The sequence below is a fragment of the Diorhabda sublineata genome, chromosome 7 (genome assembly GCF_026230105.1).
Source record: "Diorhabda sublineata isolate icDioSubl1.1 chromosome 7, icDioSubl1.1, whole genome shotgun sequence".
Classification (NCBI taxonomy): Eukaryota; Metazoa; Arthropoda; class Insecta; order Coleoptera; family Chrysomelidae; genus Diorhabda; species Diorhabda sublineata.
The window spans coordinates 14991461-15465356 of record NC_079480.1 but is presented as its reverse complement, the minus strand read 5'-3'; the positions used below and the strand labels follow the sequence as shown (position 1 = coordinate 15465356).

The 473896-nt window shown below is 32.2% G+C and overlaps 6 protein-coding genes and 1 long non-coding RNA gene across 9 annotated transcripts; 4 read left to right on the top strand and 3 right to left on the bottom strand.

The window, feature by feature from the left end:
* Window positions 1–61673: 61673 nt before the first annotated feature.
* Window positions 61674–68171, top strand: LOC130446886 (tetratricopeptide repeat protein 21B-like). Its single transcript, XM_056783391.1, has 4 exons — window positions 61674–61682; window positions 62249–62353; window positions 66465–67496; window positions 67533–68171. Exons 1-4 carry the CDS (start codon window positions 61674–61676, stop codon window positions 68169–68171), a joined length of 1785 nt encoding a protein of 594 aa, XP_056639369.1.
* Window positions 68172–79220: 11049 nt separating this feature from the next.
* On the top strand, window positions 79221–81609 carry LOC130446786 (uncharacterized). Of its 2 annotated transcripts, none has more exons than XR_008910183.1 (3): window positions 79221–79301; window positions 79743–80163; window positions 80516–81609. It is a non-coding gene; the product is annotated as an uncharacterized LOC130446786 (long non-coding RNA). The 2 variants fall into 2 exon arrangements; XR_008910184.1 differs by lacking the exon at window positions 79221–79301 and having other exon boundaries at window positions 79603–79901; window positions 79956–80163; window positions 80516–80727.
* A 24284-nt stretch (window positions 81610–105893) lies between these two features.
* On the top strand, window positions 105894–129407 carry LOC130446785 (uncharacterized). Its single transcript, XM_056783246.1, has 9 exons — window positions 105894–106062; window positions 107928–108000; window positions 108279–108368; window positions 110819–111036; window positions 125267–125379; window positions 125480–125755; window positions 125863–125985; window positions 126391–126563; window positions 127017–129407. The coding sequence occupies exons 1-9, from the start codon at window positions 106016–106018 to the stop codon at window positions 129279–129281; spliced, it is 3378 nt and encodes a 1125-aa protein (XP_056639224.1). The 5' UTR covers window positions 105894–106015; the 3' UTR covers window positions 129282–129407.
* A 9145-nt stretch (window positions 129408–138552) lies between these two features.
* LOC130446537 (protein c-ets-1-A-like) lies at window positions 138553–381288 on the bottom strand. Of its 2 annotated transcripts, XM_056782853.1 has the most exons (11): window positions 381089–381288; window positions 369401–369526; window positions 340224–340371; window positions 213218–213334; window positions 202317–202517; window positions 200339–200530; window positions 152743–152886; window positions 150506–150763; window positions 150133–150417; window positions 147226–147502; window positions 138553–146468 (listed from the first exon to the last, which is right to left on the bottom strand). In XM_056782853.1, exons 2-11 carry the CDS (start codon window positions 369524–369526, stop codon window positions 146405–146407), a joined length of 1812 nt encoding a protein of 603 aa, XP_056638831.1. In that variant the 5' UTR covers window positions 381089–381288; the 3' UTR covers window positions 138553–146404. The 2 variants fall into 2 exon arrangements, with proteins under 2 accessions (XP_056638831.1, XP_056638832.1); XM_056782854.1 differs by lacking the exons at window positions 340224–340371; window positions 369401–369526; window positions 381089–381288 and adding exons at window positions 238325–238564; window positions 239089–239439.
* Window positions 381289–384195: 2907 nt separating this feature from the next.
* LOC130446713 (probable cleavage and polyadenylation specificity factor subunit 2) lies at window positions 384196–395200 on the bottom strand. Its single transcript, XM_056783107.1, has 10 exons — window positions 394762–395200; window positions 394432–394697; window positions 394008–394253; window positions 393436–393847; window positions 393223–393375; window positions 392415–392692; window positions 390787–391064; window positions 390584–390728; window positions 388765–388949; window positions 384196–384358 (listed from the first exon to the last, which is right to left on the bottom strand). The coding sequence occupies exons 1-10, from the start codon at window positions 394908–394910 to the stop codon at window positions 384266–384268; spliced, it is 2205 nt and encodes a 734-aa protein (XP_056639085.1). The 5' UTR covers window positions 394911–395200; the 3' UTR covers window positions 384196–384265.
* A 117-nt stretch (window positions 395201–395317) lies between these two features.
* LOC130446715 (28S ribosomal protein S11, mitochondrial) lies at window positions 395318–396180 on the top strand. Its single transcript, XM_056783108.1, has 4 exons — window positions 395318–395523; window positions 395579–395807; window positions 395862–395927; window positions 395985–396180. Exons 1-4 carry the CDS (start codon window positions 395324–395326, stop codon window positions 396090–396092), a joined length of 603 nt encoding a protein of 200 aa, XP_056639086.1. The 5' UTR covers window positions 395318–395323; the 3' UTR covers window positions 396093–396180.
* Window positions 396181–396650: 470 nt separating this feature from the next.
* LOC130446435 (serine protease inhibitor dipetalogastin) lies at window positions 396651–453532 on the bottom strand. The gene is made up of 9 exons (XM_056782702.1): window positions 453348–453532; window positions 416769–416900; window positions 412082–412229; window positions 411400–411561; window positions 406785–406928; window positions 405812–405976; window positions 403420–403698; window positions 402476–402652; window positions 396651–400299 (listed from the first exon to the last, which is right to left on the bottom strand). Exons 1-9 carry the CDS (start codon window positions 453421–453423, stop codon window positions 400065–400067), a joined length of 1518 nt encoding a protein of 505 aa, XP_056638680.1. The 5' UTR covers window positions 453424–453532; the 3' UTR covers window positions 396651–400064.
* Window positions 453533–473896: the final 20364 nt, after the last annotated feature.

Genomic DNA, 473896 nt, shown 5'->3' with positions numbered 1-473896 from the left:
GAACAAAAAAATTAAAGAAATTTCGAACCAAGAAGCTCAATCCCGAGTTGGCCGCATCTCTTTTGTTATTTTCCTAAAAGATGACAAAAGAGGTATTGTCTAAGCTCACAGAGAAAACAGTAGCAAATATCTAAACTAAATAAATCACCCTCCATTGGACTATCTGCTATTATGTGTATATATCCTATTCTCGTAGAAATGTGGTTTGTTGTAAACTCAAAATTATACTGAAATAAATTTATTTAGATGACGCAATTTGGATTTAACCGGATAGTTGAAAAATATAAAGGGTGTTCAAAGAATAATAATAGATAACATGTTTTACACATTTTTTTAGAAACATATTGAAAACTTCCCTTGTCTCAACACATCATCAAACATCGACATAAATTTCGTCTGGAAAACAAATTCTTTTTGGGCGTTTTATACGCCCTTTCACAAATTTCAAATCTCATGTTACCCATAAAGCAATTTCCATGGTCAGCCGTTGAAGTATCCGCAATCTTATGCAAAACCCATCACGACAGTGCATTCGAAAAACAAAGGCAATACAAACGACTTGGCAGCGACGCGTAGCGAACAGAATGGCCCTTAAGGGCACTATTAAGTCCACTTCCGAAATCTAGTCCGACCTCAGGGAACAGATCATTGGCGTCTTATATCAAGTACTTTATTAAGGCAAAGTTAAAAAACGACTATTATATAGTTTATAGATCCACGGCTACATCCTAACCACTTTAGGCTATTTTAGAAAATAATTTTTTTATCTACCAATTACTTCTCGCATTATATACTATTATCGATGTTTCTCTTCTATTTTTTTTTGTACGAAAATGATTCCAGAAGTATTATTTTTATAATATGAATCGTGAAGCTCGACAAAATAGACATCAACTTCTTCTTTATTAGAAAATCTTCGACCACCGAACTATTTCTTTAGAAAATAATCCGAGGCGTCTAAATCTGGTTCTAGTTTTGATTCTCAATGAAAATTATCTCACGCGTATCACAAAAAACCAACACCTGCAGATGTATCAGTCTTTGCCTTCTTTAGAACCAAAGCTTTGTTTTTTTTTGTTTCTAATGTGAAGTGATGGACCCACGTTTAATCCATGTCTTGAAAGGGCGTAAAAATTCTTCTTTTCTGTCAAACATTACCAATCACTCGATGGAAACATCTTCACGACGTTTTTTTGTTTCATAGTGATCAAACACGGCATCTTGTGCACAGCTTTGTCATATCAAAATTTTCAGTTAATATGAACTACTTGTCTTCGAAGGTCTTACGGTCTCGTCTAAACTTTGCTACTTTACAAATTTACTGAAAACGTTCACTATTGATGACTGTCAAACAACGTGGTGTCTTCAAACTTGAAACATACGCCGTTCCGCTAGTTTGTTTTTAGGTGTTTCATTCAAATTTCGCATTACTTTTGTTGGTGATAAAAAAATCTGTCACCCCAAATCAGTACACCTATGGTGGAATTCAGACTTATCGTTTCTACTCGAATTGAGAAGGGAAATTAACTCGTGTGTTACCCTAAACAATCTCGAAGGGTTTCGAGGGTGAGAAGGGCTCGTGTTTTCCAAGAGACGACACTTCGATATTGATAGTAGCCGTTTGTTTTTTTTATGTGCGGTATTTCAAGGTTGGCCGAGATTGATTTCTAAGAGGGATTATTGCATTGGAATTTCTCTACGAATCGAGATAAAAAAAGATGAAAATATTTGGAGGACAATCTGTATCTTTATCTTTAATGCACGTGGTCTTTCTTTTCACCTTTTCTCATAAATTTTTCTGTACGAAATTTTCTTAACTGGATACAACTTTCAAATTTCAATTTTAAGCAAGATTCAGAGTCTATCATTTCTAGTTAACCCTTTATAAGGTATTTCAGCTCTGATACATTAATTTCATTCTTGTTTCTCTAGGTCAGAGCCTTATTGTATTTTTTTCGTTTATGAGTTTCTCCCTACGTGAAGGTCTCTGATTTCTGTTTCTACTTATTACTTTGTTTGTTTTGCATCTGCTAGCACGTCTTCTTTGTAAGTTCTTTCATATTTTCGTTCTTGGGACTTTATTAAAAGGTTTTTCCATATCTAAATTTGTAATGGTTTGGATCTTGCTATTTTCCTACATAGGATTTTCTCATAGTAAACATTTTGAATGCTTTTTCTTTTCTTTATCTGTTTCATTATTATAACCAATTCTTTCATTTTCATTCAACTGTAGTTTCTGGTCCTAAATTAATTTATTTTCTACCTTTTTATTGTCTCTAAGGTCTTCCCGTTTTGTTATTTTGTCTACAAATTCCTTCCGTTTCTTCTGTTTGGGGTGTTATAAGGAAAACTTAACAATGCTGAGTTTATTAATTATAATATCTCAATGTACAGCGTTAATTTTGATTCTCTTAATGTGTGGCGATTGGAAAGGTGATTAGAAGCTAAATCGCGTCACAAAAATTTGAAAAATTTCACGATAAACTATTTGAATAGACCAAGTGAATTTGATTATACTAAAATTTAATGACGAAGGGGTTGATTCCAGTAACATTCGTTGGAATGATGAGTTTAAAGAAAGAAAATTTCAATAACGTGATTAATTTCTTTATATTCTGGTCTGGAACAATATTTCTCTTCTATTCCAACAAATGATCCGAAAAGGCCCTTTCGTGGTAGATATGGTCCATTCGCATCGCTGGATGGTGGATCCAAGTTTTGGTGCTGTACTGATGCGTCCGGCTTAGATCTAAACATAAACTAACCTGTCTTTTGTTTTTCTGAGGAAAGGCTGGTCTGGAGGATCTATCAGATCTCATATTATGGATCCAAGGTTCACCTTATATATTCTGGAGAATCTAGAGCCTTCGATGTAATAATAATTAATCATGTATTATTCTGGTCTGAAATAATCGAAAATATTTCTTTTCTATTCCATCAAATGATCCGAAAAGGTCCTTTGGTGGTAGATGAGGTCCACTCGCATCCCTGGTTACTGAATTTAAGTTTCGGTGCTGTACTGATGCGTCCGGTTTAGATTTAAATATAAACTAACCTAAGTATATCCTGGAGAATTTTAAGCCTTCAGATGAAATAATAATTAATAATGTATTTGAAGATCCCTATAAATTTTTGTCGAAAAATTTATAAATTCTAATAAACGCACCTGAGAACGACAATGTATTTCCCAATCCCCAATCATAAGAATCTCGTTTGGAGAGAAATGTATAGCTACCCATTTGAATTTTCCCGATTTATTTTATTTCAAATTTTCCGATATAAAGTGACATATTTCAAGGAAAAGCGAATATTGACGGTGGTTTTCCAAGTGTATTTTATAGTTTCACACTTATACACGCTGACTATATAAAACGTACATTTTCCTCTTTTCCATTGTACCGTTACTTTGAAGTGCCCAATTGGAAATTTTTAGAATGGAAGTTTCCTTTTCTAACAACGTTTCCGTAAACTTGTTATAATATCTCGTTAGACATACAAGATGGACCAAAATATCAAATTCTATATTGGAAAGTGATATTCTAGAAATCTTGAAACATGAATTTAAAAATTACATTCAAAAATTTAGTCAAACTGATCACCGATCGTCAATAGTAGAAATCATCACTAAAGTTAGTGATGATTAGACGTAATAACGTCGAAACTAGCAGTTACAAACCTCTACTTGCAATTGCGAGCTATTGGTGATGTTAATATCGATAAAAATATCGAATCACCTCTGAAAGTTTCTGTAAACTTGTTCTAATATCTCGTTAGACATATACGATGAACCAAAATATCAAATTCTATATTGAGAAAATGAAAAATCAACAGAAATGATGTTCTAGAAATCTTAAATTGTGAATTTAAAAATTACATTCAAAAATTCAGTCAAACTGATCAGAATCTTTCGATTGCTAATATGAAATGATATAATTTTCGATAACATATAGTTTTAGATTATATCCATGTACAATGAAAGCTGAAAGTATCAAAATAAAATCACTTTTTTCAACAGAGATCTAGAAACTACGAGATATTGAACTCTGATGCTTTGAAATAGAAATTGTAGTAAACACGAGATAGTAATCAAATATTTAAATTGTTTTTTTGTGTTTTCTAATCATATTTCACGATATTTAAGCCAAACACCCGTATATATCGATATTAACATGACTAGTTTCGACGTTATTACGTCTCATCAGAGTGGTATAAGAAAATCACGTTCGGTTAGCAAAAAAAAACGATTTCCACTATTCACCTCTGGACTAATTTCGAATTTTAATATTTATGGATGTTCGAAATATTACATTTCAACATTATTTCAGAGGTTAATAGTAGAAATCATCACTAAAGTTTGTTATACCTCTCCAATGAGACGTAATAACGTCGAAACTAGTAGATACAAACCTCTCCTTGCAATTGTGAGGTATTGGGGATGTTAATATCGATAAAAATTTCTGTAAACTTGTTGTAATATTCCGTTAGACATATACGATGAACCAAAATATCAAATTCTATATTGAGAAAGTGAAAAATCAACAGAAATGATGTTCTAGAAATCTTAAATTGTGAATTTAAAAGTTACATTCAAAAATTTAGTCAAATAAATCATAATCTTTTGATTGCGAATATAAAATGGTTTAATTTTTTTAGAATAGATCCTTGCAAATTCCCAGCTATTAAATTTCGAAATTATTTATGAGGTGAAGAATTGAATTTTGATATATTTTACACACGTACATACGTATATAAGAGATTTTGTAGTGGGATTTTGGCAAAATTAAGCATCGAAGTGTACTATTTATAATATTCCGAGTTTTCGATCACTTATATATTCATCGTCAGGGACTGAAATTATGATCAAGTATTTATTTCTTATTTAATGATAGATTCTCGTTTTTAGTGTTATTCCATCGTATTTAATTGATTTGGATTGTTTACCATTTTATAGAATTATTTTTTTAACATCTTCTGTTTATAGTGTTTTCTAAACGTTTCTACTCGTCATTAACATCATAGATATTTTATTCCGCTAAAGTTCTTTCCAGTTGTTTTTCACAGTTTTTTTTTGTTTCATTATTTGCGAGGCTTTCTAACTGTAATTTACTATTTTTGAGTTTACTCCAAGCTCTAATTACATCGATATACTTTTTTATGTGGAAAACACGTTTTCCTTTTCGTAAAAAAATTCGGATACGTCCTTGAGATCCAGACTGGTAAATAGAACACAAGAAATTCGCGGGATTGGTTTGGTGCCAGGGCAATTTACTTTTTTGCATTTTCACAATGGCTCTGTTGTATACATATATACAATACTGTTGAGAGAAATCATTTATTTTTCAGCCTTTTGTTCGTTTTGTCTTGGTAAATTAATATAAAAATTCTAATCAATGTTTTCGTGATTACAAAACGTTCTAAATAGTTTCTTAAAACATTTCGGAAAATAATTATCAATCACGTAAAATTGATTCGGTTGATTACGACTTGTTTATGTCAAATTTAGAACATTTTTATTATAAATAAGTTTGAGATTAACTGACATCGACATCCCAAGTTCGAGAATGAAGAAATTGCACTTTATATAATCATCAACAGCTGAAATTTTATCTAAATCTAGTTTAAAGAATTTGCTAGTGACCCTCGTATATTAAATACGTTAAAAAAATGTTATTTATTCGAAATATGAGGAGGTTTACTTTTCAGTAAGTAACAATCGATTTGGCGAGACAATTTAGTTGAATTGTCATATTCCAATTTCCACTATCATACCAACCGATTTTCTTGGAAATTCTACGCGAGAAACAGAGACGTCGAGACGCCTTATGACATCTTGATATCGCGTGTAACGTCATGATCGTATGACATTTATAGCTGCATCGTTAGACAAGAAACGACGCCTCGAGAAGTTCCAAATGAAGTTAAATTACATTAAAAAATTCCTTTAACAAGTTCTATCTATATTATAATAACATTTATATTCGTAAATTGAGTTAAATGGTTGCAGAAATACACGTGGTTCGGACAGGACTTTGCCCGCAAACCGTTTCCACTCGGATTTAATACATTGTGGTGATAATAATTATTTCAATTAACGATTTATAAGTTAGACGTACAAACTGTTTGTTCTTACTCAAATCGAAATTACTATGGAAACATTATCGGTAGAAAATAGAATAAAACGAACGGAGAAACAGAAAATTTCAATTTCCTCGATGTACTTTTCCTTCTATCACCCCGTTTTATAAATATTTATCTCCCCCTTTATATTAAAGGATACGTTTTCCTTCACACAGTTCCAAGAAACTGATCATATCCAGACTACTGGAAATTTCAACTTCTTCCAGTGCCTTGCGTACAGTTTTTTACAAAAGGTTTCTCGCTTAAATCATAGTTTAGATTAAATGACCTTTTTAGAGAAAAACTGGTCTAGGTACACCTCCAGGGAGTAAGATATGATTTCCATTAACCTCCAAAGGATGAAATGTTCTGTTACATCTTCTCTGCATGATGTAGTCTCATATTTATTAAAGGATTTATCTATCCTAGTACTAAGTATTTTGAAAGTGGTTTACTAGGAAAAAATTAGAAATTTTCTGTTTTATAGGATTCACTATTAAGGGATTACATACCCAGTTATCTATTTGACCTTGTGAGCATCGTCTTAAAATAACTCTGAGACCATGATAATCTAGGATAAGGATTCTTCTTCATATTTTGTTACGAGTTCATGCCTCCCTTCAAGGGATTAACCACTGACATCTATGTTTGGTTACAATTTAGGCAAACAACCCCCAGGTAATTTTTTCTTGCTAGCTATTTAGATTTTATATAATAGACAAGTTGTACAAGCAATTTGTTTTCCTCCGTTCTTTGGAAGATCCTCTTTAACTTTTGAATCACATTGCAACTCAATTTTTTGTTCTAGAATGTGATCATCAACGTTAACTTGAAGATAATCACTTGTTAACTTGAATTTCCAGTTTTTTTTAGCTTACACCTTGAAACTAGGCGTCGATTTTTGTTTTTCGAGGACATTAAACTCTCAGATATTAGGTACTTCATTTTTTAAACAAAATCTTTTGGAAAAAATTGTGTATCATCGAAGAGATTATTTAATTTTTATTCTGCAAGGATTCAGCTTAATTGAATTATAGTGTTTTTCAAAGTCTTTTTTTTATCTTGTAGTTTTAGGTCATCTGTAAACTTCTTGTACACTTGAACTCATGTTCAACTCTTCGATGTGATGTGGTTTCTGATCAATGTTAAGTTGTTTGAACAACAGGAACAGTGCAAAGCGGAGTTAAATGATTCTGGAAGATTCTGTCAAAATTTGTCTATGAGTTAACTCAATAAATCCTGAAGCTACATTCTGAAATTAGAGAGATATTACTACCAAATAACTTCAGAAGAATCTCCGCAGTTTAATTTATTAATAAGGAAATTTGATGTATGGACCCTTTGGAAAATTTTTATAGTACGCTTTTTCAAATATAAGGATTCCCTTCTTGTTCCTTTATAATATAGTCCAGAGTTTTCCGTCAAGAAACGTTAAATTTTATTCCAAGTATATTATGCAGTCAAAGTTCTGGTCACGATCTATACCAACATCCGGTACACCTAACATCTAAATCATATTACCAAGTTCTTGAGGGTGTAGCTGCCGTTCGAGCTGCTTGTATTCAGAAGCGTGTCCTTGCTGATTTCGCGGGATATATATCTTAGGGAATGAATTACTGTGGGAGAGGTAGGAGGCTAACCGAGAAATCGGGATAGGGCGAACACCAAATGTTGATTTCTAGGTTCGTAAATCCAAATCGCGGAACTCGCTTGATATATATTTTTGTTATAATTGTTATACCGCCATTTTATCGTTTAATATTCGAGAATTTTTTGGAAAATATCTAAAATAGAAGACGTAGCAATAACATATAGGAAAGTGAATAGAAGACTGAAAGCTTATGGTTTGATCAAATAGAGAATAATGAAGAAATAGATGATGTTAACAAAACAAAAATATTCGAAAAAGAGAAAAATATCTTTCTATGGAAGTTTGTAGTACAAGATGTTTATCTATAAACAACATTAACTGCTCAAAAGCAGTTGAATTATAACGTCGGTTATTTTATTGTTTGTTTAACCTGGATCAAGTAACGCAGGCGGTTAGCAGTTGAATAAAGGATCCTGGACTGTCGTTTGCCTTAAACGAAACTCAAATCACTCTTACAAAGAAAACATTACTCCTAATAAAATGGGAAGTTAAATTTGGAACAAAAAGAACAGTCGAAAATCTTGGTATAACTTCCAGGAGTAGATTCGTTTTGCAGACGATAAAACGTTATCAGGTTGATTGAGGAGCAAAAAGAACAGCAGAAGATGTATCCGAAGGGATATTAGAATAAAGGAACGATCAATTAAGATGAAAAAATTGACAGTAATTCAAGAGGCAGCGATTGATACCAAACATCTTGCACAGAAAGACGTGATAGCAAAGATGTGTATCATATCACATAATTTCTTTTCTATTAACGGAGAGGAATTGGATTCGTTCATAAAACTACAGGAAATAACTGACCTAGACCTGAAATAAGTTAAGAAAGAGAAAGTTAGAGGTGAGTTGAATGCTCAAGATGAAATATAACTCGAACTAATATATTCAATAGTTTAAAGATCGTGTTAAGAAGAAGAGTTGAGGTTTTTAGTTAATAGAGCTAGTGATGAATTTCCAAGTACAACACTAATCATTTCCTCTGTTAGAAAAAGAAATCTTGTGCACAGGATGTCGCACGACGAGTTAAAACTATCTGAATATGGTAAAATACTTGTAGTAAAATCATGAAAATTTCTACGTTTGGGTTCTACCGGAAGTCGACTATAACTTTGTTATTTTAAATATAACACCCTGTATATTAATACATTTTTAAAATCTACTTAAAATTTTAGTATAATTTTGTCTAAAAACTTTTCTCGAAAAATGCATAATTTTTGAGTTATTAATTTTTTTTGCAAAAAAATTGGACCCTTGCTGACCCTTATAAATTATTTTTTTACGAAGATACCCTTTAAGATATAAAAATAGTTTCTGTACGGTTACTTTTAGTAAGGTCAGAAATATTTGAATCTATGTTGAAAAATTTTTCATTTTATACAGGGTGTGTATAAAAATTTTTCAAAGCTAAACTTTATATTTATCAAATTTCTTTATTTTTTTAAATAGAACACCCTGTATATTAATACATTTTTGATATTGTCGTAAAATTTTAGTATAGTTTTGTCTGAGAACTTTTTTCGAAAAATACGTATTTTTCGAATTATTAATTTTTTTGTAAAAAATTTGACAGTTGCAGACCCTTATAAATTATTTTTTTACGAGTACACCCTTAAAGATATGAAAATGGTTTCTGTTCGGTTGCTTTAAGAAAAATCGGACGTATTTAAATCTATGTTGAAAAATTTTCCATTTCATACATATATAAAAAGTGTTCAAAATTTAATTTCATAAATACCAAATTTCTTTATTTTTTTAAATAGAACCACCCGGTTTATTTTATTTTCATGCATTCAGGGGTAACAAATAAGACAAATTCATCAATACTTCCCTGTATTTGAACCTTATCATTATATAGTAAATGTTTTTTGTAAATTTTTAAAGATGCAAATGCGGTGTAAATTTTATTAGTTTTTTAGATAGTTTCAACTCGTCGTGGAACACCCTGTATACAAGTTTAATAAGAACTATAAATAATTCCAAGTAAAAGTAAATTTTAGAATATATTCACCTATTATTATAAGGTCATAATTTCCATATGACTCCAAAAATAAATGCCGTTTCTCAAATCATTTTTCCATTCGGATATTCCAAAAAGATTTTGTTCTCTTTTCTAAACAAAGAAGAGAAGTGATATATAATTTCCAATAAGGTCCTTTCTACGCGTTCGATCATCCGTTGGGCCATAGATATTAGTGAGATAGCAAGCAGGAGACGGCGTGGTGGCGGCATGCCGGCGTTATGAAGTGTTACTGGAGGCAGATGTCGATGACGGGCACGGTAACTACATCCCCCGAAAACACTATTCTCAAGAATCCTGATGTTTATATATATTTTTTTCAATAAAAAGGTAACGAATCTAAAATTTCGTTACCCTAATTTTAAAACTCGAGATTATTATTTTTTAACATATTTTTATATATATATATATATATATATATATATATATATATATATATATATATATATATATATATTATATATATTATTATTATTTAACATATTATATTATTTAACATAAAGCAAGTTACCTTTTTTCGATTATTATCGATGAAGAAACTTCAAACATACAAATATTCACGTACCTTCACGATCCTGTGTTGGCCCGATATCAAATATCGAAGGAAAATTTCCTTTTAAAAATGGCTGTTTCCCTTTATACAAAAAGGCTGTGTTTGCAGGAAACTTTTTAGATATATCGCAAGGGAATCAGAGGGTACGGAAACCTCGGACTGTACAAAGAAGGGGTGTTTGTAAAGGGTGAATTTCCTCCAGAGATTGATATTGGACACGTACATATATATTATATCAGAAAGTACATATCAATTATTATACATATTTAATAAAATTGATTTCGAAATTCGAAATAATTCTAAGTTTTTGATTTTAGATCTCTTCTTAAAAAAATATGAAAGGAACTAATTTTACATCATAAACAAGAAATTTAAATACTGATTCTACTTTTTTAGTCTATAGAAAAATAGATTTATTATAGAATTTTATTTCTTTCGTGAATTGGAATTAAGAATTCCATCATCTTATACAAAAACTTCTTTTTCGGGAACATATTGTATAATTAATTCATTGTGACATAATATTCAGTATAACCTTTCAATATCCATTAGAGTTTACGAAGTGAATACCAAAACTCTCGATATTATCTGAACCAAATCCAAACTGAACACTGTCAAATGCTTTGATAGGACTAGGAAAACACACGACGGTCAAATACTGTTCAAACACCTTTTCGAAGTTCGTGCTTTGATACTATTACAAAGAGATGATGAACCAGATACCAAATAAGTTAATCAGATTTGTTATTATACAAAATTTAGCGTAAAAAATATATATAAAAGTCTTTCAACTCAAACGTTTATCATCGATGATATATTGTATGTTGACTATATTTACACTGAAAAAAAAACACTCAATTCATATTTTAAGAGAATATTTGCGAATCCTCAACTAATCTGAATGTGGTTTCATATTTACTTCAAAATTTATATAAGAAACTGCCATCAAATCATCTTGTCAAACCAAGCAGCTAGCAGAGTTCCAAGTTTCAATGTCATCAAATCCAGACTTATTTTGAAATACTTTTCGATGGATTCCGGGATACCATGGGATAGAAAGGATTCAAAATAGCTGACAGATTTGGTAAATTAGGAGCTGACACAGTTTTCATAGGACCCGAAGGCTTTTGAAAAAATTCTGTCGCCTCAACGGATACCTGAAGATGTTAGGAAGTACGAAAAAAAACATCTGGAAGCGTATGAAATAGAAAACGAAAAGCTCTGAACTTTTTAAGAAATATTATTAGACCAGCTGTGAAGTTTTGATACACCAGCTCCGTTATTACAAAATTATAGTTTGATTTGCTATTTCATCTGTTAGATTTAGCCCTCTAGGATTATTTTTTGTTTCCAGACTTGAAAAAATAGAATGGCTATTTTGAAGAGATTGACATTATTATAAAAAGGGTATGGAATTTATTGAACATCGCTGGGTCTGAAAGGAGATTTGTATTTTCTTTGTTGTGCCGGATACTTCTGGAACGATTCTCTCCAATAATCTCTCTCTAAATAAGAGAAAACTAAATTTTTATTGTTCCAAACGGCAGCTATTGGCATCAACAAAAGAAAAAAGAGAAAATCACAAACATATTCTTTTCAAACTGGTACATATTTTCATCGAAATTCCATAACATTCAAGGGGAATTATCTGCACAAAAAAAGGGGGATTGGTAGATCCTTACTTGTTTTTTTATATACAGTGGTGTACATAAGTTAATGTTGAGTATTGAGAACTGATTAGAATTTATTCACTAAATTTTTAAATAACAATTTTTTCGACTATACTTCTCACAACTAATGAGATTATTTCTTGCTTGAATTATAGGAATATTTGGATTCTACCCCTATCGAAACTCCACTGTTTGAATCGGGGAAAAATAAATCTCGGTATGCCATAGCAGACAGTTAGGTGCTCATTCCGACGCATCGTTATTTCCGTTTCGTTTTTCCGATTCCGATGCCCCAAAAGACTCAATCTGTTGACTTTAATCTTCCATTCGCTGTCTCATCGATTCGAGGGGGGTGATTTGAGGTACTACAGGGATGAGGATAGAGAAAGGGATGATACATCAGGTGAGCACGTGTTTGGTAATGGGGAAAACGTTTCCATTCTAATAATAAAAAAAATTATTGTTTATAAATTCGTCGTGTTAGAAAGGGTTCGCTTCGTATCAATGATTCTTTTTTTGAATAAAAAATTATAGCAGTTTGAAGCAGAGATAATTAAATTTTTAAGAGTGCGGCTGTAGAAGTAATTTGATAATTTCCAGTACATTATTTTTTCCTCTACCACTAACCCTTCATTCGGAACGTGTTATTAATAATTTCGATGCCTAAAACTAGCGCACGCTTCACCTAATTTAAACAGCACACCGACTACAATTTTTTATGCAAATAAATCTGTTTTATGATGGATGTACATGAAAGAATTCTTTGTTCTATTCGAAATTAAAAACTGAAGTATATCGTACTCTATTGTGTGAGTATAAAATTTTGAAAAAACTAGTCAACAATAAAGAAATAACGAAATTTTCTTTTACCGGAAAAGAAATTTAATAACAAGAAAACGTATATGAAATTGATGATTTAAAAAAAGAAAATTATGATACGAAAATAACCAAAATGCGTTTGGAAACTCTTAGATATTTATCGGTAGACAAATAAAACAAGAAGAGTCGGATCTTGGTGTTAATAAACGACCCAAGGTCCTCTAAACTCTAACGTTGGAATTTATAATAACGGGCTGATTCATATTTTTAAAGCTTTCTAAATAATTATTCGATGCTATGTTTGTTTCTTGTACAACTTATTTCTGTTTATAAGTATAATTTTCTTTTAGTACTAATCTAGACTTATGATTTTGATTATTGGTTGTCCTATTAATCTGTTACAGTTAATTTCCTCCTTATTTCTTCACACGATTTTCGATCAAAATACTCTTGCTTTTATCCATAAATTTCCTCTAGTATCTTTCGAATGAGATTAAGACATATATAGCTAGTAGGCATTCCGACGTCAGTCGGCGTTGTGTCTTGTATACTATTGGAAGCTAAATGTTATAGGTTATTATTTTTTCACAGTAGCTAGCACTGTCATATTTCATATTTTTCCCATTTCTCTTTCAAATTTGAGAATGGTTTCTTTAAGCGTGGTTCCTTCTTTTATTGATTTTTATTTCTGCCATTTCGTTATCAATAAAATTTGTATGGCTTCTAAAACCTTCTAGAAACATCACTCGCCATTTTAAATTGCTAGCAATATGCATCAACGGCACTTCTTGATGCCCATAATGAAGAAATTGCGTCTTAGACAACCATGTCCGGTTAGAAATCCAGTCTTTAATCGAATTCAAGTGCTGCAATTGTTAAGAGAAACGGAAGCGCCATCTATGTGTAAATTTCTAAACGTAATATCAACACTTTTGGCTACAATAAGTCAGAATTCTGGACCTAATGGACTATTTTCTGTACCAATCTGGTAAAATAATCCGATCTCACACCTATCAGTTTTTTTAGGAGTTTATTGTATTTGAATAATTATGATATAAAGTTTGAAATTTCAAAAGTAAATATGAATAATCTACAAACAGCAAATCTGTACTGAATTAGCAAAATATAACAAGAAAATTCAGTTGAAAAATTAATAAAAATTCTTTGAAACAATTGGAATTAACCTCGTTACTTACCAGCTGCTTATTCTCTGAATTTTCCAACTACATTTCTGCTAGGACTTCCAAATTATTTCTTAACTAGACTTTAAGTTCGTAGAATATATCTCATCTCGACTAACACACACATACAATCGTCATCAAGCTCTTAAGCTTCCCTAATCTTAAACCAAGTTTAATGCAGATTTGACAAATTAATTCGAGATGTATATTAGTTGCTTTATTGTCTAGATTGGGAGCTATTAATTTGAACAAACGAGGTCTTAACAATATGTCACAACTTCAAAAGTTGAAATACCTCTTAAACATCAACTGAAATATAAATTACGTTCATTATGTGTTTGTTATAATGTTCAAAAAGTTTTCTAAAAGATACCTAAAAATCCAGACTTTTCAAAACCTGTAAAGGTGGTAGATATCTTGTCTATGCACGTTCCAAAACACGTTTCCTTCACTATTATAGTACTTATGCAGTATCGGTTTAAAACGAAAATGTTTTTTTCTGTGTGACGGAAAACTTATCAACTCCAAATATCTCTTTAAATTGAAAAAACTCCGATTGAGTGTTATAAATTGTTGCAAGAAGCCTACGGAGACAATTCTCTATCTAGTGCGCGTGTTTTTGAGTGTTTAGTGAAGGCCCAGAAAGCATTGAAGATGACCAGTGCCCAGGTCGCCCTGTGAATGTTTCAACTCCGGAAACAGTGACCAAAATCAACCAATTTGTGCGTGCAGATCGTCGAATGATTTCCGAGGTTCTAAACGCCGATAAAGAAACTAGACATGACAAAAGTTTGTGCGAATTTGCACCAAAAGCTCTTGCGTCAACGGGTCTGCTCAGATTTCCTTGAAAGGTTGGAAAAATATCCCGGACTGATTAAAAACGTTATCACTTAGGCCGAAACGTGGATTTTCAAAAAAGCAAGAATGTACAGATCAATATTCAAGACAACGTTGATTGTTTTTTTTCGATATTAACAGTATCGCGAAGACTGAATGGGCTCTAGAGAATCATTCACATCAGATTTACTATTTGTATTACTATGCGCTCCACTCCACTCCACCCCCGTATTGACCAGATTTGGCACCGTGCGACTACGTGTATAAAGAACTGTGTAGTTAAAAATTTTTTCTGTATTTCTATATTTTCTGTACAATTTCACGTAATTTTTGATCCGAGAATTTCCTTAGGTGAGATATACGTAAATTTTTGGTGGACAGGAGTTGATTTTGCTTATTTTTAATAGGTGCAAAGGATTCCAGACTAATTAGTGTTTTTATGAATCTAGAAAATTCGTCCACATCATCTGAGATCATGTTTCAATCAGTTGTTTACGATTAACTGATAAGTATATCAATCATTATATATCGGTTGATTTTCGATACAAAAATAGCTTGTTTAAACGAAAATTTTGATCAAAAATATATTTAGTAATCATTATTTACCTAAAATTTATTATAAAATCTTTTTAAAAGCATTTTTTCTTTGATAGGGAACAAAAAAAAGGTCGTTCAATTAATCAGTTTTTTGACGTGCTTAATCTCATTTAAATATTCATGCAAAATCGAATGTAGTGTCTAAAGGACGCTTCACATGATGAAATACAACGTGCAATGCAATATTTATTGATATAAAGTATGCGCAGATGAAATTCGGCTAATTGTTTCATGCAAGATCTTGATATTATCGATTTTGGGCTATTTTTATTAAGCGCAAGTTTCAATCTGATTATTTTTGGCTTAACAGAACGGCTAACTTTCGTGAAATTTAGTTATTTTCATTGTTAAACTAGGTACAAGACATTAGTAAAAATTTGAGGTTAGGAATTTGTTTACTTATACTGTTTAAAGAGACAATTTCTTGCCATTTGTAATGCATTATGTCAAGCGGCCTTAAGACACGTTTTTATGTATCTGTAAGTCAAATGTCGATTTTATTTAATCATGTCACATACATCTTAGATAATTTCTTGTAGTAATTCAATTTTTTTGGTAAAACTAGTCGATGTCACGATTATTTCAAACCCTTATTCATATTTTCAATTTTCTTTTATGACTTTCGTAGAATTAAGAGGAAACGAATGTTAATGTAGTTTTATGCGAAAAAATAATACTCGGATGGGTATTTATACCTTCTTTCGCATCGAAACAACGAGATGCCACTCATTTACATATAGATGAACGTCCTACAGAAAAAGAAAAACATCCTGAACGAATTGAAATTTGTTTGATGTTTTACGTCCGTTTGTTTTTTTTTATTATTCGAGATATACTTAATAGAAAAGTTCTATTCCTTTTTCCTTTCTTCCTCGCCGTTCAAAACCATAATTCTCGTCGTGACGTGAACTTTTATGTTTTCTTTCAGTGATAATGTCATTTTATATGATTTAGTAGACTCAATTTTCTCACACTGCAACTCAAACACCATACGGTGACAAATTATGTCACTTAATCATGAAAAAATGAAATTTTCAGTGCAAATATTCGAATTTCAAATATGTAGTGAACACTTGAATACAGAAATCGTGTTAATTTCTAAATTTTGTTGGAAAAAAATCACTTTTTTGTTAATATTTACTCACCGATACCAGTAGAAAAAGCGCTTGTTATAAACCTAGTTGTATGAGTAAAAAATTCGAGTATAGGAACGAAATAATTAGAAGATTGAAAAATTGCCTTCCATCATCAAACACCGAGTCACCAACTGATTATTTTACTTTTACTGGTGGTGGAAAAAAAATTGTTGTTATTTCAATATAAAGAAGACACTTCCTGGACGACAACATCTTATATTTTTTCATTTTACAATTGTGTTTGACCGTTGTCTCGCTTCGTCATTCGATTCCATTAGAAGCTTGGTAATTCGTAAACAACCAGAATCCTCACGTCTTCCTCAAGAATCCTTAAGAATTAAACCTTGAAAAACATGGGGCATCAATTTAAACACTCACAGTAACCCTTCTCTGAGAGCTTTTCATCTGAAACAACCAGAATCCTCATGTCTTCCTCAAGAATCCTTAAGAATTTAACCTTGAAAACGTGGGGCATCATTCGAACACTCACAAAAGTCCTTATCTGAGAGCTTTACATCTGAAAAAACCAGAATATTCATGTCTTCCTTAAGAATCCTTGATAATTCAACTTTGAGAAACGTGGGGCATCAATTTGAACTCTCACAGTAGCCCTTCTCTGAGAACTTTAGATCTGAAACAACCAGAATCCTCACGTCTTCCTCAAGAATCCTTAAGAATTCAACCTCGAAAATCATGGGGCATCAATTTGAACACTCACAAAAACCCTTCTTCGAGACCTCTACATCTGGAACAACCAAAATCCTTACGTCTTTATAGAAGAAAAATTCACGCAAACATTAACTTCCTGTGCTTTACTTAAAACAAGTCAAATCGTTAATCATACTTAAACGAAACAATAAATTATTTGTCAGTTGTCATATGTGCAGAAATATTTTTCTTTTCCAAATATTTACCCTATATTTTACAGTATAAAAACACCCCTAACGATTGAAGCTGTATACTTTAGGAAATACTGTTTAAAGAAATTCTCGAGATGTAAGGAATTTTATAATTTATTCGATTTTTTTTTCTATAATATTTAAGTACGGTCCTGTTCTTTGTTCGACCGAAGCCTTTTGAGTAAAGACGTGGAAATAATCGACAACACGCGCCCGACTCGATAATAATGCAAACTTAATAATAACTTGGCCTTAGCCAGACCTATAAATTAAAGAATGAGATGAATTCGGTTAATTTTGAACTTTCTAGGGATTTTACTTTTTGTCGAGTTATTGAAATGACTGGCGGACTCTTTTTTTTATTCCTTTTTATTCGAGGGTAATTTGTTCCTGTTTTGAAATTTAAATTGCTAGAGTTCGAGAAGGATTCCAGAAGTTCCAGATGCAGATAATGGACCTTTAAGTGATTCGTTTCAAATCGAAAATCTTACAACAACCGTTTAATTATAGTTAATAACTCACATATTTATTAGTTTTTTTTTGTTAGTAAAAGTTGACGCGGGTATTAATGAAGATACCATCAAGACTAATCAATTATGTAGATGGTACGAACAGCGTGGTTTTGACTTCGGTGTCAGAGATGCGACAATTCCCATCACAAAAACTTTTTTTTGTTCTATATATATACATAGCAAGTTTCCCCGATGGCTTTAATGGACTTTCTATGTTTCTGGATGCATAATAACGGATGAAGAAAAGCCGTTCCTCAAACTTAGGTCCTTTACACTGTTCTACGCTATATTGCGTTAGAATGAAAACAGCCTACTCGCTTTCATAATCTATTATGTCGAAATATATCCTTTAAAATTAGAAAGCTTGTAAAAAATATTTAATAGTATTTATATGTATCTCAATTTACAATATAGAGTTTCCCAAAAATTTCCAAAGTAATTTACAAAGTATATAAATTTACGAGGATGGTTCCAGAAGTATCTGGTCTCAACTAGAGATGGCACACGCAGATACTACAGCATATGCTTCAAATTTGAAGACACAACGTTGTTTAATATTTGTTTGACATCGTTAACACTACCAATTAAAAAGCTGAACTAGATTCTACTCTGGATGAGACTGTTTCTTCATTATAAACAATAAAATATTGGGTAGCAGAGTTTAAGCGAGGGCGTGAGACCAGGATCGCAATAATCGGTCAAATGAGGTGATGACACCAGAAATGCTAAACAAAATTCACAAATAGATACTGGATGATCATCCACTGAAAGCTAACAGACAAACTAAGCATTTCAAAAAGCATAATAACTGAAAATTATGGACTGAAAAGTAAGAATCAGCTCCAAAGAAACTAATGACCATTCCATTTGCACACATCGGTTTTATGGGATGCGCATTATCATTAATTATTTTGTAAAAGGAAAAACTATCAACGACCGAATAGAAACGGCAATAAAAAAGGATCATAGAACAATAACTGGCTGAAATAAACTGTACCAGTTCAATAGTTGAGCGTTTTTTCTAATAGCAAAGTACAGAAAGATATTTTTTGAAATTCCTTTGGATAGTTATTGACAAAACTTACTTGTTGAAGGCAGATATTTAAACAGCAGTATTGAGCAATACTCATTGCTTAACGTAGATAATATCATCTTGCGATTTAAAAGGAGCGACATCAAATCTATTGAAAATATACAGTCTTTCTCTATTTATTTAAAAATAATCGAAGCTTATCTCAGCACCAAATTTGACAAGGCATAAGCGGTTATTAGGTTGGTTCAGTTTATGACCCGTTTCAACGCGGAAAAAGGTATTTATGAAGTAGTCATTTGAGTTTTGGATCCATGGACGTTACTTGCTGCCTTAATAGGAAAGGTAAATTGTGCAGCATGAGTCGCTTCGTGATAAAAAACTCGACTGAAAAAAATTAACTAGCAAACACTGAAAAATATAATGGTTGCATCTAGAAGACCTAATTTTGGCTAGATATTATCGAGGAACCAGCGTTTTAACCAACATTCAAGGTACTAATTGTTGGATTCTAAATATGAATTAACCAAAATTGTGCAATAGAAAGCTTGTGTACTTTGAGGATCTCGATGATACCAACCGATTTTAAACGACCATTAAAAAATTACAAGGCTAATCTTTGAATATTAGTGGTCTGAATCTAGATATTTTTCTCATGGTAATTGACCACAAGGTGCTTCAATGAACAAAATACCTGGTCAAAAAATTTTCATTTATATTTATTATAATAGTTATTCACCTCAAGTCATAAAAGTCGTGTATTCGTTAGGGATAACTATTTTAATTAGGTTAAATCCCTAAAAAAATAGAAGCGAATGTTCATGTTAGTATAAATTCCGAGGGTGCCAGAGAGGTAGCAACAGGTTATTGATGGGGGTTTCATAGGTCAAGTGGAACGATTCGTGACCTTTTTATCGCTATAATCGAATTGATATAAACAGAAAGGTTTCCATTATCATAAACTATTTGTTAATGAATGTTTGGGTAAATATGTTGAAACGAGCTCAAGAAATAAAACCCACAACACTAAATAAACATGCCACGCGGATAATTCAGCCAAGTTGTGTTTTCTAGAACCATTAGCTCATTTTTAGAAATTTCAGTCCATAAAATTAATTTTAATCAGTTACCATTTTTGGAAATTTCAGTAATTAAAAGTATGAATAAGTTAGAATTTGACGTGTTCAAAATCAGGGCAAATTCTAATACATCCTAGTTACTATTTCCTGGTACATACATGAAATTCGGGGATCTATCTATCCTTTATCTTCATGTTAAGGTTTTTGTAGATGGGTCGTTCTAAAATCAAAATTGAGAATAAGGAAAAGTTACATCGTTACCTTCCAATCCAGTATATGCGAATATATTGAAAGGAATTTTTAACAAACGATAAAACACCAGATTAACTGTAATCATTGTAGGAGATAGAATATTGGACAAACTAAGAGATCTGTTGATGTGAGGCTTAGATAGCATATAGTTAAATCAAAATTTAAACTGACAGAAACATCGTTAATAGTAGAAAAATTTGAGAAAGAATATTTAACTGCTTCGTTAATTTTTCTATATGAAAATTTACTGTTGAGCTAAATAATCAACGAAAGACGATTTGGGAAAATTAGTGTATGACTTTGACCTCTTATATCTCCCGTTTATTTTGATTTGTAAGCCTAAACTTCGTTTTTTAGATCCAGCAATACATTGAAAGGAATTCTGGTTAATCATAACGAAAAAACACCAGATTCAATAAAGAAATTAGCTATAATTTTGGTAGGGAATAGTATGTTGGACAAACTAAGAGATCTTTTGATTTGAGATTTAAGCAGCACATAGTTAAATCAAAATATAGACTAATAGAAACATCGTTAATAGTAGGAAAATTTAGATTTAGAAATATTGGCGATATCCGCCCCGTATACCGCGAAACAACTAAATAATCCCGCTCAATTACCTACGGGATCGTGCCTTAGCGTATTACACCGTTATTATCGACTGAGAATAAACACAATTAGCGAAGATCAAAGTAAGCTGCATACACACCGATATACGCCTCCTAGAAGGTACGTGACTCTCGCTTAAGGAAACGTTTCGTGTTCCACTCTAACCGAACGCCACCTTGGAACGCACATGTGGATGGAAGAGAAGGAGGACGCGAGCTAAGATGCCGGGACGGCACGCCGGAAGGAACTTTTTGACGTGCAAATCCGCTTTCCTTAGAAAGGATACCGAATCGAGAGGAATTGATCTAGAGGTGACGCCGAATATAATATACCAATGTGATATACAAAATATTAAACTAAAAAAATTCTGTGGTTGATGATATTATCTAAAGTTTTTGCGTCGTTAGTAATTTTCAGATACTTTCGGATAAAATTGTCTCGGAGTTTTTCGTAAACAAACATTCAAACTTCAATATCCCGTATTTTTTGTTTAACTTTCATAAAATATCCAATTTAAAAACTTGAAAAACTATAATTAAAAAATATTATTTCGACTATTCTACCTTATGGAATCGTTCATAAATTCAGAGCCTCGATCCAGATGCCACGATTTTCTGCATATGGAACGCGAAGCTTTGAGGCAGACGAATGTTCTTGTTTACAAAATAGAAATTTTGGTACGGAATTGTTTGTGTGTGATGTTTGCAAATAATGCCAATTTAAATTAAATTATATTTCGGATTATACGGTATAGAACGACACAGAAATCGAATTGAGTCAGATATATAACAAGTAAATCACAAAACAAATAATTTTCTTCATAACATAAAAGGAAATTACTCATATTTTGAAACATCCTACTTTCAATGTTTTACAAACGTGAAATTACTTTCGTTAAGAATGTGCGTTAACAATTAGTACTTTATTTGACAGATGACAAGTGTTGTTGACTTTTGACGTTTAAAAAATTACCGATGCTGGTAGTACTGGAAAGTAGAATGACTTTTAAAGCGTCACTATGAGCAATTGATGTTCAGGTCGGATGTTGTCAAAATTTAATAATTTTAAATACGTTAACGAAATTTTTTTATTTTATTGAAGCCATTTATGATTCGTACTGCTTTTTGAGATATGAAGATGAATTAGTGAGACGTGTTGTTGGTCTTATATACAATATAAGACGGATTTAATTAGCTAAAACGCGTTTCGGGGTAGATTTTTCGCATTGCAGAAATAAATTTTTATTATAGCGTGTACAGAATAAAAACGTCGTATATTTTATGTACGCTACTGGCATCGAAGCATCAGACTTCCAAAGGCATAAATCTCCAGGTCGGAAATAAATAAGGAATGAGATGTGGCTTCTAATAGTGTTCTTAGGGCCGTATCTATGCTCTAGGGGTCGCAGTAGAAGTTAAGATCGTAAGGGATGGCGGAAACGCAATTACAATAAAGCATTGTCGCGCCAGAAAACGGGGGACGCGCAATTTAATGCCGCTTTCTTTTTTTCTTCTTCTTCTTTACCCTCAAAATTGCATTTTCTCTTTTTTCCACAAACGTTTTCAACAATAAATGTAACCCCATTCAAGTTATATGGTCAGTAAATCTTAAAAAGGGGATATCTTTTTATTAATTTATTATAGTATGTGGAAGAATCCAATTTTTTACATGAAATATCATCTTAATGTCTAAGGAATTGTCTTTATTATAAGACTAAGTCTCTCTGTGATTCACGTTTACAACAAAAGAAAATCATTAAAACATCATTAACATTAAAATGATGATCTTCAACTGTTCATGATCAATAAAACCAAACAAATTTGCTAAGCCATGTAGTAATTGAGACATCCAAAAGTTGGCGTTTCCCTACCGGACGTCGCCTACAAAGTAATGTCCAGGATATTGTCTAGAAGACTGGTGATTGGAAAGAAAGTACCTTTATGATAAGCTGAGTATACTTGAAGTGCCAGACAAGCTAATGGAATGGTTATGACCCTATGCAACCCCCAACTGCAATGTGAATATAGCTGATTCAACCTCAAAAGAGGTCCGAAGCAAAAGGCAGAAGATGGTCTACGCTGATGATGTTGACATGCTGAGCAAAAAGGAAATAGAGGCTAGAAAGGAACTTAAGGATATTAAATGAAGAATCCAATCGAGCAGGGTTCAGTTCAGACCAAAGTTAAAACGAAGATACCGCTGCTTTAACAGTAGATATCCCCTAACTGAAAACAACGAGACTGTACTGGAGATACAGGAGAAAATGGAAGCGCATTTCAGTATCCAGAAGATGCTAAAATGGGAAATGACTGCTAGAAACGAACTGAGACTCAATTCGTAAGAAAAGAAAATACTTCGACGCATCTATAATCCAAACCAAGACCAAGAAGTCAAATTTGTATATCGGCAAAAGTTGGAAGACTACCAAGCAGAAGATACCAGTTGTCCAGGAGGTCAAGGGTCTTCAAGAACCATAGCATCAAGGTAAAAATTGGATAGCATTCTATAAGGATCAAGAAGTAATTTGTGTCAAAACACTTGATTGAAAAAGGAGATTGAGATTTCAAAATACGTATAATTCTATTTTTTTTTTAATTATTAATATATTGAAAGATTCATTATTGGTAATTATGAAACTTGTTAGTTTGTAGACAAGCCTAATTCCGTTCTGTTCACAACAAAAAAGCTTACACAATGAAGTAAATAAGGTTCATAACACGTTGTTTTCTACAATAGTTGGAGTAGTGAATAAGTGCATTAGACTAATTGAGTTTCAGTTCATTTGTACTGAAACTGCAGTTACACTGAAAGCGGAATTGTATTGTATAATTCGGAAGGGGGAAATTGCAACAGGATATTGTATTCTAGGCTATTTTTCTTCTTAATTTTAGGGGACGTCAATATCAGTGAGTCAGATAAGATGGAAAAGATCGATTAAGTATTTGCTAATTCATTCTGTACACACATTTCACTACTATATACAAAAGTGATAAAAAAATTGAAATACTTATCCAAATCATTGAAGAACTATCCGCTGCTATCTTTATAATGCAGTCATAAATTTCTTTCGTTTGAGAAGAAATTGGAGCCCCATTGTACGTCAGTTCAATTAGAGTGTTCTCTGACAAATCCTTCGGTATGCTGGGGTGAATTTGGGGCTAGTAGCTACTGGTTAGAAAGGCTAGTTCCCTTAAATCATCTTAGCGATGTATTTTATCCCTTGTGTTGTTTTATCCTCTGGCTGGCAAGGCTAGTTTTCTTAAATCATCTTAGCGATGTATTTTATCCCTTGTTGTGTTGTTTTATCCCCTGGTTGGCAAGACTAGCTCACTTAAATCATCCTAGCGATGTATTTTATACCTTGTTGTGTTGTTTTATCCCCTGGTTGGCAAGACTAGCTCACTTAAATCATCTTAGCGATGTATTTTATACCTTGTTGTGTTGTTTTATCCCCTGGTTGGCAAGACTAGCTCACTTAAATCATCTTAGCGATGTATTTTATACCTTGTTGTATTGTTTTATCCCCTGGTTGGCAAGGCTAGTTACCTTAAATCATCTTAGCGATGTATATTATCCCTTGTTGTGTTGTTTTATCCCCTGGTTGGCAAGACTAGCTCACTTAAATCATCTTAGCGATGTATTTTATCCCTTGTTGTGTTGTTTTATCCCCTGGTTGGCAAGGCTAGTTACCTTAAATCATCTTAGCGATGTATTTTATCCCTTATTGTGTTGTTTTATCCCCTGGTTGGCAAGGCTAGTTACCTTAAATCATCTTAGCGATGTATTTTATCCCTTGTTGTGTTGTTTTATCCCCTGGTTGGCAAGACTAGCTCACTTAAATCATCTTAGCGATGTATTTTATCCCTTGTTGTGTTGTTTTATCCCCTGGTTGGCAAGACTAGCTCAGTTAAATCATCTTAACGATGTATTTTATCCCTTGTTGTGTTGTTTTATCCCCTAGTTGGCAAGGCTAGTTACCTTAAATCATCTTAGCGGTGTATTTTATCCCTTGTTGTGTTGTTTTATCCCCTGGGTGGCAAGACTAGCTCACTTAAATCATCTTAGCGATGTATTTTATCCCTTGTTGTGTTGTTTTATCCCCTGGTTGGCAAGGCTAGTTACCTTAAATCATCTTAGCGATGTATTTTATCCCTTGTGTTGTTTTATCCTCTGGCTGGCAAGGCTAGTTTTCTTAAATCATCTTAGCGATGTATTTTATACCTTGTTGTGTTGTTTTATCCCCTGGTTAGCAAGGCTAGCTCCCTTAAATTATCTTAGCGATGTATTTTATCCCTTGTTGTGTTGTTTTATCCCCTAGTTGGCAAGGCTGGTTCCCTTAAATCATCTTAGCGATGTATTTTACCCCTTGTTGTGTTGTTTTATCCCCTGGTTGGCAAGGCTAGCTCCCTTAAATCATCTTAGCGATGTATTTTATCCCCTGTTGTGTTGTTTTATCCCCTAGTTAGCAAGATTAACTCCCTTAAATCATGTTAGCGATGTATTTTATCCCTTCTTGTGTTGTTTTATCCCCTGGTTGGTAAGGCTAGCTCCCTTAAATTATCTTAGCGATGTGTTTTATCCCTTGTTGTGTTCATTCTCAAGAAGATTATTTTCTATAGTTAACGGAGATGTGTATGGGTTGACGTTTAATGAATAATACAGGTGGATAATCTCTAATGAGCACTATTATAAACAAGGGGTAGTCACAGATCATTATATATTAATAAACAGTTATAGCTAGAAACTTTGAATCTTTGATGTTTTACTTAGAAAAATAAAATTTCTTGTTCAGTTTTCTTTTGTTTTATAAAAAGTCTTTTATAATTTCATAATTTCATGAAATAATTTACTGTACGCTCTAACTTTTCAGTTAAATGATGTCATGGTTGTAAAAATCGGGATTATTTTCGACAAATACACAATAAGGCTGCAAGTTTACGGTCATTAAATATCCAAAATAGAAATGTTTCAATTTAGGATTATAGAGATATGTTGGAAGTATGATTATCTATACATTGAAGCAGTTTTAACGGATCAGCAGTTCCAATATGCCCTATTGTGACTTTATATGCGAAAAGAGAAATAACAGTTTGGATTCACGGTCCTCGAATTTGTTAAAATATTCACTAGCACCAAAAAAAAAGTTCGTTAAGGATCATTAATTTGTTAGGTTTGGAATGAATGAAATTGAAATTTTATCAAAAAAACTCAATATCAAATCCAAATGAATAGAAAAGTCTGATCAATAATAAGATATAATACTACGAAAACTATTTCTTGAGGTGAAAAAATATCTTGTGTATGGTCTTTTTTTTGTAAATATGAATAGATTAAAAAGAAATTTTATATCACTCGATATAGAATGAAAAAAGCATAGAGAAAATCTCAACATTTACTTTCTGCAAGTTGCTTTGTTTCCAATTAGTAAAAAAGGAAAGAAAACTTCGGAAAACTTCATAAATATTTTATTCTAATTACTTCTCACTCCACAAAGTTAACAAAGTACCACTTCGACAGAAAGTCCAAGCATTTCCATCTTATTTTCTTTCCGGTTTTCCGTCTTATCTTTCACTATAATTAAATGAAGTTCTGGTAATCTTCAGTTCTTGTAGATGGTTAGATATCACTCAACTTCTTTTCAATTTCGAAATGCCTTAGACTGATTTCCTTTCAACTGATGCAATTGGGGGAAATACGACCACATTTTGTATTCAAATCACGTTTCCTTTTGCTGTTATTAGATCGAGAAACAAATAAAAAAACATTTTAATAATAATAATGATAATAATAACGAAATCTAAAAGTTTATCAAGATATATTGAATATACAAAAAAGAATAATACTTTTCATAGCAGCCAAAAAGTATTTTACAAGAAACCTATGGCTAGGTTTTACTTTTTCAACCTCAACCATAAATAGAGCGTAGAAAAATTTGATTTTCATGTTATATGGGGTACATTTCAAGCTTTACCAGAAATGTAAAATTCAACCCCATGGAAACGAACCAACGAATTGGTTTGTAATTGTACAAAACTGCAATAAATCGTCTGAAGCCCTCCAAAATCAATATTCTAATTTAGTTGAATTGAAAAACTTCGATAAACAACAAAAACGTGTATCTCGAGGCTCTTATAACTATCAAATGATGGGAATTTATAGTTGAATGCAGAGCCCCGGTATTTCTTTAAACAGTTTTATTCTTTTTTCAGCTGTTTAGACAACAGATATAAATCTTTCTGCGTAGGGATTTACAACCAAACTTTATTTGCTACTTAAGTTGCACGTAAAGTATTTAAAAATTCTCCAGTAACGAAGAGATTTACATACATGAATGAATTGTAAATAAATTCATTTCAAATGCATATTCATTTTCTAACAATTGGATCTTATAAATTATCTGATGTTATAAAAAAAATTCGTGATTTGGAGAGGTTGTCCTACAAAGTTATTCATTGGAAAATTAATGGAGTTCGGTCTGAGAACCCCTATTCTACCCCTTTGTTCTATATCTAATGAACATACTATTTCCAAACTTTAAATTGGGGCATGTATTTGCTCATGTTTCTGTTTCCAGTAAATTTACAAAACAATATGAATGATAAAAACAGTAATGGATGCAATTAATTTTTTCTACAACTTCTAGATCATTAATATATTCCAAAATCAAGTATACGACTCCTCAAAACGTCTGGTAATAAATGTGGATAGATAAAGATGTTTTAAAATAAGTTTCGCTTTGAATAATTTCTGTTTATTAGATGAAAAAATATGTCTTTTGGGTGGAATATTTCATCCAGTCCCCACGGAATGTTGAATGTCAACGTAGTTTCCATAAACAGAATTTAAATCAACGTTTAAATTCGCGTTTTCACGAAAGGAAATATACTATTTCACTTTGAAAACATCAATATTAGTTTAGAAAAAACCACGCGTTTACTTTTCGAATAAACGATTTTGATACTATGAAAAAACTAGATGATTAAAAAAAATAAAATCGCGCTATTATGACATAATCATCATAATCCGGCTCGTATGGGATATGAGAATATTTAGAAATAAAAAAAGACGTCTAGAAGTTGTGTAATGTATATAAGTATAATGCCCGAGGGAGTTTAACTCTAAAATTACATGCCACAAGAAGTAGTTTCACGGCTCATGTACTTCAAACGAAAATGCACAAACTTTCCAAAAATAAAATCACATGTTAAACAGGAATTTTCAACATGAAAATCTGTTGCTTTTTAACGATGTCTTAGAAATATATCCACTCTTATTCAATTGATATTTTACCCAAACTTTAATGTGTAAACTCAATTTTTTTCACCATTGGTAATTATTAACTTTGTACTTTAATAACCAAGTCTAGCAGTTTTATTTAAACACAATATTAAACTTTAACTTCTTGTATATCTGAATAATTATTTAATTGTCGCAGAAATACCTTGTCCAACAAAAAAACACAAAAATTTCTACGTTTAGCTTCTCACAACGATGTTCAATGAGTTCGAATGGTCAAGCTCTTAACCACCGAACTCGAGGAGGCTCAACTAATGAATAGGGTGCTTGAGATACACAAACACTCGATATAAACATCTTCACGACGTTTTTTCGTTCCATTGTGGCGTACAGCTTACTTATATCCAAATTTCTAATTTTTAAAATGCTTAATATGTCTGCTTGCTTTCAATGGATTTTCTGAAGTCAACCATTACGCTGCTGGTTTTCCTAGATCGCACAGTCTCATCTAAACTTTGCTACTCAATATTTTATTTTGGATAACGAAGAAGCAATCTCCCCCAGAGTAGAATTTAGTTCAGTTTTTATATTAGTTAGACTAAGGCTGTTAAAATAAAACTATAAATTCATTGTAAAAATTCATTATTAATTGCTGCCAAACAAATACTAAAGAACGTAGATTGTGAACCTTCTAAGAAATTTTTCAAGTAACTACCGCCATCTCTAGGTGACGCCACGTATTTTTGGAACCATCTTTGTACAGTTCTTGATGAATCTGCTTTATTCAACCCTGAAAAATTATTCGTTCTTAAATATTATGATTGACTGTCATCCCAGTCGTCTACGGTCCACTGTGTATTATCAAATAATATAACATGTGATCTAAAATAAGCAGTAAGCCTCTTACTAGATCATAGAACGTAAATATGAGTACAGGAAATTCTATTTTAGAAAGAGCGTTTTTGTCTATTTTACTTGATATATAATTTGCGTGATTTCAAAATGGTTTGGTGGAAATATAAAAAAAAACACAATAAAACCACGCCGAAGTCGTTTATTCTCATGACTAGGTTATGGGGTAAAATTAAAGGGACAAAACCTCGTTAGTCACACTGAAAAAATAAAAGATGAATTGGCAACTATGTATCGCTTGGGAAAAGCGTTCGTTTCAACGTGCGGTGCTATAAATTGCCACGTTATGGAATGAATTTTTCACGAAATTTAGTTCTTACTATAGAATAATCTATTTTACAAGCAAATATTAAGAGACAATCTGTAAACAAATATAAAAAATCTTTTAAACAAGTTTATCGCTGTTCTATTTTTTGTGATGCTTATAGAGAAACCATTTTATACCAATTTACGCGTTTGCATAATTTTTCTATTGTAAAATCTCATAAATAGGGGTAATATTTTTGTCCCTCCAACCCTATACGCGTCTCGATTCGTACAAATCTTATTTAAGTTAACTTAGCTTAGAGAACACGACTTGTCGCATTATCAGAACAAATCGTTGCGAAGGGAAAGAGAGTTCGACATTAGAAACTTTGTTCGAGGCATAGTTAAGGGTTCAAGTGCTACAAATTTCCATGTAAAAGAACAACCCCTCCGTTTTCCCGCCCTTCTTTAACGCTTCGGCGATTTTACTACAACTTTTAGGCTAGAGCTACAGGATAAAGAAAGAAAATGAAATTGTAGCAGCTTTAAGTGCTAAGATGTTGTCACAATTCGCCTCAAGTCTTTTTTTTATTCAAAACTAGAAAAATCGACATGTATGAATAAGATTATTTGCAGCATTTTCAGTACTTCTTTGAAAATTTCTTTCTATCACATAACAACGACTTAAAGCTGATGGCGATGATTTACTAGATACAAATTTACAAAAAATGATTCGTTTTGTTGTTTTGTTGCTTTCCAACATGGATTCACAAGAATAATTTTGCTCTAAAACCAAAATAACAAACTTGGGAAATAACAAATTCTCAATATATATGATTGGAACTGACCAAATGCCCTTAAAGCTGATGGCGATGATTTAGTAGATACAAATATACAAAAACTGATCCATTTTCTGTCTTGTTGCTTCACAATAAGGATTCATAATAATATTTTTGCTCTAAAACTAAAATAACAAACTTGAGAAATCACAAGTTCTCAATATATATGATAAGAACTGACCAAACGCCCTGAAAGCTGATGGCGATGATTTAGTAGATACAAATATACATAAAATGATCCGTTTTTTGTCTTGTTGCTTCACAATAAGGATTCATAATAATATTTTTGCTCTAAAACTAAAATAACAAACTTGAGAAATCACAAGTTCTCAATATATATGATAAGAACTGACCAAACGCCCTGAAAGCTGATGGCGATGATTTAGTAGATACAAATATACATAAAATGATCCGTTTTTTGTCTTGTTGCTTCACAACAACGATTCATAAGAACATTTTTGCTCTAAAACTAAAATAACAAACTTGAGAAATCACAAGTTCTCAATATATATGATAGGAACTGACCAAACGCCCTTAAAGCTGATGGCGATGATTTATTAGATACAAATATACAAAAAATGATCCGTTTTTTGTCTTGTTGCTTCACAATAAGGATTCATAAGAACATTTTTGCTCTAAAACTAAAATAACAAACTTGAGAAATCACAAGTTCTCAATATATATGATAAGAACTGACCAAACGCCCTGAAAGTTGATGGCGATGATTTAATAGATACAAATATACATAAAGTGATCCGTTTTCTGTCATGTTGCTTCACAATAAGGATTCATAATAATATTTTTGCTCTAAAACTAAAATAACAAACTTGAGAAATCACAAGTTCTCAATATATATGATAAGAACTGACCAAACGCCCTGAAAGTTGATGGCGATGATTTAATAGATACAAATATACATAAAATGATCCGTTTTCTGTCATGTTGCTTCACAATAAGGATTCATAATAATATTTTTGCTCTAAAACTAAAATAACAAACTTGAGAAATCACAAGTTCTCAATATATATGATAAGAACTGACCAAACGCCCTGAAAGCTGATGGCGATGATTTATTAGATACAAATATACAAAAAATGATCCGTTTTTTGTCTTGTTGCTTCATAACAACGATTCTTAAGAACATTTTTGCTCTAAATCTAAAATAACAAACTTGAGAAATCACAAGTTCTTAATATATATGATAAGAACTGACCAAACGCCCTGAAAGCTGATGGCGATGATTTAGTAGATACAAATATACATAAAATGATCCGTTTTTTGTCTTGTTGCTTCACAACAACGATTCATAAGAACATTTTTGCTCTAAAACTAAAATAACAAACTTGAGAAATCACAAGTTCTCAATATACATGATAGGAACTGACCAAACGCCCTTAAAGCTGATGGCGATGATTTATTAGATACAAATATACAAAAAATGATCCGTTTTTTGTCTTGTTGCTTCACAATAAGGATTCATAAGAACATTTTTGCTCTAAAACTAAAATAACAAACTTGAGAAATCACAAGTTCTCAATATATATGATAAGAACTGACCAAACGCCCTTAAAGCTGATGGCGATGATTTAATAGATACAAATATACAAAAAATGATCCGTTTTTTGTCTTGTTGCTTCACAATAAGGATTCATAATAATATTTTTGCTCTAAAACTAAAATAACAAACTTGAGAAATCACAAGTTCTCAATATATATGATAAGAACTGACCAAACGCCCTGAAAGCTGATGGCGATGATTTAGTAGCTAGAAATATACATAAAATGATCCGTTTTTTGTCTTGTTGCTTCACAACAACGATTCATAAGAACATTTTTGCTCTAAAACTAAAATAACAAACTTGAGTAATCATAAGTTCTCAATATATATGATAAGAACTGACCAAACGCCCTGAAAGCTGATGGCGATGATTTAGTAGATACAAATATACATCAAATGATCCGTTTTTTGTCTTGTTGCTTCACAACAACGATTCATAAGAACATTTTTGCTCTAAAACTAAAATAACAAACTTGAGAAATCACAAATTCTCAATATATATGATTGGAACTGACCAAACGCCCTTAAAGCTGATGGCGATGATTTATTAGATACAAATATACAAAAAATGATCCATTTTTTGTCTTGTTGCTTCACAACAACGATTCATAAGAACATTTTTGCTCTAAATCTAAAATAACAAACTTGAGAAATCACAAATTCTCAATATATATGATTGGAACTGACCAAATGTCCTTTTTATGTCCAGTATCACTATCATTTTGTTCCTTAATGTTTAAAGTACTTAAACATACAAAATTTTAAGAAATACAAACATCTCCATTTCAAATATGAAGGTTGAATAGTCCCAAAAAGTACTTGGTCTAACCTAGAGATGGCGGTAGCTGCTTGAAAAATATCTTAGAAAGTACACAAACTATTCAGCACGTTCTTTAGTATTTGTTTAACAGCCATCAATAGTGAACGTTTTCAATAGATTTGGTCATCGTTTTGTGATACTATATTTTTCTTTTAAAGGCATTAGTCCAAGCAATATGAAAGCTGAACTAGCTTTTACTTTAACTGAGACTGTTCCTTCGTTATTAAGTTATTAAGTGTTAAGAAAATCCACTGGATGATCGTCGACTGAAACTAGCGAACAAATTAGGCTTTACAAAAAGGGACATTAGGATATGAGAAATCTGTGGGCAAGATGGGCGCTGCGTTTGCTCACAATGGAACAAATACAACGTCGTGGAAATGTTTCCATGTGTTTGGCAATGTTTCATTGAGCCGTTCCATAACGTGTGTCCATCATTTCGCACCTGATACAAAATAATAATCAAAACAACGGACTGGATAGGTAGAACCAGCTCCAAAGGAGTTTCCTCGTTTCTAAGTGTCACTTTAACTAATAGTATTAATGAGCCAAATACTGTTGAAAGGAAATAAGGAATAAAGGAATAATTTCCTTCAATCCTTCCAGACTTTGCTTCCACTCCATTTTATAAGAATCAATAGCTTATAAAGCTGCCCTTCTTTCTAATTAATTGAATATCTTCGTCTTGTATTAGTTGTGGATAAAGGGCTGTACATATGTGAACAGAAAACTTGAAGGTTTCCAGCCCATGGACATAGTTAGCTTGAACTCCATCTTCCATGTATCCATCTTTCATTTTCTACTAGAAATTTGTGAAAACACGATCTTTATATTTTCCCAAAACGTTATCTCATCCCCAAAGCTTTCAATAAAACATAATTAAATGACATCTGTAACTATATTAATATATCTTTCACATAATCTAGATCTACACAATCCTCATGTTCTTGTACCATTTGAAACAACCATTTTGAAACGCATTTCAGCACCGATCAATTCAATAAAGTATCCAAACTCTTTATTCCACTCCAAACCGTATTTTAATTTGTCATATGTCAATGATACAAGTCGTAATATTGTGTTAAAAATTATTTCGATCTTTCATTGTTTTCGATCGTGATATGGAGAAGCTCGTTATCAATTTTTCATTGTTAGTTTCCGTTGCCGGAAGCCGAAAGGGCATCATATATCTCTTTCGATGACACGTGTGAGTGTTGTTAGGGACTTCGATCTAATTGGAATCCAGTCACAACTCTTGATCGTATTAAAGGAACCAACAAAGCCCTTCAAGGTGAAAATTGTGGCCACAACTAATGGGATTATTTGATTTATTCGTCATCAGTATTATATAAATGACGAAACTTTCTATATATATGATTCATCATATATATATTCATATATATGATTTTTTATTATACTGAATTTTACACTACCACTACACCAATAATCATAGTTACACTGTATAATTCGAGTTTCGACGAGACTGAAGACTGTTCAAACACCACTACATTCACAATTGCACTGTCTGCTAAACAGTTTATCTTCAGTATCTGAAGATGATAATTTGGTTATCGAAACACGCCTATAATTTTAATCAATCGAGAAGAATCGTTTGTTGCCCAAAATTCAAAAACTTTTTTTTATATTCCAACTTTCACTAGAACATTAATTTTCCTAATTATTTCCTCTTATATATCTTGAGTTGAATGATGATTCCAAGCCTGCTATATTGAATAATGGCCCACCTGGTATACCTATGGTTCTATAAGGAATGGGTTGACTAGAGTAAGTTTCTTTGGTTTGGGAAACACTCATAGCAAAGCTGTCATACAGGCTATAACGACTGCAAATGTTTGTTTTAAGCTGTTGCTGCAAGGTCTTTGAAAATTTGGTGAGTAATGGCTGGAAGATCCAGCTCGTTTGACGAAGCGGACTCGCTCATCAGGCCAAGATCTGCTATAATTTGAGACTTCCACTCAACAATTACTGTCTTATCAGTATATTTTGTAGAAATCTTTAACACGTCCGCTCTGAGCCCTGTGGAAGCTTTAAGATAAACTTGTTTCGAGTTCGGTCCCATTTGTTCGAATTCACACCCCATATGAAGTGTAAAAACAAAATTTCGGGCACTGGGGAGAGTTTATCGATTTCGGTTGGGGCTCGAGGTGTTAAAAAAAACACCCACTATATATTTTCAATCATAGCAACAGCGCTACGCCGCGAGTTTACTAGTAATAAATCAGTAAAAAGATAAAAGATAATAGTAGTTTGTGGGTACGCTTCACCGAATAAATCTTTGATAGGTAATCGAGAAATAATGAGATACTTTAGAAAATATTGGAATTTATTGGTTTGCTTCATAACCTGATGATGATATCGTTCGGGAAGTTTGTGTAAGTTATTGATTTCAACCGTTTTACGATTCGAGAAAATATGTCGCGATCAATATATAAATAAACAACCATAAATTAAATTTATTTCACTTTTTTCCACAAATAAATAGGAAAATCAACATGAGGTATTATTATGTACAATAAGGAGTCGTTAAATCATTTAATTCAGTAAGTAATTACAAAAATAAATCTTGATATCTACTGGTGAATTTTTGCAATGTGTTATATAGGTAATTTCGAATAAATTCAGAACAAGCTCCTTAAAATCAAAACAATAGTAGATTTGACGTTCTTCTGTATGTATTTAATAGATTCAAACGACAATTTTTTCTAAAAGAAAACTTTTCTTTTCGTTTTATTATAGTTAATTGATTATAAAAGACCTTTCTTATGTAAGCCCCTCGGATTTTTTGCAACTAAATCGAATAAATATAATTTGACAATGACAGAATTAATAATCGCTGAATTAGATTGACCAAAGTCAGAACTGTCGCGAAACTTTAGATACAACAGATGTCCCCCACTAATATGAAGATTTAACCAAATATCTTCATCGAATGCAGACTCTGAAGTATCATGGATGACACACAGGATTATCTTCTAGTTACTGCGTCGTAGTAGACTGCTTGGGTTGTTAGCTGTTGCTGGAACATCAATTGAACTGGATCATGACTCACAGGAATAAAATTCTGACTATAAGGAATTCCAACAAGAATTATAATTGAACTATTATCGTTTCTATCGTCAATTCAACCACTAGGAATTGGTAATCTAGATAAAACAAAATTCCTCCTCGACACACGTCCAACATTCAGTTTTACCATGAAATGACACGAACATCTTCATCAGATATAGACTCTGAGGTATCCTGGACTTGTTTTAGAATGACCCACATGATTATCTTCTAGTAACTGCGTCGTAGTAGACTTCTTGGGTTGTTAGCTGCTTCTGGAACATCAATTGAACTGTATCATGACTCTCAGTAAGTGACAAGTCTCTTTGGTTAATGATTTACATCTTCATCGCCGATTTGTTATAGCATATTGATCGGAGAAGACGTTGGTTGAATAACCGGCTGGTTTGAACTAATTCATATTGTTTGATTAACCCGATAACTGTATATACAACACGTTCTAAAGAAGTATCGTTATATTTCAACCATCAAAAGTTATATGCAACATAACATTCATTTCAGCGTGAAGTTTTAATTTGGGAAAAGCACTTTTGATGTTAATATATCTTCTAGTATCCGCAACTTCTCCGCAGTATGTAAAATATTCTCTTTATTCGAACGATTTACCATTCCGAACTACCCTCGAACAACTTTACACTTTATATTGTAGCCGGAGTTGTATAACGTTATGCCGTGGTCGTTAATAAGATTGTGTAATATGGTGCAAAATATTGGACGAAAACTACCATCTGGTATAAGGAGTTTCATCATTACAGCTTGGATAAAAGTTAAATTGATGTATGACTCGATATATTTGTTTAATAAAAAAATTGTTTTACTTTTGTGTAATGACCATTTCCTCTTCGGAATTTTCCTCCCTGGTGGTGTTGGAATTGAACGCATCGTTGGTAAATTAGCAACGACGCCGTGAAAACAAAATGACAACAATCTAATGGGATTTATGGAACATAGATCCTTATAGTAGTTGTTATAAGGCAGAAAATCAATTCAAAAATCCTTGAAAATACGATGTTTTCCGTGGTACAATCCAAGGGATGGATAGCTTGAGGTGTTAGTGTGAGAAATGGAAGGATATCGACTGGGTTGGGTAGCCAGACGAAATTTATCGAAAGGGAAATTACGCCATTTTTTTTAAGGTTCGTGAAAAATTGTCGGTGATTCGAATAGGGCTTCCAGGTCAAGTATGAATTGATTTTATTGAATTTGGAAGTTTACATATGACATTGATTTATTTTTCGATTACATCACGCTATTGAAAAACTATTTTCAGTATAACGAGAAGTTTTTAGTATTTTTTCTAACAAAATTCGAATAGCACTAAAACTTTTTTATCGACAGTTGCTAGAAAAATTTTCATAATTTGACCACGCGGTTAGTAAATTAGATTTAGAAAAAACTTACCTATAGAACCAATCGAAAATATCTCAAATACCACAAACAACATTGATAAAAAATCTAACTTCATTATTAAGATTTGAAAAAAAAAACATCGAGGTTTCTGGGGCAAATTTCATAATTTCAGTTATGGCAATGCATACATTGTATGAAATGAACTTTTGGTCCTTTCTTGTCGTCGAAAACTATGACTTCTTCTTCAGTCTAATCTTCACTGTCTCCAATTTTTAACTTCTTTCTTATTGCTCGCTATTTTATCATTAAGTTTCTCATTTGCTCAATTGGATTTAATTGAAATGGATAGTTTATCTTTCTTTATATTCAGGTTTCTTTAGAATTCGGCTTAGAAACCTAGGACATTAGAAGTTGGAGTAGAAAATTCATCAGTTGAATCACTGGGTGCTAGGATGTGAAGGTATCCAATATTCTATTGCTTGGGTGTATGGATATCAAAGCGTCAAGGTTTTTACCTTTGCTAGCTCGATTACAGAACCAAAACATTCCAATTATTAACAGAACAGCACAAGGTTGATATAACTAGATTCGGAAATAGTACTTCAATAGTTCTTGTGCATTCTTTTGAATATTATCATTAGCGGAAGAGACCAGTTGCACTTACAAAGTGGTCAAATGTTGTATAAACATCTCTTAATTGGTTAAAGCTTTTTTTCTTCACCACCTACAACATTTTGGGGCTTCTTTTGCGCTATCATCAACATTTTATATTTCGTTAGCATTCAGATTATCAATGTCAACTATTTGCTCATAAATAACATAAAAGTTTGGAATGCTTTCCCTGTTAAATCTTTATTATTATCGAAGGCGTTATACCAATTGTGGTTTAGTCCATTTTTCTTAGAAATTTGGTAAGCAAGTTTAGTCTTATTGAGCTGTCAAATATCTCTATTATTTTTAACAAGTTCTTTTGAATAACTTTGTTGTTTCAGGAATTGTGTTTAATCATTGTTCAAACCAATATCTGAATCATGTATAGCGTTTTGTAGATAAGGATATCTAACGATTTAAATGAGTAATCCTTGTAAATAATATTCCAGAAACGTCTATGTAATATAACGTGATGGTAGAAGCTGAAAAACTTGGTAAAAAGCTTGGAAAATGTTTTTGTATATGTGTATGCTCGGAATTACTCTGAGAGAAGTTCGTGGCGAGTTAGGGAAGATCCTTGAGATTTTTTCACAACTTTTCTTAAGGATGGCGCTTCGACGGACTATGTACACGAGAAAGTTTTGTGAAATTTCCAATTTTGATTCGATGATATAGGATGATATAGATAAGAAAAAAAGTTATTAAACCTACAATTCACAATTCTTCAATTTAACTGTCATCTGCCACAGTTTTTAGAATGATTCTGTCTTGTTTTTTCTCAACTAACAACTCTAGTATTTGATAATAATCAAGCGATAAACAAATAATTTGATAAGCAATTAATAATTCTATTGAAATCGAAACATTCCTGGAAAACATAATGTGGAAGAATTATTATGGAAATGGGGTTGCAATGACGGACCAGTAGCGATCGGCATTGATTTAGATTAGTTCCGATTGGATAGCCCAAAAACGCTGTGTGAGTAGTTTCCTCGCTAATCGGATTATAACTAAGGCATTTGTTATTAAAGCTGTGGATTATGGTGCGGGAGCGGTTGGCCGGCATCGGTCCAGTGTTGTGAATAGGTCCGATTGAGGTTTACGTGCGGTTTAAATGATGCTACCATGAAAACGATCTAGCGATGAAGCTAGAAATTTTTCAAATTCATTAATCGCATCACAATCCATCGATAAAACAGAATATAGATATACGAAGCAAATCAAAATTTATATATAAGAAGTTTCGTAATAAATAAGACACATATCTCACCTCGAGTAGTATCATAAGTCAAAACAGATTATAAATTGGAATTAATTCTTCATTTTTCAATTTCCAGTTGTTAATTTGAAAAGTTATTAGAGTGGAAACTGTTTACGTGACATAATTTGAGATTAATTTTTCAAAATTTCTAGCAGCAATAGTATTATAGAAGATATTTTCTAATTTTTTGAGTTATGACGCTATTTTAGCAGCATTCGCGGGCTCTAAAGAATTGAAATATCCGATTTCGATGAATTTTTTTTAAATCTTCGTTTTTACTTTGGATTTACGAAAAAAATTATGGGAATAAAAAAAATGGAGACTTGTATTGGTTTCAGGGCTTCAAATGTTCATGAAAATGTACTAATTCACATATAATTGTTGATAACTTTTTTCCAAATAATCAAATGAAGTTGCTATATTCTTTTTCATAATCTACAAATAAAAAAACGAACCATTTGGGAAAAAAATTCATTCAAAAAAGTTGATTTATCATGTTTATACAATTAAAAATATAAACAATTTCTGTTAAAATCGATCTTTCCTCACATACATATAATCATTTGTATCTTTTTTATTAACTAATAATTAAAATTATATGAACAAAAGCATTCTTAAAATCAGTTATGGTAATCAAGTTTACAATATTAAAAGTTAATTTTGAAGAATAAAAAATTTTCACCATTAAAAAAATGGTATCTCAATAAGGTTGACGTTTAAGGAGAATTGGGAGCGGGGTGAAGGGCAGAGGGGCAGCAGACCAAATGTGGATATTTTTTATGAATTTTTAACACACCCACCCTAACGTAACCTAATCTAACCCAACCTAACTTAATCTAACCTAGCCTTATCTTGTCTAACCTAACCTAACCTAACCTAACTTAACTTAACCAATATAACTTTTCATTGTTTTTATTCCCATAATTTTTTTCGTAAATCCGCCGTAAAAACGAAAATTCTAAAAAGAATTCATCGAAATCGGATGATTTTTCGACTTTTTAGAGCCAAACATTGAGGGGAAAGTTTTTTAAGAATTTGATTTGGATATTATATTAGAAATAAGCAGGTCAGGACTGTTTAATCTTTCCAACGAGGCGATTTATTAATCCGGGGACATACTACATACTTTTTCAAAACAATATCTGATCGTATTTCTTCCTTCCACTTCCACTCATTTGCTAAATTCAATTAAGAACGTGTAGGTAATTGAGTGTAATCATGAAAGTGTTGACTAAACTCATAAATGTTTCAATACTATTAAACCTAACACCAAATGTGAGTCATATCAAGCTTTTTTGTAAGGAAGAAAACGAAATCTACTTTTCAACAAACCTGAAAAGTATTTGCTAACAATCGATGGAGCAGCTTTAATGGACAATTAAAACGATTAAAACAAAAGTCACCAATATATTAACAACAAAAACTTTCAGCTGTTCCATCGGCCCCAAAAATGTTAAATTACTGACACCCTGTATTAATATGAAGGAAATATAACCCTCAACTTCTTCTATGATAATTGTAGGGATGTTATTTGCTCTCCTTCTGGTTCCATCATTTGCTTTTTGTTCAGCTTGTCTCCAGTTCAATTCACTTTCAGTTATCCGCATCACTTTAACTACTCCGTCATCTTTCCTTTCTACGTGTTCAAACCATGCAGGTCTGCAACATCTCTGTCTTTATCAAGAATGTCTTCCGGAAGAAGTTTGGTCAATTAGCAGATTCTTCACGACTATGTGTTAGAATCCAACGTGAAGAAACCGACTATGACTCAGATAGCGAGTAACTAGTTGGATTGGCGAGTCATCTGAAGAATTCGCAGCTATCTACCACGTCACCAGTACCTGGTGAAGTGCAGGAATGTGTCCAGTTGTCGATTTAAACATCCAGTCTCGGCTATCCATGAGTTCCAGAAGGAACTTGTATCTAAGGAATGAGTATTTATCCAAATGACCGCTCCCAAGAGGTAACTGTCATTTATATATCATAATCCAGCTTTTTTTATCATTATTTTTCTTTTTTCTTTCGGAAAGAGAAAGCAAAATATTTAAATAACGATCATGTTCAATAAATTCTATACATCTCGTCGAAACTTATATCGAGCCAAAACGGTGTAATTTGTAAGGTTGTGAAAATGTTTGATTTTGATCACGGAGGCTCGAATCAGGCTCTTGGTCTAAATGATATTTAAAATTAAACAGGTGAAATTCACATATTTATATTTGCAGTATTAATTGTCTATTGATATGATTTGTAGGTATTTATTAACTACATTTATATCATCATATTAATTTCAGTTTTTCCGATCAAGTTCTACAGTAATTGGCAGTGGCGCCTGTTGCTATAAAACTCAAAATAAGATGGTCATTTCTATAATAAAACCAGTTAAGTCTTCACTTCACAATTGGATCAGTTATAATTCACACATAGTTAATAAAATATATATATATATATATATATATATATATATATATATATATATATATATATATATATATATATATAGTTTGATTATTACTATCAAAATATCAAAATACTGGACACTTATTTTTTTTTAAAATACAAGGGTTTATACTTAAGTTTTAACATACGTCAATACTGATTTGAATATGTCAAATCTGACATTACCATCATGAAGTTTGACGTTTTCAATTATTTTTTTCTGACTTTTAATAACATATTTGTGAAGATGTCATTATGAAGTTTTGACATTTTTCATGGTGGAGATTGGTGCATTTGTATGAATGTTTCAAGACAAATCCAACAATCGCAGAAGATGAATCATTCATTTTTGAACAGTCAAAACCTCGTATTAAAAGATTTTTTAATAAATGTAGGTAGGTTACACGTATTTTCCAATTAAATTATTTTCATAATTTCCAGTCGGAAAGAGGAGTGCGAAAAAAACGGTAGAGTGTAACGAGCGAGCGACTTCAAAGAAAATTAATTTCATTTCCGTATTCACAGACCACAATAAACCTAAAAATCTCAATCAATGTTCATAACCCAAAATTTTTCCCAACAATTCATTTCATATTTGGAGTATCCAGGATGTCTAGCATATCTTGAACTGAATTAAGTCCATTTCACCGTTTGATAATTTCCAATAAATCGATGCAAGGAAGTTTAGAAGAGGAGGGAAAATTGTGAAAAATTGAGGTCTCTCAACACGAAGGAGATGATGTAAAATATACCTGGTGCCCCGGATGAATGGTTTATACGTCGTCTTCTGGAGTTTCGAGAAAATTCCTTATGAAATTTAACAGAAATAAAAATCCTAGAAGTTTTTGAGGTTTCTGAACACGAAAATCACGAGGACGATGATCTAGAAAATACCTGGTGCCCGGAGTGAATGGTTAATACGTCGTCATAGGGAGCTCCGAGGAAATACGTCGTCTCCCGGAGCTCCAGAGAAATCCGTTATTAAATTGAGCTGAAATATAAATCCTGGAGGTTTTTGAGATTTCTGAACATGAATATAACGACGACGATGATCTAGAAGATACCTGGTGCCCGGAGTAAATGGTTAATACGTCGTCATCTGGAGCTCCGAGGAAATACGTCGTCTCCCGGAGCTCCGGGGAAATCCGTTATTGAATTGAGCTGAAATATAAATCCTGGAGGTTTTCGAGTACGCTAAACACGAATATAACGACGACGATGATCTAGAAGATATCTGGTTCTCGGAGTGAATGGTTAATACGTCGTCTTCTGAAGTTTCGAGAAAATTCCTTCTGAAATTGAACAGAATTATAAATCCTGGAGGTTTTTGAGGTCTCTAAACACTAATATCACTACGGCGATTATCTAGAAGATACTTGGTGCACAGGGTGAATGGTTAATACGTCGTCTTCTTGAGCTTTTTGTTGTTTGTCTTTTTCCTTGAGTGACTAATTGATATTTACTTTCATACAACATCTCACCCTAAATGTTTGAATTCAATTCTATGACAAATAAGGCCCAATAACTCTTTATTTTCTCTACATAACTATAAGGATTTTTTTTGAGTCTTTATGAATATAACAAGGATAAAATATTATACAGGAGAGACAATCCTAACAAAAAGAGTTTCAAGGAAAGTACCTACGTATAATTCTGCTCGTTTTATCTTAGCATTGTTGTTATACTTTTGAAAATAGAATGAACGAAAGTTTTCAAACAAACGGGATTTGCGCCCCAGAAAATAAGTTGCGATGTATCTTTTTGTTGGTTTTCCAGCTTGATCTCCTTATACGGATAGAATGAAACAATGTAAACCGCCAAGCTGTGACGTTTTGCTTTAGTCGAGCTCCAGCTTTGGACTTATTATATTCCTAAAAACTATATTCGCATCTAACAATTTCGAAATGAATGTTTAAAACTATTACAATCATAGTTGATTACATCTTTTCACAATCAAATCATTTTATACAATACATATTTGATTAAACTAAGAGTAGTCCATCAAAGTAAAAATTGGTCCAAGTTTTTCGTTGAGAAGGAGAATCACCAGAAGCGTGGACGTTAAAAGATCAGCCACCATATAGATCTTATTTGGCCCCGTGTGATGATGAAATGAAACATCATATTTATTAGTGGTACAAAAGCTTTAGTAGTACGTTCTATAAACTTAATTTTATAGTTTTTATTTTCATATACGTATAATTTAGAGACATAGAGAGATAAAGGACTAAAAGTTAAAATAGAGTAGAGTGAAAATATTTATCCAACAACTGTCCTGAAATTTTGTGCTTTTCGAAACCTTTGGGAACAATATGGAACTGTCAGGTTATTTTATCTCAAAATGAAAAGTTGTTAGTTTGTATAAACCGGTTGTTTTAATCTTTGAGTATTTAATTAATTAAACCCGCCGGCGGATCTTTTGATCTCACAATTATTAATTAAGTTTTTGTGTATTTCAAAAAACTAATCGTTCATTTGCTTTCAGTATAAAGAAAACGTTGCCGATTGAATATCTGGGAAGCTAAAAAAAAATCGTTACATCAACATCGACCGGTCAATAATTGAAATCCGATTTAAAAGTTAGTAGTTGGGGGATGAAAAAAATTTATTGTATCGAGGGGTATAATGTTTGAAATTACTTATTTTCGTAACGATTTTTGTCACTCAAACCGTCTAATTACCAAAAACTTTTCGCGTTAAATCAAGTGATTAAACAAGCTTTAAGTAAAACGTCAAATCCATTAAGGTTTCCATAATTACGTTAGGGCCATTAATGTCATTGTATATACTGAGTTTTTTCCAAAATAATTGGGATCGACACATCACAAATTGCTTTATTTACGAGGGATGGTTTTTGTTCTAACCGTCATCGATGATCAAAAGAAAAGAATTTATATATAATAAAATAATACAGATATAATATGTTTTGGTATCACCCTCGTATATATGTACTCGAGTGGTAGATTCTTGACGATAAAGGATCAATTAGTGCGTATACAATTTGTGTAACTGACTGACGATGAATGAGTCTCGTGATCGAAACTTATTGGGGTTGTAAATGAAATCCGTGACGTCTAATTAAATCTAATATTGGGAAATTTATTATCAATATCATCAACAAACAAAAAATATTTAAGAATTGTTATGTATAAATTCTTCTTTTTATTTTAATTAACAATTGTTATAATTTGAAGTTGCGTATCGACGCAAGCTAATTTTTTTCTTTTGTCATAACCTTCCATGTGAAGTTTCCAAACAGCGTCTGGTATTGGTACTTTTTCTAAGACATTCGAAGTAATTGGTAAGTTATTTAAACTATACGTGTCCTAAAAATAAAAAAGTACATTATTTTCAAATTACGAGTATCAATCGCGAAAATTCGTAGTTAAAAGTATAATTCGGCTTGTATCAAATTTCGTTTTTTCTTTTTATCATAATCATCTCTATTTATATTATTTGTTTCTTCATAATTCCAGAAGAAATACCCAAATGGAGCTCTCTTTCCGAAGTTACCGATTATTCCAACCTATTAACAGTTTGAATTTAAACGACTTCAATTTCCTTTTTTCAAATTTTCGTTTGTGATCTGAATCTAGGAAATCCGTGTTTTCCCCAAGATTAATCATAAACTGACCGTCCTCTGGTGGGAACCAACGTCTCATTTAAGCGATTCCATAAGTCCTTTAACTTGCCGATTATTCCAGCGATTCACAATTTGGGTTTAAACGACTCCAATTTCCAATCCTCCAGGTTTTCAAAGTTTGTGATCTGAATCTAGAAAATTCACGTTTTTCCCAGGAATTATCTCCCTATTTCTGATGGAAAACTTTTAAAATCTGTTAACAGATTAAGCTAACCGTCCCCTGTTGGGAACCAACGTCTTATTTAAACGATTCCATTAACTTATCATACTACTCACCTTTATTTTTGTATTGATCATAAAACTAATTAATTGATGCTTCTAAATGATTTTAGGTCCCTTCTGTTTTAGAATTAGTTTTCTCAATAATTTTTGAGAGATTGATGGAAAATTGACATAAAAAAATTAGTCAAAAAGTCGATTTTTCATCAATCTCTTAAATATTATTGAAAAAAAGCCAATTTTAAAACAGAATAGACCTAAAATCAAGAAAACTTAGATGCAGCAATAAATCAAAATGTCTAAGAAATGAGAAATTAAAAAAAAAATATATTTAATTATAGTTTTGTATAGGATTAGTATTTAAGACATATATATAATATATATATATATATATATATATATATATATATATATATATATATATATATATATATATATACGTATTGTTTGTTCTTAATAGTCTTGACAATCAACGAATTCACTTTTTCAGATGAAGTATTAATTTTTCTAAGTGTGGTCGAAATAACATTTTTACGATTAATAATAAGTGACAACAGCTTATCCAATAAATTATATCGTTAAATTTAACGATAGTACTAAAATCTTTAACGAGATTTTCATAAGTTATAGCTCATTACAACATAAGCGTTTACAGTGTGGAAACATGCTAAACAAGTTTATTACAGAATATAAATATATTTTTTCAATATTTTAATTAAATTCATCAATTGAAAATACTCTTTACTAGAAACATCTAACGATTTTTATGGGGAGAAAGCTATTGCCAGAGAAGCTACTAATGAAACAAACATTGAAAAGCTTTTTGTATTAAAAAAAATCGCTACGTCCAAGTCCAGAAATACCTGCAAGTCAATTTGTTTAAGAAATTTTTCTCAGAGGATTTCATTGTATTGGATTCCCAATAATTTTATGTGAATGAAAAGTAGATTTCACTAATCAATTGATAGTTATCAAATAACGTCTCTGGAATGGTCGAAAGATGAATATGATCCGAATTTAAAGTGGAAACTTCTCTCAGAATGCATCACTAGGTGCGATCTAAGATGTTTTCGATTCTTTATCAATTCAACTAAGTTCACAATTTGACATTTGACGTATGATGACTACGTGAATGGTCTTAAAAGTACCTGGCGTGACTTGAAAATGGAGGTAGTTGGTTGAGTAATATAACTGTATTAGAATGTACAGAATATATACAGTAAATGTTTCAAATATGAAAACGCCACAAGATTCTAGACCGGGTGAGACTGTTTCTTTGTTATCAACAGTGAAATATCGAATAGCAAAGTTTAGACGAGACTGTACGACTTGCGAAGACCGGATTGCAGATAGAACAAAAAACAACATCATGATAATGTTTCTAGCGAGAATTTTTGGCCCGTTTTATAAAAATGGATGAAACGTGGGTCCTTCATTTCACACCAAAACATTTGAAACAATGGATTGGAAAGTAGGAAACGTCTCCAAATAAGGTAAAGATCGTCCATTTGCAGGCAAAGTTTTGGCGTCGGTTTTTTTTTGGATAATTTTCGTTAATAATCTTGAAAAAGGAAAAATTATCAATGATGAGTATGATTGCAACGTTTGAGAGAAAAAATCAAGCAAAAACGGTCACATTTGATTAAGAAGAAAGTATTATTTTATACTGCCGTTGTTGCAATGGTTAAAATTAATAAATTAAAGTTTGAATTGCTACTTAATGCACTCTATTCACTAGATATCAACCCCCTTGGATTATTTTCTGTTCCCAGACTTAAAAGAATAGCTCGGTGATCGACGATTTTCTGTTTGAGGTGCGTATACAGATCGAATCTTTCACTGAGACATCGATTTATGGTTTTCTGAATAAATCGATTCAAACTTTTACAAATACCATGAATAGAATGTAAATAAAGTATTTTTATTTTATTTTTGAAGAAGAAACGTCCACGAATTTTCATTTATTTGAAAAAAAAATCCCCATCGACTTATTTATGAACCTTAATCTAACTTTGAACTTTTCCTGGTTTGTTCCCGACTAGTGAAAAGTCGTCGTATTTGCCTCTGGCTAATTCTTATAAAAGTGCAAAACGACACAGGTAAATCTGCTTTGAATAATCATAAAAACCGTTGAAAATGCGCAACGATGCTTAAAAAGCAACCGACAACGCTACCGGCTGGAATAAGTCTCCAAATAAAAATATAAATTAAAATGCAAAGCATTCTTATAACTTTTCACGCCTCTAAACGGTGAATAATTGCAAAATAAAACCACTCCGCTCAAAAAGTTTGCAACTTAGTTGGAATACTGAATATTTCAAGTTCTTTAAATGAGAAGCTGGACTAAAATCGAAAGCGAATACATTTGTGTGGATTTATAAACATTTACATTATTGAATTTAGGTATAGAAAGTAGAAAATTATCGACAAAAAAATTTCTGTAGTAGAAAATTTGGTTAAATTTGAAGGTAATCAAAAGCTAAACAGTAATTTAATTTTTTGAATACGCCGTTTCGAATGAATTCGAGCTTTTAAAGCTGCAAACGCGAGAAGAATGCGGAAAGAATGAAAAAATCTCTAATTACTCCATTAATTATTCAAATTAAAGGCCTATTTTCATTGTTCTTGTTTTTGAAAGTTGTTGGCGTAAAAAAATTAAGTGTGCTTTTAATGTACTCAACTTCATTTCACTTAATCTTTAATAAAAACAAATCTTTTCCAGTAAATAACTTTTCCGTTGAAATCTACAAAAAAGTATAACTTTCAAATAACAAATTTACTATTTTTGAATATTAAAAAGATCGCAAAATATTAAAAATCGCCAAAAGTTAACTCTAGCATCATGTTTAGCCTAAATCTGCAACTTTTTGGCCATTCCCTGATTGAAAATCCTTTACCTTCTAGACCGATTTTCACTACCATAGTTACCAAGGATAAATTCGAATCCTTTGTTGAAAATTCTGACAATCAGATTTCAACCATTTTTGTACCAGAATGGAGAAAAAGTTAGATTAACGAATTGAATGACTCATCATTTGGTTTTGGATAATTTTAAGCTTAAATTACAAAAGGTTCAGGTAGCAGTTAGATTCAGTGTTCAATATTAATGATTTAATGAATTATTTCTTACTGGTTTGATTGGACAATGGATTTTCTTGTCGAATTTTTCCAAGAATTCACTCCAAGGTTGATTTTTCATATCAATATAATGACATATATTTTTGAATTCTTTATCCTTGAAAATGTATTCGCAATTATCTGGATTGCCAGAGCTGTCACATTTCAAAAAGGACATTTTCATCTGAAACATGGAATAATTAACAGGACTATGTATATATATATATTTCGAAATAACGTTGTAATTATTGTCGTTATTCAAAATTTTGGAGCTATAACTCAATAACGCGAAAACTGCAAACACTAATTTTTGGAAATCTAGTTAATACGATATGTCAGATAGGTTAATTAGCTAGGGAAACGTTATTAATGACAATCTACTTGTTTTAATCGCTTTGACTTACGGACCATATCAAAATGGTTTAATTCAATAATTTTAATCAAAATTAGATTGGTATCGCTCAAAATTGAAGCGGCAACTTTTCATTTTAGACCAGTTGATTTTATAGATAAATATGTCGATTATTACTTGTTAATCAAAAAAATACTGGAAATAACTTCTCATAAATCAAAACAAAATCTAAAAAATACAATTTCTTTAAGTTTCTTCTAGTTTTTTCCTCAGTTACTGCCATATTTTTATGTATCTCATAGTTTTTCCAAATTCCATTCCATTGTCTTTAATTTTTTCTATTTTCTTCCAGTTTATTCCATTTTTTTCTAATTTGTAGCTAATAGCTTCTAATAGTTTCTACTAGTTTCTTCTAGTTTCTTCTAGTTTCTTCTAGTTTCTTCTAGTTTCTTCTAGTTTCTTCTAGTTTCTTCTAGTTTCTTCTAGTTTCTTCTAGTTTCTTCTAGTTTCTTCTAATTTCTTCTAGTTTCTACTAGTTTAGTTTCTACTATTTTCTCCTTATTTTTGTTGATGTCTTCCCATTTTCTTTTAGTTTTCTCTCATTTATTTAAGTTTCTATTAATTTTCTCACAGTTTTCTTAGAATTTTTGAGATTTTTTCCACTTTCCTCTTATTCTTTCCAATTTCTCCTATTCCCTTATCAAAATTTTCTTCCAGTTTTTTCAATTCCTCCAATCTTTTCATAGTTTCTCCGAAAATTTTCATATTTCCTTTATTTCCATCTATTCTCTCCCATCTTTTCATACTGTCGTTGAGATTATTCCTCACTTGCTTCCAGCTTTTTATATTGGCTCTCAATTTGCCCTCCCATTCCACTGACTCCAATTTTTTCCTAATTTTTTCTGAATCCTTCCAGTTTTTTTCTATTTTTTTTCCAATATATTCCATTTTTTCCAGTTTCTATTGGTTTCTATTCGTTCCTACTCAAAGTTTCAACTAGTTTCTGCTGTTTTCTAATAGTTTCTACTAGTTTCTTCTAGTTTCTACTAATGTCTACTAGTTTCTTCAAGTTTCTACTAGTTTCTACTATTTTCTACTAGTTTCTACTAGTTTCTACTAGATTCTACTAGTTTCTACTAGTTTCTACTAGTTTCTACTAGTTTCTACTAGTTTCTTCTAGTTTCTACTAGTTTCTCGGGACTATAAAGAAGGTGTTCCGATGCTTCTCAACCCAATTCGTTCAATATTTCTATCGTAAGAATACATACATTGTTTGTTAAAACTAATAAAACATTGCATCAAGAATTTTTTTAAAATTCGCCAATTAAAATCACATTTAAAGCCTTTTTTTTCAAGAGTCCTAAAGGTAATCACTTTAATTGGAACGATTGAATGGAATATGGAATATGGAAACAATGACAAAAATTATTTTTGATTTTATTGCTAATTGGAGTTCGGAATTAGTCATCACTTTTTGATAATAAAACAGACGGTATTTCAAATCAAAAGATATAAAAACGCAATTCATACAACATCCAATTATTTGAAAAAAAAAATGATTCTCAAATACGGTATCAAAATATAACGAATTCGAAATTATTAAATCCACACAATTAGGAAGTGAAAAGAGTTCAAAGTAGATAATTCCATGGTAACACCATGAAATACAAATTGGGGAAACGATTTGTCAAAATTAGCTAATTCAAAACTGTTATTCTTGCTTCAAGCTTCTGTGTGCAGATTTATTTGCTTTGTGAAGTTATTTGTTGGTTTTTAGACCTCATTTCTTCTAATTTCATTGCGAAAAACCTTGAGTTGCTAATAAAAAAGTGCGAAACCTCCTTCCAGAAACTTGGCTTTAATTTTTTTTTTTCAAATAGTTATTTGAAGAAGTTTGCAAAAGCTTTAGCATACGATCGAACTAAGTACTATTTTACAAAAAAACGTACAATTTTCAAAATCCAAAAAGCACGTTTTTAATGAGTTCTCATTCGTTCACATTGATTCAACCCTAATTTAAAAACAAAAAATAAAACGTTGGGTCATTATCCTTTGGCTATTGTTTTTGACATTTTTATGCTATTCAACAACCTGAAATATGAAATGGACTCGACTCTCTCGTCCTTTCACTCGAACGTTTTAAGCCGTATGAATTAATAATCCTCCCACGACAAAATAACAATTAATCATTGAAATTTCTACTAGCAGACATCTTTGCGCAGTGTAATTATGTTTTAATTATAAAATTTTGATTAGCACTTGAGACCAGGGCGTTTTATATAATAGTAACCAACTTTCAATGTATCACATGGAATTATCTCTATGAACAATCAATATTTGTAATTAAAAACTCATTAATCTCTAATTGTACGAGCTCCTACCTTCGAGAAATGCTCTTTTTCATATTAGAGGAGGAATTTTTATTAAAACTCACCCAAAAATCCGTGGAAACTTCAGTTTTTATCGTCATTTTCAGATTAAGATATTTTTGTTTGGTAGTTTTATCGACTGTAACTTTGAAATCAGACCAATGCCAAGGTAAATGAGTTCCTTTACAGTCTTGCAAGTTTTGTAATATGATTTGTCTTGTTGAACGACCCTTCAATAAAAAATAAAGAATTGGTGATACATTAATGAAGCTCCGAGTGCAAATTTGATTAAAATAGGGGTTAAGCGTTTTGAAAAGACCGATTACACGTTTAAACCATCACCAAAAGGTAGTCCAAGAACGTCTAGGACCACAGACAATATGGAAACGATGAAGGGAGCGATCGGCGGCTTTAAACTTGTCGCGACGAAGTTTACAGCGAATTTTTAAGTTAGATGTTAAACTGAATCCTTATAAGCTCCAGTTATCATAGGAATTAAAAGATACCAACTTTGGATCAAATGCTTGGTCGATTTTCCACTTTCGATAACATCCCTTTTTCAGATAAGGCTCATTTTCATTTGAATGACTTAAATTGACAAAATTGTCGTTATTGGACAGAAAAAAATCCAAATATGAAACATCAAAAACCACTCTGGAAGTAACGGTATAGGCAGCAATCTCAAAGAAAGGAATTATTGGCCGTTTCTTCTTTGAAGATTCACTCCACTTCTTGCGAAATCAAGAATAGCGAATACCAAACTTCCAACAAGACGGAGCAACCTGTCACATATCTATTTTCTGCAAGATTAATTTCCAAAAAAGGTGATATCCTTTGGCCCCCACGTAGCCCTGACGCATCTTGTTTTTTTTTTCGTGTGGACACCTCAAACATAAAGTCTACATGAACAAATCGAGGGACATCAGTCAGCTAAAGAAAATATCCACCAGAAATAGCAGCATTCAGTGTGTCTTCGAGAGGTGCGTAATTTTTAATAAATAAACTTTCTTCTAGTTTCTTCTAGTTCCTTCTAGTTCCTTCTAGTTTCTTCTAGTTTCTTCTAGTTCCTTCTAGTTCCTTCTAGTTTCTTCTAGTTCCTTCTAGTTCCTTCTAGTTTCTTCTAGTTTCTTCTAGTTCCTTCTAGTTCCTTCTAGTTTCTTCTAGTTTCTTCTAGTTCCTTCTGGTTCCTTCTAGTTTCTTCTAGTTTCTTCTAGTTCCTTCTAGTTCCTTCTAGTTCCTTCTAGTTCCTTCTAGTTTCTTCTAGTTTCTTCTAGTTCCTTCTAGTTCCTTCTAGTTTCTTCTAGTTTCTTCTAGTTCCTTCTAGTTCCTTCTAGTTTCTTCTAGTTTCTTCTAGTTCCTTCTAGTTTCTTCTAGTTTCTTCTAGTTTCTTCTAGTTCCTTCTAGTGTCTTCTAGTTTCTTCTAGTTTCTTCTAGTTCCTTCTAGTTTCTTCTAGTTTCTTCTAGTTTCTTCTAGTTTCTTCTAGTTCCTTCTAGTTTCTTCTAGTTTCTTCTAGTTCCTTCTAGTTTCTTCTAGTTTCTTCTAGTTTCTTCTAGTTTCTTCTAGTTTCTTCTAGTTTCTTCTAGTTTCTTCTAGTTTCTTCTAGTTTCTTCTAGTTTCTTCTAGTTTCTTCTAGTTTCTTCTAGTTTCTTCTAGTTTCTTCTAGTTTCTTCTAGTTTAAAATCCATTTCAAAAGTAATTTAAATAGTTGTGAAGTACTAAATCAAACAGGGCGTTTATATGTACGCTTTTCCTAGAAATTATCCAATACCTTATTGTACTAGACTTAGATACACCCCATGCAACATAATTCTAGTTAACAAAAGCTCAAAAAAATTACACCAAGACTGAATTATCCACTATGTGATATGAGGATTTTATAAATACGGTTTACTAGTTTTTTTCTCTGAACGTTTAGATTTTTTTATCATCATTTCTGATAAGTCAAAGTTATTTATAAGTAAGGGTGCCAGTCCCTCCATTAATTTACAATCTGATTTTGTAACGCTAGAAGAGGAATTGTTGAGGTCAAAGTAGAACTTTCCATAAAACAGATAGTGCGTTAGATGGTGAGGATACATTAAGAAATATGACTCATGTCTTCTGATATTTCAATAACATCACTACGTCTACCATTTTCGTTATTTATAGAATATCATATTTAAAAGAAAAAAAACAGCTCGTATCTTATCTGAAATTTCCACTCATTTGAATTCCTTTGAACAAATACGCAAGGCTTTCACTTTATCTAATAAATGTCACCGTCGTTTCATGTTTTACTCCGATTAAACACAACAAAAAATGAGAATAAAAAAAAAGCGGAGTACTTTGATCAGAAAACGAAATAAATTCAGAAGCCAAGGGCAACCGCTTTTCCAGTCGAACTGTTGAGTCAACATTGCCGGTATCAAAATCAGTAACGTAGATTTTCACGTCTTATTATTAAAAATAAGAAGGAATTAGTTGTTCGCTATAATATTTTTTCAAAATTGAATTAAATAATAAAAAATTTAAAAAATTGTAAATCTAAATCAGTTGAAGTTCATTTCCATGCTTTAATTCATTTTCTCCTAGTTTTTTCTAGCTTTTTATGATTTCTTTTAGTTTTATTTTTCCACAAAGTTTTCTCTAGTTTCTCTAAATTTCTCTTAGTTACATATAGTTTATTCCTGTTTCTCCAGTTCTTCGTTACTTTCTTTCTATCCATTTCCCACTAATTTCTCTTATCGTGTTAAATTATCCTTCAGTTTCGTCTAGTTTCTTGTAATTTATTTTGGTTTCTCTCAGTTTCTGTTGAAGTTATTGCAAATTTTCCTAGTTTTTTTCCAATTTTTGATAATTTTATCTATTGTCTACTAGTTACACTCAGCATCTTATATTTTCTTTTAGTTTCGTCTGATTTCTAAATTTTTTTAGTTTTCTCTACTTTCCCAGTTTCTTCAACTTCTACTAATTTCTATTGAAGCTAGTTTCTTCCAGTTTCTTCCAGTTCTTCCAGTTTCTTCCAGTTTCTTCGAGTTTCTCCTATTTTCCTCTATTTTCTTCTAGTTTCTTCTAGTTTCGTCTAGTTTTTGTTAAATTTTCTTAGTTTTCTTAAGTTTCCCAGTTTTACCAAATTCTCCTAATTTCTATTGAAGCTAGTCTCTTCTTTCTTTCATAATTCATGTCAGTTCTCATTCTCTCCTGGTTTTCACAGTCTTTTTAATTATCATTTTCCTCCATTGTTATCTTAGACTTCTCCCTCCTAGTTTCCTCCAGTTTTTTTCAAGTTCTCGTAATTTCTAATGAAGGTATTAGGTGATTTTCCAGCTTCTCCATGTTTTCTATGATTTTTTCATGATTTCATTCACTTTTTCTATTCTTTTTTCTTAAATTCAATTGAAAATTTGACTAATTTTTTTATATTTTCCACATTTATCATTGATTTTTCTTGATTGTTATGACTTCATCAACTTTCTTCCAAATCCTATAAGCTCCTTTCATTTTTTATAGCTTCCTTCTAGTTTCTTAAACTTTCTATACAAGTTTCCCCGTTTTTTTATGTTCATAATTTTTCAAATAATTTTCCCATTTTCCTCTAATTTTTCCATAGTTTCTTCTAAATTTTCTATGATTTCATCTACCTTCATTCATAATTCTTCTTTTAGTTCCTTTCTCAATTTTGTCTATCATTTATTTCAGTCTTCAGTCTCTCTTGGTTCTCACATTCCCTTAGAGTTTAATTTTCTTCCAATTTCACCTTAGTTTCGTCTATTCTCTCCTAATTTCCTTCAGTTTGTTATAATATCTTCTACTTTATCTATAGTTCCATTAAGTTTATCGTAATCTTTTGTTTCCTGTTTTTTTTTTCAAACTCTTTCTCGTTTATTTCCTGTCTTAGTATCAATTTTTTTGAGATTCATCCGTTTTCTCATAGTTACTCCTAGCTTCTTCTAGATTCTGCTCAATTCCCATCAGCTAATTAAGCTCATCCTAGTCTTGGTCTCTACCAAAATTTTGGACGCTTCTTCTCATGTTTTTTTACATGTATTTTACATTCCAGCTCTTCATATTCTCTTTTCACAATACAACTTTATAATAAACTACTCAAAAACCTCACTATGAATCATTGTAGATATTTTTTTGTTTTCCGTTCTTCGTTGTGATTTTGCAGTCAAAAAAAAAGTCGTTGTAGTAAAAAACAAAATGATAAAAGCTGATACGTGTCAAGAGAGGCGTTGACAGCAACGAATGCCGTTCCGTCTTTTTGTTTTTCATCTATTTTGGTTATTAAATGCGATTCATTAGAAGACTTCAAGTGGACGGTGTATATAGTACGAGGGCTAGTCAATTATAATGAGTTACTTCATTTAATTATCTACTCTTACTAAAGAAAACGAAAAAAAAAATTAATTTTCTACAATTATTATTCAAATATCTATGACATTTCAATTATAATAGATAAAATGTTTGCTTAAATTGTTTCTATATAGTCTAAATCGTATCTGAAGTCACTTTAGACTGCTGACTATAAGATCGTATTCAATGAAAGACATTAATTTGATAAGGAAAGTTAAATGAGTTGTCCGGAATGAGGTGTCTAGATTGTTAGGGTTGAAATTTCGAAATTCAACCCTTCTTCTTTTGTCAATTAATTTCGAAAGTAATTTCCGTTCTTTTTTCTTTAACTTTATTATCAATTCAATACTTATAATTCAGTTTTTTTTCACAAAATTACGAATCGACTTGGTTTGTTCATATATTCGATATTAGTTTTAATAAATAACTATAAATAAAAACAGAAATCAATACACGGATACAAAGTGGAGAAATCTTAGCTGGCGGTCTTATAACAATTGTAGCTTCTCCCTTTCGCCCTTCACCGAATCGAAACAACAACGTAGACTTGAATCTCGGGATAAACGAGCCGAGTTACAATCTGCTTTAACGCCCCAGTAAAATATCGAAGCTTACGTCGTTAGAGTTCAGGAGTTTCGTAGCTTCCAAGATAAATTCATAATGAGACTCATAAAATAAACACCTTTTTTTATATTGTTTTTGAGACTAGTTTCGCCGCTGTACGAGGTTTATTCTAAAAAAATCGATACTAAATAATGAGATTTACAACTTTTAAAAAGTTTGGTATAAAATTTATTAAATTCACTTCAAACTTTTTCTTCTAAGGTTTTTTTTTTCGATGTTTTTATCAGTTTTAGCTTCATCCATTCAGTTTCCTCAAGATTCATTCATATTTCTACTGTTTCGAACTGATTTTTCCTATTTTTCTGTTTTTTTTTTGTTTTTTTGTACTTTACACAATTTCTGCTAGTTTTATGTAATTTCCTCAGGTCTCATCTAAGACTTTGAATTTTTCCCAGTTTCTCGTAGTTGTTTTGCTTCCTGAATATTTTTAACATCTCAATTAAGTTTCTTCTTGCTTCTCCCAACTTTCCATAGCTTCTCTCAGTATCTTCTATTTTCTTTAATGGTTTTCTGGTTCCTCCAGTTTGGCATGTTCCTTCCAGATTAATTGAACTTCCTTTTGGTTCATTCTAGTTATATCTAATGTCTTCCAGCTTCCTACAGATTTCCATATTCTCTCCCGATTCTCCCATCTTAGTTTCTCTAGAATTTATCTCTATTTTCTTTTAATTCCACTTTTTAAGATTTTCACAATCTTAGTTTCATCCAATTTACGATTTTTAGTTTCAATTTTTAGCAGTTTCATTCAAAGTATTATTCGCTTCTCCTAATTTCTGTTAGTTTTTCTTCTATCTTTCCTTTTTTTCTCCTAATTTCATCCAGTTTCCATCATTCGTTTCCTAGTTTCCTGGTTTCCTGGTTTCCTTGAAATCTTCCAGTTTCTCAAGATTTCTATTTTCACTATTTTCACCATCACCATCAACTGCTTAGTGTCAGGCTTTCAAACGTAAGAGGATACCCAGAAGCAGCTCAGATAAAACAACGTATGTATGTTAAATTATATGAACAATTTAATACCACTAATCTTAAGATAACAGAATGAATATTGAGTTACTTACGAATAAATTTGATGTTTCGACGCATATAAATTTAAAGTAAAGATGAACGATAAAAATGATAACGAATTGCGTAGCCATTACTTAAAATAAAAAGACTAATAGTTACAATTTAACCGTAATGTGTTTCGCGTCAAAAACATTTTCGCTAATGATTATTATCCGACCGATAAAAATCTGGTCAGGAGTAAATTGCTCGTAACGATGTAAATGTTATCTGGGCATTGTGTGGAAAAAGCTGGCGATTCGAAAAGCCACCATTAATCGTCCCAGTTTGTTTCTATTGTACGGTCATTTATAAAATCGACTGCGACGCCCGGAAGATAGATTAGTGAAAATAAACACGAAATTTATATTGCGGATGTTGTAATTGGCATTAATATAAATAGTTTCATCATTTGTACTAACCTAACAATGTTCAATTCTCATTCTTGTAAGCCGAAAATAAATTGAGTGCTCAATGAAACACATCAACCACAAACTAACCCTTAGAGAAGAACTGATGCAGCTTTCAAAATAACAAACAAACGAAATTGTATGTATTGTATATTAAAAACTTGAGATCTAAATTATTATTTATCCAATTCTGAAGAAAAATCTCTGACGGACCTCAGAAGGAATTGGCGCTCTCTAATTTTTGTATAAACTTAATTGTCAAAAATCGATTCTATATGAATCTATTTCTAAAAAATTCAATTGGTAAGAATCTCATAAGGAATTAACACTACAACTGAAGCCTAAAAACTAGTTAAACTCATATGAATCGAATGAATATCAATTGAAATCTATATGACGCGATTTTTATGAACCCAATTGTAAAAAATCTATTCTATATGAATCTATTTCTAAAAAATTCAATTCTTAGAACCTCATAAACAATTAACACTATAACTTAAACCTAAAAACTAGTTAAACTCATATGAATCGAATGTATATGAATTGAAATCTATAGGAATCGATTTTTTATGAACCTAATCATCAAAAATCGATTCTATATGCATCTATTTCTGAAAAATTGAATTTGTAAGAACCTCATAAGGAATTAAGACTAAAACTGAAGCATAAAATTAGTTAAACTCATATGAATTGAATGTATATCAATTCAAATATCTAGGAATCGATTTTGTATAAACTTAATAGTCAAAAGTCGATTCTATATGAATCTATTTCTGTATTCCTGGAAAATCGAATCTTGAATAGCCTCATAAACAAATAACACTACAACTGAAGTTTAAAGAACAGTTAAACTCATTTGAATCGAATGTATATCAATCGAAATCTACAGATATCGATATATCGATATAAATCTAAACGTCATAAATCGAATCTATTTCTGAAGAATCGCATCTGTACGAACTTCACAAGGAATTGGTGCTTCATCAGACGTCTCTAAAGAACAGTTAAACTCATATGAATCGATTCTATATCAATCTAAATCCACAGTAATTGATTATGTATAAATCTAAACGTTATTGAATGAATGCCTCAAGAATCGAGTCTCACAATGAATTTGCGTTAAAACGAATGTCTCTAAGGAACAGTTATACTCATAAGAATCGATTCTATATCAATTGAAATCCACAGTAATCGATTTTATATAAATATACTCGACATAAATCGAACCTATTTCTAAAGAATCGAATCTGTACGAACCTCACTAGGAATTCAACATTTCTTGTCCAAATAGCACTTTTGATTTGTTTTTTTTTTTCTAATAAAACGATTTTAAACAGTATCGTCACCAATATTAAGTTAGATTTATCTTTGAATCACTATCGAATCCAAATAAAACGGTAAAGTCCCACTCTGGAGTCGATATAGCGGCCCATTTCCAGCTTGTTCGATCCAGTTATCTCGTTGAAGTACTAATGAATTCAGCGTTGTGGTTATGAGACTATTAATGGGAAATAAATTTCATTAGGCTACTAGACTATACCAGCTACTGAAACCGTATCTATGGGAGCATACCTTCGAATTAGTATGCGGCCGTCGAGATATATTTTAGTGAATAACTGCGGCACGAAAGGGCCGTTCTTGTCGGAGAAGTGCAACAGGAACAAAATGGAGAGTAATCATCGTGTAAATAAGGAAAATTAAAGAATATTTACAACAGCTGCAGTTCGGTATCATGGGAATTAAGCAGACAGTAAGCGAAAATTATTCATCACAATATACTGAGATTTAAGAAGATGGTGTCTATCTGATTACACGGTTTTTGGTCTAAATCTAAATCACAATCAATACAAGTTCACGAATTTATGATTTTTACATATAATTTTAGTGAAATTCCTTTTTTTTAACGGCGTTTAATGCTGGATCTTTCATCCTTTCATATTTTGGTATCAAGTATCGTATACGTCGACTCCGGTTAGAACAAATTCCGCTTTAAGAGACGCGGTTCTAAAACCTTTACCTTTCTTTTTCCATAAATTTAGTTCCCTAGATAAAACATCGATTCACTATTACTGAAACATCGTTAGTAGAAAGCTCACGAAAGTCCGGATCAAAGGACGAATCTTCCGGAATGTCTAGGGAGAGCTGCCATTCAACAACAACCGGCTGGTGTCCTAATTTAAACAACAGGAAGTTAACAGCAATCATTCTAAAGCACCGAACTTTCTTTTCCAAAAATAATTCAACTAATTACATACGTCGACTCCGGATAGAGCAAATTCCGCTTTTATAATCGCAGTTCTAAAAGCTCTGTCTTCTCTTTCGATAGATTCAGTTCCCAGGATGAATCTACAAGGTTGTGTAATATCTCACTACCTAATTATGAATGCGCTGGCTAGGAAATCAGGTTTGTGAAGCAAACTTTGCTTTCCCTTTAAGATAGGTGAGACAAAAGTAGAATTTAGTAAGACAATTCGTTAAAAGTTAAATAACTGATTTCTTAAAGAGCACCATCTCTGGAAAGAGATTTATTTCAATAACAGGAGCTTAAACTTTTGTTTTCGTATGACAAATTCTATAATTCATTACAATGGAAGGTTTTTTTTAATTTAGATGTAGCTTTTAATAATTTCTACTTGTTTCTAAGATAAATACCTGACCAGAAATATGACGATGACAAGTTACAGGTAGCTGATATCACAGAAGAAATTACTTTACCATTTATTTGGCTCCTATGTAGAAAATTTGTATTAAATTTTTAAAATAAGTAAAAGCTTGGATAGATTTTCAGTTTTGCTAGTATGTATGTAAATTCTAAAGGTAGAATAGAGGCAATAGAAACGGAAATAGATATTGGAAAATGGTATAAATCAACTTAAAATGTTTTTATTCAAATTTTTATATATGCCAGGAAACGGCATGGATATTTCAATACAACGTGTTTAGAGATTTATTACATTTTACTATAAAAACCCATATAAGACGTAATAATGTACCATAAATCTGATGGTTCCAACAACGAATATAACATGTTAAGTGTATTTTGAAATATGAGTACAAATACTTCTTTTTTAGGAATCTGAAATAATAAATTTGAATGTTTTAAATCTCCCATTGCAGTTTTTATTTCAAAAACTTATAAACTGTTGACTTAAAGATATTTAATAATTTTAGTAGTACCAATATTTTACATAAAATAAATATTTATTAACGTTGAAAGTATTATATGTATTAAAACATGTTTATTCATCAGTAAATAGTAGATTAAGAACTTTTTTACTGCTTTCGTAGTTCATTAAAAGTTTCACGTTGAGTTCATACCGAAATTTTCCTCTCGTTATTCAAATACTTAAGAAAATCGACGAATTTTCATTAGAAACAGTACGCTTTAGCAATCCTCCAAATTTTTAAATTAGAAAATGTTTTCCTCGAATATAACAGACTTCTGGAATCAACAAAATGATTTCTTATTTTGAAATAAAACGTTTTATAAGATGATTGATATAGTAAAGGATTTTAAGTGTCATGAAATAAACAAAAAAACTGTCTTAATATTATTTGTACACCATAAAATATTCACTTGAAGATGCAGCATAAATCAATATTTTAATGAAAACTTTGAAGCTTGTCGCAGAGATAATTTAATACGTTTAAGATCAGACGATGTAGAAAAAAGAAGTTTTACCATTACATTACATTACCAATAAGGGATGTACGAACTTTTGGCCCTTCACCGTATTAAAAAATGATCAGCAGATTATTTGTTATTTCGTAGATTTTTCCTCCAACATGTCAGATGCCATACCATCAGCGATATCCTGAAAATACCTGAAGCTGAAAGCGTTCTTCGCCAACCATGTTGATGGAAAGCAATTTATACAAAAAAAAAAATAGAATTATAACAAAAATTCTTATTTATAAAATACCAGATCTTTAATATTCCATCTGCTGTATACTAAAAATTAAAAGCTTTATTGTCAAAAAAATGTTACAATTTGTAGACAAAAGTTTATAAAAAACTGAAAAACAAACATAAAAATTTCAAAATACAGAAGAAAACAAAATTATAGTTAATGCCCTCAAATTATTACGAAATGCGGGATTTCAATTGGCAAATGATTGTGCATATTTTCGCATTGTAAAATATTGAGACCTAAGCTAATGTTGAACGTGGAGTGCAACGACCTTAGACCAAATGGATTCAAAGATGATTAAGGTAGGAAGAATCAGAATTTTCATTCTCTTAAAGAAGTCTTTCCAATGAGCCCTACTATTTATTCCTAGTGAATATTTTACAGCTCTAGTTGTAGTTTGAAGATTCGCTCAAATTGAGTCGCACCACGCGTACCCCAGAAGGGAAGGGCATATCGGAAATGCAACTCAATAAGGGCGTAATAAACTGTTAAGGAGGTAGATAAGTTCAGTTCCTTGGAAACTGATCTCAGCGCAAATCAGCAGGAACTTAATTCTTTGTATGTAACTCCAATTTTAAGAAATTATCCACAAGCAGCACTAAAAATTTAACAGATTCAAATACGTTAATAACGATGTTAATAAAATTTCCGCACAAGATTTAAGAGATTTTGATCACTAGATTTGGTCCTATGAAGTCGTTTATAAAGAGAAGAAACAAAATAGAACCTAGTACTGAGCCTTGGGGTACTCCACATTCTATTTATTTGCAAGAAAGCATCGTTGTATCAACCTTTACCAGCTGCCAGCTGATCAACACAAAAGAAAGCCTTAGAAAAATCACAAAAAGTAGAGTGATGGTTCTTTAAGACATTATTTAGAAGGGAGAATCTAGAAAATTCGAAGTTTGTATCACCAGATAGCATAAGTATTGAATTTTACCAAAAATTTTGTTCAAGACTTGAATTAAAGATGGTGGATTCTGAATCATACGATGACAAGACGAGTTTTTGGTACTGAAACTGGTTTTAGTTATTCATGGCCATAACAAAAGTATTAAAAATTGACTGAAGACATTCTTGACTAACCAATACACACTGGAATAATATTAATTTGTCTTTTAGACGTAAGGATTCTAGTAGAATTAGTAATTTGTGAGAAAAATTAAGCACGTCAGGTGTTTTATCTAATAACAACATTACATACTAAATTATTAAAGATTATATAGATGTAAATACTTTTCCCTTCTTTTTATAAAGATAAAGATAAGGATTTGAGACAGAAAAATATAGGAATATTTGCACGTGGCAGTTTGAATTAAATAAATTTGGAATATGAAAAATGAGGTATATTATTTCTACGTCTTATGTTTTATTTTTCTAATTTGAAACGAGCGGATTCTCGTTTTTTTTTCTCGTCTGTTTAATCTCAAATTTTTATTAGATTTTTATCCAAAGACGTTGTGTATAATTTTTATTGTGATATATCAAAAAATTTGAAAAAAACATGATTAGAACTAGCTAAACATAACAAAAATAAAATGATAGTTCCTTTTAAACTCCCAGTTTCCTTCATATAGTTTTTCGGTGAGTTAAAAAGATAGAAAAGGTATTTTGTAAATTTAAAATAATTTTTCTCTGGCAACTTCATCTACTTGAAACCGCAGCGGCCTTCATGAAGATGATATGTTCATTAAATAGGTATTAAAGACCGTACAGGAATGTCAGTTACCAGAAAAAAAAGAAGAAGTGGTTTAAGCCGACATTTTCTCTTCATTGTTGCTATGAGTAAAGATACAGAGGCGTGCAATTACTATATTATTCCAACCGGAAGAAAATAATTAAAAAAAAGCTCGGGTAGATAAAAATGAAATTGACAATGGAAATTTGAATAAAAAAAAGTTCTAAGTTACATCAGATTGGTTGTGGCTTAATTATAGACTAGAAATTCACTTGATTACCAAAATATCTTTTCCTTGATCTCATTTTTTTAAGCATCTCATTGTTTTCTTTTCAGAAACCCACCAGCCTCAGATTTCCACTTAATATATTCAAGTATTCAATAAAAGTTTACTTTAATATCACGAATTCATCTTTTGAAGCTGAATATTTCTTCGTGTTTTCTATACCAATAGGGTTTTCTAAGAATTTAGTAGCATCGAAAATGTCTCTAATTTACAGTTCCAAGTGTCCAGCTTCGTAACAACAAGTAGCTTTCTGTAGTACGTGAATTTTCTCTTGAAGCATATTATAACCATTTTTCAACGATTAAGTCTTGTGTATACTCAATTCCTTCGAAATATTTGAAATTATTGTAATTTTTCACAAATTATACCAAAATTATTGAACTCTCAACAAAAATTTGAACTAATATGAAGTCAAAACTTGGTCTAAAGAAATCTAGAACGTTTTCAGTAAATTTAAATAAACTGGAACCATTCCCGTATATATTGTTCTGTATAAACTTAATTTTTTTTTTAATTTTTTAATACTCTTTATTTCAACATCAATATCATTTTTTTTCTCTTAGATTTGTTATACCTGATTTGGAAAACAGACTATGGCTTTTGTGATTCGACGACGCTGCCTTTACGAAGAGCGCCGTTCTTAATAACAGTCCAACCTTAATCCCCCTTCTGATTGATGACCCCTCCATGGTGAAACCCCCCCGACCCTACGACCCGAAACGAGAAACGAGTCAGACCTGGTGCCCTCTCTTTCTGCCCTATGAACTTTCCACCGAAGTTGAAGTATAAATATTGGAAAGAAAAAAAAACGTTGAAAATATAAGGTTTTGGAATGAAAAATTACACAATTTTTTTTTAAATATAATTGATGCGGTTAGACGTCTTTGTTGAATCTTATACTTAAAAATTATTTTCTGAATTAAATGAGGTATTAGACATAAATTAAAAGTGGAATTATATAAGAAAAATTACCTGATTTATATAAAAATATAAATCAAAAACGTGCTAACAATATAATTGAATGATATATGTAAATAGTATTAATATCGTTTTCTAACTTATTTCTAACTAATTTACTATAATTTTCTTAATTAGTTTATTTGAATCTCGTAAAATATCATTTTTTTGAAATTCTAATATAAATACATCGATTTTAATATTAGATTTTCAAAAATCTATTAATTTGTTTTAATCTATTAGTTTTTCGTTGAATTTTTTTAAGATAGAAATTTAACGTTTTACTTGTTCAAAATATGACTTCACACTAACAATTTACCATAAATATCAAAATATAAATCTATTTTAATCAATTTTTCTTTAATTTTTAAATCTCAAAAACATCAAAATTATTGGTATCTGAAACCAATTTTATCCTCAAGATATTTGAAATCCAATTCATGATTCTATCAGGATCTGATAGATTTATCCAACTATCAGATTGTAAACTAAACATCAAAATATTATCTAAATAATTCCCCAAACTAAAATCTAAAACCCCCAATGAAGTACTTTTTAATGATTTTGGAGCATCTACATAAGACAGACATCTCAGTATTTGGAAGATAGATTAAGAGGTCATCGATAAGATAAAAAAACAATAATTCAATTATAAAGATTCAGAACTTCTTGAGACGATATTGAATACAAAAAATTATCAGAAATGGTTCACATACATAATATAATTATAAATAATTTAAGTAAAATTAATAGTTTTATTTTGATATATCTACGAATTATTTGACTGATGGCTGCTACATATTTTCGAGAAGTAGAAACTGAGGAAAAATTAATCTTTTCTGTCTCTCCCTATGATAATTTTTTCATGAATAAAAGTCGTCTTCTTTTTTGCATAAAAACTTCATTTTAACTGCTTAAATTTTGCTTTTGAGTGAGCTTTCAGAATATTGATCCATTTTGTTGTTTTATTCTCATAAAATGTCCGTTCATCCTATAACAAACGCTGATTCTTTCATTTCCCACTTTTTCTTGATTCTTCTTCTTTTTGGTTGTCTATAAAACCGACGAGTACGTGGATTTTCAGTACCGCATTTAACCATTCTGTCCCTACAATTATTATAATCTGTTTTGTTGTAAACTGATAGTATTTTGTAGCTTTAACTCTTTTCAGCTTGATAAACTTTTTCTTTTCCTATCGTTTGTTGGTTATCATCGTTTTCCAGTTCTAAATGTCTTAAATTCCATCTACTCTCTATAATTTCTTCATCTTGTATCTACCATAATTTATACTACCGAACGAAACTTCAAAATATGATGGTGCATTAGTTTGAACTGATTGTTTATTTTCTTTTTTCTGTCCGACCCCCATTTATCATCAAAATCGACTTCGGCGAATCCTGCAATATGGCGTCTGACGCTGTTAATATTAAAATTAATGATACCGTTAACGGAACCGAAAAATATGAAGTGACAATCTATTGACATTGATAAAATTAATTGATCTACAATATTTTGTATTAACAGCATTTTTTTTCAAATTCCAGCGCTATTTCTAGTTAAAATAAGACCTAATAAGAAAACAATTCTCAAAACTGATATTTTTCGCTGTATGTATGCCCTAACTAGAGGAAGTCTCTTCAGGAATATCGTTTGTATAATTTTTTATGAATGAATTTTAATATAATTTCCTCTATTACCAAAAAGTCTCGTACAACAAACAGTGTTTTATGATGGCAATTCGTTTGAGCTATTATCAATGTCGTAGTAATCAACAAATAGGAAAAAGGACCCCAAACTTTGGCTTACTGACAAGAAAAATGAGGTTAATGCCCTATAAACTCGCGTCGCGTCGGGTTGTTTCATGTCGTTGCCAAAAAGATGAAGAGTTTTTACAAATTTCGTGGAATGCATATATAGAATTGCTTCGGTTTTATCGATGTTTCAATCTCTATACATACAAAAACGTATTTTTCATCCAACTAATTTTATATTCACTAATTTTTTTTGATTTTTCCCCATCTCTACATCCTTCTAATGACAGTAAATGTCAAAATAATGTTAGAATCAACATCAATTTCACTCCAAGACGAAGTAACTTTCCGCAGATGGTTCGAAATCGAAAAGAAAAAATTAAAAATTACCTACGAGAAATTTTTTAAAAACAAACTAGATTTTTTAGAATATTATGAAGATTTATTAGAAACGAAACCCAACCTCGAATCATATATATTGTTAGGAGAAGCTTATATGGAAGTTTTAGAACCCGATAGAGCTTTAGAAATATATGAAAAAGCTTTGATACGATATCCAAATCAATGGATAATATTAACTATACTAGGAGAAGCTCTAGTTAGAACCCATTACTTCGAAAGAGCTATTTTATTTTACCAACAACATATAAAAGTAAAAACAAATTTTAAACTCAAATTAGTTGAGCTGTATTTGAGTTTAAAACATTATCAAAAAGCCGAATTATTACTGCTTGAATTACAAGAAGAAGAAGATTACTTAAACGATTTTGAATATAGATTAAAAATTTTAATGTTTTTAGCACAAACGCAGGAAGCTACTGAAAATATTTCTCACGCTATAAAAAACCTTGAAAAAGCTACTGGAATATGTGAAAAATTAATTAACGAAGATGAAACTTTAATAAACACAATAATGAAATTAGGAGAATTGACGTTTAGTTTAAATGAAAAAGAACAAACTGTAAATTTATATAAAAAATGGTTGAATCATTATCCTGCTAATATCAAAATATTACTAGCACTAGCAAAAGTTTATTTATTAACAAATAATTTCATACAATGTGAAGAAACGTCTCTACAAGTTTTACAAATAGATCCCCACAATGAATCAGCAGCTATCATTTTAATTGATATATCAATAAGAGGAATTAACTTTGATACAGCTATTTCCCAATGTAAACACTTTCTTGTGAAACAACCTTGTAATTTGGAAGTTTTAATACGACTCGTTAACTTATTTAAAATAACAGGAAATTTAGAAAATTCCTTTGAATATTTGAAAAAACCTACTGGAAATCGAAGATTTATACTTTACGTTGAAGGTTTGTATCTTTGGTATACCGGAGATTTAAAATCCGCAGTTAAAAATTTTAATTCAGTTAAAGAAGATCCTGTTTTTGGATTGAACGCATTATATAATTTGATAGATATTTATCTAAGTATTGAAAATTTTTTAACCGACGATAATATATTAGAAAAGAATATTGTAGATATTTATTTAACACAATTGAGGATCAAATTAGGTTATAATTACGAAAAATCCTCAAAATACAATATATACAAAAACAAACTACTTATATTCACTAGAGAAAAAAATAATATCGAACAAGCTTTAAAAGATCTTAAATCAAACGATGTTTGTACTATATTAACAATTTCGATGGGGTTAATTCAACTGAATCAACAAAAATTAGCTTTGAATCAACTAAAATTGATTTGTGAAATTGATTGGACACCGGAAAACGCGAATTATTTAGAAAATTCTTGGTTACTTCTCGCCGATATTTATATCAAATCGAATAAATTCGAAAACAGTTTGAAATTTTTACAAAAAATCTTACGTTATAATAAATCCTCATGCAAAACTCATGAATATTTAGGTTTAGTTTTTGAAAAGTTACAAAATATCGAAAACGCGGTTATTCATTATACATTAGCGTGGAAATTAGGGCGGAAAATTAACGTTCCCGTAGGAATTAGATTAGCTATTAACTTGATGAAATATAAAAAATACCCCACAGCTGTTATTGTAGCCAAGGAAATACTAGAAATAAATCCAGACGATAATATGGTTAAAGAAGAAATACTAGAAAAATGTTTATCCAGTTTGCGTTGCTAGTATTCCAAAAACCAAGTAAAAATATGTAAAATAATAATGTTAATAAATAATATTATAGTTTATTTATGATTTTTTTTTAATTTTAGTTGCCGTTCGTTCGCATTAAAACCATGTGTTTCAAAAATAGAAAGAAAACTAAAAACTATACACATTTTTATGATTTTGCTGCAACTACCGGCAACACTGTATGTTTTGAAAGCTGATACATCCGATAAATTTCATTTTTATATCTGATGTGAGATCTACGATAAAAAAAATGACACGTAACCTCAAAAACCTCAACTTCGATATTGGAATACTAGGTGGTGTTGAAGAATGTTGATTGTAAGTTTTTTTGACAATTTTTTTTCTTAATTCGTGGAAGTAGAATTGAAAAAGTAGAAACTGAGTTTTATTTCGCGGAAAATAATTTTTGATTTATATGGAAATCGAAGCGACTATTCGTCTGCGGAAGTGCTTCGAAAAAGAAACAAATCCTAAATACTCAAAAATATACGACTCTCATTACAAATCAGACTAAATAAAATTTGTATTCTGTCAATGTTTTACGAGCATTACGATATACCGACTACATGTAGTTTAACAAAGCAGACAATGTACTCGGTTTTTCCACAAAGAGTTTTCGATCAATGGCGTAGAATTTTACAAAAAAATAGAGATTGAAATTTGTCGCTTTTGGCATAATTTTCAATACTAAACTCTATAGATGTGTGTAAATATATATAATACAGAGTTGTTTATATAGTGAACGCTGCAAGCGAAAACCTAACCTCAAATCTGACCGTTTAATGTTTTAAGGAAAGCAAGTAACCTTCTCAACTATGTTAACCACGACTTATAACTGAATCAAAACCCCAATTAACAAAAAGAATAACGTAGTGTTAAAAAGTGTGAAATTATCCAAAATTAGAATTATAAACATTAATGATTCGGTGGTTAATCACTACGAAATTAGAAATGCAAAATCTGTCAAAGGTTCAAGACAATTCTAGAGCATTGGAAATCATTTTGCAGATCAAAAAAAGACATTTTACAAGATCTACCTTCCAATGGGAACATATGTCATAATTTTTGATGACGAACCACACAAAACGAGAAACTTAATTGTTAGATTGGGATAAGCAAATCCACCAAAAGGCAAAGAACCAAAAAATGTGGCTATTCCAACTCTCAATAGTCTGTTTGCAACGCAGGCTCTGCCAAGATTGATAGAGACACCTGGTATACATGGATTTTCTGTCTCTTTTCCAAAAAACCTGCTTCAATCAAACCAGAACTTGGTAAGTGATCTTTCAACTAAACACAATTATCCAGAATATAGTTTGATCCGCGTTGAAATCCGCTTGATAGTTTTGAGAATATGTTGAAATGTATTAGCAGAGAACTCAAACGAAGTTTATAAAATTATGAAGGTGATTCACGAGGAAAAAAAGCTTCAGATCAACTGATCTAGACGCCATTTCAACATTGTAGACATCACGGATGATTTGGGGTACTTCTGGTGTATGAATTAAGAAGAAACTAAATATCATGTCGTCTGGGTATGCTCAACACTTGAACAGACTAGATTTAAACATTTATACATGCTGCAGAGATAGTGAATTGATGTCAAAAAGTTGTTTTCAAAAGATATTAGTAGAGGACCCAAACGAAGTCGAAAATATTATGAAGGTGATCCACAATAAAAAAAAGTTTCAGAGCATCACGTCATTTAACAACGTAAACAAACATCAGAACCGGACTCGATATTATACTAAAAGCAAAACATTTGGCAACGTTGTACTATTCTAGAACCTCGTAATTTCTAGAAAACCTCGCACCGCAAATTCACTGGATAACATAGACAAGTAATAGGACAGAACAGGCTCATTTGGTTCGAATAATGTTTTCCAGGTGTATTAATATTTAGATTTAGACATTTAGATATATTTTTCGATTCTAAACGTGGCAACGTTTAATGTTGTACATAATTTTTATACAATACCAGGCTTTAATTTAGACCAAACTGTGTAAACTTGAGGAAGTGTACGTGGAGAAAGTACTCAAATTTATAGTGCGGTTTGAGAACGTCTACACAGGATAATTTATAGCTACTAACTACAATTTGAGGTTATCCAAAAATTTATACTAGAAAGCATCCACTATTCGGTGATATTTTCTTTATTTTTCTTAAGAAAATAACATACTACCTGTAACATGTTTTCGTTAATTATTCAATTATTAAAGTGAGCGAAAGGTTATTTTCAATTTAATCCTCGGTTGCATCGCTAATTACTGAATTCCAGGTAACAATTTCCAACCAAAATGGAAACGACAACTCACTAACTTCACACAAAGAGAAATGATTCCATTAAAATAATATAATTTGATCAAAAGTTACAGCATTTTAATGCGACAACCTAGTTATGAAGTTGGTACTGTATTAATTCTACAAAATATTTGTTCAAATTCATAAAATTCGAGAGAAGTTTGAAGACAGAGGCGTCCAAATCAATTCTTACTACCCCACGCATAACATATATCGATAAATTTCTCATTTTTTAAATTCCTCAACTATTTAAAACATATCGTTATTCATTCGTGATGAATATATTAATTAAATATTCAGAAATTCCTTTAATTTCTGGTACAACAGCATATTTTAAACGCCCTAAACGAAACTCATCCTGTAGTTAAGTACGACCAAGATTAAATTCGAAAAACTAGCGAAATATTTGAGTCCTTTATCTTTTAAAGTCGAAGCGTCAAAATTCATGAAAATGTCAATGTCAGATTTGACATATTACATCGGTGTTGACATATCTTGTTAATTTACAGTGGGTTTTGGGTTTGTAGTTGCAAATAAATTGAGTCCAATCTTGATCAATGTTCGATTTATTGAACAGGATTTCAAAAGTGCGTTCAAATAACAATAATAACGGAATAACAATTTCGGAGCACGTTTTTCTTTCGCCTTTCTTTTCGCTTGTGTCACTATTACATGAAACTGTCAAAAGGTGCTTATCGCCTACTAATTTTTAATAAAATCAGAATACATTAGAATACATAATTACCAACTTTGACTCTATATAAAACAAAAGTATAGTGTGAAGTAGGATAGGGTCAAGGTTGGGTTGGGTTCGGGTCAGCTGTCAAATAATCAATTCTCAACATATCTCAAAAACTTAAGTAGCAAGTGTCAAATTTTGTTAACCTGAAAATCTTTATACAGTGGTACCACACACGATTCAAATCACTAGTTTTTTAAAAACACTATAATTGGAAGTTAATGTTGGAGTTTATATTAACGCAAAAAGATAACTTTCACCCAATTAACGTGTTCTGATCGCAATAACCAGTGAAAAGAACCTTCCAAATCTATTGTTTTATTAAAATTTTGTTTTAAATCGAAATTTATATGATATATAAACCGATCAGTTTATTTAAATTTGTAGTGGGTTTCAGATAAATTACATTCAAATTTCATTCGGTTACTTTGTACAAGATTAGTTTTGGTTTCATATACTTATTAATACCTGTATATTATTATTTTGATTACGTCCCTGGTGTTTAGAGACTTGATATGAATGTATGTATGATGACAAAGTTTTTGAAAAGTTATAATAATACTGGGTATTATACTTCTTATGCTTCTTCTTATACAGTTGACTGAGAAGTTCGCCGGACTTAATCCCGTCTTAGATAAGGGCAACTTCACACCGGTTCAGCAACGAGGTGAGCTCTTGGATTATTCATAAGTTTGGCAGTTCACTTTCCCCGGATTAAGAAAGGCGAAATCTTCGAAATCGCGCGGTCCTCTTCAAGTTATTCAAAGAAATTGTGAAACGTGTACACGAAATATTCTAAGAGATGCTAAATCAAATTTTATTATTATTTACTAACGTTATTACGTTTGGTAATAACCATACTTCAAAATTTCCAATTAGTGGAGGCCGTTGAGAATTATCAAAGGAAACAAATCGAACGCCGTTATTGGCAAGTAAAAGCACACGCTTCGGTTGCCGATTGCCGATATCATAGGCAGGCGTATACATAACATTTTATGAAGGAATTCATCGATGCGATACCGAAGAAGTTGTAATAATTTTTATATATATATATATATATATGTGTGTGTGTAGGAAAATATAACTATCATGAAGTTGCCTAACCGAATTTATCGAAAGAAAGATAATAACGAGAAAGATGATGTAGACCGTCGAGATGGGGGGATAAAGCATGTGCTTGATGATACGGAAAGTGATACGAAAAAAAACAGTAACGGATCATTATCAAAGTATCTATTAAAAACCAGAATTCATATCGCTCAAAACAAAAACTCATATCGATTCGTGCTGAAGAAAATCGATTTCAGACGTTTATAAAAATCGTGACAGTCAACGAATCATGTATCAACCCGAAACTAAACAAAAATTGATTGTATGGGGCTTTCAAATTGTTAACTAGAAACTAATTACACAAAACTAATAATTTTCTCAAGCAAAAACCTTTTTCAACAGTCAAAACATCGAATTGATGGGTGATCCCTCGTATAGTCCTTGTTTGATACCCAATGATTTCTTCTTATACCCACAGAGCAAAAATAAATTTGCGATATCAATGTTATTGTTCACCTGAAGAAACAGTTGATGCGTTCAAATATCGTATATACTTTTTTCTTGTGAAACTTACCCCACATCCCTTGGAAAACCGTCATAACTCAAACAAGTAATTAAAAATTGTAATCAACTTATGATTCTTAATCGTACGTACAAAATAGCGTCCCTGTATATTATTTCGAGAAATGTAAAAAAGTTTTAAGACACTTCAATCGAATAAATGAAAAATTAAGTACGAAATAATTATGTTTTGGGGTCCAAAAGTTCAAATTGAGAGCCCGAATCTGATGTATTGAGTTTTTTTAGATCTTATAAACCCGAATTCCGGTCCTGTATAGATCCAAGAAATATGAAGGGATGCACAGCATTGACTGTGGCCTTTGTAAAAACTTCAAAATATCCAAGGGAGGTTATTAGTCTAAGTGTTTGCTGGAACATATATTATCAGTTAAATGGATGGAAGAAAAGGAACTGATTTATTCAGATGCGAACTTAATTTTAAAAATGGATACCTTTTGATTTTTTTATAGGGGTATTAGTTTTTTGGTCTATAGAACATTCGCTACATGCTGAAAGGTAACATATCGCGAAAAAGTTTTTAAAACTAATGAAAATTATTGGAATTTTTTTGCTTTCCTCAAAAAAAATATTTTAAAGGACATACTGAAAGTTATTTATTGTAGTGTAGATTTTATTTTGTTAGTGGAGATGATGAGAAAACGAGAATATCAAGTTTTTTAACTCCTCTAATAAAATAAAATCACTTTTAACACGTATATCTAGGAGCAGGGCCTTACCATTCTTTTCTCCAAGTCATTTTCAACTACCGAAAACTTCATTGTGGGCTAAACTAGAAACCTGTATCTCTAGTAACAAAGCAAGCATTGTATAAACACGATATATTTCAAATTTCATTCAATTCGAACCAGCAGTTTAATAATTATAACTAGTTAAAGTTAAAGAACTCTTTTAGTCACTTCCAGTAGACATAGAAAGTTCAAATTTTGAATAAAATTAATGTTTAGTGTATAAATCACGAAAAAGGTGAAATATTTTGCAATTTTAGTTTCTATAGATGTATAAATAACAAAAATTAAAGGTGGTTAAAGGAAAATGAACGTTTCGTTTAATCAAGCTTGTAAAAGCTTGATTTGATCAAAATTAAATTTGAAATTTCCTTATATAGCTTATGCTATAATTATACATAAAAATCAGGACTAAAGATTCTGCAGTAATCACAACCGATGAAGCTTACATCTGATTAATGTCGACTTTGGCAGTAATTAAGCGCAAGAATCTTCAATTTATGAATAAGATAAACTAAGAAGCATTTACCGTCCATAATTTTCAAAAATTATAACGTCAAGACATCCGAGAAAAACCAATAAAAGCAGAGAGTTGACCGGAAAATTTCTACAACATTATAATTTTCTTCGTTAATATTTTGCACTAGAAATTGTAATAGTAGATAATTCACGCGATACGTTATTAACTGAAATATCCGAACAAAGAAAAATGTAATTAGGCTAATGCTTGATCGACTGCGTCTTCTTTTTTTTCCTTTCTCCTGTTACCGCCGCGCGACGGACTAAAACAAATGCTAATCGAAAGCAATTTGTTCTAGAGAAAATGTTTAAATAATTCAAAGAGTCGTGGAAGAGTAGGCAGTCGGTAGCGGGAATGCCATCAGGACTTTGCAGGATATCGTGCAGTCTCCAAGATAAGCCCTGAATAACGATTCACAACGTGGAGAGTATGTAAATACCGAAAAGACTAGATAAGTAATGACCTAGTGATTACCAACCAATCTGTACGAATGGGGTTGCAAAAAAGGGTGTTTTCTTAACAATAAAATAATCATAGTATGAAGAAAACAATTCATTCAATCAATTTGTAAATTAATTATATATTCGTGCTTTTTATTTAAAATATTTACTACTATTTAATATTTATCTCACACAACGAAATATTAAAGCAACTGCATTCAAAATATATTTATTACAGAAATATAAAAAATTTAAAAAGGACGTTTTAATAATTTGTTATTTTCGTTTTGATATACAAGTTTTTGTGATACGAAAGTTCCAGGCGGTATCCATTTTGGTTCTACCTCTACAGGTTTCTTCGTATAGCAGTCATCTTCCTTGAATTGGATCACGGGTTTTTCAAATCTAAAATCATGTATATTTACAGTATTTTTAACCCATTTCACTTCGTAAGGAATAGGAATTGAAATAGTACCGGGAATTGAATATAGTGTACTTATTGTGCAAAATTTGATATTTTCTACTGCTTTTTTATATTCTTCGCAACGACAAATCTCCATTTTCCAAAAAAAACTTATCACGAATCGGTTAATAGAATTGTCAGAATGACGTATACAAGACAAGAACTCAAAATGTATTGGGATGATGAAACAAGTACACAGATAGTATCAGTAGAATCAAAACCTGAAAAAATTTCATTTTTCTATTTTATTACACTTCAAAATTAATTAATTCATTTTAAAATTTATTTCCTGAAAAAAGGAACTATTTAAATCATTCTGCAGGTTAAAGTTTATTCTGGAACAGCACATCTAAAGGACTTAGAGCAACTGTTTCAGGCAAATTAAAGTTATCGTCAAGTTATGGAAGACACATCAATGTTACCATCGATGAACATGAAGTCTGAGAAGTCTCGGCTGGATCCATCTTGAATCGCAATCCATTTGAAAACAAATATGAAACTTGAGCAGACAACTCTTAAATTGAAAAAAGGTGAGTATGTATCTGAATGTCTCAAATTTCATCAATATATTACTTTTCTAATTTATTCGATGTTGCATTGAACTCTTGAATTCTTTTTGTGTATTCATATATTTGGCAATTGTTTTATGATAGTTAGAATAATAAATCTCCATGTATGTGGTACATAGATTCATAATATTTTTTTTTTTTCGAAAATGCTTAAATCAAAGATGTATTCTAGATTTGCTTTTTTATTAATAAATTTCTTATGCAGTTTTATTATATTTCAACTGCTATCATGAATGGTTTTGAACTCTTAAAAGTTGATCATATATCTGCCTGTTTAAATTTTTGTTCTTTATCAATTTCAGATTTGAAGAGTACCTGATGCCTCCAATGTAAAAGCAGCCAAAGTTCCCGTATGAAAGTGTTATCAAAGATATGGATGGAAAGGGTCAATTTCATTACTTTTCAATATCTTGATGTTTGTTTTGTTGAAAATATAAAAAAACTATTAAAAATGAATACACCAAACCGAATGACATTTATGTCAGTTGAAATATTTTAAAATAGAATAAAAGTTATCTCGAACAAGAGAAACATAATTTTTTAAAAATGAGATTAAAATTTTTTGACTCCTTTGGGAGGTGTGTACAAATTTATATGAGAGGTAGGTAAATAAAAGATCCCTCTGTAACTTACAATGCAACATCATCGTAGTCGATTAAATTGTAATTATTTGTTACTTTATCTACAAAGTGAGCCCAAATTGAAATTCTCATATTTTTTTTTCTAATGTATCACACTGTAATTTATCTCCATGGTAACTTTTTTTGGTATTTGCTATATGTTAAATTTATAAGAAAATTGCTAAAATTTATCGTGAACCGGAATTATTACCATTTCTTCAAAAAATTTGATCAATCCGGTATACTATACAGGAGCTCCCATCTAACAAAATAATATGTTTTGTTTGTAAAGGAGTTGCAACAATCTGTATAGTTCGAGATAATTTCAAAATATGATTTTTAATGACATTTACACTCTGTGTAACTCTTTCAACGTCTATATTATGTTAAAAGACAAAAACAAATAACTAGGTATAAAAAAGGTTTTATACATGAATTGGTAAAATTCTTTTGATATAATGAGATATCAGAATCATTGTAGAATGGTTCAATAATTAGTTAAAGATCGTCTATTTGGTTTGATTGATTATTTTGGGGACGTCCTGTAGATATGTTAAGATTGTAACCGTAATTGATGTTTAAATAGATACGAAAATGAATTTTTTTGAATATCAAATACTTGCCCTATATATATATATTTGATCTACTTTCCAAAGTTTTTACAAAAAAATTTGTTTGTAAGAACGGAATTTTTTTGGAAAACTACTAGGAAACATATAAATGATTGGTATTTTTCTTAGATTATAGTGTAAAATACAAATAGTTGAGAAAAACCCTGTATATCATAATTGGTAAAAGTAATTTCAGAAATAAAATAATGTTAAATAACAAAAAATCTTAAAACTTTTAGTTGGAAAGACTAATAAAAACAGGTTTTGAAACAAAAAAAGAAGTTTTTGTATAATTGGAATTGAAAGGAACAGAATTTTATTTTAAAATTTTTTTTTGTTATTTATTGAGTGAACAGTTATTATTGGTTTTTGTGTTTTTAGGAATTTCGAGAATATTTTGAAAATATAAATAAAGTTGCAGATATTAATTAATGAACATACAATACAAGGATCTATTAGATTAATTTCAGCTACTGAGGAATTTAAAGAGAAAATAATTATGTTTGTGAACCCGAAACAAATGTGTATCTAGTATTTTTAAATATCTTTGGAAAAAAATGTGAGTATAGTAATAAGATTCTATGTTTATTTAGAACAACTATTATATTATATTTTGTAGGGATTTAAATTTAAAATTTAACATTTGGTTAAAGAGATTATATTAATAATTTATTAAAGAAATTTAATATGCTTGATGCCAAAACAGTCAAGACTCCAACGGAGGCTAAATTAAATTTAAATTTGGACAAAAGCTGTTCTGATGAGGAGAAAGCTAAGTATCCTTATCAGTAATTAATTGGTAGTCTAATGTATTTATCTGTTTTGACAAGGCCAGATATTTCTTTTTCTGTGAGTTTACTGAGCCAATTTAATAATTCATACAATGAAAGTCACTGAAAATGTGCAATCAATGGATGGCTTGCATATATCTCAGATTTGGTTCTTGATTATGGTAGATACACACTATACCAATAGACAATTCCCCCAATAATTAATCCCCCACATGAAAAATATAAGTCTCTATCTAAAGGTCCGTCTGTCCGTCCGTCCCTACAAAATATAATATAATAGTAGTTCTAAATAAACATAGAATCTTATTACTAAACTTACATTTTTTTCCGAAGATATTTAAAAATGCTAGATACACATTTGTTTCGGGTTCACAAACATAATTATTTTCTCTTTAAATTCCTCAGTAGCTGAAATTAATCAAATAGATCCTTCTGTATAAAACCGACTTTAATGTGGGAAATGTTTGAAACATTATAATTATTTAGATGTTCATGTAACTCGGCAACCACTTCTACACTGCGATGTTCGTAAAATCAATTGCCTGCTCTTAAGGGTGAATCCAAGCATTTCAAAGCATAGAGATATTACAGATAGAGTAGGCATGCTATAAGCGCCCATACAAGTGGGAGCGTCTGGCCGATAGAAAGAGAGAGAGAATAATTTATGTATTGCTGTCTCTGTCTAATGGCGCATGCGCGTTGATTAGATTTCGTGTACGTACTTTACCGTTGCCCGTTGAATCAGAGACACGCATGCGCAGTACGCAACAAAAGAAAGAGATAGAAATACATAAATGATTCTCTTCCTCTTTTCATTCGCGGACGCTCTCACTTGTAGGCATGCCTACTCTATGGTAATATCTCTATGTTTCAAAGACATTTTATTCCAAGCTTATCAGGTTAGTTATTTAGGTATTGTTCGATTCTTCCTAACGTAATAATGTAAACAATTATTGCTATATATATTGTTATAATAGAAATCTTTAGGAGTTATTTTAAGTTAATGCTTTCTTATAGAGATGGCGCTTGATTTGTAGAAATAGTAGTTTTTCTATGTACATAGTTTTGTTTTTGTAGTTAATTATTATTGAGAAAAGTAGGGTTAAGTGAATATATGGTTTTACCGGGTTTTTAGCACATGGTTGGTTTTATAAGATATAAGTGATAGATGATGTATATATATGATAATGTAAATAAAATGTATATAAAGACCTAGATTGATTTTAATCAACACTGCTGTGTAACAAATAACAACATATATATGTATATATATCTTTTTTATTTACGTTTAATAGTAATAATCAGTATAAAATCACTTAATATCCATCTAAGTAAAATATAATTATTTAGATGATTCTGCAACCAGTTCGACATGTCGTGTATAGTTATTGTATATGTTGTATATAGTATAAATTATTATATATGGGTTAAATTGAAAAAGAAATTTCAAAAAGCACTATTGTGATAAGTAATAATAAGCCGTATAGCAACAGAAGCCTTTTTTGTTCATCCTAGTACATTTTGTAATCAACATTGACGCCGTCTAGTGGGCGGAAATCAATATACTTCAACGAAGTTTCCTCTTCCGCCGTCTTTCTCTTCATTGTTCTCCTGACACGACACAGGAGGGCGTCTGTTAGTTAGTGAGCAAATTCAAATATTTTTTCATATCTCACAGTTTTTGTGATCCTAATGTGAAATTATTGTCTTCCGTAAGTAAAAATTTATTAGTTTTGATCAATTATGTAGTGCTTCTTTATGTTCAATTTTCAATTTAATATATAGTATTATTTTGTTATTATTCTTTGTTTGTGGGATAATTATACTGAAGCATCATTTAATTATGTATTCTTTTGGAACTAACAACTAAAATGCCTATAACAGCAGGTAAGAATTCAATATTTTGGAGCTATCTTCAATAAATATGTTTAATTTTTGAATAGAACAAGATTAAATTAAGGTTAGGTTCATTTTTGGAATTAGGGGTTGTTACAAGGCTATAACAATAACTGTGTTGTATTTATTACTTATAACTATAATTTTAATTCTTGTATTATTCATCTATAACACTAAATTCGGAGTAGTACATGTAAATCATATTTTTTATATCTATGTAAACATAAGTTGATTATATTTTCATGATATTTTAACAGGAAGGAAAAGCAATGCTGAAAATCAGACTAACACGATATTTTTTATATGGGAAAGATTTGCACTCAAAACGTATCTACAAATTTGTCATTATTATTTAATAGAATGTATAATAAAAGACGTTGACGGGGCAGTTGTAAGTTAAACAATAAATTTACCAGGTATTATATAAATTATTTAATTAAATTAAAATTAGGATAACGATCATTCTGCAGGTTAAAATTTATTCTGGAACAGCACATCTAAAGGACCTAGAGCAACTGTTTCAGGCAAATTAAAGTTATCGTCAAGTTATGGAAGACACATCAATGTTACCATCGATGAACATGAAGTCTGAGAAGTCTCTGCTGGATCCATCTTGAATCGCAATCCATTTGAAAACAAATATGAAACTTGAGCAGACAACTCTTAAATTGAAAAAAGGTGAGTATGTATCTGAATGTCTCAAATTTCATCAATATATTACTTTTCTAATTTATTCGATGTTGCATTGAACTCTTGAATTCTTTTTGTATATTGATATATTTGGCAATTGTTTTATGACAGTTAGAATAATAAATCTCCATGTATGTGGTACAATTGAAAACAGAATTAGATTCATTATATTTTTTTTTTCGAAAATGCTTAAATCAAAGATGTATTCTAGATTTGCTTTTTTATTAATAAATTTCTTATGCAGTTTTATTATATTTCAACTGCTATCATGAATGGTTTTGAACTCTTAAAAGTTGATCATATATCTGCCTGTTTAAATTTTTGTCTTTATCAATTTCAGATTTGAAGAGTACCTGATGCCTACAATGTAAAAGCAGCCAACGTTCCCATATGAAAGTGTCATCAAAGATATGGATGGAAAGGGTCAATTTCATCACTTTTCAATATCTTGATGTTTGTTTTGTTGAAAATATAAAAAAACTATTAAAAATGAATACACTAAACCGAATGACATTTATGTTAGTTGGGATATCATTTTAATATAGAATAAAAGTTCCAAAACTGTAGCATCTTATTAGTAGTTTTACATAAATGAAAGTAAGTGTGTTAATAATTCGAAAATTATTCCAACGGTTAGAAAATTTAGGAAAATTGGAACATATCATAGAAAACGAACCGAATTGTTTTTGAAAGTGATTTATTAGAGAACCGATTAATCAACCGAAAACTCTTAAATTATCAGGAGATAAAGCATGGTGGAATGTGAGTATGGATTACATTTTCTGATTCATTTAGTATCAAACTGAAAACAAAATTTCGAAATGGAAGATGCCGATTGTGCGATTTATGGGAGTTACACCTTCTTGCATTGCTTACTTACGATGGACTGTTATTGATTTTACTCGAATGAAATCAACATGCATTTGTTAGAGTGCAGCCTTAAATTGGATCCAATAGAGCAGCACCTCTGGGATGTTGTAAAAATATTAGTTTGGTATCTTTATCCTTTTCCAACGAGACTCCTGAAGTTGGAGGGTGTTATTTTATTTTTCAAGGGGAAAACATTACTTAAACAACCATCCAACACTCGATAAAAAGTTTCCAGAATTGGAGGTAATATAGGAGTTCGAGAAGTTATCAATAGTCTTATATACGACTGGTAATTTACTAATTAATTGTTAGGGGTTGTTGCTGAATGAAATGTTGGGTAAGTTTCAATCAATAATCCTTTTAGAACAAATACAAATCACATTACTGAATTTAATTTTTATGGGAATAAGAAATTTTATTTTTATGATTTTATTTAATGGTCAAATTTCATATAATTCTGAAAGTTTAATTTATATGATCATATCACACGAATGGATAATTTTAAAGTACCGAAAAAGATATCGAGAGAGAGGTAAAGAGAATAAAGAAAGAACAAAGAAGAAATGGGGATAGAAGAGGTGAAGAAAGATATAAGAAAGTTTGGGAAGAAGGGGCATATGACAGGATCAAATGGAGAAAAGCGGCATGTTTTATGTTATATAGAGTGTCCCACATAAAAACCGACTCAGCAGAGGCATATAGGGGTTGTCACGATTGGGGATAATTCATCTCTATATCAATTTTTTCCCCGAGAAGTTGTAAACAAATGTTTTCTTTGTAACCTTCCCACATAAAAATAGCAAATTTGGTACACACGATGAGACTGTTAAGGGAATCAAGTAACGGCGAGTAGAGGGCGAACGAACCACTCTAGAGGGATTGATTAGGGGTGACCTATCAATTAAATGTGAATTTAATAACTTCTCAGGGATGCAAACTGGTATAGAAATGAATTGACCCTGAGGGTCGTATTTTGAGCTCCCCTATACGACTCTGCTATGTGTCGTTTTTTATGACACTCTGTATATATAGCACTAACTCTAAATTTTATAGCGTTCTTCTAATTTTAAACCGGAGTTAAATATTGTTTATAGATAATAAAAAGAAATGTACATATATTCATTGTATTTATTTAACCCCCACATTCATTTCTAATTCTGAAAAACAAAAATTATTTGATTTTTTTGATTAAATCTCTAGCTTTTAACTTGAAATTGAATGGATCATTTCAAATTTTCGTCTGTTGTCTTTGTATTCGAATCTCGTTTGTTTTAATTGGCATTGTATTTCAAATTTTTAATATTTTTTTAGTATTATCAGATATTCCATTTAAATAGTTTTATTTTTATAAACTTCCAAAACGGACAAGTGAGTCATCTGATGAGCAATAGCGAAAATCATAAAGCAATGTAAACGGATATTGAATATTTCTGTGTACATTAAAAGTTTTTTTTATTATTTTATACGAGATATGTAGATGATACTCCATACACATTTTTGCTATCGATTTTTAGCGATAGCGGCGTCATCTCTGTACGGAAGCGTTTACTGACCTTATTTCAATATTGACTTCGAACGTCGCGACCCTTAACTTTTTTGTCCCTAACAAAAATACTGAATGAAGATGGCGTCTGTTATTTTCATCCAGATCAAGGTAGTATCGCAATCTGTAAATATATTTTTTTAATTAGAAAAACAAATAGAACATCCAAAACCGAAGAACATACTCCTCGAACGATGGAAGGAGTTCGAACATCCAATAGAGTCATCTCTTATTCAATAGGTCGATATCGAAAAAGTTTGTTCAGAAACATACTAGATGTCACTGAGCCCTATATTTTGAAAATATGAACGAGCGAAAAATGAAATTTTTAAAAATTAACCGTTAATAAATAAAATAACACTCTGTAGCATATATTGTACGTAAGGAAAATAAATTTACCTAACTGACTTTCTTAATAAAATACAAAATCCTCGTAGTCGATTAAATTGTAATTATTTTCTATTTTGTATACAGGGTGATTGGAAACTCGAAACTTTTTTATTTCTGCATTCAAATGTATCATACTGTATTATCTATTAGTAACATCTATTAGTTTAACGAAGATTTAATTTGTGTTATAAAATACAGGGTGTAGGGTATTTAAAAATAGAAAGAAAATTAAAGACCGGATCTTTCTTCGTCCACCGTGTATATAGGAGACTGATTTCACTATAATATACAAGTTGTTAATCATAGTTATTTTTATATTATTAAATTTTAATAACATTTTTTGATATCTCTCAAAATTACTCAAATACCGAACGTTGTCGTAAGATTGGTACACTCTGTATAACATCTATAGTATGTTTCTTTAACTATTTTTGGGACTTCCTGTATATATGTTAAGATTGTAACCGTAATTGTTGTTTAAATAGCTACGAAAATGAAATTTTTTGATTATTAAATACAGAAGACTCAACCTGTATATATATGATCTACTTTCCAAAGTTTTTACAAAGAAATGTGTTTGTAAGAACAGAATTTTTTTGCAAAACTACTAGGAAACATATAAATGATTGGTATTTATCTTGGATTATATTGTAAAATACAAATAGTTGAGAAAAACCCTGTATATCATAATTGGTTAAAGTAATTTCAGAAATAAAATAATGTTAAATAACAAAAAATCTTAAAACTTTTAGTTTTAAACGAATAATAAAATGAGGTTTTGAAACAAAAAAAGAATTTTTTGTATAATTGTATATTTGAAAGCGAACAGAATTTAATTTTAAAATATCGTTTTAGTGAAAATGATTTTGTAGAATTTGGAGTGATTTTGATTTGAGAATCGCAAATTTAGTGAAAAAGTAATTTTCTTGTTATATTTTGTGTAACTTGAAAATCATGAAGGCAAATTCGAAAATTTGATCAGGTGGGTGATTTTTTACTTGGAATTGAGATATTTTTTGTGAAGTCCATTTTGAAAATTTGATTTTATTGATATAATTTTCATTTATAACTTACTCACTTAAGTCGAATAAATTATAACATCTTGGGTTACATAACTTTGAATTTATAATACTTTATATTTATAATATAAAGACCCTTATTTGTTATTATAGGTTGTAAAAATAAATAATCCTATTATAATAATACATTTGGAGGCCAGCTTTGAGTTATATGATGAACTTGGTCGATTGGTTACAATACAAAATTTATTCAGAGTGGATCACAGAATAACGCCATTTGGATTGGATTACCCGAATCTCGTTCATTTTCACGATGGTAAATCGCAATGAAATCAAGAAAAAAACTAAGATATTGAAGTACAAAAAGTATAAAGTTTGATACAAAATGGGACGTTCTTAAATTTCCCAAATAAAGAATGTAAATGTATATTGGTATGGTAAGTAGCTACTTTCTTATCAATAATTTGAATGTAGATTCATTATGTTAAAATTTTTTAAATGCTATGTAAAAAGGCTTTTCTTTTAAATCCAGTGATAATTATTGTTCAATATAAATTATTTATTCAGGTTAATTGGTGATTCTTCATGAAAACTAGTACACATTATGTAATTTCAAATACGAGGTAGAGCGAAAAACAAATTTGGTATTATGCTTATTGGTAGTCAACGAAAATGAGTTTCACGGAAAATTCCCGTTTATGAATTTTCCGAAAATTGTTACAGATAGTTTCCAATATACATGTCGACCCAATAAATATCTTTCGAACAATTTCACCATATTTTCGTAAGTTATTGAAAGAAAAATGATGCGAAAATTATTTATTTTGGAAAAATAATCTCGATTTGTCTTTGTTGGAATATTATTTTGAAATTTCTACAAATAAAATCTAGTACTGGCATCGATAGAACAAGTTACAAAACTTGTTTGAAAAATGACTCATTGGTCAACGATTGATTTCAAGTCTAATTACCTTTTAAGGTATTATTAGTATAAATGTGCATTCGACGAATGCACGGCGGCGGCGGTAACAGAATGTACATTTTCGTTTGAATTTTCAAAAATCGGTTTTAAAATAACTTTATTGCGATTTTCTTTGAACGTTTGACATACGCGGAAGTTTTTAGTGAAATAATTCGGTACTTTTTCGTATTTAAAAATAATATGGAGTTGTGTAAAGTGAAAAGTTTCCATAGAAAATGGAAATTAGTAAGTGATTTTTAAGAAATTAATTTCCGTTTATTCATATCATATGTGTATAGTAGACGAGGATCACATGATATTTTTGAAAAATTTTCAAACTTCAGCATCAACATTATACTGTCATTCTTTTACTATTATGTTTTGAAATATTATTGCTAATCATCCTGTATATACGGCAACACCAATGTTACTCATATCCCTACCCACGGAGACAAAATCTCCGAAAAAGTAGTATCAGGAGAACAGAAGGTGAAAGGTATTTTGATATTTATATAGATAAGAATATAGTAATAATAAAAATAATTGTCCATAATTGTTATGTATTTAAATTTTTCATTAATCGATGTTGCCCCTTTTGCTTTTATTATTTCGTTGCACAATTTTGGTATTCCCTGTGACAATTTCGACAAATAATTGTCTGTTTGATTGCATTCGTTCTTCGGGCTATTCCAAAGATGTGAACTAGAAATAGGACACTGCTTTCTGACCTCTCTGTCCAATTTGTCTCATATCAACTGAGGTCGGACGTCTATGACGACAAAATCATTACTTTCAGAGAGGGAAATTTTTTATTGTCAAAAAATTATTACAATTTGTTGAAAAAATGGTCGTGAAAAACAAATTTGAAAATAACTAAATAAATTAAGAAATTTTATATTTAGACAGTGTTGGAGTATAGCAACGATGCGCACACTAAATATAATTGTGCCTGTGCGAATTGAAAATGCCAGGTAGACGGGAAACCAAGAGAGCCAAATTTTATTGCTCTTCCCCTTCCGTCTGAAGAGCCCCGAAGGATGACCCACCACGGTCAGTCCGCCACCAGCCCACGCGACAGCCAGTCGCATTCAGCAGTTCACATCCAGTTATCAGTGTTTATACAAAAGTGTTTTTTTTTTTACAGTCCATTCATTTATAATTAAACGAAAGACTTTTTCAAGTGCATTTTATATACTGCGTTACGTGCATACTTTTATTCATGTATTATTGTGCTTCATTTATGTATTATTAATAAAGTCAATCTAATAATACTTATTGTTTATTAACATTTAACAACAGGTTATGGGCCCAGCCCAATAATACAATAAAGTAAATAAATAAAAGTGCTCATAAAGTTAAGTAACGCAGTATAGGACAATTTAAAGTTAAACACTGAAGTGAACTAAAGTAAAGTGAATTTTTCGCACGATGGCAGAAAGCGTAAGGTATAACGTGCAAAAATTGAACAGTGACAATTACTCCACATGGAGATTCAAAGTGAAGTTGCTATTGATAAAAGACGGTTTGTGGGACGTGGTTCGTCAAGATAAAGATGCGGCCACTACAGTTCCCCCCGCAGCCGGAGCCGACACCGCCGCGATCGCTGCTGCTGCCGCAGCTACTGCTACAGCCGTTACCGCTTGGCAGAAGAAGGATCAAGACGCTCAAGTCGTGATTGGCTTGACAGTTGAAGATAGCCAATTGCGATTCATCAAGGAGAAGAAAACGGCGCACGATCAATGGGAGGCATTGAAGTCACATCACCAAAAGAATACAACTTCAAATAAGGTACACCTTTTAAAGCGCGTTGTTCGCATGACTCTCGAAGAGAGCGGAGACATGGAAGCTCACGTTGCGAAAATGTCAGAATATTTTGATAAGCTCGCTGCACTAGGCGTAGAAATGAAGGACGACGTAATTGCTTGTTTCTATTTATCGAGTTTGCCGGAGTCTTACGACACTCTCACTACGGCTTTGGAGAGTAGGCCCGAATCAGACCTCACCTCTGAATTCGTGAAGAGTCGATTAATCGACGAATTCATGAGGCGCAAAGAGGCTCAAGAAGTAAGGGAGATTTCAGGCAAAGAAACAGCGATGAAGGCCGAGCATAAAGCAAATAGCAGCGGCAACCAGACATCCAAAAGAAGCTGTTTCTTCTGCAAAAAGGAAGGGCACATCAAGGTAAACTGCAATAAATATAAGGCCTGGAAAGCGAAGCAGGAAAAGGGCAATAAAGTTTCCGAGGAGCGCGAACAGACAGGAACTGCTTACACGTGTCGCGAGATTTGTCTAGGCGCAAGGACAACAGAATGCAGCTGGATTGTGGACTCAGGCGCAACGAGCCACATGGTGCAGTCTCGAGAATTTTTCGACAAGATAGACCCCAGTAAAAAGGGATTTGTCTGCCTCGCAGACGAGACGAGAGCGGCAATCGAAGGCAAGGGGTCTGGGGCCATAAAGTGTTCGGCCGACGGCGAAAAATTTTCACAACTGCAAATAAACGACGTGCTGCTCGTTCCCGGTTTGGGGACAAATTTATTGTCGGTTCGGAAAATGACCAACGACGGCTACGAAATTATTTTTAAAAAGGATAGCTGCAGCATCGTAAAAGATGGAAAGGTGAAAGCAGTCGCGCGCGCCCCCTCAAATTCAGATCTCTACGAGATAAAGACAGCGCAAAGGGCCTGTACGGCCAATCAAGTCGTAAAAGAAAAAATCAGTGAAGGACACACCGAAAGCTGCCAACATGTTTGGCACCGACGTCTCGGGCATCGAAATCCAGATGCTATAAAGGAGATGGCAGCGAAGGGTCTTGCTACCGGCATCCAGGTAGTCGATTGCGGTATGCGGGAAATCTGCGAGTGCTGTTTGAAGGGCAAGATGCCTCGCTTAGCATTTCCAAAACAGTCATTTAGCAAGACAAAGGCTCCACTCGATTTAATTCACACAGACGTCTGCTCAATGCCGGAGCTCACGGTCGGTCGTAAAAAGTTTTAACCATCATCGATGATTTTTCGAGATACACGCACTTGTATCTTTTAGAGCATAAGAATGAAGCTACGAAATTCATCAAGCAGTTTGTGCAGATGGGGAAAATTCAGTTCAACAAGACCGTCAAGATGATCAGATCAGATCGAGGCCGTGAATACGTAAATAATGATTTACGCGGATATCTGCAAAAGGAGGGGATTCGCATTCAGTACACCGCGCCCTATTCGCCGCCGCAAAACGGCGTCGCAGAAAGAAAAAACAGGTATTTGACAGACGCTACAAGATGTATGCTTTCGGACGCTCAGCTAGGCAAACAGTTTTGGGGTGAGGCAATTCACACTGCATGTTATTTGCAAAACAGATCGCCTACGCGAGCGACAGGTAAAACACCATTTGAATTATGGTACGGCATCAAACCAGACTTAAAGCATCTACACATTTTTGGCTGCGTAGCTTACAGACACATCGACGATCAGCAGCGAAAAAAGTTAGATGACAAAGCCGAGAAATTAATTTTCGTCGGCTACTCCGAAGAATCGAAAGCTTATCGCCTTCTCGACATCAAGATAAATGGCATAAAGATAAGTCGAGATGTGCATTTTGGTGACACTTTGAAGAAAGACGATTCTACACAGTTTGAGATTATATTCTCGAAATGCGGCAACTGCGATGAAGACCTCGAGAATAGTCAAGACAATGACAGCAGTTCAAGCGAATCAACACACGGCAATGAAGATGGGTCAGACAACGAAGATTTTACTTCGGCAGAAGAAGGAGCTAATTTAGTAAAAGAACAGCCCGACCCGCTAACTGTGACCGAGGCCTTATCAAGGCCCGATAAAGACGATTGGCAGAAAGCCATGGATGAAGAGATCGAGTCTTTACGATCAAATGGCACATGGGAAATCGTGCCGCGACCTAGCGAACAAAACATCGTCAGCTGTAAATGGGTGTTTAAGACAAAACGCAACGTGAAAGGAGAAGTGGAGAGATATAAGGCTCGCCTCGTGGCTCGAGGCTTCTCTCAAAAATACGGTGTCGATTATGACGAGTACTGCCAAACAGATGAAATGATTGCTGACATGCTTTGTTTATACAAAAGTGTTTTTTTTTACAGTCCATTCATTTATAATTAAACGAAAGACTTTTTCAAGTGCATTTTATATACTGCGTTACGTGCATACTTTTATTCATGTATTATTGTGCTTCATTTATGTATTATTAATAAAGTCAATCTAATAATACTTATTGTTTATTAACATTTAACAACAGACAGAAATGCTAAAAGCCTCTTTCTCACCAATCTTTCTATGATCTTAGATAACGTGGGAAAAAGTACAATTGGGCGGTAATTCGATGTTTGATTTTTATAGCCGTTTTAAGGCAATTAGGAAAAATGGCATTTTGAAATGAAACGTTAATTAAAGTGGTAAGTTGATTCAATGTGCAACCGGGCAGACTCGAAAATATGTTAAATGAAAGTCCATCAGTTGTTCCAGATAAATATTTATTTTTGATGTCATTAATTGTACTGTGAAGCTCTGCTAAAACTTCGGGCATAAAGAGGAAATTGTGTAAGTTAACATTAGCATCAGGAAGATATGAAAGCGGATCATGAGAAAGAGTTATGGAATTTAGAAAATTTGTGGCTACATACACAAAGTAATTATTGAGGTTATTAGTTGAAGTAGAGATTATGCTCGATGAAAAAATTTATTTCTCAAACCATTCACAAAGGTCCATGATTCTTTAAAACATTACGAGAATTGGCGAGTCTTCTATTATAATAAATATCTTTGGCAGCTTTTATTGTCTTATGATAAATTTTTCTGTATAGTTTCACGTAATTTTTGGACATTATCCGAGAATTTCCTTAGGTGAGATAAAGATCGAATGTCTTTTGCAGAAAGATAATTGAATGCCAGACTTGTGGATTCTGGATCATACGATGACACGACATAGTACTAGAACTGATCTTAGTTAGTCTGGTTGGTGCCGTTTTATGTATGACCATACCAGAGGAATCAAAAATTGACTGAAGACATTCCTAATCAGCACAGACACTGGAATAATCAATATTGAGATCGCCATATAGAATAAGTTTGCTTTTTAGAGATAAGGACTCCAGTAAATCAGTAGTTTGTGACAGAAAGTATGCACATCAGCGTCAGGTGTTCTGTAAATACAAACAATAAAGAGGTCATAAGTCTTGTGATATACTATAGAAAATTCAAATACTTTCTGTTATTTCGGAAAAGTCGTTGTTTGTGGACTTAGGAATAGGCTCTTTATTGTGTTCAGTGACGGCAACAATTTCTGGAAAATAAAGCTCCTCTAGTAACAGAGTTCTCTCGCTCCAGTTCATCTATTTTGTGTGTTATTGAATATTAATAAGAAACGGGTCGAACATGCTATCATTTAGTCTTGTAGAGGGCGCTGGCTTCTCTGATCGCCTCATTTCAACTAAAAATTTTTACTTTTACCTGGAGTGGAATGATATTTGCTATAGCTTTCCCTAATTTTTTGAAGATGAAGAAGTTTCTCCTATGAGAAGAAAGACCTGTCGGCTGACCAATACCATACGCGTTGTGGAAGCGATTATATAACTCGCGCAATGAATCCACGTTTCTAGGGAGTCCCTCTGATACTATTGTTAATTTGATGCTGGTATTCGTTTGCCCTGCGAAGTACGAATTTCCTTTCAAATTCTTTTATATACTCTTTAAACTGCTTCGAGGAATGCTTAGGATCATTGTCGTCATGCTGGAAGATAAATTTTCTGAAGATCAAATGTTGGCCAACACATACCACATTTTCCTTTTATATTTTTATAGCATTTTTTCTTCAAAACCCTTAGATTCTTACCAGGTCTCTAGTTGTCCAAAACAAACCCAAGCCACCACCAAGTCTTACCGTGTTTTACAGTCGGGATTAAACATGGATCTTACATCCATTCTGCCTTTAACTTGCGCACAAATACTTTTATAAGCAAAAACCTCAAATTTTGACTTATCATTCAATAAACTCTCTCCCACTCTTCATGTGTCCAATTTTTATGTTCTGTAGCCAACTGCAAACTCTTAATTTTATTTTGACGTCTTAAAAGAGGTTTCTACGTTGCCACTCTTCCAGAAAGGTCAACTTCTCTCAATTTCCTTTTCACTGTAGAAGTACTCAAAGGCAGATCCGTAGATTCATTGATCTGAGCTGCTTGCTATCTATGGGCCCGTGAGTCGTCGATTACATTTACTGATCAATAACATACGTTTATCTTCAACGGTTGTGGTTTTTCGAGGACTCTCTGAACGTTTTCTATCGCCAAAGATGAATGAATTATGAGATACGCAAAAATATTTGACAGTCTAGATAAAATCGACAATATGGTTTGCATTCAGCGGACGAAACGGGAAATGAAATTTGTTAAGTTGATTATAATCTGTGATCAAACGTCAAGATGTAACCTTTCTTAGCAAAAAACAAATCGTTTATTAAGGTAAGAAACATGAATTGGAACTGCATGAATTATTCTCTCTAGTTTCGTTTTGAATTATGACAATTTTGATATATAGATATAAAAGTGGGTGAGTGATGAGTACACCTCGTACTCTTTAGAAAAGAAACTAGACAAAATCCACCTCCACCTTTACCATTTAATTTAACACTTGTTGAGTTCAATAAAAGCATCCGAAATAGCCTCTGTTTTGAAAATATATCTGTCATAAACTAAAAAGACACAGAAAACAGAAAAGTCTTGAGAGCGAACGCTCAACATGTTACCGATCTTTACCGTTACCAATAGGCAGCAGTGGCGCTATGCGCTACGTCCACAATGAGACCAGTAGTTGTGAAGATTTTTCCGAAAATTGGAAAAATTGAGTATCGAGTTATCATTAAATATTTCTTAAACACTATATATGGTGACTTTGCTTCATCATATACGCCCGTAAAATTTTGTGCAGCTGGATTCAAATGTGGCCAAATCGTTCAACTAACAACGAGCATTCGGGACAACCAAAAACTGGCGACAACCGGTGATATCATCTAAACATTTCTCAGGCCTTATTGATGCGGTTTAAGAAAAATGAGTGTGTTTTTTGAGTCCTTCGACTCACCACTAGACTCCTAATTATTTACTCCATTTCATCGGTAAAAAAATCATTTTCTGACTAAGTGGTAGGATCATTATTTCGAGATGTGGGTGAATGTCTACCGATTTCATATTCATCATCATCTGATTATGGGTTTATTAATGATCTACGTGTTATGTTTTTTTAATGTTTGCGTTTGTTATTACAAAAATAAAATTTTTCCTAAGGACCCCAGTGATAATGATAGAAATGTGTCCGATCCCTTATGTACGTTTCGGATTACTGTCGGAAATTGTCTAAGAAAAGGAGACTCCGGGGCACACTTATTTAAAAATGGAAAACAAATGTACTTACTTTTTGAATAATAACTTGCGTATCGCTAATTCCTACAACTGGAATACCATCTGTTAAAAATACTAAGACCGATTTGTATTTTTTCGGAAAATGTTCCTCTAATTTAGACACCGTTAACAATCCAACTTCTAAAGCACCGATGCTATTTGTTAATTCATTCACATACCATTAATTTCAACTTCTTAACATTTGCTTCAGTTGCTGGAAAAGCTGCAGAAGTAATCGTCTAAAGCAACGAATTCTTATGTACGTTCTGTTTTTGATGCAGAGAACGAGTGGGGTCTTCGTATGTTAGAAATTTACGAGGGGCTTATGGGAAGAAATTATGTAGAAAGCTACAATGGGGACAAAATGTTATTGGTTGATGTTGACATATGGAATGAAAATGTCATTCGAATGACAACGCATAAGCCCACTAGTTTCAGCTCTCTGCTAGGATAGCAAAAAAATTTTCAATAAGATTGTTTCACTGGATTATAACGACATATTTCTGTGATGTTGTTAAATTTATGATGCATCTTGTCACTTACTCTCTTTCTCATGTATAACAACGACCTACTTGACCAAACTGCAAATCCGATATATAGGTTCGCCGACGATAACATTCTGGTGTCGTTGTTCACATCAGCTACCCCCAATAAAATAAAATAAAAGGATTTGATCTTGTCTGAATATAAAATATCGCCATCACCACAAATTCATCTGTTGGGTGTTCAAGTTAGGAGCAATATGCCTTGGCATAGTCACGTTACCTAATTTGTTAAGGTAGCTTCACAGAAACTTGTAGTCTTATTAAAGATTAAAAAGCTATAAACTCCGCAACACCTTCTAATCTTTTACAAGGCCCAGATCTTTGGAGTATTGTTCAGACATTTGAAGCTCGGCTCTCAAGCATACCCTTAGGATGTGCTTTTCAATACAGATTCAGATACAATATTCAAATTATAAGCAGAGTTAACCAAAAACTTGGGACAGCTTAAAGCATAGAAGAATGGTCGCTGATATGACTCTGTTTTACCGATACTACCACGGCAGATGCTACTCTGAATTTATGGGATGTATCAGATTTCTTGATGATTTGGCGACAATTGTCGCTATGTCGCCATGCTGGCGTGAACCCTAACTATTTCTCAATTTTATACGTATTCTAGAGACGGGGTTACCTTATTTTGAAACCCCCTTTATAATTTAAGGTTATTTTATTCCTGATCCTCATTTTTTTTATTTTAATCGATGATGTAGTTCTGGAGTTACCGATTGAAAATTGTATAATATAACCACCTATTTATTATACAGTGTGATTCATCCATTTCACGCTGAAATTTATAATCAATATTATATTATATTATAATATTATTTCTTACCTTGAATTTATCAGCAATGTATACATAAGGCAGATATTCCGGATTAAAATTTCGAAAAATATCTGTTCTACCTGCATTAAGATCCCATATATATAACGGAAGTTTCTAATTCAATTATAGTGATCAAATCATCTTCATCGATCTGAGGAAGAATATTTTTCATGGCGTCTTTGGTATCGGCTCTTGCTTAACGGGCGCGAAGAAAATCACGAAATAATCATCTTAATACATAGTCTGAAAAATATATTTCAATACTGTTCGAATGTGTCAAATTTCAATGAGTTTATAAACTAATTTATTATTATAGAGGAGCGTCCACACTGGAGCCACATTTTCCAACATAATACAACAAAAACTTGTTACAACATAAAATGTTTATATTTGTTGGAATATGTTGTGGTGCGCTGCATAAAGTTGGTGTTGCGATTCAACATAAGTTGTAGTATGTTGCATAAATCCGTTTTTAGCGGTAAAGATCAAAGGATAATATGAAACAAAGTGAAACATTTGTCAACATTGTTGCAAATTGAGTGACTGGACAGTAGACAGACTACCGCGTGATGGTGTTTAAGTGGACTTCGGAGAATTGTTTAAATTTAATTGACAATTATAGACAACATCCATGTATTTGAAATCCTAAAAATGTTGGGGAGGCAAAAAGAAAAATCTGTAACTTGGTGGCTCAGTTTTATAGAGAGGTAAAAGGAAAGTGAAGCCGAGAACGTGGTAAGTAAACACCCAAAGTTTTAGATATTATCTTTTCTATTATTAATTATTCAAACAAATAAATAGACAATTTCAAGTTATACATGAATTATAATTCAAAAATTATTCTGCCACGACACCATCCCCAAAGGTGTAATGAAAAAATCAGCAAACTCTTGCTTAATATCTTTTGCTTCAGTTGCTGCATTTCGTGCAACTTTTTTGTATGGAGTAAAAGTATTACTCTTCTCCACGATCCTTCTAAAGCACGTCCTATATCTTTATCTTCACCGTCATATGTACCTGGGGGATTGTAGGAATATTTAGATCCTGAACTATTCCGTAAAAAATTATGCAAGTACATGCAGGCCACAACAACAACTTCTGCAGTTTCTGGTTTTCTAAATATTCTAAAAATCGAAAATAACATTTCAAAAACATTTTCTGGTATTCTTCTCGCTCTACTGAGACGGTAATTGAATATCCTTTTGGGAGACCCTTTGTCCCGAGCCCCAGGGTACGGTTTCAGTAAATTTGGTTATAATGGAAAGGCGTTTTCTTCTAAAAATACGTGAGTGACTAATTTCTCACGTCCTGGTAAAGTGCTATACTCTGGAAGGTTGAGTTTGCAGCGAGTTAATAGTTTTTTGAATAATATATTTTCTAAGACTCCTCCATCAGATATTCTCCTTTGGGAGGGTAATTAGCATCCATTACTCCGAACGGAACGATGTTTTTTGGTGCTTGTATTGCAATATGCTTGCCATCCATGACGCCTACCCATTTTGGAAAATTCCAAAGAACACTGAAACCATTAGTAATTGTTTCCCATTCTTGAGCAGTTTTAGGCATCTGAAATACAAAGATATCCATTACTTATGCTTATAATGTAGATCACTGTAATTACATTTTATACAACGTATTTTTCTTTTCAGGATGACCTCAATGATTCTTCCTCCGAAACTGACTTAGATTATTCACAAGTAACAGACTGTCATTAGTGTGGAAATGTGACCCAAGAATTTCAAGATATAGCAAATGGCAACCAAAGTATAGAAGACTTGTCTAACGATGGTTTTCAAAAGCCATCAACATCTAACGCTACTTGTGAGGAGCCTTTGGCATCTAACAAAGCCTCTCAAGAGCCTCGTAAGGAAACCGTGGAAAATCCGAACAGCACAAATCTTGATGAATTTAAACACCCTAATAAAACCAAACGTGTCACACAAACACTTAAAAGAAAAATCTATGATAACGCTCGAAAAGAAGAGGCATATAAAATAGTAATATTTTGTTCGATACAAGTATGGGTAAATATGATTTTGAAATGCCACAATCAACTGACACATACGAGCCAATTTTATCAATGCAACCTTTCACGAGACCACAATCACATTCATCGTATTGCAGCACACCAGCTACATCACCAGCAGAGACATACATACAAAACTCTTTAGACTCCTCTACTGCTTTTGGTTCTTCAAACATTATCGCAGAAGCATTTCAATTAAGTTGCATGTAAAAGTGTTAAATTCATCAATAAAAAAAGTACAATAAAGTTTACTTACCTTAATTTAATCTTTAATTGCGTTTACTAGCGCAGTACATACTTCTGGTACTATCTTTGAGATAGCTTCTAACGAAATCTTAAATAAATACATCAAGCTGCTGTAAGAATCACCAGCAGCTTTTCTAATCACTGGCGCAATTTTTTGCAGCAAAATTCCATATCTGAACTACTCGTCCGTAAAAAATTTTTGAAGCACCCATCGGTTCGAAGTTCTAATAAAACGTGATCTTTCTTTAAATCCGATAAAAATCCACCACATCCTTCCATTTTCTTCAAACTTGGACGGGCCCAACATTTATGCTTCCGTTTTCGTGAATCAGCACACAAAATTAGAAAGCACTGTAGAAAGTGTTTTACTCAACTGAATTTGAGATTCGACAAGTGCAAACATTCATTAACATTGTTGCACTAGTGACGACAGTTTGTTTTATGTCAATGTTTAATGAATTTAAACATTTAGTACAACTTGTTGCAACATAAAATTGCTACGAGTTGCTACATGTTGTTCCAGTGTGGACGTACCTTAAGCATTTCTAACAAAAACAATGGATTCAATAAACAATAGAAACAGGAAGACTGTAATTTTAACTTAATTAAATCGTACGAATTTTGATTTTTATTTAAAAAATTTTTGAATCTGTCGATTAATATCTCCTAACTCTCTACGTACAGTAATAATGTACAGGGTGTCAAACATAAGGCGACTCATATATTTTTCTCCAAACCTGTAAGAGTTATCAAAAAACTTTGTATTTTAACGAATTTTTAGATTATTGACCTTTGGATTATAGGTTGTCCCAATTCTTCAGTATCGACATAAACTTTGGAGTTTTAAATGGAACACCCTATATTTTATTGCGTTTTTTGATTTAGTGGTGAAAACAAATGTAACTTTCGAAATACCGACCGTGTTTTTCCCGTACTTTTGAAGTATGCCATTTTTTCATATTTTCAAAGGTTTGTTATAAAAATGACAAAAAAATCTTTTGTCTCCGATTTCACTAGAATTTTGCACGGGGGGGTAGTTTTATATGAGGATCCCAGAAAAGCTATCAGTTTCTCCAACAATAATCATTAAAGGGGGAAAACTGGATTTTCACGAAAACCGTTGCTCAAATTCGAAAACTGATGTGATTTTCGGAATCTCCATGGGAAAATACATGATACCACGTGTCTTTTTTAATACCTTCCTTTTTCGGATGTAACGAAATATCTCTTTCTAAAAATATCAAATTTGGATATAATTGATTTAGTCTCACCCTTAAGAAGAGGCAACCAATCATACACTATGTTTAGAACTGGATGTCGAATAACCATAGAGATATTACCATAGAGTAGGCATGCCTACAAGTGAGAGCGTCTCGCGAATGAAAAGAGAATCATTTATGTATTTCTATCTCTTTCTTTTGTTGCGTACTGCGCATGCGTGTCTCTGATTCAACGGGCGACGGTAAAGTGCGTACACGAAATCTAATCAACGCGCATGCGCCATTAGACAGAGACAGCAATACATAAATTATTCTCTCTCTCTTTCTATCGGCCAGACGCTCCCACTTGTATGGGCGCCTATAGCATGCCTACTCTATCTGTAATATCTCTATACGAATAACACGAAAAAGACTTTGCTCGGTAGACGGCGATAAAATCGTAAAATCATAGAGTAAGTAAAAGTATTGAGGTTTCATTTAAAAAAAAAATTTATCTATGCGAGTCGTATAACGGGTTGCGGATGTGACAGGTGCTACAAAACACGTACGAGGTTTCATTTAAAAAAAAATTTATCTATGCGAGTCGTATAACGGGTTGCGGATGTGACAGGTGCTACAAAACACGTACGTCCTCTGTGCCAGAATGTCCGATCCACATTTCGAATTCCACACAGTTCTCACTGTATAGTAGAGAGGAAAGTTTGTGTCTTGTCGGGTAGATGGCGATGGGTGAATCAAGAGGAGAAAATTGGATTTTCACGAAAACTATTGCTCAAAAGTTGTGAAAACTGATTTTTGGAATCTCCATGAGAAAATACATGTAACTGCTGTAGCTGTTGAGTCATAGGTGACGCTAGCGATATCTCTAAGACGCCACTATTTTTTTGTCCAGAATTAATTAAATTTAGTTCGGCTCCCGAGTCATAAGTAACGATACCAACTCTAACAAGATGTCGCCATATTTTCCCAAATCTTTGAATGACAAGTTCAGCTTCTAAGCGATAGATGGTTGTTTTTACTGCGATCCGCCATATTTCGTCCAAAATTCATTTTCGCATTAATTTATCGCAAGCAGCGTCCTTATCTAACCTTTTCCTTTCCTTTATATAAAAATAAGACTTATTGCATCTCAATATTTTTATATTATATTTTGTAATGTATAATAACACTGGCCGACTATTTCCGAAACACAGACGATACTTTTATTTTTAAAATGTAAATACCCGTTCAATAATAGAAAAAATATTTATTAACCCTAACGTGTACGACTTTTCAATACCTTAATTAGCCCTATTCAAATTAGCTAGCAGATAGGTAATTTTATAAAGGGGCGGTTAAAATCGGTAAATATTATGGCCGAAACAATATCTGAACTGTATTATTCAGAATAATAAACATTAAAAATTAGTAGTCTGTTGAGTTTCATAGTGAGTGGTTCTCTGTTCATAGTGCAAAAAGTGATTATAAAGACGAAAATTTCGGGTCAAACGCGCCGTAGTTGCAGAACAACTCCTGACAAATTTTGCTATATTTTTGGAGAATTTATGGTGAAATCGCAAGATGGGCCATTTTCCGAAAATGTGAAAAAAACCTATTTCAAATATTTTGGAAACGAAGACAAGCAGTGGGCCCCCCACGGGTTCTGTGTCGTTAGTACAGTGGATGAATGGAAATGCCTTTTGCAATTCCAATGGTAAACTAACCATTTTGACGACTGCTATTTGTGACTAACAAAGACTGAAAATTATTCTAAGAAAGGAAATTAAAAGATCGAGTATCCAAATTTGCCGTCTGCTATACGACCTGTTCCCCATAACGAAAATTTACCAGTTCCGATTACGCATTTAGATCCGCAAAATATTGTTTTAGAAGATACTGGAGACAACGTATTATCAGGAAACTCCGAAGAATAATTCACCGACCCTAGTTTTACTTCAAGTACCGGTCCCGGCGAACCACATTCGATAATATAAAGTGAGTTGAATGATTTAGCACGTAATGGATTCAAATACCTTAGACAAGTCTCTTCCCAGTTGAGTGATGCCAAATTAAGAGAAGGTATTTTTATTGGGCCACAAATGAGAAATTTGCTGGACGATGACAGAGAGTAACTTAAAGCATGGAAGGAATTTGTTAATGTAGTGAGGGGATTTTTCGGCAACAATATGGATCCAAACTACCAACAGTTAGTTGATGCACTTTTAGACGCCTACAAATCCCTTGGTGCTCGAATGTCATTGAAAATTCATCTTCTCCATTCCCATCTGACATGTTTTCCCGAAAATTTGGGAGCTTTCAGTGATGTGCGCAGGATGAAAGGTTCCACTAAGATATTAGAACTATGGAAATTCGGTATCAAGGACGATGGGTTCGGCTATGATGGGTCATTACTGTTGGTTTTTAAAAAGAGAAAGGAAAAAGTAGAGCTAATGAAGAGATTTTTTTTAAACTTTGTTTTAAATAGTTGTGAGGTATGTTCATCAGATGTAAACTATAAATATTGTCAATATATACGATGTAAAAAACGTGAAATTATTTTTTAAATAAATCTTTCATACTTTCGTATTTGTATAGGTCCATTTTATCATAATTTTTTTGTCGACCAGTGTAATTTATTCAGATAGATACATTTTCAGTAAAATCAGTATGATCTATGTAGTTTTGATGGCGATATATTGACGGAAAGAGATCATCTCATTAACAGAAAAAATACAAACTACAGAAGTTAAACACAACGTAGGAATTTTTTTACCAATCAATCTTGGACGGACACAACTATGAAAATTAAATTGGACATTTCTATAACAACCACCTCTCAAAAATAAAAAGGTTAAAAATAAAAAAAAAATATATGAAATGTACAGTATGACAATCACGCTCTGCTATCTAATTAAAAATGATGCTTCACCAAATATTGAAAAATCAACATATATCTTTGGAACTGAATTACGAGAAAATTTTGAATTTGTGAAATTACTTCTGGATTTGAATACAAGAAATTAATAAATTATAATAAATTCGAATGATGGTTTACAGAATATGTATAGTGAAGAAATTTTAAGTACAGAGATTATAACGAACAAAGTTGTGAGAATTCAAAATGAAGATGACAAGATCTTCTACAGAGAAATAAAATTTGAAGAATTCAGTAACAATTAATAAATAATTTCTTTCCAACATTTCAGAGTAACAATTGAAAACCTGGAATAATTATACACTGAAAATTTAACATTTATCCACAAAATTATACTTGAAATTTAAATATAAGAAAATAATTGAAGATTGAAAAAAAATTAAATAAGAAAAAAAAATGATTTAAAATATCACAATTCCAGAAATAAAAAAATGAAATCAAGTCCAAAAGATAAAAATATACCCAGAATATAATTTGCAAAATAAATTTTATATTCACAAAAATATTAAACATAAATAATTCAAAAATGAAAATAGAAAAAACAGAAGATAATTACATTTGTAAATGATGCACTCACAATTCACAAAAATATTTATTTATTTATATTCATTTGTGTGCAGGGGCGTTGTCCTGCAAAAACAAAACACCTTTAGATAGCTTTTCGCGTTTTTTCTCTTCAATTTTTTCACGTAGAGTGGTCAGTAATGTCGAATAGTAATCTCCAGTTATTGTTCTACTCTATGGAAATCCCAAAAAACTGAAACAAGGTCAAAACTGAAGCAAGAACTTTTCCAGTATATTTTTGGACCCGAAACTTTTTAGGTCTTGGAGAACCAGAATGTCGCCATTCCATCGATTGTTGCTTTATCGTAGAAATGTATCCAAGTCTCACCCATAGTAATAATTCAGTTTAAGAAGTCTACATCGTTTTCAAATGGAGCACAGATCGAACGCGATGTTTCTACCATTGCACGCTTTTGGTCAACATTCAAACATATGGGGATCCATTTCGCAGCAATTTTTCTCATGTCCAAATTGACGGGAACTATATGATGCACTCACAATTCACAAAAATATTTCAAAGAATTTTAAATAATGAGTAACAACCTAAGTTGAAGCGACGCGCGACTACTAAAGTGGAATGAGTTTAACACACACACAATTTCCCTTGAGACGAGCCCGTCCCTCTAGGCATCCACCCCCGGATAAATCCACGAGTGGATGCGAAGAAGGACATTCCACCACCCCCTGTCATTTCGACAGGTCCTCATCCTCTTTCGCGTCGCAGTTTCTCGCGTAGACTCCTTCTTCTCCCCTGAGGTCTATGGGAGATTCAGGGATGTCTTATCTTTTTGTTAAGAGATTAGCTTGTTGGCTATACACTCTTGGCTTTTTGGTCTGGACGTTTTCATGTGTGTGTTTCGCTGCCTCGAGTAAACCTCTTCCTACCTCCTACCGGTAGGAAATGATCTAATCCGAGTAGTCCTTCGCCTTCTCAATAGCTGTCCCCGATGTATAACTCTACATTTACTTATGAAATGCAGAGTTACCGTGTCGGGGGGTGTTATCTTGTGGGTTACTTCTGTGAAATCTGTTGGGCGATGTTCTGCAGCACACTCAGTAGCTCAGGCGTTCCTTCTCCTGTCGTTTTCTTAGCACCTTGTGCATAAGTGCGTCCTGTTGGCGTAGTGCTCTTGGCTGGTTTGTTTTCCATCTTTTTTGGGTGCTTCGGGCACCCCTTGTAGTTTGCGGGGTGTTCTCCTCCGCAGTTTCTGCAATTTGGTTTCTCGGTATTGTTAAGCGTGCATTCAGCCGCTCTATGCGCTCCCGCGCATCTCACGCAGTGCACGTCCATGTTGCACGTGCTTTGTCCGTGGTGATATCCCTGACATCTGTAACATTGTACAGGTCCGTCGTGCCTTTTTTGTTCTACCACACTAATTTTTGTGTGGCATAGGTATCTCAACTTCTTATACGTTGGTTCTTCTGCGGGTTCGATTACTACCATGTATATAGGTAGTAGTTTTCGGGTGTTGTCCTCGTTTCTTTGTGTATGACTTGCAGCTGCCATACTTTTTTTGGTCTCAGTCCATTTTCCCTCAGTTCTTCCTCTACTTCTGACACTCGGGTGTTAACAGCCAGTCCTTTTATGACCAGCTTCCTCTCTTTGAGTAGGTAGATATACCACTCAATCTCCTTATACTCGCTCAGGAGCATCTTCATTCTGTTGAAGTCATCTTTTGTCGCCGTCGTTTTCCCTGTGTGTATTCCCATCTTACACTGGGCATCGATTTTCCTTTGCACTAGCTGTTTGCGTAGTGCTGTCCATATGAGTGGGGATTTTAGAATTATCGGAGGTGGCCTTCTCTCCGGTTTTGTCTGTTTTCTTTGTTCTTCTCTCCTAATATTTACCAATTCTTCCTGGACTTGTTTGTCCATTGATATGTCTTCTTCCTCTGAAGATTGTCTCTCCGGTTTCTTCCTCTTTTTCTTATATTTTATTTCTGTATATTCTTCTTCCATGGGGCAGTCTTCGTTTTGTATTCCTTCGTTCACTTTGTTCTGAGTTTTCGTATTATCTACTCCTTCTGTAGTTAGATTTCTTTCCATCTCTTCTTTGTTTTTCTTTCAAATGCTTCGTTTTCGACTTGCAGTCCATGAGTATATTCTTTTAAGGTCTCAATAAACTTATTATTTCCAGTCTCGCTCTCTTCATAATCTTTAATCCTCTCTTCATAATTTTTAATCCTCTCTTCAAGGGATTGAATTTGTTGTCCCATCGTCTTTATCAATGATTCATATTCAGCTTTTTGTTGAGTTACCATTAATTAAATTACCTAAAAATAAAATGTTAAGCCGTACTGAGAAGTACGGCTGTTTCAAAAACGGAGAAATTCCGCATAATCAAAATTGTGTTAACAAACACAATTCTTTCATGCCGAAGTATTTTCTATCATTATAAATAAAAGGCTGTGTCAAAGCACAGCTACCTGCAAAAAAAGAAAGTTTAATCAGGGTCTCACCTGACTACCTGAATACGCTTTCACTTCACTTCACTCTCGCACTTGTTCACTCGTCGAAGTCTCGGAATCAACAAAAGTTTAACCCGACAAAAATTGGTTATTTATAGGGAAAATGCAAAACCTCCCCTCATTTCTTTCCCCTTCTTTGCAAATTTTGTGACAACGAGAATTATGAAGATTACCTGAACACGGCCTATCAAAAAAGGGTCGAAAAATGTAGCCATTTACAATAATTTCTGATACCTTAAACTGCGAATTTTTGGACCAATACAAAAATGGAATTTTAGATATAACTTTGATCTTTGCCTATCAAAAAAAAAGATCGAAAAATGTAACCATTCACAGTAATGAGAGGTAGGAAAACCTTGAAAGAGTGGGGAGAGACAACCCCTAGGCATTTATTCAAAATTCTGGAAACCAAGAGCCTTTTTTCTCAAACATTAATAGATAATTATAAAATTCTAGTTTTAAAAAATTTCATCGTATGAAGTAATGGAATGGAAAAAACGGTGTATAATAATTTTATCACTCAAGTAAGTAATTCTAAGATTCGTAGCTTACGTTAGATATTTATTACATCTTATCTATTCAAATTTCCAGTCGAAATGGAAAAGAAGAACAAAGATATAAATAAATAAATAAATTGCAGATTGCAAAACTGAATTTTCACACACGCTTATTTCCTATTTCATTGAATCTTGAGCAAATTTTCATTTTGGAACAGGTAGATATTATTACTACCCACATACATTCAATTAACTTGAGCGGAAAATACTAAACATGAACAAACGGATTCAGTGCTCTTATTTTTAACGTAATATTAAAAGCTCTAATTTGATAAAAATTAAACGCCATTTTTATTCCAATTCCGTACTAGTATATTTGGAAATCGATAGTGACGTCATCTAGTGGGCGAAGGTTATACTTGTACCTCAACGAAGTATCCTCTTTCTTCATTGTTTTCCTGAAACGAACAAGATGGCGTTGTTTATTTGACAATTTTTCATTGGAATTTATCAGAATTATTGTTTAAATGGAAGTATAGACGTCTAAATATTAGAAAGAAAACGGACGCCAAATTATACTATAACAAAATATTTTTTATTTTAGAAATTTGAAGATAGATAGCACCCAAAAGATGTCTACGAATCCTATATATTATGTCTCATTATGTATAATCAAACGTTGACCAAGGCAGTTGAAAGTTGAATCACTAGGTAACATATCTAACTTAACTGATTTAGTTAAATTAAAGTTCCAAGTGAAGTAATCAAAAATCTTCAAATTCTGCAAAGTTATAACCCTACAATAGTTGTTTATTACATTAAAACAAAAAATAAGTTATTTTAAATTTTTTCAAATACCAGGTTATATTGGAAAATTCTTAACCTACTATAGAACCATACAAAATTTCAACTTCAAAATATTTTATTACTCAACATAATCTCCTCTTAATTGAATATATTTATTACAGCGAATCTGCAACGTCTCTAGACCTTTCAAAAAAAATGTTTCTTCTTGCTCTGCAAACCAGCTTTTATTACCTCCTCGTTGGAATAAAATTTACGACCTTTTAAACTTTTTTCCAGTTGAGAAAAGAGATGATAGTCGGAGCCAAATCTGGTGGGTGTTCTAGTAATTCAAATCCTAAATTACGAATTTTTTGCATGGCAACATGAGATTTGTGTGCAGGGGCGTTGTCCTGCAAACTTTGCATAGCTTTCCGCGTCTTTTCTCTTTAATTTTTTTCTGTAGAGTGATCAGTAATATCGTATAGTAATCTCCAGTTATTGTTCCACCCTTATCCAAAAAATCAATCATGATTACTCCATGGCAATCCCAAAAAACTGAAGCAAGAACTTTTACAGTATATTTTTGGACACGAAATTTCTTAGGTCTTGGAGAACCAGAGGAATGGCGACATTCCATCGATTGTTGCTTTGTTTGTGGATCGTAGAAATGTACCCAAGTCCCATCCATAGTAACAATTCGGTTTAATAAATCTACATCGTTTTCAAATCGAGCACAGATCGAACGCGATGCTTCTACCCTTGCACGCTTTTGATCAAAATTCAAACATTTGGGGATTCATTTTGCAGCAATTTTTTCTCATGTCCAAATTAACGTGAACTATATGATGAACGCGTTCGTATGAAATATTCAGTGCTTCAGATATTTCATATCACATTTGTTAGTTTTTTGAATTAATTATTTCATTAAAGTGATTATAGGTATATGAAAATATATATTGATTAAAGAACGTAGAATTTAAAACAGAAGTTACCAGTTACTTAAATTCATTTCAAAATCTAAAAGAATGTAGAATTACGAAAATAATTTTAAAAATTGTGATACAATGTTATATTTCCGAGTTTCTTTATTTATTTATTAAATTCTAAATTTTGAGAAACCTCATAAAGTTTCCCAACATTTATAAAAGTGTTGGGATGGTTCGAGCGAACGTGATATTTTGCAACAATATCAATAATAATTTACCAATTCGCCGACAATAGAAGTATAATATAAATAAATGATTCCTGATGAAAAAAGCAACGGAAATTTCCTAACGCTACCCGTCGATCGTTTTAAGTCTACTATCAATTAGCATCGCAACTTTTCTCAACCAATTACTTTTTCTCAAAAATTCATCCGAAGACAGCGTCGGCTAAAAATAACACCCAGTAGTGCAACAACGGCGTCTGTCGCGAGGTTTAAGCAATACTTGAACGGCGTCGTGACGCTGTTCAGAGTTGTTTACACTTATCTAAATATGAATTGAAAATAATGCTTAAGTGATACTGTCTTTTGTGTAAAAACTGTTCATTTCAAGTTCAGTTAACATGACCAAGTTGAAGGTAGCCGTTAGGGTAAGGCCTTTATCGGACAGGTAGGTTTTTTTTCACTAATAAATTACCAAACTCAATGCAACAACGGGGTGTTTATTATAGAGAAATGGGCATATATTTTTGTGTACTACTTTTTGATTTTATGACATGCGTTTATCAAAACATCTACACATACGGATCTAACACAAAATCTTTTCATGTTGTTTTCTTTGAATAAATATTTATTTTTCATTTCTTCATGAAAAACATTTCTTCACTCTAAATTTGCTTGTTGACTATTATTTATCTATTACTTATAATAAATGATCATAGAATCTGCTACTTGTTGCCCTATCTACTGATAGCTCAGTAGATTTTTGAAATTACATTCAATATAACTACCCGCGGCTTCGCTCGCATCGAATCCATTAAATAAGTATCAGAAATCATTATAATAGAAAAGAACGAACTCTGTAGCTATATTAGAACCTGAGATATAGATCTTTGAATGTAGAAAAATTGCCAAAAACCTACAAAAATCCATAACTCCACATTGAATGTCCGCACCTAGCTCCTCTCGAACTTAACCGATTTAAGTGTTCAAAAACTCAAAAGAAAGAGGATGTTTCAGCGAGTGTTCCTAAGCTAAAACGAACTCTGTAGCTATATTAGAACCTGAGATATAGATCTTTGAATGTAGAAAAATTGCCAAAAACCTACAAAAATCCATAACTCCACATTGAATGTCCGCACCTAGCTCCTCTCGAACTTAACCGATTTAAGTGTTCAAAAACTCAAAAGAAAGAAGGTGTTTCAGCGAGTGTTCCTAAGCTAAAACGAACTCTGTAGCTATATTAGAACCTGAGATATAGATCTTTGAATGTAGAAAAATTGCCAAAAACCTACAAAAATCCATAACTCCACATTGAATGTCCGCACCTAGCTCCTCTCGAACTTAACCGATTTAAGTGTTCAAAAACTCAAAAGAAAGAAGGTGTTTCAGCGAGTGTTTTTAAACCAAAACGAACTCTGTAGCTATATTAGAATCTCAGATATAGATCTTTGAATGTAGAAAAATTGCAAAAACATACAAAAATCCATAACTCCACATTGAATGTCCGCACCTAGCTCCTCTCCAACTCAACCAATTTAAGTGTTCAAAAACTCAAAAGAAAGAAGGTGTTTCAGAGTTCTTAAACTAAAACGAAGTCTCTATCTTGAATAGAACCTGAGATATTGAGGATAGAACGTGTGTATGTGAAAAACTCCCATAATTAATGTACAGGGGGAAATCGCATTTGAGTATAACTTGAGAATGATGAAAATTAGATGAAATCCGATGGTTGATGGCTGATCTGTGCATCAATACTTTTCATTGAAAAAAAAAATTAAGCAAATCGGTTGGGTAGAACGCCTGAACGGACTCTGAATGGAAATCATCAATTTTTTTAATATATAAGATAAATTCTACGTTGATTGAGATCTTTCATCTTCTATTAAAAAATCTTTTTGTTTTTACTAAAATTTTCTACTTTCTTAGACTTGGGAACATAGTTTTCCGAAACAAATTCTTGAACTTCTTCATAACTTATAAGTACTCAATAATTTTTTTTCAATATTGAAAGTATGTAAGAGATCGAGAATATAGAGTTGTAATTTTATGATGAAATCTGATTGGAATAAACAAATCCGATTGAAAAATAAAGGACACATTTTATAAAACCATGTTTTCAAAATCAATGTAATAAATTTATTACAGATCCAGAATTTATTTTTTCTATATTGATTTTGTAATTGATAGAAATAGTTTTTGTTTATTGTCGCCTAAATAATAAAAGATAAAAATCTATCATTAGTACTTTTCAAAAAAAAACAAAGATAAAAAAACTTATTACAGCATACTATTCATAGTATTTTTAATTTTTAGGGAGACCGAAATAGAATCCGTTCCAGTTATTTCCGTGTTAAATGATGAATCTTTGGAAATAACAAATATCAAGGTAATTAAAGTTTAAATATTTTTCAGTTACAAAGGGTGCACCGAAAATCATGTACGTTTTTTCTAAAAAGAAAAGTTCACTTTATTGATAAAATCGATAAATTTTTTTATGCTGGACAAAATGAGAATTCAATAAATCAACTAGACACTAGAAAGGTAGATGACTCGAATTTCCGTTTGAGAAACAGTTCCACATATCTGCGAAATTTAATTTGCTCTATGGAATGTCGCTTTTAACTCGTTTGATCTAATTTTACATCCATTTATCATTATTTCCAGGTAACAGAACAGAATGTAGGAGATAGTCGAGAGAGAATAAGAAGATTTACCTTTGACTACTGTTTTCACGAAAACTGTTCACAAAATTATGTAGGTATTTTTTATTTTTAGGAAATAGGATTTTGGGTTACAACAAAATATAAACGTCGAATTGGAATGAGTAAATGTTATACATATAGTATATTGAAAATAATGATTAAATTTCTCAGTGACTCTGATAGCAAAAGTTAACTTACAGGGTAGTCCGTTTGTAAAGAATATTAAGCATACAAATAAATAGTTATTATTATTTTAGTATTTGAGTATTAAAAACAAAATTACTGAAAGATATTTTTTACTGTATTAAAGAAGACGTCGTCAAATTCTGTTTTTAAGATAAGATAAAAAAAGTCTTAAATCCAGCATGTTAAAAATGAATATATTGGTAACTACTTTATTGAACATACTAATGTTCACAGGACAGATTATACACTTTGGAAAGCTACCAAACGACACTTAAAAGACGACCTATCTTACAAAATCCATCAATTAGAAATGCAGGTAGAACCTAGGTCGAAGCAATATTCAAAAACCATGCAGATTCGCAGAACATCTACAGACGACCTTCTAATCGAATGATGTAGAAGATCCTGAAGATTGAAATAAACCAGAACGGATGTTGAAATCAGACCTACTTTCCCAAAGGAAGTTTTTAAGATGGTGAGAGCAAACATCGATCCGAAAAAATCTCCTGCTTTGATTTGATTACTGGCGAGGTTCTAAAACAACTATCAAAAACGGCATAGGTAAAACATCCCATTCTCATCAACACATCATTCAGATTGAAGTATGTTTCTAAGATGTGGAAAGTTGCGTGGGTCATTATGATCCCAAACCAGGAAAGTCTCCTCATGAAGTTTCATTCTACAGGCCGATTTCATTACTACCTGTTATCTCAAAGCCAATAATATAAGATAAAGAACTAATTCCCGCCCATCAATTTTGTTTTAGGTAAAAACACTCCACCATAGATCAAGTTCATAGAATCACGGACAGTATTAAGAAATATTTGGAAGAAAAGAAGGTCTGTTCCAGTGTCTTCTTAGATGTAGCACAGGCCTTTAATAAAGTGTGGCACAAAGATAATATTCCCAAATCCCCAAAGTCTCACTTGTCAGATAGAGATTTCAGATTTCAGGATAGCGTACTTGCTCTATTTGTTGTAAATTAGTGACATCCCTGAACTTGAACATCACACAATAGCTACTTTCGCCGATAATCACGCAGTTATGGCTGTGGGGAAATTAGCAACTGGACCAAGAGATGGCGTATTAAGATTTTTCGCTGGAAAGTCCATATCAAAAAGAAGCATGAAGAGCTTGATATTAAATATGAAAAAATGTATTGGCTATTACTACAAATTATCCATCTACAATAAACTGCTTCTATACTAGCAAATATTGAGTCTTCTTTGGAGTTATTGCATACTACTCTGGGACTTTGTCAGTAAAAGTAACAACGAAATTATTCAACGATTCTAGAATACGATACTAAGGAACATCATCAATCCACTCTGGTACTGCCGAAATACTGACATCCATCGGGATCTTCAGATAGAGTCTGTTTTTGCCAGTAGCCACGAACACCAGGTGAATTTCGAAGCAATCCAGCTCCTAGACAACAGAGACATGACCAGAAAACTTAAGAGAATCAAACCTTTAGAGTTAGTACAACAATTATTTAGTGAGGAAGCGGATAAGTGGTTTAAGTATTTTAAAAACGTTATAGACTCTAAGGTCCAGTAGTGAATAAGAGTTTTCCAATATTATAAATTTAGGTTAGAATAAGATTCCTTATTAATCTATTTCTGATCAGATTGTAATATCACAAAACATTCCTCTATGGAGGTGTTTATTAATAAAAAAAATATTGCATTTAATTATACTATCTACTTGACGTTCTTGATATCAAAAAATCAAATGGATCCGGCAATTAGGCCGTTTTTGCTAATGATTTCAATCAAATTTACTACAAGCCAAATATTGCAATACAACATGACGGTATTGCAACCCGGAATTACTCGTATGAGGTTTTTGAAAAATGGGCCCTTGATCAAAACAATTCCTTCTAATTTTAATTTATATCTCATGAATGATATCTCTGAAAAAAACACTTATACAATGAAAGGTGTGGTGGACATCTGACGCATGATATATCTAGTTATTAATGGTACAAACAATATTTATTTTCTTTTGTATCTGTCCTGCCTCCATAACTTTTTCTTTATTGAATTTGTGAATTAATTGAGTATTGAAAAGGTATAAAAAATATACAGCGATTGCTACTGAATGTCAATATTAAGTATTTCCACTGTTTGCAAAGTTTGATGTAATCTTCGAGGAAATGGATAGTTATATGCTATAATATAAATTACATTTCAGTTATTTCTACTAGATTTTCCATGTTTTTAATAGCGACGGTTAAATTCTTTAATTCGTAACTCCCACCGTTTTCACATACAGAATACAGAATAAATCGAAGTTAATAATTTTTTGTTCCAGATTTTTGAGAGAATAGAGAGAATAATAAATCAATCCATGAAACAACGTAAACATTCCTGCGTTTTAGCTTATGGTCAAAGTTCCACTGGAAAAACACATACCATGATGGGAATACCTCGCGATCCTGGTCTTATTCCAAGTTTCTGTGAAAAAATTTTTGACTACCTACAGGAAATGGCGACCGGAGAGGAGGCGTTTGACATGAAAGTTACAGTAAGGTATTATGGTTTTTAAATGTCGTCAATACAAAAGTTTATATAAATGTGCAGAATTTGATTCCCTCCCCAAATTAAATTATCAAACAGTTATAATGAAATTATAGCGTTTAAACTTAGCTAAAGTATTATTTTCAGTTACACCTTTGCAAGACAAACGGGATAGCGCGATTTGATTCTCTACTCGTCACAAAAAGTTGGTTTCCCTTAAGGAAACTTGTTATATTATTAACTCGGAAGAAAATGTTGAATTTAAATAATTTATTCTTTCTGGCGAGTAATTTAGTGAATAATTTTTTTTTTTTTTTTTTTTTTTTTTTTTTTTAAAATTAACGTGCTCGGCTACTATGGCCACTTGCACGGGAGCGGTTATAATACATTAAATATGAAATGGTTCATTGATACAAGTATACAATATGAATACACAGTAACACAATTGTTCTATAGTTGGTGGTACAGCTGTACATCTTTGAGAAACTGAAGTAGAGAGGTAATTTGTTCCGAGTTGTTAAGGACTTCATTGTAGTTCTGGCTAAGCCGAAACTGTTGTCTTTCGACGGTATATTTGCGACACTCGGTCAAAATATGCTTCATGGTTAGGTACGAGTTGCAGCTGGAGCAAAATGGTCTGGCAGTAGTAGTCATAAGATATCCATGAGTAAGTCTTGAATGGCCAATTCTTACTCTTCTAATCGCAGTTAAGTCTTGCCTTGAGAGACCAGCGAAGATAATAGGTTGGTTACCAATTGAACGCTGTATTTGACGTAGGGATGTGTTAATAGTGTCCCAATGCTGCTGCCATGTAACTCTGGATTTTCTTTTGAACTGTGATTTTAAATCCTTTCCAATAATTACATTGTCGGTGACGGTATATGTAGCTGCAATTTTTGCCTGTTTGTCTGCTAGTTCGTTGCCTTCGATGCCAATGTGGGAAGGTATCCAAATTAAAGTAACTGCTATTCCTTGGGATGAGATAAGCTGGTAGGAGTCATGTATTGATTGGACAATAGGATGTTCGGTAAATATATTTTGGATGGATAAAATAGAGGCAAGTGAGTCTGTACATATGGCGACGAGCTTATAAGGTGGAGAGATTGAATTGATGGCCTGTAGAATGCTGAATAGTTCACCTGTGTGAACGTTACAGGTTGATGGGATAAGGGAAGATTTTATTGCAATTTGTGACGTTGTAACAGAGCAGCCTACTCCTGTTTCATTTTTGGATGCATCTGTGTATAACACTAAATCAAAGTGGTTATTCATTATTATGTCATTAAAATCATTTATAATTAATTGTTTGGGTGTTGCATGCTTATTGTATCTCATAAGGGATGTGTTGAATTTAGGAATGTTGATAGTCCATGGGGGAGTAGAGGGGATAGGAAGGGGGCTAGTTTGTTTGAGGTTGACGCCGTCAAGCAGCTGGGATAAAATTAAAGGGATAGGTTTTAATAATGGCAAGGCTGAGGAGTTGTGTAACGTGTTAGAATTTGATGTGAAAAGCGAGTAGACAGGATTGAGGGGGTTAGCCGATACGGAGGCTGCGTAAGAAAGCAGAATTTGCTGCCGTCTGATCCAAAGAGGGGGCTCATTAGCTTCGCAGTAAATGCTTTCTGCAGGACTAGATCGAAAAGCACCTAAACAGAGGCGTAAAGCTGTATTATGCACCGAGTTCAGGAGATCGAGATCAGATTTTGTGGCCGAGATATATATGTGACAGCCATAATCTAATTTCGAGCGAATGATGGCCCTATAAATTTTGATAAGGGAGTTTTCGTCTGCTCCCCAGTGGTAATGCGAAAGGATTTTAATAAGGTTTAATCTTTTGCCGCATTCGCCTTTGATTTCTCGAATATGTTGTTCCAGGTGAGCCGAGAGTCGAATGTTAGACCAAGTATTTTACAGTGATCAACAACAGGAAGGCGGTCATTGTTAATGAGGATAGTAGGAGATAATGTAGATGGTCGTCTACTAAATTTAATAATTCTGGATTTTGTTTGTGAAAAAGTTAATCCTAAGCGAGTTATATTTTTACTTAGGGTGTTTACTGCTGACTGAATTAGATTAGTTGTAGTAGGAGTAGACGTGCCAGGACAGTAAATAAACAAGTCGTCTGCATATAAAGCATACTTGATGGGAGGCAGGAGATCAGAGCAAATATCGTTTATTGCTAGATTGAATAAAGTGGGGCTTATAACCGATCCTTGGGGAACACCATCAGTCTGGGCACAGGTTGACGAGAAAATTCCATTAGCAAAGACTTTGAATGTTCTTGAAGTTAAGAAATTCCGAATAAAATGAAATATATGTCCGGAGATATTTAGTGAAGTTAGTTTATTTAGAATTGACTGTCTACTGACAGAATCAAAAGCACCGTCGATATCAAATATAGCTGCAATGACCTCTTGTTTTTTATTAAGGGCAACAGAAATATGGGATTGGAGAAGAACCAGATTGTCTTGGGTCGATCTATGTTTTCGGAATCCCGACTGTTCTTTTGAGAATAAATTATGTTTATCGAGGAACCATAGAAGCCGCTTATTAACCATCTTTTCTAATAATTTGCACATGGTACAAGTAAGTGATATGGGCCGAAAAGAGTTCGGGGAGGTAACATTTTGCTCAGGCTTTTTAATAGGAATTATCGTAGAAGTACGCCATTGGCTAGGGAATTGATTGGTGATCCATATAAAATTGTAAATTTCTAGAAGCTTGCGTAAACCTGTATTGGAGAGTTTTTTAAGAAATATGTACGGGATGTCATCGGGACCGGAGGCAGTATTTTTGCAGCTACTGAGGGCTGAGGTAAGCTCTAAGAAGGAGAATGCGCAGTTAAGAGAGGTGATATCTTGCGTTATAGTCGTAGAGCATGGGTAGGTAGTTTTGTCTATAGAGGGTGATGTGATGTTAACTTTACATTTAAATTTTGATTCAAAGGTTTTGGCCAGAATGTTGCTGATTTCTTCATTTTCACTCACTATTTTATTGTTATATAAGAGAGTCGGAATTTTTAAATTGGAATTGTTACCTTGAATTTGTCTTATTTTATTCCAAAGTTGGGTGGGACTTGTATTAACATTTATGGAAGACACATAGTTTCTCCAGGAACATTTTTTACTTTGCTTTATAATATATCTAGCCTTGGCTCTGGTTCTCTTCAGATTAATAAGGTTCTCTTGTGTTTTATGACTACGATAAAAATTAAGTGCTATTTTTTGTTGTTTTATAGCACTTTCACATCTGGAGTTCCACCAAGGGACAGTTTTTTGTTTAGGACAGATATTATTTTTACCAATGTGCTGATGAGCAGCTGAAAGTATAGCATCTGTAATCCTCAGTATGTTATTGTTTATATCATCTGTGAGAGATAATTCCGATAGGTTGGACTTCGTTTGAGACGTATAACTAGTCCAGTCGGCAGAGTTTAAGCGCCAATACCTTCTGGATAAAGTATCACTTTGGTTAGGGATACTGGAGGATATGATAATAGGATAATGATTGCTATCATATAGATCATTAGCGGTATGCCAATTTAGTGAAGGGGCAAGTTTGGGGTCACTAAAGCTAAGATCAATACATGAGAAGGTGCCAGATGAGAAATTCAAGTGTGTATTTGATCCAGTATTTAGCAAGCATGAGCCAGTACAATTGATCACGTTTTCGATGGTTTTTCCCTTTCCCATGGTAATATTGGATCCCCACATTGTATTATGGGCGTTAAAGTCACCTACAAGAATGTATGGTTGGGGGAGTTGAGAGATTAGGTTGAAAAGTTCTATTTCTTTTAAAGGGTAATTAGGAGGAATATATAAGTTGCAAATAGTAAGATTATTTGGGCACCAGGTGGAAACTGCAATAGCCTCAAGATCTGTAGCGATTTGGAGAGGGGAGGAAAATAGTTCACTAGAAATGAAAATAGAGGTGCCACCGCTAGCTCTCGCGCAGTTGGTGCGAATATAATGATATCCTTCATAGTTTTTTAATTTAGGGAGTTTATCTATTTTAGAGTTGGTTTCTTGTAAACACAAGATTTCAGGGCGCATATCTGATATTAATTGTTGGATTCTTTCCAGGCGAGGAAAAAACCCATCACAATTCCATTGAATAATTTTGAATGGGGACTTAGGGAGTTAATAGTTTAGGGTGTTCATCATCTGTTTGATTATCCGAAGAAACGCTTTTGTTATCAGATAGATCCTCAGGATTAAGTTGTCTCTTAAGTTTTTTCTGGAGTCGAGTGAGACGGTTTTTCAGAGATCGCTCTTTTGTTTCGGCATAAAGAAGTGATAAATCATTTAACAGTCCTTGGATATTAGGAGTAAATTCTAAAGCATCGTTGAGAGGATCAGAACTACCGTACGAGTTTTCTAAAAATGCCGTTAACTGGATTTCAGAGAGCGTGAGATTGGACGGATTGTTCTTATAAAGGTTCTGAATAGAGATTTGAGAATTGAGAGTGAGTTTAGGATTTTCGGTGACTAGCGTTTTAGGTTTTTTCTTACAAGGCTTAGTTGTGTTGTGTGATGTTTTATATGATGGGGGGGGCATTTGGTTGTCTGTTGGTAATGGAGATTCTGTGGGGGATAGCTGGCTGGGGGTGTCAACATTACTGTCAGAGGATATAGCTCTTTTTTGGCCATGAGATGAGTGAGGAAGTGTAGGGTTAGATGGTGATTCAGCATTAGTTTGATCAGATATTGATAAGTTATTCGACAGAGGTTCAGAAGATAACAGGGGGGAAGAAGAGGTACCGCTGAGTGAAGTAGAAGCTGGTAATTGTGGTAGTGAAGGAGAGTGGCAGGATATGTCATTTTGAGGTTCAGATGGTGTGGGATTGGTGCAAGAGTCAGCAGTATGTCCACTCTGTTTACAGAGAAAACACACCAATTTATCAGTAGAGACAAATATACGATACGGGGTACCATCGTGAGTAATCAGAATCGAGGTTTCTATGCTAAAGTTATCATTTTCAGGGATGACGTAAGTAATTCTACGGAAACTCATGATATGAGCATATTCATCTCCTTGCGCGCCACATTTCACAAATGAAACAGGAGAAGCTATTTGCAGTCCGATGTCCTTGAGAGCATTTTCGATAACAGAGTGTGGGATAGTAGGGGATACATTCGATATTAAAATGCGTTTAGCTGGTGAAATTAGTCTTCGAATAGGAATTATTGTAGAGTTGATGCAAATGTTCTGGTGACTTTTGAGAAGATCATCTAAAATTGCTATTGAGGAGAGATATATGCAAATACGGTTGTTAGAAATTCTTGATGCGAATGTAATGTTTTTTGGGGAAACGATATCTCCTATAGATTTTATGTATTCGAATAAAACGGTGTTGGGGATAGAATGCATAATAATTGCTTGCTCGCGTTTAGGAAAAGTAAGGGGAGGAGGCTTTGTTAACGTTGCATCAACATATGATTTTGGACCATGAGATGAGTTTAGATAAGATAAAGATGATTGGGTTATTTTTTTCAATGTAGTCATTTTTGCTAGTAGCTCTGGATACCAAAGCTACAAGTTTCAGGTTCAGAAAGGAATAGGCGTCCGAGAAGGACCCTGTGGAATAAATAGTAGGAAAATAACAGTTACCTTTTGCACTCCTACGACACTGGTGGATTTCTTGTTTTATTTGCAGTCAATAGTTTCACAAAATATAATAAATAAACGGTCGCAAATTGAATTTTAATGATCACATGTTGATATTTGGTTTTTAATAGATTTCAGTAGAATAAAAACGTTAATATGAAATTAGCACGAAGATAACAATATTTATCCAGATAGAACAATATGCGTGTGCACTCGTCGGCTACCCGAATGAGAATGAATAATTTTAAATTATTAAAAAATGAAAAAAGGCTTTGGTGAAACATTTTAAGGCTGTAACAGAAATTAAGCTGAGGGAGAAATTGGGAAATGGAGTATAAAATTAAACAACAGATTGGGAGAACTACAACAATAAATGAAATATTGTGTAAAACACTAAAAAGAAGTTCTATCTTTCGACTGAAATAGAATTTGTAACCGCTTTGGAAATAACAAAACTTTCATAAAACTTTAGCAATTCTAAAATAATTGATTCATTTTCAGGGTTACATAGGTGAGCAAAAATTCGTGTCGCGGGTCGATAAACAATCAGAATTTCAGAATTTTGTTGCGCGTTCTTGCATGTGTGAAAACAACTAGTGTTCTGTAAAGATAACGTGTTATAATGATGATGATGCGAGACGCAGATTTTAACGCACGCAGAATTAGTACTAGTTATCAATATGACAAATCTTTCGGTGGTTATAATTTAATCAATCCTAACTAACATTTGATATAATCAAGCAAATAAAAATCTATTTTCAGAATTGTTATACTCGTAATACAAAGAGGTTTTCCAATAAGAGGTGTTATTTTGATATTCAAAGAAAAATGCCATTTTTTGAGATAAATGATCGGATGTTTATTTCATTATAAAGAGGAAGGCTTACAGGACCATAATCTTTTCATGAAATTTTCCGTAACCAAATTGCAAAGCGGCTGCCCTATGTCCTCGATAGCCTCACGAATTCCATCTTTGAGGTCTTGAATCGATGCAGGACTGTTGGCGTAGACCTTATCTTTCACGTGGCCCCAAAGGAAAAAGTCGCAAGGTGTTAAATCACAAGATCTCAGTGGCCAATTGTGATCACCTCGTCACGAGATAACATGGTCCGGAAATTTTTCCCGTAAAAGATCGATGGTTTCGTTGCTTGTGTGGCACGTAGCGCCGTCTTATTGAAAGTAAACGTTGTCCAAATCAATACCATCCAATTCCGGCCATAAGAAATCATTAATCATCTCTCGATAGCGCAATCCATTCACCGTAACTGTTACTCCAGCCTCATTTTCGAAAAAGTAAGGTCCAATGACACCGCCAGACCATAAACCAAACCAAACAGTCACGCTTTGAGGTTGGAGAGGATTTTCAACAATAACTCTTGGGTTTTCCGAGCCCCAGATTCGACAATTTTGTTTATTGACGTAACCACCAAGGTGGAAATGGGCCTCATCAGTTATGATGATTTTTTGATGAAATTCCGGATCATTTTCATGCATTTCAAGGACACAATCAGCAAAGACACGACGTTGTTGATGATCGGACGGCTTGAGTTCTTGTGTTAACTGAACTTTATAGGCCTTAAGACCCAAGTCTTTATGCAAAATACGGTGTAATGACGTTTGTGGAATGGCTAATTCCAAAGAACGACGAGGAATGGACAAACCTGGATTTTCTTCAACACTTTGGGCTACAGCAGCAATATTCTCAGTTGTTCTTGAGCGACGTACACGGGTTTTATTCTTCACATTACTAACTTGTCCCAACAGCTCAAATTTTTCCACCAATTTCTGTATTGTGGTCCGAGAAGGTACTTCACGGCGACCCAAAAATGCTTTAGATTTACGAACCGTCTCTGCCAAACTTTCACCATTTTTATAGTGAATTTTAATAATTTCAATGCGTTGCTGAAGTGTGTATTGTTCTATTTTCATTAATGGCGTAGTTTCTACTTGTCAAATGTCGAAAAATGACAGCTTCAAAAGTGACATTTACCGAAATAGCGGGCTGTTCAAAATAACACCTCTTATTGGAAAACCCTTTATAATTCATTCTGATATCAGATGAGTGAAAATACATATAAAGGTAGTTGGTTTAGAAGCTTCTGCTTGAAAAAATCTCATATGTCCCAGAGACGATTAATGACTAATAAATTATTCATTTTATCTAAACTGAACGATAGTCGTAACAAACAAAATCAATTTAAATATGTTTAAGAAACACGAAATAAAATAGAAATATAATCCCAAAAATGTCATTTTCGAAAAATATATAATTTTTCACATAATTTTTTTCGCCATATCACATAAATAATAATTGTAACTTCTCAATATTTACAGCAATAAATCTTGCTTATAGATAAAATCGATTATTAATGGAGAAATACGTTGTTACATACTGTTTTTCTTATTTCGAAATTTCTCTCTCATTCGAGAAATTGTGTCCTTTATGCACGTGATGATGAGGGTATCTACCTAGTATTTTACACAAACCGTAGTTATAATTTTTCTTTCTTCAGGGAGAAAATTGAAAATAGTAATAAATAATCATCATAAATATAATGAATTGTATTATTACTTACAGTAGTTGTTTCGAGTCTTCCAACGAAAAAATTAATAAAATCAAAAGCGAGAAATGAAAAATATTATTAATAACTTATTAAAACAGAATGAATATAAAAAAAATGAAGTGGATCTAAAATTAAAAACATTTTCCAGTTCAATTTAATATGAATGTGTTTCTTCTTCTTCTTCTTCTTACGTTAGGACTAGGTCCTGTATTTTCATCAAGGGTTTGCCAGGAGTAGTTGGGATGCTGAGGACCAGCGTTCGTACCACCTTATAGGTGGTTGTCCAGGAGGTCCTTTGTAATTTTTGCTAACCGTTCATTTGGCATTCTGTCAACATGATCTCTCCATTCTCTTCTGCGGCTCCTTGCCCATCTTACTACATCCTGAATATCGCACATGTCCCTTATTTCTACATTTTTCTTCCGATCGAGTAACCTATGTCCTGTTATTGATCTCAGAGTCCGTATTTCTGTTGTTCTTAGGAGCCGTTTAGTGGTTGTGTTCTCCGCTCTAGTTTCTATTGCATATGTCATGACCGGCCTTACGCAGGTTTTATATATTCTAATTTTACATTTTGTGCTCATGTATTTATTTCGCCAAATTAAATCTCTAAGGTATCCTGACATTAATGCTGCCTTCGTTGTTTGTGCTTTTACTTCTTTCTTTAGATTTCTATCGCTTGTTATGTTTGTCCCTAGATATTTGAAGGACATCACTTGTTCTACACTTTGATCGTAGATCGCTAGTTTACATCTTTTCGGTTCTTTAGATATTGTCAGAGATTTTTTTTGTGGATATTTGCATGTTGTACGTGTTCGCTATTTGTTGGAATTTATATAGGAGCTTCTGTAGGTTATCTTCGTTTTCCGAGATGATTACTGCGTCATCAGCATAGCATATTATTTTTATCTCTTTGTCTCCCATTCGGTATCCTCTCCCGGCTTGCTTTACTTCGTTGATGATTTCGTCCATTATAATATTGAACAGGATCGGGCTTAGGCTATCCCCTTGTCTGATACCAGTTGCCACAGGTATTTTATTGCCTTCTTTGTTTGCTGTTCTCACAAAGGTATAATTATCGGTGTTAAGTTTTTCGATAACTCTTATTATATTGGGGTGAACGTTCCTTTTTTTTAGTAGAGTTATAACATCAGTTAAGCGTATCCTATCAAACGCTTGGGTGAGATCAATGAAGCACATAAAGGCTGCCTTATTAAACTCTATGGCTTTTTCAGTTATTTGGCGCATTATAAATATAGCATCTATAGCAGATCTGTTGTTTCTGAAACCTTGCTGTTCTTCACATATCCCGGTAGACATTACTTCTTCTGCTAAGATTTTAGTGAATAGTTTCAGAACCGTACTCATCAGGCTAATGCCTCGATAATTTTGGGGATCGGTTTTTTCTCCCTTTTTGAAAATCGGTATCAGAATACTTTCTTTCCATTCAGATGGTACATTTTTGACCTCTAGTATTTTATTGAAGAGGGATCGTAGTTTATCATACAGTTTGTCGCCTCCATATTTGATCATTTCGTTTGTTATTTCGTCGATGCCTGAGGCTTTTCTGTTCTTTATCTTGGCTATCATTTGTTGTATTTTATGCAGGGAGAAAATCCTATTTTGTATTCCATTGATGTTTTCATTTTCGTAGGGTAATTCCTGTGCTGATACGTTAGCTTGTGATGAACTATAAAGTTTTTCAAAATGTCTTTCCCATTCGTCTGCCGTGATTTTTGTATTTTGTATGTATTCATTTATTGGTTTTCTCCTATCCCTCAGAGGATTCTATTTTTTTTTTCCGTCCCCCATATTAGTCATGTTCCATATCATTAGAAAACTTCTCCCAGTGATCTCTTTTAATTTTTCGAATATTTTCGTTGACTCTATTTCTTACAGCTTTATATATACGCTATACGTTGTTGCATTGGATCTGAATTGCAGGTACAATTTTCTTTTTTCTTCGGCTAGGATCTTGACTTCTTGTCTAAACCACGGTTTTGTATTTGTTCTTCCCCCTTTTTTTATAGTCCTTTTTCCACAGGCTTCTTCTGCTGCTTGTTCTTAGTTTTCGTCCATGCTGTTTCGATGTCATCTGTCTCTTGGATATTATTAGCAGCAATTTTCTCTCTGAGCCTTTGTTGATAAAGGTATTTTGTCGACTCGTCTGATAGGGATTCTATATTCAATTTGCTTACTTCTTCGATAGGTTTGTTACAAGAACGTTGAATGGTTGTTCGCATTTTTGCCATTACAAGCTGGTGGTTTGTTCCTACATTTGCAGAAGTTAGAGATCTAGTGTCCTGTATTCTTGTCGGATGGATATTTTTATTTGTAATTACGTAATCTATAGTTGATTTACGTCCTCGTGTATTTTCGAATGTATATTTATGTGGGTAGAAGGTGTTATTAATTCTTAGTTCATTGTGTATGCATAGCTGTATCATTTTTTCACCACTCTCATTGATTGCTTCTTCGTTAAATCGATTTTTGTAATATCTGATAGAATATGTCTATATCCGCCTGTGTTTTGCTGCTGTCGGGTGCGTAAATACTTATTATATGCGTTGGTCTTGATTTTTGTGGGTTGATCGTCGCCGGAAGTATTCTGTCGTTAACGTATATTATATTGCTGATTTGGTTCTCGTAGCTTTCGTGTAGCAGTAAGCCAACTCCTGATGTTGCTCTTTCATTTGTATTCTTGCCGCTGTATATTAGAATGTAGTTTCCATATTTGCTGTTGCCTTTGCCCTTCTTTTTAGTCTCCGAAAGGGCGCATATATCTAATTTGTGTCTTTTTATTTCGAGTAAAATTTCTTGGTCTTTATTATTAAATGATGTTACATTCCAGCGTCCAATTCCTAGTAAAGTCGTTTTCCTTTTGCGCTTAATCCTTTTTCTCGTCGGGTTGTCATTTAATCCAGTCACATCCGAGGCTATACCGTTTTTACCCAAGCAGGTCGCTAGCCTCACTTGGAACCCTCCTCTTTTACCCGGGCTTGGGACCGGCTGTGAAACCACTACTCAGTCCACCCAGCGATATCACAGGCAGAGTTGAATGTGTTTAATATCCTTTTTATCAATATTCTGCTTAGCAGTTATTAGGGATAGTTAGTGTTAATGATCCTGCTGTTAAAAATGTTCGTCCGCCTATAGATTTCATGACACTTTCAATCGAATTAGCTTATCGACGTAGCGCCCGACTGTTTCACGTTTTTCATGATGCAAAAACTAGGTTTCCAGTCTAAATCAGACGAAAAATATCATATTCGTGCATGAATGTCATTCTAATTGGAAAAATTGTCATGACAAAAATCATCGAAATTGCTCCACCATTAAAAAACGTATTTTTGTGCAAATTTAATGGTATTCGCTTAAAATAATACTTACTGATAGTAATATTTGATTAAATGACTTTGATGTTATTTTTAATATCCATTTTTATAATTATTTCGAATGGTGTTACTTTTCTTAAATTTATTGTAAACAGAAGAATATAATAGAAGCTACCATAATCAATAATACCAACATTATACAGGGTGATTCATTAAGAATGTCCAATCTCTGAACTGTAGATTCTAGACCTCAAAATATAATGATTCTGCTCAACATGTCTTATGCAAATATTGCTTGTTTCCGAGATACGGGGTGTTCAAAGTTTAAATTTAAATTTTGATTTTCGCAATAATTTTACGTTTTTTGGCATGAGGAATCATAATTTGCACTCTAATTTAACATTGCTAATAGAGGGCGCTAGTTACACAGTTTGTATTAATTAAATCAAAGTAAAAACTTACAGCTAAAATAATAAAAAAATATTAAAAAACGATGAATTCTACAAAAAAAAAAGTTACTCTTCTCTGATTCGTGTAACTCAATCGGTTATCGAGTTATTTGCTTCTAAATGCGTCTACAATTTGCCCATTTTTGCAAGATAAACAAAATGTTAACCCAGATTTTCTGGATACAATTCTTTTTACTGATGAGGCAACATTTACCAGACGAGGAATATTTAATTCTAAAAATTATCATTTGTGGGATTCTGAAAATGCACACATGCTATGACGGAAACACATTTTCGGCCCTAGATTAAGGTTAACATTTGGTGTGGTGTAATATGTGGGTATTTAATAGGTCCTTTTGAACTGCCAACCAATTCTTTACAAATTCGTGTCAATACTTCCGCATCGATGGATTGGTCGTGGGAGTGAATTTGCTTGGCCACCAAGAGGCCCTGATTTAGATACTTTGGATTTTTCAATTTGGTCGCAAATGAAGGCATTAGTTTACAAAGAAAAAATTACTTCTCTTCCACAACTGCGACGGAAAATAGAAAAAGCCGCGGATGTAATTAAAAATAATAGACAAGGATTATTTGATATTGAGAGATCTTTACGAAAGCATTTGCTTTGAAGTTTTTTATTTTTGTTTACAAATCTGTTATTGTTACATATTTAAGGAATAATAAAATTTTTTTATGAAAAATTAAAATTTATTGAACTTTTTGGAAACAAATAACTCGATAACCGATTGAGTTACACGAATCAAAGAAGAATAACTTTTTTTGTACAATTTAACGCTTTTCAATATATTTTTATTATTTTAGTTGTAAATTTAGCCCAAAAAAGTTTACTTTGATTTAATTAACACAAACTAGTGTAACTAGCGCCCTCTTTTAGCAATGTTAAATTAGAGTACAAATTATGATTCCTCATGCCAAAAAAACGTAAAATTGTCGATTTTCAAAGAGAAATTTCTTATTCTGTTTCATTGTATATGAATATTCCGTTTTTAATCTGAGCTTAAAAAAAATTAAACATCATATATTTACTACATTCACTAATAATTGTTGACGAATATTTAGATTTCTATTTTCTAACATACCCGAATATGAATTTGTCCATAATTGGTATTTAATTCATTCAAAAACTGGTCTATTCATTTCAAACTCCGTTTCTATAAAATGTAGAATGTATTATACAATACTTATTCACTAAACAATGTAAATTCCCTCCAAAACTTTCCGATGAAACTGCGCCAAACTTTCACACTCAACTCCTTTATGATTTATCTGTGTTTAGTTGTAAAATCGCAGAGTTCGTGATACGACACGCAAAGTTTTCTTCAAAAAGTCCTTTTAATCAGTTTTCGTGGAAATTTCTATAGGAAATTATGTCTTGAGTTTCTTAATAAATTTGATTGTATATATACGATTTTCATGATATAAACTAATTTTTTTTTTGTTTTTAATGGAAGGTCATAAGTGATTGAGGAATTTTAGATTTTATCAGGTAATTAGCACTATTATATAAGGTGTTCAATACATTAATTTCGAGAGTGGCGTTTAAACCATACATGCTATAAAATTCTAGTGATTTGGAACTAATACCGATGTAATGTAGATAATTGAATGCACAAATAAATTTATATTACACACATAAATCCAAAGTAAGTTGTTTAGTGACAATCCATGAGATATTTCTGTTTCTACAGCATACGTCGTTTCTCTTCATCAATTCAAATTTTTTCTTTCACTTTTTCTCACACAAAAATATTTTTTGTTGGCCCTGTACCGGTACCTATTGCTAACTACTAGACACGAGCCATTTATGCCACCAAAGGCGTCAAATACTGTACTTGAATGTATCTAATCAATGAAATACTAAAATTTTGTAGTACTCCAATGTATTAAGAAATTCGGTAAAAGTATAAGCTTTTATTTTGAAATCGTAGAGGCTTAAAATTTCAAAATGAATGCTAGACTCACAAATATTCATTTCAACATTTTTAATTACTTTGATCTCTTCTATTATCTGTCAAAATTTTGTATAGTCTAGATTGTGTATAGCTTTCATTCACTTGAACATTGACAATTTCGTAGATTTTAATTTTTGTATTTTATCACAAATTATCAATATTTTTTAAAAGGAAAATCAACACTCTCAAATGTATCAAACATCACAATCGAATATAATATTTAATGCTTAAAAACAACAAACAAAAATCCTTATTATTAATGTCTGAAACCTTCATCATTGTTATTACGTCGTAATATTTCAAAATTATTGCAGTTACTTAGAAATATATAATGAAAAAGTCAGAGATCTCTTGAATTCGGCAAACGAAGCTAAGAAAACATCATTAAAGATAAGAGAACATCCTAAAAAAGGACCATATGTTCAAGGTAAGTCTAAACAAAATCAAGTTCTATTTTAAGATGTAAATACACTGAACGTAAAAGAAAAAAAATGGGTAAAATGAATGTTTTTATATATTTTATTTAGGTCTTTCGGAACAACTAGTAAAAACTTCTTCTGATCTCCATTACTGGTTAGAGGAAGGAAACAAACATCGCAAAATAGCAGCGACCCACTCAAATCCTCAATCTAGTAGAAGTCATTCCGTTTTTGTTATTAATTGCGATGGAGTTAAATTAAATCTAATAGACTTGGCTGGAAGCGAAAGGGCTGCAAATAGATGTTTTAATATTTCCAGATTTAAAGAAGGGTCTAGTATAAATAAAAGCATAGTGGCTTTGGGAAATGTCATATCCGCTTTGGGTAAGTTCGACTATATTAACCGTTGAGACATAATTTTATTCTTAGACAATTATTCAAATACATACAAAAATATGTATATAATCATGAAACTTCCAAATTGTTTTCAGCTGATCAAACTTTAAAACAAGCCAGAGGCATACGAAGACGATTTGTTCCTTACAGAGATTCTGTTTTAACATGGCTTTTGAAGGATATTTTAGGTGGAAATTCCAATACCGTTATGGTTGCTAGTAAGTTCATTAAGAATTCTCATTTATTAAATAAACCAATTTAGTCAAAACTTGAATGTACCGATACAACGTTTCCAAATTACTAAGTTTATCTATAATTATACTTTATAAACCAAAATTTGTAAAAAGTAAGTTATATATAAAGTAAAAAATACGTGTTTATAAGAAACTCGTTACCTCATTATTGAACTTAAAGTTTTCGAATTTGTATTTTCATCTCGCGGGAACATATGAAACAAACATTTCTTTTACAGTCATATAATTTCTCTAGTTTCGTTACTTATTCACAAGGCCATCCTAAATAGTAAGTTTTTAATTATCTTAAAAGCGGCTTTTGATTAATTCTTCAGACAATCCCTCGTATTCGCGTCGCAACGTATCAGGGTACATTCTTTTATTTTCTAGCTGTCTCTCCGTCCAGCATCTGCTATAATGAGACCGTTAACACTTTGCGTTTTGGGCAACGCGCCAAAAATATAATTTTCCGTCCAGTCGTCCACGAAGACCCCAAAGAAAAGACTATTCGAGAATTAAGAGCAGAAATATTCAAATTGAAAGAATTGTTAAAAACTTTACAGGTACAATACACATTTTCTAATTTTATTAATTATTTTCTATTATTTCATCTCAATCAGCTTTGATGTATTTTTTCTAATATTTATAATGATCATAATTATCTACATGTTCATAGGTTGAAGTTGTAGGTTTTAACCTAAAGTATTCATATCATAATAGAATAGATAATTATTTTTGTGTGTGAATGTAGAATATTTTTTATTGGCTACTTAAATATTTCCACAGAGGTCATAAAGACATATATAAATATATATCTTTCATTTTTGACATTAAAAATTAATTATAAATGAAAAGAAGAAAATATTGATGACTTTTGACGTTCGTAAAATGTCATTAATATTGGCAAATTAAAAAAACGTATTCGTCGCACTATTTCATACTTAGCGTATCTCAATTCTAAATTATGTAAAATAAGTTTGATAAGTTTAAAAATACCATTCCTTTTTCTTTTTTAGTTGCCGTGTTTAAATCAGATGTACTTCCAGAAGGATATTAATAGAGATACGAAAGATGATGTTTTACCGAAGACACATTTAAATCCTACGAATTGCGTATTATCTCTTTTAACGGATAAATTAGATGCAGTCGAAGGACCCTTATTCGCGAATGAAGAGCTTATTCCAGTTATTGATGTAGAAACTAAAGTTGAACAAAAAGAATCGAGGGCAATTTTTATGATGTCTACGAATAAAATTGATTGCGAAAAACGTGGCTCCAACGATTCCATAGTTTCATCTAAATCTGTCGCGTCGAATCAAAGTTCAGAGCAGGATTCTTCGCGTCGTAGTAGTTTAAGAACAGAATCATCACCGAAATCAGTTTCCGCGCATTCGAGAGCCTCGTCTAAAAAACAATCTCCAAAAACGACGTCAAATGAAAATTTAAGCAAAAAGTCAGAATCAAAAATTAATTCCGGTTCTAAAAACTCGGCAAGATCTCAAGTAGTAGCTGCTGTTACGAGTAGATTATATAACAAAGTCAAGAAAAAAGAAGTAGCCACGGATACCGACGATATTAATACGTATAATTTATCTGTTATCCCCGCAGAATTGATGATTGCCGAAAATGCGCGAGCACGACTTCGAAATATAACTAGAAGAGCATTGAGAGCCAACAGAGTTAAAAATCAAGATATACAAACAGATTTTTCCCCTATTGTTAGAATCAAAGAAGCTTCTACTCATACTTCTGATCTTAAAATATATTTAGAAGAAATCAAAAATGTTGAAACTATGACTTCAACAATCAATAGTATAGACGCTTGCGTAGATTGCTCTGATCTCATTAATACCGTAACTGATACAGACACCGTTAAAAATTTATTAATAACAAGAAGTTGCGGAACACAATTTAGTAAAGAAGATTCCCAAAAGAAACATATAGTACCGAAACCTTCTACGCTTATTTCATTCACAAAATATCTCAAAGGAACCAAAGAAAATGTAGCCACCGATGCTATTTATACAAACGTAGTGAATATAAATATATCCAATAATTATGTTCAGGGAGATAAACCCAGTGACAGCGTCTCTTCTGATAGTTTAGATCATTACGAATCTCAAAGTGCCTATATGGTTACACCCGATCTCTTAAGTAATCATCCTCCGCTAGAAACTTCTTCTAAAGAAGTCCAAACTTGGTACCATGGAAGTGTTGTAGAGCTTCAAGACGAATTTTCGGAAACCGTCGAGTATGCAAATGAGGATACAACTAAAGTTTATAACAAAGCGAAGTGTTCATTGATACCAACTCATTCTGTAGCTGTACCTTCCATTAAAATGTTAAAAGGACATTTAGCCGAAACACACCGAACAGCAGGACAAGAAGAAGAATTTTGTTTACCGCTAAAAGAATTTAAAGTAGTTCCGGCCAAACCGAAAATTATTCATAGTAGCGAGAACGATTTCGATGATACAGTAATAGTGAATGAGCCGCGTGTTCTCCAACACGTAAACGAAAGTAAAGAAAATATCGAAACTTTGAAAAACCCCGGAACAATTCGTTCCGGTTTGTCTAAAAAGATTTTACCATGCGAAAGAGGAGATGCTCAAAGAATGGTCAGTGCAATGTCAGCGTTTTTGGAAGAAGCAACCGATATGATGTCGAAACTATCAGAAAAAGTCGAAGAACCGCGAGCATACGATATGCAAATTACAGTTAGCGGATTAAAAACTTGTAGAAGCCTAACGAAAAAGAAAAAATCTGTTCGCAGTGTAGAATGTGAAAAAGAAAAGTCTATTAAACAAGACGATCAACAAACTGAGAACAAAAAGTGTTTCAAAGATCAAAGTTCTCAAACAATACTGCCATTCACATATAACTGTTCTACTCAGTTTGATATACGTGATATTCCTTCACTTCCAATTAACAAATATGAAATACCTTTCGAAGCTGCTTGTTCGCAGCTAGAAAAAACGTTATCTCTCGTTCACGATCCTAGAGAACTTTCCATAGGAAGTGACGTTCTGGATGTTGATATGGATACAGCCCCCTGTTTCTCTGATTATGGTAGTTTACCCAAAATGCAAAAGAAAAAATATAGAACGTGGTCTATGACGCCAAGGTCGTATTTAAAACAATTAACCGCGATGAGAAAAGACATAGTAGAATGTTCCAGAGATTATATGAAAAGTTTTAGCGAACATGTCAAAAGTAGTGGAGATCACGTTAATTACAATCACGAAATTAGCGATAGAGATTTTATTAAAAATGATACCTAGGTAAAGCTGAATCAATTCTGTCGAGCGTTTTATTTTGTGATATTTTGTAAGATTCAAATTGTATTAAACAAAAAATTTTTACTAGTAAAGAAGGTTTCAAATAAATATTTATTTTATAAGGCAGTAATTCCGTACGTTTTCACTACCTAACAAGAAAAAATAAATAAACTTAATCTCATTAGAAATTAATTTTGGGAATCCAATATCAACTTATTTTTACTGGAATTTTTTTATACTTTTAGGATCTTGTTTTTGGAGTTCGTTTTTAATAAGCAATGGTTCTTATTCTATATTTCAATAGTATTTTTTTCCTATGCCATATCTTTCTACATGCAAGTATCATTTAATTTTGTAGTCATTTTTAGATAGTCCAGTAACTGAAGGTCCAAAGCTCCAGTTAATTCCGAGAATTATTCCCTTGTGGCGCAATTTGTAGGTCATGACAAATACTTTCAAGGGAGAAAATCTTTAACACGATAGCGGCTAAGAATGGGGCCCAAAATGGGCCCCTAAAACCTGGAAAATGAGTTTTCCGCCGATATCGGCCAAAATATAGGACTTAGAGAAATTTCCTTTAGATAAAAGATGGATATATTTTCATTACACAAAAGTGTCCCTTATCATTTTTCTCGGAAATTCGATATTTTTCGAGAAAATGGGACCCAAAAGTCCGCTCATTCTCACGATGCTGGATCTCTCCGAGTGCCGCTGTCTAGGCATTGACTTGGGTAAGCAGGCGGACAATTTTTTCCATATCTCGGCCAAAAATTAACATTTTTTCATGATTTAAAGTTTATTGCAATGGGAAAACCAATCCCTATTACGGCATGTGACTCGCAGTCCGTTTCTATTTGCCAAGAATATTTAAAAAAGCGGTCAAAATATTTTTTTACAAAATTTTGAGTTTATTTCATTAATCCATTAATATTTTTTCCAAAAATTATTCTTTTCTGTTTCTTTTTTTTTGATAATGGGCCCTTGGGATGTCTTAAATGATGTAAGAAAAATTTGTACACCATCTTTCTCGCGTTCAAAAAAAAAATCATTTGTTTATTAGCATTTTTCAGCCGTGCTCGGAATTCCATAGAATCTTTAGAACAAGCGTGAATTAAAAATTTTTTATTCATTGGATTGTTTAACAAGGCACATCACATGAAAGCTGAGGTTCTCTATTTTTTGAATCCATTTTTCAATTTTAAATCAGGGCTAGGAATTCCCAGAAATCAAGGAAAATTGAGACTATGAGCTAAAACTGGGCTTTCATGTTTAAACTCTTCTTGTTCTTTGCTCTTTATTTTATAAGGATCAATAACTACACCAAATTAAAGCTCATATTCTCACCTTTCCAGTGATATAAATTTATTCCTACTTTTCTCCTTGATTCTTGAACGTTCTCTACAATTATATCCCTTCGTTTCTACGCTCTCCGTCCGAGACTCGTGGCGTGGCACATACCCTAACCTCGCGTGGCCACGCAGCCACGTTCGTCGGCTACTTCTGTTGGTAAACAAGCTCTGTTTTGGAGTCGTTGGCGTGCCCGGTTATTCATTTTATTTATTTGTCCAATAAACATAATAAATTAATTCGATAAATAAATATAAATAGTTCGGGAATGTAGAAAAAGTAAAAAGTGTTTAGTCAGGAATTTCAAAATTTTTCTTGAATTAGTCAATTTTGAAGATTTTTTTCCTTTAGTTGTTCGTTGAGCAGAAAATAAGGTTTGGGTGCTTTTGATTTACATTATCAATTTGGGATTATTATTGTGACAATTATATTATTGATTTTTTGGTGTAGGTCTTGTTCTAGAAATGGAAGCGGACTCGGTTTCAGAATGCTTTGTTTGTAAGCAGGATGTTGAGGATGACAGTGTAAATGTTGCTCGTGGTTTAGACACTTTGATTCAAGTAAGTAAGGAAAGAGGCGATAATTTTCACCTTATGCTCCAGAAACAATGTAATAAATGTACAGACTTTTTCAATGTAACGACGTATTTTTTCCTACATCCTGCACCTACATCATCCCGAAATGAGTTTGCAAAAAAATTGAAAAAAATGCGAAGGCCGCCGTCGAGGAAATATTCACCAACTCCTCAAAGTTGTCACTTGTTATTGGGCAAAACAACGTCACTCACAACTTTAACGCATGGAAAAGTACATTTTTGCAATTTGAATTACAATTTTTGCAGTCTCAATTTGCAACTTCTATCCGTGGGAGATGATACTCAGCGTTGGCTAAGAAAGAGATCTCAAACGCCACTTCAGTCCAAAAGCAACACATGTAATACGCCAGTAAAGGTCGAGAAATTCATTTTTGTCGGGGTTTTCATTTACGCAATCCGCGACTTAGCGAGCAGAGCAAATGCCTTGGCGCCATCTACAATTGGTCTCCAGAGGTCCAAAGATAGAGATCAATGTATTTTCAACTCCATCGAGCGAAAATTCGGCCAGAAACTACTGTATCTATTCAGTAGGAAAATTACGGATTTTTCGACGTCCATTTTTGCGAAAAAATTGGTAGAGGTCATTATTGTAGATAATGAAAAGATCTCCATCTTTTGTCTAAAGAAATTTCTCTAAGTCCTATATTTTGGCCTATATCGGCGGAAAACCCCTTTTCCAGGGTTTAGGGGCCCATTTTGGGCCCCATTCTTAACCGCTATCGTGTTAAAGATTTTTTCCCTTGAAAGTATTTGTCATGACCTACAAATTGCGCCACAATAATTCTCGGAATTAACTGAGCAACCTGATATAAATTGTGCCTTCTATATAATCACTAGGAATAGTCAATTCCAGTTTACATACAGTGTTTATGTAATCTTCAACCGAGGCGTAGGTAGCGTGGTCTAATCTGGAGGTGGGTTAATACGTATTATCGAGGCTCTTTATTTTTTGCTATGAAGATCGCGTTCGTTGAAGGTAGTTACCATTTGGTAGACACGAATTATTCTAAACGAATGAGTATGAATTTGATCATTTATGATAAAGTATGGAGGGCCTCCAGAGACGAGAATCCGCCTCTGCCACTGCTAAGCACTCCGCTACCTGATGTGATCTAATCATAAGCGTGTTCAAATTTATATATTATTTCCTTTTCCATCATAAGAATCTTTAGAATTGAAACTTAAATATCATCACTAACTTTCTTTCGAACGGTTTTTAAAATATGGTGGATACCCGTATGTTATTTAGAAAAATTATCGGTCAACTATCATTAGTTTTTTATTTTATCAATTTTAGACTGAGAAACTGATGTTATTCAAATCAAATTTACGTAATATTTATCATAGAATATATAAAAAAACAAAATATTCAGTTTTGAACAGAAAGAAAAGTTATTTTAAATGTGTAAAAATTCCGATAATAAATAATAAAATGCCTGACTGACTGAATTTGTTCTAAGTAGAAACATAAAAATAACTAAATTTTGTAATAACTTTGACAATTTTTTTATAAATGAAACTAATTTGTAGACTGGTATAATCAATTTTATTTATTTTTATGTAGTAGACTGGTTTTAATAGTTTTCTTTTTATATTTAACGATATTATAATAAATTGAAAGACTAAGACCATCTTTGATTATTAGCTCTAAATAAAAATTTAACAAATATCATCAGTTAGTTTCAGTTGATACATTCACACCATATTCCCAACTCGTGAATAAATCAGATCTAATTATGAAAATTCAAGTATACTCCTGTCCTGTAGAGCTTCCTTAAGGGTGCACCTGGACCATTTTTGGAATCGCTGTTGTAGACTAATAAATTTTTATGAATGTGTAAATTATCAGGTTGAAGGGTGGTATAATCGTTTAAAATTTCGAGAATTCTACAAAAGAAAGGAAAGTTGTAATAGTTAAATAAAAGTTTTGGTGCCTGGCACGTGATAACTTTTCGACTATAATTGTATATGACCAAACTATTAATTAAGAAATTGGAGTTTTTATTTCCATTTCTATGTATAAGAAACCTTAGAGATATATATATAACATAAATTAATATATAACGAATACCTTCGCATGTAAAAAATGGACAATTCAATTATTATCATTGAAGAAAGGTCCGATAATACCAAGGCAGATCTTCCTCCGAGCAGTCCAACATAATCACACTTAAGGCAGTTTTTGCATCACCTAATCGACAAGCAGACGTCGAACACCGATCCGTCTGCAGACGCCCATAGCAAGGCTGTGGAAATAGCTAAAGTACAAATCAGCTAAGAGCTAAGTCATACCTGAAAAAGGCCGCAATAATTTCCTTCTCTCTTAGGCCCATCCCATTTATGTGACAGTGGCGTTTTTTTACGATTGTTCGGTATTTTTAATATAGAAATGCAAGTGCTAAATAGTCTGGCAACGCTGCACGTCTGCCGCATGGTTCAAATCAGAATTCGAAGGGAAGTCGTTGCGTAACCATGGATCTCTTACCATTGCGAGTCCCTCTTCGATGTTGCCAAGCCTTTACTTAGGAAGGAAAGTACGGTAATATTATAAATAATTTGAGCTTATGGTCAGATGCATAACCGACCGAACATCGGACATTCAGCATTTAGTATTATTCGTTGTTCAGTAGATAGTGTGATTTATTGTGTTCGGTGTTATTTTTAGTCTGTGCCATAGTTTATTCTACAGATAGCGCTGTTTTTGAACATTAGGTGCAAAAACGTTTTAAATAATATCCGCAAAAAAAGTTGGAACGCAAGGTCTTATTATACGCAGCCAAGGACGAGAAATCATAAGCAATATTATTAATTTCATGAAAAAAGAGGCAGATGAAGGAGTTACTATTCCTTTGAAAAATTACAGGTATGTAGCAAGATTTAATTCGAGAAGTAGGTTGAAGAAATGCGGAGTTTACACATTTTTATACATATTTACACATATTATAAAGTCATGTACCTACTTAGTTTAAGGTTTGCCGTTGCTACTATTCAATTTAAAAGAGCAAACGTGCAATGCTAAATTATGATGAAATTACAGGTGTTTTGCAGAAAATTAATGACCGGCAAATCTTAACAGAAGCAATAAGTGTAAGCAGCTTGAATCAGCTCCTTAAAAAATTTGGTTTCAGGTAATAATTTTGATTTTAAGTTGTCCATTATTACGATAATTACGATAATTAAAACCTTGATGTCTATCGCAGAGATTTTTTTTTGTAGATGGCAGAAAATGCCAGACCGAAGAAAAATTTTGTGTGAATCACACGACATTCGCCTGAAACGAATAAATTACCTAAAGAAGCTGATAGAATACCGTAACGAAGGCCGCAATATATGTTATATTGATGAAACTTACATACACAGCAGCAAATAAATTTCGCTTCCCCATAAAGTATAAACTAAACGAACTGTTACAACAACATGGGCACCGTGTACTACGTTTACCTCCTTATCATTCAGAACTAAACCCGATCGAAAAAATCTGGTCATTAGTAAAAAATTGGGTAGCTGCGCACAAGACAACATTTAAACTGTCCGATACGGAGGCACTCGCTAGGCAAAAATTTGAGGAGGTATCGGAACAAGAGTGATATAATATTTGCCAACATGTTAAAAATATGAGAATGACCTTATACAAAAAGAGCACATCTTAGACCACACTCTAGATCACTTAATATTTACAGTAAATATGGGTTCATCGGAAGAAAGTAAAGACAAAAACAGCGAGGATACTGATAGTTCATTAGACGATGTTCGTCTCTAGTTTCTGATAGCGAATAATGTTTTTTTTTAATTAACGACATAGATAAAATATTACACTCAACATGTGCAAAAACTGTGTTTATTATAAACATACCATGCACACCAAACCTCTATGCAATAAACAATTGCTATTTCTATAAGATACTGTGTATATATATATATATATATATATATATATATATATATATCTTATTATTATTTAATAATTTATATATGTATATATTGTTATGGTATGAATATATCCAAAATAAATTATTAAATAATAATAAGATATAAATAAAGCAATAAGTTCAGTTCTGTTATTCGGTTACTTAGAGCAGTTTATCACAATAAAATAAATAACATTCTTTATATGAAGTTTTGGCCACCACTATATTCTAAATTATTGTTTAATTTTGACAAATCCTGTATAATCAAAGAATTTAATCCATAAATTGACAGATAAAAACAGGAGCACCAACTTCAAAAATTTGTGTGACATACCAACATAAATTTTAAGGTTATAAATGATAAAATATAAAAATTTTGACAACTGCAATGATAAAATTAATAACATAGGAATGAAATAAATACAACAAAGAAATTATAGTCACAAAGTCACAATAATTTAAAAATTTAGAAATGACAATTTAGTAACTAACTTTTAAAATAAATATCATTGGTTAAAAAAAAAGAAGACAACGGGGGAAATTTTTGGCAAGAAAAAAAAAGAGTAAAATAATTTGAATTGAAATTTAAAAAATTAAAATCTTGATAAAATATTCAAAGGATTGATAATTAATAATTGTATAAGTGTATTAATAAGAAATTAGTGAAAACAATTAAATAAAGTGAAATAAGTGAGAATACTCACAAAGGGACAATTTCCAAGATAAAGAAGTTGTGAAAAGGAAAAGAACAGGAGTGGAACTACAGCGGAGTATCTGTTTATTCTGCAAGGCCGTAACAATTTCCAATTAAAAAAAAAATTAAAAATACAACATAACAAACACTTAAGGTACTGTTCTATTAAGTTTAAGTATTTCTTTTAGTATATAATATTTGAGTTCACATTTCCACATAATTTAGTTTTATGAGTGTAATTACGAGTATGAATGAATGAATGAATATTTGTAAAATAAAATAATTGTAATAGCTAGTTAAGAAATTGTATATTTTATAATATATTTTATATTATTCATTATAAAGAACAGACCCGGTCTTAAAACTATTATCATCTGACCTTATAACCATAACAATTTATCGCAATAAAATTTTTTAATTTGATTTGACCTCACAATATAATACCCTGAGAATAAAAAAAAATAATAATAACATAATAAAATAAAGAAATTCAAATAATTATTAATGGCGCCCAAATTAAAATCTGATTTTATTTAAAAAAAAAATTTATAAAAATAAACATTACACATTATCATATCATAACAATATATATATATATATATATATATATATATATATATATATATATATATATATATATATATATATATATATATATAATTAACTAAGTAATATCCTACTGTAATATATGTTTAAATCCTTAAAATATATTTTTTTTTTGTATTTTTTAATCTAATAAATGTTTTGTTGCGAACTGCATTAATTTTTATTTGAATAAGAACCTACGCCACTGGTATATTAGTCTGAAGCGACAGAGAGGGAATATTTTAGAGTGAGGCAGACGATAACTAGTTGATGACGCCTGTGGTATTTTCTTAGTTGATTCGTACTTTACCGAGGCACGTCTTTCTCGAGGACTACAACCTACAGAAGTTCAAGGCATCTCCACATGGCGAGCACCACTCAAACTACTCGAGTATAATAGAGTTTACCCCCTTGTTTTTGCTTGTCACATATAAAAACATGGTATAGCAAAATCAATTCTTTTTTTATATTGATATTTTAATATTTTATAAAATCGTGTCATCTACAGCTGTGGAAATGGAAATAAATTAGTATTGACTGAAGATTATCAGCAAGTTTTTAAGGAAAAATAGGACTGTCATGGAGAAGAGCAAATGCTGAAATGAAACAAATATATAACGAGTGGGAATAACAAAGTGAAGAGAAAAAATGAATAGAGAGGTACAGTAAAAGGAGTAGAGGAAGAAGAACTAAACTGAGCTTAAAGAGTTTGAAATACAGTTGAACATTGTAAATCCGGATTTCTGAAACGCGGAATATCTAAAATCCGGACTGACTAGCTTCTGTATTCGACCCAAGATGGCGGGACCATATTTTATTTATTGTTTCTTTATTATTACTTCTATTAAGGTTATTTTCACTGCTGTTTATCAGTATAAAGTATTATAAGTATTCAATATTATTATTATTATTATTTTATAAATGTGTTTTTTGCAATATTAAACAAGATTCTAATACATTTTATACCTACCTCTCCCTCTGTTTAAATTATTACAAAATGCGATATGATTTCTCTTTAGAGCGATAGGTGGCGTCCATAAATGCATTTAAATGTCTATTTCTATATGATCTAAAATACAGTAAAATTTAAAATCCCGACAGATTTCTTCGTATTGTAAATTTTACTTTCTCTACTCGACACTAGATGGCAAAACCATAGTTTATTTATTGTTTCTTTATTACTTTTATTAATGTTATTTCAACTGTTGTCTACAAATCATTCAATATTTTCATCATTATTGCTTTATAAATGTGTTTTTGTTCAGTATTTAACGCGATTTTATTACATTTTATAGATACCTCTTCCTCTGTTTATATTATCACGCAATGCGATATGATTTCTCGTTAGAGTGATATATGACGACACCATAAATGCATGCAAATGTACGTATGTTTTAAAATTCCTTCATATTATAATTTTTAGTTTCTCTATTCGCCACTAGATGGCCAAACCATATTCCATTTATTGTTTTTTTATTATTGTATGATCTTAAATACATAAAAATCTAAAATCAATACTAATTCCTTCGTATTGTGATTTTTAGTTTTTTCTATTTGACGCTAGATGGCGAATCCATATTTTATTTATTGTTTCTTTATTATTACTTTTATTAATTTTAGTTCAACTGTTGATTATAAAGCATTCAAAATTTTTATTATTATCATTTCATAAATGTGTTTTTGTGCGGTATTTTACGCGATTTTATGCATACCCCTGTTTATATTATTACGCAATGCGATATGATTTCTCGTTAGAGCGATAGATGGCACTCAAATGTATGTATGATCTAAAATACGGAAAAAGCGATTCGGGATTTATGATGTTGTACGTATGCATTTTGTAATTTTATTTTTAAATTAACATTCAAGATGAGTAATTTGTTTTAATAAATTTAATGCTTAAAAGAACGTCACAAATTTGAACTTGTTTGTAGCCTCGCTTGAAGCCCCTAACAAAAGAGACCTCAGCGATAAAACAGGTGCCAGATTTTTTTATAATTTAAGATGTTATCTAAATCACAATTTATGTATATCAGTCTTTGATCTATTATGCCTTACTTATTCATTACTGTAATATAATATAATTGTTACAACTGTATAAATCACAGGACAATAAGAATGGGTTGTTCAATAATACTAAAACAATTTTAATTTAAACCAATATATTTTTTATTGAAACATTTCATTTAGTACATTAATTATAGGTATGATAAACACATAAAATACAGGAAGACCCCCTATAACGAGGCCAGTAACTGTATCCAAAAAAAAATGATTGTGTCAAATTTAAAAATAACTTAAACCTTACATATACTTGCAAAAAATATCTGTTCGAAAGTGGAACTTCGCAACGAATAATTCCAATTTGAAAAAAAAATATGTAATAAATTAACAAATAAGCCAGTAGCGATTGATTTGATTCCAATTTTAAAGAGAGTCTGTAGTTAACAAAAATATATTATTGGCTATTATATTATTTTCGAAAATATTTTTTTTATGAAAAAATTATCAAATACAAAATTCATTTGTCATCTAACGTGCGTATTACAAAATAAAAGATGAAACGAAATTGGAGTAACATAACACGATCCCTTAAAGACGTTGCGTCGAGTTAAGACCATATTCATTTAAACAACTTTATCAAAAATATAAACGGAGAACAAAGTTTAATGAAAATATTGCAGATTGACAAATTTTAACAAAATTCGCTAGCCTCAAAATAGATATTATTCAAACAATACGCTTATCAAAATGTTTAACAACAATTATTTTGTTTTGCTATTTTTCAACCTTTTCACCGGTACTAAAGAAAGGATTGCACAACGTTTGTATTTAATAATCAATACCAAATTCTAAACATGTGCCAAATTTACGAAATGTTTATCCGCACATCACAAAAACTATTAGTTGCATTTTTATAATTAAAAATCGGTTCAGTAATTTTTGAGATAGAGAATTAATAGTGCACAAGAAAAACTTGGTGTAGTTGGCTTGACCGTGTATTGTTAAGTAGGCATAAATTTATTTAATTAATGAAAAAATAGAATTAAAAATTAAACTGTTTATATAATTGTAAATAAATTAATCGATAATCAACTACAATGGCTAGAAATAAAGTAAAGAAATTTAATCAATAGAAGAATTGAAAAACGATAACATTCATTTTATAAATATGAATGTTTTTTGTGCTAATTTCGGAAAGTACTGGATCGATCATATGATAACCACTATAAGCTATATAATATCTCTCAACGAAAAAAACAGAGCCAGTTAGTCCCAAAAAACATTGACATCAAGAAGAATGGTTTCTAATTAAGATTTTATTCAGATTACTCAAAAAATTACCTCCATTTCTTCTTAGAAGTTGGTAGCTAAAGAATAAATAAATATTTAGCACAACAATTAAATATTTACATTATACACTACACCTGATATTGATACTTATAATGAGACATAATTTATGGCCAGACCATGAGGGGCTATAATTTGTCTACAGATTAAAACCGCTGCAATCTTAAGGTGTATAAACTATTTTATACACTTTAGAAAAAGAATTTCAGGAAAAATAAGTACCATACATCTCATTAATTGTAGAGCTATGCTTTCTTCTAGCGATTATCTTACTGATGAAGATTTGGAAGAGATTTTGAGCAGATACTAACACTCGGGATCACGTAGAGGAAATAGAAACCGTTCAGTTTATATTTAGCCACGTCCACGCGACCTATAATAACAAGATATTGAAATATATAGTGATCACGGATCAGCTAGTGAATTAGATTGTTCGTCCAATGAAAAGGAATGAAATTCACACAAGAACCCCAATAGCGCAAACGGTACGAAAAAGCATCCGAAATCTCCAAAATCAAGTCTCACAACATAATCAGATTTCTACCAGGACTAAAAAGACCTGCACCGGTGAACTTATCTTTAACACTTTTAGAAGCTTGGAGACTAGTTTTTATGGATAATATGTTTTAATTTCTATTTGTAAATAATCTTTGTCAACATCATCATCATAGTAAAACTCTTTATAATTCGGCTTATGTTTTTCTTTACTAGGAAATAAAGAAGGCCTCGCCGATGTCTATGTGTGGCCTAGCACTTCCACTTAGCATCAAGTTTTCAACTTACAATTGAAAAGAACGTCGGCATATGGGAATTTTCGTGTTTTCTTTTCGAAAGACATGACAATTACTCGTTACAACTTAATAAAACAATTAGGAATATTACTATTCACACCCAACATGAAGTGAAGAATTTACTCTCAAGAACTATCTAAGAGGAAGTGATTAGCAATTTTTTCGGTAAAATAATTTTTGTGCTTGCAATGTACCAGAAAAATTAGACCCAGTTGTAAATCATTTATCTTTTAAGACCGGAAGAGATTGTAATATTGAAAAGACAAAGAAAATATTTACAATTCGTGATTTCCAATAATATTTTCCTACGAAAACGCGATTTTCCAAAAAAAACAAAGTTTCTTGTCGCGATTTTTATTTAATCTACAAAAATACCAATAAAATATGTAGGAACATTCGTAACAGTCTCCTTTTTCTTTTCAAGGTTTCCAAAATGAACCTTTTACAAGAATATATGAATTAATGTGACAGGAATCAAAAAATGGCGACAAGTTACACTCTTTTTGGAACATCTCACCTACTACAGTTATTAAAAGAAATTAATAACCATGGATACTGAACACACAGTTTACACTACAATTACACTGTCGGAGGCGCGTTCGACAACTAAGTTATCTTCAGAGACTTGAAGGTAAACCAAAACTAATAACGACTTAAATGTTTTATACCGAATTTTCCCGCTGTAATTAATTTCCGCGATAGAAGGTTTATTTGTGGGAAAATTCAGTATAAAACATGTAAGTGAAGTTATTAGATTTTGGTATATCTTCAAGTCTCTGAAGGTGATGACTTGGTTGTCGAACGCGCGTTAGACAGTGTAATTGAAGACATGAGTTGATAAAGGTGCTATGTCCACTTTTTTCAAATAATTAGGTTTTGGTTTATTTGGTTCTCTAATAACCCAATGCAGCCCCTGAATAAACCTAGATTGTCAGATTTTCAATAATATGTGATATTTTTATTGATAAAGGTGCTATGTCAGTCATGCATTCGCCATATATTAGTAGATAAAGGTGCTATGTCCAATTTGGTGACATAGCACCTTTATCCACTAAACTATTGGAAAGTTCTGTTCACATGTTCGGGTGCTATGTGATATTTTAAGGTTATGTTTATAATATTTATACTGTTTCTGTGACCAAATACGGGATTTCTAAAGAAGGAATAGGTTTTAAAACTACATAATAATAGTTCATCATGAGTTCCAGAACTAAGAGAATGTTGGAATTGATAACAGATAAGAATTTATGTCTTCCTAGTTAAGGTGTTTTAGTTTACTATTATTATTTTTGCTCTCCCCATTTACCATTAAATTTATTCTAAAAAGGTAAATTTGGAATATTTTTAATATTATTCGTTTTTCGGTACTTTTCAGAGGATAAAAGTTATTCGAACTCCTGTCCAAGTACAGAGAAAATTGTTGAAGAAAACAATATAATGCAAGACATCGCCCAACAAAAGTCTCTGCAAAATGTGAATAGTGTTGGGCAACCAAGCACTAGCGGACTTCAAAAGCAGTGCAGCTCTGAAACAGGTAAGCATAAAATAACATTTTTCTAATTTTGACATATAATGTGACACTTTTTAAAACTGATTGACGTTATGAAAGGTCTTACTTTGTGTAACTAGTTACACAAAGTAAAATATTATGTAACTGGTTACGAAAAATGGAATATTATGTAACGTCAAACTGACATGAAGTGACAACTGTCAACAGACTTGATTTCTGTTTTCACAATTTTTATCAATAATATTCTATATTTACTATTACTTATTCAAAATTAGAAAAAAATTTTGTATGTAATACGTTAAGAAATGCAATTTTGTGTAACTTGTGAGATGTTTGCGGAACTCACACAAAAATCTCACGCGTTACACAAAATTAGGCATTTCGTAACTGATTACATAAATAGCTATTGGAAGCTCCCTACTAAATATATGCAATTTTTTCCAGAGTCTATAGAAAATTGTGATGAAGAGAGCGTCACATCAGGCAGCGAATATTTACCTTCCAGTGATGGAGGATATTCTGACTCATTTATTTTCCCCAATAGGCACAAACATGAAAATGTTCATAGAATTAAACGTGAAGTGTTTTTTTATGACAAGGAAAATGAGAAAGAGCCCGAAAACCTAGACAAAAAAACCATTGGAAATTCAAAAAACGTTGCAAGCTTAGGATTACTTGACGAAGATATTCTGGAAGTTGAAGATGATGGAGGAACACAAGACGAAATGCATAACAATAGACAAAAATTTCATGTTACTGCTGATGGGATAAGAAACAGTGCGACGGTTAAACCAGATTTCAAAGTAGCTACAAAGAGAGCACGGAATCCCGAGAAATGGAAAAGAAACAAAGCTGCAAAGTTAAGACAACAAGGTGAAGCATATGTATCTCAAAAAACTGGTAAAGTCGTGGAAAAAAAAGTAATAAAAGACGGAATACTATGTAAAGAAAGTTGTCGCCTGAAGTGTAGTGAGAGATTTAGCATTCAAAGCAGAGAAAAAATTTTGGAAAAATTTTATAAACTGGATATTAATTCCAAAAATGTCTTGATTTTCAAAAGTATCAAAATGTACGAAGTTAATCGTCATCGGTCTCGTAAAAATTTGAAAACCAAATCTTACTCTTTTAAATATACAGTAACATGTGACAAAGAAACTGTACTGGTGTGCAAAAGTGCCTTCTGCTCTCTGTACAGAATTGGAAGGAAAAAAGTGTTTCGGGCTCAACAAGAGCTAAAAGCTGGTCAGGTAGCCCCCTCGCCGCATAAGCAGGGTCATCACACAAATCCTAAAAAGATTCCTGAAGATGTAATTACCTGTATTGAAAACCACATCAAGCAGTTTCCTTCTGAAGAATCGCATTATTCTAGGAACAAAAATCAATATAAAAAATACATTCCTCCTTTACTTAATATTAATAAACTCCACCAACTTTATATAGAGCAATGCGAAGAGAGAAAACTCGAAAATAAATATATGGTTAAGGCCTCCTTCTATCGGCATATTTTCGAAACAAAGTTTAATTTGTCTTTTGGTGCCCCGAAAAGCGATACTTGCAGTATATGCGATGCTGGGGAAAATACCTCAGAGCACACCGAAAATTTCCAATTTGCCTTCGCCTTGCAGAAAGTTGACCGAGAAGTTATAGTTGTTGATAAAGAAAAATGTTACATTACAATGGACCTCCAACAAACAATGCCACCACCAAAGTTATCAACGTCTAAATCATTTTATTTGAGGCAAATGTGGCTGTACAACTTTGGCATCCACTGTATAACTAGTTCAGGACACAAATCCTATTTTTTCACATGGACTGAAGACATCGCCACTAGAGGCAGCAATGAAATTGCAAGTTGTTTACTTCGATTTTGCAAGTTACTTTACAAGAAGAAAATGCATAGATAGAGCATTTGATAATTTGGTCAGATCAATGTGGGGGACAAAACAAAAACTTTTCTGTTATAAGCCTCTACCAATACTTGTTATTGAATAATGGCTTCAAAATTATCGATCACAAATTTCCTGAGGTTGGCCACAGCTACCTAGATTCAGATAGAGACTTTGGACGAATTGAGAAAGTTCTTCGGAAACACCAAAATATTTATATACCAGACCAATATCGGGAAATAATAAAATCTGCCAGTACCAGTTTGTGTTTCAATATGGAACATTTTTTCTATGATTTTGAAACACTTCCAGCCAAACTCCATTTATACAAAAAAGTGACCAATACGCTTAATCAAAAAATATACTTCCGCGATAAGGTCAAATGGATTAGAGTGAATGAATTTGGCAAATACTCTTACGAAACTAATTTAGACCCATTCGGTCCATTTATGGAAGTCGATTTGCAGAAAAAAAGGAAACCGTAGTACAAGCTGAAAAAGTGGTTTTACAGAAGTTATCTAAATGCGGTGGTCTCACTAGTGAAAAGATATCGAATCTGCAAGATCAACTGAAATTCATCCCAACAGATTACAGATGGTACTTTGATATTGTTTTGGAAGAAACTAAAAAAAAAACCCTAAGAAAAATCGGAAGACCTATTAGGCTTTAAGTTTCTTTGTGTCAACTTGTGTTTTGTTTAGTTTCATAAGAAATAAAAATTTATTTCAATATAGTGATTTTCAAAGTTATTTCAAATCAAAAGCAACATAGTTCCTCTATCCACTAAAATAAATAGTATAACTCGCTTTAGATGTTAATTGATAAAAGTGCTATGTCCATCAAAATCAAAATAACTATAAATCATTAAAGTTTATTTGATTATAAAATAACAAGCTAAGTAGTACAAACAAATACCGACCTTATGAGATACTGTTTGTATTGATTGTAAAATTTTGATTTTGTAAAAAAGTTCCGAGTTGAAACGCGTTTTCCTCATTTACTCAAAACTTTAAAAAGTGGACATAGCACCTTTATCAACTCATGTCTTCAATTGTGAGTGTTGGTGTAGTGGTGGTGTAAATAGTGTTTTCAGTATGAATATCACCAAGAGTTACAAATCCTCCAACTTAATAAACATAGATGATATAACTGAAACTTTCAAATTTAAGAAATATTTTGTTTATAGCATATTTAGAAATTAGGAAATACGATTTTGTCAGTAGCAGTCACCTTTACTACTTATCGTTGATCACTTCAATTCCCAAAAACGGGGATGAAAATCGCACTTTTATCTCTTTAAATGAATAAAAGATATTTTATTGGTATAGAATTCTAATATTATAATAAATTTGACTATTTTTGTACAAGAAAATGAAAAATAGGTTTCCTTTTTTTGTACCACTCAGAAACCCATTAAATCATTTCATTTTTTCTTTTTTGATACTTAAAAAACTAGTGTAATTTAACTAAGATATTCCATAAATTTTTTTCGTTTATTCGAATAAATATCTATTCGCAGGCGTAGCTTCTATAATTGTCAATAATTTTTTTTAAAAAAAGGAAATTCATTAAATTTCTGAACTGCCAACATATATTTTTCACAAAAAATTATCATCTTCACAATATAAACTTTGATTCAATAGACTTATCACAATAGTAATAATATTTACAAGGTGTTTCATCTTCTCGATATTTTCGAAAAGAAAAAACACCTAACAAGGTGACACTATACATTATTTCAACGAAAAAAAAAATTAAGTTTAATTTATTATCATAGAAATCACACATTTGTTGATTGATATCATTGAATTTGTGCATGTAGGGGAGGAGAATTATTCGGGACATTATTGACCATAATATACCGATAACGATGTTTCTAACAAAAGATTAATTAACTTGAAGTAATTATGGCCAATTGGAAAATTATCTATTTTCATAATAACAATATATGTTGTCAATTTTTTTATCACACTTACTTCTACTATTAAAAAAATATTTTTCTTTCTGTGTATAATATAAAAAGATTTGTATAAAAATTTGAAAATAAGAATTTTAGAATTAGTTGCTTGCAAAACACCCGATCAACCACATTATTTCACACAAGCTGATCCAAAAAAGAAATAGGATACGTTGTTTTTAAAATCCTTTAAAAAAAATATGTTTCGCAAGCATTTGGAGTATCCTGAAAACAATGGCACGGATTAAAAAATATATTTATATATATAATATATCGACATATAATTGACATTTTGCACGTATTTGTTCGTAAAGGAATTTTTTTTGTGGCGTCCCCTAAATGGCTCTAATAAAACGTATTTTCTTAGAAAAAAAAATACTCATATTTGGAACATTGTAAATAACGTAATTGTCGTATCTAAATACAATACGGAAGGCATTAACGTTCATTTGATTAATGCTGTTTTCGACTTTTGAATGCAATTCTTAGATTATGTAAGGATTCAGTCGTCTTCTTTTTTTTCGGGTTTGAGATCCACCATAGCGTGCAGCTCTTCGGGAGTGTACCTGCAAAAAGTATTTCATTGTAGAGAAAATATATTTTAACGAAAAAAATAATAATTAAAACCTCTTTAGAAACGAGACTGTGGACGATGTCAATGTCACTGTTCATAACAGATCAAAATAAAATTAAGTGAAAATATGGGCATCTCGATGACACGAAGCGCGTTCGGAGCATGGAGAAAGAAGAAACTGCAGACCACGTAATCTGCCAGTACCTACCCAGAACTCAAACGAACGCGCTTCAAAAACTTTATAATTTGCATAGGGGTACAAAACAAAACACCTGATCGGTTTTTTTACCGACATTGGCCTTTGGTAATCCTACTATGAACTAAAATGTGATAATTCTGAGATATGTTTAAAAATCGATAAGCTAATTGAAACGCGAGTCCAGTACAAATTGGAATTTCTGAAACTGTTGATGAATCAGACGCGCGTTTCGATAACCCAATTATCGTCTTCAGAGACTGAAGGTAAACTCAGTCAGTCAGTATTCGGTATAAAAGAAATGTTGGTAAAAGCCGTCCACTGCTAGCCAAAAGTGAACAAAAAGTCACAGCTAGTATTAAATTTATAAAACAACAACGTTTCTATGTTTAAGAACCCAACAAGAATGTTATACCAACGAAACAAAAAAAAACGATGATTGAATTTATCAAATTGTTCATATTCGCAAATATCAAACGAAAATTATTCCCGTCAAATAATGATATTTGAGAGGCATAATCGTTGTGTGAATTATTTTTAAAAAAATTCTTACCCTAACAACGTCTGAAGATCACACACGAATCGATAAACGTAACGTTTACCGGCAGTCTTGTGTATGATGTTCTTATCATAATAATAACGTAAACCACGCGACAATTTCTCGTAATTCATTTTCGGTTTGTTTTTCCGAATACCCCATCGCCTAGCGACCTCATCGGGATCGGTAAGTTTGAATTCCCATCCGTCGCCCGTCCAAGAGATGAACGCCTGACAAGACTTATCGGTAAGAAGTTCTAAGAGGAATTGCCATAACTGAATCGGTCCGGACCCTGGAAGGAAACAAAATATAAATAAACAAACTAATAATAGTAAAATAATAATAAGTAGTAAAGAGTAGTAGTTTTTTTGTTTCTAAATAGGCTTCAGTTTCAATTGCTTCTTCATTTGACTGAATATCTTGCGGACGAGTATTTTTTTTTTAAATCAACGAACAGCCAGTGTCACTGGTGGCCAGATATGGACTATACGGTGGATGACAAACAGAATTCCTTCGATTTAATCATCGTTGTCACCGATTTGTAAACAAGTGCATTGTCTTGGTGAAACAGTGTTTTTTTCTTCGACATATGAGGCCGTTTTTACTCGATTTTTGCATTTAAACAATCCAACAAGTATTCGCTCACCCTTTTGGAAATAGTCCATGAACAATATTCTATGCGCATTCTAATATACTGAAAACATTTAAATGTTGTGCCTTTGAACCCTTCGAACGTGGTTTACCGAGTTCAGTCCATTCAGATGATGATCGTTTTGATTTCGGAGTGAAGTGATGGATCCATGTTTCATCCGTTGTCATATATCGACAATTTATTACGTGTAAACATGACCAAACACTGCTCTAAATCATCAACACGTTTTTGTTTTTGATCTATTGTGAATAAGCACGTCACCCACTTTGAAAAAAGCTTTCTCGTGGTCAAATGTTCTTGTATAATTGTAAACACACTGCCTTCTGATATCTTTGCGGTCTCATGTCACGCAATTTTAATTTACGATTGGATATAACCAATTTGTGGACTTTTTGATGTTTTCTGGAATAACCACCTCAATTGCGAGGACCAGAACGTTCACCATCATCGGTGCCTGTACGACCACCAATAACAAACGGTTCTTTTCGATAGAGCAGTCTTTTAAAGCCATTGCTGAGGTTGTACAGTATTTTTTTATCAAAAAGCAATGATAAATTAACACAGAGTGTTTGGAAAATAACAAAAGTAGCTTCACTGAAATGACAGTCACTTTTTTCTGATTAATCGAAATGTCATGAAATTTTACTTGAAATTTGGTACTTCATAAACGTCATATAGATTTAACGATGACAGGGTCATCTGTGGGTCAGTCACACGATATATTGAATGATGTGATAATTCAAAATTGATAGTATTTCTCGCACATAGTAGTCATCTAATGTACAATATTGTAGTTTCATTAGTGCGTTGTTTTATTTAAAACTGTACATGTAGTTGGCTCTGGTTTTCCCCCCTTAGTTACGGTTGAACAATATTTAGAATAGTTACGTTAAAATCTCTCTTTTTTTTCAACCATTCCACCGAACATTTACATATTTTATACTTGAGACTCCTGTCGACCATGGGAATAATGTAAATCATTAAACATCGAAAAAATTATAAAGATAAAAAACGTTTAAACAATAGCGCAGACGGAATCTTTATATTTATAATATAAAGTCTTTGTTTTGCTCGACGACCTTGAAAGAATTTATTAACAGTAACCGTCTGGTAGACGCTCTTAATAATAGCCCCTACTGAATTACTTAGTAATACTCGTACCGTGGGTAATGGAGCTTGTTTGAACTGATTGTTTTGCGACAAATTACTATGGAAATTTTTAAGTAATTGTACGTGGATGACAGATCTCGATAATATTAAAAACATGCATTTCATCTATAAAAAAAACCGTTTGTAAAACAGAAATTCCCATCTCTATAACACAGAATTTGGTATTCTTCAAACTAGCAAAAAAAATTCATTTTCTATTTTTTTTATATATTTCAATTAATCCCTAGCAAAATTATCGTGTAGTGCATGGATATTTGATTGAGGGTCATGACATTATGTCTCTTTATCTTTCGTTTAATTTTTTTATTCCATTCATCTCAACAACTTCTTCTACATCATCAATACATGTTTTTCTTCTACTTTGGAATCGAACAGTTTCTTTTTTCTATTCTGTTTATTTGGTATCTTTTCTTGATATTATAATATTCTTAGCTTTATTTGTATTTAATTTCATATTCATTTTCGTATTTAATATTATCAAATTATATCGTAGATTTCGTTAACAATACCAAATCACCAACAAATATCAATTCCGTCATACATGTTGTCTTCATCCTCCAAGTCTCTATATGGAATTTTTTAAATAAATCTATTTCTATTGAGAAAATTAGTGATAATTCCCTCGATTCCCTTCTTTAAGGTTAAGTAAGTTTAAGTAAGGATTTTTGAAGTAAATGAAAAATTAACCACTATGAAAGATTTTGACCTTATCCTTCACGAAGGTACATATTTTAGTCCAAAATACTTTCTAAGCCATTTCGAATCTTTAATTTATATGAAAAAGTTTTTTCCAGTAAGAAGGAATAATCATTATTTCTCACAATCAACTTTGCAGATTTGGAAGATTATTACTTATAAGTTTTGTAATATATAAAAAGATTTTTACGAAAATTTCAAATCCATCCTGTTTGGATTAACGACAACCTACAGAGAATTACTTCATTGTTAATATATTAAAATTTATAAAGACCGAAAGTGTGTAGTCGAAATTTCAAATGTTTATTTTTAACAGAAGAAACTTAAAATCAAGACGTTTTAGAACAAAAAAAAAACATATCAAAAGATCTACGAAATAATAAATTTATCTTTTTAAGACTTACCAGTAAAACATGGTCCTCCAGTACCAGGATTACCAGGATATCCTGTAACCATACCGTTCTGGATCATCGGTTTGGTATCCTGCATGGCATTTAGTTGATCTCTCGTCATTCCCGCTGAGAGAAAAGCCGGATGCGAATGAGGATGATGTCCTAAAGATAGATCGTGGTTATGTCCCCATTGCTCGGGACCACTATTAGCACCACTGGGCACCGTTTGGAAGGGACTTGTATCGTATGGAGTTCCGTACGTATCTGGATAAGCGTCGTTAAATCTGGTTCCAGCACCTAATATTTAATTAATAATTGGGTTAACTATAATATTTTTTATCTTGTAATAGAAGAAATCAATTTTTTGTATAATAATATTACGTACCTCTTACGTAATTCTTAACATAACTGTGCGGATTATATTTTTGTTCTAATATATGATTGGCATAGAATTCTGGAGAATTATCTAAATATTGTTGCTGGTGGTTGTCCAACGCTTGATATTCGTGTTCTTCCGGGGAAAAATGAGGGGTTTGGAAAAGGTGCGATCCATCGTCGTTGCTTAACGATTGCAGGCTATTGTCTATTGTTCCGAAATTACCCCCCGACGAATCTGTACCGGGCGGACACGTTCCCTTATAACCTAACGTAAAATAATAAAAAAATTAAATAAGCCACACACGGTATTAGATAGAAAATGAAAAATAAACCATACCAAAATTGATATTCAACCTAAACTAACCACAGATAGACATACAATTAAGAACAAGAATATGTTTAAATGGGGTATTATATGCAAATGAAGGTCCTTAGTTCATACGCCATAATTAAAAATTCCTGAAATCGATACAATTCGGAATTGGTATTTCGAATGATAATGAATAACTGCCTCATTATAGCATCATTCATTGTTATAAAAAGATAATAGGTAGGTAAATGAAGAAATTCTGAAAATGGATAATTAGATTTTAATGATCGTACGGTAGTTTCCCTTGTATAGTTTTTAGAAATTACTATATAAAACCATTTTGCTTTGAAGACGAGTTATTGTACATTCTTAATGACTCGAGAGTGTTCGGAAACACGCATCGGGTAAAAACTTTTCGTCCAATAGGTACATTTGTTGCACACAGAAAAATTCACAGGTTTTTAAATGCGGAAAAGTCTTGCTGCACCGAAATAAAAAAGTTGAAGCAAGTTACAATTAACAGATGATACGATAAGTATCAGAAATCATTATAATAGAAAAGAACGAACTCTGTAGCTATATTAGAACCTGAGATATAGATCTTTGAATGTAGAAAAATTGCCAAAAACCTACAAAAATCCATAACTCCACATTGAATGTCCGCGCCTAGCGCATCTCCAACTCAACCGATTTAAGTGTTCAAAAACTCAAAAGAAAGAAGGTGTTTCAGCGAGTGTTCTTAAACCAAAACGAACTCTGTAGCTATATTAGAACCTGAGATATAGATCTTTGAATATAGAAAAATTGCCAAAAACCTACAAAAATCCATAACTCCACATTGAATGTCCGCGCCTAGCTCATCTCCAACTGAACCGATTTAAGTGTTCAAAAACTCAAAAGAAAGAAGGTGTTTCAGCGAGTGTTCTTAAACTAAAACGAACTCTGTAGCTATATTAGAACCTGAGATATAGATCTTTGAATGTAGAAAAATTGCCAAAAACCTACAAAAATCCATAACTCCACATTGAATGTCCGCGCCTAGCGCATCTCCAACTCAACCGATTTAAGTGTTCAAAAACTCAAAAGAAAGAAGGTGTTTCAGCGAGTGTTCTTAAACCAAAACGAACTCTGTAGCTATATTAGAACCTGAGATATAGATCTTTGAATGTAGAAAAATTGTCCAAAACCTACAAAAATCCATAACTCCACAATGAATGTCCGCGCCTAGCTCATCTCCAACTCAACCGATTTAAGTGTTTAAAAACTCAAAAGAAAGAAGGTGTTTCAGCGAGTGTTCTTAGACAAAAACGGAGCCTCTATCTTGAATAGAACCTGAGATATTGAGGATAGAACGTGTGTATGTGAAAAACTCCCATAAGTAATGTACAGGGGGAAATCGCATTTGAGTATAACTTGAGAATGATGAAAATTAGATGAAATCCGATGGTTGATGGCTGATCTGTGCATCAATACCTTTCATTGAAAAAAAATCATCAATTTTTTTATTATAATAGAATTTAATCTTCTTCATTTATATGATGTATCCATTTTCTACTTAGTTATTCTGAGAACTATTTTCAACAAAGTATAAAATATTTTTTGGGTGTAAACTAAAGGTACATCCACCATTTTATAACGTGTCTCTTTTGCAAACTACCTCTTATAATATCAAATAACATCGAACAGCTGAAGTAGTTCTTTAGAAATCATAATGAGGGAAGTTCAACCCATATCTACATACCCATCCCGGTGGGCATTTTTTATTTGAAATATGGCTATAAAAAATGCGATTCGTCAAATTTCATCCCGGCATTTATTGAGAAAAAAAGGGGATTTTAAGTTAGAAAAACTAGAAACGTAGTAGTTATATTTGGATTTGAAACAAAATTTATGAGACGTTGTAAAGTACCTAATAAATTATTAATTAAACTCACCATCTTTGAGATGATGATAACCTGGGCTCCTCTGTAATTGTTGGAGATAACTTGAAGGCGGGCCACCCGGTGGCGGAGATCCATCATCCCTTAAATCTTCTTGAGGAGGTGGACAAGCAGGACTCCTTAACTGGCCGTAAACTCCTGAAATGAAAAAAAACTTATACATCCGATTTTCAAAGTTTAACCAAGATTTTGTACATTTTTCAATACTTCAGTTCAATTCAGACGTATATTCAAGAACATTAATAAACTAGTAATATATTTTAGTTATACAATTGATAAATTTGTTCAAGTACTTTATTTGAAACAATATTATAAACAATACCTTGTAATTTTTTATTGCTTTATCAAATAACCAAATGACGCATAAGGAAAAGAAAACATTTACTAAAATTTGTTTTTTTAGTGTAAGTTCATCAAATTGGCGCAGGATACAAAATATACGAGCGCACGAACCAACGGAGGACTGAGTGGGGCGTGCCTCACAGCTTCCCAATTAGAGGATCAACGTAAAGAGGCGTATCTCGTACCGGCCAATCCCCATCCGGTACGTGCTTTACTTCTCTCTCGTGTTTGGTCATCTGGGAAATCAAATCAACCTTGTGTAAGATAAATCGCGGCGATATTGGAATGTATATCATCTAGACCATATACTTCATTGTTTTTAAACTCCCAGTATGAATCACTCATTAGGAGGATGTTTGATGTTTGATTCTCATTAGAGGTGGGTGAGTTTGGATGTTGGTTTTAGTCGAAAATAGTTTTGAAAAGTGTCTATTTCTAGAAATGACGATAGAGAAACTAAGTTTTTAGAAATTACTTTCGAACAAATACATCTTAGTTTGCTTTTATGTAGTTAATAATTACTGTGTGAAGGTGGAAGAATTTGATTATTTTATTTTTGAAATATGAATCCTACAACACGTAAAAAAAGCTTCACAACAAAATCTCCCGGATGAACAGGAAACCCAACAGCTGCAGCATGTTTTTGACAAAACGCAAATTTCTTAGTCTGTCGTAGACTATCCTATTAGTCATATTTATATAGGAAAAATGTTGATAAAACAAGGTATAGTCAAAATATTTGATATTTCCTATGATAATTACAATCGATTAAGTTTCATTCCATAGGTATTGTCTTTGGTAAAACGAAGTAACAATTTATCAAATAAAGAAACGTGTGTTAAATAATTATATGGTATTTTAAATTCATTGTTGATTATATTCCAATTATGAAAGACCTAGAATCGTTTTGGCACAAAATAAGTAATTATACAAAATCGAAAGGGATTTGTAAACGAAAAATTGTTTATTTTCTTTACATTAGACCTCCTTTTTCATGGCATTAATATGTTTTATAAGCCAGAAGTAGTATTTATAATGTCGTTGAGCAGACCTAGAGTTTTCGAATTTTTCAAAATCATACAGAAGCATTATATCAAGCTCAAACCTTCAAATAAGTGGAAAACCTTGAGTTACTAATAAAGAAAAAGCAGAAAGACTGGTAAAATAAGCAAAAGACAGAGTTGAAGAGTTTTCGTAAGAAAATTAGCGCGTCCATACCATACTTCACCGAATCGCGGGAATTAGCAAGAAGTGGTCAAAAATATCGAGAAAGACATAAAATACACAGAATAAAAAACGTTTGTTTTTATTTTTTATTCGAACAATATAGAAGAGCGCCCTCACAATGTAAAATATAAACAAAAAATAGATTCTGAAAGGCTCACTAGTTTAGTTGATTTTGATCCGAAATAAGATGAAAATTTACCATTCAGATGCAATCAAAAAGCATTAAATATTATTGGTATTTGAGGTGAGATAGGATATTTCAAGACTCAACACAAATTTAATATTGAAGATATATGCTACTTTCAATATTTTGATATTTCATATGTTGAGGTTTGGTGGAATATTTCGAGATTCAACACGTATACAAAATCAGCGATATATCGGCAAATAACTCGGAAACTAATGGACGAATTTTCACCCGATTTGAACCAATCGGAAGATTGAATCCAAAAGAAGATTTTGATATATCATATGTTGAGGTTGGGTGGAATATTTCGAGATTCAACACGTATACAAAATCAAAGACATATCGCCGAATAACTCGGAAACTAATGGACAGATTCCCACACGATTTAAACCAATCGGAAGATTGAATTGAAAGGAAGATTCTGATATTTCATATGTTGGGGTTTGGTGGAATATTTCGAGATTCAACCTTTATACGAAATCAAATATATATTGGCGAATAACTTGGAAACTAATGGACGGATTCCCACACGATTTAAACCAATCACCAAACTACCAACATAGAATAGAACAAATTGATTATTTGGAAGCTCAAACTAGAAATTTTAATGAAACAATTTCAATCTAAAAATCAGGTGTATTGAGATAATACGCTTATCAACAACAGTTTCCTGCCAAGTTTATTCAAAACTTCCAGTTTCCAACGAATCGCACTGTATAACCTCTAATTTTTACATACAATGGCATGTCTTTAGATATTATTGTTAACCCAGGACTAAACTGTATCTAACAGATTTACTTATATATAAAAAAATAGATCAATAATTGAAGGGTAAAAACGGATTCCGAAATGTCTAATTCACAAAACATAAATGCGATAAACAACTCAATTTATCTATTCTGGATGAATATTTTTTGTTCAAGGGGAAAATCCTTGCTCCTTCGCCACACTTAATCCTTCATTCGTCTTTAATAATAAAATTTTTCCTTCTTAAAAATATAGTGTACAACATTGAAATAATGGTTTCGATTCAACAGATTTGGCTCAGTTAGGCCAAAATAAATCGAAAATGAAAAATGAAATTCGTTTTCCAGATATCGATACTTAAAGTTATAATCAAAATATTCGTTAGTTCAAAATTCGCTTTATTGAAAAGATGGCGTTCCATACTTCGTCTCAAATGAATATTTTATCACTTCAAATTCAATATGAATCTTGTAATTCAATGAACAAAAGATTTTTTTTTATCTAATTTTTATATTATTTATCCTAATACTCCAAAATTATATTGAAAAAAACAGATTTTTATAACATTTTTCATAACTTTCATCACTCTGTGATGAATATAACTTAACATACGATAAATACATGAATAATTTGATGTTTTTCATAAAGAATTGTCGGTTGTTTTTCATTATTTATACAATAAAAAAATATTTAATGATTTGAAGATTTAATTAGTAATTTAATATAAAAATATTCTCTTTCGAGCAAAAAGTACGTTCTGAATGCTTTCAAAAGTTATTTATTTTCGTTTGTTTTATAATTGAAATGCCAGAGTAGTGTAGTATTTTACAATTATCCTGGAAAAATTCTCTATCAATTATTTTTGCATCATTTAACCTATTTTTAACGACAAAATCAACCGAATTAGAAAAATCCTTCCAGATCTACCCGCTTCGAATTTATCTGCCTCCAAACACACCCGTTCCTCACGGCCTGTGGCTTTTGGGCAGACCAGGGGCGATAAGAAAAAAAAATAATAATAAAATAAAACTAAAATAATCCTCACGCGAAAAAAAATTTTTTTAGACAATTTTGGCTGTAAAAAATTCACTATTTTAGAACTTTTTGCACTCAAAGTGCACCACGAGAAAGTTAGGTTAGGTTAGATTGATATACAAATATTGAATAAAAATAAATTTTTCCAACTTCAAGTATCGATATCTCGAAAAGGAGGCGATATATCGAAAAATTATTTTTCATTTTCGACTTAATTTGAGTTTTTCACAACTAATTCACATAGCTAAATAACAATACACCATATACATAATAACTCTTCATGCTCTGTATACCTATTTTTGGTAAAAATTTCACGTTGAAACGAAAACCTTCCGAGCCAGTGTTGAGAATTCGAAATTATAGTGAAATAGGATAAAAATCATTTACCTCTGAAATAGAACATGACTTCAAAGTCAGAAAATTTTAAAAGATTTCTCAAACTACCGTTCGATATCCGCACAGGAAAACAATCTCAAACTGAACTTACTAACATCGAAATGAAGTTTGCATCAGCGCTTAGTTTGTTTGGTCAGATAATATAGATATACTCATATTTTATAAAAGTGCAAGCCCGTATAAGTTAGATGGCCGGATATAATATTTATTTCATCAAAAAATTTCGACAGAATCGTACTTGGAAAGTAGAGAGACTCAATTTTTTACTATCTGAGTAATAGCTTTTGATATATTTGATTTCAAATCAGCAAATATGACCACTAATGATATTAAAGCCTTTGGTGTACACCGATATATTTATTATTAAATATTTATGTATACTTTTTGAGTAGTTATATATTTTTAGATCAAAAGGCGAGTCAAAATCCATACCTCAATGATAAATCCAACTACTATCTACGATTAGTGATATTAATTAACATTAAATCGACGTCAAAAACTTTTTTTCAAGTCATAGGATTCGTTTTCAGAAATATTTATTTATTACGGAGAAATTAGAATCCTGTAGAAAAGTACTACTAGCTTTCTAAATACTTTTTGTGTTTTTATCTTTGTCATAAAAAACCAAAATTCAAAATTTATTAAAATAAAACAGGGATGATAGTTTCGAATCGATTATCCACGTTTGAAATTCGTATATTTGCAAAAAAAATATGGAAACGACAAACCCAGTTCAACTAGAAAATCTTCTATGACCAAAAATTTGTTTTTGAACTATAGGAATTGGATTCAATTTGTTTTTTTTATAGGTCCGAACCTGCAGAGTTTATGTTATAATTTGGGAATGTTATATGATATAGAGAAAAAGGGGTAGGGCGATAAATATAAACATGTAAAACGTGGAATTAACAGGAAGGAATATTTGTAAATTCTGGGAGGGTGTTCGCCTGGTTAAGATCGTTCCTAGTGTTTTGATTGGCGGATGTCCGGTCCGTATAGGCAGAATGATCGCGTGGAATATTAACGAGGCATTTTCGACTATTTATTCATTACATAATTTCTAGGATGGTTATTTATTAGAAATTAATAAAATTAGTAAACAACTATGACTGAAATTTATTAGAAATTTGATATTATTTCGAATAATATATAAGTATTATTAATAAATAAAGGTGATAAAACATTTCAACTATCTTATATATTAAAAAAATTGATGATTTCCATTCCGAGTCCGTTCAGGCGTTCTACCCAACAGATTTGCTTAATTTTTTTTTCAATGAAAAGTATTGATGCACAGATCAGCCATCAACCATCGGATTTTATCTAATTTTTACCATTCTCAAGTTATACTCAAATGCGATTTCCCCCTGTACATTACTTATGGGAGTTTTTCACATATACACGTTCTATCCTCAATATCTCAGGTTCTATTCAAGATAGAGACTTCGTTTTAGTTTAAGAACACTCGCTGAAACACCTTCTTTCTTTTGAGTTTCTGAACACTTAAATCGGTTGAGTTTGAAAGGAGCTAGGCGCGGACATTCAATGTGGAATTATGGATTTTTGTTGGTTTTTGCCAATTTTTCTACATTCAAAGATCTATATCTCAGGTTCTAATATAGCTACAGAGTTCGTTTTAGTTTAAGAACACTCGATGAAACACCTTCTTTCTTTTGAGTTTTTGAACACTTAAATCGGTCGAGTTGGAGAGGAGCTAGGCGCGGACATTCAATGTGGAGTTATGGATTTTTGTAGGTTTTTGGCAATTTTTCTACATTCAAAGATCTATATCTCAGGTTCTAATATAGCTACAGAGTTCGTTTTGGTTTAAGAACACTCGCTGAAACACCTTCTTTCTTTTGAGTTTTTGAACACTTAAATCGGTCGAGTTGGAGAGGAGCTAGGCGCGGACATTCAATGTGGAGTTATGGATTTTTGTTGGTTTTTGCCAATTTTTCTACATTCAAAGATCTATATCTCAGGTTCTAATATAGCTACAGAGTTCGTTTTAGTTTAAGAACACTCGATGAAACACCTTCTTTCTTTTGAGTTTTTGAACACTTAAATCGGTCGAGTTGGAGAGGAGCTAGGCGCGGACATTCAATGTGGAGTTATGGATTTTTGTAGGTTTTTGGCAATTTTTCTACATTCAAAGATCTATATCTCAGGTTCTAATATAGCTACAGAGTTCGTTTTGGTTTAAGAACACTCGATGAAACACCTTCTTTCTTTTGAGTTTTTGAACACTTAAATCGGTTGAGTTTGAAAGGAGGTAGGCGCGGACATTCAATGTGGAATTATGGATTTTTGTTGGTTTTTGCCAATTTTTCTACATTCAAAGATCTATATCTCAGGTTCTAATATAGCTACAGAGTTCGTTTTAGTTTAAGAACACTCGCTGAAACACCTTCTTTCTTTTGAGTGTTTGAACACTTAAATCGGTTGAGTTTGAAAGGAGCTAGGCGCGGACATTCAATGTGGAATTATGGATTTTTGTAGATTTTTGGCAATTTTTGTTACACGAACTTTGTCATGATTTTCATTTCAAAGTAAAATATTATTTTGTTTCAGTCACATGTAGTTTTTTTTGTCACAGCCATAATATATATTCTTTTCTGATCTCATTTATGCGTTTTTGTTTGAATAACTTAATTTAGGTTACTGTATAACGATTGCATTTAAATAAATTACGTTTGTCACATTATAAATATGTCGCAAAAATGTTCTAATAACCCCGATAGTATTTGTAATGTGTATGAAGAATTAATTTTTACACCTCAGCGTCGAAAATTTACACCATTAATTGAAAAGTGCTATTTAGACTATTTTCGTTTTCTTGTGCACCACCAAAATAAATTCTGGCTTCTTCATATATGTTGTATAACGTGTGTGAGACTCCTATTAGATTGGGCTAAACAAAAATCTAGACATTTGACTTTTGGTATACCAATGATTTTTGTTTTATTCAAACAAAAGGCGTCACAACCAAGTGCAAAAACACTGTCCAATACCCAAACTTGTCATATAAAGCTCGGCATAATTAAAAATGACAGTAGATTACTATACTTGAAAGAAAAATTTCCCAAACTCGACAAGACAAAAATGGGGAATATCCATTGGTCGACAAATACGCGAACTAATGAAGGATACAAACTTTGAAGGAAAGCTGAATGATCGTAGAAAAAGTCGCCTGGAAATGTTGTCCGAAATATCCAAGGATCCAACCATAAAGCGGAAAATTACAAAGACTTAATCAATGACCTTAAAATTTCATTCAAACCTTTGGAATCTAATATGTTGTTTAATACATATCCTGCACTCTCATCTGGATTTCTTTCCAGGGTATTCAAGTGAGGAGCAAAGGGAAATATGTCATCAGGACATTACCTTGACGGAAAAGCGCTATCAAGGGAAAAAAGTCTAATTAGTAGATTATTGTAAATTAAGGAATATTTTTATATTGTTCATTCAAAATTTGGTATAAGTTTTAGTGTGACAAAAAAAGTTTGTTGCCCGGTGTAATTATGGGTGGAAAACCACGACAAACGCCGAAAAAAATATAACATTGAATCTTGCTATGGAAACCTTTTTATTGTATAAACTTTATAATAATATGTACGCTTATATAACGGGTGTTTGTTTTAATAGATAGTGGATTAAACGTGTAAAGTAGGTAGCCATCGAATTATGCCTCTTACAAAGACGTAAAACCGGTTTACCAGTAAAAAAATAATCCATAATCATGCGACAAAAAAAATGTGAATGGTTGGGAAGTTTCTTCCAAAAATAAATATTTACCTCGTAGAAAATCACGGATGATATTTATCTTTCAGAACGTATAAAAAAAATCGTGTTATGAATAAACAGTAGAAAACATACAATTAATCTTTCACTAAAACCATAATTTTTAGCAATGTCCTCATGCCTAGTTTTCGACCAGTTTATGACCTTGCAGACATGCAAAGAACACCCTACAAATAAACAGATAAAACCACACAGATCTAGATAAAGATGGGATCAGCGCTACGCACCTTGCCTTTATAACAGTTTCTAAGTTTTTGTTTACAGTGGTGTACGAATTAGACATTTTTGGATGATTGGAATTTATATCATAATTTCAATTATGAATCATTAAAACCAAATATTCAGATACAATTTTTTTTATCTTTTATCTCATCAAAGTAACCCTCGAATCTGTAGAAATAGATTATATCAAAACATCGATATAGAATATTTAAAAACGTTTCCAATTGATTTCTAATAACTGCTTATCGTCTTCAGAAACTCTCTGAAGAAATTCGGAACGATGTTTTTTGAAAACATCATATATTGCTATATAATGTGAATTTGATTTTTTGATTTGAAACTCTTTCGAAGCAACCCTGTATAAAAGCCAACACGAAGGTTAAAGAGAGTGTATCGGCTCTTCGTAGTCGTCAGCAGGTGGTTACGTTATCCGAATGCACCTGTCTCTCAACGAACAACGTTCATACGTATAGGTACACACCAGTTTTTTGTTATTTCTAAATTCTCGCGGCAGAGATATTCTTGAACTCCAGTTCTCAATTTATCGATTGTTATGATGAATATTAACATATTAAAAAAATACTAACGCTGTTTTAATAGAAAGTTAAAAATTCCATACCATTATCTATGTCTTTATAGGGTGAAATATATAGTATAGGGTGAAACAAAACGTGATGTATAGTTGTAAATAAACAAAAAATTATGCTGTTGGTAGAAAATTTCGAAAAATGTTGAGAAAGTTGTAATATAACGAAATAATTCATTTGGTTTAGGAAAAGAGCGTGGGTAAAGTAAAAAAACGAAAAAAAAGACTATATACAAACAAAATTTCAATGTCAAAATATTTTGTGCTCAACATATTCTCCTCTTAATTAGATACATTTATTACAACGAATCTGCAACGTCTCTAGACCTTTCAAAAAAAATGTTTCTTTTTGCTCTGCAAACCAGACCTCCACAGCTTTTATTACCTCCTCGTTGGAAGAAAATTTACGACCTTTTCAACTTTTTTTCAATTGAGGAAACAGATGATAGTCGGACGGAGCCGAACCCGGTGAATAAGGGGGGTGTTCTAGTATTTCAAACCCTAAATCACAAATTTTTTGCATGGTAACATGGGATTTGTGTGCAGGGGCGTTATCCTGCAAACTTTCCATAGCTTTCCGCGTATTTTTTCTTTAATTTTTTCCCGTAGTAATATCGAATAGTAATCTCCAGTTATTGTTCTACTCTTATCCAGAAAATCACTCATGATTACTCCATGGCAATCCCAAAATACTGAAGCAAGAACTTTTACAGTATATTTTTGGACACGAAACTTCTTAAGTCTTGGAGAACCAGATTGTCGCCATTTCATCGATTGTTGCTTTGTTTGTGGATCATAAAAATGTACCCAAGCCTCATCCATAGTAACAATTCTGTTTAAGAAGTCTACATCAAGAACTTTGGTCAACATTCAAACATTTGGGGATCCATTTTGCAGCATTTTTTCTCATGTCCAAATTGACGTGAACTTGAACGTATGAAATATTCAGTGCTTCAGATATCCGTTTTAGCCCAATTCGTCGTTCTGATAAAATCATGTCATGAACTGGATCGATATTTTCGGTGACTGGCCTTCCTGATCGGTCATCATCTTCAATGGAAAATTTACCTCTTTTGAAGCTTGCAGTCAAATTTTTCACGGTCGCATACGAAGAACATTGATCACCAAGGGTATTAAGCATATCTTCGAAAATCTGCTTACCTCTCAACCCTTTTAAATACGGGTTTTGGACATTTTTTTTCTTTTAATTTATTGCGTAACTCTGGTTTACTTTTTTAACGTCGTCAAACTTTACACTGACCCTTCTAATAAGTTATTGTTCGTTGCTACAGTAACGCAATATTTTGTTTATTCATGGAACTGGTCTAGGTTAACTAGATATCAATATATCCTCGTATATCAAGAACCACTTCAACACCAACTTTTCGTACACCCAACGTAACATGAACTCAACTCAAGAATGGTAATTTCACAAACGTGAATACCTCTTTTAACCGATAGTAAATTGTAGGTATGGAAAATAAATGAGGATATAAATATTTGTCCATCTTGTACAGTGAGTGGCAGTTATTTCTAGATAGGCACAAGTCCAATTATTATCTATGGCAGATATGAAGCGATTCAAAAAGCAGTAGAACGATGAGAATTCGAAAATGAAAGAGAAAACATTAGTCCAGCACCCTGCGGAATGCTTGAAATCCATCGATGAATTATAATACGCTTCCAGTAGATATAACAGCTCAGGTGCGCCATCAATGGAATGATGTGTATAAAATGTCTCGCAGATTTACGATTAGAGACTCTGCGAGTAGCTAATATAAAATAAATGAGGCAAATCAAAATAATTTATTGGTTCTGGCTATAAAATGACGATTTTGAAAAAGAAAACTACATCGATATAAATATCTATCTCGTTCGAAAATTGCCTCGAATTATGAAAAATTATTATTAGTTTAAATTCTTCGAAACAATATTAATCTTCATAATGAAGAAGTTCTAAAACTTTGTATAAATATAGAAACTTCCAATTCGAGTTCAGTAGATGGTTGTAATTTCAAGATCTAAACTATATAGTTTTTGAATAGTGAAATTAAATATATACCATCATAGATGGATACAATGTTATTTCGGTTGATGAGGCACGCGCGGTTCCCTTAACAGGTGGTGGAAAAGAGAACAGAAGGTATCCGTAGCCACGGTCGGCGAAGAGAAGAGGTGTATCCCGTAGATGATATTTGTGACGTTAACTTCTGAACCGAAATAGTGATGGGGAGTCAGCTGGTAATGATGAAGAGACGGTTTTATAGATCGTCCATCCACCACCGCAGTCGAATGGCCGGTATGTTAACCAACTGCACTCGATTTTACCGGAAATAACTTCGCAGAATTTTAATGATAAACAAAATGACAAATATTAACATACCTTGAAAATTTTGAACAATTAACAAACTAACAACTAAAGTAATAGCAAATATTTTTCTTCGTAACTAAAATTGCAGTTACTATATCTGACAAGTATCTGATGTATCGCTTTCAAGTCCGGTTTTTATGATTCTAGAATCTGGATAACATTAAAATGATTCATATTTGCAGTTATTCTCGTAACGACTTGTACGAAGTTATTGTTTTTACGATAGAAATTACTTTTTTAAAGTAGCTGTCGACACAACTAAATTGTTGTAACCCAGATATTATTCAATAATTACTAAACGCGTGCAATTGAGCTATTCCTTTTCTAAGACCATATGTGCTTAAACTTCTTTTCTAAAATGATCCCAAAGACAATTTGTTGATTCTCGGCATTTTGTTTTGTTAGAGAAATAGACAAATTTTGCATTTTATTATTAATTTACTTACTATCAGGATAAAACTGAACAAGTTTTTTTATAAATAAGGAAAATGGTCATTTTTTGAGCAACATTTCAACCAATATATAATTTCTGTAAATATTCATCTCGTTCATCATCGTTTAAAAGCACTCGAATTTATTTACATGATTATCAGAAATTATTTGAAAAAAAAAACGTAAAAATTAGTATTTTGGAAAAAATACTTACGTGTAGATTTAATTGACTCCGTTTAGAATTAAACTTTGAAACTCTTTTCTTAAAAAATTAACGTTTTACATTGCATTATAGGTAAATAAGGGCGTGATATTTAAAATATTTTACAATGAGAAAAATAAAACAATTCCAACAGAAATAAATGTAGAGTGACTAGTTTTTATTCGATTTAAATTGCAGAATTTGGTAAAACGATGCAAAATTTCGAAATCATATCGAAAATATTAAATTTTAGGAAAAAAGAAGGATAATAATTGTATGGAAATTTTGTCAAAATATATTATTTATAGACATATTTAAACGCAGCATGGGATTTTAATAAACTAATAGCTGCTGACTCCCCAACGAGTCATCGAAGATTATTACATAACTAAGGTAATAAATATTACGTTTCGTATAAATATAGATGCCATTTGCTAATTATCCAGTTAACGTCCATACGTTATTTTACGAAACATAAATCTCGTAACATTGTTATGCATCAGTTGTTTTTATTCCCACTTCTGTCTTTAAATTATAGTTTCGATCTCTCAATTTTTTTTCTACCGTTAATACACTAAAATAAAAATCAAGTTTAACCGATACACGTTTCCAATTTTTATTTAAGATTTCGCTTGGTAACACGCTATTATTTATTAAAAATAGTTTTTAAATGAGTATCAATTCATTTATGAACGAGGCAATTTTATAATCTAAGAAAATTTGGGCTGGGATAAAGAATTCATGCTATTATATACCAATTATCATAACTATAATAAATAATTTTGAAATGATCTAGGTAGATCTAATTTTTGAAAATTCTGCTTTCTTCCCTCTTCTAATATCCAAAAATATATTCATTCCTCTCTACTTTTTTCACGTGAGTATTTTTAGAGAATTCTATACCTTTTTTTATATATTTTTTTCATTTCGAAAATAGACTAGCGCTGGTACACGCCATAATAAAAAAAATTAAAACGTTAGTGCCTATTATCTTATTGGTATTTATAAAGCTAGATTCAAAACAAACAATCTTTTGAAATGTGGTTATTTTTAAAGCAAATACCAAGCAAAGAATTATCACTGGTAGTTTTGGTGTACCCTCATAATATCTATCTGTTATTTTAATGCCAAAAGTTTAGAAATTGAACAATAATCTATAATATAAAAGTAGACCCATGAAATGATTTAGCTGATTGTTCGTAATAAAGAAATCTCAAGTATTTTTAAAATCTAAATAACGATCGCTTAATTGAATAATGAGAATTATTATTATTTCGTATTGTCTATAATATAATTTAATAACTACAACAAGATACCAATACAGATTTTTGAAGGTTCAAAACTCAACGTTTTCGAAGGCATCATCACTTAAGTCTCATTAATAATGGGTTAGAGAAGAAATCCGATATCTGCAATGTTGCACACAGATGGTGAGTGTTATGTGTGCATTTTGTGTACAAAAAAGGTTGAATGGAAGTCATAAATCTGGTTAGTTGCCCAAAGAAATATTAAATCTACTTTAAAATGAACGTATAACAAATAATCACGTCAATATAACCTCAAAAATATTTATAATAATATAATATAATATAATTTATATTATGATTTTTAGAATACATAAAAATAACAATTTTTGTTATTTTCAAATAGTTAGACGAAACAAATCTGACACCTACCTGTAGGAATGACAGTACAAGTGGGTTGAGCTGTGGTATTAACATCCAAATTAGTATAAGAAGTCGGACAATCTCCGTAAAAAGGTTCACCGCCAGAGCTAGAGGTAACCATATCGAGCACCTGTAGCACCATGGCGTTCCCAACGGTCTCCGTTGTTTCTTTAATTTTTCAACCAAAAAAATTTTATGCTGACAATAATTACGTCACCACCGGCTGAATCAAAAACGCACTGACCGGAGTACCTAAACCATCGAAAACTCGGTTCGAACTGGAAATGCGATTGCCGTTTGTTTGGTCGCGCTTCCCCTACTATGGCACTATTGCTTTGTTTAGAAATAAAGAGGGGATATATTTCCCTACCATTCCAATGTCTCTCTTTCAAAGCTTTTGATTGAAAGACAAAATTAAAGTGGAATAATGAGATTTTTTTTATAGGTGTGCTTAAAAATATTTTTAATTAGCATCAAATTGAAGTGAAACGTTTATTTTCCTAGAATCTTTTTTTTTTTAATAACCGAAGCTACGACCATTTAACGGAGAAGATTGAAAAATAAATCTTTATTAGTAAGATTCAGGTGATTAAAAACTAATTAGATGAATTAATGACTAGTTTATTATAATTTGTCTAAAACGCTTTTCATCGAAATATTTCAAACCAAAAATAATACTAAGGTTATTATTTATATGAGAACCAACATCACTAATATTGCCAAATGACTTAATTCTATACTGAAATTCGAAATTTTTGTTACAATTATCTTGAGAAAATTTACAAATTACGATCTAAATTGATAAACTCAAATTTCTACTGTCGCTTGTTACATGTTCAAAAAATTAAATGGAAATCTTGATATTTAGCAATTAAAATGACTATAGTCTATTTTTTCGCACGAGAGAGTAATAAAACGTGATTTTCAATGCACAACGATCATTTCAAATATTATTACAAAGTAATTCAAAATTTCTATACATGTAAATTTGATATTTATGTACTAGTCCAAATCCACCAACAAGAAAAGTTTCAAATCGATGCGGCTGATATTTTTAAAGAATAATAAATTATATAATGTACAAGAAAACATTATTTTTTTTAAAATGAGTTGTTTTTACAGACTACTAATAATAGCCGAAATAGCCGGAAAAGTTGATCATAAAAGAAAAAATGTAGAGCTTAAACATTATTCTTGATAAAATCTACTTAATTAAAAGTCAAAGTTTATACTCTTATACCCAAATAACTAGAAAGACATAATATTCTTAACATGCCTTGTCGAAAAATAAAACATTTTAGAAAAAATTGTAATTTTTTACCGTTAGTTATAAGCAGGTTAAATAGGTATACACGAGATATATAAATTATATCACAAATAATCGAAATATGACGATGCGCCTATGGAATACGAATGCTTTATCATTTTATTACTCTATTATTCGTAACGGACAATAACATACAAGATTTTGCATTTCGATGTTCGGAAGCTATTAATGCATTCAAAGAACATTGAATTCTGATTGGATCAAATGTTTAAATGATATTTAGATGCAAAAGTCTTTAATATTTTGAAAAACATTAAATATTTTCATCCTACATGAATACAAATTGAAAAAATATTTTAACTGTCTACTGAAACAAGTGATGCGCCTATGGAGTACGAATGCTTTATCATTTTATTACTCTATTATTCGTAACGGACAATAACATACAAGATTTCGCATTTCGATGTTCGGAAGCTATTAATTCATTCAAAGAACATTGAATTCTGATTGGATCAAATGTTTAAATGATGTTTAGATGCAAAAGTCTGTAATATTTTGAAAAACATTAAATATTTTCATCCTACATGAATACAAATTGAAAAAATATTTTAACTGTCTACTAAAAGAAGTGATGCGCCTATGGAGTACGAATGCTTTATCATTTTATTACTCTATTATTCGTAACGGACAATAACATACAAGATTTCGCATTTCGATGTTCGGAAGCTATTAATTCATTCAAAGAACATTGAATTCTGATTGGATCAAATGTTTAAATGATGTTTAGATGCAAAAGTCTGTAATATTTTGAAAAACATTAAATATTTTCATCCTACATGAATACAAATTGAAAAAATATTTTAACTGTCTACTAAAAGAAGTGATGCGCCTATGGAGTACGAATGCTTTATCATTTTATTACTCTATTATTCGTAACGGACAATAACATACAAGATTTCGCATTTCGATGTTCGGAAGCTATTAATTCATTCAAAGAACATTGAATTCTGATTGGATCAAATGTTTAAATGATATTTAGATGCAAAAGTCTGTAATATTTTGAAAAACATTAAATATTTTCATCCTACATGAATACAAATTGAAAAAATATTTTAACTGTCTACTAAAAGAAGTGATGCGCCTATGGAGTACGAATGCTTTATCATTTTATTACTCTATTATTCGTAACGGACAATAACATACAAGATTTCGCATTTCGATGTTCGGAAGCTATTAATTCATTCAAAGAACATTGAATTCTGATTGGATCAAATGTTTAAATGATGTTTAGATGCAAAAGTCTGTAATATTTTGAAAAACATTAAATATTTTCATCCTACATGAATACAAATTGAAAAAATATTTTAACTGTCTACTAAAAGAAGTGATGCGCCTATGGAGTACGAATGCTTTATCATTTTATTACTCTATTATTCGTAACGGACAATAACATACAAGATTTCGCATTTCGATGTTCGGAAGCTATTAATTCATTCAAACAACATTGAATTCTGATTGGATCAAATGTTTAAATGATATTTAGATGCAAAAGTTTGTAATATTCTGAAAAACATTAAATTTATAAGTTTTATAATGTTTTTGGAAAAAACATTTACCCTCCAAATCAATCTTTTATTTATTAGGGATAATATAGACGGTGGGAAATCTATTTCTCAAATATGTATCTTCTTTATTATTTAGTTCTAAAGAAAATTAAGTATACTTAGAGAATTACCTTTAGATATTAAAGTATACTAGACCACCTTATATAAAAATCTATCCACATAATATGAGACTTAGGGTCTTCCTTATACGACTTCCGAATGGTATTAGACAGGAAATGGGTAACCGTGACAATAATACAATTATTACTTGAACCGTTTATTAATAAAAGTTCAAAAAACTCCCCATCGTAACCCAGACAGTACATTACAACGTTTGAATCAGTAAACATCTAATGCAGAATTATTCACAACGAGAATTATATTTAAAATCATACAAGTAAGCAACTACGGTTGTGTTTGATAAAATTTGTTACACGAATTCCAACTACAAATATCTAAATGGATTTTTGGAACCGTTGATGATATTCTAAGCCCACAATAATAATTGAATCAGCAGATGCGCGTTTCGGTAACCAAATTGTCGTCTTCAGACACCGAAAAATTTTTGTTCGAAAACAAATATTATAGTCGACGTATGATATATATTATTGTGAAGTATTTAGTAGTTTAACATTTATACACAGTTTAAATTTACTAGTTTGATCCTACCCTGGTGAACGAAACTAATTACGTGATTTTAATTACATATTGCTTCAAGCACTCGCTCAATTACAGAGAATTGTTTTTTATTTGTTGCCATTAAGTCGATTTTTACGATTCTTGTAATCTTTTTGTTAATTTCGAAAGTACGTAATTAAAAACTAATTTATATGAAATTTTGGCAGTTCGTCATGTACTTTTTGGCACTTATTTCAAATCGGTTTCTATTAATAAAAAATAATCATTGTATTAAAAACAATAAGTTATCACTAATACAAGTTTTTTTTCTGTAAACAACAATGTCTACATTTCCTGTTAAAAGAGTGATATTTCCAACTGATTAAAGAGAATTTCATGGTGGTTTTTAACGTGCTCATGACTAATATTTGTTCTATTTTAAGTTTGATGAAAATGATTTGAAAATAAATCGAATGTATGTCACTTCATAAATTCATTATCAAATAAATATGTTCCATAATTTTTTCGATTAAAAACACAAATTATATACAAAACTCTTTATAACTATTATGTATTTGAATATTATTTGTTTTAGTTGTACTAGTTCAAGTTCATTGATGGAAATTGTGAGAAAAAAAATTCAACATTGTTTACATTTGAATATGCATAAACAAAAACATGGTTCCACCCGTGAGAATTATTCTTAACAAAATGTAAGGAAAACCTTTATAAAGGTAAAACTTGTATTTATATTTTTTATATTTATAAACTTCAAATCAAATTTTTTTCCACAAAACTATATTCAAACTTTAATAAAGGAAAATAATTCTATTAATCACAGAAATGTCTTAAGGAATGACAACTAAAGTCTACAAAAATTAAGCAAATTGATGATGCTTCAACAAAGTTTTAAATATTTAATAATTATTTATCAATTTATGGATAAAAAATTAAATTATCCAAACCAAGGAACGTAACAGGAAATAAACATGGCGATATCAGAATCTCATTTTGCGGTTAATTTAGTTTATCGGTTAAACATGAAGATATAAAAAAATACCAGTCTACTATTTGGTTTGGAATAAAATAATCTGATAAACAATAAACACTTACAAAGAATTCTGCCAGAATATAAATACTACTAAAACGTTGTTGTTTTTATGTTGTTGCGTAAATATGCGACATAAATTTGAAATTAAACAACGAGCTGAATTGGAATTCTAAAACAGATTCTGTATAGTTATAGCTAAATTATATTAATATAGAATAAAAAAAATCAATAAATATAATTTACCTGACGTTTTGGTTAATATGAAAAAACTTCTTTTTGTCATTGACGTTTAAAAATTTCTGGTATTAAGAAGTTTCTCAAGCAATTCCATAATCTGATTGATACTGGTCAATTCAATGTTGAATATTCATAAAATTGTACCTAGAAGGTTTTTGAAAACACACGTCCAAAATTCTGTGCTCGTTGTTGATCAGAAATTTCCTTCCATAATCAATTTGACTGATATATCACCTACTAGGTTTTCCAAAACTCAAAAATTCTGTGCTCGTTTTCGATCAGAAATTTCCTTCCATAATCAACTTGACTGATATTGCACCTACTAGATTTTCCAAAACTCCAAAATTCTGAGCTCGTTTTCGATCAGAAATTTCCTTCCATAATCAATTTGACTGATATTGCACCTACTAAGTTTTCCAAAACTCCAAAATTCTGAGCTCGTTTTCGATCAGAAATTTCCTTCAATAATCAAATTGACTGATATATCCCCTACTAGGTTTTCCAAAACTCCAAAATTCTGTGCTCGTTGTCGATCAGAATTTTCCTTCCATAATCAATTTTACTGATATTGCACCTACTAGGTTTTCCAAAACTCCAAAATTCTGAGCTCGTTTTCGATCAGAAATTTCCTTCCATAATCAATTTGACTGATATTGCACCTACTAAGTTTTCCAAAACTCCAAAATTCTGAGCTCGTTTTCGATCAGAAATTTCCTTCAATAATCAAATTGACTGATATATCCCCTACTAGGTTTTCCAAAACTCCAAAATTCTGTGCTCGTTGTCGATCAGAATTTTCCTTCCATAATCAATTTTACTGATATTGCACCTACTAGGTTTTCCAAAACTCCAAAATTCTGAGCTCGTTTTCGATCAGAAATTTCCTTCAATAATCAAATTGACTGATATATCCCCTACTAAGTTTTCCAAAACTCCAAAATTCTGAGCTCGTTTTCGATCAGAAATTTCCTTCCATAATCAACTTGACTGATATTGCACCTACTAGGTTTTCCAAAACATCAGATATTTTGTGCTCGTTTTCGATCAGAAATTTCCTTCCATAATCAATTTTACTGATATTGCACCTACTAGGTTTTCCAAAACTCCAAAATTCTGTGCTCGTTGTCGATCAGAAATTTCCTTCCATAATCAATTTGACTGATATTGCACCTACTAGGTTTTCCAAAACTCCAAAATTCTGAGCTCGTTTTCGATCAGAAATTTCCTTCCATAATCAATTTGACTGATATTGCACCTACTAAGTTTTCCAAAACTCCAAAATTCTGAGCTCGTTTTCGATCAGAAATTTCCTTCAATAATCAAATTGACTGATATATCCCCTACTAAGTTTTCCAAAACTCCAAAATTCTGAGCTCGTTTTCGATCAGAAATTTCCTTCCATAATCAACTTGACTGATATTGCACCTACTAGGTTTTCCAAAACATCAGATATTTTGTGCTCGTTTTCGATCAGAAATTTCCTTCCATAATCAACTTGACTGATATTGCACCTACTAGATTTTCCAAAACTCCAAAATTCTGAGCTCGTTTTCGATCAGAAATTTCCTTCCATAATCAATTTGACTGATATTGCACCTACTAAGTTTTCCAAAACTCCAAAATTCTGTGCTCGTTTTCGATCAGAAATTTCCTTCCATAATCAATTTGACTGATATTGCACCTACTAAGTTTTCCAAAACTCAAAAATTCTGTGCTCGTTTTCGATCAGAAATTTCCTTCCATAATCAACTTGACTGATATTGCACCTACTAGATTTTCCAAAACTCCAAAATTCTGTGCTCGTTGTTGATCAGAAATTTCCTTCCATAATCAATTTGACTGATATATCACCTACTAGGTTTTCCAAAACTCAAAAATTCTGTGCTCGTTTTCGATCAGAAATTTCCTTCCATAATCAACTTGACTGATATTGCACCTACTAGATTTTCCAAAACTCCAAAATTCTGAGCTCGTTTTCGATCAGAAATTTCCTTCCATAATCAATTTGACTGATATTGCACCTACTAAGTTTTCCAAAACTCCAAAATTCTGAGCTCGTTTTCGATCAGAAATTTCCTTCAATAATCAAATTGACTGATATATCCCCTACTAGGTTTTCCAAAACTCCAAAATTCTGTGCTCGTTGTCGATCAGAATTTTCCTTCCATAATCAATTTTACTGATATTGCACCTACTAGGTTTTCCAAAACTCCAAAATTCTGAGCTCGTTTTCGATCAGAAATTTCCTTCCATAATCAATTTGACTGATATTGCACCTACTAAGTTTTCCAAAACTCCAAAATTCTGAGCTCGTTTTCGATCAGAAATTTCCTTCAATAATCAAATTGACTGATATATCCCCTACTAAGTTTTCCAAAACTCCAAAATTCTGAGCTCGTTTTCGATCAGAAATTTCCTTCCATAATCAACTTGACTGATATTGCACCTACTAGGTTTTCCAAAACATCAGATATTTTGTGCTCGTTTTCGATCAGAAATTTCCTTCCATAATCAATTTTACTGATATTGCACCTACTAGGTTTTCCAAAACTCCAAAATTCTGTGCTCGTTGTCGATCAGAAATTTCCTTCCATAATCAATTTGACTGATATTGCACCTACTAGGTTTTCCAAAACTCCAAAATTCTGAGCTCGTTTTCGATCAGAAATTTCCTTCCATAATCAATTTGACTGATATTGCACCTACTAAGTTTTCCAAAACTCCAAAATTCTGAGCTCGTTTTCGATCAGAAATTTCCTTCAATAATCAAATTGACTGATATATCCCCTACTAAGTTTTCCAAAACTCCAAAATTCTGAGCTCGTTTTCGATCAGAAATTTCCTTCCATAATCAACTTGACTGATATTGCACCTACTAGGTTTTCCAAAACATCAGATATTTTGTGCTCGTTTTCGATCAGAAATTTCCTTCCATAATCAACTTGACTGATATTGCACCTACTAGATTTTCCAAAACTCCAAAATTCTGAGCTCGTTTTCGATCAGAAATTTCCTTCCATAATCAATTTGACTGATATTGCACCTACTAAGTTTTCCAAAACTCCAAAATTCTGTGCTCGTTTTCGATCAGAAATTTCCTTCCATAATCAATTTGACTGATATTGCACCTACTAAGTTTTCCAAAACTCAAAAATTCTGTGCTCGTTTTCGATCAGAAATTTCCTTCCATAATCAACTTGACTGATATTGCACCTACTAGATTTTCCAAAACTCCAAAATTCTGTGCTCGTTGTTGATCAGAAATTTCCTTCCATAATCAATTTGACTGATATATCACCTACTAGGTTTTCCAAAACTCAAAAATTCTGTGCTCGTTTTCGATCAGAAATTTCCTTCCATAATCAACTTGACTGATATTGCACCTACTAGATTTTCCAAAACTCCAAAATTCTGAGCTCGTTTTCGATCAGAAATTTCCTTCCATAATCAATTTGACTGATATTGCACCTACTAAGTTTTCCAAAACTCCAAAATTCTGAGCTCGTTTTCGATCAGAAATTTCCTTCAATAATCAAATTGACTGATATATCCCCTACTAGGTTTTCCAAAACTCCAAAATTCTGTGCTCGTTGTCGATCAGAATTTTCCTTCCATAATCAATTTTACTGATATTGCACCTACTAGGTTTTCCAAAACTCCAAAATTCTGAGCTCGTTTTCGATCAGAAATTTCCTTCCATAATCAATTTGACTGATATTGCACCTACTAGGTTTACCAAAACTCCAAAATTCTGTGCTCGTTGTCGATCAGAAATTTCCTTCCATAATCAATTTGACTGATATTGCACCTACTAGGTTTTCCAAAACTCCAAAATTCTGTGCTCGTTGTCGATCAGAAATTTCCTTCCATAATCAATTTGACTGATATTGCACCTACTAGGTTTTCCAAAACTCCAAAATTCTGAGCTCGTTTTCGATCAGAAATTTCCTTCCATAATCAACTTGACTGATATTGCACCTACTAGGTTTTCCAAAACATCAGATATTTTGTGCTCGTTTTCGATCAGAAATTTCCTTCCATAATCAATTTTACTGATATTGCACCTACTAGGTTTTCCAAAACTCCAAAATTCTGTGCTCGTTGTCGATCAGAAATTTCCTTCCATAATCAATTTGACTGATATTGCACCTACTAGGTTTTCCAAAACTCCAAAATTCTGAGCTCGTTTTCGATCAGAAATTTCCTTCCATAATCAATTTGACTGATATTGCACCTACTAAGTTTTCCAAAACTCCAAAATTCTGAGCTCGTTTTCGATCAGAAATTTCCTTCAATAATCAAATTGACTGATATATCCCCTACTAAGTTTTCCAAAACTCCAAAATTCTGAGCTCGTTTTCGATCAGAAATTTCCTTCCATAATCAACTTGACTGATATTGCACCTACTAGGTTTTCCAAAACATCAGATATTTTGTGCTCGTTTTCGATCAGAAATTTCCTTCCATAATCAACTTGACTGATATTGCACCTACTAGATTTTCCAAAACTCCAAAATTCTGAGCTCGTTTTCGATCAGAAATTTCCTTCCATAATCAATTTGACTGATATTGCACCTACTAAGTTTTCCAAAACTCCAAAATTCTGTGCTCGTTTTCGATCAGAAATTTCCTTCCATAATCAATTTGACTGATATTGCACCTACTAAGTTTTCCAAAACTCAAAAATTCTGTGCTCGTTTTCGATCAGAAATTTCCTTCCATAATCAACTTGACTGATATTGCACCTACTAGATTTTCCAAAACTCCAAAATTCTGTGCTCGTTGTTGATCAGAAATTTCCTTCCATAATCAATTTGACTGATATATCACCTACTAGGTTTTCCAAAACTCAAAAATTCTGTGCTCGTTTTCGATCAGAAATTTCCTTCCATAATCAACTTGACTGATATTGCACCTACTAGATTTTCCAAAACTCCAAAATTCTGAGCTCGTTTTCGATCAGAAATTTCCTTCCATAATCAATTTGACTGATATTGCACCTACTAAGTTTTCCAAAACTCCAAAATTCTGAGCTCGTTTTCGATCAGAAATTTCCTTCAATAATCAAATTGACTGATATATCCCCTACTAGGTTTTCCAAAACTCCAAAATTCTGTGCTCGTTGTCGATCAGAATTTTCCTTCCATAATCAATTTTACTGATATTGCACCTACTAGGTTTTCCAAAACTCCAAAATTCTGAGCTCGTTTTCGATCAGAAATTTCCTTCCATAATCAATTTGACTGATATTGCACCTACTAGGTTTACCAAAACTCCAAAATTCTGTGCTCGTTGTCGATCAGAAATTTCCTTCCATAATCAATTTGACTGATATTGCACCTACTAGGTTTTCCAAAACTCCAAAATTCTGTGCTCGTTGTCGATCAGAAATTTCCTTCCATAATCAATTTGACTGATATTGCACCTACTAGGTTTTCCAAAACTCCAAAATTCTGAGCTCGTTTTCGATCAGAAATTTCCTTCCATAATCAATTTGACTGATATTGCACCTACTAAGTTTTCCAAAACTCCAAAATTCTGAGCTCGTTTTCGATCAGAAATTTCCTTCAATAATCAAATTGACTGATATATCCCCTACTAAGTTTTCCAAAACTCCAAAATTCTGAGCTCGTTTTCGATCAGAAATTTCCTTCCATAATCAACTTGACTGATATTGCACCTACTAGGTTTTCCAAAACATCAGATATTTTGTGCTCGTTTTCGATCAGAAATTTCCTTCCATAATCAATTTGACTGATATTGCACCTACTAAGTTTTCCAAAACTCCAAAATTCTGAGCTCGTTTTCGATCAGAAATTTCCTTCAATAATCAAATTGACTGATATTGCACCTACTAAGTTTTCCAAAACTCCAAAATTCTGAGCTCGTTTTCGATCAGAAATTTCCTTCCATAATCAATTTGACTGATATTGCACCTACTAAGTTTTCCAAAACTCCAAAATTCTGAGCTCGTTTTCGATCAGAAATTTCCTTCAATAATCAAATTGACTGATATATCCCCTACTAAGTTTTCCAAAACTCCAAAATTCTGAGCTCGTTTTCGATCAGAAATTTCCTTCCATAATCAACTTGACTGATATTGCACCTACTAGGTTTTCCAAAACATCATATATTTTGTGCTCGTTTTCGATCAGAAATTTCCTTCCATAATCAATTTGACTGATATTGCACCTACTAAGTTTTCCAAAACTCCAAAATTCTGAGCTCGTTTTCGATCAGAAATTTCCTTCCATAATCAATTTGACTGATATTGCACCTACTAAGTTTTCCAAAACTCCAAAATTCTGAGCTCGTGCTCGTTTTCGATCAGAAATTTCCTTCCATAATCAATTTGACCTATATTGCACCTACTAAGTTTTCCAAAACTCCAAAATTCTGAGCTCGTTTTCGATCAGAAATTTCCTTCCATAATCAATTTGACTGATATTGCACCTACTAAGTTTTCCAAAACTCCAAAATTCTGAGCTCGTTTTCGATCAGAAATTTCCTTCAATAATCAAATTGACTGATATATCCCCTACTAGGTTTTCCAAAACTCCAAAATTCTGTGCTCGTTGTCGATCAGAATTTTCCTTCCATAATCAATTTTACTGATATTGCACCTACTAGGTTTTCCAAAACTCCAATATTCTGAGCTCGTTTTCGATCAGAAATTTCCTTCCATAATCAATTTGACTGATATTGCACCTACTAGGTTTTCCAAAACTCCAAAATTCTGAGCTCGTTTTCGATCAGAAATTTCCTTCCATAATCAATTTGACTGATATTGCACCTACTAAGTTTTCCAAAACTCCAAAATTCTGAGCTCGTTTTCGATCAGAAATTTCCTTCAATAATCAATTTGACTGATATTGCACCTACTAAGTTTTCCAAAACTCCAAAATTCTGAGCTCGTTTTCGATCAGAAATTTCCTTCCATAATCAATTTGACTGGTATTGCACCTACTAAGTTTTCCAAAACTCCAAAATTCTGAGCTCGTTTTCGATCAGAAATTTCCTTCAATAATCAATTTGACTGATATTGCACCTACTAAGTTTTCCAAAACTCCAAAATTCTGAGCTCGTTTTCGATCAGAAATTTCCTTCCATAATCAATTTGACTGATATTGCACCTACTAAGTTTTCCAAAACTCCAAAATTCTGAGCTCGTTTTCGATCAGAAATTTCCTTCCATAATCAATTTGACTGATATTGCACCTACTAAGTTTTCCAAAACTCCAAAATTCTGAGCTCGTTTTCGATCAGAAATTTCCTTCAATAATCAATTTGACTGATATTGCACCTACTAAGTTTTCCAAAACTCCAAAATTCTGAGCTCGTTTTCGATCAGAAATTTCCTTCCATAATCAATTTGACTGATATTGCACCTACTAGGTTTTCCAAAACTCCAAAATTCTGAGCTCGTTTTCGATCAGAAATTTCCTTCCATAATCAATTTGACTGATATTGCACCTACTAAGTTTTCCAAAACTCCAAAATTCTGAGCTCGTTTTCGATCAGAAATTTCCTTCCATAATCAATTTGACTGATATTGCACCTACTAAGTTTTCCAAAACTCCAAAATTCTGAGCTCGTTTTCGATCAGAAATTTCCTTCCATAATCAATTTGACTGATATTGCACCTACTAAGTTTTCCAAAACTCCAATATTCTGAGCTCGTTTTCGATCAGAAATTTCCTTCCATAATCAATTTGACTGATATTGCACCTACTAGGTTTTCCAAAACTCCAAAATTCTGAGCTCGTTTTCGATCAGAAATTTCCTTCCATAATCAATTTGACTGATATTGCACCTACTAAGTTTTCCAAAACTCCAATATTCTGAGCTCGTTTTCGATCAGAAATTTCCTTCCATAATCAATTTGACTGATATTGCACCTACTAGGTTTTCCAAAACTCCAAAATTCTGAGCTCGTTTTCGATCAGAAATTTCCTTCCATAATCAATTTGACTGATATTGCACCTACTAAGTTTTCCAAAACTCCAAAATTCTGAGCTCGTTTTCGATCAGAAATTTCCTTCAATAATCAAATTGACTGATATATCCCCTACTAAGTTTTCCAAAACTCCAAAATTCTGAGCTCGTTTTCGATCAGAAATTTCCTTCCATAATCAACTTGCCTGATATTGCACCTACTAGGTTTTCCAAAACATCAGATATTTTGTGCTCGTTTTCGATCAGAAATTTCCTTCCATAATCAATTTGACTGATATTGCACCTACTAAGTTTTCCAAAACTCCAAAATTCTGAGCTCGTTTTCGATCAGAAATTTCCTTCCATAATCAATTTGACTGATATTGCACCTACTAAGTTTTCCAAAACTCCAAAATTCTGAGCTCGTGCTCGTTTTCGATCAGAAATTTCCTTCCATAATCAATTTGACTGATATTGCACCTACTAAGTTTTCCAAAACTCCAAAATTCTGAGCTCGTTTTCGATCAGAAATTTCCTTCCATAATCAATTTGACTGATATTGCACCTACTAAGTTTTCCAAAACTCCAAAATTCTGAGCTCGTTTTCGATCAGAAATTTCCTTCAATAATCAAATTGACTGATATATCCCCTACTAGGTTTTCCAAAACTCCAAAATTCTGTGCTCGTTGTCGATCAGAATTTTCCTTCCATAATCAATTTTACTGATATTGCACCTACTAGGTTTTCCAAAACTCCAATATTCTGAGCTCGTTTTCGATCAGAAATTTCCTTCCATAATCAATTTGACTGATATTGCACCTACTAGGTTTTCCAAAACTCCAAAATTCTGAGCTCGTTTTCGATCAGAAATTTCCTTCCATAATCAATTTGACTGATATTGCACCTACTAAGTTTTCCAAAACTCCAAAATTCTGAGCTCGTTTTCGATCAGAAATTTCCTTCCATAATCAATTTGACTGATATTGCACCTACTAAGTTTTCCAAAACTCCAAAATTCTGAGCTCGTGCTCGTTTTCGATCAGAAATTTCCTTCCATAATCAATTTGACTGATATTGCACCTACTAAGTTTTCCAAAACTCCAAAATTCTGAGCTCGTTTTCGATCAGAAATTTCCTTCCATAATCAATTTGACTGATATTGCACCTACTAAGTTTTCCAAAACTCCAAAATTCTGAGCTCGTTTTCGATCAGAAATTTCCTTCAATAATCAAATTGACTGATATTGCACCTACTAAGTTTTCCAAAACTCCAAAATTCTGAGCTCGTTTTCGATCAGAAATTTCCTTCCATAATCAATTTTACTGATATTGCACCTACTAGGTTTTCCAAAACTCCAATATTCTGAGCTCGTTTTCGATCAGAAATTTCCTTCCATAATCAATTTGACTGATATTGCACCTACTAGGTTTTCCAAAACTCCAAAATTCTGAGCTCGTTTTCGATCAGAAATTTCCTTCCATAATCAATTTGACTGATATTGCACCTACTAAGTTTTCCAAAACTCCAAAATTCTGAGCTCGTTTTCGATCAGAAATTTCCTTCCATAATCAATTTGACTGATATTGCACCTACTAAGTTTTCCAAAACTCCAAAATTCTGAGCTCGTTTTCGATCAGAAATTTCCTTCCATAATCAATTTGACTGATATTGCACCTACTAAGTTTTCCAAAACTCCAATATTCTGAGCTCGTTTTCGATCAGAAATTTCCTTCCATAATCAATTTGACTGATATTGCACCTACTAGGTTTTCCAAAACTCCAAAATTCTGAGCTCGTTTTCGATCAGAAATTTCCTTCCATAATCAATTTGACTGATATTGCACCTACTAAGTTTTCCAAAACTCCAATATTCTGAGCTCGTTTTCGATCAGAAATTTCCTTCCATAATCAATTTGACTGATATTGCACCTACTAGGTTTTCCAAAACTCCAAAATTCTGAGCTCGTTTTCGATCAGAAATTTCCTTCCATAATCAATTTGACTGATATTGCACCTACTAAGTTTTCCAAAACTCCAAAATTCTGAGCTCGTTTTCGATCAGAAATTTCCTTCAATAATCAAATTGACTGATATATCCCCTACTAAGTTTTCCAAAACTCCAAAATTCTGAGCTCGTTTTCGATCAGAAATTTCCTTCCATAATCAACTTGCCTGATATTGCACCTACTAGGTTTTCCAAAACATCAGATATTTTGTGCTCGTTTTCGATCAGAAATTTCCTTCCATAATCAATTTGACTGATATTGCACCTACTAAGTTTTCCAAAACTCCAAAATTCTGAGCTCGTTTTCGATCAGAAATTTCCTTCCATAATCAATTTGACTGATATTGCACCTACTAAGTTTTCCAAAACTCCAAAATTCTGAGCTCGTGCTCGTTTTCGATCAGAAATTTCCTTCCATAATCAATTTGACTGATATTGCACCTACTAAGTTTTCCAAAACTCCAAAATTCTGAGCTCGTTTTCGATCAGAAATTTCCTTCCATAATCAATTTGACTGATATTGCACCTACTAAGTTTTCCAAAACTCCAAAATTCTGAGCTCGTTTTCGATCAGAAATTTCCTTCAATAATCAAATTGACTGATATATCCCCTACTAGGTTTTCCAAAACTCCAAAATTCTGTGCTCGTTGTCGATCAGAATTTTCCTTCCATAATCAATTTTACTGATATTGCACCTACTAGGTTTTCCAAAACTCCAATATTCTGAGCTCGTTTTCGATCAGAAATTTCCTTCCATAATCAATTTGACTGATATTGCACCTACTAGGTTTTCCAAAACTCCAAAATTCTGAGCTCGTTTTCGATCATAAATTTCCTTCCATAATCAATTTGACTGATATTGCACCTACTAAGTTTTCCAAAACTCCAAAATTCTGAGCTCGTTTTCGATCAGAAATTTCCTTCAATAATCAATTTGACTGATATTGCACCTACTAAGTTTTCCAAAACTCCAAAATTCTGCGCTCGTTGTCGATCAGAAATTTCCTTCCATAATCAACTTGACTGATATTGCACCTACTAGGTTTTCCAAAACTCCAAAATTCTGAGCTCGTTTTCGATCAGAAATTTCCTTCCATAATCAACTTGACTGATATTGCACCTACTAGGTTTTCCAAAACATCAGATATTTTGTGCTCGTTTTCGATCAGAAATTTCCTTCCATAATCAATTTGACTGATATTGCACCTACTAGGTTTTCCAAAACATCAGATATTCTGTGCTCGTTTTCGATCAGAAATTTCCTTCCATAATCAATTTGACTGATATTGCAGCTACTAGGTTTTCCAAAACTCCAAAATTCTGAGCTCGTTATCGATCAGAAATTTCCACTTTTTCTACTGCATTCCCGACCTTGTTAGGACCCACATAATATAACAAATGGTCCCTAAAGGATAAATTAATTTCTCGTCAAGGCCGTAGAGCATATGTGGATTTCATAGACACATTATACTGAGACATCCATATAACTTTCTCAATAATATTTAATAATCCAAAAACTTAAGAGTTTTACGTTGTAGTTTTTTCATTTTACTAAAGTCAAAAAAAATAATGTATTCATCTATGACAATATTATTATTAATAAATATTTTTATGAAAACAAATACCATCTGTCAGTTATATTTAAATTTTATCTGGTTTCTTCAAACAAGAATGTAGTTTTCGATAAAAATTAACAAGCCTCTCTACAACAATTCGACAGTACAGATAAAGCCCTTATCACAGTTTGACACTAGTGTAAACATGCAGTTAATGTTAAACCAAAGACATAATAGACCAGTCGATCTAATCAATTTCTCAACATCTTGTGTTTGAGATAAAACGACACATGGACCGACCCCAAGGGGATGCAGAGAACTCACGAATACATTTTGACATACACACACAATATTATCTCGATATTTATGTTTAAACATCAAATTATACAGGATGTACCACTATGAGTTGAATCAACACGAATTCCTCTAAAAAATCCCAAATTGAAAGCTTTGTGAGAAAGGGGTGATTATTCGAAATAATAGCAAATTCGAGTTTTTTTAACAAGACATCATGTCAAAAAAAAATTTCTACATTAGTTAAACTTTTTAAAAGAGTAGATAATAGAAAACTGGAATTTTAAATACATGATTTTATCGTCATAATTCGTATATCGAGGGGATCTAGCCTCTTGATACATCAATTAAGTCGGAATTTCTGGAAATGTTGGCGATATTCATACTGAATACACCAACACTCGCAATTACAATGTCTGACGCGCGTTTCAATAACCAAGTTATCGTCTTCAGAAACTGAAGGTAAGATGAGTTGACCTTAAGTCTCTGAAGACGATAACTTGGTTATCGAAACGCGCGTCAGACAGTTTAATCGTGAAGGTTGATGTAGTGGTGGTGTAAACAGTATATTCAGTTTGATAATCAATATTAACTAACGTCTAATTCAATTATCGAAATTTATCTACCCCTGTTAACTACGTCTTATAGAAATACTGAAAATACCTTTAGCACGTCTTCATTATAAAAGCTGGTGGTATTTTTCATTCTAAAATAATTTAGATGATATCGTCTCGACTATAGCTGTTCAAGATAAAGAAACACTTAGAGTTGGTGTCTTTTCTTGCTTTGTTAATTCAATATACGATTTAACTTAATAGAAACTAATTGAAAATGATGTCGGTTATTGGTGTGAAAATTAAATAGACATTGTTGTTCGACGCTAACTATATTTCATACTTTATTAGAAATGTATTCTTATAATTTTTTTCTTTACCATGATGCTGGTCAAAAATTTAAATGAAACGAAAGATGAGTTTCAATGACGAAATTAAACGAACGAAGCATTTTTACTTATTAATTTTTCACTAGATAACCATAAAAAAATTCTTAATAATTTTTATCTAATGATATTTATCAATAAACTTAACCAAAAGAAAATAAAAAATATCGAATCAATATTCAAATTTACATATTTTATGATCAAAATTATATACACAAAAGTCACCCTATTTAGAAACTACCATTATTAAACAATCAAAACTAATTTATTTTATAATAATTTTCATTTCACGTAAAAAATTGTATATCAAATTAATAAACTTTCAATGAAATTAATAATTTCTTGATAATCTGGTTTAGGTTTCAGTTTGGAGTACGATGCTGCTTAAATCTTCATTCCCACGCAATTGAAAAGATCGCGGACCGTGAGTAACTACCGAAAAACAAAAGCCCAGACCCATCCTTCCCAAAAACAATCAATTCAGTTTTCTTTCAAAATGCACCATTATAGGTACATGCGTTTTCAATCTGTTGTTATGCGCAATGGTACCATGGAGAGTTGGGGTTTTGAATTTCTATCATTATCACGAGATTTTTAATTTTATCCAATGAATTATACTTTAAATGAAATAAGTTAATTTGGTTGAGCAAACAAATTGTTGAATTTATCTTCAAAATCGTCTGTAAATTGAAAATTAATGAAACATTCTATATCTATATAAGCAATAATTGATATCAATTTGAAAATACCAAGTAATTTAACCCATGGAATCATTGTCAAATCCATACTTTTATGAAGTATCAACATTCAAAAGACTATGCGCGTAAAAATTCATGACAATTCGATTAGTCAAAAAACAGTGACTGTCGTTTAAGTGAAACTACTTTTGTTATTTTCAAAACAATGGATTCAAAGTGGTCGTACAGACACAGATGATGGTGAGCTTTCTGGTCGTCGTCCAAATTAGGTGGTTACTCCAGAAAACATCAAAAAGTCCACGTTTATCTATATCTTATCGTAAATTGAAATTTTCGAGATAGTTGACACCGTAAAGATCGCTTACTAACAGTCGATCAAAAACAACAACAGCAACAACGATTCAGAGCAGAGTTTGGCCATGTTTACACCTAATAAATCAAATTTTTTGCATCGATATATAACAATGGATAAAACCTGGATCCATCATTTCACTCCGGAATCAAAACGATCATCATCTGAGTGAACTGCAGACGGTGAACCACGTCCAAAGCGTGGTCAGTCAGCTGGGAAGGTAATGGCTTCAGTATTTTGGGATACGCATGAAATATTGTTCATCGACTATCTCCAAAAGGCAGAGACAATCAATAGCGAATACTACATAGAGTTTTTGGATAGTTTGAATGCTAAGATCAAGGAAAAACGGCCGCATATGTCGAAGAAAAATGTGTTGTATCAAATACCTTTATTAAACGTAAATTGTTTTTAGAAAAATTGAAAACACGATGCGACGCGAAGGTTTTAATAAAAACGATTAAAGCATATTGCAAATACCGACAACTTCCATCTCTATTCCGAATAATTATAGTTATAGCTGCATATAAAAACGGGTCAGGGTTTGTGCTCCGGGGGTGTAGGAAGGTGAAGGGAAATCAGTAAGGGTATTGTGCATCCACCGGAAGCTAAATGCAACCTGACACCGGCTCTCACACGTGATTTGCCTACCTTAACAACCAAATTTATGGCAAACTGAGGTTTATTGAAAAAAGGAACAGGTCGACGGGAAGCTGTACTAGGTAGTGATTTCATTCAAAAGTCGGATATTATTTACAACTAAATAGAATTTTACAAAATAATATTCTTTAAAATTAGTATAATAATCTACAAAAACACAAGTTTGTAGATAAAAATGTAAACAAGAATGTTAATACTGTTTTACATTGGTTACAGGATAATTTACTTTTGTTTTCTATTGTAGCTAAAGATGAAATATTTTGATGGGTTTTTAATGAGTATTTTTCTTGATATGCTTTTTCGATTAATCACCAACGAAAAATATGGTAAATAATAAGGCGTAAATGACACCTTGTCATATTTTTATCGATGCCGGTTTATCCCTTTATCAGATTTAAAAGAAAATCACTTTCAATGACGATAGATAGGTTCAACATAAATTACAGTACAAATATATAAACTAAGGGCGATTCTAAATATCCATATAAATGACACGCTACACTAACAAATTAAATATGCTAGATAGTTGTTCAGATATAACTATAGGAAGGTATAAATTAAGTACAAAAAAAATGTGGCATAGCGTAGCTATCAACTTAATCATTTTTAAACTGTTTACAAGGAGATCAAATAAATTTTTAATGAGAAGATATTGTTTTACTGATAATTTAAATTACAGTGCTGTTAACATTACAATTATATGTATATTTCATTTTCTCTATTTTTCTACATCAAGATCATCAACCAACATTTCCCTAAAATAACTAAGCACCATACCTTTAATGTGGAGATGACCGTGCCCGGTTAAAAGTAAAACTTCGCGCTTTTTAAGTGGAGCAGTTGTTTGGTAAGAGAAACAGAAAGCCCATTTATATGTGCGTTACCTTGTCTCATTACAGGTGTCTCTATCCATCTCCGTAGAACCTGTCTTGCAAGTAAACGATCGGGAGATCTGATAGCATTACTTTCGAACGCGTTCTGAGTCCATTGATGGATTCTCCGTTCCAATTCGTAATTACCATTATTTTCCGATTTACCAGGCACCAAAAAGAGCTAGATTTTGCATCCATCACTCACCAGTACTTGAATGAGTTTATTACACTCGAGCACAAGCTTGGAGTTCATAATTTCGGCCTTTATGGCCTGAAGATCGCGCGTCCCACGTTCAAGCGAACATCTGGGCTTGTTAGATGGTAGCACGTTCCCCAAGCGATAGAGATTCGCATATTTTGGGATGTCCCCAAAGAAACCATTCATCCTAGAGCCATCTTTGTACCAATGTTTAGTATAACTGGCTCCAAATTACCTGTCCACTGCTTTATATCAGTGATGTGTGCCTTGTTATTCGAGGTCGAAGGCCCATCAAAATGATTGAACATGCTTCCAAGGCTTGCGTCCAGTTCTTTGAGGACGTTCAACCTGTATGATGTCCTCATGGCCTCAAATTGAACCGTTAAATCCAAAGGTGGACGACTCGGTGAGACCACAGTTGGGGCCGGATGCATGGATTCTGTGATACTAGACATGCGAGGCACTGAACTCTGTTCAATTGCATTTAGAAAACCAGCACAAATTGTAATGATAATTTTTTTCAATAATTTTAATCATTTGAGGAATGATTTGGAAACATTTCAAACACATTCCATCCTTTTTTAGTTGAAGTTGTGGAAAAGATTGAGTTCGACTCGAATTTCATACTACTACATACTACTAAGTATCATGCAATTTATAGTACATCGTATGAAATATCGATGTGCCCTCGTATATATAATAAAATCATTTAACCATAAAACTGTAATACGGTGAAATGTTTATTGGTGGTTGCATTGAAAATCCGATTTCCTTTTACACCGGAAACAAAACTCCGATACTATCTTTAAACGAGCTAGATCAAAAATCACTAAATATTCAACTTAATTATTATTCGGCCAAAATAAAGCGGGTTCATGAATAAAAGTCGTGGGGAGTGATTTTTATGATACGCAGAGTGGGTTTTTGATAAGTTGTAAATTAGTAAATAACGTGTGTCCTGTATCACAGGATCAAGGAATGTCATCAAGAACTACCGGTGCCGGTGGTCAATGAATCAATTTATTTCTTATTTCTACGCAATTCCTGCAATAATATTCTAATTTCGGTGGAATTGACGGTTTATAACTTTCTATTCTAATTTTCTGTAACTAGATAGTGAAAAGTTGTTGAAGCATATTTATGTCAAATTAATAAAAAGATGATGACAATAATAATACCTTTCTTTTTGTCAATTACCGAATTTCAATATAAACTATAATGAGATATCATTTTTATTTGTTATTCACTGTCTATATACCTCTGTACCAGATGTTCCCTGACGCAAAATCAAGTTTTGACAGCACGTCTGCCGAGTCCTTAAGTGGTTCTTCTAAGTATTGTGAATATCTTGTGATTACGCTCGAAAACCACCCATTTCCGGTTTCTACGTATTAGGTACTTCACAAACACCAAAATGAAAAGCAGAAGAATTACTTTACAACTGGGGTATATTATTTTCCCCACGTGCTACTTCATTAATAGGTACCATATACGTGCTTGTAGGGTTCGATAAAAGGACATTTTATAAATTGGTAATCGATTAGAATAAAACATTTTTTATTCTTCTTAATCCCGTTGACGTTGGCGATCAGCAAAACTCTCTCTATCTTAGTTTGTCTAAGTAACTATTCGGCTTTTTTTATCCCAGTCCATTCTTTAATATTCTTCAACCAAGAGGCTTGTTTCCTTCCAATTACTCTACGACTTTACCCATCATAATCAACTGGTGGATACTAAACCGGCTACCAATGAATTTTGTGTCCCAAATAAGCTATTTTCTTGCATTTGATGTTATCCACCAACTCACGAACCGCATTTGGTCTGTTAAGGACTGTATCCTTTGTTTGAATAGCTGTCCATGGTATCTTGAGTACGCGTTTATAGAACCACATTTCAAAAACCTTGATGGTAGATATTATCAAAGTCGATGCTTCGATGCTTCGACACCATAGAAGAGAACTGGAAACTATTACTTGACCGTATATGGTTAAAAATGACACACAATTATGCACATTGAAACCGATTGTTTTCCAAAACTTCACTTCTATCGGAAAAATTTTCGTTTTTTTGTAATTAAATGGATCGTTTTCTCACAAAAAACGAACCGGCACGAATTTATAAACGATTCTAATAGTAAATAGCATATTTTAAAAAATATTATGAATAAAAAAATTTTTACTCGACCCAAATGAAAAATTTCGCAGGTACGGTCTTACACTTCATAAGTTTAACTATACAGGGTAATCGGAGAAGATGCCGTAGGACTATCGAATGCGCTCACAGCCAACCCCATTTCAACAAAATGGAGAGAGGAAGTTCTAATGTGACAGGGGTATCTGCCGAAACACGTGCGCATAGATATTTCCCGGCCCACTTGTGTTTTATTGTGCATATGAGCGTTTTGATATCAATTACTTGAAGACGACAGTGGCGGGGATTTCAATAAGGGTTCAATAAATTAATAATTTTTCCATTCACTCTTATTGATCTTTGTTGTCGAAGTATATACCAAGATACAACGTGTACTTAGTTGATAGAAAACAAAAATTATTCCTGCATCAACAACCAAATAAACTGTGATCTTTCCATTTACATTAACCATGTTGTAATAAGTTCTGTTGATAGCCTATGGAACTGACAAAAGTCTTTCAGCACATCTATTCTATCAGGCTATTCATATATTCATAAATTTTTCCAAAGAGATTTAAAACAGAAAAGTATTCGATTTGGGGGGGGGAGGTGGTTAGGTATTATCTAAAACTATTAGAACGTCTCTGGTAAATTATATAACATGATAGGTACAAGGTACAATCTCAAGAGGGTTCCGCAAGAAGCCATTAATAATATTTAAATTAAGATGGCAGCCATCCAGAAATACAAGTTATACTGCAAGGGTCTTTTTAAAAAGGGTTGTGTGTATAGATGGGGTTTTCAAGTTTTTTTTTCTAGTCTATTTAATGGAATTTGATGAGTGCCACAAAGCTTTTTATACTATTGATTGAGTGACATTTCGAGTGTATAAAAGAACTAGATTTTCAAGAATTGATAAAAGGAGCAAAATGGCACTTACAGAGGGTCCTTATACAATCAAACTTGATTCTATTTAGTTCTGTAGCGGCGTAAATTTATTATCATTGCAGTATGGATAAGTTAGTGATTCAATTGAAGAAATTATTGAAGAAGAATTAGTGATTATGAAAAGAAATTTTCAATGGAAACAGCAAACCATTTCCGAAAATATATTTCTACACCTCGTTGTATTTGCGCTAAATTTCCTGCAAAATTGGTTTTGTTAACTGAATAAATAATGTAGAAACTGATGTATATCAATTGTTTATGTTTAATTCTTATCTTAACATTATCTTTATTATCTTAACATTAACTCGTATTTCGACTTTTAAATACAAAACTTTGGAATTTGCATAAATGTTTTCTCTAGAAAATAAAGTAAATTTCTTTAATTTATTATTTATTAGACCTTTTGATATATTAATGCATCTAAATGTTCTTGATTTTAGATCTCTTCTGTTTTAAAATTAATTTGATAATTATTATTAATTTGATATAATAAAGATAAATTTTGAAATTTCGACTTTTCTTTAAGTCTTTATCAAAATATGGATATTGATACTTACAATTTGCTTATTTATATTGATCTATAAATCACCTGCATCATGAATATCAAAATAAGGATAAAATGAACTGAGAACTTTGTTCTGATAAGAAAAATTAATTCTTTCTCGGTATTTTTAATTTTATTTACAAAATAGAGCTATAAATTTTACTTAAATTATTTAGATCTTTTTTATTATAGCTTTTTCCGTTACAAGAATTTTTGAATCTTTATAATTGAATTTATGTTTTTTGATAGTTCATGGGTCGTTAATGCATTTCTATTTCTTTTATCGTATTGATGACCTCTTAGTCTATTTTCTAAATACTAAGATGTTTGCCCTATGTAGACAACGTCACAATTAGTACAAGGCACTTGATATATAATATTACTTCTTTGGTTTTTGGGTGAAATATTTGGATAATGTATTATGTCCTTTATGATTTATTAAAATAATTTGATAGTTTGATTGTACATATGGTAAGGAAAAATATTTTATGTTTTGATATTTCGTTTCTGTTTTGCTTTTCAATTGTTTGTAATAACTGTTTATCCTTTTATTGAATATGTTGTTTATAATTGATATTTATTTTCTTTTAATGCTCTTTTTGTTTTTTGAATAGCTAAGCATCTAAATTCAGGATCTGATAGTTGGATACATCTATCAACCAAACTTATTATCACTGATTTTTTTTGTGACAGGATGACACGAATTGAAGTTTAAATATCTTGAGGACCAAGTTGGTTTCGTGTACCATTCTGTTCTTATGTTATTGTCAATTTTATATAATGTGACATCAAGAAAATGGATTCTATTATTTTGCTCGACCTCGATTGTGAATTGAAGTTTTTTATGATAAGAATTGAATTTTTTATTTATGTTTTCAATTTGATTCTTTGGTACGGCAGTTATGTGACCATCCACATATCGGAAAAAGAATGGAATCTAGTTTCCAACCATCAATTTGTTTGTATATTTCATTTTCATATTTGATATATAAAGTATCGAAAAAAATGTTATCATGCTCCGAAGAAAGGGTTTATTTCATCAACTAAAAATAAATAAATAAAAGCGAACTAGATGATATCAAAATATAGATTTTCTTATAAATATAAACATCCAGATTCCGGTACTGGTATAAAGCACTTACCGAAGGTAGTTTAAGAAGAAAAAGTGCAATATCGCAAAAAAGTTTAAAACGAACGTGTACCATATACAACAGGAAGCTGCGAGAACCTGCCTCTTATTTCTTACACGGGTTTCGAGCTAGTTTGTGTCGATAAAAGATAATAATAATAATTATCACGACGAGGTGCGTAGTTGTTGGTTGATCGATTTAGGATATTATAAGAAATTCTCGACATTATCCATAGCGGAAAGTGCATCAAATGTTTCCGGTTATATAAACAATAAAACACTAAGATAATTTATATTTGCATGTATTAGACATACATAGCGAATCGCATTTTTAACAAAAAAAGTTAGTACTTCCCCCCAAATATATACATCTCGGAAACGGTTTAAAATATTGACTCAAAATACACGAATCAAATTTCCAATAATGAAATATCTATATGTATTTTTTCGAATTTTTTAAATTGGTTTTTTATACATAATCATTTAATTTCCCAATTATCTCACTGTTCATTGTTATTGTAGTTCTTTGCATCAGCTCTTTCAATAATTATTTCGTCATAATTTTTTCCATCGTTCCATCTGTTGTAACAATATTTGATCGAGCGTCCATGTTTTAAAAACAGATTTCAATGGGTCTGATGTTGCCTTTGTCTTAATCAACATTTTTTCTAATACCGATTTTTGCATTCCACATCATTCGAAGACTTCTATTATGTTTCATCATTTTCTGGTTGTCATTTATATCTAGATTCATCAGCTACTTTTTCTTATTGCTCTCTGTAACCCACTTATTGTTTTTGTCTTCTTCTTTATCGTACGTTACGACTTAGGCCTGTGCTTGCATCAATAGTTGCCTAGTTGCAGCTGGGATAACGAAGACCAGCTTTCATACCATCTTGTAGATGGTCGTCCTGGTGATCGGGATGTTTTCTATTTTTCTTCCTTTGTAATCTTCGCCAATCAGTCATATGACATTCTGTCTCCCTTATTTTATAATTGTGGTCAAATAATGTGTTGGTGTATGTCTCACATAGGTCTTGTATATTCTAAATTTGCTCCTGGTAGTCATATACTCATTCCGCTGAAATACATCTCTCAGGTACCCTGGTATTAATGACTCCTTTATTTTTTGCGCTTTCACTTCATTCTTTTAGATTTCTATTATATTGCGAGTTACATCTTCTCGGTTCTCTGGGTACTGTAAAAGATTTGGTTTTCATCAGGGATATTTGCATGTTAAAAGCTTTCGCTATTCGTTCAAACCTATACAGTAGTCTTTGTTAGTTATCTTCGCCTTCTGAAATGATCTGTTTGTTGTTTCCCATTCGGTATTCTCTTCCAGCTTGATTTACCTCGTTTATAATCTCATCCATTATGATGCTGAACATGATCGGGATGAGGCCGTGTACTAATCTACTGCTCAGTTTATTTTCCATTCTGATATATGTGTAATTATCGGTGTTCAAATCTTCGATTACTTTTATTATGTTGGATTGAATCTTCATTCTCTTCAGTAGAGTTGTTAAATCCCTCAATCGTATCCTATCAAATGCTTGGATGAGATCGATGAAGCACATATAGGCCGACTTATTGAACTCTATAGTCTTTTCCGTAATTTGGCGGATCACATATAACAGACCTGTTCTTTCTGAATCCCTGCTGTTCCTCAGAGATACCAGATGACACCACTTCTTCTAAAAATTCAGTGGAAAGTTTTTGTACTGCACCTCGTTAATTTTGTGGATCGTTCTTTTCACCTTTTATGAAAATTGGAATTTATATACTTTCCCTCCATTCTGATTGTATTACTTTTTTTGTTGATAATGGTTTTTGTCATTGGAGTTAAATCATCTGCTGGACAATACGGTTCTAACTAAACTGAAAAAATAACGAATAGAGATAGGTTCACAAGTTCTTTGAAATCTAACTTCTCCATACTATATTTTGTGATTTTTAATGTTCTTTCTACACGTCTTATCATTTTTTCGGTAGTTTAAAGCTTTGTTAATAATTAATTTTTTATTTTTTTTCTTCTGGACACGTGTTGTTACCACTGGACTTGACACAATAATATACATGATAAAAAATAAAGAAACTATAAGGCATCACAATTCTAAAGAAACTTGTGTCTTATTTATACCTGCCAAAATAACAGATATTTCATAAAATTTATCTTATTAACAAAAGTGAGACCATCTAATAGTCATAAAAGTTAAATTTATTTTTGTCTTTTCCTAAGATTATGAGGAACATTATGGTCAGTTTACCTGCTTAGTGTAGGTGAGAAAAATCGATTGTGACCCTCTTTGTATTCAGGTAATATTACAAATTTAAACCTGCCCATTTTCACCAAGTTTTCAGCTATCCCTTAGTATATTATTTTTAGTAGATTTTGAAACAAATTGCACAAGTATTGATGTGAATTTGTCATTTTTTCAATGCCTCTACTGTACAGTTTCTTTTATTACTAAATTTTCATTCGCTTTCATTTCTATAAAACAACAAGAACCAAAAAATATAAGAAATTTTTGATAAAAAGTACATACTTCCAGCACCTGTCGGCTTTTCTTTTGACGTTTATGTTTAACGTACATTTTACATAAACCAAAAGTGCAATGCCGAATCTGTTTACAGAAACGTATTATCCGAAACTGGTATGAGAGGATTTCCTTTAAACCTAAGACAACATAACATAATAAAAAAACAAATATGTCTAGTTAGTTAACTAATGACAGGACGTCGCGTCACGTTTACATTTTATTCAATTCGTTAATAATTTGTAACCAGTCAATGAATTTAATATCACTACGACAAATCCCGTTTCAAGTGCTAAGAAAAAATTGGTTATTCTTCCGTTGTTGCACAATCGTATATGGTAACTTGATTCTCAATTGATTTATGCATCAGTGATGCAAATCTGAATTGAATATGAAAAAATTCGGGACTTCAAAGTACCATCTTGACTTTTTATGAAATGATTTCAAAAGAAAAAAATTTATGTAATAGGTCAGGCAGCAAAGAGAAAGTAATTGGGGACAGATTTGGTGAATACGGTGGATGGCCAACCAATCTGAATTATTTACATTTGATCAAAAACGACTCAGATCTTATCATTGTTTCACCAATAAATACAAAACTTTTCAATACCCATGTGCTACTAAATTTGAAAAAACAATATTTGGCATGATATTTTGATAAAGGTACAAGCTACGACTCCGCTTCCCACCAAAAATAAAATATCGATATAGTTTTTTTCGTCTAAGGTATCTTAAATCAGGTGTTATACTCCGTTAAAGCGTGGAGTAAGTTTGAGAAATTTTACTTTATACGCGAGACACATGAAATATAATCACTTCAAAACACGCGGTGGGTGGTGAAAAAACGTAACCAGACGTTGAGGACATTGAAATTAGTGGAACTCTATCAATTATTAGGAACGATCAAAAAAATTCAGTTCATATAATGATTGTATTTGGAACATAAGATAAGAGGGAATATTTTGCCGCCAATCAATAATTTTCATTGGTTGTTTGTTTAATAAGTTTGATTTTCAACGCATTTGCTTTAGCAATATATTAATTTAGGAATCTCGAGTCTTCAGCATGGTTTATGATTTGAAAGCATTCCATATCTAGTAGAAACAATTGTTGAAAAATATTCTGCATTGAAGAAAACTATATTTTATATACTTACCCCTAAAAGCTACAGCCATCAGACGTATAATTTGAAAAGTATGTTGCTAATTTTCATATACACATAAAGTTAAAAAATTGTCACTTTGTCTATAACAATATTACCATGGTTTTAGGGTAAAACGTTAACACCAAAACCGAAATAAGACGATCAACTAAACACCTTTTCAATGGGTAGGAAGACGCAACATATTAAAGTAGACGAATAGAGAGAGCAGCATTGGCATTGTTGGAAAATAAACGGACCATATCCGAACAATTCTAGCAATAGTTTTGCCAATTTATGCAATACTAATGTCTTATCTTACTTTCACTATCGGGTTCATCCTCAATTCTATTGTGAATACACATTTTTTTTAGTTTAAATGCTAAAATTGAAGATATTAACTACTCGCTAAAAAATATTAAAATATTGTGAATGTCTACACCATATAAGATCACTTTTAGTTTTCATTTCGGTCTATACCATCTATACATTAGTGAACAAACTTGGAGGTGTTCTAAGTCGTTAGTGCGAAAAAGAAAAAGCCTGGATCTGTTCTACGATGTCCATTCTGTCATAAAATAAATTGTTTCCATTGGATTTTGTGCGAAGCTGGTTCTTCATAAATAATTATCACGAAAAGTACTTCTTGTAATATCTGCATTATTTTTTTTTTAATATCAAAATAAACAACAATCTTTGATATTAATTATAGGTAACATGTGAAAAGTAAATGAATAAATTCGGCAGGGGTTTAATAAAAATCACATTAAATAGGATTTTACGATGGGCCCAGTATAGATCCAGACATAGGCCAAGTATGTACAACTCTGGCCCTAGCTTGAAAGTCGTTATTAACCCAGACTTGGTGGGATAACAACTAAGATGTCCCTCGCTTGGTTTGCAATCCTGGACAAGACCTGGTTGCCTAGATAAACCCAAGACTGGTCTGCAGCCCTAGGTCAGGCTGGTTACTTATAAAAATGGATTTTTAATATATTGTTAATGAAATTATATATGACAAATCTCTATTAATGCACTCTTCTAATTAATGCACATTAAAATTAGTTGAATAATTGAATATATATATATATATATATATATATATATATATATATATATATATATAGAAATGATATATAGACAGGGGTTAACCAGACTTCAACCAGTCCTTCAAGTCTGGGGACACCTACATGGGTTGTTTATTCCATTCCAAGGATCAAGTGCGACTCTTTCTGTTAGAATTTAAATAAATATGTTCTAAATACGACCCCCACCATGTAGATATTAGTTTAATATGGAATTAAACGCTGCGATAATAAATTAACCGCGATAAAATTTCCTATTTTGTTTTTTTGAAATTATCGCTTTTAGTACTCTTATCGACAATTTTCAATCGCCCACGCCTCGTACTGCTTTTATTAAAACTAAAGATATGCGACAATCTCTTTATTCATTATCAGTAGGTAAATGAAATGGAGTAGAGATTTCATATCATAATCGTTTCTTTAGGTCCAATTCTATTGATAGCTGCGGTTAATTGAAACCTACACAATCTCAATAATTAATTAGAATTACATATTTTTTTAAATATATCACCAAGTAGTTTTAACCATACGTTTTTTCACCAATATATTTACCATATCTTGTTTTTTTGTACTAAATACTTATTCACCAAACCCAATGACTAAAAATTATTTTATTTAGGTACTAGCAACTGTAAGATGGTATTTAGTATTTAATTCGAGATGTACTCTCTAACAATTATTCAAATAAAGTCAAGAAATTAAAAGGCAATTGTCAGTAATGCGTTTGTTTTTGTGGGTAGTCTGGTGATATTACAGAGAATGAAGGGGCTAATCCATCCCTTCAGGATTAGTCAACCATTAGATTAGTTTCAGATTTGAATTCTAATTTAAAAATAGATTTTTGCACATTTGAATATCTTCCATTTTTTAAACACACCTTTCTGTTGTTCATAGAGATGTTTTTCATTTTGGTCCAGAATGTTTTTTTGTATGAAGGTAGACTTAGCTGATGCCTTGGGAATAGACGACCGGAGGGGTAGATAAGTCCGTCACTCACGATGCATTTGTGGAGTGGAGCCGCTAAGGATATCAGTTAAGATTTGATTTGGAATTAAGTTTCACGTCTGGACTTAATTGATTTTCATTGATAATAGGGTACTGATTTATCGGAAGTACATCAAAGTAGTGTTCCTAGACGCTGCTTCATTTATTGGTGATCAATTCATTTTGATGCAGGATAATACTTGTCCACATACCGCCAGAATTGTTATCAAATACTAGGAGCAAATACTGTAGAAACCACGCACTATCTTCCGATATTTGTGGGATTATTTAGACATCGTCAGCTTACTCCTAGTGTTTTAAATCAGCTCCAATTTTTTTTGTGAAGTATGGGATGATATGTCGTTGCAGTACGTCTGAAATTCAATTTTATTAAATATCTTGGATGCCTGACGGGGTTAGAGCTCTTCGCTGGCAGATTTTGTGTAAATAACCAATTCTCACATTAAAGATTGATATATTTGCTATTGATTGTTTATTGTAACAATTTAAATAAAAAAAAGTAACCAAAAACTTTCAATTTAAGGAAAGTGGGATAGTATATAGTCACTACTCGCCTTACAACCATCCGAGCGTTTTTCAATTTCATAAACATGGCAAAAGTGCATGAAAAAAAAAGATGAATATCATAAATTGTGTGTGTATACGTTTGAAGAATTGTTATTAAACGAAATTTTGCAATTAAAAATCGTCAGTTACGGTTTGCCGGTTCCGAAAGTTTTGCTATTACTTAATCCAGGTATCTGAACGTACATAGATAATAATTGTCTATGCGTATATTAAATTTATACTGGATGCCACAAAAAAACATTTTTCATATTTATCTTCAAATATACTATACATTGATTGACTTAAATATCAGTTGTAATTTTTTCTTATAACGACGTGTCAATTTTAAGAAATGTTTTGAAACATCTATATTTATGATTGTTATGAAAAAACAGAGTTATTGGCTCTTCCTTCATTCGCGTTTTCACTATTCGCGGAGTAAAAAAATGTAACCCATTTCCTATATTCGAGGATCTAATAAGTACATACATAATAATAAAAGGATAAATAATAAAGGATGTAAATAAACAGAATGAAAGCAACCTTATTATTCAATGATGAAGTACAAATACATATTTTAAATGTTGCTGTTCCGTTCTATGGTAAACGTCACTTTGCTGCAGCAGAGCGATATCCAGAAGAATTTGTAAACCTAGTAGCTGATGGAGGATACTAACCTGAGCAAGTATTCAATGCAGACGAAACTGCACTGTTTTGGAAGAGAATGCCAAACAAAATATTTATTTCTAAAAGCGAAAAATCTGCTCCTGGATTTAAGGTAGCAAAGGATAGAGTTACACTGCTGCTATGTTGGAATGCATCTGGAGATTGTGTCATTAAGTCATTGATGCTTTACAGATCATATAATCCTCGGGCTGCCAGTGTTTTGGCGTGCTAATAAAAAAGCATGGGTTACAAGCGCTATTTTTTGTGACTGGTTCCGGAATTGTTTAGTTTCTGAAGTTGAAACTTATTTAAAAAAACAGAATTTAGACTGTAAAGCACTTCTACTTTTGGACAATACTCCAGGTCATCCTCGCGAACTCGAAACCATGCATCCAAATATAAAAGTGTCATTTTTACCTCCCAACACGACGGCTTTGCTTCAACCTATGGACCAATGAAGAATACAGCCCTTTAAGCTCTATTACATGAGAATCATATTTGATAATATGGAATTTAATCCTGATATGAATGTTATGGAATGCTGGAAGAAATTTGACATTGCAAAATGCATCGTAAACATAAAAGAATCATTGGAAGAACTGAAGGCACACACATTGAAGTCATGTTGGAAAAAACTGTGGCCTGCTCTGACTGCGGAATAAGATGAAGAATCTGTGCAAGTTCAAACTATGACTCCAAACATAGCCGAAATCGCGAATGGAATAGGACAAGATGGGTTCGAACAGATAGAATCAAGTGACATTCAGGAATAGCTTGAATCGCAAGATGAAGATTTGACTAAAACCGAATTGGAGAAAATGTTAAATTCACAGCCCATTGAAGAAGAGGCTTCAAAAAGCATTGGAAACGTGACATTTAATTTGAAAAATCTCAGTGAAGGCTTAAGAATGGCAAATGAGCTTTGAACATTGATCCGTCTATGGAACGAAACCTTATTTTTAAGAGGCAAATTGCTAATGCGACTGCTCCGTATCAGTCTGAATTGAAGGAGCTTTTAAAAACTGCCAAGCAAGAGAAAATTACAAAATTCTTCAAACCGTTGCCTAAGCTTAAAGATAATTGATCAAAATGTTCAAAAACTTAAATAAAATTGATTTTTTATATATTTGTTTTTCCTCCATAATCCCATACATACAAATTACCATTCCGTATTCACGGTTTTGTTTCCGCGGCATATTTTTGGAACATATACCCCGCGAATAAAAAGCTTTTACTGTATTAAAAAATAAACAATAGTACGGTTTGCTAAAATTCTTTGTTAAAGTTTTTTTCAAAACTAGAACGGAATTTAATACCAAACAGCTATTCAAAAAAACTGTTTACAATACATATTCCATATCTTTTGGTAAATATTCATCATTAAAAGTAATGTTTTTTGTCCAAGGTTTTCAAGGTATGTCACGCGTTGCTGATCATCCATCGCTATGTTTTGTAAGATTTTTTGTAATTATTAATGAATATCATATAATTGAAATCCAACAGGCAATCCCTGATGAATATTTCTTTGTCCAATTAACGAAGTTGTTCATTATTGGGAAAATAATCACGAATGAATTTTGAAACATGAATTGGTTAAATATTTTCTATAAGAATTATTGCCGAAAATGAATGAATCGAATGCTAGAAGAATCAACCACGTTGTTAAAACAAATTTGGATCACCTTTACAAAGAAATAAGGTATTAAAATTATCTAATAAGGAATGGAAAAAGCGAGTCATAATAATTATAAACAAAAAAGGTTATTAAACAAAATACTGGGGAAGTGTACAAGGAATAAGAAGATTCGAAGTATTGAAGCAGAGATAATGAAATGAACTTGAAATTTGCTTCGAAAACAGATCCAAAGTAATATTATACAAATAGTTGATGTTATAGAGGCAACGAATCATGAATAATATGTAGAACAATTTGAATCTTTGTTATATTTTCATATTTTTACGTCTTTCATAAAATTCAAACTATACCTTTTATCAATATGGTATTTTTCGTTGCGTGACATAACCTCACAACAAGAATGATATCATCACTTTCAGTTTTGCGGTTTTCTTCTTTTACCAAACAAAGCTTATTCAAATTATTGCTCACCATGGAGAACAGTTTCGAAAATTACTTTAAAAAGTTATACGATTATAAATTTGAAAATCTACAACTACGTTCACCATTCCTAGATTGTATACTAATTATAAAAAAACATTTCACATATTCCATTGACATATAATTTAACGTTAGTCGAGGCATATAGTTTGGTGCGAAATTATTTTTGACCAATTCAACATAAAGATGTAGTACCAATTCTAAACTCAATAAACATTTCCATTATGAGCTTACCTTCGTGTAAAAAGTTATTATTAGATGGCGTAGTGGAGGTATTTTGTGAAGTTGGAGGGTTCAATTGAATTGGTTTTCTATCTTCCCCCGTTGGAGGTAAGGTGGTGGGCGCTTGCGTATAATCAATATACGTTAAATCGGGAACACACATTGGCTCGTAAAGGCTATTCAAAGCTCTTTCTTTCTCCACATCTGAAACAAAAATATTTGTCCTAAAAAACATGAATACAATTGTAAAGCCGATATCAACACGATGCTTTCAACGTTGGACGCATCGTGTGGTCGTAGTGCGCAAGTCATTCGACGAATTTTTTGCTTTCAAAGTCGGTTTTTTTTACACGAATCAAAGGAGACAAAGTTGGAACCAACGCTTGTGGTACAACTACACACACTTCTTGTCCTCTTGCGTGTGAATGCTTTGTATGAAACACCAAAGCTGCTAGTATCTTCTTCAACTTCTCATGACGTCTTCTCATTGAAGGTTGACGACCACGTTTTGAATGCGTCTCTGTTCCTCGCAACATGAAACAATTCTCCGTAGGACCCAGGATTTGTTCTTCCTGCGGATACCTTTCTTTCTCTCTAGTTTGCTCTGCATTATGTTCTGTTGTAGTAGTGTCGTTGCTTAAGATGTGTCCTATGTGTGATGTTAATAAATTGTCAACAGCTTTCTTTAGCGACCAATGCGTCTTAGTATTTCGTCGTTGGTGATTCTCATCATCTTCAGGATGAGCAACATCTCAAATGCTCCAAGTTTTTTGATCATTTCAACCTTTAAGGTCAAAGTTTTCAGTAGTCCTGACCATACATAACAAACATTCCATGAATCCTATTCTGACATAGAGATTTAGATTTCTGTTTAATAATTGTCAACAGCTTTCTTTTGCGACCAATGTGTCTTGTACTTCGTCGTTGGTGATGAGTTTTTTGACTATTTGAGCTTTGAAGAAGTGGAAACCTGGCCAAATAGTGCCAGTTTAGTCCAGTTTATTTTAAAAGAATTTGTTGTATGCTGTTTATAATATTTTTGCCATGTTTTTATCTTTTTAGGTAAGGCCGGTACCACACGATATGTCTAATGCTTCTAACGTTGAACGCTGGTATGATTTGACGCATCGTGAGGTTGTAGCGTGATGTCAATTGACGAATATGTTGCTTCCGATGTTGGCATTGGAACGTTGGCCATAGAAAATCGGTATTTTGACACGCGTCAAAGGAGTATCCAACATTGGAACGAAGTTGGTACAACTATAGACACTTCTTGTCAGTTGCCAGAACATTCATTTTTTTAAAAGAATTTATATCTGTTTATCACTTTTTTGTTACATTATCATTTTTTTAGGTAAGTTCAGTTCCAGCCTTCGTGTAATATTTAGCAAAAGTTGAAACGTCAATGTTGGCGCAATCGTTGGACGTATCGTGTAGTACCGGCTTAACGCATAGTTCTTTATTATTCATTAACAAATATCAAGGATAATAGGGAACAAGGTGTACAGAATTTTCCAAATTTTGTCGTGGGTATTTCTTTTAGCTTCTTAAATATTTCCACGCAAAACGATATCGATTAATCAAAAAACAGATTATCGGAAAAGCAAAAATAACCTAGTTAACACCCTATTTCTTGGCAATATTATTTTACGTAATTAATTATATGATATGACTTTATTTCATGAAACTTTTACATTATTGTGTAACAATCAGAAGTAAAGGTTTATTTAGACGAATCGACGTCGTTGAACAATCAGTTATTCATCATAAAAATATATTTGTTAATAGAAATTCAGTACGAAACATGTTATTTTCATCTTCGATGATTCGAATAATTTATGAAATGGCTAATACCGAAGTTGACAACGCGGAAAGATATAATTTTAAATTTTTTATGTAATCGACAAGTGCTGTCATCCATAAAAAAATATGTTCGATAAATTTATTGAATTATAAGACATGGATATGATACGGAATTGTTTGTTTTTACCTTTTTGCAGTAACTCTAGGTGTTCCCATAAAATATCGCCTACGAAAGCCGGAGCTCTAGCCGAAAACGCATCTTTGCCCATAGCGCAAATATCTTTACCTTTCATTCGGAATTGATTAAGGGGTATACAGTCTAACGAAAATTCCTTAGCGGCCCATTGCAGCCAATGGGCTACGTGATTCTCACTCCACTGTCTAGGATCTGAAACAAAAGAAACACATACTCAATTATAAAAATAAATAAATAAACAAATAAATGATATATGAAATATAATTTAATCAACTAAGATTTAGCAAAGAAACTTCCTGATTCAATTGCAAGTTGAAATAAATTTTCACTTCATAGACGTTTTTATATGTTTTTTTTGTTGATAGATTGACTTAATTTTAAGTCCCTTTTATTAGGAAAAAATTAATGTTTCGGACATTATTCGTAATTAGAACATTTCTAGACAAAGTTGGATGAGAATAATTTCCTGACACCGATTTTGAGGTGAACAAAAAATGTTCAAATCTTTTTGAATACTTTGATTTTATTTCATTGATTTAAATTTACAAAACAGAATTCTATTAGACTTGGGATATGGATCAATGGTATAAATCGAGTGAAGTAGGGTTAGTGATATTATTAGGGAAAACTAGAAAAAAAAAAACAAAAGATTTACCGGAAATGAGCAGATAAGCGCGCGGGTCAGCGAAAGTTTCCGTTCCTATTGAAAATCGGTAGTGTGTAACGCTACAGCATCCGTTTTAAATAAACTTTTGTGAAATCACCTTATTTAATAATGCGTTACTTTTATATGTCGAGGTTTATTGTATTTCGAGTGTGTTGATTTGGTCACTGTACTCAATTCCTCAATCAAATACAAAAATATAAATTAATAAACTATTTCGTATTTTAAGTGATTATAATGAAACTTTTGTCTTCTATTCTACTACATAGGATATCTGCAACTATACCTGTGGTAATCATTATGACCCTTCTTCCTGATTATCTTCATTCATCCCGTGTTATAATCATCCCCCTTTTGTTCAACCTTTGAAAGCAACTGAAGCTTATGCTGATGATATAACTTTAACAGCGGACATTAAGGGGGACCTGAAAATACAGGCACAAGTATTCTTAGAAGAAGCACGAAAAGTATGTAAATGAAGATGAAAGTGGGAAGTGGGGCCGAGCCCAATCATTCAACGCTGAACGTTATGCGATACAGATTTAAATCTACTGAAGAATTTAATACTTAGGATTTACTATGAACAGCAACAATGCAGCCAGTAGATATTTTTGGAGCCCATCGAAATTACTTAAAAGTAAACTTCTGTCAAAAAATACGAAAATAAGAATGTATACAGTTATAATACAGCCAGTTTGATGGTATGGAGCTGAGGTGTGGACACTAACAAAACATACCCAGAAGAAGGTAATAACATTTGAAGACGACCAGATATTATGGTTGTGATAAGAAGTAGGAGAATTAGGTGGCTGGACCATGTATGAAGAAGAGATGAAGAGACAACAATAAGAAGAATGTGGAGAGGTCAACCAGAAGGGAGGCGCCCACTGGGTAGACCAAGACCAAGATGGAATGACCAAGTGGGTGAAGATGTAAGGAGATGGCCGTGTTTTTCAGTATTTTACAATAAGAAAAATGATGAACACATTTTTAATTTTACACAATACACCGAGCGAAAAAGAAAGAAGCTCTATCAAGGTGGCAACGTCAAATCGCCAAAATTCAATAAAAAAATATGCAAAATTTGCAGTTTTTTTGTTGCTTTTTAGCCACTTAGCGAAAAATCGCAATTACTGCTAAATTCATATAAAATTTCAAGTCAACTATTGAACCAAAATTTGTTGCTGCAAGTAGTTAATCCCAAAAATTAAAAAAAAACGGGACGAATTTTTGCTCCTAGCAATGATTTTCTACACATCCTAGCTTGAGCTAGACTTGCTGAACAAAAAATGCTGAAGAAAGTTTGTTACGACATTAATCAATGTTCGAAAGAACAGAATAGAAAATAAAAGTCGCCTGATCATCACGGTCAATCGCGATTTTTTTCTCTACACGCTAGTTTGAACTTGACTTGCTGAACAAGAAACGCCGAATTCAAGTTCAAGCTAGCAAGGGTAGAAATAATTTTTGACATATTTGAACATTGTTCGATGTAGCAGTTTGTCGACGCGATTTTTTACTTGAAAATCATTATGTTCGAATGGAATTTTAAGAAATTTAGTATAAGAAAAGAGTACAATACAATCAATGAAAAAGGAAGTTAAGTTCAAAATTACTAAAATGAATGTTGGTGAATTCAGCAGCTATACATACATACAGCTATATATTGGTGTGTCTAAAAAGAAGTAATTGGGTATAACCTATAATGTTCAAAATAGGTAAAAGTATCTTAAACGAGTCGAAATTTTCTCCTGGTAAACTTCTTCCCGCTTCATGTCTTAATATAGTTTGTGTCAAGTAGACATTTTCATATTAAATATTTTTTCTCGTTTTCTTTATTATAATTCCATATAAAACATTTTGTTTGTTATTTTTGAACAATAAAGTGTTAATTTTTTTTTTCAACATCATTTTATACTGGGCGCTGAGATAATATGGAATTTGGTAAATATGAAATAAAAAATTCAAAAATCTTTTTAAACAGGAAGCTAGCTAATATTTTAATTTATCACTTTTGAATAAAAAATTTAAAAAAAAAACAGAATGGCGGCTGTTATAAAAATATGTAAAATTACCGTTATTTTTCACTTTTTCCCGTGGCAAATTTTTTACAATTTTCTGGTAAATTACGGTAAAATACAATAAAAATGAAATAAAACGCACAAACAATTAGAAAAATCGATTCGAAGTCGATTGGTTACAAAGAATAACTAAGTACAGATAGAGAGCGGGGGCCCTAATATAGGAAATGCTCCTCTGCAGGGCTGGGTGAGTGCAGATTAAAAATTTCTATTTTGAGCAAAAGGCGTTTAAAGTTTAAAAAGCATCTGTCAATATTATAACTTTCTTATTATTTCGAATTTCGCTATGTTTATCGAAAGTGAAAGGATTCGAAAAATGTAAAACAATCAATTTTTTTCAAATTATAGCCGGTAGTATATAATAGAAAATATGTTGAATCCAAAATTATGTCAAATGATATAATTTGAAATCTAAAATTGACAATAAGTTTTATACAAAGGTAGTAAGCAGTTTTTCTGTATATATTATCAATTTTATGTAAGAAAAAAGTATTTGTTTTTTCATCGACCCTTTATTCAAATTTACCCACAACGAACGGTGCCGCAATTACATGATTTTTTTCTTGAGATTGGAATAATGTAAAATTATCCAAAAGCAATATTGTAGATAAATAAAAATAATTGAAGGTTTATGAAGAAGCTTAAACAAAATCCGCTAGAAGATTGACAATGATATTTAGTATTACTAACGGGATTATCAAGATATTAAAAAAAAGTACCGTATGCATTAACCGATTAAAAAATAATAATAATGTTTGTTCTAGATGGTTTGCATAAATTTTCGTCGACAAAAAATATTTTTGATTGTTTTATAATTTTGTTTCATGTTTTTCTGAATAGTAAAGTATTAGGATAAATTTACTAATGACGCATCTCGTAATGATCTTGAATCACGGAATGATATTTTCAAACCGTGTTGTCAGATTTTAACGTTATATCTGGATTATAAGAAATTTAGATTCTAACTACATTAAATTAAAATATGGGCGAATTAATCAATGGTATTCGTTACTCTATCAATGTACAGTCGTTTGCAAATTTTAACAAAAAATGCTTGTAAGTATCCAGACATTTCTCGCCTTTTCTATAACCTTTTTTTACCAAGATAAGCCGCGAGGATGCTATAAACAGATAATAAAATAGAACGGTGAATCTAGAATATAATTTAATGACGGTTTTATGTAGTAAAAACTCATTTGTTTTTAACGGTACAAGTAATTTTATGTGTTAAATTAGAGTTTGTTGTTGAAGTTGTTTCTTTATATCAAATTTTTGAGATATGTACTGAAAAAGATGTGAAAATTCAAACTCAATATTTTTAAAACTGTAGTTTACGACAGAAATTATGTGAGATAATAAACTTATATCAACAATATCGCTTAAATTAAATTATATAAGAAGAAATCTTTGTTTGTGCTGACTTTTAGGTTAAAATTTGGAGTAATAACCATGAAATGGAGATAGATTCTGAGCAAGAAAAATGTGTTGTTTGGCAACACTCCAAACAATCGATTTGACAACTGGTAGTTACTATGAACACACTACTATCCAATTATCTGCAACTGATACATAAATGATTGGCAGCGAAATTATTTCTCGGTAAATTACTAATTAATATTTATTATATCCGAAACCGCAATAAAATCAAAAACCTAAAGAACACGCCAGTGGGATACTTCCATGTTATTTCTTATAAAACCGATAATTACTTCAGTAACTAGTTGTTGACCAATTAGGATGGATTTGATTTAGTTCGATCACTTATGGGAATACGAATTGCCGCATCGCCGTGGAATGCCCCCTACCGAGAAATAAATCTAAAATAAATGAGTTCTATCGCTTTGACGGTCGGAATTTTGATAAAGGTAGCAGTAATCACATGTAAAAGGATCATTAAAATCTCAAACTGTGTTTTCTTATTTATATCATTCCGTAAAAATTTTATTTCTCGTTTTTTCCAACAATCTGACCTACCAAATAGACAAAATAGTTTTATCCAATAATTTCTATATTTCAAGCTCAATTTCCAAGTAAGTACACATGAAAAATTCACTGATGTTAAATCTGGAGAATACGGTTAATGGTCAAGTTTGGAAAATCTATATTTACATATAATTAAAGTCGAGAAGGCGTGAGAGATTCGTTGGATGGTTTTTAGTTTGTTAGAGATTCAACATTCAAGATACTTATTTATTTAGATATGCCTGACATACCAGAGCACAATTTAAGACCAAAAGTTGGCTTCGGAACATAAACTGACCAAAACTGGTGGTAAGTAAATTGAAGAACAATGTGATTGATGAGACGTACTGAAAGAAAAATTTGGAGGAAATTTTCATTTCGATAATCCTGAATATCCCAACCGATTTGCCGTTAAACGACTTCAATTTCCAATCCGTCTTGCATTCGACATGATCATCAACAACTCACAGGGTAAATCTTTGTTTGTGGTCTGAAACTAGAAAATTCATGGAAAATTATATGTGGCATCTTCACTGGAAGAAAGACCCCCCTTGCGTTATTTGTTAACGTGTCTTATAATCGTTTATCACACGATGCTTCACTAAAGAGTAGTCCCAGAGGTATCTGGCCCAACATAGAAACACCTCGCTTTTGGAACCGGTTTTCGAACGGCTTTATTTCTGCGAAACGTTGCCAAACACTCGATGGAAACATCTTCACGACGCTGTTTTTGTTCTATTATGAGCAAACGCTGCACTGCATTCTCATGTCCAAATTTTCAGTTAATTGCAACGTACCACACTTTTTGGAATGCTTACTATGTCTGCTGGCTCGCGTACTTTCAGTCCTCACCTCATTTGGTCGACCACTGCGATACTGGTCTTCGCAGGTCGTATGGCGTTGTTTAAACTGAGCTACCCAAATATTCTACAGTTTTTCCATGTTTACAAATTCTTCAAACTTGAAACATAAGCTGTATAGATGGTGTACTTTCTAATGCGGTGGTATTTTTCAAGCAACTACCGCCATCTCTAGTTTAGGCCAGAATCATCGGATTTATACTTATCATCCTAATAAAAAATTGAACTTGAATTTGAGCTAGTTGGTTATATTTAATAATCTGGAGGAAAATGGAGGGATGGTTTTGTACAAAATGTTGCACAGCGTGTTCGGTAAAAATATACCATACGGTTCATTCAGTATTTTCACATCGGGCTGCATAAACATTCACAATAACTGTTGTCAGTTCATTCGCACAAATGAATTTTAATTAATTGAAGGCTTTATATATCGCTTTCAAGAACAAACTAAAAACAATATAATAATTAAGTGCTAACAATGGCTTTCTGAGAAGAATAACATCGGCCAATTTTAAATCCAGTATGGACATGCGATGACAATTACTTGACGTCATCGCACCTTTTTAAGTTGTATAAGCTATAATCGGTAGCTGTAATTTTTTTGAATCTAAATACATAAACTAAAATATTGAGTGTTGTTCACCTCAAATGACCTTTACGTTAATTAAATCTGTTGTTTTTTTTAAACTAGTGAAAATATAAATTCAATGGAATGTTCCGAGCGAACTAATTACCAACTACTCAATATAATTTGTTATATTGAAGTGATATTATGAAAAATGGATAAAAATTTGCCTTTCTGTTTAATGAAGATAATGAAAATTGGATTTTCTAATTACTATTTTATTTATTTATTAAACGTTACTTTTATTTCATTTTAGGTAACATCCAGTATGATCTATTACATTTTTCTTTTATTAGAATACTTTGTTACTAGCCTAAATGTTTGTTAAGCAAATATTTTTTGATATGATGTGAATAGATGTTAATTTTTTCTAAACGATTAAGATATCACTCCCAATGAATGAGAAAACCTCTTTTTGTAAATCAATTAAGCAACATTGCGAGTCTAAAAATCAAAAACAAGTTTTAGAATAACAAAATTTTTTGTAATATTTATCAAAACATCACTTCGAGTTTTCTAATAGTACTAATATAGAAGCAACATTTTTTTAATGTGCTACTGGCCAAAATTCTTCTCTTTTCGGAACCAATATGAAAACATAAGATTCCAAAATCAACATAGATCGCCAGATAATAATTAGAGAAGAATATGAGAAAGAGAGAGATTGCTTACAATTTGTAGACAAAAGCTAAACTAAATAAAGATAAAATGAAATAAAAACTAAATATAAAGTGCACGCAAGAAAACTAAAATGAATAACAAAATGTCGAAAACGTACATGTGAAAATAAACTATACAGCAATCCCAAAATAGGTAAAATTTGTAATGAAAATCACCAACCAAAACCAAAGTGCAATATTATTATTATTAGAATGAAAGTCTCTTACAGAATAGAAGGCTCTTTTCAATGATTATATCTTTAAGTAATTGCGGAAAAAGATGTTATAAATTTGATTTCAATTGGTAAATGATTGTGCATTTTTTTGCATTGTGAAATATTGAGCCCTTAACTAATTCTGAACGTCAAGTTCGTGCTCTGCATTCCGAAATGGATAGCTGTGCAACGATCTTTCTAAAATTGGGGGAGCGTGTTTACGAATTAGACAAACTGATTTAAATATGAAAAAAGCAAAGCCAATATTATATATCTTTTAGAGAAATCCCGGCAGTTAGCTCTGCTGTATATTCTGAGTAAATATCTAACAGCACTCCTTTGTAATTTGAGGATACGTGTATGTATGTACCGCAGAAGATACGACTCAATAAGGGCATAAACAGAAAGAATTTAATTTTTTTGGATAAAGCGGCAATATTCTTTGAAACGGGAATTTCAAAGAATTGTTCACAACAAGCAACATGTATGAGCGATATTTTTTTTCAACCTCCGTCATTGTTGACATTCAGGCGTCAGTCGGCGTTGTGTTACAGCCATTTAAACATGTCCGCCATTATCGATGCTCCCGCCAAGTGTGAATTGCGTTTTCTACAGGCTGAAGAGTTAAAACAATCGCCAACAACCCCGATCTCACTGATTTCTTGTTTGCGTGACATCATTTATGAAAAAAATTTGTATATAAAGATTGTAGTTTCACCCTGTAGTTATATAAAGTAAATTTAAACGAAAAAAATACAATGCAAACATATTTGCTGTAATATGGCAATTTAACGATTTGTGCAATGCTTTGAATCAACACACCGTGTAGGTGTATATTGAGTCTCTCACAATTGGTGACCAGTCGACCGTGTTTACTTTTGTATCATATCAAAGTAAAATCTGGTATGATTGCGAGTGGTACAACAATGGCGTTCGTTCGTTTATTACCGTCTCTCTCTCTCTCTCTCTTTCTCTCTTTTTTTCCATTGTATTCGAGCAGCTAACAAATAATGAGACTCCTAAAAAACAGATATATAAATGCGTTGTAGTATGTACAATTTTATTTGAATTACGAATCATGCAGTAAGTACGGTTCTTTCACTAGATAGAAACCATTTTTTAGGCGAGATAGTGAATTAAGTTGTCGAATATTGGGTTCCTTTCAAAATATACAAAGTGATCTTTTGAGATATAATATATAAACGTAAATATGCAAATCCTCCAACCAATTTCAGTTATGAGTAAAGTTTAGTGAAACTTTTTATAGATCACACTGTATGTTTCCCTTATATAATTGGGATTCTTTCCAAATAGGCTTCTATTCACTTATTACCAAATTATAACTCTGTCCTATTTGAAAATTAAAGTCATCTTTATATATTAACATATATCCATTCAATACAAAATGAACCCTTTTTCTGTAACATGATTACTCTATACCCGTTTTATTATCTCAAATATCTCTTTTATATTTTCCGTTACTTTCCTGAAACCCCGTGGAAATGTTCGATTACTCTGTTTTAAAAGATGCATCCAGTTGGATTAATCCGATATGTATTAATGGGAACTATATTTTTGCACCTAAGTTTGCACAATATTAGTATGCACATATAATTAAAAGTCTCCAAAATTATAAAATATAAGTATATTGAACCTAAATTTATCATATCATAATTAATCTTTAATTCTATGAATAGTACAATTCTTTCTTTGTTTCTGAAACACGCAGTAGGTTTTTATAATTAATATTACTGAATAAATCATGTGATTGACACACAGATGGCGCTGTCATTGTCAAATCCATATGACGTTTATGAAGTACCAACTTTCAAAAGACTATGTGTCAAATTTCAAGACATTTCGATTGGTGACAGCCATTTAAATGAAGCTACTTTTGTTATTTCCAAAACATCAATTTATCATTGTTTCTTGATGAAAAATATACCGTACAAGCTCAAAAGTATTATCCGGACACTGGTTCATCGAATATTTTTTTGCTGAATTTATACGTGGTTGTACAGACACCGATGATGGCGAACGTTCTGGTTGTCGTCCAATTAAGGTGGTTTCTCCAGAATACATAAAAAAGTCCACAAATCGGTTATTTGACATTGAAAAAGCTTTTTTTAAAGTGATTGCCGCGTTTACACACAGTCGATCAAAAATAACAACGTGTTGATGATTCAGAGCAAAGTTTGGCCATGTTTGGTTAGGTTAAGTATGTCTGATTTGCGTTTCGATAATCTGAAGACGATAACTTGGTTATCGAAACGCGCGTCAGACATTGTAATTGCGAGTGTTGGTGTATTCAGTATGAATAACGCCAGAAATTCCATCTTAGTATATGTTTACACATAATAAATCAGTTTTTTGCATCGATATGTGACAATAGATGAAATCAAAATCAATAACTTCACTTCGGAATCGTAACGATCATCATCTGAATGGATTGCGGACGGTGAACCACTTCCGAACCGTCCAAAGGCACAACACAACAGAGCGACGTTTAAATTTAATAAATTACACTTCGAATTGTTTCCTCATCCACTGTATAGTCCAGATCCGGCCCTCAATAACTACTGGTTATTCGTTGATATCAATAAAATACTTGCCGGTAAGAAATTCAGCTCAAATGAAGAAGCTGATTATCTGCGCCCCTGGACCTTCTAAAAAATTGATTTATCTAAACGACTCAAATCAGTGTTATTAGACCCTTCGCCGCAAAAATGGTGGAATGATGAAGATTAAATGGATTTTGAAATTATTTCAGATGATGATGAGTTATCAATGCCGACGTGGTATTTGGTAGACACCTGATGCGAATGTATAAGGTTTTTTCCGATAAATATTTAGGTTTAGGTAATCAAAACCTTGTTTTCCTATGATAATGCTAAAGTAGGTACTGCGAAAGTTGCATTAATTGAGTCGCTGGTTCTTTATTGGTCTGATATTTTAGAAAACGTTCATTGAAGAAAAACAAAGAAAAATATAAATTTCAAACGGTTTAGAAACCTTCTTCGGATGCAAGTCAACTGAAGAGCGCATAGGGGTAATAAGATAAACAGTAGCTGCGCATAATGCTCAAGAAGAAGACGTCCATGATTGAGGTTTATGGAGGCGTATTTAATATGAAAAATCTAAATTTCTTAAAAAATGATATGCAATAAATATACCAGAATAATACATTCAAGTCGTGTCTCTTTACATAGATTACCCCACAGAAAACAAAATAAAGCCGATTTCGAGTTGTTTTCAATTCTTACTATCTATTCATTCACATTTAGCCGTTTATTCATTACTAAGAAAATTACATAAAGCTACCGGTTAGTTTTCGTGATAGATAAAAACTCTCGGCACGTAAAAGAATTTAAATTTCATTGAAATCCCTGAAACATACATTTACCTTTTGATATTATTTGTTGGGTCCAGGAGACTAGACGATTTAATGCCGATAAAATAGTAAGTTTCACAAGTTCGAAGAATTTTAAACGTCCGATCGTCGGCTTTCCACCTTTGAAATCGACCGTACATTTATATATTTGTGTGTGTGTGTGTATTCTAAACAATCGAATAACGATGGGCCGATTCGTCATTGTTGTTTGATGTTTCAATATTGAGAACTCTCAACAACGAAAGGTAAATAAAGCGACCGTGAACCTTATTTGAATCGGTGTTAACCGATTATCACACCTTCCAAAATTGATAAAATTCTTATCGTTTCGATAAAATTTAAACCATAAGAAATTAACAATATACATATTTTTTCGAAGTTAGAACGTCAACTATTACAAAAAATCTAATTCAAACAGGAGTTTTTGATACTCACCTTTGGTAATATTTAATCTAATCTGTTCTTTTTCCCATGAAGCAAAAGACGCTTTCAGCGCCTCTGCCATAGTTTTGTTCGTGCCAGGCGTCAGCGGCGGCACTTGTGTGGGAATATCTGAAAGAAAAACAAAGAATACCGTAATTTCATGTATAATATTCCAGGAAATCAAAAAATATTAACAATAAGAGCACTGGTGATTAGAGAACTTTTAGCTATTTTCAATGATGGACTTAGGCTATAGCGTCTAGGGTGGCTTTATTTGAAGGGCGGCAAAATCAGAATTTAAGAGATGAAAAAAAAAATCCATCCAAGATAATCCACTTCAAAATTGGCACATATTAGTTTTTTATGAAAAATTCTATGGAATATCCACGATCGTGAACCAAGAAACTTTTTTAGTTCAAGTATTTTCTTTTTAACTGGTTGCCTTGGTTCTAGATTTTTTCTTTGAATGAAGTTAACAGTGTATCAAAATGATATGATTATATGTACAATATGTCAAGTATATATTCAGACCTTCAGACACGAATTTTGGTATTTCTACTTTATAAGAACTCTACAATTTCTTTACTATATGTACATACCGTCGAGAGATCTTGATACAGTACAAATTCATTGGTCTGCTCGACATGACACAAAGACAGGGATGAGAATCGACTATTTTAATTCTGCTAGCAAGAAGCTTCAAGAATTTTAAGCTGATTCAACATTCCTTGTACTTAAGTAATGATCTCGGGTTTTATTTTATCAAGACATGACAATTTTCTAAATATGAAACAAAAGCAAGAGCATTATCTGGAGTTCCTGATTATTATCGTTGTAATAATCGTCACAAAAAATCAGCCAAACGAATCACGAAGTAAATAAAAGATACCTTCCTCTGGATAAGACAATTTTGCACAAATGATACTCTGAGTTAGCAATTAGTTGGGCTTCAAAAATAAAAAACTTATTCTATCTAATGTGACACTTTAGGTCACTTCTTGACATTAGGAAACGTCACATTTTTCGTAACGTTCATATCTCAGTTATGTAAAGTACTTATGTAAAAAATATTTCAAAGAATAATTTATTAATTATCGTAAAAACTGACAATTATTTCATTTTTTGGATGAATATCTCTTGAACTTCTTGTCTAATGTTAATTTCATTTGTTGCTGTGATATCTATGTGTATGCCAGAATTTTTTTTATAATGAACTTTCAACATAGCCTTCGGGTACCTACATTGTTGGATTTCCATCCTCCTTGTTGCTTCATTTTCAGAATTCACGCTCCTGAGTCAACTAGAAGAGGCTCTCTCTAACATTAGAAGATACAGGTATCGAGCAATCTTTGCTGGTAAATTCCCAATGGTATTTATGCCCACGGGTTGTATGCTACATTTTCCATTATAATATCACATAAAAAATCCATCGTGCTTTACAGCAGGAGGACTAACATTTCAATACCTTTTGAGTAGGTCAACAAGATTCACACCAGCAAAGACTACAAATTCGAGAAGAACGTGCGTTTTGTTATCTGCAACTGTAATTTTAAAAAAGGTGGTTGCATCAAATACGTCACCTTCTCATGGGAACGTCAGTTCAGCCTTCCTGCAGGCTCCCCAGAAACTGATTTATTTACTAATAAATTATAAACATATCGTAAATTAAATTGTACTTTTGCAAATATTTCTCCTTCGTCGAAATCTCCGATTTTTTTGGATGGTATCCTGCTAACCGTCTCTTCAGCCTAGTCGAAAACATAGTTTACTTCTTGATATCCACATTTTTGCGGAAGATTTCAACTCGCTGGCGTTCGTTTTGACAAATATTACCCACTATTACCTAAGCAATTTTCAAATTGATATTTAAAAAATATTATATATTACATTAATGGTACTTCATTATAATCAATTTTATCAAAAAGGGCGGCATATGGAATACTTGAGCCGACATATTTTTCCATAAAACTTTGTTAAAATTTGTAATTTTGTGTGTTGTTTGATTTGAAGTGTGAATTCTACCAAATTAATCCCTTTCTAGTTTTAATTGAGCACCGATTAAAAAAAAATTTATATGTTTCAAGAGTATTTTACGATTCCTATATGAGCATCTGGTTAAAAAAAAACAATCGAATAATGACTACGTTGATCGACGTTACGAGTAATGAAACCATTGATGGGCGGTCCAAATAACCGTTTTATGGGTTCTCTCGTACAACACCTGGAAATAATCCACCCAATTTTTCGCTCAAAATAGCTCTCTTAATTTGATATAAATTCATTCTGGCGAGGTGTACTTTTACACTCTGTAACATGTTGTAATTAAGTAGAACCAAATCATTGTTTCTTTCAGTCATTCGACTATTAAAGAACCAATAATATGAAATGTAAAAACATTTTCTAATATTAGAAATATGGATATGTCAAAGTGGCTATCAGTGATTACGCCATTAAATATAATGAATAAATGTGAGTTGTAACCGAAGCATGTATCGCATATTTAATAGAGCCACCTGCTACATATTAAATTCCATACAATATATAGAGAAGCGCCCTCTATCGTTTCAATTTTCCACTCGAATAGGTTCGCATTTTGATTCTTTGAAGTGTACGAATAATTAAACCGTCTATCAAATTCTTTTTAATACTTTCATATATAATTATAAGATAAAAAATAACTGTATCTGGATTCCCAAAATTTATCAAACAAAAGAAAATATACAGAATTAGTTTGTCATAATTATTGAACCATTTCATGATTTTGGTCAGCCTATTTTCTTTAGCTTTTTGATTAGTGCGTTGATTGTCTTACATTTGTGGAAAATAGCCAGCAATTTCAAGTTTCTGACCTTCAATGATTTTGATTTTCACAATTACACTGTTTGACGCGCGTTTCGATAACCTTCAGTCTCTGAAGACGATTACTTTGGTTATCGAAACAAGCGTCAGACAGTGAGTGTTGGTGTACACATTGTAACCAGCACCAACGGTTCAAGGAATTCCAACTTATATTTACCGATATCCGTCTAATTTGTGCTCACCTGGTCAGACTTGAAGCTGACTTGTGGTTCTTTCAAGATTTATTATTTAGATTGAAATGGATACGTCCTTTTGGAGGTTGAACGAGTGAAGATATTTAATTTTTGATATATGTTATGTTATCATGATGGATTGTTTTAATAATCTCAATTAGTCCTCAGATAATGTTAAAAGGTTGAAGAGGAATAGAAAGAAATTTTTTGCTATGTACTATTTACAAATTTTTTTGAAAACAAGTATTGAGGAATGCTATTTACGAAACCGAGAATAAAAACAAAATTAACGAACTACGGAAAAGTAGTTATGAAAATATTTGCATTCTTTTCGAAGTCAAAATTATAGAAATCCTACAACTGTGACCTAAAACATCGTCGTCCCTTGTTATTTTTAATTCACGTTATTCATAAAACTGTACGTTAATTAAACACTTTGTATTTATACCATTATTACAGACATTCCTTTCTCAACACATTGAAAACTGAGTAGTTATTGTAAGAAATGAGGTATTTATATTCATTATTCATTTTTAGCATGGAATAAGGCATAGCAAAGCTGCCTTTGGCACGGGATTCGAACGTGCGTCCACTTGTTGCATATAAAGTAGCATTTACATGATATTTTTTAATTAAAATAGTGGAGCTAAAATATTGAAAATTATTTTATAGAAACTGTAATTCAATACAACCTTTTTTTATATATCATATTTATATCTTTTTAAAAGGGAAATTCCCAGATTGTTTCCTTTAATTTATATAGGTAATGTTTCAGTTCATCTTGAACTCAACTATAATCTAGAACTGTGACTTCCCAAGTGGTCCAGGTGGATCACCAGGGGTCCACAGGAGTCCATGAAAATTTATTTGATCTCGATATTGAAGATCTAAAATGTTGACTTGACCTCTCCTATCAATACAGGCAGATTATATTCTAAACTCAGCGACTATTACTTGTAAAAACTTGTATATTTAGTACAACGCGTCGAGACTTGCCGTAATCGCGTCGTCCGCCGTCCAGTCCGCAAGCTTGTTCAGACGTGCAAATTAAAACAACTTGGGGTGTATGTGCTTGCAATCTTGCATGAATTTGTTTGATTCCTCACTGATATGAAAACGAATGTCAAAGAGCTGCGATATCCACCGACAACATCTAGTAGCGAAAAATTTGACTTGTATATTGCACTAATCGCTTAAATTTGTGATTAATGCTTATCTCAACAATTGTAAGATGAAAATAATAGAGATCTCCGACGACTGCTGTTAAATAGTGAAGTACTCTGGTTGCCGAAAGGTGCGTATCAAGATTTTATTCATTTTTCGAGTTTCTGGAAAGTAAAGATCCTGATTTAAAAGAAAATCTGATCATGACCTTAACTTATATTTACAATGGGACAGCTTCTATTTAATAAAAACAAAGAGTTTGATTTCAGCTTTTCTTGGTAAATTGAATGAAGGAAAATATTGGTCGTCGCGAATTTTTACAGTTTTCAAACTTGTCGCAGGTAGAATGCCTTGATGAAGATATTTAGAGAAACGTTCAACATTTCATTGCTTTGTATAATTATTTCAAAATCAGATTTCAAGATATTCTGCCGATGGAAACACCACCATGGATCATAAATCAATTTCATGGAACAGAAGTGGAGAATGTGATATTTATTACAAGATGAGCTACTCGAGCTTAGGTGTTTCTTGTGCTGTGAGTCACTATAAAAAAAGGAAATTGGATGGAATCACTCACAGCTCAATAAATTGGAAATCTGTCCTTTTTTTTTAAACTGTTAATTCGTCTTTCAAACTCAGCCACAACTACTCAAGTTTCCATACAGAGATTTAATTGAAATATGAAATGAAATTGAACATATGATACAAAGAAGTTTGAGAACCAATGATCTAGGGCGTCAAGAAACTTTGGGATTAGAGGTTATTTCACCTAACCTAATTTACAATTATACCAAAAATTTCTCCCAAAAGAGTTAGCGCCTTTTAGAAATGACGCTGATGTCAGTTTTGTAAGTAGATGCTAAATCATTTACTATAAACTCGCAATTAAAAGCGTTCAAAGTGGGAAAAGCAACTGGTTATTTTTTGTTTATAAACAACTTTTAGGTATTTTTCATAAAAATATGCTATTTTGCAAAAAGAATTCTTATTTTTTCCTCCAATTGTTATTTTAAAGAGCAGGTAAAATAGGTGAAATGGACATTTTGACAGGAGAGTTTTTGAACCCCTCGTATACATTTGAGTGTATTTGATAAAATTGATATAATAATGGGAATACTAATCTCAAATCCGAAAAAAATTCTGTTAAGACCACTCGAATTTAATAATAAAGTAAATACACCCGTATACTTGATAAAAACAAAACAAAAACCTAATATTTTATCGTGATAGAAACCACTTGGAGTCTTATCAATTAAGTACATAATAGAGAACATCTTTTGTGATTTCATTTGCTGCAATCTATAGATGGTGATTAAACATTGTATTCTCTTTTTTTTCTAACATATTATCCAACATAACATACTTTTATTAACTTTTTGATATCATGCTGTAAAAACCCCATATATTATATTGTGAGAATGTACGTAATTTCCAAAAATATTTGTACGAAATAATCAAAACAAGTTATTGAATCGACCAAATATATCAAAGATAAATGCTACGTTTTGACACTTTTAATACGTTTAAACTATTTCATTATTACAGTGATCTTGAAAAAATACTCAACATTTTCAAAATGAAGAAGTTTTTTAAAGCCATTTTTTTCTAGTAACTCTTGGTAAATGACTGAACAGATTTTAATAACAAATTCGGCTAGAATCCAAATGTAACAGATCACCATCATCAATAACAATCTTGAAAACAATCTGGAGTGGGTTGGAAGCAATTTGATTGAGTTGCTGCTGTTTTTACAAAGAAGACTAGTACTGCACTTCAGGATTTGGTCCTGTTTCCATCACCGTAAATTCGTTTGTTGAGTGTTGGGGCAATATATCCTGGTGGTGGAAGAGTTAGCTAAGGCAACTTCAGAAAAACTTGCAGCTCTTGTCAAGACCAAGAAGCTTTTAAATTTCTACAAGGCCCAGATTCATTCTTTGTATGGAATATTGCTCGCATATTTGAAGCTCGGTTCAGAAGAATACTCTAAAGATACTTGATTCAATAAAGAAGAGAGCAATTTGACTCGTAGGTACCTTGGAGTTGACTAGTTTATAACATGAAAGAAATCTCGCTGACCTGACTCGTGTTTTACCAATACTACCACGACAGATGCTCTTCCGAGTTATTCAAAGTAATCTCACCTAAAGCAGTATTTGCAAGACATATTCGACAGTCTTTGAAGAAGTGCAAATCTGTGAAATGACTACCAAGGCACATCTTTCCCGAACTCTTCAACCTACAGAAATTCAAGATCAATATCCACAAGCATCACCATAAAGCAGGCACCATTCGAATTACTCGAGTGTCTCTTGTGCTTGCTTTTTACGTAAAAAAATTATATACCAAAAAGGAAGAATCAAAAACGGTAACATGGATAATGGATATCTCAATAGATAACTTTAAAATAAGGTGTCATTATTGTATCGAAAAACATTAAAAAATTAGTTGATTTATAGGAAAATATTCCCAGCTTTAATTCAGTTTTTAGTATGACGTGATTGATATTCTAAAGACAATAAGAGCAATTAACTATTTGGAAATTATGAGTAATCATTGACGTTAGCATTATTTATTAAAAAGTATTGTTTCATTTATCGAGGCATCTTTTATTTGTTCGTAAAACCTGACGAGACTCTAAAATGTTAACATCAATATTAATGCTCATTTTAGTTACCACATAGATTCATATATTATAATCCAGAAACAAATATACAAAATAATTTACACTCAATACAAACTAATCGATAAACAAATAATAAGAATTATAATGGAATGTAGAACTATGAAGGTATTTTCTCTATTTCAACTAATAATATCTGGTACCCTCGGGTATTGAGACAAGTAGTGATAAATTTGAATAAATGACGGCTTATCAGTTTGCTACTACAGCCACTTCAGTGAAATTATAAAATATAGATACTAAATTGTTGAAAATAGTACCAAAGAAGATCCCGAAATGATAAAATCTATTTACAAAAGGTATGATGATTTAAACATTCGGTAGATTTAAGAAATCGAAGTAAATTTTAGTAAACTTTTTGCGATTTTTTTCTTTATATTCTTATATTCTTTATATTCTTTATATTCGTTTTCTTCGCTTTTTTTATTGAGCTCACAAAAATTCCGGTTATTTTTATAGATTTAATTCAGTTGAAAGCAAATTTTTCATGATAATTTTCTTATAAATGGGAATCCAGTTGAGGGCTACAACAATCCCGAATTTCCATTGATAACTCCCAGTCTTATCTTCACTATATATTATTAAATCTGAGTTTTTTTTTAATTCATAGCTGCTTTTGTTCGTTGTACTTTTCTGTATACGTAGTTATGCGAATTTATTATTTTTTTCAATAAATTTATTTGTTGCTAAAACTTTTTTCCATTATTCTTAGCAATAAATATGAATTTGGATAATCGTTTCCGGGGATAGTTGTAGAATATTTAATTTTTATTAAGCTCACAAAAATTCCGGTTATTTTTATAGATTTATTTTAGTTTAAAGCAAATTTTTAATCATCCGGAATAACCATAGATAAGTACCAGCCTTATATTTAATATATTAATAAATCTGAGTTGTTTTTAATTTATAACTGCTTTTGTTCGATTTCAACTATAGATAAAAATAAAGAGAAAGTGCATAAAAATTTTTATTTAAAACAGGATAGTGTTCCAGAAAAGTTTGCGTCACAAAATACTTTTTACCAGCAAGTATTTTATACCATTAAGAAAATTATGACAAACCATTCCAAAGGAGCCTTTTAGAAATGCTTTCAGTCATAGATTGCAGTGAGTTAGTTGCATAACAAGTTAAAAGCAGTACCTTAACCGAAAATAATTCAAAATTGGGGTAGCAGAAGATTCTATGAATTTGTTATATTTCAGGATCAAGTACCGGATTCGATTTATTGGAATTGGAGGTTTCATAATAATATTTAACGTTAATTTGCCCAAATTTTGATGGTACTATCGTTTGTCTGATTTGATTAATAGATAAAATACTAGTTGTTTTGTGTTTTTTGATGTACGATAGATTTTTACAATCTTTGTATGTGCCATATTTCAAGAAAGTACGATAACAAGTATACCGCATATGGCAGATGGTACGTGAATAAACGGCAGGTGATAACCTTTATTCTATGTAAATAAAATTAAAAAATATAAGAGTTTCAATCAAAAAATAAACACCATATTGATATCGACGCAAATCCCTACCTATACCTATACATAAAACTATTCGGTGTATAGACAAGATTGAATGTTCTAAGTCTATTTTTTTGATACATCAGGAATAAGTCTAAATAATTAGATTGTTAAAAGACACGTGGAATCAGTTAAAAAGTCTCCAATAAATGTTTTTCATAGATAAGTTTGTAAGTGATTTGTACATTTTTCCAAAAAAAAAAATTATTTAATTATAAACTTGTAACTTGTCGAAAAAGGTTTTTTTATCTACAACTCAATAAAATAATTATTTGAAAATATTCTGTGTACAATTTCGTAGTAATTTAATAGCTTTGCAGGTGTTTGAAATAAAGTAATTTACTATCCATCAGTATTTTCAATAATAACGACATAGAAAATAAGTTGTTCCAATACCACCATCACCACTTGAAATATATCAAATGAAAAAAAAATCTTTCAAGTGTGCTTACATGAATTATGGGTAAATTTTCAATGGTGATAAGTATCCAGGCGATAAAATTTATACTAATATGAAGGGGATAAACGTAAATGAAATTAAGTAATAAACAAAACTTACAGGAAGCGATTTTACACAATGAAATTGACAAAATATTGACGGAGGTTCTTATGAACATCTGGGGATAAGCAAATGATAAGTCTTCTTACGATGAAGTATCATTATTTGTAACAACTATTCACAGCAGAGGTTTTTGCAGACGACATGACAATCATGGCAACAGATGTAGACCGAACTGTAGCTGCAGAAAAAGTACAGTTACCTGAATTTGTGGCTCCATGAAAATAAAGGTCAATGCCAACAAGAAAATCTGTTTGTCCTCATCAATAATATACCCATTCAGTTGAAACCAGTTGTCAATTATTTAGGGTAGCATTTAGATGGAAAACTTACATGGAGAGCACATCAAAAACAAGAGAAAACTGTTAGATTTGAAACTAAAAAATATGCACTCGCTTCTCACCAAAATGTCTCAACTAAGATTCGAAAATAAATCGTTCAATTACAAAACTATATCCATACCAATCCGATGATCGTACGAAATAGAACTATAGGGCTGCAGTAAACGAAGATACTCCAAACATTACAATACAAAACACTCCCCTGGTACGTTGCTAATCAAAAAATTCATAGCGATCCGAACATCCCACTAATCAAAGAACGGTTCCACAACATACAAAATTCGATCCGATGACCACAACAACAAATTAATAAATAATCTATTCAACCAACCACCAACAAAGAGTAGATTGAAGAGAATATGGCCAGAAGATCTCCCAAAATAAGTACAGTCAATTAATGGTTCCTGAATCACTTTAGTGACAATTATTAAGAACGGGGAAATCAAGTGGGAGCTGCGAAGTGTTGTATGTGATGGTTCGTCTATAATATATTTCGTAATCATCAAGGGGTATTTTGTTAGCAGTGGAGCAGTCATCATAACATGCCACTTATCGTTCATGAGCGCCATAATTCCGTTGTAAAATTGCTAAGATATACTCCCAAGATTAAGGTACAAATTTCACTATATGATAATCATCCGGGTAAGTGACATGAAAAAAATATTGCGGGCATCAGAAATTATAATTAGAGTAACAACATACAGGGTAGAAAAAGGGTCATACGTGTAAAAGCAATACTGCAACTCCCATATGCAAGCGATGGTCGTTGGATAGGTTAGGTTAAGGCCCGTTGAACACATGCGAAGCAGGTGCACTCAACATATATAGACCTAGAAAACAGCGGCGTCGTTTAAGAGGTATACCGAAAAAATAGAGTTTTATAAAAAATTAATATTGTTTGCTGAGTATTTTCTCTTCAAAGTTCTGTTTTTATTTGTTTTTAATTTGAATTTACTGTACTGTAGTCTAGATTCAACCAAAACGTCGTACTAAAGAGATGCTGTGCGTTGTGGATGAAAGTTTGGAATGGGTAGACGATAGACATTTGCCTTGACTGTCTTCCAGCACTACCAGAATCCCAGATGACATGTGTCCAATTACCTATTTCAATCGAAAAAGTACACGAATCTTGAGTAAAAATTTTGTTTTCATCTATATTTACTTTGAATTTCATTTATTTAAATTAAATTAACTATAGTATACCTGAACGATTTATTATTTTATCGAATAATAAAAAAAATTAGTTTAAAATATTATTAGCGTCAATCTCATCTAAAGGGGGGAGAGCCTCAACTGATTGACAAATGACACACGTAATTAATGGATGCCCCATAATTTGGGAAACCCTCAATCTTAAGGAATTGCGTGTAAATTATAAACAATATATACTGTCTAAGGAGCTAGTTTGATAAAAAACAAAAGTTTATTCATGCGAATTTTTTATTCAAAAATAGACCCAAGGGTCACTTCAAATCTTTAGAACATTAGTTTTAGTGTCTATGTTTGAAGTAAATGTGTGGCAATTGGGGAGTCTTCTACAATCACTACTCGTACAACTTGTTCTTCTTCTTATTCGATCTCATGATCTGTTAGTTTTGCACGTTTCTCCGTATCAGTTCCTGGGAGGTGGACTGCCAGCTGTCCATCTATCTCTTAGGTGGTCGTCCGGGTTTTCTTTTCCCTATTGGTTTCCCTTCAAGTACGATGCGTGGCAGTCTAATCTCTTCCATTCTTCTCACGTACCATACCATACCACACGAGGTCTTGCACCCCACATTGTTTCCAGATGTTTCCTCTTTGGTTTCTATTTCGTATGATCCTAACCTTGATATCCTTTCGCCCATACTGGTCGTGGTAATTCGACAGGTCCATACCTAGGTATTTAAATTGTGAGATTTGTTCGATTATTTCGTCCTGAACTACCAGCTTACATCGTACGGGCTCTTTAGCAAAGGTTATGCTTTTCGTTGCAGCTAATACGCATATATTAGAAACAGATTTAAGCTGTTGCACTTTCAAATTGAAATTTGTAAATTTTATAGCTAAAATATTTATAACTTCAAATGTATTTAGAATTCATTTAACATAAATTTATTAACTTTCGTTTTTTTGTTTTTGGGTTACATTGTTTTCATAAAGTTTTGTATTAACGTACGACTCTGTACGTACATTCATATATAAATACGGTTCTTTCTGGCTACGTACTAGAGAATTTCGTTTTTTCGTTTCAGCAGTTACACCTGCTACCTTCCAGCCGACGCTTATTATTTTTACGTAATTAATTTATTGAAATATTCGTGAGAAAGTCCATTTTATCGCGTAACTATATAGAGTGAAGTACTAAAGTAACGGAAAAATTCATTATCAATACAATCCTGAAACAGGATCGAAGTAGTTTAAATTTGACTACTTATCTGCGTGGAATGAAATTTTCCCCGGTATCAATTCTTATAAAAATATTTATAAAAGTAGTTGTAGCAGCAAGTGAATAATCTTATTGAGAAAATTTAGTCACATAGAACGAAGAATAATGTTTATTGCACTACAACAGAAAATGAAGTATGTAAAGAAAGAAATGAGATGTTGGAGCCGTTCTGAAAGATTGAAGGAAGACAAGATGCACAGGGGAAATAAAATATATATTACAGGAAGATCTGAATAAGAAGTATTAATGAAATAACCAAATATTAATACAAACAAATGAGAGACAGTTGGTAAATGAAAAAAATGTAAAAAACGGGAAAAGATTCATAAAATTACGTGTTTGGTAGATACTTCTTGTCCCACGGTGTACGATATTTGAAACAAGGGTAATTTAATGTATATGGGGCGCGGAAATTATTCCTTCACATACTTTTTCGAGGTTGAAAATTTAGATAGGTTAGATTATTCTGATACTCAAAATATTCAGCGACTTTGGCGAGATATTCGTGATAAGATACCTCGTTATGGAAGAACTAGATCTCATTATCGACAGTATTTTGGGGAATTTATATTTAAAAGACATTATTCATATTCAAATAGAATTTATTAAATAAATGTCACGAATGTATACAATAGAAATTGATGATTATTTGTACGTGTAAATAGATGATGATTGTTAGAAATTGATTTGTGTCATTACATTAGTCGTAACTAATTATAATTAATGTTAGAGAGGATTTGGGGGTGTTAAGAGATAGTGTAAATGTTCAACAGAAACCTCCCCCCGCCCCTAATCCTCTCCAACATCAAGTATTTGCAAAATATCAACTATTCAAGATAGTGTACATTTTCCATTGTTTAAACCTTAAAAACTATGTGAAGGAATTTTTTCCGCGCCCAACATATATCTATATTCTTTTTCAGCATAAATAATCGTATAACATACTAAAATTTCGAGGAAATCGGTACTATGAAACATAAACTAAATAATTACCGAAAGTTTGATACATTAAAAAAATGTTAGTGCAGTTTTTTGAATTCAAATTTGATTAGGTATAATATTAAATAAGTCCACTCCAACTAAAGAATCTTTTTGATAAATTTGCTACAGGTTGTAATCTACACCAAGATTTTTGATTTTAATTTTTATCTTTTGCGAACAAATTTTTTTTACGAAATTTGAAGAAAACTTAACTTTTTATGTCCCAAATATACTGTAATTCTCTGAATTGAAATATAAAGTTTCTCACGTTATTTTGACATAATATCGAACGAAAATTATCCTGTCAAAATATCAGCTTTTTTTAAAAAGTCAGTGAGATTTTTAGTCGTTGAAATCTCTACTTTTTGATAAAACGATATCAACATGGTAAACTTTCTCAGAAAAGGCAAAAAAAGAAAAAAATTCGCACCCGAATATTTGATTAAATTACTTATGTTTATCAATGTAAAATTGAATCTCACGTTTTACTTGTAGTGATAGTGAAAAAATTTAATGATAACTAAAAATTGTACATAAAGATTAAAAAAATTTCGGGCGTGACTTTTTTTTGCCTTTTCTGAGAAAATTTACAATGGTGATGGTGATATTTGTTTACATCATCAAAAAGTAAAGATTTTATCGAACAAAAATCCCACCGACTTTTTTAAAAAAGCAGATATTGTGACGGGAGAATTTTCGATCGAATTTTAGGGTGCTTTTTCGATATAATGTCAAAATAACGTGAAAAATAAAAAAAATGTTTTTATTGTAAAAGATGAAAATTACAAACGAAAAATTTGGTTGTATGAATTTTTCACATGAATTTTGAGGTTATGTGAAAAAAGTGTGGATAAAAAAATTGTAGATCTTCTTATTATCTACAACTTTGATGTTTGACTTTTTTCTATAGGACGTATTTTTTCCGGTAATCGAGATAAACTATTTTTTACCCTTAAAAACTCATCCCTATTCTCTTCCCGACCTTAGATCGCCCGTAAATTATTTTTATTATTTTTATCATATTCCAATCTTCTGTTATTAGTAATTTTTACATTCAGTATCAAATATCTCTGATTTAAACTGTCATATACTAAGCGGTTATTGTCTTTCGGACCTTTTGATTATCTAACTACACAACCTCAAGTATCCTTAATGTAACAAGATGACTCTTAACAAACGAATTTTATTCAGTAAATTAGTGTACACATAACAAACGGAAGTGAATGTTTAAACCACCAAATTATTTCATTAAATTTATTTTTGACTTAATTAAAATAAAACCTTTGTCAAGGACTTGAAAGTCCACGTAAATATTTTTAACGTGAATGTGTGTGTGTGTGTGTGAGTACGGCAACCAAACAGGCAATTATTATGACGAATATGGGGGCCGAGAAGTTGGTTGCTAACGAGATGTACTTCATTTAAATAATATTTAATGGAATATTTCCCATATAGTCTTCTTTTCAATGTATATCCTTATTGATATTTCCATCTAATAATTTCAGTTATCAATCGAAAGTTAAAAAACGATCTAGTACAAATTATTTTAATTTATAAATTGTTTATATTGTTACAAGATACAAGGTGGGACATTAATGACAAAATTTCGGAATTATGGACATGTTCAGATTTAATTTCGACATTACTTGGTTGGGTTTGATATAGTATAAAGGTGGTAGGAGAATTATTTTTTCAAATATGAAAAACTCCCATGGCATTAAGATGTACTACCCTACAATTGCATTTTTTAACCACAGTTGTATTTCGATTGAAACAACTGAAGTTATAATTCTCTTTTCGTGAAATATACGTTGTTGGAAAATCAACTCATGTAATTAGTCTCCTAGTGGTATAACGCCCACTCGGTATATTCTTTGAAGGACTAAAAGATAAAAAGAGCAATTAACAAAAAATCGATTCCGTCCGAAAAAAAAAGGGATTTTTTCAAATTTCGATAGGCTGAAAATGTAAGAGAGGCAAATGGTATAATTATAAAGTAATTTCTTATCATGTCAAGAATACAGTATGAAACAAGAGACATTTTCTACTAACGTCTTGGAATAATTTTAAATTTATAAATAACTCAAATTACTACATTGAATAGTTGAAGATATTGATCAGGAAGAAAAAGCGAGTTGCGAGACGTGCTTGGCATCCATAAATGAACAATTGAATGATGCATAAAATTCTCAACATTTTTGATGACAATATACTAAAGTAGTTACATCTTTTGGAGATTTAGGCACCAAAAATAATTGGTTTTGGTTTATAAATAACTTTTACTTTCCACTTTTACTTTTAATAACATGATATGAAAAAGAATTTTCTTTAAAAATGTTAGTTAAATTCGCTATTCACATCATAAAGAGAACACAAAAATTTTGGAAAAAAATTTATTTATTTTTAGCTCCATACAGTTTTCCGAGCGATGTTCAATAAGTTCGATAACTTTTTATAATAAGAATCGTCACAATAATTATTAATTGTGTACATCACGTTTTTATTGTTGGAAAATCTTTGACCACCGAGACATTTTGTCAAGTTTGGGAACAGAAAATGATCCGATTGTGCGAGCTGGTGCATTGTCTTGATGAAGCAACACTTTTTAACCAAATGCGGCCATTTTTGCTAGGTTTTTTTTCGCTCAAACGTTGCAATAATTTCGCATAGTACTTTCCGCATCCCAAAAAAATCGACACCATCACCTCGCCAACAAATGGAACGGTATTAGTCTTCTTTGGATCCGGTACGAAGTGATCCAAATTTCATCTAGGGTTATGAAACATTGGTATAGCTTTCTAATGTCCAAATTTTCAGTTAATATGCGATGTATCGCACTTTTTGAAATGTCTACTATGTCTGCTAACCCGTGCACTTTCAGTCGTCGATAATCCAGTGGGTTTTCTTCAACATTTCTTCTCATTTGGTCGATCACCACGATGCTGGTTTTCGCAGGTCGTACGGCTTCATATCAGTTATTTTTGGAACCGTCAAGGTATACAGGTCTGTTCCATTCCGTTTTCGAAGTAAAAAAAATTTAGTGATTTAGTGATAAAGAAAGGTATTACAGTAAAATTAATCCTAAACATCGGAGTGTCGAATATAAAAGTAGGTGTACGTATGAAAGATATTTGCACGTGAAAATTATAGGGCTTACTATAATTAGTTACTGCGGCTTTTTAATCAAAATAAATCATAATGACACATCAATTATGATTGTTTTAAGTTTCGAAAGGATTTGAAGTGTTCAATTGCATAAAAATTCAAATCAAAATTGTGGATTGAGGATTCACAAACATACAATGTAGAAAAGAACGTAGATACTCATAAAGACCAATTTAATAATTGTTTTATACACTTAAAAGACATTTTCGTAATTAATTAATTATTGGAAAATAAAAAATAACTGCCGCGAATTATCGTTAAAATTATAAAACTAATACTGGTACAATATACGTGAGATTTATTGTTTATTGATTCTGTCAGAAGGTAATCAAATTCCAAAAATGGTGTGACCACCGTGTTAGCCAAAAATGTATTCAACAAAAAGTAATTATTATACAGTATGGTGCAAATGAAAGGAATAAATTCGTTATTTCGTAAGCCGGCGACTTTAACGAAAAGTCCCGAAACCCGTCGATTTTTATTTTTAATCGGACTATTCGTAAGGATACCTTTTTATTTTTGACGTCATCTATATGAGCGTGATGACGTCAACGCTAAAATATTTAAATGGAAATGTGGGTGTCGTAATACGTTATTTGAAAGGTCTTTTAAACACCTATTCAGCCATATCAATATGTACGATAATTGATTTGCGTATTGTCACAAATATTAGTGGAGAGTTGGACAAAACGGGATAGCTAACGTTATTTGACTCAAAACTCCCTAACTATTCTATTGATTGTTATTATTTTTAAACTGTAACTTTTCCATTGACTACTTCGTATGTTTAAGTATAGTTATTTCTGAATAGCTTAAAGATAAAATGGGTAAAATGGGATAGTGTTTGAATATACAAAAAATACATTAAAATAAAATATATTCTTTTCTTTTTTTGGCTTAGTAACACATTTTTTATTTTTTCCTTTGGTATTTTCTGGTTTTTGATTTCCATCCAAGTTCAGTTTGGGCTTCTTGTTAGGCTTGTTCTCTATAGATGTTTCAAGTTCTTCTTTGTAAGGTATTGAAGTTAGTATAGCCGTTTTTCCATTCCTTTCATCATTAGCGTTAATTTTTCTTCCTGCGTGAGGAAGTGGAACTACTTGTTGAGGTGTTATTTCAAACTTCGTGCTGGTGGACGGTGTCGCATTTGTATAGAATTTACTGCAAGAAACAGGAGTATTATAATCCTTATTTTCAAGCACCTTGGGTGATTTTCGTGGTGTGACAGGATCTGGAGACAATGACAGGTTCTTGGAGAGTGTCTAACATTTTCTGCATCATACCCTTCTTTTTCTTCTTCAAATTCAACTCTGTTCTGTGGTATTGGTGCTGGTGTACGTGGCCTATTATTTTGTTCAACAAGACCAATTATAGGATTGTTCATCGGTGTGTCTGTCGTTTAAGCTGGCTCAAACATCCAGTCGTCAAAGACTTCTGGATTAAGAAGTTGAATGCTTGTCTTTTTAAACCCATTGACTGCTGTTTGAATGCTAGCAGCTTTCATGAATGCTTGTCCGAAAAGCTTGCCTATTTGAGATATTGTAACTGGTCGACCTGGATGTTGCTGCATCCATTTTTGAACCTTTGACGTATAGTATACGCTAAGTGGTGACATGAAACTGACGTCTAGAGGTTGCAAACCGTGAGTGGTATGCGGTGGAAAACAGAGCATTATAACACCGTTGTCTCTAGCTTTCTCCATCACTTCTAAATTTTTTGTGTGGGTAGTATGTCCGTCCAAAAGTAACAGCACAGGATGTTCTTTGGAGGGTTTGAAGAACTCAATAAATTGATTGAACCAATTCGTGAAAATCTCTTTTTGCATCCATCCTGACCAATGATAAAAAGCTTTATTTCCAGGAGGAGCATCATCTAACAGCTTTGCTCTGGATCTGGGGAAAATAAAAGTAGGTGCAGCTTTTGTGCAAATTTCCACAGTAACAAGAACGCCGCGTTCAGCTGAAGATATACATCCAACTTGCTACATCCGTTCGACTGGTATTTTATATTTTTCAAGCACCTCAGAAAGCAGCGAAAAATATTTTTGTACAGACAATTTTTTGTCTTTGTTAAATTGATTAGCTAAGCTATTGCGTTGAGCTAACTGAAAAGCCAAACTTCGAAAGTCATTCAAAGTAAAACCAAATATTCGCGATTCCATAGACAAAATGTGTTGCACCAATTCTTCTTCTTGCTCCTCAAAGAAAACCGGTCTTTGAAGCCCTAGTCCCTTTTTCCCTGATTCTTCTCGTTCAAGAGACCCATTTTTTATTTTTTTTTACTCTGGCTTCAATCGTTGTGCGAGGTATCTCAAATTGTTTCGAAGTTTTAAGATAGCCCATTCTTCCTTCGATAACCTCTTCCACTGCTTGGCGCATACTTTCCTTATTCCAAGACTGCCTATCTTTTTTTCTTTTATATTTTCCCATCTTTTAATCAGCTTGTAAAAAACAAAATTTAAAATCGTCATTAAATTCTATAGCGTTTTTGATTGGACAAAACCGGATAGTATCCGGTTTTACCCGCTTAGTATACTATTTTGCCCGACGGCGCATTAAAAAATGTTTTTCAAAATTTTCTCACAAAAAATAATAATAGCATAACCTACTTTTTACCTTTTTTAAAAACCTAGTTACCTTATCAACATTAACACTTGGACATAATTAACTTTCTGTCAAATGATTGATAGTACTAAACGAATTCAAAAAGTCTTTGTATCTATCAACATGAAGCTGACTGAAACGCAAAGAATTGAAATTCTAATAATGGTTCGTTGTGGAGATAAAGCACGTATGCAGAAAGAAATATGTATGTTATTTGATAATAAATACCCCAACAAGAATCAATTTCACAATTCACTATAAGCAAAATTGAGAAGAAATGGGTCATGTCAAAGACCTCCTTAAAGGTAGTAGAAAACCAATAACAGAAAACAAACAACTGGCCTTTCAAGATAATCTCCATACCAGTTCACGGCAAGTAGCATTAGATAATGACATGGACCATTCAACAGTTCTTAAAAAGCTAAAGAAGGAAAAGTGGCATCCGCACAAAGTAAGTTTAGTACAAGAGCTTATGGAAGATGATTTTGATAGACGAATTGAGTTTTGTGAAATTTTGATGGAACAAAATAACAGAGATCCGATGGTTTTAAAAAAGTTTCTTTTCTCGGATGAAGCTACATTTCTACTAAACGGTCATGTCAATCTTCAAACTAAACGGTACTGGGCTACAGAAAATCCACACTGGATGCAAGAGTACCGTACTCAATACCTAGAGAAAGTTAACGTTTGGGCGGGAATAATAGATAATAGGATTATTGGGCCATACTTTTTCGAAGAAACCTTAACAACTCCTCGATATTTAAAATTTCTTCAAAACTTCTTGCTACCTGAATAGAACCGGCTGTTTCCAAACAGGAAGGATTTATGGCTGCAGCAAGATGGTGCGCCTCCTGTATTGGTGCGCAACTATTTGAACAAAGTCTTTCCAAATCGGTGGAGAGGTCGAATAGGAACAATAGAATAGCCGCCTAGGTCACCTGTTTTGACTCCTCTTGATTTCTTTTTATGGGGATTCTTGAAAAGTAAAGTGTACCAAAATAGACCACAAAATATCAATGAACTCAAAGAAAGGATACGTGTATTGCACAAATAACTCCGGAAGTTATAGAGAAGAGTTCGCGGTACGTTTTTCTCATTGTATTTTAGCTGAAGGTAAACAATTTGAGCACTTAATTTAGGTTCTATTTAATGAGTAATACATATTAAATATTTATTGTTATAATAAAAGTTTATTAATTTTTTAAACAAATACAGAAACCAATTACTGTACATATTGATATGGCTAAATAGGTATTTAAAAGACCTTTCAAATAACGTTTTACAACACCCACATTTCCATTTAAAAATTTTAGCGATGACGTCATCTCTCTCGCATAGATGACGTCAAAAATAAAAAGGTATCCTTACGAATAGTCCGTTTATTCCTTTCATTTGCACCATACTGTATATAAAACACAATAGTTATTGTACAAGATTTTATAAAATGTCATTTTGGTTTATTCTGGTTGCATTTTTATTCTTGTTAGTTAGTTTTTTCCTCCATTCAATGGTACTTACATATTTTCATGTGTGATAGTTTTTTAGAAGACTTCCAGTGTCCGAAGATATTTATAGTGGAGTTTAAAATTATTTCTCATAATATCTATCGCTTCTTCAAACTTTTTTATATTAAAAACTACAGTGTTTAGTAAAATAATCTGACCTATCAGTTTTTTATCGCAAATTTTACTAACTAATCTTGCACAAAGGAAATTTTATTATCCTTAATATTAACTTAATCGTGAATATTCAGTATTGTGAGATTTTAAAATAAGAGAAAGATATAATTAGGTAATTAAAAATTATTTGCAATTCCGGTTTAGAGCCCAAATAAACAAACAAAGTAGCTGATCAATTGACGTTAATTATCTAGAACAGGCACAACAATTATACCATTTAGTAAATTATCATTACGATGTTCATTAATAATTAGATAATTAGATTTTATTCAGAAATTAGAACCCGTGGTAACTATGTAATTAAATCTACAGTGCCCCCCATTCTTAAATTATAACTAACATTGAAGAAAATATACAATGCGGAATTCGTATGGAATAAATTCAATGTATTATGTGAAGAAAATCAAGGATATCTATTCTTAAATTGACATTTCACAGTATGAAAATACCAACACTTCTTCAAAAATTTTAAATAAGAAAAGGGGGTCGTATGGCACCTTATTGGAAAGAGATTTTAGTCATCTGTTCAACAATATCAAGTTTTTTTATAAATTTGGTGCAAACATAACTGAGAAAATGAAGTTTTTAGATGTGAAATTTTGATAATGTTTCTATCACAAAACTTAGAATGAAGATAATTTTGTCTACGGTAGATGAATGTTTTCCTTCGATCTTCCCTTCTATTATCAGGCGGATAATCTCATTATACGTATAAAGTACTGCAACTGTCTCTCCTTGATTGTCGTGAGAATTTACCCATTTGCTATAGGACTTCTATGTTTGTCTTATGTTCGTACGCATCAATTTTCTTCTCTGTGGCCGCATCCACGGTTCAACCTTCGCATCCGTACAAAAGAACAGGAAAGACGTAACAGCGAAGCATTCTCGTTCAGAGATCCAGGCTGAGGTTGCGGTTTGCTAGAAGTGTTCTCATTTGGTTCAGAGTTTTCCGCGCTTGCTCAATTATTGATCTGATTTCGAGTTTTGGGTCGCATTGCTGGTTGACGAACTTACTTAAGACTAATAGTTTGGTCTTGGACGTATTCATATATAGGCTGAATTGGTCGCTATATTATATAATAATGTCCACAATAGATTGAAGTTCTGATAGGCTATTGGCCACTACCACGGTATCATTGAAAATAATTTTATAGTATAAATTTTCGACTCGACACTGTATATATAAACCTGAATAAGAAATATATACGGATTCAACTAATTATAATACTTCAGATAACACTTTAAGTGAGTAATTATTTCGAATGCTATCATATCTAGACTGTAATTTTAATATATATATATATATATATATATATATATATATATATATATATATATATATATATATAAGAACGTCTAATAATGACATATTACTTTAGTGTCAAGGTTAGTAGCCTTTCATTATCCCAAGTATTAGCCGATAAGAATTAATCGGAGCAAGTTTATACAGGCAATCGCATAAAAGGTTAGGGATAGCAAATTACGATGAAAGACTTCATAAGCACCGACAAAGACTCATTTCCACGTACGTTTGTGAATAATCGTTTGTTTTCTTATTAAAACAAATCACAGCAACGGTCATTACTTCAAAAAAATCGGCTACACTGGAAAAAAACTACACAATTACGGAAATATTAACGATACTCCAAAAGATTGCTTTCCTTACATTGTTAGTCATTTAGACACATATAATAAATAATTTATTCTAGACCTGTATAAAACTAGAGCCATAGAACTCAACTTGTTTTGTTCTTCATCTTCGAATGATTATTACGAACAAGGTATCAAAATAAGCAATAGGAAAAGCTCTGTGGTTGTACAGGTTACGAGACAGTTATAAAACGATTATCATGACTACAAATTTCGTCATAAAAGAGAACAAAAAAAATCCCTAATATATTTGGAAATAAGACAAACAAAGCTTGTAGCATAGAAGTTTCATATTTTGATAAAAATATAAGCAGAAAACAGACTGATAAGTTATTAATCCCCATGAGGAATCATGAAATAAAAACAGTTTATTCCCATAGAACAAGAAGATGTTTGCACCTATACAACGTAATAATAATAGTTATTTGTATGACCAGACGAGTCCAACAAAGTAGTATATCAGCCGCGGCGTACACAACATTTTTTAGACGACGCATAAGTTCCAAAACTTTTTCAATTACACTAAGGAAAGAAAATAAATAATAGAATAATAAATAATAATCTTCTGGATTCTGTAAATGTAGATATTATATTACATGGTATCTTACTAAAGGTATGAAATCCCACAACTTGGGTTGAACACTGAATGATTTGTGTGATGATGTGATGCTAAGTATTTACGAAATAATTCGAGGGGATTTATACCAAGACGAATTTTGTTTGTTACAGCAAAGATACGTTGTTTGCCAGTTTTGGTTTCTGGTACTGTTATAATTAAAACATCATTTTTATCTTGAATATCATTCAATTTTAATTTTGTGAATTCATCCCGTCGTAATCCACCTACCTCGGCTATTATAAGACAAATCTAAAAGAAAACCACTCTTCGTATAAATAATAATATATACTTTCCACATGAGATATGTCTCATCGGGTGAATGTAACAAGAATTCTATTATATTTTCTCTGGTTAAAGTTTTTGTTTTTTTTTGCAGTGTATCCTTTGTTTTTGTTTCTTCAGGAAATGGATGAGTTTTGGATATTTGTTGATGTGAACATCTTGTTTTATTGCGAGAGTACTACGTTTTCCGTTGGGTTTATCGAATTAAAAAAGGCCGCATTGCTTTCTTCGATGAGATCAGGTAGTGTGAATTCGAGTAACTCTTCATCGCTGATGTTTTCTTTTTCATCATCATTCATTGTTATTCATTAATTTAGAAAAAACGGATAAAATAAATAATTTCAAAAAATCAAAAAATTCTAGGTTATGAAAAATGATCGATGTGAAATTGTCAACTGTCAACATTGAAGTGGCTAGAGTCACTCCAGAACGTTCCGAAAGTGTTTTGCAGAACGGAACTGTCACTTTCACTACATGGAACACTCAAAACGCAACTTTCGGTTTGTAAATGAATACAGAACGAACAACTTTCAGATGGCGTCTTCTAAAAAATTTATCAAAAGTGTAATTAATTGAATTAAAAAGATAAATAACTAACATATTTTCAAATTGATCTAACTACATCTAAAAAGTTAGTTTGAATAAATTTTTTTTTGTCGCCTAAAGAAGGTGGAAAGTATATTATGGTGTAGAACGACCATAATAATCACACATATGCTCGATCTGGTACGATCATTGTAGCGCACATCTGCTTGCCACATTCGGTCGTCGTCAGCGAGTAGTAACATTTCAGACTGAAATTAAATATAGCCGTTTCATACCTTTTTGCCTGCTGAAAGCATTCATTGTTTTCATTCCCATGCCGAATGCGATATCTACATACTGGGTGTGTTAATATATAACTATTTACACTAATCGTTAAGAAATCTATATCGTAAGATAAATTTTTTTATATACTTTGATCGACGTTAGGATTTAGGTTATTTTGTTTATTTTTAATATTGAACAGTGGATTTAACTTGTAGCATCCGTGAAATTAATTACTGGGACTAGCTAAACACCTCATATTGTTCTGTTCTGAATGTATTCATTGATCTGGGATCCTAGTCCTTAAGAATGTACAAATCTTTGTGTATTCCCAAATATGCTATGATGTAATAGGACGATGGTCCCAAAAATACCTGGCTTGACCTAAAGATGGCGGTAGGTGCTTGAAAACTACTAATGTATTAGAAAGTATGCTTTATACTTTATATGTTTCAAGTTGTTTAGTATTTATTTGACAGCCATTAATAGTGAACGTTTTCAGTGAATTTGTAAACATGGAAAAAATTGGTCATCGTTATACTTTTATTTGAAAGGTATAAGCTCAACCAATATAAAAGATGGACTAGATTTCACTCTGGATGAGACTGCTTCTTCGTTATCAACAGTAAAATATTGGGCAGCAGTGTCTAAATGAAGACCTGCGAAGACCAGCATCGTTGTGGTCGACCAAATGATGTGATGACTCCAGAAATGTTAAAGAAAATCAACTGAATGATCGTCGACAGAAAGTGCGCGAGCTAGTAGATATTTCACAATGCGTTGTACATCGTATATTAACTGAAAACTTGGGCATTAGAAAGCTGTGCGCAAGATGGGTGCTGCGTTTGCTCATAATGAAAAAAAAACGGCGTGAAGATGTTTTCAACGAGTGTTTGGCAATTATTCACAGTGCATCCATCACTTATAACTATCAACAGCAAATATAATGCAAACTTGTGGCGAAGAAATCAAACAAAAACGGCCACGTTTGGCCACGAAGAAAGTGTCGATTCATCAAGACAATGTACCCACTAACAAAACCGTTATTGCAATAGCCTAAATTGAACTGTAACCTCATACAATCTAATCGCCAGATTTAACCCCCCTCGGATCATTTTCTGTTCCCAGACTTGTCAAAATGTCTCGGTGGTCAAAGATTCTCCAATAAAGGATAGGTGATGTAGGCAGTTAATGCCTATTTTGAGGAGCTTGACAGGTCTTATTGAACATCTCTGGAAAAAGCGCATGGAGCTATAAGGAGATTAAGTTGAAATAGGAATTTTTTTTTTCCAAAATGTTTGTGTTTTCTTTGTTTGGCAAGGCTCCATATTATGTAATTTCTTGTGGTATAATTGGAATGATATGGCCGTTTCTGTAATTTCTACGTTCAAACAAGATTTGTAATTGGAACTGATCAAAACGTCCTTATAGCAGATATATGATTTGTGATAGGTACCGTGGATTTGATAAACTATAATTAACCCAACTTATATAGCAGTTGAGAATTCAGTCACGGGAGAAAGCTCTAGAAACATTTGGTAGTTTTGTTTTATAAAAAAACTTTTGATCAGATTTGTCAATATTAAAATACTTTTATCCTAAAACGTACCTTTTTGCCTGCTGAAAGCCTTCATTGTTTTTATTCCCATACCGCTTAAAATGTCTATGCACATTGACTAGATAATAAATATTATAACTATAATAAATATATCACTGTAATATCACAAGAAATGTCATTTTTGTTTTCGGTATGGTTAGGTAATGTGTCTTTTTTTAAGTATTTTTTCGATTCTTGATCATCCGAGGCAATGATTAACTTAATTTTTTCTCGCACTATCCTCAGGTACTTCTGTAATAAAAAAATCTATTCCAATATTATTTATGTCTCTAGCAACATTTGGTGGATTTCTATTTCGATAATTCAATAAAATTTCTTTCTGTTTAGTTTACCACATGAAATATTTCTGAAGACGTCGTCATACAACGTTATGAATATTGGATGTAGTAAATGTTGAGATATGAGATTCTGCACGACATATTTAGAACTATGTAATATACATTGAAGCCAATATAGAAAATGATTTAACAGTTCACCCTGTATATTATCCATATTCTTAGTAATTCAAATAATATTTATTTGTCTAAATTCAAATTAGCAAAATTAGCAAAAGTTTGATATTTCACACCTAGAAACAATTTTAAGAGGTTTAAATTTTTTTTGATAGTTTTTTATTTTAAAAACAATTTATTTTGTTAACGAAGCAAATCTAAATGTTATTTTATTCGATTATGAATGAGTAAATGTATAATATTATTGTAAACAAATAAAAATCCACCAAACCGCAAATTGTCAAACTAGTATTCATTCCTAACCTCAAATATCCAAAACACATGTCAGATCGAGATAATTTGATCACAGACAATCTGACCACTCCAGAAACGAGAAAAAAACAGTCCAAATTCACTTGTTCCTTTCACACATCAAAATCTATTTAAACTTGAAATAGGAAAGTTCACCGACGGACAAGTATATCAAGTTTCACGGTTATTTTTACGAAAACTTTGTAAATTACCAAATCCACGTTGACAAACACAAAAGAATATACAACTAAGTTTCTCAGTGATGCGAAACGAAGAACAACAAAACGTATTGAAAAGAAAAAAACACAGAACAGTACAGAAAAGAACGCGCACCTGTGTAACAGCCACAGAATGAATAGAGTTGTGTTAGTTCGGAACATTCTGCCCTCCCCTCCAAACAAATTCATGAATGAATAGTCTCGGCGCGGGGTGCCACGACCGGAACTGACGTAGTAAGCGTAGTGTATTCGATTTCCACTCTCTAGAAAGAGGTTGTCCTTTTTTCATTTGGACTTCTACGAGAGTATTTTCGGTTGGATACTAGAGAAATACGTAAATTAATAAAAAAAAAATGATCCGCAACTGATTCCAAGAAAGTGAACCACAATAATCAAAAACGAAATGTCGATTCTTCAATAAATATTTTTTCAAATGTATACCAAAATGAACGTCAACGTCAACGTCAACAAATACTAGATATTCAAACGAAAAAAAAACCAATTGTCTTAATTACACTAAAAATCAATCAAACGATAATGTCTAATTAATTGTTTCTATTTTCGTATCTGAACGATTTCTGATCAAAATTTGAACATTAGAAAAAAATTATTTATCTAAAATAATGATTAGAGAACGTATATTCAAAATGTTATTTTGTTTATACAGGGTGTCCCGCATAATAATCTATACAGTAGAGGCGAATAAGTTAGCTTAAGGAAACTATAGAAGATCTGTGAAAAAATATAGCAAGAGGTTTCCTAATCACGTGGTTGCTCGAAGACAAACATTTCATTATATTGAAAGATGAGAAAGAAGGAACAGGTATGTTTTAGTATCCTGTTCAAATAAGTGTACGATCTGAACAAATTAGAACTTTTTGTAGACAGACACTTTTCCTTGAAAATGACGAAGCATGACTAAAAATTATCTATGGTAAGAAAACGAACTGACTGGTTACCACTAATCACCTCCTACTTATACAGTGTACCAAATTTGGTATTTTTAAGGGTTGAAAAGACATTACATTTTTTCGAAATTACTTTAAATCCCTATAACTCTTCAGGGATAAAACAAAGTAAATTGCCCCCCAATCGTTATATATGTTGGGCTCCCCTATACGCATCTCTGTTATGTCTCGGTTCTTAGGAGGGTCATCCTGTATAATATATACATTACAACAGAATAAAGACCCAATAAGAAGTATGCACATCATTAAAACTTGACGTCAATCGAAAAAGTCTACGAAATTGGCTCCCGAACTTTTTTGTTTCATAGACCACTTCCAAAATTTTGCTGGATCCGGTGGACTCCCATTTTTTGTCACGTCCACCGCAGACCTTAGTCTCTAATGGTGGTCCATCGCGGCTCTACGAAATTTATATGATCGAAATCTATATAAGCAAAGAGCTCAAACTCATATTTTTCATGATCTATCTAGATTTTCCACAAATATCGCTTTTCCAAATATCTTCTTCTTTTAATGTTTATCCACTAATGGATGTTCGCGACCACGTTTTCTATGGCTTCTCTATCTCTAGCGGTATGGATCAATGTCTGAATATCTTGTATACCCGTCCACTGCCTCACGTTTTGTAACCATGACATCCTCTTCCGTTCCAATCCTCTCTTACCTTCAATCTTGCCCTCGACTATCAGCTGAAGGAATTGAAACTTATGGCCTCGCATTATATGGCCAAGATATGCAATCTTTCGTTTCTTCACGATGTTAAAGAGTTCACGGTCTTTATTGATACGCCTGAGAATATCGTCATTCCTCACTTTGGCAGTCCATGTTATCTTCATGATTCTACGATATACCCACATTTCGAATGCCTCTAATTTGTTGATGTTTTTTACTTTAAGGGTCCAACCCTACATCCCGTAAAGAAGCTCTGACCAAACGTAGCACCGCACAAGTCTCAGTCTAAGATCAAGATCAAAGTCGGTACATGTAAATACATTTTTAAATTTTATGAATGTACTTCGAGCTTGTTCAATTCGGCATTTTATTTCACCGCCCGACGACCATTCTTCATAGAACCATGTTCCTAGATATTTAAATTCTTCTACCCGTTCTATAGGTTTTTCATTACATGTTACGCTAGATTTTCTAAACGTATTCGCTTCCCTAGTGATAACCATGAATTTAGTTTTTTTGATAATGATGTTTAATCCCATGTTTTGGCTATGTCCGCCTACTATATTAATTAATTATTGTAGGTCATCTATATTATCTGTAATCAGTACTGTGTCATCGGCGTAACGTATGTTGTTGACCCAGACTCCATTGACTTTAATCCCAATGTCTCTATATTCAAGTGACTCTCGAAAGATGGCTTCAGGGTATATATTAAACAGGAGCGGCGACAATATACAACCTCGACGTACTCCTCTGCGAATCCGAACTTGCTCATTTAGACCATGATTTACTTTGACTTGCGCTTTTTGGTGCCAGTACAGATTCTCGATACAAAAAGAAGAAGAAGATGAAGAAGAAGAAGAAAAAGAAGAAGAAGAAGTAAACTACAGTCTGCAACAACACCATATTTGGCTATAGAAGTGCTTCAATTTTAAGATCCTTTTCAATTTGAAGGATTGGAAGAAGGGATAAAGTGAAATGACCTGCTACTCTAACTGATCTTATCTTATTTATAAGTTTATTTTTGACAATATCCGTGACATAAAAATCACATGTAGGAAACACAGAACTTGATACAAAATGTTGAAAACTAATTTATAGTACGAAGAGTGTTACATAATCATGTATTCATTGAAAATAGTGAAACAAAACGATATGAATCGATAATCAACGATGATAAAATTTGAGCAATAATAATCGATGATCTTACTACTTCTTTCCTGTTAAAGATGTTAATAACCTCGTGCACTATCTGACGAGCTTCCTTCCCATCGATGTCCACTAATATAAAGCTCTTCGAAACCTGTTTTCAGATGTAAATCAGCGGTCAGCTTATTAATTAGCCGATTATATAAATCGGATGTGATTGTGGTTTGGTAGATTTTTTTTTAACAGAAAACTCCGTTAAATTTTACTATATTTTTTGGACAGATCCACAACTCCAGAGTCGGAATCAGTCACAAAAAGTTTTAATATGACACATTTGTACAAACTTTAATCAAGTTTTTGATTAAACGATTGAAATTTTGAGTTTATTTTCCTAATTTGCGAGATTGGAGTAAGTAACAAAGAACCTTCATCGAAGTTAGCTATTTATAATTCTTAATTAGACTCAATAAATATCCCTCAACTTTGAATCCGTCCCATTGTTTTTGTTTCGATTCTTCTATTTGGATTTGTGTCGCTTTATCGTTAATTTTTTCATATTTATCTTCACTATAGTATTTTGAACAAAATTTCATTGTTTTAAAATCCATTTTATTTGTGTTTTTATTCTTGTATCCTCAGCTTTAGTCCTTGCTATAAACTATTTCATCAATAGTCGTTTCTAATTGACAGGTTTGGCCTGTCTAGAGTAATTTTGTTTAATTGTAAAGATTGTATTTGCAAAAATGCATATAACGACTCCAACCAGAATAACTAAGAGCAGTTCTAGTACTATAGATCTTGTCGTATGATCCAGAATCCACTGTACTGTCTTTAATTCAGGTCTCTCCAATACTAAAAATGCTTCTCGAAAATTATTAAGTATTGTTTTAAAACTTCAAGCACAGTTGTCAAACAATTGACTGGAACATGCTCTCTGGTGATGTGGACTTCGAATTTTCTAGATTCAACGTTTCTAAAACCAGAGTTTTATCTGTAAAATTCTTAAGGATTGTTGTGGACATTTCCATGATGATGGTCGTTACATATTATCGTCTTATCTAAAGTTCTTTCAGTTTCCAAAGAACTGAACTTATCCATTCCTTAACAGTCTATTATGCCCTTATTGAATCGCATCTCCGATATGACCTTCCCTTCTGGGGTACGTGTGGTGCGACTCAATTTGAGCGAATCTTCAAACTACAAAATAGAGCTGTTAGATATTTGCTCGGATTACACAGCAGGGTTCACTGCAGGGACTTCTGTTTGCCTAATTTCGTACAGAACGTTCAGAATTAGTTAAGTGCTCAATATTTTACAATCAAAAAAATGCACCATCACTTGCCAATTTAGATCAAATCGATATCATCTTTTCCCGCATTCCACTATAATTTGAGGGGGTATTTACTGTGCTTTCTAATTTGATTCCGGACTTTTATACTAACTACTATCTATAATTTTGTGATTCATTGTGGTTTTGTATTGTATATCGAAATTTTATTTTATTTGTATCGTTATTTAGTTATTTTTATGTTTGTTGTTTAGTTTTTACAAGCTTTTGTCTTCAAATTGTAACAATTTTTTGACAAAAAAGCTCTATTATTGCAATACTAATGTGTGGTTGATTTGATATTTTCCGGAACTAAACTGTAAACTAAAATGACTATAAAAAGCATAAATTATCGACTATTTTATATTCATTTTATTACTAGAAATAATGAGGAACGACTTTTGATAAATACTATCATTATTCTCAGTTTTAAAATAATCAAATCAACGGCCGGTCCGGTCCAACTTATTTCAATTTTAGTTTGTCAACATTTTAATGATTTCCTTTTGAATGTTAAGGAAAGAAGCTGCCGGGCAAGCAACCATTCCCATGTATATTTTATATTTACAGTGTGAGAAAAATGTATATGCTAATAACTCAATTTCGATGTAATTTATTGCAGATTTATATCGAGAATCTCGTCTCCTACACTTAACAAGTTAACCAACAAGTTTATTATTTCATTTAGAAGATGAGTTTTTTATATATATTCAAAATCGTTATTTTATTGCAACCATTTTACTTTACAAATCTTCACTTTCAGGAGGAATGATCCCAAATGAATATGACACGAATAATTTAATAAATAAATAAATAATTTAACACCTATTAAGTTTTACAATCTGTTAGACCAATTAACATTAATATTATTATCTATTTTGACATTTACTTAAATTTATTTCAACATTTACTCAAGTCTATGAACTAAATCAAATGTTTTTGTTCAGTAGATTAACCGCCAGATGCATCTTACTTACATAAGATGCGATATATCTCATGATCTCTTTTCTAAGGAACCTTTAGATCCCTACGTATCACGCCTTTAGACTCATACCAAGAATCATTAACAATCTTAATAGTTTGAATTAAAAATTTGGAGTTACATGCAATGCCTCATAACTGTATTCCATTACACTAAATTGGCTTGGTGATTACTTTATAAAGTAACAGTTTATTAGGTACTTAAACTTAGTTTAGTGTACCTTCCGAACAACCAATACATGTCGCGGAGTTTTAAACCGAGTTGTTTTCTTTTGGTCGATATACCAACGTAAGCCTTCGATCTAGATGTAAACCAAGTTATCTAACGTCATCCGCTTGTGGTATATCTGGGACATAAGTTTTATTGACTGTTTCTGTATGAGATGAAAATATTGCAGTAACATCGGCATTTATAGCAACTGTTGTGTGTGCAGTTGTTTAGATCAGGGTCCCAGCGCACTACCCTGAGGCACTCTAGCTATTAAAGGATATTCATCTTGATAACTTTCTCGGAAAAACCTGTCAGTTAATCTTGAGGCATGTTAGCTTTTAGTTTGTATAGTAAGCCATACTTTGTCAAAAGCCTGCGACACATCGAAAAAGACAGCGGTGCAGTAACGTGTGACTTCTAGGTCATTCCTAATTTTTTTCAGTTAATCCATGTAATTGCTCGATTGTTGAATGTTGCTGTCGAAATTTAAACTGGTGGTTCGGACTGATGTCTAAGGATAACGAAATTAGAACGAATCGCATAATTACGTCCTGTAAAAAAGTATCAGAGTCATTTCCTTACAAAAGTCATAACTTTATAATCTTTTTAGGTACATTTCGTGAAATTTTGGAAAATAGTACGGGTTATATAAGGGCTGGTAATTGATGGATCTGTAACTTGACTCCTATCAAAATATGATCAAGCTCGTTTTTAGAGAAGAAAGTTGTGAGGTGAAATAGTTCATATCAAGAGTTGCTTTGCGAAACACCAACAATTTGAAAAATAAAAATGGTTTAGAGGAATGGGAAATGCTGAACGTTCTAGACCTCCAAAAAGATATAGTTGCACTTCAAACTTCTGAAATGATACTAATATCAATTTACTTTATGTATGTATGTATGGATTTGGGGTCTCGCATACACTGCGACCTTGCAGGATCTTGCAGCAATACTGGAGGATCCAGTGTTTACAGATGATCAATTAATCCCACTCCTTTTAAAAAGTCTAGACCGTGGGATGGTTTTAATTGGTAGAGATCTTCGTGTTCTATTTGATGCGCTCCAAGGTGTAGTTAGTTAGTGTATCATAATTCGAAAGAATGTTGATAGAAGTTGCCTCCTTTGGCAACAAAATCTGCACCTCGCATTATCCGCTGGGTCTAGGGTCTTTAGGTGTTTGTCGAGACGACAGTGCTCCGATAAAACTCTTGATAGTATTCGTAGATTATTCTTATTTATGTTGATACATTCTGCAGATCTATAGTTTCCCAGAAGAGTCTTTGCCTGTTTCAGTCCTTGTAGGTTGTCCCAATAATTGTTTTTACTCATATCTACCTTCTTTTCCAGTACTTCCACCATTATTCTGTAGCTGATACCACATAAGAGTTCGGGTCACATAAAGAGCGTCTCTGCCCCCGATTTAGCGAACTTATCAGCTAATTAATTTCCGTCCTATCCGGTGTCTCACGGAATCCATGTAGGGTAATTTTATTTTTCTTGTGTAGCTCGTTTAATTTTTCTACGCCATCCCAAACGATTGGATTTTATGGTATTGGAGCTTAGAGCTCTAATGGCTGCTTAACTATCGTACAAGATGATGATCTTCTGTTTGGTATAGTTCCTTTCTAGATTAAACCAAACACATTTTTCAATTGCGTAAATTTCTGCTAGAAAAATGCTTGGTGCGCTGTCTAGGCTTACAGAATGTTTGATTCTCCCCGTACACTATTATTTCACTATTGCGTCTGCTGTTTTTGATTCATCCATATACCATTTCTGGTATATGGTGTTTCGACTCCATTTGCTTATACAGTTTATTATTGAGATGAAGTTTTTCTCGAAGCTAAACTTTTTCGATGCTAGTCCCAAGTTTTGACATTATTTAGGAATGGGTTTCCTTTGATGATTCCGTCTGTCAACATTCTAACTGTTGTTTTCTCTACCACGCTTTTCAGTACTATATGGAGAAGTGGGAGATCTAGAATCACTTCTAGTGCAGATGTTGGGCAAGATTCCACATCCCTAGTTGCACATAAGCAATCTAATCCCCTCCCAAACCACTGCCCCATAAGTGATGATTGGTCTCATAATTGCCATATACATCCACCCTTGGATCTTTGTGCTATAATCCCAACTTGGATTTCGAAGTTTACAATTAATGATAATTTACTTACGTTTTTATCTGATTATAGTTCGTTTCGCCGTCTCATGACCGATGAGTTAAAAGTTTTCAAGGAGGATTTTGCTTGTTAGGTATAGCAATACCTAATTGTAGTTGTTCTACTTGACCATAAGTCTTTTATCATATCAAATTCATATATCTACCCAAGAGAACAAGATAAATGAACAAGCTTTGAAAATAATGACAGAAAATAATTTAGTTTAAATATTTTTCCGGGGAGATGCATGCAAAGAACGTTGTATGAAATGTTTCTGTTAACTCTACTAAATCATCGTACTTTTAAAGTAAAAAAAATACCAAAAAAATAGGATAAATATAATATTCTCATGATATTTTTAAGTACCTACTTTAAACGAAGAAAAAAAGCTCAAATTCTTCTTCTAATGTGTTCTGTATCACCCTACAGCATCAGCACAATGCCCATTGATAAATCAGGTATATGTTATATCGTAAAAACGTAGTAGAACAAGTGTATAATGCACCCACGTTATCTTCCCTCAGGTAAAAATTTACAAAAGGTTAAAATGTATTTAACATCCAATAAGGAAAACATTTCCATTATATCTGTCTTTTGACAAGGGCTTTCAAAAAGGGCAATTGAATTCCCGACATGTAGACGACACGAAAAAATATTTTAGTAGAATAATTTTCCTCTTATCAATGATAAATGTTCTTTTTTGAGTGAATTAGTGCATCAAATAAAAAAAAATAAAAAAAAATCTTGTGGTATTCATGACTCACTTTCTTAAACAGTTTCCCTTATTATCTCGATTAATATTTACCCCTTGAACTACTTCTAACAGGCAACATACATGATATTCAGATTTTTTTGGTTTTCATGAGTTTTGAATAATTACAATTTTCGCTATCAGTCCAATCGTTTCCCGTCAAAAGTCAAAAGCATATTTGAAATTAATAAATTATGTTTCGTATAATTTTTAAGACATAAATTTTCAATCTTGTTTTCCGTTTGCCAAAATTTAAAATAGATTTTTTAGAAAAATAAAAAAACCAACCCATATAACCCAGTTATAAAAATAGAAATAAAAACGTTTCTTCAGGCCAAGTGGGTTTCAGGTAAACCGTCTTTTGAAATCCCAAGGATTCCCCAGTAAACTACGTTGACAAGATGTGCGAGGGGTGTTAGACATAGGCCGGAAACTGTTCGAGGGAAGCCACCCTCACATTCTCCTATAGAGCATTCATACGTACGTTCATATGGCCCGAGGGCCGGAAACGTGACCTGCGGAGAGACTAAGCTACCAACTTACACTCAGATATCGTAGTAATTTATAGAGGTGGGAATTAAATATTGAATACATCAAATAACTTTTTATAAATCAATTACGTATAATGGGATAATTAATAATGATTATTTTATAATAAACCTGTACGCAAAAAGTAGATTTCATAATAATTATATTTACTAAAGGTCATGGACGAACCTTTTCATCATCGAAGCTTATTCAATTCTCCCCAAACTTGTTATAAAAAATTGATTTACTATATTTACACATAAATGTACAAAAGTACAGCTATTTTTATTATTTTGTTAACCACAACTAATAACAACTACGATACACATGTTGAACTGACGCGCATGACGTCACGCTGGAACCAGAATGTTTTCCTTGCCATTAAGGTTAGATTGGAGTATTAACTGGGTTTTTGTGTGTCTATTGAGAGATCATAATGTCGTAACTAAATACAAAAACACAAATCGAAATACCGAAGAAACAGGTATTTAATACGTTTCCGAAAAAAAAAAAATAATAATAATAATTGGTGAAGCTGTGAGTAGACCCTGTGGTCGAAAAGATAAAACTAATTCAAAATATGGTAAATCAATGACGTAAATTACAAAATAGCACAAACAATTTTAATTTTTTTCCAATAGTTATACTTATTTTATGTTGTTTTCGATTCAGATATAGACATGTTAGAAATATTACTTTTGTTATATAAATATTAATATGTGTGGTGACAACTGGTATAAATGAACAGAAGCCGTTTTGAAATATTGTATCCATCTCTAATTTGTTTATTCTTTCGTTCCATTCAACAGATTAAATTAATGAAATGCTCAATGAAATGTGTCTAACGAGGAAACTGAAACATAAATAAAGTGAGATATTTGTAAGATGACAAAAAAAAAAATTCCAGTATTTTATTCATCGGTTGTCAAAATCATATTTAAAATCTATCCAAAAAGAGAATATTTTTTTGGCTCATAAATCCGCAAGATTCTCAATTTGAAAGCCGCTTAGAAAATACAACTGTGAATATTGTTGCTTATTTTATTTTATTTCTAACCAATTGTGGTGATTATATAATTAAATAATCATTTTCTGTAATCGCACCTGAGTTTTTGTTGGGAAAACTTGGAGAATATGGTTGACGAACAAGGGAAACTTTTTGCGCAAAAATGGATCTCAAAAAAGTAAATCAACGCTTAAAATAGCAAAAACTCCTGATATGTAGTTGTAGTCTTGAGTTACAGAAAGATCGGCACGAAATCAGAATAAAATTACATTCGTATGCGTTAGAGTTCAAAAGTTTGGCAAGGATATAAGCATCAATTTGTCTAGATTCTTAGATATTTTTATAATTCCTATTTCTTTTCGTTTTGAACAATCCTTTTATCGTTTTATTCTCTTTTATATTCTTATTTTAAATCGTCTATGCATCCAAATAATATCAGTTAAAAATAATATTAAACCCTACATTCATTTTAACTTTTTGTACGTACACTTATGTACAAATTTTTGTTTCATTTCTAGATATATAGAAGATATTCAATAAAGCGTGTGACTGACACACAGATAGCGCTGCCATTGTCAAATCCATATGACGTTCATGAAGTACCAATCTTCAAAAGACTATGTGTCAAATTTCATGACATTTCGTTTAATCAGAAAAAAGTGACAGCCATTAAAGTGGTGCAATTTTTTTATTTTCTAAAAAATTTCTTGTGTTAATTTATCATTGCTTCTTGATAAAAAAATACTGTAGGTACAAGCTCAGCAATGGATTCAAAAGTGTTATCCGAACTCTGCTCTATCAAAAAAAAACAATTTCTATTGGTTTGCTGAATTTAGACATGGTCGTACAGACACCGATGATGGCGACTGTTCTGGTTGTCCAGAAAACATTAAAAAAGTTCAAAAATTGGTTATATCTACAACAACAACGTGTTGATGATTCAGAGCAGTACTCGGCCGTGTTTACACGTAATAAATCAGATTTTTTTCGTCGATATGTGACAATGGATGAAACATGGATCCATCCCTTCACTCCGGATTCAAAACGATCATCATTTGAATGGACTGCAGCGGGAGAACCACGTTCAAAGCGTCCAAAGACACAACAGTCAGCTGGGTAGCTTATGGTTTCAGTATTTTGGAATATGCATGGAATATTGTGCATCCACTATGTCCAAAATGGAGAGGTAATAAATAGCAAATACTACATAGAGTTGTTGGATCGTTTGATTTGAACTGTCGATGGTTAAATTGAACGAATTACCGAATTGCTTCCTCATCCACTGTATACTCCATATCTTACCCCCAGTGACTACTAACTATTCGCTGATCAAATTCAGCTCAAATGAAGTACTAATTGATGAAACTGAAGCCTGTATTGAGGCAAAAGATAAATCCTGCTGCAAAAACACGACATTGAGAAGTTAGTGAATAAGAACAATATTTTGAACAAGAAAAAGTATCATTTAGAAGAACTCGATATTATGAATAGCGTTTATAGTTTTTTTACATAAATAATTTTAGCTAGGTCATTGTTTTTTTAAAAACGATTCTTATAAAACCTTAAACTTGGAATATAATTACAAATATTCATAATTTTTTATTGAAATTGTATACCAAAAATTCTACTGTTTTCGATTTTCACGTGTCTCATTATATCCATGACTCCCTAGGTACTTGATCATAAACTAGAAAAGAAGAATTCTAAATACGATTAATGATTTGTTATCATAACTAATATTGTATAAATTTATGAGATGAAACGAAGCTTGAAATATATGAATGATTGCATAATGAGTTATTTTATTATATTTCTTGATTTTAAAATTAAAAGTTCCTTCTCTTAATTGGTAATTAATTATGTTTACTTTCACTCAGATTCATAACCTAGATGTGTATTAAACAATACAGATTCATTTAACAGTCTTTTAATATGAATCATTATTGTTACTTAACCATACAGAAACCTTGAAATTTTTATTTTTATAATTGTTCCATATTGATGTACAAATGTGATGCTCTGATTATTTTTTATCAATGAAGAAACTGAAAGGTTTAAGACCTACTCTTTCGAAAACTTCTTACGAGATATTTTTCAAAAATTCCGCAAAATTTTTGTATTCTATACGAGTCGATAACCATACAACCGTTTGTAAGTATTGTCTCAAATTCTTTGTTCGAATTTACTCATCAAAATCACTGTATTATTATGTGGGCAATTAATGGACAATTAATGACAATCAACCATTTAGCAGCGGCGGAAACAACCCCTAATGAAACAGGGGATTGGATGATACATCAGTATGGAAGATAAGCAAGAAGTAGCTAAGATTGCATACACCAGGTTGATGTTTAACGAAGACACCACCACCAGAACATCACCAAGAACCACGTCTAGCTATTGACTGATGGACGACACACAAACTTTACTTATGTTTAAACTACATTTTGCACGGTAATAGAGTGTGTAAGTAGTTCTGAAAGGGATGCTGGCTATTACATAGTTCAAACATAAACAACATCTTAACCCGTTGTTCAATGAATTTAGAAAACGATGGTTAAATACTATAAAAAAAGTAGATTTAACAGAAAGAGTAAATTGTTGAGTGCTTTACATCTTCTCAGGAAAAGTATTATCTTAAGTATCCTCTGCTTCTTTTATATTAGAAAAACCGATACATCTGGAGGACAAATTGGGTCCCCATGTTCAAATTATGAAGTTATAAATACTAAAGTTAGAGATTTATGAAAAGTTACCGTCTGTCCATAGTCTTAACCGTAATTGGACGAAATTAATTAAATTAATTTAATTGTTCCAGAAGAATTTCCATGTGGATGTTCTCAAAAAGTGCGAAGAGAGATTTATCATCAGAAGACATATTCGATGTTTTTACAAAGTTAGCTCGTACATTGTTAAATCTATTTCTAGCAAAACTGATGTGAAGCAAACTACAGGTTTAAATAACTATGCAGTTTTGGAAATGATTGTAGGTTTACTGGAGCCATATACAGTTCTCACAGGCAAAAAACAGATTTTGCTAACGATAATAAAATAACATTTAAATCTAGATTAATAGGATTTGGAATATAGATTGGGATATTGGGCAATGTAGGTTGGGTTAAGGGCCATCCCTTGTCTCATCCTTATTACGCAAGAATGTAATCTTCAAGTATTCGTTGATGACTCTAGTAACATGATTCCGCAAGAGGATTTCATGCACTTCTCTAAAAAGGTTGACTTTTATCCATTGAGTGGTTAAATGATAGACGGATTGGTCGAAGAAGGCCACCGTAATCGCCTAATTTAGCGTCTATAGAAGTATTAATTTCGAATAAAGTGAAAATTATTCTGAATTAACGAAGTGTATTATTACGTTTAAAATATTAATGTTTTTTTATTCGCTAAAATGAAGGATCTTACAATGAAAGCATCGTTCGATTACCAAAGATTATTAATATTAGCAAATGAACGGAGTTGGGAAATTTACTTTGTTGTAAACCTGTCCTATAACTTGTACTCTTAATTTACAACTGGGTTAAGAGTTACTGCCATCACAGAGGAAGTGATTAATATTAATTATACATTGCAAAAAAATGATGTTAGTTGTGATGTTAGTGACGAAACTTCCTGTACTTTTCATAATATTCTGTATACATATAATATTAAAACTATAAAATATAAAGTATTTAGGTAAATAGATTTTTTAAATTAAATATGGACACAAGAAAATGTATTAGAACGGAAATTATTTCAACTTAATTTAGGGAAAAAAAAACTAAACCTAATAGAAACACTTTGTAGACTTTAATGGCAACCACACACATCGCAATAGTGCCTTTGCTGGTGCGTATTGAATCATTAATAAGATTATTCAATAATAAATGTAATAGAAAGTCTCATCAGTTCCTTACAAAGGGCATTGAATAATAAGGAAACAATGAATACTACACTTGCTATGTGTCTGTAATTTTCTAGATAGTTGATGTCGTTTTTCTAATAGTTATATGATCAGATTCTAATTTCATTAATAATCATCGTTGGTCTGATGTTTGTCTTTGTAGGAAGTTGAAATGGTTTTCTTCATCAAGTATTGCATACTTCTGTTTTTAACTCGTTTTTCCTCAGGTTTTTTTTCACCTTCATTTCTCTAAATCAAATTATATTTATTCTGGATAGTATATCTTTCGAAATTTGTTGATTTTCCTTCCCTTGTTCACCAATTCCTTTGCTACGTTTCTTTTGGGATCAGTGACCTGCAGCAAATAATCAAATTTGTGTAGATAATGACTTTAGTTAAAACGAATAAGTGAAAATTGACGTTTCGACATTTTTCGGTCTTTATCAAAATATGACAATGCGCAAACAACATGAATATCAAAATAAAAATCTGTTCTAACCACAAAATAGTTATTTTCCTAACAAGTGCGGAAAGTGATACTTTCCCGCACGCGACTGCAGTTGTCCCGAACGACGCGGAGTTCAGGCAAGCGGTCAAGTGCGGGAAAGACACTTTACGCATGAGTTAGGAACATTATTTTTTCTACGACCGTATATACAAAAAAGTATACCAACCCATTTTTCAAAAGTTATTTTATTCCAACAAACATAATAATATACAAAATTTATACAAAACTACAAAAATATAACTAAAAACTACTAATTATTATAAATATCAATATTGAAAACACAATTTGTTGCATTCTGTAGACCAGTAAGAATTGCCGGTCCAGTGGAGTTATTTGATTTCAACTGGAAGGTAGATGACGTTGGTGAGGATGGCATCGGTTGCAGGTCGCATAAAGATGACGGTGACGGCAACGGTTTTAAGTCATTTGTAGTACAGAGAATTTTATTTGAAATTTTTTTCTTCTGATTCTCGGAGTCCTCCAAATAGCTCTCAGCGACAGTAGTAGACTTCCAGCTACCCAGGCGCTTTAGGTTGGTTATTTCTTCGCCGGAGTCTGCTAGGCGCGTTGCCGAAGAACGTCTGGAACTGTGTCCTGTATAACATTCCGGATTAGATAGGCGTAAATATGCGGTAATCACTGCTGGCATCTTACCAAAAGTGTTTACGCCAACACATTGAACTGAGCATTCTTATAATGAATAAAAAATCGGCGGCGTGGAGTGGTAGGTGGTTGTAAATCTGCGTACTTTCTGTACAGCGTTCAATAGGTTCCATCATTTATTTCTTCAGATAAAACAAATGATCTTGACGAATGATTTTTGGAATCAGAAATTTTCACAACAATTAAGTTGCCTTTATCTTGAATGTCTTCGACAGTGATATTTACAAGCTCGGATCTGCGGAGAGCGCCAGCCAGTGCAAAAATGGTACTCACTTTAATCATCAGGTATACTTCATCGGGAGCTAGCATAACCCTGGATATATCTTTTTGGTAAAAACTTGTGCTTTCTGTGCTCGAAAACCAATATTTTTTTGTTTAAGAAACGACGTTAGCTTATGGAAGTTTCCTATATCCAAATTTTGTTTTATTTTTACTAAACTTTTTACCATCGAATAGCGGGACCATAATGTATTAGATTTCAAAACCTTACTTAGGTCTGAAAAATACGCCAGAAATACCTCTTCCTTATAAGTTTTGGCCCCTTTCTCCTTACACCATGTAACAAAATGGTCGTATTGCTTCTCATACCTTAGTCTGGAATTAGCTTCATTTGCAGCCTTCAAAATGGCTTCGGGAAGTTCTTCGTCGGATGAATCCATTAATACTATTGTATCGGATTTGGTTTAATGTGGTTTAATTTAGAAGAAGATTGTTCTTATTCGGTCACTTCCAAGGCGTTTTGAACAACTTTGACGTTTTAGTAACAATTACACGCTTGGGTTGTCATAGCAACTGATATCAAACCCGGGTGGTTTGATAGTTGTTTCTCCTTTGAAGAATGTCACTTTCCTGCACTAGTGCGGGAAAGTGACACTTTCAAAACTAAAATGCGTGCGGGAAAGTGGGTTAAAACGCACGGTCGTAGAAAAAATAATTTTTTATTAGTTATCACATTTCAAACATATGTCAATTAAATCAATCAAATTTATAGAAATATAGATTTTACTAAAATAGTTTATGTCTTCTTTATCTTCTTTCGTTTTTTTATGTGTGAACCATTATTTTTTTCGTGTATTTTATTCCGTTTTTTATTAATGAATATGTTTTTTCAGAGGTTTGTTAATGTTTGTTATATAATGAACTTTCAATCTATTTTCTAAATACTCAGATGTCTGATATAAAAAATTACTAGTTTTTGAGTGTTTTAGATTTGAGCTGAATGAAAAATTTTGATAAAGTATCGTGTTTTTTATAACTAACAGTAATATCATATTTATTAAAATCTTTTTTACTTATTGTAAAGCAAAATATTTTATTATATAGTCTCTGTGTTGTTTTTTAATTGACTATAGTATATTTTTATCTTTTTCTTTAATACTTTATCATTTTTTAAAATAATTATTTCCTTTTAAAGCATTCAAGTTCAATAAATAAGTGTTTATGTCGTTATTTCTTTGTACTCAATTCCCCCATTAAATTTTCTAGTTTTACAAATTCTATAATGATTAATACACACAATATTTTTACTATTATGTCATTCATCCCCTTTTTTCTACGATTTTTTTCATATCAAATCGCAATAGTAATCAATTTAAATATCGACAGGATATAGAAGATATTAACGAGTTTCAAATGAATCCCGTTACATTCAGTAATCGGCAACATCCTGACTCTCCATTCCACTCTACTACGATATATCTTAATTAAAAGAAATAGAAACACGCATATTAAAAAGAAATAAGATCAATTCATTGAAATAACGTTAATATTAATCAATAAAAAGGCAAAAATTTAACGAATGTATAAAACTGATTTACGTTAAAATGATAATCAAATTGATAAACCAAGAACTAGATGAAATTCGGAAAGTTTTACAACTGTCAAATATTGGAGAGGCAACAGGACCCGAAAACATTCCCATTGAGTTAGTGAAACATGGACCAAAAATACTATATCATAATAAGAAGAAGTAATAAGCTTAACGGAAAGGTTGTACGACATAACATTGAAAATAAAACAAGAACCCAACAAATTCATTTTACAGCAAATACTAGAGAAACTTAAAGCCAGGTATTCGGCCACTCACCTCGTATTCGCCGATCTCGAAAAGATCTACGACACGGTGCCGTTGAAAGCTCTATTTGATATATTGATGAAATCTGATCTCACCAAAATGTTTATGTTCGAGTGTATTATTCAAAATATAGATTCAGGAAGCTAAAATTACGAGAATGGGAATCGAAACGGATTTTGAATTAGATTATGTCAAATACCTGGGAAGCATAACTTCGGAAGAAAAGGAGATATAAGGAATAAAGTGCAGCAAGGGCGAAAAACTACAAAAATTCCGAATTCATTATTTTGGTCTGAAAAAATATTAAAATGCCAATATACATAGTCATAGTGGAGTCCGTTTTTAACGTATGGAGTGCTGGCAACTAACGAATAGACAAGAAAAAACGATATAGATTGTGGGAATGGACTACAAGATATGTAGAAGAAAGAATATACGAAATGAAGATATACGTCGAAGAACAGGTCGAGTATAGTCGAGAGAATACAGACTAAACAACTGTTCTGGTACATGTGATGAGGATGGAGCAGAACAGGTGGCCGAAGATAGCATTGATGTGGATATTAACCGAAGAATAGAAGACAAGGATGTCCGTCAAGGAATTGAGCAGACCATGAAAGACAAAGCAATCCAGGAAAACGAGCGGATAGATAGAAAAGTGTTTTAATTTCTTTCATTCAATTTCAAGAGCATCAACGTGAAATACCATATTTCTCTCGCCACGCGCTATATATAAGAGATTACTCAAACTGAATTTTGAAACCTTGTTTTTCAGCTGCTTTTCAAGACGAAATATTTTGGGAGTCATATCTATATATCATCATCCACATCAAATTTGTGGAAAATGCTTCGTCGAGCATGAACCACAATCATCAAAAAGTCGCCAGAACACCAATAAACAAAACGAGAGAGACAAAAAATATTATTAATAGTCAATTTCTTGATAAAAGTTGATGGTTTAATTAATTTTTTTTTCAAATATAAAGTGATATCACTAGACAGGTGCCAATATTTACACACAAAGGGTTTGATTGATATCATTAGGAATAAAATCTGTGTTGTTGTACTTTTATTTACATGTAGTGGCCATTGTGTAATCATCAGACCTGATGTGCGATGATCAGCAAAGCGTAAAGTAGCCCCGATTGGGCCCCAAATGACCTTTAACCACTTTCCATGAACTCGACTCGCTATATATGTACATACGGTATTAAACTGTATCTAAATTACCAAAAAAAAACTGTATTAATTGATATACAATTAGTTTCAAAATTTAGATATTAACGCAGTACTTTTTATTGTTATAATCAATATTTTACTAGTTCTAGTACCATAAATAAGAGAACTATACAGGGTGAGAAGGAACTTCTACCCTGTAGTACCAAAATTTTAGATCTAAAAGAAAAATGTATAATTTTGTGTTTTAACCGAGTTTACATCTTAATTGGGTCTGAGAACCTCTTCATTTACGCTCAATACGTTCGTTTTTTTCTTAGGACTTGTTGTGGACAATTCCTTGAAGTTCCTCCTGTTTTGCGCTGAGATCAGTTTCCAAAGAACTGAACTTATCCACCTGGTTAACAGTCTATTATGCCCTTATTGAGTCGCATCTCCGTTTTTGTTTCCCTTTTGGAGCGACTCAATCTTCAAACTACAAAATAGAGCTGTTAGATATTTAATCGAACTAAACAGCAGGACTCATTAAATTAAAACATTGAGAAGACTCTTCATTCTTTATTCATCTTTGAATCCGTTTGTCTAATTCGTAAGCAGGCTTCTCCAATTTCAGAAAGATCGATGCACTGCTATGGAACGCGGAGCACGACCTTTACCTACCTCCACCACATTCAGAATTAGTTCAGGGCTCAATACTTTACGATACAAAAAAAATACACAATCAGTTGCCAAATTAAATCGAATCTAAATCATTCTTTCCCACATTTCGTAATAATTTGTGGGCATTCTACTCTGTAAACGACTGAAATTTTATTGGTACCTTTATTAGTTTAGTTATTTTTATGATTGTTTTTAGTTTTTACAAGCTTTTGTCTATAAATTGTATTTGACGATAAAGAATTTCTCTCTCTTTTAAGATCTATCAAGATAAGAATTTGCTTTGTCTATTTCCGGAACGTCTTCATATCTCAATATAAAACATTACAGTGCTTTAAATGAACTGCGTATCATTTCTCTGATAAAATATCACATTAAAACGCGTCTACACTGTATACGTTATGCATGCTACACTTAGATGGATAGTTAGATTAGGTTAGGTTTATTTTTAATTTTGCCCCGTATATATGGTTTTGCATTTATTGAGTTGGTAACGCCTATAAAATAGTAAATGAGCTGACAGTAAATAAACGCGAGTGCTTCTGTTAAATATATTTATTGCATCCCTCGATCACTATCTCTCATTAACATTTACAGTGAACTGGGCAGAAATATTATAATTGAATATTCTTTGTTTGTCACACCACAACGTTGTTTAAGATTATTATCAGGAGGACCTTATTAATAAAACCCAAACAAAGGCGTATTTACTCGTCCATATTTAATTTAGAATATGTCGATGCTACTGGATTTAATGAAGTCTCACCAATAAAAAAAACGATAAAGTTATTAAATACAAATACATATCGTTATTGAATATACAATAGATATTCTTTGATTATTAAAGATGACTAGTGTCGAAAATTAGACACGAAATTGTTCAAAACTATCCTAGCTTGTCATTTTGAATATGTGCGTACCAAAAAGAAATAAAAACTCCTCGAATAGAGAAAATTGTTTATTATTATAACCAGTTTAAGCTTAGTAGGATAGTTGGCGGTCAAGAATCGTTAATCCTTGATATTAGCTAAGATCCTTTGAAGGAAACCTCACGTGAAAAAGAAGACAATCCACTCTGGATTCAACTATGAAGATGTGTCAGCGAAAGCAACACTCAAATAATCCAAAGATTTCTAAATAAAGTGCTTGATGCATTTTGGTACTTTCGAAATAGCGATCTTCATCGAGACCAGGAGATAGACACTATAAGATATCCATTAAATTTGAAAATACTCAAAAGCAGCAATTCTTGAAACATGTGAGCATTGAGGCAGATCCTCGACAACACCAACATAGAGAGAAGACTGAAAAAGTCGAAGCCTTTTGAGTTAGTTATCCAAGTGTAAAAGCAAAGCAAAGCGTGGAATTTTACATGTTAGTGTTAGTGTAAACAATAATTGTAGTTATAAGAATTGAAAGTTTCTTAGGATAGATTTAAATTGTTCATTAATCTTGATTATGATCAGATCGCAATGATAGGAGATCTTCCAGGTTTTTGATTAAAATAAAGTAGAAGCTTGCCTACAGATGACGTAGTCAGCAGTTTCTTGGTCCTTGCACTCCAGGTCGTCCTTGATATCCATAGTGTGAATATGGCGTCTTGACTTGTCAGGACCAGTCACCAACCGAAGTTCGCGTCTATTTAAGTAGAACAATTGTTGTTGTTATTTATTCTATCTCAAAATTTGCTATAAACCGTTTTATAAATATTTATTATCAAATTTGTTTTCTATTACAACAAAATGAGGTTTCGGTGTCAAGTAACAAAATAGAATGATCAAGTTATGGGGAACTAGCAATATTTTCACCAATAATGGTCATTCAATTGACAATTTGTATGTATTCTGATTCAAAATGTTTAAGTATTTGTACTAATAAAAGAATCCTTAGTACATACATGACGAATTTTGTTGTAAATTTAAATATATGTGATTATACTTATATAATAAAATACGAGAAACAAATTGCTAAATTGCAGACTCGGTTGGTACTTTTGTTTGATGGAATGATTATGTCCCATATTCGTCATTAAGAGGTGGGAACTGCTGTGTTCAAATTTGATCAGATGATTTTTATAAATAGAGGACAAAAACTTTATGCCAAAAGTTCGAGATGGTCAACATAATGTTTAAATAACTTTTTGTACCACACAAATTTTGAAAATAAGCACTTTAGAAATAATTTCGAAACTCTATGATATTTTATTTATTAATCACGTATTTGATGGTATAAATGAATTTAAATTACACACAGAAATATAGAATCCGTTAGTGCCCAGTGATTTGTTGAAAATGTGTTATATTAAATATTTAAATATCAAAAATAAATTTTATCTACTTTGTGTTTTTCTTTATAATGGTCCCAGAAGTACCTAACTAAACAAAGAAAAAACAAAAATATATTTATTTTAGCTCCATACACTTTTCCCTGCTATGTTTAATAAGTTCTACAACTTTTTTATAATAAAAATCATCAAGCTACTCAAAATAGTCATTAACTGCCTACATCTTCTCTTCATTGTGACCACCTGGCCATTTTTTCAAGTCTAGAAACAGAAAATAATCCATGGGAGCTATATCTGGAGAATAGAGTGGCAATTCACACTTGAATTCAATAATTTTGGTCATTGCAATAACGGATGTGTAAGCTGGTGCATTGTCTTGACAAAACAAAACTTTCTTCTTAACCAAATGCGACGCTTTTGCTTGATTTTTTCGCTCAATAAGTTCGCATAATACTCACCGTTGATAGTTTCTCCTTTTTCAAGAAAAGTATCCCAAAAAACCGGTGCCATGACCTTCGCTTTCTCTACCACCACGTTTAGGTGGTCAGACCAGATATTTCTGGGATCATCCCCGTATAATCGTGTCTTTTCTTGTTCGTTTCATCATGTATTCCTCTAGACAACCATCATACCAGTTCTCTCATCTATTAAGCATTGATTACATTTGATAAAATAGTTATATACAAGATTCCAGATCAAACTAATAGTTCAATTACTAAATTTGAACCAAAAAACATTAACATTAATATTTTTCCCTCATTATCTTGCTCAAAATCGATTATTTAAATCAAGTGTTCGCATTCAAACTTGACAGTGATTACTCTTCGAATGAATGAAACGGATTCGTCAGTCAAATTTTCGATTATGATAATGAATAAAGATTTTCGATAGGTAAAAGTTGTTTTAAGCGTGTCCTACATTAATGTTTAACCAGTTTTACCCATGTTGATATTAATTGTGTTAGAGATGGAGTTCTTTCATTTTTTTTTTCGAATTTCTTTTTTACGAAATTTATATATTTTCAAATATTTTTATGAAAAGTTCGACTTAGTACTTAAGTAAATGTTTTCCTTTTTGAATTTAGTCAGTCATTGAACATTCGTTGATTTTCGAAATTCAGATATAATGTGTATTCAGGACCCATCTCTAGCATATGTGTCTTATGTACTTGTGTGTGTAGTTACTGACGAGATTATGACCGATTTCCGGTATGACGTATGCGCTTGTATAGTGTCTTAACATCGTTTCATTCACAAGACTTGGTAGTTAAAAATAAAATGTATGCGTAGTAATTTCAATGTCACGATTATTTGACACCAATTCAAGATTTAATAGTTATTTATATCAATAATAATAATAATTTTGTATTTTGCTTTTTTATCAATATTTTAATTTTCGTACTTATACCGTTTGGAATTGTGACAAATATCAATACTAGACCTCAACTTTATACTTTGACTTAAAACCATAGCCCACCATAAATTTTCAACTCAATTTTTTTCTATGGTTCAGACTGAGTAATTTTTGAGTAATGAAAATTTACAAGAATATGTCAAGAATCTTCCAAATTTTTAACACTTTTGGTCAAAAACCTAATGTGTGCATATTATTCTAGCGATTTGAAATATTTTCAATTTCTTCGGAATTTTTTTAATGTTCAACTAGCTCTTACCCGCGGCTTCGCTCGCATCGAATCCATTAAGAAATCATGATAATAGAAAAGAACGAACTCTGTAGCTATATTAAAACCTGAGATATAGATCTTTGAATGTAGAAAAATTGCCAAAAACCTACAAAAATCCTTAACTCCACATTGAATGTCCGCGCCTAGCTCCTCTCCAACTCAACCGATTTAAGTGTTCAAAAACTCAAAAGAAAGAACGTGTTTCAGCGAGTGTTCTTAAATGAAAACGAACTATGTAGCTATGTTAGAACCTGAGATATAGATCTTTGAATGTAGAAAAATTGCCAAAAACCTACAAAAATCCTTAACTCCACATTGAATGTCCGCTCCTAGCTCCTCTTCAACACAACCGATTCAAGTGTTCAAAGACTCAAAAGAAAGAAGGTGTTTCAGCGAGTGTTCTTAAACCAAAACGAAGTCTCTATCTTAAATAGAGGAAATATTGAGATATTGAGGATAGAACGTGTGTATGTGAAAAACTCGAATCATCAATTTTTTTAATATATAAGATTAATCGGTTTTCATCATCACGAAAAAGTTACATCTTTCTTTATAATAGAAAGGAAAATCCTCCTTCAATTTTTATTTATCGCTGCTACTCTATGCCATCTCCAGTTAAATCTAAGTAAAGGAGAACTGGGTAAGACAGAAAACTTCGACACCCTCAAAAACCTTTATAAGTGAGAAACTAAAAACTGTATAAGCGACAGTCGCTGTCGCTTCTCTTACCTTTGATACTGAGAAACGACAATTTTTTTAAAACAAATTTACAAAAGTGTTAAAAATTGTTTAAATCTCAAATCAGTGCTTTAACGCTCTGGTCTCGAGACTTGAATAACTTAAACAGTCTTAAGTTGTCGCACTACCAAAGGTGTGATATATAATTCAGATGGGATAGGAAAAAAGCCGAGAGAAAGATAATTTCTACACCTATAAATGACAGGATTTGTTAGAAAAGGTCTTCGTTAATTTGATCTTCCATTTATTTTACATTTTCACCTGTGTACACTAATAATGTATCATCTAAAAATGTGTAGTGTTGTGCTTTAAAATTAGCAAATTGTAAGTTAAAAATATACAAAGAATAAAATAGCAGTCCAAGGACTGAACCCTGTGACACCCCGTAAGTATTATGCAACTATGTGCTACATTATTATATTGACAAGGTGTGCATATATATAACCCTATAGAGTTAATATCGGCAAACGTAAAATCAGAATTACGAAAATGTAATCAGTCTCCATAACTGAGTAAAGAGGTTGTAGAAAGTTCTAGCGGCAGATCGCTGAAAGCTTTGGAAAAACTGTGTTGAACATGTTATCAAAGAAGAAGATAAGTATGTGGTATCACCCTCTTTACAACCCTTTATGATTTAATCAAATGATGACTCTAGTTCAGACGATTCAAACTACAATGATTATTTATAAACATACTTTGGAATTGCAATGTTTTATTTGCAAATAATTTATTTTCCTTTATGGTTTTTACATTGAAATTTCGTTTTCCAGAAAATGGGGTATAAAAAGTTCACGTCTGGTACCCAGTTTAAACCAAACTCCCTTACATTTTACTCGTCCATTTCTCTACGTTAACTACAAGCTTTGCTTAAATCCACTGAGATCGCAACTAAAATTTAACATTTGCATTTTTCATTTTTCAGCAATTGCGTGTGTACATATTAACTATTTGGTGACGCTTACCACAATTGATAATTGCGTTTGTAACAGAAGATTTTGCAAAACATAAAATAAACGTGTTGTCCTTAAGTAATAAGCTGAAAATTAAATGCGTCAAGGATATTTCGAGCTAATTGTATTGAAATTTAGGTTACTAAAATCTATTTTCTATAAAATAATAAGATTAAGAGATTCCATAAAGTCTTAGTGCTCTGAAGGATACGGAAACATCAAGAGGAGCCGACTTTCCTAGTTTCCTGACGATGAAAAATGACTACTGAAATTTATTAAAGTAACCTTTTGATAAGAATATTCCCATAAATACACAACTATTGAAATCTTTGGTTATGCAATGAAATTTTTCAACCAGTAATGACAATCGTTCAAAGAAGTAACCAGAGAAAGTAAATAAGCGGATCTGGTGGTATGTTGCCGGTTACTTAATCTTTTAGAAAGATATGATGCTTGAAAATATCTAAATAATGCTTGTTTTATAAGTGCCTTTCGGATGAAACGATCACATGTAAAACAAAGTAGAAATCGCCTAACAGTTTTACTGTATATCAATATTACTGTTACATAGAAAATACATTTTTTTATTGTGATATCACAAAAATTTCTACACCGATTCCATTCATTTCCCAAGCATTAAATTGTGAGAGCCAATTAGGTCAGTTATTTAGATGCATCATTCATCGATTAACATAAGAAAGACATAAACATCTTACATAGTTTCGGAAATATAAAATTTTTTATGGAAACATATTGAGAATTTTACTATTATTTTGTCGTTTTTTGGCAAGAATGTGTTTTTGGTGAATGTATGGAAAATATTTTGTGAAAGGAGCTGAAAAATTATATTATAGATATTTGACACAAAAAGATATTTCTTGCGCAACTGATTTATACCTCGGAATCTTTTTCCAATAATTAATTCTTTTTCGTATTTATCCATTCTTACGGAATCGGAAATATTAAATTTCAGTTATCACTCGATGATAAATAACGAAGCTGGCTACGAGAAATTAAAATTATTCTAAATTCGAATGCTTCCCTTCAGTATAGTTCCATCTCCCCGCCACACACCTTTCCATGCGTTTTTTTCCATTGATCTAAGTAGTGTTGGAAGTCTTCTTTGGTAAGTGCCTTCAGGAACTCTGCTGTTTTTTGCTTTACCACTTCCATCAACTCAATCGGGTCCATTTCAAAGCAGATCTTTTTCATAACCTTTCAAGGAAATCTGAGCAGACACGTTGACGCAAGAACTTTTGGTCAGGAATCAGATTTTTTAGCACCAACTTCGCACATACTTTTGTCATGTGTAAAATTTTTCTAACCGTGTCTTTATCGGTGTTTACAACCTCGGTAATCATCCGGATGCTAATTTGACGATCTGCATGGTTGATTTTGGTAATTGTTTCCGGAGTTAAAACAGTCACAGGGCAAACTGGGCGCTGGTAATCTTCAGTGCTCTCTAGGCACTCACTAAAACGTTTGCACCACTCAAAAACACGCGCACGAGATAGGGAATTGTCCCCATAGACGTCTTGCATTAATTTATAGCACTCAATCGGAGTATTTTTTTATTTAACGAGAAATTTGTGATACGTTGTTTTTCGTCACACATAATAGTGACGGAAACGCCCTCTAGGCGCGCAGTCTCGTTATTTAAAAGCCAGACCTCGTATTTTCTGTATTTTCTTTGATTTTACTCTACTTTCAGCTTGTAACTACTACAGATTAAAATTTTGATGCTATTATGAAGTTTTTAAACTAATATACAATAAACACTAATCTAGTTTAAATTAGGAATATCAATTCGACGTATTTTTATTTATCAAACACACATCGGTGTATGTTTTGTTGAATAAACATAGTTGAGTATTTTAGTTGTAACCAAATTTGTCATCCTTTTTCAAAGAATATAATTGAAATATAAATGTGCGCCACTCTTAAAAGAATCAACAATATTATTTGTCGTGTAAATATTATCAAAAACAACGAAAGTGTTAACACTCAAACAATATTAATAATATTATGTCGTTGTTCAAACTTTTTAGACTATCTCGCTATTTGCTTGTGTAAACTTATGCATATATATATATATATAAAAGGTATGTTTGCAGAGTACATAATCATCCTGGAATCTCATGAATGTCCACTCTAAATAGACGTCTTCACCGATTATATCCTAAAAATTTAGTTATTTCAAAGAATTTCGTCTCGACTTTCAGTATAATATTTACGAAAAAGGAAAATGTTATTGTCCCCTTATAAATCTCTATGCGAGGATTGCTACTCAACTTTTGACAACATTGACATCATGACATTTGACATTTTAATGGTGAAGTAATCAGAACGCTATTTGAGTTGTTTACAGATACTTGAGAAACATTCATCTTGTTCAAAAAATAGGATTAAATACCGTACGAACATTTTCTATGATTTTCGACGTGGATTAAACAAAAGCAGAGTACCGATCAATTCGCTCAATCTCTTGGTGATGAAGTACATTCTCGAACCTCGAAGTTTTCTGAATTTAATCTAGGTCGCACTTCGGTAAAAGTTGAATTTCGTGAAAGTCGTCCAAAATCGTCTAGTATACCAGAAAACATCGATGTGGTACTTAAACTGATATTCCTAGATCTTCCTGTGACATAACGTGAAATTAAAGTATACTTGGGTATATATATATTAAATATTGCTGATTGTCAAAATCAAAATTTGGCGATTGCTCAAAAGAAGCTCGTGTCTATTGATGCAAAGAAATGCTGAAAAAATTCGATCGCGGAGCTTCAAAAGACGTTTTTTAAGATCGTGACACTTCGAAGCAAATGGTCGCTTGTTTTTTCGGTATAACTCAGCCAGAAGTATGCGAAAAAATCAGAGAAAGCAATCGCAAAAAACGAATCAGCCAGAAGTTCTGAATCATAAACGAAAGATTTGAAAGACCTATATTCAGTTTAAAATTGGAAAAGTGAAAACTCATTTTCAAATTAATTCGTAACGTTGAATTTGAACCCGGATAATAAATCAAAAAACTATTAAACGTACATCTTCTTTAACTGCTTTCGACTGGATTCATTTTGGTACTAGAGGAATGTTGAATTGGTTCATTTAATCAGCCTGACAAACAGGCTTACAACAATTTCATCAATTTCAGAACAATTGAATTAGTCGTATAAATACTGGTGTCAATTTTTGTCAATAATTTCTTATTTCTTTTGATATGTTTATGTTTCTAAATATTCTTGATTTTAAATCTCCTCTGTTTCAAAATTAGTTTTTTTAAATAATTTTTGAAAGATAGATAAAATTGACTGTTCTTTTTACGATGGTTCATTAGTCAAACACGATTCGTCTGTGGTAAAATTTCACCTGAAACGTAAACGTCTCTTTGATGTGCGTCTATAATATTACTAAATGTAAAAGTCGGCAAATTTAGGCCGAAGAACCCGAAATGCAGCGAACCAAATTAACTGTTTGACCCATGAATTCAGTTTACCAATATTGTAAGGCATTGAAATACAGAAATGACGTGAGTGGATTGTATTGTGTTCTCTTAAAATGGTTTGTATTTTACCTTAAATGTCGAAATCAGTTGGTGGTGTGCCTCAGGGTTCGGTTTTGGGTCCAGTTCTTTTTCATCAATGATCTCACTGACCGACGGATCAATGGTCAATTCACTTTATTAGCGAATGACACCTGTGTAACCTGGAGTGGTCCAGATATACAAGCTTTACATTCTAACATAAAATTGTGTTGATTTGTCGATAAAATTGTAAAATTTTCTAATGACAATAAAACTTATCTCTCATTCTCTCAAGGCGCTATCCACGGACATCAATATAGGAAACAATTACTGGAAATGATGGTGATACAGTTTATCACTAGCAGACAATGGAAGATCAACAATTGACAAAGTAAATCAACAAAATATTGATATAGATAATCGTTGGATTGTTCCACATTCATCGATCTTATCAAAAACTTTCAAAACATGCGTAAACAAACGAGGTAATGTGGCTGTGATTGGATTTGGTGCAGAAAATTCAAATGATGAATTAACCCAATATCGAATCAGCACTTATGTTAACATTTTGGCGAATTTTTTCTTTTCCAATTCTTGAAAGACATCCCACAGTTTTTCACTTAGTCGTGACAAAGCTCAGGATGCAATACTAACCTAACCAGCCACCATCTACTACAACAGACTTTTAGGCAGTATGAAGTACGCTGGATCAGCTAGTTTAGAAATAAATACATTTTGCTTGTTTTAAAGTTATTTTAAAGCTAATTTTGACTAATCTTCAAATAGATTCCAAGTGATTTAAAGCGTTGTAATAGTTTTGAACAGGTTACTCATAGTTATAAAACAAAAAACTTCTCTAATTATCGTTAAAAAACGAGTTAATTGATAGATTCAAATCATTTGAGTCGTAATTGAAAACTTGCATTCAAAAAATGATTCTGTCTAATTTATCTACTGTTTGTTAATAGGTGTTATATAAAAGATATTGTTAGTTAGTGACTTTTTAGGTACGTATGTGTACACCGGATGCGGGATATCTGGCTTAAGAAGGAAATAAACCAGAAGAGAGTGCCGCTAACTGACTACCGAGTATCAATTAATTTCGTAGCTGTAGTTCTTTCATGCTTTCTTATTCTCTGCACGGGTCAATGGGTGGTAGAATACTTGAATATTATCGATATATATATATATATATATATATATATATATATATATATATATATATATATATATATATATATATATATATATATATATATGTATGTATATATATATATATATATATATATATATATAGTTTTTTTAATAATTTTTGGTTAGGTTAGGTTACTGCATTGAAAGAAAATGATTATCCGAAAATAATGATAAATAACATATTCAAGAAAAGGATAAACAGATACTAAAATCAATTTAAAAACAAACCAGAAACGAAACATCAAAACATTTTTCCTTATTATATATACAAGGATATTCCCAACAACTATCAAATCTACTATATAAAAATAAGTCGGGTTTTCCTTCCTGACGCTATAAATCCAGAACCCACGAACCGATTTTCACGGTTTTGCATTCGTTGGAAAGGTCTCGGGCTCCGTGAGGTTTATAGCAAAGAAAATTCAGGAAAACCGTCAACAGAAAAGCGGGAAAATCTTTTGACACATACAGCGCCATCTCTGATACATAGCATGTACTCCAAACCAATATTTTAAGTCGATCAAGATGTGACATAGCTTTGGCGTTAGCATCATCTGGAATTGCGGCGACTCTTCTAGATATTCCAACATGCAATATTTCCCGATCCAGTGCAATGGGAAAATTGTTGATGCAATGCAAGAAATCACTTGATGCACTTATCTTCACACTGAAGGATCTTCGGCGAAATAACAACATCTTTGGCGGCTTGATGATATTGTTGGCAGGCGATTTCAGGCAAATGTTACCAGTAATTCCCCGTGGACCGCCTGCAGATGAATTGAATGCTTGCCTGAAGTCATCACCTTCATAGAATAACGTAAAAACATTATCGCTAACCACTAATATGAGAGTTCAACTTCAAAATGATCAAAGTGCTGCACAATTTTCCAAACAATTGTTAGCTGTTGGAAATGGAAAAGTCCCAGTTGATGCGACATCTGGATTAATTACTTTTACCAATGACTTTTGCCGTTTTGTAGACTCTCAATTAGCTCTTATTGAAAATGTTTTCCCAAACATTAGTGAGAATTATCTATTCAGTATTTACTTTGGATTCACTTTCTTTTACTTAGAGAAGTTCAACTAAATAACACTTCATTTTTGTGATCCAAATGAATTCATTACTGTTGTGAAATGAAATAAAATTTTTCCTTTTCAAATATAAAAAAAAAAATTTATTCATTTTTTAATCACCATCGAAATGTTACATAAAACGACGCCATCTGGTGGCGAAACGGAGTTCGCGGGTTTGCTAGTTATTTCAATAAATATGATATTAATATAAGTCGTAAAGGACACAATACATTATCCAAATATTTTACTAAATTAAAATCTAAAATATCAAAAAATAAAAGAAGTGATATTATATATTAAGTGTCTTGTACTAATTGTGACGCTGTTAACATAGGACAAACATCTCAGTATTTAGAAAATAGATTAAGAGGTTATCAATACGATAACAAATAGAACTGCATTAACGACCCATGAAATATCAAAAAAACACAAATTCAATTATAAAGATTCGAAAATCTAATACAAGAAAAAGAGAGTTTTTAGAAATGGTTCACATTCATAAAAACGAAAAAATTATAAATGATAAAAAATATAATAAATAATTTAAGTAAATTCTAATAAAACTTCAAATCATTTGATTGATTAAGTACTGCTACATATTTAAGAGCAAGAACTCAGGAAAAATTAATTTTTCTTATTAGATCATTTTCTATTTTGATTTTATTCTTATTTTGATGTTGGTGATCTATTGATTAATATAAATACGCAAATTGTCAGCTTCAGTATCTTATTTTATAAAGACTTAAAGAAAAGTCGAATCGTCAAATTCTATCTTCCAAAAATTATTACAAAAACTATTTTTAAAACAGAAGAGACCTCAAATCAAGAACATTTAGATCAGTCACGTCAAAGATACGGGCCGCGGGCCACTTCCGGCCCCTGGGCCGTATCAATAAGGCCCGCGATGGCAATGTGTCACAGAAAGAAGAATCAAGTTTTTTTAGAGCTTTTAGACTTCATTCGATTCCTCTACGAATGTTTTAAATACTCGTATTCTTAAGTCTACAGCGTTGTAGTCGAAACGTCAAATTTTATCTTCCTTCCAAAAATGATTAAAAAAATTTCCTGGCAAATGGCTTGACGAATATTGAATTACAACACCTCTGAAGAGCGTGACGTGAATCGACCTTTTTGTAGATATTAACATCCCCAATGACTCGCAATTGTGTAACTACTGACTAGTTTCGACGTTATTACGTCTCATCAGAGTAGTTCAACACCCCACACCCCATTGGGGATTTTAATAACGACAAAAGAGGGCTTGAAATTCAATTTTCGTCGAGAAATTAGCCAGGAAAGTGGTTGTTTTCTCAATTGAAATACAGCAGAATACATTTTTTAAATTATTTCAGAGATGAATAGTGGAAATCCTTTATTTTCATACATTTTGCACACCTCATTTACCATGGAAATCTATATTATCGGCACCAGTTAGCGTTCGCTGTGGAATGTTTAACTATATAGACCAAATGCGACGCTCTTCGGTTGTCTTCGGTTCGGGTCTCAAGACTGAAAGAGAGTTTGTTAAACTGCTCTGATGAGACGTAATAACGTCGAAACTAGTCGGTAGTTATAACCTCTCCTTGTCTTTTCAAGTGCCTCGAGAAGAGAACAAATACAGTACGTTTCTGAATATCTGAATAGTTATATCAATTGAATGACATTTTATTGTATATATATATATATATATATATATATATATATATATATATATATATATATATATATAATAAATAGGTCAAATAAGGGACAAATAAATAAAAAATATTATTTTTTGTTGAGGTATCATACACATATAAGTAGTCTAAAATAGTGGATACATGAGAATGGTACCAGAAGCACCTGACCTAACAAAGAAAACACAAAAATTTTATGAAAAACATCAATTTTTTTCAATTATAGAATATTTTAAATATGGCTAATCATTATTAAATGGTCAGAATTGCATCAACTTTAATCTAATGTAGTTTACCACCAGAATAACAAGTTTTAAAACAATTTAAATTTGAGTACAGAGGCAATTGATAGATTAAAAAAATCGATATAGGATTTATTAAAATAATATAAAGGGTGTATCATCTATAAAAATAATAATATAAATTAAATTTTTTAAACGCGATGCGTAACGATCTATATCCAAACCACATAATTCCAATATTTAATGCCACTATATTCTTACATAAGTTAAGATAGGCTGATTATAAATTAGCGACGGAATAAATAAATAGAATATAGGAAAAAAATATGTAAAACTTTTGAGCGGTACGCATGAATGCATCGCAATTTGCATTCAGATGTTTCAGATAAATAATTAGATGATATCAAGTAGTCCCCACAGTACACGTCCAGGCCCATTAACGCTCCTGAGAATGTATATTGACGCTGTAAGCTTTAAATGTAATGTATTATTCAAAGTACGTGGAAGGATAATGATTTCACGATAAAATATGGAATATAGTTTGAAATAGATAAGCTACCGTGTCATTATCAATGTTTATAGTCTACTTTTTGTAAATCACTAGGTTTATTATCTCAAAATTGATCTAAGTTATGGAAATTATTCGCTTTATATGGAACACGCGTATATTTTTAACTCTTGTTGATGTAACTTATTTTTTAGACGACGCTATCTTAAAGTTGTTCGTTCTGTATTCATTTATATACCGAAAGTTGCGTTTTGAGTGTTCCATGTAGTGAAAGTGACAGCAGATGTTTGGATTCCATATAATCAGTTAGAAAAATCCAAAATGCATTTCAAATTTCAGTATAATCAAACTGTTATGTCTATCCACCCGTTACTTTCCTTGGTTATTTCTCTCCATTCAGTTTTGTTCGTACTTCTCTAATTTGATGTTACCTCTCCTATAAATTTCTCTTCTTTAGATTCTCTTTAAACAGCATCAAATAAAACCGTTTTTTGATCGATGAGTCTCTAGAGACAAATAATGATAATCCAAATTGCAAAAAAATCGGTCTCTCCAATTCAATTTACCACGAAGTACTATAAAGTTGGGTTTATATCTAGAAAAGGCTTTTTCTGTGTTTTTGAAAAACTGGACAAACTATTCATGCAAATGTTTATTATGAATACTTTGATAGAGTGAACTAATTGGTTATCGAAAAGTATTCTTCAACAGAAAAGAAGAAATCAATGTTGAGGATGTCCAAACTGCCATCTCAAGATATTTTACTCAAAAATTTGATTTTCATGTAAATTTGCACACTAGATGGCTTATCATATTGTTAATAATGAAGGTGATTAAAATAAAAGCATCTAAAAAATTGATTCTATTGAATTTAATTAAAAAAAAGTATAAATCGTTGTAATATCTATGACCCCCTTTCTGCAAATGAGAATCGATGCGTCTATTCGAAATTTTTTACACCATATCCATAATTTTATAATGAAAAAATTGCTAAGGTGAATAACACCTTCGATATGAATTTATAAATGAGCCGGGTTTAGGTGTCTTTGACTTGAATCGTTTATTTTGACAAGTGGGAAACGAATTCAATAATAAACAATACGCATGTGTTACGTGTATGTGAAAGTTTATAAATAAAACTTTTATTTATAGTTTTTTTTCGCTATTTTTAAATTATTGTTTGGATTTACGCGCTTCACGAGATCGGTGAAAGTAAGTAATCAAAAATATCATTGTCCAGCAAAAATTATTTTTTCATAATAAACCGACATTCGAATTTTACATTTCATCAATTTTCGCTCATTTATTATATCTTCCCCTTCAATTTCAATATTTTCTTGCTAAATTAAACCAAATATACTTTTTATATATTTTTCTTTTGACATTGAACATCATGTCCAAATTCTCTCAACTTTTTTCCACTATTCGATAACGCATCGTCTACATCAAATAATCGACTCAATGAATATAAGAAATTAGTAGTAATTGAAACAAAATAATTAAGATAAATATATAATAATCGCAAACTAAACAAAGACCCGAAAAACAAATTAAAATAATTTCAACACTATGAAACCCCCCTATCAGCAGTCGAACCCAAAGTAGATATTTCATTTAATGCAAATAAAGGGGCAACTTCTTTTAGCCTTTTTTCACCTGAACGATGTGTATTTTAACAAAACTTTGATTTTTTATCCATTGAGAATACGTAAAACTAGCAAAATTCTCTACTACAAGTAAGAATTCTCAAAATATATTGTGAGTTTTATGTATGGAACGCCTCAATTATCCAGAGGCGGTTTGTACGATTTTTATAAATTTTTGTGTATCTACATTGTTGTCAAATCTTTCATTTTTACGAAAAAATGATGAACTTTGTTATTTCAAATGGTATATTTTTCGAAATCCACCAATCTCCACCAAAGTGTAAATAATACATTAAGGTGGTTATGACTGTTACAATAAGATTATTGGAAGTCTCAATGGAACGTTTATCTGAAAAAGAACGAATTAATATTTTAATATCTTTAATAATGTATATCCTAACCGAAATCCCATAACAAGATCTACTGTCAGTAAATTAGTGACAAAAGTTTAACGAAACTGGTTCAGTAAAAAATTTATCCAAACCAGAGAACAAAAAACATGAACTGAAAACAAATCTTTAGATGTTTTTGTCCTGTTAGAAGACGATCCACACTTGAGCCAACCGTACAAAGTAACGTTGGTTCAAGAGTTGTCAGATGACGATTTTGATAGATGTGAACAGTTTGCAGACCTAATGATGGGAAAATTTTCCAATTAAAACGATTGTAACGACATAATTGTAGATACTGGTCACGTAACAATCCTCGTTGGATGCGTGAATCCCATAACCAATGTAAATGTAGTATAACTGCGAATTTATAGTATTTAGGTATAGAGAATGTCACCAGAAAAATAATCGGTATTTCTTAAGGATTTCTAAAAACACAAAATGTGATCCATTTAAAATTTTCCTGAAAAAATGAAAGATGCATAAAACCCACCCTGTATACCGTAAGTACCTAGTATTTATAAATTAGTAAAATATATATTAGTAAATATATTTATATATTAGTAAATATATAAATAATAAAGAAGCTGCTTTCAACAAATAAACAAGTCCAGAGAATATTAATCCTATTTTACGATGAAAATCCCAGGTAGAATACAGTCCTTTGTATAAATTTTTTCGCGATATCCTTGAACCGAAATTAATTACATTTAATGCAGCGTTAAACAAAGAAAGGTATCTTTTATCTGGATTAAATTACTGACAATTATGTGAAGGTGAAGAGGTCAAACTTTGTGTAATATTAAGGCCCCCTTTTCACAATCCATTTACTCAGAATCAAAAATCAATACAGAAAAATTAGTTCATATATTCGAAATATTGTTTTTGGATAGATGTCTTTTTTCGATCTTAATTTTTGTTAGTATTTTTTTTTCACATAAACTATCTCTGTATATTTGTTTACGTTCGATAATATACCTAAACCAAACAGCCTTAAGGTTTCTTCCTGGAATTAACAAAACAAACTTGAGAATTGATAGTCTGAGGTCGGGGATATGAGTCGAGAATAGTCTGAAGAAGGTGCGGCAGACCCCACGTGGGTACCCGACCGTGGTTCCGCTGTCCATCCATCGGTGATAGTACCCTTTTCAGTTGTATCTTTTGTATACTTATGTCTGACATTTTACATGCGTAATTTCACACAATTCCTTATTTTCAACGAGTAGTATTTTAGTTTTGTTGAAAGATTTGTTGACCAAAAATTATTCTTGGTTAAATTATAGTCAAACGGAAAACTTTAGGGCTTTCATTTTCCCAAACTTTCATCTGAATATTCTATACTCCAGGACGTTTCTCTTGAGGGACATAACGCAGATGTCTGTATTCAAAAACGTCTCAGAGCACGTGTTTCAATATATCCTTTAAATGTTTGAATGTTTTTATACATGTCATCATCTTTTTGGCTAAGATTTCGTCGTTCATCCACTTTTGTCTTTTGTTTTATATCTTAATCTGTATTGTATTGAGCTTGTTCCAATATATTTTCACTAAACTTGTGTTAGCCAGTCTCTATATTCGATGATATTGCTAGATTTTGTGATTACTCATCACAGATTTTATTGAAATCTTCCATTTTTCTAATAGCTTCGTTCGTGGTAAATATTTTATGTATTTTGAAGATTCTGAACATCATCTGGACATTTCCTTTCCTAAGCTAATACTCTAGTTATAGTTTCCAAGAAGAGTCTTTCTCTGTAGGTTCTTCCAATAATTTGTTTTGCCTCCAACTATCTTCTTTTCCAGTGGAAGGGTTTATTCTACTTTAACGAGTCCGTCAGCTATTTCGTTTCCCACTTCGATGTGTTCCGAAATCCTTTGCAGGGTAAGTTCAATTTTCTTGTCTATGTCGTTTAACTTGTCCAAGTATTTCCAAACTAATATCCCATATCATACTATATTTTTTTATATCTTCCCATTTATTATTAGGAATCATTTCCGTGTTTTCCGTATCATAAATCAACCAAGAATCATATATAATCTTATATGTTTGTTATATGACTTCTGTTTCTTGTAGAAAACACGTAATAACTTGTCTACTTTACTATTTTGCAAATTAACGACTTGCTGAAGATTTGGAGTCAAAGACGCGTTCTTTGTTTACCATTTTACAGTACAGTATTGGCCATTTTTAATATCTTCTAAAACATCGGTTTCGAAGGATTCTATTATCATATATTAGAACGTTATCTTTAATTGAGTTATTGAATGCGCGTCCAAACTAGTGCAGAAAACACTCTCTATTAACCCTAATGTGGCTTCTAGTCCACTATGGCATAACAGGTAATAAGGAAGCAACAATATGTATCCTCACATCAATAACGAACTGAAACGAATGGGTAAAGAACCTTACCAAAGATACATTCCAGTTCTAAGACAATCCAAAAGATTCAAAACCATATCGGCTAAGAAGTCTGAAAAACTTCTCGTGGTGACCACTGCCCTTTCAAATACCACCTTAAGACGATGGACATGACAGAGAACGATAACTGCAGATTCTCGGAGCAAACCATGGAAACAACGGAAAATCTACTTGCGAATGTCCTGCCCATTTCGCTGAAAGGTTTAAATACCTTGAAGGAGTAAGGACCCAAAGAAATAGCTTTCTTTGGATGCAGTCTCAGTATTTTTGAAGCAGCAGAATAAGATTTACAGTCTTGTACAAAATCTCTTCCGTATAAAAACAGATCAAATCATAATTATTCCTGTATATTAATTTTTTCTAAAGTATAGTCCGTCTCTGTTTACAAGTTATAAATAGGGTCTCAAAATCCCTCTTTTTCTTTTTTTTTTTCTAAATAAACTTATAGAAACAACAGATGCATTTTATCTTATCGGCTGGTTAAAATCTGTGACGAAAAAGATATGGACACTATGGGTGGTTTTGTGTTGCTTTCGTTTATTTAAAGCAAGATGTGTTTGTTGAATATTCATTCAACAAAGCCATTGCAAAATATTATGTGTATATATCGTTTCTCGGTATGTGTCGAAAGTTATAAGAAAATAAATGTTCTTTGTCTACCTTCTATTGATTTATTACCTAAATTTCAGTCTGAGGGGTATCGGAATGTTATACTTCTAAAATGATTAGTGTTTTTTGTACGGTACATACAAAGACAAAACAATCTTTAGAAACGTTTCCAAATCAATTATCACTTTTCAACACGTAGTAATCGTTGAACAGTATATATTTGGAAAATTTGGTTGTTCTCAAACAAAGTGTGAGTTTGGAGAATCCATTAAAACGATTTATCAATACCAATATTTATGTAAAATAGCTTAGTACGCTACCTTGTGGCACCCCTGCTGCTATAGAAAAATTTTCTGACCTTTCCTCTTTAACTTTTGTTTTGAAGGTTCTGTTGGTTTGGTAAGATATCAGTAGTTTGGGGGAAGAGTTCATTTAATTTTGTATAGCGGTCCCTGATGCCACACTCTGTCAAAAGCCTGTTCGATATCTAGGAAAACTGCAAATTAGTGTTCTTTGTTTTCCAGGGCTTTATTTATTTTCTGCGTGAGTCGGTAGACTTGTTGCAATGTCGAATGTTTTTGCCGGAATCCAAATTGCTGACAGGGGATCCATTCCTGTGGAGGTAGATCTTCAGTTATTCTATGTAGGAATAATTTTGAAAAAGTTTGTATATTGTAGGTAGAAGGTTTGTTGAAAGGTAAGATGACACTTTAGTTGGGTCTTTACCTGGTTTACCAATAAATAAGATTTCTTTATATGATTTCGGCCAGTATCCGAGTCTCAGAATTTCTTTGTGTACTTCTTTTGGGGTCATTGCTTTTATGATGCGTCTTGTGTTTATTGCATTTGCTAAGTTTTGCTCTATTTCTTGGTCTGTTTCGGGACTTAGTTGGCTGGAAGATTGTAGTGAGATCTGCTTTTTATTCATCGCAAATGGAATTATCTGTTTTTCTTAATTTGGTCACGTATTTCTCAAATTATGCATCCCTTATTTCTTCAAGTTTTTTCTTCAATTTATGACGATTGATGTTGTTTGTGTCCGCAGGAATGTGGGTTCTTTGCCATCTTTCCCGAGCCTGTCTCTTATCTGCTGTTAGTCTCTTTATTTCGAGTGGGACATCTTACTAGGGTTGGACATCTCTTCTTTCATATTTATAAATAGTAACTTCTGACAGTTATAGTAAAGATAGTTAATAGATAATAATAACTATTTAAATAGAAATAACTAATTTAGTAAAATATTTTTCTCTAACTAAGTAGCGGATAACCAGTAAATTTATTGATAAAATATTAACTCACTGTCAACAAGTGTCGGTATAAAAATATATGCTAATTCAAATAATCTACATATAATACAAAACCGAATGAATATTCAACAGTTTCAATAATTGTGTGGTTCGGTGCCATATAAATAATAAAATGAACAAACTGACTGACTAGCCCTGACCTCTGAAAAGGCAGGTTGTCCCATTGCATTAAAAGTAGAAATATATTTTTTGTTTTGAGCTAATTAATCATTTTTCACATCTACTTTTACGAAATGATTGTTTGTATAAAGTCGTAATAACTAATATTAATAAATTGCTGGATAGGTTTGGAAAATAAAGAACCAGTAGATACATCAAATATTTTATTATTTCCATTAAATACATTAGGAAAGGTACCAGCCTATTTCCCGTAGAATTTTGATATTTACTTGCTATGAAGGTAGCATTTATAATCTTCTACCCTTTTGCAGAAATGAAAATTTATTTCATAAAAATAATCTCGTAGTTCGATAGATTGACTAATTCTAAGCAATTTTACTCTACAAAGTTTGTTTCTAGAGTTGGTACTTTTTGAGTTATTAACGATTAAAACTGTTCATTTTTTAATGAAAAAACGCATATTTTTTCACCGTTATTCCTTAATTACTTAAAAAGTTTTAATTTTATCAGGAAAATCATTCAAAACAAGAATGTAGCTAATAAAAAGATAGAGATATTCGTTTTTTAAAGACCTTTGTAAATACAATAATAACCGAGTTATTGCTTGGTGAAGGATGGGGTACCCCGAAATTGAAAAACTTCAAATAACTTGAAATTGATGAAATTTTTGGAAAAAACTCACGAAATCTTTTCCAAAGCACATAGAACAATCTTTTAAATGAGCACTGTCAAAAATCTTTTGCATAAGAGTTGACTGATTTATAACAAAAATAAGGTTTCTTCTTTTTTCTTTTTGAAAAAAATGTAATAATTATACCCTCACCATTACGACTCTGATTGAAATTAATCGTAATCCACTTGCAATTAACTATTCATGTTATGAGAAAATGTTTCAAATATTAATTGTAGGGTTTTTTTGCCTAAAATTTCGAGCTTCTTCAAATCTACGTATCATAAAAATTGAAGGAGAAACATTGGTGCAAAGTTCGCATTCGCCTACCAACATATAAAAATATGAATTAATTAAAAATATTATTATTTTATTGTAGCATTAACATTGTCAAGTTACAATTAAATTTAATTTCTGTGTATCATGATAATTTATATTTTCCTCAACGAATTCTCTACATTCTCCCTCGATTTACACTAATAACATAGTGCGTCACATGAACCATGACAATTTTTTCAGGTGTTACTCTTTTGCTGTGGGAAACGTACATATAACTTATTCCAAACTCCCCCATATCATTAACTCCACGTTGCCGCTTATATCCAAATACGCAGAATTTGCTAAATTTATAAATTAACATAATCAATTCAAAAAATGGTGATCCTTTAAACAATCTAATAATTGTTTTTTTCTGGAAAATGAAGTGAAATCAAAACTCGGATATACAAAATAGCACCTGACACGAAACATCTACAAAACAGTGTGATAAAGAAAGCGAAAATATTATAGACGAAAACGATTGATAAAATAAAAAAAAACAAGAATAATCGTCAAAATAATAAGCGAAAAGCAAAACAAACAGTTGGAGTACCTGGAAAACATTAATTTACAAAAAAAAACAAGAAATGAGAAGGTATTTCTTTCTATTTACATGTCGTTCTCTCAATTTCTAATATTAAATCTATGGTTCCAATACGTTAGAATATCTATTTTACTTCCCAGATAATATTATCAAAAACAGAATTTGGTAATGGATTAAACAACCCTCTACTGGTAATATGAGGTATTGCGACACCTCACAGTAAATATTCTCCACGGAGTAGTTTGTAAAATATAATTTTATTTGGTTTTGTGGACAATGTCATCTATAAGTGTTCATAAGAAACAGCAATTGTGACATGATAGGTTTAATCTAATAAATCTAACAATTGTTGATGTCCTAAAAGAAACAAATTCCTTTTTTCCCGAAACAGAAAAAATTTTGATCGATTTACCATGCACGACCTGAACAGTAGAGCGATTCTTTAGCAGCCTCCGAAGACTAAAAACATGGCTAAGAAGCACCGTGGCAGAAGATCGCCTCAATGGTCTGGCCATGATGAGTGTACACAGAGCTATAATAAATAAACACCTAAACAATTTTAATGATAAAGTGGTTGAAAATTTTGCAAAAAGTGTTTAAAACTTTGATTTAGTTATTGTGCTGTCGAGGGCTTGTGAAGTTTTATACATTGATATTAAAACCGTTCTTATTACAATCGTCATCGAGGAAAAAGACTTTCAAAGTGTAACGCTTCATGCTTTCGACTGTACCAGGCGTTCATATTTTAGTTATAAGCTGGCGCGCCCTTGTTCACATATGTAGGAAAATAATCACAACAAAAAAAACTCTAACTAATTATCTGTACCTATATTCAGTGATTGACACAACCTATATTGAACACAAACATTACTGGAGACAACTGGTTCTTATCTATCGAGTTGGTGAACAAACTGCTCGGAAATGGTTTGACTTGTGTCGGCGCTATCCGGCAAAATAAGGGTGAAATTACCCCACTAGTTTTTGTCAAATAGGAACAGAATGGATAGGTCATCGTTAGGGAAGAATCTTATAAATGATCACTTGAAAAGCAACTATTTCTAGAGTACTCTGCCCGTGAACAAGAGATAGAAAAGTGAAGACATTTTGCCAAAAAGAAGGCCAAGCAGCAGTTTGTAAAGACCATTCAATTCAAGATTGCGACGAATAGTAAATAAATGTACAATGAAAACGTAGTGTCAAAATTTTTGTTTATTTATTGATAAGTCTTTTTTATTGTTACAGGATGCATTAACGAAATAATTAAATATCAAATTGGAATACATCTTGCATATTCTGTTATTTTGTTTTTGGATCATATTTTTTTTTAAATGAAATTCGTAATTTTATATTTGAAACTCATTTTTACAATTTTTTGTTTGAACATCGATAAAAATAATACAATTTTCTAATCTTTTGTTTAAAATGTGGAGCTGAAACACCCAATTACGTGACTGTGTAACCACGATACCAGTTGAGGGTTAAATGTCTCAAAATTTGCTAAATGTTCCCACTTAAAGAATCAAAAATTTTGATTGCATTTTGATTGGGATGTTGTTTTTACATATAACAGAAATTAATAAAAACAACTTCTAATCTTTGAGCTATTTTATATTGAAATCAAAAAAAAGTACATATGTCTTATTATTTGAACTAAAAAACACAGAAATTATAAATTTTTTAGCTACTATTTTTTCCGTTATTAAAATGACTACTTCTAGTTTGTTTATTAACATTGGCAACAGTGTCCATGTAAATTTCGATAGACGATGTGTGTATATATCGCTTTAATGGTTTTTATCTTAATTATGATGGACTATATAATTGGATTTTTCGACGTTGATAGGTTTATTTTAAATCGCGTGGGAATCGCCCTTTTGTACGAAATAAATATTCTTGTCGTTACATTTTCATTTAGTCCAGTCATTTTAGATGGATTTAGGTAAGAATTATGGAAAATCGAGGTACTCAGCTATAAAATCGTTTAAATTCGTTCATTTCACATCCTAAAACTCCTTTCAAAACTCACATATAATTCGCAACCTCAAAAATCGGGGGTCAAAAGTCAAAAAATCTATTTTTTGTACATTTTTTGCATATAACTCGTTTCCTGTGGGTTTTTCGCTATTTGTATTTATTATCAATATTGTAGAGCATTAAGTTCTCTACAAATTTTAATTCAACAATTTTTTCATACGGTGAATCGTTTCTGAGATACAGGGCAGAACGCGCACGGTTAGAATCCCATTTGAAATCAACTGGTAGTCCCGATCAGAATAATTTTTTATAAAGTTTATAAATTATTACTAAATATATAATTAGAATTAATTTTCATTTTTTATCAACAATTACATTATATTTAAATCTTTTTTGTTTAATTATTTATTTCCAATCAAGTATAAATTCATTTAATAGCACTTACATCTGCCCGTGTAGTTTCAAAATCATAGAGAGAAAAATTTTAATCATATTATAATTCAAATCTTGTTTATAGTAATTATTCTTAAATAAATAAAAAATAATGGCAAATAAATAACAATGTAATTAATGTTTGAGAAATGTCATTCGATACATTTGTGATTGTTAAAATTAAAAAAAAAACCTAAAGAAAAAATAATTACAAAGACAATGAATTCTAATTTCAGTTTTCTTCTTCATCATCGTCGTTTTCCCGCTGTACTGGACAGTTTTCTTCTTCAAATGCTGCTGCAATTTTATCCAAATTATTATTATTTTGATAGGGACTACCAGTTGATTTCAAACGGGATTCTAACCGCGCCCTATCTCAGAAACAATTCCGTATGAAAAAATTTTTAAAACAAAATTTGTAGAGAACTTAATGCTCTACAATATTGATAATAAATACAAATAGCGTAAAACCCATAGGAAACGAGTTAATTGCAAAAAATGTTAAAAAAATTGATTTTTTTGGCTTTCGACCCCCATCGAATTATATGTGAGTTTTGAGAGGAGTTTTAGGATGCCAAATGAACAAGTTCAAACTACTTTCGTAATTATCTATCTTAATGGGTATTTACACTCGAGTAAAAATAATACGGTGTGTCTAAAAAAAAGCATAAATTAATTTTTAGTTGAATAAACATTAAAATGAAAAAAAATCCGATATTATTATTTTCAATTTAAAATGTTTTGAAATAAATGCTTTCCTTTCTTCCAATTTACTTGCATCACATAAAAAAATATCACAAGTCGAATCAAATTCGTCTTTTTTGCCATTTATTGTTGTCTAATTTATCGTACAATTCGTTACATGAAATAAGTTAACTGTAAAAAATTAGGCGTTGAAAGTGGGCCTGACTATTTGCCACACAACCATTCCCAACTCTTTTTGTGGTATTGGAATTGAATAAAAAAAAATTAAAGGCACACGGTGAGGTCCATCATTGTGTGGTGACATACAAATCGACACACAACTTTAAGGGTCTTTCTTTTTAAAAGCACACGTGCTCGATTGGTGTGTCGTTCAGAACTCATTGAACTAATTGTTAAAATAATCGTTTAAAAGTTCTAAAACAGAAGAACAGAATCGGCCGTTTATATTTTTTATAACATGCGCGAAGCTAATTCGAACAAAAATTAGTTCAAATTATAATTCTAGAATATAGTTTTAGATAAATTCAATTATTAAACAATTATAAAAATAATTGTTTTCTATGTATTTGATAGAAAATTGTTTCTTTGTACAGCTCATTTATGTCATGGTTTGATCTTCTTTTTCTCATCAGTATTTTTTTCTCTTGAGACTTTTTTTGATTTTGAAAGCTTTTACAATTCTCCTACTACCTTTTGTCAACTATATATTGGTACGTACAAGTTCGCAAAATGGTTCCCTAGGCCGGCCCTGTTCAGCTACTACGGAATTTTGAAAATTCGGCGAATTCGCGCGGTGTCTTCTATTTTTTTTTTCGTAAATAGCGGAACTCGTTTGATGTTTATTTGTATATAATTTTGTTAAAAGCAGCCGGTTTTATTTACAGTATTTCTACAATTTCTACTAGAGTCTATTTATTTATTTCTTTTGTTTCTTTTTGTTGTGGAAGTTTTTATAATTTCATTTAGGTATATAAATGATTTGTGTGAATGCAGTTAGTTTAGTTTTAGATAAATCGGCGTAGTGACAAAAACGAATTATTAAAAATAATTGCAGAAATTATTTAAGTAAATTATTATATGTTAAATATGTTGTACAGTGTGTAAATAAATTATGAACGTAAGAGACAGTGTTTATTAATTCACCCCACGAATACAAAGGGTGTAAATAAGAACGATCTCCATCAAGTTTGTCATTTATTTAGGCCTAGATACAAATAAAATCTTTGTAATTTCAATATTAATTCTGATTATGTTTCTTCCCTTTCCTTTTTACATTTTGTTATCAAATTAAATGATTTTCCTCTCTAGAAACTTGCATTAGGTTAAAAAACCTCGATTTAGTACCATATGGAGATATTTTTATGCGGAGGAGAGATGAATTTGAAAGCTTGGAGAACCTCCAAGCTTTCAAATTCATCGCAAGCGCAGCCGATATTGGATTTAGTAGTCGATTGAGTAAATTATTTCTCGCCTAGATGAAAATGAATATCGAACAAATTAATATTTAGTTTGATATTGTATCATAAAATAAAAATAAAGTTAATTGTTTGATTAATTTCTCGTATGTTAATAATAAATTATGTATTTAAATAATTTTTCTGCTACTACTTTCATTGCTAACGGTTTTTCTACGGACACCTGCTCTAATATTAGCGGGTAAAAACGTTCCCACGCATCGGAACCCAATAAAATCATTCATCCAGACACGGACATAGACAAACGCACATTATACGCACGTGCGTGTTACTGACCAAGGTAATCATGCGTGAGTTTACTATAATTCAAGCTAGCCGTAAATTAGAATGTATCTAATGAACAAATTCCACAAAGGCAATGACTATATGTATAGATAAACAGTTTTTAGAAAAATCCTTTTAGAAATACATAAAGGATGTCCATATTGAAAAATGTTATAGAATAGAATCGCAATAGTTGGGAAGAGAAGTCAAAATGAATAAATTACAATTTCCGGTACGTCTGGTTATTCCAATGACCATAAATAAATCGCAAGTATTTCACGAAAACACTGTTTTGTAAATAAGCAACATCATGTTACTAATCGAAAATAATAATGAAAGTGGGTCGGAAGAAGTTTCCAGAGGATTTATAAGAAGTAGAAGAAGTCTCTAGATGGTTTGCAAATAATGACGGTAGCGTCTACGGGGGTTATGCAAAAAGTAAATAAATGTGTATGTTTTAACGTGTATAAGCTCTGGGGGTGTTTAGAAGAGGCGGAAAGATTTTTGAAGGTGGCGTCTACGAGGGTTATATGAAAAGTAGGGTATATACAAGAAGTAATTAGACCCACAAGAAAGAAAGATGATACTAAGAGATGAGGGGGGAGGGTAGTGTTAACGAGGGATGATATTATGCAGTTATGTTTGTTTTATACTATAGTTTAGGTTTTTTATTTATCGATTGAGACAGTACGAAGTCTGCCGGGTTAGCTAAAACTGTAAATAGGAAGAGTGATATATGAGAACGGATTCATAAATACATTTTCCGAAGAATAAGTTTTGTAAAGGTCATCGAAACAATGATTTTTATATTGGATAATTTCATCGTTGGAGACAAACAAATTTCCATAATAAGGTGCATGGTAGTAAAATTCTACATTTGCATTGTCCAAGCGCATAATAAGTGTTTCTGGCCAGAGCTCCCCTTACATGAAAAAAATATAGACCGTCAAAAGATAGACCAAGAACAAATAATATAGGAAGGCCATAAGTAAGATAAGACATGAATAAATTAAATATTAAAGACGTAAGACACAAGATTAACAATAGGAGAGAATGGGTTGGAATAATCATCAAGGTTTTTAGAAAAATGAAGAAAGAAGAGCCATAAGAAACCATGCGGTGTGATTCGCTGTTATAAAAGGATCTGAGAGGATCAGAGAAGACCGTATCTAAACTTAATGAAGCATTCAATATCAATTCTCATGTAGTTAATAAACAAATAGAATACGGTAAGATTTTATTAAGTGATGTTAATTTCAAGCTAAACTTCTTAATCGAGAATGGACGGATATACCCAAGAATTAGAAACAATACTTCATTTCAAGGTAGACTAACTATTCGAAAATAGAAATGCTTTACACGCGAAACCATCGTTCCATAACATACTATACCCATTATCCTTTAATGACAATTCAATTTTTTTTTTCAATATACAGATTCATACAAAACAGTTAATTGATTGTTGGAAACAATTAAGTAAAACAGAGTTTGTTTTATTGATACATTTAATGGGTGAGATAAAAATAATGAACCAAACGGCAAATTTGGAACAAAATTGGTCGAATCAAATTTGTGTTTGAGTGTATATTTCAATAATTAATATTAATAAAATAATAAATTTTATTTGAGGGGAAAACATAAATCAAAATAGTCCGAAAATCACGTTTTTAAAAACGTATAATAAATTTTCTTACGACTCATCTTCACCCTGGAGACTGTCCTGTTTAGATATAATAGCATTCCTAAATTTGGCTAAGGCCGTTTAGTTCAGTTTATAATAAATAGTAGTAGTAAACAGAAAGATTAAGGAAAGTAATCGAAGAATTTAAATAAATTACTTAAGTGATAGTGATAAGTGAATAATTATAAGTTAGTTAAGTGTAGTGTATAGTATTTAAATAAATTAAGAACGTAAAAGACAGTGTTTATTTATTAATCCCATGAATAGAAAGTAAGGAATCGTATAAATAAATAAGAAAAAAATACAATGTTCAAAAAGTCTTGAATCAAGGTGTAGACATTAAATTGTTCCCAAAAATTGATCTGGATCATTTTAGAAGTATCTGTTAACTGGATATTGGTAGTAAACAAATTCATAAGAAATGGAAAAATTTGAATGTTTCACTTTTTTTTAAATAAATGTAAAATAATGTTTTGTTTGGATGCAAATTTCTAATTTTCAGTTTTTTTATATAAATTTCTTCAAATTCAGCATAGTTGAATTATCCTTTTTTAAAAAAACAGAAATGTTAAATATGATATGAGACTTTTTTTCATATTTTTTAAACTAAAGTTAGTTAAGTGATAGTGATAAGGGAATTATTATAAGTTAGTTAAGTGTAGTATATAGTATTTAAATAAATTAAGAACGTAAAAGACAGTGTTTATTTATTAAATCCACGAATAGAAAGTAAGGGATCGTATAAATAAATAAGAAAAAATTACAATATTCGAAAAGTCTTGAATCAAGGTGTAGAGATTAAAATTTTCCCAAAAATTGCTATGGATCATTTTAGAAGTATCTGTAACTTAGAGATTTGTAATAAACAAATTCATACGAAATCGGAAAATTTAAATGTTTCATTTTTTTCATGTTTTTTAAACCATACTGATTTGCAATACCTCAAAATGTTTCCAAAAATACGGGATGGTTTTTTTCAAGATAACTTATACCTTAATTTTAGCATTGGAAAAGATAGAAACCAATTATTAGGGACAACATACAGGTGCTGGAGCAAGCAAAGACTATCCTTGAAAACTATAACCAGAGAAGATCTGCTGAATGTATCCGACTAAGTACACCTGAAGACGCTAGACCCAGCAGATAATTGGAGGTGCAGATTTAGTTACCAGAGGATGAAACTTCTATCCACATTCTTTCGAAGTATGATACGCTAAGGAACTCCAGAGCACTACACTTGAGAGCGCTTAAAATTGAAGAGGAAGATCTGTGGCAGCTACAGCAATCCCAAATTTCGAAGAGGAGAGGAGAGACGATTAATTACATCAACTGTAAACACTAGATTCTCGAGGATCGCAGCAAAAAAGAGGGACATAAAAGATCCTTTGGGTCATACGTCTTAAAACAACAGTCGTCATACAGGATGTTCCGCATAAATTACGATATTCCATACTAAGTTTCATACCAAAGGAGTTGGAGAACCTCAATGTTGGGCCCTATATTTCGAAAAAAATTGATTCCAAAGAAATTTTCTATCTTTCAATGTATCAACGTTTCCTCCTGTTTGCGTTGAGAACTAAATTTATCCACCTTCTCAACATTTTATTATGCCCTTATTGAGTCGCATCTCCGATATGCCCTTCCCTTGTGGGATACATATGGTACGACTTAGGGCTCAAGAAGAATTAGTTAAGGGCTCAATGCCAATTGAAATCAAATCGCATTTCGCCATAATTTAAGGGCATATTTACTGGAAAGTGTCTTCTACTCTATAAACGACTTCTAATAATAATATTTAATTCCGGACATGCTGTATACTGGTTTGTTATTCATTGTGATTTTCTCCCGTATATTATTTTATTTGTTTTATCGTTATTTAGTTATTACACATTGTTGATAACGCCATGACTCACAATTTGTTTATATATAATAAAAATTGGAACTTTATATATATAAATATATAAAATGTTGTCGTGGTGCTTGTCAGCGTATCGCAAGCCAACTAAATATGGGGGGTTAAAGGTCATTCAAAGGCGGAGCGTAATTATCCAATCAACATTTCAACGTGATCTTTCCTATGATTTTATAGGACAAAATAATAAGAGGTGTAGATATTTGAACAAAACGCGGTGTACGTAGGTGTTTGCTTATTTTTTTCCTAAAATAATCTTTATAACAATGACAGAATATTATTGGTACATTGAAAAAAATATTACATAACAACTGATTATCAGAATACTTAATCATGTTTTATGATGGTAGCTTTGGGCCCTCATCAACAGCTTCTAATTCTCTACAAGGCCCAAATTCGTTCGTCTTTGGAAGGAGCTCGGCTCTGAAGATGCTCCAATCAATACAGAAGAGAATAGTTCGACTTACACGCGACTTAGTGTTGATCAGAAGCTTGGAGAGCTTAGAACCGGCACTCTTTTACTGATACTACCACGGTAGATGTTTTTACGAGCAAGTTTTGTAAGACCTACTAGACAGACGTCGCTCATTAACATCAAGTTCGCCCACAGACACCCAGAACATCAATTTATTTGGAGAAGTGCAAGCCTGAGGAATCAGCTATCAAGGCTTTTTTCTGAACACTTCTGAACACCTACAGGAGTTCAAGATCAATATCCACAGGCATCTCCACAGGTCAGACACCACTCGAATTAATCGAGTTTAAAAGGATTTACCTTCTTGTGCTTACTTTTTACATAAAAAAATATTTAAAGTTTTTTATAGAACATAATTTATTCTATTTATTCTAAAGAATCGCATTTCAAAATAAATAAAAGTTTCTTTTTCAGTAGTTACCCCATATCCCCTTCAAAGAGGCTTCGTTTAAATAAAGTTAGTAATTTTCCTAATCGGAAACTTTTCTTCAGAAGCAAACTATTCACCCGCACATATCGAAATCCGTAAAATTATTCAACCACGGATTCCAAGAGGGTTTTCAGAAACGAAACGTCTATCGAAGGGCTTCCGCCGATGCCGTAGGCATGTTGACAAGATGTCCTCGACGCCAAAAGATTAATTTCGGAAATTAATTAACATCCCAAGTCAAATAGTAGATATTAGTGGGTGATAATGTACCAAAAGGAATCAGTTGAGCGTAAAGTGAACTTTCTTTTTTGCGGTTAACAATGTCCTTTGAGGAAAGATGATAGGTATACCGTGCCGTTCTATCGATTTGGAGTCAATGTAAACGGTGAAGACTAATTTTAAAATTTGCCTCAAACGATGAGAATTCTTTGAATGTGATTCAAATGTATAAGACCTAATTAAAAAGCTAACTGTTGAAGAATTTCAAATCTACGTGAACTATACTAAAGAAACGATCGAATAGATCATCTCATGAAGCCTAGGATTCTACAAGTAAAGAGAAAATTAAATTATTGAGATTGCAGTTTTCTCTGACAAAATACGTTTAATCAGTATTTCAATATAAATGTTCAAACTTTCAAGAAAAACAACCATGTGGTGGTGCCGAATTCTTCTCACCACTATAGCACTTTTCAGGCAGAAATCTTCATTCGAGAACAGAGGTAAATGAAGAAGTTGATAAACAAGATAGAAATTCAGGACTTTAAATATGTTTTTTTAAACAGTACCACCACAATAAGGATTTTTAATTAGAGTGGGTGTAGCAGAAATCGACAAGTTCAAATTGAGGTCGCATCAACCAACTCCGAAGTCATACCACATATTGAACAGATTTGGAACCGGACTGTAGATTGACTAGCGAGGAAAAGAGTTTGGTTTAAGGCACAACAGACATTAGAGACTAGAATAAACCGTCAAGCAACTATCTACTCTAATAAGATGCTCTATAAACACGAAAAAAACTGGGCGGAGAGTCAGTAATAAAGGATAAAAAAGGTAACAAATTTGGCACAAATGAAACCATGACAGCAAAAGGTCTAATAATTGAATATTCTAGATCTTAATAGAGCATCTGTCACATGAATGAACTATTAGTGTGAATAAAATTGAAAAGTTTGATTTGAAGTGCTAATAGTAAAGCCATTCAAGCTTAAAATCGACCGAAGCTTCGCAATTTGAAAGATCTTCATCGATCTTTGGAAACAAGTTCATCTTACCCTCATCTTCAAGTCTGACTTGATGGCAAAGTATGATTTTTATTTTTAAGGGGTGAAATCACTCCAATAAATTGAAAACCAATGAATTAAAGCGGCAATGGTTAATGAAAAAGTACTTTGAAAATGTTTATTACAATTTTTTAAGAAAACTTGATCGTTTTTCCTTTTTTGGGCTTAAACCTCTGCATAAATTAACGAAAAAGAAAAAAATTGGCTTTCAGTGACTCATAAGTTGCTGAATATTATTAAAAAAAATTCAATTTAAACTGACTAATTTCTTTGTTTTTTCATAAGCTCAATTTTGATAAGAAAAATTTTTCCCAGAAAACGCGTTATTTTCGAGTTTTTCGTGAAAAAATGTTGAAAAACGTGTTTTGTTTCAATTTTCAATCATGAATAACTCAGAAATTATTGAGTTAAATAAAAAACTTCATTGTACATTTTCTTCATAAAATTCAATTCTCTATGGATTTCCTGTATTATTTTGAAATTTTAAATTTTCACCTCCGAGTAAGAGTGGCATTCGCCCCTGCGGTAGAAGCATACATTGGCACCAGATCAGGTTTGTTATTTGCATCATTTTTGAGCTTCTGTCAAAATTTCAAACTAATCTATGAAGGTATTCAAAATTGCGAGGTGATTTGCTTGGTTCACTGTACTATAAAGCTAAACTAAAACCGCCTCAAGTTATAGCATTCGTCAACCCTTTGGAAATACACGAAGAGCTGCAGGATATACATCGAATCTTAACTGTAGCCAAGTGGAACATAATTTTTTTGGTCCAAGTTTTGTTGTAGAAACTGTTTTTTAATGTCGATTCGTTACGTCTATAAAATCAAGATACAGTCATTTCAAATTCAAATACTGGACCAAGTCCATGTTAATTATTCCGAGGAGTCGAATAAAAAAAGTAGTTAAATCTTTTGTAGCTTGTATAACTATGAAAATCATGCAAATTAAGAAATAAAATTTGGTTTAGTACACATTTTACGGCGGTATTAAATATTCCGATATGTTTCGAAACAATACATTCGTCAAAATTTTGTGATTATTCACTACACGTCCAATCCCGTAGGATTATATAAGACATAAAGACAAAGAGAAATAAAATGTGAGACGTTGTCCTTTACATATTAAAGACAGTTTTTAAATATTTGAAATATAATTACACTGGTCTCCAATGGAAGCTACCTTTAAAAAATTTTGTCATAAATATGGCGATTCAAATGTTCTGAATCTATTCCCGTTAGTAGATTTTTTTCATCATGTCTAGATTTTTTGATATGGTTTTTTTTTAATTTCAATGATAAAAACAGTGTATATTCGTACAAAATAAGTTTTAGTGAATTTAAAGAGAGAGAAGTACCGATTTTATGGTAGTAAATACACACATGCACAGTATTCGTTGTGACTTTACAAAGTTGAGTGAAAACTTGTCTTATAATTGTTTACATTTTATATCAAATATTTTGGTAAGTTTTTATTAGCAGAGTAAATAAATATAAAACAGTTGTCACGAAAACTTTTGCTACATTTGTAGGGAATTCGTACTAAATTCATAGCGAAATGTCCTGACAGATCGTGTTAAAACAGCTCATAATCTATATTTTGAATTTTTTATCGATGAGCGAGATAAGAGTTGCCAAAAATGTGTTGCTCGAGAACTTTGAGAAGTTGCCTTGAAGGAAACCACAAATTCACGCCGTTTACAATGCCAATGATTTGGATTGAACCTCATGAATCATGAAAATTATTATTATTTCTGCATGACATCAACACGAGGATTCTCAAAATAAAATTTATACGTCTCATCTGCAAAGAAACCAATTCCTCGTGGCGGAGGAACTTCACATCCAGTTCTACCAATAAATGAGATTTTGAGAATTAAAAATATTTCTGGTCTACAATCTCAATCGAGTTTTTTTCTAAAGAACCTCATTTACTTGTTTAAGACCTGGGACTTTCTAAATCTAAGGTGGAATAACCTGGATCAAGATTAAAATAGTGGAATAAATCTATTTGATAAAATTACCAGAATTTCATATTTTCGTACGAAGCAAGAAAATTTGACTTCTAGCATACGATACCCCTCCTGATTTCCTAATTGAAATATCGGAATTTCTTCTCAAAAAAAAATTTACAACCGATCATAGCAGGCCTTCTGTGATATCATAATAATTTTGTTTTTAATTCCTGATTACTCAGCATCTTAGTTTATTTATAGTCAAAGGAAAAAGTTCCATATAATTGCTCAGTTTTTTTAGTTTTCTACACAAAATGTTGAAGCGTTTCATTCTGTACTTTTTCCAGGAACCTCGACTAGCAGTCGCATTCCGTTTTAATTGATAAGGCAACTGTGAAAAATATTGAAGATTAAAAATCAATCAAAATTACCACATTAAATGTTTTCCGATTGTCGGGTTGAGATGGACATAGTAATTAAAGCAATTTCTGAGGTTACTTTGAGGTTATAACACCGGGCCAATCTTTCACTTCACAAAAAAAGCACGTAAACAGACAAAACTTTCGAAATATTTTAGTTAATATGTTAACCCCTTGTTCGATTTTATTATTGACTTGAAACTAATTAACAAAAACTTTTGAATTTCAATCGAAAATTAAACGTAAAGGGTCTCGAAAAAAAGCAAAAAATATTGAGTGAATGAAGTAGATCTTGTGTTGTCGCATGTGTGTATGTTGTGGTAGTCAAATAATTTGCAATTCAAATAGTGCACCTGCGTTTAAATTTTCCCATGGCCTGGCTCCGACAGTAGAGCGAATGTATTTACGCTTATGTTTATTAGCGTCTCCTTCCATGCTATACACTCAACAACACTCTACTATTAAATATTATTTTATTTATAGCGCACTCGAGGGCACGAAGTTTTGTACTCACTTTATACATCTAACAACATAAGAAAGAGACTCGACGTTGCGTTGCCAAGATATTAAAATGATTTAATGTTATTAGACCCCCAGAGTCAACTTGAACGAATCATCATTAAGAAGGATGATCTGATGGATATAAATGATGAAAATGTAGATTTAAAGAATCATTTGCACAGATGGAAAGAGTGCGTAAAGTCAAACGATAATACGGCTTATGGGTAAATTCAAAAGTGAAAATTAATTGACGGCGCCGTACGTTTTTATGATAAATAATATGAAGTATTGTTAAAACATGATTGGCAACACAAGGTTAAAGCAGTAATGAGGAAAATTGGAGAAAGAAGACACAGTTAAAAAACGAACGGCACTTTTTATTGCACCCGTTATTTAATTAATGATATAATTAATAAATATAGCTTCTAAAATAAACTTAAAATAATAATTACTAAAAACGATAACACTAGAATTTTTCATTCAGTATCGTTTTAAGTTTATTTTGAAAATTATTCTCAACTTTTTAGTTTAATTTAGGTACTTCAACAGCGTGTTGTCTAATTTTTTAAAAATATATTTATTTTGCACTATTCAGTTTTTTAACTTCGCTGCTTATATACCTACATCTCGTCGAAACGAGCCGTAGATAGTAAGGTTATCGTGCTTAATTTCCAACGTGAAGATTGGAGGTTCGAATCCTTTGTTGAACGAAATTTTTATTAAAGAATTCACTTGCTTTTTATCTAAAGTAGTGTTACAAATGAATAAGCTCACAAACAAACTCACATAAAGGTGAAACTATAACATAACTCAATAAGTCTTGCTATTGACACACAGATGGCGCTGCTTTTGTCAAATCCATATGACGCTTACGAAGTACCAACCTTCAAAAGACTATGTGTCAAATTTCATGACATTCGATTAGTTACAAAAAAGTAACAGCCATTTAAGTGAAGCTACTTTTGTTTTTTTTAACACAATGAATTCAAAGCAATTTAGTGTGTCAATTTATCATTGCTTTTTGATGAAAAATATACTTTACACTCTAAACAATAGCTTCAAAAGTGTTATCCGGACTCTGGTCAATCGAAAAGAACCGTTTGTTATTTGTTTGCTGAATTTAAACGTGATCGTACAGACACCGATGAGGATGAACGTTCTGGTCGTCTAATTGAGGTGTTTACTCCAGAAAACAACAAAATATTCACAAATTGGTTATATCTAATCGTAAATTAAAATTGTGTGTGATAGCTGAGGCCCTAAAGATATCAGAAGGAAGTGTGTTTACAATTATGCACGAACATTTGACCGTTTACTTACAGGCGATCAAACAATGATTATGATGATTATGTTTACACGTAATAAATCAGATTTTTTGCATCGATATGTGACAATGGATAAAACCTGGATCCATCACTTCACTCCTAAATCAAAACGAACATCATCTTAGTGGACTGCAGCCGGTGAATCACGTCCGAAGACACAATAGTCAGCTGGGAAAGTTATGGCTTCAATATTTTGGGATGCGCATGAAATATTGTTCATCGATTATCTTCCAAAGGGAGATACAATCAACATAGAGTTGTTGGCAAAAATCAAGAAAAAACAGCCATAGCAACTACTGTTTCACCAAGACAATGCACCTATTCACAAATCGATGACAACGATAGTTAAACTGAACGAATTACATTTCGAATCGCTTCCTAATCCATCGTATAGTCCAGATCTGGCACTAAGTGACTACTGGCTATTCGCTGATTTAAAAAAAATGCTCGTCATGAGAAATTCAGTTCAAATGAAGAAGCAATTGCTGAAACTGAAGTTAGAGAAGCGTTGGAATGATTGTATTGCTCTTGAAGGAAATTACATTTATCGATTTTGGCAAAAAAATATGTTTTTCTTAGTTATTAACACGACTTTTTGAGTGATGTGTTAATAAAAGTGTGTCATTATTATTATCAAGTTGATTTTCGAAAATTTTATAACTGTCATTCGAAGCCAATCAGATAACTTTGACAGGTTGCTTTAAGAACAGCCTGAATTTTTCGAAAATTTTTCGATCCCGTCACCTCACTGCAAAATTAATAAGTGATAATTTTCCTGGCTCAATACCTATTACGTGCGAATTTCATAATAGCAAAGGCATAAATTAACATCAATTAAAATCGTTTTTGAAATTCGATTTCTACTTTTTCCTTCGTCAACGGTAAATAATGGGCTTTATTGACTAAATTTCTGTTACGTAAAATGAAAATTATACTTTGATATCACTTGGTACATCTCAACATTGTATTTATGGTGCAGTGGCAAACAGTGAAGGGAGCCCTTCGAAATTCGCCATAGGAGAAGCCGGAGGTCGATTTTTGAGGTTCAACCCCCCGTGAATAAGTGGTGTACATTCTTAGGGTCGATATTACATATTTTGACCCTCCTGATTACGAATATGTCATGACTTCCAAGATCCGACTTCGAGAAGTGCCCCAAATTTCAAATTGAAAATTTCCCCATTTTCCAAAATTACGATTTTTCTTCAATAGAACGAATACTTTTTTCAGGATCGAATTTTTAATACGATATTCGAGTATTAGAGGTCAATATGACATTTTAACGTATATATGAGCTCGAGATGTCGAGGTGGGGGGAAACAGGAGGTATCGCAAGTTGTTTAGTTTCGAGGATTTTTCATATTTTTTAAATATTTTCTTCTCTGCACAAAATGTGAGGAATTTAGAAGGATTACAAATAGTAAATATAGTGACTAGAGACCTCGAACAATGAGCCTATTCGTTATTGAGCCTTTTACTACATTTTGATTAGCATTAAAGGAGCCACAATTTATTTTTTAGAGCATATTCGACGAATCTTCAGTATTGAGATCGATTTCAAAATTTTCATCGTAATAACCTGTTTTTAAAACAATAATTCATTGTAGAAGTGTAGTATTATACTGAAGCGAAATCCTTTTGACCACTTTGCAGTGGCGCGGGGAGAACAAATAAAATTTTAATTTTTTCTAGTAGAAAAGAACTTAACTTCTTTCTTTCGAATTTCGATCTATTTTTTCTTGTACTTTTTTTGAATGGTTGGGAGATACGAACGTTTATTTAAATTTATTCCCCTCCCTTCCAGAAAATTCACCCCAGCGCCCATCCCCAAGTTTAAAAGCTTCACACTTACAAGCTTGAGACATCGCATTAGAATGAAATAAATTACATCAATATAAATAAGATATAGGTAGGTAATATTTTTCGTGCAAATACCGAAGAAACAAGGCTAATCATGAGGTTTCGGAGTTGCCCTCCCTTCCCCCATCATTCCTTCTTCAAGACTATTTTCATGCTTTTATCATTAATTGCCACTCATGGATTATTTTGAAGGTATTTAGTTATTTTATTTTTTCCAAACAAAACACTAAATTTTCTTTTCATAAATAAAACTTTAATATGCTGTTAAAACTTGTCAAGAAAGTGTCAAAAGAAGTCATGTTGTAGTCACTAAACATAAAATTTATTAATACGACAAAAATTCTATTTTTTATTCAAATTTTCAGTATAAAATTTTCTCACCACGAGTTTGAATAATTTTCACAAAAAAATTTCGGAAATAAGCTCTAGGGAAATTATGAGTGAAATATAAGAATTTATTGTACTTTTTAGCTTATCTCTCGGATTCAAATTAGAACTTAATGTAATCAAATTTTAACTATACATTCAAATAATTATTCCAATGGCGATTTTAACGAAAATGACCAATATTTTTAAATATATAATAATTATTCATACGTACTCGGCTAAATCGAAAAAAAATGTACATACCATTAGTTTTGAGCAAGTCCCTCCTTTATAATAATGAAAACAAACACAAATTAGTTATCGTCTGATTGTTTATCATTGGAGACCATTTACAGGACATCCCGTCTTATTTTGATAAACACTCGCATGGCACGTCGCAATAAAAAACCATCAATAAATACTTAGTTCACAGATCGTCTGTATTAAGGGTGGCGCCCGTTAAAATTTTCAGTTTATTCGAAATTATCAACTTTTTAATACCATGGTCAACACAGGAAATGAATATTAGAATATTTAATCATTGGAAACGTTAAAGCACATCGAAAATAGGATTCGCCAAAGGGCTCCTATCGATACAGGAAGGATATTGTGGTTATAATGTGAGGTCTCGTTTAATTTGTCCTGTTTAAATATTTGGATAAGGCATTGACGTGCTTAGTTTCAATTAATTTTAAGCGTATAATTTATAACACAATAAATTTGATATAAAAATCAATCGGTTGGTTTTGATGAAATTATTAAGTACGACACTGGATTTTAATAACTCATTTTCATTGGAAATACTATGCGATTGGTTTGAGGAGGTTGGGTCAAAAGTTGATTGGTTTTATTTGTAGATATGTATATTTAACTTTTGTGGTTTATATATCAAATAAAAAAAATGACATATCAGTCTAGTCTAGTCACTAGAAAGGTTTGAAATCTGATTTAATTACGGAAAAGTAATAAATAATTTCTAAACTTCTGTTGACGAACATGGGAAATTCTCGAAAAATAATTAGAATAATATTTACATTTGATTCGAAAATACTACGAGAGTGAAATACAAACAATCAATGTAGTCGACATTTTTCGCATTTCTGTTTTAACATTTTCAAATCCAAAGAAAATATCACTAAGCAAATGTTTTTCAAATTTTCTAAAGAATACAGGAAATGCCCAACTAATTCTAACTCTATCTGGGCTGATGCAAAGGAAAATCTTTGACTGAATATCTTAACCTGACGCAAAAAACACCTTACTCCGGAATTTTTTCTATATCCTTACTAAATTGGCATATTACTTATCGAAATATTCGCCCTTAAGGTCTATACATTTTTGCACACGTTCAAACCAATTCTAGAAACTTTTTTCCATTCTGAAGCTGGTATCGTAGAAACGTGGTTTTGAAAATTTTAACTGAGATGATTAAAATCGCTGTTCGTGCATCTTTTGTTTGACAGAAAAGAAAAGAAAAAGTCATTAAGTGATAAATCGGGTGAATATGAGATATTAATTCGATGTTTTCAAATATCCAGTTGTTTGATGTGCTTTATGGGAGCTGATAAGCCGAAACCATCTGTAACAAATAGGTCTCTGTTCTGTGATACTCTACGAGACACTTCTATCTGTTTCTAAGTCACATGTTGTTTTCCATTAATCAGATTTGATTTGCCAGCATCGATGTTGCTTGAAAAGACAACGGATGGAATTCATCACAAACGACGCACGACCATGGCGAAGTTCTACTAACCAGTCTCCTATGATGATGCTTCATTACCAAAAGTTGTACGAAGCTATTTTATGCATTTATCTTGAATAAGGTCGTTTTTAAAATAATCAAAAATCGTTTAACGTAAGTATTCCGAGCGATTTTCATCATAAACATTCACTATCAATAGCTTAGTCAATTCTTAAATGGCCGCCGACTTTGCAATAACAAACGCCTATTATTATATTATAAAAACTAGAAAATTAACCCTCGTAAGAATATAGAATGGTGACTAGTTTTTACTTTGAATTTGATTTTTTATTGTTCATTTCGATCTCTACATCATCTATTATTACTAATCTTGCAAGAAAATGTTCCTTGTTTTGTCTATACTACATTAAGTAAAGTTCGGCAGTATCGGCCGATCTAATAATTTTCACTTCAGATTAAAAGACGAAGTTTTTATCTATTTTTCGATCTCGTATGAGCTTGCATTTGACGTTTACCGCTAAAGGAGACTTTAATATGCTAAAGTTAAACATTTCTAACTTTACCTTAAAGTTCAAATCAAAAAAACATTTAGGCTAAATGTGCCATGTAATACCGCAGATTTTTCCACTAAATTTTCATGAATTTACTATTTTTAACGGAATTATTTAATCACTGCGCTTTGCTCGACTCATTTTAGACACATTAGTACATACATAATAGTGTGAAGTGATGATTATTTTGATTTATAAATGATCCACAAATCTAGTAAATACAGAAAATATTCTTACTTTCTAACAACTCGCTAACTCACCTTTTTTCCTAGCGAAAGCATGTAAACAAAACAGTTTAAAAGTTAATCCATTACGATAAAAAGCGCGACTACTCACCTGGAAAAGAAATCAAATAATTACATAATTGAAAAATATAATTTACCCACACTGTTCTGTAATAACCAATCTTATCATGATGCATATGAAACTACGCGTTTAGCAACCGAAAACCCATACTTGTGCCAAGTATCTACAACTCTGGCCCTAGCCATTATTGGCTCAGACTCTGGGATGATGCAAGCCTCGACCAGGCGTAGTTGTCTAGATTACTTTTAATGTTAAGATATCAATTATGAAGAAGATATTAGAACAAAACTTTATATAGTTATTCAGAGTTCTGCCGAGCCTCGCTGATTATAGGATGGCCGAGGTCAATTACCCAGAGTTCAGCCAGGATTTGGTGAATATGGAATGATAGAGGTAAGGTTAAATAGAGTTCAACCAGGCTTAGCTGACTATAGAATAGCTAGGGCTAAGTTGCTTGCCATTATTGGTTTGCCAAGGCCGGGTTTCTTAGCGTTGGCCCAAGCTAAGCCTCGTCGTTCAAGTCTGGGGGCTACTACATGGGTATTGCTGAATCTATCGAGATATCTTGAATGAAACGTTGTATTAATTCTTCCAATAACTAAATTTTTTATATTAAATATTGACTGGCAATCGCTTCGTATCGATTCTTCTAAAAAATCCTAATGATAATTCAGATATATCCTACGAACATTTTTGTTTTTTATGTTGCCTCTGTTGTTAAGAAAAAATGGAGATTCTAACGTAACTAATGAGAATAGGAGGTCTGAGTTCCTATTGAATGGCCGAACTTAGGCTCGTCAGTTTTGGGCCAAGGCTGAAAAACCACGGGCATTACCAAGACTGGGTTAACCAGATATGGCACAAGTCTGGGTTCCATTTGTATGGTGAAAGTAAGGCTCGCTAGTCTTGGACCAAGGATGAGAAACCATAGGCATGACCAAGATTGGGTTAATCAGATATGGCACAAGTTTGGGTTCCGTTTTAATGGTCAAAGTAAAGCTCACCAGTCTTGAACCAAGGCTATGAAACCACAGTCACCGCCAAAGCTCGGCTGACCAGTACTGGATCTAGTTTGGTTCCGTTCCGGGGGCTTCTGTTTGGGTACTTTCTGTCATGCAATCTTTTAGAACGTTCTTATTTTGAAATTGTATGTTAAAACATTTTGCAACTCATCAGTACTTTTTTGAGCATTTACCTTTGCTCTCTCTTTTTTCATGCCAAGTCGAATTCATATGTTTTGCGAGCGACGTGGATTTTACGGCATCATGGGGCGAGGAAGTTAATTTTTTTTGGCAGTTCACTATTATTAGTGACTTTATATTGTTTAACTTGCCCATTTCCGATCGTAAGTCTACTACATTTGCTGTTTCTTCCACCAATACAATTCAAACGTTCATTTCCCTTTTGGATTTTTGGTTAGATATTTTATCTCTACAATGTATACTACGAGAATGGTTGCCTGACCTAGAGATAGCGGTAGTTGCTTAAAAAAAATAACACTGTATTAGAAAATATGTTTCAAGTTTGAAGAAACCACGTTGTTTAGTATTTAGTAATCGATAAGTAATTTGCTACCTCATACACCCTGTTAGCCAGATTTAGCCCCCTCGGATTATCCCAGAGTTGACCAAATGCCTTGGTAGTCAAAGATTTTACAACAATGAAGAGGTGAAGTCTACAATTAATGACGATTTTTATTGTAATAACGGTATCGAAATATGATGTTTCCAAAAGTTTGTGTTTACTTTGTTGTGCCAGGTACTTCTGGAACCATCCTCGTAAACCTCTCTCATAATATATGAACAAGTTTAATAAAAAAAACGCGGCGAATGATTCTCACGTTAATTTTTATTAAAACATTTGTGATGTAATCATTTCAATTTTATCTTCGGTATGATTAGCACTTTAGATCTCATTAAAGCGAACCGTGCTGTTTCAATTTCGCAAAAGACCTGCCACCGTTGACCTTTTCATTTTATTCATCATAATACCCATCCCACACGATATTTATTACGTAGTTAGAGCTTCATTTAGTTTGCCTCGAAATATAATCGTGCGCACTTAATTTGAGAAACACCCTGTATATCGAGTTTATAAAAATGTGGTAAATGACTACTTCTTGCATTTAATCATTGTTTATTTATTTAAATTCTTGGAAATGGAAAAAAAACACTTGGAATTGAATGAAATAGAGGATTTCAGATAAAAACTTACGAGATTTGTTTTAAACAAAACCAAAATTTGACTAAACTGGTGATTTAATAATTATTGAATGAATGTGAAAGGATATTCAATTAGAGATTATTATAATAACCTTCGAAAATTGCAATCAAATTATACGCTGATATTATTCAAAGGATATTTCTTCACATCCATGATTTGCTATTAAAAATCATTCAGTTATGAAACACAAAAAAATACAGTCTCCGAAAAGTAGATGGTCGACTTTAAGGCGTGTAAACTTGAAGATATATAAAAATAGTAATAGTCCAGCCGCTAGATGAAGTTGAGTATACAAGATTTGAGGATTGGCAACTATGCTCAAATTCTTTTACCTGAGACCCCAAATAACGGAAAATTACATGTTGCTGATGGCTATGCTGATCCTATCAGCGGAAACTAGACTAATTGTCGTGTTTGTTTTGTGATAAAACGGGTGATTTAGTGAAAAATCCAAAACTACAAACGTTAATTATTAGTATTCACAATATAGCAGATTCCAGAGAAGAAAATATTAGTAAGAAAATAGAATTTACTGCACACAATTTACTGCAACATTCAGTATCGTAGTCTTCATGCTTTTTTGAGTTATCGAACGCGTTTTTCACATCATACTCAACTGCGTCCAGCGCCGGATCTATCAGTGGACATGGTACAAATCTTAAACAATGATTAAAATCTATTGGTTTACCGTAATATACAGTGTGTTCCCGGATATGTCACACAAAACTTGTTAAAGATATTAAATTATCTTTATTTTTTTCTAGATTTAGCTCTGTCTGTCTACAGATTAAATTCTAAGATGAATTAACTTTTAATAAAACAAGTAGGCCTCGAAAATATTTTGTAAAGTGTTTTCTATTAGACAAATATAGAAAAAAAAATTAGGAAAAGTCTAGATCAAAACACCAAATTTCGAAATCAATTTTCAACTATAATTTTTCAATTCATGGTCGTGATTTTTTTGAAATGTCTTTATTAACTTTTCTATTGTCTTCTTCGATATTTTTTCATCTTCAGTCTGGTGTGATTACTTGAAGGGGTTGATTTCTTATTTGTTTGATTTTTTTATGAGACCATCTCATAGAGACTCAGTGCTACTTCTTTTTTCTTTTTCTAACTACGTTCCAAAATATTTCTTCGTACAGAATTTTGATTATCTGGTGGGCTTAACATCAATGTGTGATAATTGAACGTAAGGCTTCACTCTCCTCTATCTACGCATTTTTCAAATCAAAATTGTCCGAAAAGCTGCCTTCTCTTCATTTCTAGGAATTTAAACAACTGCGAGAGTTATTACCCCATGCAAAAAATCCATCACGGTAATATCTGGATATCTACTGAATTCTAGGTTAGGACATAGAAATAACAAAAACTCAACTGGTGCAGTTGTTGACTTAACTCACCGATAGGCGCTGTAGACTTTGATGTCCTCTACAATTCATTTCCATTGTCCAAATTTTTCTAATACTGATCTTAGTACCCTAGCCGGTGACTTTTATTGACCTCTAATCATCTACACTTGGTCCCGCGTTCCGAAACGTAGTCTTCTACATCTCTTGTTAACATATATTTTGGAATTTACTTTGAATTGGTATTTTATTATCCATGGTTTCAATTTAAGGTTTTTATTACTCATCTAGAAAATTCCCAAAGTAAAACGTTCATCTTTTATGATCATTTCTACAAAGTGTAAGTAAATTCTCAGGTAATTTTCATATCGATGATTTTGGAGTTGAAATAATTAGTACTAACCGTTATCAAATAATTTCTTTGACGTTTAGAATGTATTGGTATTGAATAGTGACACAATCTATAGAATGGTCAAATTTCTTGTTATTAGCTTAGGCTTTTTCTTCTTTCCAACATGGATAACAATATTAGTAGGCTAATGCCTGTTCATTACCAGCAGGTCTTTCCTTGAAATCCAGCATTCTCGCCATCCTTTAGGTGATCTTCTTCCTTTTTGGTTGTTGATTTTCGCATTCTAACAAGTCCAATGCCTTCCATTCTTTTTATATGTTTGTAGTAGAATCTTTCAGGCATCCCGAAATTCGAACTGCTTTCATGGTTTGTTATTTCCGTTCCTTTTGTATGATAACTTTTGAGTCGACTTTCAACGGTTCCTTGGACATCACAAGACATTTGGTCTTATCTGTTTTTTATCAGTTAAATATGAAGAGAGTGAATGAATCTCTTTGTCTGATCCCCGTATTTGCATTTATATATATAACAATAGTGGCCGTCATAAAACGGCAACCTATTGATTTGGTGATTGGTGATCTAATCAATTTGAAAGTAGAAATCTATCAATTATTATATTTGCAGCTATGAACAGTATATTTTAATTATAAAATAATATAGTACTTATTGACTATATCTATAGATATCTATATTCTAATAAAATATTACTCAACGAAAGCATCAGAATCGGCGTCATCAAGACTGATATAATATGCGTTGTTGCTCTTACAGCGAAAGCTGAATGAACCAAAAATATAACAAAATAAAATGAAATTTAGACCAGCGCCGTTGAATGAAATGAATGAAGGTTTGTAGATCGTTAACCTCGTTGGGTTATTTATAGAGATTTCGAAAGGTTCGCTAATTTTTATATCATTCTAAACCTATATAATTTGGTTGTTAAAGAACTTTTAGAACATATATCCAATTTACAGTACAAAATGTAAAACTCCAGAAAGTACTTATACGTTTTATTGGTTATCTTCTTTTCTAAATACATTAGAGATATTAATTACAAAATATTTTCATCATTAGGACTTTTCGAAAACTATGATTTTTCATTAGATCACCTAATCAACTAATAGCGAGCCGTAATCGAGATTTTTATTATAATTTCCGAACGTCCCGTTCAATTTTCAGTGATCTACAAAAACCGTTAGATCATGTGCAATCAGCTGACAAACATATAAGGGGAAATGATAGTTTTTCACTTCATATTCATGTTTCAAGTTCATGAAAACATAGACAAACTAAACACCCCTTCAGAAGCCGTGTAGCAAGTCACTTTTGATTCGATAGGTTTAGAAGACTCATTATCAAGGACCTTCTGGATGACACTATATATTGGAAGTATCAGAAAATAGCAGATGGAAATTATTGCCTTTCAGGAATGTTAACAGTCATGAAATCAACGATAGGATTAATGTTTTGCTAACAAAAGGCATCCAATTATAAATTGCACTTTTTTTCTATTCTATTCATCCTATTCAGATGTGTGTTCTAGTTAATTTGATCTGTTTATTTGCTGATTAGAACCTAAACCAATTTTGACACAAAGATACATCGTCTTCAAGGAAGGTATCGAAATAAATGTCGATTATTACGAATTTTTACCACATTTTGACGAATTCTAATATCAATCACTTGGAATAAACTTTGTTGTATCGTCAATTTTAAGGTTATTTCAAAATTTGGCGACCTTCTGACGCGCATTCGCCATATATTTGAATAATAAGAAAATCGAAAAGTTTCACGTACATTAGTTTCCTGAAACGACTGTTATAAAAGATAAAAAATCCTCGATTTAAAGTTTCATTTTTAGAATCATTCCCCGCATTCCCCGCTTGGTGAAAGACTAATAACTAACATAATTCTAGTTTTTTATTTGGACGTTTTCGAAAAGCCAATTTTTGTTTACAAGTAAATTTTGAGTTGAGAGGAACTGATCACCATGCGTGAGAAAATGACCGAAAGTTTTTTCTCCATTCGTGGAAGGTTGCAGCTGCCCGCTCTACTCATGGAGAGCAGTTGATGGTCGCAATTTAAATTTCTAAAGTTTCCATCGAGATGAAATAATTTACTGAATTTGTACCTGCTTCCTGGACCATAATCTGTGGATTACTTTCGAATTAATAGAGAAACGACTTCGAGATAACACTTGAAATATGAATGGCAATATTGAGCAGCCATGCCTTTTTGGTTTTTCGGACAGTTCAACAAAGCTACCCTCCATATATCCTCCTCTTACGTTTCTTGATGTAATGCTTTGGAGTTTCGTCTCTCACGATAAAATATTGAGGATTCGTCCTTTACATAACAGAATCAACACCTTGCATCCTCTGCTAAATCTAGCATTTTGAGGTTTCTATTATGGCAGCAATTGCTACTTGAGTTGATACATCTTCTTTGGTTGGTAATATCTTTCCCTATCTCAATTTATGTAAGCTGTTCCTGAAACTGAATATATTTTTTTATAGATTTTTCTGTATTATTCTGTAGCCGACTACACAGAAAGTTTTCGGTCTTAAGGGTTTACATCCCAACGTCTACCTGCTATTTCATTTTCCTCCAGTGTGTCCCAAAATCTATTAGAGGATGGAACTTTTTCCTTTTTTTCTAGTTCCTTCAACTTTCCTAGCAATTCTACGTCCAGCTCAAATCTTATGACTTCGGAGCTCAAATCTTTAATGGCTGGTTGGTTATAAGACAGTATAATAATCTACTTTTTACAATAATTCCTTTCCAAGATGAACTGGACGCATTTTTCCATTGCAGGTTATTTCTTCTCCATTTATTTAATAAGTTCTAAATGGCTCCCTTCCGTAATAGTCCAGTTGCTAAAGACCAAAAATCACTCTGAACTAAAATCTCGAATAAAAAAAAAGCTGAATTTCTGCATAATTCCAGTAATTAACACCGCAAAACAATAAATCAAGTAACAAGTCCTGAGGGATACTTGCTAGGAGTGTAGAAACTACCCTTAAGTGGCATAAATTCATGAATTTTTTCACCGTAGGCGCAAAAATGGAGATTTTTACAGAAAACTACCCCTTCGCTGATAAAAATTGATTCAAATGACAAATTTCAGTTTTCTTTAGCGCAGTTTCAAAAAAAAAACCTCACCGACAGGATTATAAGCTGCAAGGTAGTGTTTCCTTCACGTGTTTCAGAAATAGTGAAGCTTATAACTGGTAACCAATAGGGAAAATGAGATATTTTACTGAAAACTACCCCTTTGCTGATAAAAATTGATTCAAATACCAAATTTCAGTTTTCCTTAGGGTAGTTTCGGAAAAAAACCTCAACCGACCAAACTATAAGCTAGAAGGTAATGTTTCCTTGACGTGTTTCAGAAATAGTGAAGCTTATAACTGGTAACCAATAGGGAAAATGAGATATTTTACTGAAAATTACCCCTTCGATGATAAAAATTGATTCAAATACCAAATTTCAGTTTTCCTTAGGGTAGTTTCGGAAAAAACCTCAACGGACTGGACTATGAGCTGGAAGGTAGTGTTTATTCCACGTGTTTCAGAAATAGTGAAGCTTATAACTGGTAACCAATAGGGAAAATGAGATATTTTACTGAAAACTACCCCTTTGCTGATAAAAATTGATTCAAATACCAAATTTCAGTTTTCCTTAGGGTAGTTTCGGAAAAAAACCTCAACCGACCAAACTATAAGCTAGAAGGTAGTGTTTCCTTCACGTGTTTCAGAAAGAGTGAAGCTTATAACTGGTAACCAATAGGGAAAATGAGATATTTTACTGAAAACTACCCCTTCGCTGATAAAAATTGATTCAAATACCAAATTTCAGTTTTCCTTAGGGTAGTTTCGGAAAAAAACCTCAACCGACCAAACTATAAGCTAGAAGGTAATGTTTCTATGGCGTGTTTCAGAAATAGTGAGGCTTCTAATTGGTAACCAATAAGGAAAATGAAGTATTTTACTGAAAACTACCCGAAATTACATAATTTTTTGTTTTGTGGCCGTTAACCTACTCAGTGGTTACAAACCTCTCCTTGCAATTGCAAGACATTGGAGAAGTTAATATAGACAAAAAAATAGATTGACATCAGAACAGATGTGATTCAACATTCGTCGAGGCATTATCCAGGAAAGTAGTTTTTTCCTTTGAAGAACGGCGGAATACATTCTCGGAATATTAAATTTCGAAATAATTTCAGAGGTGAATAGTAGAAATCATTTATTTCGAGATCGGTCAAGATGTCGTAGGACAAGTTCCAGATGTCGATAGAAGGCAGTTCGCCCTTTGAAGAGTTCTAACTATAGTTCTAAACGTTAATTATTCTAGATTGTATAAATTGGGAACCAAATAAAGCGTGCTAGCAAGACTTTATATTCGCAATAAATTCAATTTCGCTGTTCCAAATTGTTAATTAAATAAATAGCGACGCCTCTTTGACGTTTTCTCCAGTTCAGGTATCCAGTCCGAACGAGAGTTTGTTATACCACTCTGATAAGATGTAATAACGTCGAAACTACTCAGTAGTTACAAACCTCTGTTAATGTCAACAAAAAAGTCCATTGACATCACGCTCTTTAGAAGATATGTAATTCAAATTCGAAATCATTTCAGAGGTTAATAGTAGGAATCATTTATTTTGGGATCGGTCAAAAAAATCGTAGGACAAGTTCCAGTTTGTCGATAGAAGGCGGTTGAACGTTGATGATTCCAGCTTGTATAAGTAGGAAACCGAAAAATACGTGCCTGAAAGACTTTATATTAACAATTGTTAATGAAATAACTATCGACGCTCTTTAACGTTGTCTCCAGCCCGAACGAGACTTTGTTATACCAATCTGAGAAGACGTCTTAACGTCGAAACTACGCAGTAGTTACAAACCTCTTTAATGTTAACAAAAAAATCGATTGACATCATGCTCTTCAGTATATAGTGTTATTAGTAATAGAAGATATTGAGGACACTGTTTTAATATTTTGATAAAGACCGCAAAAGGTCGAAACGTCATACTTTTATCTGTCTTTAAGAAAGTAAAATAACAACTAATTTGATTTAATATTTAATATAAAAATTTTAGTTATTAATTGGGATAATTAAAATTGCATGAAATGGAAACTAAACATAAACATCAACTCACAATAAGATTTATTTAAATTACCGGTACCTATATTTATATCCTGCCATGTAATCTAGAATAATGCCCTAAAGGCTCGTGTAGTAGGTAGGTATACTGACCCCGTATATATACCTGTTCATTCATAGAGATCGTGGGAAACTCGTCAACTAAGTACACATGTACGTGAATGTAGGCACCTTCTCTTTCTACAACTTATTAAAAAGCAGCCTATCTCGTTCTAATTTTTTTTCTATAGGATATATATAAGCAACGGTGGCCCGAGGGCGCGAGTCCAGTTGGCCGGTAAATGCATGCCCGCCAGTCAATGGCTTTTGCTTTTATTTTCATTTCTCTCTTGATTTTCTTATAAAACGTTCTTCTATTTTTAATTCGTCGATTTACTGTTAATCGCATACAGGGTAACCACGAAAAGTTTTATTAATAAATTTATCGACATAAGAATGAAAAAAAAAACAATTAAATGTCAATTACACCCCCATCGCGATTATGTATTTGCATCTTATGATTTAGAGGAAAGAAATTATAGGGAAACATTAAACACCATCACTTGGTTTGACTAACGAGATTGAGATTATTGAATCTAGGTCTGAATTTTAGTCAAGTGTTTTCTGTGAAAACTATTGACGCCCTAACTTGAGGAAATTTAACTTTATCTTGGATATATAAAAGCCCTAAATTTAAAATCAGTTAGAACACACATTTTTTTATGATTTAGTAAATATGTTTTCCAGATGCTTTTTACTCCTGAAATAATGGAAAAACTTCAAAATTCTGTTTTCCAGATGTATTCTTTTGGTAGAACAACTGTATATAAGAGGATAAAACCAAACAAACTGAAAATAATCTTTAAAAATTAGCACAAATGAATTTAGCGAATTAAAAAACGTTATGAAGGAATTTTAAAAATAAATTTGATGAGTGGTAATTTCCCAACAAGGAATACAGGAAATACATCATCTAGACGAAGCTTTGGTCATGTTATACATTTTTCAAAGTGAAATAGAAATATAAAAAGAGAATTCGGTGTAGTGGTCACAAACTGAAGACATTACATGCATCAAACGAATAATTATTAGGGATCTAGGGAATGGCATCCCAAAAATGAGCTGTAATCCATCAAAGTCGGTCTACGAAGATGGTTCCAGAAGTACATGGGGGTAGTTGCTTGAAAAATACCACTGTATTTGTTTGGCAGCCATCTAAAGTGAACGTTTTTAGTCAATACTTCTATTTGAAAGGCATTAAACCAACCAATATAAGAGCTGAATTAGATTCTACTCTGGGTGAGTCTACTCCTTCGTTATCAGCAGTAAAATATTGGAAGGTAGAGTTTACATGAATCCGTACGACCTGCGAAGACCAGCATCGCAGTGGTCGACTAAATGAGGTGATGACTCCAGAAATATTGAAGAAAACTCACTGGATGATCATCTACTGAAAGTGCGCGAGCTAACAGACATTGTTGGTGTTTCAAAAAGTCTAGTACATCGCATATTATCTAAAAATTTGTACGAGAGAAAGCTGTGCGTTGTATTTGCTCACAAAGGAACAAAAACATAATTTTAAAGGTGTTTCCATCGAGTATTTGGCAATGATTCACAGAAATAAAACCAAATTTTTTGCGCCGTTCCATAGCCATGGATATAACGTGAATTCATCAGCTCACATCCGAAACAAAATAATGGACTGAATAGGAAGAACCGGCTCAAAAGAAGGCAAAGACCGTTCCATCTGCAGGCAAGGTCATGGCTTCGGTGTGCGATAATTTCCATAGACTAACTTATTGTAACGCTTGAATGAAGAAATTAAGCAAAAACAGCCGTATTAAACTAAGAAGAAATTGTTTTTTCATCAAGACAATGAACCAGTTCCCACATCCGTTATCGCAATGGCAGATTTAGCCCCCTCGGATTATTTTCTGTTCCCAGATTCGAAAAAATGACTCGGTAACTTTGTTGGACTGGATACTTCTGGGACTATCCTTGTAAAATCGAGATAATGCTTATCGCCGTTTTAAGGACTCTATGTGTAAGATTTGTATGTTGTTTTTTATCAGTCCGAGGCAAATTTGATGGTATAATATATAATCGATTGGTTGACTCAATAAACCAGAAAAAGCTCGTTGCGTCTATATTTTCTATGTCTACCAGATCTAGTGTACAACTCTAGTGTTTGAGTTTGAGATATCTTCTGCAGTTCTTTAGTTTCTTTATACCCGAAGGAAAAGACAAATGTCTAATGTAAGCATTTTCTGTTCCTGCTATTACAGAAGGTGAATGTGCAACTTTACCAACGCACGAAGCCTTAACTTTCTGCCTTGAAGTTAGTGCAAAATATGCGTACTTTCCACAGAGGTACAGAGGTCAGCATAGATCAGGCAACGCTAACGAAAAATCGGCATCTGGAGTGGGTATGTGTGTGGCAAGTATCCGAGAGGTTAAGTCGTAGGTCTGTACTTGATGGTCACGTGACGGGCCAAAGTTATCTGGAAAAGCTCGAAGATTTACGTGAGCTAATGGACAATGATCACTCGCAAAATATGCATCATAACATGTAAGATGGAGCTTTGTCGCACTACGCCTTATTTAAGAGGACACAGCTGAATGTTCAGTTTGAAGAATGGATACTTAGTTGAGAAACTTGCATACTTTTCAATAACGTTTTTGCAAGAGGACCACGAAGGAGGATTTGAAACTCGGACCTACCCCCAATAAACGTCACCATATGTGTTACTATGTCAGTACTTGAAATTTTTTACAGACATCTCATCATCACATTATTTTCCTCGACACCAATCATAAATTGAAAAAAGTGCTCCCAAACAATTAAAAACAACTTAAATATATTTTAAACCCTAATGGCACCGGCTACAATTTTTTTTGTGTCGACGGTGGTTTCAACATCTTTAATTGCATCACACCGAGAACAGTAGCCGGGATAATAACATTAAAAAGTTGTTGTTAAGAGGTATCGTAACGGTACCAACAATAAAAGAATGAAAACCAGATATTACTTTCCCGCTGAGTACATTATTATTTCATATGAATATATTATTGATAATTATTAAACGTCCAAGTACCACCTAACCGATTTAGTAGCTGACATAATAATTATATATCGTAAATCATTGAAATCATATACTTTTTTTAATAATATCCCATGAAATCTATGAAAAACGGTTTATTTTACAATTTACAATAAAGAGTTATGATAAAGTAATGCACAAAATTCGTATAAACGCTGAAACGTTCATTAAAAAAATGCAAAAATCCGTCAAATTAGATTGTGGTTTAATACTGTTAGTATATCCCACCACTAATTGCGTTAGTTAGCCGAGAGGACTAAGGCGTCAACCTCCGGATTCGGTTGGTTCAAATTCCGTTCAAGCAAAGTCTTTTTAGAAACTGTCACTGCAAATTTTCTTTTTACATCAAAACAAATGTTACAACTGTCTGCTCTTTGTTGAAGATTTACTATATTACCTGCATCAATATTACTTTAGAATTCAACATCTTAATACTAATGACTAGAGCTTGAAGAAAAATTTTATTTTTTACAATCAATCGAACTTAGAAGTGGTAAATAAATTTGTTTTTTGAATTATATTTATTTTTCACTGTTTAGTTTCATATGGAAAGCGTCTTTTTGCTTCTAGTCATTAGTACAAAGATGGTCTCAGAAGTACCTGGCCTGACCTAGAGACCCGGTACAGCATTTGTTTCAACCCAACCAATATAAAAATTGAACAAGATTCTACTCTGGGTGATCGTTATCAGCAGTAAAATATTGAGTTTAAATGAAGCCGTACGATCTGCGAAGACCAGCACCACAGTGGTCGACTAAAAGAGGTAACGACTTCATAAATGTTGAAGAAAACCCATTGGAAGATGTTCAACTGAATGTGCTCGAGCTAGCAGACGTTGTTGGCATTTCAAAAAGTCCAGTACATCGCATATTAATTGAAAATTTGAACGAGAGAAAGCTGTATGCCGTGTTTGCTCACAATGGAACAAAAACATGAATTTGAAGATGTTTCCATCGAGTATTTGGCAATGTGTCAGAGAAATAAAACCAAATTTCTTGCGCCGGTCCATAACCATGGATATAAATTCACATCCGATACAAAAAAAAACAATCAAAACAATGGACTGACTAGGAAGAACCGGCTCCAAAGAAGGCAGAAGACCGTTCCATCTGCAAGTAAGATCATGCCGTTGATTTTTTGGGCTGCGCATGGAATAATTTTTCATTGTCTATCTTAAAAAAGGAGAAACTATCAACGGCGAACTTATTGTAACGTTTTAGTGAAGAAATCAAGCAAAAATGGCCGCATTTGGCTAAGAAGACAGCGATGTTTCATCAAGACAATGCACCAGCTCACACATCCGTTATTGCAAAGGTCAAAGTTCCCAGGCTTGAAAAACTGTCTAGGTGGTTGAAGATTTTCGAACAATTGAGACGTGATGTCGGCCATTAAATGGCTATTTTGACGATTCTTATTATAAAATGCTTATTGAACTTCGCAAGGAAAAGTGTATGGAGCTACAAGGAGATTACGTTGAAAAATAAATATATTTTTGTGTTTCTTTTGTTGGGCCAGATACTTCTTGGACCATTCTCGTATATATATTTATATAAGGATTCGCTAAATATCCGTTCTGGGAACAAATTGAAGATAGGTGATGGAAAATATGCAGCCTTGACAGACTCCTCTCATTATATACACTTTTTCAGTGTGTTCTGAGGTGTTTGCGGATTGATTCCGGTCTCCGCATCTTTGTTGTAAAGCCGATTCATAAACTTAAAATCCGTTTGCCGTTGCCGTTCGCGGGTGACGTTAGCCGTTTGACGTTCATAACAAATTCTAGACTTACACATTCATAAACTTGACGTTGTTAAGGCCGATTTCATATAAATCGTTAAATAAATATCTTCATTCCCCAAAATTTTGTGTTTTATTTGTTGGGACAGATAATTCTGGTACCATCCTCGTATTGTAAATCTCCAGAGGGTGCACAGATGTGAAATTCTTATAGTTTTTTTAACCTATATTTCAACGAAATTAATTTCAAAACAACTCCAATTGATAAAAGCACAATATGCAGTTTTGTTGCAAAATTAAATGGAATGAAAACCATAAGGAGTTGTCCAAAAGATAAAAAAGAAGCGACGTTGCCGAGTTAGATATTTCGCTGTCATTAGAAGACAATACTCACGCAACTACAACAGAAATAGCCTTATAAAAGAAAAGGAAAAAAAACAACACTCATATAAAAACCAACTCTTAGAAGATGATCCAGATAGATGTTTGGAGTGAATCTTCATGAGGAATTTTGACGAAAATCTAAATTTTCTTAATGATGTAGTATTTTCAGACGAGGTAAGTTTTGTTTAAGTACTACAGCAAATCGACACAATTGTCGCTACGGGAAAATACCTCCTGGATTCAAATAAAAACTACACAGCGCCCAAAAAAAACTAATTTTTTGGTAAGATTCATCAGAGGTCCTTATTACTTTCTCTAAAATTCAACAGCAAAGAGATATTTACATCTTCCCATCGCATTGTTTCCGGACCTAAATGTGGAATTTCCAGATCCAAATAATAAGGAAAACTTGCAATGGATGCTGCACCAAGAAATTATTTTCGAAGGTTCCTGGATAACCACCTGTGGTCCACCTATCGAAAATATATTGTTGGGCCAAATGAAAGCACGAGAAATTTTCAAAGGCATAATCTTCGCAACGTTGAATATTGTGGACAATAAAATTAGATAACGATCGTTTTTATTTATGGTTACTTATGTTCAGATTGATTTGTATAGTACTAACACAAGATACAGTTTGAATTAATTTTTTTTCGAGTATTATAACAAAAAAATGATTTTGTCTTCTTGTACTCATTCAAAAATTGACATATTTTATATAAAAGATATTTATTTGAATTTTTGTACAATCTTCAACGTCTGGTATAACGTTCACCTTTCATATCGGTAATTGAGATGTACCGATCGGAACCTGCTTTTTTCAACGTTCCGTCAGCTCAATATTAAAGAACAAATTGTACATATCTATCATAAAAACGATGTCAGAACTTGAATTAAGAATGCTTCAATCGGAGATAATATATTACTTACCGAAAATATCGTATCTAAGAAAAAAACGGTACAAGTCCATCAACCTTGACATCTACCGAACGAGAGAGCCGCAGGAGCTTCATGGAATCAGTAGCGTACGATTTGTACGTACTCAGCTTCAAAGACTGAAGATAAACATAATCTTGGAGGTATTAGAAATAACATGGGACACTTTTTATAAAAAAAAGCCAAAATTTAGCTTCCTCAACGCCATCTAACATTCTAGTAATGGAGTTCCAGCCCTGTTCCACTGTATTACCAACGGGCACGACAATATCCAATACAATTTGACTATAGTTTCAGCTATTCAGGATTGTTTTTTATTTTTGTTATTTTTTTCATTATATTTGCCGTACAGAACTATTTGTATTTTTGAGGTTTTGATGTCGTTTTGTGTGGCTATTCATTATTTTAGATCTTACTCATTGGTTTTAATTCTTACTTTAAAAATTCTTTCGGTTCACGCAGAGCTGAAAAGACAACAGCAAGCAGACCAATACAAGCAGCTGATGCTCCTCTTCAGACACGAATTCGTTCAGAAAGACAAGCTACGCTGCAGGCAGCTAGAAGAACGCTAGAACAATCGTAGGCGTGAAGAATTGAAAAAGAAGTGAAAAATTCGGGATTGGTCAGTATTTAAAGGTACTAAGTTTCGATCCACTGCTATGAAAACAATCGATGCAGTCTTTAATACAGCAAATGCGGTTCGTGAGTTGGTGGATAACATTAAATGCAGGAAAAAAGTTGTAGGTCTTAGAGGAATTGGAAGGAAACAAGCCTCTTGGTTGAAGAATATTAGAGAATGAACTGGGATAAAGAAAGCAGTGCAGTTATTTAGACTAGCTCAAGATAGAGAAAGTATCGCCATGCTGATCACCAACGTCAACGGGACTTCATACGGCACGCTAAGAAGAATAAGGTTTCAATATGATCCTTCAATTTAATATCGTAATCATCCTTTGATTGTTATTGGCTTAATGGATAAAAAACGTCACTATTGCGATGTTTTCAAATGGAAAGATGAAACAATTAGAATGTGATGTTCCACTTTCATTACTTGGTGAACCAGAGCCTTTAAAAACTTTATTTATTCATCTAAGCCGCTGGTAAAAGCTAGTAGTATAAATTCCGCTCTTAGATAGAAATTTTATTTTGTCATTAAACAATAATAAGTGATTTCTTTGTGATATCAAAATATATATTTTCGTAAAAACTATAAACCCAACTACATCTAGAGATATTATTGCTTAACATAGAATTTGATTTTTATGAATCTTTGTCTTACGGAAGTTCTGTTATCATTCCTGGAATTCATTTTCCTTGTTAGCGCTTCTCTATTGAGAAAATGTCCTGTTGAAATCTGTCGACTTGTTCGTCACTTACGCCGTCAAAATTTTCCTGAAATAAATACAAATGAGAGTCCAGAATTTGTATTTTCAAGCTTTTTACGACATTAGGAGTTCATTTAATAAATATTTGTAATTTTCCTGAAAATCAAAGTTTATAAAACATTTCCAGGCGAGTTTTTCTGATCATTTAGCTTTTCTTTAAAGCTCTTATGATTTACCAGCTACCAAATTTGTGGAATTGCATATATTCTCTCTTCAATTGTTGCCTCTCTGAGTTTGGGGAGTTTCTCTTTCAGAAATATAAATCCACAAACATCTCTAGGCATAGCTTTCACAAAATATGTATAAGGGTGGTAAAAGAATGTCATCTGGATCAATTTCTTTTTGTAGTGATTTTTGCTGTCCCTACACGAATGAAATTGCAAAATTTTGTGTAACCAATCTAGAGTATAAGCAAAAGTTTCCAGGTGTATTTAATGTAATCAATTTTTTCAAGAAATTCCATAACTCTCTTGCATATCAAAACTTACATGAAGTTTGTTTGAGTTACGCAACAACACTGTTTTCAAACTAGCTTTTGAGAAGCCAATGAATCGCTGATCATAAATTCAATCATCTGCTTTAGGAAAGTGAAGTTTCATTTCATAGTAATGATAATAGTAAATTCAGTCGATTAACTATCAATTTACTTACATTCACATCTAAAATTTCGTTACTGCGATTTGCTAATTAAATGTTATATGTTATCTTACACATGAAGAGACCGAAAATCGATAATTGCGTGCTGGTATTGTTCTTCTATAATCTTATCCTGGCCTTTTAGTGGAGTTATAACGCTGAATAGCTTCCAGCAGCTCTGCAGCATTAATGCCGACATCACCTCTTCATTGTTGGAAAATCTGTGACCACTTGGCCATTTCTTAAAGTCTGGAAACAGAAAATCTGGCGATTAAGGAGGAATTCAAACTTTAGTTCCTGTTTTGTTCGCTCAAACATTACAATAAGTTCGCAAAATTCTCGCCGTTGATAGTTTTTCTTTTTTCAATGGAAATTATCCTACGCACGTCCCAAAAAAACCGACACCATGACCTTGCTGCAGATGGAACGGTCTTCTGCCTTCTTTGGAGCCGGTTCTTCCTATTCAGTCCATTGTTTTGATTGTTCTTTTGATTCGAGTGTGAAATGATGGACCCACGTTTCATCCATGTTTATAAAACATTCGATGGGAACATCTTCACGGCGCTGTTTTTGTTTTGAAATGCCTTCGATGTCTGTTAGCTCGTTTACTTTCAGTCGACGATCATACAGTGGATTTTCTTCAACATTTCTGGATCCGTCACCTCATTTGGTCGACCACTGCGATGCTGGTCTTCGCAGGTTTTCATTTAGACGATCAGTCAACCACCGCCATCTCTAAGTCAGGCTAGTTACTTCTGGGACTGAAATTTTGTATGCTTCTAATACAACAATTTATTACTCCTCCCTGTATATAATCCGAATATATTTATTTGATAAAAAATCTAATGAAATGTATAATTCCTTTTGGTATTACACTGTAAAATTAATGTTCCGAAGAAGAATCGCTCTCCTAGGAGGCGCCTAGGTCACTCATCTAACCGCCCCAGGTGGTTAGAACAAGTTTAGTGGCTTCGAGCATGTTTTCTGTTGTGCTTCTAGCTAACGTTGACGTCACAAGTGAGCCACGCGACAGCTCATTCATGTAGGCCGCGTTTATGTCTCCATCCCCACTCGATCGCAGTTAGCGATGATTTTAAATTTTCTTCATCTCACTAAGACGTTCGAACACAACATCCGTCAGGATATAAAGTCAGTGGAGTAGATATCAAGATTTTTGTAATAAATTTGATTAATTATTGATTTATTTATACAGTGTTGGTAAAAACATTCTGAACATGAAAGTTTTATTGTAAAAAATTAACTATCAGTGTGAGTTTGAATATAATGTTGTATGCGATGCCCTTTGAGTATATTATGACCATTTTGGGAAATTTTAAACATATTTTTTATGGTTCTTCCTTTCCGAATACATATTGAACACAATTTTCCATTCATCCATCTCTGGAAAGTGATTTTCTCCATTAAATTTACGATCAGATGGGAGTTTCAAAAGATTTAATCTTGTTGATCAATGGAAATTTAACAGGAAATAAATATTTGGAACTTCTACCTCCTGTTAACTTTCAGTTGATTCGATTCCAGTAAGAAGAAGTTTAAGAAAAACTTTTTGGTAAAACTACAAGTAATGTTTTCTTCTTTCATTGTATTAATATCTCTTTGATAAATAAAAGTACCCATATTATTTAAAAATTTACTATCATAGCAGTGTTTTTACTAGATTTAACTTTATCTTTATTTATATAGGGTGTTCAGAAAATGGTGCCGAATTTCGCTATCTAAAAACTTCGAAAACTTAATTTTTTCAAATGGCAATCGCATTTTTCTTTTTACCATTGGATTCTACGCTTTAAATTAAGGGGATTTAGTTAGTAAATTCATATATCACATAACGGTTTTTGTAAAAACTTTTCTATATACATGTCGATTAAGCTCGTCGTGAAGGACCTGTACATGTTTAAAAAATTCCCATTCTATTTAATTAAATATAATATCTGTATATATGTAAATAATGAACGTACCTCGTGGAATAAGGAAAAAAACACCGAAAAAACGTGATGTTACAATTACTAGCTAGCCTGAAGATGAAACGTTATCATCAGCTGCTATTCGTGTTTCACTTCCGTTTAATTGCTTGTTATACAAGGTTTGAAATACATGGTAATGTATAACCAAAGCGTCGCAATTAATGAGATAAATACGTCTATATAAAATACTACAAAATTTGTTTAAACTGTTTTTTATTTAGATGAAATTAAAAAAAAAATAGAAACTTTGTGTTAACAGAACAAACATTCAAAAGAAAACGAAGATTGCTAGTCAAGTTTTGAGATATGGCAACACTGATGTCAAATATGACATTGCCATCATAAAGTTTGACATTTTTAATGGTGTATGTCATACGGGTGTGATTTGATTTGTTTACAGATAAATGAAACATTCATCTTGGTCATCATCTTTATCTTTTGATGATGAAACACCATCTCGACCCACCATTTCGTGAAGGTCGTCCAAAATCAGCTGTTGTAACAGAAACCATCGATACCTGCTTATTACATTGGCCACAAGCTAAAGAGCATTACAAGCCCGCTTTCCTGCATCCGCAACACGAACCACAACCACTCTTGCAGTTGCAGAAAATTCTATTTAGCAAATTTTCTGGAGCAGGTGGTAAAATTGTCATGATAGGCTCCAGAATATTGTTTCGCATTGCCCAACCCCATCCCTGGGGTTCCAAATCATGCCCTAACCAAGGTTGAATTTGATATACACGTTTGAAATGTTGATGAGCAGCTGCACTTGTTTGTAGAAAATTTGAAAGCTGCACAGGTTTATTAAGTTTTGTAGACTTGACATAATGCATATAACGAAAACTTTTCACAGATTTTGGAGCATTATAGACTGCCAAGAAGGTTTGTGTTCCATTCTTTAATAATCTCTGGGCCGAACAATTTTCTTCCTCAATTGTTGCAGCTAGTTCATCCAAATTTGTCAGTTTCTAAAAAAATTTTTAAAATGATTTTTTTCCCTTTTTAAAAAGCGCAGAAGTTGTGTCACAGTCACTTAATGCGTGCAGAAATAAAATATGTGTTTTGGAATGAGGGTAATTATTAAAACTTTTTGTCGAGTATATTTCCGTTTTTACATTTCATTTCCCAACTTTTTTAAAAAAAATTTCTTGTTCGTGTACGCCCAATTAAAATGACAAGTAAATCAATATCTTGTTCTATTACTGCACCGGTTGACCTGAAGTGAAGTGTGACCGCACGCTCTCCGCCCTCTATCTCGAAAACGGTTAACCCTATAAAATTTTTTTTTAAACAAAATTTGTAGAGAATTTTGTATTCTATAATATTGATATTAAATACAAATAGCAAAAAACCCATAGAAAATGAGATATTTACAAAAAAGCGAGTATCTCGAATTCCGAGATTCTTACCTAATTTAAGCTTGAATGACTGGTCTATTAGGGCTCGCTTTTTTCATTTTTCTCGTTTTTTTCTCTTAACACCTTCACCAGGATAGTGTCTGCTAGTAGTTTTACTTTCTGTTCACCGATAAACGAATCTTCCTACACTCCAGGTAGGGAAGAATCCCTATTAACCATAATGTGCAAGTAGCGCCCAAAATATTCATGTCCGGATAGAAACTGTTTTTCCCCTTTGCCATTCTACTTTCGAATAATTCTCATTTTCTCAATATAATGTATGGTTTCGTCGGAATGGTCTAATTTCATTGTTTTTTTGTAATAAGGCTGTTAGCCTTTGTGATAGAGTCGAAGAAAATAAGGTTAACAAGAGTTTTTTTTTACAAATTGGTATATAAAAGAGATGAAATAACTCATTATATAGGTAAATTAATAAAAGAATGAAATGTGTTCAATAAAAAGGTTGCACTTGCTTTTTCCTTCTGTTTCTCTAATTAACTGATAATTAGTTCGCAACTGATGCGTTGCGAATTATTTAAAAAGGTAAGTGGCGAGGAAATTTCATCTTTTTTATTTTTGTTACTTCGAAATACCCTTGTTAATCATCCATGATGCAATTGAGTAGGAAAGCAATTACAAGGTGTCAATTTGACGTACTATTTCTTAAATGGCAAGGGAGTTTATTGATTACTCATTTTATACATCGTTTAAAGATCTTTTTTTAGCAGTAGCAACGCGGAAAATACAAAAAAATCCTTGTATACTACATACTATCGAAGATCATATTACTAGCATAAGGAAAAACTTGATTAAATAATTAATATATAAAAAAATAACATTTAGTGGATTAATCAGAGAGGTCTATTTGCATTGCACAACTTCCATTGTGACGCTATAAGATAGAATCGTGGAAAATCTTTCCAAGTTCAATGTTTAATTGTGTTTTAATACTACCTGTAAGTATTTTCAATAAATAATTACAATTTATGATAATTTTTTTCAGAATGTCTCTTTATGGTGAATGATCTAAAAATCTACATATCCTCGTAAACCATAAATTTTGTCTAGGAAGTTCATGGAACAACATTTAGACTATAATAGGATGTATAACCTCATTTCTCGTTTTGCCTACATTTTGCATTCTTCGGTTGTATTTTCTCAATTTCTAAAGGCCACTTGACATGATACAATACAACGTGCAATGCAATGCAATATTTCTTTTCCAGTTGTTAATTTTTTTGTAAAAAATTGCAAACCCTTGTAAATTATTTTTTTACGAGGATACCCTTAAAGATATGAAAATGGTTTGTGTTCGAGTGCTTTTAGCAAGGTCATTCGTATTTGAATCTAGGATGAAAAATTTTCCATTTTATACAGGGTGTGTATAAAAAGTTTTCAAAGTTTAACTTTTTTTCAAATACCTGCATCTCTAAAAATTTATAGAAAACATTTAATATCTGGATAACGGTAAAGTTTGGGTATTTTTTATTGTTTACCCCTGAATGCATTAAAACAGAAAAAACCGGGTGGTTCTATTTGAAAAAATAAAGAAATTCGATATTTATGAAGTTAAATTTTGAGCACTTTTTATGCACACCCTGATAAAAGCAAACGAATAGAAACCATTTTCATATATTTAAGGGTATCTCGTAAAAAAATAATTTATAAGGATCTGCGACGGTGAAATTTTTCACAAAAAAATTAATAACTCAAAAATTATGCATTTTTCAAAAAAATTTTCGGACAAAAGTATACCAAAATTGGTAATTATACACTTTCACGGTCACCTGATTTTTTGGCTCTAGAAAATCGAAAAATGGATGGATTTTAATGATCTTGGTCTCAAAATGTTCCATTTTACGGCGGATTTATAAAAAAAATTAGTAGGAATAGCTCATAGTTTTACTGTTTTAAATCGTAAAAAAAATGATTTTGCAAAATAATCCTATACAAAAAATTATCTCATTATCAGATTAAAGTTCTTATATTTTTTTTTGTATTCTACATAAATTAATAAACAATTAAAAAAAATCCAAAAGGAATGATTTTTTCAGTTTTTATAGCTTAAAATGAAATCGATGAAAAACAATCAATTTTCGTGAATAGTTTCGTACTATATTCTTCAATTTTAATAGTTTTTGGACCATTAAAAATCGAAAAATAGATAAATTTTATAATTTTGGTCTCAAAATGTTCCATTTTACGACGAATTTATGAAAAACACGGAGGTAGTGGCTGAATTTGCGGTTTTTAATAGTTTTAAACCTTAAATAGTAGAAAAACTTTTTTTTTCAAAGTATCCATTTTGTAAAATGGAACATTTTGAGACTAAGATCATTAAAATCCATCCATTTTTCGATTTTCTAGAGCCAACCTAACCTATTCTAACCAAAAAACCAGGTGACCGCGAAAGTGTATAATTACCTTTTGGGTAATTATAAAGTGTATAATTACCATACCTTTTTGTAAAGTATTATTTTGCAAAACCGTTTTTTTACGATTTAAAACAGTAAAACTATGAGAAATTTTCATTCCAGCTATTCCTACTAATTTTTTTTATAAATCCGCCGTAAAATGGACATTTTGAGACCAAGATCATTAAAATCCATCCATTTTTCGATTTTCTAAAGCCAAAAAACCAGGTGACCGTGAAAGTGTATAACTACCCCAAAATTTTACGTAGATTTCAAAAATGTACTATTATACAGGGTATTTCATTTAAAATAGCAAAGTTACTATCATCTTTGTCAATTTCACTATTTTTGCCATATACAGATAGTTTAACTCGTCGTGGGACACCCTGTATGTGTGTGTAATAGTGATAGTGTTCATAATCGAGCTAGTACAGTGATTTGAAGTCTCTTCTACGACCGGAAACAGTATTTGAGCTCATAGTTTAAAATGAGTACTAATCAAGTTAGTCGCTACTTCTTTATTTTTGATTCGTAATAAAATGATTGTGTTGTATACCTTTAAATACCCATTGGCGTACTTTCAACTATTATTATCATAAACGTAAAACGGAATTAAATGATACGTCCGTCCTTTTAAGCATCTATCCCCGGATTGATGCGATTCCACCACCCTCTATCATTCTGATAGTTCTTCATCCTCGTTCGCACCGTAGTTTCGCGTGTAGACTCCTTCATCTCCCCCGAGTTCTACGGGAGATTCTTGGAGGTCTCATCTTCTTCTTAAGAGCTAGCCTGTTGGCTATAAACTCTTGCTGGACGTCTTACTATTCGTAGATCGTTCTCAAACATTCAAAAGATCTTCTATGGTTATAGTTACCCAAAAGAGTTTTTGCCTGTTTCAGCCCCTGTCCCAATAATTGGTTTCGCTCCTATCTACTTTTTTTCCAATACTTTTTGCATGCATTGTTATGAAGCTGATACCATAGAAGGGTCCGGGTACCATGAAGGGCTTGTCTACCCCTGCTCTAACGAGTTATTTCATTTCCAGGAATCTATTAGTTAACTTTTCCTGCTTAGCTCGTTTAATTTTTCTAGAAAATTCAAAACGAGGTTAGATTTTATGATATTGAAGCTTAGAGCTCTAATACGTCATACTAAATTAATTATTGAGACCTTATTACTAGCTTTTGGAGTCGCTTTTTGTAGTACGTTGTAATCCGGAACACCCCCATGTGACTACGCTACTGATTCGTTTTCTCATTCATTTTAGCTTGTATTATTTTAAATATCTAATCTCTTATGCATTTACGATGTATTTCTACTTCACTTTCCCAATTTTTCAAATTGTATTTCGCCTTCCTAGGATTTATTGCAACAAATAACAAATTTCCTAAGTTTGTTTTAAGGAAGTCGTATTTTTTAACGGACGCCTATGTTATTGGTTATCACATGAACGGATATGACATCATCACCTCGTAATTTTTACGATCGAAGTTGAACAGATGATCAATTGACAAGTGAAGTGTGTGTGTGTGTGTATGTCTATGTACATGCAACTGATTATTATTAATATAACTTTATTTAATATATTTCGTTTTTTTTAATAATATTTTTCGTTATCAATTAAATATAGGTTAGATTCGATTGATTTATAAATTACAATCATTTCAATGTACAATCTAGTGCATACGATATTTCTTGATACCGTGTTAAATCGGAAATAACCTATACCGAGATCTAAAGACAATCTATAATCAATAAAAAATATCACAGAGTTAACATTAACGAGTCGAATTCGCAATAAAAGGATTTAAATCTAGTCGGAGCGCCACCTGTCCCAGTTTCTAGCGAGATTCTGCTCGAAGGTAACGTTTCTTCTTCTTTATGAACAGATACTAGATTTTTAGTAACAGAGAAAGATGCAGAGTAAATCATCTGGAGCGCGTTTAATTTGAGAAACAGAATCGTTGAAGATAATAAGCCTTGGGCTGTAACATCAGCGACATAGGCGTAGGTTATGGAATATAATTCTAATTTTTTTCAAATACGGAATCTAATTTGTGTTATTAATCAAATATTTTAAGAAATATCAACTCTAATTCGATCCGCGATACTCCACTTGATATTACCAATTAGGCGTTATGGCTTGAATCTTTTGATCTCATTAGGCTTGAGCTGTGAGGCTTGCTCAGGTGTTTATAGCGCACTCGTGTGAGTGCTGATTACTCCCAGATGACGTATTCTGTAGTTTCATCACGTACTTTAGTTTGTCTCATGTCTTGACATCTCTATCCATCTCCGCCGAGTCTACATTGCAAGCAGACCTTTGTAAGTTGCGATTGCAAAACTTATTTGAATGTATTCTGCGCTCATTGGTGGATTTACCGATCTACTTTGTCGTTGCCCTTGTCGCTTGAGCGATCGAGCATCCAAATCTATAGCCACCACTCACCTTTTTGGTGGTTTTGGTTTGGATGGCAGCTTTACTATCCGAGCAGATTAAGATTACATCACAGCGAATATTTCCGTTTGGTTAATGATAGAGTGTTCCACAAGCAAAATAATTTCGCTTACTTTGAGGTACTCTGACCAAGCTCTGCATTCTGGAGCCATCTGTGTACCAGGTGGTTCCAGGTATCGCGAGGTTGAAGTACTCTTTATCATAAATATATTTTCTTAATTGTTAGATCAGAAATATAAATAACAACCTCACTCATCACATATTTGCGTTCTTAGTGTCAATTTAAAAGAGGCAGTTCGTTACAATATTGTTTTTATCATATTACCGACAATTTTGTATAACATTATTCAATTATACGAGTAGTTGCAATTTCTACAAAATTTGATTTTGATTTCTTTTTTTTTTTCACGTTTAAATATATTCCTGGGATTTAACTCAACCCCTCGATGGACGTCCAACTACGACTCTGAATATATTAAAGTGAATGAGTTCAATCACCTATCAAGGGCACAAAAAAATCTCGAAAATACTTTTTTTGTGAATTTTATTCTTTATTAATTGCTAGAATGATGAAATGATAAGTTATAATGAAATATCTTGATATAGTTATAATCGAAAATACGTACAAGGTTGATGAGCAATAGTATGAGATGAAACAAGATTATTTATCGGTATTACATATTTGCAAACTACATTATTACCTATAATGACAGTTAATAAATTCGTATCTAGCTATGAAAATACGGTAACAAGATTTATCTGTAATCACAAGAAGAATACGTTAAAACGAAAAGAAGACTTTCCAATTTACTATATCACATATAAAAGGTTAGAAGTGTATTATTTGAGACACGCTGTACATAATAATTAGATATACGAACGACTTGATTTTGAATTCATGAATAAAAAAACTTAAAATTACTTCTAAGTAAATTTCTATTTTGATGAAAATCCAAATGTTCAGTGTTGTATAGAGACACGGTAAAAAATCTCGGGAATCGTACAAAACACACCCAACTTCACCAAATTATTAATATTTGAATAGGAATCATCAAAATTTACTGGTGCGGGAAACAGCTCAGTGATATTTAGAAAATCTTCCCATGGCAGTTCTTTCGAACCCAATTACGACATTTTCGGATCCAAATAATATGGTTTTAAAAAGATGGAACACTACATTATGTTCAAAAGGTTGTGGATAACCAGTTGGAAAAAAGGTGAATCAATAAAGTGGCAATCTACATCACCTGATCTTATGCCACTCATTTTTTTTCTTTGGGGTCTTTTAAACCGTAATTATCTAGACAATTAAGAAGACCTAATGGTACGTATAATACATGAATTGACTCCTATAACTCTGCAGATGATCGAAAGCTGTGTAAATCAGTTCTACCATCGTCTTGGCTTATGTCAATTTGAATATAAAATTTATATGAAAAATAAATGGGTTTTATAGAATGTTAGATTAATTCCAAATTTATTACTAATGCCGAAAAGCAGAGTTTAACAAGTGATGCAAGAAAACTTGATAGTTCATTTTGTTTGATTTGTATTAAATCGGAATTTCTGAAACCGTTGGTGATATTCATATTGAACACATGGAAACTGGTCTATCTCTTAGAAAACTACTTCGTTTTCAAAAAATCAAAATGCATCATGATGGTTAAGATCTCTATTGTCTACTCGGGTAAACTAGCATGATTTTCGACATGAGAAATTTTGAAAATCTTGCGAGATGAAGAGATGTATTGCCCACACAAGCACACAAGTTTTAATGGATATATTCCATCACTCGCCATCTAAACAAGCATAGTATCTGTTTCACAAAAATGTAGTTTTTGACTTATTCGCGTTTCAAAATATTTTTGGGCGTTCAAACCCATTTTATAAAGGAAATTTTGAGGTTAGGAAAAAATTTTAACCTTTTTTGTACAGAATGTTATTTTCTACACTTTTTGTCACAGCAGTTTGTTTCGAAATCCTCATAGTTTTCGAGTTATCAGCAATTCAAAATGTTTTTAAGTACATCAACCCATTATACGGTGAAAATTTTGAGGTTAGAAAATTTTATGCTGTAAATTTTTTGCTTTAGCACTTTTTTTCGAATTCCTCGTAATTTTTGAGTTATTCGCGATTCAAAATATTTTGAGGTTAGGAAGAAATACTTGAAGACCAAACTGTAGGAAATTTTGTACTCTACATTTTTGATACAACAGATTTTTTCGAATTCATCGTACTTTTTGAGTTATTCGCGATTCAAAATATTTTTGAGCGTTCAAACCCATTTATAATGGAAATTTTGAGTTTAGGAACAAATACCTTGGATACTTTTTTCTAGAGAAGTTTGTACTCTACATTTTTTGATACAACAGGTTTTTTTTTGAATTCCTCACAGTTTTCGAGTTATTCGCGATACAAAATATTTTTGAGCGTACAAACCCATTTTACAGTGCAAATTTTGAGGTTACGAACAAATACCTGACATACTTTTGTGTAGAGAATTTTGTACTTTACATTTTTGATACAACAATTTTTTTCGAATTCATCGTACTTTTTGAGTTATTCGCGATTCAAAATATTTTTGAGCGTTCAAACCCATTTATAATGAAATTTTGAGTTTAGGAACAAATACCTTGGATACTTTTTTGTATAGAATTTTGTACTCTACATTTTTTGATACATCAGTTTTTTTCGAATTCCTCGTACTTTTCGAGTTATTCGCGATACAAAATATTTTTGAGTGTACAAACCCATTTTACAGTGCAAATTTTGAGGCTAGGAACAAATACCTGACATACTTTTGTGTAGAGAATTTTGTACTTTACATTTTTGATACAACAGTTTTTTTCGAATTCATCGTACTTTTTGAGTTATTCGCGATTCAAAATATTTTTGAGCGTTTAAACCCATTTATAATGAAATTTTGAGTTTAGGAACAAATACCTTGGATACTTTTTTGTATAGAATTTTGTACTCTACATTTTTTGATACATCAGTTTTTTTCGAATTCCTCGTACTTCTCGAGTTATTCGCGATACAAAATATTTTTGAGCGTACAAACCCATTTTACAGTGCAAATTTTGAGGCTAGGAACAAATACCTTGGATACTTTTTTGTATAGAATTTTGTACTCTACATTTTTTGATACAACAGTTTTTTTCGAATTCCTCGTACTTTTTGAGTTATTCGCGATTCAAAATATTTTTGAGCGTTCAAACCCATTTATAATGGAAATTTTGAGTTTAGGAACAAATACTTTGGATACTTTTTTGTATAGAATTTTGTACTCTACATTTTTTGATACAACAGTTTTTTTTCGAATTCCTCGTACTTTTCGAGTTATTCGCGATACAAAATATTTTTGAGCGTACAAACCCATTTTACAGTGCAAATTTTGAGGCTAGGAACAAATACCTTGGATACTTTTTTGTATAGAATTTTGTACTCTACATTTTTTGATACATCAGTTTTTTTCGAATTCCTCGTACTTCTCGAGTTATTCGCGATACAAAATATTTTTGAGCGTACAAACCCATTTTACAGTGCAAATTTTGAGGCTAGGAACAAATACCTTGGATACTTTTTTGTATAGAATTTTGTACTCTACATTTTTTGATACAACAGTTTTTTTCGAATTCCTCGTACTTTTTGAGTTATTCGCGATTCAAAATATTTTTGAGCGTTCAAACCCATTTATAATGGAAATTTTGAGTTTAGGAACAAATACTTTGGATACTTTTTTGTATAGAATTTTGTACTCTACATTTTTTGATACATCAGTTTTTTTTCGAATTCCTCGTACTTTTCGAGTTATTCGCGATACAAAATATTTTTGAGCGTACAAACCCATTTTACAGTGCAAATTTTGAGGCTAGGAACAAATACCTTGGATACTTTTTTCTATAGAATTTTGTACTCTACATTTTTTGATACAACAGTTTTTTTCGAATTCCTCGTACTTTTTGAGTTATTCGCGATTCAAAATATTTTTGAGCGTTCAAACCCATTTATAATGGAAATTTTGAGTTTAGGAACAAATACTTTGGATACATTTTTGTATAGAATTTTGTACTCTACATTTTTTGATACAACAGTTTTTTAGAATTCCTCGTACTTTTTGAGTTATTCGCGAATCAAAATATTTTTGAGCGTTCAAACCCATTTTATAATAGAAATTTTGAGGTTAGGAACAAATACCTTGGATACTTTTTTGTAGAGAATTCTCTACTATACATTTTTTTCAAGTTTCCAGTTCCAAAATTTCGAAAAACCGAGCCCGTGATTTTGACAAGAGTTGCTAGATTTATTCAGTATCCCAAAACCTCCCAGAATCTAGAAAATCAAAACCGCCCAATTTATTTTAAGGTTTTAGCTCAAAATCGCCTGTACTAATATTTGGATTACTAAAACATATGAATATATAAAAGAAATTTCATAACAAATGTCAAATTAAAAATAGATTTATTTAAAAATTATTATGTCAACGAATCATCTATAATCCTAGATATTAAACTGAACCATAGATTAAACAAGTAGTGACATCTAAGACACTTTCGATGAAGTTCGAGCGACGTACTACAGTTAATATTCATTAAAGCTTATTAAAGAGAACGACAGTAGTTGAATCAAGTAGCACGTTTCGCTTCCAACAGGTGGCGGTAGATTATTAATTCCCTTTATTTCGATATTAATACATATGTACAGGGTGTCGTCACTTGTTGTAGAATTATTTGTATAAAATTTTTATTTCCAATCAATATCTAATAATAGTTTAAACTGGGATTCAATGATTTTCGAATACTTTTACAAAGTATAATGACTAAAATGATAATACGTGATAAAACTTTTAATAGGGAATATAATTAAACATTATTAATAATTAAGATAGTCTTATCTATTAACGATATCTTTTATTGGTACTTCAAATTATGAAAAAATCAACAATAAACATTTTAGCATCACATAGTTTCGACTAGAAGGTGCAATTCATTAATTTTATATTGAATTTGAGTCTTTATATTAATTTTTTATCATATATATTTTTTATTTTCAAATATAGTGATTTTTGGTGCGGAATTTTCTAATTATTAACGCTTCAAATTAACGGTAATTTGGATATTTATTCTTTTGGACTATTAGTTAAATCAGAGTGGCTACTTTTAAGATAGACAAATAAAAACAAATATCAATAATTTCGCTTTTGCTTGCGTTTGAACCAATTGTCGAAGCATTTCTTCCATTCTGATTGATCTCCAAAATATTTTATCTGAACGCATCAACTGCTTCTTCAGTTGTAGAAAAACGTTGATTTTTGATCTGTGGGACGAAGAAAAAATCATTGGTTGCCAAATAAGAACTGTGCGGCGGATGGTCCATCAATTCGTTGTTTTGACTGTTCAAAAACGTTTTTGATTGAACTGATGAACTGGTTTTCCTGATTTTTTCTTCGTCTGACAAACAAAAACTAGTGTTTTGACTGTTCCATAGAGACGACATGTCCAATAATTCTGAAAAAACAGTCTATCATTTGCATCGAAGTGCTTCGAGCATTAATCCAAGTCTAGCCCATTTTTTTAACTCAGCGTTAAGCAAATTGTTTCAAATTTTGGTAAAACCATTCTTCGTGGTAATATGCACGCCATAGATCTGATTCAATAGTTATCTGACGGTGACAGATCGCACTCCATACTATTTATTATTGAAATATTTTGCGTCGTTAATAATCAAAGACAGAATTAGTAAAAGAAAATGAAGCATTAGCTTAAGTATTCACAGAAACTCCTAATTATTGGACGCAATTGGAGGTGAAATTGCTAGCCAAATATCAGAAGAACACATGTGACATCGTTGTCGACATGTTTTCTTAGTTTTGTCATTCTTTTTTCGATTTTTTCGGCATATGATTATCCAGAATGCAAAAGGCAATGGCTATACATTTATTTTAAAGTGTTAGAACTTGTTAATGTAACGTAAAACGAGACAAACTTTGGAAAAGCTGATAATGGATCACCCACAAAACTCGCTGGATATTGCACCCACAAATTTCCATTTTGATGATGTCCAAAACGACAAAAGTCGAACTTCAATAAGTGGAAAACATCCAACATTAAAAGAAATATTTCTTCCCTCCGTTTCTCGGAACTTTAACCCTCTAAGAGTCGAAGTAATTAGTGAGTCTCTACAAACTGTTTCTGTACATTTTTTCCCTCAATAACCCTCAATAACCGTACACTAGTATCTCATTTGGATGATCAATTCTATGAAATAATAATGGAACGAGTAATATGTTGCAGATAAATTTGGTACACCATGAAGTACTCTTTGGACGATCATAAATAATGAAAAACATTTAATAAAAATAGTTGAGCTTGGTTAAAGCTTGTTACAAGACAAAGATGAAATGTATTCAAAGTCTTCAGGATTTTATGATTCCAGAGCAAGCAAGCAAGGTTTTAAACGATTTAAAATAATCTAAAAGGTTCTGGAAATTTCTAGAATGATCTGGTAAGTTCCAAAATGAGTGCAATTTATTATGATCTATTTAGAATGTTCGGAAAAGTTTCTAGAATGATCTGTACAATTCTAAAATGAGTGCGATTCATTATAAACGATTTGAAATAATCAAGAAGGTTCTGGAAATTTCTAGAATGATCTGAAAAGTTCCAAAATGAGTGCAATTTATTATGATCGATTTAGAATGTTGGGAAAAGTTTCTAGAAATTTCTAGACTGATCTGTACAATTCTAAAATGAGTGCGATTCATTATAAACGATTTGAAATAATCAAGAAGGTTCTGGAAATTTCTAGAATGATCTGAAAAGTTCCAAAATAAGTGCAATTTATTATGATCGATTTAGAATGTTCGAAAAAGTTTTAGAAATTTCTAGACTGATCTAGACAATTCTAAAATGAGTGAAATTCATTATAAACGATTTGAAATAATCAAGAAGGTTCTGGAAATTTCTAGAATGATCTGGAAAGTTCCAAAATAAGTGCAATTTATTATGATCGATTTAGAATGTTCGAAAAAGTTTTAGAAATTTCTAGACTGATCTAGACAATTCTAAAATGACTGAAATTCATTATAAACGATATGAAATAATCAAGAAGGTTCTGGAAATTTCTAGAATGATCTGGAAAGTTCCAAAATAAGTGCAATTTATTATGATCGATTTAGAATGTTCGGAAAAGTTTTAGAAATTTCTAGACTGATCTAGACAATTCTAAAATGAGTGCGATTCATTATAAACGATTTGAAATAATCAAGAAGGTTCTGGAAATTTCTAGAATGATCTGGTAAGTTCCAAAATGAGTGCAATTTATTATGATCTATTTAGAATGTTCGGAAAAGTTTCTAGAATGATCTGTACAATTCTAAAATGAGTGCGATTCATTATAAACGATTTGAAATAATCAAGAAGGTTCTGGAAATTTCTAGAATGATCTGAAAAGTTCCAAAATGAGTGCAATTTATTATGATCGATTTAGAATGTTGGGAAAAGTTTCTAGAAATTTCTAGACTGATCTGTACAATTCTAAAATGAGTGCGATTCATTATAAACGATTTGAAATAATCAAGAAGGTTCTGGAAATTTCTAGAATGATCTGAAAAGTTCCAAAATAAGTGCAATTTATTATGATCGATTTAGAATGTTCGAAAAAGTTTTAGAAATTTCTAGACTGATCTAGACAATTCTAAAATGAGTGAAATTCATTATAAACGATTTGAAATAATCAAGAAGGTTCTGGAAATTTCTAGAATGATCTGGAAAGTTCCAAAATAAGTGCAATTTATTATGATCGATTTAGAATGTTCGAAAAAGTATTAGCAATTTCTAGACTGATCTAGACAATTCTAAAATGACTGAAATTCATTATAAACGATATGAAATAATCAAGAAGGTTCTGGAAATTTCTAGAATGATCTGGAAAGTTCCAAAATAAGTGCAATTTATTATGATCGATTTAGAATGTTCGGAAAAGTTTTAGAAATTTCTAGACTGATCTAGACAATTCTAAAATGAGTGCGATTCATTATAAACGATTTGAAATAATCAAGAAGGTTCTGGAAATTTCTAGAATGATCTGAAAAGTTCCAAAATAAGTGCAATTTATTATGATCGATTTAGAATGTTCGAAAAAGTTTTAGGAATTTCTAGACTGATCTAGACAATTCTAAAATGAGTGAAATTCATTTTAAACGATTTAAAATAATCTAAAAGGTTCTGGAAATTTCTAGAATGATCTGGAAAGTTCCAAAATGAGTGCAATTTATTATGATTTATTTAGAATGTTCGGAAAAGTTTCTAGAATGATCTGGACAATTCTAAAATGAGTGCGATTCATTATAAACGATTTGAAATAATCAAGAAGGTTCTGGAAATTTCTAGAATGATCTGGAAAGTTCCAAAATGAGTGCAATTTATTATGATCGATTTAGAATGTTCGGAAAAGTTTCTAGAATGATCTGGACAATTCTAAAATGAGTGCAATTCATTATAAACGATTTGAAATAATCAAGAAGGTTCTGGAAATTTCTAGAATGATCTGGTAAGTTCCAAAATGAGTGCAATTTATTATGATCGATTTAGAATGTTCGGAAAAGTTTCTAGAATGATCTGGACAATTCTAAAATGAGTGCGATTCATTATAAACGATTTGAAATAATCAAGAAGGTTCTGGAAATTTCTAGAATGATCTGGAAAGTTCCAAAATGAGTGCAATTTATTATGATCTATTTAGAATGTTCGGAAAAGTTTCTAGAATGATCTGGACAATTCTAAAATGAGTGCGATTCATTATAAACGATTTGAAATAATCAAGAAGGTTCTGGAAATTTCTAGAATGATCTGGACAATTCTAAAATGAGTGCGATTCATTATTAACGATTTGAAATAATCAAGAAAGTTCTAGAAATCTCTTTGATTCCAGAGCAAGCAATGGATGGCGAGAAAAGTTTAAGCGTACGCATGACCTTGTTTTCAAAAAAGTTCGTGGGGTTCTTTACGTGATTACGAGCCTGAAAGCATCTTCAATGCTTATCAAACGGATCGACTTTTGAAATGTCCTCTTCTTGATAAACATTTAACCTCCAGAGAGCTTAGTTGTTAGGATTATATTGCAAAATATGGAAGTAAATGCGAATGACTGATAAAACTGTTTTGCTCACCGTGGTTTTTCTTCGTTATAAATCGAAGAAGAAGTTGAGGATATTTCTCTACAACCTCCTCAATATACAGTACCGCCTGGGGTAACTTTCCACGTCTTTATTATATGTAACGATGAAGTAATAACTTCTGGAATATTATGGATCGAGGAGACTCTTAATTCAGTATATAAAAATAATGAAATAAATGAAGATGACATAGAAGATAACATGTAATAATCGGAACAAGGTTTTTACAACAAATTTTTGGAATAAATATGTTTATTATCTATGTAATTTGAATTTCTACGAGTTGTTGTTGTTGTTACCGAAACTGATAACATTATTGATTAAAAATAAAAAATTTAAGAAAGCGAATTTCCAGTCCTTTCTTGTACAATAAATAATTGAATTATCTACTTCCTTCTTTTTCTGATAGACGTATCTCCAAAATTTTATTACGTGGGGAACATTTTTTTCGGCGAGAATAAACAATAATCGATATTTGTATTTGTAGTTTTTTTATCTGTATCGATTCGGTTTTCTATACACACGTTTACAATACCTGGACTACTGATTCGAATGGAACATGAAATGAAAGGGAGTGAAACGATTACGAAACTAATGAGGATGTCACAATTTAGGTTATTTATCATATGTGCCTATTATATACGTTATTCTTTTTTATACACGAACGACAAATTCCAATGTTCTTGTACTACTACTACTACTTTTACTATTTGGTTGTAGTTGGGTTATTATTTGATCATAAGAAAATTATGATTGAATGTACAGAAGCTCTTCTTCCTTTATTATACATTAGGATCTAAAGATTCAAGACCAAGGCACTGTACTATCAACTTCTCTACCATTTACTTAATTCAAATACGCAACCTAGATAGGTTTTATTTTACAACAAACTTAGTTAAATATCTAACTACCATCTTATATTTTCCATTTATATTTTTAAGCATTTTCTATCCAAAATGATGTTTTTCTCTTGTTGTATTTCTTCGAGACCATCTACTGTGTCATTCAGCAACATTTGACGTTCTTTTTCCGTCGAAGCAATGCACCGATGGAGCAATTGCCCTTCTTTTCTCTCAGATTTTGACTGTGATAAATAACTAAACCAGTTTAGAGAGGTAGCAAAAATTCAGAATCAGACAAAGAATTTCCGTGGTAGTTTCGTGGAGAAATGGCTTAACCAATCTTGGAACTTGGTAGTCAAACGCTCTAACAACTTGGAAGAAGACATGGAGCTCCAAATCTATTATATCACCTGATTATACACCCTTCAGTTTGCAGATAATCAGATAATATGTGCAAACAATAAACATGATTTTGAATAGATGGCATACAAAATAAATAAAGAATACAGAAAAAGGGGGCTGCAGATGTACGTGCAGTACGACTGATCTGGACAATTCTAGAAATTTTCAGAACGATATGAAAAGTTCCAAAATGAATGCAATTCATTATGATCGATTTAAAATAATCGAAAAGTTTCTAGAAATTTCTAGAATGATCTAGAAAGTTCCTAAACAAGTTAAGTTTATTATGATGGGTTTAGAATGTTCGAGAACGTTCTAGAAATTTTCAGAATGATATGAAAATTTCCAAAATGAGTGCAATTTGTTATGATCGATTAGATATTTTCGCGGAAGGTTTAGAAATTTCTAGAATGATCTAGAAAGTTCTAAAAATTACCAGGATGATCTAGAAATTTCCAAAATGAGTGCAGTTTATTATGATCGATTAGATATCTTCGCGGAAGTTTTAGAAATTTCTAGAATGATCTAGAAAGTTCTAGAAATTACCAGGATGATCTAGAAAGTTCCAAAATGAGTGCAATTTATTATAATTGATTGGGAATATCGGCGGAAGTTGTAGAATGATATAGATCTAGAAATTTCTAGAAGCATGTAGAAAGTTATAGAAATATCCAGAATGACCTATAAATTTCCAAATTGAGTGCAATTTATGATGATCGATTTAGAATGTCCGAGGAAGTTCTAGATATTTCTGGATTGATCTGGAAAGTTAATAAATTTGCAGTTTCGCTGCTAGTACAGAAAGAAAATGTAAAATAAACACAACAAGAACAAGAAATAAATTACTAATTATGGATTACTGTTTAATATTGAAATATAATGCAATGATTAGGGATACCTTAAGAAAAGCAAATAAACCGTCAAAGTTAGAATATATACAGAAAAAACATTTTAAATAATAAGTTAAGATAGAAAAAATGGATAGACAATGTCCAGACAATAATTTTAATCAACTAATTAAATAAAGCTGTTGACTACAACCTTTTAATACGAGATAAAATTTATGTGGGTTGAGAGATATTCTCCCCACTTCCGGAGTTCCTTTGTTTGGACGTTGTTACGGATTTTATTTCATTAGGACATATCGCGAAGCGAGTTGCCACCTAATATGATACACGAAAAGAAAAACCGGATACGAAAAATTATAATATCCCATATAAAGTCAATTTAATTGATTTAATCTACAGGGATGGAAATGTATTAATGAGGATTGTGAGCGATTTTTGGTAGGATAATACAATCCGAGCAAACGACTTCTAGAATGTATTTAGCTTGAATTTATTCAATTTAAATGGAATAAATAACTGAAAAGGATTATTCACAAGATATCGGGATAAGGATAAAAATTATTTTTCTCGAAAAACTTGAAATAGAAATTTGAGAATCATACACTGATTTTATGTGTAAACGATTTTGACAGTTGGATATGTCATTTTTGATAGTTTTGAATTGATTAGTTTTATTTTTAAGCGTACATTTTTATAACAGTAGAATTATATGGAAATATAAAAATTATATTGAACAAAAACGTTTGAAATGAACAATAATATAATATAGTCCGGGAAAGTAAGGTCAAAATGTCAACTTATCATCAACTTTTTTTCTAAATTGCTCGCACAAAAAAATTTATTCCTAATATTTACGAAAGTTATGAAGTGATTTAATTTTTTTTTATTTATGCGGTAAATTTAATCAAAACAACAGAAATCAAATTAGTAGCATACGAAAATTTATAGAAAATGTTTCTAAAAAAGGTATATTTTGAAAATTCAAAATGGTGGCCATATAAACTAGCTGTTTATTTCGTAAATATTAAAAATTTCGAGAAGTGCTTCACTACAATAAAATCGAACATTTTTATAATAGTAGAATTATATAAAAATAAAAAAAATATATTGAAAAATACTATAATATAGTCCGGGAAAGTAAGGTCAAAATTTCAACTTACGATCAACTTTTTTTCTAAATTAACCCTCAATTTTACGAAAGTTGTCAAGCGATTTAAATTTTTTTATTTATGCGGTAAATTTAATCAAAATAACAGAAACTAGCTTTTACCCGCGGCTTCGCTCGCATCGAATCCATTAAATAAGTATCAGAAATCATTATAATAGAAAAGAACGAACTCTGTAGCTATATTAGAACCTGAGATATAGATCTTTGAATGTAGAAAAATTGCCAAAAACCTACAAAAATCCATAACTCCACATTGAATGTCCGCGCCTAGCTCCTCTCCAACTCAACCGATTTAAGTGTTCAAAAACTCAAAAGAAAGAAGGTGTTTCAGCGAGTGTTCTTAAACCAAAACGAACTCTGTAGCTATATGACAACCTGAGATATAGATCTTTGAATGTAGAAAAATTGCCAAAAACCTACAAAAATCCATAACTCCACATTGAATGTCCGCGCCTAGCTCCTCTCCAACTCAACCGATTTAAGTGTTCAAAAACTCAAAAGAAAGAAGGTGTTTCAGCGAGTGTTCTTAAACCAAAACGAACTCTGTAGCTATATGACAACCTGAGATATAGATCTTTGAATGTAGAAAAATTGCCAAAAACCTACAAAAATCCATAACTCCACATTGAATGTCCGCGCTAAGCTCCTCTCCAACTCAACCGATTTAAGTGTTCAAAAACTAAAAAGAAAGAAGGTGTTTCAGCGAGTGTTCTTAAACCAAAACGAACTCTGTAGCTATATTAGAACCTGAGATATAGATCTTTGAATGTAGAAAAATTGCCAAAAACCTACAAAAATCCATAACTCCACATTGAATGTCCGCGCCTAGCTCCTCTCCAACTCAACCGATTTAAGTGTTCAAAAACTCAAAAGAAAGAAGGTGTTTCAGCGAGTGTTCTTAAACCAAAACGAACTCTGTAGCTATATGACAACCTGAGATATAGATCTTTGAATGTAGAAAAATTGCCAAAAACCTACAAAAATCCATAACTCCACATTGAATGTCCGCGCCTAGCTCCTCTCCAACTCAACCGATTTAAGTGTTCAAAAACTCAAAAGAAAGAAGGTGTTTCAGCGAGTGTTCTTAAACCAAAACGAACTCTGTAGCTATATGACAACCTGAGATATAGATCTTTGAATGTAGAAAAATTGCCAAAAACCTACAAAAATCCATAACTCCACATTGAATGTCCGCGCTAAGCTCCTCTCCAACTCAACCGATTTAAGTGTTCAAAAACTAAAAAGAAAGAAGGTGTTTCAGCGAGTGTTCTTAAACCAAAACGAACTCTGTAGCTATATTAGAACCTGAGATATAGATCTTTGAATGTAGAAAAATTGCCAAAAACCTACAAAAATCCATAACTCCACATTGAATGTCCGCGCCTAGCTCCTCTCCAACTCAACCGATTTAAGTGTTCAAAAACTCAAAAGAAAGAAGGTGTTTCAGCGAGTGTTCTTAAACCAAAACGAACTCTGTAGCTATATTAGAACCTGAGATATAGATCTTTGAATGTAGAAAAATTGCCAAAAACCTACAAAAATCCATAACTCCACATTGAATGTCCGCGCCTAGCTCCTCTCCAACTCAACCGATTTGAGTGTTCAAAAACTCAAAAGAAAGAAGGTAATTCAGCGAGTGTTCTTAAACCAAAACGAAGTTTCTATCTTGAATAGAACCTGAGATATTGAGGATAGAACGTGTGTATGTGGAAAACTCCCATAAGTAATGTAAAGGGGGAAATCGCATTTGAGTATAACTTGTGAGTGTGAGTATAAATTTGAAAATGGTGAAAATTAGATGAAATCCGATGGTTGATGGCTGATCTGTGCATCAATACCTTTCATTGAAAAAAAAATTAAGCAAATCGGGTGGGTAGAACGCCTGAACGGACTCGGAATGGAACTCATCAATTTTTTTAATATAAAAGAATATCAAATTAGTAACATACGAAAATTTATAGAAAATTTTTCTAAAAAAGTTTTCATATTTTGAAAATTCAAAATGGTGGCCATATAAACTAGCTGTTTATTTCGTAAATATTAAAAATTTCGAGAAGTGCTTCACTACAATAAAAAGTAATTTAATGAACAAAATTTTTGAAATTCCATTAACATTTTTTTAACGTTGCATCAAACCACTAACATTTTTTAGGTTTCTCAAGATTTTTCATTGAAATTTTGAGAACCCTTGATCAATGACTATACGTTAGTGACCAAAAGGGAAAGTAAGTTATCGATACGTTTCCTTCTCTGTGGAGGAATCGGAATGAAATCTATTCATATAGAAATATTTCATCATATTTCAGTTTCTAAATGGTTTTCACGATTTTATATTATTCATTTTGAAAATAATATTTTCAACATTACTACTAAATTTTTTTTACTCAATTCCTACGTAAAAAGAGGGGTTCTATAAATGTTATGAACCCTTGTAACAGGGGTAGGTGAGTGGAAAGACATCAAAATCTTCATAATTAATGATGAGCCCATACATAATATTAAACTGTTGAGAAAAAATAGATTTTACAAGTTCAATATATACGAAATTCAAAGTAGTTCTAACTGTAATTTGTAAAATTATAAATTTAAATACTTTTGTTTATCAAATTCAATAATAAAAATTCAATACACATCCAGGTGTTTTGTTTTTTCGAAGAAATTTATTTTAAATCTTCTTTTTTCGCTTTGAGACTTTGAATTAATTGGAACAGTGTGGGTGTATTTGATAATAATATATTGACCTACCCAATGAAGCTTCCGGATCAGATAGATCACTGATCGAAGGCACTTTCTGAATGGACCCGAGGGTCCTTGATGCTTGATCCTCATCGCTTTCATCGAATATTTCCTGCTTCATCACCGAAAACGGAGTTAAGTATTCGGAGTCATCGTTCTGTAACAAATAAAAAACAGAAAATTTCACTCATTATATTTTCAAAATCAAAGCCCGAACATAAAATTAATAAAAGATCCAAGATTCCAAAAACCTTTTTTTAATAGGACTGTTCAAATTTCATGAGCGTGACTTCGGTTATGCGATGATGAATCAATCGATTACTCAATGAGGAACGTTCTTTTATATATAGATTTTGACAAATGACACAAACAAGGCGGAAATCCGGAAAGTAAAACTAAATTTTCAATAACCTCTGAAACGTCAATTTTTTCGTTAGATCACCATGATTATTAAATTTTATTTTCGAATTTTGATGTTAAAATTTTTTTAATCTATTAAGTATTTAAAAAAGGACATTCTTTTGTCAAAATATTTTTAAAATGAAGATTTGCTACGCCCATGGTAGCTACTACTGCATCAAATTAATTTTTTGTCTCGTTTTATACACCAAGCATTATCATTAAATAAAATATGAATCTTTAACTGATGCTCCGACTTCTTGGCAACAATGTAAGAAGAAACACGAAACAAAAAAACGTTATTTCAGGCTGTCTTGTTTTATAGAGTTGGCCTTAACGGTTCCTCACGTTCCATTCAACTTGACTTTTAAGGTTGACGGGCATTTTACTGTTTACCAGTTATCTAAAAAGCTAGATAATCACTTATTAATTTTTAAATGAGGTCAGAGAGTCGACAATTTTTTCGAAAAATTCAGTTTGTTCTTATAGCAATCTGTGAAGTTATAACACCTGATTGGCTTCGAATGGCAGGTATCCGGTGCTTGAAGAAGAATTTGTCTCCAAATCTCCAAATAGGCTTCAGTTTCAGCAATTGCTTCTTCATTTCAGCTGAACTTCTTGCAAGAGAGCATTTTTTTGGGATCAACGAATAAACATTAGTCACTAGGGGCTAGATCTGGACTATACAGTGGATTAGGAAGCAATTAGAAGTATAATTCGTTCAATGTAATCATCGTTGCAATCTACTTGTAAATCGGTGCATTGTCTTGGTGTAACAGTTTTTTCTTTGACATATGAAACCGTTTTTACTTGATTTTTGCATTCAAACTATCCAACAACTCTACGTAGTATTCGCTATTGATTGTCTCTCCCTTTTGGAGACAGTCGGTGAACAATAATCCATGCGAATTCTAAAATACTGAAGGCATAACCTTCCCAATTGACTGTTGTGTCTTTGGACGCTTCGGACGTGGTTCACCGTCTGCAGATGATTAGTGATAGATCCAGGTTTCATCCATTGTTACATATCGACGCAAAAAATCTGATATGTAACGTGTAAACATGACCAACCACTGTTCTGAATCATCAACACGTTGTTGTCTTTAATCGGCTGTGTGTAAACGCAACACCCACTTCAAAAAAAGCTTCCTCATGATCAAATATCTACGTAATATAGTTTCGATAAAGTCCAGGAGTTCAAATACCTGAGAATGACAAAGTCAAACGAAGGAGGGAGGAAAATCAACAAAAAATTTTCGAGAGGTATCATAACGTTTGGAGCCTTAAAGGGATTATTAACATCAAAAGATATTTCATTTGCGCATTTACAAGACAGTTATACAACCAACGGTACTGGCAACGACTGTTGGATCATAAACAAAAAAGAAGAAAATGAAATAAACATATGGGATAGAAATGTAGTGAGAACTTTCGAAGGAGTGTAAAAGCAAAACGAGTGAAGGAGAAGAACGAAAGCAGTTTATTCGAAAAAGAAGAAGATACAGTAAGTTATCGAACATTTCAAAGTACCGGAGACCGTTTATTCGTGAAAGAAGAAATTGACAGCCACCGCACGTTCAAGAACATCAAAAGATAAAAAAAGAAGAAATAGACAACTGTTGGACTTTCCAAAATATCAAAAGAACGTTTATTCGAAAAAGAAGAATATAAGAAAATTATCATACGTGCCAGAACATCAAGCGACCGTTTATTCGAAAGAAAAAGAAGAAAATGACAGTTTTCGAACGTTTTGAAATATAAATCGACCGTATATTCAAAAAAGAAGAATATAAAGAAACTTATCGAACATTCCAAAGCATCAAGAGACCGTTTATTCGTGAAAGAAGAAATTGACAGCCACCGCACGTTCAAGAACATCAAAAGATAAAAAAAGAAGAAATAGACAACTGTTGGACTTTCCAAAATATCAAAAGAACGTTTATTCGAAAAAGAAGAATATTAGAAAGTTATCGTACGTGCCAGAACATTAAGAGACCGTTTATTCGAAAGAAAAAGATGAAAATGACAGTTTTCGAACGTTTTGAAATATAAATTGACCGTATATTCGAAAAAGAAGAATATAAAGAAACTTATCGAACATTCCAAAGCACCAAGAGACCGTTTATTCGTGAAAAAGAATTTGGCAGCTACTGTATATTCAAGAACATCAAAAGACCAAAAAAAAAGAAGAAATAGACAGTTGTTGGATTTTCCAAAATGTCAAAAGATCGTTTATTCGAAAAAGAAGAATATAAGAATGTTATCGAGCGTGCCAGAAAATCAAGAGACCATTTATTCGAAAGAAAAAGAAGAAAATGACAGTTTTCGAACGTTTTGAAATATAAATCGACCGTATATTCAAAAAAGAAGAATATAAAGAAACTTATCGAACATTCCAAAGCATCAAGAGACCGTTTATTCGTGAAAGAAGAAATTGACAGCCACCGCACGTACAAGAACATCAAAAGATAAAAAAAGAAGAAATAGACAACTGTTGGACTTTCCAAAATATCAAAAGAACGTTTATTCGAAAAAGAAGAATATAAGAAAGTTATCGTACGTGCCAGAACATTAAGAGACCGTTTATTCGAAAGAAAAAGATGAAAATGACAGTTTTCGAACGTTTTGAAATATAAATCGACCGTATATTCGAAAAAGAAGAATATAAAGAAACTTATCGAACATTCCAAAGCATCAAGAGACTGTTTATTCGTGAAAGAAGAAATTGACAGCCACCGCACGGTCAAGAACATCAAAAGATAAAAAAAGAAGAAATAGACAACTGTTGGACTTTCCAAAATATCAAAAGAACGTTTATTCGAAAAAGAAGAATATAAGAAAGTTATCGTACGTGCCAGAACATTAAGAGACCGTTTATTCGAAAGAAAAAGATGAAAATGACAGTTTTCGAACGTTTTGAAATATAAATCGACCGTATATTCGAAAAAGAAGAATATAAAGAAACTTATCGAACATTCCAAAGCATCAAGAGACTGTTTATTCGTGAAAGAAGAAATTGACAGCCACCGCACGGTCAAGAACATCAAAAGATAAAAAAAAAGAAGAAATAGACAGTTGTTGGATTTTCCAAAATGTCAAAAGATCGTTTATTCGAAAAAGAAGAATATAAGAATGTTATCGTGCGTGCCAGAAAATCAAGAGACCGTTTATTCGAAAGAAAAAGAAGAAAATGACAGTTTTCGAACGTTTTGAAATATAAATCGACCGTATATTCGAAAAAGAAGAAGATAAAGAAAGTTATCGAACATTCCAAAACATCAAGAAAGAATAGGAATAGAGAACTGATATGAAGCGACCAAAGCATTGAGTTGGGTTGGGTTGAGTGGTTTTATGTTTATTGCATAAATTGAAATATAATTTTCGACTTCACTAATTTTAAAATTATTAAATAAATTTTATGTTCACATTAGAATCTTTGTATTTGCAACAACAAATAACAATTTTTGACTTAGTTAAAAGAAAAAACGTACAGATTTTGAATATGAAATCTAGCGTCATTTTTAATAAAAGTTTCAGTTATTCTTTTTAAAGAAATTTAATATTTGTACGTATAACGAGTTATTAAATAACTCAATTTAAATAACGTTATCTCCTTAGTTGTCCATTCAACTATTTGTACTCTGCATCGTTCGTCACGTCTAGAATATCAAGGTCACGGCATTACGCCTTGTCGGATCGGATCATTCATAAAATAATTCAATTTTGAATTATCACATGTAGCTAGCTAGTATTGAAAAGAAAAATATAATAGAAACATTTTAATCCTTTAAATTCATGATGTGACTTACTAACTTTTCAGTAGATTTCAGCAATGTGCCATAATGTCTGTTTGATTCGCTAGATGTCGCTAAAAGCTCAATCAGGGAATATAAGTTTCTGTTTACAGTTGCCCAACATCTTTTCGATATGCACGACGTTGTTGGCTATTTTTTAAATTAATTTAGTAAATTATGAGACATATAATAAGCGAACAATTTTTTTTAAATATATTAGATTCTCTTGGGAAAAAATATCCGCAATTTGAAAAGGCGGTTCAAGTTTTAAAATTGAAAATAATTAATTAACAATAATTTTATTATAGTTGTGGATGACTAGAATGTGAAACAAATCAAACTACTCCCATACTTAATGACATCTTCAGCGAGTTTATCTTCATTTGCCAAACCATTAAATTAATTTGCGACCAACAAGTAATCGAAGGCAACCAGATAAAGTAACGAATGAGGCATTAAATCGTAACGCATCTTGTCTCATTTTTGTGCAACAAGAGTTGACCAATAAGCAGGTGCACGATCCCACTAGCACTCTTGATACTCCGCTGTTTAAAAAACAAACTAATGAAGTTTCTAAATGGAGCTATTAAAGTAAAAAACCAAAGTTATTGTCTTCACAAACAAGTCTTTGAAGGCGATAATATGGTTAAAGTGTGATCAGTATGAATATCACCAATGGTGATTGAAATTACTTCTGTCCTTCTAGAGCTACATCTCACGACATAACCATTGGCAGATTGATGCAAAGATTTCGAGAGACCGGTTAACATTCTAGGAGACCTGAATAAGGAGGTCCTTCAGTTTTAACTCCTCGAGATGATCGTTTTTTGCAATTAAATCGGTCACTGACAAGTGTCGAGCTCAACAGCCTTTTACGAAAAGTCCGAAATGTAAATATCTCTGATAGATCAATAATACGACACCTTCTTCGAAGCAGAAGAGTTCTCCAGACACCTTCGCTAACCAGGCAGCATCGTGTTGTTAGATTAAGATTTTCAAAGCAACTTTTAGATTGGAATTTATTAATATATATTAATATATATATATATTTACTGATGAGACAAGAAATTACTTTTTTCGAAAGATTAGACACGATCCAGAGTTGACAAAAAATGTGGACAGCTTAGATTGCAGACTTGACTTCTTTTTACTGTTAATATCCCCATAACACAAACTTCCTTCCACTACGATAGAACGGTCTTGAGCTAGTACCTTTTGAGAAAAAATTTACTCAACCCAACACCCAACAGCCTTATCCCTGTAGTTGAAGGAAATCACACAATATTAATATTGAAATAAAGGGTGGTTATTTTATTGTGATCTATAACTTAATTTGTGCGGTTTTTTTTGAAAATTTGAACGTTTATTTAAGAAAAACATGTACAATAGTATTATTCAAAGTAAAACTTCCCATCCACTGTTTTCCAAATAGTTCCTAACCGGAATAGTAACGTGGGGCCGAGCGTTATCATAATGAAAAATTATTGACTCATGTCTGGTCGCATATTCCGGGCGTTTTTCGGCTACTGCTCTCTTCAAACGGGTTAATTATATTTGGTAGCGTTTTCCATTGATGGTTTCACACGCAATTAACAGCTCATAATACAGCACACCCTTCTGATCCCACCAAATAGAGAGAATTACCTTCGCGCCATGGATATTCGGCCTTGCCGTTGAATTGGCCGGATTTCACTTATAATTTTTGCCCTTGGGATTGGTGTGATGAATCCATTTTTCATCACCAGTAATAATCCGATGCAAAAATGACGTTCCAGCAGCATTTCGGACAAGGAAAACCGCCTTTCGACGTCTTTAGGCTGGAGTTAATGTAGAATCCAATTTCGTTGCTTTTTAATATTTCCAGCTGCTTTGAAACGTTTTGAAATGGCTGCTTGAGTGACACCCGAAAATTCTGAGAGCCCTTCTTGTGTTTGCAAAAATCTTCATCGAGTAATTCTTCCAGTTCTTCATCGTCAAACTTTTTTGGCTGTTCAGAACGTTCATCGTCTTCCAAGCCAAAATCGCCACTTTTAAATCGTGCAAACCACTTTTGGCACGTTCGCTCAGCTAAAGTATGTGCACCATAGACTTCCACTAAAATACGATGACTAGCGTCAGCATTTTTCTTCATATTAAAAACACTTTTTCAGGAACAAAGTTCGACATATTTGAGTGGAAAAAAATTATTGTTGTTAACGCTTCAAATGAATGATAATAATACTGAAAGGACTTACAATAACAGTAGCTTTCCAACGCAGGTTCGGAATATTGGAACGATGTTACACCATCTCTTATCAAACCGCACGAATAAGTTATAGAAACGTCAAGATTTTTTTTGATCATTTCCACAAGTCAAGTTGAGGAACAGTAGTTTTGACCAAAAGTATTACATCTGAGTTTGAATGTAACTTGACGGAGCGTCCCAAAATTGCTCTATCCACCATAATTACTCCTATAATAATTTTTGCAAGACCTATTCGACAGGCAGTAACGCCGACTTGGGCTGCAGACGCCCAGAACGACAATTCTTCGTGACATTTCTTTGGAGAAGTGCAAGTCTGTGAAATCAATATCAACAGCTATCTCCACACGGTAGACACCATTTGAACTACTCGTATTCGAGTTTAATAAGGTGTTTAGATGTAATTACTTTTTACAGTAAAAAAAACGTTGTTACTTTGATAGCTACCAAGCAAGAAACAAACAAATATGGTTGTTTAATTAATTGATCTACATCGGAATGATAAAAATTCTGTTTGTTTTTCGTCATTCTGAATAACCAATTAATTAAATGGTCGTACTATAAACAAACATGATTTATACTACATTGTCAAAACAATAGTTTTAATTGTTTAGTATGTAAAATTTTTAACGCTGAAGACCTTTCCCACGCACCGATATATTGTTAAATATAAAAAGCGTGTAGTAGTAACGTCCCAAATATTAATTAATAAATGACTTAATTGATGTAAATATCCGAACTGCCGTTACATTTACATTATTATCTAAATTGAATCCATACGAATATTTTTTCAATAATTCTTGAATCTTTTTATATACACTAGTGGTCTAAAATAACGCACCATCCCGTTTTCTAAAAATATTTTTTGGATAAACTTCCAAAAACGCCAAGAGGAATTGGAAGGTAAAAAGTGAATTAAAAATTCGGTTAAAAAAGGCTTATTCGTGCCACGAATACGATAGTATTTCTAACCTAACTTAACCTAACCGAATCGATAGCATCGACGTATTTCCCGATCCCGAAAGAGCAATAAAAAAACAATAGAAATAAATGAAAAGCAATTTTATTTCACAAATATTTATTTACTTTCCCCATCCTCTTCCATTGGAAATCGATCATTCTTTACAGGACACAAAAATTTTATATCTACAATGATTGCATCGAATGGATCCACATTTTTTCGGCGGACTCGCCGTCTCCAGAGAAATTCACAAAGATGCAGGCAGTTGTTTCCAAGATTGAGGCTTCTTTCATCGTGTGTTCAAATGAAAATCTATGCGAAAAACAATTTTTTGACGGACTTTAGTTTGCAATCGTTCAAACCATGTGCCCCTGAACTTCTATGGTCGATGTGGCCAAAAACGGTACCATCATCATACCAATTAGCAAAACTGGTTGTGCTTGCAGCACCATCTATTGACTCGCACCAGATTTTTTGCTTGAGTCTCTGTTGCTGCTATTTTAAAAAGGTTCCATTTTTTGGGGATTGTCTGTGAATAATGTGAGAGCCTAAAATTAAAAAATTTATCATCAATTGACATTTGATTATTTAATAACTACTTACATTTTTGGAGGTGTAAATTTTAATTTTAACTCGAAAAACCAAATCACAAAAAATGTTTCAAACTTGCAATGTTTTATTTACCACTAATTCAATGAACAATCAAAATGGTGGATATTTCTGCTCCTACTTACCTGCGCACGAAATGAACGCGATTTTCGACCTTGCGAGGTCGCGGGAATTTCAAAAATATCGACGTCACATGTAAACTTTCATTGGTGTTTTTCTTAAGTTCAGCCTATTTTTTGTTTAATAAATTTGAATTAATATTGCTATTGTCTAACTTTTTTTCAATCATTTTGACGCAATAATAAGAAATGTGTAGTAATTTTGAGTGATTTCTAATGAGTAAAAAAATAAAAATAAAAACATTGCAATAAAACCAAATTTTCTTAAAAATAAAATTTGCATTCTAAAAAATAATGCATTCCTTTAATGCCGCTTGCTCAAGCTGATTTGAATTTTGAGTAGATGGATTTCGACGACGAATGCGTCGTTTTAAAATGTCCCAGACATGCTCGATAGGATTCATATCTGGACTTATTGGTGGCCAGTCCAGGGTAGGAATTCCTACTTCGTGCATTAAACGAAAATCATCACCTGGCGGTAAAAAGGTAATATCTTAGTGTAGTGCACTTATTCTTAGTGTAATAAGTGGTAATTGAGTGAGAAATGAACTTGTACAATTTTATCCACGAACCTTTATCACATAAACATTAAAATAGTTATTAAAAATGACTGCTATGAAAAGAACCTGACAGTATTTTTTTTATCGTGCCTCGTATATCATTCCTCTAACTTGATGTATTCAAATCGATTTTACGGGTATGATAACTACGTTATATTATAAATAGAAGGTACTTAAACAATTTAGTTGATAAAATTGTGTTTTATAACGAATCGATTAACCCTTTTAGATCTATTAATAAAAAGACAATCAATCTTCCCGTATATCATACGGGGATTTTTCGAAATAGATGCGTCCGTAAGGGATAATCGAACAGAATAATTTATCTATTCACAGTTTTATAGTCCAATCAAATTAGACGTTCAGCATCTACCAAAAAGTTGTTGAATTTTTGAAAAACGACAAAAAGTGTAAGATTCAGTATTGGTTATAGTAATTTCGATATCAATTGCAGTTTATACAAACCCTTGTCGACAATTTTGTTCGATGTTTGCTACAACTGAATACTAAATTATAAAACGTGAAAAGACGAGTAAAATGTACCTGCCTGAAAGGGCGTTTGGTTTAAACAGGGTACCAGACGTGACTTCGGTAATCTTTTATGTAACGCATATAAACTTGTCTACATCGAACTATTCTTGACGATTGCTTACAAAACTTGACGCGATGTTTTTAATTGGCATTTTGGATAATCTACTATCTTTTGCTGTATTACTTCTAATGCCCAAATCCTGTTCTTCTTATATAAATTGTCCTACATATACAATTTTCAGTAGCTTTGTCAGCTGATTTCAGTTTTACTTTACTGTGAATAATCTACAGCAACCTCTTTCAGCAAATCTTATTATTTGCTGAATATTTTCCTTTTTTAAACATTCGAAAATATTTAAAGTAGCTTGTCGTGTTGGTATATCTAACTCCATATTATTAAATTTATTGTCTTCACTCGCCCATGGTTTATATTTCTATTTATGAATTAAATGAATCTCACCAAGCAACGCCACAGTTCATCGCAGGAATATTTCGATGGAATCGTATACATACGCCTTCCGACAGTTTCGGCCAACAGAAATGAATTTAAGTTTACGATTCGATGTTTTCATTGGTAAACAGTGGAGAGAATATGAGTCCACGTGGACTGACGGTTTGATTTTCATTTCTTAATTTGGTATAACTGTCTTCTGCAATTGATATTGGAAGTACTACTATAAAATGAAGTAAGTCCATAAGAAATGAAACAAAAACATTATGGTATTGTAGTTTCTATAAAACATAAACGTTTTTCCGTTTGTGGTTGTTTGTACTAATAATCCAATTAGGTCCTGTCTATGTCGGTGTATATACGGTACGTCCCACGATAATAACGCCTCTTAACGTATTCAATTCACTTGCGTTTAGGCCCACTCTCGTATTCACGTGGACGTTTGAATCTATCAAAGCGCTATGAATAAATTTGTTGATTTATTTATGTATTCCGACGTTGTCGTCGTTCACAACCTCGCATCGTTTGTTAAATAATGTGAAATGAATATTCTCCAACGTATGTTATTTCTTTTCAAACAAGATGTTTCATTCATTTCACTTTTACGTTCATTGACAATGGAATATTATTTATTAATTTTTTTTCACTCGGTTTTAAAACTAATTTTTATTTTCGTTGAGGTAAAAAAATTGTTTATTATTGTAGATTTTTGTACGATAATTTGTTTCGACCAAGTACGGAAAATACTTCCAGGACTCGCCTTCCTAAAATTTTGCATTTTTTATATATATAAAAATAAACTTTCTTTGTGGATACACCTTGTAATATCTTTAATTTTTTTGGAGATAATTCGATTTCTTCGGTTTTTGGTTTAATTTCATGATGATTATCCATATTTCATCGATTTGTTTTGCGTCTTAAAAACTAATTAATCTAACTAATTATTGTAAATATCTAAAGAATGAAAAATTAACAACTATTGGATCACTCTGTATATAGAGCTTTAGATGCAAGAGGAGTTGGTAGGACAGCCTCTAGATGGATGGCACAACTACTATCTACTAGAATAGTAGATATAAAAGTAGGGCATGACGGTAAGCCACTAGGAAGGAAAAAACTTAACATCAAACCCATCAAGCTAGACATGCAAATAATCGAATGGAAAACAGTGGACTCACACTAGATAGTAAACTTTACTGGTACAAACATGATAAAAGACATAACCACCAAAACCACAAAAGCTCTAATCGTGTGCAGAAACTTCAGGGAGGAATTGGGGTTGTAAACCAAAAATACTAAGGTGGATGTACATGGTACTTGCGAGACCAATCATCACATATGGAGCAGTGGTTTTGGGTACTAAAACTAGCCTGAATACCACGAGGAACAATCTCTCAAAAACTGATTTGCTTATTTGCACCTGAGGTCATGATCTAGCCGAACAGCTACACTAGAAGTGATCCTAAATCTCCCATCTCTTCAGATAGTACTGGAAATCGTGTCATTAATGGGAAGAAATCCGTTCCTAAATAATGTCCAACCTTGGGACATTGGGTCAAAAATAAACTGTTCTTTTAGATATCACATCTTTGATTCATATACAAAGGTTGGTATAAGCCCGGCAACGTCTGATAACGATGTCGAAAAAGATTGAAACAGTTGTGTGTGTGTGTGTGTGTGTGATGATAACACGTGCTCGTCGAGTTTTCAAAATGAATAACCGATACAAGCTCATGCTTCAAGTGATAGCTTTGTTTGTTAAGTTGTATCAGCGTACGAACTCGGATTATAAAACTATGTTTACCGAATTTCAACAATCAATGAAATCGTTTAACGGTATGGTAGACGTACCAGAAATTCTTAAAAACGGGCTCTGTTGTCGATGCGCCACGTTCTATCTCCTTCACGAATTTCACGAGGATGATTTCGATGGCAAATTGAATTTTTGCGAGTGGTTAGGATTCTTGGTATAAAAATACGTACGAAAAATATTACTAACTCTCCCTATAAGTTGTCGAATGGTTCATAACAAAGATTTTCGTTAATAAATTCGATTTCTGTCAAATATTTGTTTTTATATAATATCTATCTCTTCTAAATAAATCAAAACTTCGTTATCAAATTCCCAGGTAATCGTTTTAGTAGTCGTTAGTCGTCAGTCATCAAATTGCATACGATAAATAAAATATGAGACATTGATATATATAGATAAGGGTTTCTACATATTTATAAGACCGATCAAAGATCACAATAACTTCGTAGAATTGTTGTGTGAAATGCCTTGTAGTCGCAAAACATCCATTTTCATCATTTACATATACAGCGGACGTAAGTCTGTAACTAAGCAAACAAACGCTTCAAATTGAAAAAATTGAGAGTAAAAATGAACTGGTGGAGAGTTTGATCTAAGCAATATCAATATCAAACTGATTATTTATCGTTTTATATTCCAGGTAATTACTTAAATAATCCTTCATTCATTCAACAAATCAACGCCATTATCAAGTTGAGGCGCCTCGTACAGTTTACCTCGGAACAGTGTGTTGTGTGTGTTAAAATATTTTGATTTGAGTTCTGAGTTAAATTCGGATGTCTATCGAGATTCATTATTACTACTCCATCAAAAAAATGGAACGGCTACCTTGAAAGTTCTAATGGGGAATTTGTTCTAAGAAAAAACTTGTGCAGCTGAATTCACGAGATAAACAACCAATTCCATCAACTGTGACTTGTTGCAGTGCTCCATCTCACACCAGAGCAGGTGAAAAATATGACACAATTCCTGTACGGAATATTATGTATAGACTCGTGCTGGATCGTGTCGAGCAGCGCGTGGTGATTAAATTCTTGCTCACTACGTAGACCGTAGTCTAATTAGTACAGTAAACCAAGCAAATCACCTCGTAATTTTAAACACTTTCATGGATTAGTTTGAAATTTTGACAAAAGCTCAAAAATTATTTGGTGCCAATGTATATTTCTACCCAGGGGTAGAGAATTGATTTTATGAGAAAATGTAGAACGAAGTTTTTTATTTAACTCAATAATTTCTGAGTTATTCACAATTGAAAATTATTAAAAAAACACGTTTTTAACGAAAAACTCGAAAATTACGAATTTTCTGGAAAAAATTATTCTCATTTATAAAAAATTGTAATGAACATTTTCAAAGTACTTTTTCAGACCTTTAAAATGAGCTTTTATATAACCGTCTATTATGAAAATTAAGCGAGTTATGACGAAAATAGGTTAAGTAACACGAATTTAATAAAAAATGTCGGTAACTTTCACACCATGTGCGATAAAATTAAAATTAATCGTAGCCCATGTAAAATTATCTTTGCTTAAGCCCTAACAACACGTTCCAAAAGTTTGAATGGTTTGGATCGCGTATATTTTGGAAAAAGTTGTTTAATGTGATTTTTTTTCGATTTTTAAAAAAACGTAATTTTTTCAAAATACCTCGAAAACTATTGGATCAACGAAATAATTTTTTTGTAACTAAAATTTAGCTTTTATTTAGGGTTTAAAGTATTGATTTCTTTTTTACCCTTTAACATCAAAATTCTCTGAATAAAAGGGCCTAGAAGGGTTGCAACTCTCATTTGTTGTTTTGTAGCTTATGAAATTCCCTACAAAATGATGTATGGATGGATGCAAAAAGCTTAAAGAGAAGAATGTGTTATTATAGAAAAACCGAATACATTTTTCTAGAGATAATGCTGGAAAATCACGAAACGTCTAAGTTTTGATCTTTTTGGAGTATTTATTCTTTTATACACGCTGTATCACCTTTGGATTTATATTTTATTATATTTTTTCCATTCTGAGGAGTGGTTTTTGGTGGTTGCATTATTATTTAGGGTCAGATTTCTTATACTTAAGAAAAAAAATTCTCCTATTACGATCCAAGATAAAAAAAAATTTCATGTTTTTTACCACATTTTTTAAATAATCTTTGTATGAGGGTGGTTTTAAGGGTAGGTGAGCTGTAAAATATCAAAATATTAAATTCATTATACAAAACAATAAACATTTATTATAATAATATAACTATAGCCCATTACCGCTTTGATTCATTAGTTTTCAATTTATTGTAGTAAGGGGTGATTTTCACCCCTTAAAAATAAAAAGTATACTTTGCGACCAAGTCAGGTTTGAAAAGGAGGATAAGGTGAACTTAATTCCAAATTTTCAAGAAGATCGATGAAGGTCTTTGAATTTGCGAGGTTTCGGTCGATTTTGAGCTTGAATGGCTGTACTAAATATGTTTATTAAGATAAAATTAATCGTTTTTTGGAACTCCTACTTATTTTTTGTCCGATTATATTGTCACTGAGACAATCAAGAAGACTTTATACATTAGATATTTCCAGGAAATCGAACAATCTAGAACGTAATGATAGTAGCATCCAGACGGAGTCGATTAACCAAAGGCCGTAATCAAATAAATTAGATGTGTAGTGTAGTGAATACCTTAATAATATGCACTACGATCTTCGAAAAACCTTGACCTTCCAGAGAACTGTTCTCAATTCTTCTCAGTGTTCTTGTCCAGCCATCTTATGCGTGGTCGTTCTAGTAGTTAGAGACCTTCCGCTTTGACTCTTCGATCCTCCGACGAAACCATCTTAGTCTCGCACTCTTTGCTACCAGGCTCGGCTATCCATACAGATCTTAGTCTTTGATTGAACCATATTACTTTCTTTTTCCACGAGTCAAATTTCAGTTAGTCTCTAGCAGTTATTGCCAGAAGTATGGCCTTAGTATTATAAGGTAGATCTGTTCCTTGTACGCCTGCTAAGTAGGCGTGATCTTCTGGGCTCTGTAATACGTCTTATTTCTAACTTTCTCTCTCTTCTGTATCTCCAGTGCAATCTCGTTGTTCTCAGTTATGAGAGAGCCAAGTTGTTAAGAAGCTCGAGGGTGTGGATATTTACGATAAACGCAGCTATATCTGCGCGACATTCACACTGGGCCCTGCTCAATTGAACGTTCGGAAGTCCTCTCTAAGCTTTATTTCCCTTCTGGTTGAGTAGAGGTTAAATTGAACAGAATACAAGAAAGATCATTCCTTGCTTCAGACCTCTTCTGACGTTGTACCGGCTATCTTCACCTCTTATTATCTTGTCTAACACACTAAATATACACAGCGTTACATGAAGGTAGCTTCCGGTAGTGTATGAAAAGTTGATGCACGTTGCATTTGAAGCACGTCTCAAGAATACAGCGGATGGTTAATATGTGGTCTGTCGTTGCTTTTCCTTTTTTGAAACCACTTTGGTAGTCTCCAATCGCTCGTTCTACGTACACCTCCATCCGTCTAAACAGTATCCAGGCCGTGTTGTGGACAGTCGTGAGACGTTGTACTTTCCGGATAATTTTTACGTAACTTGTCCACGGTTTTGTAAATTATTATTTCAGGTTGAATTAGTCGAATTTTTTGTCAATAAAACAAAATTAGTTTTGTTGATAGAAGTATTAATATATTTTTCTTTATTGTTGTTATCTTCTTTAGTAGTTAAGCTTAAAATCGACCGAAACTTTTAAAGACCTTCATCGATCTTCTTGACAATTTGGAATTAAGTTCATCTTACCCTCCTCTTCAAACTTGACTTTATTGCAAAGTATACTTTTTATTTTTTAGGGGTGAAAATCACTCCAATAAATTGAAAACTAATGAATTAATGCGGTAATGGGCTATAGTTATGTTCAAATATAATAAATGTTGATTGTTTTGTATCATGACTTTAATATTTGGATATTTTACATCTCACCTACCCTTAAAAACAACCCCTCATACAAAAATTATTTAAAAAATATGGTAAAAAACGTGATTTTTTTAAATTTTGGATCGTAATAGGATAATTTTTTTTCTTCGAGTATAAGACTCTCAATATTTTTAATAATGCAACCACCAAAAACCACCCCTCAGAATGGAAAAAAATTGCAAATTATTAAATGGAAGCAGTTATAGGGCTGATTATATTCAAACATGTGAAATGATTGTTGTTCTTTACAATGTAAGTAATATTTCTATTTTTAAATATTTTTATATGTAACTACCATTAAAAACTACCGTAATACAGTTATTTAAAAAACAGCTGAGAGTATGAAATCATTTTATTTTCAATTTTGAGTAGAAAAAATATATAATTTAAATAAAACAAACCTGATACATAAGTTTTTAATTTAAATCAACCCCTAAAAACTATCCCTTGTTATAAAAAATATGAAACCTTAGAAACTTTTTAAATACCTGACATATTCAAAAGAATAAATACTCTAAAAACATCAAAATTTAGACGTTTCGTGATTTTCCAGCATTATCTCTAGAAAAATGTATTCGGTTTTTCAATAACAAGGCTTCCCTTTAAGCTTTTTGCATCCATCCATATATCATTTTGTAGGGAATTTCATAAGCTACAAAACCATGAGAGTTGCAACCCTTCTAGGCCGTTTTTTTAGTTTAGTAACAAAAAAATTATTTCGTTGATCCAATAGTTTTCGAGGTATTTTGAAAAAATAAAGTTTTTTTTAAAAAATCGAAAAAAAATCACATTAAACAACTTTTTTCAAAATATACGTGTTCCAAACCATTCAAACTTTTGGAACGTGTTAGGGCTTAAGCAAAGATAATTTTACATGGGCTACGATTAATTTCAATTTTATCGCACATGGTGTGGAATTTACCGACATTTTTTTTAAAATTCAAGTTACTTAACTTATTTCCGTCATAACTCGCTTAATTTTCATAATAGACGGTTTTATAAAAGCTCATTTTAAAGGTCTGAAAAAGTACTTTAAAAATGTTCATTACAATTTTTTATGAAAAATTTATCGTTTTTCCGATATTTGCGCTCAAACCTCTGCATAAATTTACGAAAAAGAAAAAAATTGGCTTTCAAGTTACTGAATATTATTTAAAAAAATTAATTTAAACTGACTAATTTCTTTGTTTTTTTAAGCTTCAATTTTGATAAGAATAATTTTTTCCAGAAAATGCATAATTTTCGAGTTTTTCGTGAAAACGTGTTTTTTTTTAATTTTCAATCGCGAATAACTCAGAAATTATCGAGTCAAATAGAAAATTACCACCCCCGAGTAAAGTTGGCATTCGCCCCTGGGGTAGAAGCATACATTGGCACCAGATCAGGTTTGTTATTTGCATCATTTTTGAGCTTGTGTCAACATTTGAAACTAATCTATGAATGTCTTTAAAATTGCGAGGTGATTTGCTTGATTCACTCACTGTACTATAATAGTCGTGACTTACAAACTATTTGAAGCTTGACTGAATTAAAATAAAAAGTAGATACGCCATTGGTGAAGACGTTAACAGATTTACTGTCGCTTTCAAACCGGTGTTAATGACTTCGTTCTTCATTCACTAAGATTTTCGTGCCATCTTTCACTCAATCTTCATTTGAATGACTACCAAGTTTTTACTACCGGAGACGGATACTGAATTAGTAAACTGTACCTCACACTTATCTACAAGAAGTTATATTTTTTCATTGATATTACATTAACCTTTCGCAACGTGTACATATTTTATATATTTTATTTAAATCGACGAATTTCGCGAGTCAAAATGAGAAACGTAATTTTCATTCACATGATCAATAATTTGGCAAAAGTCTCCCGTGAAACATGTTCTTTGTCACCTGGTAAGAGAAAAAACAAGAATCATAATAGTCGTGTGAGTTGCGTATCCACAAATAGAAGCGATAAGTTGTTTGAACTCAAGCCAAGACATTCAAGTCGGGACACTTATTGCAGAATAAGGATGACTGTTGTATAAATATCATAGTCGGAGTGCTTACACAATAATTTGTCGTCTTTATAATTCAACAAATGTTACCTTGACAGCGCTGGTCATTGGCACACAAAAACAATCACAAAATACATAAGTTGAATAAAGGACTGTTACAAAATCTACTACAATACGGCTTTAAGAAACTTGACGATTTTCCTCATTTCCATCGGGCAGTTAAATGTCTTCTTGAGATTGGTTTTCATATCAAACTGCTGATATGCGGTAGAGTATTCTCTGCAGTCGGTGAGGATGTGTTCAACAGACACAAAAACGTGACAACTTTGACACGACATTCTAACGACATCAAATAGCCGTAAGTTTCGTCGAAGTCTTCTTATTGCCACAGCTTCTCTCCTATTCAAAAAGTTTAGACACAAGTGAGAAGTGGACGGGCCAAGATTTTTGATTGAGGTTTTTAAAGTTAGTCTTCAGATCATTAAACTGAACTAGGATTTCAAGAGGATTATTCGTGGCTTCTTTGACATGGCGATCAGCAGATTCGTTTCCAGCAATTCCAATGTACGATGGAAGCCAGATGAAAGAAACTGTTATATTAAGAGCAATGAGAGTTTGGTAGATATCGTGAATGTTTTGGACTATTGGATGGTCGGTGAATATGGTTGTTTATAAGGAGGAGAAATAAATGTGGAAGCTTGAAGGATACTGTATAGTTCACCAATGAAAAGAAATATGAAAATATGAGTTCTTGGTTTGTAGTGACTGCGCAACCGGACTCAGCTTTAGAGGCATCCCTATAGAGAATTAGAACGAAGGATTTTTTATGTAGAATTTCCAAGAATGCTTTCTCTACATGTTTATGGTTACTATGGGAATATTTTTGATCCAAGGAGGAGAAGAAGGCAAAGAAAGTGGAAAGATACGGACGTAGTGGTAAGTAGCGAACGGGTAGGATTAGAAAATACTTTAGCAGCATATGCATAAGCATATGCAGCAAAGACACCAAGGCAAAGGCGAAATCGGTCATATAGATAAAACAACCATAGTCAAGCTTTGAGCTTATGAAAGCTCTGTAAACTCTAAACAGTATAGTTTCGTTGGAGCCCCATTGAAGGTGACTGAAGGTTTTAAATATGTTCAGCCTCTTTAGGCGAATGCCTTTTACATCATGAATTAGGTGATTCCAGTTGAGTCAAGAATCAAAAGTCATACCAAGGATTTTGCACTGATTCAGTGGGGAGTTATGAAAGAAAATTTGAGGTGAGTAAATAGAGAATTTTATCATTTGGCATGTAGATTTACCATGGCAGTAAATGATTAGGTCATCAGCGTATGGTACATATTTTACGGGAGATGGAAAGTTGACCCATAGCTCATTTATTGTGAGGATAAATAAAGTAGAGCTTAATAATGAAGCTTGAGGGATGCTAGTATTTTGGATGAATGATAATATGTTAACGTGAAGATTATATTGAGTTAGTTTATTCAGTATTGCACTTCTGGATATAGAGTCGAAAATAGTTGCAATGACATCCATATGGATATTTAAAATGACGTCCATATGGATATTTAATGCAGAAGAGATATTTGTTTGCAAGAAAACAAGGTTGTCGTGTGTTGTATTTTTCAAGGAGTCTGCAAGTAGTGCAAGTCAGTGAGATTGAACGGAAAGATTTAAGGGATGATGTGGATTTACCTGCTTTTTTAATTTGATAACATCATCAGGACCGGCAGCAGAATTTTTGCAAGATGATAGCGCGAATTTTAGTTCATTTAAATTGAAACCAACGTAATCTACAATATTGATTATGTTTGTTTTTTTAGTTTTCACAAGCTTTTGTCTACAAATTGTAATAATTTTTAAGCATTTCTCTATCTCTATACTGATAAACACTGTTTTGTTATTAATTTTTGCTTTTTTTTATAAAAAATTATGTCTTGATGTCACAAAGAAACCTGATGATGTGTCAGTTTTTTTCCATTTGTATATTATTGTTTGGTGGTATTTTCAAAACTTGGTATAAGTTTTCGTGTGACAAAAAAACTTTGTTGACCAGTCTATGCTCCCGTACTAAAGTACTGTTGGTCTAAAAGGAGTTAGCAAGAAATAGAGAGAATGTTACAAGTTTTACCTTACGATATCTGTATATATACCGAGGGTGTCTTGTAAGTAAGGTCGGTATATATTATTTTTAATTTTTTTAACGCATTTTTCGCAAACAAAGTGCATAGGCCCAATACGAACGATTCCATTAAGTGCTTCATTAATTCTTTATTGTACATCTATATATGCAATCTCCTTTTTCTTCAGTGCGTTCATGGTTCGAATGCTAGTTACTTTCCTGAATTGAAGAAGAAGATTTGATCGTCTTTCTGGTTGAATGAATACGTCAACAAGCAAAATTGCCTTATCTGGAATAAAGACCAGCAAGAAGCATTGGAAGAGCTACCAATGCATCCCGAAAAATCCACTGGTGTGGATTATATGCCATCTTCAAAAGCGACGATGGCCGTTACTGTGAATGGCGACCGCTACCGTGTGATGATTGACGATTTTTTTTGTCCAAAATGGAAGAATTAGACATGCCTGACATGTACTTTTAACAAAACGGTTCCACATTCCAGAACCGTCTTCGGTGAACAGTTTGGGGCCCGTCAATTGGTCGTTTAGATGTGATTTAACGCATTTGGACTATTTCTTGTGTGGCCTTGTTAATGCTTATTTCTAAAAGGATAAACCATCAACGATTGATGCATCGGAAGCCAATATTAAAGCATTTATTCGGGAAATACCACCCGATATGTAGTGTCAAAATTGGACCTTGCGCATGGACAAGACAATGCACCGATTCACAAGTCAATATCAACTAAGGTTAAATTGAACGAATTACCCTTCGAATTGCTACCTCATCCACCGTATAGTCCAGATCTGACCCTCAGTGACTACAAGCTTTTCACTGATCTAAAAAAAATGCTAGCTAGGTAAGAAATTCAGCTCAAATGAAGAAGGAATTTTTGAAATTGAAGCCTATTTTGATGCAAAAAACAAATCCACGGCTTCGAGAATATTTACTCCATCAAGAAATTGCGATTGTTCCAATAATTTCAAAGTTATAAGAAAAAAAAATGGATTTTTTCATGAATATTATATGGCAATAAGACACGAAGTTTGAATCCAAAACATCTATTATACAACGATCGATTTATTTCTAGTCAAAAATTTCAAATCTCTTCAGTTTAACCTATTAGGTTTAGTTTATAGTTTCAGTCAATGATTGTAATTATCTTTTTCCATCTGCTAGTCAGCCCACTGTTTTATTTATTTAATCGAACGAGCGTGAATTTCAAAATATCAATCTTTCTGCTTCGACTTTAATGATAAATCTAGTGTTGTTTTTTTCAAATAAATGGTCCAGACAAAGTTACAAAGAACACGAAAACACGAAATCTGTAAAAGTAAATCAAATAAATGAGGGTTAAAACGACGATTTTTTTTGTGGAGTTCATTTATCGAGCGTTAAAAGTGGAGGCGTTATTTTTAAATAGGTACATAAAACTATTTGAAAAAATAGTTTTTCGAGTTTGTTTTTGGATAAAAGGTTATTTATGTGGTTTTACATCAAAGGGCCCTATTTCTTTGAGGAACGTTTGTAAACGTAAATATTGAAAAAAATTATCAAAAATAACTATTAAACTAAAAAATACAATAAATGTACAATATATTTAAACAAAAATTATCAAGGAAGTAATAAACTAAATAAAAGTGAAATATGTACTTTACCGAAAATTAGTTTGATTTTTTTTTTATAAAATAAAATCAATCCCAACCTCAACAGAGATAAAGAGAGAGGATTTTTTTTAATACAATTTGCTCATGTGAGGGATATTTTAGGTTGGATCTTGATATAGGAAAAAATTTCCTCTGCAGAGTAACAATAAGGTTTTGGTGAATGTGATTCTTACCGAGCTTTACCACTGCCGGATGAGGGGCGAAAAAGCAAAAAAATTAAATAAAAAAACAAGGGCTTGACTTAACCAAACAGATTTTGGGGTTTTAATAGATTCAGTTTTTTAACGTAAGTAACTATGGGTACAATTACATCTGTCAACGACATCTTTTTTACGGAGAGATAAAAAAAAGGCGAGTAAAGATGTTGACACATCCGTTCAAATTAGCAAGAGGTCATGACCATCAATACCGATCTTGAAAACATTCTGGAACGGAGTGGAAGCAATCTAATTGAGTTTAATGCAGCAAAGACTTGGACAGTTGTATTTACAAAGCACTGCAGCTCAGGATTTAGTTTTATCTTGATATAAAACATCACCATCATTGCAAATTCGGTTATTTGGTGTTGAGGTTACGACTAATACGTCCTAGCATAGTCACGTGGCCGATTTAGGCAAGGCAGCTTCACAAAAATTTGGTCTACAATTCAAAACCAAATAGCTATATTCGTCCATATTTGCTAGCACATTTGGAGCACGGCTCCCAAGCACTGAAAATGCTCGACTCAATACATAGAGCAGTTCGACTTATAGGTTATCCAGAGTAGACCAGAAACTTGGAGAGCTTAGAGCATACAAGAAAGGTTGCCGACTACCATGGCAGATGCTCTATCCAGCATAATCCCGCCTAGAGCAGTTTTGCAGGACTCATCAGGCAGACATGGTTCTCTACAACCTCTAAGTTCAAGATAAATGAAGGCATCTCAGACACTACTCGAATTAATCGAATGTAAAAGGATTTACCTTCTAGTGATTGTTTTTTAAATAAAAAATCTAGGATCTAGGTTCAAGGGACGATGGTAATGAAATTAAAGCTCAAATGTCATTGAGGATTACATAATTTTATAGTTAAATAAGACATTCATCTAAATAAAATCAAAACAAGTTACTGAAGTTTTATTTACAACATCTCAAATTTGCAGACTTTCCGTATTTAAACTTAAGAAGACATTCTCAATCTATCACTCTTCTGAAAATAAATACAAGACATAATAATGTTTAACGACTTTTTGACACTGTTTTTTATTTCACATTTCAATTCGAAACGACACCAAAGTTAATAATTATGTAACGATGATTATTAGACATCCGGTATTTGTAAAAAAAAAGTTTCTTGCAATCACGGACCAACGTACCGCGTTTCCGGTTAGTTATATTGTAACCATGGTTATCAATTTAGTCAGGTTTTGGTTAACAACGGTTAAAAAATTAATGCGAAGGGCACATACATGTTAAATATTATATAATAAAAAAATTTAATAGACAAAAAGGCTCCAGAATATAACTATGATTACAGCTACTCAATTTACTCATAAATTTTTTAGTCACTGATCAAGTCAAGGGATCATACATTACTTTGACCTTATTAGGTGTCTCATTATCTTCGGAAATTAGAAAAAAAAAACTAATAGCAGCATCGGGAGTAATAGAGAAGAAACGGCGTTGTTGCAATACCTTCTCTTGTCAAAAACAGTATCAATGAGGATTGGACCTGTGCATTGTAGTACTACAAAATCCAGTTTGTCTTGGAGAGTTTTGGGAGGAAAACACGCGCCTTCGGTTGCTCCAGGACGATAACAACGAACAAAAACATATCCACGACGCTGCACATACGGGTATTTAAACAATCTGAGCGGCCATAAGTCCATTTTGCAAAATGCAATACCAAACTACCTAAACCGCTGGTTGAAGTAGATGAATAGTCTATGAATTATACCTGACCCCTTTCATCACTCTACCATGCAGGGAGCATCGCCAAGGCCATTCTCATTTCGACCGTCTTGGGGGATACATGTGATTGTTTTAAACGTTATTGTGAATTTGTCAACTTTAGCTGTAAATATTTTTGTTTGGACTTTTAATATTGAAAAAGTAGTGATGGATTTGGATATTGCAGGTAAATACTTACAAGTTTTGATAAAAATCAAATATTTTCATTTTAGTTTTATGGTAAGAGTTCGATTTTTAAGAAGTTATGCACATTACAACATTTTTTTATTTTTGTTTAATATTATATATGTTGTGGTATCAAGTTAGATCACGCTATATTTTTCCATTCAGTAAAAAGCTTAGAGCTTTAAGAATTGGCAAATTAAAAAATTTGTGTCTGTGTTTAGGAAGAATTTCCTTTTTTAAAAGCTTAAAACTAATATTTAGGATATTTATTATATAGACTAAGTGTTTGAAGACATTTTTGCGTGTTTTTAGTAAAAATTAAACAAATATAAAAACCTTAGGAATGTTTTCATACATTTGTTGTTAAAAAATTAGTTTTCTAAGCCGTGTGAAAATATCTGTAAAAAACACTATTAAGATGTTGGTGCAGTTTTAAATTATATGTTTTTGTTTAAGTTTCACCTAGTTCTTCGGGGGTAAGAGTTGTCACTCGAAAATACTTATTTGAATGGATGCAGAGACTGAATTTACCTAATTTGGAAAAAAAACTTAATGGTTTGAAAGAGCAACTTTTGTTAGGTAAAGGTTATACTGAAGAGCAAATTAATAACTTCAAGCGCACTTTTGCTTATTTTAAAACCCAAGTGAAACAAAGGTGGTTGAAATCCCACAAAAAGGAGGATGTTTTTATCAAGTACAACCGGACGTGGCTAGAAGGAACCATTCAAATTCCTGTAGCTGGGCAAAGCCGACCAGGCCGACCGCTCAAGTCATTTGGAGAATCTAGTGAGCGCACCAAAAGAAGAAAAACCGAGGAGATTCGGTCGACATTAGATAAGGAAGTTATTGTTCATGATGCTCAGACTGAATTGAGAAAATCTGGACACTACTCCAAAACGTGCAACTAAGTACAAAAAAGCATTTTGTGACTCTAAAACTAAAGAGGTAGAGTCACTTACTGTAACAAAGGCTTTAGCTATGTTTGTTGATGCAGACTTAACTCGTCGACAATACGAAAGCATTAGAGTCACCAACAAAAAGTTTTTTCCATGTTATTCCCTTTTACAAAAGACAAAACAGATGTGTTATCCACCTTCGGAAGAAATTAGAGTAACAGCTACATGTGTCGAGTGTAATTTACAGCCTTTAATTGATCTGACCATTAAGCGCTTATCTATGTACCTGGAAGAAATCCTAATTAGCATAAAAGAAGAAGAGACGGACAAACTAAAAATTATTTGTAAATGGGGTTGTGACGGCTCCCAATAATCCCAATACAAACAAAAATTTGAAAATGATTCCGATTCGGATTCAAATGTGTTTCAAAGCTGTTTTGTACCTCTGAAATTGATTGGTGGAAAAAACGATGAAAATGTACTCTGGGAAAATCCAACACCTTCATCCCCAAGGTACTGCAGACCTATAAGATTCCGATTTCAGAAAGAAAGTGTCGATGTTACGCTAGAAGAAATTGAGTACGTAAAAAAATCTGCGCAGTCACTAAACCCAACAGAAGTTGACTTAAATGGACAAAAGTTTTTGGTTAAGCACGTCTTCATCATGACAATGGTAGACGGCAAAGTTTGCAACGCGGCCACTGGCACTAAATCTACATGCAAATGCTATTTATGTGGAGCGACATCCAAGGAATTTAATAACTTGGATGTTCGAAAAGAAGTTAGTCCTGAGACTACAGAATTTGGGTTGTCAGTTTTACATGCAAGGATTCGTTTTTTTGAAAGCATTCTTCACTTAGCATATAAATTGCCAGTAAAAAAGTACTGCGAAAGAAAATCTAAAGCTGAAAAATGTCTAGAAAAGGAAAAGAAACTAGAAATCCAAGCTAGATTTCGCAGGGAAACAGGGTTACTGGTTGATATGCCAAAATCAAATTTTGGCAACACAAATGATGGCAACACGAGTAGAAAATTTTTTCAAGTGGGTATAAAATCGACACAGACAAATATGACCATTACGCAATGGATACTGCTCGATTGTATGTAAGTTTATACCCTTGGCACCCAATGACGCCAACCATGAACAAAATACTTATTCATGGTGCAAAAATAATAAAAGACGCATTGCTGCCCATTGGACAGCTTTCTGAAGAGGCTGCGGAAGCGCGAAACAAACATTTTAGAACATACCGTCAAGATTTTGCTCGAAAATTTTCCAGGGAAAACTGCAATAGGGATATTTATAATCGGTTGCTTCTAAGTTCGGATCCCCTTCTTACCAGCATGAGAAAAATTAAAAAAAGAAAAAAAAGAAAATTGGGTTCCTTTTTACCCGAAACCGTTAGTTTAATTGTAGCCGAGAAGCCAAATGAAAATGAAGATTCTTCAAGTAGCGAAGAAGAAAATATTTTCGATGACTAAAAATGTTTTTGTTATTTGATATTAATAAATATGCTCAAATAACACATTTAAGAGTTTTTTTTATATACTAATATCATTTAGAATCAATAGAAGCAAAAATATATTTTTGACCGTGTAGATCGTTCAAATACCCGTATGTGCGCTGTGGATAAAAAAAATGATCAACATCGCCTACAAATACGACTTGGACTAGTCAAGTATCAAGATCTTTTCAAATTTCTAAAAATGCAATGATGAAATGTTTCATTGTTAAATTTATAAGTGTCAGTGATTACTCAAAAGACATCATAACTACTCTCGTCTTTATAAACGGCCAAGATTCGTCCTTCTGTAAAGCTGGACTCCCAAGCATGAGGATGAGGATGCTACATCAGAAGAGACCTGCGTCGAATCTGCAATTGCCATCATAAATTTTGATATTTCTAATGGTGAACGTACTCAGAACGTGTGGTCATTTGAGTTGTTTACAGACACTCATCTTGGTCAAAACTTTCGACGTGGTTTAAACCAACTCGCTTCAATTTTTGGCGATGAAGCACCATCACCGTGTTTTAGTGGTTTTCCGAATTCGATCGTGGTCACAATTCGCTACAAGATAAATTTCGTGAAGATCGTTAATAACAATCGACTGTATAGGTCTTTCGAGACGAGTCAAATCCAACAAAGCACTTCGTATCAAATGGTACACGATTTTCAGCAGTCAAAACATCGAATTGATGGCTCATCCGCCGTATAATCCTTGTTTGGCACCCATTGAGTTTTTTATTTCCGCAGATCAAAAATTAACGTTTTTCTACACTTAAAGAAGCGGTTGATGCGTTTAAATCACATATTTTGAATGTATCTTAATCGGAATGGAAAAAAGCTTCTATATTTTTTCTTATTTCTTTGTGTTATAAACTTTATTTTATCTATAGTCATCGGAAGGCGGATACCTGAGGATATTTCTAGATACGGTGAAAACTTGAAGAAAATAAATCGATGGAAAATAATCGAACGTCCGCCGACTCATTTACAACAAATTCGAGTTCTTTCAGGCGTTCAAATTTAGAAGTGTAGTCCGGAAACAAATCGGGTACTTGAAAAAAAAATACACTTCTACGTGACTCTCTTGATGTTGACAATTTAATGATCGCTTTTTAGAATAGATGGCACACGCATTTCCTGTATTGTAAATATAATACATCCGACGAAAATAACGCATTCGGTAGAAACCTAAACGTTCCCACTTATTTTTCATTCGACCGTGAAAATTACAGATTCAAATTTAGAATAGGTCTAACTATCCTTTTTGTATATTAACAGGGTGAAAGGGAAATTGAAAAGGTTGAATTTTGAATGGATGTAATGGGGAAAAATCTACAATCGAATTGAATGATCCCCTTCAATATACTTTCATCTCCATGCTACACACCTTTCCATACGTTTTTCCATTGATCGAAGAAGTGCTGGAAGTCTTCTTTGGAGAAGCTCTGGTTTCCCGCTCCCATCGACTCTAATCGGGTCTCTTTTAAAGCAGATCTTTTTCAAACCTTTCAAGGAAAAATGAGCAGACGCGTTGATGCAAGAGCTTTTGATCAGGAGTCAGAATTTTTGTCACCAACTTCGCACATATTTTTGTCATGTGTAAAATTTTAAAACAGTCAAAAGGCGATCTGTGCGCTGGTCATCTTCAGTGCTCTCTTGGCCTTCACTAAAGCGCTTACATCACTCAAAAATACGCGCACGAGATAGAGAATTATCCCCATAGGCTTCTTGCAACGATTTATAGCACTCAATTTTTTCAATTTAACGAGAAATTTGAGATTGGTACGTTGCTCATGGCACTTATGAAACCCATTGATTTAAAAGAAAAAAACCATTATTTTCATTACAGCTCACTCATTTTACGTGCAAAAGACTTTTAACATTACTCATATTGAAGCTTGTTTCAAGCACTACAAAACCTTATTTCATTAGAAGGCATAAAATGTATCTGCTCACCGCTAAACGGCATTGACTATATCATAAAATTTTCGTTTCCGAATTTTCAATTTCCAATAACTTGAGTATTGAGTTTTTTGAAAAACTTTATACGACATTTTTTTCTCAAAATTAGGCCTTCTATCGATATTAGAGGTAATTTTTGAAAAAAACATGTTTTGGGACGTACATAGACAAGATATCTAGATACCTAACGCACTAATCGTGTTTAGGGTGCCCTCTAGGCGCGCAGTCTCGTTATTTAATAACCAGACCTCGTATTCTTATACAATGTGTGTGAAACAACTTTTGTGTATGATAAAAATTCCCAATTCAATTTCAGCCCTGCTTGGTAAAAAATTAGTTTCTAGACTAATGGTTTTGGAAACTAAGTATTCGAAAATTGTCAAGAAAACTTATTTTTTTTCGCAGTAAGTACTTTTATATGGAAAATACGACATAAAGTTATTAAGAAGTTTAGAGTTAACAGTTAGATCTCTATGCCTTCTTCCAACAGATCTACAATTTTCCCCTAAATTATGAGTTGTTGCTTCACCAGTTGGCACTAGAGCTCGGTGTGGACCTTAGCCTCCTCAACAATTCACTACCAAACTAGTCTCTTCTTCACCAACGTATCTCAATTCTTTACATTCATTATTTAATACGGGTTCTGCCTAGGCTTTCTTTGAATGTGGTCAAACCATTTCAATCTCTGAGCTTCAATGAATGGTGATGTTTTTATGACCTCGTAATTTTCCTATTATTTCAGATTTTTCAGTCTGTTTTGTTCATTCTAATTCCTTAATTCCTACATACATTCTTCTAATAAATTTCCTTTCAAATATTCTTAATTTTTCTTCTTAGTCTTTTTGTTTTATAATCCAACATTCACTGCTATAAGTTACGATTGGTCTTGATTTTAACATGCTTGGTTGTTTATATTTTCTTCGGGGGAAAAATTATGATCTGTAGGATCTCATTTTTTGGACATCTTATTATGTGAGCAAAATATTGACGTTTTCTTTTTTTTACTTCATGAAGGATCTCTACGTCCTTTTCAGATCATCTACATGGTCACATAATCCAAACAGAATCTGTACAAAGTCAAATTTTATAACTTTTTAGGAGAAGTTGTCGAACAAATTCTGTTTGTCTTAAGGGAAGCTAACTTTAGAGAACAGAAATAATTTTTGGGAATTAATAATTTTTTCTGACGAAAGTACTTTTACAACCAAGGTTTTTTGGAAAATTTACGAGACAAACTTGATTTTTCAAAACTTAATCTAATATAGAAATTAATCTTTCGTGAAACATGCTTAAATATAAAAACATAGAAGTTGGAATAGAGGATTTTTTAACTTTTACAAGCGACCAAAAATGAAGGTGGAAAAAATTTGAAAACTAATTAATTGTAACAAAATCTTTTTGATGTATAATAATTATGTTTTAAAACTCTCATATAAGGAAAATAAACAAAACAATTAAAAAAATGTACTTACTTTTGAAAATACTTGTTTATTGAAAGTCACTTTTCTTTGATTCGACTTTTTAAGAGGAGGACTTTCATAAAAACCCTCGTCTTCAAGGCCGTAATCGAAAGAGTTTTCGAATGAATCCAATTCCATCTAAAAAATAAAATGTGTATATAGTGCAGTCCCAAAGTATTGAATAAATTTATTTCCCAATTTCATTTACTACCAACAACACATTCTTAGACACACGTTTCGATAACCAAATTATCGTCTTCAGGGTGATTGTTAGAGTTAGTATAGAGTATTCAGTACGAATCTCACATCAAATTACAATCCGTCACTAAATTTATTTACCTTTGTTTTCAACCACTAGGTATTTGGGGGATTCTATATTCAGAAATACAGAATTTAAAAGTTGGTAATAATAAATGTTTAAATTGTACAATCATACTAATATACAAGGTTCAATATCCCAGCTAGAAAGTATTCAAAATTACGAGGGCCGTTTTTTACAACCACCGATCGCTCCGTGTAGACGCTACGCGGACCTGTAGGCGACTGCGAAGGTCTCGCACTACACACTCCGCTATTGTTAACTTTCAGGCGTCAGTCGGCGTTGTGTCACAGCCACGTAAACATGTCCGCCATTATTGATGCTCCCGCCAAGTGTGATTCGTTTTGTACAGGCCGAAGGCCATAATGCTGTAGAAATCATGAGTGATGGTGTTGTACGTGAATAGTGTCGAAAGTTTCAAGATGGCCGTAATGATGTGAATGATGAAGGAAGCCATTGACGCAAATCTGTCGTTTCGGATGAACTTCTGTTCCAAGGTTTATTTCGTACTCTACTTGGATTCATTGGCGGCAACTTTCTTCTAAGAGGGTATTGAAAAGCTTGTCCATAGTTCCTATCACCGTGATATAATGTTTTGACCTTAAAAATAAGTGCTCTGTACTTTCAAGCCTCAGAATGATACATGGAAAATCACGTTTCATGGTGATGGTGCGAAAATGATAATTCTGAAGACTATGCCGGTTAGTGATCAATTCTAGATGAAGTAGTATCCTGCTGCCACCAGTCTCACTCCAAATATTTATCGCCTCGCAGCGGTTTTATCGTTTTTCTTGTCAAGAGCTTTTGGAGTGAGCTGGTGGCATTCGCACCAGAACAGCAGTGAACCCTGGAACTTGCAGTTCCAGAGGGAAGTCATACGAGGCGATACGTATTTGGAGTGAGCTGGTGGTATTCGACGGCTCTTTGAGGGCACAATGAATCACTCAGAATTCACAATCAGAATTCATCATAGTCTTCAAGTCTCTTAGTCTCGCACCCTCATCATAAAACTTATGAGGCTCATTATGAGGCTTGAAAGTACAGAGCACTTCTTTTAAAGTCAAAACATTTCTTTACAGACATTCATAACTCATATTTTCACATTTATTCAAAATATTTTCATAATTTTTGACTATTTTAGTTTCCCAAAAACTGACTACCAAGCAGCTTCTACTTTGACAGATAAGAGACTTTCAAATTGAGAATCTTTTATAACTTTAAGTATATGTTGCTCAACATATATTCCCACTTTGTATTTTTCTTTTGTAATACAGGGTAGCGTAAAAGGTGGTGCAAAATTTAATTTTACAATTCGTCGTCTTTTTTTCGTTTTCAATAATAAACATGTGTCTAAATGATGACCTTCTCTACGACTAAACGGATATTCTCCTAGAGTTGATTTATGATTCTCAGATTATTACTGTAGACTTTGTACTTGAGGTATCCCCACAAAAAAGTCGAAAGGCATTAAATCGGAACCAGGAGCGGGCCATGGAATATCACCTCTTTTCGAAATCAGTCTGCAGGAAAGCATTTATTTCAAATTTACCATAGAGCCATTTGACATGTGACTGGTAGCTCTGTCTTGTTAAAACCAAGTCGTGGAATTCACTATTTTTGAGGTTTGAAGTTCTGGAGCCAAAGACAGACAACAAATCGTTCGATATTAACAGAGATGTTGTGCCTCAAAGAAAAAAAAACCAATTACGCTTCTACCAAAGATTGCTGCTCATATTTTTAATCTAGCAGTAGTTTTTGGTGCATTATTCCAGTAAGGAAAAATTAACTTTATCCGTAATATTATTGAGATAAGCCCGATAATAATAATTTAAAATTATCAAACTTTAGTTAGTAAACATTTTTGAAAATATTTGATAAAGCACTTTGGAAATTATTTAAATTGAATGACTTTGTCGACGAATTAACTGCCTCAGACACATTACAAATCGAGATATTCGATTTTATAATGGGTGTACATACATTTATGGTAACTGTGAAAGAAGAAGAAGATAAACATTATGTACTTTTGTTCGTGTGTCGAGATTTACAATCTCATTAACTCGACATATTATTAAACAAAAAATATCTACCGGATTTAACAAGTTTCATTATTATTTTGGAGGAAATTATGTAACACGATCTGAATCAGTAAATATTTACAGAGTTAGCGAAAGTGAACCCCAATAATTATTGAGAAATGAGAAAAATACCTGAACATTATACGACTATTGAAAGTAATGATTTATTTGATGAAATTAACAAAACAAATGATTTCATGAACAAAAGAAAATTTAATCTTAACACAAATATCATAGGAAGCTTTTTGTATAACTGTCATATTTTGATGTGAGTTGATTACTTTTTGATGATAATTTGCTATGAACTGACCAACATAAAGCAATATTGTATACAGTTGACGGTTTCTATGAAAATATTCAGTTCCCATAACGAGCACTGGTAATAGTAAATTCCTATTCATATGGGAGAGACTGCAAAAAGAACTATGAGCTCTAAGTTCCAATATCATAAAATCCAAACTCGTTTGAGATTGCCTAGAAAACTTAAACAAGCAAGGCAAGATAAAGAAAATGGATTCAGGGAAACACCGAAATGAAGGGAATGAAATAGCTGATAAGCTCTCTAAAGCGGGCGCAGACCAGCCCTTCGTAGGACCCGAACCCTTCTTGTGGTATCAGCTACGTAACAATCCATGCAAAAAACACAGGAAAAAAGGTGATGGGAGAAAAACCAATTATTGGGACAACCTACTGGGACTGAGACAAGCAAAGACTCTTCTGGGAAAAAATAAAAGACGAAGATCTCTGGCAATTAAAGCCATTGCACATTCTAGAGGAGTGAGATTAATGGATCAGCTGTAAAAACTGGGTTTTCCAGTATCGCAGCAAGGAAAAGAGACACGATAGATCCTTTGGATCGCAGTGTGTGCGAGACCCCAAATCTATATACATATGAATTGAATATTCTCCTTTAAGCTGAAACTAGTGGTAGGTAATCAGTCGAACGCAGAACAATCAGGAACGAACCAAGAGTCTGGTCAAAATACCGGTTTCTAAAATACGAATTCGTCCACGATATGAAACGTCAAGCTGGTCTTTATGATAGAAGAATTTAAAGTTTGGCGTTGCAGTGGTCTATTGTTTTTTTTACATGTTTTTGTCACGGCGGCAATTGGTTTTTATTGTTTTTTAGAACCAATTTCTGGCAAGGCTTTTTTATTTATTTGTTTGTTTGTTTGTTCACTATCTAGGACTAATCGAGATATTCTTTTTGGTATAAATATGTGCTTGTTTAGCAGCGAGAATTCAGTATATAATTCAATGTCAATTTCTGAGAAGTAACCCTGTAGGGTTGTGATGAAATAAAAACATGCACTTTTAATGAAATAATAACTGTTAAACAGCTTTTCCTTAACTATTCTATAAAATGCAATGTTTTGTTTAACAAATGATGATGCAGGAGAAGAATCAATAAACTTTGAGTATGCCTTGTAAAGTTTTTATTCAATAACGTTTTCCTGAATGTCATAAGCAGGTATTAATTCTTTTGGAATAACCCCTGTACTAGTTGTTTCAGATCTAACGTTTTCTGATCAATAATTGTCAGAAAATCATTAATTATTATTATAATGTAGAAATTAATGCACTCGAATAGCGACACAAACGTCAATTTTTCAAATAAGATTGAATTAATAAAAATACTGATCTCTATACATATTTTCAGACAGACCTTCAAATATGTTTATACAGACAAATGAAAATTAAAAATTCAATCTTCTCTATAACGACAGGTGCGATCATAGAAAAAATAAAAATTAAAAGATGATACAATTTCAAATCTTTTATGACGGCAGCTAAGGGTGGGTCCCATAGCCGGTTCATACTCGCCTCAGTTTTAGAGCGTTTTTTAATACGTAGAATCGATTTTTCAAAGGTGCCGAGCCCACATCTGATCGAGTAATTTATTATAAACAATTTAATTGCTTATAAAGCTGTAACTCTTAAACAAAGAAAGATTTAATAAAGCTTTCAAATAAAAAAGATTGATTTTAAAAATATCTACATAAATATCTCCAGTTTTTTTTAAATCAATATTTTAAAAGTTATATATATCAATATAATGTAAAATTATTGCAGAATTGACGTTTTTTCCCACTTAACTGCCATTGCTTGGTCCCTACATGACGTGGAAAGATTTAAAGCAGCTCAACAGAAACAGAAGAAATTTGGTAGCAGCATATTTTGTCCCGACTTTGCTCATTTTAATATTAATTTAATATATTAATATATTTTTAGGACCATGAATGATTGACTAGTAATCGCGGGCGCGAACTCTGATTGCGCAGTTTAAAACCAGCATAACTTTACGGCTAAGAGTCGAAAACATAATTAGAAGTGGTCATTTATAATAATTAATAAGCACTTTAAGCTACTATAAGGTGCATCTCGTTTTATTTAAATTTATTTAACCTTAAAACATTTATAAACAAAATACGGTGCCTTTTTTCCATTCAAATTTATACATTCAAACTTCTTTAACTTTGTAACGGATAATATTTAAACGTTCTACCACATATTATTTTGAAGCTTAAACTTTGAAGTTTAAAATGAGCTTTAAATCTTTCTACGTCATATAGGAACCAAGTAATGACTGATATAATGTAAAAAACGTCAATTTTGCATTTAAGTTGACGATAACTTTTTGAATATTAATTATTTGCAAAATTGTAGAGACCTTTTTTGTAGATCTTTTTAAAACAAATTTTTTTTATCTGAACCTTTTTTTCATATTTCTCTTTGTTTAAAAGTTATAGCTTCATAAACAATTAAATTAATAACAATATTATTATCAAATTCCTCGTCTAATTTGGTTTCGGCAACTTCGAAGAATGGATTCGACGCATCAAAAAACGCTCTAAGGGGGGTATGAAACTGCTACAGGACCCAGCAGTGAGCTGCTTTAAATCTTTTTACATCATGTAGGAACCAAGTGATTTTCACAAATCTAGAAGACCAGGACTAGATTTTTACAGTCATTTGACCTACAAGGATGGTCCCAAAAGTACCTGGCCTGACCTGGAGAAGGCGGTAGTTGCTTGGAAAATTTGTCTACGTTATGATCCTATTTGAAAGGCATTAGCCAAAACAATATAAAAATTGAACTAGATTCTACTCTGGGTAAGATTGCTCCTTTGTTATCGACAGTAAAATATTGGGTAGGAAAGTTTAGGCGAGACCGTACGACTTTCGAAGACCAGCATCGTAGTGGTCGACCAAATGAGATGAGGACTCCAGAAATCCACAAATCCATAGTTCAACTTTTAAGAAATAAAGAAAGAAAGAAAACAAAATACACCCAGCGCCCCATTAATTATGTTTTTGTAGGAAAAAGTTATTGGTCCTTATTTCTATCGCAGGAATTCAATAGCTGCGTGATATTTGCAACATCTTTGTATAGCAATGCTTTTAATTGCCCGATTCACCAATTTTTCTTGTTCTTTTTTGTTATTAATATTATCAAATCCAAATTATTGATAACCAGATGAAACCGTTTCATTCCATACCCTCCTAAACTCTTAATTCTACCAAGGATTGCCGGGTGAAGTCTCTAACTCTGAGAAATGAGTTGAGAAGATAGCTAGAGGCTTTGCTCTCTGTTGTGAAATACAGTGAGGTCTAAAACATATTCTACTCATCTCATAGATAGGTTATAGTCGAAGCTCCATAAAAATAAATGAGAAAATTTAAGTCGAAACAACTGTCAATATTTTCTAATTGACATGCGTAAAAATTATTTTATCATTCTGTAAACTTCATATATTTACTATCGTTTGTAAACTCTCTGTTTTAATGATATTTATTTATTAATATTTGTCGTGAAATCCGACAACGCCGCCGAGGGTTGACACCCACGTCCCGCAGCCCGTTATAAGGACAAGGGCTGTCGAGTGAAATGATTGTTGCAGTCTGCAGACCACCTGTTGTCTTTATGTAACCGGCTCAACTCATATTCTACCAGATTAGGTTACGAAATTCTCAAATTCATCTTTTACCCAGTCGCTGTGGTTCGGGTTCGCATACGTATAACGTTTCTACGTCGTATATTTTCTTTTTGTTTTAAAATATTATTAAGGTGTGTACCCCCACGTCCGTTGCATTCTATCAACAAAACTAGGTTGAGGATATGGCAATAAATTTTTCAATACAACAAAAAATATATTTTGTAACGTTTATTTTAATAAAGTTAGTCCACACAGTAGATAAATTCGATAATAAACTTATGGAACATGGATAAAGTAGTATTTATTAAAATGGAAGTGAGATAAAATAACAAAGACCTTCGAGAGACGTGTTTGCACAAGATACCCTAGGAAGGTAAAGCTTTTAAGAGAGCCCTTGTAAATATAACTTTTTCTACATTTAAGTACCTAATATCTATATTAATATGGCGACAGATAAGTGCCCGGTAGGGTTTTATCAAAGAACTTTGTAAACCTCCACAAGATGATGGTTTATGTTTCTTATTAACATAAAAGAAGTTTAAAGTTAGGTTAGGTTATAAATGAAACTATTTTTAATAAAATCAAAAGGTAAATCGAATAGGAATAATTCGAGCTAACAGTTTTGAAAAGATTTCGATTTATTATTCATTCTAAAACATAGAAAAAAGTGATTATTTTCATTTAATATTAGATACACATACGAAAGTTGTTACTTTCGAGTTATGGCAGCACTGATGCGATTATGTCAAATCTGACATGAATACTTCAAATTTTGACATTTTTAATGGTGAACGTACTCAAAACGTTTTGTCAAACGCGTGCTATTTGAGTTGCTATACTTGAAACATTCATAAAATTTGTCACTATTAAAAGCTTGTCAAGCTTTATGATGGTAATGTCAGATTTGACGTATTCATATCAATGTTGTCATATGTCAAAACTTAAATATTCCAATGAAATTTGGCATGGCCAGTTAGTATAATTGGAGAAAAGTTTAATGAAAATTTTAAGACAATACTTTAAATAAAAGTGGATAAAAGACACATTTTTTTCTTTCTTTGGTAGTTATGGTCTAGACAACATAGTAATAATTCTCCATGGTAAGAACTATATTAGGTGTAAGCTCAAGTGAACGAAAAAGAAGGTACAAGAACTAGTACTAGAACAAGTAATTGATATTTTACGAAGCTTATGCAAGTGGTAGGAAATATAGGGAGTTTATTTACACAAGATAATGTTTTGAGAATGGAGAGAACTAAAAAAGACTTGAGAATAATTAGGAAAAGGTGGTTAGACGATATAATCGCTATAGCCGGAAAATGATGGACGAGAATCATGCAAAAAACTACAAAAGTTTAGCATCAGATACTATATTCAATTATCTTCAATTGTTGTTTTGTCAGAAACTGAACTAACATCTTTTTGTGATACGAGCCTCTCCAAATAAACACTAGATTTGAATTATAAATATTTAAACAGCTGAGAGTTTAGATTTAATGAAAATATAGCACTTTCCAACACAAAAATAATGAAAATTTGATCGGAATGATAGTTGAACCTCATCCACTATGGTACGATTGATTTTAAAAACAGAAACTCGATGATTTGGTTATCTAGCGAAGAATTGCAAATATTTTCGTGAAAATTCAGACATCGTGGACACGAATTGCAAATTTAAAGAAGCTCTATACAGGGATAATAACAAAAATAAGTGTGTTCGAAGCATGATGACCATACAAGGCGAAAAGAGTTCATGAATTGGATCATCGAATATCAACAAATATGATGATCTTCCGATTATATTTGTGTTAATCGATGAGTCTGGAGACTAATTCTCGGTATTGCGACTTGATCACAAAGTTCTTTTTACGGAAATCGGATGATATTGATTGGTTTCAACATTACAACCCGAAAATCAATTCAATTATTCATAATTTTCTGGTCAATTACTTTGTCATTACAAGTTTTACTAGTGGTCATCGTCAAATTCTTGTTACGAGTTATTTTATGGTAAAAGTTTAGATCAATAAGCTGCATGAACGAAATTCGGTCAAATATTTTGAAAAGAAGGAAAATTTCAACAAGCCTGTTGTGTTTTATTGATGGGTAAAGAAATTTTTGATAATTTGGCAGAAATATACCATTACATTAATTAGTTACATGATGAATCTATTTCGACAACTACGTCTCGTATTTTCAAGCTTCCACAGGACCTGCAAGAGTCTTGGTGCAAGACTGAACCCTGCAAAATCAAGACTAACCTGGTTTTGATCTTGCATTCAATCATTATTAGTTTCAGGTTATCAGTCTCTTATTATATCCGCTGACACCTTATTTGAAATATTTCATCAATAAAATAAAAAGATCGACGGATCATCTCGACCTAATATGATGACATAATCTTCGATTGTGAGGGTAAAGTTTTATAATAGTTCGTTCCAACTTAATATCTGAAAACTTATCTGAATTTACGCATCAATATTAGAGCGTTTGCGAAACGATATGCGATAAAATTATCTTTTTTTCAATGACATCGCGCCGAGAATCGATTTGTTCTTGATTCGCAAGTTTCTGACAGCTAAAGATCTAAGAGTGATATTCATACTGAATACACAACCACTACACCAACACTGTCTGACGCCCGTTTCGATAACCAAGTTATCGTCTTCGGAGATTGAAGATAAACAGTCTACTTTAAGTCTCTGAAGACGATAACTTGGTAATCGAAACAATGTAATTGTGAGTGTTGGTGTAGTGGTGTATCGGTGAGTAATACATGAACGAGCTGTGATTTATACCACAACAGCTGAAGATAAATGTTTTGTATTGATCAGTAAAAGCGATCGAAGACTCACGGTGCCAGAAATAGCAACTCAGATCAACGAATCTAGGGATGTGTCTTTGAGTATTTTTAAAGTGAAAAGGAGATTGAGAGAACTGGCTTTTTGGAAGGGTAGCAGTAAAGAAACCTCTTTTAAGACTTCAAAAGAAAATTGAGGTATAAAATTAGTTGAAGATCATAAAAAATTTGAGAGAGTTTTATGGAGTGATGAGTCAAAGTTCGTTTTCGTGTATCCTGACTATAAAGCACGGAGCCTCGGTTATGTTTTGGGGATGTTTTGGAGGAAGGGCGATTGGAGACCTGGTAAAAACTGAAGGGTTTTTTATGATAAAGGGCTTTAAAACATGTTTTGGGCAGCGCCTGATTGGTAGAAATGTATCTTTCAGCATGACAACGATCACAAGCAGTGCCAAGAGTATTTCAAAGAATTGGAAAGGAAGAATGTACTAAAAGTAATCATCACAGTTGCCCTTCTGGATCGATTATTTGCCAAAATTGTTATACAGAATGCCAAAATTGGGCATCGAAATAATAAAAGAAGCAGAGGTTTAAAAAGATGAATCAAAAAATAATACTCTTATCAACAGATGTTCTTTAAAATATAGATATCAAAATCAAACGTATTGTTTTTATTTGCTGTATAGGGTGGGCAAACACTTTTGATTGTTAGTGTACTTCCAGTCATGAATTTAACGTTGTAATAATACAAAGTCTAGCTAATGAATAACGAGGATGGTTACAAAAAATGGTTTTATTATAAAAATTATTCTACATTCCCTCCCTTCGCCACACACCTTTCTATACGTTTTTTCGATTGAAGCAGTGCTGGAAGTCTTCTTTGATGAGTGCCTTTAGGAGCTTTTCCGTTTTTTGCTTTACCGCTTCCATCGTCTCAAATCGGATCCCAGATCTTTTTCCTCGTATAAAATTTTTCTAATCGTTTCTTTATCGGTGTGTACAGCCTCGGCAATTATCCGGATGCTAATTCGACGATCTTCACGCACAATTTGCTTTATTTTGGTCACTGTTTCCGGAGTTAAATCAGTCAAAAGGCGACCTGGACGCTGGTCGTCTTCAGTGCTCTATCGGCTATCACTAAATCGCTCACATCACTCAAAAATATGCGCACGAGATAGAGAATTGTCCCCATAGGCTTCTTGCAACTTTATAGTACTCAGTCGGAGTTTATTTAAATTTAACGGGACATTTGAGATTGATACGTTGCTCATGATCCCAGATCTTTTTCCTCGTATAAAATTTTTCTAATCGTTTCTTTATCGGTGTGTACAGCCTCGGCAATTATCCGGATGCTAATTCGACGATCTTCACGCACAATTTGCTTGATTTTGGTCACTGTTTCCGGAGTTAAATCAGTCAAAAGGCGACCTGGACGCTGGTCGTCTTCAGTGCTCTATCGGCTATCACTAAATCGCTCACATCACTCAAAAATATGCGCACGAGATAGAGAATTGTCCCCATAGGCTTCTTGCAACTTTATAGTACTCAGTCGGAGTTTATTTAAATTTAACGGGACATTTGAGATTGATACGTTGCTCATGGTTTTCGGAACGAGAAAAAAACACGTTCGTTTGAAACCGCTACTGCACAAATACTATAATAGTGAAGGAAACATGTTTTGAGACACGCATAGATAAGATATCTAGATACCCAACGCACTATTCGTTTTTACCCAACCCGTCTAGTCGCGCAGTCCCGTTATTTAATAGCCAAACTTCGTATATGTATTAGTAACTATTCTGTTATTTTGATTACAATAGAATAATCCACTGTATTTTTGATAACACCTGGTATAATAACATTTTATATGTTCTTATATCAACATCACAGTTTTTAGTTAATTAATTATAGGTAAGAACGTACTATAATTCATAATTAATTATTATGTTTGTGGTGTTTGTTGACTCAATTTTTATTTTATAGTTTCTGATAGCATTTTTAAAGAAAAAAAGTATAACCCTTTTCGAAAACTCGACACCCTACGCATTGGTTTCGGGTTTCGCAGAATACGCTAGAAATCCTATTTGTTGAAATATTGACCTGCTGTATGAATTACATTTCTCGAACCGAGTAGGTATAAAGGAGATAAGTTCGTAATTTGCAAAATTCAAATGTATACTTTATCAGTTATATTTCACTTTTGTAGAAATTCTTATCTATTTTAAAAATAAATAAGTCACATTATATCGATATGGCAGAAATAAAACACGATGTTATAAGAGAAAATATTCAGACCGTACCGAAGCTAAATTTTCTTGGAACACCGCCAAATAAATAAACTGTAAACAGAATGATTTCAGAATAAATATAATTTGATATTAAATGCACTGTATCGACGAAAAAAAAGTTTGAACTAATTATATATATATATATATATATATATATATATATATATATATATATATATATATATATATATATATATATATTGCATTAACCTCCTACTTTAAGTTTGTTTGGTTAGAAAACAAATATAGTTGAACTTAACCTCTATGAACTCACATTTCATCGACGTTAATCCGATATATTCGTTGAAAGTTTGTAAACTACACCAATTTACACTATGTCCACAATAAAAATGTCACAATTAAACACCAGATCACAAATAAAAGTTTAGAGATAACGGCTAAAGCAAATGCACCTCAACAAAGTTCAACGATGAATGAATATTATCTGGTAGAGGGGATGCGATGACATCGGGCATATAGCTCTATCTCTTTTACTAATTGCAAACACTGTAAATATAAATTTTGATACAGGTCGTTTCGGGTAGGACACACTTTATCAATAGATTCATTTAAAAATTACAGATCGATATATATATATATATATATATATATATATATATATATATATATATATATATATATATATTTAGGAAAAAAAATGTAAGTATATTAAAAACTTTTGTGGCGTTAGCAATTGCTTAGAAATTGTGCAATAAATCTTTCTATTTTTATGATACGAGGTATCAAAAGTGATGTTATTAATTTAATTGCTACGGAAAAAATTCTTTCATATGTAGTGTGTCCAAGAATTTGAAAGCAACGTAAAAGAAATTGCATGCAATTCCTTGAAAGATCAAAATATTACATAGACGAATATTGCATGTTGTTTGATATGCAAAAATTCCAAAAGTAAAAAGTTTCCTAACCTCAAACTATTTAATATTTTATCGGCAGTTTAAAATTGGAAATAACAAAGCAAAGAAGAAGTGGCTAGTGCATCACTGGCAATAATTATATCTGTATCTGCCTTGCTTTTGGAGTCTGATGGACAGATTAGCTAGAGAATTAGACGTGAAAATATAGAAAAATTAGTTGAGAATGGATTAAGAAACATTTGCAAAACTCCTAACGAAAATAAAACGTAATTTTGCGCAGGCTCTTGAACAAGAAACATTGCATCTTGCATTGCATCATGTCGAGCGGCATTAACGCCGCTTGACGTTCAAGAAATTGGATGGAATTGAATATTTGTGTGCGGTTTAAAAATGAAAATAAGAAAACTAGGTAAAGTAAACAAGAAGAAATTGGTCAGTGCATCACTAGGATAAATTATAACTTCTGCTACTTTGCTATGGATTGTGGTAAACAGAAAAAAGTATTAATCAAAATCCTAACCTCAAATTTCATCCAATATTTTGTGCCTAGTTTAACAATGAGGATAAAACTAAGTATTCCGATCTGATCTGTTGAGCGAAAAGTAACTAGATTTCTCCCTAGAATTGCAACTTGCACGCAATAAAATGAAATCAAACCGATTAGGTTGCAAGTGCGAGATTTTACATGAAACAATCAGCTGAACTTCATTTGCGCACGCTTTTCATCAAGAATTATTGCGTCTTGCATTGCATTGCACGTTGTCTTGCATAATGTCAAGCGGCCTTTACGAAAGTGTCTTGCCATTGCATCATGGTTGCCACTAATCAAAATTTCCTAACCTAAAACTTTGTTTAAAATTTTGTGGGCAGTTTAAAAATGAAAATAACAGAGCTAATTGGAGTGAACAAAAAAAAATGGTCAGTTTATCAAAGGCAATAATTATATCTGCTGCTGCTTTTGGAGTATGATGGACAGTTTATTTGGAGAATTAGACGAGAAAATATAGGAAAATAAGTTGAAAATGTATGAAGATACATATGAAAATGAAACTTAATATCAGCAGTTTAGAAGCTCATTTATCCCTAAAATTGCAACTTACACGCAATAAAAATTACACCAAACCGATAAAATTGCAAGTGCGAGATCTTGCATGAAACAATCGGCTGAACCTCATCAGCGCATGCTTAAACTATATTTAAAAAAATTTGAAAATTCTCCGTCATTTAGGTGGATACAGAAAAAATTTATTCAAGGTCAGAGGTGAAAAAAAGTTTTTCGCGATTTTATACAAAACACTGGGTTTTATCATAAAAATACTTCAGACAAAAATTGTAGATCATAAAATTATCTACAAAAAATGTATCAATACTTTTTCCCTACAAGCTACCGTTTCTGAGATTCAACAATTCAAAAAATTATAAAAATTAATATGCACACGTTTCCACGCCACCCATTAGGTAGCGCGTTTTTTTTTAACGTGGTTTCCCCAGTAGGCCTATTCCACGGGTATGTTCATGTTCAATTGGAAACTATTACATAAAATTTTGAAATTTAATCGTCCGAATCGTAACTTTCAAATTCTTCTTCTTGTTCTTCATCTTCACTACTAGTATTAGTAGTAAAATCCGGCACCTGAAGTCACATGCTGAGGAGGGATGTGCAGATACTAGTCCTCCTTGCTGTAGGCAACATCGGATGTCTCCGGATTTTGTTCTTTTTTGGTAGAACGTAGATTTGAAGATTTCTTCTCTGCAGTCTCTAGCGAGGACAACCTTGAAGCTACTTTTTTTTTCATCTCGCAGGCTGTAATATAACGAGCTTTCCCACCACTCCTTTATAGCTCGTACCGCACTTGTTATCCACGCCCATCACTACTATGAAGCTTTTAGTGCTTCCAAACTCTCCAATAAGAGCAAAGGAAGCCATGGTTTTGTCTTTCCAAGAACTTAAGTGCGTCGTTTACCGAGGACCCGTAGGAACGCTTGGCGAAGACGTAGAATCGACATGTCCTCTGTTACCTGTGTGACAATCAGTTTAGGACCACCTTCCAAATCGGTTTTCGGTCGTAATTAGGATGTAACAAGCCGAAGAGAAACTGCGGTGGCCTAGTTCCGCTACCGGACGGGGAGCGAATGATAAACCCAGTAACCGCCTTAACGAAATCCAACAACGTTACCGTAAAACCGGTTACGTTGCCTCACTCGATAAATAAAGAAACGAATCACTGACTCACCAAACTGTAGGTGAAGTTTTGGGTTTTTGGCGCCAACTCGTTAGGCGTCGAACCAGGCCAGATTTCGCTTCAGCCTCCGGTTTGGAAGGTTAAAGCAACTATAGGACTTTAAGCCTTGAGTCATCTCGGCAACTCTGGCCTTCGTTCGACACTAATGTCATCAAAAGCACCAGTTAGAGTTTCGAAACTGATACCTTGGGGATAGTGTAGAACAGAAATCCGTGAGCTCTGATATTTCAGAGCCTATTATGGTTATGATTAACAATTATGAATCAAATTTTCCCGTATATTTTTCAATTTTTATTACAATAAATGAAAAAAAGTGATCACAAATCATTGAAATTATAAAATGGCGTATTGGTCATACAACAATTCCTTAACTTTATAGTAATCCTCCGATATACAACCCTCGAGCATTATTTTCCCAGTTTCCACCTGAAAAAAAAAAAGAAAAACTAGATTTTATTCATTATGGTGCGATTTCAGGAAATTTTAATTTTAATTCATTTTAATTACGCTATAGAATGAAATAAAAGTTAAATGAGGGATCTGTCGGTTTTGGTAGGTCAAATGTACTTTCATCTCCAACAATTTCCAATTTATTTTGATTATCCACAGGATTAGATGCCTTAATGCAGGGGTGCTCAAACGGTCGATCGCGAGTGCTTTTTGAGTAGATCTCGAGAAGAAAAAAATGTTTAATAAGTAGGTAGGTAACTAAACTACAAAAATGTATTACATAATAAAATAACACTGCTTGCGGCAAAAGGCGGCTTTATCAAAGGAACGCGCGGCACTTGTCAAAGAAAAGCCGCGTTGTTTCTAGACTAGACTGTACTGTCTAGTTTCGGGCGGCGCGTTTGACGGGAACATTCGAGAATTTCTTTCACGCCGATATAAATGTTGCGCCTGCATGAATTGGAGTCATTCTGAATTGTAACTTAATAACGATACTACGTCGATACAAAGTTTATTATTAAATAGTAGAAAATGAGTGCAGTGAAGAAATCTAAAACGTATCATTTTAATAAGGATTGGGAGGAAGAATTTTTCTTTTGTATGGTGAAGGATAAGTGCATTTGTGTTATTTGTCGTGCGTCAGTTGCAATACCTAAGCGTGGTAACTTAGAGAGGCATCATAAAACGGTTCATAAAAACTATTAAAAGGATTTTCCGCCGCAGAGTGAATTAAGAAAACGAAAAGTAAGTGATTTTATATCTCGCATGAAAAAAGAACAAACCATGTTCACAAGACCAGCCAAACAAAGAAAAGCTGCTACGATCGCGTCATTTAAAATATCTCATATATTTATTGGCGAAACACAAGAAACCATTCGAAGATGGATCGGTGGTGAAGGAAGCATTTATTGAAGCGGGTGAGACTTTATTTGGAGATTTTAAAAATAAAACAGAAATCATGTCTGCTATTAGAGAACTTCAGTTATCTCGTCCGACTGTCACAAGGCGTATTGAAGTCATGAGTCAGGACATCGCAGATAAACTAAAACATGATATCATGGAATGTACATACTTTTCTTTACAGTTCGACGAATCCACCGATATGACAGACACTGCCCAGCTGTGTATTTTTATTCGGATGGTATTCAATGACATGTCGGCTAAGGAAGAATTTTTGACAATCATTCCTCTGAAGGGGAAGACCCGTGGTGAAGATATATATGAAGTTTTCTTTAATTTTGTAAAAAACTACGAGCTACCAATATATAAATTAGTGTGCATTACAACCGATAGAGCAACAAAAATTGTGAATTCCATCCGTGCACGTAGCTTGCAACGGCGGCTCTTTCAGTTGCAGTTGGAAGATAGGGAGTCAGCTGAACACACTGATTTAGATCTTCACACAGACGTCAGGTGGTTGAGTCGCGGAAAGTTCCTACAAAGGTTTCAAGAATTATTGCCGAAATAACTTTTCTAGACGAAAGAGGTGATGACACTCAGATTTTGAAAAACGAAAAATGGCTGACTGATTTGGCATTTTTGACTGACATCACAATGCACTTAAACATCGTTAACTTGGAGCTTCAAGGTAAAGGAAAAACTATTATTGAGATGATTAGGGCAGTAAACGCATTCAAAAGTAAATTGCAACTTATGATAGATCAACTGAAAAGAAAGGATCTGAAACATTTTCCGTCTTTGAAAGCAAGGATTCCTCAGTTTAATTATGATACGTATGAGACGGAATTATCAAATATTTTGGGACAATTCGAAATGCGTTTTTATGATTGCAGTAAATTGGAAAATATAGCATCATTTATGAGTTATCCTTTTTCATGTAAAAACATTGAGGAATTAGCTACTGAAATAGCAAGTCAGTTTAATATGAACTCATGTTCTGTTGAAAATGAGTTGGTGCAGATTATATCAGATATACATCTCAAAGCTACAGCATCTGATACAAATTTCTGGTGTTTTATATCTGAAGATAAATATCCGAATCTAAGGCAAATCGCCCTTCAACTGACGGCATTGTTTGGGTCAACTTACTTGTGCGAGTCTGCATTTTCTGAAATGAAGATAATTAAGTCAACATATCGCAATCGACTAACTGACGATCATATGTCATCATGCTTGCGATTAGCACTCAGTGGTTACGTACCATCTTATGAAAAGTATGCTGAGGACATGCAGTGCCACGCTTCAACATCCAAAGCCACTCTTCAGTTAGGTTTCACACCATATGTAACTCTTTTGTTTTGTAACAACCAATAAACTCGCAATTTTGAATAACTATGAGTTTTTTATTGATATTGTAGAGAAGAACCTAACTAAACCTAACCCAAACCTTGACTAAAACAATGTATCTATATTGTGCAGAAAGCTAATATCTATATATGCTACAGTACACCCTACCTAGGTAGGTTAGTCGTGTATGTACGACAACCCTGCATCACACATACTTGCAGCTGCTCAGAGTCGATCGTAAGTAGTCTAAAAATATTGAGGTAGATCGCCAGCAGTTCAAGTTTGAGCACCCCTGCCTTAATGTCTTAATTACGCGATAAGTCGTTTTAATTACGCAGGAAATCATTTTTATAACGCGGGAAACAGTATTATTTACGCGGAAAAAAGTTTTTGTTGCGCGGAAAATAATTTTTATTACACAAGAAATCGTTTTTGTTGAGCGTTTTAATTATGAGGGAAACCGTTTTTATTGCGCGGGAAATCGTTTTAATTTCGCAGGAAATCGTTTCGTTACGCAGGAAATCGTTTTAATTACGCGGGAAATAATTTTTATTTCGCAAGAAACTGTTTTTGTCGCGCGTATAATCGTTTTAATTACGCGGAAAATCTTTTAATTGCGAGATAAACCGTTTTAATTACGCGGAAAATCGTTTTTGTTGCGCGAAAAATCGTTATTGTTGCGCGGAAACTCGTTATTGTTGCGCGGAAAATCGTCTTAATTGCGAGGGAAATCGTTTTAATTACGCGGAAAATCGTTTTAATTACGCGGGAAATCTTTTTTATCACGCGGGGAACAGTTTTTATTACGCGAGTAATAGTTTTAATTACGCGAAAAGCCGTTTCGATTACGGAGAAATCCGTGTTAATTACTCGGGAAATCGTTTTTATTACGAGGGAATTCGTTTTTAATACACGAGAAATCGTTTTTATCACGCGGGAAATCGTTTTTATCACGCGGGGAACAGTTTTTATTACGCGAGTAATAGTTTTAATTACTCGAAAAACCGTTTCGATTACGGAGAAATCCGTGTTATTTACTCGGGAAATCGTTTTTATTACGAGGGAATTCGTTTTTAATACACGAGAAATCGTTTTTATCACGCGGGAAATCGTTTTTATTACGCGGGAAATCGTTTTTATTACGCGGAAAATCGTATCAATTGCGTAGCCTTCGTCGACTGCCTCTCATTCTCGACGCTAGTACTGGCCTTAGACTGCTTACTTGCGTGTTTCATGCGAGGATGTGATAGAGTAGAGCAATAGAGTAATAATCTCATCCAGTTATATTTATTCTTTTGTTTCAAGTAACTTTTGTATTTTTCGTGTAAATTCATATTTTCTGTTTATTTTGGAATCACAACGAATAGAATAGATCCCTGTTTGGCTATAATTAAATAAACATATAAATTCAATTTTTTAGCTCCTTTTTATTAAAATCTGTTCTACCTACTCGTCGTTTATTTTAATTTCCATCTGTGTTCCCGTTTTCTTCTTAATTTAATTTACAGGTTGGAGTTTAATTGTGAAAAGGACTCAACTGGTACTCCACCATCTCATCAAATTAAACTCCAACAACTGGGAAATCAGTTGAGGGCTGCACAACCATCCCAGATAAATATTATTTTTGAAATAATATTATTTATAATTTTTTTGCTGCTTAAACTTTTTTCATAGTTCACAGAAATAAATCTTATTTGGAGAATCGTTTCCGGGGATATTTTGTTATATTTTTATTACTTCAACTCATAAGGTGTTTACAGCTTTTCCACTTGAATGTTTATTCACTTCCAACTTCCTTCATTAAAAATTCGGTGGCGCCCTCATTTAATATGAACTAAGTACCAGTTCCACCACAGGAAGTAAGATTGGAATTTTTTAAATTTTCGACTTATTTCATTCTTATAAAGTACATCGAAACGTCAAAAAACATTTATCCGTCATTTTAAGCTGATTATATATAAAAAATGACCTAAAATCATCATTAAAACCTATAAAAAAGTGTCTGATAAGTGAAAATAAAATATAAGTACAGAAAAAATAAGAAAAAAACTTCATTAATTTTTGTTTGAAAAAATAAATCTTTTTTCGGAAAATTGAGATTGAAATGTGGAAAATTCGTCAATTTCCATACTCACCTTTCTAATAGCTATTGTTCCGTTAGAACACCATAAAACTCCCCCGGAAAATTCCGAAGGAATGTTATTTCTACCGAGGACTTGTTTGAATTCGGATAATTTTAATTCGTTTATGAATACAGGGTCGTGATTATCGCCGTCGTTAACAGGTTCGAGCGTTAAAATTCTAGTGTCTTCTTCTTCAACTAGGAAATAATAAAAAAAGGTTTTTTAAAATTTATTTATGAGAAGGAAATTTTATAAAGAAAATAATAGATTTTTATTATTTACTTAGCGTCAAGGAAACAATATTTAACATAATTTTGAGTGCCTACTACACTAACAAGCAAAATTACACTGTCTGATTAACGTTTCTATAACGAACTTTTCGTCTTCAGAGACTCAACATGAATCATTAAATATAAACTAAGTATGATAGAAAAAAATGCGGTAGCTGTAGTGCGAAAATCACCTTAATGACGAAAATAGTCGTCGTTTGGTAGAAAATTGTCGCCATTTTGATTAAAATAAGCTTCATTTTACCCAAACTAGCCACCATTTTGAGGAAAGTAGTCCCAGTTTAGAAATAGTAGTTTTCAAGCCATTATGAAGATAGTAGTCGACATTTTATTTAAAATAGTCATAATTTTGACGAAAATCGTCGCCATATGACACAAATTGTCGCCATTTTGATGAAAATAATCACCATTGTCACAGAAATAGAACTTTAAACTAATGTACCATAGTCGCCTGAAATCGATTTTAGAAGAAAATAATAGTTTTTTTGGACAAAATAATCGCAATTTTGATTGAGATAGGCACGATTTTTGAATGAAATAGTCGCTGTTCTGATACAAAAAGTACTTTTAAAGTATTTGAACGTGAAATTAGTCGCGAAAGATCGAATTTAGTAACAAATGGTTACCATTTTGACCAAAATTCTCGCCATTTTGACAACAATTAACGCCATTTCCACAGATAGTCGTTTTTAAACTACTTTACAGAGAAAGGTCATACAGAAATTGATTTTACTAGAAAATAATAGTCTTTTTGGACAAAATAATCGTCATTTTGAATGAGATAGTCGCGATTTATGAATGAAATAGTCGTTGTTCTAATAGAAATAGTACTTTACAGTGAAAAGGTGATCTGAAATCGATTTTAGTAACAAATTGTTACCATTTTCACAAAACTAGTCGTCATTTTGATGAAAATAATCGCCATTTTGATGAAAATAATCGCCATTTTGACTGAGGTAGTCACGATTTTGGATGAAATAGTCGCTGTTCTCATACAAATAGTACTTTACAGTGAAAAGTTGATCTGAGATCGATTTTAGTAACAAATGGTCAACATTATGTCGAAAATAGTCACCATTTCGTTGAAAATAGTCGCCGATTCGATAAAAATAATCACCATTCCTACAGAAATAATAGTTTTTGAACTACATCACCGTGAAAAAATCACCTGAAATCGATTTTGATAGCAAATAATCGCTTTTTAGTGACCGATGAAAACTATTTCGAACATTTCCTGTATACTACAAGCCACTAGATAAATCAATTTTCGAAGGGTACAGGAGAAAAAATTATGAAAAAAGTTACGAAAAAGAAAATTCGACACAAAAAACGGCCCACCAACAATTCATTTCGAACAGCTTTAAAAACGAAAAGAAAATTTGTTTCAAGATTAAAAACTCATACAATACGATTTATAATTGGAAAAAATCGTTATAATTTTTCAAAAAACTCGGAATCGACATAAATTCAAAACAAAATGTTATTTTCCTGTCAAAAATTGGAGAAAAAAAAATTATTTTGTACATTAATCTAGAACTAACCTTCCATCGGTTCGTCATCGACGTAAATCCTCTTAGCGTCCGCCTGACTTTCCCTGAGCACAATATTCGCCGTAATCCACGCCACTTCGGCATCTTTAGCCTTTTGGAAATTGAGTTGAGTAACCAAAGCGTCAGTCAAACGAACCTGTACGAAAAAAAAAACCGAGAATTTTTCTTTTTACAACAAACCAATCGAAACTCACTTGATATATGTGTGTTTCGCTAGTCACATCGATAATTTCCCCTTTATCGGGCGTAAAAACCCTGGCTTGGATATTTTCTTCGCAATGTTTCGCTATAACCTCGGTATTTTCCTCGTTACCGCGCACCACGACGATCCTCCTCGGTTTAAGTTGAGAAAGTATCTTCATTAACGATTCCCCATCGGATCTACCTTCGAAATCAATATACTGCACTTGACAATTCACTTGAACCGTTCTCTGCAGTACTATACATTTCGTCGGTTGTTCAGTTATTTCAGCTGAAAGAAACTACGCGGTGATTTCGAGGTACGACGCTGATCGGGATACGTCAAATTCAGATTTTATGGCACAAATTATTTTTTTTTTGTAATAAAACAATGTCCAGAAAGTAATCGAATTGTATAATTCGTCAGTATTTTTCGAAATACGACAAACGTATTTAGCCGTCGACATTTCCATGTGGTATAAGATTACCGGAAAATTTAGCAGTAACGGTTTTTGACTGAAATAGTCGCCATTTTGACGAAAATCGTTGCCATTTTCATACAAATAGTAGCTTTTGAGCTATTTTAACGTCAAAATAGTCGTCATAGTCATTTAAGTTGAATTATAGAAGCAAATAGTCGCCATTATGTCAAAAATAAACGTCATTTTGTCGAAAATAGTTATTAAAAATAAAAACGTCGACATTTTGACGAAAATCGTCGCCATCTCCATTTGAGCTACATTAAATGGAAAATAGTCGCCTAATATCAATTTTAGAAGTAAATAGTCGCCATTTTAACATAAATTATCGCCATCATGACGAAAATAGTCGCCATTTTGACACAAATAGTCCTCATTTTCACAGAAACAGTACTTTTAAGCTACTTTAACGTGAAATTAATCACCTAAGATCAATTTTGGCAAGAAGTAGTTACTATTTTAATAAAAATAGTCGCCATTTTGAGGAAAATAGTCGCCATTTTGTCGAAAATAGTCATTATTATAGAAACAGTACTTTTAATCTATTTTAATGTGAAATTTGTCGTCTAACATTGATTTTAGTAGCATATAGTTGCCATTTTGACTAAAATCGTTGCCATTTTTATTTGAGCTATTTTAACGTGAAAATAGTCTCCATTTTAATAAAAATAGTTGCTGTTTTGACATAAACAGTGACTATTTACATGTCCAGATGATTAGTAGTAGCTTCGACATTTTTCCAACCAAAACGTTTTATGCCACTTGTCCGACCCTGATTTCGAAACAGAAGCATCCTGAACCATTCCAAAAATCTCCGATGATATTTTTCTTCAATCTCACGCCAAACTTGATCACGTACTGCCGTTCGATCCCGACACCGAAAAAGACGTGCACTAATCCAATGGTCCTGTCACTCCAGAAGCTCGAATCTCGTCTAGACCCAATTCGCAGTGTTGCCAACACCACCTTCTACCTAGCCCTATGTCCGAACGCACCCCATAACACACAGTCGCACACCTAACCTAACTTAACCTAACCTAACAAAAAAAAATGTACCGCATTATTTTCCTGACTTATCCCATATAATAAAATTTTTAAACAAGTTATGAAATATTTTTTTTGTGATATATGAATCATATTATTCGATAAATATCAATACTTACTGATCTCTTCTTCTATTTCTTTTTTTATAATTATATTTTCTTTGTTATCTTCTCCATCTACACCGACATCGGCCAATTTATAATCTTCCGGTCTGATGATTTCCCCGTATTCGTCGCATTTAATTTTATCTTCGTGAAACGGATACATCGGATACATTTTTTTGGTAACTTTGAAAAATCCCGTATTTATTTTACCTTCTTGTTTTATCACTATATCGTGTCTACCTTTCGATATAACGGACATCTCGATATCAGATTCCGAATCCGAATCGTCATCCCTAATATGTAAATACGAAATTAATTACGAAAATTTAATTTTGGATTGTTTCAAAAATTTTATACAGTGTGTCCCAAAGTCCTTATATATACATATATCATTACGACGTTAATACGATGACATATAGACAGACAGCACACACGACAGTTGACATACAAGATGGCAGAAACTAGTGTTGACAGATCATGGGTGTATCATAGACAACACAACACCCAAGACAGTTGACATATGGTGGAAATGACAGATGAGGAGTGTGATCATAGAAATAACAGAACGCACGACAGTTGACAGATGGTGGAAATGACAGATTATAATGTGATCATAAATATAACAGAACAAACAAGATTATAGACATCATAAAACGATGTCATCCAACATGGCAAACATGCCACATCATAGGTGTGACCATAGAAATCTCAGAACATACGACAGTTGACAGATGGTAGACAAGACAGATTATTATTGTGATCACACAACACACGTACTGTACTCCCCTACCCCCAATAAAAATTTTAATTAATCGCTACTTACTCTTTATTAAGTCGACCATTTTTTGCTCTCTGTCGTTTTTCAAATTCTTCCAATTCCACTCCTTCTAATTTAACCCTCCTTTCAACTGTGAGATCGATGTTCCTACCCCCTCCATTATCTATCAAATCTCTAGCCAAAGTTCCAGGAGACGTTCTAATCACAAACCGAATAAAAAAAACAATTTGTTGCAAAAATTTTCACAAAACTACCTACCTAGTGGTCAAAATAATACTATTATTCGAACTGGAACACCATTGGAGGAACAACTCCCTGGAAAATCCGCTCTCCATATCCGGTGAACTAGCCAGTACCACCTTAGGACTCGGCACTTTACTTAATTCTGATAAACTGTGACATAATTGCAGATGTTTAAATTGAAACGGATTATTCCTAGCTCCCTCAAAACTCCTCATTAATTTATCGCTCATCCATTCTATTTGGGATTTAGCGAATTCGACTACGTTGTAACTAACGTTATTTAAAAACGCGAGAGAATAAGCCAAAAGACCGGATTCTTTATTGCGCCATAATTGATCCAGCATGTGCGCCAATTCTAACACTCTACCAGCCGTATCGACAGCTATGAGAACGTTACCGTGATTACGGAGAGTCTGCAGAATGTTTGCTGTAAAGATTACACATAAAATTTTACCCCTGTATAATTAACACTCAATTTAATCACCTTGATTATTTATTTTAACAAATTTCAAGATTTGAAATATAAAAATTATTTATATCTACAATTATGAAAAAAATCATAGTAAATTATTTGTTTTAAAACTCACTCATAAGTTTTTCATCTCTGGCTCTTCTTCTTGCTTGTTGGTAAGTAGCATTAAACGCATCTGTAATAAGTAACGAAGGTCTTTGTAATCTCTCCAATTCGCAACCGTTTAAATGCCGCTCTTTTTTATGATTGAAGTCGTTACAATAAATAATATCTTCTTCTCCCACTTTCATTATCTTCCAAATAGTACCACCTATCATATGTCCAGCCGGTAGAGGGGTAACTGTTAAACCATAACCTTTTCCTATAAAAATAAAAATTATCGCGGGAAGAATCCGGGCCCGTCCAGTCCTGTCATTTGTTTATATTTCTAAATAATGTCGATATCAAATGGAGTTAAAACAAAAATTACGTTTTTACTTACCTAGTGTTGAATTAATGAATATAGTAATATATAATTAGAATCAATCACAGTTACTCACCTTTCAAAGACACGGTTTGGTTATATTTTAACTGAATAACTTTTTCAAACGTAGCATCGACATCGTCTAAAGAAAAAATACAAAATTCTTTCATGTTGTATTGCGATTGATATAAATCGTACATAAACATTTGCCCCATTTTATATACTGGTATAGTTGAATAAATAGGACAATTTAAACCGAGCTTTCCAACAATATACGGCAGAGCTCCTAAGTGGTATACATCCGGATAAGACAGTAACACAGCGTCTATTGAATGTACGTGCCTAAGAAATTAAAATATATTTTATAATATAAAATTATCGATACTGATATATAATGTAAAAAGACCTTTTTATTTCCTTAATAAATTCCATGTTGAATTTTTCATCCCATCCACAATCTAGTAATATTCGCACATCATCTACTTGTAATAGGTAACAAGGCGGCGATTCATCTTTAGCTCCTGATAGAGCTTGAAGTTTTATTATTGAAGTCATGATAGAAATATATTTATACAATTCAGAAATATATAAACAATGGTACAGTTAAAAAATTAATTCATATTTTATGTATTTACTTATTTTATAAACTACAAAATTTAAGGTTATGTAGTGTCTTCTTTTTTAATTCATTTTTTTCCTCTACCAATATATATCTGATATCAACAAGTCTTCAATAACAAATATTAGATCATGAAATAAAATAAGCATTTGAGATTGTAAATTAGTACAATAGTGAGAACTTTTTGGTACTCAAGAATAGTTTCCAAATTAGTGTTTCTACTTTATTATTGACTAGATAGTTCTAGTTTTTATACATGGTTATGCCTTGTAAAAAGAAGTTGAATATAACCGTAGTATTTATAATATTTAAATAGTTCCACTAGTTTTTAAAATAATAAATAAATGAAATGGCTGTGACGCAGCTTAGAAATATATTTAAGAATCTGTTAATAACAGGTAACAGTAATGGAAATGCAAGGTGTTTATTTACCTCTACCGTATATCACAGAACTGTGATAGATAGAAAAGAGATGTTAAGATCACTGCCAAAAGAAGACGAGGGAACGCACGGGGAAAAATCGGTCGATATAGACGCCGTTTTATCAAAGTAAACTGAACCTATTTTATTTTAGAATCATCAATTTATCCATTCTCATTTTCAGACAACAACTTTTCCCAAATATAGATACCCCCAATAGGCTGTTTAATGGCATGCCATTTAAAGATCTACCGGTCTTTAATATCAGAGTAACAAAGAATAATACAATACTTTCTTTGACTAATGCTAAAGGAACACCGAAACTGATAAGATCTTGTGGAGTCGAAGGTTTTAAAAACGCCAAAAAAGGAACAAATATTGCAGCTCAAGCTACCGCAATTACAATAGGATCCGTAAGTATCGCGTAATTTATAATTTTATAAGTTGTTAGTTGTAATACTTTTCAGAAAGCACTTGATAATGGTTACAAAATCGTTCGGGTACGAGTGAGAGGTCTTGGACCTGGTAGAATGGTATGATGAGTGAATTTGATCAATTTTAGTTTAAATAAATACTTAATTGTTTTTCAGGCTGCTATTAAAGGTTTACAAATGTCTGGATTAGAAATAGTTTCAATAACTGATACTACTAGAGTGTCTTGGAATGGTCCTAGGCCTAGAAAACAAAGAAAGTTATAAGAAATCGAAACTTTGATAGCTTTACTATTATTGTTATAATTGTTTTGATATTTCAAGATCAATAGAAATTTGTGTTGATATAAAATTACCTGTGATGAATTATTTCATACCAAACTTACCTGTTAGTTTATAAAATCCCCAATTCGTAATGGGGAATGTTTAAAAGTCCCTAAATTTACGAAAAATTGTTCAGTTTGAGCAACTGCCTGGCACGTGACAACCACGTAATTTCAGAAGTAATTCTAATCTCCTTGTGTATAGACGTTTTTTAGCCACCCTATCGTAAAAATAAAACATTGAATAGTGGCATTTTAATACCAAATTACTTTATATTGTGAACAGTTATTAGGTTAGGTAGTAACTATTCAAAAAAACTTGCACTGTATTCTACTGGCCCAAGAAGCAGGATCCATTGATATAAATCTGTTCATCCATCAGTGTTAAAAATGATGTTATACTTATAAAAGGCGTTGCTTATGGCATGAAATTTACTTCCCTTTAAGTCAGTGTCTTACACTGCCACACTGTTTTTGAGAGGGATGGAAATTAAAATTAAAATCAGAAAAACGTCGTGTTTATTCGTCAATTACATTATTTTCAAAATAATACCTAAGGCTTAAAAACACAGCTCATTTGATAAATGCTCGATATAAAAAAATCTATACTGTATAAATTAATGCATCTAGAATAAATACAATTTGTTTAATCTAAGTAAATATAAAACTATTTATAAAAATCTACCATAGAAGTAAAATTGGCACAAAACAAGAACAATATAAAGCATGATTTAGTACAAAAAAAAATGTTGTAATAGAAATAATAATTACGTTTAGATGGTCATTTATTATGTCTAAGGTTGAATCACCAAAGATTAAATATCATTCATTTTGAATCATCCCGGTACTTAGTTATTTTAAATGCCAGATACCATATAATAGTGAACGTATGAGATAGGACTCGATAATTGCTTTCCAATAGCATAATTTGAGATATGTGTCAACATTTGACACAAATTTCACCAAGTTTGTACAAACTGATTCTTGTGAGCCAGTGCACAACGCAACTATTATATTTAGTAGTATTTCCCTCTTTTTTAACATATTGTGTACCGTGAATCTTTTATTTATTAACAGTTTTGTCTTCATTAATAAATAAAGAAATTTGTAATGCAACGTGGTAAGATTTGGTTAACCTTTAAACAAATAGTCCAAAACAAACTTATTCATATCAAAGAAAACTTTTCAACTCCGATAACATTGGGCTACAGTCAGAGCAGTGTGTTACTTCCAATGACAGCAATTTTCGGTGTTTTCACGAATTTTTGGATTAAATAAAACACGGTTTAGAAAATTACATCCATATTTCACTATTTATGTTACAAAATACACGTGATTAAATTTTTAATAAACAATTATGTAGATGTTATTGAAATAAGAACTGTTTTTAGTACTGGACGATGTTTCCTTTTTTCGGTTTACATAATTGGCAACTCTGATCGATGTGTTGGTGATATAAATATAGGAACGTATTGAGCCCATTCGCTTTATATAGCTTCTGTTTAGAAATTATATTTATTCGTACGGTTACTTTGAGATTAATTGATAACAAAAATTGACTCAAATTCTTTATATTTAGATACTGAAATTCTTCAAGAATTGTATAAAAAACACACATTTTATAGAAATGGAACATTATAACAGTGGAGCGACCTCTATAATAATTATACTTAATTTAAGTCTCATTTTCATGCATTCTCAGGAGTCGGCAACCTGCAGATCACGAGTCACATGCATCTCTTTGGACGTGAAGCTGCAGCTTTTTAATTTCATACGCATATATATTTGAATTTATATGACAAAAAAATATTTAAAAATTGTATTTTTCAGTGGCTTGCTTTTTTTGCCAGTGACGCACATCAATGATTGCGTCAAACGTGGATCTGAAGAACTGTTTCGTCATTTAAAAAACAAACCACAAATCCTGGAAAACATCAAATATTTGCCATTATCCGCTAAAACAATATCATATTTGTTACTGGAAGATATTCAACTTTCATCTGCTTTACCACTTGCTACTGATATGTCATTTTTTTTGTACTATTCACCAGCTATTTGTTGGTTATGGACCTGCAGGTTGCATTTGGGAATATTCCGATGAGCTTCTCCAGTGAGAAGATCTCTTGCACTTTATTTGAATTCCATTGGCCAGCTTCGTTTCAGGATGACTGTCCATCTTTAGGTTAGGGCTTCTTTCTTGTACTGTCTCTTGTATTATTCGAATACGGAGGTCTTGATGGATCAATTTGTTTGTGAAGTACCATCGTGCATTGACTAGTAGTCGAAGGATTTTAGATAGTTCTCGTTGTATGAGAGCAATACTAGATTTGTTGGCACATCCCCATAATCCTATTCCGTAATAAGATTTTAGCAAAAATAAATGATAAATTATAGACTTCAAAATAAGAAATCGACATCGAGTCATTTGGAAATGAAACTGGATTTCTAGAAATACAATTGATCGATTTAAAACGTAAAGTTTTGTGGAGCGGAAAAGCAAGTTAGAATAGGTCCAGAAATGTATGTACGTAACGCAACGAAAGTAGAAACTCTGAAAGAAACGCCGCGAGTTGAGGCTCTTATATTCGACGCATTAAGCGTTGACTATGCTCGGATCGACATGTTCGTGCGAGCAAGCTTCTTTGCATGAATATAATTAAAAGTAAAGTCCAATTTACAATTTAGAATTTTGAACTTGAAACATGTTTTGAACGAACCAAATTTATACAAATAATCTAATACTATGCAAAGCCAGCGCTTTCATTGCTTTTTTTGTTATTGAAGTACAAGTTAGGGTTGTAGGTAAATTTTTAATTGTTTTATTTTTTTCTTACCTAAATGATTAATTGTTATCTAATAATTCCATATAAATATGTATATGTAAATTTCTTTAATTGCTTAGACTAATGTTCATGCTTCTAAATGTTCTTGATTTTAGGTATCTTTTGATTAAAAATTATTTTTTTTTCTATAATTTTTTAAAGGCAGATAAAAATTTGACGTTTCGACTTCTTTTAGTCTTTATCAAAATATGATATTGACACTGACAAATCCCAGCTAGCAAGCAGTCGTCGATTTGAAGTCGTTAATACGTCAATTCGAAAATACGTTTATAAGACATCATTTTTTCATTGTAATGAAAAAAATTGTTAATTAATAGTCCAAGTGTGATGGTAATGGTAGTGGTAGTCGTTGCTGGTTGACCTCGTTCATAGATAGTTCATATTTTGTTGTTGTTGTGCAAGATATAACTGACGTCTAAAAATGACGTCATTTAACTTAACAATTTAAGGTTAAAACGTCAGTTGTACGCCGAAGGTTTGTCAAAATGTCAAGTTAGTTATAAGTGTTTTAGTACGATACGAGATAAATGTTTATGGACAAGGCGACGAAGGAGCCGAGCCAAGAATATGTATGATAGATCACCTACATCATATATATCAAAATAAAAATAAAAAAAATTGATGTTTCCTTAGTTTTCACATCTCAAATACGTATCAGTCTTATTTAAGTCTTTTTTATCATTCATAGATTTTTTTTTCTTACGAAAATGAACCATTTCTAAAAATTCTCTTTTCCGTTTTGAATCTTTGTAATTAATTTATGTTTTTTTGATATTTCGTAGTTCGTTAAAAAAGTTTTATATTTTTTATCGTATTAATGACCTTTCATTTATTTATTAATAAATTAATCTGATAAAGAATAACGTCAAATTTTCATCTGTCTTAAAAAAATATAAAAGAAACTAAATAAGAATTTTTAGAAGCATATTTATTCTGAAAAACACTACGAGTATTATTTATTAGCAACGAAAACCCCTGGTATACAGCACAGTATACAAATTATGTAACTAGGTACATGCAGTTATAAACAATTTTCTTAATATAAATATAACCACTTGGAATTTTATGGGATATTAGTAGAGATAATTTTTGGGTATTTCGTTCAAAGGTTCAGCGCAAGTTCCCATATTTTTCAAAGTAACCAGCGACCTTGATCGACAATTTTCTATTTCCAAGAAGCACGTGTTACTATAGGTCTTGTTATCGGTACCGCAAACTGGATCGTAATACGTCGGGCAAATTTTTTGACAGCCTTTGAATTGGAAACCGGCGATACAACGTTTCATTGGCACTACATAGATGTGTTTCCTGTAATTTAATAAAAGTTTTTATCAGTAAAAACAAATAACTCTTCTTCGATATTGAGTCATAGCGATTATAAATCATAGAGAGATACTCCGAGGTTTAAACATAAGAATTTAGATAAGTTTAATAGAAAAATTAAGAAAAAAGTTCAGATTATGGGATGGCTTCACCCACCAGAGATCTTCGTTTTTTATTTCCTATGTATTCAACAGATCTTTCTTGTTTCTAGTTTCCCAGGCGTACCTTTACCTGTCTCAGCCTCTGTAGATTATTCCAGTAACAGATTCTACCTTCTTTTACAATTTTATTTTATTATTTTGTAGCTACTACCCCAAAAGGGTGTTGGTTCTCTGTCCTAATACTATTTTTATACAATTTAGTTTTATTAGCTTTGAGCTGTTGAGTTCCTATTGACGTTCTCATCTCCAATGACTTCTTTAACTATATTCCAAGTCAGCGGGCCAGTTTATTTCGAGTCTTCTGTATGGAGAGAGAGAGAGCGATGTTCAAGAGCTTGTTCAAGTGAATCTGAACTGCTGATAGAGAGAGAAATAACATCGATATACCAATATGTATCTCTATTCTGATTAGATCGCCATGAGTCAAGTTTCGAATAGTAGAAGCGACGAAGAAGGAAAATAACAAGTTTTGATTTAATTGGAGAGTAGAGAGAGTTGGAGAGTGGTAAATCAATGGTTATTGTCTTTCTTCCAATAGTACATTTCCACTTATTCTATGGTCTTCTAAGAGTAGATGGAATACGAAATTTATGTTCAGTTCTACTCATGAAATCCCTGGTTTGGAGTAGCTTCTTTGGATAATTCTTGAATTTGATTTGTTGATATATCCCCATAACTGGAAACCGTACATCCAAATTGGGTTTATAATTGTTTTGAAAATTAGTAGTTTATTTTTCAATGACAATTTTTATTTGCTATAATCTTGAGCCGAGATGAATTTCTGAATATTTACTATTGAAAGATTGTGGAATTTCTATGTTATTAACTGCAAAACACTGAATTCTTTCTATTGTCTTTGAAGAATGGTAGCGTACTTATGGTTGTGTCATTGTTTATTCCTCGAGGAAGACCTGACTTTATTGGAAGGAATTGGTGTTTGCATTTCTTGATTAATTCGATCTATTAACAGCCTCCAAAACTATTTGCAAACCGAGAAGTATTCGGTTGAATGTTATTTGGGTTATTGAGCAGTCATTTAAACACACGCTTGCTACTTGAATGAGGCAGAATCAGTCCGAAAACTATTGAAGACTCCAACTGCAAGACAACATAGCAAGTAATTAGCAAAATTTTGGGAGACATGACGATTTGAGCTCACCAGAACCTTTCATAGTTGAATACCATCTTGAGAATCATCTTAAAAGCTATGGAAACAGTCGTCAAAAACTATAAATTACTGTAAAATTTTCGAAATTAAGATATCGAGATGAATAAAAAAAAGCCCACAAAGCGCACGTCTCTGGTATAGAAAACCGACCTTTTCTTGAAAAGAATCATCATTGGTGATGAAAATTGGGCCTTGTACAGTAACATAGTTCGAAAGCGATAATGGAGCAAACACGATGAACCAGCACAAATCACATCGCAAGCTGAAAAACAACTTGCTGTCCGTTTTTTGAGTTTACAAAGATGTTTTGTTATTTGAGCTGCTTACAAGGAACCAAACAATCAATTCTGATATTTACTATCAACAATTGATGAAACTGCATGAAGCAATTAAAGAAAATGATAATGCAAGACCTCATACATCTTTGGCAACTCGTGGAAACTATTGCTTGGATAGGAAGTGATGCCACATCCCTCATACAGTCCTAATTTGATACCATTTGATTACAATTGACAATGACGATGACCTTAAGTCACACATGGTTCAGCTTCTTGCTGATTAGGACTAGAAATTTTATGAGCGCGGAATCCAAAGCTGAAGGAAAAGGTCATTGAGCAAACTGGAAAACATATAATGGATTAAAAACTATTCTTTGTTGAAAAAAAGTGTCATTTTAGAATTTAAAATTTAAATCTCATTTGACTGTTTTATATTCGTACTAAGGAGCTTTAGTTTTTTTTCTATTTTATAACTTGGTTATAGATTTTTAAATTGAACTTGTAATCTCATTAAAAGAAGGAATTACTTCAATAAGATTACGATTATTATTTACCCGCAATTGTTTCGCCTCATTTCACATTCGTGCTTATAAACTCTGTTGTCTGAACCGCATACGAAGTTTTTATCATCTCCACATTGTTCATTACAAGCAGCGGTAGTACGGCAATGCTGCGATGGAACTTGAATTACCAGTTGCCCACAAGTTTCTTTTTTAAGATGGCACAGTGACCTAAAATAAAATTTATTTCAACCACCAACATTAATCTATCTTAAGAGAATATATTAGGTGGCTTCAAAAGTTTCTAGATGGCGTTAGTACTACTAAATCCATACGATTTACAATTAATTCTAACTTTCAAAAGACACGTGTATAAATTTGACATTTGAAGTTATACCATTCTATACATTAAAAGGTGTTTTTTGGTAAAGTAATATTACTGAAGTCAAGTTCTAACCAACCGTTCCGAGTAGGTTTGCTGAGTTTAAACGAGGTGAAATAAGTTAGTTAAGAAAAGCTGTCAACGACGAGAACTGCAAGAAAATCCACGAAATAATTTTGGATAAATGTAAAGTTGAGATTGAGATAGCTGGAGGTATCAAAACATATTCGAAAGCTCTGTACAAAGAGGAATCCGCGCGAGTTTATAACTGAGCAAAACGACAACGAACTGATGATTCCGAGTGGACTACATGTGACAAACCGACTCCAAAGCGTGGAAAGAGCGATGATTATGTGACGTTATTGAAGCAGATGAAATCACGGAAATTTTTGAAGAATTTTGCTTCCGCAACCATCGTATTTCGAAGATCTGGTCCTCAGCAACTTTTTTTTATTATCAGACCTCATAAGGATTTTGCACAGATGAAGAGGTTATCACCAAAACTGCAGCTAAACACAAATTACTATACTATAAAATGGTTGTATCAACCTCGAAGGCAACCATATTGAATAATAAAATACAATCAAAAGAAGATAATTTGTGCGGTTTGACTTACTTGTAGACATTTCCGTCCGATCCGCAGACAGGTTCCTCAATTTCTTGACTACAATTTTGCGGACACTGTTCTTCTTCTTTTAACTTTGTACAGTTTCCTATGTGCGCGAATTGAACTCCTTTCAAACATGTCGCTAAATTTAGTTGACATTGATTTGTATAAACTCGCGCGTCTGTTCCGCATACTGGATCGTATTCGTTGGAGCATTTTATCTTCATACATTTGGCCACTTTGTTACGACATTTTTCGTAATCGACTTTTACGACACGTCTGTTATTGCTAGACATAAACATTTTTTTATAGCAAAAAAATTCGTTACTGTATACCAAATAAAAAAAATTGACTAATTTAAGACAGATCATACAAAAAACAACACAGAAAGAATTGAATTTATGAAAATATCGACAGCTACAGAAAAAAAAAGAAGAAGAAAATGGTAAAACATGGAAAATTCAAAAGTTATAATATACTATAAAAACGAAGATAATCGTCATTTGTTACTGTGAAATCTTCTGTTTTTATTATGAATCCAGTTCTTGTTACTATAAACAAATCAGTGTAGCCGTATCTTTCAAGTCGTTTTATGTATCATTAGAGAAATTTCACGCGAGACTTGAAAAAACTCGCAATTAAAACTTACAATTTTTCGAAATAAACGTAGTATGATTATTTATCGTTTGCATCTGTTTTTGACTTCCCTTAATTATAATATCGAATAAATCTAATAACAATTTTCAACATGCGAAAATTTTGTACCAAATGGGTGCTTGAAATTCATGATTAAAGCATAAGATGATAATTTCTATGCCATTCACATCTTTGCAAAGGAAAAATTCCTATATTAGGGCCCACCCCAACAAACCCTCTTCCTATTAAAATTTTCATTATTCTATCAAAATCTATGCAATGAATCTCTCTTTCTCTGCCATCCAGATTGATCATCTTCACCGAAAGCCCACAAATCCAATCAGAGTTCAATGCAAATTAGATAGTTATGTTTCGATATTCATGTCTTTCCTGAGTTCCTGGGTTCCTGAAGGTCGAACTATTAATTTTTATCATGGTTTCCACGTTATTAGTGGAATTCTTGTAATAACAAAAAAAAAAACGAACCGAGCTATGGAAGGACAAGTCAAGACAATACGTGCACATGTTTTTGAGAGGCTTTAACGGTTTCTAGATGACCGAGAACAAGTTTTAGATGACGGATCGCTGTCGTTTATCTTTCCACTTGGTTCCTGAAGGTCGAATTATTAATTTGTATCATGGCTTCCACGCTATTGGTGGAATTCTTGTAATAACAAAGAAAAAACGAACCGAGCTGTGGAAGGACAAGTCAAGACAATGCGTGCACATGTTTTTGAGAGGCTTTAACGGTTTCTAGATGACCGAGAACAAGTTTTAGATGACGGATCGCTGTCGTTTATCTTTCCACTTGGTTCCTGAAGGTCGAATTATTAATTTGTATCATGGCTTCCACGCTATTGGTGGAATTCTTGTAATAACAAAGAAAAAACGAACCGAGCTGTGGAAGGACAAGTCAAGACAATACGTGCACATGTTTTTGAGAGGCTTTAACGGTTTCTAGATGACCGAGAACAAGTTTTAGATGACGGATCGCTGTCGTTTATCTTTCCACTTGGTTCCTGAAGGTCGAATTATTAATTTGTATCATGGCTTCCACGCTATTGGTGGAATTCTTGTAATAACAAAGAAAAAACGAACCGAGCTGTGGAAGGACAAGTCAAGACAATGCGTGCACATGTTTTTGAGAGGCTTTAACGGTTTCTAGATGACCGAGAACAAGTTTTAGATGACGGATCGCTGTCGTTTATCTTTCCACTGGGTTCCTGAAGATTAAATTATTAATTTGTATCATGGCTTCCAGGCTATTAGAGGAATTCTTGTAATAACAAAGAAAAAACGAACCGAGCTGTGGAAGGACAAGTCAAGACAATACGTGCACATGTTTTTGAGAGGCTTTAACGGTTTCTAGATGACCGAGAACAAGTTTTAGATGACGGATCGCTGTCGTTTATCTTTCCACTTGGTTCCTGAAGGTCGAATTATTAATTTGTATCATGGCTTCCACGCTATTGGTGGAATTCTTGTAATAACAAAGAAAAAACGAACCGAGCTGTGGAAGGACAAGTCAAGACAATGCGTCGTCTAATTTCGCGCTATCTCAAATTATATTTCTGGTCATGTTCAGAAGACGCTTCAATCGACGAATCTAGAGTGAAACGAATAAACGCTGTAGAGATAAGTTCATTTTTCCAATAGGGTATCAATGACATCAAATTTTGAGCTTCTTCTCCTCTACTAAATAATTTCTCTCACCTCAAAATATCAATTCTAGTTCCAGATGTTAGAAAAAATATCATGTACTAACCCGCAATTTAGTAATTTCAATTCGCATTCACTTCTATAAACAAAACCATCAGATCCACAAGTGGGTTTTTCTATTTCACTTTTGCAGCTAGTTGGACACGATCCTCCTTGTGAAGTACGTTCTTGACTCACGCAATACGCCATGGGAACTTCAAATACATGCTTTCTATAATAAAAAATACAAATTTGATTTATTATAACTTTCGTTCAATACGATTCGATTCTGGTTTTTTAGGTGGTTGGTACTGAAATCATCAAGGTATTCAGTGTAGAATACTTTTAGTTTATGCTACGTTCTGGTGATTGTACTAGTTTTCAGTTGTATTTCTACGATTTCTAACTTCCATGGTATTAAAGTTCAAGTTGCCCATGGAAAACTAGCTTTTTTGAGAGGTTCAATGTCTAGATTGTAAGATGGACGATGCAAGTAACTTCCAGATTATTTTCAATAGTTTATGGTGACGTAAAGTTGTTGTGGGGGGTCTTGTGATATCGTGGAGGAGTAGCATTTCGTTTTTTTGGATAAGTTGAACCAAATTTCACTTTTGAATATGAAAGGGCAGCTTTTCCTCGCTGGGACTACACAGATTAAGCAGTCGCCTATTTAACGCCTTATAGGACTCGCCTTTTTAAATATTCATAGAGATATTGGATGTTGAAACAGTAAATTTTCAAATTATTCAAAGAGTAGATTGGAATTTGTATTATAATGTCGAAAAATCTTCATATGGATTCGTACTTTCCAGCCAGGAAAACTCCCCAATCTGATCACAGCTTTACTTCCTTTTCTTTCTTTCTTTTTTTTATTTTAATTCGTGATCCCCCCGAGCTGAAATCGCGCCGGCCTGTCACTCATTTTAAGAGCTACTAACTTATCACAGGATAAACTTGCTGACGTAGTTTGAGAGATATTACCTAATCATTCTCAGGACCAAAGTTTCGTTTATATTTGAATGACCCTCGTATTTACTCACCCACAATTTTTCGCTTTCATTCTACAAACGTTCGCATATAGTTTCCCATCTGAGCCACAAGCAGGTTTGGCGTTCCTCCAACAGGATTCTCGACAATGCCGTGTTGTTTGACAATATTTTTTATTCGTTCTCACTACTCCTTGACTGGAAACAAACAAAAAAATAATTTATAGACAAAGAAAAATATTCAAAATACCATTTTTCCATTGTGTTTTATTTTAACAAGACATAATTCTAACAATCCGAATTTTAATCGGAGATAGGTGGTGTTAGGTGTATCATTTACATTTATAAATACAGGGTGTTTCAAAAAAAGGTGATCCCGTGTCAAGGATAGATGGAAAGCTGAGGAATATTTGAGGTTTGTTCAATAAAAAAATTTCGTAACGTATTCAAAATAAAGGGCATTGAAGAAAAAAACAGTTTTCTTCGCGTAAATGAGACCCCATCGATGAAACGGATACATTTAGAAAAATTGGGACTGAAGATTCGTTTCTTGTAATATTTTACAAAAATCCAGTCTAATCAGTATAGGATTTATTTTTTTCAAAGTTACTGAGCTATTTGAGGCCTTAGTGTGAAATAAACAACATTTTGATGATCATGTATTGCGGTTCTTGGACTCAAACTGTTTTTTGTTTTATACTTTGGCCCCCAATAGTTGATTAACCATAATTATTCGACTTTGAATTTTACATGGCAATAGCATTTGCCATAGAAAACTGTCATTCATTGATAGTTACGACGTTGAGTAAAATTTTACCCAAATTTTTAATACATTGACATGGGACATTAGGAAGCTCTAGTGCAGCGTTATGAAGAAAAGTTTCCTCCAAGAAACTTACCAAGTAATTTAAGGTATTGAACGACGTTGTAGAGAAACTGGGAATGTGAGGTCTGAAAGAATAAACTCTGGTAGACCAAGAACAATTAGAACCCTCGATAAAGATACTACGATTTCAAATTTAGTTGATCGAAATCCAATAAATCCAAATACTTAAAGGATACTTCAAGAGCTACAGCTACATCCTTATCATTACAGATAAGTCCAAGAGCTCTTGCCAGACGATCTACTGGTTATAGTAGATTTTTGTTAAACATTACAAGAGAGGACAGCCCTCAATCCAAGTTTTTTATAATGTATTCTTTTTAACGACGAAGCCACATGTCAAAATTAATGTTTGGGTAGCAGCTTTATGTAACAAATAATAGTCTACCTGAAAATTTTAATGGTGGATTTTGTAAGAAATCACTTATTCGAGATATTAAAAGATTGAAAGTGAAAATCTCTATTTTTTATGCGCGTTGGAAAATTGGTAGAGGTGCACAAGCTCTAATTCATTAACCTCCTCGATAATGCGATTTAAATCTTTTGGATTAAACAATTTAATCGTATCTTAAAGATAAAGTTTATACTACAGAGGTAACTTCATCTCAAGAATTGAAAGACCTCATAGTTGATTCCCAACCGTTTAGAATTTCAATGGATTCTTTAGAAAAAAAGATACGCAGGACATTTAAAACACCTGCTCTAATTAAATTCTATTTTATGTTATTAATCGTTTTTTAAATTTTCATCCAGTGATTTTTTGTTTAATTAATATCTTTATCAATATTTTATACCAGCATCGATACCGAAAACGGTATTCCTTTAACCACCGAATATTTTTCAGTTTTCTATCTATCCTAGAGACGGGATCACGTTTTTTTGAAACACCTCGTATAGAATTATAAGATTTACCTACTTACAACAAGGTATACAATCATCTGTTCAAGTTACAAAAAGCAAATAAGATGGAATACCAATTCATCGTTTTTGTTTTAACACGATATAGATTAAGCGTACAGTCGTAATTTATTTATAAAAAAAATTATTAAATAATGTGGGAATAGAGTTATAATAATTCATTCTAATCATTAAGGTCATTATATTGTCAGTACTGACTGTTTTTAAAAGCATCAAATCAAACGGTAACCGAAAGGAAATTCCGATCATATTACAGTTAATTGAGAACTTTTCTCTTGATACTTTTTTTTTTAAAATCTCAAACGAATTATCTAGCTTTGATTAGCGATATGCGTTTCTGTTCTAAAATAGAGCCATATACTTTGTTTGGTAACTTATAGAGCAACGTCGTTATGTTATTAGAAATAGATAATCCTAGTAATTGAATTATCGGATGCGATGTTAAAAACTGTTATTTTTAATGTCGTGAATGATACGATTTTTCGTCAAAAAACCGCATATTTTGACTGCTTTTTACGTATAATTCTGTAATGATGCATTTTATCGAAAAAAGCGTGATAAACAAAACTGAAGCTTATAGAAAAATAAATAAATTAAACTATGTTTCAAGATATTAATGTTTTACCTAAAACAAGTTATAGATATTTGATTAGCTTTTGTTTTACGTAATTGAGCATTTAACCTCAAATAACGGGAAAAGGGTACATTTTTCAACAAAAAGTCATTAAATACTTTTTAAAGAACTTAAAAAGACCTTTCGAATGACCACTAATAAAGGTCGTTTCGACTGAAATTTCAGTGAGATATGATGTAAAAAATTTAAAGCTAAAAAATTGCACTAAAACTAATGCCATTTAATTGAAAATCAAAATTAAACTTATTCCTTCTACTGAATATTTTATTTGGGTGTTATTTACGACATATTAAAATTTAGTTTATTAGAAATGCATAATTTTGAAAAAAAAATAGCATTAAATAATACTTTTTTTTATTTTTCAAAAAAATTTGTTTGCTCATTTTTTCTCCATAATTGTAAAAGATACAAGAACAAATAAACAATCAAATTAAAGCATTTTTTATTATTATTTCGCTTTTTTATTTTTCTTGTAGCATAAAAATTGACGGTTTTATAACCAAATTAATCTGTCACTATAGTGCGATGATAGCTTATCCACTGCTCTTTGACCCTTTATTAATAAAATGTTGAGGATCTCAAGCCCTTTTAACATACATAGGCTCATAGCCCTGAAAATTACCTTTATAATGATTTTTTGTAGGATATGATAGCTTCAAAATTAATGAAGTTACATAAAAAATAAGAATTTGAAATTTTTTTTGTGAATTATAGGATAGAAAAAAGTTCCAAATTTTGGCGCCCGGATTTTTTCAGTTAATATTAAGTTGCCTGCAAGTACATTTGAGAGTACCAAGAGGTAAAGGGGTGGTTCTTAAGGGTTGTCAGGGTGTAGAGAATGAAAAATTACTTCAAGTAGAGACAAGAAACCAAAAAGAATGCAAAATCTAGAAAATGGTAGTCATTAGATTTATTTTCTGCAAAGAGGTGGTTTTTAAAGGTTGAATAATAAAAATTGACAACCAATTAAATTTTATTAAAATGCTATGAGTTTTTTACAGTAAAAATGAAATTGCAATATTTTAAATCGTTAAAAGATTTTTTCCTATATTATTTTCAGTTTTTAAATATTTTAAAGGGTTGATAGTTCAAAATATATAAATTTTCTATTATACAATGTGTTAAGATATTTATGATACTTAAACGAAAAACATTTGAATTGAAAAAAAATGGGAAAAACTATAATATTGGTATTTTTCGATAGGGGGTGGTTTTCACCTCTTAAAAACAATTTGCACACCTCGCGACCATTTAGATATTCCCGCAGATCAAAAACGAATGATGCGTTCAAATTACTTCAAACGCATGCACACTGTATTGATTTTAATGGGGATTGATTTGAACAACTATAAATTCATATAGAATTTATTTGTCTGTTTTAATACTTAAGTAGCAACCCTATTGAGTAATTATTTGGGCTTAGATGCGAAAAATTGTAGCATCGCATTTTCAACATCTCATTTGTATTCAAATTTTTCGTCATCTGTATAAATAGTAATCTGAAATGCTGGATGTGGTAGGAGTTTAATACCACCAAGTTCTTCGATTTTACTTTCTTACAAGTAAATATTCAGAGCTATAAACGATGTAACTGTTAAATTATATAAATTAATAACCAATAAACGTAAATTAGGTATCTCCAAATTTCAAAATAGATTATTATTTTTATCATATCCTTTATTTTACTAGTATTCTGATTTAGTTTTCTTACTTCTATTTGTAGGTTTTGTTTTTTCCATTAAATATGCTTTCCAAACATTTATAGCTTTGTCTGTTTTGGTATTCCCAAAGAAAAGCGGATACAACGCGTTTGCATCGTATACAATTTTATTTATTTTTCTAATTGTTACCTGGGTATTCCGTAGCTTAGTCGAGTAAATTTAGTTTTGATCTTTACCCTAAGTTTATCAGTAAAGTCTGTAGTTCGAGGTTTGATCATTCGCGTGGATTCTTCTTCTTTCCTCCATAGTATGTCTAACGCTTGTTCCTTTTCTTCCATGGTTGACCTCTACTCCACTACTACCAATCTATCGTCTGTCATTCGTTTATGTTTCCAAAAGCTGCTTCGTTTTTGATATATCTGGTCTTGTTTCTGATATATAAGTCATTATAGACGCATGGATACAATATCAACAAAATAAATGATAAGTTGAAAAAAATATTGTTTTCCCATTTTGGAAATGTTACAGGCTTACTGGAAAATGATAATATTTATCAAGGTTAACTTCACTTACCCGCAAGTAAGTATTTTCATCTGGCACGTGTTCTTGTAGACGTTTCCATCACTGCCGCATACGGGTCCATCCATAGGTGCTTGCTTACAATCTACTGGACAATTTTCTCTATGCGCACTGATGTTATTACATGCACCAAGATGTGATAGACCAATACCTAATCTGGAATACGTAAAGTTTTATAAATCTCCATAGTAATTTCATTTGTATGTTTCCTAATAACAAAAATGTACGAAGGCGGTTCAAATATGATCGTTGTAGATGGCGCGCCTCTAACAAAGCAGCAAATATGGAGAAAATATTTGACATAAAAACTGCACCTTCTATGTTACCTTACATGGATGTGAGCGGGATTGCCATCAAACAATTGAGTTTTATAGAGAAAAATTAGATAACGATGTTTATTAAATGTATTATCAAGTGCCTCTATTGATATGAAAAAGCACCTGCTGACGAAAAAATCATCGACTGCTTTAGCAAACTACTTATATAGCATAAAACATGAAAATATTGATAATTATGCGAAAGATATCGAAAAACTTATAATCGATTTAATCTCAATCTGACAATATAACACTCTGTATAAATTGTTGTTTAACGGAAATACTTAAAATCTGCTGACAGCACTAAAATCGAACAATTTTTTTTTTAATTGCATGAAGAGAATAAAAATTTTCTTTACCTGCAAATTTCAACTTGTAACATACACCGATTGCTGTACGTTCGGCCATCTGTGCCGCATACAAGATCCTTTTCACCTCCGCACCTGTGGTCACACTTCGATCCACTCGATCTCTTACACAAATTTGGGTCCGAAGATAATGTTACACCTGCAAAAAACCGTTTAAAAAGAAGAAGAATAAGTATTTAACTAGAAGTTTAACAGTTTTGTTTCCTTTTTTTTGTTCTAAAACGAAACAATAAAAAGAAAGCAGAGTTAAATTCTGAAATAACCGTTTTATAATCTAGGTTATGATAAAAATATAACAAATATTTCAATAAATATTCCACGAATATTTCCAAGGATAAATGACATCTTATACCACGTAAAATTGATGGATAATACTTTGGTTAACAAGGATCCAGGAATATCTCCAAGGATAATTGTCATCTTATACCAAGGAAAGTTGATGGATAATACTTTGATTAACAAGGCTCCACGAATATCTCCAAGGATAATTGACATCTTATGCCGAGGACAATTGATGGATAATACTTTGGTTAACAAGGATCCACGAATATCTCCAAGGATAATTGACATCTTATACCACGTAAAATTAATGGATATCATTTTGGTTAACGAGGATCCACGAATATCTGCAAGGATAATTGACATCTTATACCAAGGAAAGTTGATGGATAATACTTTGGTTAACAAGGATCCACGAATATCTCCAATGATAATTGTCATCTTATACCAAGGAAAGTTGATGGATAATACTTTGGTTAATAAGGATACACGAATATCTTCAAGGATAATTATCATCTTGTACCAAGGAAAGTTGATGGATAATACTTTGGTTAAAAAGGATTCACGAATATCTCCAAGGATAATTATCATCTTATACCACGTAAAATTGATGGATATTATTTTGGTTAACAAGGATCCACGAATATCTGCAAGGATAATTGTCATCTTATACCACGTAAAATTGATGGATATTATTTTGGTTAACGAGGATCCACGAATATCTCCAATGATAATTAACATCTTATACCAAGGAAAGTTGATGGATAATACTTTGGTTAATAAGGATCCACGAATATCTCCAAGGATAATTATCATCTTATACCACGTAAAATTGATGGATATTATTTTGGTTAACAAGGATCCACGAATATCTGTAAGGATAATTGTCATCTTATACCACGTAAAATTGATGGATATTATTTTGGTTAACGATGATCCACGAATATCTCCAATGATAATTAACATCTTATACCAAGGAAAGTTGATGGATAATACTTTGGTTAACAAGGATCCACGAATATCTCCAAGGATAATTGTCATCTTATACCAAGGAAAGTTGATGGATAATACTTTGATAAACAAGGCTCCACGAATATCTCCAAGGATAATTGACATCTTATGCTGAGGACAATTGATGTATAATACTTTGGTTAACAAGGATCCATGAATATTTCCAAGATTAATTGACATCTTATACCAAGGACAGTCGATGGATAATACTTTGGTTAACAAGGATACACGAATATCTCCAAGGATAATTATCATCTTGTACCAAGGAAAGTTGATGGATAATACTTTGGTTAAAAAGGAGTCACGAATATCTCCATGGATAATTATCATCTTATACCACGTAAAATTGATGGATATTATTTTGGTTAACAAGGATCCACGAATATCTGTAAGGATAATTGTCATCTTATACCACGTAAAATTGATGGATATTATTTTGGTTAACAAGGATCCACGAATATCTGTAAGGATAATTGTCATCTTATACCACGTAAAATTGATGGATATTATCTTGGTTAACGAGGATCCACGAATATCTCCAATGATAATTAACATCTTATACCAAGGAAAGTTGATGGATAATACTTTGGTTAACAAGGATCCACGAATATCTCCAAGGATAATTGTCATCTTATACCAAGGAAAGTTGATGGATAATACTTTGATGAACAAGGCTCCACGAATATCTCCAAGGATAATTGACATCTTATGCCGAGGACAATTGATGGATAATACTTTGGTTAACAAGGATCCACGAATATTTCCAAGATTAATTGACATCTTATACCAAGGACAGTCGATGGATAATACTTTGGTTAACAAGGATACACGAATATCTCCAAGGATAATTATCATCTTGTACCAAGGAAAGTTTATGGATAATACTTTGGTTAACAAGGATCCACGAATATCTCCAAGGATAATTGTCATCTTATACCAAGGAAAGTTGATGGATAATACTTTGATAAACAAGGCTCCACGAATATCTCCAAGGATAATTGACATCTTATGCCGAGGACAATTGATGTATAATACTTTGGTTAACAAGGATTCACGAATATCTCCAGGGATAATTGTCATCTTATACCAAGGAAAGTTGATGGATAATACTTTGATAAACAAGGCTCCACGAATATCTCCAAGGATAATTGACATCTTATGCCGAGGACAATTGATGTATAATACTTTGGTTAACAAGGATTCACGAATATCTCCAAGGATAATTATCATCTTGTCCCATGGCCAAGCCATCATTAGTGATGGGTAACTTTATTATCCTGGTATTCCAAGACAATAAAGTTACCTTCCAATGGATTCCGAGACATACTGGAATTGAGGGAAATTAAATAATAAATGGACTTGGTGAAGTAGAGGCGGTCAAACCCTCTGTAGGATCTGAGCCCTTCTGTGAAATCAGCTACAGGACAATAGAGGAATCACTAGAATAGGTGGTTGATAGGAAAAAGATCAGTTACTGGAATTAACTACAGGGGTTGAGTCAGGAGAAGATACTCCTAGGAACTACTGATTACTACGAGGAGTCTTTATCCAGAACGTATTTAAAATGGAAAATGGAGATCTTTAGAAGCTAGAACTATCTAACATACTGAAATTTCTCAAATGTATATATGGATAGTTATAAATAATCATTATTCTCAGCGTTGCAGCAAGAAAATGGGACATAATAATTTTTTTTGGGTGGCAGTGTATATGAAATCCTGGATGGACAAAGTAAAAGCACTAGAGTGAAGTTAATCACTATTCTTGGAACTTGCATACTTGATCTTGATGATCTTGATCATACTTGATCAATATTGATAGAGAAAGAAATTATTGCAAATTAAAAAATTTTGTAGGTAGCTTAAACATTTCAGTAATGCCACCATATTGCATGACGTCATAGGTATAAAATAGAAGCTGAGTATAGGATTATGATTAATCTGAAAAATGGTATATAAATCGTGTTTTGTGCTAGGATATAAACATACCACGACTAAAACACCTGATAAAGTTTTTTTTGATAATAAGAAATTCTAATATACATTGGTTTGGTCTTGGTCGTTTTTTAACCTATAAAAGGTTTATTTACTTTATTCTTATATATAGAAAAATATCTTAGGCTTCTAAATGTTCTTGATTTCGACTTCTATTTGAGCCTTTATTAAAATATTGAAAATTAAAGAGGATATTTTATTTATACGTAACTAATAAATAAAAACACGCTACGTTGCAGGCAACGATAACCTCGTGATCATCAAGCAGACAATGTTTTTATTGAAATTATGACGTCCCAATGAAAATCGTTTTCTTAGGTAGTTAAAAATTTGAAATTTTTGCGATTTTCAATTGAATATTTAGATATTATTTTTTCATTTTTGTGAAAGATTGTGATAGTTACTTCATACTAACTCAAAAATTTCATAGTTTATAGAACCGGAAAGCTTCCCATTACTTAAATTACAGAAAAGAAACAAATTATTCACAACTACTTTTGTCTTTTAATCTGTCAACTATGTTCAAATTTGCAATAAAGATGAATAATTCGTAACTACAACTTACTACCAACAAAAAAATTGTGTGTTTAAGACATCTTCTACTGTGATTCATTAGTATAATTTCTTTACAAATTGCGTGGTAGTTCGAATGAACCCAATGGTCTATGGATAGAGAGAAAGACAACCAAAGGAGTCAGACAAAGACAAGTAATTAATTGATCATTAATTCGACATGAGATTTATACGATTACACGTAAAATGATTTATTCATAATTTATTTTGAGATAACGCGACAAAGCAAATGATTGCAGATTTGATCATCATTATCGATTTCGAATACTCTAAAAAAATTGATTTAACCGAAATTATTGACAAATTTGATTCCCAGAAAGCCAGCAGATCTCATTTATAGTTAATTACTAAGTATATAGGTAGTCTTCGTAGAAGGACTGATTTGTATACTGTTGTTTCTAATCTCTAATTAGAGGATATTTATTTTTTCAGTATCCTCGTATTTTTTTTATCATTATTACCTGCGTGGCTTAGAAAATGTGATTTTTCGTTAATAGATATATAGTTGAATTTATGTCATCGTTAAGTAATTAAGTAATTAAGTCTACCTCTTAGGATCGATTTTACGTAATGTATCGTATACGAATAAAGAATCGAATTATAAACTGGAACAACGCGAGTTGTTTTTTCTTCCACAGCATAGACAACAGTAGTGTTAATAATATTATTTTAAAGATAATTTTCTTTTATTATAAACAGATTATCAATTTGCAATTTCATTGACTCGAATCGATGTGGGATTCAAGTTCAACGAAAGTTGTTTGTGCGCGAAGTATAAAAATTAATTTTAAATTACTCAAATTTGTAAAATGAACAGTCACCTTTGCCGCATGTTTTTTTCTTAAGTTCGCAAATATTTGGATATATGATTCCGTCACTTCCACAAACTGGATCTCCGTAAGCGTTTTCTTTGCATATTCTAGGACACGAAGCGTCTCTGTATGCTGCTATTTCTGAAAAAAAAACATGGAAAAGTAAGTGAAAAATTAGTAAATAGACAAAATAAATAATAAATAAATTTTAGATAAATACATAACCGATAATATACAAGGTGAGTCGGGAGGAGCGCACCAAACTCTAGGAGTGTATTATACACGTAAAAACTCTTATCCGATTTTCATTTGTTTTCAAGTTATAGCATATTAACAAATTATCACTTAAAAATTTTCTTAATCATAGCGTTCTTTCAATAAATGTTCAAAAATACCGCCATTGACTTCTAAACAATTTCTGCTTCGTCTAAGAAGAACTTTTGTTGCTCTCCCAATTGATTCATTTCTTTCTTCTTTAATATGTGTCCACTTTTATTTTGTGGACTTCGTTCCTCATCCAGCCCCATAAACAAAAATCTAGTGGTGTGAGGTCTGGATATCTTGCAGGCCAATTAATGGGATCTCCACGACCGATCCAACGCCCTGGAAAACGTTCGTCCAAATGTTGCTTGACCTGATATGTGCAGGAGCTCCATCGTGCTGATGGTACATCTGCATTCTAATATTTACAGGAGCATCCTCTAATAGGCCTTGTAATTCATTTTGTAAAAAATTAAGGTAGTTGTCACCTGTGAGACGATTCTCCAAAATAAAAGGGCCAATTATAAACTGTCAACCATACCACACCACACGTTTACAGAAAAGCGATGTTGAAAATTGCTTTCGACTGTTGCGTGGGGATTTTCGTCCGACCATACATGATAGTTACAAGTATTATTAATGCCATCACGGGTAAATGTAGCTTCATCCATAAAGAGTATACTCGATACAACACGATGATTATTATTTATCCACCTTCAAAACTCCATACGGTTAGCGTAATCCAGTTATAAGCTTTGTTCGAGTGTGTTTATCCCCCTTTTTTGTGGAATTCCCAATTGAGTGGCAATTCTCCGTAAGCTAGAAGTTGCTTCTTCTTCTACTAGATGCAGAATATTTTTTACTTCTACCAAACCTTGTCGAGTAGCGCGTTCAGATATATGTTAGCACTGGGAAGCTTACCAGTCTCGCACAATTTGTTGAAAACTCTAATAAATACGTTTTTATAAGGATATCGTTGGTGTGGAAAACGTCGACGATATTCTGCAGCAGCAGCTGTAGCATTTCCATTACAGAAACCATACACAAACACCATATTTGCATATTCTAAATTTGAATGAGTATCTGGCATTTTGCAACACTAACAATCACATAAATTCAAAATTATACGTTCTGTTACTGTTCACTGTACACTGACAGGTCATCAAAACGTCAGAATTATCAAATGCCTTTGAGCCTCAAACATGGCATACTTTGATAATGTTAAAATTCAGATATAAGTATAAAGCTAGTTGAAAATTTTTAATTACTCCGTAACTTGAAAACAAAATCGGATAAGAACATTGAAGTTTTTTTACATTATTTTTACGTGTATCATACACTCCTAAAGTTTGGTGCGTTCCTCCCAACTCACCCTGTACATTTATACTATTAACATTTAGTTTGATATTAACTGAATACAATCGGTTTTTTAAGGGGGTCATCACATGTGATTGGCTCAAAAAATCGTTTTTTTTTCTCATAAATTTCTTTCTTAACATGTCTATAACACTGTAGTAAAGTGATTTTTGAAAATTCGAAGTCGTTTTCAAGATACAGCAGGTAGAAGAAAGAGCTGTTCGGAGCGCTGATTTTGCAGTTGGGGCCCGGGCCTATTGTGTACCATCAACTTCATACCTGGCCCCCTTTTTATACATATGTACATCTATACAAGTTTAGACAAGTTTCTACAGGCTTAAACAGAAATTTCTATATTTATTGAATATTTTACCGAAGTTATTTTAGTCTTAATAAAACTTCGAAGAGTGCAGGTAAGTTGAGATTTTCATAGCTTTAAATGGACTTGAAACTTTAAACGCGTTTTTCTCAAAACTGTGTTTTTCAAACTTTCCTCTATCGTATCTCAAAAACGGCTTGATCGAATGACTTGAAATTTATAGGGCACACTCAAGACATGTAACCGCATGGAGTGAACTATTATCAATCCAATATTTACTAAATTTCGATTTTTTTATAGCAAAAAACAAAACGCAAAATTCGCAACTTTTATTTCAAACGACTACCAAAAGTCCAATGTTTTTTATATTCATTTCATAATAGTCCATTCCGGGCATTTAGGCTTACAGGTTACAACCACCGTTTTGTTTGAGATAAGCCAATCAGTCGGAATCGTGGAGGAAGTGCGACCTCATTTTTTCGAGGCGGGTGTATTCAAAACGCTGTAACTCAAGTTCTACACAATATTTTTAACTTGAAATTTATATTATACTGTCCAAATATATGTTAATAAATAATAATAAACTTAAAGCTTTATTTATTCACTGGTCGTAGAAAAAAATCTATGAAAAACAGGCCGTCATATGGGATAACCCCCTTAAATTTCCAAGAAAGTAAACTTTGGGAAAACTAAAAAAAACTGAATAAATCAAAATATTTCGTTAAAAATAGGGATTCAAACTTTTATACTCGTACTCGTACTTTATCCATAATTTAGTTATATAGTTTTAAAAAAGTGAAACTCGCCCTTTAAAAAAAATTAAGTTGTTTACAATTTTCTAAAAAGATTATAAAATTACTAAAATTAGTTTAAAGAGGAAAAAAAAATCAAAGATGTAGATTTGAAGCCAAATATTTCTGATTTATGGATCATCATTGGTTTCTTCCACCTCCAAATCGCTGGTAATCATTTTTTTTTCATTGGCACTCGACCTTAGTAAGCCTTAACCGAAGGTGGAAAGGGTAAAACCAGTAAAAAGTTGTGATGATAAATACCATCTATGTTTTAACACATCCTTTCAATTTAGATTCATAAACAAACTAAAGAGAATACTAATTTGAAAGTACTATCCTTCTAATCTGTGTTTTTTCTTTTGATTCTTGTGATACACACGATTTTTTGTAAAACCTATTTTGCCATTTCTTGAAATCTAAAACTATGTCATATGATGTAATCTCACGAACAGTGAACTTATTAAACCGTGATGAGTTTTGCAGAATTATGTCAGTTATTTCATGAACATCAAAAACGTGCTCATATTTCTTTAAAGCCTTAAATATTATTACTAAATCACTGTCACATGGAAAGAACAGGGACATACTAAGCGACGTTCTGGAATCTGTTAGATATAAGCAGAACCTTGACATCGCTTGGTTTTCGTTTTGACCTGAACGGTTATCACCAAACAGATGAAGCTCAGTGTACTGATTTTGAGTATTCTTTTTTGGGGCTCTATTATTTCATATCAAAATCAAAAGCACTTAGTACATTTTGGAGCATGGTTTTTCGTGTATTCTACACCGAAATCGAATGTGAATTCTAATTTTCATTGAAGTAAATAAAAACAAAGTAGTTGAAGCTTCTATCAAGTCGTCTTCCTATATGAATAAATATTTATGTTTCTAAATCTTCTTGATTTTAGGTCTCTTCTGATTCAAAATTAGTTTTTTTTATAATTTTTGAAAGATAGTTCCGAGTTTTTATCAAAATATGATTTATCGTATTGATGACCTCTTAGTCTATTTTCTAAATACTGAGATGTCTGCCCTATGTAGACACTTTCACAATTAGTACAAGGCACTTGATATACGAGTATAATATTATTTCTTTTGTTTTTTGGTGTTTTCGATAAATATTGGTCATACATCATAAAGTAGAGTAACAAGAATTAGGGTGAAGATGAATCATTATCATTAGTAACTTATCAAAGATCAAAGCGAAGTGAAACACAATTCAAGCACTCAAGTTTCGGAGAGGCACTCATTCCCAAATCCCTCGAGTAATTTTCGATAAATTTCCGCGGATTTTATGTCTGCAAGTACCCTAAAAAGCAAAGTTACGCGGTCGCGGATATTCTCTACGCTTCGTCTAGCATCCAGTGCAGCCAATTATCAAAAATTCCGGTTTATATTCGAACCACCCTCTATTCGTTTTAATTATGCATAAAACTTACTCTCCAATGCCGTATTTATCGATCGAAATGTCAATTGAATTCAGAATGAGGTCTGGACGGAACAGAACTTGTTAATTGAGATATTGATTTGAATTAAACACGAAAGAATTGTATCTATTTTCTAATAAATCCATCTTTTTAACTCCTAATTGAATCATAAAAACATTATAAGTAAATTTGTATGCCTCGAGAATCTCTTCTAGGTCAGAGACACAAAGAACTACGAGGTATTCTTGAGAACTGGCAGTCTCTGCAAGTACGTGACTTTTATTTTATTGAAACTTGTTTGTACTGGAAATTGCATTTGATTGTTGTTGCTTTGTAGATCAGTGGGCGCATTCAATTTCGTCTTTTATATTATGGTGAAACAAATTTTAATTTCCGGGTACATTGGCGTCAAAAAAAAGGGAAAATAAACTAAACACCCAAATATTACCAAAAGTTATTCAATGAATAGAAAAATTATATCAGATAAAACTAAGAAAATATTGATAATATAGAAGAGAAGTTATGAAGAATGAACAGTTATCAAAACTTTATTATTATATTATAAAATTATTATAAAAGGAAACATTGAACAAAATTATCGTACATCTTCTTGTTTTTGTTCACAATTAATTATTACTTCCAACGATCCAACGATGATTTTGAATAAAGGAACGCTTCCCAGAGATGGGTGGCCCAGGGCGATCCAAAACCAGCACGGACACGATAGATCCTCACGTCAGGAACGGTACTCCTAAGTGAAGCTCATCGCTGCAGAGAAGGCAATCCATCTAGAGGTTACTCCAACAAACCAAATCCAAATTGAAACTATGAACGGGTTGGAAACTAAATCTATATCACCCACACATTATTACAAACATTGATAACACATATTTTCATCTAGATACAAATACTCAACTTGTATTGGACAAAACTGAGCTTAATACTCAAAAATATCAGCGGAAGTATGTACGAAACGACAGGTACTAATTAAACGAGTTGCTATGGAAAGGGCCTTGGAGGTATTAATTATAAAGAAGCAACCTCGTAGAGCAAATTCTTTTATTTTCAAAAGCATTCGATGACGTAGCTCTAAACTTCTACTTGGACTTCATCGTCGCTATTAGGGAGTTAAGTCCAAATCGGGAATAGGGCAAAACAATCCACCCTAATCTCTTCGAAACCTCCTGTATTTCAAAACCGTGAAGCAGTACTACATCCATTAGTTCGTCATGTAGATAACTCGTTGTAGTTTGGTCAATGTTTCATAATATTTCTCATCCCAGGTTGTATGAAATATATGCGTGACCCCAAACACGGACTCCGGAATCTTTCCTTGCCTCTAGGCTGGTTTGAACTTCTTTGTTAGTGTTGAATCAGATTGATTTCACTGACTAGATTGTTGTTTTGTTTCGAGGATGCAATGAAACACCTACGTTTGTTGAAGAAAATTTCGAGTACGGTCAATGCGTTGCTTCTTGTGTCAGCATCCGACGGACTCAACGAACACTCATCATCACGATAACCCAACATTGAAGTGCTTTCAATTGCACCATGAGAAGATCTTTAAGCAACTCTCTGTTGATTTTCTGGACAATCGGAATGGAATCCGTGAAATTCTATGTGACCCTTATGAGACGTGCTGAAAGGGGATGGAATAAGTCAGATGCCTTCGCACTTGGTGGAGAGGCAATTAACACCTTTATTTCTAAATACTGTTAAATGAACGATGATCTACGCAACGAAATTTTAAACGAACGAGCGTTTGAGGGAATCTTACTTTGGGTACAAACCTCGTATATAAAAAGATATTTTTATGTGAATTAAATAGGTTTGTGACACTATTATTTGTTAGAGTGACACTAATTTTATTCGCTTGGATATTAAAAATTCTATAAAATTATAAAAAATATCGTGAGAAATATTTTTTATTGACAAACTACAGTTAATATTTATTCCCAAAAAAATCGAAATGTGATATTTGTTTTTATAGCCAATCTTGTTAAAGTAACGGGTAAGAGTTTTTTCATACAGTTGCGCAGAATGCTAGTTGGCCACGAAAGTGGCAAAAAATTTAGTTAGAAAAACTAACGTCCAAACGATCTCGTACAATTTTATATTAATTTTACTGTTTTTAGAAACTACACGATGCTTTCTATGATTCAAAAATTCTTTTCGAATCTTTTTACAAGATTTAAAAATTGTAAAAATAGTTATAAAAGAATCAGAAATGATTTCTAATACTTATTTTCAATAAATTCATTTTAATAATTGAATTTTTTTTGTCGAAGATCTCCACGTTAGGACTAACTATAGATGTTTTGACGCTTTCCTTTGACTGAGGGGAACTTTTTTTTGTACCTGTATAGTCTAGAACGTTAATTAATTCTCAATATTAATATACCGTTGAAATATTACGAGGGCCGTTTTTTTTCCAAGACATTTTTCGAAGAGATTGAGACATTTGTTATATATATATGTGGACAAGCTTTTCAATAGCCTCTTCAAACAAAGTTGTCGCCAATGAATCCAAGTAGAGTACAAAACAGACCTTGAAACTTCTGGAAATTCCATAGACAAAGCAGTAATGGTGAATCTGCGGTTTTCTTTAACCATTCTGTCAACTGACAACACCATCACTTATGAAGTTTTTCCCATACACACAACTCAGTCTCCGATGGATTTCTGTAGCATTACAGCCTTCAGCCTGTAAAGAACGAATCACACTTGGCGGAAGCATCAATAATGGCGGATATGTTTACGTGGTTGTAGCACAACGCCGACTGACGCCTGAATGTCAACAATGAGTGTATAGTGCGAGAGCTTCGCAGTCGCCTGCAGCGCATTTTATACAATTGAATTATCACCCAAAATTATTTCTTTCAATATTTGAGAATTCCTAGACTTCTCAATCAAAGAAATATTCAATTCTGCAAAAGCTTCCACAACGTCGTTTGCATAATGAGCAGTTGCCATAACTAGACAAAACACAAAATTTGTCGTTGAAAATGGTTACAAAACCTTCAGCGGGCTTCCGATTTTCTTGATTTTTCAACTACATTTTGTTTATTTGGAATGGTGCTTACATATTTCTTATAGTTTTTTATTTTTTGCTCAATTTTCGTTCCAGCAGTTTTCCATGAGCAGCTTTAACCAAAGCTTCCCTTTCCCTTTTTGGAATTTTCTTCGGATAAATGTTTACCAGTATTAAGTATTTTTAAATGCGTGGTCACCACATACGTTCAATAGAGCTTGGCGTTAGTCAACATATCAAAAGAAAGCGTGGTACCAATAGAAGACATTATTGACCACTTCACCAGATCTAAGAACAAACGCACGAGTCTAGAAAATTTAGAAGAAGGTTGTAGAATATCAAGACAAAACAAAGAATATGTAAAAAATCTAGATTGTTTTGGTTGGTGTATGCATACAAAAATGTCTTTGTGGAAGACCCCCGAACCCCTATTATCTCTTGGTTCATAATCACAGACAATCCAGTTAGCTTCCCTTGTAGATTCGCCACTTACGTATCCTTATAATTTTGTATTTCTGGGTTATCGATCTATCAACTTATAATTATTTCTTCGTCGATTATCCAAGTCAAAATCCAAAAAATTAATTCACATTCTCAAGATATTATTATAATTATTAATAGATGAATGATTATTTGAAATTATAACGCTAGATGTCGTAATATATGAAATGCTTCAATTTTATAATTAAATAACAAAAAGTGTATAATCTGGCCCGTTTCACAATCAATTTCAAGCCAAATTCTATTGTTTAAATCCCTCAAAAAAATGTATCGAATTAAAATTGGTATTCTAAGTATTACATCTACGGAAAAAACAAAATTTAAGTCTAGAATTAAGGAGGTCAATAAACGTAGTGAATAAATACATTTTGAATGCAGAAAAAAACTAATAATTTATTATTGCTGAACGCCTGAACTTGAACGCTATGTCGAGGTCAAGATTAAAATTTACATCTAGTACAGGCAAATTAGGCGATTTTGAGTTAAAACCTTAAATTAAATTGGGAGATTCTGGGAGGTTTTGGGATACTGAATAAGTCTAACATTATCAAAATTACGTGCACGGATATTCGAAATTTTTAACTTTAAACACAAAAAAATTCTGTACAAAACAAGGTTTTTATTTTCTACTAACCTAAATATTTTCACTTTAAAATGGGATTTCGAAAATATATTGATTCAATTAGATTAATTGTCAGTTTGATATAATTCTAATTGCATCAGAAAAAGGTAATTCGAGGGAAAATAATGGATCAGTCAGAGTCTTCATTTTCATCGTTTTCCTCGTCACAATTAATCGATTCGTCATCTTCTTCTTACTCTGTCACGATTCGAAATCGATTCTGTGTAACGTGCTTTCTCAAGAACGACTTATTTAAGGAAAAACGGGACATTTTGAACTTTCTTTGCCTTTTCAAAATTGTAAAAATGAGAATTCATCATCTTGAGAATGTTTTTGTATTAACTTGAAGTTTCAAAATGTGAATAATGAAATAATAATCAACCGAGAACGAATATAGTGTTCATGATCGGGTTTTTTGAAAGTTGAAACCAAGAAGTAGTTCATGAAAATATCGATAATAACATAAACGACAAATTTCTCATTGAAATTGCTTGTTTATATGGCAAGCGATGTAATATATCCATTGAAACTTCAAGTGCTTGTTTGGGCAAAACATCTCTTTATCTCGCAAGATTTTCGAAAATTTCCCAAGTCGAAAATTACGTTAGCTTACCCAAATAGAAAATAGAGATTTTAACCGTCATTAACTAATTTGATTTTTTGAAAACGAAGTAATTTTCCAAGAGTTAGAGCAGTTTCCATGTGGAACGTAAATTGGCGGAAATTCGAGAGCGGATGCTCCGGCTCTCAGCGTTGAGGGAGATTTAATCAAATTTAATCAAAAATATAATAGTGACTTCAACGAAAAAATAATTCAAAACTTTTTTGTAGAAAATTTTGTGCTCTACATTTATTATTCGAGCAATTTTTTTCGAATTCCTCTTAGTTTTTGAGTTATTCGCGTTTTGAGTTACAACTTCCAAAATTTCGAAAACTTATATCCGTAATTTTGTTAAGGGTTGCTAGGCTTATTCAGAAAATCGATTTAATCATATTACCTGTACTAATCAGTAACCTTCTGTGAGGTATTTAACGTTTTAGACCAGACAATGGATGTAAGATTCTTAACAAATATTTCAGTCTAAATAAAAATCAATCTCACGTATCCACTTATATGTAAATTTTTTTGAAATATATTATTATAATTAATATAATTGACAGAGAAAATGATAAAATCAAATTTATTATTATTAATTATGAATTTAAATGATTTGAAATTATAAGTTTTTCAAAATACATAAAAGATTCAAGATATTCTGATTTAGATTTCTGCAGAATTCCCAATAGAAAAATTGTTTGGTTTGTCTGATCATCAGAAAGTTTTGAAATTGTTGGATTATGATGATGATTTGATAATGAACAAGACTGGCTGTGAAAAAATTTATGAATTATGTCATTTAGCCTACACAACAATCCTAAATAAGGAAAATACAAAGGACGTGATCTCTTGATCCCGAATATACCGATGATTTCAACGGATTTACCATTCGATTTTAAACGTTTATAAATTCTGGTACATCTGGCCTTTGCGACAACTATAAATAAATCGCAAGGCCAGTCGATGGAAACTTGCGGAATCAACTTGGAGTTTCCCTGTTTCGCGCATGGATAATTATACGTCATCTTTGTTTATTTAAGCACCACACCATGGATCGTTTTTAAGAGAATATCTGAGACACATTTTTCAAAGTATTCTGCATCTATTTCATCATGATAATCTACCAATATGGTTCATAATATGAGGTTTTTCATTTCTAGATAGAAATTTTGAAACTGTCAATAAATCGGTAATTACCCAAAAATCATCCCCTATCGACGTGAGGCTGAGGGGGTGATAAAGAAAAGTATAATAAACACAAAAATATTATACCAGCCGTCGGTCATCCCTCATTAAAAAATAGAGATGGTTAAAGAATAAAAATTTGACATTTTCGGAATTACGTGTTTTAACAAATTATAAATTTTATTTGAAAATACATAAACAAAAAATACAGCTAAATATTGTAAATAATATGTGAAAAATATATGAAATTAATTCAGTGGAATTATGAACAATTGTAATTGTTAATTGACGTAACCATTTATAATTATTATTTTATCATATAAAAATACATATGGAAAAATTCAATAACTATTTTTTTATGGTAAAATAGGGAAAAAAGGATCGAGGGGCGTGGCGGGGCAAGGGCGGTGTTAAAAGAGCACGGAAAGATGTTGTATAAATAATGTTCTTGAGTAGAACCTAACCTAACCTAACTTAACATAACCTCACCTAACCCTAACTTAAAAACAATGACCGACGTATAATTCCACCTTAAGTTAGGTTAGGTTATGTTAGGTTAATTATTATTTAATTATTAATTAAACTTTTGCAAAAAATTTTAATAAAGGAGACTAGATCATTTTAGAACCAAAAAAATTGAACATTAAGTGGAAAAAAATTATTTAACCATTATGTTTAACTAATTAGAAAACAAGTTACTCAAAATTGTGATATAATTTTTTTTAATAACATAAAAAAATCGTAAAGTTTACGTTTAAGCGCTGGCGTGTATCTTTCGTTTTTGAATAGAAGTTTTTTCAAAAAATTCGTGAAGATTAAATTACCAATAATTAAAGAAACTTTGACAAAATTTTGGAGCTTCCATTTCAAAACGAACAATGCGTGTCAGCGCTCAAACGTGAACATATAACTTTTTGTCATTAAAAATACTTACATCACAATTTTCAGTTAATTTAGTTAAGGAAAAACTACCAAAGGCGAGGATTTTGCGAGCTTATTGTAATGTCTGAGCTAGGAAATCAAGCAAAAACGGCCGCATTTGTTTCATCAAGATAATGCACCAGCTCCAACATCCATCATTGCTATGTCCAAAATTAATTAAAGTTTGAATTGATACCTCATGCACCATATTCGCCATATTTAGCCCCATCGTATTATTTTCTGTTATCAGATTTAAAAAAATAACTCGGTGGTCAAAGATTTTCCAACTATGAATATGTGATGTCAGAAGTTAATGCCTTTTTTGAGGTACTTGACGATTTTCATTATAAAAAGCGTATCGAACTTATTGAACATCGTTGGGAGTTGAAAGGAGATTACGTTACATTTTTGTCCAAATTATTGTGTTTCCTTTGTTGCCCCAGGTACTTTTGGCACAACATTTTCCTCAAAAAATGTTGTTAGTCAAAATTAAATTCAAGTAAAAAATCGATTTCTATTTCGTAAAAATTTCAGCTTGCAGAGCTTCCAGTGAGAAAATATCATTGAGATACTCAAGAAATTTGAAGATGGTATTATATATAAAAGTATATCTACAAATATCGCTTAATTAGATTTCATAATATTGCGTATAAAACTTCCATGATATCATTATGTTTATTGAGGCAGGTGTGCAACAGAATGTTTATATTATGTTCTGGTTTAATATATTTTCTGAGAACCCACATCTATACAATGTCGCAGATTATGTTACAAATATAGGAAGAATATATTAATTTCTACTAAAGTTGATAATAAATTTGCATAATGATGATGATATTCTAAATAAAACAAGATAATGATGTTTCTATAATAGCAAATAAAAAAAAGAAAGAAGACGTTAATGAAGATAACTGTCTTAAGAAAACCTTACACTATCAAGTGGCTTGATCAAATGCTTGAGGCTCTAATTGTCTAGATTTGAGCTTCCTGGCCTTAACATTGGTTACTGTAAAGAAAATAAACGGTGGTTTTTATCAATCACCGTCAATGCTTGCTTCAAACGGATTTCTAAACTATCAATCACGCTTGATACAATCAATTTGTTCAAGCATTTGATCAAACCGCTCGATAGTTTAGGGTCTAGGGCCTACTTTAAAACAGATAAGCACAAATATGAAGCAATCATCTGTTTATTTGGCTATAATCATTGGAAAGAATGAGGAATGGTGAAAAGGGATTGATTTATTGAATGTCGAGAATTGCATGTTCCAAAAACATTAATAGAGCTCACCAGAAGTGATCTGATCAAAATGCCAGTCCGTGGATGGTGGAGTAATATCTAGGACAAAACCAAAACACGCAATGAACTTTAGGTCAAGAAAGAAAAGGGGTTGAACGTTGATTTATTCACCACAATCAATGAGTCATAGCATCATTCGTCAACGTCTGAATCGTTAAGAATCACAATTGTAGCTTTTCTAACTACTTCATCTTGGTGATTTTCTTTGAGGTGTGAAGTAAATTTTGGTTATGAAGAGTTAAGCTAGAGTTTTCTTTAAACAACTTGCCTCAGGTTGCTTTCGGGTTGGCAGAAACATAAACGATGCATTGTCTACTGGTTCCGAGGTCATATTCAAATCTCTAGTAATCACGTGACTAGTCTAGCTTTTCCTGACCCTACAGAATTTCACAGAGCGATTGTCGCATTCATTTTTATTCAAAGGCTAGACGCTTTGGTGGATTGTTTCTTATTGATGAACGTTATTGACACTGATTTGTCATACACCAACTTCAAGCTTGATGTGAAACTGATACTGATAGACAGAGAGGAAAACATGGAAAATTACGAAACAGGCAAGTGTATAAGATACAAGGAACACAACAACAAACGATTACAGAGAAATTTTAATAAAGGAGACTAGATCATTTTAGTACCAAAAATTGAACATTAAGTGGAAAACATTATTTAACTATTATGTTTAACTAATTAGAAAACAAGTTACTCAAAATTGTGATATAAGTGTATAAGATACAAGGAACACAACAACAAGCGATTACAGAGATAGCCAGAATCCATAGCCTAGATCTTGGGAAAAATTTGGAAATGCAGGAGAAGATGCAAGGAGCATATAAAACAGAGTAGAGTAGCAAAAAATAACAAGGATAACCAGGACCCTTAGAGAGACAAAGAGTAGTACTCTGAAAAATTTAGATCTTAACAAAACCGTAGAGTTCAGCAAAAGATAACAGGGATAACTAGTAGCTATAGCCTGGGTTTTGATTGAGATGAGATACAAGATATAAGGAGCAATAAAAAAGAGTATAGTACAGAAAAACGAGCAGAAACCCAGAGGTTAGATCCTTAATAAGTATGAATGAGGAAAGATAAAAAGATACTAGAAGCATAGAAATCAAATAGAGTGCAGAAGAAGGTGGATAGATAGCTATGTCCTCCATTCTAGATCTTCAAAAAGATTCAAATATGCAAAAGAAGAAGATGAAACAGCGTGGAGTGCAAAAAAAACGAGCAAATACCCAGAGTTTAGATCCTGAATAAGATTGAAGGTAGAAAGATAAGATACAAGAAGCATGGAAACCGAATAGAGTGCAGAAAAAGGAGGATTGCCAGGACCTGCAGCCTAGATCTTTAGAAAAAATTGAAATATGCAAAAGAATAAAATACAATGAGCATATAAAACAGAATAGCGTGCAAAACGACGAGCAAAAACCCAGAGCTTAGATGCTTAAAGGAGGAAAACATACAAAAAGCATGGAAACCAAATAGAGTGCAGAAGAAGGAGGATAGCCGGCACTTGCAGCCTAGATCTTCAAAAAGATCAAAATATGTAAAGAAGAAGATACAATAAGCATATAAAACAGAATAGAGTGCAAAAAAACATACAAAGCCTCTATCCCACAAAAGTTTCAATGATATAAGAAGATACAAGGAGTAAACAAATAGAGTACAATTTGCTATATTACTCTATATATTTAATGAAGAAGATTATATGAATTTTTCATCTTGCTAAATTACTAAAGACTGGATAGAAGCTACGAAATTTGATCGCAAAAAAACTGACAAAAAAATGATTTAATTTATAACTAACAATTTGTAATTGCCTTAAAACGAATTAAATTCCGTCACTTCTTGTACGGATATTTTATAACTTACATTGTCCTTTTTCAACATTTAAAAGCAATGACCGTATAACAACCTCTAGAAACGGATCTAGTTACCATGTATACGGTTTTTTATGTTACACATAACTAGGTGATTTGTTGCATATTATTTCGGTTCAGTGGAATCGGGTCATCTTGACTCGGATTTGATTTTATTTTTTCGTTCTTAACGTTTAGTAAGTTCGCCTCACAAATCCCGATAGAATTAATGCCTTTAACACAAATTTTCAATAGAAGCTGATTGTTAATCGGATTAAATGTTCTGCTTTCATAAATTCAGATTAATTACTTCAAGTACTACAAGTTTTTGATCGATCTCAAACGAGTATAAAGGACTTTCTGTTAATGTCTGCGTTTCTTTGTAATTTGATAAACGATCATCAAAAGATAAGAAAATACCGATTTTAATAAAAAAGGGCTTAGTAACACATGGATTCATCTGTACTTATCTCGACCTCAAGAAATTGAATTTCTCTAAAGATGTGGCTTATTCTTGGGCAAAACAGCAAGATCTGGTGCCGCCGTCGAATAAAGCTGAAAATCAAGACTGCCCAGTATGTCTTTAGAGTTTATTCTATTGCCCGTGGGGACGTTCAGTCTGTGGAACTCAAAGCGTGGTAAAGAACACTTGGTTTGTAGAGTACTGGGTACTGGGAATTAGTTCAAAAGAAACATAGAACTTTCGTATGATTGTCTACCCTAAAAACTATGGCAGCTCGACCGTGCTACATCCTCAAATCGAGGAGAACATCGCGTCTGGCACTACAATATGGACAAACAGCTGGATCCCAGTATCCACTTAATCTCAGTACTCTGTTAATCGTAGCAAACAGTTTCCTGTCCAATCCAAAACACCTTGTATACTATGAAGTTTATACCACACAACTTTAATCTACCACCAAATTATTTTTTGATAGTTTCCGGTACTCTTAATAAGCTTATAATTCGCTGATTTTTTTTAAATATGTTTAGAAGAAGATTTTGTGTCGAGGAACTGCTTCCAGTCCAAAATATCTTGTATATTATGTAGTTGATACCACAGAACTTTCTACCACCACCAAATTTTTGTTTCATACTTCCCAGTACTTTTAGTAAGCCCATCAATCGCTGATTTCTTTTAAATATGTGTGGAAGAAGATTTTGGTGTTGAGGAACTGCTTCCAGTCCAAAAAACCTTGTATATTATGTAGTTAATACCACAGAAGTTCATTTTACCACCAAATTTTTGTTTGATAGTTCTCAGTACTTTTAGTAAGTTTATAATTCGCTGATTTCTTTTAAATATGTTTAGAAGAAGATTTTGTGTCGAGGAACTGCTTCCAGTCCAAAACACCTTGTATATTATGCAGTTGATACCATAGAACTTCAATCTACCACCAAATTTTTGTTTGATAGTTCCCAGTACTTTTAGTAAGCTTATAATTCGCTGATTTATTTTAAATGTGCGTGGAAGAAGTGTTTGGTGTTGAGGAACTACTTCCAGTCCAAAAAACCTTGTATATTATGTAGTTGATACCATAGATCTTTAATCTACTACCAAATTCTTTGGTTGATACTTCCCAGCACTTTTAATAAGCCCATAAATCGCTGATTTCTTTTAAATATGAGTGGAAGAAGATTTTGGTGACCAGAAACTGCTTCCAATCCAAATCAAATTTGCAGCAAGATTTGAAACCCAATGTTTTCTTTAGTTCCACACCAGAAGAGGTCACTTAAACCTAGATGTATACCTTTTGGGCATCGGATTGGGAATTCATATTAATCCTAATAATTTTCTATTAGCATCTGTATATTTTCAAAATTTTATGGAACTTGGAACCCATCCATTTCACATTGATGAATACTGATCAGAAACGTCTAGATTTTTTTATATTTTTCAAAAAAAATTTACGCAGTAAACTTTTCATTAGCAGGTCTTTGAAAAACTTTATTTATTTACCATTAATAATTTTAATTTATTGAACAATATAATAAATATATGAAATTTGAGTATGTTTATTTGAAAATTCCAATGGCATCGAATACCGTTGGATGCGTTTAAAATTCCATTAGATACATCAAAAGAATAATGTCAATATTTATTAAGGATAAAACCATAAAATTTTGTCACCACTGTCGTAAAATACGTCTTTATTTACTTGAAGCCTTACCCCCCGAAGGTAACGACTCATATTACCGTCGACGATACGTAATAAAATAAATCTATGAAACGTCATCTTATACATCCTGCTTGGTAGCTAAATCAAAGAGATTTTCTTTATATTTACAAAAATATCTTCATATTTTATTATTTGATAGTCGATACGCGATGTGCTTTAAAAAATATTTCTTACTGGACCCTAATGTAATGAAAATATTTCTTTTCCGGCTCGAAGTACCAATCTGTTAAGATACTAACATAAATGTTTGTTGATTTTAGCTACTGGAAACATGAATAATTAATAAACATTGGTGTGTTTTTCATTTGCTACATTTTAGACTATCATTGCCTCTTCAGTAGATGGTCTATTGCTAAATTTCATATCAAAAATTAACGAATACATTGTTAAATTGGCAAAAATGCCGTAACACATTTTCCCTTTTCAAATATTCCAGTTGTTTCAATTAAATCTCGTTTTCAGACAAAAGTATAATAAAAATAATACGTAGATTTCAAAAAAGTATTAATATACAGAGTGTTCTATTTAAAATAAAAAAGTTACAGTACATCTTTGGGAATATTTAATTAAAAAACTATTTTGCCATATACAGATAGTTTTATATCGTCGTGGGACATCCTGTATAACGTTCAAATGATAAAAATCGAAAATAGAGAGCTCCATTTGATAAAACCAAGTTAAAAGTGACTTCTATCGACTACTAAATTCGCGGTAACAGTTAAAAAAATAAACTTTGTAAACTAATATGTTTTACAATTGAAAATTCGAGATATTATTGATGTAATCAAATTATGAGATTTTAAATGTACTTTCTAGATATTGGACTACACTTAGACTCACAGTTAAGTTGCAAATAAAACGAAATTAATTCCTACACACGTGGTTTTAATTACGAATTTACGGGATAATTTTTACTGAAATTTATGAGCTGTGCTAGTATCTATCGATGCAAGGTATAATTAAATTTTTCATATTACACATTACATTGAAGCTCTTCCTCTTCCTCCTACTAATAAATAAATTGAGGTTGAATGAATCCCGTTAAAGAAAAAATGCCGGATACAGGATATATGCCCTAAAACGCAGAAAACGATGAATGAACCATCTCACAGGATATTTTAAATGTGATTCAATTTATCGTCAAATGTTAGGAGAATCAACGAAATTTGATAAAGCACGAAACAATTAGAATAAAATTGTGGATACGTATTTTGAATTGGGTTAATAGGGTTTATCATTTTGTATTACAAGGGTTGTTTGTTTTTTGGAACACCGATAGATTGTATAGAAAAGACGAGTGAACTTCTAATTTATTTAAACTATTTCTAACGATGGGGGAATTTATACACATTGTCTCTTACTTATTTAATTTATTTACACTGCACTAAACACTTTTAATAAGTAATTACTATTTATAATAAGTAACTACTTATATAATTTATTTTATTCTTCTAGGCCAGGGTAAAAGTCTTTAAAATAATAAATAGTGAAAAAATATAATAGTAGGATGAAATTTATTTAAGGAGACTATAATAAAAATTAAAGGAAAAATGATTTATGGGCGATAAGAAATCGTTAGGGGGTGAGTTTTAAAGGGTAAAAAATTTTTCTCACGTTATTTTGACATAATATCGAAAAAGTACCCTAAATTTCTAACGAAAATCCTCCCGTCAAAATATTAGTTTTTTTCTAAAAGTTGGTGAGATTTTTATTCTTTAAAATTTCTTCTATCTGATGGTGTAAAAAAATTTCTCAGAAAAGGAAAAAAATTCGCATCCGAAAATTTCATTATGTATTTTTAGATATTTATCGAAATTTCACACTCCAAAAACTTATTAATATAACATGGAATTTCATGTCTAATGAGAGTGAAAAGGTTTAATTCATAACTGAAAATTGTACATAATTATTAAAAAAAAATTACGGGTGCGAGTTTTTTTGTAATCGCCAGCGACTTCTTCCTATTATACAACCTTAAAATTTCATCAGTCAAAGAGGAAAACGGCAAGTTAAAAGGTTAAAAAGGTTAGGAAAATGTCATGTTTCTCTATTAAAACAACCCCTATACAGTAAAGAATAATTGACTAAGCTAAAATTTCTGGAACCGTTAGCGATGTTTATACTAATCAGTAAAACAACAAACATTTTCCCATCAGTCTCTGAAGATGATAAGTTGTTTAACGAAACGCGCATCAGTGTAATTGTTTATGTAAGTGTAGTGGTGGGGTGAACAATGTGTTCAGTATTAAATAATTGAAAATGTTTTTGTTTTTTTTTCTAAATTATTTTGAATAGATAACATCAAGACATTGTTGGGCATCGTGACATCGCCTGCTGGAAAGTTGTAGCAATGATATTCGTATTAATATGAAACGTGTCTGAGGGAACCATGAGATTTTCTTGTAATATATATATATATATTGAATCTACATAATCGGTCACACTCCACAGATTATAAGTTCATTTACCTCTGATACATACCATTCGAATTTGAAAATTTTCATATATATATTTAATGATCTATTTAACAACAAATTTATCAATATACTGAGCAAAATAATACATTCCTTTTATTAATTAAATGAACAGTATATGTTATAACTTAAGATCAAGATCAGAATTGAAATGGGTGGAAAGGCGTTTGTCAGGTACTCCTCAAAGTTTGCAAACATAAATCTAAACCTCCACGTCAGAATAGAATTCATGGAATGTTATGTATGGTCAGAACTGCTCTATGCAGTGAAAACTTGGACTTTGGAAGCTCAAATGATCAAAAACATGTCTCTTTCCAAATCAAGTCGTCATTTGTCTTAGGAGACTGTCTTTTTGAAGAGAAGCCGACGTTCGTCTTCAGAAACTGTCTTACTACAAAAACAAGCCGACGTTTGTTTTTAGAGACTGTATTTTCTAAAAACATGCCGACATTTATCAGTAGAAAATGTCTGCTTTCAAAATAAGCCGACATTCATCTTCAGAAACTGTTTACTTTGCTTGTTGCTTTTGTTGCTTTTAGAGACTGTCTTTTTCCAAAACAAGCCGACACTTTTCTTAAGAGACTGTCTTTTTCGAAAAAAAGCCGACATTCGTCTTCAGAAACTGTCTTACTCTAAAAATAAACCTACGTTTGTTTTTAGAGACTGTCTTTTTCCAAAAAAAGCCGCCATTTGTCTTAAGAGACTGTCTTTTTCAAAAATAAGTCGACAATCGTCTTCAGAAACTGTCTTACTCTAAAAACATGCCGACGCTTGCTTTTGAAGACTGTCTTTTTCCAAAACAAGCCGACACTTTTCTTAAGAGACTGTCTTTTTCGAAAATAAGCCGACATTCGTCTTCAGAAACTATCTTACTCCAAAAACAAGCCGACGTTTGCTTTTAGAGACTGTATTTTCTAAAAACACGGCGATATTTGTCAGTAGAAGATGTCTTTTTCCAAAACAATCTCACATTTTTGTTCAGAAACTGTCTTTCTTCAAAACCAATCCGACATTTGTTTGTCTCTTTCCAAAACAAGACGATATTTGTTTCAAGAGACTGTCTTTTTCGAAAATAAGCCGACGTTTGCTTAGCCTATTGCTAAAAAATGGTCATGAACACGAACTTTACTGCAGAAACCCGTTAATTGAAACCAGAAAGTAAAAAAACATAAACATCAAATTCAAACGCCTTTAGTTTTTTATAGTGCAGTTATTGAAACGGTATTGCTTTGAATTTTTTTATTTTTTTTTCTGTGAACCGATTTGCATGAAATTTTGAAATTAGACTCATCTTAACCTTAACTTCAAAAGTGAAAATAATCTGAACTCCGCTCTACCCTGAGGGTGGTTGCCACTCCTTCTCGGTGGTTGTAAATTTTTTTTTTTTCGAAATAACCTCAGATATCGATAAAAAGCCTAATTTTGAGAAAAAAAAATGTTTTTCAAAAAACCTATACTTTTCAAGTTATTGGTAATTGAAAATTCGGATTTTTTTCAGGTTTTCATCGGTTTTTTGCAAATATCTCTAAAAATATGCGTTTTAACGAAAATTTTATGTTAAAAAAATTGTAGCAGGTAAAAAACTGAACAAATCAGTTTTTTGTTCTAAATTCAATATTAAGCGAGATATTAAAGATCGAAGTCGTTTTTTATTTTGTCTGGAATTTAATCGATGTATTCAATGCCATCTAGCGGCGATCAGATACATTATATGCCTTCTAATGAAATATGGTTTTATAGTGTGTGAAATAAGCTTTAGAATGAGTACTGTTAAAAGTCTTTTGCACGGAAAATGAGTGAGTTGTAATGTAAATGAGAGGAAAATCTAATGGTTTTTGGTCGAATTTTTCAAGGAAAAATTAGACTATTACGGTAGGCATGACTATGGGGGGCACATCATTTTTCCCATGTTTTGAGACCTCCTGAACACGATTATGATGGTTTTTCGAATGTCTGTAGTTTATATATATATATATATATATATATATATATATATATATATATATATATATATATATATATATATATATATATATGTTTAAGCTACAATTCTTATTTTCGTCTCTCGAGCAATTGCTATGGGTCCGATTTGGTTCAAAATTAGCATACATGGCTTTTTCGGCGGCGGATTGATGTTATTAGAGTTTGGTTGAAAACAAATGAATATTTCGAGGGGTCGCAGTGCAAAAAAAGTGGTTTTTGACCTTTGCTCATCTCTGCAGGTCAAACGAAAAGCGACTGAAAAATGAAATTTCACATGTAGGTTCAATAAGTTACGAGATGATTTCCTGTCTAAGGTCGAAAATTTCCATCTCCACCCCTCTCCATTTTATGGTCATTTTTGTTATATTTTCTTATTTTTTGGCCAGAAAAAGTTTAACTAGAGGGTTCGAACTTCGCATGCAAGTAGAGGTGATATTGAAGAATTGTCTTTCTCAAGTTCAAAGTTTTCTTCTTCAGCACAAAACGCCCGAAATCATTTTGATCGTTGTAATTGTTGAACTGGACCGCCTCCTATTTAATGAATAATACGAGTATGATCGTTGCCAGGGTGATTTTTTTTACTTCCCATTTTCGAAATTTCTTGTCATTATGACAATTTTTTCTTTGTTGTCAATTGGAATTGAACAAGAGGGTTCGAGACCACCGGGTCTATTGAAATTATGAATTTTGGTGGATTCTAGCAGTTTGGTTGCTTTAGGACAAATATTTTTTCAAAAAATGACTGTTTTAAGAAATAAAGATTTTTCGAATTTTTAAAAAAACCACCTTCATTTCATAAAATCTCAAAAATGATGAAAGTACGTATAAAACTGTAATAATAAAAAACGAAGGACAAAAAATTTGGTTGTCTTTTTTTATGATTGTTTAAAGAGCGCGCGGCAGCGAAAACACATTTTCTCTCGAGCCCTTTGACCTTTCACCGTTTTAAAATAAAAGGTTTTTCATTATATATTGTGTGAAAGAAATTGTAGCTCTTTTAATTACCTTCAAAATGATTTTATATAAGTTACGATAGCATCAAAATTGAAGGAGTTATGGTCCAAAAACTATTTTTTCCTACTTAGTAAATTGAAAATATATATGTATAAATAACACTTTTGAATGAAGGTAAGTATGTGTATTACTCGGGTTATCCCTGGTCGATTTTTAAGCTTATCGTATCAATTTAAACAGTTTTTTTCAAATATAAGTGAGAAATCGATCAAATTGTCATAAAATTAACTGGTAGACTATGTGAAGAAAGATAATATGATAATCATTTTCGAGAATATCGAATAACATTTAAATACTTTTCATTTTATCAAAAAAAAAATTATTTAAACATTTTTTTATCAAGGGCTTGTGTTTAAGGGTCGAAAGGGGATTAAAAATTCGATAATTAAGATAGAGAACATAAAATATGATTTACTTTATACTTAAATCTTTTTATGTCATACCAAAGTTATTTTTGAAATTTAGGGGTTGTTTGCAAGGGTTGTGAGGTTTTCAAGGAGTTGAAAATGATTTTATGATGAGGTAATTGTGTTAGAAAATACTTTATAATTTCATCCCTTAATGTTAAACACGTTTTCTAGCTATAAAATGGTTTAATGTCAATTTTTCCATTAAGGGGTCGTTTACACCCCTTAAAAATAATAGGCGGAGTTCAGATCATTTTCACTTTTGAAGTTAAGGGTAAGATGAGCCTAATTTCAAATTTTAACGCAAATTGGTTCACAGTAAAAAAATTCGAAGTAATAACGCTTCAATTACTGCACTATAAAAAATCAGTTAACGGGTTTCCGAAATAAACGATCCAATTATAAGTTCAATACTTTTAGGAAGTTTCAAGAAATCGGTAATTTGCATTAGACCGAGATAACCATACTTTATTTCCATAAATAAATATTCGTAACGAAACAAATAAGAAGAATAACCACAAAAAAATAATGTCAAGTTAAGCTTCATCGATATTTCAGTCACTTATAAAACATTTCGTTTCCGTTTTACAGGAAATATCATTACTTCACAGTTCGGTATAATCAGATTCACGATGTCGTTATGGTTCATGCTCCGTATATTTCATTTATGACATTTCTCCTTCAAATTACAATCTATCGAGTTGGCATTTGTCAACTACATTATCTTTCTTAAAACGCGACGTGAATTTAAAATTACTGAAATGTTCGTTTCTCAAGAAACATTTTCAGTAAAATCATGCTAATTACCACACACTGTACACGGTCCTTCACGACGAGCTGAATCGATTTGTATATGGGAAAGTACTGCGACTAGTTTTCTGAAAATTTGCTTGCATGGGTTTTCCGAAATGCTGGTTTCAGCTAAAATAATTTCAGATTTCTGAAACTTCCTATTTTAAACGGAATGCTATGGTTTTTATTAAATTTTTGGAATCTACGCGAAATTTCAATAACTTTATATATGAACACATGCAGCCATTCACTAGAAAAATTATATTTCTTTTAAGTTTAAGTGAATCAAGTCTAATATTTTTGGGATTTGGACAAATCTGTGAGAACCTTGACAAAAATTTATATAGGGTGTTCAGAAAATGGTGCCGAATTTCGCTATCTAAAAACTTCGAAAACTTAATTATCTCAAATAGCAACCCCCATTTTTCTCTTCCACCATTGGATTCTACGCTTTAAATTGAGGGGATTTAGTTAGTTGATTTATATATCTAAAATTAACGGTTTTTGTAGAAACTTGAAAAACTGAAATCTTTATGGTTGGAAGTTGGGGGCAACTATTTCGAACATTTAGTTTTGTTTTTCTCCTCTTAGTGTAGTATTTTTAAAATTTTTCAATCGATTAAAGTATTTTAATTTTTGATACGTTAACTTTTGTTATTCGATGTTCGCCATCGGCAGGCGACTATTAAAAACCATGAAAATTTCAGTTTTTTTAAGTTTCTACAAAAATCATTAATTTGAGATATATGAATTTACTAACAAAGTCCCCTAAATTTAAAGCGTAAAGTCCAGTGGTAAAGAGGGGTCGTCATTTGAAAAAATTAAGTTTCCGAAGTTTTTATACGTCGAAATTCGGCACCACTTTCTGAACACCCTATATAAATTTTTGTCAAGGTTTTTACAGATTTAAAAAGATGTAAGGGTTATTTGTACAAATCACAAAAATATTAGATCTGACTCACTTAAACTTGGAAATATAATTTTTTTATTGCAGGGATGCATGTGTCCAAAAATTTCGAAAATGTGAACTTATATATAGCGGCTGTTAACCCGATTTGAATGTATCCAAATATTCTTGGCATGTTAAGCTAGAACCAATTTTTGCTTAAAATTCGGTTCCTTCAGCAATTTCCGCGGTTATTTTCAACATAAAAACTTTCAACGCTTAATTTGGGCGGATCTCGCCCCTATAAGACGAGAATTACGGGGGGTAGTGGAATGTTTTGCTCAGGGAAAAAACCTAACGAAATATCAACTTATTTAAGAATTTTCTGGGAATATCATCGTGCTTGATTTGAATGTATCCAAATATTTTTGTCATGCTATGCTAGAACTATTTTCTGCGGTTATTTTCAGCCTCTACTTGGGGTGGACATCGTCGTAGGGTAGATTCTGCTTTTGAAGTTATTCCCTACATGCAATGCCATCAAAATTTCAATGAAATCGATGTAAGTTCATGGAAATCGGAGGTGAAAACCTTAATAGCCTGGACTAACATCCATTAGATTGAAATATTATTTAATCGATCTCGTTTAATTTAAGTTTGACATATTTCAATGACTGCGGTTATTGAACAGAAAATAATTACATCATTCTAATGTGTGTATTCTATTTATTTAAACTGCTATAACTTTTTTTTATAAGGTAATTTCGCTTGAAACAAAGACTTGTATGTATAAATATATATTATATAAAAGAAGGAGCAGATAATTTATTTCTAATTATTTTTTGTCGCGCTTTTTTTGCGCACTGGATATTTCAAACTCGTTAAGAAAGGATTTCAATTAATCTACCAGATTGTTAATAGAGAAGGGCGTTTCTAGCTCACAGTTATTTGTAACGTCGTATTCGTAACTAAGGACTCCTTGTTAGGTATTCAATTGATAATATTCTTCGGAGGAGATTTAATTCAATAATCGTCGCTGTATTAGCCAGACGTGTAGTTGTTTTCTACTTTGAGGAACCGCAGATCATTAATTTAAATTATATAAATTCTAAATTATACAGGGTGTTTCTTAAAAAGGTGATCCTGTTTTTAGGATAGATAGAAAACTGAAAAATAATGCTGTGATATAAAAAAAAATACTTATAGGTGTTTAATGTTACGAAATCAAAATTTATATTTAAGTATATGTTCTAAATTATACATTCGAACATAAAAAATGTTAAATGGATGATTACGCATGTCCGTGTAGTGGGTTTGACGGAGTAAATAATTCTACACTACTATCTAAAGGCCAGGGGCGGTACAAGCTCAATAATTCGTATAAATTAGAGGTTTTTGTTTTAACAATTGCACATTTTTTTGTTATTGTGGATGAATGAATTTTTTATTTTCATTAAATCTGAGGCAAGAATTTGTTAAGAACGCAAAAAATTTCGAATATCCTCTTGTATTTTCCGAAGCGGATTCTCATCAAGTAAATTACGGTTCCAGAAGAATCCATTTCGAATTTAACGATACCCTCGCCAAATTAAATACTAAAAATGTTCGCTAACGAACTCTCACAATGCTGTTTTGGCAAGATAAATTATCATGATTTTTATAATTTCGTTGCAAAGTCATTAAAAAGAACACGTTTTTTGTTTCTACTCAAAAACTAATCTGAATCTTATTATTTTCGAGTTTCGGTGTTCGTTAAACAGACATCGTTAATGATGGCGTTGTATTAAAAAAAAATCTTTCACGCTCGGATAGAGATGTGGCAACTGCAAACTTTCAAATATATAAAAATAACTACTTCGATATAATTGCTGTTCCCGAAGAACAGTGACCGAATATGTTGAATGGAAATAAATTTATAGATAATATGAAAAACAAATGATAAAAACTGTGCCTTTCTGACAAAACCCTGTATTAAATCTCACTTTACACAGTGTTTCTTACCCAAATATAGGATTAAGATGAAATATCTTTGATAATTCTTCTTTTTTATTTATTCAAAAAGCACGATTTCCATCATGAACAGTGTCTTCTTAATTTTACATATAAACAAAGATGTATCTGCAATTAGGGGTTGGTATAAGGGTTTATACAACTGCAAATTGTTTCCTCAACTCAACTTCTTGCTGCAATACTGGGAAATCTAGTGTTTACAGCTGATCTGTTAATAGCATTCCTACAGCCATCTCAGTCTAGAATGTCCATGGCTGCAGCTGCAAATTCTTCCATTTCATAGACTACCAGGTGTACTTTTCTGAAGCTACGCAGTCTTTCATTCCAAAAGGAATGCGGATAGACGTTCCGTCCATATGCACACCGCATTATCTGCCAAGTCATGATAGGACTCCTGTCAGATTGATACAATCAGCAGATCTTCTCTAGTTATACTTTCCCAGTAGAATAGTCTGTCTCAGCCCCTGAAGGTTCCATGAAGGGTTTGTCTGTCTCCGCTTTAGCGTGTTCGTTGTATCTCATAATCCATAAGAGTTTGGATTTTAATATATTGGAGCTTGAAGCTTCAATAACTGGATAGGCAGGATGATGATCTGCTGTTTGCGATAATTCTTTTCTAAATTGAACTGGATGCTTGGTGTGTTGTCTAGGCTTTTAGAGATTTTGGTTCTAGACCCATACACTACTATTCAAGTTATATCTACGTTATAACGAAGAGTAGTTCATTTCATGTATGATCCAGCTCTACAGTTCTTCAGTTTGGTATCGAGGTGAGTTTTGTCTCAAATCTTAACTGTTTCCATGCATGGTCACTATGTGGGGACGATTTTTCTTTGGTGATTCCGTGTCTGAACATTCTATTGATTATTCTTCTAGTTATCAATAGATATAAAGAACAAAGTCCTTTGATCAACAAGTTTATGTGATCAAAACTCTGTAGCTCTCATTGGACGTAAATCCGATGGACCTAATGAATTAAAATGTAATAATTGTTGATTAGCAAATGCAAAAGCGAAGTAGTTGCTCATCAATTCATAATCTGGTTGCCATTGAATTGCTGTTTCAAAGAATTAAGGATGTTTATATGCTGCTGTAGCTTCAAAAAAGCTTCAACGGTCATCCGAATGGATTGCATGTGACTATAAATCGTGAAACGTTGCAAATTATAATGTTCATCGACTATCGACTAAAAAGACGCATGAATTGGGATTCGCATCCCCCGTATTTCCAGATCGGCTTCCAGCGACTTTTTTCCTGTTCCGAGATCTCAAAAGAATGCAAGTTGGATAGAAAGTTTGCGCAGATCAAAAATAAATTGCGAGGTCAACGTTTTTATACACCTGAAGAAATGAAGAAACGGTTGACGATTTCAATAGACATGTTTTGGAGGTAATGGAAAAAATGCTTTGGTAATTGGTTCAATCGCATGCAAAATTTATGGATCTCATTGGAGAAACTTCTGATAAACAATAATGCCAAATTCAATTATAAAGTAGCTTAAGCAGCAGCCTTTGTTTTCTTGTCAAAGTCAAGTAATTGCTAAAATTATTATTCATTTCGTTCTAAGCATTTCAAATATCTACGTTTTAGATTATAATTATTTTCTTTGTTGTTTCCAGGGTGGACACACATTTCGTTTATACCACAGAGGCGTAGAAGTCAACAAGAAACGTGTAATATATAATATACAATAATGTATATCCTAACCGAAATCCCATAAAAGTTCAAATGTCAGTGAATTAATAAAAAAATTTAACGAAACTGATTCAGTAGAAGATTTATTCAAATCAGGATCAATTTCACGTGATAATAAATTCCATCCATACAAAGTAAAGTTGGTTCAAGAGTTGTCACATGACGATTTTGATAAACGTGAAGATTTTGCACATGAAAAAATGTTTTTTAAAGGTAATAAACTGAGAATAGAAATATCGCGAGACAATGAACTATAATAAAACTATCAACGTTCTAATACTTATCATTAAGATATAAATGAATAGTTAGGTACTTGGAGGTTTTTGTCTTCGTTAAAAACCAGAAATGAAATGTTCCAAATACGTACGTTGTAGTAAATATTTCAAGATAATAGATAATGCCAACTTTGTACTTCAAATGTACCAGTACACAACTAAATTAATTACTCGATCAAGATGAATAAAACTAGTTATGTGAGTGTAGGACTACGACGTATACAAGATGTCTTAAAAGAAAATTTACCTTTATATTGTTTATTGCGTGAAATCAACTATACGGAGAACGCGGGAGGTATATCAATCAAATTTAGTCGCTATAGAGCGTTTCTCAAGAATTCGGCGACAACAGCGCGTAGAAACTGATCGGAAGATGGGTCGAGAAGTTTTAAGACACACAATCAACACTGGATAAACTAAAATCCGGTATCCAAGGTCTTCTAGAACGGTCGAAAACGTAGACAATGCGACGAGCGAGCTGCTGCTTTAAAAGTATATCCTACATACTTACAAAATTCAATTGGTCGAGATTTGAAGCCTCAGGATACTGGTCGAAGACTAGCTTAGTAAACCAGATGATTGAGTGTTTACCAACATCAGATGAAGCTCATTTGCCGCTACAGGAGTGCAACTAATCCAAACCACAAACAACTGAAACCTCTACACTCGCCTAAAATGACCGTATTCGCTGCGATGTTAGCAATCGAAGGGCACGAGCAGGTACAGTGAATTCAAAGAGTTATGTGTAACTATTAGACAATTTCTTCGAGTCTCGAGGCTCAACTACAAAAAATTTATGGTTATAACCAAAGAACATAGTTTCAGCATGACGTGGAAACTACACGAGCGTCCAATAGATCTCTGCTACGAGTTCTAGTAAATTGATCTCCAAGAGAGGTGACATAAGTTCCGATTTAATACCTATAAACTTTTCCTGGTGGATTATGTCAAACTAAAGCTTACACTAACAAACCGGCTTTCGTTGTTTAATTAAAAGAAATGGCAGCCGTCATGGACAATTTTGGGTGTCTATCAAATGAATGCCATGAGAGCAAAAGTTTTGATTTGGAGAGGTGACTTTTCAGGGGTTTGAATATTTTCGAAAGTAATCAAACGGAAATCTTTCATTTTTTATTGACATGTCCCTTCAAATACTTTATTCGAAGTTATAAACACATGAAATTTTCATGGGTGGAACGTAAGATCCAGTAGCTCCTGCTGCGTGCGGCCTGTCGTTGTCGTGAATAACTAACTCCTCTCGTTTTCTGCGTGGATGATGGAGCTGAACTTCATCTAAGATACTGCATTGATAGTCTGTTCTTAGTGAACGAAATCTAATAAAACATCTTTGTACTACCACAACATCGTGCTCGCAGACATGTTTATAAGCGTCATTCTGCAAGTTTGGAACTCCTGATGTTTTCAAATGATTGATTGGATGTTTTTCTAGCTTACACCAAGTTTTCCAGAAATATTTTCGTTAGTCATAGAGGCGATCTTGATCTGCAATACTTTTACGACCTTGCTAGAGTTCGTTGCACCTAACCTTCATTCTTGAACTCGAACCGTGTTAAATTTCAACTGGTTTCACGATTTTTAGACGTTGAAATTTTTAATTCTGCGTTTTTTAACAGAAATAGGCACATTCCTAAGCTGATCGGGGGGAGGGGGGGTGCTACGTCGTAGTATCCTTATCGCCACGTCGAACCGCAAATTGCGATAATGGCAAAATTAAAATACGAAGTGTGTGTGTTTTAAAAAAAAAAGTTAGTGTTTTGTGAGACGATAATGGCCGACGAGGTATATTAAAATAATACTCATAGTATTGGCTACTAACTTAAGTACTAGATAAGCTAGCCAAAGTGGTTTTACAACTTAAGGTATCCCTACTTAACGAATATAAATGTCCAATCACGCACTTCCACACTCAGTCATTAAAGGTTCATTTATACGTGGAAATCAATAGGCAATATTGGAAAAAGAAGTGTGACGACCGCGCCATGTGCTATCGTATTCAACAATACATAATACAACTTCCTCAATATTGCAATAATCCTTCGAACTTTGACTGACCGATGTCCAATAATCCAGTCTAGTCCAATCGAATTATCTGATATATCAGCTACCACGTTTTAGATTAATTTTTATTAACATACCTACAATCCCTCTACTTTCCATACGGTTTCATGACTCACACGGACCCTGGCTAAACGTTTTGGATCGAACTATTAAGGATTATTTTTTTGGGGACAGTGCAACGAGCAGATTTCGAACGCCTTGCCTTCTCGAGCGGAACTACGCTGCTCCTAAAGATTAGGCACGCGCGGTTGAGTTTTATTTTACGTTTTGTTGATTTATGTACATTTGTCGCAGTACCTGAATACTAAACAAAAAAACGTATGTGGCAACTACATTTTATTGGAAAAAGTCTAATTTCACTAGAATACTATTAAAATGTTTTTTTATTTTGAATTAAATCTATCTAGTACTTGTGATTCCTTAAAATTCGGATTATTTTTTCAATTTACCTTATCATCAACTTCTATCTTTTCATAACTGGACTTAAATTGAAATGATTCTATTATTTTTTAACGTTACCTTTCCCGTAACTTCAATTAAGTCTTTTAGACGCCATATAATGATCGGCAGTTAGACTGGATCATTTCAAAACTTTTAAAACCGTTTTTATATTAAATCGTTCAATTTAATTGTCATTCAGTAGAATTAATAACAAGTTTCTTTCAACAACAAATTACGATATTGAAAAATAATTTAGTAAAAAAATCTTTACCAATGCGGAAGATTCAAAACCAGAGATAGAATAATGAAATTTGAACATTTCAAGCAATCGTTAATTGAGTGCAAAGTTTGAAAATGACTTACAGCAAATTCAAAATTACAATTAAACCAATAAAACATACAAATTGCATGTGTCAAACCGTATGGAATTTGTGCCATTTACGAAAAAGACGATAGAAATTTGAAAAAAAAATCATCTATTATTAAAATAATGTAGCTTGGATTATAACCATTAGTTTACAGACAAAAATATTACCACAAGTATAATTATTATCAAATGAAAATTTAGAACACAGATTTGTGTCCATTGGTAACTTCTATGGCACCTACATCTGCTTGTGAAAATGCTTTACTATCCTGTTTGCTTATGAATGGTTTGCAGGTGGTTAATGACCGTCCACCAAGTGATTACTTCAATCCCTAGTTAACCTCAACAGTATTCCATAGCTCTAAGCTAGCTAATTTCCTCGACTTCACATAATTTCGTTAGAAGTAGGAATCCCGAATATCTACCATCTATTATGTATCACAAACCTTCTAACATAAACTTTAAAAAGCTTCTCCTCGATAATCTCGTCACCTCACTTTTATCAGACGAACTTACACCCCATTAACACCAATCAACTACAATGATTTTGCAGCTGAATAGACGATTGACGAAGAACTTTTGAAATTGATGTAATCCTCTTTACAACTGAAACAAATACGGATGCTAGGAAACAATATACCGATTCACTGGGATACTTTTATAGCGTGGTTTTTTCTTTTTTCTAGACACACCAAAAATCATTCATTCCAACGCTTCCCTAACTTCTCGATGCCGTACTTGTAGACGGATTTGTCTTTTGCTCCAAAATAGGATTCAGTTTCAGCAATTGCTTCTTTATTTCAGCTGAATTTCTTACCGGAGAGTATTTTTTTGAAATCAACGAATAGCCAGTAGTTACTAGGGGCTAGATAAGGATTTTACGGTGGATGTGGAAGCAACTCCAAGTGTAATTCGTCCAATTTAATTATATTTGCCATCGACTTTTGAATCGGTGCATTGTCTTCGTGAAACATAAGTTGCTGAGGCCGTTGTTTCTTGATTTTTGCATTCAATCGATCCAACAACTCTATGTAGTATTTTCTATTGATTGTCTCACACTTTTGGACATAATGAATGCACAATATTCCATGCATATCCCAAAATACTGAAGTCATAACGTTCCCAAATGACCGTTGTGTCTTTGGGCGTGGTTCATCGGCTGAAGTCCACTCAGATGATGATCGTTTTGATTCCGGAGTGAAGTAAGTGATGCATCCATGTTTCATGGTCAAATGTTCATTCATAATTATAAGCACATTGCCTTCTGATATCTAAAAAATAACTCACGCAATTTGAATTTACGATTGGATATAACGAATTTGTGGATTTTTTTTATGTTTTCTGGAGTAACCAATTGGACAACCAGATCTTCGTTATTATCGGTGTCTATACGTCCACGTTTAAATTCAACAAATCCTGTCAGTTTTTTCTAACTAATCGAAAGTTGGTACTTCGTAAATGACATATGGATTTGACAAATGGCTGCGCCATCTGTGTGTCAGTAACACAAAGTTACACGAGAGAGGTAATATATTGATATGATGTTTTGTATAAGGTGTTTCGAAGTTATTGAATGAATTCAAGATGTAGAATCATTAATAAAAAAGTTCCATATTTGGATAAACGTCACTTATAACAATAAAAACAATTAACAAAGACAGACTTCGTCAAAAAAGTGTATCAAAACGAGATGGTACCAAAAGCAGCTCAGAACTCTTCATTTTTATAAATGACTAAAAGTACAGCTCAAAGCCAATTTTTATCAAAAGACTGTTAATATAAAGGAAGAACCTGCTTTAAAAACTGGAATAATGTTTCTCAAAATTCATGCATAGTGTCGAATTGTGTATGTTTTCGTATTTTATGACTGAATTGATTACCAAAATTTAGAACCACATAAAAAAATTAAATATAAAGATAGGTTAGTCACTTTATTGAGGTATATTTTGATCTAATCTGTTTATTTTAGTATTATACACTAATTATGTTTGAATAATTAGAAGAATACACCTGGAACTTAATTTGATTTAACATGATCTTTCTTTCCAGTCGTAAAACAAACTGTTTACAAAGTTGTAGTCGACATAAATTACAAGTTTCTCCATTCGGAGTTTCTAATCTAAACATATATGTTTTCCAACGTCTTAAAGTGAAACATCATCCTTTCATCTGATTAATTTATTGAAAATAAACACGTTAAAGTGTGTTTTTCGCTTGCTGATACGCTTATGGATAAATTTGAAGATTGTAAAAAAATATGTATGGATGTGTCTGTCTTGGTACACCACAAGATACGTGCTGACGTTTAAGAACCTGTATAATAGATGACTTGTATTACTTTTAAGCTTGATGTTGTTTGTGGCGAGGAGCTTGTCTTAAAGAGGATTAATGTGCTCCAGTAAACAAGAAGTGGTATGAAACTACTGAACTATTCGGTGATAAACTACACTGAAAAAAATAACCTAGTTTTAAATTTCATCATATTTTGATTATATTTTCTCGCTCTTGATGACAATATTGAGTTTTTTCTTGCACAGGTCTAAATAAGCTTCACATTAAGGTTCAACTAGCTGCTTAGATTCATTTTATTATGGTAGACCACTCAATCAAGTTGTGCTGTGCTGGCATAAAATTTTTAACTATGGAAGGATTAACCACAACATAAATAAAAAGCAGAATTGTCTTGCCCATCATTTTCATATAATTAAAAAGTTGTTTCGTTGTGGACGAGATGATGGACTACATGCTGGAGGTTCTATTCCAGAAAACAAAAAAACTGACGCCTGAAAACAAAATAAATTGCAAGACAAACCGCTAAGTATTCTAATGTGTTTCACATCTATTATATTGCCCTGATCTGGCCCTGTTAAACTATTTTTTATTAATAATTTAAAGTGAAATTTCATTAATAGAAGATGCTATAAGAAACAAACAAGATTTATATAAAAATGCGAGAGGAGTTGGATAAAATTTATTCGCTTAATGATATCAATAAAAACGATTTTTCGTATCAGTCTCTAATGTTGGTATATCTTTTGTTTTTAATAACTAATTGTTATTTTTTATTTCGTACGACGAGGGTTTTATAAAAACTTTCCGATCTACACTTGATGATGCTCTTATATACAACCTGAAGAGAGATTTTCACTCAAATTTCAGTAATTTTGGATGCTTAGTCTTTGTTTTAAAATTGTATAAATGTAAATATTTTTTTGAAAATAGAGCAAATTCACTATTTAGGGAAATTGATTCTTCATCTCACACAATCATAACGAAAAGAATTCATCTTCTTTCTTTGCTGTATAGAGCTCCACCAAAATAGATTGTATTCATAAATACATGTATTTAATCACAGTTGAAAATACCTCTTAACTTTCATTTTGGAAATTTTAAGAAATGTTGAGTCAATTGAAACTGTGGAAAAAGATGATTACAGCTGTGATAATCTTGTTCGAATGTCTAATTGAATCCAACGTAAGAAAATTCATGGAGTTTTTATGAAGAAGTCACTGAAATATTTATGAATATCCAGCAAGAAGAAGAAGAAGAAGAAATAGAAGAAGACATTGACTATGAAGAATGTGAACTTATATGAGATGGATGTGGCCTTTTGAATTCTTGTTTTGTACGGCAAACCCTAGCATTCTATCAATATTTGGTTCGATTGTGGCAAAAGAAATAGAAAAGACTATTGACAACAACAATTTTCCATATACTTAACTATGGACTTTGAAGGATATTATAATTCATTGATAGATATTAAAATTTTCGCACATCACTGGTAATTATTACTTCATTTACATTTTCTTCTGGTTTATATATCAACATTACTGTTAATGGTATTTTGAGAATAACTACTTAAATCCAGCCAAGTTTATATACGTTTCATATATTGCATTTGAGGTTATATTTTCTGAAGAGCATATCTGTTAAAAGTTATAAAAGTCTCGTTAAAACTGGAGAACGGCTGGACCGATTTGGCTCATTTTGGTCTTGAATTATTTGTGGAAGTCCAGAGAAGGTTTAAAAGGTAAATAAATATGAATTAAATGAAAACAACTATTTTGTTTTTCCTTGATGTTTTGTTACAAATCAAATTTTTGAACGAAACCATAATATTTCACATTTGACACCCAAATAATATATCGATCCTCCTCTATGAAGATCGATACCTTAAATGACTGCATCCTTGTATATTTGTGATGACCGCTGCGTGCGTAAGAACTGTCTCAGCTTCGGTGATCTTTGTGATAGTGACATTTCAAGTTAGGTGCTTTTTTTGTTGATATTTTGTGATAGTGACACTTCAATACCAAGTGCGCGATAACTCACTTTGATTAGATCTGATTTAGGAGGTCGCAGTTTTCATCCCGGTTATACCGATTTACAATTTCCGGTAGGTACGTATGGCCTTTGCGATAACTATAAATAAATCGCAAGGCTAGTCGTTGGAAGTTTGCGGAATTAACTTGGAGTTTCCTTGGACAATTATATGCCTCACATCGGAGAATTTTAAACAAAACTTTAGGTCTTTTATTCATAAATAGAGATACTATCAAGAATATAATGAATATAGATAATTTGAATCGTTTTTTACAGGAATTATTGAACAATTTACAATTATTATATAGGTTCTGGAATAAATGATGTTGATAGAAAAATTTTTGGTTATATATTTTTCCACAAAACTTTTCAATCTATCACAATACAAGAATTTAAATGGAAATTACAAAAAGTTAGTAGTTGTACAGATTAATAAAAATAAGTTTGGAGTGGTTAAAAGCCCTAAATATGATTGTAGATTGTCCCATTTAATGAGAAAGTCCAAGTCCAAGTGGTGATGATATGTAGAAGTTAGTTAGTAGCAAGCTTGGTGTTGGAAAATCAACGATTCAAAGATTCATTAAAAGAGAGAATTCCAAACTGCTCTAGGAAAACCAAAATTTCAAATAGAAAATCATTTGAAGGAAAGAGTTCGAGGTTATAAGTGATACTATGGAATAAATCGAAATTCCCCATGGAAACAAGAGCTGGAAAAATATTTTATACAGATCATCAAGGAGGGAGATAAACCGAATAAATTTTGGCCAAATGGAAATATTCCAAGTCGAGGACAGCTCAAACTATAGTATATTTTCCAGGCTTTTATCGGTTTTCTAACCACGATCTGTACAGAATAATAAAAATTAGTTTGGAGTGGTCAAAAACCTTGAAAATACGATTGTAAATTTTCCTATCTAATGAGAAAGTCCAAGTGTTGATGATACAAAGAATATTGGTGAAAAAAGAACTGCATTCTTTCAAAAGAAGGAAAATGTAGAAGTTGAACAATTTTAACTATGAAATAATCAACCCACTCATTGTGAATATTGGTTGCAACAGATCGTGTTTTTATTCCTATTTGGATTTGTAAAAAGTACTTCAGCTTGTACTCGTAAATTTTTATATTAAAATAATTTTTTATGAACGTAAAGTTGTTTAAAAATCAAAGTTTAGATACTTATATAACCAATATGACACAATATTTTTAATTAATTTAATTTTATACGGAAATACTCGAAATAAAAAAATATTTTAATTGTCTTCTAAAAGATTACGAATGTTTTATTATTTTAATTGTCTTTTATTCACAAAATTAGACTATAATTTGTAGATGTCACTCACTGAAATTAATATTTGTACTCTAGTGGAAGTTTTGATTAAATGAAATAAGGGATGCTGAGAAATTGAAAAAAATTGAATGAGTGAAATGTATCTTTGGGTGAATTGTAAATTCTGTAAGAACGTCACGACAACCATTCGAGCGCTTACCTGTAGCAAGAACCCCCGCCAAGATAAAAAGGGTGAAAAAAGTCCCTTTGCCGCACAGTAGTCTCGAATACATCATAGTAGGCACTGTTCGGCAATAGAAAAAAGTCTTGCGCGAATCTCACGACTTTGGCAGATCAGAATCAGCGATAAATCGATCTGCCCAACTAGCGACAACGGTGAATACTGAATAAGAGCGACAGAAATTGTGGCCTATATGAAACCACCTCTTCTGTAAATGTAAAAGAAAAGGCGAGGTGTATATGTATCTAGCTCTCCATGCATTTGTCTTTGTACATCGCTAATTGCAGATCTGCACTGATAGCTTTTTGTTTATTACGCACCTCAATTTCTCGTACATACATTTTTGTCTGCCGTAAACAAGGTGCTGTGACACTATTTTCAACTTTTAATCGATTTTTGATAATTTAGAGCTTCTTTATATACAGTGTGAAGCATTAAAGATGTGGATATCTCCATATTTTCATTTATTTAAGCTATGGTACTCGGTGACATTATTTTACCAAAAATTCGATGCCAAATCCTTAATCGAGATGCCGTGAAATTATTATCAACTTTCAATCGATTCTTGATAATTTACATCTTTTTTATATACAGTGTGAAGCATTAAAGATGTATACATCTCCCTATTTTTATTTATTGAAGCTGTGGTACCCGGGAGGCATTATTTTACCAAAAAATTCGATGCCGATTCCTTAAACGAGATACCGTGAAATTATTATCAGCTTTCAATCGATTTTTGATAATTTAGATCTTTTTTATAGACAGTGGGAAGTATTAAAGACGTAGATATCTCCATATTTTCATTTATTTAAGCTATGGTACTTGGCGGCATTATTTTACCAAAAAATTCGATGCCGATTCCTTAAACGAGATGCCTTGAAATTATTATCAACTTTCAATCGAATTTTGATAATTTAGATCTTTATTATATACAGTGTGAAGCATTAAAGATGTATACATCTCCCTATTTTTATTTATTGAAGCTGTGGTACTCGGGGGGCATTATTTTACCAAAAAATTCGATGCCGATTCCTTAAACGGGATGCCGTGAAATTATTATCAACTTTCAATCGATTCTTGATAATTTAAATCTTTTTTATATAGAGTGTGATGCATTAAAGATGTAGATATCTCCATTTTTTCATTTATTTAAGCTATGGTACCCGGGGCATTATTTTACCAAAAAATTCGATGCCTATTCCTCAAATGAGATGCCATGAAATTATTATCAACTTTCAATCGATTTTTGATAATTTAGATCTTTTTTATAGACAGTGGGAAGCATTAAAAATGTATACATCTCCCTATTATTATTTATTGAAGCTATGGTACTCGGAGGGCATTATTTTACCAAAAAATTCGATGCCGATTCCTTAAACGAGATGCCGTGAAATTATTATCAACTTTCAATCGATTTTTGATAATTTAGATCTTATTTATATACAGTGTGAAGCATTAAAGATGTATACATCTACCTATTTTTATTTATTGAAGCTCTGGTATTCGGGGGGCTTCATTTTACCAAAATATGATAATTTAGATCTTTTTTTATATACAGTGTGTAGCATTTGAGATGTAGACATCTCCATATTCTCATTTATTGACGTTGTGGTACTCGGGGGGCATCATTTACCAAATCATTCGATGGAAGTTTGTAGTAATTTCATCTTTATGCCAATAATTATTTTATTTTTAGTTTTATTATTACTAAAAGCGTGTTTTTTTAGGTTTATTAATTTTTTACTTTCATCAAAAACTTTGTAATCAGTTTATAAGAACGAAATTGTGAATAATTACAAAAAACTCTCATTAAAAGTAGTTCATTTTTATGTATTAGTAGATATATTAACAATGAAATATTTGACGCAAATGAAACCGATGAAATAAATTATTTATCTTTTTCTGCGTCGCCTCGCCTTCTCGTACAGGTGTACTGATTAAGACTATTTACAAATCTTCCGAAGAATGTTTTAATAAGGGCATTATTTGAATTCCAATTGAAAATGTATTTATAGGAAATTGCTTTAATAATAGACTAATAAAATTAGTCTTTCTTCCTTTTCTGTGTTGTTCTTCATCTGTCAGAAGATATCGAACATAGATGAAAACTTTCATTGCACGAATTGGAATACCGTTCTTCGAAGATTTCACGTATACAACTATTCTTCAGGCTCTTTCTTCTTTCCGATAAGATGAACTAGATTGTTCGCCTTAAGAGGTTCGATTTTATAATTCTCATTGCCGACATATTTCAATTACTGTAATATAATTAGATTCAGAATGGCATTTAGGTATAGGATTTCTAAAAACACAAAATATATAGGGTGATCTAATTGAAATAACAAAGTTCATTATTTTTCTGGAAAAACGAAAGATCAGACAACAATGTAAATATCACCATAATACAAACCGTTTTCGAGATAATTACCGCATTCCATATATAAAACTCACTCTGTATTTACAGGACATGTGATTGATATACCATGTGATCAAATTTGATCCAGAATGATAAAGAAAACAGTTTCAATTTTTTTTTAGATATACATCATGTAATGGTGTTGAAATTTTGGAAATGGTGAATATTTTATAAATGAGAAACGATGCAAATCAAATAAGAAATAATCCTGAGCTGTAGATTCAACAAATTTATTGATGAAAACTCTGAAACATAATGTTACAATAATTTCAAATATTTTAGAAATTGACAATTTTTTTTATATAAAAATACTGCGCTATAATATAGACAATGCTAAGACATTTAGGATATACAAACCAAAGAAATTCAGTTTATAGGTTTCACACTAATGATGCAGCTTCAGAAAGAAAATCTGAAAGGGATGTAAGAAATGACGTTAATAAAGGTTTGGATGTCTCAGAGACACAACAAATTTTTGGTGATAAAAAATATGGAAAAAAGAAGAGAAAATTCAATCGAGTGAATGAAGAAAATAAAAAACAAAGAGAACTGGGATTATCGCTTGCAAATAAGAAGAAAGAAGCTGGAAACTGGGTCTATTTGGTAATAAGATCAGAAAAGCATTAGGTAGTAGAAATTTATATAGATTGTCGTGAAACCAAAAAGTTTTAAAATGCCACATGCTTGATGAAGACAACGATATTTGAGTCATTTTGGAAAAAAATAGAGAGAAATGAGAATATGTTTATAATTTAATTTGGTCGGAAATTGGTTTTTTAAGTTTAGTTTGGTCAAAAATCGGCTTTTTCAAGTTAAATTTGGTCAAAAATCGGCTTTACAAAGTTTAGTTTGGTCACAGATCGGCTTTTTCAAGTTTAGTTTTATCGAAAATTACTTTTTGGAGTTGAATTTGGCCAACAATCGGCTTTTTCAAGTTTAGTTTAGTCAAAAATGACTTCTTGAAGTGTAATTTGGCCAAAAATCGGCTTTTCCAAATTTAATGTTGAATAAATTCGGCTTTTTCAAGTTTAATGTGCTCATAAATCGGCTTTTTCAAGTTTAGTTTGATCTAAAATGACTTTTTGAGGTTTACTTTGGTCAAAAATCCACTTTTTCAAGTTTAGTTTTATCGAAAATTACTTTTTGGAGTTGAATTTGGCCAACAATCGGCTTTTTTAAGTTTAGTTTCGTCAAAAATTACTTTTTGAAGTTTAATTTGGCTAAAAATTGGCTTTTCCAAGTTTAATGTTGTAAAAAATCGGCTTTTCCAAGTTTAATGTGGTCATAATTCGGCCTTTTTAAGTTAAATTTGACCAAAAATCGGCTTTTTCAAGTTTCGTTTGACCTAAAATGACTTTTTGAAGTTTATTTTGGTCAAAAATCGGCTTTTTCAAGTTTAGTTTTATCTAAAATTACTTTTTGAAGTTGAATTTGGTCAAAAATCGGCTTTTCCAAGTTCAAAGAGGTAAAAATCGGATTTTTCAAGTTTAGTTTGGCCGAAAATCGGCTTTTTCAAGTTTAGTTTGATCTAAAATTACTTTTTGGAGCTTAGTTTGACAAAAATAGGCTTTTTCAAGTTTAGTATAATCGAAAATTACATTTTGGAGCTTAATTTGGCCAAATTTCGACTTTTTCAAGTTTAGTTTGGTCAAAAATCGAAAATTACTTTTTAGAGTTTAATTTGGCCAAAAATCGGCTTTTTCAAGTTTAGTTTGATCTAAAATGACATTTTGAAGTTTAATTTGGTCAAAAATCCACTTTTTAAAGTTTAGTTTGGTCAAAAATCGGCTTTTTCAAGTTTAGTTTGATCTAAAATGACATTTTGAAGTTTAATTTGGTCAAAAATCCACTTTTTAAAGTTTGGTTTGGTCAAAAATCGGCTTTTTCAAGTTTAGTTTTATCTAAAATTACTTTTTGAAGTTGAATTTGGTCAAAAATTGGCTTTTACAAGTTCAATGTGGTAAAAATCGGCTTTTTTAAGTTGAATTTGACAAAAAATCGGCTTTTTCAAGTTTAGTTTGGTCGAAAATCGGCTTTTTTAAGTTTAGTTTGATCTAAAATTACTTTTTAGAGTTTAATTTGGACAAAAATCGGCTTTTTCAAGTTTAGTTTGGCCAAAAATCGGCTTGTTCAAATTTAGTTTGATCAAAAACTACTTTTTTGAGCTTAATTTAGTCAAAAATCGTTTTTTTCAAGTTTAGTTTCTTAAAAATCGGCTTTTTCAAGTTAAGTTTGGTCGAAAATTACATTTTGGAGCTTAATTTGGCCAAAAATCGGCTTTTTCGAGTTTAGTTTAGAATTACTTTTTGGAGTTTAATTTGCCCAAAAATCGGCTTTCTTAAGTTTAATTTAGTCAAAAATTGGCCGTTGGAGTCACAATTAGAAGAAGTTTTGTTCTTTAAAATCCAATTTGGTCTACTACAGTTAAAACAAATTCAACATCATTTAGAATCTGTGTATGGCAATGAAAGTTCGTCGCGTCCACGTGTTTTTATTAAAACTGGCTTCACTTAAATGACAGTCACTTTTTTATAAATAATTGAAATGTTATAAATGTTTACACATAGTCTTTTCACTATGGAACTTGGTACTTCTTAAACGCCATATGGATTTTAGAATGGAAGCGCCATCTGCGTGTCAGTCACACGACTTATTATAACCTCACTCAATAAGTCACTGTTGTGATTGAAACATTAGGGCCTTACAACTGGTCACTGAATTATGGGCGGAACGAAATAATAGAATATTTTTAAATTAGAATGTGATGATATGTGATATTCGTACTGACACTTCCGTTCTTCTTCGTCACCATTATGTATTGACTCCTGGACATAAGACCCCTAATGTTTGCATGTCTTATGTCGTATTCTCTTGATATTAATAAGACAGTTTTTCTAAGCCATTTTATTTCTTATTTAATGGCAATTTTGTAATCTTTGTGGTCCATCTTCGCAGCAAATCGTAAAATGACTTAATAATAAGTGTCATAATCCTCATTTCTTTTTTCAATATTTGTATCTCGGTATTACTGTTTGTTTATAATATTAATTTGACCTCAATAAATTTGGTTGATTTAGAGTTTTAATATTAATAATACTTTCTTCAAAAACATTATCTAATTCAATGACCTAGTAACTTCAGATAATATTTATCCTTAATTAAAAAATATATTTGTACACATCAATATTTATCTAAACTATAAGTTTGATTTAAACATCGGTGCACAAGATGACACTGTTAGGTAATTTTTATCTAACTGGAATTATACGTGAATAAATAAATACATTTGAATATTCAGTTCTAGATAAATCAAATATGTTATTATTTTTCTTAATTTGACTTGTAATTTTTCATAGATTACAACTAGATCTTGGGTAAAATTTGATACACAAATATTTATCACACAGTTTCTAATACAAATATTTCAATTAATAATCAACTACTTTTTCCAATCCAGCTCAGACCAGTGCCATTTTAAAGAGGAATTTAGTGTGAAAATATTATTTATTCACAACTTTCACATAACCTAAGATAAATTAAAGATATTGTTGATTAAATAATTCGATGGATGCTTGATATAGTCTTTCCTGATATAGTTCATCATATCCCACCGCTAGGTACTGGTCCTCAGATCTCGAAATCTTCTACGATCAACATCGTCTTATATCTTTTGGTATATTATACATCCTGATGTACCACTGCTTGCTTCTGTTGAACTTGAAGATTCTTGCAATTTTACTTGGTAACGTATCCGTTGAGATTAATGATGGAAAAGAAATTAATCTTCAGTTTTAACTTCTCTATCTTGTCTATTAGGTATTCAACATGGTTTTGAATATCAGTTCTAGATCCAGGATATTCCTATTCACCTTCTACGTTGTTGATTCGATTCGTAGTTTCTTCAGGTCTCTCATCACCAGGACCAGCAGGTATTGTGTATATAAAATATGAAATAAACAAATGATAATTTAAATGATTAGTTTATTGAACTCCTACGGCTTAAAAACTACACGAAAATACATTTCGTAGACTTATTTTTAATTGATTCATTGATGGAAAAAAGTTCGTGTTCCCATTATTCATTCAAATACCATCTTGAATAAACGTTTCCATATTTTAATGATCGATTAATTGTATGTCAAAAACGCAAATGTAATGGACGTAAGACAGCAAACAGTTATAATTAAATGGAAAAAAAATCATGATTTTGTTTACCGCTAGTATGGGCAATAAGTTATTGACCTTCTACTACTTAATTAGACAATTTTTATACAAATTTTCATTCTGTATTTTCTTGTAGTAAGGTGGTGAATGTCACAACATTCTTATGGCAGAGTGTATGAAGGGTGCGAATTTGGCCCAGCCTACTAAGAAATAACTAAGTAAAAGACACTAAGGTATAAACAGTAAGTTGAATAAATTAATAACTACTTGTTGGGAAAATCAGAACCAACCAAAAGACATGTGGCAAAACATAATACTAGCTGTAACAGAACCTTTCAAGAATCTTCTGACGTCCGAGAGAAAATCTGCACGAAAAAGGAATTTACGAAATCTGGTTGGAAATAAAGATCGTAATCCTTGAAGGATAAAGGAAATATTGTGTTGATTATTGAAGATCAATTGATTATATGGAGAGAATATATCAAAGAGAAGGAATTAATACCCAAAGTAACACTGAAATAGCACCATCCATTAAAAAAAGAAATGAGAGCAGAAACAAAATCAGCTGAAGGAAAATACCCTGGTCCTGATGATTTAATTTGGTCAAAAATCGACTTTTTTAAGTTTAGTTTTGCCGAAAATTACTTTTTAGAGTTCAATTTGGCTAAAAATCGGCTTTTTCAAGTTCAATTTAGTCAAAAATGGGTTTTTTCAAATTTAGTTTGATCGAAAATTATTTTTTGGGATTTAATTTGGCCAAAACTCGGCTTTTTCGAGATCAATTGGGTCAAAAATCGGCTTTTTCAAATTTAGTTCGGTCGAAAATTACTTTAAGGAGTTTGATTTTGCCAAAAATCGGCTTTTTCAAGTTTAGTTTGGTGCAAAATTCTTTTTGGAGTTCAATTTGGCTACAAATCGGCTTTTTCAAGTTTAATTTGGTCAAAAATGGGCTTTGTCAAATTTAGTTTGCTCGAAAATTACTTTTTGGAGTTTAATTTTGCCAAAAATCGGCTTTTCCAAGTTTAGTTTGGTCGAAAGTTACTTTTTAGAGTTTAATTTGGCTGAAAATCGGCTTTTTCAAGTTTAATTTGGTCAAAAATTGGCTTTTTCAAATTTAGTTTGGTCGAAAATTACTTTTTAGAGTTTAATTTGGTCAAAAACCGGCCTCCTCATGTTTAGTTTGTTCGAAAATTACTTCTTAGAGTTTAATTTGGCTAAAAATCGGCTTTTTCAAGTTTAATTTGGTCAAAAATTGGCTTTTTCAAATTTAGTTTGGTCGAAAGTTACTTTTTGGAGTTTAATTTAGCCAAAAATCGGCTTTTCCAAGTTTAGTTTGGTCGAAAGTTACTCTTTAGAGTTTAATTTGGCAAAAAATCGGCTTTTTCAAGTTCGATTGGGTCAAAAATTGGCTTTGTCAAACTTAGTTTGGTCGAAAATTACTTTTTGGAGTTTAATTTTGCCAAAAATCGGCTTTTCCAAGTTTAGTTTGGTCGAAAGTTACTTTTCAGAGTTTAATTTGGCTAAGCATCGGCTTTTCCAAGTTTAGTTTGGTCGAAAGTTACTCTTTAGAGTTTAATATGTCAAAAAATCGGCTTTTTCAAGTTCAATTGGGTCAAAAATTGGCTTTTTCAAACTTAGTTTGCTCGAAAATTACTTTTTGGAGTTTAATTTTTCCAAAAATCGGCTTTTCCAAGTTTAGTTTGGTCGAAAGTTACTTTTCAGAGTTTAATTTGGCTAAAAATCGGCTTTTTCAAGTTCAATTGGGTCAAAAATTTGCTTTTTCAGATTTAGTTTGATCGAAAATTATTTTTTGGAGTTTCATTTTGCAACAAATTGGCTTTTTCGAGTCTAGTAAGGTTGAAAATCACTTTTTGGATTTTAATTTAGTCAAAAATAGGCTTTTTTAAAGTTTAATTTGGTCGAAAATTACGGGATCTAGTTGGAGATAAAGATCGTAATCCTTGAAGATGAGTAATAATATATATTTGACATAACCCTCTTGTTAATAAGATCTATGTAATAGGAGAAATAACAAGGCAATGACTTCAATCAACGTTTGTCACTATTCTAAAAAAACATAATGTCAAAAAGTGCTCTTAGACTAATGATCCATATTCTAAAGGTCATTCTCAGGGTAATCCACTTTAGGATTTACAAAAATTGGAAGCAGATTTAACAGTAACAGCCTTAGAAATTATTTCGGCACAAAGGAGGATTTGTTTACCTACAATGCTTGATGAGGCGATGTCTCAATGTCAACCAAAGTTTATACGTCTAGTATATCTATTATAATGAGTTAATTGGAGTGCCATTAACTTTTAGGTCATTTCCGAAAGGCTCTGTTGAAGATTCCCTTTGGGGAAACTTTGAAAAGGAGTAGAGAGATTTTTCAGTTTGGACTGAATGAGATCAGAAGCAATTTGATTCAGGTACAGTTTGGTATATTTTTTGCGTCAAGGATTGTTTGTGTCTGACTTTATCAAATGCCTTATTAATATGCTATGAACCAGAAGAAAACATTTTGATCGACCAATATCCGAAATCTACGTTATTGTAGTCCACTCCAGCCACAAAAATATTTTTTTTTCCATTTTATCATTTAATTTATAATTAAATTTGCGCATTGGACGTAGTAGGAATTGAAATTAAAAGATGTGTTGCTTGAGTACCGTGTTTGCTAAAAACATAGTTTAAAACTGAGTAAGTAGAAATTGCATATTTTAGCATTAATTGTTAATCTCGACTAAATAAAAGAAATAAAAATTTACTTTCCTTTATGTATTTCACTTGTGTATTGATTTACCTTTTGTTTCATTCATTTGAGACGAAAAGTATGTTAATAAATTTAGATTTATAATGTTGTGTGACTTTACAAACATATGATTATTGAGGTCTCGTATTAGCTGAGAACGAGGTCATTTGACACATTTTATTTAGTTTTTCGTCTCGTAAACTATTTGCATACGAACAACTACGTGATTACAAATATTATATTTCTTTAGACAAATTTCTTCTTCAATACTTCGATTTTATTTGAATGAAAACAGGTGGAAAAAACATCGTTTAAACCCAAACGAATACAAAGTGTACAAAAAGAGTTTCTGATATTTGTTAATTGATTATTACGGTACAGAAAAATCGACAACCCTGCAATCTTAAGTCAAGAAATACTATTTTTATTAAGAAAATCTTCAAGCTAATAGTACGAGGGTTGTTTTTCTTAACCTCCGATAGGCTATAAATACAATATAAAATACAAGTTCATATAAAGCAATGTCAACAATAGCGGAGTGTGTGTCTGCATAGCGTCTACACGGAGCGATCGGAGGTTGAAAAAAACGGCTTCGTATTAACTTTGAAGCGATATAAGATATTGTAATGTTTATAGTTTCCAAAGTCTACCAATATGTTATGATCTGACCTTGTAAAAGATCATCTACATGGGCCACTAAACAGTTAACCAACAAAAATTAAAAACATCTCCGTTATCAAAAAAACAAGAATTCCACGTGGCCTTTGGGCTGATCATGAGTTAGTCTGCTGTTTTAAGAGATTACCAGGCTGGTAACTTTCATCGAAGACGCGATTCCTGAAGAAATAACAGTTTCATTGCTAGCATATCACCGAGACATCGAACCCTTACTGGTATCTAGCAAGAGCTCAGAAAAACGCGAGGAATGACTATGAATGGTCGTACAATCAGAAAACTAATTGCAACTAACCTTGAGCAAAAAAGATCTCATACTGGCCTCAAATTAACCTCAGCTCACCGAGCAACCCATCACTGACGAATAATGGAACTGCGTTCTCTTCTGAGACGAAAGTAGAGTGTGCCTGCGTGATAGTTATGGAAGATCGAGAACGAGTCTACAGAAGACCAAGAGGACCAGAATGTTTCTGGAGGGTTTAGGCAGACATTTCAATGGCAGCAAAAATAGAGTTGAATTTTATTGAAACTGATTGGGGGATTAACGGCAAAACGATACATTTTGAGGATCACTTCGTTCTTTACAACCTTTTCAACGAAGACTTTATCCTAATACAGGATATAGAAATTACCGCTTTGGATTAGCCATTACGTAACGAGGATTTAAATGAGATGAAATTAAGGGAAAATTTTAGACTAAAAATCATTCACTAGACACGAAATCGGACCTCAAAATTACGCTTAATGAAAAATGAGATAGCACCAAACAAAAATCTCAATACGTCCATGGAAAAGTTGTTATTAGGGCAATGAATGAGAATAGTGAATATTTAAATATTGATAAGTTAATTTCTAATAAATGTTTTGACCAATTTAAGTTTGTATTTCTTTACTGTTTGATATTTTTTCTTTACAAAAAAAAATTGTCAATAACAACATAATAAGTAATTTTTTTAAGAGGCCTAGAGGTTAGATTTTGAAAAAAACAACAAAAAAATTCATGAAATCTTTATTGGAATCGATAGAACGATCAGTATAATTTTGTATAATAATTTTTTAAGATGATTTGATGTAAATGTTGGTCGCGGCTCCGCTTTATAAAGCCCATGCGCAAGATCAAATTTTGGCACACTCTCTCCAACATATCGGTCAGTATTTTACGAATAAATGCTTCAATATTGGCTTTCAATGCGTCAATCGTTGATAATTTATCCTTGTAGATGTTAGCCTTAACATTGCCCCAAAAGAAATACTTCAAAGGCGTTAAATAATATGATCTAGGTGACCAATTGACGGGCCCCAAACTGTTCACCGAAGACGGCTTTCAATTTGGCCATTATTTCGCGTGACTAGTGGCACGTGCCACCGTCTCGTTGAAACCACATGTCAGGCATGTCCAATTCTTCCATTTTGGTCAAAAAAAATCGTCAATCATCACACGGTACCTCTCGACATTCACAGTAACATCGCTTTTAAAGATGATAATCCACCAAACAGTGATTTTTTTTGAATGGATTGGTAGCTCTTGCAATGCTTGTGGGTGGTCTTCCCTCCAAAGGCGGCAATTTTGCTTGTCGACATAGGTATTCATTCAACCATAAATGAGCTTCGTCGTTGAACACAATTTTTCTATAAAAAAGTGGATCTCCCTCCAACTTTGCTAGCGCCCATTCACCAAATTCTAGACGTTGTGGAAGATCGTTGGGTTTCAATTCTTGTACCAACCGTATCTTATAAGGTTTTACACCCAAATATTTGCGCAAAATTTTCCACGTAGTGCAGTAACAGGGGCCCAATTTGGCAATATTTTCTTCGGTCCTCACTGTACGTTTGCGTGTTAGTAGTTTAATGTCCAATTGTGTAAATTGGATTCGAAATTTAGTCACAAGCTTGCGCGATACACTCTTTTAACAGAGCATCGATTTTGATAGTAAAATTCAATAATTTGCGAACGATGTTCGTTCATAAATCGATTCATGATTAAACTGAACAATGACGCAAGACACGATTCACGCCTGATCTGTCTAAAACAGTGTTGCTAAAAAGATACCATCGAAAAAATCAATCGTTAAAGTACTCAATATAAAGCTAAGACTAATGACTTTGAAATGATGAAATCAAAAAAATAATGGAAGCTACAGATTTATTATTACATACTTTTGATTATCCTTGATCATAAAAGATAATGTCTAAAATAATTTTTATAATCAATAAAGCTTTTTTTCGTCCCCCAAACTCTTTCAAAGTTATGATAATTTTATTAAATATAAATATATAAAAAAAAAGGTTTCAGGTGCATGAATTAAAAATTTAAAATGAAAAAGAAACAAATAGTTTTGTTTTGTTTTAGTATTTAATTGTGAAAACAATTTTGGTTATTTCTTTTTTTTTTGGACATGCTCTTGAAATATTTTCGGATGAAATTCGAGCTCGTACCGCCTCTGCAAAAGGAAATCACCGTGACCTTGATCGAGGTTAGTGCAATCACCCGAAGGTGCATATTGCCTACTTATCGACTTCCACTGACATATACGTTAACTTTGGTTTGATGAAAACCCGGACCAAGTAATAAAAGATAATTATTTGAAATTAACAATTTTAGAAAAAAAAACTGAAGAATAGATATTTTCACTAAGAAATTCGTAATTTTGTTTTGTTGTATACTCAATTAGATATATTATATACGAGGACAGTCCATATAAACTTAAGTCAAAAATAATTTTTAACAATTTCCACAAAATACGTGGCTATCTGTACCATAACCACTCTCAGTATAATATTTGTGTAACTTATCTTTGATTTCGATAACAAAAACAGTTTTCTTCATATGATGATCATTTATTTATCTAAAATTTTACCAGAAACATGACGAGAATTGAAAATATGATCACTTTTGAAGAGTTGCTTTCTTACCTAACCTCCCTCGTATGTATATTGATTATATATATATACATTAATTCCATTACTTAAATTCTTATTGGTTGTATCTGACACACATCCGCGTTCGATGCATTATCAAGTGAGCTGATGGCGGTCGCCAAATGTGCAAAATCGACTTTCTTTAACCTCAACCCATCATCAATCACTGATCGCATTGAAGGTTACGCGCTCGATTTATAGGGTGTGTCTCATCTATTAGGTTGTTTCCAATAAAATACAAAAGAAATGTAAATCTCTTAGAAAGAGATAAGTTTTGAAACCATATCTTAAATTGAGCGGTTTTGGTTTTTGAATCTACTCGTTCGATTGACTACCAAGAGGGCATCGAAGTTGATGTTTTCAGAAAATTGTTCGAATAATAACAGATCTACATTCTTAGAAATATGTAATGAGTCACCCACTTGAAGCTTTTTTGAAAATTCTACACAAACGAATATTTAAAAAGTACTAAGAGGTTAGTAATTTGTTTAAAAACGGTCTAGGTGCCAGGGAAACATCATTCTGTATGCAGTTACTAATTCAAAAATGCTATGATCAAAGAAAATATGTCTCCGTTTGTTTAATAGACTACCAAAAAGCGTTTGACTCCATTTGGCATGACTTACTGTTTGACATCCTAAAGGATGTTGATATTGATAGTAAAGACATCAGGATCATACAAAAGTTGTATGCAGATCAAACAGCGGAATTGGGAACTAGCGGCTCTCTAACTTCGGAATACCTTCAGATAGTTATAACTAAACCCGATTGAACTGGTATGGGCGTAAATAAAGGAAAAGTTTCAAGAAAAATTATCCTTTTGAGATAAGCGATGTTGAACAGTTGTTGGGCTGTGAATAATTTGAGACCAGTAAACTGGGAAGATACAGTAAATCATTGAAGAAGAAGAAAAAGAAGAAGAAGAAGAAGTAAAAGAAGAAGAGAGAATGTGGAAGCTGGACAAAATTACTGAGGAATTGATTAAGCGACTCTTTGTGAATATTGATTGAAACAATTCATCTTCTGATTCCGATTCTGATTTTGATTTATAAGAAGTAGCTCTTTTTATACCGATAAGTTTTCATATTAAAATTATTTTTTATTAACCTAAGGTAGTTTAGAAACCCATTTACTACAGGGTATCCCATGACGAGTTAAAACAATCTGTATATGGCAAAATACTTATAGTAAAATCATGAAAATTTCTACGTTTCGTTTTCAAGTAAGGTCTTTTAACTAAAATATTTTCAATCATGGCCGACTTCCTGTTATACCGGAACTTGACTGTAACTTATTTTAGATAATCACCCTGTATATTAATACATTTTTGAAATCTACATAAAATTTTAGTATAATTTTGACAAAAAACTTCCTTCGAAAAATGCATACTTTTTGAGTTATTAATTTTTTTGTAAAAAATTTGACCATTGCAGACCCTTATAAATTATTTTTTTACGGGGGTACCCTTAAAGATATGAAAATGGTTTCTCTTCGGTTACTTTTAGCAAGATCAGACGTATTTTAATCTATGTTGAAAAATTTCTCGTTTTATACAGGGTGTGTATAAAAAGTGTTCAAAAATTTAACTTCATAAATATCAAATTTCTCTATTTTTTTAAATAGAACCACCCGGTTTTTTTCATTTTATTGCATTTAGAGATAAAAAATAAGGCAAATTCATGTATACTTTCTTAGACCTAAACCTTACCGTTATCTATTAAAATAGAAAAAACCCGGTGGTTCTATTTAAAAAAATGAAGAAATTTGATATTTATGAAGTTAAACTTTGAACACTTTTTATACACACGCTGTATGAAAAGAAAAATATTTCAACATAGATTCAAATACGCCTGACCTTGTTAAATGCAACCGAACAGAAACCTTTTTCATATCTTTAAGGGTGTCTTCGTAAAAAAATAATTTATAAGGGTCTGCAACGGTGAAATTTTTACAAAAAAATTAATAACTTGAAAATTATGCGTTTTTTAAAAAAAGTTTTTATACAAGAGTATACTATAGTATAAAATTTCACGTAGATTTCAAAATTGTATATACATGGTGTTCCATTTCAAATAACAAAGTTACAGTACGTATTTGAAAATATTTTAATTAAAAAGATTCTATCCGAAAACCCAAACGTAGAAATTTTACTATAAGTATTTTGCCAAGATAGTTTGAACTCGTCGTGAGACACCCTGTATAACTAGTGTGATACAATGTTCTTCATACCTTGTGAAAAAAACTTGAGCTATTTAGAAGTTATTAGCGGGTTAGTTACCTAAACCATTTTTGTAATTTTTATTTCATATAAATAGATCATAAAAAAATTTTATGTAGTTGTACACCCAGATTCTCATGTGTCTTATTATGGTGGCACAAGAAAAATATTGTAATAAAAGGTTTGATAATCATTTGAGCATGTACTAGAGAAAATATTGCAAATGTCATTTATTTTTTCGGTTAAATACGAGTAGCTTCCGCGTTCAAATTTTAATCCGGGTTACTCTAAGAGTCGTATAAATCGTGTGTCTGACATACAGATGGCGCTGCCATTGTCAAATTCATATGACGTTTACGAAGTACCAGCTTTCAAAAAAATTGTGTGTGTAAGCTCCGACGCACAACTGGAGTTTACTCCTTAAGTTCGATAGTCTAACCAGATGTAAAAAGAGTTTATTTAACTTAAAAAATATTGGTTGATTGCCAGAATATTTTGGGCTTCCTTCATTAATTTTTTTTAATCTGTAAGCTCGCTGTCTCTCGGCTGAAGTTTTTGGAGGTTTAGATTTTTTCCTAGTCAAAAAATATAAAAAAAATTTGAAAATTTATAAATGCATAATTATAAAAATTTTAACCGACCTTAAGAAAATTGATAAAAAAAGGTTTTTATAAACATTTTTTTTAAATTATTATAATTAATTTTTTATTTAAAATATAATATTATCTTAATAATTAACAAAAATGTTTATAAAAAGATAATTATGTCACTAAATCTTTTACATGCAATAATAAATAGTACATGAAAATTATTTAAATAAGCTAAAAAATAACTTTTCGAAAGAAAATTATATAAAAACATTATTATAATGAAAAAATATTGTCGATTTTTTTGATAATATTATCGAATTATTGATTACAGTTGTTAATATTTAAAAATTATTTATAAAATAAATCATAATAACGTGGAAGAATTTATAGACATCGACAAAAAAATTAATTTTTCGTTAGGTTAGAAATTTTCTATTTTATGTGGATGCGCTCGATAATTCATATTGGGTTGATTATCTAATTTTATGTGTTGTTTTCAAATATATATTTATATGAACTACATCGATAATTATTAAAATATTTATTAAATACAAATTGCACATGCTCATACATATAATACATGAATTATAACGTACCTTGCAACCACGTGTTTGTTAGATGTTCCGGCAATATCATCTACACCTCTTTCTGCCATAGTTATTTCAAAATACTTTCAGTTCATAATGATAATAAAACTTCACAATGACAGCAATATAAGTATGTTGACACTGACAAATTAGAAAGTTGCGCATCATAGGGTGCGCACCAAAAACGTAACGAGGTCATTCATCGATAGATTTTACTCACATTTTTCTCATACTGGGCCCCTTATATATGCAAACCGATTCTTAAGGAGTAAACTCCAAAAAACAATGTGTAAATATTCACGACATTTCTATTAGTCAGAAAAAATTGTCAGCCATTTAAGTGAAGCTAATTTTGTTATTTTCCAAACAATTTCTTGTGTTAATTTATCATTGCTTCTTGATAAAAAAATACTGTACAATCTCAACAATGACTTCAATGTATTATCTTGACTCTGCTCTATCGAAAAAAACCATTTGATATTCGTTTCATGGAATTAAACGTGGTCGTACAGACATAGATGATGGTGAACTTTCCGATCGTCCAGAAAATCCAATCGTCTGAAGAATTCCTCTAGTTTCATGAGGAAAAACAAGATTTTTTCTTGAAAACAGTTATTTCTTCAGTAAATTTTCCTCCTTCAGTCTGGAAGCTAGTGTCTCAGAAGATTCTTTTGACAAATTTCTAGTAGTTTTTCCTCTAACTGAGGTACAGAGTGTCTTGTAGAGAGCTAAATCAGTTTATGTCCAAAGGCTACAATTATTTCGATTAATTCCACTAACATTTACACTGGTTTTGATAAATAAAAAACTTGTCGTTATTTCCTCTCGAAAAGAGTTTCAGTTTTCTTCGTATATATTTAAAAATTAATGCTAAATATTGGCCATATTCAGTTATAAAATCCGCGGCATCGTAGCTCTTACATTCTAAATTAATCGTTAATGCCATGAGCTATTGTTTGGAATAGAACCAAAAAATGTTCGTATGAGAAACCAAGAGACAACAAAAAAAGTTCGCAGATCGTAAAAATTCCACAAAACTCTCGAGACTAACAGTACGATGACCCACTTACTTGATGAGTAGCTGAAAAAAAATAACATTGAAAGCAAACTGTTTCTACTCCAGCAGATGAATGATTCTTGATTCAACGTGAATAATTGTATTGAATATATTTTACGGCCATTTTATTCATATGTTCGAGATTAATGTTTTTATAAAATGGTACATAATGGAACAGTTAAATCTTTAACTCGGGTTATATATTATCGACTAAACAAAAGCAGTAAAACCATTAAAAATGATTGGGATTGTTCAGCGAGGTGTAAAAACAACGGTAATTTCATTTAATAAATGATATATTTATATTAATGTCATTTCATAAAAAAAAAGGATTGTACGTATTAAATGAATGTACGTAATCTGAAATATTTAACAGCACTCCTTTATACCATAATTCAATCGGAAAATCATCATTCCGCGGATTACGATGAAAAACTTTTTTAAATCAATTTTAAATAACTAGAATCTTCCGAAAACTTACCATTCAAAATACTTGAGGGTAATTTAAGTATAAAAATAATATGGATATAGACGATTCATCCTTTGATTTTTCTGAAATTTTTACAAAAAGTTCGTCACTGAAAAGAGATCTGGTTATTAAATAACGAGACTGATTATGAAAAAGAGTTTTATTAGAAAAATTATTCTATATTCGAATGCTCCCCTTCAATATACTTCCCTTCCCTCGCCATACCACTTTCCGTTTTTTCCATTGATTCAAGCAGTGCTGGAAGTCTTCTTTGGTGGGACCTTCAGGAGCTGCTTTACCGCTTCCATCAACTCAAATCGGGTCTTTTTTAAAGCAGATATTTTTCTAGCCTTTCAAGGAAATCTAAACAGACTCGTTGACGCGAGAGATTTTGATAAGGAGTCAGATTTTTTGGAACTAACTTCGCAAAAACTTTTGTCACGTGTAAATTTTTTTAACCGTTCCTTTATCGGTGTTAACAACCTTGGCAATCATCCGGATACTCATTCGACGATTTACACGCACAATTTGGTTGATTTTGGTCACTAGGCGATCTGAGCACTGCTCATCTTCAGTGCTCTCTCGTCCTTCATTAAAGCGCTTACACCACTCAAAAACACGCTCACGAGATACAGAATTGTCCCCATAGGCCTCTTGCAACAATTTATAGCATTCGGTCGGAGTTTTTTTGAATTTAACGAGAAATTTGAGCAGCTCAATCAATTTAGTTATTTTGGGACTTCATATTGGATCTGACATTCTGATTTTAGAAAAACACCGAAAACCGACCACCAATTTTTGATAAGATTATTAGTTTTTTTTTCTAATTTTGAATCGCTTTTTTGGTATTTTTGCCCAAAGTACATAGAGGCGAATTTGAAGGTACATTTACAAGGAAAGATACTTTTAAATAGAGAAGTTGGTGTAAAAAAAGATAAAATTTAGTGAGTGGGAAAAAACTTGTTTTTTCTTTTAATTTGAAATAAGTTTTTTCTTGTTTTTTCTTTTAATTTGAAATAAGTTTCTGGGAAGCTCCTTGTATAAAACTTCTTTGTGATTTTTTTTATGTTAATTTATGTTGAAATAAGGGCTATTTAATAGAGGTTAAGGGATGACTCTGCTTATAGGAAAATTTTTCTTTGCAGGGCAGAATTTGAGGTTATTTTTTTGAAATTTACTGTACGTTGCAAATTTTGATAAAATTCGAGCAGAAAATGAAGAAACCATGATTGTATGACCTTTCATAGGGATCAAATTTTAAGCTACACTCGACAAAGCGTCATCTGCATAAAGTACAAAGACAACATTTAGACCCTAAATTATCTCAGTTCTAACTTTAGTACATTGGAGATTATCTCAAATCAATGTAAGGGATAAACCTGTAGTTCTGTGACAAGGTATTCTGATGGTTAACCAAAATAAACATTTGAATGAAAGGAGACATGACTGTTAACACCAATAATTATCCGTATGGGGCCAAATTAAAAGAGCAATCGACGAAGCAACACCTGGGTAAGATACAAAATGCGGAGAGGAAATGAATGTCTCTGAAGTGATTTGTTTGAAGTAGAAACTTTTATATAAAGAAAAGAGCTGTTATCTCAAACAAAATAGAGCGGGAAAATATAAAATTTGGTCCAGCAATAAATAGAAACAAAATGATAGTGGATAAACCTAAGAGGAAGATAAAAGATTTGGCCAAGACAACGATGCTGCTGAGACTTTTTTAAATATAGAAAACCTGGTACATAGCCGGAAACTTTGGTCCAGAATTTGTCCTCTCCATACAGCTCAGAATCGAACACACTAAGAGCTAAGAGTTTCAAATATATTGATTCATTTGAAACGTGATGTTACAAGAGATTGCTTAGAATTACCTGGACTGCTAACAGAACTAATTAGACGATACTGGGATAGTTAAATGTATGCATGAGGAAAGTCGCAGACATTTTTCGTTACATCCAGCTGAAAATCGAATTATATGGATATTAAAAAGGGAATAGAGACATTCCAAAGAGGTCGTAATCCTTATGACTAAAAAAAAAATGATACACAAACCAAATAATAAGAGAAATAACATGTTTTGCGATTGTAAAGATAGACCGTAAAGAGGCCGGATAGAGTTGCAGGTCGTCCATCTCGTAGAATAACCACATCATATGTGTCCAAGATGTCTAATAAAACCATCAAAGTGTACAAAATAATAGCAAGAAGAAGTAACAATGTACCTCAAACATACAGTAATGGTTAAGTCCAACAATAATTCATGGAATGAATCAAGCAATCACCTATTTAAAGTGCAAGTAGACCTGAAGTTATCGTACACTACAAGTACGACTTCCTAAATGCAAAAATATATGGAGGACCCTGTAGTTCTATAAGTTCCTTATCTATCTTCCTTTTCCGTTGATGACTGTTGTTCGGAATACCACTTTTCTTTTCGGTGGGTGTTTTAGGACATTGTAGGTGATATCAACTTTCCCTAGTACTTTCTTCTTTAGCTTGGTCATCAGGATTAATGTATCCTAGTTGTCGTCGTCTCTTCTTTTTTAACTTAGAACCAAGGACTCTTACCAGGAGATAAGGATAAAGATTTATTGTAAGGAAGTGATGATAAGTACTAAAATAATTAGTCATTATTTGATTTATGTTTCCATTAGTTTAACATAGAAAAGGCGGCT

Coding starts and splice junctions, on each gene's coding strand:
- LOC130446537 (XM_056782853.1), bottom strand. CDS start 369,526: ATGGAATTGGATTCATTCGAAAACTCTTTCGATTACGGCCTTGAAGAC. Junction 200,531..202,316: donor CCTAGAGTTACTGCAAAAAG/GTAAAAACAAAC, acceptor TTTTTGTTTCAG/ATGTGGAGAAAGAAAGAGCT. Junction 152,887..200,338: donor TAATAACTTTTTACACGAAG/GTAAGCTCATAA, acceptor TTTTCATTTCAG/GAGTTTACGGCCAGTTAAGG.
- LOC130446886 (XM_056783391.1), top strand. Junction 62,354..66,464: donor CAAGACTTGAATTAAAGATG/GTGGATTCTGAA, acceptor TTTTTTAAAAAC/AAACTAGATTTTTTAGAATA. Junction 67,497..67,532: donor TAGATATTTATCTAAGTATT/GAAAATTTTTTA, acceptor ATATTAGAAAAG/AATATTGTAGATATTTATTT.
- LOC130446785 (XM_056783246.1), top strand. CDS start 106,016: ATGACCAAGTTGAAGGTAGCCGTTAGGGTAAGGCCTTTATCGGACAG. Junction 108,001..108,278: donor TGGAAATAACAAATATCAAG/GTAATTAAAGTT, acceptor CATTATTTCCAG/GTAACAGAACAGAATGTAGG. Junction 125,986..126,390: donor CAATACCGTTATGGTTGCTA/GTAAGTTCATTA, acceptor TTTATTTTCTAG/CTGTCTCTCCGTCCAGCATC.
- LOC130446713 (XM_056783107.1), bottom strand. CDS start 394,910: ATGACTTCAATAATAAAACTTCAAGCTCTATCAGGAGCTAAAGATGAA. Junction 394,254..394,431: donor CCAAACCGTGTCTTTGAAAG/GTGAGTAACTGT, acceptor TTATTTTTATAG/GAAAAGGTTATGGTTTAACA. Junction 393,848..394,007: donor CAGAGATGAAAAACTTATGA/GTGAGTTTTAAA, acceptor TAATCTTTACAG/CAAACATTCTGCAGACTCTC.
- LOC130446715 (XM_056783108.1), top strand. CDS start 395,324: ATGGCTGTGACGCAGCTTAGAAATATATTTAAGAATCTGTTAATAACA. Junction 395,524..395,578: donor ATAGACGCCGTTTTATCAAA/GTAAACTGAACC, acceptor TCTCATTTTCAG/ACAACAACTTTTCCCAAATA. Junction 395,808..395,861: donor CCGCAATTACAATAGGATCC/GTAAGTATCGCG, acceptor AATACTTTTCAG/AAAGCACTTGATAATGGTTA.
- LOC130446435 (XM_056782702.1), bottom strand. CDS start 453,423: ATGATGTATTCGAGACTACTGTGCGGCAAAGGGACTTTTTTCACCCTT. Junction 412,230..416,768: donor GAAAAAAACATGCGGCAAAG/GTGACTGTTCAT, acceptor GGTTTTTTGCAG/GTGTAACATTATCTTCGGAC. Junction 400,300..402,475: donor ATGAGGCGAAACAATTGCGG/GTAAATAATAAT, acceptor ATTAAATTACAG/GAAACACATCTATGTAGTGC.